Consider the following 576716-nt stretch of genomic DNA (forward strand, 5'->3'; position numbering starts at 1 on the left):
ATCATCACGGGATGTAGAAAAACATCTCTGTTCATGCACCTTCTCCCTCTCCTTCCTCACCAACTTCAGTATCTCTGCCCTGGTATTGCTCTCCTCTGGTGATGTTCTCTTCTTCTGGTGGAGTTCCCTCTCTTCATGTGTTGCTTTCTCTCACCTACTCCTCTGCCCTGCTCTTAATCCCCTTCTTGAATATGTCAATCATAGAGGTGAATATCTTTTGTGTCCCTGATGGCCTGAAGCTGGGCCATGCATTTTGGAACAGGGAGAGCTGTTCAGAAGCTGTTCAGAAGCTACTGAAATGAGCCGCTCCTTGGAGACCCCTTCCTGCTACCAGAAATGGCACCGCATCAACACCAAGCACTCCACATACAAGGAATCTTAGGGGGAAGGAAGATGTAATTCAAGGAGATTAAAGATGCACATTTAAGTGATCTAAATATCTGTTCTCAGCATGTGCTGCAGATTCAAACATGGACATGAAGGTCAAATTAGTGAAGCATCAGGAGGAGTGGGTAATCTACACTGAAAATAGTGGCAACTTTCCTGTCTGCTGTGAGCCATTATATATCAGATTCCAGCTGGCTTCCAAGAAAACATCTAATCTGTGTAGGACCATCACAGAATCACCATAGTTAGAAAAGACCTCTAAGATCATTTTGTCTAACCATCAGCATCTCCCCCTGAATAAAATACATGTATCAGTGCCATGGTTTAACACTGGACCAGTAATTAAACTGAATGACAGATGCTTTCTATTAATCCCGCTCCCTGATAAAGGAAGCAGAGAGAAAAAGAGAGAGAAACTTATGGGTTGGAAACTAAACTACACAGCTTTAATGAATCAGTAATGATAAAAATTGATACCATGTTCCTCCCCCCCACCCCCAATAACTCTCACGTCACCACCGAGGCTGCAGGGCAGCCCTGGGAAAGTCCAGGTTGGACTCCTGGGGTCAGCAGCAGTCAGGAGCTGGAGGCAGGAACACACGGACACAGGCTGGTATGAATCAGGACCACAGGCAGACAAAGAGATGGAATCCTCCCAGGATGCTGATGCAAACAGGGACAGGGGAGGAAGGGAAAGAAGGAAGCAGTTTGACCCCTCAAATTTATACTGAGTATGAAATGTGTGGGACGGAATATTCTGTTTGGTCAATTTTGGTCATTTTTCTTGTCCGCTCCTCCCTAAAGCAGGGCTGCAGGTGTGACCTCTTTACCCCTTTTCTCTTTGCAGAGCTCAAGATCTTCCTCAGAACTGAGCAGTGTCCTTGGTTCTGCACACCAGTCTCCAGCCATAACTATAAACATCAAACATTATCAGTCTTAGAAGCAGACACTGACTGAGAAACTTGCTGTTAATTTCAGCAAGTACAGCTACTTACAAGAGACTTAGCTGAAAGCAAAATTACTAGACAGAAAATTAACTTTATCCTGGCCCAAATCAGGACAATCAGTATGTGTATCACCCATTCGATCATGTCCCTCAGTGCCTCATCTACAAGGTTTTTAAACACCTCCAGGGATGGTGACTCCAGTATCTCCCTGAGAAGCTCATTCCAATGCCTAACTACTCTCTCAGTAAAGAATTTCTTCCTCAGAAGAAGTCAGATCTAGTCTAAACTTCCCCCGATGCAACTTCAGGCCATGTCCTCTAGTTCTACCATTAATTACATGTGAGAAGAGGCCAGCACCCACCTCCCTTCAGGTAGTTGTAGAGAGTAAATAAGTTTCCTCTCAGCCTCCTCTTCTCCAAACTAAACATTCCCAATTCCAACATACCTAAAGAGCAAAAAGGCAGTATCACAGCAGAACAAGTAAGCATGGAGTTACCAAAACTCACAACACTAAACAGCAGTAATGGTGCATCCAAATCTTCTTCAAAGAGCAAGAGGATAATTCTGCACAGGCCACAAGTGAACAGCCTTCTATAACAAAAAATTTGATAAATGTTCAAGGGTGTTCTGGTTTCGGCCAGGAGAAAAGACTTCACCTGTTTTGCAGGTGAACCATTTCTCACTTGGTTGGATCTCTCTCCGATGCTGGAATGATGGGGCTGCTACCATAACATAAACTCAGAGAGAAGCCAGGCAGCTGGGATCCCTGGCCAAAGATACAGGCATTGATTGGGCATTTGGGGAAAAGGCTAGAACCACCAGCCTATGGAAACAACTCTTGTCAGCTGTAAGGGAGAGATATCCCTATAAAGAGGAAATAGACTGCCCACAGGTCAAAGCACCCACACTTGAAAAAGCTATCGGGTATCTGGAAGAATTGGCTGTACAAGATGTGATCTATACTGATGATAACATTGGAGATCCTTACCACATGCCATGCCCTAAGCCTATGAGGCAAAGGTTTGTGCATGCTGAACCACCTCCTTTTAACCATACACATTCTGTAATGTTAAGGGTTCCTGGAGAATGGGAAGGAATTGTGGGTGATGTGATTAAAACAGCACAAGAATATTAAGATGCTGTCATGGTTCCTGGTCAGGACTGGGACTCAGCTGTAAAGGAAACAGCTGAGAAACTGCATTCACTCTTTTTTCTGAAATAGGAGGAGGAGGCCACATTGCAGGCATTAACAGGAAATGCCCTCCTATGAGACTGAATCAAGAGAAACAGAACTTCATAAGAGGAATCCTATAGACATTCCTGAGTGAGTGTGGAGAGGACATGAAAAACTGGGATCAGAAACCTCCTGCTGTCCTAAAGGCACGAGTATGTAAGTTGCTGAGTAAGGCAAATGCAAAAGGAGGTCCTTCTAAAAAGAAGGCTGCTCAAGTCTCCTGTATGGAGTTACTCAATCTAAATATGCTGGTGACTTAAGATCCCTGTACATCAGGTGTGAGTAATAGGGATGCAAACCCCAATAATGTATATACTGACAGTGCTGTCTGTGCTCAAGCTTAGAGGTGTCCTGCCTCCAGCCAGGTGGAGGAGAGGGACAGCTAAATTTATTGGACTGTGTGGATTCGATGTCCTGGCACGTTAGAGCTACAAAAGTATAAAGCCTTGGTGGACACTGGTGCACAGTGCACCCTGATGCCTTCGAATCAGAAAGGGATAGAAATCGTCCTTATTTCTGGAGTGATGGGGGGATCTAAAGAACTGAGTATTGTGAAGACTGGTGTGAACCTCACTGGAATAAAGTGACATAAACACCCTATAGTGACTGGTCCAGATGCTCCGTGCATCCTTGGCGCAGACCACCTCAAGGGAGGTGACTTCAAGGACCCAAGGTGGTCCTTTGGTATCACAGCTGCAAAGACTGAGAATACAGAATGGTTGCATACTTTGCTTGGCCTTTCAGAGAAATCCTCTGTAGTGGGTTTGATGAAAACTAAAAACAAGCAGGTGCCAGTTGCTACTTCAATAGTGCATCGATGAAAATATCAGACCAACAGAGATGCTGTAATCCCCATTCACAAGCTGATCCAACAACCAGAGAGCCAAGGAGTGATCAGCAGGACTCACTCACCCTTCAGTAGTCCTATATGGCCACTGCCAAAGCCTAATGGAAAGTGGAGGCTGACAGTGGACTATCGTGCCCTGCATGATAAGTGGCTAGCAGCACTAAGTGCTGCTGTGCCAGACATGCCAGAACTTCAGTGTGAGCTGGAGTCGAAGGCTGCCAGGTGGTATGCTACTATTGACATTGCTAGTGCATTTTTTGCTATTCCTATAACACCAGAATGCAGACTACAGTTTGCTTTCACCAGATGTCCAGTACACTTGGAATCGACTGCCCCAGGGGTGGAAATACAGCCCTACCATCTGCCATGGACTGATCCACAATACCCTGGCAAAGGGTGGAGCTCCAGAACATCTACAGTACCTTGACGACAAAGGGATAATTATCCAAAGGAAACATGGATGAGTAAATAATGAAAATGCAGGTTGCTAGTTTACTTACATGTTCTTAACTTTTATTTTCCATATGGAAATTTGAATTAGATAATGGAGATATGAGAGAGAATAATATAAGAATTTAAGAAAGCACCTGTCTAATTAGAATATCTGCAAACTGAATATAAAGTTTTCTGCTAAGCTAGTTTAATTACAAGTATTTTACTTCCCAAATATTCTGAGAAATAAGCTCACTGGCACGTTTAAAGAAAAAGCAATGATTGTGGAATGTGTCACAGGAGAAGAACCGTAAGACACAAATGCTGTCTTATGAGGAAATCTCATCTGATGTTGAAGAGACATTTGATTTTTGTATCTTTGGAAAACTCAGCAACACTGTTCTCATTCTGAAAGGGATGAAGGACTTGCCAGAGTACTGTATTGCGCTGCAGAGACCACTTGATGGTGGTGTTGTGCTGTGCCCTTGGAAGTGCAATCCCGGAGAAGCTGCACCAGCTTTCATCCTCTGCAGCCAGGATGAACAGCGGGAATGTGACAAGCCAGAGGACTTTTCAGCTCCTGGCTAGCGCTGCCCACTAATCTACTGACCGACCCACATGCTACCCAATGTTCCAAGACTCCCTTATAATAAGAAATAATTCAGGCTCAGTTTGAAGTCATTTAAACAAGCACGTACCTATTTCTTCCAATTTTCCAAAGAAATGAATTTTCAGACTCCCTACCAAACAGTTCAAGCTAAAAAGCAGCTATGGGGTCATCCTATTACTGATCTCTTTTCATATTTCCAAAGATTAATGGTCTTCTTCCCGTAGTCTAATTTCTCTCCTCTTCTGGTTGATACTTACTTAAGTCATGGACAGATTGCAACTGGGATGAGGAGATCAACCTGGCAAAAGAATTGCAGTCGTAGCACTAATGCCCAAGTGGAATAAATAAACCAAGTCTAAACATGTAACTAAGGTGTCTAAGGTAATGTGACTTAGCTCGTTTAAAATGATCTTGGCTGCTTCCCCTTTACACTGGGACAAGGACATTTCCCTCAGCCAGTTGTGCCCCCTGTGACAAAATCACCTCTGTTTCTCACAGTGGGTAGATAGCCATAATGCAGGTGGGGATGTTTCTAGGTGGCCCTGGACATCACATCAACCTGTGCATAGACTTTTGAGAATGGGAGATGTTATTCATGCAATCCCAGGTAGTTGGACATGGCTTCAAATTAAGGCAATTGTCTGGCACCACGGTGTTTCAGGTATCACAGTGCATGGGTTGCTGGTGCTCAAAAATACACAGTTCCTGTGAGCTGCAGGTATTGTAAAATCTCACTGGAAATTGCTTAATCTCTGTGTTTATGGTGTTAGCTGACAAGATCCATCACCTTTCTAAGTCACCACCACTCTCCCATATTTTTGACACTGGGTGATGAAAAAGGTGAGGAAAGATTTAAAGTAGAGTACACGGGTAACCTAGCAGCCAGCTCTGGTGCTTGGGATGATGTCTATTAGACATTTTCATGTTGTAAACCCATGCACATGCACAAAGTACAACACAGGTGTCTGCATGTTTATGGATCCTTGTCTTTTACATACACTCATACACTTACAACAAAATGACTCACACAAAGTATGCTTCTTGGCACTTTGATGGGAAGAAGAATGAATTACAAGGTAACTGATAAATCTGATGTTTATGACTTAAGAGCCTTTTACCTTTCATATCTGAACTGGCTTCTATATTGATTTGTACCAGTCGTATTGGCCAATATTAGATGAGGAAGCTGACATCACATGAAGCTCCATATTTTGAAAATATTCTAATGTCCCAACATAAAACAGTTTTTTCCATATTAATTAGTAAATTAATACTGTCAGTGAAAAATATGTAGGTGTTCAGATTTTCCTTTAGCAACTTTTCAAGTCACCATTACTATGTTTACTATGTAAATATCTAACAGAAAAAAGGTCACTGAATTACTTCACCAATTGCCCAGTTGCCAGCATGTTCCCACTATCCAGAGCTGGAGACCTGAGCAGGTCTATCCTCTTCTATATATAACATGTAATTGATAATTAAGCCTAAAGTAAGGTTGCCAGACTACAACTTAATCCATATAAAATTATGGATAATGTGAGACTGTGATAAGACAGTGAAAAAATATGGAAAGAATTTTTATGTTAATATGTGATTGCAAGAGATTATTATGGTTCACAGCTGGTAGTCTTGTTGGATGCTTGGCCATTGTTAGATGGCCTTATGGCAAAAGTTCATCTGAAGGCCCCTTTCTAACTTAATTCTAACTTTCGGAATAAATTTTCTTCCATAACATGTTGTAATTAAAGTAAACATATGAAATACTGTAGGATGTTTGGTTAGAAACTAATTGTGATGTACTAAGTTGGATCCTTTATTTGAGGAAGCCTTTAAGTTGCCTTAGGGATTTTCCCATACCAAAAGCTGAAGTTGTAAGGTAGAGCTAGCACTGGATTTGTTTGCAGGTCAGACTTCTAACCTCTTTCTGCCCCAGCCAAGCACAGAGTTTATACGCCCCATCGGTTTTAATCTGCAATTCCTACAGTTTGTGGTGTGTATACAACAGTGTGTTGTATAGTAGGTCTGTATGGTAAAACACAACTCTTGTGAATGGTATCATTTAGACTTTCAATCTTAAACTACAGCCAGTTAAATTTTCACACATTGTCAAAAGAAGCCACCACAATAGAAATAAATTCACAACAGCAACAACCTGTATAGCTGCCAGGGGCCTTGCTGCTGTAAGCACAAATAAACATCCATGGTAGATCCTTTAATTTACTGGACTCCAATACCTAATTTCTAACAGTGGCCATTAGGAGATATTTCAAGGCATTAAGAAGCCCTTAGCCTGTGTGAATTACTGTGGAGGAAGAAAGTAAAACTTCCATCTCAAATTCTTTTAGATACTTTGCCTCAGAGAATGCTTTATTGTCAGCAAGGCAGCCAGGGAACCATACAATCAGACTGAAAACCACAGAACAACCAGGGTAGGCAGAAAGAGAACACACCCTTTCTAACCCTGCTTCCCCTTTCTTTTATAATCTACCCCCAAACTGGGAGGACACACCAGCTGGAGACTATTAAGCCTCTACAAACTGAATGCTGTTGCCCACTATGTTGCCCAAAGAGGAAGTTTCTTTAATTTTAAGGCTTGTTTTTTGTTTGTTGGTTTTTTTGGTTTGCTGTTTTTTTAAAAATGCTGATCTTTTTCAGCTTTTCTGTTATCTGATTTTGATAAAAATTATTTTTTAGTCTAAAGCTAATGATGAGCTAATGCTCATTTCCTCTTATGTTCTTTCTTTTGTTTCTTTTTTCTTTTTTCTGCTTTCTTTTGTTTCTAGTTCACACCACTAAACTTTTTTTCAGGCTTGACCTGTTCCCACCTGACCTCCTTTCTACCTTCCTTTCAAACCTCATCCTTACCACGGCTCTGGAATGAAGACAGAAAAAAAGTGATTAATAAAGAAACACAGATCAGTTACAGAAGAGCCAAGTTCTATAGCTGCTTGTGAGGAAAAGGAGTATGTGTTCTACAAAGATTTATATATGTACAGAAATACCTGCAACATCAACCACATCAGTGATTTTGCCAATTACTGGGAAAAAAACTAAACTAAGGATCAGTTTTTCTTGAATTTACCATAGTTATGTATAGAATCTTTACTTATTATATAATTCAAAGTAAGGAGTTTGGATTTAAACAAACAAAAACACCCTGAAAAGAATATAAAGCATTCTCAATTTATTGGCATAGTTTCTATTTTTTATCTTGCCATATTACTAAATGTAAGAAGGTAAGTACAGAGGCAGGAGTGCATCTATCCTTATGCTATCAAGTTTAGCTCCATTGCTATAAAACAGACTGAAATTCTTCTTATGAAAATAAACTTATAAACGTATGAATATTATCTATCATCTACAATAAATGTAGTTTATCATAATAATCAAGACTTCAAGACTAAGTACTAAGTAAAAATTTCTTTCATGTTTTTTATTTTTTCCCTGCCACTGGTTCAGCCTCTACCTAGAGCCCTCAGTGAATTTCTCCAGTTCTCCTTTGCTTTCTGCTATATTGGATTTTTCTCCCTTGCCCTCATCTCAGGCTGCAAAGCAGTCTCAGAAAAATGGGATGTTTAGCCCCAGGTTAGAGCTCCTGTCTTCAAAAACAGAAATGTCCACAAATTACACTGCTAGGAAACTGAAGCCATTATCAGCATTGCAATTTCCCATCCCTTGATGTGTGCCTGAGGGGCTGTGGTGTTTTCCCCAGCCACTGCTCTGAGATTGCCCTTGAGGGGCACCTACCTGGGTAGGGAGGAGCATGTAAGACATTTACTTTTCATCTGACTTTGCTTATGCATTTAAATTTGGCCAAGAAATAGCTATTTACATTACCTGCAATGTTTTACTGATTAAATAAAGACACTTTAGATGTGCTGGCAGCCTTGGAGAGCTAATCAGCCAAATGATGTCGTGACAGGCTTGCAGCCATTTCTTCAATCTGCAGTTGGCTGCCTGCTTTTGGGTAGTGGGCTCCTTAGCAGCATCAGTGGCAGTTTCCCCACTCGCCAGTCTCACCTAACTTTTAACCTGCCTTGTAGCAACCATCCCTTGGTTTCCTCCCATCTCTCACATGGTCCACCTGGGGTGCCCACTGCTCCTTACAGCTCCTTACAGCTCCTTACAGCTCCTTACAGCCCCTGTGCTGTGGGCTATGCAGAGTGAAGCAGAGTCCCCACAAGATGGCTGCCTCCCTGAGTTGAAGCCACGTTCCCCACCAAGGCGGCCGTCACTTTATGCTGCAGTGCCTCCCTCCACCTGCCTCACTGTACCACACTGCAGCCTTGTCTGGTGTCATGGCTTCACTCCCCCAGCTAAACACCCGGCTTTGTTCATGGCAGTCTCTTGGCCAGAGCAAGAAAGAGGCACAGAGAAGACAGTGCAAACTTCCTTGGATTTCAGCTTCCCCTGGAGGAAGAGGGAGACGGCTGCCATTTTGTGAAGTAGCCCATGCGTGGTGGAGGCGTTTCAGCCGGGTGAGAAATGTAACCACGTTGTGAGACCTCACCACCCCCCGTGGTGGCATCAGCTTCTTTGAGAATCTTCTGTGAGGGGCAATTGTTGTTGCCCCATAAATGCTTTGCCAGTTGGTTTAAAGAGAGCTAGACAGCAATCATGGGAAGACAAGTCTTCCTTCCTTGTTCTTTATTAAGAACACTCACAGCAACTTTACTTTTGTTACAATCCATCGGTTTATTGTAATGTACCTGGGGTGAGACAATGCTTTAAATCAGCCTGAAAAATCCAAGTTTATGTAACTGTATCTTATGTGAATACAGGTAAGTATGTAAGTAACGCATCTGTAACCCAGTTGCAAAAGGGTTCATTTGTCTCTGAGTACCTGCCCTGTGAGGGCCAGGGCTGCAATTTTTTTTTCTACGTTTGCAACAGCTGTGTATCTTTCCCCACATTACCCTGGCTTATAGCAAGTGGTACTAAATATACATGAACAAGAGACCCAGTGCAGACACCCTATACCTTCTGAGTATGTCCATGATCTGTGCCTGTGCAGATGGACTCAGCACCAGGAACACAGACTCTGACTGGACTGTCTCATTGGTAACTCATGTGTAGGGAAGGAATCCTGCATCCATGTCCCAACAGATGTGGATGAGATTTCTATACACTGTAGGGAGACTCAGTGGGCTCTCCAGATTTTCGGGCTAGGCAAAACCAGTTCCTACCTAGTGTTTTAGACTATTTTTGCTGTTATATATGTGTGCATATATATTTCATCCTGCTTGAACAAATGGCTTCCTCTGTGAGGCTTCTGTAGGCTGGAGATTTACTGGTGATAGAGATCTGGAAACCAAAACACTATTTGTTAGGTTGTTGCTAGCTGGGAGCAGGAGAAGTATGGGGAAGTTATTTATTTATTTTATTGTGGGAGCACAAATAATTTTAACACACATCAGAGACTTCCACAGTCCTAGATAAAGACTGGGGAAAAAAATAATAAAATACAAGAGTGTGGGTTATAATGGCTCTGTCTGACAATGCTTAGTCACGTATGCCTGAGCATATGCTTTCTCGGGTTTATTGAGCCCCATGAAGTACTATTACTACAGCTGTCTGAAACTGTTTCACCTGTGCCCATCAACAAAGTGAGATGGAAGCTGGCCTGTCCTGTGGTCCTCTTTTGCCTTTTATTGGTAGCATTCTGCAATTCACAAGAGCTTCCTGTGTAAGAAATTATATAACAAAAGACATTCCAGGAATACCTGGATGTTTGACCTCTTTTCAATTTTCCAGTGGTGCTGGCTGCAGTACAGCAAATAAGGCACTAAACCTAGGGAAAAACTAACAGGTTTCTACTGTCTTAGTTGCTGCAAGTATCTGATTGTGGAGTTAGCTTGTGCTGCCCCACAGAAGCCTCTGGAAACACAAAGCAGGTGGCTGGCCAAAGGAAGCCTCAAATAATATCTTTGTAAATTGTTCTAAAGCAGTAGAAATATGGAGTTAGTACAAAGTAGTAAACATTCTGAAGTTAATATCAAAGCTTGAATTTTATCAATTGTCCAATGTTAAGAATTCCTGAAATTGTTATATATAAAGTTCAAAGAATAGGTCATCAAAATTAAAAGTAATGAATACTTTCACTGAATTCTCTCATCTTCATAAATCATAAATAGATAAAATAGCCCCAATTTGTAATATCAGCTACAAAAAGTCAAAACAAAAAAGAGGAACACAAAAGGAACACAAGGTATGTTGTATTTTTAAACACTTCCTTTTTTTTTTTTTTAAGTCAGCAGGAAGGACATACAAACTTTTCCCAAGTCTTGTAAAATGGAAAGGTAGAAATGAGGTAAGTGCTCATTTAACAGCCTTGTGCTGTTATTGCCCCAGACTGGGGGACCAAAAGAATTGCTTTCATGTGACCAGAGTGGTGGCAAATCTCCCTTGGTTTGCATTCCTAGGAACAGAGAGGAATATTTCTGAAGACAGATTACATAAATTCTCTTAGAGGCCTAGTTCAGTACCAGTTCTGGAAATTACCAAATACTGTTGTTTCCACGAGTGATGTTAAAGGGGAAAGTGTGTATCTTTGTCTGAGGAAAACCTCTCGGCTACTTTTCCATCCATATAAAATTGGGGCTACTTTAAATTTTTGGATTGACTTACATTACCCTGGGCAAGAGCCAGCTTTTGGATGCATGCACAAGTGCCTAAAGTCAGATACTCTGTGGGCACTTTGCAAATGTGCTGTCTTCTTTTGCCCAGAGGCATCAAAAGCCATCTCAATTTTAGTAGAGAAGCGTGGAGTCAGAGAATAAGGCTATAACTTGGCATACACTTACGGTAAGTTTCCAGAAGGAAACTACTGAAAGAAACTAGTTTACAGCTCCAGATTTTAGCCCCACAATTCTCAGCAATTATAGGTGTTTAAGTACTTGAAACTTTTAAGTGATCAGTATTGCAAAGGAAGTACAATTATCCCATCTGAGGGACCAAGGCAGAAAGACAAAAACTGATTTTGTTAATACTACCTGTGAAGTGAGAACTGTTTAGAAATTAGCCACTAGACCACTGCTCCTCCCCATGCTGGGCTGTCTGTACTATCAGGCTATGGATTTTGTGCAAATCTGCTTTCAAAATTGCCATCTTCTTCATAGATGGATTAAGTAAGGTATTGGGGTGGAAAAGAATAGGATCAGGATAAGCAAAAAACAATCCTTTCCTCCACTCTGTAATAATGCAAACGTGCAACTGTAATCTCTCATTTTAGCTCTGCTGTATCTCCTCATATTCCTTTTCCTACTCAACTAGTGCAGTGATTTTCCCATTCTGATACATCACTGTCCATTCTCTACTCATCCTCCTTTTCCTTATCAATTCACTTTGTATATTTCAGGATATATTTTCAGCCATTCCCTATATGGGGTCTTCCAGCTCCCAGGTTGGCTGAACACATGATTTGTCTCAGGCCATTTTAAAACAGCAGTTGTCTTCTTTGGATATTCCTTTCCACAACTCTGAGTCAGAAGTATCTCTCTGAAATGTCTTTTGTAGTATAAAAAATATACAAATAGCAAAATCAAAATGAAAATGGAAAGGGAAAAGTGAATGTTCAGTGATAAAAATGTTATGCTGGTTTGTGAGATTACCAATGATTACTGATTTCATACATATCAAAACACTTCTTTGTGAAATTGAAAGACACTGCCAACCCTTATTTTTCTGCAAGAGCATTGTCTGACAAAAGCCTTCCTATGGCTTAATTTCTGATTGTTAATACTGAAGGAAACCTATATAAGAGTATTGCAAATCTACAATAGGAACACAGTCAAAGAAAGCAGTGTAATTGGCCATTTCACAGACATGGGGATTTCACTGATGACAGACTTAGGAAGAGCCAGTCTAAGGAAATAAAACACTTAGAAACCTTGAAATCTAATGTTCTCGCACCTAAAACAGCAAATAAAAGGAAAAAGAAACAAACCAAAAAACATCCCTAGCACAGATTATCAAACCTCTCAAGACTGGACTGAATTTAATGTTCTGAAGGCTTTGAATCCTGGAAAAGTATGAAACAACAGTGTAAACACAATTGTCTAAACTTGTTTTCCTGTATGCCAGTTTAATGCCACTGATTTTGACACAGTTATCCTATATATGCACTTATGTAAGGTTAGTACATGGCCTATCACCTTTTAGCCTACATTTATCTTGAGAATATTCAATATTACAAAAACTCCCTGGAAAAAGCCACTATTTTTTTAAAGTTCTTTTTCTCTCTTCTTCAGTATTCTGTTGCCCAAACTAAAAAGTTCAGTGATTTAGGCTGGCAAGAACCAATTAGAAGTGCCTGTATCCTAGATGTATGATAGAGGATTACACAGAAGCTTGAAACTTTGGACATCAGTAAAGTGTTGGTTAGCTTCAACTTGGTTTGCCCCCGTGCAATAGAAATAGTTTCAATGTACAGGAAAAATGCATCTCTTTAGGAGATCCAGCAGTTTGCTAGAAAAGGCTACCCAAAACTGGATTTCAGCATAGCTACACTGAATGAGTATACAATGTGAGGTTTTTAGAGATTGTCCAAGGTAATGATCTCTACAGGTGGTCTGAAGTCTCCTCTCTTCCTGGAATACTATGGAAGCAGCAGACTTGTCTTACTGACTGCCCACTGAAGCCACCTCTGCCTCCTTGGTCTATCCCAGAGAGTTGCCTTTCTGCTGTGGAGAAATGGCTCTGTGCAATAAAGCTGGAGAAAGTTCCTGGGGTCACAGCAGTACCTGGGCTTCCCACTTCTCACTGTCCTTCCATCCACAGGCAAATCTGTGTAGTGAGCCATGGCAGAGAAGGGCAAAGAGTACAGGCACGTGGGCAGTATTGCTTTAGGGAAACAACAGTGGGCTGGATGGAAACATCAGCTGGGGTTTAACTGAAACTTGTTAGCTGAATGTCACTAGCTTTATGAAGCATAGGAGTTAGTTAATGAGAGAATGCATACATTGTTTTATTTTTCATTTTTAGAAATAGGGTAGAGGACAGTGCTAGTGTTATTGTCTTCTTTTTTATTAAATAGTTTAATAGGATGCCGAATCTAAGACATTAATGTCAACTCTATATATGAATTTTAGGTTCTTGAATCTTCTTCTTTTTGAAAAGATCTGAGCATGTTTTTAAAAAAATAATCTTAGTTATATATCCAAAATAGCAGGATACTGAAGTAAAATAGATTGGATGGGACAAATAGGAAAATGATAACTATCCTTTGGATTAAACGTATTCCACCCCAAATGCAGTAATGCATTGTCTGGGGACAGAGCATGAATCCATAATTCACTGATGAAACTGATTCTCAAAAGGCTCAACAAACATGTGTTTTGTATTACATGTTCTTTGGAGACAGTGTGCTGTTTGACAGATTAGTATTTTGGATACTAGATTACAAAGTGGTATTTTTTTTAGTTTTTTCCTTCTCTATCTTAATTACTATTAAGTGCAATTCAGCCTTCACCAGAGGCTCACAGTGCTGCCTGTAAAATAATCCATGCTGCAATTTGCCTTCGCCTGGGGATGATGATGTAGGTTCAAATCCCCTTGCCATCCATTCAGACTGCTCTAAGAATTGATTGAATGATTTAATAGGGGAGCAGGGCAGAAGCACTACCTCAACTGGCTGTACTTTTTGCAGACTGCAATCTGATACGTGTAGCTAGAGAATGCCTGTTTGGCCAGACTTCACTGAAAAATGGCAGGGATCCTGGGCTTATGGATCCTGTGGGATTCACCCCGTTATTGGCTTCCATGTTATGACCTGAATCTGGAAATGCTTACAAGCTTATGTGACTTTTCTGTTGGGAATTATCTGTAAGTGGTTAGCCATTTCCAGGATCAGGCAAAATATACTGAGCTAGAGTCTGAACAACTTTAAGTTTAAATTAGGTCTTTTTACAAATTGTTGGGCATCTGAAAGTTTCTTTGGATCTAGTCATGAACACCTGATTCCACAAGCCTTTCTGCTACCTAAGTGTGTTTTGCTGGGATTTAAGATGTTTACAGGATTGAGGCTTCATTCCATAAAGTATTACATTTTGATATTTTTGTATGAGCTGAAGCTACTTTTATTACTGAAACTATTATAATAGTGTATAAATTCATATGCTGTATGGTAAAGAGATGTTTGGGACAAATATTGATTGAAGTTACATTTTTGGGACAAAGCAGGTTATTTGAAGCACTTTTTTACTCTATGCAAAGACCTGAGGACTTTGTTATGACTAACAAGTTCTGGAATTTGTTTCCATTGAAATGTGGACCAACATATAAATGTTTAAATCCAACAGATTTTTAAAAGCTCAAACTGTTTCTTTACTTTCATATGTACTCTTCCACAATGTGACTGCATGTTTTTTTTATAAAATGTGCACCCTTGAAATACATAACTAACTTTTTATCAACTTTTATAGTTCCCAAGATTACAAAAAAAGAATAAATGGTTTTCATTATTGCCACAAGGAAAACAATGTTTGTATGCCAGTGCATTAATAGTTTTTACAAATATACATTTGTTACATAGATTTTCAAGGCATTTTTTGACTGTGGGAGCTAATCTGTCTCCATAGAACACTTTCTTGCTACACAAAATTTACACCATTAATTACTAACACCACACAAACACTCCATCAAGTACAAGAGGTAAATAAACAAATACAATTGCTAGATTAAAGTGATACTGTCCAAAAATCTAAACCCCGTTGGAAATGGCTAACAAAAACATTCATCCAGTTTCAACCTACAGCAAATGACTTTAGGATTAGTTGCAGCTGCTCAGCTTTTCAGTGTCACTCTTGGCCTGATGTGTCCTTTAAGAGGCAATGGCATATATTGCTGCACATGTTCAATTGCTCTACCTTTGTGCTGCAGTTCTTCACTCTGTAAAATGTTCTTCCCAGCACACAAAAGCAGCTGCTGAAGAAACTGCTTCAGACTAAGAGTGACAGAACTGATGGCAGCACCACCAAGCAAACTCCAGTGGAGACTGAGAGAAGGAGACGGAAGGAGCTTCTGTGAGAAACAAACATATCAACATTATTGCCTGTCATCATAATCCCAGGTGAGACTGAAAAGCCACTAAAGACTTTTGGGCTGTAGATCTATGGACCTGTGTTATGCTTTGCTTGGAAGGGCTCAGGTTAGATTATTAGAATATTTTGCAGAAATTACACCAGCAGATGTTTCTTTTTCTTTTGCCTCACGAGTAGTGATTTATTTTTGCAATAGCAACAGAATAATTCAGTGCAAAATTATCTGCAACTTTTTGAAGTTCCATTGCTCATTGTAGAGTTAAAGAATTAAAAATTCCAACACATATAGATTTCAGGAGTGCTTATAGCTGACTAAGTTATCCTTGTAGTACATCAGTGCCTCCTGAAAGTAGTGGCAAAAAGCCAAACAGGCAAAAAGCTGATGCTTGCAACTCAATTTACAGACTTATATTTAAATATATTTTATTTTAATAATTTGTAGAGAGAAATTTACTCTGGAAGAACCCCAAAAGATTCATGTGAAATATGCACAGTAATTTCTACCAGTGCTCACACTTTATTTCAAGCAGGGTTTTTTTGCATTGCTCTAGCCATGCAGCAATCTGTAAAGGGAACCTACTCTGATACAGTTTGAAAAGTGCATTTTGTACTTGGCTCTCCCTTTGATCGAATTAATCTGGGCTTTTTTGTAGTCCTAAATGAGGCCTATGGGCTGACAATGTAGCTGTTTAAAGGGGATTTTAGAGGATAATAGCCAATGCAAATAGTGCCATGAGAATGGCAACTTGCTTTTGCACTTTCAATCACATAATAACAGCAAAGAAAGCTTTTAAAATGAATTGAAATTTTGTGGCATGCCATCTGGGATTATTTGGGGAAACAGTTCTGAATGCTATGGCTGTGTAAAAGAATGGTACTATGGGGCACTCTTAAGCTGACATGTTTCAGATGGCACCCTTATGCTAACTGCTGCAAAGTTGGCTAGCATTTTTTTTATTATTTTCTTTCTCCTGGATTATCTGCAAAAAATTCTCTTTGCTGGTATTTGGGCCTGAAAAACTTTTCTATTGTTAAAGAATTCAATTCAAGCCCCTTGCAGCTGCTGATCCCTTTATTGTTCTCAACGTTATGTATACGCGTCTCAGATGAATGTAGCCAAGCCTTTTAGTGCCTTAATAGGTGTCTGTATAAAGGTCATTTATTCTGCAGTACTTGTTTTAACAAAAGTTTATACACAAACAACAACTACAGCTAAAACATTCACATTAATCAATGCTCCTCACAGTGTAAAATGCAGAGAGAAAAAGCCTAACTTGAGAAAGTATGTCCAAACATGAGAACTCCTCTGTCTTTAACTGTGAAGCAACACATATTTTAGACTCCATCCTCAAAAGCTTAATGAAAAATCATTTCAAATGTGCTCTGAGCAAAGGCTGATGATTTCAGACTTTTCAGGAGAAGCATGGTTTTGATAAGGTCACTGAGAGGTTTAATACACAGGAATCAGTGATAATATGGAAAAAATCTGAGTTCCCCTTTCCACTTAATTTTGGAACTGAGCTTTAGGCTACCTAGCACCTTGACATTTCAGTTGATATAGCTGCCTTCTTTTCTTTTGCCTTTCCTTTTGTCTTAGCTCCAACTGGCTGCCCTTATAAATACTCCTTGAGGAATAAGAGTGCATGTCAGATATCTTAAATGAGAAGAACTAAGTACGTTTCTCTGGCAATCAAGAGTTTTCTTTTTATAGAAATATTAAAATACCATCTGTAAGCTCTAGGAATGTGGGTCATGTCCACCCACATGAGAGTTTAAATTCAAGGTTATGACAGATGTTGGGTGTTGAATTAAAAATTTGGCTCCAAGTCTGTAAAGCCAACTTGTTTCTGTTCACTTCCCTGGAGTTAGTTCTGCTGACACACATGTAATGAGATCAGATTCTGACTATCTAAGTACTCAGTTGAGCTCAGCAGAATATATAAATCCATCAGTGATATGAGGGATGAGGCTTGTCAGGAAAATAATGTGAAAGCTACAGTGGGGACACACAAGGAGCAGGGCTGAAGAAGCCCAAGTACTTAATCTCTGAGAGAAGAAAATGTAGAGCAAACTGTGCTTCCTTGTTTGCTACTTGTTTTGGGTTTTTTTTTTAATCATTCTTGAGAATAATCGATTGTGCTCTTGTCTCTAAATGCTTTGTGATTTTTAAATATAGAACAATGAAGCTATTACTGCTGCTGCTAGAGGCATTACCATACAACACTCCACCAGCCTGTGTCAAGCTGTATACATGGATCACAACTGCTCTGTACAAAAAGCCTGAAAAACTATTGTTATGGCAGAGGTCTGAGAAAAAGTGATGTGTATTCCACGGCGTTGATCCTTTGATCAACAGCTGTGGGCTCAACAGCCAGATAGATGAGGACATTGTTCTGTCAAGAACTGCAGTGAAAATACCCTCCCTCTCTCTAGTTTCAGATCCTTAGCTGGCACAGCTCAGCTGCTGTAAAATGCTACCTGTGAGACAGAGGCAGGCTGCCTCATGCAGGAACTCGCTTCTTCTGCAGCCATATGCAAATAGGTGGAAAGTGCAGCATTTGGAAAGTTGATGCACTAGATGCCTCGCAGCTGATGCTGTTTATCTCATGGGCAGCCACACAATGCTCTAGCTATAGCTTCCAGGTGGTCTTCAAAACTAGCCACATGTGTAATGTATTGCAATAATCCAATTTGGCAACAGCATAGATGCAGCAGGTCCTCATCCAAACGAAATTACTGCAATTTTGCCAGAGAAGGTGCCAGTGCACTTGACTGGTGAGACAACTTGTCAAAATGCTAAACCAGAAAACTGAAATCCTTTAATGATTTGGCAGGTAAATCCCATTGCTATAAATATTCTAAATATTTAATATCACCAATATAGTGATTCTGTGGGTGGGATACAGAGTAGCTATGCTGTGGCACTGCAAGAATAGCAGGAGGGGATGAGGAATGACATGAACAGCGGTGCAGGGAAAAGGTTTCCTCCTGGTAAATGTATCCTTACTCAGAATAATAAAACTTAAGGGAGTGATAAAAAGGACTGTAACAGAACATGGTGTCAGTCACAAGGACAGGTTTACTTTATGGGAGACAGAATTTCTCAGCTTTTGCTGAGCTCATTCCACTTTGAAAGGTGTGATCCAGTATGATCCAGTAGGCAGTGTCCATTACAGAAGGGAGATAACACTAACTAGCTGCTTGGTAGTGTTTTGCTGCACTGAAAAGCTGTGGCTTCTGGCCAGCATACCTGCTGCTGCATGCAGGAATTCAGGAAAAACACCACTTGGCACCAGCTTCTTGAAAACTTTCTGGACAAGGCTGTTTTGCTCAGAAGAGGAGTTATGGCAATGGTTTCTAAAGGAAAAGGGCTGTTACAGCAGTTTGTGCCATGTCACTTGACTTTGATCTGTTCCAAACTATGCATACAGATACAGAAACTCAAAGCAAAGGACAAACTTCTCAAGATGTAAATAAGACATGAGGTTATGGAGTATTTAGGATGTTCCACAAAGAATTTATGTACTGCTCTTCCTTAAATTAGGGTGTATTTAGTTTAAAACTAGTAGAGTTTTTTTAACATCATCAGTGCATGTCATACCAAGTGAAAGACATTTACAGAGGAAAAGAAACATGCACCAGCAAAAAGCACCAGTCCTCCCTCCATCCAGCATTCTGGCTGCAGTGCAGCAAGATAGGGGTGAGGGCAACTGCTGCTGTGTCACAGAAGCTGCTGCAATTTCTTCTGCCAGCATAAGACCAGTAGCTACGTCAGAAAACAAATGTATTCACCCTTTTACCTTCAAATTGCAAACCTGATCTCATAAATCCCAGAGTAACACTTTTCAATGTGTTTTTTCCTGCTTTTTCTTTAAATCCAATGCCTCACTTTCTACAATATCCATGGTGCAAAGTCTGTGCAAAGTAGGTGCTTGCATCAAATCAATTTTTAATTCTGTGTGCTGAAGCAGAATGCAGCTGTTACCTCCAAGCATTACCTACACTACTTCAACTTGCTTCATTAATGAAGGGTCTTTCTAGCAATGGCAACAAAACAGTATTGAAATGTAATATTATATTGCGACATAATGATTCTGACTTAAAGGCTGGAATGATCACTAGCGAAAAAGACTGACATGGGTTGTGAAGAAGACTGGTCACCTGATGAAAAATTTAAAACAAGTAAGGTTGACAACACCACCAAACACTCAACAACACAAATTTCCTGATTGATGGCAGGCAGCTTTTTAATTTGCTGGAGGAGTTTTTAAAAGAAAGTTATATTCTTGTGTATCAGCTCACCCAATACTATTAAACTTTGAGAACAGTGTATTCTTCCTGATGCAGCAAAGCTATTAATTATAATATTTAAAAATAACAATACCCAGAATATATATGTAATTACTTTGTCACTCATAAGTGAATTATTTCAGTTCAGCATGAACTATGCATTTTCTCCTTGATACAGTACTTGTATAATTCCTTTATTAAAAAAACCAAAACCAACCCCAAACACAAACCCCCACAACAGTAAAATGTAGTAAAAATTGTTATGCAAAAGACTAACATTGATTTCTTCGTAGCATGTTGGAGGGGGCTGGTATGCTGTGCAGGAACTGCAGAAGTGTTAGGATTTTCACTGGTCTAATCTCCAGATTCCCTGATTAGATTTGTAGACAAATTGTGATTGTAGGTGTTTCACAAATGTAGTAATACCTGGTCCCTGCACTGATGAGCATGACAATCTGCTAACATTGTCAGGTTATTTGAGGGTGTTGTCTCAGGAAACTGTCAGCAGATACTCTTCATGGGAGATGTTAAAAGTTGGGTGTTGTTTTTTTTCTCTTTCCCCAGTTTCATTGAAAATCTCTATTCTGCTGTGAATAAAAGGGATATAGGAATGCATCCTTAGGCAGAGGTATCTAAGACAGACTCTTGTAGTGAAATGAGGCAACCAGGTGCCACTAATTATCAGGTAGTGGGCATGAGCTTGTGTTAAGCCCACCTGTGCCTGATTAGGGCGGGCCCCCACTGCACATGAGCAGGATTAGGGGGCCAATAAAAGGTGAGCTTCCAAACACACGCTCTGCCTATTCCTGAGCAAGCTGGGAGAGAGGTTAGCTGATCCTGGAGCAGTAGTACCGAGCCAGGCTAGTCAACCCTGAGGGCAATAGGCTCAGAGTACTATTTGTGAGCTTCTGCTGGAACACCTGCTTGTACCTCAGAGCATGGTGCCCTAAGAGAGGTTTGTCTTTTGCAACAGACTCTAACTACGATCTCTGCATGGGGTTGCCACAGGCCAATCTGGAGAGAGTGTAGGCTGCTGTTAACCTTTTGTTGGTTTGTGTCAGAAAACAAGTCAATCTCTCAAAAGAGGCAAATTTGCAACAAATTCAGTGAGACTGTTCCTGGTTCCTGCCTTAGCCTCTTATTGGTGCAAGAGCTATATGCAGTCCCAGGAAACTATTCTCTAATTATAGATGTTGAAGCTGTTGCAAAGGGCCCTACACTCACATGAGGGTAGGTAGGATCTCAGGGTAAACAGAGATGGGAGGGTCTGGCTTTGTAGCACCATGAGATCTTTGGGGAGCAAAGTGCTCTCTTGGAAACTACTCTGTCATGTCATTGCTGCCCTTGTAGGAGATCTGGAGGGCATGACAGGGTGTACAGTCCTCTTTACCTCCTGACATTTTATCCTGTACTTTTTCATAATGTGACACAGCTAAAACCTAGTACATGCAGGTTGGGTTTTTTTGGGGTTTTTTTGGTTTGTTTTTTTTTTTTTTTTTTTTGTGTTTTTTTTTTTTTTTTGTGGGGTTTTTGTTGTTTTGTTGTTGGGTTTTTTTTTTACAGAGCAAGGTGAAAGTAACAGGTTTAAAGTTACTGACTCCTGTGCTTAGGAAAGCCACATTCCCTTGTGGCTCAGACCACACTGGGTCCATATTAATTGTAATATACTTACTGTATAGAAAGTAAGTATAAAAGTGGTTACATAATTTATCTTCCACTATTCTAACAAAGCTCAGTATTTTCATTGTCTGGTATCATTCACAGACACAGAACTGTGAAACAGGCTGAACCACAACAAAGAAAATATTATTTGAAGTCTTGATTACCTTTTGTTTGAGTGACTCCATTTTGCACTTTGTGTCTCAGACACAGATGTCTGGTGCAGGCAGTTTTCCCTGTGTGAATCATTACATAGGTGGGCTGAATACCCCCTTAGGATTATCTATCAGGCTGATAATATATCTGAACACAATCCAGTTTGACTCATCATGGTTAGCCAGTCTAAATTGCTTTCTGCAGACTCAAGTCCCTAGGCTGATCCTGTCCCTTGTTTCCTTTCCTGTAAATGCTGCCATCACCACGGTGCATAAAGCACACCTAAGTGTTAGTGGTGTTGAGGAGACAGGGAAATGTCCTTTGGTCAAGAGACCATTCCTCTGAGGAAAGGAGGGAAACAGGTTTCAGGGAGGGTATTGGAGTCCATACATACTAGGAACTGGGAACTGGAGGGCTTTCTGAACTCTCATTTACCTTGGAAGAGGAATTGGTTTTTAATGTGCTGAAGATTGAACTAATTCTTGAACTGTTGAAAAGGAGGCTACCAATCACCAGACGAGTGAAGAAAAGACTTCTGTGACCTTGTATGACTACAGGATTTGCTGCCAGTTCAATTTAGAGTTCAATTTGTTGCTGATGTTGCTCCTTTTCATAGACGGTGGAGTCATGCAGTAGAAAACACAGGGCACATATTGAAACATAGCTTCTTAGGTCAGCAGAGTTTAGATGACTGTTACTAATGTAACACTTTGCTTTGCTAAATACACTGTGGACAGGGTCATGAGAGTTGGCTTAGTCATTACATTGACATGAACTTGGAAAACCTCAGTATCTTTGTTCTACAGGGTAATTATAGCAGCTGATTGTAGTAGTAGGTCTTTATTTTCTGTGAGGACTGTCAGTAGGGGAGTAGAGGGGCTTATTGTTATGGTAAAAAGCAAGCAGATCCAGTTGCCTCTTTGTTTTTCTGCAGAGCTTACCCCCTCATGTAGCAGTTCCTCAAAAAAAATTAAATAAATAAATAAAAAAAAGCTCGAGTGGAAGCACAGACCACTGACACAACAGGAGGAATGCTGCAGTGCAGCTTCACTGTTTTATTGCTCTGCTCAAACTCATCTCACTTTTTCGGAGGAAAGGAGCAATGAAAAAGATGTTACATTTCTAGTTTGTTCTTAAGCAGCTTTCATTTAAGTTGCTGTTACCCTGAAGACTGGTACCTAATTTCCAAGTTCCATGTTACACTCAACACAACCTCTGTGGAAAAACTTCCATGACTAAATTATGGCTTGTCTTCCAGTGCCTTGTATGCTGTACTACTTACTATGGTTTATGTGTGGATCTCAGAAACAGTAAAACATTACCTAGAGATAAAGTACACTCTGGTGCCTATTGATTTGTTCAAAGTGGTGTCAGTGGTGTCATATGGATCTCAGCAAATCTTCACTTCCAGAGAGACTGTGGATCAAGTCTTCAGGTTTTTGTCTTTCATTTGGTTCTTCTTATCTAGGTGATCTATTTGTAGAGATTGGGGTGTAGTTATTCTAGCTGAGCTCTTGGCTCTTTTGGAAGTGTAGAACTGTAGAAATGCCATCATACTTTGGCAGACGTGTTCCCCACAGGTGTCAGTGTGGTAGTGTATTTCTATTCTGTGCTCAGGTTCTGCTCCTGTTCTGCTTTGCTAGACAGCTTTGCTTCAGATGAGTAACACAGCACATACAGAGTTGAACACATCAATTTAACACCTCCTGTCCTGAAAAACTGCCACAGAGGTGCATTTTTTCCATGGTAAATAAGGCTATTAGGAGAATATTTTATTTCATTGAATGGCCAGGTCCAAAGGGTTGTTGTGAATGGAGTTAAATCCAGCTGGTGGCAAGTTGCAAATGGTGTTCCTCAGGGCTCGGAGCTGGGGATGCTACTGCCTAATATCTTTATTGATGGTTTGGATAAGGGGATAGAGTGCACCCTCAGTAAGTTTGCAAATGACACTAAACTGGATGGAAGTGTTGATTTGCCTGAGAGAAGGGAGGTCTCTCTCTGCAGAGAGACCCAGACAGGCTTGATCAATGAGCCAAGGCCAATAGTTTCAATAAGACCAAATATCAGGTCCTACACTTTGGTCACAACCCCTGCAGCACTATGGGCTTGGGGAGGAGTGGCTGCAGAGCTGCCCAGCAGAGAGGGATGTGGGGGTGCTGATTGACAGCTGGCTGAACATGAGCCAACAGTGTGCCCAGGTTGCCAGAAGACAAATGGTATCCTGGCCTGTATCAGGAACGTTGTTACTAGCAGGTCCAGGGAAGTGATCTGAAATATTGAAGCATTTCATTGTCATTTTGAAAAACATGCTTAAAACAACACAATGCAAAGCAGAAAAGATACCTTATTTCCCTTCAGAAGTGGATCACCACACAGCAAGATGTCAGTCATCTACTTAAAATTGTCTGCTTTAGTAAAACTGCTGCACCTGGGAACTAAATAATGACTACTGCATGTTGATTACTCACTGCAATGTACTGACTTGATGCTGTATAGGATGGTTAAGAAGTAAAAAACACCCCATCCTTAAAGGTAGCAAAATATGTAAATGCACTGCATAGTGCTCATTGCATTGACACCTTGAAAGGGAGAGGAAAACAGACTGTTACATGTACATGTAAAGTAAATCAAATATTCTCTGAATCAGTGCCTCAGAACATTGTGAAAAAGCTAAACTTGTCAACAGAAGTTAATAGGAAGGGATTTTTATTGCACTGCTTAGTGTAGATGTTTGCGAAATATGGGAAATAAGCAGATTTATATTGATGATGATGGTGATGCAGTGCATATTTACATTGTGTGCCTTAAAGAAACAATGCAACAGAAGTTAACTCATCAGAGCATATCACCTCATTGTTTCTAAAATTAGCAAGAAGTTAGTCATGTTAATGTTGCCTCTGTGACACACTTGTAAGTGTCTCACTGAATATATACCCTATCAGCTAGTGCTGTATTACATTGCTGACAGAAATAAACTCGGAGATGAGCTGAAGCCCAGTATAAGAGTTACTGTGGCTTAGGTGAAAATCATAAAGCTCATGTGGTGGGTTGACCCTGGCCAGCAATGTGGAACCTATCACTGCTTGCTCACTACCCTCTTCCTTGTATGGGGAGAAAACAAAGTGAAAAGACTCATGGACTGAGATGAAGACAGTTTGAAAGGTGAAGCAAAAGCTGCACATGGAAGGAAAGCAAAATAAAACACTTAACTACTTTAACTTCCTGGAAGGCAGAGCTTCAGCACATATAACAGATAGTTAGGAAGATAAATGACATAAACACAAACATTCCCCCATTCTTCTCCTTTCCTTGAGCTTTTATTGCTGAGCACAGTGGCATATGGTATGGAACATCCCTTTGACCAATTCAGGTCAGCTGTCCTGGCTTTGTCCCCTCGGTTTCTTGCCTGCCTGTACCCTACTCACTGTGCAAGCACTGCTCAGCCACAGGCAAAGCCGTGGTGTGTTACCAGCCCTGGTTTAGTCACAGATCCAAAATGCAATGCAGCACCATACAGGCTGCTCTAAAGACAGACAACTCAATCTGAGCCAGCCCTAACACAGTTTATGATGACAAAAGGTGTAGGGCGTGAAGGATTCATTAGAAATTTACCTCCTCATACCCCCACCCCCTTGCCCTTTCTGTCTATTGCTTAAAAAATAGTGCTCCTAATAAGTGAAGGTATGGTCCTCATCAATATATGTCACCCTTCTCTAGCAGAAAATGAGTGAAAGTTGTATAGTGGTTTGTTGTGGCAAGACATCCTATCTGCAGTGATCTGAATCCTTTCTGCAGTGTCATATGTCACATCTCTTGTGCAGAAGAATGGTAATTCCATAGGACATGCTGAAGTAAATTGAGTAGAATTGCAGCTTTAATAAAAAAGGTAACAGTACTTGCAATGTTTCACGCTTTTATCTGATGTATGAAAGAAAATCAAATGCCATATGTAAGCTTAGACTTACTCATGTCAGCAGAAGTTACATATATAAAACTGAAATGCTCATCAAAAGAAAAATGCACTGAAGTTTCTTCATTATATTAGTATAAAAATGATTGGCATAGTATAAATGATGTTTAGTATTAATATAAAAGAAGAGAAAGCATAAATTTATGATTTAACAGTATGTTTTATGTTTATTTTAGGGTTCCATGTACTATATAAATACTTGAACAGTCTATAGGAAATTATGTACTACATGTCTGTAGTGTCATAGCTGAGTGTAAATACAGAGAATTTTGGTATCATGAGCTTTTTATATTGAACTAAGTTTTAGATCCCTTTGCTGGGAAATGAAATATGATATTATTATCAGTGTAAGGTGAGGGACTGAATTTCCCTTCTTAGGCCTGTCTGTCCCACACAGAGCTGCCATAGTAGCACAATACTCACCATGACCTTGCCAAGTTTCTGGAGTTATCACTGGGTCTTTCAGGTTAACATCCCCCTAAGGCTTTAGAATGCATCCTCCAAATGGAAATGTAACTTCAGTTTGGTTTAGCCTGGTTTTCAAAGCAAATCAGACATATGCACATGCCTGCCTACCAGTACCCTGCAAATAATGTTGACAATTCACCAATTTTAGTTACAGCTGACAAGAGTGTAAGGGTCTCTGCAGTAATGAAGTTTCCATTTGGCATTGAAAAAGCAGTTTGCAGTTCCCTGCTTTGCTTGGCCTGTTAGCTCTTCAGTCAGTGCTGATATGGAAATTCATCCTTATGATCAACATATTAATAGTTTGGAGCCATTGGAAGTGGGTGAATTCTTCCTGCCCAGACAGCAGAAGACATTGGTGTTAGGTTGGGCTTCCTGTCAAACAGGAGAGGGAAAGAGAAGAGCTTCTGACATTGCACTGGAAGTGATATTGCAAAGAATATAGAGACTAAAGATTTGGGTCTGTTACTGCAGAATGGCAAAAGCCTGCTGAAGATGTCTACAGGAAATCATGGTTCATTAGTTTTGTTTATTCTTTCTGTCCTTCCATACCTGAACAGCCCTAATCTCTTCATTCTGCCTTACCACTCTCTTCTGCTGGGGTCTGGGGCCTTCAGATTGTGCACTTAAGAAATAATCCTTTGAAGACTTGTAAACCCTTTGACATTGTTCAGGATTTGAAGCATTTCTGAAACAAGATGGCATCTGCTTTTGTCCTGCTTTTATATTCCCTTCATTTTCACCATAATTTGCAAAGTGCATGAAAGACAGAGTACCTTTATTCCTCAAAATAGGGGAAACTTATAGATTTTTTTTCCTTAATAGATAAAGCAGGGCAAGTATTTTCTAATAAAGAGGAAAGAGAAATGTAATGTTATTTTCCCTTCAGTATCATTCAAATATATTTTGCTTGTATTTTAAATAAACAAGAATCACTAATTATTCTAGCAAGTTTTTTTTTCTTTTTATTGCTTACCCAAACATGTCAATGCAATATGAGAAATTTAGTTTACTATGTGTCATAGGTTTTATCTGTTTAATTTTTTTTAGTCATATGCCTCTTAGGTTCCTTTGTATACAACTTAATTATTTCAACTGTTTTTACTCAATTAGTGCAAATTTGTTTGCTTTTTTCCTAATTCAAGATGGAATTAAAACATTAAGTTGTACAAATGAGAAAGCTAGGGAAAGTTACCCAGTAAGCCAAAACAAAACGTTAACAAAACATTTAAAAATAATGAATATCTGCTGTAGAGAATTTTATGGAGTACAATTCCTATCTTGAGAGAAATTAAATATTTTGCTGTATTCTTGGACATGTCTATTTACACTAACTAGTGGAAATGTACTGCAACACATTTTTAATTGACAAAGTAATGAAAGTTTCTGCTTTGGGGTCCTCTTATTCTCCAGTTTTCTTATAATAATATTAAAAAGGAAAAAGCTTCACAAGAACTTTTTGTAAAAGCTCCAGGAGTTTTTAATTTACCTTGATGACACTTTAAATTATCTAAAAAAGATTGAATGAAATACTAAATATCAAGTATTTGTAATATTACTTCATACCAGGACTGTAAGATACCAGTCTGTAAAATGTACAGGGGAAAAATGTATGATTGAAGACTTTCTAGGTGAGGTCATAGAAATTCTATAGGTGAATGCTGGACAGTGTTCCCTCAGCCTCTTCCTAAAATTCTCCACCACTGAAGTAAAAAGGAAGATGCATCAGAAGTGCAGCCACATATTTGCAATTTAGGAGAAGCAGTGCTTTGGGAATGGAAATATAGTGTTCCATTCAAGATGTGGTGGCTGGGCCTTGGTTGTAAGAGGCTGGTTTTTTATCAGCAGAAATTCCTCTGAAATGAGGTAGAAAAGGGAAAAGAAACAGAACAGCTGGTCCAGATTGCTATTTTGTCACCATGTGACCAAGATACTGGATGAACCACTCTTTGGAGATTTGCTCCTATTTGTTCCAAATGATATATTTTCTCACCTTGAAAATGCTTGAAGCTCATATAACTGAGGGATGTCTGGTTTATTTTTGCATGGGCTGTTCCATTTCCTTTTGTATGTTTAACATAGAACACAGGATTAAATGATTTATATATATAGTATGTATTAATAATAAAGGAAACTACATGACATGGGTTTTTGTAGGCCATAAAGTAATCTACATGAAAGTTATGAAAGCCATAGTGTTGCCACAAAAAACTTACTTTGATCCATTGTATGGGTACCTGCTACATGAAATCAGGTAAGTTGTGTTAAAAAAAAAAACAAACCAAAACAAAAAACAACCCCCTGCCAGAAAAGAACAAACTAAAACAAAAAAAACCCTGTAGTCTGATGTGAACTAGCAGTTGGACATCTGCAGAAAGTGACCACTGACAGACAGCTGGGAGACAGCTTGCCATAGTCTGTGTCTCCTCCATAGCAGGGAGACATCCCTGCCTTGCATGAAGTTTTTTGGTAAAGAGCTGACCCTCTGAAATTCACATTCTAGAAAACATTTTCCTTACTTTCTCAGATTAGTGATTCAATAAGATGATTAAAATTAATGAGAAGATACAAGGTTTTTCTTCTTCTCAAAAAAGGCAAATTGCTGACTGATGGTCTCTTGTCTGTTGTAAAGTTGATTCCCAGCCCCCAACTTTGGCTGGATTTCATATCTGTAGTTGAGTCTGTGAGATGCTGCTTCTTAAAGCAGAGATCATCTTGCTCCCAATGACCCTCATCTGTGTAAAGCAGTGTCTTCTGAAGCCAGAATTTTCTGGAAACTGGTACCCAGGAGCTTTGGGTTCCCATAGATACCTCCCTCAAGGTGGTACCCCCCTTAGGTTCTCTGTATTTGGCATCAGTGGTGATCAGCCTTTGGGATCAGTGCAATACATTGCTGACTCCTGTCTGCCACATCCATGTGCTGATCTTGAATCTTATCAGCAGTCTGTTAATCTGGGCTAATTTGACTTTTTTTTTTTTTTTTTTTTTTTTAAATTATGCTACCGTAGAAAGACTATAATTGTATACTTTACCAGGTAAAAATTAAAAGAATCATCAAGGTGAGAAAGACAGAGCAAGAAAATATGAACTAGCTATGGAGGAATACAGAGGAGAAGAAAGAAATTAACCTAAATGCTATGAGCAAGCTTTTTAAATTTTTCAGGATAACAGCTTAAGTAACCCAGAGTCATTGCTAGTAAGGGCCAGAAAGAAGCTGCGTCAGGTTTAGCTCACATAAACCATAGATCAGCTGAAGAGTCTACCTCACTCTGAGCCACAAAGCCTCCAGCAACAGCATGGACTTTTTCCTGCTCTTGTCTGCCACCTTTGAATCTGAATGTTATTAATGATGAGGCAGCCAAAACAGGCAGGGTCAGTATTCCAGAGGCAATGCTGCACATGGAACTCAAAGCAAGCAGAGCCTACCTACTAATGAAGAGAATGCAAAGGGCCATAGGATGTGGGCTATACAAAAAAAAGTGATGTGAAACATGAAGTTTATGCATTAGGAAATGAAATTTGTTCTGAACAGTCTGTAATAAGAATTGTACTTGCAGGAGTACAAGTGGTGAAGGTCATGCAATGCAAGAAATCACTATTCACTCTCCACTAAGTTACTCCTCTTCATAATTCACTGGCCACGAGCTCTTAGTATATTACAGAGGCAAGTAAAATGGTATATTTAAGCTTAAATGACTTTACTCAGTCACCTGAATAGGTCTTAGAAAACTTTCCATCAGGTAAGATATATTTTAAAAATAATTTTCTTGCTGAAAGAAAGTAATAGCAATACTGGTTTTTAAACCTATTTATAATTGAGATGGGTTCTCTCCTACGTTTCTTGGTTAACAAAATATTCTTGACAAGCCTTTTCATCTGACTGTTTTTAGACTGTAAAGTCCTTCATAAGTGGTACAGTAACTTTTTTTCATGGTTACAGATTGTAATAACAAGCTGGATACTGTGGTCTATTAATGTCAATAATCTGAAGAAACATGTTTTGAAGCAGAGCTGCTAATTTAAAATGCGTAACATACAAAATAAATTTACCAGAGTACTAGGAAAAGTTCTTACCTTACAAAGAAATAAAAGAAATTATTTTCTAAAATAATCAGTTTTTCAACAGGAAGAAAGAAACCAGAAAAGATGCAAGCAATAAGAATTTGCCAGTTGAAAAGTGCTAAACCTTGCCAGGATGTCATCACAGCTTTTCTTGAGGCTTGGATTTCTTTTCCTGATGGAACTGAGAGCTGGAATTCTCCCTTTAATTTTGTTGGGATGTATGTTAGTTTAAAGAACAGAGTCTGAAGGAAAATCAATCTTGGGTAAGGAAAAAAAAAAAAAAGACAAAGAGGAAAGGAATAAAGCATCCCCCATTAACACTGGAGACTGGATGAGAAAGAGCCATAAATGCCAGCAAGAGAAATTTGGATTTAAGACTGATGAATTTTTTTTTTTTTAGCAGCCAAAATGCATAAACCTTAGAAAGTTTGCCAAAGGCAGTTATGGTATTAGGGATTTTTAAGTATGGCTTAGATGAGAAGATTAAAGAAGACAGAGAATATTTTAAAGAAGAGGCTAAACAACTGTGAGGAATTATTTGGATACAGTTAATTCTGCTGAAAGCACTAGATTGGTTAAATTGACTCTTTGAATGTCAAATTATTCAGTGAAAACACTCCCACACAGATCCCTTCTGTCTATTGCTGTATTACTCCAGTATAAGAGTTCTTGAGAGACTGCTTCTCAGTTTAGGGCTGGCCCTGGAAATCCCTTTATCCCTAACTGGAAAGCAAAATATGGACATTTTTGCACAATGTCTTTAACATGCTAGATATAAGCAATTTGTAATCCAGAATATGAAGCACTCCAAAGGTCTCCACCAGAGTTAAAAAGAAATACGTTTTATTTATAATGTGTTATTTCTTTGACTCTGTGAATGTTTTGTAGCAAAGAAAATGGTCTCTGGCACCCATCTGTAAGTCTGCACGAGTAACATACACAAGTTTGGTTTTCTCAGAAATTAATTCAACCATAACAGAAATTTTCAGCATCATAATTTTACTTCACATTTGTTGCTATTGTTTTTAGAGAAATTAATGTGAGATCTCCGGGGCTGTTAATTTGAAAGGTTTTTTCCTGAGCTTTTGTGTACTGAAGGTGAGGAATGCTAAATTCAGTGAGATAAAACTCCTAGCCTAGTCCCTCTGAGGATGTTGTTTGAGTAAGAGAAGATAAAATTTACAGCAGTTTGAACATTCATTGACTTAAGTGACTTCTTCTCCAGTCTTGGGTTTGCTATTTGTGTATTTATTCTTCCTGGGCAGGTGGTGTAAGTGTGTGGAGCAGCAGAGATTATACCACAGTTTTGTTAACATTGTTTTTCTTTTTTTCGTTTGATGTTGCCTACTGTTTCACTTACTAAGACTCTTGCCACTGGTGCATTATTTGGTTGAAAACCATTTCCAGAAATTTTCTGAAAAATAATACAGCAGTGAGCTAGAATCTACATTTTGTGTACTTTTTATCCTTGGTCTCCTTGGAGAGTCTGACTGTTCATTCCTTAATTTTACATTACCTCACAGATATGGGATTTTTCCTTTTCCTATTGAAAATAATACTAGGTCTGGTTCCTTTCATGGGCTTCATTTACATTTCTGATTTGGTTTGTTGCAGACCTAAGATATGATTCACATCAAGGAGGAAGGGTCTGCACATTTTAACTTCAAATATTAAACTTTGAAAATAATTTGACCTTAAGAAATACATATTTCTCTGCTTTCAAAAATTTTCCAAATTATCCATTCTAACCATAAGGCACACTATGTAGTCTTAAAGAAATTGGCACCTGACAACTTCAAAAATTGTGTAGGAGGGAAAAACTATGTAATTTTAATTGTCAAAGCACTGCATTTGATTGCTTTGGGGTTTAACTGTGTCTACAGCATGCAGACAGAGAATACAGAAAAAATAAATCCTAGCTCAGATATTTTCAAATTATTTTTATGCTTTGTTTTACTTAAAATTTAGCATTTGATCTTGGCAAGTATCTCATTTAATGCATAAATATGTGTTGAACCTAAAAAGTGAATATAAGAGAAGTTTGTGTTGATGTTGCTTTGGTATGTTTATCTGCAGTATTCTGTGAAGGCAGGAAAGCTCAGAAAAATTGTTAGATTTCAAATACAGAATGTTGAAAAATATTTGATCAACATATGGTTTGAAATTTTACATAAATTTTCACACCATATTCTGGATTCTAAGAACAATACTAATACTGGCAGGAGTCAGATCCAATAATTCATGACCCACATAGGCTATGAAATGTAACTGAAACTTTACAGATTGCAGATGTTGGTGTGAACTGCTTGCTTGTGAACAATCTTCAGAACAAAACTTGTTCATGTAATTAATTATCCACTGGGTGACTCTGAATAACAAATATAATTGAGCAAACTGTAAGCTACTCTTCAGCAACTCTTGAGCAGAAAGTTGCTTGCTCTGTCCAATTATTCACAGTGTACTTGTTCAGCTGTAGCAGCAATGATATCTGCAGAGTTTCCCTCAGGCAAGTTATATCACTACCGATATGATGGCCTGTTAAGTTTGTTCATGTAAAACTGCTAAGATATCCTACTACCTGCAGAATGTTGAAACAAATGCTGAGGGTGGGGGTGTCATGACTGTGAAGGTGAGCTGCAGACATGTCTGCAGTGTTCATTGCTGCACAGCTTTTTATGTCCATGAACACGAAGGAAGCTTTGGGCTCTGTGAGAGGTTGCAAGATTTACAAAGATTACAAAGGTTCTTCTCCTTGCAATGTTTCCTTTAAAGGAAAAACAACAACAAAAAGGTAAATGTCAGTCTTTAAGACCCTCAGGCCTAGATGTCCTACACAGCACACTCATGTCACCCATTTGTAGGATGCTTCATCTCAGGGTTCCTGACTGTTGTTCCAGGCCTGCTACAGGAACAGATCTGCTAACACTCCAGATGGCCGAGGCTGGTGTAGGCCCTATCAACTTTCTTCTGGTTTCCGTCAGAAATGTACTGTGCACTTTCATATTTCACTCTAATGGTTTTAATTCTGGTTAATAAATGCTTAGATGATATAATAATATAATTTTCTTATAATTTCAAGATAACATGCATCAACTTGTTTTTGCATTATTTTCCTTTGTTATCTTGTCTGGCATCCTGGTATTTCTGTCTTTCATTGTTTCATTCCTTTTAATTCTTTAATTGCTTTCATCTTGTCAGTATTTTAATATAAAGTTGTATTCCCCTGAGAAGAAAAGGAAGCCACTCACGCTGGCAGCAGAAAAGATTGCTAATTCTCAAAACTGTAAGTCTTGAATGTAACACATTGTGTGGGTGTCAGTGGAAGCTGTGGAGTGGCCTCTGTGAGGAGAGGCAAGGGCTGCTCTGGGCTGGACACAGCTGATTCCACCTGGTTCCTGCCAGCTCCAACCCACCCACTGCAGGGCATGGCTGAGCCCCTTGGCCAAGAAGACAGCACCTTTGGAGTGGGGTATTTAAGGAAGGGAAAAACCTTGCATGGCATTGAGGAGTGAAGAAAAATGTGAAACAGCCTTATGACAGCTGGGTGAGAGGAGGAGGTCCTCCAGGTACAGACTCCTCTACAGCCTGTGGAGAACCACAGTGAAAGAGGTGGAAATTTCCTGAAGGATGCGACCTGTGGCAAACTCACACTGGAGCTGTTATTCCTGAAGGACTGCAGCCCCTGGGAAGGATCCATGCTGGACCAGCAGAAAAGTGTGAAGAGGAAGAGCAGCAGAGAGGAGGTGTCATGTCCTGACCTTAACCCACCATTCCCCATCTTGAAGGCTGGGGTGGGTGGAATAGTTGGTAATGAAGGACTTGGGCCTGGGAAAAGGGGTTGTGTGGTGGGAAAGTGTTGTTTTAATTTGTCTTTGTTTCTCACAATTCCAACTATTTTAACTGGCAATAAACTAAATTAATTTTCCTCAAGATGTGTGGTAATTCATAAGCAATGTTCCTCTTCTTTCTTGACCCAGGAGCCTTTTTTTCCCACCTCATTTTCTCTCTTATCCTGGTGAGGAGGAGAAGTGTGAGTGTGCCTGAGTGGGTGTTTGGCAGCTAGCAAAAGACAGCTCACCACACACCTAACCTCATAAAGTCAAAAGTGCTTTTAATTAATAGCCATTATTCTTGAAGTAATACTGAAAGCAAATCTAGAGTGGTTTGGATGGATCTTCCATATTTCCCAGCAGGTGGATACTTTCCATCATATTCTCCTTTTCCAGTTATAAGACTCCTTCAAGTTTATATTTCTACTTATGCAAGAGGTGGAAGAAAATCTGAGATACGATTACTGTGCGAATTCCTCCTCACTTGGTCCTGTCATGTGACATGTTGAAAACTTGCCTTCAAAGTAAAAAATACATGGTAAACAAGGAAATGATTTTCCACTATAAAATCTATCGGATCTTGCTTCATTTGATGTTACAATATGGGTTTTGGTGTTTTCCACTGCCAAGAAAATTTCCCTGTTGAAAAACCCCATATGTTGTCTACGAAAGAAAGAACTGTGAAGAAAGATTTATTTCCTGGTGCACAGAAGAAAATAGGAACAAGAACCAGATCCTTAGCCCTGAATACGGAGTCTAGGCTATTTTAAGAACAGCTGCTGTAGGGCTGATTTATGAGGTAGGTGGTCTGCTTTTTAATCTGTATGAAAAATTTTTAAAAAATTATTTTTAATTCTTAATTTCTGTTTCTCTTTTTAGATATTTTTATAATAAAGAAGGAAGGAATGAGAAAGCAAGGAGATGCAAAACTGCTCTATGAAGGACACATTTGGAAAGGGAGGAAAAGAAGTCTGGAGTCTTTTAGAGATATTAACATAGATAAGATGAATATGTTCTTACATAGCAATTTTGTATGGAATATGCCATCTTAGTAACAATCAGATATTCTCTTTATGTAATGAAAAACTTAATGAACTGGCTGACGTCACCTCTCTGAAACATCATGGGGTTGGAATTGGATGATCTTTAAGGTTTCCCCCAACTCTCTGTGGTAACGGACTTTTAAAAGAAAAATTAAGCAATAGGGCTACCATAGTTAGAAAAAGATAACTTTGTACAGTCCTCTGAAAGACTGACTTTAACAACAGTTTTATAGACCTATTATTCCAATGGTATAAACAGTATAATTTCAGGTAAAAATAATGAAAGTATGAGACTTAACATTTTTATTTGAGCCGCATTGTACTTTTGGATATGGGAACTTTCATTTAAAAAAAAAATAAATCCCGCCTGCCTAACTTCTTTATTGTCTTGCCAAGGCTATTTTATTAATTCTAATAAAATTTTATTATAATTAAAAATCATGTTGGATTCTCAGTGTGGTTTATTAATTAAAGAGCTGGAGGATATTCGACAAAAGACTTGCTTAATAAAAGGCCTAATTACATCCAGAAATATAGACTTTACTATATATTGTATTGTCTGGTAGTATGCTGAGGCAAAGCTTACTGCCTGAAATGTGAAGTATAACTGAATCTTTCCCTCTGGATTTTGAAAAATGCTAAGGTTTGATAAAAAAATTACCAGTTGACATGGTAGAATATGGGGTCTAAATTAAAATGCAAAAAATGTATTCTGCTTTTTCACTCAGCCTTCCAGCTCCTTGCTCCTCACTTTGTTCATATTAAACTGAATGCATTTATAACTTCAGGAAGAATTCTGACCTCTGGTGAACTGCTGTGAACACTTCATCCCACTGAAGCTCATGAAACTGGCCAAAGTTGCCCACATGGAGTACCTAGCCCTTAGTTCGTAACTTTCCAAGCCAAACTATTTACTAATGTACTAATTAGTGGTTTTAAATTTTCATAAACAGTAAACCCAATGAATATTACTAAAATAAAATAAATACTGCTCTTTGGAAGAGAGCATATTCTAAAAACCACACATTTTTATTGAATAAAGTTGTATTGAAAATGCTGTTCTTGAAGAATTTGGGGAATCATCAAGGACCTTCCTTCCACCCCACTTTTCTGGGACTGGATAGTAATACAGAATCTCTGGGCACTCAGGTTTGGGAAAGAGGTTGGATGCTTGAGAGGGAGCTGAGTATCACAATTCCTAGATTTGTAATGCTTAGCAGTGGCAGTAAGGTAAAAGGCTGATAGCTTGTGTCAAACAACCAAGTGATGTCGTGGCTATAACTTTTTTGGTGTTGTATAAATAACCAGGAAGATGGGATAGTGCTCACTGCTGGATATACTACAGATGTTGTCTGTGCATGTCTCTGAAAAAGAGCCATAATGAATACAGATGCTCATTGCCATTTAATAGTCCCTGTTGTTTCCTATTGGCCCCTTTTTCTGTTTTAATTTAGGAATTCATCATACAGCCCCATGTTGCTAAAGCCTTCTGGATACAGAACATCTTCAGTGGCTTCAGTTACAGATGTGCTCTCTAAAGCTATCAGCTCCTTCTGTGTTTTTTAAAAAAGATGTTCCATAATGCAAGAGCAAATGGAACTTAATGCTGGGAATGTCTCATGCTTCAAACAAATTAGAGGTATTTATCTTCATACTCAGAATAGGGGATAGCAATTTGGATAGTGTGTGGGATTAATTTCTGCAATTCTATTGCAGTAGTGGCTTTGAAAAGGATGTTGACATTTTTGAGATAAAAATCCAAGACAGGGAGACCTAAGGCTTTATGAAACCTTTTACCTGGATGTTGATCAGGAGCCATCCTGGAGTAGGAACCCAACTGTGAAATCTATCTTGTCTGCAATTCACCATGTAATAAAACTCCTTTAAGAGCTTCATGTTTTACAGATATACAGCAGAAATCAGCAAATGGTCTTGAAAGAACTGAGTGTGACTCACAAAAATACATGATGATTTTATACATATGGCTGGCTCAAATTCAGCTGGGGAGCTAAATATGAGAAATAAACATCAGCTATGCCAGGATTCAGCAGAAGAGCACATGGCATAATTTTAAAGAACCTGAAGAGACTTATAATATCATCCATCTTTCAAAATACCATTCTTCCACTTGAGTAGAAGAAAAGAATAGAGCTTTATAATATTTATGTTAATTTTTTTTCTGATCTTAAAAATTAGAAAGGAGCATCTATACGGGATAGAACTGAGTCGTGAGGTGCTAGTAACTTGCAAGACTATATTGTTAAGGATAGCCCTTTTGGAGTTTTCACAGGTAAAACCAGCAAAGTAAAATGGCTTTTCAGTAAAAGAGTATTAGGAAAAGACTTTCAAGAATAAAATCTAAAACATGCTAAAGGCATTTTCCTACATGACAGTAGTAGCCATGACTACATCAAGACCTGTTTCTAGGCGATGCCAGATGTAAGATTTTATGCCCCATAAATTTGAAATGATGCTTAACTTCATGGTCCTGATTCATGGACTCCAGCAGAAAGTGTCCTTTTGGCTTCCACCACAGAATGACTGTAACTCCTGTAGCAGATATGCACAAAAATCTGGCCAGCTGGCCTGGAGTCATGTTGTGTCTGGTATTGTCTGTGCCCTGCACATTGCACATTGTAGTAGGGGAAAAGAGGCTGCTGTTTGTGGGCAGAAACAGTCAGTGGATTGTCTTGAACTCCAGGCCCTTCTCTGCAGAATGGAAAACATTTTTGATTCTCATTACATTCAGGAAGCACTGAGGGAACTGGCACTTCATGGGGTGGACTACAACTAATTGGGGGAGACGTTTTAATAGAATAAGTAATAAACCAGAAGTTAACATGTAATCATATTACAAGAGAACATACAGAACACTTCTCAGGCACCTCCCAGGACTCACCTTGCCTCTTTCTGCTGGTCTCAAGTGTTTTCTGGATTCAAGGTTCTCTTTTCTATTGAAGTGCCAAGCTGCAGCCTTCCGGATCCATCCCCACACTCCCTTGTAGTTCAGTTCTTCCCCTGTACAGATCGGGCTAGAAGAGATGTCTGGTAATGTCCCTACTCAGACCCAGCAAATGCCAGGGTCTAAGTAAATCCCTCAAACTGTGGTTAAGTATTAATGGATGAGGTTGTAAGGAAAGAGAACTTTTATTACAGCAGTTGATAAAGCTGGAAAACCCAGATGAACTTTCATATGTTTAAAATTCTTCTTTAGATATCAAATACAAGCAAGTTGGAAATATGCAGACACTTTTTCAAAACAGAAGAAAGATATTACTTCTCCCTATGCTTAAGTTTCAGGATGTCACAATTACTACTTTTTATTCTTGCTGCTTCTTCTTACTGTTGTGATGTGTTTCACATCTGAAATAGTCCTAACATAACCATTTGTGACCTAGACTCAATTTTGAGAGACTATGTAGGATTCAAACATCATATACATGTTGTGCTAATTCTTTGTATGAGGTAAATTTAATCAGGCATGAACTATGTTTGTTTCAAAAAACCTCAAGAGACTCTAAAACCAACCACAGAGGGGCAGCAGATATTTACACTCAAATGATATGATGCTTCTGTGCTTTCCTCACCATTTCTGTTCTCTGTTTAATGAAAAAAAAAAAAAGTCCAGAAAATTGACAAGATGGGCTTTTCTCACTTCATTCATTAAAATGTCATTAAAAATGCTGTGTAAAAATGCATTCTTACAGGCAAAAACCTTTATCTTTTTTGTTTTATTAGTATTTTTTAAAGCCATCTTTTTCAAGGAGATCTGGTGCCCAGTATTGTAGTATAGGCCTATTTTATTACCCCTATAGCTTTTGATTTTTGGAGATAATCTTAAAAAAAACCACACCAAAATTTGCTCACCTTCACTGGCAGAGAAATTGTTGGCTTTTGTTGTTTCTGCACTAAAGGTATCAAATAAAAGCTCTGAAAAATCCTAGAACAAGTAATTTCCTGTACAGCAGATACTTTTTACTACAGATAAGAAGTAAAGATTGAATGTCAGTTCCAGTATAAGCTTTCTACAATGTAAAAGGAACAAAAAAATTACATTTGCAAACATCTTTGCCTATTTATTTATTTTCAGGACGGAAACTTGAAGATATTTTGGTAAGTATCTTGCATGTGGGTGAACTTAAAATTCATTTTTTATTATGTGTGCTCTGTCATTTACACTGTGAATTCTTTGTCGTACTGTAGAAACTATTGCTTGCAATAGTGGGTAAGCATATAAGAGGTGATTATATAATTTCAGAGAATTGTTTCCATTTAAAAACTATCTTACGTAGACTTGCATGTATAAGCATCACTGGTTTAACTTGAGTAGGATTTTATAAGAGGCTTGAAGTAATGTAAAAGCTTATGTATCTTTTCCTGAAGCAGGCCTACTTAAAATAGCTGATTTGCAGCATTTCATTTTCTGTATGTGATTTATGGTGATGTTTGTGTTGCAGTTACAGACCTCTAAATAAAGGCATCCTGGATGTTTACTCTTTCATTTTCAGCAATTTATTTTTTTCAGTGTGTGACTATATAAGCTGAAAATTCTAATGTTTGTTCAGTCAGATGTGAACATTTCTCCAAAGTTAAAAGGAAAACCATTCAGTTCATTTTTAAGGATCTGAATATTATGAGAAGCCTGTGGTTTTCATATTCTCAGAAAATCGCTTAGTTGTTATTTCTTCCTGGATAACTCAGAAATCTGTTGAATGTAATACTTCAAACTTGGGATGAACAAAATTACTAAGTTGAAATATGATGTTTACGAAATTTAAATTGAAATGGAAAAAAGCTCCATGGATACAAGCTCTGCATATAACACAGTCCAAATACACAGCGTGGAGTTTTCTACTCGTATCTTCAAGTTTTGATTCTGCAGGTGCTGGTATCCACATATCAATGCAAGACAGAGTCATAACTGTGCACAGAGGCAAATAATTAGCTTGGTATTGTGCCTGAGCAGCTGTCTAATAAAGTTCATGCAGGAGGCAGTGCTCTGCTCTTAGCTACATTACAAAAATAGAATTATGCCACAGGTGTTTCCCAAGTCCAGTGTTTTGAACTGTTCCTGTCTATGTGGAATCCATGTGGACTTTGTTCAAGCCAGAAGAAAAATACCATGTTATTCCTTTTTAAGAAGGAATTTCACCCTGTTTCACCCAGAGTATGCTAACAAAAATGCTGCTAAAAGAAAGCAAAGATTTGTTTTCCAGTGTAGAAGTGTTGAAATTACAACTCTCCTCTTTCCCCTCTATTTTTTTATGACTTTCAAAAATCATGTAACTCTCTAAATGGGATATTGCACCATAAATGAAAAATCAAATGATACATTTCCTATGACTTCCACTAAAGAAATTCAATCCACCAAAGTGCTTTAGATGTCTTTTATGCACCAACAGTCAGAATAACTAGAACCAGAAGTGAAATTTGCAGTGATAGAACAAAAGTGGTTAAAAAGGCTCTCCCAGGCCTAGGAAGTGTTTTGGTAAGAACAAGAGCACTCTTTCCACAGATGCACAGTGGTCATGAGTAGGGCACATGAGTGAGTTCACTGGTTTGAGGGTCTTTGCTGAACTGGTAGTGGTAGCTAGCAGTTATTACCACTTAGAAATGGTAAAAACTGTGCTGTTTAGCCATATCTTTTCAATTAATATATAAATGTTGCTTATCAAATGGCTTGGATGAGCGGATTTTATTCTAGCTCAAACATTTGCTGTTAATTATTTCATGGTTATGAAATGCAAGTTCCTTTGTTACTGTGCATGTGCCACAAGATAATTGTAAACTGCCTGCTTTTACACTACAGCATCAATTTCTGAACAAAGCTGTTTGCATGTAACAACATCTTACAAAGAACAGCAATTTCTCAAACACTGCAATGAGCACAACTCCCTTTCCATAAATGCTGAGAAATAGTTAATAACAAGAAGCACAAAAAGAATCACAAAATCCAAACGTTTGGAATTCAGATGAAGGTTTATGAATACTGCCTCACTAAATGCCATGCCATATTTATGACTTCAGGGCAAAATATATGAACACCAGACAATGTGAACATATTAATTAATGCTAATTACATCTCTGTAATACAGATGGGCTCTATTCTCTCGACACAAGTACGTAATATATTTGGCATAAATGTCAGTTTATGTATTCATGCAGAAAAACCCCTGTAGTTTATAAATACACAAACCGCTTTTTACAGCTGCCTTTTATTTGTGAAGGTGTTAAGTGCTACAGGCAATGCACACTGACCTAAGTTGTGAATGGTGCAGATTCACCATATTTACTCTGTTTACTCTGTTTTCCCAGGAGTACTTAAACATTTTGATGTTCTTGCAGTGTGAATACTGGCAGGGAATGTATTGACTCATGTCACATGCCTGAGGGTGGAGAAGAAGAAAGATATTCCCCTTCAAAATCCACCTTCTGAAAACCAACCCTGGTATAGGTACTAAACCTAACTCAGATAGGTCTGCACTACTTCTAGTGTTTCCAGTACTATTCCTATACTATACACATATTTCTTTGTGCCAGCTGGCATGGACAGGAGGTAGAATTCCTGTCTTCCTGCATTGCCACCCCTTTGGAGTTCTGAGCATCACCATTACTGATCTCCAACAGGTATTCTTTTCATACAATGATAGAATGAATCATAGAATGTCCTGGGTTGGAAGGGACCTTTAAAAGTCTTCTAGTCCAATGACTCCTGTGTGAGCAGGGACATCTTCAAGTAGATCGGTTTGCTCAGAGCCCCATCAAACCTGACCTTGAGTGTTTCCAGGAATAGGGCTTCTACCACCTCTCTGGGCAACTTGTTCCGGTGTTTCACCATCCTTGATTGTAAAAAAATTTCTTCCTTATATCCAGTTTGAATCTACCACCTTTTACTTTAAAGCCACTACCTCTTGTCCTATAGCAATGGGCCCTATGAAAAGGCCTATCCCCATCTTTCTTATAAGCCCTCTCTAAGTACTGGAAGATTGTGATAAGGTCCCCCAGAGACTTCTTTCCTCCAGCATGAACAACCCCAATTGTCTGAGCCCCTCCCCATAGGAGAGGTGTTCCATCCCTCTGAGGATTTTTATGACCCTCCTCTGGACTTTCTCCATGTCTGGACAGGTCCACGTCTTTCCTGTGCTGAGGACTCCAGAGCTGGATGCAGTACTCGAGGTGGGGCCTCATTAGAATGGAGTAGAGGGACAGAATCACCTTCCCTGACCTGCTGGCTGGGTGGCTTTCAGGGCTGCAAGTGCTTATTGCTGACTCATATCCAGTTTTTCATCTGCCAGTACCCCCATGGCCTTCTCAACAAGGCTGCTCTTGATCCCTTCATTCCCCCACCATGTTTTGATACTGAGGGTTACAAGAGATATGAGGGAGCTTGTCCAGGTGCCTTCACATCCTTCAGGTGTACTAAGCACAGCACTAAGATTGATATCATCTGTTCAGTGTATCAGGGAAGCATAAGACAGCCTGCAGTTGTGTTTAGTCTTTGCATGGAGTCACAGAGTAGTAAAAAGCTATCCAACCATGACATTTTTACTGTTCATTGTTATATTTTCCAGGGATTAGGATTGGCTGGCTATTTGTCTTTGCTCTGTAATGTCCTTTAGAATCTCTCCAGAGTGTTTCAGCAATGCCATAACTGAGAAAAAGAGATGCCCCTTGGATGAATGTTTTCTGTATTCAAGAGCTACTACATATGATTTAGGGATGGAACCAACAAGCTTCTAGTGGGCTCTTTGCCTTAGTATGTTGGTAAAATACAATATCCCAATACACACAGTGATGTACAATTCCATCTCAGAAAATGCTGTTATTTGTAGCCTAGGTTCTGTCTTTTTCTTCCTGTGCAATTTATTTTGCTTTTTCTGTCTTTGTCTTTTATCAACATAAATTACCTTTCCCTTTGGAGTAGGCATAGGTGGCAAACATTAGATTTCATATGTTCTAGAAATACACTACATTAATTGTGAACCTGACATTCACTAACTGTCTGGCAAGCTGTTACTATCTACTTCTAAAAAGTTTTCCAACTACCATGAGTTGAAGAGTTACAAAAGCATTCCTATGAGCAGTACTTCTCTCTTCTGTGATGGTTAAAATCACAAAAGCAGAATATTCAGGAGGTGCTGTCATTTAGTCTTTGACAAAGGTGGTCTCTAATATGTACTAGGTGTAAGTCCTGATGCAGACATAAGTTAATTAATGCAGGCTTCCATCTCTATGCATAACACTTCCAGCACCAGGCCCATTCCAAGTAATTAATTCCATTTCCATTCTGGTACTGGTCTGAATTACAGCACTGAGACTAAACACATACTCCCAACTCCTCTTCCAGCACAACCATAACTCAAAGATGCTGATAATTTAGCTTAATATAACATTATGCATCACATTAATTTCAAGCAAAGCATCTTATTAAAAGATTATTAAAACAGGTGATTAGAAATACCCATTTTGGCTTTTTATAACAAGAGTTATTATACTAAAATGTTATTGGGCACTTTTCCACTGACTTAATCAACCTGATGTCTGTGAGCTTGGCTTGAAACAGACATGTAAAATTAGGCCTTCAGCATTTGTTTCATGACTAGCAATTATTTTTAATACTTAGAGGAGATATTCCAGAGCTCTTAGCAGATGACAGTTTGCCAGTAATAGTTCTTCGCAATATCTTAGGTGTTTTGGAAATGCCTCTTTTTAATTGGTTTTAAATAATTCTTTGCAGCATAGGAAACTTCAGTATGGAAAAACATTTATTATTATTCCAGTGTTCTACAGTTAAAGGCATACTGGATATGTTCCCAGTATTTTTTGGGCCATTAGTTCAAGTAGAACAAGATTCTTAGTCTTCCCCTTAGAGTCTTTCTCTTTTATTGTCTGTAGTACTGTAATCTGCACCACCTTGTTATCTCACATAATACAACCTGATATCAGATGTCTTTCTCTTTACACAACTGTTATGTATAAAGTTGTAATATTTTTTCTTTAAGACTCTTTTGTGTATCTTCTTATAGTGAGCATTACAGCTAAACCCGTAGTGAGATAACAGCATACATTTTTCTCTGATAATGAATTTTCTTTTCCTAAACTTTCTCCTGCCTTTTTTTGATCACACTCCTCCAAAAGAACATTTTTGTGACACTGACTATGTGACCATTCTCCTCCATCAGAACCTACTAATTGCTGCTAATGTTATTTTCCAGCCGTCTTTCTCATATTCCCTACAAAAATGTGGATGCCTACGTCTGCTTGTGAGTGATGGCAGCCTACAGTACCTGACTTGTTATTCTCCAGCTTCCCTGCATGCTGGGGAAGAAATCTTTGAGCATACCTGGAATGACAAGCCCCTTCTCAAAGTTCTTTTGCACAATATTTCTAAAAGTCCTGGATGTTGTCAGGTTACTGTTCTATGACCACTGCCTTTTTCCCTTCTCTCTGTCAGCAACCATTTCTTTTGTGGTTCTGTTGTCTTTCATCTCTTTTTAGGAAGGGACTGATTTTTTTTAGGCTGATACAAGTTAGAATCTCCTGCTATCAAAATCTGAATAAATAACAATAGTACACAATTATATAAAATATTTGAACAGTTCTATTTATCTTTGATCCATGTAGATTAAACTTCTGGTGCTGCTTTTTTAAAATCACAGGATAATTGTTCTGGTTCTACAATGAAGGCTAAAGAGCTAGACTGTGAAGAGTACAACAAAGAACTGAAAAACATTCACCATCTGTCATTTGAAACACTTCCAAAAAGTATAGCAGTGGAATTAAAAAAAAAGATAAAACAGTAAAACCAGTAAATAGTGATCACTTATCGATTCCATTGCTAAATACAATGCAAACAAATTACTTTAAATTGAAATCTTTGATTTACAAATACACTACAAAAATGAGGTACTATACTGCATATACATTTTACCATCTGATATGACAACTGTGACATGACACTGGATATAGCAGCCACTGGTTCTACTATGCCTGCTGTTGCAGTAGAACCCTATCATGCACATCCATGCATTATTTACCACTATCTAGTGGATATTAACAACAAAATCTTGTGCCTCAGGACTTCAAAGCATTTTATAAACATCAGCTAATCAAGCATGCACAAGTGTTTTATTGTCTCTGATCAATTTAATTCAACAGATAGACCATGAACAAAATCTACCACGCAGTACTTTTCCATATGTCTGCCCTTCTTTCTCAGAGGGGATGCGAAAGTCTGGCTGAGCAGCAAACACTTTCCAAACTTTCCTTCCTTCATTTGCAGCCAGAAGCAGACCTGGCATCTTCTGCCCCTTTTCCCCTTACCTTAGTGACAGCAGCAACCTTTGTGGTGCCCATCTCCCACCCCCCACAGGAACATTCAGTCTGTGAAAGCAGTGGAGGTTGCATTCATTGACCTAATACTGGAAGGAAAAAAAGCAATTATTTTGTATGAGATGGAAAGAGGATGTCCTTGAACAGATTTGTCAGGCTATAGCTTCCTGAAGAATGAAGGCTGAGTGTACAGATTTGCCTTAAAGATAGAGGAGGAGTCTTCATCAGAGCTAACACCAGAACTCAGATCCAGAAGACAAACTGCTTCTGAGAAGGAAAATTCATTTCTAAGTGAACTTAAAAAAAATCCTAACATGCTAGCAAGAGCAGAGAAAGCATAGAAAGAACAACCTTTTTCTGATGGAATGCATGTGAAAGGATGTTTAAGTAAGGAAAGTTCTTGCACTCAGTTGTTTAGATACACAAATTAGGGTGTGAAGTCACACAAATTTCTATGAATTTACTGAAATCAAAATGTAATTCAGAATAAGACCTGAGGAAACACATCTTAATTTTCAGAAATGTTGCAACAAAACTACATCTATTATATTGCCTGGGACTTCCTGAGACCTTGGTAATTTTGAAAAGATTTTCAAGATTACTTATATGATAGATGCACTTAAATTAAATTGTGAGCAATTTGTGCTTCTGTGCAATTTTGTGAATCTGTTCCACAGAAATATTGTTTACAGCCAACCTTGGTATGGCTAACTTCTACAAACCTTTCTTTCCTCCAAAATTTATACATTGTGTGCTTAACAGTGCAATGGAGCCTGAGCACCTCAGACTGAACTGCAGAACATTCATCACACTGCACTGGATTGCTGAGCAAAAGAGATAAACTGAAGGTTCCTGAGATCCTTGCCACACCAGAAAGTATAAAGTTAAATCCAGGGTTGCACAAAAGTATTGCCTGGCCATTTCTGCAGTGGGATATCTAAGTTGGTCATTAAAAAAAAAACAAAATAAATGTCAGGAGTTAGAGATTTTTTATTATTTTTAAGGAAAGGTAAAAGATACTATGCTTGTGTTCTTTTTTACAGTGTTTACTAGCCTAATGTTTATCACCTCTGCAAAGAGCATGGGGATCTAAAGTCAACTCTTGCTCCTTCCTTTAGGAATTTTTTAGCATAGAATAAAAAATAATGGCAAGTCCTTGGCATTGTGAGTAAGCACAGATAGTTTAATGCAAAGAAATATGGGAGGGTAAGGAATTTATTCTCTCATGATTTTATGTCTCTTAAGCAGTTAAAAAAGGTTTGTATTACAACTTTGTGTTTCTTATGCTGATCACAGAAAGGGTGATAATTGGAAGGGACTGCCCAGGGAAGTGGTGAGGTCACTGTCCCTGAAGGTGTTAAAGAAGAGACTGGATGTGGCATTTAGTGCAAAGGTATAGCTTATGTGGTGGTGTTAGGTCACAGAGGTCCTTTCCAGCCTCAATGGTTCTGTGAATCTGTGGCCCTGAATTCAAGGAGTTGCCTTTGCTTACGTAAGATAGGTGAAGTCCTGTGGAACTGCCAAGGAATGGGATCCTTGAGCTTAGTTGTTCTCTAGTTCAGAATACAGTTTGAAAGAGCTCATCCACGTTCCTACATTTCCTCTCCTCTCCAGCTTATTGGCTCTGTCTCTAGTCAGGGAGCCTAGAATCTTGGAAAGCAATCTTAGCTCTCTGACTGGAGACAGAAGTAATTGCAAGAGAGAAAAGAAATAAGACATAGCTGTCATTTGGGAGAGTTCCCATGTGACTGAGGGAACTGAACATCTTTCTTTGAGGTCCTGCCACAAGGGCATGTTCTACTTGATCATGCTGGTTACTACCAAAAGGAAACCCCTTGATTATGAGAGAGTGTGATGTGGCAGAGCAACAAAGAGTCCTTACCTCTCACACACTTCCTTCCTCCTCTGTTTCTCATTTAGGTCACTTCATAGTTCTTGCATGGTCTTGTGGCTTGGATGGGGCACCACGCTGGGAAAACACAACTTTCCAGTTCAGTGGAAGCAGAAATGAACTTGAAGCTGCTTGCCCTCTTCTCTCAAGTAAATAATGACAGGACCTGAGGAAACGGACTGAAGTTGCACCAGGGGACGTTTAGACCAGATCTGAGGAAGAATTTCTTTACTGAGAGAGTAGAAAGGCACTGTAACAGACTGCCCAGGGAGGTGGTGGAATCACCATCCCTGGAAATATTTAAAAACCATGTAGATGATGTACTTCAGGATATGTTCTAGTGGGCATGGTTATACAGATAAATATATTTTATTTATTTTAATGGGGGAAGATGTTGACATTTGGAGGTGGTGATCTTAGAGATCTTTTCCAACCATGGTAATTCCATGATTCTGTGATTCTGATTAGGGAGGCTCCTGGCTCTGTAATGATGTGGTAAAGTCAGTGCTTTCCACTGCTACAATATTGTTGTCAGACAATCCTATTTATAACATCCAGCTTTTATTTTTCTACCTGGTTGTAAATATTAACTGCTTGGGCTCAGATATAGCTGTCTAAGACGGTCTAATAAAAATCTTCATTCCAGTAACAAGGCTATTGATTTTTGTCTTTTTTGTTTGTTTGTTTCAGAAGTCTGACAATGATTTGAGGGAGCACTGTCCCAATGCTTTAGTGCAGGGGTTTTGAAATTTGCTGTGCTGTTGATCTTAATGTCTGCTCAGAGCTGGGCAACTTATAGACTTTTGAAACACTGCCAATCTGCCAATATCATGAGACATGTGGCTACAGGATTTCCCAGAGAATCTGTATTGGATATCTGAGGCCCAAGCTGCAAAGAACTTTTCTGAAGTGGGGTGAACGGGTTTCTAGCAAGTGCCCTCACTTAAACTCTCAGAATTTATTCTTGAACCGCATGAAAGAGAACACTGAATGAAGTGCTGCTAGATCAATAGAAATCAGAAAGTGGTGTAAGAAGAGAACAGACTGAAACAAGTGGTGTGCAGGGGAACAACAAGCCAAACTGAGCTTATGGAGCAAAAGAAGAGGGGAAACTGAGACTGTTCTGAGTAACACAGGTTGATCCTGAGAAGTCTGGACTGGTTCTCTAGGCAGTCCAGAACTAGATGATTAAAAGAAAAGGCAAGAGAAGGGCCTAGATCTAAGGGGTACAAGTTGGACAAACAATAATTATGTGATTTACAGGTTTTCAATCATTCAAAGGTATCTTCTATGCTATGGGCTATGTAGCTCTTACATTATCAGGAGTAGGAATGCTTTGTTACTGCAGGTGTTTATTTTGTTATTTCCTTGGTGTGGTGAAAAATAAACCCAGTATAATAATTGATGTAACCTAATTCAGACTAATTTTGCAAGGACGGATAGGATCCCTAGGAAATCATGATCATCTCTTGCTTGTCAGTCATCCTAGAGTTCTCCAAGAGTTGTTACTGAGTGACTATTGGCATAAAGTTGATAGGATCCAGAAGGCTGGCTATTCTTGCTGTAAATGGTAGAGAGTAAGCAATCAGATGTGGAAGGCAGTGTTATAAAGGAAAGAGAAAGAGGGTAAAATTGGACTAGTCTGATGGGGCAACCTCAGAAAATTACTTTTCCTTCTGATTGTAACATAATTAACTACTGTGCAAGCACCTTAAACTAGGCTTCTCATCTTACATCATCATCAGTTTTCTGGATACTGGACTTGAAATACTGCAGTTTTATTTGAGAGAGTTTTCATAGCAACCTCTGAAGTAAAAAATGCACTTTGAATTTAATGAAGTCAGTATTATGCTGCTTACACTAAAAAAATTACATCATAAGAGTCTCAAACTAAACACTCAGAATTAGAAAATACTTTTTGACCTTAGTGTCTCTGTGTGTTTTATAGTCAGTAAAAGAAAGAGAGTAATATCTCTAATCTCTTTTGTGAAAGTAAATGTTTGGGAAATACTCAGTTTCTGTACTGATGCATATTATAAGAAAATTAATAATTCAGAGCAGGAGATGAATTGTGTACAATAAAGAGGTCATGGGCTACACTGCACAGTGAGGAGAAAGAAGTTTATTGGAGAATAGGTCATTAAATGAGCTCGGTGCATTGCAGGCACTGGGTGAATACTAGCTTTACAATTTCAGTGTTTTTTAAAAGTAGTTTTAATGTTTAATATCTACAGCAGTAGTCTATACTAGTTCTAGCTGAATTAAAGTCAAGGCTTTAGATAATATTTAGCATCTCATTTTAAAACTGTAAAAGAATTTTAGATTATAGAAATTATGGGACATAATTTCAAAACCTGTTTTACTGTCTTGACAATGCTGGTTTATACTGTAAAAGAAGCTACTGAAATTGCTCTTATCTCTATATGTATTTTATAACTTTGTGAGCTGTGCAGAAAACCCAAAGTATTTATTTCTTTTAAAACTAAGTTTCTGACTGCCTTCTTCCTTTTAACTACAGAGACTACTAAGTGCTATTATTACAAGTAAGTGAGAAAAAGTTAAGTGGCTGCATAAGAGCATTTTTGTTTCTCTTTGTTTCTCTTATTCTTTTACTTGTTACTTACTAATTCTTTTTTACATATCTCTGATAATGAACAGACACTTTAGGGGAAAGGCTCAGTGCATGTTTACATTTCTGTAAATATTTGTCAGCAGAATGAGGCAACACCAGGACTGACATATTATTAGTAGTAGTCTCTTAAAATAATGTAAAAACAATAGCAAATGAAGGTAAAAACCTTTCAAGAATAACAGGAAAAAACCCAATAAAAATATTTATCACCTTTGAGATTTAACATAGGGCATTAATTTGGGGTAGGTGTGCAGTTTTCCTGGACATATGTGAAAGGCATCCTATAGCTGTTTCGGTCAGCTCTTTAAGAATACTGTATTTCACTGATCATCAGGGTTGGCTAGTGCAGCCAGACAGAAGGGCTGCCATAAAACCATATGAGACATCTACATGAAATCTAAGTGAAAATCATTTAAAAAAAAAAAAAAAAAAAAAAAAAAAGGTGAAAAAAAACAGGGTTGAAAAAACTAAACTTCCGAGAATCAAAGACAAAGACCTTGATCTTAGCTGGCTGCAACAAGAGAGTAAATGCCAAAAACTTTAAATCTCTTCTGGCACAACAATATCACTGTCAATCAATAAATGGGAGAAACAACACTCGTAATCAAGGAACAGTAAGCATGTGAAAGGATTACACACATTGAGAGGGATGACTACAAAAGGAGTCCTTTGGACTCTCAAGTAAATTTCTAGGTAGAATGATGAGAAGTTTCAAACTTTGAAGTCTCATGATACTGATGCTGTAAGCCTGGGCCACTCCATCAGGCATGCATAATCTCCCTTACTCCCTTGTTCTGCTGTCATTTGTTACATCTTGGTTTACTCTATAGGGAAGGGTGAAATGGCACATTTCTCTGTTTAATCCCATTTTAATTCAAAGATCTTCCAGATTATCTATCTCCCTGTCTTTGCTTCTATAAGATGAATTTGTGCCAAACCACCTGAAGGCTTTGCCCCATCAAGAAAGAAATTTGGTGTGGCTTTAGAAATACTCACTTTGGAATATAATAGGTACAGAACTGTTACCCACCATGTAGTTCTGAAAAAAATCCTGACCTTCCTGGTTGAAACTGCTGTTTGTAAAAATGACATTTCTTACTCAGATTTTGATTCTGTACATAGCTTTGAGTGAATGGATACTTGTTTCTTTGAATAATAATCAAGATTGTCATAGATAGGGACGATTTTGGATGTCTCTTCCTAATTATTTTTTTAATGGGCTAGTTTTTCAGGAAGGAGGGAAAAATACCTTTGAAAAACCTTTAGGGCCCTTGCACACAAAATTAGTGGGAAAGGGAAAGGGGAAGGGGAAGGGGAAGGGGAAGGGGAAGGGAAAGGGAAGGGAAGGGAAAGGGAAAGGGAAAGGGAAGAGGAAGGGAAAGGGAAGGGGAAAGGGAAAGGGAAAGGGAAAGGGAAAGGGGAAGGGAAAGGGGAAGGGGAAGGGGAAGGGGAAGGGGAAGGGGAAGGGAAGAGGGCAGGGGAAGGGGAAGGGAAAGGTAAAGGGAAAGGGAAAGGTAAAGGGAAAGGGGAAGGGAAAGGGAAAGGGAAAGGGAAAGGGAAAGGGAAAGGGAAAGGGAAAGGGAAAGGGAAAGGGAAAGGGAAAGGGAAAGGGAAAGGGAAAGGGAAAGGGAAAGGGGAAGGGAAAGGGGAAGGGAAAGGGAAAGGGAAAGGGAAAGGGAAAGGGAAAGGGAAAGGGAAAGGGGAAGGGAAAGGGGAAGGGAAAGGGGAAGGGGAAAGGGAAGGGAAAGGGGAAGGGGAAGGGGAGGAGGAAGAGAAAGGGAAAGGGAAAGGGAAAGTGAAAGGGAAAAAAAAGGGAAGAGGAAGGGAAAGGGAAGAGGGGAGGGAAAGGGGAGGAGAAAGGGGAAGGGCAAGGAGAAGGAGAAGGGTGAAGGAAAAAGGCAAGGCAAGGCAAGGAAAAGAAAATAGTTAAAAGAAATTTGAAACTGTCATAAGAATAAGAATAAATCACCACTGGCTGTTTGAAAAATGAGCTAGGGGAATGTTACAAAATACAGGTAATAAAATTAAGCAGTGAGTGGCAAGCCAATTGAGAGGAATTTGACTGTGAGGAACAATTTGCTGAAAGTGTAAATAAAATTACAGCTGATTAGAGATGGAGTGAGAAAGAAAATAAACATACACAGAGACAGCATGAATAGCTTCCAGCATTCAATCAAAATAGCATGAATTTATCATACACATTTCAGACAACCTATTCCTCAAATGTCAGAGAAAAATAAGGCTCTAACATGTATTTAATATGTTGAACACGTATCAAGCCCAGTATAAGCCCTCTGTAAGTCAGGATGATCTGCACTTAAACTGTGAAGATATAGGTCTAATAGATGTCTTAAAACCCTAGGATGAGAGATTCTACACTCCCCTAGGCAATCTACACCAACACTTGGGATCTTGCTGTTAAAGAAATCCTCACTGAGGTCTAACCTAAATATTCTTCGAAACTGTTTTGTTTTTTACATTTTATCCTTTATTCTTACAACCTAGTGAACATTTTTTCTTCCTTTTTTGATGGTACATTTTACATACTGGGACTTTTCAGTCTATATTAAAGAGCTGTAATGATTTTCATGTTTCTTATAGGTCATATTCTTTGGACATTTTTCAGTCTTACAGACTTCTGGATTTTTTTTTCTTGAAATGAAATGCCAAAACACACACAGTTTTCCTGCTAATGATTTACTAGAGTTGAACAGAACAGAAACACTCCTTCAGATTCATGTTTGTACGTAACACTTGATGCTTTTCATTTCGTGGAGCAGTACGACATTCCTGACTCTTGCTTTTCTTGTCAAGCAATCCCCAAGCAATCATTCTGCAGAATTCTGTCTAGAAAATCATTAGCATTTCTTAAGAATCTATGGCCTTTCCTGCTTGACTGAAAGGTAGTGCATCTCAGAACCATATTCAAAACAAGATACTATGTGAAAATTCCAAGAAAATTGTAACAGGGATCCTATGTCTGCTTTATCTTCTTATCCCAAGAGCTTCCTGGACTGAAGGCCATCATGTTTTATATAGATATATATAAAATTTGTATAGCTATAAATTGACTTTTCTTTATCTGTTTATCCATCATTTTTGGAACTCATTTGTACTTCTGGTTCTGTAGGAATTAGGTTCACTATTTTATTCACAGAATTCACAGAATTACTTTGGTTGGAAAAGACCTTCAAGTCCTAAAAGACCTGAAAAGTCCTAAACTAAACCATATCACTAAGTACTATGTCTAAACAATTCTTAAATACCTCCAGGGATGGTAACTTCACCACTGCCCTGGGCAGCCTGTTCCAATGCCTGATAACCCTTTTGGTGAAGAAATTCTTCCTAACACAAATCTAAACCTCTCCTGGCACAACTTGAGGCCATTACCTCTTGTCAGAAATGTTATATATGTTTATATATGTTTTATCTTAGATTTATTAATGTTTAACTGGCTGCCTGATAATTCATTGAGGGTCTGATAGTTTTTGTGAGGTTAGAAATAAATAACAAGCATGTCATGTTATTAAAACCATTTACAATTTTATGGACCTATATCATATCCCTCTCTAACATCCCTTCCCCAAACATGGAAAGTCTTGGTCCTTTTTCTCTTCCCTCACACAGAAGCTGGTTTTCATCTCAGTGACTGGCTCCCCTTTTGTAGTATTTTCAAAAATTCTATAACATGTCTTTTGAAAACTTATAATTAGAACTGTACCAGGTGTTTAAAAGAAGGATTGAGATGAGCTGACATAGTGACATAATGGAATTTTCTGTTTTGTTCTCCCTATTTGTAGTATTTTTAAACACTCTTTTTATTGTGGTTTTTTTTTTCTGCCTCCAGTGATTCCAGGCCTCTTTCTGAAAGACAATAGATAATTGTAGTTTGAGACATCTGTTAGGCATTTATAATTAGGGTATTTTTACCTCATGAACATGGTATTACACTTGTCATGATTTAATTTGGTTGTTTTTACTGAAAAGTCCTTCAGTATTTTGAGATACCTGTGGTTGCTTTTCTGTCAGTTTTATGCCTGTCTAGCATGCATGATACTTCATTGCCTTAAAATTCTGTCCTTTCACAATTCACTCCTTTTCCAAATGGACAAGACTGCTTTACACACCAAAGATTTTCCTCAGACTCTTAAGGGTCTCCACTGGTAGTTTATTTTCATTGTAAAAACTGATAATTTAACCTTCTTTATATATCTGATGTATTTCAGTGTAGCTTATTTAAGTGCCTTTGATATGAGAATGTATGAAAAACATGACAATCAGATGACTTTTATCTTCTTATTTCCTTCAGCGATCTCTATTAGATTTGTAGGGCATGACCTCCCAATAGAAGTTCTTATGACCCTTTGTCAGTACACTGTATTTATCCATGTATCCACTGTATGTATCCATGTATCTGCTAGTATAATATTTAATTATGTAGAAAGAAAACTTATTGAAAATATAAATCAAATTTATGGGCTAGCAGTACCCAGAATTTCTCTTGGAGACTGTTTTAAACTTATTGCCAAAGTTTTCCAGACCTCTTGCCCTAAGAAGTTGATTTAAACCATAGGTTATATTCAGCAGTACCACTGCTCAGTAATTTTGTATTTTAACTTCTGTACAACTACAGAATAAGTAGCAACTTGTTCTTGTAATTTAATATGGTTAATTTTATTGGTTTGTTCTAAGCCATCTTATTAAGAGTGAACTGAGACAGTTCCTCAGGCTCATAACTTGTGAAGAATGGCATTAAGAACAGTTCTGACCTTCTCTCTGCAGTGAAAACTGAAGCAAAGAATTCACTGAGCTTTCTCTGACAAAGAGCTTCTCTTTCTTAAGTGCTTCCTGGGATCACTGATCAGTTCCAGTGATGGCCTGGTAAGATGCTGCTTCTTGATGTGGTTACGATGGCTTTGAACACACTAAAATAGTGGGGTTTTTTGACTTCTCTGTGATTTTTACATTTAACTTCAGAGAGCTTACATAATTTATTTATTTATTTATTTATTTTTTCTCCTTTCTCCTCTCTTGGACATGACTACATTTTGGGAAGCTGTTTCTATATTTTAGTATTTTCTGTTGCAGTTTAATCACACTACTGTTGTTTTATTTTAAAGTTATGTTGTTATATTCCTAACTGAGTGTATTTTCTGACTCTTGGTCTTTAACATGATTTTTAAATAAAATATCCAATCCAATGCAAACTTTTTTTATCAGCTTCTTTCCAATGTTCCTTTTCTTCCCAAAATCTGAATGTTACTCATGAAGAAGTCTCATTTCATTTTGTTTATAACCTTTACCATGTCAAGATCATCTGTTCAAACTTATTTCTGATTGCTGGGGAATTATTAAGAGAATGAGACCAAATAATTGAATTCTCTCATTATTATAGTATTTTGTGATAGCTGTGACCATTATGGTCATCTGACAAACATTAGCTCTAATATTGTACTTCTTCTATCTAGGAATACATTTCACAGAGATTCATGTACACACACACTCTGGTAGCATCTTTGTCTTAGTCACCTGTAAGATACTTTACATTACTTAAATTATTTAAATTTTAAATTTTTAATTTCAGTCTCCTCTCTAAAGAGACCCAACTCCCTCAGCCTTTCCTCATAAGGGAGATGGAGAGATGTTCTACTCCCTTAATCATCTTGGTGGCTCTGTGCTGGACTCTTGCAAGTTTGCTAATGAAATCAGAATTTCTCAGACAAAATTTAAAAGTTTCCTCTTGCCTTTCCATTCATAATTTGACTTATAAACAGACACATACACAGGTATAAATAAGTTTATGCAAATAATTCCTTCCTTTTGAACAGAATTAATTTTACTTGTTTTGGATTTGCTGAGCACTGTTGCTCTGATTAGAGCCAGGGCCTGGATGCTTGTGTTTATACTTCCTGTTTGCTTTTCCTGCAAATGATAAGAAAATGGTGAGCAAACAAGATAATCTCACGACAAGTTATAAATCCACAGGAAACTTGACTTAATGAATTCTACTTCTAGCTTTTTCTGTCCTGACTTCCAGCTTTTTCCTCCCCTTTTCTTGTACACTTCCTGCCATCAGCCTTGTCTGCATAATTTTTAGGCAACTTATTGAAACTTTTACTGCAAATTATTACCTCATTACATTGTAATTTTCCCAATTCTTATTCCCGTCTTCTCATGAATCTCTCTCATTCTCCCTCTCCTCTGGGACTCCTCCCAGTCATTTCCCTCACTCTCCAAGTTCTCTGAACTACCCTTCCTACTCTACATCCATACAACTGAATTGTACATATACACACATACACATGCACAGAGAAATATATGCTCTTGTTCAGTTTTATCCAATACCTTCCCCTCAACAGCACATTTCAAGTTTAGGAGCATGCTCCTTTATCTTCTCTACTCACGTCTCTGTTCCTCCTCCTTTCTCTTCTCTTTGACAGTCTGCATCCTTTACTAACAACTACAGAAGAAAACCTCAGCTGGCTGTGCTTTTTACTAATTTTAAACTTCACTGAATTCAGAAATAGGAAAAGTTTTTATGTTCTGTTCCACCTCGTGGTAGAGAACATGATCACCATGTGAATCAGCATGCTAGACCACATCTCTATTCAGCCTCAAATTTCTTATCCAGATGCATACTCCATTTCCCCCATTTCCTAGTACATAATTATAATTAAATGCTAAAAATATATGTCTAAATGAAATGATTTCTAAAAGCATGCATCTCATTGTGTTGCATATTTGTTTGCATTTTGTATTAATCAGATTAATCAGGGATGAGAACATGAATTACCTTTAATGAATTAAATTAACTTTATGTTCATTCTACAGGAAGACTGTTCAGGGCAAAAATCACTGGACTGGATGAAAACTGACTGTGGTAAGAAGATGCAAATTAATTATATGATATTGTAAGCAACTCTTTAATTTTTCCAAATGTATTTGGTTAGTTTCATTATTTTACTAAATAAACTATCTGTACTGGGAGAAGCATACTTTTTTACCCAACTAATCAGGTAATGGTAAACTAAAAGAGAACAACAAGTAAGAAAGGGAGAATATTTATACAGAATAATACCTTTCTTAAAGAAATGCATGCAAGACAAAATGCAAATCATGCTGTGCTTGTTAGTGATCCATGAGGAGGAAACAAGAATATTGGAATTTCTTTGCTAGCTGAGGTTAAGTTCCCAGTGGCACAAGCCCCCAAGTCTCACTCAAAACTACCCAAGCTTCAGCACAGTCAGACTTTTTTTTCCTAATTCCTTGTAAAAGAGGAATTGTCTTCTTGGTGCATTGTCTTCTTGGTGCACCTTGTCTTCTTGGTGCATTACAAAGGCTGCTTCTTGTCACCTGCTGGTCACCAAAGCTTTTCTCCTCAGCTGTTTATAGGTGCACAGACCGTTTCTGAAAAAAACCTCCACCAAACCCAAACAATCCAATTTACTCTGTATGCTACATAACTTTTCTGCCAGAAACTGCTTTCCATAGGGCCTGCAGCACTGAAATGGGAAACTTGTATTTCAGTCCCTATGCAGCCTTGCTAGACCACCCGCTTGTGCTTTCCACAGAAGTCTTGTAATCACGAGCTAAATACTTCTAGGACAGAAAAATGTTCCTGCCTCCATGTGAAGCTGTGTCACTGTGCATCCAGGAATCAAAGCTGAAGGCTGTAAAGGGGAAAAAGTAGAATAGGTTGAATCTCTGCTCAAATGATGGCAAGGATCTCCTTGGGGAGAGATGCATTGCAAATTGTTTGCTTAGCTAAACTTTAGAGTAGTGCACCAGAAAGCACAGCAGGGAATTAGACCTCATGAGATGTTTAATTAATAATGTTTTACTAACTTTGTAAGTAAATGAATTATGGGTAAGATAATACACATAGCAGTTGATTTCTATCCCCAAGCGGTAATGAAGCTTTGTGTTAATTGGGGAACAGATCATGAAGATGCAGCTGGTTGTTAGACTGGAATACATATTGGTTAAGATTCAGAATTATTCTAGCCCAGGGATTTTCCATAAGATGCCATCAAGGCTAAGGTATAAGGGGAGTGTAAACATTGTAATTATGCAAATGTAAGTTTGATGCAAATATAACTTAATTTTATTTTAAGATTCAACCGAAACCATGAGGCATATAAATATACAGTTAAAAACTGTGAATATTGTAAGAAAGTTACATTGGGATATAAAACAGAATAAGGAGAACTTGTTCACATAATTTCATTTTTAGTGCATAGAACACTTCTAATGAAGTTTTTTGCAGTCACTGATCCAAGAACAGGAAACTCACAATTGTCTTAGTGATTCCAACTTTATCTGAAAGTCAGCATGTCTGTGATTTAAAGACTTGCTTGTTCATTTCCCATGTAATCATAGATTCATAGACTTTTCAGGGTTAGAAGGGACCTTTAAGATCATCTAGTTCCAACTCCCCTGCCATGGGCAGGGACACCTCCCACTAGATCAGGTTGCTCAGAACCCTGTCCAGCCTGGCCTTAAAAACTTCCAGGGATGGGGCTTCCACCACCTCTCTGGGCAACCAGTTCCAGTGTCTCACCACCCTCATGGTGAAGAACTTCTTCCAAACATCTAATCTAAAGCTACCCTCCTCCGGTTTGAATCCATTCCCCCATGTCGTATCACTACCTGGCATCCTAAAAAGTCCCTCACCAGCTTTCTTGTAGGCCCCTTTAGATACTGGAAAGCTACAATAAGGTCTCCTCAGGGCCTTCTCCTCTCCAGACTGAATAACCCCAACTCTCTCAGTCTGTCCTCATAGGAGAGGTGCTCCAGCCCTCTGATCATCCTTGCGACCCTTCTCTGGACACGCTCCCACACATCCATGTCCCTCCCATAAAAGGGGCTCCAGAACTGGACGCAGTACTCCAGGTGGAGTCTCAAGAGAGCAGAGAAGAGGGGGAGAATCACTTCCCTTGACCCTATCCCATTGGGTACACTTTGAGGTTCTTCAGATGGTCACAAACCTGATCTTCACTTACAGTGGGTATTTCTGCCTTCCGACCCTTGCCATTGTCTCTGGAGTGTGGCTGGAGCCCTTGACACTGAAGACTGAGGTAAAGAAGTCATTGAGAACCTCAGCCTTCTCCATATCACCTGTCACTAGTTCTCCTGTTTCCTTTCTGAGGGGGCCCATAGTCTAGTCTTCCTTTTTGCTGTTAATACACCTACAGAAATTTTTGCTATTCCCCTTGATCTCCCAGGCTGGATGTAACTCTAACTGAGCCTTAAGGTTTCTAACCACATGTCTTGCTGCTTGGACAGCTTTCCTGATCTGTCCCTCATTCTAGATGTCCTTTCTTCTATTCAAGGTGATCCTTGAATACTGACCAGCTGTCCTGGGCCCCCTTTCCCTCCAGGGCTTTGTCCCATGGTACTTTGGCCAGCAGACCCCTGAAGCGACCAAATTCTGCACACCTAAGGTCCAGTGTTGTACACTTGGAATACATCTCCCTAGATGCCCCGAGGATCTTAAATTCAAGCACTTTGTGATCAGTGCAGCCAAAGTTGTCCCTGAGTCTCACATTGGCCACCAGCCCTTTCCTGTTGGTGAGAACAAGGTGCAGCATAGCACCTTTTCTTGCTGGTTCCTCTACCATTTGGGGGAGGAAGTTACCATCTATGCACTCCATGAACATACCGGATTGCTGCTGCCTTGGCTGTGTTGTTTCTCCAGAAGATGTCAAGAGTGGTTGAAATCACCCACAAGGACCAGGGCCTATGATCATGAAGCCTCTTCTATCTGCCTATGGAGGGTCACATCTGCTTGGTTCTGCTGGTCAGATGTCCTGTAGCAGATCCCTACTGTAACATCACCTTCTCCCTTCTTCTTTTTAGTCTTAACCCATATGCATTCAATCAGTTTTTTGTCCTTCCCCTTCTGTGGATTTAAGCATCATTTGGATATAAATAAATATACACCACTGGGAACTGCAACCAGAACTCAGGACTGCTGTTTCCCCTCCCCAAGTTAATTGCATTCTCAATAGAATCAGCCTGTACTCTCTCGTAGTTTAGGACTTAGAAATCAAGGTCTTCTGCTTTCTTGGTGAGAGTTCTACCTCTGGCCGTCATGGACACAGGGATTCTATCAAAGGAATCTTAATGTGCTTGAAACAGTCTGAATTGCTCTCAGACTTCTATATCTAGAATTCATTTAATCTAGAGTTTCTGAATGTACAGTTCAACATGGGATGCTTTTCAGTGAGAACATTGATGAAGCCATATCAAATCAGAAACATAAAATAAGAGTGATGAATTAAGGTATGATGGAATATCTGCATTTGCAGTAAAACACCTTATGACTATTGTCTGTGACACTACTTGATTAGTAAATATACCCTTATTAGCAAATATATATTTATATTAATATATATATGAATATATATATTGTATATATAGTAAACATATATAATGTATTAATATATATATATTAGCAAATAGAGCGTTCAGAGTTTATGCAACCTTGTCTTTATCTCTGCAAAACTGAACTCTGCTCACTGCAGCATCACAACTTTAATTTACTCTAACTTAGAATTATTTTCTCCCAGGAAAAAATACTGTGAAGCCAGGTGCTTAATTCCAAATGCATCCCAAATACAGAAAAAATGTCAGTGGTCACAGTGTACAAGGAAAAGTTTTCCTAATCAAATCTTACAGCTCTTAGATGTATAAACAGATGGCAAGACATCTCAGCAGGTGTTACTACCAGTCCTTTGGCAGAATAAACCCTCTCAGTGGACCCTAACCTACTATCACAACTATCTGAGATAATGCTTTGATATCCTCTAGCAAAAAATACCTCCCTTGCTAGACTACTTCATTATACATTTGGAAGCACAATCCAGTAGCTAGGAGAAATTGTTCTGAATTTTCAATTTTTCAAAGCCATTAACCACAACAGAGAAACAATTTAAAAAGGATTTGATCATCAAGTTGTAACAGAAGTCTCAGTTCAAAACATCTCAGCAGTTCCATATAATCCAAAAGGCAATAAATAAATAAAGATGCTGTTTCAAAGTCTGCTGGTTAAGAACAGCAGCCAGAGATCAAAAGCTAAACTAAAAAAAAAATTCCCCTAAAATGTATTTTATGAGCATAATTCACATAAAAGGAATCAAAAGCCTTTCTATCTTTATCTTTGTTATATGGAAGAGGATCCTGCACTTCTTAGCACTATATTTGGTTTAGCTATGAATTTCCATGTTCTCTGGATATAAGGTAATTATGGATTATGTGAAGAATTACTTTTTATAAAAATCCCTGTCTTTTATTTTCATTGAATCTTTTTTCATCTATCTAAGATAAAGTTTATCCAGTTTTAGCCCTACCAGTTTTATTCAAGGAGTTTTATTGCAAGGCAAGGTATTTATAGATTCCAGTTATCGTTCATATTTAATGGAGAAATATTCCATTTTTCAAAGTTAGGCAATTGTGGTTTTAATTTACATAATGAAACTCAAATTGGATCTTAGTTCCAGTTTATCCTGTTGGATGAACAACTGCAGCAGTGTGTTGTGACTCAAGCTCCATGAGGAGCTTTGACACCTTGATCTGCAGTTGTCATATATAATGCCCAGACACTGGCTGAAAGGACTCCCCTCTGCAAGTGCCCTCCTGAAGGAATCTTCTGCTACATCAGGTGGAACTATCTGATGTCTGCTGTCACCTTTTATCAGCACCAAAGACACTTTGCATGTGGCTGACTATGTGACTGGTCAAAGTATGGATGCATTTGCTTGCCCATATCACTAATTGTTTACATTATAAACTGCACAGTGAGTTTAACACAACAATATACAGATGAGGGTCTTCCACCCATAAACCAGTTGCAAGGTCAGCCAAGTTAATGAGATGCATACATGCATACAACACTGCCCATTTTTTCTGGTCTTCCTTAAGAATGGAACTCAAAACCAATGAAAATGTATTTAAGATAGAGTAAGATTTCAGCTGCTATTTGGTAATTCTCCAAAAACAAGAAAATGCACTCCCCCCATTGCTGCAACAAACTAAATAACTGAGTACTTTAATTTAATGGACATTACTAACACTGGAGAAGGAGAAGGACATTATTTTTGTTTAATCAACTTCATTGTCTTTTATGATGAAATGAGTGGCTCCTCCAGATAAGAGAAAAGCAGAGGGTGCCATTTACCTTGATTTCAGCTGGGTTTCCACATGGGCTCTCATGGCAGCCCTCTAGCCAATTTCCAATGTAACTGGCTGGGAAGAAGAGAAGGTTAGGAGGTAGGTATGCATGGCATAGAGCTGGCTAGACTCTCAGGGTCAACAGTGTTGCAATTATGGGAGAGCCAATCATGGGAGGTGTCTGTCAAGGTGTAATACCCTCAAGGTTCATGCCATTTAACATGCACACTGATCTCTGTGATGAATTGGAATGCACTCTTGCCATGTGCACAATGTGAAGCTGGGGGAGCAGCAAATAAAACACCCCATGCAATAGTATAGGCTAGGGACTGGCTGATGAAATACCAACTCTGCAACCAAAAAGCTGAATGAGAGTCAGCACTGCACCCTTGAGGTAGTGAGGGTTAACCACACACCATGCTACATCAACAAGTGTACAGGCAGCACGTTAAGAGAAATAATTATGCACTTCTCCCTGTGATCTGTGAAGGATTCCATCACATCTGTGAGTATTCCATCACACCTGGAATACTGTGTCCAAGCTGGGCTCCCAAGTATGGAAGAGATACTCAGATGAAGAGTATCCACAAGAAGGTAACCAAGATGGTTCCAGGGGCCACAGCATATGACATGAGAGGCTGAAGAAGTTTAGTTTCTTTATCTTGAAGAAGGAAACACTGAGAGACAATATTGTCTCTATGCTTCACTGCATGGAGGGTTATTTAGAAGGTGGAACCAGACTTTTTTCAAAAGTGAACAGGAAAAGGACAAGAGGGTACGATCATAAGCTGCAAAATAGAAACTTTGGTTGAACAGAAGGAGAAAAAGGTCACAGTGAGAGTGGCTAAACACAGAAGAAGCCCAAAGGACTTACGGAATCTCCATTCTTTGAGATCTTGAAGATTTGATAGGGTAAAGATAAAAGCAACTTGATTTAACTTTGAAGATAGCCTTGCTCTGAGCAGGAGGCTGGGTGGGGTGATCTCCAACCTAAGTTGCTCTATAATTTTATATGGGGTTTGACCTATACCTAAAATTGTGCATTATATGTAAGAAAGCACGATTTTTCTGAAGCTGAAAAGAAATTAATATAGTTATAGAACTGACAGGAGTAGCAGTAATAAGTTTTGTTTTGTCCATTTCTTTGATCCTTGTACTTAGGAGATGACATTTATAAGCTGTTACTAAGGTAACTCAGTATCTGAGAGATGACTACTACAGTAAAGTATAGGATGTATACATCCTATATATAGGTGGACCTCAGCAAAGGCCTACAACATGCTAAAAAAATGTTTCACTGGGATGCTGAATTGCAGAACACCATTGCCACTGCCATCTGCACAGGCACTTTTGCTCCCCAGCACTTGAATCCATGAAATGATTCATCTCCACTACTTAAATCTCTAAGCACTGTCCCCATAAATGAGCTGGATCTTGAGAAGTTTCATTTGATCTTTTCAGTAAAGTTCAAGGAAAGGGTGGAGGGACGACTTAGCTCACCTTTGAAGACACCATGTTTTGCCAGGATTTTTCTGAGGCAGGAGCTGACATTTGGATGATCATTTTTGACAACATGGGAAACAGAGCTCCCTTTAGAGACTAAGATGAATGATGTTTTGGATGGGAAGAAAGCAATAGAATTTAACATTTGTTACTACAGTTCTTTCTGCTGGGAGTTTCCCCAGAAACGAAGAATGACTGTTTACTCTTTTTTCATGCTAGCTCTTAGCATTCAGACACTCACAAAGTTGTTACAACCTCTTCAGTCACTGGAAATACAACCAGAAGTTTCTGAATTCCCATTGCTGAGTTTATGATTTGCAGGTTGCAAATTCCTGGGAGGTGGGGAATACTAATTTTAGAAGTTTATTAGAGTTTACTACTTCTTGGGCAAGCACTACAGACAGTGGGCTATTGTGCAGAAGGAGAGTGAACAGCTATATTCCTGAAACTTCCCTTCCCATGAGCTTCACTTTTACCCATGTGCATTATACATGGGCTGAACACAGCTACATGACTGGGTGGAGTTTAAGCCTCTTCCTGTCTGTGTCTAAAACACAGCAAAGCTCAGGATGTAGCTAAGGTACTCAATGTGAGATCTTATCTGAACATATGCAGAGGTTTTGATTGACTTCTGCTTTAGTTCAGAATTAGATGCTACTGGTCACTGGGCTATTTGAAGTAGATACTCAAGATACCTCAAGTTCATTACTTGAAACCTGACTAGACCAGACTTGATGGAACTTAAATTTAGCCTCCTGTTGCTTTAGAAAATGAAGACTTAGTGGTGAACTAAGTGACTGTAGTTCTAAAGAAAACTATTGCTTAGAAGTTGATGGTTCACAGACAGCAAAACCTCAGTGGCTGGTCTGAGAAAAAGTGCTAGTAGGACATCTTATTCTAACATGGACAGTAGATTTGACCAAGTCTGAAACTGTTTATCCCACCTCCATCAAGAAGACATTCTACCACTTAGCTAAACACATCGTTTCCCTGTTTGTACAATCACTCGACACTTTTTCTGTAATGATGTGCTTATTCCATTTATTTTCTTACAAATGGTTTTCTTTAAATGCCAGCTTTTCCCGAAGTGGAAGACTACTGACTCACATCCTTTCCTGTGTCAAAAATCAATTACCTTTTCACCAACCCCATCTACTTAAAGAGAGGTGCACTGTAAGAGTGTAGGACAAAGCAGACACCTCCTGGAAAAGTATCAGTGTCACCAGCTGCCCGGCCATTCACTGCAGTATCCACTTGCCAGTATTTGGAACACGCATCACGCAATTCCCTCTCAGAAAGTAAGTGTTTCCTTCAGGTGTTTTCACATTCATCTATTCTTTATCATGGTGAATTTACAAGAACGATTGGTGATTAGTTTCTTGGGTTTTGGTTTGTTCTTTTCGAACTGTAATAAAACAGCCCAGACTCCCACGGGTGTCCGGGCACCGGTCCCGCACATCGCCGTCGTGGGCACAGATCAGCGGCGATCCTTTCATCCCGTAGGGAACAAGGAAGACGCCGGTTCCCGCCGCCCGCCCAGGCCTCTCCGCGGCAGTTTAACCCCCGCAGCGAGCCGGTCCGCCTCAGGCTGTCCCTGTGGCTCCCCTGGAGCAGGACGGCCCAACCGCGCCGTCCCGCCACAGTCCGCCACCACCTCCCGAGCCGACCTGGGATGGGCCAGGCCGGGCCGGGCCGGACCCGGCCGGACTGGGCTGGGCCCCCCAACGGCCACCGCGTGCCCCCGCCCGGCACCTGTGCTGCCCGGGCGGGAGGAGCGGCTGGAGAGGCGCCTGCGCAGTGCGGAGCCCCTCGCCGCCACGGCCGCAGTCACTTCCTGCCCCTGTGCCCATCCGGCTCCGGGGTCAGCGGCCGCCGCTGTGGCGGGACAGGGGAGAATAAAGTTTTATTCGGGGAGGGGGAAGTTGTCCGTCCACTCCCAGGTAGGGGCTCGCCGCGCCCTCCCGCCCGCCGCTCCCTCCTTCTCCCGACGGCGGCGTTCAGCGCCCGCTGTCACCTGCCGGACGCTCGCCCCTCCCTGCCCAGGCTCGCGCGTGGCGGGGCGGCGGGCGCGACCGTCTCTGGCGGCTGCTCCGGCAGCGCCGCGGGGGGCGGCCGGCCCGGAGGCGGGAGGGCTAAAGCCGCTGGCTCTTGGGGACGTAGCTTTTTCCCCCGGTCCCTTGGGAGCTGAGGGACGGCGTCCCGGCGGTGGGGCTGCGGGAGGAGGGGTTGGAGGGGCGGACGGAGCGCGGCGAGGGGCGGCGGGAGAGCGGGGTGGCGGTAGCCGCCCGCTGAGGGGGCGAGGGGCCAGGCGGCTGGGCTGGCTGGGCTGGTGGAGGCAGAGGCTTCTCCTCCTCCGGCCGAGGCGCAGGTGGCGGCCGGCCGGGCGCTGGTGGCCGAGGGGGACCGGGCCGGGCCGCGCTGGGTGGCGGGGCCCTGCGGGAGGGAGGCAGCGGAGCGGTGCGGGCGGGCCCGGCGCAGCGGCCGTTGCAGAGGGCGTTGTGAGACCTGCGGTAAACAATGGAAACTTTCTCCTGCGCGGAGGGTGCCGCTGACTCCCGGCCTGCCCTGGCGGGGCCCCTGGAGGAAGTGGGCGTGAGAGCTTCGCGCTGCTCTGAGCAGCCCGTTCCTCGGGGGTGACAGTTAAATTGCTTATTTCAGCAGAACCCAGCAGCTGGATGTAGAAGGAAAGTAAGTTGTGCACGCGGAAAATGCCTCTAAGGGACAAGTGTTGTCAGACTGACCACCATCACCATGGGTGCTGTGAGCAAGGTACAGTGGTGTGTGATGCTTTGGCTGTTTTACTTATTTCCTTCTTTAAAAGCTTGAGGAAACTGCTGTGATGTTGCAGATGTGCATCGTTAGTGACAGTTTTGGATAAATAAAGATCATTAATTTTATTTGGAAATGTTTGCTTTTTGGTTTGCTTCTTTTTTCATGAGCTGTCATTTTAGAATTATTTCCAGAATTTCTCAATTGTTGGAGAATGCCTAACCAAACACCAAACAGCAACTGTATGCAGTGAGCAGAGGAGGGCAAGAAGTTATGTAAAACCACTGGTCTTTTTGTTTCCAGAAAGCATAATACTTTCACTTTTTTTGCAAACATGTTTTTGGCAATCTCTTGTATTCTTGTATTCGCTATTTATGTTTTTCCTTTGCATTTCCTCTTGTGGGCTCTGATGAACTGAAAGGTCTTGTTTTCAGAGAAGGAAAAAACCCCGAAGTCCTAAAATACCCTAAAATGTTTATTTGCATTCCATGGAAGATGCCATCAGTGGAAAGTATAGTGCATACTTTGAAGGTTCAGCCAACTTTCAAGATTTTTTTGTAATTGTTCTGCAATTGTTATAATTGGTAGCCTAAAATGAAATATGGTTCCTTTCTTGTTGCCATATTGTAGTGTTTGTTATTTAGATACTTTTGCTTCTGTTTTGAAAAGAAAGGCATCAGCTTGGGGAATTAGCAGTTGAAAACATGAGCATGGCAACTTTGATAATGCTCCTTTAATTAAATGTAGTTTGGGAGTAGATAATGTTCAGCTAGTAGAACCATGCCTTTGTGTTTAAGATGAAGTGGATTTGAGTTGTTATAAAGCTTTAGAAAGGCTAAAATACTTTTCTTGTCTTCGAAATAACAGCGATGTGTTGTCTGCTTCGTGTATGTCACTCCTCTTGATGTCAGTGGGTGTTGCACATGCATATTAGAGGCAGTATGCAAACCAAAATATACTATTTTGAAGAATAGGGCATAGGCTAGTAGAATACAATATGTCATTGTGTTAGAGATCCCCAAACGATTAGCTGATTTGTAATGGTTGTTATGTGCTTGTATATATAATAGTATATTATGGGGCCAGCGTGGTTGGGTGGAGTGTTCCTTCTATCATTCTTTTCTTAGACTGGTTTTCTTTCTGATGTTCTTTTCAGCTTGAATTTATTTATAACCTTACGTCATTTAGAACAGCTGTCAAAAAGTGTTTGATCTGTTTGCATTTAATGTCTCTACATAGTTTACACTATAGCTCTACTGCTCTGTATTAAAAATAATTCCATTAATATGTTCAGTGCTTAGTTTAGAAATGCAAACCTTACAGTGGGGTTAAATGCCAAATCAAATGGATAAGGCAGGAAACAATTTATGTACTACAAAACTGGTTATTTTGTCAATGAGAAATCAACAAGAAGAACTAACTAATGATTTTGCTACTAAGTGCTCTTATTAATTTAAATTTGGTTTTGTCTCTGGACAAAGCTTTATTGCCTTATGCATGTACAGCAATAGAATGTTATTAATTTTCATATGCATAAATACGGCATATTTAACTGATAATCATTCTGATCAGTAAATGCTTAAATTTCAATAGATTTTGCAAAGTTTAATGTGGAATTAAACTTCAGAAATAAGGTGTTACTTCAGCAGTTTGCTTGACGCAGGAGCATTTCTTGAATGTGGTTCTACTGGTTACAAAAGACTATAGTGGCTAGTTTTGGTATATATAACTTGTGCTTTTTTTCCTGACCATTGGTACTTTATATTTGGATTCAGTGCTAAGGAGTGTATTCATTGTCAAAATAACATGGTAATCTGTGAAGTGCACTATTTGGTAATTTTTTTTGTCCATGTGTTTTGGTTTGAATGATGGGAGTCAAGTAGATAGTTCTGGAGAATTTATTTAATTGGTAGAATTTCTAATGAGTCAGTTTTCTTATGTATAGTTATATACATATATATATTTTTTTTTGTTTTGTGTTTGATACACATAGCTTTGAGTATTTTCTTTAAATAATCTGAATGACAGCAAACTCTTAGAGGTATTATGGCTGGAAAATCCATTATGGGCTGTTATGTAATCTGGTGTCAGTGAAAACTTCTGAGTAAGACAACTTTACTGTAGCCCTGGTCTTTATTTTTAACTAGTTTACTGCATGTGCACAAGTTTACTGCATAACTTAATAAGCATAATCTCAGTGTTCTCTGATAGGTTATTATCCTTTTTTGTATTTCAGTGCATCTGTTGGAACCTGGTGATCCTCCATTATTACAGCAGCCTCTGCAAACATCAAAATCTGGTATTCAGCAAATCATTGAGTGTTTTCGATCAGGTATGAAACTATGCCTGGCTCCTAAGAAGTTTATTGCCTTGTTATAAAAGTTACATGTATGCAGTATATTAAAAAAACCCCAGCACTTGGCTTTGACATATTTGTAGGTTTTTGGTATTAGGTGCTGGTTCTTTTAATAAGGGTTTTCCTGTGAAGTAAGGAAGATACAGCTCCTGCTGTATTGTCATCCTTCAAAAATATAAAAAATCAATTTGTTTTTCTGCTTTGTCACCTCCCACTGCTGCTGATAATGAGTTAATCTTACAACTCCTGAGATCATGAGAATTTAGTGTTTACTTTTAACTTTTAGTATTGCTTTATCATGTGACATTTGTTTCCTGATTAGTTTCTGGAGTTGCAATACATAGCAAAGAACCTAAGAGTAACAGAGCATTTGGGTAAGCATGCCAGGGATGACTGAAACCTTGAATATTTTTTAGTGTAGAGGTTTCTGTATTTCTTATATGGCAAACTAAATATTTTATTTTCACAACCCTTGGTGCAAGAACACAGCACTTACTACAAAAATTAAAGCAGTATACTTAATGCTACTACCTAGATGTTTCTAGATTTTTCCACAACTGTTTTATCCATGGAACATTTCACACATATATATATATATATACATATATATATATATAAGTGCTGCTCTCTAACCAGATACATGTCCAAGATGAATCTTGTAGAATGTAGAATATTAAGTTTATGTTCTTCTTGCATTCAAACAACTTGTAACAAGAAGGAAGACTTTTATAAACAGTTTGCTAGGATGAATTTGCCTTGGGTATGTGTGAAAAGTTTCCTCTGTTTGAAGCATATTAGTGGAATCTCTACAAGTAGTAGCACAAACTAGTTGCAAGTACTTTGTGTCTGGGCTGTTTAGAAGGGACCTTCAAAGCTCATTTAGTTCAACACCCCTGGCAATGAGCAGACATCATCGGGTTGCTCAGAGCCCCACCAAACTTGACCTTGAATAGGAATGGGGCTTCTGCCATCTCTCTGGGCAGCCTGTTCAGTGTTTCAATACTCATTATAAAAAATGTCTTCCTTAATATCTAATCTAAATCTACCCTCTTAGAGTTTACAACCATTACCCCTTGTCCTATCAATACAGGCCCTGTTTTCACTGACAGGTGTTAAATTGATAGCTTACAAATGGGGCAGAAGGCAGAAGGAATTGGACCAAAATTTTACTGGTTAGTTTTGAATAAGCAACATTTTGTTATGGGAAGAAACTATTTTTCTTGTAGTGAAAAATAGAGATTAAATCCAGAGTATTGTCCATGGTTATGTAAGTTTCTGCCATCCATAGTGTTAAGAATAACAGAAGAATTTGAATCTAGGTTTATTTTTTTTGTTTTTTCTTGCTAAAGGCTTAAATTTTGGTATTTCTGCCAGAGCACTATTTGTAATAACCAATGTTCTGTATGGATTCTGTGCCACAGATGTTATTCTAGCTTCATCATTTGCAAATATTAGCAGAATTTCACAAAGTATCACCTGCCTGATTAAATGTAACTATGAAGCTGAGAAGGCTTCAGTAAGCTGGAGGCAGCATATGCTGGCAGAAGGCTGTGTGCTGCCATAGTACACAGTTGGTGAGAGATGCAGATATGCATGTTCTTTTCTTTGCCTTCCATGTCCACAAACCAGTGCATGGTTTAAACTTATTTGCTGTTTCTAAAAGTTCACAAAGGTCTACAATTTAATTCAAAAGGACCAGTCAATTTTTTTATTCCCATCAATGAAAAGCTTTGTGGTTGTTTAAGGAAGGTGTAAAGCCAGGGTGACTACCATGTCATCCAGTCTGACCTTTCAGAATGTCATAAATCCTTCAGTCTCACACAGGAATTCTTAAGCCAAATAATTTAGATTAAACAAAACCATTTCAGTTCTGTATGGAGAAAGATGGAACTATCAGTATAACAGAGAGAGAATGGGGGACCTGTCTGTCTCTTGACTGTGAAATAGTGAATTAGATTATTTTTTTCCTGTTGTTTCAGAGGGGGGGTGTGTGGCTGGGATCATCAACAGCATGGCCACATTTTTATTTATTGTGTGCTGTCACTAAACTGAAGGCCTTTTGTCTGAGTTACAGTTTGATATCTTACCAGAATTTTATCTAAATGCAGCAGTTTGTTCAGCTGGGTTTTTGTCAGTGATCAGTGATTTCCTTTATATGCAGAAACTGAGGTATTGGTTAGTGAGATCTAAGTAGACAATTTGCTTTTGGGGGAACTGTGTACAATTATTAAAAATGGAGTTTTCCATGAATCTAAATGTTTGTCCAGTAGCCTGTTTGTAAAAATGGAGGTCAGATTAAGATGAAGTTAGTAACAATTGAGAAGAGAGTAGTGAGAGGAAAACACAGAAGGCTTGGGTTACAAATTGGGAAAGGCAGGAGGGAACAGAAACTGGATGGTAGCCTCAAGTAGTTAAGTTTGGGTCTCATTCATAAGCAGTGGCTGAAATGTGAGAAGACACTGTGCTTTCCTAAAACTCGGTTGTAAAAATTTTATAGTACTACTATTACACCAAGAAATAAAAAATTGCCTTGGTAGGGCCCATTTGTATTGAAGAACCAGTAGTTGTTACGAAATTACTAGGATTTGAAAGAATTTTATTTGGGAAACAGTTCTGCAGAGCGTCTCCAAGTTTGATTTTTAAAAGGGATTCTTAAGAGGAGTATTTGTGATGACAGAAAATTTGAACATCTATTTGAGCTCGAAGGATGTCTTGATGATGTTCCATAGTTGTCTGGTATTATTTCTTCTTAGTTCAGTTTCATTATATTTTTGCTTGTTTGTCTAATTTTGATTCATTTTGACTTATGCCATGGTAAGAATTAATCAGGATAGAAAAATTAGCTGAATTTGGTTAGCTAGTGGTTTTCTCCAACTTAGAGTGGGTAAGTATTAATCATTCAGTAATCTATTGCTAACTGTAGACATGACATTCGTAGTTTTCATGACATGAGGAGTGAAGGAGTGGGTCTGAAGTATAACTTAAACTCAGAATCCTTTAGATGTTTAAGCAAGACAGGGATTGGAATACATCAACAGTGCCAAAGCAAACTGTATTTTTGTGGGTTGTTGGTTTTGTGTGTGTGTTTTTTTTTTGTTTGTTGTTTTTTTTGTTTGTTTTTTTTTTTTTTGTTTTGGAATATACAATGTATAATAGTCTGGAAAACCTACACATTTTCTCATATTACCTTTGATTTAATAGAAAAATTTCTGACAAATTATATGTATTTGCCTTCCAGCATGTTGAAAATATGTTTACAGTTCTACTTTTTTTCCTAAGCATCTTGATCTTAGGTCAGATATCTAGATGTAGCAACATTTCTTGAACTGTTAGTTATTCTCTTTGTTTTATTATATGCTCTAATATTTTTGCCTTGCTGGGTGCTGTTTTTATGTGATATAGCTGTACATATCTTGCTTCCCTTGCACTTGTTGGATGAACTTAAAAAAAACAAAAAAAGCTCTAGGTGCTTATTCTTTCCTGTTGGCAATTGCATTGCATAACCATATAGTGTAATATGGGCTCCTGCCTAATGTTAGCCATTAGTCTTTACAATGAAATAGCATTAAAACCAGATAAAATGTGGTTTTAATGTTCATGTTTTAATGTGTTTCCACTATCATGGGATAATGTGAATTAAAAGATGAACAGAAAACCTTCCTTGAGTGTAATGTTTCTTTTATTGCAGGAACTAAACAACTTAAACATATCTTGTTAAAAGATGTGGACACCATTTTTGAGTGTAAATTATGCCGAAGTCTCTTCAGAGGATTACCAAATTTAATTACTCATAAAAAGTTCTATTGTCCTCCAAGTCTCCAGATGGATGATAGTAAGTCTTGCTAATTGAAATATTTAGTAAAGCTATCTTGAAGTTGAGAAACTATTTTTTTTATACCCTTTATACAAACCCACCAGAAACACAATGCTAAAAAAGAAGTGAAATTAAATTTCAGTAGTAACACGGGTAGATCACTTTTATGGTAGTAAAGCTACAGCAATGACTTAACATGCATTAATAGTTGAGACCCCTGCCAATGTCATTACTTGATAGCTAGTTTATATGTTCTGCCTTTGAATGAAGAGTGTCACTTTAATTTTTTTATTCCATTCTCCCCTTTTTCTTTCCCATCTTTCCCTCTTTACTGTGTAAGATACTGGAAAGGGTACAGAAGTACTAGGAAAGGAATCTCATAGAAAAGTGTGGATCTAACAAGGCTTTTCACTGTTAAATCAGTGTAACCCTGATAGACTTCAGCTGGGTCCCATAAAGTGACTTGGATCAGTATTCATAATCTTCCCCTATACTTGGTAATCAATTATCTCTTCACTATATCAACATGGGTGCAAAAAGGGTTTTTCTTTCTTGATTAATGCCATCCTGCCTCAATATTTCAAAAATTAGGAACCAGCAGATTTATGTAGACAATTCCTTTCCTACATTGTACCAGCTAGTGCTGTGGAGGAGGTGGTATAAAAACTAGTACTGATACCTTCCTTAAATGAATGTGGTTGGCTAGTTGCAGAGAGTTTTGGAGCTTCTTTGTGAAAAGGGGTGATTTGGAGTTCCAAGGAAAGGCTATAGGTGCATCTGACTTGGATGTAAAAGCTTCTGAGCAAAATAAGAATAACTTGAGTAAAGAATTCCTGTCCAGCTCCTGATGTTTAATTGGCTGGCTAGCTTCCCCCACTGTTCACTAGGATGGGTGCAAATGAAGAGAATACAACTACGTAGTCTGAATAAAAAAGTAAAAATTCTTAAGTTTTATATAAAATTGAATCTGATTACTGAATAAAGGGGTGTGGCTTTTTCAATAAATGCAATAAAAAATACTGAACAAGAGAAAGGAATGAAATTCAGCATCCTTACAGTGAAAAATTCCAAAACCTGTTCTCTCTTGACATTTTTAGATGTTAGTGTACTCATTAAATGGTCTGAAAAGGTGCTATAAAATAGGAAGGACTTTTTAGCCTTGATAAAAATTGTATAGGTAATCCCATTTGAAACTGACTGCAAAAGGTGTTAAAAATTCAGTGTTAAAAGATGGGGTACCAAGCAACAAAATGTCGTAGTTCTTGTGCTGACAATCTTTTCATATATTGCTGGTAGTGTGGAAGGAGCAGTGCTGACCAGGTGTGGGTTGCTCATTAACTGCTACCAGGAATCACATCTTCAAATCATTGTGGATAATTTTGAACTGTATCATCTCAGTTTCTCACTGCTTAATATTGTGGGAGCCAAGAATATAAATGCTAAAAAAACCATTTGAATAAACTTTTTGGAAATCAGGTGTATTAAAACAGTACCTTAAAGGTAAACTTCAGCTGGAGAAATTTAGCAGTAGACAAACACGGAAAATCCTTGTGTCCTTCTTGCTTGCTTTTTAAGTCTGCTTCAGCTCATTATCAGGAAGGAGCACAGGATGAACCTTTGGTGAACCTCAGTGAAGCTATTCTTTCTTGAAGTAATTTGGCTCAGGAGAAACGAGTACAATTTTTTTCCCCTAAATTTTTCCTGTCCTTAGCATTTACTATCGTACTGTGTCACTGAGCCTATTACTGCTTTGGCATTACTAAAAGCTTTCCCTACCCCAGAATTTAAGTTCTCTCTTAATCTACTTATACCTTTTATCAGTGCTCAGGTTACACAGATGTTTAATTCTTTCTTAAGGACAGTTCAGAATTCTCAGAGAAGAGCTTATTTCCAGAATTAGGCTTCTGTGATGAGAACATCTGTTTCCAACAGTATGAAAATCAGTTTCTAATGATACTTTGGGCTTAGTTTCTCACTTACAGGACAGCCTCCATTGTATGCCATTATTTTTGCAACTGATACAGATTTTAAGAACAGGTTAATTCCAGGCAAACTAATTTTCAGTTTAGATCACTTTCACATTAACACACTAGAAGGATGTACTTCCACCATTGGCCTTTAATAAAAAAGTCCCATGTACTCATGTAATAAAAATGATTACTCAATCTCTAAGTAAAATTGTCAGAAAAATAGTACAAATATGGGATTTGTTCAAATTTGAATAAATTGACAGAGTGATAAAAAATACTTTGGAATGTAAATAATTTGAAGTTATGAAATAATGAAAAAATACCTTCGCCTCTTTTCACAGATCTCCCGGATATACATGATAAACAGAGTCAAGCCATAAATGACCTCCTGGAAGCAATCTACCCAAGGGTAGATAAGCAAGAATATGTAATTAAATTGGAACCTATAGAGACTAATCAAAATGCTGTATTTCAATACGTATCAAGGACTGATAGCCCAGCTGAGAACCTAGAAAGCAGTAATAACCCTGATCAAGCCCCAGTACAGACACAGGAACCCAGCACTGAGCAAACCAAGACTGTTGCAGCTCCAGCCTTGGTCCTAGCTGGGGAGACTGTAGAATTGCCTCCTGCTGATCCTGTTATGAACAAGGTGATACCTACTCCTGAAGAACAGCCTCCAGCTGTAAATCCTGAGTTGGACACTCTGGATAATTCTGATTTTGGGCACCAGCTGATATGTTGCCTTTGTAGGAAAGAATTTCATTCCAGACGCAGTGTACGCCGGCACATTCGAAAAGTGCACAAAAAAAAGATGGAAGAGCTCAAGAAATACATAGAAACAAAAAAGAAACCAAACCAGTGCATTGCAAAAGGACGGAATAAGAATGTTCTTGTAACATTAGGTAGAAGTTGTCCTGTATGTTATAAATCATTTGCTACAAAAGCCAACGTAAGGAGGCATTTTGATGAAGTTCATAGAGGATTAAGAAGGGATTCCATTACTCCTGATATAGCTACAAAGCCTGGGCAACCTTTGTTCTTGGATACAGCTTCTGCTAAAAAATCTTTTAAGACCCGAAAACAAAAGTCGTCTTCAAAGGCTGAATACAATTTAACTGCATGCAAATGCCTTCTGTGTAAGAGAAAATATAGTTCACAAATAATGCTGAAAAGGCACATGCAAATTGTTCACAAGATAACTCTTTCTGGAAAGAACTCTAAAAGAGAGAAAGGACCCAATAATACTGCCAATGGCACTGAAATAAAAGTAAAAGTTGAACCAGCAGATTCTGTAGAACCTTCACCCCCTTCCATTGCCCTTTCTCCACAGAATGAATTAAAAGGAACAAATCATTCAAATGAGAAAAAAAGCACACCGTCAGCACAGAAAAATAAAGTTAAACAGGACCCTGAAAACCCTAAATCAACTTCTAAATCAACCGCTAAATCAACCTGTAAATCAACAGCTAAATCAACCTCTAAATCAACCAATGCATCTGCTGCAGGTGGCCAGCAAAAAACCAGGAAGCCAAAACTTTCAGCTGGCTTTGACTTCAAGCAGCTTTACTGTAAACTCTGTAAACGCCAATTTACTTCTAAACAGAACTTGACAAAACACATTGAGTTACACACAGATGGAAATAACATTTATGTTAAATACTACAGGTGTCCACTCTGCTCTTACGAAACACGCCGCAAGCGTGATGTGATAAGGCACATAACTGTAGTTCATAAAAAATCACCACGTTACCTTGGGAAAATAACTGCAAGTTTAGAAATCAGAGCAATAAAAAAGCCAATCGATCTTGTTCTAAACAAGGTGACAAAAAGAGGCCCTCAGAGGGATGAAACGAAACAGATTGCTTCAAAACAGGATGTCACCTCTAATTCTCCCAATAAAAAGTATGAAGGAGCTGATGTTGGCATTGAAGTAAAAGTAACAAAAAACTTCTCTCTGCACCGATGCAATAAATGTGGGAAAGCTTTTGCCAGAAAAGCTTTTCTGGAACATCATAAGAAAACCCACAAAGCAAATGTATCTCATTCACCTGAAGAAAATAAAACCAAAGGCAGAAGTACAAGATCTAAAGCTGTTGTCTGGTGAGGAAAAAGAAAAAGTGTTATGTTGTCTTTTTTTATTTTTTTTTTTTTAAGAAAACAAAACAAAACCATCACCTTTCATTTGCTGTTGTTGATTTATTGCCGAAAACATATTTTTCCATAGGTTCTGTGGTTTAGCAGCTTAAATACTAAGGTAGATGTCAAATTTGTTTATTAAACTTTGTTTTTAGTGTTTTGGAAAAGTTAATTTCCAAATTTGTCATTGTAGCAAGTTGGAATAGGATGCAGATTAAGCTGTACTGAGTCAACTCTTTAAACTTTTTAGGCATTTATTGTGATCAAACTAATATCCATACATTTCTAAAATAGTAATTTTTAAAAATTAACCATACTTTGATTTGAATAACATAACCTGTTAATTAACTTTTCTGTGACCCTGTTGAAGAAATACTAAAGGTGCTACAGTAAAAGCTGTTGACAGAAAAAATCTATGAACTCATTTGAATTATTGTGTGCATTTTTTTTCTTTTTTAAATGTTTATTGCCTATGCCCTGTCAATGAAAAGACATAAAACAGTTTTTTGGAATGTAATTTGATTTTAAAATCAGTATAAGTTAGGTGCCTACAAACACCTTTAAAATAATCAAATTTAGGATTTGCTTTTTAATGCTTATGGTAAGCATGGGTTTGGAGGCTTCTGCTAATTTATTTTTTCAAGTGTTTGAGTTTCTTCAGGAATTTTTGTTTTAAGCCTGTAAGGCCAAGAATTTTCTAAACTTCTGCTTATATGGTACTCTGGGAAATTTTTCACACTTGGAGTGGTTGTATTCCTAATTTCTCAGTTTTCTGTAGTCTTCATGTTAAGATGGTCTGTTTTTAAGGAACCTTTTAAAAAGGAAGTTATGTATGTGGTCAGTTTGCATTTCAGAATGACTGCCTGATGACTTGGGGGATTGTACAAAAAAATCTTAATAAAGAGAGACAGTAGTGATACCTAAGAGTTTTTAACAACCTTATTCATAATTACCTTTCTAGCATATTTGGTGAAAAGAAAACCTATTAATGTGCCTTGTTCTGTATTCCATCTCTAAAATGTTTTTCCCCAGGATGTAATTTGATTTGAGTTCAGCTTTCATAGTGAAGTGCCACCCAGCTATTTTATATTGTAATCTTATGCTTTCATGAATTCCTAAGAAATCTTGGCTGAGTGGGAGAGAACATAAAAAAAAGCTGAGCTGGACCCTAAGTTATGCTGAATCTAAGAGGAGAAGTGACTTCTGCATTTTGATCAAGAATTAAAAATTTATCCTTATAAACTATTTATGTTTTGTAATTTAAAACAGTTACATGGGTTAACTCAAAGTACTTATTCCCATTTCTCCTCCGATAGGTTCAAGTGATGTTCAGAAAGTCTGGAGTTTGTTTGAATGAAAAAGACTTCAGTTTGTTGTTAAAACCACTAATATCTTGGTAATGGTACTATAAGGAGGAAATATATTCATAAGCTGGATTTTTATCAAACAAATAACCATTCTGACTGCTTGTAGGATAGTGCCTCCTCCCAAAGTAATGAAGTAGCTGAAATGCACATGCGCTTCTAAATTAGCTGCTATCTCTATGCATTTGAGGTTTGACACAGTATAGAACAAACCTTCTGAAATGAAAAAAAAATAGAGAGGCAAGCTTATGAGCAGCAACTTTGGAAGATTTTTGTTCCTTGTTTAGGAAATCACTTTCAGAGAGCTCATCGTGCATGCTGGTCCTCCCAGTGGTAGTAACTGATGAACAGCTCTAACTTTTTTCTGATACCCTATTTTGGCAAATGTTATCGTACATACTGTTTAAAAATTTATTACAAGTGAATGTATAAGAGCAAAAAATGTAGTATATATTGGCTGAATTGTACTAATTTTTAGTATTTGCCATAACATCAGCTTGTTCGTATTGACTAATTTCCCAGTTCTGGGACATTCTGAATTTCACTGTGCTTAGGTTGCTTCAAAGATCTCTATCTTTATTCCATATGTGGTTCACAGGAAAACTTTGTAAACATGTTGGAAGTTTAAGAGAATGTCCACATTCCTCTATTCTTCCATTAGAAAAAATATATTCACAAGCACTTTAATGATAGTTGCAGGTGTTTTTGTTGTTGTTGTTGTTTTTGAAAGATCAACACACTAATGTTAATATGAAGGTAGTGAATATTTGCTGATGTATTATAGACAGACAATCTGCACAACCACTTATAATGTTAGCTTATTTCATTAAATATGAATTAAAAAGGGAGGATAGTATGGGAGAAACTAAAAATATTTTTTCTCTCAAGATCATGAATGACCACTCTAGGTAGCACTTGACTTTGTATAATTTGGAATATGTTTTAGATAATTTTTTTTTTAACCTTTGAATCAAGATTTTGGTAAAACAGTAGCATGCCTACCATTATGTAATTCTTGGCAGGTTTCATGCATCAGTGGTTTGGGGTTTTTGTTTTGGTTGTTTTGTTTTGTTTTTTTTTTTTGTTTAACTTTTTAGAAAATGTTTAGTGATTTGTGTCAAATTGCTACAATTGGAAAGGTATTGTACATCGGAAGAAATACCATGTTTTTATATATGTTCACTCCCTTACTTAGGGAGGTGCCTCGTGTTCATATATACTTTTTGTATAAAATATATCTAAAAATGTTGATCACAGGATCAGGAGTAAAGATACTTTTATGGATAGAGAAATATTTGGCCCTGTTAGTGCATTGCACTAAAAATACTGTGAATGGGAACTGGACTGCAGCTGTTGCTCAAAATGTTTGATATTGAATGTACATGCTTTTGTTTGGATATATGTACTGTATTTGATGGAAAATAAAGCAGACTGGAAATCACTTTTAAGTGTGCATAAACAGAAAGATGTTGTGTTTGTAAACCTTGAATATCTGTTGCTCCACATTCAGAAATGACAATATTTGCATTTTTGTAAAGTTTTACTCTTTGATTGCTGAAACTAGTTGTTTGTAATATTCTGTTGTAATAAATGTTTTGGGGTTTATGTTATTAAAAGTTTGGCACTTGTGGAGTGAAAATTTCTCCACACTGATGGCTGACCCTTGCTCTATTTTTAGAAAACAAGCTATACTGGCTTTGTGTTCCTTGTAAAGGTATTTCTTCCTTAACTGGGCAGGTTGTTTTTATGATCTTTTTAAAACAAAAGTGAATATTAATATTGCAGTAGATAGGCTATGATATTTTTTTAATAGGAAAATAGGGTTACTTAGTTTTGCATTGCAAATCATTTGGGTGGCCATCTCATGTTGTATCTTTTTATGATGTGAATATAAGAAAATAACTGCCATAACATCGTTTATTCTTTTGTAAAGGAAGACATCAAGCTATTTATGTTAAGTGCATTTTAACTAATGTTCCTGAATGCCTGTGGATTAAGATTAGGAAATTAAAATGCAGGCGTAGTGATTGATAAACTGTTTATTTCTAAGCTAATCTTTGTGGTTTCTGTTGTCTGTCCTGGGTAAGTTCAGTCTGCATTTGAAATATGGGAAGTTACTCCTATTTCAAAGTCACTCCTGTTTCAAAGTTTCCTCTAAATGATCTCCAGGTCTTCATCCATGTAAATAAATAGAGCTACAAAATTGTCTTGTTCTACTTGAAACTTTGGGTAGTGTATTTCTTTTTAAAGATTTGGCAGAATACTTCCCAATTACCACTTTTTTTTTTTTTTTAAGTATCTTCCCATGAGATTAAACCTGGGTAGCTCTTTTGAAGCACAAGTTTTATTTTCATTCTGACTTGTGGAATAGCTTTGTTTTCTCTTTTTCCAATAATGAAAATAAATGATTTGATTATGATGGACTTGTTCAATTCAGTGCTTGCTTTTTTTTTTTTTTTTTTTTTTTTTTTTTTAACTTTCCCGTGCAACCATTTTGAAATTTGAAGGAAGAAGGATTGCTAATTATTGCTTTTAATCCACAAAATATATATATATATATTTCATCAAACCCTGGAAATATAGTCTGTATCCATGTGGGCACATACCTGAAGGGCTACATGTTAATGTGTTTGGATACAAGTTTTTAATTAAGATACAGTGTTGCATAATTGATAAAGCAGGTTGTTTTGGCACATTTTGCTTCAACTACCCAAAGATAAATATAAATTCTGTAGTGGATCTTCTGAATTAAGGTTTACTCTTGTTAAAGAGCTTCTTACTAAGAATTAATATGAGAGAGCTTACAGAAAAGTTTGAGGATGATTAAGCATTCTGTAAGGAAACCCGTCTGATTTTTATTTAAAATGTGACTCATATCTTCCCATGCTAAGGCTTTGAGGGGCTACCTTAAATTGGTGTGAAATCTTGCATAAAAAACAAGTGAAACTCACTGAGGTTGGAGGCACCAGATGCTGAAATCTAACGAAGTGATGGCTTCTGTCTCAAAAACACCTTCAGTGAATCATCTCTCAGATAAAGGTGTCTGAACTCTGGTCTTCCTGGTTGTTGTTTTTTTTTTTGTGTTTAATTCTGGAGTGTTTTCTGGTTTTGTATTTTGTCTTTTCTGTCTGGAAAGATACATTACAGGGCTTGAAGTATTTGATCTCCTCAACTTCATAGGAGAGTTAAAGAAAACTTTAGCTTAGATGGTTGATAGCAGTTTATCACCATTTGTTTTTTTAATTGGCTGCTTCTGTGAAGCTACCGTGTGAAGGATTTGTGTGAGTGGTCAAGTGCTTGAAGTGCTTTGAAAATGAGATTGGTTTTGTGAAAGATCTGTGGGTAGGTATTTCACATCATGCCCTTTTGCTTAGTAGTGAAATACAACAATTGGTATCAGAAAGGCAGACCAGTATGTTGGCTGGGGAAGGAGGGGTAAAGAAGAACAGGCCCTCAATAATTACATTGATGGAGAACTACTAGTGTTTGTACTAATAAGGAGTCAAAATTTCATGGTGGGCCACTGGCTGGGTATGAAGGTTCTCTACCTGTCTTGAAAAGGGGAGGAGAAGGGAAGTGAATGATGTGCAGTCTACTTATTTCTCTTTTGTGGGGGGCTTGCTTCCCAGTATCTCTCAGTTTACAGTCTTAAAGTTAGTCATTTCATAGGCATAAAGTGGAATGTAATTTGAAAAATTAGGATTGTTTGGGTTCATTGATCCCTGTGGAGATTGGCAAGATAGTGGTGATCTTAATAGTAAGTGTTGTATACTTGAAACCACGTCTCAAGTGAGGAAACAGTATCATTGACTTGGGAGGGTATAGAGGGAATACCAGTTTCTTGCTTAAGAGTCTACTGGTGTTACTGCAGGCTCCCTCCCGTTCGTCCACCAGCCCAGAGGCATCCCAGTTATCCCTAGGGAAGGAGCAGGGGAAGTGTTCTCTTGCTTTTGCGTACTGAGGGCACCGGCAGCAATTGTCAAGTGTCTTTATATTTTTCTTTTTTTTTAATATAATTTTTTCAATTTCTATTAAATTACGTTACTGTTGTGCAGAACTATTTGGAGACTGATGGCAAAGGAGAAACCTGCTTGTGAAGGTATCTTGCAGAGGTACTGCTGGCTGTCTCCTCTTAGTGTCCAAAGCTAGAATTGCCTCTTGCAAACCTATCACTCCTGTAAAGGCCCTTCTGAGGGAATGGCCTCACTCCTTGCCATGTTTTTCTCTGAGACAAGACAGTGGACATATACTCTCTTTAGTCCTATCATTTGCATAAGAGTACTGCCAAGGTGGACTGTTCCTACTTGAGTCTTCAAGATTTTAACATACTCTTCCTGCAGTCCTGGATTGGGTGCATCTTGGGAACATTGTAAACATTTTGTGGGTTTTTGGTTGGTTTGTTGGTCTGTTGGGGTTTTTTTTTCTTGTTGTTTTTGTTTGGGGGTTGGTGGGGTGTGGGTTTTTTTTTGTTTGTTTGTTTTTTGTTTTTTGTTTTGGTGTGTTTTGGGTTTTTCTGAAAATATAGTAGTTTTTTCTTAATTAAAAGGTTGACTCCCTTTACCCTTGTCTAAGTATTTGTCTGGGTCCGGTTAAGGTGACTGATGCATTTAAAGTATATTGTAATGATTTTGGAACACTGAATGCCTGAGGTAGATGCACAAATATCTTTTAAAGATATTCCCATTCCTGGAAACTGAAGCTGACCATTTTGTATGGCAGATTGCTGTAAGTGAAAATGCTTGCAGCTGGTATAGAAAGTATGTTGGAAACATACTTGGAACTATTAAAAAATGAGGCATTTGAAAATGGTCTTCAATGCTTAAATTGATGGAACTGTTTTCTTAAATGTCAGTAATGTTCAGAAGCTCAGGCTGGCATCAGTTCCTGTTGTGCAAGCCATAGTTTTTTGCAGTGCAGCAGCATGCAAACATCTCAGTTGTACTTCATATGGCTGTTGCTATTCTGAGTTACAGTTCAAGTATCATTAGTTTATGATTCTAGCTTCAGAATTTGCTTTTCTGCTATTCAGTGTGATAGTGGAGGTGATCTAGTTTGAAGGGTTGTTTTCAGAATTTTTGTTTTGAGCTGTATTTTAGTTTATAGCCACCAGGATGCAATGATATTGGTTTTCCTTGTCTTATCTCTGCTAATTTTAAGGCAAGTAACTTGATTGCTGCAGTGTCAGGTACTCAGTTATGTTTTGAGTAAAACTTACCTTTCTGAAAGCAATTTTATCAAGGAAAAACATGTACTGGGAAGCATGGAGGATCCCTTTGGAACTCTTTGTGGATGTGTAGTCAGCCATGGATTAAACCACAGTGATAGGAAATGACAGGAAAAATAATAGAGTTCTTGGCTTCAAAACCAGACCTCCATATCTTGAAATACAGAACAATGTATTTTTGTATCTTGGAGATAAATTTTCTCATCTCAGTAGATTGGTTTCTAATGCCTACAACAGTGGTATGGAATAGTCTAATAGTCTAATCTAAAAGTAGTAGAATGGTTAAGGTAACTTTTGGTAAGATTTTGGGGGGTCAAGGCTTAATATGTGAGTAAGGATCACTCAAAGGATCATGTAGTTATGACAGCTACAGTAGAACAGGTACAAGACGATTCATTCTTTCAGAAAAACCCTGTGAAGGGTGCTTGCTGTCATTTTTGTTTCTGTCAGAAAGTGAGGTGGTCATCTCACCTGTGTAGTCCTCACTCCAATTTTTAACATTTTACTGTTTGGCTGTGGTTGAGTTATGATGACTTATTTATCTCCATGTTATTTTTATCTTCTGTAAACACTTAACTTGATTTCTTTGAAATAGATTTTTTTTTGTCTGCTTTGAAAGCTGTTTCAAAAAATCCCCTTGGTATTTGATAGTGTTGAGTCAGAGATTTCTTTTTTTAAATTTTTTTTTTTCTGGAGTCAGATCATACAAACACCAGTGATTTGGGTGTTTAAAATTGGTTATGGAGTCTCCTAGAAGGTAATTTTAAAAAAGACAGGTTAGAACAGAGAGAGATCCAGACAGGAACAATGTGGATCCTCTTGTATTTATGCCTTTAAAAATAGATTAGAGAAACAGTTGCCAGGAGTAATATTTTTCTCCCTGCACCAGGCATCTAGTAAATAACTTGAGATTTTCAGGCCCTGTGCAGCCTTATTTTTCTCTTTCTATGTGCCTGAATCAGAAGGGAAATGCTTATTTTTCACTCATTTATTTTGGGTGAGGTTTGGTGCCTTGAATTATTTTCTCCCAGATCATTAACCTGTTCTGAGTCAGTTAATGGCAGCACGGAACTTAAGTTCAAATCATTAAGAAATCCTGGTTACTCCTGCTCTGAATAGGCTTCCTGCCTCTGGACCTGCACCTTCTTTTTATCTTTGGAGAAAAAATAAATTAATAAATAAAATGCAGCAGAGTAACTAGGTAACTATGGTAAAATTCATGAAGGCACTTGAGGGTGATGTATTTGTTTGAACTGCTTTGTACTAAGTGCATGTGAGAGAAGAGGGATAATTCCTCCCCTGCAGCAATAACAAGCTTGAAAATTCTGTCTTCACTTTTCTTTGGTATATTGAGTGAAGGGCTTTGGGCATGTGGCTTGTGTGTGGACAGGAAAGAGCAGTAGGGCTGTGGTTATTATTAAGTTGTGTCTGTCTGTTGTCATTGCTGTGTCCTTTCCCCTGGACCAGGGAGACATGGGAAGAGGAGCGGGAAGACTGAGGCAAGAAAAAACCTGGCTTCTGCAGGAGTGGCTGCAAACAAGTCTTGGTGTGAGGGATGGGTATGAAGAAGACTGGCAGAGCTCAGAGATGATGAGGAAAAAGGCTTTTCATATCTGCAGTGACTATGGAGAAGAAAGCCTGATTTTGGTTGGGGAGATGGTACAGGGGAAAGCCTTGGAGCCTACTGGCACCTTTTACTCCTCTGCTAGTATGGAGACCAAAATGGTCAAGACTGTCAGACTGTGTTTGAGCTTCCTGGCCTGACTTCCAGAGGAGTGTGTGAAGCGAGTTATTTCAGGTTGAGTCATAACTGTTTTAAAGAAGGCATTTCTAATATTCCCTTTTTCTGTAAAGGTGTCACACGAGTGACCTGGTGTTGCAGGGCTCAATGGCAGAAATGATTTGCCGGGATGAGGCTTGATGAGAGAGCCACGAGATGGCAGCACACAGTTTGCTATTCTGAAAGAGAGCTCCACAAGGACTTCGGAGTTGGCAAACCCACAAGTACTTTTAGTGTAGCCAGTTTTTGTAAGCACATCCTTGGAAAAAGAGATGGATATTCTAAAAGTGAAGACAAATGACTGGAAAGATCAGCCTAACTCAATTTTGTGATTAATGTGATTCTGTCATTAATGTGGTTTCTGTAACCACTTCCTAGATTGTGGTGTTTGAAATTTTGGAATGACCTTTGTAGGGTTGAAGATGTCATTTGCATTCATTTTTGTCCCCAGGGCTGTGGGATAGCTGGGGACAATGCATTGTCACAATGTTGGGTGGCATCTGCTCAGACCCTTGGTCAAAATTAACTCATCAAGAACTTAACGCAAGCTCAACAGCATTTAAGCTTGGTGCTGCTATTTAATCCAAATATCAGCAGAGAAATTGTACTTTATGAATGTCTTACTTCCCCCAAGCTTCAGTTATCTTACCCCTACATTTAGAAAGCAAAATACTGACAGCAAAATTACCTCCACCTTTTGAAATACAGAAGCTTTATCATGGGGATGACGGGAGAGATACCATGAATAGAAATTTCTGCATTGTTGTGTTATGTAGCATTTGTAAATGTGCTGTTTTCAAACCTTGAATCCTGCTATATTCCCAGATATCATTTGGAAAGGAGAAACACAAGTCATACCTACAGATAGATATCATCTCCCTTTTTGGTAAAGATGACAAGTTAGCAGAGCTTCTGCCAAAGGAATAATAATAGGAGACTGCCTGGCTCACCAGGACTGGGATCATCTCAGCTCATCCTGCCCTGCAGAGCGGCCTCATCTGTGTGCTGCTCCTGGAATGTTCCTGCTGTTCCCCAGCCCTTCACTGCCCACAGCACCTCTGACTAATGCAAGACCTCTACCTTGGCACCACAGCCCTTCATGAGAGTGAGGGCAAGAGACATCATTTGTGACTCCCAAGAATGCCATTCCTCCTTTGGCCTCTGCTTATCTCTGCTTGCACCTGACCCTTTCAACTACCTCCCATCTCTGGTGCCTTCTAAGCTGGGGTATATGGAGGTACCTCAAGCATCAGGTCTGTAGAGTGAAGAGTGTGCTTCAGACTGAAGAGCTTCAGCTGCAGGATTCTTCATGCTTATATCTCTTCCATTTTGTGCCTATGTTGCAGTCACAGTATATATACCTCACAACCAGGTAATTTTAACAGACATCTGACAGCAGAGGAAGGTGTTTATGAGATGCATCAGTGCTAGAACAGATGATGATTATTTTCCTACTGCAGTCTGTGTGTTGCTTTAAGGTGAGTGATAATGCTACCAGTACCAGTATCAACTTTCAGTGCTTGCTGTTAACTTGGGATTTGCTGCTCTTTCTGTTCTAGCTGAAAACAGCAGTAGTTCAGTAGTTTCCTATAGATAAGTGGTGCCCTGCAATTTTTAACTAAGACGTTCTATTCCATTAAATTCTTTAATTTGGTCTCAAGAGAAAAGATAATTAAACCCTTCAAGGGAATAAGCTCTTCTTTTTAGGGCTATTGTTGCGTTTCTGATATTATCAGTGTTGGCCAGTTACAGTCATTAGGGACAAGCTGTTTGACAAACATACAGACTATTTTTATCTGCAGGGGAAATAAATTAACAGGATGCTCCACCTGCCAAATTCACTGTCACAGTTTCATTGCCAGCTGATCCACCAGCCTAGTAACTGTCCCTAAGGAAATACTCAGCTATGGATGAGCCCTGGGAGGCCCCATGGTGCCAGCTTCCCCTGCTCACTGGCAGCATCTGAGCCATGGTGCAGTGCATGGCAGTGCCCACTTTTGGAAGGGGTCTTGTGTGGAGCAACAGGCATCTCTCCATGGTGTTGTAGGAGCCATTTAAGATGCTCATCAGTGTGCTTCATGCCTTCATCTTTCCATCAAAAGGGACTTTTAGGTACCTCTAGTATCTTCTATAAAGTGAGTGCTCATGACGGGACCTGTGACTGCTGTGCTCCTTAGCAGTGGGTGTCAAAGGGCTCTGCAAACCCCTGTGACTTACTTACCTTCTCGTTGAGGTCATGCCTCTCTTTTTTCCCTCTTTCCAAGCCTTCAGTATCTACTGCAAGGGGTTACTTCAGATATTTGATAAGCTTTATGTTGACAGAAGGAAGCCTTTTTATCCCTATTAATATGTATTGCAATTTTCATGGGGCAAAAAGCCAGGTTCTGCATAGCAACTTCCACTTCCGTTGGGTTGTGCTGGAAAATGGCTACATTAGGTCCCTTTGGGTAGGATTGTGAAACTTTTATGGCTTTTAAACAATTTTGTTTAAACTCCTGAACAAAAGCTGTACAGGAGATTATTATGAACCCAGTAGTACCTTGTGATAGAAGGGTCAAAGAAGATAATTTTGGCAGACCAGTCCTGTACTCTTTCTTCAGAAAGGTGCCAAGCAGCTACTCCCTGTGAGACATATGATTTCTTGTGAAGCCTGAGAGAGAGGTATTCACTTCTCTCTTCATACAGGTGTAATTTAGATGGATGAGTCCAGAAAGGACCATTAGGATCAGGTAATCTGACCTGAATAGCAGAGGTCATAGACTTTTGCCTAAATCCACCTTTTGCCTACATTAGACCTGTTGCCTCTGGCTGGCTTCCAACAGGTCACTGAGAAAGCTCTCCAGTGGTGATTTTATTACTAACCTTCCGTTGCTCATTCTCTTTCTTCCCTTATCTCTTTTGTTATATCCTCTGTTACCTGTCTCCTGCTCCTTTTGGCAATTTCTATCATGCTTCATGCAGATGGAGCCCTTTTAATCTTTAGTTAATTACTTTCCTGTTCTTCTAATCAAGCCTGAAAAGTTCTTTTTCAGAAAGGAAAAAGGATTTAGTGTTAATTAGCCTCTGTGCATATGGTTAGAGAAAAAATATTCATGGTTTTGTGTAGTGGGACAGTGAGAGTCCTGAATCTAATCTGTGCTGTATGTCAAGGATTTATGAAGCTGTTACATACCATAATTATTTTCAACCTTTGTTTTCTATAACAACTGCTATGTTTTCATTATAACCTGAAAAATGAGAGTTGGTCTCATAATATAGTGACCCAGCTTTAGAAGAAGCTGGTTTTTGATTTCTGATCCAATTATCTGTTTCTCTGATACCTATTGTCCCGGCCTGCTGAAATAATATAAAGCTGAAATATTTTAAATTATACATACTAAGTGCATCCACATTTTGTTACATGATAGCTACATATGGAGTTTGCAATTCTGTCTCTAGAAAATATTTAAAGTTTACTGTGCAGTGCTGGTGGGGAAACATTTTGCCCACCCATCTGAAGCCCCCATTTTGTGTTTCAATGATGGGTACATAGACTATCAGGACTCCTAGTGCTGGTCCTAAATTCCCTATCCCCAAGGAAGAAGGTAGGTAGCTTTGATGGCCACTAGACAGAAATCATCTTTGCCCCAAGTCTGGGCATTTAAAACATCCAAAAAGTATGGTCAGGCACCTTTCCAGACAGACAACACAGCCGTATGCTGCTGGGAGATGATTTTACCAAGTACAAATAGACATTTCAGTTAATTGGAGAAGCACAAGAGTGGTGGTTAGATTTAATATTCTTTGTGTGATAGGCAAATAAGGGGTTTGTGTTTTCCTGTAAATAATTGTTCAGTGCTTTGAAAAAACATTTTTTTGTCTTCTTTTCCCATAACTGGAGGTTAGGAGGGATGGCACAGGCAAACTGGGTTTCTATAGTGTGCAAAAGTTCCTTGTAAATGCTAGATCCTTATTTTGTCATTTAATTTACATAACCACCATATGGCAATAGTCCATCTACCACATACTGGCTGTAACTAATTTTAACATTATTATTCATCTTTCTTCCAGTAACAGAAGGAAAGAACTTCTGCTATTTGAAATGGTATACATTACCCAACGTGTAGTAAACCAGTAAACCAGTATCCTTTAGATAAAAGTCTCATCACTGTAGAGCCCGAAATTGGAAAACACAATACATAGAACAGGAAAATGAGACCAATTCCTGAATTATTTGTCCTCTTCAGTGACATTTTGTTTTGATCAAGGTTTAAGGTTTCTCTGCTTATCTACTGTGAATGTGCTAGTGATGATCTGTTGAGCATAGTGGTGCAATTTGGGAATAGTCATCTGAATTGGTGGTTAATAGTGGAGGCAAATGATTGAAAGCATGAGAGCTGCTGAGATGAATATTCACTCTGTCTGTTGGAAAGAGCAGGAGAGGAGCTGGCCAAGATCTAGATTAGCTGACTGATCTGTAAGATGTTGTTTCTAAGCCAAATCATTAAGCCTTGAAAGCTAGCTATTAATCATCCATAAAGGCTTTTGTATCCTCCATAGAGCAATGCTTACAGAGAGCAGAAACAGCCCTGATCTACATGCAGGAAACTGGGGAGCAGTGGCAGCCACTCCAGACAAAGCAAAACCGATGTGCTGATGGGGGGGGGGGGGGGCTGAGAAATGAAAACACAGCAAGGCACAGAGGCTGGCAGGTACTGGTGAAGAGCTTGGTTTTTAATGGATTCAGATGGTTAACTTCTCCTCTCTTCCTCTCTTCCTCTCTTCCTCTCTTCCTCTCTTCCTCTCTTCCTCTCTTCTCTCTTCCTCTCTTCCTCTCTTCCTCTCTTCCTCTCTTCCTCTCTTCCTCTCTTCCTCTCTTCCTCTCTTCCTCTCTTCCTCTCCTCCTCTCCTCCTCTCCTCCTCTCCTCCTCTCCTCCTCTTCCTCTCCTCCCTCTCCTCCTCTCCTCCTCTCCTCCTCTCCTCCTCTCCTCCTCTCCTCCTCTCCTCCTCTCCTCCTCTCCTCCTCTCCTCCTCTCCTCCTCTCCTCTTCCCCTCTTCCCCCTCTTCGTCTCCCCCTCTTCGTCTCCCCCTCTTCCTCTCCCCCTCTTCCTCTCCCCCTCTTCGTCTCCCCCTCTTCGTCTCCCCCTCTTCGTCTCCCCCTCTTCGTCTCCCCCTCTTCGTCTCCCCCTCTTCCTCTCCCCCTCTTCCTCTCCCCCTCTTCCTCTCCCCCTCTTCCTCTCTCCCTCTTCCTCTCCCTCTCTCCCTCTTCCTCCTCCTCTCTCCCTCTTCCTCCTCTCTCTCTCTTCCCCTCCTCCTCTCTCTCTCTCTTCCTCTCTCTCTCTCTTCCTCTCTCTCTCTCTTCCTCTCTCTCTCTCTTCCTCTCTCTCTCTCTTTCCTCTCTCTCTCTCTCCTTCCTCTTCTCTCTCTCTCTCTTCCTCTCTCTCTCTCTCTTCCTCTCTCTCTCTCTCTTCCTCTCTCTCTCTCTCTCCTCTCTCTCTCTCTCTCTCTCTCTCTCTCTCTCTTCCTCTCTCTCTCTCTTCCTCTCTCTCTCTCTCTTCCTCTCTCTCTCTCTCTTCCTCTCTTCTCTCTCTCTCTTCCTCTCTCTCTCTCTCTCTCTCTCTCTTCCTCTCTCTCTCTCTTCCTCTCTCTCTCTCTTCCTCTCTCTCTCTTTCCTCTCTCTCTCTCTTCTTCTCTCTCTCTCTCTCTCTCTCTCTCTCTCTCTTCCTCTCTCTCTCTCTCTTCCTCTCTCTCTCTCTCTCTCTCTCTCTTCCTCTCTCTCTCTCTTCCTCTCTCTCTCTCTCTTCCTCTCTCTCTCTCTCTCTCTCCTCTCTCTCTCTTCCTCTTCCTCTCTCTCTCTCTCTTCCTCTCTCTCTCTCTCTTCCTCTCTCTCTCTCTCTCTCTCTCTCTCTCTTCCTCTCTCTCTCTCTCTTCCTCTCTCTCTCTCTTCCTCTCTCTCTCTCTTCCTCTCTCTCTCTCTTCCTCTCTCTCTCTCTTCCTCTCTCTCTCTCTCTTCCTCTCTCTCTCTCTCTTCCTCTCTCTCTCTCTTCCTCTCTCTCTCTCTCTTCCTCTCTCTCTCTCTCTTCCTCTCTCTCTCTCTCTTCCTCTCTCTCTCTCTCTTCCTCTCTCTCTCTCTTCCTCTCTCTCTCTCTCTTCCTCTCTCTCTCTCTTCCTCTCTCTCTCTCTCTTCCTCTTCTCTCTTCCTCTCTCTCTCTCTCTTCCTCTCTCTCTCTTCCTCTCTCTCTCTCTTCCTCTCTCTCTCTCTTCCTCTCTCTCTCTCTCTTCCTCTCTCTCTCTCTCTTCCTCTCTCTCTCTCTCTTCCTCTCTCTCTCTCTCTTCCTCTCTCTCTCTCTTCTCTCTCTCCTCTCTTTCTCTCCTCTCTCTCTCTCTCTCTCTTCCTCTCTCTCTCTCTTCCCCTCTCTCTCTCTCTTCCTCTCTCTCTCGTCCTCTCTTTTTTTTCTTGGTAATACATGGGCAAGCTGAGAATGATAGGGGCTGCAAGGGACATTTGGCATTGATCTTTACTCCAAGACAGGGTGATTGTCTTTCCTGAGGAAGGATTTTCTGAAGTCTTCTTCAGACAATCCATTCCTATGTTTCATTATGTTTGCAGACACAGAAAACTCCCTTGGCTTGAAGTGGAAACTTCAAATTTAAGCCTGTTACTCTTCTCCCCCTCCTGGTTGGGTATGGGGACCCAACTATTCAATCACTCCCTGCAGAAGCAGTTTTATGTGCTTGAGGGCTGTTAGTAACTGTCCTGTCTTAGTCTTATGTTTTTTGGACTAAAAAACTTACACTTTACTCAAGGGTTGTGTTTCCTAAGTCTGTTCTTACAGCTCTCCTCTGCATTCCTTCCAACTGTCTCACTTGAGCTTTTACTTATTTATTTTTGTGTTGTGAGAAGCTGTGCTTTGCAGTGCAGAGCACAAGGGTTTTCCCACATGTTATGCATGCTGTATTTCTACCCTCAGGTGTGTGCAGAATACAGTTGGGAAAAGTGAGGAAGAAACCTGCCATGGCTTGATATTGGCTTATGTTCACCTCCTGCTTGAGATAGTTCAAGGGCTGTTTTTATAGAACTGGTTTCTAATCAACTATTTCCTGCTCTGTATTTGTATAGTTCATTTGCTTTTATAATAGCTTTGAATTGTCCCTGTTGGGGTGCATTCTGGTTTTTTCCTCAGACCTTATTTCCATTTTTGTCAAGATTATTTTGTCCTTTGCAATACATTCATTTCCTTCAAGGTTCTTGCCATCTGCAGATTTAATATGCATCCTCTGAATCATGGAGTAAATACTGAAATGTATTGCAGCCAGGACAGACCCCAGGAGAACCCAATGTGACACATCCTTCTGTTCTGATGCTTACCTATACATGGCAATGCTCTGGGATAGATACAAACCTAAATTCCCAATTTGATAATTTTCTGGCCTCAGGATTATAATTTTTACTTTCTCTTGGCTTTATGTATCTGCATTAATTTTTTCTGCTTAATTTTGGGAAATATATATATATAATCATGACATCTAGAAGGATGCAGGGGTTGAAAAAGCATTAGTGACAGATAGAATCTCTGCTTTCAAACACAGACCTTTATTCCACCTGTTTGAGGAGAGGAGAACTTGTTATTGTATATTATTCAGGTCTGTTTGCAAGAATGATTTGGCTGATGCACTGGAAGAAAGGGAGAAAGCCCATGGTATTGTAGTCCTCCTTCCCAACTAAAATGTCACTCTTGAGATTTTTTTTCTCAGTTGGCAGCAGGTCCTGCAAACTTTAGCCACAAAGCTTGTCTTCGTTTAAGAAGAAGGCATTTTTGAGGGTTTTTTGTTTTGATTTGTTTAAACTGTCTTATTTTATGGGTGTTTTTAGTTAGAAAATGTGGCTGTATGAACAAAATCCATTATATAGTATTGCCATATTTGAACTTTGATTTTCATGGGGAGATCACAGGGCATTAGAAACTGCTTTCTAAAAAGCACATCTCATTTCCAGGTGCTCAGGATTAAGGAGTTGGGGGTTTATGCTATCTTCCTTTTTTTTTTTAAGATAAATTTTTTTCAAGGAGGTTTTTTGGTGTGTGTTGTGCATTTATTTCCACTTCCATTTGTTCTGGAACATTAGTCTCCAACCTTTATAACCTCTCTCAGGTGATCTCATGTAATCTTTTCAGAGCAATAGTTGTCTTCTCACCCTTGCACTCATTCTCACAAGTAGTTATTCAACTCATTTTAGGATAACTAAATTATTTGAATGGTGGGAAAGAAAGACTTTGTTTAGTTCTGTTGCTCTTTTTTTCTGCTTTTGCTGTAAGTGATGTCATGATTCCCAGCTTTCCTTTATCCTTCATTTCACTTTTCACTGTTCTCCTTGGATACTTTCCTTTGCTTTCTCTATTCATTCTCTTTTGTGTTCTCTTTTGTACCTGCCCCCCCTGCAAGAGAACATTTGGTGTGTGGGGAGGTGAGGAGGCCTGTTACCATTCAAAATATCTCCTATTTTTCCACTCCTTTCCTTGTTTCACACTTACTGCTCCACTTTTGCCAGCAGTGAAGCCTCTCAGTGACTCCATCCTTGCTCCCTTAGTGGGGACAGCAGTCAGGGCAGTCTTCTTTTTGTACTTCTAGTGTGTGGTGGGACCCTGCATCACACACAGTTTTTTGTTATATTCATACATTAAAGAGTATCTTCATGTTATGATCCTGTAGTAATGCTCTCAAATTACTAAAGGCAATTTGATGTATTTTTTTAGCCTCAAGGCAAAATTTCTTTGAATAAAAACTAGAAACTTACATTTTCAGATCTGAAGAGATTATCATAGAATGGCTTGGATTGGAAGGGACCTTAAAGATCACCTAGTTCATAACTCCCTTAGGGGACTCCTCCCAGTAGACTAGGTTGCTCAAAACCCCATCCAGTCTCTTCTTGAACACTTCCAGCAAGGGGGCAGCCACAACCCCTCTGTCAAACCTGTTCCAGTCTTGCCATCCTCATAGTGCAGAATTTCTTTCTAATATCTAACCTAGATCTACCCTCTTCCAGTTTAAATCCACTTTAGAGAACTTAAAACTCTTAAGTAAGACAAAAGAAATGAAAAAAGAACAACAAAACCAAAACCTAAAAAACCCACCTGCTCTTTCAGGTGAGTCCTTGCTTTACCCAGCTCAATGTCCTGTTGAGTTACAGTGAACTCTGTCCAGCCTCCTCTTTATGCAGCTTTTGTTCTCCCTGAGGGCTGGCTGACTCCTTGGTGCTCCTTGGAATCTTCTCTTTCTATGCAATGATTCCCTTGCCTCATCCACTGAGTTAAGCATTCCTCAGGTTGAATTAACAACCCTCTAAAGAAGGCCAAGTTTCTTTCCTCAAGTTGTGGCTGACACTATATTTTCAAAAGAAAATAACAAGAACTGAGAAGCAGTAAGAAGAACAGCATTTGAGAAAGAAGGATTGTCTTCAACATCAGTGGGTGCATGGGGAAGTAGTATATGAACAGGATATGTATGGTTACAGTTTTATGTTACTCCTAATGAAATAAGATAAATGAAAACCAGGACTCTGATCATCATTGCTCATCTGGGGTTTCGGAAGAGGAGAGTAATAATTAAAGCAGAATGTAATTTGACTTAAATGTCTCCAGAGACTATGGTATTATTATTTATTTATGTCAGTGCTCACAATTTACTGAACACTTCCCTAACATTGATGAAAAGACAGTCTCTGGTCTGAGATACTGCAGTCTAAGGACAGAGAGAGGTGAATGGATGCAGATTAACTGTATTTGTTGAATTCTTAATATATGAGGAAGATGATTGCATATCTCATACTAATGGAAACATCTGCTTATGATTGATCTTTTGTGTAAGAAGAGATAATTTTGCCTAAATTAAGAAAGAATTCTTATATTCTAATACAGCTTCACAATTTCATTTGTATTTACAAAAATTTCTGTATTAATAGGTCTGTTTTCCTGAAACATGAATTAAACATCAAACGAAGCCTGCTTTGACTTTTTTTTTCTTTTTAACACTTCTATAGAAAGATTGGGGAGATTTAAAGTGCTTTGCTCATAGCACTGCACCTGTAGACACATGGCTGCATTTTTTTCAGTTTCTCCTTCTGTGCAGCTTTTCTCTTGCCTTCAGGAAGCAATTCACTCTGCAGACCCTACCCCTTTCCACCCTTTCAGACCCTTTGGCAGGTACTGCTGGTTCTTGCAGATGTGTGTTGGTTATGGGAGGCAGCTGCCTGACCTGACCACTGCCTGATTGCTGCTTTGCTGCTTTGTTTCTTTCCTTATATTCATAAACTTAAACCCAGTCGCCTTCCAGTTCATTAATTCCAAGTCCCAGTTTTATAACTGAGCTATAAGCATGCCTTTTAGGGAACTGTGTCATCTTAAATGATTGATTTATGGTAATCCAAATTTAATTGTTCCATTGGGTACTAAAAATGTTCACTTAATTTTAACTGGAATTCCTTTGGCTGGTAGTTCTCGTGTTAGGTCTTGTTATGCTTCTGTTGGTCTGGTAATCTAAAGAAACATCCAGCCCCTGTTTTCAAACCAGATTTTCAAGAAGTCCTTCTTGCAGCTTATAACATTCCTTGGCTTCTTATATTCTATAAAATACTGACATTGTACTCAGGTTCCAATATTTGAATTCAATTCTCATCTGACAGAAAATCTGAGATTTCAGAATTTCCCTCTCCCAAGTCAGAACAAAAAGAGAAGACAGTAAAAATTCCTACAACTGTAGGCTCAAAAATAATCTTAAAGCAAATATGAAACATTTCATTACAGCTTGAGTTTTAAGATTTTTATTTTTAAAATATGATATAATGTCCCCTAAGATATAAGACATATTAATTTAAAATCAAAACAACGGATGTCATGAAAATCAAAACCTTTTCCCCACTTTCTTCTAAGGTGTTTTATTTAAATTCTACCTCCCTGTGAGCATGTTTATTTTTGATGAAAAATGTCTAAAAAAACCCAAATCCCAATTATCTCTTCTCAGTTGGAGAGTGTGCAATTGCCTGACTTCTGGCAGATTGATTCTTGTTTACACACCTGAATTTCATACTAGCCCTTGTAACCACATAGTCATATTATGAGCTTATTTTTTGTTATCTCCCTTAAACTAGAGTTCTTCTCTAAGTAATTGAATTATAGGATACAGGTTTCCATATCTGGATGTTTGACCTATACTTGTTTGACATATATTTGTTTGAATGAAAGTAACACTTCCAGCACCACAGTCTGTGTTGAGCTGACCTGTTGTTATAATTTAAAACTTTATCTGCAGTGATTATTTTGTATTTTGTTCAAAATGTATTTCATACTGTTGAGCCAAGAACAGAAACTCTGTGAAACACCATTTAAAATGCTGTTCAGAAATATATAAATAAGATTTCTGTTTGAAATCCACTATATATTCAAGCATCTCCAAATAGATGATGAACTAAATAATCTAACAAAGTTTTTAATCTTACTTTTCTTATAACTCCGTGGTTTGGTTTTTTTTGTACCAATCTTGTTTTTAAACAGAAAGTACTGCAGCATGATGTAAAATACCTTGTCAAAGCCTGTTATGTCAGTGTAATTACCTTTATCACCTAAACTTCTAATCTCATCCTGTAATGGTATTTGTGTGACAAAATCTGTTCTCCATAATTCTTATTGAATGGCATTAATTAGACTACCATACTCTTACTCATGGCAAATGACATCCCTATCAGCCTTCCATCATTTTGTGTGCAATCAATACAAGTCTATCCCTTTAGGTCATCATTTTTAACCTCCTTAATATCTAATTAGCTTCTTGCTGTTCTTTCCTCATTATACCAATATTTCTTAAAAGTCAATGTCAATCTTGTCCCATACTTTCTTGTTTCTTGAAGAAGCTCAAGGACAAAACTCTTCTAGCTCCTAGACAATGCTGATGCTTTATGAACCATCCATACAAGTCCCACCACCAGATGCTGAGAAGCCATTTGAAAAGCAGTGGTATTACACCTACTCGTAAATGGAGGGCAAATACATTCCAGATGAAACATTCCCAGGGAAGTGGAAACTTTATACTCAACTCACTAATTTGGAGAAAGGGATTAGACTGTAAACTCTGTAGCCTCCTAGAGTCATCTTGGCAAGACTTTACACTGTCTCTTCTCAAGCTGATGTCAGCAAACAAATGGCCAGAGGGAAAGGTTAAAGCAGCATGAGAAAGATTCTTAAGCCTGGCCCTCAGCTGGGAGACAGGGACTATCCTGTGTCCCAGCCCACACATGCCAAGCTCTTTCCATGGGACTTTAGATACCTTTCTTTGAAGTAAGAAACTTTCTGTTTCTGAAAGACAGAGAATAGCATCTATTATTGTCTGACAGATGTCAGACTCCTCAGCTGAAAATATTATTTAGTTATTGTACATCCACCTCTTCAGTCTGGTCAGGCATGTGAGCCACAGCCTGGGACTCCTGAATCTTCTCTAGTAGGAAAAGGAGGAAAAAATGCAGTTACAACTTGTGTGTGCCTGCTTGGAGAACCTGACCAAGGACTGTCCCTCATAATAAAGGAATGCTGGCAGTGGGGGACAGAAATTCACATTGGTTTTGATTGCAATAACTTTTTTTCATTCTTTGCAGCCCTGTGTTTGATTGGTTTGACCAATCAAACTTGACTTACTTGACTGTGGTAAGCTAAGTTATTGTCACTGTTACTTGCAATTTGAGATTGGTCATCAGCTTGTTGATGGTCATCTTGGACTTAGCTGAGTAGTATCAGAATGCACAGGTAAACACGTAAAAGCCAAACAACTACGATACCAGGTCAGTACATGGCAGAAATGCATGGTTTGCATTTAGCAAGTTTTCTTACTATATTTATGAACAATACAAATACTAGCTTCTTAATTTTCCTCTGGCCTGAAGAACTGGAACTCATCACTTGATAATTCTCAAAATAAGAAAGCTTGTTAACTGAAATGAATACATTTTCAGGCATAAATATCTGAATTGGATCATAGCATCCTTTGTTGCAGATGACAAAGGATATGGTTAACCAGATAAAGGCTGAATGCTATGCTATGAACTTTTGAATGTGAGTAAAAATTAGCTTTGAAATGCCCAGGATTTAAATGTTCAGGTCTACAAATGTCCAGTACTCCTGAAGGATATGGGACTGAATGATTATTTTAGTAAACCCATCCCCTTGGAGTCAGCAGAAAAAAAATCTTGGACTAGTTGACCAAGTTCCTGATTTAAAATTGGCATGTTGTTATTGTCTCATTCCTCCTGCTCACCTAACACATTTGCTAAAAAATAATGTCTTGCTCTCTGTGTTACAACTGAACTGACTTCTCTGTGAGTCTTGTCTAGCAAATGTATCAGATATCAACTTTTTGTGTGTTTAAAAAAAAAAAAAAGGAAGTGTCACATTTTCTGGTATACAATTGGATACAATTTACTCTTGGACTTCAGCATCACTGCTATTTATCTGTGAAAGAAATATGATATGGCACTGTTTTTTACTGGATGCCTTGAAGACGACAGTGTGCAAAGCTCTTGCTGTCACACAATGTTTAAACTAGTTGCATTATGCTCTAGTTCTCATCTGCCCATTTTGTATCATCTCTGGAACTGTCTGTCATCTGGTTTGGAAGCGTGTTCACTGTGATAATACATGCCGTGGGGTTTGCCAAGTTAAACAGAAGTTGGCAAAAGTCTTCTCCATCATGTGTCCAAAATAAGCAGTCTGCTGGGGTAATCACTCAGCCCTGATGTTGTGTAAATGCTTTTTTGCTTGCAAATCTCATTGGGTGGGCTTTCACTCTGTAACTGGTATTTTGCTCAGAAAGACCCATGGATAGATTTCTCTGCCATATAGCTGTGAACTACTCTATGGTCTGAATGACCTCAAAGAGTGGAAATTGGAGGCAGCCACATCTCACTGTCCTGCATTCTCACTTCCTACAGGCTTTACAGTGTGCAGCTGCAGAACTAGGTCTCTGTTTTGGCATGGACTGTTTTCCATCACCTATCATTAGGATAATAAAACACAGAGGACAAGTAATATTTTCAGCTGTTTTTCACCTCTGATTGGTTAGTAATTTACTGCTAATGGCCCTATCCTCTCTGTACCAAAAGCCAGAAGCAAGGTTTCATTCCTAATGTGGGAATCAGTCATTATATAGGCTTTTTTCTGTTGCTGAAACTTAGGCTTCTGTTCCTTTTCTGAGGCTATGGGGTATCTGCTGGCCCCCTGCTGCCACTCCAGAAAAGTGGAAGTCTGTTGTGTGGCCTGTGTGGTGTCTCCCAGCTGCACCTGCCCAGGATGTGACAAACATTACAAGACACCTGTTATGGTTAGACAACTGGGCTCAGCTCTCACTGCTTTTTATCCAAAGATCCCTGCTCAGTGGCTGCTTGAGCTTGAAGGTTTCTAGATGCCTTTGGGGAGCTCTTCTTCAGCTAACCCTGCAATGCTCTCTGCCTGCTTAAGCTCCAGTGAATCCCAAAACTAGGCAGAGAAGTATGAAAAATCCTTTGAAGTGAGCCTGCCTTGCACATTGCCAAAACTGTGGAGCCTCCCAAGTAGTAATTTCTAGTGGACCTCTCATTCAGAATATTTTGGCTGTAGCACTCATCCAGGAGGCAGAGATGTAGGTGGGATGCCCTTTTCAGTGAGAGGCACTTGAGGCTTATGTTCCCTCTCTTTCAGCACAGCACTATAGCCATGGGGCAATGTGAGGCTGCTGGTGAGACCCAGGAGGTGTTAAGACTCAGCAGATTCAGGAGGATTTAACTGTGGAGAGGCAGGAGACAGTGGAACAGAGAGACCACAGTTCTCACCACTGTCCAGGAGTCTTACTTCTTCCCTCTGAATGACCCATCTCAAGTTTTAGAATGAGTTCTGGATTTAATTCTGGAAGTCAACCTAAATGTTAGGGTGCTGCTGCCTTTAAATCCTTTACTGGACCTAGGCCAAAAGGAATAAGAAAAATACCTGAACAGTTCTTCTATAATTCTAGTAATCTCATAGGTATCTTTGAAATTGTTCACCATGAATGTTGATAGGTAAATGTCAGGGCTGACAGCCCTTGAGATTTTGGCCATAAGTCTTGTGAAATATGTGACCATTTGTAAAGACCTCGAAGGTGGGTAAGTACCAGGATGCACTAAGTTTCTGTTAAAAAAAAAATATCATTTTTTCTTTGTTTGTTATGAAAACCTCAAGAATTTGTCTTTAGTGGAAAGCTGAGGCCCAGAAGACAAATATGGCTCCAAGTATAACAAATGACCAACATCCCTAATTTCAGCTAATATAACTCTGAGCCCTGACATGACTTTTTGATTGAAGTGTAACTGCAGAACTGAACCTGGCTGAGTTATAGAAAAGTCTACTGAACACTGGGACTGGTAAATGAATGGTGTGGGTATCAGAAAGATCAGGCTGGAAAACAAGATCTCTCCGGTCATTGCAAATGGATCAATTTTTCATTTACCTGACATTACAGATCACTTAATCCTAGATAAACCACTGCATAGAAAACTTTATATGAAGGTTTCTTGCAAGCTTAACAGGAACATTAACCATTTCTACTCTGAGGAAATATTTTTTTTTTTTTTGCAGGGTGGTTTTGCAAAGAGTCAGAGTACCCAGACAAATTTCTTTTCCACACACTAATTCACATAATTTTAATTTCATGCTTCTTTCTGCTGAAGTAGTGCATTATATGGAGCAAATACAGGCACTGCGATACAGAATAAAATGCATCAGGTTGTAGTAGTGGTGTTAGTACCTAGTATATCATCAATAGGTGCTGAAGAGTGTGAAATTCTTAAATTTAAAAGCATTTGGTTAAACCCTTTAGTCTTTATGCAAGTAAGTAGTACCATCATATTAAAACATGCTCTCTTAGCAAAGCCACTTCTCAAAGCAATGGTGTTAATAGATGCAAATGTAATAACCTAGGGCTTATATTAAGTTTTTAGTTAGTCACATGTTCTTTAAATTCTCATTGAAGTCAGTGCAATTTTGAAGGGGTGGCTGTTAAGGAAAAATCCTTAAGCAAACATCAATGTATGAGGGGGAAAATATCTGAACGTCTCTATTAGATGTTCATTTAATCCTCAAATTAAAATTGACTCCACTGGGGAAAAGCTTTAAAAATTATCCAAATTAGCTCAATTAGCTTCTCTAGAGATTTTAAATTTAATTGTAAAAGTGTATTTTAACTACCAAACACTAGATTAAACTACTTTTTATTTTAGCAAATTTGGATGTGTTTAAATCTTAACTTCCTTTCATTCAATTAAACTCTTTCCATGGTTGAGGCAACAGCCTTCAATATTACAGCTCAGAAGCAGAAGGATTTCAGAATCCCAGCCAGGTGTGCTGGAGTCATACTGCTCTCTGCAAGGCTGCAGTTATGAGTGTGAAGTATTAAAATCTTGTTTATACGGTAGCTGATTCATGGGATCTATCAGTATTGCACTGAGAACCCTGGAAATCTCCTATGGAAATCTGCACATGCAGACAAAAAAATGGAAGATTTGTAGAAAACATGGAAGTGTTGAACACCAGTATCAGCTCACTTCAATTTCATGTTCCTCTCTGGAAGGTGTTGTACAAAACCAGAGATTTTTATGGTCCGTATAGGACTGTGGGAAGAAAAACTCCTGTGCTGATTCAGGGTTAAAATCTTGTTCCCAACCAAGTTGTGTGCTTGTTTTTCCTTTCTAGGAGTACCTAAGGCTGCAGAACTCCTCTCTGTAGCTGTGTGACTGCCACACACCTGTGCTGACATTGGTCTGGATTAGGCAGAGAGGCTGGATTTAGGTGGAAATGGTCAGGTAAGGTGCTTTTGCTGACACACTTCTGGCTGTGTAATCAGAGGAGAAACACAGCCCAATGGTGCAGAAGCATCCCTGGTGCCCACTGCTGACCCTCTTGTGGGATTGTGCTCCCTGGTCCAAGAGGAAGAAGATGTCCCATGCCTGGGCTTGATGGCTCTGAGAAGCTATGAGGCTGTCCTCCTCTCTCCCTCCCAAAGCCCCTGGGCTAGAGGGGTGGAGGAACCATGTCTCTGAGCAGGAGCATCTGAGCTTCACAGAGGCTGTGGAGGGGGACATTGCAGGCAGCTGGAGAAGGGCTAGCACCTCCAGACCCTTCCACCAGGAAATGTGTCTGAAACAGGAGGAAAGACCTTGGATTTCATTGTCCTTTTTTGTTAAGGATGACTTGGGCCCTTATGTCCAGGTAGTCATGGCTGTAGATATCTAAAGGCAGTGTCCCTGTTAGTCCCCTGAGACTGCCCCTGTGGTCAGTGGAGAGAGACTACCACATCTAGGAGTCAATTGGCTAAACCTTTTAAAGACACCTGTTTAAAGATGAAAAGATTTCCCTGGAGGACTATTTCTCTTCCTGGTCTATCCAAAAAGTTTAGCATTACTAAACTTTTCCCATATGCCTATGGGCAACATAGCATTCCTAAGCCAATGGGGCATGTGAATCTTGATCCCCAGGCTTCCTGGAGGACCACTGTCAGTCCTCAAAATTTGTCACACATCCCAATGCACTATGCGGCCTTCAGCTTAGTGCTAAATACATTTAGCATCCTCCTCACCTGAGACTGCAAACTGAGCCTGAAAACCACTGGTGTAACTAACTAACACATACTTGCTAGACCTTGTAAAACCAGTCCTATTGCATAATAGGAACAAACTCGTTCTGTGTGCTAAAACTACTGGCTTTTATTTTCAGTCATTGCTTCATGTGTTTGAAGTTGAAAAAAGTGTCTCTGTTCATGTTTAAAAACTGGCAAGTTATGATAACTTACACTTTTTAAATTGCATTGTGTTCTTTTTGCATTGTAAAATAAGTATGCAGAACAGGATATTGTAATGTTAACTTTGTAGAGGTGTAGCTTGCAGGCTTTTGTGAGTACAGTTTCCACTTATAGTACTATATAGTGCAACTGCAGGAAGGAAGGGTAATTTTAAGTCTTTGACTTGTAAATCCATTGATATGTCATTGAAATACTGTGATTAATAATGTTTCTCTCTGATCAACAAACCAGTGTTTTTATAAAGCAATATATGGTGTTTATATGATTTCTTTCCCTCTGTGATTAGGAAATAAAAGTGGCAGAAGGGAATGTGACTATTGACTTGCAGCCATGGCTGCCATGGGCTCTCATCCAACACTTAGCAATAGTGCTTATGTGGATCTATCTACACAAACTGTTTCCTGACAGAACTGGCAGGGACTTGATTTTTATTAAAATTGGTGGTTTTAAATTTGAAAGTTATTACAAGCTTTTATTTTTTTCTGTGAAAAAATTACCAAAAAATTACCAAAAGTAATGAAAAGAGATGTTTAGGACATCTTAATACATAGTAATTTTCAGATATTTTTTTTTTTCTTGGCCTGAAACTGATGAATTTTCTCAATCCTAACAGCATTTCAGCAGCTACCCTGCTGAATGGATACTATTCCAAGCATCAGGGAATTGGGGCAATTTTAGTGCAGCCTCCTGAGCTACTTGAGCAAAAGGCTGGGTATCCATCCAGTAAGCATCTCTCTGGGTTTGTTGGCCACACTTTCTGGCTCAATGGATAGTTTTTAATCAGAAGCAGAAGAAGGAGGGAGAGAAGAGATCTAGAGCAAGTCATTTAGCATAACAGGAGCAGATCCATGGGGTAGGCAGTAAAGCCCCCATTTTTACCACATCTTTGGTGCAACTGTGTCACCTGGGACTAAGACTACGAGTCCAGTTCTGAGGTCTGGGTGTCTGATGGAGCTGGAGCACAGCTTGTATTTTGCCTTGTCTGAGAGGGTAATCCCTTTGGTTTGATCCAAGACAGCTCTGCAGTACAACCCAAGTCATGTAAATAGGGATGAAAAAGAGGTTTGCCTCAAAATAGCTAAAAAACTACTAACCCAAGCCAAAATACCAATATATATATGTGTAGTGAAACTCATCCTGGAGTATGCTTCAAATTAGGGCAGCTGATGGAGTTCAGGGAGTGCTGGTTGCAGTGGGTCAGAAAGAGGATGTCTGCATGTGTTTCTTTCATGGCAAATGGATAGCACAGGGATATACAGGAGGAGAGACTGATAGGAGCAGATCTCTTCCTCCAGTGTTGTACCTATCTCTTCATTTTCAATTTACCTTGGTTTTCTAAAAGCATTGAAGAAAAACTAAAAAAAAAACCAACAAAACTAGCAACAAAAAACCATAATAGTATTTAGCGAGTAAAACAAATTTAAAAAGATGAGGGAGAAATATTTTTGTCTGATCCTAAATGTTTTCTTTTATTTTTATTTCATTCAGACTCAATATTTATTTTAACACCCTATCTTTCTGTTCATGTATTTGTCAGTTAATCTGCCAAGTAAGTTCTAGCCTATGGACTTTTTCAACTAAATCATTCTCAGTGGTGGAAATGTAAAGATACTATGTTCCTGAAGAAATATTATATTTCTTGAAAGCTCTTGACTGGATACTTGAATTAATTCTTCTACTGAGGAAAAGGGCTTCATTTTGAGTTCAAAGGCATTTTGCTCTATTTTACCTGGTACCAGCAGGTACACTTTTTTTTATTATTAGCACCATTGTGGTCATTGAGAGGTAACACTTAAGACAAACAGAAGTCAGTCTCGGAGAAGCAACGAGAGACTAAAGAATACACAATTTTTATGTCAAGTTCTACAACATGATATGATTTCTATAAATCCATGGCAACATGAATATTATTATTTCAGTGCATTTAAATTATCCATCAAAACGCCAAAACTCTTCTTGAACTTGTTTAGACAATGAAATGTTTAAGACAGAAACAGATTGCTGAGTTTTCCCCCACTTCATTTTGTGCATCTGAGCATATGTTCTCCTTCAAATCCTTTTGTGACCATGATACTGAAAATCCAACCTCTGTCTCTTTGTCTCCTTGCTGAATGCAAGCTGAAGAGTGAATATATAGCAATAAATATTTTATCATCTCACAGAATGCTATAGTTCTTACATTCACATCAAAACATCTCTATGCCTATTTTCAGCCCCAAAGTTGCCCATTAAGACTGATGAGATGATGTTTAAGAACTGGAAATGTTTCGGCTGCAGGCGTGTCTTTACTCAGTAAGTGTCTGGTACAAAACTCATATCATATTAGTGATTGCCAGTCTGCAGGTTAGAGTTGAGCAATGAAGAACAAGAAGGTGAGAATCATTAACCTTAGAACCAATGATATGACAAAGTTGAATGTAAATATCCTAGGTTATTTCTTTTTTAAGACAAGAGAATACCACAATTGTAAGGGTATATTGCAATTAGTGTTTCTTGATTAAATTAATGTCACTGATTGTTTTGTACTTTGAGCAGAGTTTAAATAATAGAGGTTTATTGAGATGACCTTATATTTGATAAATTAAAGTAATTCCCAAGCTGGAGATGCAGAACAAAACACTGGATGAATGCTGGGTTATTGTACACTTAATCTTCCTCCAAACAACACTGATAGGGAGTTCTGTGTTGTTTCAGTTATACACAACCTACAGCAAATATGGTTGCACATACATTTTGTGATCCTCCACTCCATCAAAAAAGCTCACACCTTTACACAGGTAAGATAGAATCATGTACATTATTTACAGCTAGTAACCATTAAATAAAGTGTGGAAGATGCTGTGCATAATGCTAGCCCTTAACTAGCTATTAAATCTATGTATCTATCTTTGAACTTCAGTCAGTTTTCAAGACCATAACCTCAATCTGATGTAGCCCATGTTTGTATTAAGAAGTTGCTCAGGTCTATGGAGCAAACTATTTGGTGCTGATAAGTTGATGTCATGTGGACAGGTGGATTGCCTCAGTCTAGCTTTAGTTTGGTCTGTTAGTGTTTGTAATACTTTAGGTGCCCTCCTTGAGTGCAACCTTCAACTTCTAGTGTCCCCTGAGAAGAATCCAGTCCATGACCCCAAGACTGCTCTGTTACTGTAACCAAAGCACATAGTAAGTGGGGACAGCTAGGAGGTTTACTTCAAAAGTGTGCTTATGATCCAAGCTGAAATGTTAATGTGAACTCCCCCACAAAGTACCATATGGATGTAAAAAGTCATCATATGTGAATTTTGAGCAGCAGCTCAGTTATGTCGTGTTCATGTAAAAAAGTCAAGTAGGAAAAAAAGCCCAACAATGACCATTCCTTTTTTCACAGTTAATTAAAATGATTGCTTAATTTTGTATCAATTTTTTTTAAGTTACAGAATTATATTCTTCTTAGTATATAACTTCTTGATAGGTACAAAATATTGATTTTTTTTTTTCTACAGCTTTTCAATTTTGTATACTTGGCACACAGCCAATCTACTTCTTAGGACCATTTGGAATATTTGTCAGCAACTTACTATGAGGAGGGAAAGAGGAGAGGAAGTAATTAGTAGTGCTGGATTATTATCTACCACCAGAAGAGACATAATGAGCAGTAAAACTGGTCCCAAACTTGTGATGTGTGCCCTCAGAACCCAAGCTTGACCTGTCGTCTTTACTGTCTGCATCTCCTGATGCTCCAGTGGTGGATATACCTCACCTCACTTCTGTCATCTGTAATGCAGACATTTACATCTGAGCCAGTTGTCTAGACTCTTTTTATAGTCTGTGGAGAGAAAAAGACACTTCTCAGGCATGATTTACATGTTCTATTTAGACATCTATGGTAATATCAGATGACTCACTGCCTGGAAAGGAGCTATTTTTTTCCATTTTCAGACTTTGCATTTACAGAGGGAGCCTAGAGGAACATTTTGAAGTTGGGAGTTTACATTTTAAATGTTTGAGAATCTGTCCTGAAGATGTGTATTTTGCACACAAAAACTAACCTCTGTTTTTAATGGCTTCCAAGAACCTAACAATATATTTATATCATTCTTAAAGAATAGTTTCAGAAGCAATATCTAATAGGGAATGTTCACATCCTTGCTCTGAGGTTATGGGTCTAGGCACATGAAGTGACACCATAATCTACTTAACATCATCCTTCTGAATTGACATATCCACTCAGAGGATAACCTCAGGTCAAATGTGGTACTGGACATGTATCTTCTGCCTATATGGACACTGAATGGATGTCATGGTTTTAGGGAAATTCCCAAAGCCTTTTCAAAATGCTTTCCCTGCTCAATGCTGCTTGAGGGTGGGTCTTGCAATATATAATTTTACAATTGCATTTAAGCAAATAATTTTATTACTTCAAGTCAGTCTTCATTCCTGATTTTGATGATCCTTAAAGCTGCAGTTCTATTGCTTCTGCAACAAGTCATGAAAAGAAATGTTTGTCTTTGCAGTGCAATGCCTTGAACCCTTGACAATGGATTAATGGTTTGTTTTCTGGCCATCTAATAGGCTGTATTCAAGTAGAATAGAGTTTGCCTTATATCAAACCTTGAGTACATTTTTTATCTAGGGAGTATGCAGGTCGTTTTGTGCACTTAGTTTAGAAAACAGTCTTTTGACGAATTCTGCTGTCCACAAAAATGATGGAAACACCAGACTTGAAGATTAGCTATTTCCACGCACTGCTAACCTCAGAGGATTTTGCCAACAGCCTACAAAGTGGCTGGAACAAGGCAGAGCATGACCAGCTCCACTTGTCATTTGGCAAATGACATTGTATGCAAATAACTTCTTTGGAAGGGTAAATAAATGCAAAGATTTTTTTTCATGTAAAATAGCTGTGTCCACCTGCTGTCGTTTAAAAAGAAAGGTTATGACTCATGTGTTGAAAAGGTAATGTGGTTTTACTTCCTGATTTATAAACTTTTTTGTACCTCACCTCAAAGATGTCAGCATTTCAAAGGCTGGTGAAGTAATCACTATATATAGATTTTAATCAGTTTTTGTAAAGTGGCTTAGAATGAAAGGCACTCTTAAAACATGGTTTAATTTTTTCTTTAGTGAAGGACAAACTGAAAGACTAAGGTTTTAGAAGCTGCAGAACACAGTACCTATATAGATACTGTATTAAATATATATACACAGCCATTGTATTAGAGGACATGCTAGTGGAGACTGTCCCTATTATAAAGGTATAATAATGCATAATTCCCTCTGTGGGTGTTGTAATTTTTAGTTAATTAGGCTTCAGTCCCTGTCCTCTTTAGCAAATATTATGTTGCTTCACAACTGTCTCTGCTGACTTCAAAGTTCTCACTTGTGTGGGAGAGGATTTTGCAGGCTCATCATCCACTTGTATTTTGGTAACAGTGTTTGATTCACAAATATACTATATCCTTCACCTAAATTTAGCACGAGTCCATCTCTATTTCCTGCTCCAACTAGTAAATGAGCCCACCAGGGACGGAGCCCCACTTGACCTTCTTTTCACAAACAGAGAGGGGCTGGTGGGAGATGTGGTGGTTGATGGACGACTGGGACTTAGTGACCATGAAATAATAGAGTTTTCAATACTCAGGGATACAAGGAGGGTTGTCAGTAAAACCTCTGTGTTGGACTTCCGGAGAGCAGATTTTGGACTATTCAAAAGACTAGTTCAGAGTATACCCTGGGAAACAGCCCTTGAAAACAGAGGGGTCCAGGAGGGATGGACATACTTCAAAGAGCATATTCTGATAGCACAGGAACAGGCTGTCCCAGAGTCCCGGAAGGCGAGCCGGCGGGGAAGGCAACCAGTCTGGCTGAACTGGGAGACTCTGAAAGAAATTAGGATTAAGAAGAGGGCCTATCAATTATGGAAAAAAGGGCTAACTTCTCAAGAGGAATTTAGGAATATAGTCAGATCATGTAGAAAGAAAATCAGAGAGACAAAAGCACAACATGAACTGAATCTTGCTACTTCTGTGAAGGACAATAAGAAATGCTTCTACAGATATATCAATAGCAAAAGAAGAGGCAAGGAAAACATTCATTCTGTACTGGACATGGGTGGGAATATAGTTATCAAAGATGAGGAAAAGGCTGAGGTATTTAACACCTTCTTTACCTCAGTTTTCAACAGAAAGACAGGTTATCCTGTTGACAGCAGGCTTCTGGAGCCTATAGAAGGTGATAAAAATCTAAACAGCCCCCCTGTAATATTGAAGGACACAGTCAGTGACCTCTTGAGCTGCTTGGACCCCCACAAGTCTATGGGACCGGATGGGATCCACCCAAGAGTGATGAGGGAGCTGGCAGAAGAGCTCGCCAAGCCTCTCTCTATCATCTACCAACAGTCCTGGCTCACGGGGGACATCCCAGACGATTGGAAGTTGGCGAATGTCACGCCAATCCACAAAAAGGGCCAGAAGGAGGACCCGGGAAACTACAGGCCCGTCAGCCTGACCTCAGTGCCTGGCAGGGTTATGGAGCAGATCATCCTCAGTGCAATCACACAGCACCTGCAGGATGGGCAAGGGATCAGACCCAGCCAGCACAGGTTTAGGAAGGGCAGGTCCTGCCTGACCAACCTGATCTCCTTTTATGATCAGGTGACCCGTTTGGTGGATGAGGGGAAGGCGGTGGATGTGGTCTACCTGGATTTCAGCAAAGCCTTTGACACCGTCCCCCATAGCATTCTCCTGAAGAAGCTGTCAGCCCACAGCTTGGACAGGAGCACCCTGTGCTGGTTTAGAAACTGGCTGGAGGGCTGGGCCCAGAGAGTGGTGCTGAACGGGGCTGCATCCAGTTGGCGGCCGGTCACTAGTGGTGTCCCCCAGGGATCAGTATTGGGCCCAGTTCTGTTCAATATCTTTATCGACAACCTAGATGAAGGGATTGAGTCCATCATCAGCAAATTCGCAGATGACACCAAGCTGGGAGGAAGTGTGGACCAACTCGAAGGCAGGAGGGCTCTGCAGAGGGACCTGGACAGACTAGAGAGCTGGGCCGATTCCAACGGGATGAGGTTCAACAAGGCCAAGTGCCGGGTCCTGCACTTTGGCCACAACAACCCCATGCAGCGCTACAGGCTGGGCACAGAGTGGCTGGAGAGCAGCCAGGCAGAAAGGGACCTGGGAGTCTGCATCGACAAGAAACTGAACATGAGCCAGCAGTGTGCCCAGGTGGCCAAGAAGGCCAATGGCATCCTGGCCTGTATCAAAAACAGCGTCACCAGCAGGTCCAGGGAGGTGATTCTTCCCCTGTACTCAGCGCTGGTTAGGCCACACCTCGAGTACTGTGTCCAGTTCTGGGCCCCTCAGTTTAAGAAGGATGTAGAGGTCCTGGAACAGGTCCAAAGGAGGGCAACCAGGCTGGTGAAGGGACTCGAGCACAGGCCCTATGAGGAGAGGCTGAGAGAGCTGGGGCTGTTCAGCCTGAAGAAGAGGAGGCTCAGGGGAGACCTCATTGCTGTCTACAACTACCTGAAAGGAGGCTGTAGCGAGGTGGGAACTGGACTCTTTTCACAGACGACCTTCAACAAGACAAGAGGACACAGTCTTAAGTTGTGCCAGGGGAGGTTTAGGTTAGATATTAGAAAGAATTTCTTCACGGAGAGGGTGATTAGGCTATGGAATGGACTGCCCGGAGAGGTGGTAGATTCTCCGTCCCTGGAGACATTTAAAAAAAGACTGGATGTGGCACTCAGTGCCATGGTCTAGCAACTGCTCCGGTGGGTCAAGGGTTGGACTAGATGATCTCTGAGGTCCCTTCCAACCCGGCTAATTCTATGATTCTATGATTCTAACTTCCAGGTGGGTGTCCTTTAGATTTCAATCACATTGAGATGCATGTTCTTACAGTGTGCATTAAGAAAATTCATCAAATTTTATGACAGTGTTCAGAACAGATGTGTCACTGTCATCCTCCAACTCTGAAGAAAAAGATGTAAGAAAATATGGTGCAGACTTCGACGTGTGTGTATGTGAGGGCCAAGAGCCCTGCCCTGCTCCTGTGTGGTTGGCAGCCTGTACTCAGGGCCAGCTCTCACATGATGCAGTGGTGTGACCTTGGGTCAGGCCTCTGAGAAGACAGCTTCAGGAAAAACCTATAAGACATCTCATTTGGGCTCTCCAGCATCACTTGGGATCTATTTTAAGCTCTGACACTCTTCTTTCCTCTTTCCTAAGCTGTTTCAGCCATACCTGTGCCTCACCATGCCTCTGGTGAAGATCTTGATTCTCCAGCTTGATTTCCAGGAGTGACCTCAGACCTCACCATTGTGACTTACGTAGCAGTCACTGGGAGGTACTTAATTTCCTTGCTGCCACCAGATCTGCTCTGCTTCATTGTTTGGTCGCTGTGGGACTGTGCCTGTTTCACAGGACACTGCCCCTGCCTGCTGTGCAGACCCAGCTCCCCCTGCCCTGCATCACAGCAGCTCCTGCTGCACCCTGAAAGCAGGGATTCAACACTCATTTACTGAATGGTGGTGCTGAGCTGCTTCCTCTAGCAGAGGGATGGTTTCCAACTGCTAAAATCTAACAGTCTGGAGTTTGTTAGACACATTTGGAAATCAGATACTAAAAATATTCTGATTCTGAAAATATCTTCCCTGGAAACCATGCTACCTTTCCTACATGATGTCTCTCTTCCTTTTTATAGTTTAAGCTTTGATACCGCCTGTTCACTGCTGAAAAGTTTATTTGAAATAAGTCATAGCTGGGGCCTTCCAAAGGTATGTTCTATTTTACAGGTGGTTGCATACTTTCTTTTCATCATAGTTACTACTGTGAAATGCCTTTTCTCCTTTTATTATTTTCACCATGTGATAAATTTCATAAAGAAATATTTAGTCTTATAGAAATGCACACAAAACAACCGTATTCCAAAATATCTTATAACTCAGAACCCAGTTTCCACTGTCATTTTAGTGGGAATTACTGACTTCATGGCTCTGTATTCCTTGAAGGCTTTTAATCAGCTTGCCTTTGCCTAAAAGTGATGATTCAAGTAGCTTTATTGCCTCAATACATTTAATTCTCACATTCGAAAATCTGCAAAAGTTGAATTTCTGTCACTTAGAAGGCAATAAACAAACCCCACCTGCAATTCAGAGTGTCTTACTTCAGGACATTTCAAACTTACAAAAAATAGCCGCATTTGAATGTCATTAAAAACTGCACTGGTGAGTGTGGTCATGGAACAGTGCCACTGGAACATAAACTCTGCCAAAATCACTTCTCAGACACATACAAGTCCAGTGTCTCCTGGGTAGGAGAAATACAGGCACAGTGATAGACAGATGCATTTATTTTTGGCTTAGAGCAAGCATTTATTTTAGGCAGTAATTAAAACTGAAGCCTCTCAGACTATGCCTCTGTGATCCTGACATTTTAGTATGGCCTTTAGTCCATGCCAGTTTCCTAACATATAGGATGTTTCCTGTGAGAATCAGAACTTCTTACTTAAAAAAAGGTCATTTAAGAGCTCCTGTATGGTATCTTGGTCTCCAGAACTGGTGTTGCAGTTTAGGCCCAGCTGGTATCAACCAGGCCCCTGCTCCCCCGCCATGGGACAGGGAGGAGGAAACCCATCTAAAGGCTTGTTAATGGAGACATGGACAGGGAGGTTTTTCACTCCTCAATTATGGTAACAGGGAAACCAGACAGACTCAATTTGGGAAGAGAAAAAACCCCACTAATTTAATCTACCAGGAAAAAGAGAAAACATGACCAGATCTTATTACCTTCTCCCCACTCCTCCCTTCTTCCCCACCCAAATTGTTTCACTCCTGACTATCTGTCAGTGGCACAGGGGAATGAGGAGTGGGAGTTTAGGGTCAGTTCACCACACGTTGTTTCTGCCACGCTGTCCTCCTCAGGGAGAGGACTCCTCACAGCCTTCTCCCACTCCAGTGGGTGAAGCCCACGCCTTCACAGCCCCTCTGACATGACTCTCTCCCACCAGGTACAGTCCCTCAGGCACAGACTGCTCCAGCCTGGGCTGCCCACAGAGTCACAGATACTTTGGGAACAGTCACCAACCCTGACACAGTGTCCTCTGTGGCTGCAGATCCACATCTGCCCCTCTCTATCATCCTATACAGACTGCAGCTTCATAAATGCCAACCATAATCCCTCAGGGTTAACAAATCCACATCTGCCTCACTGTGGTCCTTCAGGGACTGCTGCACCATGCTTCTCCATAGGCTGCAGAGGGACAGCCTGACATCTCACCACAACCTGCAGGGAAATTTTTGCTTGAACACCTTCTCCCCCTCCTCCATTTCTCACCAATCTTGGTGTCTTTATGCTGTCATTGCTCTCACTTCCTCCTCACTGCTCTGCAGGTCTGTTTTTATTAGTTTATTTTTGCTGCTTTGTTTTCTCTCTCTTGACTACCTTAATTGTAGAGACACATCCAACTTCCCTTATCTGCTCAGCCTTGGCCAGAGGTGAGGCCAGAACTGGAAGTGGGGGAGCTTCCTGCAGCTTCTCACAGGAGCCATCCCTGTGGCCTCCCCTCTTCTACAACACTGTACTAACCCAAGACAACTGGATTTCTTCTCTCCTGAGCTAGTTGTGCAGGTAATAGTTGTCACCAGTCCTAATACTAGCCATCTCTACTAACTGGCATTAGCTGCTGTTGGACTTGAATCTGATCAAATTCTACTCAAAGAATGAGGCTTGTATTTTACCTATTTTTGATGACCTCTATCCTCACCAAATGACCATTTTAATGTAAAGCATCTCATTTTTGTTCTCCCTCTTCCTCCCCCCCCTGGTTATTTTCTTTGCTTGCATTTAGCCAAAATACAGCACACGTCTCTTTGGTTATGCATTTATTTATGACACTTCCACCTAAAAGTTGTGCTACCTGCTGTAAACATATGTAATAAGATATAGACCCAATGCCCCCCAGATTGTGCTCTAGAAAAGATGTGACTGGGAGAGATAGGGTAAGGCAACAAATTACATTCAAGTTGGTGGCCAGGCTGGAAGCACATAGGATGTTTCTTTCCTGATCTTTTGACCTCAGCCTGCAACTGCAAGATTTACACAGAATTTCAAGTATTAGCTCGGTCCTCAGAACATCACTTGGTTTTGCTTTGCTGAGCTTTCTCTTTAGCTGCTGGAGCTGCAGTGTAAATGAAGTTGGAAATTGATCTGACCAACACCACTGACAGCTCATCCATGGTTTATTTTCCTGGTTGGGGTTAAGAAGGATCTCTGCTTTAACATCAGGTTTTAACCTATGTGACCCTGATCCTGATTTCTATGATAAGATCACTGAAATCACAGTTAATCACAGTTCCTCAGCCATCTTTTATGGAAGGTTTTGAGGAAAAAAAAACCTGCTAACTTGAATTACTACATTCTAAGACCTGTCCAATTTCCCAGTGCCATTTTCCTGAAGTAAAAGATCATCTCGAAGCTTGGAGATGTTACAGGTTTGAAAGCCTCATCAAAGACTGTGAGAGTCCTGTGGCTTGCCTGCGGCAGACAAGGCAATATACAATAAAGCCAAGCAGTAACATATAACAAGCACGGAAGCAAAGGTTTGGTACACGAGAGCATGCTTGGAATTCTTCCTCCCTCCAGCAACCACGTTTGAAGTAAGCAAGACAACTCTGGGCAAAGCAAAGTACAAAAATAAAAATTGTTATTAAGGAACGCAGTTCACAGTAATCTGAAATGGAAGGAGGGAAAAGACCTGGTTAGTGTCAGGAGCCTGACGAACCGGCCGCCCTGCTCGGATAGCGGAGTTTGGAGCCTTCTCCTGCTACCGGCACCAGAAGCGGAGTGGAGCCGAGCCATGCACGGGCAGGCAGAACCCGGCGCGGCGGATGCACTTGCGAGCGGCGCCCTCGAGGTGGAACCTTCTCACCGAGGCTGCGGCGGCCGCTCCCGGGAGGGCGGGCGGGGGGCGGGGGTGCGTCCGTCGGCGTTGCGCTCCCGCGGGCCAACCAAAGGCGGCGTCCGCGGGGCCCCGCGGAGCAGGGAGCGGAGCGACTTGGAGCACTCCTGAGCAACTGGGAAATGGTCCTGGGGTGCGGAGAGCCTTTGAGGAGAGGAGCAAACACCCGACCTGTTCCAGCAAAGTAATCCCGAACCCTCGTCCCCAGGGGTGGCCCTGCCCCTGCGCTTACAGGAGCTCCCCGGTGCTTGGGGAAACACGAGAACTCCTCCACCCGGTATCTCAACTGAGAGTAGAAAGCGGGAATGGGACAAAATAAGTGGGGAAACCACCCCTTGTGTCATCGATCCGATGAGGGAGGACACTACTCCGCCGCCCGCGATAGGCGGGATGAGGATGACGCTCCCGCACCCCAGGGGAGGCCGCATTAAACAGCCCCGACTCTCTCCGGTGCCCTCCTCCTTTCTCTAGCTCCTCCACTGCGACCTCATCAGCCCTCAGGGGCTTCCTCTGCTCAGAAATCCCGTGGCATGCCCGGCACCACGCCCGGGCGGAGCGGGGGTGCCGGGGGAGGGCGGTGCCGGCCGCGGCCTGCCCCACCCGCGGGTCCCGTGCCCCGGCGAGGCGAGGCGGGTGGGGATGGGATTCACGCGGATCCGCGCCGCTCCGTGCCGTGACGGGGAGCGCAGCCGCCTTCAGCACCAAGAACAGCTACAAGTGAGGTGCCCGCCTCGCCGTGCCCTGCCAGGCCCTGTCCGCCCCGCCCGCCCCGCCGGAGCCGCGGTAAGAGCAGAGAGCACCGCCGGAGCCCCGAGGCACGAAGCCGCAGGAATCCTGTCGGGGACCGCTTCGCCGGGGAAGGGGCCGGGTCAGGGGGCGGGGGCTGGGAGGGCGTTTTCTTACTGGGCTGTGAACGGCGCGGTCGGGCCGGTGCGTGGGTCCGGCTCTGCAATTGAGCGGTGAGGCGGCAGAGGGTGGATATCGTCATGAGGGCTGAGCCACTAGTCCCAAAAAGTTGGGTGTGTTTTTTTGGGTGGTGTTTTGGTGGGGTTTTTTTTTTTTTTTTTTTTTTTTTTTTTTTTTTTTTGGCGAGAGGAGGAGGAATAAGGAAGGAGACAGTGGAGCAGGTTCGGCTTGGCTGATCTCAAGTGTTATGCAGCACTACTGAAATCGCTCTCCTGGATACCTGTCCCAGGCTGAGCTCCCGCATATTAAGCTGACGTTACCGGGGAAAGCTATTTGAGACGAGGGTTGTACAGAAATTACCTCATGCTATTCCCGATCGTCGCCGAGTATTAATTCCAGTGACCTCTACAGTAATATGGATATGCAACTCTTTTCGATCAAGGTATTTGCAATGTGTGTGTGTGTGTCTCCTTTAGTTCTAATTTTACGAGGAGAGGAGTGCACAAATAATGCAAGTTTTGCCTCGGTTAACATTTTTGGGCTGGGCAATCCTCTCCGCCTGCTTCGTGGCGCCTGGGGCTTTTTTTGGTTTTTTTGTTGTTTTTTTTTCTTCTTTAATTATTTATCATTTCTATTGTCGATATCCTCCCCCAATCAGCTGTAACGAAAGAAATCCTGGGCACGGTGCCGTCACAGCAGCGAGCAAATAGGGAGGATATCGGTGCTGCTGAAGAGTGAGATCTCCCTATTGCCTCCTTAACTGCGTCCTCTCACACCGCTCCGAGGAGGGGGGGGGGGCACAGGGCTTCCCCCGCGCTCACCGCCGTCCCGTTCACGTTTCGCTGTCCGGGAGGGGAGGAGGGGGCTCCCGGTGCCCTCGGGGACGGGGCCAGCCCTTCCCGACGCCGTCGATTTCCCGCTCAGCTCCGGGGCCGGGTGGGGCAAGCTGCAGCCTGCCCGTACAGCACCGCTTGCTGGGTGGGCTCCGCTCCCACCGCTCGGCAAGGGGATACCCCGTGTCCCCATAGTGGGAAGGGGGATCCCCGCCAGCTCTGGGACTTCCTTCCTAGAAATAGGGCAAGAGACTGTGCCGGTCCGCGACGAGGGGTTCGCTGTCCCCGGCGCGGAGCAGCATTCCTCAGGGCTGGCATGTGTTGCGGGAATCCGAAGTGTTGGCAGGTGAATGTGTAACACGGTCAAGAAACCCCCAAACCAACGCAACTCAAGTCATAAAAATCGATCAGTGACCCAAAGTGCATGCAAATCCGACGTTGGCATTTTGGAGTTTGCAAGCTTCTGACCTCTGGGACCGGGGATTCATTAAAAGAGACTTAGGTTTTCATTGAGGGGGAAGAGAAACGCATTAAAGCTGACCAGTTGAAGCAAGGGGAGGAAGGGATCACCGGCGGCTGTAAATAGAAAGCGACGCTTGTTTTTGAACCTCCGCTGGCAGGAGGTGCGGTGCTCCCGGCCGGGGATCAGGGCTCGGAGGGGACTTGGCCGGAGCTTCGGCTCCAGGCGGGAGACACGCATGTCCCCTCCGCCCACCGCGCGGGGACCGCCCGGGCTGCAGGGCGGCGGGGGAAGGAGTTTAAACCCGTCCTACGGCCACGGGCTGGAAGGAGCGAGGCCCCGGGGAGAGCCGCGCCGAGCTGCGCCGGAATCCCTCACCGGCAGCCGACAGCTGAGGTACGGATCAGCCTGGGAAGAGATTTAAAAAAAAAAATAAAAAATTAATAACTCGGTTAAGTGACGTGGAGAACAACAGGGGGCTCCCTTCAAGGGAGAAACGCCGCGGTGATGGGCGATGGTCGCGGAGTTGAGCGGGGACAGGCGGCTCGCCCAGCCCCGGCGGCGCTTCCCGGGCCCCTCCGCCGGGCGGGGCCGGCCGCGACTGGCCCAGGTGCTTTGTCCCTTCCTCTGGCCGAGAAAGGTGCCGGGATATATTAGGAGGCGAAAGGCAGTCGGGAAAACACGGAGGAGCCGCGTGGAGACCCGGTGCGTGGCCAGGTGTTTGCTCCTGGTGGTGCGCGCTGGAGCCGGGTGGGCAGGGAGGAGGCAGAAAGCGGGGTGCGGAGTGCTGGGTGGGATGCACGGGGTGCGGTGCGGTGTGGCGAGCTGTGCGAGATGCGCGGGGTGCGGTGCGAAGTCTGGGTCGGAAGCGCGGGGTGCGGTGAGGCGCGGCGGTCTGTGCAGGATGCGCGGCGTGCGGTGCGGAGCGCTGGGCGGGGTGCGCGGGGTGAGATTGGAGGGATGCGCAGGTGCGGTGAGCGGGATGCAGTTCGCAGGATACAGTACAAAGTGTGTGGGATGCTCCGGCTTGTGATGCGCGGGCTCGCCTTGACCTGGGCGCTCGGGGACAGCGGCCGCTGGCCGGGGCCTGTCCCGGACACAGGGGACTTGGGGCGGGCGTCTGGGTCTCTCGGGGCAGATCATTGGGCTACGCTACCAGCGCCTGCTCTGAACTCAGCGGTGCCGGATGGGGAGCGGGGATTATGGTGTGAAGAGGGTAAAATGAAAACAAAACCAACAGAGAAAGCTCTTCTAGGAGTCCTGGGAAAAATCTTCTTGATAATCAGTTGCCGGAGCAGAGGTGAAGCCAACTCCAGAGGTCTTAATATTGATGAGGTTTATTCAGCTGGGATACCAGGCAAGGGCAGAGAAAATATTTGATGCCGTTTCTTTTTAAAAATTGGAGGCTCCTATTCTCACTGTGGCAGAAGGACCTGTGCTGGTTTTTAGCGGGGTAGCTTGTTTGGAAAATGGGTGTTTGCTGGGTAGAGAATGAAGGCGAGTGCTCTGGGGTATTCGAGAAGAGGGCGCTGAGACTGCGTGGGGACATTTCCCTCATGGTGCACGAGGAGGAGATCGTTCCTGAAAAGGAGGTGCTGAGAGCAACTCGCCCGGAGTCCTGATTATTGTGTAAATGTTACCTCTGTAGCAGGGTTACAGCAAATGATTACAGAAGAGCTGGGGTAGATTAGACTCCTTACAACAGTAAAGATTTCTCCTGTAAGTTAGGAGTTGTGATGTCAAGGCTAAGGTTTTCCAAATTCCCTTCTGTTATCAGCAAACCCCATTAATCTTCTATATATGTCAGATTACTGTATGTAGGTGGCAACATTTTACCTGCTTTGTGTGGAAATTCAGCTATTTGTTCATCGCTGAATGCTGTGCAGGGAAAAGAAACAACTTCTATGAACACTGAAAGAACATTAGCAAGATAATTCTTGTTTGATATTTCAGAAGTAGCCTATCAATAGCAGAAAGTCAAAATAAGCACAGTTTTACAAACTGTATTTTCTCCCCTGGCCTTCATAATGGAAGAGGCTGTTATTTTGTTTTCATTCAGTAAAACCAGATCAGTTTTGAACTTTGACAGTCTGACATTTTGTGAGAGTAGAAATGGGTTTTCACCCTAAAATTTCTCCTGTTCTGATTTACTTTCATTTTAGTGAAATTCAAATGTGCTTCAGCTGCAGTGAAAAAATAATTTTTTGCCCTCAAATAAAATTTTAAGTACCTTTTCTCAGATATTTTTTCCCCACTAAGTTTGTTTTTTTTTTTTTTTTTTTTTTTTTTTTTTTTTTTTTTTTTTTTTTTTTTTTTTTTGTCCCTTGGAAAAGGGTTCATTTAATTGGCTGGCAATGTAATTTAAAAAAATGTTCCATGAAGTTCAGTAACCACATTTTTCTGCTCATGCTGTGGAGAGTCTTTGTGTCTGTGACCATCTGTAATTGCAAGACTTTTTAAAAACAGTATTTCCAGGTGAAGATATCAAATCTTTCTATATGATTTCAGTCATGACTTCAGTGTCAGCTGAAGATGTCTCTTTTTTTCTTACCAAAATGGAAATGCTGTCTATATTTATTAAAGTATTTATCCATCACTCTCAGTTCATTATTTAGACATGTTCATTAACATAAAGAACTGTAAGGAGTCAATCTCTGACTGCAATGAGTCTGTGTCTGGAACAGTGAGTGGTGAAGGTACATGCTGATGCACTGACACTGGTGGCATGGTACCAAAGTACCCATCCTTGAACACCCCATATCTCGTACAGCTGAATGGTTGCATGAAGGAAGTAATTTCAGAACCAGACCCTACATGCAGATGTTTCCATGTACCGTCTTGCAGCACCCCACCTCCTTACATTTAAAAATGAATATGTATTGTAGCAGAAAAGGTGGGGGTTTGTTCTGAAATACTGACATTAAAAATAGCAATGTGTTCTGATAATGCCAGATGTGTTTAATGAATTGAACCCAAGAGAAGCATTTACTCCATGGTGAGTGGAAGAGAGGTTTTGTGGTGCGCTTGCTCTTGGACTGTTGGGGAAATGTGTGAATTTCTTCTCCAAATTCATGTTTCTGGTGAACAACTACTAACAGTGGGTAATCTGGCAAATTAAGAATATATTTGCATTAATTCCAGCTTCTATGGTCAATTGTAAAAGGACAGCATTTTGCTTCAAATGAGATCTCTGCACACTAGGACAGTTCATTCAGGCTTTACAGCCCAGAGGCCCATGCTTTTTCACTAAAATTCATTGATAAAAATGGATTTCATTTAGAACAGATGCTTTCTGCTTAGCTGCACAGGCTTACAACATTCTGTAAAAGTTAACATTAATCAATATATGAAAAGCAGTGTGGCATGAATAAATTAAGCAGGGTAATAGAAGCTTTTATTTCGTAGGTATCATAAAAAAAGACTAAAGGGTCTTAAATTTTTAAAAAGTACATTAAAAAAAATTATTTCTGTTTTATAGACAAGCTTTGGATACTTACAGGAAAGAAACATACTTTTTCAGGAAAACATGCAACCTGAGGCTGAGCAATTAATGCTTATGTGTACTATTATGTTGAAAAATGCTTATCAGATAATTTGATTTTCAGTCAGTTCCAGATGAGGTATTGGACTGAGAATATTTGGCTCACTATAGCTTTTCCATTGTAATTGAAATTTAGTTGCAATAGTTGAATTCATCACTATTTTTTTGGGCTAAGACTGACAGTTGTTTTAATTTCTGGGCATTCTTTGGCTGTAAGGACTTGACCTGAGGCTGAACAAGAGAAAAAGCAGCCTTTTTTTCTTTCATGAATATTTTCACTTTTTCAGTGAAAATTTTTCAGGTGATTTCCTGTTCTATGTAGAGTGTTAAATGAGAGCAGTCTTATCTTTCACTGCCTCAGAGACTTGCTGCCCACATGGGTTGTACTCAAATGCACAGGCTGAGGAGTTGGTTGTACATTGTGGAACCAGAAAGGAAATTGCCTGTGTGTCTATTTTAGGTGTAGCTACAACTTTTCCTTTTTACTATTTTAGACCCGTAACTGTATTTTTTTTAGGCAATCAAGACAGCAGACAGTTGTGACTAGTTAATAGTGAATATAAGCTTTTCTTTATAGTGTGGGCCATATAAGAAACAACCCATGGGGCTGGATGTACTCAGGCAGTGACATTACTCAAGTTCCTTCACTTGTGACTGAATCTGAGTTTGATTCATTAGGCTAAAACCTGGTCAGACTTATAAACAAGGTGTCCAAAAGGAGCCAAAGGAGAACAAGTAAATTATCACATAAAAAAGCACAGACTTTGCTTCATTTGGATTTAACCCTGAGACAAATCCAAGCAAAACTGCATGTTGAGGCACTGAAAGTCTTCTGTGCTCCTGTTCCAAATTGCAGTGATTTTATTCACACCCATTAACCATGTTTGATTTTCAAGTTCTTACTCTGTTACTAAATCACTGAGAGATACCTTTGCATTTAATAAAACACTTTCCATTGTGAATCTTTTTCTCAGACCTTCAAATAACCGCTATTTAAAAATTCTCCTTCAATTTTTGTGAGCTTAGTATTATCATTTGGGGGAAAAACATTACAAAATAAAAGTAAGAAAAGTTTGGTCAATTCATAGCATTATCAAACCCCATTTTCAGTTTTGTTATCACATAATATGTAAAAATACTGCACAAAATAATTAACACCATCTTTGAAAAACAATATAGTTGTCTATAATTGTCTTCTAATTTTTTGTATTTTGCTAGGAACTAGCCAAGTCACTAGAGACAAAATACCTATCTACAGATTTCCTGGATTTTCTGTTTAGACAATGAGGTAGACATTTTTCAGTGTGATTGGTTTCATAAGAAATACAACTTTTTTAAAAAGAAAAAGATAAGCTTAATTGCTACCTAGGATGCTCGCTGTAACAGGTGCCATGAGAGACTGGCTCAGATGCAGTTGCCCACAGTGTGCCTATCTAGCACTAGGTAAAACTAATTCTCTCTCTCTTGTCCTCAGAGGGCTAAAATCTTACTCATGTGTATCTTTCTTAAATATTAAAATAAATAAATAAGTAAATAAATACCACTCACTTGGGAATTAAAGAGGGGGCAATTTGGAGATAATTTATGTGTTTGTCAGGTGTTTTGATATGTAGGCTGAAATCCTGATCTTGCTAAAATCAGTGGGACTTCTTCAGATGTCAGTGGGGGCACAACATTGTTCGTATTTAATTTGGTCCAAATGCAAGCAGAGAATAGAGGCCTTGTTAATTTTTGGATTTCAGCTCAAGTAAAATGTGGTAAAGGAAATACTGAATGTTCAGCTCGTTACCTAACAGAATACATTGTGCTCTTTTTGTTAAAGAAATCAGCTACTTTTTCATAAATGTAATGTCTTGTGAGAAGTGATCTGGAAAGTGTTTTGGATATATAGTAAGTCCAGAAAAAAACGAAATCCACTGCAGAAATACTCAGTTTAATATCCAAATTAACTGAATGATCTTGTACTGCAGCAGCTGCACAGCACACTTCAATTCAGGAGCCCTGATTACTCCATTGTCACAAATGGAACCTCTCTGGGAGTGAGAGTGTAAGTAGTTATTGCACTTCTGTAGGCTGAACAGAATGATACAGCAAAACAGAAAATACAGTGTGTTACGGATCAAATCAGTTTCTGGATGTCAAGTAATGTGAAGGGAAATATGAATTATGTTGGAATCTGAACACCAAGCTAAGTTCAGTTCTACTGATCTGTCTTTTGCACTGCTGGTATCATCAGTTTGCCAGCTTGTAGTACGGTGCAGCCAGGTGTTCAAGTTCACAGAAGGCAAATAATTACTCCCTTACAGAATATCAAAACCAAAACCTAGGCAATGTATCTCGTATTCAAAAGTAAATACACTGTGTGACAAGTATAAAACTGCTGAACTAAATGGTAGTTCTTACTGGTGTTTGTTTTTTTTTTTCTTCAGAAGTACCTTGGCTTCAGGGCAAAATTCAAGGACATAAGCTACTGACCTGCTCCTAGCATCAGGACCAGACATACTACCCTACACTTTGTCATCAATTAAGAGCAATTGAAAACGAGCTCTTGGAAAAGCTGATCAGCATGTGACACCAGTGGACATCCTTTGTAAAACACATTTTATGGACTTCTGCTGAGATCCTTTTTCTTCCCACCGCATGGTTCTATATTACTTACTGGGCACTGATGGTAGCCTCCAGAAACTGCAGCTTCAAATGGTCAACCTCATCCTTTAGCAAGAAGAAAATCTGGATACTGGATAGCAACAAAGTCTTCAGAGAAAATGGTACACGAAAGAAAGCAATTAGTTTCCTGCCACTGTTTCTTCCTGTTAACAGCCAAATTGTACTGGATACTCACCCTGATGCAAAAAACTCATGGCCAGGAATATGCCCATTCCATCCGACTGGATGGGGACATCATCTTGGGAGGACTGTTCCCCGTCCACGCAAAAGGGGAGAGAGGGGTGCCTTGTGGGGAGCTCAAGAAGGAGAAAGGAATCCACAGACTAGAGGCAATGCTGTATGCAATTGATCAGATTAATAAAGATCCTGATCTTCTTGCCAACATCACCTTAGGTGTCCGGATCCTTGATACGTGTTCCAGGGACACTTATGCGTTGGAGCAATCCTTAACATTTGTCCAGGCATTGATAGAGAAAGACGGTTCAGATGTGAAGTGTGCTAATGGTGACCCACCTATTTTTGCTAAGCCAGACAAAATATCAGGTGTGATAGGTGCTGCAGCAAGTTCTGTGTCCATTATGGTTGCAAATATTTTAAGACTTTTTAAGGTAAGGAACATTTTCTATCTTTCTTTTAAATTGTAAGCACAATGACATAAACGACATGTCTGTGTCGTGTTATCTTCAAAACAGAAAAGACTTCTTTAGATTCAGAGACCTGAAAGGACAAATTTGCCCTTTCAAAATAAAGAAAAAAATAATAAAAATAGGAACAATGGTTGCACACCTGAATTCTAGATTTCAAACACCTCTTTTGAAGTACTGAGGAACTAGAGCACATTTTAATTCTTTAGGGATTTGTATCCTTATTTTTTTAATTTGCTCAGTATTGAGCATTGATGCTCATCAAGACTAGGTTGAGGCTGATTTCCCATATTTCCAGGAGAATGAAATACAAGGCTTACACACAAATCCATTTGTAGGAGGACCAGATAATTTTCCTAAATAGGAAGATATGCCAGTAATAACCCAGTGTTCATGTCTAGCTAAATGAAGTGTATTGAAGTATCTTTGATTTCCTTGAAATCTTAACTCCTCCATATTTTTCACAAGGTAATATTTTCTTCCAGGCTTTGTTATCACTTTGTGAGAGATTACTTTTGGACAACAGCTATACTGGCATTTTCTTCCATGTGCTTCATTAAGCTCTGATGTTATAAATAATGGTAAAGTAAACCTGTCTGCCACTTTTAAACTTGATACCTTAGATATGAAGATGAACACACTCTAATCAATCAACTTAGCTGGAACAGAACAGGCAGCAGACATTTAATTTTTAATCCTGTGCAATGGCAAAAAGATGATGGTAAGTTTAGCACTTTTTTTCATGGAATGACTGTAAGTTCTGTCTGAATATATTACTGTCCTACCGCCTGTTGTTATTGAGACTCATTCCTTCCATTCAGAAATCTTGCCTTTTGTCCTACAACTTCACAACCACTGAAGACCACTGAAAGGCCATTTGTTTGACTTTGGTGAAGATCCTGGTAATGTTAAGTACTGCTGTTACATGTTCTGGAAAGTGTTGATCTTTTTTGTAGTTGTAACTGAGAGAATGATTAGAAGTAAGGAAAGAATGGCGCTTTTTAAATTTTTTATTTATTTATTTATTTATTTATTTTTTTAAAAGATTTCTCAAATTGGCAAAGAGGGAGATTTTTGACCTTCCCTGTGGTTCTCCCATGAAGGGCAAAATGATGGATTTACAGTTCAGTGAAGGAGTGAAGTGTTTGCTTTGTTCTGGTCAGGAGTTCATTTCAATCTCAAAACTCATCCTTAGCTGCATTTACTGCACAGGTTTGAGAGTAGTGTACTTGTTCCAGCCTTATGTTTTCTGGGTGAAAATCAAGTACAAAAAACTGAGCTAAGACTTAAAAATGTTTTATATGGAGAGCACCTCTGGAGCCATGCCTGGTGGAGGGGGCAGGTCTTTCCTGAGGACAATCATGCATTCTGTGTGAGGCATCTATTTTTAATTTCACATCAAGTTGTGCTACCTTATTAAAGAATGCATAGTTCTGAAGTAATGATAGATGGAATGGTCACTTTAATACCCATCATGATGCAGGGCCACACAGACAATTGCTTATGCCCAGTTTGGAGTAAACGCAGTGCCGTAGATTGATTTAAGAAACTGAGCATTGTAAGACATGCATTAACTGTGAATTAAGAGCAGCAAGAAGGAAAGAGGCCTATGAATTTTCTAAGATAGTGGCAATTTGTCTTCTGAAACCATGACAGCTACCTCCTGATTTCCATTATGCAATAAGATTGCAAATAACATTCTACTGCAGTCTTAATCAATAGAGGGTCATGTGATATCCACTCTGGGGAAAGATCTTATTTACCCATTTAATTGATGTAACACAGCTGCTGGCAAAAGGAGGAGACATCTCTTTTAGTTTTAATTATATATCCTGCATAAATATTCTTAATAATGTAAAAAATGACAAATTATACCCTTTAATGTCTGGTGTTGGACCTGCATCTGAAGTCTATTTTTACACCTTCCTCTAAGAAGTATATCTGTTATCTCTGCATGAGTAAAAGCTTCTGGATAAGGTCCTCATTTAGCATTGCTATAGAAACCATTCACAACAGTTATAGTCAAGAGGATTAGGAAATTAAGGGTCATTTGCCAGAAATATAGACGTATAATCCAGTTTGGGTTGTACTCAGACCGAAGATATGGACTGAGATTCTCAGCTGATGCATCCCCAGAGCTCTGCATCTGAGTACCAGGACCTTGCTTTATGCTCACAAGGTCTCCTGGAATTAAATTGGGCTTATTGTATCTTGGCATATGTCAAGGCTGGGCACTCAGCTGGTGTAAGAGTCTGTACTTCCACTGAAGTCAGTGATCACCAGCATGCAAATGCCTGGTTCTGTTGTATCCAGGATGAGTGTGATTCATCCATATTTCTGTCTAGCAGTTTTATTCAGTAAGTAGAACCTGTAATTTGAAGTTCAGTATTGCTTGAAAATCTACTCTGAAGTTCCTAAATGTCAGGGCTACATATTTTGAGAACATAGTCATCCAGTGAAATTTTAATCTGTAGAGAAATTGTGAGAAGTATGTTACATCACACAATGTAAATACACAAAATAGCCTGAGAAAGTAGATAACTCAGCAGCTGGTATTTTCATGCTGCTATTTTTCTTTTTCTTGCTACTTTTTTTTTTTTCCCCTCCTTGATTTTACAATGTAAGACATACAGGCCAATAGTCCTATCTGATGGTTTGGTGGATAACATGAACTGATTGATACTCATGAATTACTTTTATCTAAGTGTTTTCATGAGATGGGGGAGGGAGGACACCTCAGAAAATGAGCTTGATCCATATCTGCCTTTTTCTTGGTCAAATGGCTCACCTTGAATTCTTCTCTGCTCTTTCTCCTTTTACGAATTTCCAGGCACATCACTGCTTAGCAGGTGTTTTTCTGCCCTTAGTAGGTCTTCAGCATTATGGTTCAAATTTGGACAGAATAAACTACACCTGTTGATGGTTTGAGACCTTTCAGATGTGCTTACAAACAGGAAACACTTGTTCAATGAATTGTTTGAAAGTAGACCTGTTATTCCTTCATTACCATAAGGAGACAGATTTTTGCCTTGTGTTACTCTGATGTGTTATGGAAAAATATTGTGTGAAGCAGTTGAGTGTTAATCAATCAGAACTTGGAGGTGGTCTTGCTGCAAACAGAGTGAAAGAAGGAGAGGACCTTCAGAGGCGACCACAGAAGGACCGTGCTGGGTAACACAGTAACCCACTCAAACAGTTCTCCATGGATCTCAGGGCACGTTGTCCCCAGTTGAAGCTGTTGGCTTATCATTTTATTGTTGTTTTTGCCAGAGACCATCAGGGACGCGTCATGATGGGAAATTGAGACAGGAGGCAAGGGGACAGTAAGGCAAGAAGGGCAGTGGTCTCACAAATGGGGACAGAACCTCACCTCACTGAATAGAACAAAACAGGTCTGCCCATGTAACCAGGTTCAGCTAAGAGCCCAGACAAGTCCATAGTAATGAAGCAGGTTGATGGTCCACAAGGAAGTCAGGTCAGCAAGACAAGGTTTTGGTCAGCAAGGTGCATGGCCAGCAGCATAGCTTAAGCAGGAGCCCAGGGCAAGGGCCAGAACTGACATTCAGCTGCTGAGCAAAGAAGATGGACAGAGGCCCTGGTGAGGCTTGTCATGGCTCTTCTACACAACTTAGCTTTTTCCTGGGCAGAGTCAAGGTCATATATCTGCACCATATTAGAGGTGACTTAGAACAAATGGAGCCAAATCCAGTGCTGGAAAATGGATGGTGTTGCAGATCCTGTTGGTGTAAGGGTCCTGACAGTTTGTTAGCATTTTCCATGACAGCAACTATAAAAGTTTTCTTTCTTCCAGCACTGGGAGCTGGAATTCACATTGTTGTTTTTATCTGGAAATCCTGAGTCTTGCAATTTGGTTTCTGTTTGGCTAGTAGGATCTGGCTGCAATAACTCAAAATACTACTCTTTAGCTTTGTCTCACTGAAGTTTTGGCTTCCTGTAGGGTGTTTAGGGAAAGCAGCTGGTATCTGCTAGCTTCTTTGTGTGATACTCACAAGCATTTTATCTGGTTTTCGTCCCCCAAAAATTGGCCTGAAGGGAGCTAAAGGCTGTACTCAAGCTCACTTAATGTATTATGTACCCTGTATTTAAAGTTTCTTCTTGTTTAGTGCCTGAATAACTCATGTCAGTGGTTAAAATATGCTGGGAAAAATAGGGAGGTATTTGTTTATGCTAGTGTCCTCCCATCTAAAAACCTCATGCTATTTCTGAACTCCTTGGTACACTCCATCTGTCACCTTCAAAATCTTCTAGCCAATGTCACACTGGGAGCAGCCTAGGGATGATGGTTTGCATGTGAATTGAGATGGGTGGGCAGTATGCTTGGTGAATTGTGTTCTTGAGATATTAGGTAGATATCTATGTACACATGTATAAAGCCAAAATATTGTTTGACAGGTTTATTCCTTTTCCTTGCCTTGCCTTTTGCCTTGCCTTTATTTATGTTTTCTCCTCTCTTCTCAAGGCTAAATGATTTCTTTCCTCTTGCTGGTCAAATTCCCTTCTTGCTTCATCACTGTAATCCACTTTAATAGCTGCTGTCTGGAGGGACTAACGTTCACTTCATGTACATTTGCTTTATATATTTCATACACATTTACCCCTTCAAAAGTACAAGTACAAATGACATTATGGAGTTACTCTTTCAGCTTTATGTGCAGCCATCCAAAGTGCAAGAGGCAGTTTCTTTCAGTACATCTAGAAGTGAACGTGTTGGTTCTCTGAGCATTTAGTTTATTTGCTTTGGTTGTTTCCTTGACACATTTTAGGTTTTAACATTTAACTTTGTCTGGCAGCCTTGCACAGATAGCAGAGCTGTACTTGAATGATGCTTTTTTAGGTTCAGTTTCAGGTCTTTTTATGTCTGACTGCCATTTGATGCTTTTGTTGCCTCGTGTTCCAGACCTGCACAAAACTGCAGTCAGGCCTCCCAGAAATGAGGGCATTGACATTGCACAGGGCTGAACCTCACTGATCTTTTTAAATACAGGGCTATGTATTTAATTGCCACTATTAATGGAGTGCATCTTGTGATTGATGGGAATATGATGGAAATGAAATTTTGTAACATTTTACCACATAATTTCGGAGAGCCCATGCATGTTTTTGTGAGGCAACCTGAACTATACACAAGGATCCCGACCCTATATCTATGGACTTTTTGTACCTCGTGAGCTTTACTGACTTCAGAGACTTTAGAGAGATGTAGGAGTCAGTCTACATCTGTCTGCAGGGCCTTTCCATAATGGAAGAACTTTACCATGTACTTTATAAGAAGTAAAGAACAGGCTCAAGAATTTTATCCAACATACTAGCATTCATTAAGAAAAAAATCAACAGTATAAAAATTTCTGTTCACTGTGTCATGCTACATTTGTCAAAAACATTTTCTGCTATATTTCTGCTGCATTCTGTAGCTATAACATTTGAAATTTGAAAGAAGATGGGGTTTTTTTGTTGGTTAAAACATATGTGGAGAATCTTGTGTGAAGTGTGAAGAAAAAATGTTAGTAGGGAGAAGATGGCTGAAACATTTTGAAATCAGCTCATAAGATGAACAGATTTGTTTTACTTTTGTTCTAGATAATATTTTCACTTTCTGAATAATTTTTAATTATGAGGAACCCACTGCCAGTACATCTCATTTAATTTTACAGTGTGGGGATTTTTTTTGGCTTATTACAAGCATAGAACTGTTTAGTAACTGAGCATATTGTCTTACTGCTGGCTGGAAAATACCATTTTAATAATTCGATTTTTCTGTTGTTGTTATTGTTCATTTTTTTTTGTGTGTTTTGTTTTGTTTTGTTTTGTTTTCCTGGCTTCTTTTACATAGAAACATCATTCATATCTCTTTATATTTGCATGGTAGTAGATACTTTATCCTGCATACAATCCTTTAAATTCAACCGTGATTCTTCTGTCAGTGCTAGGTTAAATGTGTTATGGTCAAGAGAGGCAAAGAGCAGGTCAACACCAAGATAAAATTATCTGTCTGAAAAGACACTTTGCAAGTATCAATAATGAAACAGCTGGAAAATTTTGTAGTTGCAGCCAGAGGAAATAATAGGTTTTCAGATTCTGCGAGAACTGCTAGGACTGATTAGCATCAAATTTTATTTGTGCTAAGCTGCTTGAGGCAAGGGAGTACAAAAGGAACTTGATGCATTCATTTAGGATTTTACAGTATATTAGTTCCTTAAATATTCCTCTAAAGATTTGACATTTTTAGTCTTCTCCCATTCCTGGATGGAGCAATAACTGGTGGTTAGAGCAAAGGGCAGTATGGTTTTCTGTATTATTTTCCACATTTGTCATTGGTTTGCTACATGGCTTGAAAAACATCACTTGACCTTTGTGTGCTTCTCTTTTGTCATTTTGATTTGCTTGTATTTAACCACTTCACAGGAAAAAGCAGAAGCTTGATTAATGTTGGTTAAATGGTTTGAGATGTCTCCTGTTTTTGTAAGGAAACTGAAGCTCTCTAAAATGTTGAGGTTTTAATGCTATTCCATAACTACAATATATGAGCACCTTAAAAAGAGAGTGTAGCCATTGAAGACCAATGGTCTGATTTTCTTTCTAATTCCTCAAGGGCATCTGGGAATATATATATATACATACATACACATTTTTCCCTCACATGAAGGAAAATGCTTTAGCACCCTTTCATTGCTGAAGTTTTGCAGAGTTCCTACCACTGGATTAGGATTGTTTGTATGCGCCAGAGACCCCTGAGTTAATTGTTAAATAGTACCTACAGTAATACAGGTATCAGTCTTAATTTCAGAGCTGTGGAGACCAAAAGGCTGAGGAAGCATGGAAGTTCAGCAAGGGTTCACTCACACACTGAACCATGAACTTGCAGTGGGAATTTTTTTTAAGGTCTTGTGTTAATGGGAGGCACTTTTTACATCTCTGATAAGTAAACAAAGTGTAGCATAGTTCTCTGCCACCAAGGCCCCCTGACACAGACCGTCCACATTCAGATCATAAACTCCTCTGTTCCCTCAAATCATGGGGCTGGATGAGGACTATGAGGAGGGAAGGATTCCTAACCCATGCTGACTTTTGAAGCCTATCTGGAAATTAGGAGGCTGCTGGCTGGGACAAGTTGTGGCTGAGCTTTGGAGCATCCCGGCAGTGCAGCAGTGAAATGATGTGATTTACCAGCACAGATATTGCTGCAGGTTTCTCAGGACAGGACTTCTCTTCTCTGCTCCTATGCCATATTGAAGGGAAGCCAAAGCACTGCAAGAATCATTGATGCTGTTTCAGTGTTTTAGTGTAGCAATGTTAATTTTATTAGCCATGATGAGAACCAAATTAAGACTTTTTTTTTTCTTCCCTGGTGGATGATTGTTTCAGTACAGTGACAGCTGTGCAATGAATAGTCCTGCATTTTGACTGTCATCAGAAACTATTGTGTGTTACAGCCAACTGGTAGATTTTTGTGGGTTTGTGTATTTTCATCCTCATTATTTTCCCTAAAGCATATTGTGCTTTTAGGATTAAACTGCTTTAGAGTGCTTAAATGTATATCCTTATGTTTGCTAGCATTTATCAGAGAAAATAGTCATCCAAACAAAAGTCTTATTGAAGGACACTAATTCCACATGAATGAATTAAATAGCCAAGAGCAAAATGCTCCTCTGGGCTGGGATCTACATATGCTCCCAGATTAGAACATCAAGATATTATGTCCCCTGTCCTTCTGACAGGACAATTAAGCATTTAAGTGAGGCCTTAAATTAGGATGCTGTTTGCCCTTGGTTGCCTGTGTCCTAAATGGAGATAATAAAATTCTTTCAGAGGGGGACTGGATCAGATCAATGAGTGTGGATGTGTCTTTCACATTTACAAAAATAGGATGGGTTGATCTTACACTGTCACCAGACAGAATCTCTTCTCATTGAAAGGCTTTGGAAGCCTTGCATTGAAGTCATAGGTGGTTCTGTACACACTGATGAGACAATTTTAGACACCTGCAAGGGTGGTTCTTGTTTCTAAATTCATTCCTCACTTTCTTGTGGGAAGAATTCTATTAATCTCCTTTTCTCTATCATTTCCCCTCTGTTCTATTTCTCTCTGCTTGTCTTAATAAAAGCTACTTTCTGACCACCGTTCCTGTTACTTTTCAAGTGAGTATTTCATTCTGTAATCTCCAAACATTCTTTTTGCTTTTCAGACATGGTGAACAAGCAAGGCCCTAAGTCAATTTAGTTTCTATGGGTCATGAGGATAAGAGTGTGATCTGGAGGAAGAGCTGGAGTTTGGGCAGCTTATAAGTGGGATATCTGTGGGGATAACAGGAAATAAGGGAAATACTTTTTGTGACATTGAGCTATAAAAGGGCAAGGGTGTCTCCTTTTTACCTCATTGTAGGATTTCTTATCTGGCACTTCAGATAGATACCTGGCTCTAACTCTTCTCTGAAATAAATTATTTTTGATAGCAATGCTGAGATCTGCCATGGTGTTGAAAGAGCTCTCTTACAATTGCATTTCTTTTATAGCTTGAGAGTGTGCAACAGGAGGAAAAATGATTTCTCTGAGTTGGAATAATTCATATTTCAAGTTTTGGGTTATGTTCTTTCATAGAAGGTGCCTCCAGCATTTAGTTGCGTAGCAGCAGTACTTGTAGAGGTAGAATCAGGATCTTTATTCCTTCTTCACTGGTACATTTATGCATATGGCTTTTCTATAAACTTAAAAGTAGCAAAAGGATGGTAGCCCATTTTGGGTATCATTCTGGAAAAAGAACAACTTCCATTAGCTTTATACGTTGCTACTGGCTCTGTCACATTTAAAATACTATTAAAATCTTTCCCCAGGCTGGGCAAAATTTTGTCAAGCTACTCCATTGCACTACAGTAGCACTGATTCCCCATGGTAATTGTTACTCTAATTCAGATAAATTTTATTTAGTTTTGGTTTGTAAAGTCCTTTGAGTTGTTAAGGTCTTGGCAAAAAGTTATCACCACAGTTATACTATGGCTATTTATTAGAGAAACATTTCAGAGAGGCTATGGATCCTGCAATAGTTCTCCAGGCCTGAGATTTCCAAAACAAAGCCCAAGAAAAGAGCTGGCTTTCTTGCCATTCTCATTTATTTTGGTGCCACGAGTATGCTCTGGTTTTATCAATAGTGCTGTATTTCCGAAAGTCCCCATCGAGAAGAGGTGACTTCCTCGGGGGCTGTCACCTAGACAAGGACTCATCAGTCTGGAAGGTGGGATGTGTGAATGTGGTAAAGTCACAGGAGGTCTCAAGACCTATTTGGACTATATGTAAAAGAATTATTAAGTGAAGTGGAGCATGGGCTAAATTATTGAAATGCACTACTATAGAAGACAATGCATACTGGCTAATAATAGAAGAGAATCTATAATAGCTGTATATGTGTATTTGCTATGTTACTATATTTCTATAAATTCACTGGCTGTGGACTACAATCCAAACAATCTTTCAAGAGAGTGCTGTGAGAGAAAGGAATTTCTCTTGGTAATCTGAGACAAGGAACTCAATTCTGATTAGGTGCAGCTCAAAAAATCTTGGGGATTCACACTATGCTCATTGCTGTGGTGTTTGGGACCAAACAGAACCTTATCCTTCAGAAAGAGACAAGGGTGGCATCACTAACTGAATGGAAAATGCCAAGACCTGGGAATCTCAAGACTGCAAAAGGCTTGCTGGGGAGCAAGTCTTGTTTTCTGATTCAGGTATCCCTCTTCTGCCAAGTTTAGGAGCACAGATAAGTAACAAATTATTGCATTCTTCTGGATGGGACCTGCTTGTTAAATTATGTGAACTTGAAAGGGATATGGAGCCTGATATTTCTGTCATTTTTAGTCTTTTATAAGTTTGGAAGAACCTCTGGGAGATCACTATATTCCAGGGATGCCAGTGAATTTTTCTACTGTAGACATGGATTTCTGCAAAGGTCAATAATGTCCTGTGTCCATGCAACATTGTATTATGTTGGTATTACTGTCAGTGGTTTTTCTTTTCCAGTTTGGGAGTACAACATGTATTTAGCAAAAGCTGATGTGGGTCCTCGATTATTGCTTCATGATGCTTTTGGATATGATCATGGTGATGCTTTTTTTGGACTCAGTCTTCAAAGAGATATGGTTTGTTCCTGTGAGACAGCACTGATCTTGAGGGAGCTGGCCATTTGATCTCCATGGGCATGTTTTTACAGAGTGGCTTTTATTTTATGGAATAACTACAAACAACACCCCAAATTTTATTGATAAATAGGATTCAATAGAGCACAGACATGTATACCTATGATACTGTTCCAAGAGGCAAATTATAGGTTGACTATTAGAAAGAAATACTGCTGAGAAGTAACCTGTTGTACATTGCCTAGAGGTTAATCCAATTGTGTGGGATAGGAGATATGCCAAATTTCTTACTTCCTAGCTTTCTGAAAACTAGGGTGGATAGGAGTATGAAAATATACATTTTTATAGCAATGGTAAAATAATCTAGGTAAAATAGCCATGTCTTTCCACTCCTAACTTTGATGGTTCTGTTTGTGATCTTTTGCATAACAAAGCACAGGACTTAGAAGTTACCAGCTGGTATATTTACTTTCCAAAGTCTGAAGAAAATATGTATTGTCTTGAGGATTAAAGGGCTGGTTCTCTTTGTGCTCAGTTCAGGCAGAACTGAAGTGTTTGTAATGAAAGTAAAAACTATTAGAAAGCATAAAACATATGGGGAAAAAAAAAGCTTATGTCTTCTTTGTTAGACAGGATTTAATGGTGTCCTTTGAAAGTTTCAAGTGTAAACATTTATCTTATTAACCAGCATTTCTTTTTTTGTGTGTGTGCATGTTACAAACAGTTCCACTTGCAAAACCTAAATGCAGTCAGAGCTCTTGTTTCATCCCCACTGGGAAATGTTTTGCCAAGTATCTTCTGAACAGCAAAGCCTCATAATCAGTGAGCTGGTTCACATCTTCAGTACCAACTGAACAGTATTTTGGAAAACAGGATATGTAAGGTGTTTGAGACAAGAGGTACTGCAGAGAAAGAATAATATCTGTAGGGCTAGACTTGGGGACTGGAATGTAAAGGGAGGGTGTCTGTGCCCTGTATGGGAGCGTGAAAAGCTTGCAGTTGGAACAGATGCTGAGAGCACCCTGTGACTCAAGGTATGATTTCCTGCTGTTCCTGCCAAGTTTCAAAGCTTGTGTTTTTCTTTGTTTCTCTCCTTATTTCTATTTTTAGACTGAATAGCAAAGGACTCGTGCTTCAGGAATGAAGACTCACCGAGTTAAACTTACTTTATTGCAGCTTTGCATACCCATCAAATAATTTTGATTCTGATGTGGGAGAAAATGAGAGTAAAGATGTAAAAAACTGATAAGAGCCCAGGGTTTTTGGGGTGGGTCACATAATCACTCAGCTCAATGGCAAGCTACAAACCTTTTTCTGAGTGTGACAGACTGCCCTCACTGTGTGGTACTGCCCACTGAAGCCTGACATCCATGCTTGTTGTGCTTTGCCACAGATTTTCTCAGTGACCTTGGGCAGGTCCTGCAGAAGTGAATCCTCAGCCTGATGGTTGATGCCCGAGGCACTGCGTGCCCAAGTGGCTCTGGAGGACTGATGCCCCTGATGCCCAGGGTCCCCTGCCCCTCTTCCCTGCCTAAAGCACTTCTGTGCCCACAGGGATTTGTGAATATAAAGGTTCCTTGATAATCAGATGTAAGAGTGAAGGGTGTTGGCATATAAGTACTTCATCTAGCTAGTCCATAACGTTGTAGGGGCTCCTTGTATTTTCTTACATAGTTCCCTCCCATGGGTTTTGCTATGAAAGGGGGTTATTGAACTCTCTGTATGATCCTAATATGCAAGTCATCAGTCTCTGGAGCAAGTGGTGAAACCTGCCTGACTTGCAATCTGTGCATCCCCCTCAGGAAACCATGACAGTCAAAGAAAAAGATCCCCAGAGTCAAGGAAAAATATTTGGATTATTGCCCAGTAAAGTTAAAATTATTAAAACTCATATTTGCAATCTATATTAGAGTAATTGGGAAAAATAAAGTCTGCAATTATTATGACAAAGCATGAAATCAAGTAGTGTAGAATAAAAGACAAGACAGTTGTGTGCAAATGTAGATTTTACTTAGCTGAGTGGACTTGAGAAGAGTGACAGTCACATCAATTTTGTAAAAGGCCTGCTAGCTGAAAAATTCCAGATTATTCTGGATGTCTCAGGAACCTTTTTTTGTTGTTGCTGTTTCACTTCTCATGCTGATTTCATGAAAAATTGTTTGCTTATCCACAGCTTGAGTAAAAATCCCTATGAATAGTGCAGCTTCTGGCACTGAGTGGCAAATAACTGCCTCATCTATTTACCAAAGTGGATCTGCAGCTAAGAGAGTCTTCCATACCTGTAGAAAAGGTGGTTCCTATTTTTAAACTTTCTCTTTTTGCATTCTTTTAAATATACTTAAAGCATGAATGCAATATTGTGAGCAAGGCTGTACAAATAATTATTCAGTTTGACAGCTGAACTGGAAGTAAATGCTCATTTTAATCTGAACCAAAATGACTGTGTTGGACTGGGATTTAGGGACGTTTTTGCTTCATTTTGTTGAGGAAAGCTCTCCAAAATGTTTTGTTTTGTGTTAAATTCTAAATTAAATTACATGTGAAATGTTTTTTTTTTTTTTAAACCTTTGTAATTTCCAAAAAAATGGTTATAGGTTTGAAATGCCACTCTTGGGTACTATTCATTAAATGGTGGTGCCACTGAATGTATTTACTCAAGATTTACACAAGGCTCTTGGGCAAATTCTTCCTTTTGGAGTCAGAGCAGGTAATCAAATAGAGTTTAGGATATGGGATAGCTCTACTCCAGTCCCCATAACAACAGACAAAACTGCTTTATAATAAAATTAAGTTTGGTCACAGAAAGTGAGAGCCCCACAAAGCAATGCTGCTTCACTGGGGCTCTGGGGCACGCTGTGCAGTTTAGCTTCCCTGAACTTCCATCCCATACCTTTTCTTTTTGCCAGAACTGGTTTTATCTCTCCAGTCTCCTGCATGCAGGGCTTTCCCTGGAGAACTCTAATCTGAGAACCCTGTCAAAACTGGCCAGTATCTGAGCATCTACTTTTTTGAAAACTCCTTCCCACAGTTCTCCCTCCGAATACTGTAGGCAAGTTCATGCTGCTGTAGCCAGATGCCGTCTATACACTGCTGATAAGCTTTCACAATGGGAACATTTTATTTCATTTATGCCAGAATTCATTAAATATACATTAGAGCAATGATTGGAACTTACCTCTCCCTGTTCCTTGCTGACTACTGGACTACACAGTGAATTACTCTCAGGTAGGTCCAATAGAAGCTTAATTGTTTATGAAAACATGAACGGACTCAGCAGGAGAGACTTTCATGGTGAGAAACCCTATAACTCAATGGTTAGTTGTTCCCAGCTGAGTATTCTAGCCACCAGGCTATTAAGTATAATTCAGGCAGCTCCTACAGCCTCATTTTTCCTTTTGTAACACAGTTGTGCATTGAGAGGATAAATTACAAAAAAAAAGATACATAGTGAAAGTGATCAGAACTGATGGAAAACTGTTAAAGAAGTCCTACTGAATGCCCCGGGGAGACTTAACAGTAAACCACATTTGAATATTCAAGCATTCATTTAGATGCTTTAGGTGTGGATTTCCAAGCTTTTATCCTTAAGATGAATATTCAAAGTCTTGGCCAGAGTGGTAACACAAGATTCCTCTTCCTCCCGTCTTCAGCTTTTAACATAGGCCTCAAGGACACAGTCATATTCATATGAATGGCTGAAGCATCCCCTGTGAGCCTGAAGTGCAAGTGTACTTCTGGAAGTGCCTATGGATGTTCATAAATCACAGATAAAGATGCAGTGACTTCCAAAGACTCAGAATTTCTAACCACCTGCTGCTATACAGGACTGATCATCTGATCACTTCCCAAGTGTTTAAATGCCAAGCAGGTCCTTCAGTGTCTAGGGCTGATGCCTCTGCAGTGCAAAACCCTTGCCATGAACTGTCTTATTTACATACTCATAAAATATGGATGGTTTCTGTCCTGGACATACAGACTTGTAATTACTTTTGATTTGTTTTACACACAGGGCTCTGCAGAAGGACTGTAGAGATTTTAGATTTGAATACAGAAAATTGGAGGACACTCCTGCAGCAGCTATTGGCAGTGGTATTATTCATTCTTTCTTCAGGCTACTGTGAAAATTGTGGATAGTATAGTTATTTAAGCAAGCTGATTTCATCATAATAAATAATGTTGTATTTTACTTTATGGCTCCTATTTATCAGTTCTCCAGAAGCCTCCTTAAAACCTAAACAGATTATGAACCATACAAATAACATCAAATGGACAAAAAAAATATATATAAATAATTGGAATATGTACAAGGCTTTTTACTTTTTTTTTCTGATTTAACATACAAGTCTCTCTAAACATTTAAGTCCATGGCATTTCTGAACAGAAGGCTCAGGGTGTGGGAGGGCTGGAGGAGGCAAGGGCAGCATTAAACTAACATTTTCTGCAAGTCATATTGAAAGAATACAGTAGTTATGACTTTAATTGGGATACTTTTCAAATCCACTGACTGAAAGAAATTGAGTTACAGAGTTAGAAGTCAATATATATGAATCTCACTGATCTGACTAAAAGCTTCTGTTGAAAAGATTAAGGAAAAGAAGTCATTAAGAAACATATGTCATGGACATATTTATTCTCACTCAATTCTGCTCTCCCTGCACTGAACCACGTGACAAGGAGACCAGAAAATGATGTCAGGAGCTTGAAACCTGTGAGCAGGCAGCGATCTGCAGTCCCAGCCTCCACCCCCAGGCAGCATCCCAGGGCACCTGGGGACATGAGGAATGCAATGCCACTGGGTCAAAGTGGTTCTCCTTTTGGAGAGATGAAGTTGCCCTATGCCTCGAACCAGCTCGTGCATATGCTACTGTTTAAATAAAATTTCCTCTGGCAATATATCAAATAGGAACTTTGCTCTGGTTTATAAAAACACAGCCGTGTGTGTTCTTTGATATGCTGGAGCAGCCTGCCCTAAGCAAACAAGTTAAAACCCTCCAGAGGCAGGTTGTCCTTTGTGCCAGGGAAGCCTGCGGCAGCTTTGCAGGAGGGAGGTCTCAGTACCCTGGGCCAAGTGTTCTCTCGTGGGCAGAGGCTCAATTTCCATCTGTAGCAATGAGAATGTCTGAAGCTGGTTTAAGGGCATTAAGTGACTCATGGAAATTTAGTGCCAAACGGTATGTGGAAGGCTCCTTTTTCTTTGGCTACTGCTGGAAAACATTCCAGAATGGTGTAAATTAAGAAACATTATTGCTGTCTTAGAAAAAAGTGAAAGAAATGCTTTGGGCTTTTCATCACACAGGCAGTGTAGTGTTTTAACATGGCTGATGATCATATGAGTGACATGAAAAGTCTCTCTAATAAGCAAGTAAACAAACCTTGATAGAAATACTGCAAATTGCAAAATGCAGCCATAGACTTGCCCTAGAAAATCTTAACAGCATTTAATGTATTTTAAGCAAAGGATTCTCAAGCAGGCACTGGTAGCAAGGCAAAGTTTGTAAAATTCTGCTGCTGGTATGAACTTGTAAAACCAAAAGCAACGTTATTTCTGTAAATCTTTGAAAATTTTACAGTGACACGTGAGTTTTTTTTGAAAATGATTTAACTTGTTGTAAATGAAGTCTGAACTGGCCATCTATCACTGCACAGTTTGTCTGCAGTACTTACCAATCTAACACCCAGAATGACAAGTGTAATTACATGCTTCAGAAACATATGCCGTAATTTATGGATATTAAGCAAGTATAAACAAGAGATCAAATCCTAGTGTAAGCAGTCATCCAAGAAATCATCTTGACATTTATTTCATTAAAACCTTTCTTTTGGTAAGACAGTCAGAACATACCTGAGTAGCACCATCAGCACATCTGCAGATCCTTGCCAATTATTGCATATTTGCAAAGCAAAGGATCAGATACAGGCATACAATTAACACTTAATTTTCAGTTACATTTTCCACATGTAGTTACATAGGTGTTTACCGTGCTCCCTGACTAGATTATTAGGATTTAAATAGCAACAGCCCTTTTCACCTGCTTATACTGTGTATTAATATTCAGTGCAATCTGAATTACAAAACTGAGGAAAAAAGGCTCAAGCTCTAGAGAGCTGGCAGTTTGCTGGCTTGAAATACTGCTAGGAAGAGGAGCAGAAAGAGAGAAGGGAGGTTGGGTGTGCTGGGTGTGGTATCCCCAGACCAGCAGATGGATGCTGTACTTGCTAAGCAAAGCTGCAGCTGTGAGCAGAGGCTGAGCATTCAGACTCCCAGATGGGACTTTCTGCACCTTGTGTCCTACTACAGTACTGAGAAGGCAGTGGCATAATGATGTGTTATTTGTAAATGATGTGTAAATTGTAAAATAGATTTTTATTTCCTGGTTTCAGTATTACCTCTGAGACCTGTGTCTGTCTTATGCCTCCTGCTAAGTAGTTCTTTACTCCATGAACACTGCCAGGGAAATCTAAGAACAAAAATAAACCACCGTTTTTGAAAAGGGGAAAAAAGAAACAAACAACAAACTGATTTTGGTAACTAGTCCTTGCCAGGGGCAAAATAATGTAACAGCTGAAATAAAATGGTATTAATGTAGGATGAAAGTATCAGGAATGCTAGCCCACATGCAGGGGTGGAAAATGGATCTTGACAAATAAACCTGATTATCTTTTTTAGCAAAATTTTGAGTTGTAAAGCTAATGGCATTGACTTTTAGAAACATCAGTGCTACAAGTCATTCTATGAGGTACTCAGCTGGCTTCAACTTTACCTTATTTAATAAAACAATCAAATATTTATATATGTATTTTAATTCAGTTCTTCATATTAGCACCAGTGGTAGCTTGGGTTTTGTCTGGATAAGCTTTTACTTGGGGAAGGAAAGTTCATGGGGAAAATCCCTCTGCTGAACTACTCCTGATGTTGCTCTTATGCCAGTGCCTGAGTCGATGAAGGAAATATTTCCTCCCCCAAAAGATAATGCTCCTTTGCTGTCCCTTTAGACACTCTTTTCCCACTTATGAGCCAGAATGTAGGGAGTTGTTGCAGTCAATTTTACTTAAACCTTTTAAACTATTCAGCTTGCTTGTAAGGTTTCCTTGGAATATCTGTGAGATATGAAGAGTATGCTGGTGGGAACTGAAATCTCTGTATTTGCCCGGAGGTCTCCGATGGCCTTCAAGAGAGGTGAGCAATGTGAAGGGAGAACAAGAGAACTGCCTGTGAAAAATGAGGAAATGAGGACTGTGTTTGGGGGGCAAAGCTACAGAAAAATTGGCACGATCACTTTAGCAAAGCAACTGGGAGAGTGGGGTTGGTGAGTTCAGCAGACAAGTGCTTCACTTCTGTTCAATACTGCAGCAAACAGACAGACTCTGAAAATCATTAGAAACAGTCTGAAACATAGCAGCTTTCTTGCAGGGACAATGAGGAAGGATATGCTTTTTTGTGTCTTTTTTGGCATATTTCTGGTTGTATAATTTGTCAATTGTATCAGTAAAGTAGAGAAGTTCCAAGCTCAAACATTTCTTTTTGGGATGATAACAACCATTGAAAATGCTCTCTGTTTTATCATCTGTGTAACTTACTCTTCCCCATGTGCAGTGGTTTGCAGCCTCATTTATCAATGTCTCTCTCACCTCTCAAGCCGTAGTGAAGAAATCAGACACCAAAAGTTCATTTTTAAAAAAATGTCATTAAAAACAAAGCAAAACAAAAAAACCTTTGACCACAGCATTTTATAACAGGCTGACTAACAATTTTTTTCATTCCCTAACAGCAAGATAATGAAATTTGGGTGGTTTTCCACATGCTGCACTGTATTTTTTCCTCTTATTTCTTTCATTTTTTTGGTCATAAGTCCAAGGATCAGCACAGTCCTGCATCAGGCACAGTTGCCTCATTGGCAGGCTCCTCAGGCCCCTGTGCTGGCATTTTGCAGTTGCCTGTGGTTAAGCTACAGATGTACTGTCTGAGCCTTGTCCTCCATTGAACATGCTGTTCATGCAAAGGTGCTCTTTACTCTGCAATATGCATTCAGTTGTGCTATCTTACAGTTTTTGCTATCAGCTTAGCAAGCTGATACCAGTTATATCATTTGACTTTATTGTTTTCTGTTACCTAAGGCACCCACACACTCTGAGCTGAAAGAAATGGAATTCGTGGGTTAAAGTTATTCATGTTCTGTATGGTGCGATGCAAAATCCATGCTTTATAATTTAAAAAAAACCACCAAAAAACAAAAGGCAAATATTTACTTTATCCAGAGCTTGTTGCTAAAGTTGTCCTGTTGGGAACCTGATCAAAACCCTGACTGCTTATTGTGAGTTTAGGAGAACAGGTACTGCTTATTATTGTCCTAATGATCAGCTCCAAATACAAGGTTGGTAAAGAATACTCAAAAAGAATACTTGAAAATTAGTCCTGTGTCATAGAATATATTCTTGAAAGGTGAATGGATAGAAGGCAAAATTGTCAGGGCATGGTAATGTTGGTACCATAGCAGGAAGCTGAGGACAGAAGTCTCTTTCAGTCTGGAACTACCATGTGAGTACTAACTTACTACTGCAGTATTGTTGCCTGCAGGGTCCTGAGCCAGAGGACTGTTTAAAAGATTAATTGGCTGGAAAGAATTTGTTACCTGGAATCTATCTATTCTGCTTGACTTTATCTCAAAGTCTCAGCTTCTTTGTACTTAAAATGCCTTTTCAGGCTGGAAACACTCCATTTTCCCAAGTACACAGAAAGTGCACTTGTTTATAACCAAACATAATATTATAAAGGATGGCACAGAATAACAAGATACAAACTTCATGTGTAATGTTCTCTTCATCTCATTATCTCCACTGTCTTGAGCAAATGTGCTAGTTTTCAGAAAGTTAGTTGCCCTGAAATTTCCTGCATTTATTGGATAAATTCAATAGTAGCATAGGTACTGTTTTAGAAAAAGATATCAAGATCATCTTTGATTATTATTCATCTGACCTGGAAGGTTTCTGGTGTGTCCAGGGCCATGGAAAGATAAGATTGTTTGCAAAATTCATGGTTTCTCCACAACTTCTTTTTACAAGGGAAGGAATATTATTAATATTGCTGCCTTAGTCCATTCCCTGTAAGATAATAATATCAGACCTTTCCTAGTACCACGGATTTTATTGGTAAAAAAAAAATTTGCTTTGGGAATGCCTGACTTTAACAGAGCCTATTCATTATTCTTTAGTTATTCTCCTAACAGCTGTTGGGCTTTAAAATATTTCGCACCATTCTGGAACTGGTTGCAGAGCAATCAAGCATGAAATAATTTGCCATCATAGTCATTACTTTTTCAGCTCTTTGAGATCTTTTGCAGCTGTAGGTGCACTATGCCTCAATATTACTTTTAAAACGTATATGATGCAAGTCCTGGGTTCAAATATCTGGGCTGGCATTCGGGCTTCACTGTAACGGAGAGCGCGGCACTGATCTGATCCTTTTCAGCCATCACCTTGTGTGGCAGAAAACTCAGAGGCACTGTTGTATGCTAGGCTTTTAAATGTTCAGTTACAACAAAGTTTACACTTTGTGGTGAGATTTGATGGAGTCATAAAGACCTCTGATAAACAGTGAGCCTGGTGGGTAAGGAGGAGATGGGTCACAGATAAGCCATTCATATAAACTATTGCATTATTTCCTGAGAACTGAAAAAAAAACCCCTAACAACCAAACCTTCTGCTTCATCCTTCTTGGTATTCCTCTTTAACATTTTATTTGTAGGCATGAAACAGGAAAACACACCTCTCTTTTCCCACACAGCAACATTTCCTGTATGACTTTCAATTTTTGCTTGCTTTGTGTGTCTCAATTCCATAGCATGAGTAGCAGGAATTCACATGTGATTTATTTTCCCAAATTCTACAAATAAGCCAAACAAAATACTATCTGCTCAGTTAGCTTGTGGAAATTTATACATGAATGGAAAAAAGGGAAATTTCAGTATACGTGACTAATAAATTAGCAGCCTGTGCTCCAGAGAGAAATGGAAAATTGCAGCATTAAATCAATTTTGTGTGGTAACACACCAAAACAACAGATTGTTTGGAGTACTCAAGGTAACCACCTTTCCATGGTAATAGATGATTTCCAGTAACACTTAGCAACACATTCTTCATCAAATTTATAGTGAAAATTTCTGACAGTGGCAGGTGAGGAATTAGTTTTAAGGATGATGTCCTTCTGGTGGCTCATGCTGAGAATGATCTTATTTATATTAACTGGCAAAATAGCCTGGCAGCACACAGGCAATTACCCCAATTTTATGTCTAGTGCTCTCCTCATAAATCTGTGTAATGATGGCATCTCTTTTATGAGCTTACATTAACTTACTGGTTACAGTAATTGTATTGAAACAAGTAAATGTCCACTTTGTGAGGAAGGTAGTACAGTTATGGTATTCCAAATAAATAATTGCTTGAGATATATATATATATATGCACAGATCAGGGCTTTATTAAAAGAAACTTTTATTGTTTGGTAGAGAAAGCCTAGGTAGTGATCTTTCCTGTGTATGTGTTAATTTGTTGTCCAAAAGGATTTGGACTCAAATTGGAAATTATTAGTTTCTTTTTGGCAAGGTCCTGTCCTCAAAACTGGTGTTTAAAGTCATTAGTGGAGTTGAAGAAAACTTGGCATATGTTCCCTTGGTCTTGCAAAAAAACCCCTTTGTTCCTCATAGTAGCTGTAGTCTGAGACCAACTCTTAAATTGGAAAGGCAGAAGATTTGCTGTTTATCTTGTCTTTTCTTTCTTGAGGCTTTTGTTACTGGCCACTGGCAAAGACAGACCATTGGTTTGACCTGATGTGGTTGTTTTCTCATGTGGTACTGTAAGAGGCACTAAAGAGGTTTCTGTGGGTAATTTTTGTTTCATATGAGGTTGGAACTTACAAGACTGCATATCCAAAGCGTCAGGCCAAGTGATCATTACAATCACACTTAATTGCAAAAAAGCTTTGTGCTCTGTCAGCTAATACCTGTGTTATTTTCTCGTAACTTATGACATTTTTCTTTGAGCTTCCTGGTCAGATGGGGAACAGGTATCCTATCTTTTAAAATATTCTTGAATTAGTTAATAAAGATGAATTGTATATTCTGTTGTCATAGGGGAAAAATTAAGTTCCAAAAATATTGTCTCCTTCCATGAACATTAGAAATTCATCTTAATGTGCTGACCTTCTCTGTGCACATTTAAAGCAGATCCATTAAGGTAAAAATAGCTTTTCAATTGCCCAGTTTGATAGACTACCTGACCTGCTAAGTACCTGTAAAAAACTAATTCAGGTAGTCTCTGTCCAGACTGCTTTATTATCTGATGGCATTTTTGGGTTGAGCTGTCAACAGACTTTAGAAGAAAACTAGAAAAAATCAGAAAACATCAGTTTTAGGGAATTTGGCCTACAATTAATGTGTGCCAAAAGCACTGCAGAATGAAGCAATGAAATCAGATTTGGCACAGGCAGGGAATGAGACAGACCAATTGAAAACCCTCTATATTGACTTAAAAATAATACTACTTGCTTGCTTACTTGTGAGTTGTTCTGAACAGGTAGCTTCTCTGGGCTTGAGACAAATTTGTGTGCATGCCACAAGGAATCCTGCAGATCATGGGTACTACCACTGGCAAATATTTCAAGTTCCACACTTTTATTATGCAGACACATTGGCAGCCAGGAAATAACTACTCCTTTCTAATATCCTCAAGCACTTCTAACATCTCTTATGATCTCAATGCTCTTTAATGTCCCTAGAAAGCTGCACTACAGATTGATTCAACAAGGTCATGGAAATGCTCTGTCATTGCCAAGGGTTAGACTATGAGGGGCTGGCAGCTCTGGAAATAATGTGGGAACCTCAGGTATTTAGAACATGGGAAGGGAGTTCGAAAGTACTTGCTTTTACATCATCTAGGCCTTACTGTTTATATGATGGCTTAGATAAGGGCACAAGCCAAAAACGTTGCCTCTCTAACAGAGAAATGGGAATTCATAGTGATTTCAGCTCTCAGATGAATTCAGTGCTGGAATTCTACCACTCAATTGCTGAGGGGCAGCTGGCAGGAAAAGGACCCTGGAACAGAGCCCTGCTGAAGGATTTGGTCTGTATTTTCTGGGCAAGGTAGATTCAGATAAGCAGATGAGAGAGAAGATGGAAATGGTGACATAGATGTAGCAGTGAAGAGAGAGAGATCAAATTAAAATCCACATATCTTAGAAACCAGAGGGGTTTTTTTTGTTTACTTTTGTCTCATAGTATAAGTAAAAAAGATAATATTGTGGTACAAACTTCAATGGGAGGAATGTCACTGTGATCCTTCAGCTAGTCAAATGGCATAGCTTAGAAATTAAAGTTACTGGCTGCTTTGACATGAGTAAAATTTTTTTTTTAAAGAGTACCTTTGTGAAAATAGATTTATCTCTTCTAAGCAGAGAAGCAGAGTCAATATCTCACAGCGTTCAGAGATACTGCGAGGTTATTACTGCAACATGTTTATCATTTCATCAAGAAATGTTATTCACTGAACTGTCTGTGCCTCCTCTTGTCAAAAGAATTTATTTATGAACTATCAGCATGGCAGGACTCCACAAGCTCTACTTTATACAATGAGTGGTCCTCCTCTCAGTTTGTCCAAGCCTTAGATAAACCAGTTATGCATCTCTTCCTAATTAAATGAAAAAGAACTTCCTCCCCTAGGAGATTCTTTCCAACAAGAGATCACTTAGTTGCCTTAAACATTCCATATTACTCAGAAGTCTGGTTTACACCTGTATTACTGTGTCTGATTTGAAAAACTGCTGCATTTTCTGCTGTTGATATGCGTTGAGTCTGCCAGTCTCACAAATGAAGTTTTCATAAAGCTTTTTTGTTATTTTTTTTAAGTTACATGTTTGTTATCAGACACCAACCCAAAGTCAAAGTTATTGGGAGGGTACAGTGAAGGCAAACATTCTTTGGCCTGTGTCAAGGTATTGTACAAAAAGGATAGGGAATAATAGCATGTGGTACTTAAATCCTTGTAAATCCCTCACATCCATTTTGAAGCTACATCAAATAGCAATAGCATCATTACACTACCTTTACCCTTGCAAAGATGTCTGTGATGGCAGTAGCCCAAAAGCCGAGACTAGAGACAAAGAGTACTGAGAAACGTTAAGTAAAAGGTGAAATAAAAAGTGTGTTTTGGCTGGAGCAGTGGTTATTGAGGTGGAGAAGTGAAAGCCTCTGAGCTGGAGATGGCATTGAAAGATAAGCAGGTGGACCTGCACAGATAAAAAGCAGAGCAAGGAATGTTTTCCTTCCAAATGGCATCATTGCTTGCAGTTTTAAAATTGATAAGTTTAAAAAAAAATAAAATTAAAGGGGCAAAAAGTAAAGGACTGGAAGGGGCAGCTTTGCAGTTTGCCTCTCAGGAATGATTCGTAGTCATAAAAGGCTTTCCAGAAAAAATTATTGGTAATTAGATTAGAGACAAAGGGAGCTAAAAAAAAATAATAACAAGCAGATAAAATTAAATGCAACTTTAAAATAGCCAAGGGACTGAAGTATTTTTTTGGTATTGCCTTTAAGGAGAAATAGAATGAAAAGGAAAGCTAGACAATTAGAAGACAATTGAGATCCTACAACAACAGCTAGTGATAGAATACAGATTTGGGAATATTTGGAAATATTAAACAGAGGCAAGTCAATCATTCCAGATTATTCTTAATCACTGAAGCTCTCTGAGCATCTGATCACTTATAAAGTCACTACTAGCAACTGGGATGGCCCTAGAGACTTGAGAAAAGACATTACCTACCTCCAGGAAGCAAAAAAGTGATATCAGCAGCTACTATCCAGTAAGAACAGGAAATTAGGAATAAGCATGCTATGTGATAAAGGTATAGAAAAGGACAGTGTCATTTCAGTGTGCGTTCTTGAAAGGATCACAACAAGAGGAAAGTGATTGCAGAGAAAAGTTTATGTCAAACTTCCGTATTATTTTTTTTTCTCTTATGATATTGAGAAATTAGAGCAACATTTCAAAGGTGAACAACAGGAATGATTGTGCTCTGGAAAAATCACTGTTCAAGAGCTAAATATATATAAAGCAAATAAACAATGATTTAGAGAGGAAAATATGTCAAAGAAATGACTACTTGGAAGATTTGGACACTGAGGTGAGATGTGTCTCCTTATATGACTATACTTGATCACAGAAGATATATGCACACTTCTGTGAGTCTTTATCCTCGCAGAGCTAAAGGTAAGGAAATTCCATAAATCTTGTCCATCCTTGCCTTCAGTAGGTCAGATCTGTCAACTTTTTGTTCAGTTCAACCAACTAAAATGTCAGAGACCTCTGGAGATCAGGTATTAAGCAGAAATCCTAATGGTAAATGATCTTGTACCTTGTAAAATGTAGACAAAATGAGTTTGGATTGTTTTGTCTCTGTTTTAAAGCCTTTAAATTTTTACTTTGTGTGAGGAGCTCACACCTGTGTAGCAGATATATCCTGCTCAGAGTAGCCAGTCCTTGGCCCAGTTTACTTCCTAAGTTAAGTCTGAAGATATTCTGGGATATTCTGTTGATTGAAGCCAACACTGTGCCATGGGACTTGCTGACATTTCTACCATTCAGATGAGTGTGTGCCAGCATGAGTCTGTCCCTAGCCCTTTCATGTTCGTTCCAATAGCTGAAAAAAAGACTCCTAAGAAAGAGGAACAGCCAAAATATCAATACAGGCTTCAAGCAATGTGTGAGTACCCCTTGTGTCACATCAGTGCCTGGCTCATGGTAAGCAAAAAGAAGGACACTGTTTGTGTCTCTGAATGAAAGAAAAGAATTTATGTGTACAGCTAGGTCAGACAGATCCACATAGCTTTCATGTTCCCAGCCTTCAGGAAGCTGCTGAGAAATCCAGAGGCACCCCCAGTAGAAGAACCTTTCTGTCTCATCCCTGTTGAGTCTCCCAGTGAGCAGATCTGAAATTTCCACCTTAAACCTTAGGAACTATTTAATGGCCTGTGGAGTTTAAGCAATCTTGTAATGACAGCTTTACAAAGGCAATTGTTGATCTTGGCACAACTACAGCCTAAGACAATGAAGCTAGGTATTAGTAAGGCTTTTTTTTTTACAATGTTTCATGAAATCCTAATTTTTATGCTAATTCAGGTAGTCTTTTGACATGAGAATTTAGTTAGTGGACCACAAGTGGAAAGGTAATAGAAATGTCTAGGTAATAAATTAGGGGGAGTTATCTGGCAGGATGCCAGAGAGATTATTATTAAACACCTGCCTATAAAAAAAGATCTGGGAGAGAGGATTGACAGCAATTGATGACATTAACAGATGCTAGTAAGGAAGAGGAGAAGAGGAAATGAAGGATGCATCTAAATGCTAAATGACAATAAAAGAAAAATTAAGTGATAGAGGGAGATTTCAAGGATGGACTTGAAAGTCAAAAATAGAACAAAGGAACAAGGAAGAGAAGCAAACTACTTTCCCAGATTTTCTCAGAAAATTAGGAAAATCAGGTTTCACCCTCTAGTTTTTAAAATGCAATAAATCATATTTCAGGTGCATGTACCTGAAATGTACATTCTTTGTGATGCAGAAAGCTTTCAGTATTTAATATCTTGGAAGACACAAGGATGAAGCAGAAAACAAATCTGAGGAGTGATTGTGGTGTAGGAAAGGAGGAAAATCAGAGTGTGCAACATCAAATAACCATGTGAAATACAATGGCTCCTTTTCTGGTCCTGTTTCAGCAGTAAGGCTGCCTGCCCTTCCAGGCACATTGTCCACATGAAAGACTTGCATGTAGAAAAGCTCCAGTCAGAAAACAGGAGAAATCACAGAAAAAGAAGGGTGATCACTTTAAAGTGCAATTTCACAAGAGTTAATAGGCCTGAATCTAGGGTTTTGAGAAAGTCTGTCATCTCAGGCTACGTTTAACTTGGCTGGATGCAGCAGTGGTTCCAAGAATGCCCGTTACAGAATCCACGGGCTGGGGTGAGGTTTTTGGCCCCTTTGAGTTATCAGCAAGGAAGGTAAGATTTCATGCACTGTATATTTGCAAATAAATAATTCTGAATGGTTTAGGGTGGTCTTAGAGTTTATAAAAAATAGCTAAATGAAGTAAATAATAACTGACCTTTATCTTTTTTTTATTTTTATGGCTGCAATATTTTCAGAGACAAACTGGCCTCCTGAGGAAGGAATATATCATATCTCATGCGACTTCTAAACCTGGACAGCACAAAGTGCCAGAAAATGCCCTTTTAAAAGATAATCTTTTCCTGACAGATGGATGGAGTGGATAGTAATAATAGTAATAATACTTTTTATTGATATATGATCTGCTTATAACAGATAATAGCTCTTTTTGTTTTTAATTTATCCAAGACCTACAATTCAATATAATACATCTATTGAAGTCACAGAGGATTGCACAGGCAATCCTGAGGACAGAATTAGGCCCCATTATTCTCTTCTACTTCTCTTGTTCAGTTTGGGAGCCCCTCTTGGTGCTTTGAGTGTTTAAATTCAATTATACTCAGACATGTCCTACTCATCTTGGACATAAAGATTTCAAGTCTGAAAGCATTAGCTCCAAAAGCAAAAGTTTTATGAATCAGTTTTCAGTAATGATAATGGATTCAAATGGATATGACAATAAGCCAAAATATCAGAGTTTCAGTAAAAACAAAAGTTCTTTAATTTTTTTTTCAGTGTATCCCAAACTAGCATGACATGGGCTAATTTATTTGTCATTTGAAAGCCTTTAAATCTATGCTGGGCTTTTTGCTCATTGTCTGTCTCCCAGGAAATCCAGGTCCATTTCTTGCAGAGAGGATACACATGTCAATAGTAGAACAGAGAAACCAACTGTGAGTCATGAAAGGGGAAAGGGACTGTTGACTTTGCACTTCTGTTGATTTAATGATCCAGACAACAGAGATGTGGATGAAACAGGAAGTCTGGAAGACTCTTAGAGTTGATCAGCTTTTCTGAGATTGTTCACCTTGCTTGTGTGTTTGTTGGAAATAAATGCTTAAGATTAAAGAAAGAAACTGGAAAGTAAAGTTCTCTTTGGCAGATGAGTAATTACACTACGAATTGCATTAATTTCCTCTTTGTTATTATTAATTAATTAATTTATTTTTTTAAATCAGAGCATGAGTTTTCTGGAATTGTTGGCCTAATGTCACAGAAGAGAGGATCTAAATTTATATGATCTTAAGAAGTTAAATCTTAAGACGTTAATTCTTAAGCAGCTGATGTCTAAGCTTTTTAAGTTTCCTAATCAGAGTGGCTGTAGACTCTCCATATAATGAAAAAAGGCTAAAGGAAAAGGAGGGGTGTGAATAGAAACCTTTCTATTGATCACAACAAGTTCCAGGAAAAGAAGGAAAAAATCCTAAATCTCAATTATTGGAGGAATTGTACCCAGTTATTTTCATGGCTTTTGGCTTGTAAGCAGTTCTTTTTAAAGAGAATTCTTGAGATTATATTCAAGCCTAAAACTCACTGTATCATTCCCTCAAATTGTGCTCTTTTAAAATTTAAAGACCTGAATATAGTGTTTCATTTTTTCATAGTCTTGGTATCATAGGCAAACCATGCACAAGCAGCTGGATAGTTTTGGCTATAAGGTGGCTCATTTTGAGGTGCCTGGCAGTGAAAATGGTATTTAGAGAGAGGAGGTGCCATCCACAGGAAGAAAACCAAAGCCAGGAACCTCAACTGACCTCTTCTATGCTAAATAACCTAGCAGTCATCTGTGAGAGTGCACAGGGATGTGATGTAGCAAGGCCATCTGCACACACCCTTGTGAAATGGACTTCAAACCTCCTCCCTCCTGTTGCAGTAGCATTTACAGGTAAAACATACCAGATCTCTCTGAAAATTTGCTCATCGTTTGACGTTCAAAAACGATTTAATGAGAACTCCTCAGGAGTCCTTCTGAGTTGTAGTGAAGATGAAGTGTCTTTGGGTCTAACAGCATCTGCTTGTGGTGTGCAGTTTAAGAAAATCCATTTAAACCAAGGGTAAACCGCCTGGCCTTATGAACCTGCTAAACCCTGCCTGTGTTGTCATCTGCTCAGCAAGAGCCTTACCTGGGATAAACTCAGCCATCCAGCACTGCTGCAGCTGCAAGGGTTTTGGCTGTGCCATCCCCAGACCCTCCATCCCTGGCCTGTCTCAGCCAATGTCCCCTTATCAGAGCCCCATCCTGCCTTTGCTGCTCCAGGTGAAATTCTTTTTTCCCTGAAAGGTTTTCCTGATGAAATGCTCCAGGTCATGCTGATGCATGCAGTTTTTTTCTGCTGAGTCTTCCCTCAAACAATTTGAAAGAAGAATGCACTACTTTTTAACATAAAGCAAAGATTTAATATTAGTTTCCAAAGAAATTCTGAGAGCAAAACTTTCATAAGGCAGATGGGATGGAAATTATAATTTTCTGGGCATCTTAAACCATGCTAATCTTACTGTAAGAAGCATGCTCAGGCAGGATCAGATCACAAAGGAAAGATTTTTACAAATGCTTATAAGCATATGGAAAATATTTAAAAATTAACTGTATTTGTATTAAAAAGATAATTGTATTTGGATAAGAAGAGGAAAGATGGATTTTCCAAAAAATATTTCTGGTAAAATACCTTGGTAAAAATGGTGGTGATTTCACAACCAGTCCATAACATCTACTCCAATGTCAATATTCCAGCAAGCCCAGATATTGGATCAGATCCTGAAGTGCTTGATTACTATTTTTGTGCACTGTAATCAATAAGAATGTAGCTTTTACTTAGTACTTTGTTGGCATAGCTACAATAAGACATATTCAATTTCTGAGAAAGATACAAGAAAACAATCTAAGTTTTGCACTTGTAAGATTAAAACCTGCTTTTCAAAGGAAATAAGCTTATCCTGCTCTAATGAAATGAGAAGACAATTGTCATATTTCAGCCAGTATTCAGAATAAAAGATTATTAGTTTTTTATAGCCTTCAAAAATTTATCCAAATCTTTCATTGTGTTCCTAATGTTATCCTTTGTCATTCTTCTCTAGGAAGGTAATAACATTCAGAGAAATGAAGATCAAATCAAAGCATTTTAAAAAAAATACCTGAACAAAACCAAAGCACAGCCCAGTTCTTCACATCATTAATTGATGAAATATATGGAGGTTAATGCTGAGCTTTGGTAAAATGGCCAAATTTTGGTGAAGAGTATTTTAGTTAAAGAGCAGCTATATTTAAACAGGTAGTAAAACCAGTTTAAGCTTACAGTTGGTGTGAACACCAGAGTTGGTTGTACAACCCAAAAAGTGTATTCTGACATAAACCAGTGACAGCTTATGTGAATGAGCATTAAGCCTGGAGAATAAATATCTTTCTTCTGTTCAGGAAGAAATTCTCCATCCTGTTTCTATTTTCCTAAGCCACCTGATAGACTGGAAAAAACTATAACCTTAATGCTGTATTGCTTAACTTCATTCCTTTCTAACACAGGCATCTTCCTACATGACCCGTTTTCTGTTTTTGCTGTCTAGGTTTGAATTCTTTATTCTTTTCTTTTTTCCCCCCCTTTTTACTTGCAAAGTGGTTTTGCTCAGCTGTCATTTCTATTCTTTGCCTAAAAGAGTGCTAAGAATCTGTAATTACAGTGATGGAATAAAGTTAAGAGAAAAAGTAATGAAACGACGGTATTAATTCCCAGGAAAATTATGGGGCTAAACCAGCTTCTGAGCAGGAGTCCTTTAAATTCCCTATGGATAAAATAAATGTACGTTTCTGTGAATAAACTAGCTGTTGGATACAGATTCCCTGGGAGTTTTCTAGATCCAGAAGCATTGGCACACAGCCTGGAGCACTTAGGAACATCAGAGCCTGCACTTTCTGCAGTGACCTCCAAAGGTGCACCTGGCTGCAGTGGGACCTGTTCAGATGGGGAGAATTGTGAGAGGTTGTGTGTTCTGTGGGAGAATTGTGAGAGGTTCAGCTCATTCCCTCTCCTGCACTGTATTTTCAGCACAGCCTACAGAAGACCTGTGACTTTTAGGCAAGGAGCTGACCAAAGAGTCTGTCCAGCTAAGGAGTCCATAAAATGCTGAGCAATCAGGACATAACAGATGTTTGGTGAAGATCATGGAGCTCTATTAGCAGTTGTTCAAACCTTCTGGTATGTAAGTCTGTGGTCAGTAGTGGGCAGTGGCAAACTCTTTGCATTGCTCTTTGCTAGGGCAAAGGCAGAGCATCCATACTGGCACAGTGTGTGTGTCAGAAGGCAGTGGCCTTTCTGACTTTGTCCAGAGGGTACATGTAAAGTGTGTGTATACATCCTCAGCTGAGTGCTGTGGCTGTATTTCCCTCTCTTCCCATAGCACAACAAAGTCCCTTTGTCTCCCTGAAATTCCAGTTACCAGTAGTCTAAGTGGCCCTTGCTTGTGGATGGGCTGAGGGAAAGCTCTGCCTGGATATTCCCCATACAGGAGCTGTTGCTAGACTGGCTGCATTGCTGGATTTCAGACTTCAAATCCATCTGTAGGTGGCTGGAAAAACCCCCAGCATTCTCAGAGACATATAATTATGCCTTACTGCCTTTAAATGCAAACTATTGGCAGAGATGATTAAGTGCTGAAAACATGCTTTGCTTCTGATATTGAATAAAGACAGGGAGTACATGCCTACATTTCTGGGGTGTGTGTTCACATAAATCAAACTGAATTTGAACTGGAGAAAACTCTTGTAGGGGGAGAAAGGAGCATCTAGATAAAGGATTTAATTAGATGCTATCTCTTAAAACTGTGCAAGACAGAACTGTATTTTTTTCCCATTTACATCATCATCAGTAAAAAGTAGTGCCCTTTAAGATTTCGTTCTGTGTATGTGACAGTGGATTATTGTCCTTATATACTCTGCTTGTGGTCTGAATACACAATATGCAAAAATTGCCATTGCGGCCACCAGAGGGCAATGATTTCTTCTGTTCCTCAAAAATGGAAGTAATTTATTTTGATTGAGAGTCTGATGTTAATATAACCCCTTGACATTTTTGAGCTTTGTAGTATGAGTACTTTCACCTCTAAGTTCAAAACTGGCTGCTGTTTATAGTGACTCAAAATTCTTCACTTTTGATAGTTAATTGGTGGATATGAGGCAACTTTGGTCTTTCCAGTTCATTTTTTTTTAGGTACTGATGTCCACAGCACAGAATTGATAGTTGTCCTCTATCTGGCAGGTCAATTAAGTTAAAATGAAAAAATGTATGGGAAAAGTAGACAAAATACAACATGAAAAAATAGACCCTCAACAGTTACAAATGATTACAAATCATTTTTGATTACAAATGATTACAAATGTGAATAGCTTGGGTTTCCTTTATCACTGGGATTGATGCTTATCTGTAACTCAATCTACACACAAACATCTAAGCTCTCTACGTTTAGACAGAATAGATTTAATTTTTAATGAAGAGCATATTAAAATGATTTTCATACATGGTATCTGAATGTGAATTGATTTCAGCAGATTTATTTCTATTACATGCTGCCCACTGAGTTATTTTTTCTAACTGGATTTTTAGTCATTATCATAGCTTTCAATTAAAATTTCAGTAGGAAGAGTTAGGAGCTATTCTGGGAAAAACTATTGAAAGATATTATCTCTGTCTTGTAAACAAATTTCATGCCAACACGAAGATTTAGCAGATAAGCTGCCAGAAAGCTGCTGGCTTTCTTGCCACAAAGCTCCTAGAGCTATCACTGAACAACTGTGGTCAGCAGATTTGCAGCCTTTTCATATTTTTAAAGAATTTTGGGTGAAGGCACTCTTAGAGCATGCATGACTAATGGATTCATTCTGAACAATGTTTATTCATCTTGGCCTTTTTTTGCAATTTCTGAGTGGTCAGCTGTCCCATTGTGGTGACAAGGCTCCCAAAAATCAGGTCACTTGTCTCAAGTGGAGCACACATATGGATGTCCTTTGAGAGACATTCTTAGCATTTTGGTGGAATTATGAACTTGAGCTATGTGGAATAGCTATAAATAAGACTATCAAGGTTTCTCCAGTATGCCCCTGCTGATTTTATTTGCACCATCTCCTAGAACCTCTACAGACGGGCAGGAGGAGTGTGTCTGCAAGTGAAAGAATCTTTAGCATCTGCCTTGGAGCAGATGCTCAGCATCATGTGCTACCCAAATTAGCTGGCCAACAGCCTCAACCTTGCTGGAGTCAGCTCCTGTCCTAATATTTGAAAGAGCAAGCCTTTGCAATAGGAACTCTAGCTGAGTGACCTGTGGATTTATTAATTACAAATCAAGCTGAGCTGTCACATGAGCCTTCTGTTCCTATGCTCAGAGCCATGAAAGTTTTCACTTAGGAAGTACTGATTGCAACTAAACATACTTTGTAAGATTCTTTATATATATTATTCCTAAAGCACAACAGTAATACTGAGGGAAGTTTGGAGTATTATTTGTTGTAGAGAGCTTAAAAGATTGTTTAGAAACCCAAGAAGAAAGTAAGCATGTAAATGGCGAGTGAATTTTCGACATACCAGGTTTGAAATCTTTAGCCCTCTTTGTTACTTGAGACACAAGCCTGTATAAGACTGTTTGGGTCATTCCTGGCCAGGCTGTGTGCACAGCCTTGTTGCCCATAGTTTTAATTCTAGGTAATGAGATTAATAAATTGTCCATACTAGGACAGGCTTTACTCCTACAACAGAAAGCTAATGAAGGAAGCATGAACACAGTTTGCAAGTATTCTGAAAGGGAGTTCCCAGATGCTGGAAATCTTTGCCAGGGATGTAGCTGTTTTTCTGCTTTCGTGTTCATCCCATAGTGCAGTGAGCCAGGAAAGGCAGAAATGCTGAATGCTGGTGCCCTAGTTAGAGCCTCCTGGAAAGGAGGCAGATGGAGAACAAGAGAGGACTCTAAGTGGCTGCTTGATTGAATTCCCCACGTATCCTGCAGAGGTTACAACAAATCAATTTGTGAAATATCCCAGTTCGTTTCACTCCACTGAAAAACCAGGCAAGCCTAGATGAATCAGCTTAGTTGTTTTTAGATTATGAGTATTTGGCAATGTAGAATGAGAAGATTGGAAAGGTCAATTGATCTATCACTCAATCAGTATTGATTCTTGTTCCCTCCACCACAAAGAACCAAGTAACAAGATTTCTAGTTTAAGTGGGCCCACAAATTGCTTCACAGACTAAGGCCATTGTAACACTCCATTATGAATTCTCCTTCATTGAGAATGACCTAAAACTACAGAAAACATCAGTGAGTGAGCAGGAAATCTCAGCCTCTGAGACCATCACACAATAGGAGATAATTTAAAAGTGTGGTACTCTGAATTTTTTCTTTATTTTATGAAATGTTTGCCTTCAGACAAAAAAACTTAATCAACTGCCTTAAAATCTGTCCTACTTTGCAGTCTGTGTGGCAATGTAAAGATCAATATTTTATTAAAAAAAAATAAATCTAAGCCAGGCTTTGTAGGCAGTGGAATAATGTTTTTTGAAATTCTAATTACTAACCCCTGTTGGAGGGGTTAGGATTAATTTATTCACATTAGTTTTGGGTGAAGCATACCTGTGATCAGTCTGTTGTTAGTTGCTGAGAAGCAAGGATGTTCATACATCTAGTTTTCTGCATGTAAGTTTGAAAATGTTGATACAGGCTGACAGCCTGGAACATGTGGTCACATCACAGTTTAGTTCTCCTAAGTCTTGTCTGAGCCAGAATGCAAGCATATGAATTCCTATTGCATCTCCAACAACAATACAATCCTCAGACTCACATCCATAATCCTTTAAACACATCCCTGCTAGTCTAAATGTTGCTGAGGCATCTGATATATGTCATGGAATCACAGAATCATTGAGGTTTGAAAAGACCCTTATGATCTTCAAGTCCAACCATTAACGTAACACTACTGAATCCAGTGCTAAAACATGTCCCCTAAGCACCACGTCTGCTCTTCTGAGTTCTTATGTCACCCATAAGCACTCAGAAACCTTTCCTAGGGAAACAGGCTTCTCAGCTTCATGGCTGTGCATGTTTAAGCTGCTTTCTGACTCAGAAAAGATATAAAAAATCAGTAAATGGTGAAGCTAAAACTAAATCTGTGGTGTCACTACCTAAATAACAGAAAAGTGAAAAAACCCTTAATTTCTGGGAATGAGACCTTTGGGATTCCAAGAAGGAGAAAAGCTACACCATGAGCCTTCCTTATCCTGGTCAGGACCTGTCCACTCATTTTTTTCTCCTTCAGGGGTCACCAAACCCCTGGCATAGGCAAAGCAGTCACAACACATCATGCTGTCATCCTTTGCTTGACAGGGACTGCCAAGTTCATGAGGTAAAAGGAACCATGGCAAAGGCAATTGGATGGTATTTAAGATATCTTAGGTGGCTATGCCCTTTTAAAATGTAGTTTTTCTCCAACTGTAATGTTGTACAAAATGAGTATCTGTTTCTAGGAGTAAGGGCTCCTTTCCTGGGTTGCACCCAGCTAGAAAGACAGGGAACCTGATAATACCTCTCCCCTCTGCCTGTGCCCTGTGGCTGAGTGGTGATGGAACCTGCCTTCCTGATGGGATGTGTTTAAACCCAGTCACACTGATTACACTAAAGTTCAGCAGGCACCAGAAAGACATACATACCAGTGCCTAAATTAGTCATTCTGGGGGTGGGCTCACATTCTGTAACAAAAAAAAAAAAAAAAAAAAAAAAGCAGACTAAAATAAAGCAGTGTAAAGAAGTAGAATCGTAACATTAACTATGCGTTAACATCCTGAATACTTAATTTAAATAGCTTAAAGCTTTTCTCTAAAAAGTAAAACAACACAGAAACCCTCAGACATTCCTGACGCTTTTTAATGATAGGAAAAACAAATTAAAATCTATTTGTAGTACCTAATGGTGTCAAGCAACCAATGCATGTTGATGCCATCCCCGGTGTTTTTTTTTGGCACATAGGCACATTGACTGCAACTTTTTTTGCCATGCCTTGTGAGTAGCTTTGCTGTGTCTGCAAGTCAGCCTTAGTCATGGCTACAACTACAGTTTTTTATTTCTTTCACATGTAAGAAATGGATGAAAGAGCAATTCAGTAAGTGATTTTTGGAATGTTATTCCAGTATTAGATAAGAATGCACAACTTCCTAATGGGAAATTATGCAGTAATTTATACAATACATATGGAATATGCTCTAAATAGATTGCTTTTGATCTTGTGATTACCATGGTCTAATGTTCAAAGGGGAAAAATGGTTTCCCGAGCAAGTTAATCCTTATTCTTTTTTGAAAGAATTAAAAGGGGAGATCTCATTAGTTCGTGAGTCATAACGTTGGCTGTGCCTAATTAGATAGCTGGATTGAGTGAGCACCATAGACTGAAATCAACGGTAATTTTATTTTGATTGACAAATGATTCACTTGCTTCAGAATAATAATAAAAAAACCCCATAAAAATAAAAGGAGTACTATATCAACATTGGGATGCCAGCAACTACTGCTTGTCTAGAATTTTGTGAACACTGTTTTTTTTTTGTTTGAAAATGATGACTTAGTGAGTCAAATTTTTTAATGGCAGTGTATAGGTTTACTGAAACTCTGGTAATGGGAAGTTTTCCAGATCCATTAAAGAGGTTCTGTGCTCGTAAACACATATAACTTCCAGGTAGCCCTTAATCCCATCTGAAATATTAGTGTACCACTTTTTCATTTCTAGTTAGACATTTAAACTTTGGCTTTCCACATATGATAAAGCATTGATTCACTTTTTTTATTTTCAGTGGAAAAGTTGGGCAGGTCTTTTTTCAACCCTCATGCTGAAGAGAAAATATTTGAAATCTTGAAATTATTGTTGGGATGAAGAAGCCTTTTTCCACCCAGCTCTGACAGCACCTAGTTGTAAACTATCTGAATAAGCACGTGTATGAAAATGTACATGTTGTGTTAGTGTTGGAAAGAGCTTTCCTTAGGCCATTTGTAATCATCGTCATCAATGATATTTCTATCTGCTAAGGTTTCTGTACATATTATTTCTTCCTTCCATCCATGCACTGACAACCAAAAAGAACAGCACAATATATACAGAAAATCAAATAAGAAATGAAAATTGGTCCTCTAATCTAAATGACCCATGCAAGAGCAATATACTTTGTAGTTATACTAGGAAATGTGACTGTGGTAAGTTCTGATGATGCAAGTCCAAGTCCCTTCACCATAAGAATAAATGCAGTTTTCCCAAACAAAGTCTTTAGAAATACTAACAGTATGTTTCATCATAGATTTTTTTTTTCCAGGAGACATACTTTAAACACCACAGAAACTTTTAGGCTAAGCAGAAATGCATTTAGATGATGATGCACGTGGGTTGGGAGGCTGGATTGTTGCTGGAGGTGTAAGCTTACAGCTTGCATGCTGGCTCAGGGAGGCTTTAGGAGAGCAAGATCTGGCCTGCAGTCTAGACTGCGATCTGACCAGATATTCTATCATATATATCAGCCTGTATGAACATTTTCAGATTTAAGTGCAGAAAACTAGGTGTATCAAGTATATTAAAATTTAGCAGTAAACAAATAGAATTTCTTTAGGCTGAAAAGTCTTGCAACTGCTTAGTCTTTTGTAAATTTTTACTCCTTCCCTCATCTTTCCTTTTCCAGCAGTGTTGAAAAACTAGTGTTTACTGTGTTGTAATGCTCTTTACACCATGGTGACATGAAGAGGTAAGCAATCCAAAATAGGGGGAATTGATACTATAGCTTAAAAATTGCTGCTTGTTTTCTAGCCCAGGAGGGTTTTATGCAAAAGTATGGTTTCAACAATATGCCTGCAACAAAACTGTGATGTTTTCTGGATATCCATATAACACATTTATCTGTGGGCTCTGAACTCCTTCCTTTATTTCGTAGCAAGCATGGTGACCTCCTGATTTTGTTTTTTTCACTCTTACATAGAGGGAAGCTTAAGAAAGCTTAAGGGATTTAGTAATAGCAAGAGGACAGTAAGAAAACAAATAATTAGTGAGGAAGAGAGAATGTACAGTAATCTTGTTTGTTGTCAGTTTGTAATTTAAGATTTATTTGATACGAGAGTATCTAAGCAGATACAACAGTACCACATAATGCAAGTAATGTAAAAAATAAGACAAAATTACAGTACCAGTGTAATTCCAGGTGACTCCACTGGAGAAGTGGTATCTCAGGCAGGCAGAGACCAGAGTTATGTATGTATTACTGCATATTTGTCATCACATATGCAAATCCTTGCAGTCAGATTGGTTGTTGAGGACTGATTTGCATTACTGCAGTATGATTATTTATCAGTAACTCTATCACACATAAATCCTTTACTTCTGACAGTTATTTGACACTATCACCTAATCAAAGCCCTAATATTTGTAATAATGGTGATAATGGAAATCTCTGGCTTAATTGTTGGGATACAGACAGAAATGTGTTCCAGTTTTTATATTTCTGGTTAGAGACAGTGAGGAGCAGGGCTTAGCCCACCTCTGGGTTATTCCTTGCAGTGATGAAAGTCTGGCTTTGGGCACTTTCAGAGAGAGAGAGCACAGGTTTTGTCAAGAGAGTCATCACCTTTCAGAAGCATTTTACCGAAAGCATTTTGCCAGAGGCATTCTGCTTAGCAGGAGATTTGTCTACGGAGGCATTCCCTGGAAGCTTTTTTCTTGAAGGGGCTTGTGTGTAGAACTGTTCCCCTGAGGCTTTTCCCCAAACACGGGGACTTATTTGTGTAATAATTCTACGGTTTTAAAAACATATTTTGGTATTATTTTTTTGATATATATATATATTCATATATGTGTCTATTTACAAAATGGACTAAAGTCTTAAACTGACTGACATAATGTACATGACAAATAGGTTTCTCCAACTATTGTGTTAAGATTTCAAACAATGTGCTAGTGACAAAAATGGCCACTTCATCTTCCCATTTCTTTAATTTAGAGCGAATCTGCTGCTAACTTCTTACACTCCAGATTGTAGATAGACACACAGAACTCTTCTACCCTCAATGTACAGAGAACTAATTTCATGCATCCAATCCAAGCAGGAAGTTACCATTCTACATTTAGTTCACTCAAGTGGCAGAACAAGAATTAAATTCATGTTCTCCTTTTGGGCTTTCTATTTTTCTTGAAAATCTCTGGGGTGAAATGTTCTACCATATTTTGCAGTCTCTAAGAACTTGTCTGTCACCTTTTAGTGAATATGGAACATCTTTGCTTTGTCTTTAGCATTTGAAGCTTCGCAGAAAATGTGTATGTATTTGATAACAATTACTTAGTAGAGCTTGCAAGTGAAATGTGCACCTGCTAGATTTCTGGCTGGATTTACAATGCCTTACTCTACGCATTTCAAAAGACTCTTTGCTGACACCACTACATAAGTAGAGCTGAAGCAAAGCTTTCAGAGGAGGAAATAGAGTATCTCCTTTGTGGCATCTGGATCACCTGAAATATCTCACAAGGACAAAGCTTTGCAGTTTTTAAATACATGAAGTTAGGGAGACGGCTCATGCTCATAATTGGGTGCCTCTTAAAGGTACCTACTTTTTGCTGGACTGGACTCCTAAGTTTTTTTCCTCCAGTCCCTAAAGCAGTTAGCTGCAGACAATATATTAATTTGGAAGAAAAGTGCAGTCAGAAGTAAGGTAATTCTCTTTTCAATGTGCTGTACAGGAGTTGTGTTTCAGACAGCTGCATCTTTTCAGTGCTGCGCAGTATTTACCATCATCTTTCCCAAGATGCTCTTGCCCTATTTTCAGAAGTTTGCCTTGAAGTGCAACTGATTTTCTTTGGCCTTGAATATTATGCATTATAAATATGATTTGCTTAGAAGTTTGTAATGCCTTTTTATCAGTGGTTGGTATGACTGTGCAGCTGTTCAGCCATTACATACTATGGAGTTGAGGAGAAACTTTAAGACATGAAGCATTTCTAGGGAAGTTTGGTAATTGAAAAAAAACTGGCTTAAAAGCGAAACCTCAAATACTGAAAAATGGAAATAGATTTGTCTAAAAATGTCATGATGGTTTTGAATGTCACTGCATTTGAAGGAATATCCACAAGGAGAGTGCTGGGCTTAGTACCGATTTAAAGCATGCTCCCTTCAGTTGAGAAAATAATTTTTAAATGTCATGTATTTAATTGTTTGTTGTGCCTAAGTAAAATTGGTAATTTATTTATTTGTAGCATACTGAATATGTTGCTTTACTAAAGAAATTAAAAATATTTGATGTCCTAATTACAAAGACTGAGAATTTCTTAAAGCACTTATTTCCAAGTGTATTTTACCTTGGACAAAATTAAGACCATTTTGGTAGTGTGAAATTCTGTCATTCTTGAAAGATGGATAATAGGCAAAAGGAGCATTGTATTTTATAGACAAATTATTCTTGCTTTGTAGATAGTAATTATAACAATTAAAGTTCTTTCTTACCTTCAAAAGATTTAGCAACAAGTCCTCCTATTTTCACAATAAATCAGCCACAAAGCTTTTATTGTGGTCTAGAACTCTCAACACAAGCAAAGCCTCATTGTGCTGGGGAGGCTATAACTGAAGTGGCACTTATGCTGGAATAGTAACTATAAAGCAAAATAAATCTGAAATGATGTGGGAAGAGGTAAATGCTCATAAAAGTTAATAAAATGTTCCAAGAGCTGCTTAATGTAGCACTGTTTAACAAAAAGAAATTGATTAGAACAGATGGGCACTTTTTACAAAAAACATCTTCAAAATTATGTGGAAAGGGCAGAAATATAGATAAGGTCTTTTATCTATTTGCTGATGTGAAATTGACCTTTTTAGCTGGTTGGTGGAACTGATGTGTGCTTCAAATTTTTTTCTCTCTTTCTTTTCTTTTCTCTCTTTTTTTTTTTTTTTTTTTTTTCCCTCTTCCCTACAATTACATAAACAAGATGTTCCTTAAATATCTTGAGTTTTCTAGATAGTGAAGGCTGTCATTCTCAGTAAGATACCTTTTCTTTATATGAAGAAGAGAAGGAAGCCTTGGAAGACATCCTTCACTTGTGGTCTTTAGTGCCAGTGGTACCCCTTATGTGAGAACACCTCAGGAAAACTGGGCCTTAGCAGAGAGAGGTGTACATATGCCTTACCTTATCCCACATTATGGGATCAAAATCAGGATGTATGAGGTGCCAAAAGATTTCTTGGGTATTTTGCTAGTGAGGGAACACCACTGGGGTTGCTGCGGAGCAGAGTAGATTCCCTTACTGAGAGGAACTGAACCCCAGTTCTTGCTGTGGTCTATTATACTCTGTGCATGTTGTATTTGTATATCTTAAGAAATTATGGAAGTTTATCTTTTGGTTCAATGGAAATCCTCCTTTTTGTGCTGTCACAGCACCATCTCAGCATCTTCTCACAGAGCAAGAACTTCCATTCCCAACCATTATGGTGCCCCTTTGCTGAACTTGGTCTGGTTTATCCATATTTGTCTTGTATCATGGGGACCAAAACTTTGCACAGTGTTCCAAATGTGGTCTAACAAGCTAAGTGTGGAGAGTGAAAATCCATTCCCTGGATGTACTGCTCCTGGTTCCTGCAGTCCCAGATGCTGCTGAACCTCTTTGCTGGCAGGGTTCTGATAGCTCATGATGCTGTCTTCCAGAGCCCCAGGGCCTTTTCTTCTCAGCTGCTCCCCATTCATCAGTCCTCATCCTCTATAACTGCAAGGGGTTCCTCCTTGCTAGGTACAGGGATTTATGTTTGTGTTTGTTGAATTTCACAAGGATCTTGCTGACCTGTTCCTCAGGTGTGTCAGTGTCCCTTTACATGACAGCCCTGCCCTGCAGCATATCCACTGTTTCCCCAGTTTGGTGTAATCTACAAAGTTGATGAGAGTGGACTCCATCATCTCAATGACCTGCAGGTGACTGGTAAAAATATTCAATGGGGTGAGTCCTAGAACAGACCCTTGTGTGGGAGTCAGCTCATTACTAATCTCCATCTGGGGTATGGCTCCTGAATTACTGCTATCTCCTGATCATCCAACTGGATTTTTACTGGTTCTGTCTTTCATCACCAGACTGTGAAGTTGTGACACAGATGCAAGAATAATGGGAGAGACAGTGCCAACAGCTAAAGTTAAGGTAAATGGTATCCACTGCTCTCTCCTTGACCACAGGGGCAGTCACTGTACTGTAGAGAGCAATCAGAGTGCTCAGGTATAATTTGCCCTCATTAGGGTGCCACAGTTGCATTCCTCCTGTCATGGGGCATCTGTCCCATTCTCTGTGACCTTTTGAAGGTGATAGGGAGTGATCTTGCAAGGATATTGGCCAGTTCACTCAGAACCTTTGGCTGCAGCCCAACAAGGTAAATGGGAATGCACAGGATGATTTATCTTAATGAATCCCTGACTTGATTCTTATCCACTGCAAGTTGTTTTCCTCTGTGAATCCTTTCAATAAGCAGAGATGCCCAAGCAACCTTATTGAGTCCCTTCTACTCTAGGCAAACTTTGGATTTTCTGACACTGTCCCTGCCTGCCCAAGCAATGTTTTTTAATTCCTGTACCTGATCCCTTGGATCCTCCTCCTTTACATAGCCTTTAATGTCTTGACATTGTAAGTTCCCTGCTCAGCCATGTAGATTTTCTAGTAAGTTTGCTGGTCTTCCTGAATACTGGGAGGGACTGCTCTTGCACTTGTAAGATGCTGTCTGAATGACCTACTGGCTTCCCTCAACTCCTTGAATTTTCAGAGCTGCCACAGGATCACAACCAACAAATTGAAGTCTGCTGATCTGAGTCCTGGGCTCTGTACTCTGCTACCTTATGCTCAGCGTCAGAGGTAGAGTCTAGCACAGTTTTCCAGTTATTCCTTACTTTCAGCATTAAATTTGATATATCTTTCTGAAATTTCTAGTCCTACTTTTTTACTTTCCTCATTTGAGCTACAGGATCAGGTAATGATTTTATTTATATAAGGAGATAGTTTTTCTTTCAGAGGAAGAAACTCATACATTAGACTATCAAACCACCCCTTGATCTTTTGTTGTTGAATTCACTCTTATCTCAGCTGCAAGGCTCTACCATTAAGAAGCAGCTGTACTAACAGGTGACTCATACAATCAGGTGGAAATAATCTGAGATATAGAAACCTTTCCCTCAAGCAGATATAATCAAGTATTAGAGGAGAGCTTTTAGAGAGCTGTGGCTGACATAGTCAGTGGGGAGAAAAAAGTGTAAGTTGCTATTGTATTATTGTGTGAGCTAACATTAAAAGTCAAAACTCAGGGATTAAGCCAGTTTTGACTCTGCAGAGCATCTGTTGAGTAATCAAAGCAGGTATTTCAGACTCTGTCTTCCACCTGTTGTTTAGATTGAATGTTTACAGTCAATAAAAGGGATAATATATTTTTTACATTCTGAAACAGAGTTCAGTATTTAACTTGCTGTTTTTTGCATTCCAAACAGTTAAAACAAATGAACTCCTTATGACTAAATGTAAGAAATTTTTTATTAACTGGTAAGCTTCAGCATGTTAATTTTTTTCCTTAGATTTCATTTCTGCAGCAGGTATGAGTTGAAGTGAGATAAGATGTGGAAATTGATGCAGTGTGAGAAGAATCTCAAGTACTCCTTATTTCTTGAGAATGTGTAGGCGTGTATATAGAAGCTTTTAAAAAAAGATGTGTGTGAAAAGATCACATTTCTGATCATCTGTTTGATTTTAATTTTTCAACTGCTGCTTACAGGTAAAATTTCAGGCTTGTGAAGAGCTTTTCTGACCTCTTTAAGCATGTGGGTAGTGAACTTACAGTGTTTGTGACTTGAGCCTCACATTTTCTTAGTAGTCAGTTTAGGGAACAAAGGAGCTACGCATTAATTTTGTTTTATAGCTTCAAGAATTATGGTAAGGAGAGGCTGATGCACATCACATGACAGCCTGTTGCTTAATTATCTTTCTGGAAGTTTCCTCTGTAAACCTGAGATATTTAATGTCTGTGCTAAAATGGTAGCATGGAGACAACTTGATAATTTCCATGGAGAAAGACTTCTTGGTAGTGCTTTCTGTATTGTGTGAAACATACACATGAAAACTGTGAAACAGAGATCTCAAGAGGGTTTTTTTCTATTATTTTCTTTTAGGAAAAGTTGAGAAAATACCACCAATAATATCGGTAGTTCATGGTTTGAAGTGAGCAGTCCTGGTGTGAGAGGGGGAAAATAAAAATTGCTCTGAGAAAAAAGTAATCAAATAATGTGGCTGGTTTAGCTCTTGTGCAAAGTGATCTACCTAACCAGTTACCAGTGATTGCTGAGCCTTTTAGTGCCCTATGACTTAATCTACAGTCCTTAATGTGCCAGGACTACCTGTGCACATGGTGTCTTGTTCTCAGTGACACATCCCTGACTGGAAGGAAACTAAATGAAGTGTCCCATAAACGCTGTCTTCCTTTTTTTGATGCAGCCATGAGATACTCCCTGTGTTGTGACACAGCTCAGTGCCTTGCTCTCTTCATGTGCTGTTGTCTCCCAGGAACAAACAGAGGGGCAGCAGCACTAGCACCTCACCTGAGATATAAAAGCTCAGAGAGGGGCTTTCATTCTCTGGGTACTAAGAAAAATGCAAGGCCTTTGCCTCTACTGTAGTGGAGTGAGGTGTTCTCCTCCTGCCCCCTATGGCACTACAGCAGTGCTCTGCCTCCTGGGAGGCTGCGCTGAGATGAGGAACCTTGCTCTGATCTCTCCTGGCTAGCAAGGCAAAGAACCTGGTGGGAGGGCCTGGGTTTCTGCAGCCAACTGCCTGTCTGAAAAACAGGTTTTGCTCTGCAGTCGATTGCAGGACAGAGCAGGCTCTGGAGACTCCAGCCCTGAGGCTTGTGTCCATCAGGCAGTGCAAAGAATGAACTGGCCTCTGAAGGTGTCCTTCGCTTTGACGTGCTAGGAGACAGAGGGACTCCGGGGCTATTGGCCACCAGAAAAAGGACTGACAGCAGCTCTGTTTTTATTCTTGCATATTCTGTACAAATTTCTCCTCTGTACATGGAGAAGTATATTTGAAACCATTCACTCTTTTTTTGTTAGTCTGACTGTTGTGACTGTGTATAAATTTGAAATTTTTCTCTCTCGAGCAAGATATTGTTAATTACTGTCTTCAACCAAATCAAGTGAGGGGAAAGGATATATATTATAAAGTGTGCAGGGAAAAATGCTTAGAAATAATACATTACTCTCTGGTTGATTTATGAATGTACAGAAAATAACTTCATTCAATTGTATGGGGAATTCTGTCAGGCAGAAATTTGGCTCATCCTACTAGGGAGTGAAATTGCAGTTCTTAAAAAATCTGACATGGAAGATTTGTAGATTTGTTTGGAACTGCATAATTTAACTGAGCCCCTTAATTTTTTTTTCATAAATCTGGAGTTGCATTTGGACTGCCTGAGCCAGATAAAATAAGTAAGACCTTGCACCAACCCTCTTATGTACCTAAAGTGGCACTCAGACATCTCAGTCTGTGATCTGTAAAGGTGTCCTTGGATCTGTGAAACTTCTGGTGTCTAAAGTTCTCTTAGCATTTACAGTTCTGTGACTGCATCTTCCCACAAGGGCTGCCACCTTGGCAGTTGGCTTATTGCCTACATGTCTGGGAAATAATATTTTATTCAGTGTTAAATGTACCTCAAGAAGTGAAGAGCAGACCCTTGGACCTGCCCCAGCTTGGGTATGATGCAGAGCTTACACCTTTCTGTATTGGTTTCTAGAGGAAAGGGACTTGAGAGGGGTCATCAGCCCTACACAAAAGAAGGTCTCCCAACTATAACTGAAGATAGAAGTGGATGAATGTGGGGTCTGTGGTAATTAGCTTTTCTTGTAAAATTAAGTAGAGGTGGCACCACTGTCCTCTTCCCCAAGCTCATTTTTAGAAGAGAAGTGTGAACCAGTCTTGTCTGTGGAAGATGACTTTGGCTATTAACTGCAGGCTTGGTTCCACCTACACACACACACACACAAAAAAAATCTTGAACACATTTCTTGCTTGGTATTTCCTACTGGCTAGCTGAGGAAGTGTCATGTGAATCCCATTCCAAGGTGCTTAACTTCACCATATGTTGCAGAGGCAGCCCGTGTGCCAGACAGAGCCCACAAATTCTGTTCCAATAAACCTCAGTGCTTTGTTTTTATGATTAAAAAGTAAGATCTACAAGCTGTGAAAGAGAAGACAGAGTAAAGACATCAAATAGAAATGCTTTAAAGTTGTGTGGGTTGTTTTTGTTTTGGTAGATGACATTGAAATGCAGATGACATTGAAATTCCATGGAAAAATATGTTACTTTCTTTCAGTTGGCAATTTTAATCTAACTCTTCCAGTGCCTGGAAGTGGATAGGTGACACTGATATGCAGAAATATATTTGTGAAGCAATTTCAGTAAGCAGATAGAAATGAAATCGTATCAAGCTTAGAACAGGCTGGCATTCCCACACCACTTGTCATCAGGAGCATCCACTCAGGCTTTTGATTTCTCCAATGTTTATTCAATGCACTTGACACTTTTAAATCCAGTTTAGTGTAATTTTGCCTTTGATGGGGTCTTTTAACATATGCAGCAACAGACTGAGGGAGGACAATTTCAAAATAAAAGATGTTCACTCATCAAAAGCTGCTATAGTATTCAGAAGTGGTACAGTGGTACTCAAGTTCCTAATACAAGTAATTTGTGCACAGTATACAAAGGGAGATTTCTAAAGACTACTGATCAGTGCACCAGTGCACTGCACACAGGAACAGTAGACTGAAACGCTGGCTGGTAATCGTGGGGTTCTCTTAGAAAGATCTCTATTCAACCTGAAAAACAGGTGTTTTACATCACTCAAAGGAAGCATTATGAGCACTCTAAGCATATGAAGGTTCCCAATATCTGGTCAGTACAGGACCAACTGTTTTTTTGTTCTACCCAAATAAAGATGCTAAATTCTGTGAAATATATCATGGGCTGACATGAGCTTTTTCACCTTCTTTTTGGTGAAAGCAAAGGTATATATAGAGCCCTGGGGCCAAGTTTTCCTTGGTTGCCTGCTGAAGAAGTGCATGGCTGAGCTGTGTGGCAAAGGTGTGCTGGTAGCTGTAGGCATGAAAGCAGCAGGGGAGCAGCTTCCCAGGGCAGTGGAAAGTGATCATCAGCGAGCTCTGCCTCTGTCTTGACACAATGTCAGAAATATAGATGTTTGCTGGGATTGCTGAAATGGGAAAACATGAGTGATGGAGCTTTTCAAGCTTACTGAAAGCTCCTCCCAAGCTCTTCTTTCAGAATCCTGCTGAGCTGCAGAAGTAGGGTGTTCATGGTGTGGCCAGACTTACAGGATCAAGCTAACTGCAGAGGACTTTTAAGAACCTCAAAAAAACTTATGTATCATCTGTATTTGGACTTAGAGATACTGGAAAGTCACAGCTAGGAAGGAAATCTCCATCACACTAGCTAGGAAGGCTAATGCTAGCACTCAAACAAGGCTGTATGGCGGTGATAACAGTAAACTGATTTATACTTAAATTGCAATGAATAAGAATATGGAAAAGGAGAATATGCAGAAATGATGTGAAATTCTCATCCAATATAGGCTTCTTTCCTAAATCAAATATTGCTTTTGCTGACTTCGTGGATGTGTTCCCAATGCAGTTAGAAAAAAATGCCTGTGTGGGGGAAGGAAACCTTACTAAGTAGACAAGAGTGAGCAGTGACCCTGTCCAGCCCTATTTCACAGGAGTTCCCCTTTGCTCTTTCTGGTTGACCAAGTGGAAACTGAATGGCTCTGAACCACAGGCTGCCAAATGGAAGATGATCTGGAACTGAGAATCCTAAATCAGAAATCCTACCAGTTCAGAAACTGGTAACTGTCCACTCTTCCTTCTCACTTCAGTCAAGTTGCGGTTGAGGAGAGAATGGGGGTGAGAAGAGGCAGGGAAACCATGTGTGAAGGAAAAGTGATATTTGGGAAGAAGGAGATATTCACATGCAGAAAAGAAAGACAACATCAAGAAGGTAGGAGGCAGGAACTACAGGTTGTTGGAATGTCCGAGTAAAGAAAGTAAGCATGAGTTATAGGAAGCAAGGGGAAAAATATCAGGGACACATACTTATCTGTATATATATGTAGGAAATACAGAACAGTCCAATAAAAATAGTATTAAACTATATTTAGAAAGCTCTCCACAGTATCCTAATATTGTCCCTTAAATGGAGAATCCAGAAATATACTCCTGTACAGGTAGGAAGCATCGCAAGCTCTCTCTTCTTCAAGTGTTCTTATTCCCTTCTAGCTGTGCTTTTCTTAAAGATCATATTTTTTAATTTAAGTCAGTAGCAGTATTGGCCAAGAAACAAAATTTGGTTAGCCACCCCAGTGGGGAGATATGAAGCATCAACTTTGTCAGAAAGGAAAGGAAAAGACATGGTATATTTGTGTGTATATATGTGTATTTATAAATACATACAGATTTTTTTATATAGAAATATCATTATTTCTTTTGACATTCCTGTCTTTCAGGGTGGTTTTATTCTTTTTTGGAAACTTTACTCATGACTGCTGGCAGAGTGAAAACAAGTGATGGATGAGTTTAGACTCATTAGTTTAATACAACCACTGGTACAAATTCCTTGAATTGTCTGTCTATGTATTCATTGTGGTTTGTAATGCTGCGCCTATCCTATCTGAGTGAGAAAATTTATGAAATAAGGGCATTTCTGAAAGCTGATTGTTTTGCTTCATTTGGTAACATTTATTATTATGGGTATTTCAAGGAATCTATTTACAGTGTTACTTCTCCTCACTCCTTAAGCTCAGCTTTTCAGTGTTCTTTGGTCTTACTACCAGTTAGACTGAGAAGTGTTTGTGCTGTTCTGGCTTTTTGGCTGTGGAACAGTCTCCAAAGAACCATGTACTTCATGAAGGTCCCAAAGATTGTCTGAAAAAGTTCTTGGTGGAAATGGTGGGTACTAAATTTTGCATGTACTTGGACATGAAGGGACAGGGTGTTCTTTTATACTTTGTACAATGTACTCTTGAGCCTATATTATGAGGCATCTTTTTTTGTAGGCTGAGATTGTGATAGTTATTCTTGTGAACAATCCCCAAATGATAGATAATGCACTTACATCTGCTTTCATATGTTGCAAGGCTGGGATCTTCAAAAGTACCAAGTAAGATCAGCCCATTGGCAGCCAGATTGTACTACTTTGGATTCCAGACTCTGATGCTGTTAGCCACAGAAAAACAAAATGCTAGGTTATTCCTTTTAATTTAAATAATTTTGATCACAGATTAATTTATGTTATCAGTATTTTATTTTTTTTATAAAATCATAGAATCACAGAATGTCTAATGTTTGAAAGGACCTTAAAGATCACCTAGTTGCAACCCCTTGCATGGGCAGGAACTCCTCCCACTAGACCAGCTTGCTCAAAGTCCCATCCAACCTGGCCTTGAACACTTCCAGAGAGGGGGCAGCCAAAACTTTCTTGTGCAACCTGTTCCAGTGTCTCACCTCCCTCACAGAAAGGAATTTCTTCCTAATGTCTAACCTAAATCTCCCCTCTTCAAGTTATAAGCCATATCCCCTTGTCCTCTCACTACACACCCATGTAAAAAACCCTACCCCAGCTTTCTTGTAGGCCCCTTTCAGATATTGGAATGTTGCTATAAGGTCACCTCAAAGCCTCCCCTTCTCCAGGCTGAACAAGCCCATCTTCTTTAGCCTGGCTTCATAGGGGAGGTTTTGCTTTGTTGTTAATTTTTTCCCCTTTTCACTTGCTTGCCCTGTTCTCTCCTCCCCCCACCTTCCTCAGTGAACTCTTAATTTCCAGTGCACCTGCTTACTTCATTGATTTTAAATATTTTTCACAGCTTTCCAAAATTCTGTAGGACCTGTTACAGAGAGTCTTCAGGCAAGTGGCAATGTAGGCCTGCTTTGTACATACACCATTGTTCTCTCACTTGGGTTGCCTGGATTTTCATCACTCTGATTGTCTTAATGCTTTTGATGAGATAATCCACAGATGGATGTAGTGATAAACCATTGTGCTTAAATCAGAAATCAGAGTGGAAATCTGGTAATGATGGAAAAGAAGAGACAATGCCATATGGTGTTCAGGAACCATGCAGAGGATGCCGTCCTTTGTCATCAACCCTACTATTTTTAAAGTAAAGCACATATTGAATAGAACGGAAGGCTTAGATATCACTCCCGTGGGCCTCAGAACTTAAGCCATAGATAACTTCAAAACTTTTTATTGCAAATGTTTTGTATTTTTCTTCAACTTTTCTAGCAGTAGCAACCACACTTAGCATCTCACTGTGGTAATCAGGAAACATTTAAAGTTTTGAAAATGGCTTGACTGGCTAATATTTTCTTCTTGTAGATTTTAAGGTTAAAATCTCAAGCTAAAATTGTTTAAATGCCAAGATTTAAAAAAATAAATATTTTAATAAAAGAAGAAATATAATCTGAGCAGACAAAAAAGTGACACCTTTCATTTCTCCAAAGTATGTCACATATGTATTTAAAATGCTGCTTTATAATCCAATATGAACTGGCTATGCTGCAGAATGAATCCCTAGCTATGGTGAATCGTAGGGATTCCTTTAATGTACTCTGATATGAAGTATCCAAGTCATTAGTTAGGGTAGAAGGATTACAGGAAAGCTGGGCTTTCTGGGGCCATAGCTGAAGCACATGCAGCATAGCCCAGAACATGTGAAAGTACCCACCTAAGTACTGGGCATGTGTGTCTGGCCAACTGAGCTCTGTTTACAGATCTTCAAATTGCCAGTGACTGTGGAGGGAGCTGTGAAAAATACAAAATTTTCTTTCCCTCCATGTGATATGTTTCAGTTGCTTGTATCTCATGACGTTAAGCTGGCAGCATGGGTAGCAAGAGCACAGTGCTAGTGCTCAGCCAGTGCTGTATTCTGAACTTGTAGCATTAAACAGTGATTGCAAAGACCAGAATTGTCCAAAAAGCAGAGCACACAACTTGCATTCTGCTGAGAACATCCTTTTATGCCATAGTAATGGTTTCTGTAATCAGAAAAATTCCTATGGAAAAGCTGCGTGCCCCACAGGGTAGTCTCTGAAGTTGCCTGCTGTGCTTTCGATGATACTAATTAATTAATGAGTGTAAAAGAAAGATGATTTGGACTGAGGAATACTTTATGAGCTGCCAGGTAAATTTATTACCACAGAATAATAGTAAAAATTTGGCTTTATTAATTCAGAGCAAAAGTAATGCACATCTTTGTATATTTTTCTCGAACTCATCAAAAGAGATTACAGTTCCAGACACTGACATGACAAGCTCTAATGAGGAAAGTAGCGCTAGAAAAGCTTTGAAATATCAGAGTTCACACTGAGCTCAGCAGAGATTGGCACCAGACTAACATATTGATACACATAATTAAGTGTGGGTTTCACCAATGAGCTGAAAAGGAATTTGAAAAGTTTAAGGTGTCCCTGAAGCTGTCTGACCATCCTTGGCTTCCTGTTTGATCTGATGATTGGAGAACATAAGAAACTGTGAAGGAAGAGCTAGAAGCCATTCCCAAGATCAAGATGCCTCTCTGCCCCCCTTGTGATTTGAACTATGAATATTACTCATTTGATCTGCTGCTTCTGCAGTTTATCATTCAGTGCCTGGACCTCAGCTGGGTTTAAAATATTTAGAAAGAGGCTGCCTACGAATGGTGGATAATTTAATGTGCAACTGCTTAATGAAGCTGGTTTACAGAGAGGCAAAATGATATGGAAATACCAGAACAGAGTTCCCTTACTGAGAAAATGGCATTGTTAAACATTTATCAATAAACTCCCTTGCACAGAACATTGATGACAGTTCAAGCTGTCCTTAGATGGATTTGCATCCTCCTGGAGTTACACAGCAATGCACAGTGTGACAAGATGTATTTCAGCCGTAAAAATGTTCATAATGCATAAATATCCTTTTAATGTTCTTGCCCTGAAGTGCATCACATAGCACAGAGACCCATACTTTCCAGGCTGCTGAATTTGTTTTGTAGAAGCTACATCTATTATGGGATTTGAGATTGTGATGATGATAATAATCATCATCATCTTACATATTATCCCTTGTGTCTAATTAAAAGTAATGTATTCTAATGAGTCCCTGACCTAGTTCGACCCACTGATAGGAAAGTACTTTTCAGTACTGAACACTTTCTATTATACATATATATACATTTTATATATATATAGTATGTATATATATGTTCCTCCTTTGTTGCATTCTGTTCTACCAGGGCAGCACAGGAGGCGACAAACTGAAATGCAGTTACTGTAGCTCATCTGGTTAGACTTTACCAAAGATGTTTCCAGGCTGGTCAGGATAGACTATAATGCAATGAAGCTCTAATATTTTTCATCCGATAATCTGATACAAATCAACCTGCATTAACTATAGGAAATTACTTTCTCTAAAGTAATTCAGTTTTGTCAGAGTCCTGTATTTGACCATTTGACCTCCAGAGGTAACCTCAGAAATAAGTGTGACAGATAATGACTGAATTTGTAGCTGAGGAATAAAAGAAAAAATCAGTAATGGAAGAGGATTTGCATGTTTGATTTTATCCTTATATTGCCACCGGCCTAGTGATTACAGCTGCCTCTGTAAATTTTCACATGCCAGACCAACCTGTGATGGCTGCAGAAATAATTTTGTTGGCAACAAACCATGCTGCATTGATTCTCGGCTCTGTCATTTTCTCATGAAATGATCAGTGCAGCTCATTGGAGGTATATTCTGCTCAGTAATATGCCTTCATAAGGTAACTGATGGCAACAGAAGTAAAGTAAATCCAGAGAAAGTATAATAGGAAGTGAAAATAAAGAGTAATGCAATTTACGTATACTAGCTCAGAAACACATTAGCTGTGACAGATCACTTCTGTCCCTGTGTTTGGGGGAAAACCAGCAACAATTATGTTGCATTTTATCACAAAGACCGTAGCTTTGCACAAAACCTATACAAACACATAGGGAACGTTCAAAAGACTTAAAACTACCTTATCATTAGTGCCTCATCATTAGTTGTATAAATTGCAACCATCCTTGACAGGAACTGCTATGATATTTAATACAAATAGAATGAACTGGAATAAGTCAAAGAGATTTAAAAAATTTCCTGCCTTCCAAGTGAAAACAGTTATTGGCAGCTTTCAGATTATACTGTCATTCTTTCCTTTTCCAAAGCTTTTAAATTCTACTAAGCTTTTTTGAACTAAATTAATTTTAAATTGCATTCATTTAGGTAAAAAGCATACCTGCTTTTTCTTGCTTTTGCTCTAGCTGATATGAAATTTTTTTTCGGGGGTAGTGGAAATCTGTAATAACTCCTGAACCAGATGTGTTGCTGAACACAATAAATACTGTGGTTGAGTGTCCATAACATACAGAGAGCATGAAGTGCATATGTCTAAATATAAATATTGTTCAGTATTACTTGTGTTTATAAATATATGCAAATATATACATATATACATCTACTGGGAAAACATATTGTCACAGATTGTTCATCTGCACAGTAAAATCCATGGAAAGGGGCTGAAGCAGAGAACTTCATATCCTGAAATTTTCCCACAGCATTAGCTCAAGTAGAGGTGATTTGTATTGGGTGGAGTTGGCAAGGTGTCACCTGCTTTAGCTCCTCTGAGCATTGGATAGGGCATCTCACACCTCCAATGGTGTTACTGAGTCTTAATGTGCTATATCTTACCAGGATGATGTATATAATGTGGGTTTACTCTGCAAGTAAATGAGACAAGATTCCTAATAATGGCATGGGTGACCTATTCATTTTTTTGTCATAGGTGGAAAGATGACATTGCAGAAGGAAGTTGATTGTTAGTTGTGCACAGATGTCACAGTTATGAGTAGCCAAAATGAGTGGGATTGTGAGATCCAGTGGAAAGCATGTAACTGTTTACAGTATTCTACATATTGTGTGTAACAGCTGAATTAATCTCCCAGGTTGCTTTTATAGTTAGTGAAAGAAGTGGGCAGTGTCAGTGTGCATTTCATCTCCTTCCTCAGTTAGTAACAAAAAAGAAGATTTTATATCTTGTTTGGTATAGTGTAAGATGTTATTAAGCCTCATCAACTCTTTTCAATCTTGAAAAGTCTACCCTGAATGACTTTAGCATTACTGTGCTGCCTGCTGACATGTTTTTCAGAAGTGAAAGCAGGCTAACATGGTGCTATGGCTGACAGCAATTTGCAAATGCAACTAATAGATAAAAGTGACCTCAGCTCTCTTTCAGCAACATTCAGTGTGTAGGCCCTGAGGATGCATTTCACTGCTGTGAGTTTTTTGTACTCACAAAAAGCTCTTTCTAGCTGTACAGGAGAGGGAATAAAAATCTTGAAAAGACACTGCTGTTAATGATTAATGATAGACATTTGAAATTCAAAAAACTCATCAAGTTGAAAAAGTGTTTCCCCAGCCAAATTTGATTTCAAGCACTTTTACTCTTTTGCAGCCTTTATTGGTTGGTAGTAAAATGCCAATTGGTATAGATTAATCAGTAACCTGCAGTTTATTGACTTCAATTTGTTAGCTACAATTATTACTATTTTTAATGTGCTATTGCTAGTACTTGTAAAAACAAAAATAAAAAAAAGAAAAAAGAAAAAAAGGACTGCTCAATGATGAAAGAATGGATAAAGGAAGTAAAATGCTGGCTGAATGCAGCTAGTAGTGATAAGCCTGAGTGGTTAGTGAGACTGAAGACGTGAGTGATTTAAGTCTATTATGCTTAGTGACTGCACAGCAAGGTCACTGCTGTAACTCATGATCACTAATGTTCAAAATTACTGGTGATTCCTTTCTCAAATCTTTTTCTTATCAGCTTAGCTCATTTCACTGTCTGCTCTCAAATCATGCTTTCAGCTGAATGGCTGCATAAGGGAACATGGCATTTGAAATGTCTAGCTGATACTTTACACTGGCAAATGCAGCATGCAAATGGATTTGAAAGCTCAATAGAAAAGATTCCAATGAACTTCTGTCTAAAACTTGGGTAGTATGACATTGAAGGGGATGCATACTTAGAGCTGCCTGATATCTGGAAGATGCTTCACTGGAAGAAGAAACCTAGGTTGTGTAGTTTCCTCTACCATCCGCAGTGCAGCACCTCTGTGTTTTTGAGTTTGGGTCCCAGTACTGAACCCACCAAACAGATCCAGTGTACTCCTTCCCTATGAGGAGCACTGGCTTTGGAAGTGATGGGTGGCCTTTATTTTTAGTGTAAAGGAGACTGACAGTGGTTTGCCACTTAGCTGAAATAAATGAAAAGTCACATTGGCTGTCTTTGGCACTTGTGAATTTGTCCACACCCTCTCCATCAGGGAGTAAGAGTCTGTTTTATAATAATGCTTGGTGGTTATCTTGTATGGATGTTGTTCCCCCTTTTTGAGTGCTGCCACATTCACACTTTGTGGACACTGAGTTGTGAAAATAAGAGCTCCATCTCCTATAATCCTCTGGGAGGGTGAGATCTTTAGTGCCAGATGTTAAATCAGCTTGGAGATTCATACAAAAAGATCCAGAAAAAACAGAGATATTCTTGACTTCTGATTTTAACTTGAATATATCTTGAAGTGTTAGCCTGTCTCTGTAGGTTTTTTTTGGCTTTGAGGTTGGGTTTTGTTTTTGTTTTTAATTTTTTTTGTTTGGTTTTTTTGGTGTTTTTTGTTTTGCTCCCAAATTTTTGTTTGTTTTTAATTTTTTAAGCATGCATAAAAATTTTATTCCGGTGATTGGATGGTAGAATGAGGTAAAGTCACTAATGACTTGGATTAAAAGACAGAAAGATCACTGGTATTTTCAGCAGCAGTTCAGTCTGCATCAGAATTAAGATTAATACCTAACTAAAACTGGATACTGTTTCAAAGCACCCCACTATAAATGTTTGTTTTCAAAATCTTGATAGATACTTCAAGCTTAAAAAAAAATATTTAAAATAAGGCTTTTAAAAATTCCTCTGTGAGGTAATTTCAGAGAGTTTAAGTCTGTCAGCCACTATAAATTACTAGCAGATTATAGGCTAATGGGAGGTAGCAGCCAAACCATAGTTTAGGAAAGAACAGAAAAATTATATCAATGAACTTTTGAACACAAATGCTTTTAGCCACTGACAGTGAATGTGACAGCTGTGGTGTGACAGCAGATTCAAATGGAATAATATAATACATTGTGATTTTTTCTTTTCCTTTTTTTTCCCCCAAAAGAAAAGGAAGTATGTAATGAACTGTGCTATATAGATAGCTCTTAAATACAATGCAAAAGCTAATTATATTGTATTTAATTTTCAAAATCTAGATTGAAATATCTAGAATGAGAAAAATAAAACCCTTTTCCAGGTCTCTTTCAAAATGCAAAGTTATGTTCCAAGAGGCCAGTGGAAAATAAAGTATAAATACAGTCTGTATTTAGGGTGGTTTAAAACTACATATTACTGAATTGATAGAGCATAACTGTTCCCTTGCTTAGCCAGCATTATGCTCTATCTTGTAAAATGTACTTGGAGACATGTAAAATGGCTTATTAAACCTATAGTCCATAACTAGAGTTGTTACATTTTAATGTATATATTTTTCATTCATGGATTATTGAAACACTAAATCCTAACTATTTGTCCTCATGCCAAACAATTTCTTGTATGCCAGACAATTTCTTGTGAGTGTTGCTCCAAGTCTTTTCAGTAACTGTGTAACTATTGGAACATACCCCAAATCCTCAAATTTTAAAGCTATTTTACAGTGCCTTCTGTATACAAACATACATTTAAAAGCAGGCAGCAAAGGAAGTTTCTGTTTCCTTTTTTATAAAATGCTTTCACAGAAAGAAATTCATGACATATTTCTGGGTGGGAGATCTGCAGATCTAGGGAGAAAATTTTTGAATGTTAAGTGTTGTCTGTAACCATGAGGGCTGCATACAAAAAGAAATAAGAAAAATAGCAACATATTCATCTGCATGAACCATTTTCCTCAAAAGATAGGGATGGCTTTCCATTTAGAGAGTGTCTTTCTCCCTACTTTTACATAGCATATTGTTCTTTCACACTAGTGAAAAGTTGGCAGCAGTTAAAAATCAGTGGTGATTTAAGTCTCTTTAGAATGCCAAATGACTTCTGGGTATTTGGTTTGGACTGCATAACCTACTGTTTTCTTCTGCTGTTACTAGAAATAACTCTGGGAAAGAAGCTGAGCTACAAAGACCTAAAAATTAGGAAAGTAGCATCTCTTCTCTGCATTTCCCTAGGCCCCAAATAAGTGATATTCAACGTACTTAGAAAATTGCTATTGATCTGAAACATCTGATTGCTGTGTTGTATCAGCAGCTCTCCTACAGACACATATCTAGGATTTGTTATTCATCTCATGCCTGAAGAGAAACAGGAACTGAGAAAGTTAATGGTTATAACTCTGTGGTCTAGACTTCAAGATTTTCAGTGGCAAAGTGTCTGAAAGATCTCTTACTGGTGTTGATTTTATGGATGTTATTGTTGAAATAACTTCCAGCAAAGCAACAGTGCCACAGTGTTTGTGAAATGGCACACCAAGGAGTAAAATGAGTTAAATCACAGAGGTTTTCTTTATTTTTTCCCATCGGGAAAAAGATGTCTGCTTTAGAGAGTAATAGAGCAAATTTAGAAAGGGAATGATATGTGCTCTAAATGCACATAATGTTGTTATTACAGGCCAAAATATCTTGTCCGTAAAGAGATAAAGATGTTTCAAATGCTTTCTGAAAGAAAAGGAATTTATATAAGGCAAGCTTTGTAGGGACAACTTATCTTTTATTTATACTTGGTGGAGCTTTGCTGTGTTAGGAATACTGATTTCCATGAGATACAGCCTTTAACTTACTTTTTCTATGATCCTCCCTTTCCTTTTTCTTTTTGTTCTTTCTACTTGTTATTATTATGACATTTCATATTATTTATTCTGAGGTGTTTCCATTAGAAGAAAATTTCTTAAAGAAGGCTATAGCCAAGATACATAAGAGTTTATTTGGTTTCCTTCTGACTCAGAAATTAATTTGTCATTCCTTAGGCTATAAACGTTTTTTTTCAGGCTTTAAGTCTACAGTGTCTTTGCATGTCTTTTGACTAATGACCAGACTCCTTGAATTCCTTATATTTTCCTCAAATCCCCTTTTTAGGAACCTTGTACTATAGCATCTAGTGCAACAGTGAGCACCGTTACCAGATCACCTGTTATCTATCTGCTAAATTTGGTTCTCAGCAGAATCAGCTTAGGAACTGTGTTCAGATCCGTTTTTGAAACTCTTCTGTTTTTAAGATGTGAATTAAGCACCTGTTATTAATATAGGTTACAAATGCAATGCAGTATTTGGAGTATTGTTCATTTTGAGCTAGTGACTACATAATCAGCTTTACCATCTTAAATAAGAAAATAATTTGCCTTTTATGTTATCTTAAATGTTAATTAAAATTTTATTCATCAAAATACTCTTTGGAATAATTGAATATTGCTTACAGACAGATTTTTCTGGATATTGAAAGACTTATTTTTCTTAGATAAGAATTAATATAAAAACAAACCAAGGTTTTTTTGGTATGAAAATAGTTAATTAAACTGAGAGTTAATACCTTTTTAAAAAGCTATTGCAGTTATTTAGTGTGTTTTTGGTTTTTTTCCTCTAAAAGGGATTTTCTTGTGTTTTATATGAAGATTACTATCTTTTTACCTCTTTTCCTTATCTGTATTTATATTGTATACATTGTATTGAGAATATACAATATATTGTATTGACTACATAGACTCCATATTCGTAATTCATGGACAGCACTGAATTAAAACAGGACACTGAAAAAATTTTGACAGAGAAAGCTTGGAAAAAAATAGGAATAAAACAGGAAAGCACACTTTCGTGTTCACAAATAAAAAAAATAAAGATATTGAAATATTCTACATTTTACTCATCAAATTTAAGTCTAGTATTTTTAAAAATCACAGTCATAAAAAATTACTTTTTCATTTTCTGCAGTAATAGTTACAATTCCTCTTTCCCCCCCCCCCCCCCACCTGTTCCCATCAAAGCCAGGATCAAAAAAGTTGTTACACTTATAAACCCAGAATCACAACACCTGGAGAAAAGCAGAATGCTGAGAGTGCTATGCAATGAGACTTAACCAACATTTTATAAAATCTGAGGTGCTTTCTGATGAGCTGATTTGACTACACCAAGATATTCAGTTCTGAGCAATGCTTGTGCATAATCTGTTTTAGGCCTTTAAAACACACAAGTGTAAAGTGTAAACTGGTCTGAGTTTGGTTTGACCAGCTTGTCATTCTGTTTGCAGATACCTCAAATCAGCTATGCATCTACAGCTCCAGAACTGAGCGATAACACCAGGTATGACTTCTTCTCTCGAGTGGTCCCACCTGACTCCTACCAAGCACAGGCCATGGTTGACATTGTGACAGCTCTTGGGTGGAACTATGTGTCAACACTGGCTTCTGAAGGCAACTATGGAGAGAGTGGTGTGGAGGCCTTCACTCAGATCTCCAGAGAAATTGGTGAGTGTTTATCAGGTTTTCCATTTATAGATGCTGGATTACAGCACATCGCTGAGCTCTGCCTAGGTGTACACAGTGTGATCATAGAACCTGCAGGTGTGTTACCTGGAATCAGGTGGAGGGGTATACGGGTGATTTTGCTGCTCATACATCTGCAAGGTGATGGTTCTGGCAGGAATTTAAAAAGAGGTCCTGGGAGAGGTAAAAAATGTATCTCTTGCCCCTTTTGGAAAGGGGGTCTCCGTGATGAGCTAGTAGCAAAAAGCAAACGCCAACTGAATTACACCCAGATTTGAGGAAATGTGGTTGATTTAGTTTAGGAAAATCATAATCCAGTGAGATCTATGTCATTTTCATATTCCAGCACTGTGAAATCTAGGTTTTTAATTTTGATGAATTTAACAAACAACAAAAAAAGATCTGTGAAGTACAAAGACATGCTGGTGTTGCTTTTTCATCAAGGTGAAATGTGCTATATAAATGCAGTCATTATTACAGGAATTATGTTTAAGTCCCTCTGATCTTTTTTGTTTTCACACATCCATAGTTATTTCTGGCCTTAAAAAATGGCTGTTTATCAGGGGCAGTAAGTTTTGGACACCAAGGAATAAGACAATGAGTAGCAGGTGACTTGAAAGAGGGCAGATTTGGTTGCCCACTAAGTACAGTGTTAAAAAATGTCCTTTAAAAAAATTTAAAATTGTACTGTTACCTCAATTGTCTCATCCAGAGTTCTCCTGAGAAAATCTGGGAATTGTGATGTAGGTGAAAATATAGATGCAATCCTATTTAGAGAACTTTGCTCAGTGTAATTCGCAATGCTTTCTGTTTAAAAGGTAGAATGTGTTGTGTGGTATTTGGCAGGTGTTCGTGCAGGCTCAGGTAGTAGCTAGTGTTTTCATATTTAGTCCAGATGGACACAGAATGAAGGATATGCTTGTAAAATCTGGAAGCAACTTCAAGCTGCGAAGGACTAGGAATGTATTGGAAGAGACTCTTAGAGTCCAAATTGAAGATATTTTCTGAAAAAATAGCATGCAGTTTAAGAGGCTAATGCAAGGCACTGTGCTTCAGCAGGAAGGATCTTTGCAATGAGGAGTACAGAAAGACTGGTCAGAAAATTGTAGCTCAAAAAATAATCTGAGCATGATAGTGAATTATAACCTGTCTGTATTCCTTGTGTTTTACTGGAACAGGCAGATGGGCATTCCATCTGTAAAATAATCTGAGTAATCCACCAATTTGTCTGACAGTTGTGAAACCCCATTTTGACTCAGTACAGGTTTTGACCCCCACTTCACAAAAGGTGAGAGACTGTGCAAGAGAGAACAATCACAAAGCTTGAAAAGGTGGTCTGTGAGGAGTGACTGAGCAAGGTGGCTCATTAGCCTGGAGAAAAGTTGACTAAGAAGGGAAGGTGATGGTGGTAATAGTGATTTCCAACAGACAAATAACTTTTACAGGAAGGTAGAGGGCGACTTGTTTGTCCAAATACAGTGTATGTGAACAGAAGTAATGGAATTAATCTCTAGCATGATTCCGTTTAGATTTGGAGAAAGCCCCTCTTAAAGGTTAAGGCATAAAAGCATTAAACCAGCTTGCCTGGGGACATTTTGGAGCCTTCATTGCTGAATCTGGGAGAATGCATCAGACAAACACCTGCCCAGGGTTTATATAAGTGTACTTAGTTCTTCCTTGGGGCTGGGAGGTGGATCAGATGATTTTTTAATGTTCCTTCCAGCCTGATTCTATTATCCACTGTCCTCAGACTTTTCACCTGAACCACAGGGCTGGAAACATTCTTAAAATGTAATAGCATCTAACTATGAGGTCTGATACTATAGAGTCTAGGTAGGTTTATAAAAGTCATCACAGACTGCAAACAAAACATTAAAACTGAGCAGAACCATGCTACTAAACACAGTATGCAAGTGCATAGGACAGCTCATGTTTAGATAAGTACCCAACAACTGGAAGCAAAATGAATGTGAAGATACACATAATAGAGAGCAGTACAGTTGAGGAAAGAATGTGAAAGAAATCAATATATTAATATCTGAAACATCTTCAGTGCCTGTGAGAATATGCAAGATAGAAGTTTCAAAAATATAAACAGGAAACTTTTTTTTTGTTTTCTCCAGTCAGCTAAGAATTAAGAATGGGTAGGGTTTTGAATATTTTTAAAATAGAGATTAACTTAATGTACTTACAGTTTCATGTACTTTTTTTCATGTGAGCTTGACTCTGCCTCAGCTTTCCAGTTTGATTTGCCCTCTGTTCCAACTCTCTTTCTTCATCAGTAACAGAAGCAGAAAGGAATAAACAAGCTTCCAAATGAAATGTGGAATACTGAAAAGGTCAAAGTGGTGCCACCCTGACATGTCACAGAATATATCAGAATCTGCTTGCATTTTAATGACAAAGATCCCAACTGGGACAAACCATAGCTGAAAATGAGATATTTCACATGAGAATAGCGAGTAGTACTTATTCCAATGCATTCTTCCATGCATTAGTGTTAGAAGAAATTGATTAAATATATATAATTTTCTACTTCCATTATGACATTAAGCAATGAAATCACTATAATATTTTTTTTTATCTTCATAATATCATTTTGGTACTTTAACCGAAGGAATGAAGTCATCTGAAATGAAAATGCTAAAGAGTTTAAGCATTAAGCTAAGAGAAACTTTGCTCACCAAAAGAGACTAAAAAGGGGAAAAGAAGGCAGCACATTTTACCAAGTCCTCATTAAACTGTCATGCTGAAGAGTGCTCTTCTATTTACTTTGCTGTTAATGATGTTTGACAAAATAAATGTTGGAAAGTCTCTAATCAGACTTCTTTAATGGTTCAGTCCCCCTGCTATTAGATACCAAATGAATTTACCATCAGAGAGAAACTAATGAGATCCTTTGCACTTTTTTACAGAACACATAAACATTTGGTTTAGAAAAATCTCTTTGGGGTCAGCATACTTGCTTAAGAAGGGCAATGTTTGTACTGAAAAACAACAGATCCACAAATAGTCTATGAAATGCCATGTGGCAGATTTTATGTCTACAAGTGATCAATGAAAATTTGACATGAGCACTGATGGTTACTGGCAGTGAAACACTTAGGAAATCATCAGAAGAGGAGTTAAAGATTGTAATGGCAGGGAGCTGTAGCCAATCATTACAAACAGATGAGGAGCTTCAGTATTTCTTGACGTTTTTTTCCTTGTAAGCTTTTTTTCCATGGCTTGACAGAGGTGTGAAGAAGAGTGCATAGCTGATTTAGGGCTAGATTTTTGACTGGCCCTAAATGACATAACTTTGGGGCAGCTTTACCCCAGAAAAGAATGGTGGGCTTTTTATTAGTGTGTACCCTTCCATGCTTGCTTTTAGGGACAGGGTTTGTAGATTTCACTACTCCATTTAACATAGGATAGGGCAGTTTCTAGTGTTTTTCTGAGAAGGGACCTCAGATACTTTATTTTCCTTCAGAGAATTTTACCTTTACAGTCTCACTGACTACTATATAACTAATTGTAATGAATGCATATACTGAAAGAATACTACAGCAGCTTAATTTAAATTGTTTCAGGCTTCAACATAGCAAGCTCTATTTTGTTTACATAGAAAAGGTTGTGATATTTCTTTGACATAGTTCTTATGCCATCTTGTCTCTTGTCAGATTTTTTGTGTGTCTACTGTATCTCTGCACATTGTATCTCTGCTTTTCTCTAAATTGGAATACTTCCTACCTTTAGCTAAAGGTTTCCATAGATCAAGAGAAAGTTTAGTGGGAAGAGGGGAGGGAGGATTGAGCAGGAAAATAAAACTTAAGGGCATGTAGCCTTTCCATTCACCCCTTGGATTATTCATTGATAAATTATAAATGAATAAAATGGGTTGCTGTTAAGATTAATTCACATTTCCTGCAGTATGCTTTGATATAAAGCTATAGCTTTTTATATCTTGTTCAGATGATGGATAGACTTTCTCTGTGTGTGTCCCCAAGATGTTACTTAAGAGAAGATTAAAAAAATCTTGCAACATGAAAACTGAAGATATACAATGTATGAAATGTAACCTTATTCCCAGAGATATTTCAGCTTTAGAGATTGTTTTAAAGCTCAGAAAATTAAGTAATAATGTTCTAACATATCATCACAAAGGGAAAACCATTTAAATCAATTTTAAGTTTCATTTTTATATTTACGCAGCTGAACTCTATTGATAATGATGTATTTCAAGCTACAAACTATAATTAATAGTAACACTATAATTGGCTACAGTAGCTTCAAAGTGATGCTTCAAAAATTACAAAATCAGATAGCAAGTGTATTATTATTGCAAAAGCTTGAAAATTATTCCTGCAGTTTTTAATATTCGTACAAATTAGTACCTGATAAAGAACAGTGTAATTTTTAGGGACTTATAATGAAAGACCATTTTAACATCTCCCAGTGGTGCTAATCAATATGATATTCTTCAGCTTTAATTACATGTGGTTTTCTTGATAGTTTTTAGGAGGTATCTTGGAGAAGTAAGCATACAGTGGTACTTTCCTGTTGTGCTCTCTGACACTTCAGTATTATTGGAATCACAGAATCACAGAATCCTAGGGGTTGGAAGGGACCTCGAAAGATCATCTAGTCCAACCCCCCCTGCAAGAGGAATTTCTTTATCTGCAATAGCTCTTGAGCACTTTCTTCAGTCATTTAGTTGAGAAACTTTTTATACCTCCTGCAGAAAGCTTCACTAGCTACAGTGAAGGAGGAAATGAAAAATAGCAGAAAGTTTTTATAGGATTTGTACCTGCTCCAAAGAGTATGTACCATAGAGTGGACTGTAGTGACAAAAGTTACAGAGCCAGCCTTGCTTCTGTAACCAGCATGACACACATATACTTGTACTGGATTCTGTTCAGATTTCTTGTTCTTCTGTCCAGTTCGAGGAACAATAGCTCTCATGGGGGTGCTTTTAAGGTATTATGACAAAAAATGCCAGAAACTATTACAAAGAAGCCTAAGTAATTTACAGACAGTATAATTTTTTCATGGATTGTCTAAGTGATGTTGTCACATATTTGAAACTACCATTATACTGTAATACTTCTGGAGTGAACTCAGTAGTTACGAGAGTTGGCAAAGGAAGCTTTGGGCTGGAGCTTAGGATAGATACAGTCCCTCTGCTACAAGAGATGTGCTTGTATGCTAAACACTTCCTCTTGTTCCCCTACTTGCACAAATTCAAATTATTTTTATTCCACGGGAGACAGTTTAAAATCTGATCCTGGACAGAAGTCTTGAGCAAGAAGTAGGGAATTCTGCATGTGCTTGAAGCTGGAAGAAGTCAGTGGGTACCCTCCTGAACATCAGGGAGTTTAGCAAAGGATTAAATGCACAGGAAGGTTGGGTTGGCCCTGAGGCTGCCAAAAAGGCTCGGAGTGAGAAGACCTCACACTTCCTGGCTTGGCCGCTGATGCTTATTGTCTCATGCCAGCTGGGGTATGAACTGTGCTCAAAAATGAGTTCATTTGCTATTTTTGTGTGGTACAGTTACCAAGTAGCTGTGATATGGAATCTCTTCTCAGTCTGAAGCTGATTTCATTTTGCTTATAGCAGCCAGCTCTTGGAGAGCTGAGACATATGAACTCCTCAGAGCAAGGACCAGTGTGTTTCCACAGAGATGCATTCTGTGGTGAATTTTGAACATTTAGAAAACTCTTAAAAATAATATTGAGCTCTCATCATAATACAGAGGATCTGTTCACCTTTATGTGCATATTTACATATTTAACTTTCTCCTATAAGAACTATAGAGGTCATTGGACTATATGACTTTTTTTTTTCTTTTCTTCTTTTTTTGTTTTTTTCTTTTCATGTGAACACTAGGTATTTGCATTGGTTAGGAGTACAAATTCATAGAATGCTAAAATTGTCCAGTAAAGAAAGTTTATTTCAGCTTTTAATGCAGTAGCTTGTTAGTAGAACTTTTCCACTTAGTCTTGATACCTAGTTCAGGATTTTTAAATGTAAAAATGCAAACAAAATTATCAATGTGTTGATATTTCAAGAAAGCAATTGTATTAGATTAAAAGCATACTTATGGTGAAATATAGTGTGGTGTTCATAATGAATATAATTTATCATTAAGTGTTTTTTCAAACGCAGTGCTCTTTGAAGTAGTGGCTGGGATTTTGTAGTTTCAGTGTCTTTAAAGTGAAGACTGTAGTTTAAGAAAAACAGTTTCAAATAAGATATAAGGTGCACTTTTTAATACTAAATGTAAATAAGCATTTAAAATTAGGAATGGGTACTAGCATATTTATTTGGTGTTTAAATCAATAAAATAAATATTTCTAAAATGAAGTCACTAAAAAATACTGTGCCAAAGTTAGAAATCATTGCTTAAATTACATTCTGTACTATGCTTAAGATCTCTATGATTGTGAGGGTTCTTTCTGACATGTAAACTGTTATCAACATTTCTGAAATAAAAAGTAGGATAAATATATGGCTATTAATATACTGTCAGATGATTTCAACAGCAAAAAATGAAATTTCTCAAGCCCTGCTGTTGTGTGTATTAGTGTGTATTACTGCAGAACCTGTAGCTCCTCTTAGATTCTTTGACTCTCTTTTGCTAGGAAGGAGGCCTAAAGCAAAGAATTTACACATAATCAAAACACTCCTGTAAAGCAATCTTTGGAAATGTCTGAGTCACAGCATTGTCATTCTGGTTGTTTATGACCCAATTTCACACAAACCTTTTAACAGGAAATGGTTCTTAACAGAGTTAATCCCAGTGGATATTCTTGTAAGTGAAAGTATTTGTAAAGGGGATACTAGAAGAGACTCAGTGTGATTTGCAGTCTAAATAAAGCTGCCCATGTTTGTGGTTTGCATTATGATTTTACAGTGGTGCAAGGCAGAGGAGAACTATGGGAAATACTTTGACATTTTCCATGGTAGATGTGCTTGACGTGCTTAAAAATATATATATAAATCTGTCAATAATAAGTCCCAGAAGCTTTACAGATTCCACAGCGAGTGAGGGTTTTTTATCCTTTACCATGAACTGACTAAGACTCCCTTTTTCCTTTTTTTTTCTAGTTGAATATGCAGAACATGGCATATCCTTGATCAGTCTGTGTGAGTGAGCTTTGCCAACATGACATCTAAGGGTTTTGATTTCCCAGAGTGAACAGATTTTTGAAAGGAAAGCTTGCACATAAGGGCACCATCCCAACAAAGGTGACAGGAAGGAAGGAAGCATGGTGACATAAGCTTGGGCTGTATTTACAGGTTCTTTTTTTTTAACGTGTAAAAGGATTCACAGTATTTGAACTGTAATCTTGTTTGAGCTTCACTGTTCTAAAGTCTGTTGTCTCTTTCACATTGAAAAGTTACAGAGAAATTCCTAGCTCTTGTGTTTGCTGAGAAAATTGCATTTTTCTGTTTGTATGTCTTTCCATCTTCAAAGAGATTCCAATATTTTAAATTTTATTATTTAAAATACACTATTTTTACATTTTTGCTTTCTATCTGTAGACCTGTATCTCTTAAAAATCATGTGTGAGATATGCCTCATGGCTGAATATTAGCAATATCCTCAAAGTATCAGTTCTTTTATGATCTGTGGCTGCAGTTTAAACAATGAAGCACTGGATCTGTGAGACAGACACTGCTGGTCAGTATCTTGTCTCCAGTGGTGTTCTCAATTAAATAAAAGAGAACAACTCCAAAATCTTACTTAACATTTACTAGCAAAATTATGTATCCTAGAAATATTCTCAGATATTTACTGTTGATTAAATACTCAGGTATTTAATGTTGATGCTTATTTTTCCTGAAGCATGAAAATTTACATCCATTATACTTTCTTCTTGCTATCATTTTAACTTCACCCTTTGAATGCTCTGTTGTTTTGAACCTACAAATGTTATGCAGGAGAATCCAGTTAACCTCCTTCATAGCATGCCTTCTTGCTTATCTTAACTCTGGGTTAGAAGATACAAAGAATTGCTGTTTAATAGCTTTTGTTGTAAGTTTCTGGATCCCTTATTTCATCTACATCTCAATTAAATTGTGTAGCCATGACTGAACACTCCAGGTAAAGCCTTGCTATTGATTTATGTAGTGTCATTGTAATCTCATTTTTATTCTCAGTACCATTTTTTATACATCCTGACAAACTGGAAGGTTTTTCTGTTGGCTGCTGGGTATCAAGCATATTATTTCCAAAATCTTTCTGTTCTGACACTCAAGGTTTATTAACAAATGGCTACAGCTGATTTAGAACTCAGTGGTGTGTATGAACAGTCCCAAGTATCCCTGCCAGTGTGCACTCCCTTGTGTTGTCAATAGTCAATATTTTTCTATGATATACTTGTTTATCTAGTTTTGTGAATACTTTATATGCTCTCTCTATTCTTGTTTATACCAAGTAATTTTATACCATCTTCAAATTTTCCAATCTTTCTGCTCAATACTCTCCCACTCCATTTTTTGCAAGGCTTTGTTAGTTGCTACTCTTGCTTTCTATGTAAGTGCTGATAATAACAGAATGCAGGGAGATTTGAGCTCACCTTATAAATGTATCTTCTCTAACTATATGGCCATCCTGAATGCATTTATTCTTCAGGCAGGGTTAAACTCATCCATTTCCCTGTTGTGTAGGATCATGCTATCTGTTACTGAGCCAATAGTGCTGATAGTCTGAGGGTGAAGGTGAGTGACTTTCAACATGTGCTAAGCTCATTTCTTGTTATCATTCAACTCTATGTGAAGCCACTGCCTCAGTTGTACAGTGAGCCCATGTATCGGGGAAATAAAGTCTTCTAAAGATTAGATTAGCCCTCAGTGATAGTTTGGAATTTCTATTTCTTTGGAACTGATAATTTCCTAATGAAGAGAGACACAAGAAAATTGCATTACATTTTTCATACAAACTTCTGAATTATAGTGCAGCTGAAGCATGCTTTGTTACAATTGCACTGAAATTTTATTTTTAAAATGCTGTAAAATGAAACAGAATATGTGTTTCATCCGATGTCTTTGCAATTATGTCTTCTGATATTTAAAATAAACAAAAAAACCCACCCTAAAACAACTGAAACCTGTTTTTCAATATTTTTTTTCAATTTTGGCTAAATGGTCGTATCTATTCAAAGAAAGTAATTGTAAAGGTTAATGCTACCAAAGAATCATCTTTTATTTTTTATTCAGCCAAATTCTGTTTTGAGCATAATTAATAAATAGTGTATGTACATGCTATATAGTCTACTTTCCTGGGCAGTTTTACTGAGATATAAGAAGCTCTTAAAGCAGAGAGTGTGGGGGTATTTTTTTGTTTCTGTTGGGTTTTTGTTAGGTTGGTTGTTTTGTTTTTTTCTTCTCTGGAGAAAAAGCAAACCAAGAAAATAACAATTTGTCATTCTGTATGTTTACATAACATTTTGTGAGACTTTATGAGCATTAGGTTGTATACTGTGCTGTGACATATAACCTTCAGTAGTAGGATATATGATAGTCAAGTCTCCTCTGTTTGTTATAGCTTCATGGCAAATGTTTTAAGACTGAAAAAACTTATTAGGACCTACCAAATTCAGCATTAGGATTAGTTTTATGGGATTTGTTTTGAGGGGGCCTAAGAGATAAGAAAAGGATAATATAAATTAAAAAAAAAAAAAATCAAACTGAACCATGGCTTACCAAAGAGATGCCCAGGATCATTCTTCCTTTGCATTATGGCAAAGGCCAATGTGTTCTGAGCCTTATCAGTAGGATCTTCACTTCTTGTTTTCTTTCTTTATCACTTACCCTACTTTTTCTAATCTTTCCTTACCCCTGACCCCCAGTACAGAAGTATTCATGGCCTGAATAAGGAACAGCATTTTGCAGCTGTCACTGGCTGCTGTTTTAATACTCTTTGCTAATACAAGACACTTGAGCTTTGCTCACCTGCATAATATACAAGAGTTGAATGTGACAATGCTGACAATAGTCTTGCAAGATTGCAAGCTAAGAATGTATGATTTGAAATGTCAAAGCAACGTTGTCATCTTCATTCTATTTATTTTCTTGTGTTGAAGGGCAGGGAGCCATATTGTGTACTGAGTCACAGTAAGCACATGTTTGTATGGGACTTGCAGTGGGGTAGCTTAGCAGTAACAGCTCTCTCTTGAATACCTGCATGAGTCTGCATAGATTCAGACCAGGGTAAGCCTCAACTACTTCATTCCTTCAGTTCTGATACCTAATGAACTGCCCACAGAGCTCCAAAGAATTATTTTTTTTTGCAGTAAACTATTACAAAGAATTACTATTACTCATTCTAGAAAAAAACCCCAGGCATATGTATATGCCTGGTTATTGTTGGAAATAGTTGGAAACACACCTACATTGAGGTTTTTTTTTCTATCTTAAAAAAGCATGACTTTTATGCAAATTACAAGCTGTGATACCATGACTATAAATTGGGATGGCAGAAATACGCATATTGTGAAATCTGACAAGTTATAAGAAAGATATTTTTTTCTCTTAATGGAAAATAAGCTACTTCTTAGGTCAAAATTCTTCCTGCTCCAGGACTTTCTAGGACGGAAATTGTTTCTTGCTTTTGTACTTCCTAGCATTTCTTCAATATAGCATAATTATTGGCTTTTCATCACTTAGACAAAACCAAATTGTTTTAATTGCTGAAATTGTAACAAAAATGCCAGTCTCCTTCTTTAACATTGTTAATTAAAGTGGGATGTTTTGACTAGACACTTAATCAGGAGAATGAATTACAAAACAATACCCTAGAGTAGCAGGGGTGTTGAGCAGATAAATCCCTCTGTGTGGCTGTGGCTCTAATGTCCAGGCAGTTTTCTGATATGTACATACTAAGCATACTCTTCAGAAATACAGTATGCCCTTCAGAGGTATTTACAAGACAGCTTCTCCTTGGATTTCTTGCCAATATGCTGTGATTGGTCATAGAAGGAGAAACAAAATTTTAACATCCTTTTTAAAAAAAAAAAAAGGGATAGGGCAGTCCTAGATTCCCAAACTGAGAACTGAGTCCATTGAAGTGCCATGCATCTATGGAATTTGCAAATATTTTGAGGGGGGATGGGGTAAGAAAAGCAAAACTATCCCACCACCTCTGTCATTCCTGCAAATGTTTATGTTGATAATGCTTAATTGTCCTTAAGTGATCAGTGACATTTTTAGGATGTCCTTAATCCTACATATGTAAATGCTGTCTAAATTAAGAACAATCACACTTTATTTTCAGGAGTATCTGGGCAAGATCTGCTTTCTTTCAAATATGTGAACAAAAAGTATGAATGAAATTTGTGATGAAGTTGTTAATTTTTGTAGGGATTCCTATTTTCCTCTTTACTTTTTTTCCTTTATTTTGATGGGGGGTGTGTTTGTATTTCTCTTCTGCATGGCCTACCCCCTTTAAAACACCATGCACAGCCCAGAACATCTAGGAGAGGCTTTAATCTTTGAGAGAATGACATCTTGTTGAACTTCACCAATGCTACCTGGGATGCAGAGAAACCCATAGCAGCAGCTTTCCTAGAAAGTCCACATACAGAAAGAAGAGAGAGAGTGGTATCATACAGTCCCAGGAAATAACCAGCTTCCATTTTATTAAAGTTTAGGCTGAAGTATTGCATGAGTTCACAAACTTTCATGTTATAATGAGGGGCTGCATAAATCAACAGAGCCTGCCCAGCTCTTTGGTGCTGTCCCTGTTGCATAGGACAACTTCTTACAATTTCCAATGGATGATGGGAATAAAGCAAAAATCCATTCACTACGGTGTTCCAATAGCAGCCAGGAGAGGGCAGTAATTTTATGTACGCTTTAGCAGGTGCATTATCATATATTTTGCTAGCATATTGGATTTGCTGTGAGATGCATTACAACATTTGCTAAGGCCAGTAAATTGAGTGATATGATTATAAGTATTTTACCCAATATGTTAATGCACTTAATGAAGTGCGGATAATCGCATTGCTCAATTTATAAGAATTGTCAAACCTTGTAATTACTTCCATTATATTGTAGTATTTTATGGATTAAATCCTTTCAGAGCTTATTCAGGAGGTAGAAATATTATTTAATTTAAGTTAAATTATTTTAATTGGTTAATTTTTTCATTTTTTTCCAGAATAATTTGTTTTCCAAAGTATAATGTCCCTTTCATTAAAATGAGATGTTGAAGCCATCCTGCAGATATTCTTATTATTGTTAAAACATATCAAAATGATATGCTTTTTTTTTTTTTTTTTTCATTTCCTTCTGTTAGGTGTGAAGAATTTGGATTAAAAATAAACTAACCTACAGAATGGTACTGGTGGCACAATTTTTTACAGACTTAGTTATGGACCTCTTATCAAAGTTAATGGACATTTCATCATTAAATCCCTTCATTGTTTTGATATTTTAGTTAATCAGATGTACATGAGTTAACAATGATGTCTGAAACAGGCTGTTAAGTTCATGGGACCCTGAAGATGATTTTCTTCCCATGTGGATCTTGGTATCATCTGAGTGCATAGGGGAGCAGAGGGGAGGGAGGATTTCAAGTAATGGTATGTGTTCATTTCAGATGTAGAATAACTTCTCTATTAGGCTGTAATGATAATGAACAGTTTTCCACAGTAATGCCCATGAAATTATGTGGTTCATTAAATAAGGACAGTTTAACTGGAGTTGTCTTAACTTTCTTTGTCTTTCTGTGGTAAGCACTTACAAAGGAGACAGTTTTCTGAAAAGAAAAAGGACACTTGGATGTGTTCAAAAAGTGTGTTAGTGATAGAAGATCATCAGTTCCCATATGTGCACTTCCACAGGCATCACAAGCTTGTGACAATCCCCTCTGGGCTACCTACACCTCAGGTGCCTCTCAGGAGGAGTGATTGAAAGGCATTCAAGGACTTATGTGGTGGGTACAGAGCTGCCTTCTGTTTCCTTCTAAATAACTCTTTTTGCTGATTTTTTTTTTAATTTCAGCTGTTATACAGGCACAGGAAAAATTAGTCCAAGAGAGAGATTATGTTCAAGCCAAAAAGGTAAAATACCTCATGTTCAAATTTTTTTTCCCAGTCCAGAGTCTATATAGAAGAAAAAAGGGAAAATTAGAAATTAAAAAAAAAGGGGGGGAAAGAACATAAAGAGGAAAAATGATAAGTGAATTTCTTCTGCTATTATCAGCCTGGAGTTTCCATTATGCTTAGCTTAATAAAGTACTTAGCAAAATATAGTTATGTTTTCTCAGACAGTGATACTAGAGACTGCCTAATGTTTTGTTGAACAGGGAACTAAGCCCCTGAACTAAGCCCCTGGTCAGTTTATGAAAGGGACTCTTCAATGCATTTGCTTGAGGCATTGTGGGATCTGACTCAGAAACCCAGATGATCTCTTCACATGCCATGGTTTTGCCCAGGCTCTGGGGACATACTGGTTGTGCAGGCTCCAAGCTTGAGAGTTGAGCTTGGCTTCCATATGCCCCATCAAGTCACCTTTTTTTGCTCAAGCTATGAATTTCCCACTAATTCTGGTTGGTATTCTAATTGATGCCTCTGTAATCTTCTTTCATCTTAGATGGATTGGTTCAGATGAAGTCTCAGACCTTTAGTAAAGGTTCCTTTTGGTGATGCACAAAATTTTTATGCTCTAGTTTACTCTGGCTTAACTAACAGAAATTAAATACATTCACAAATATTGTTTCTTCACTAAAGTTTTATGAGTCATGATTCTCAAATACAACTAAGAGTGCAGATCTAGCTCCATGTTTTCTGTAATAAGTAACTTTTTTCAATTAGAAAAGTTTCCTTCCAAAACAGTTGCAGTTTTCTGGACTACAGGGCAGATCAGATTTCATCTTGGTGACTGCTTTTGTGGACTTTTGGTTAATAAGATAAAAAAAAGTCAGAACTTAGTTAATAAATAGGCTTTTGTGACATTCACCTGTGCAACTGAGATAAAATCCCAGTTATTTATGCAAAAGAGCCTTCGTTGTCTCCAAACATCCTACCAGGAGATACTCTAGTATTATGAGATATTCACAATTCACCGTTTTAGCAATCTGTGCTGTGTGCAGTTGAGAGTTTACAAAGCACTGTTGCTCTTGCTTACCCAACATTATTAATTTCCCACTTCTACAAGCTCTGAATTTCCTTCTGTTCTAATTCATTCCTTTCCGTGCATGTGAATAAATAGATTTTAGACGATGAGGGAATACAAATAAGACTGGTGCCACTAGAACCCAGCACAATGAGATACCAAGATTAGCCTCAGCCTTTCCCTGATTAATTTGCTCAAATAACTTTTTATTCTTACTGAAATTATTGTTCACTCCTGACCAAATGCAAAAGAAAACAATCATTTAATCACAGAAGCTGTGTTAAAGGGATGGAAGGCAAAAACTTATGACTTGTGTATTAAAGTAACCCTAACACCACTGGATCTCTCTGAAGTAGGACTAAGATAATAAATTTAACATAAATATTAAAATGGCCTATGTTCAGCAATGTTTTGCACCTAATGTAAGTTCAGTTTAAAAATGAGTATCAGGTTTAACTACTTGATTTTTGATTGGTGGCTTTTAATGAGCGGAACACAATTACCAAAGTGAAATGACTTTTAGAAGGCAGAAACAAAGCTGGTATTTATCCATCCACAATAGACTTATTGAAAGAAAGCAACTAAAGGTGTCTTGTGGACTTGCACTAGAATCGTAGAAATCATAGAATCATAGAAAGTTAGGGGTTGGAAGGGACCTGGAAAGATATCTAGTCCAACTCCCTCCTGACAATGTAGGTCACCTGTAGCAGGTCACACAGGAACTCATCCAGATGGGCTTTGAATGTCTCTTTCTTGCCTTTCTTGAAGACTGGAGTGACATTTGCTTTCCTCCAGTCCTCAAGCACCTCTCCTGTTCCCAAGAACTTACCAAAGATGATGGAGAGTAGCCTAGCAATGACATCCACCAGTTCCCTCAGCACCTGTGGGTGCCTCCTCTCAGGACCCATGGGTTTATGGATGTCCAGCCTCATTAACCCAGGCTCATCAACCAAGGAAAACTTTATTCTTTCTCAGTAGCCTTAGGGGCCTGGGTCTCCTGAGGATCCTCCAGCTGTATACACAGAGGTAAAGAAGGTGTTTAGCAATTCCACCTTCTTTGTATCCTCTGTCACCAGGACACCCACCTCATTCAGCAGTGCCTAAATTGCCCTTAGTGTTAGTTTTGTCTGCTATGTATTTGAAGAAGCCCTTCCTGTTGTCCTTAACCTCTCTTGCAGGCTTTATTAAATTTATCCTCCTTTAATTCCAAGGAGGCTTTAGCTTTCCTAGTTGCCTCTCTGCATTCCCAGAAAACAGTCTTATATTCCTCCCAAGTGGCCAGCCCTTCCTTCCACAATCTATAGATTCCCTTCTTCAATTTGAGTTTACCTAGCCGTTCCCTCTTCAACCATACTGATCTCCTACTTACCTTTCTTAATTTTCTTCCCATTGGGATTCATTGGTCCTGAGCTCTGAAGAAGTGGTCTTTGAATACTAACCAGCCATCCTGGGCCCCCTACCCACCAGTACCCTGTCCCGTAGGATTTCCCCCCACAAGTGTTTAAAGAGTGCAAAGTTGGCCTTTCTGAAGTTCAAGGTTCTGATTCTACTTGGAATCCTGTTCCTACCACCTAAGATCATGAACTCCACCATCTCATGGTCACTGCACCCACGGCTTCACCTGCACACCTGCTTCAACCAGATCCTCCTTGTTCGTTAGGACAAGATCCAGCAATGCTCCACTCCTAGTTGGTTCCTCTGCCAATTGCATCAAGAAGTTATAATCAACACACTGGAGGAACCTTCTGAACTGTGAATGGCTTCTGAGGAGGCCTTCCAGCAAACATCTGGGTAATTAAAACCTCCCATGAGAACCAGTGCCTTTAATTGTAAGTCTGCTACCAGCTGCCTGTAGAAGTTCTCATCAATTCCTCATTCTGATCAGGTGGTCTGTAAGAGACATCTACCCACCAACCAACCACGTACCCACCCACCCACCACAGTATCCCCCACATTGGCCTGCCCCTTAATTCTAACCCACAAACTCTCAACTTACTCCTCGTCTACCCTTGGACAGAACTCAATACATTCAAGTTGCTCTCTTATGTAAAGGGCAACCCCCCCACCTTGCCTTGCTACCTTGTCTTTCCTAAAAAGGACAGAACCATCCATGACCACGTTCCAGTCCTGTGAGCTGTCCCACCATGTCTCAGAAATTGCCACTAGATCATAGCCCCTTGACCTCACACAGAACTCTAACTCCTCCTGTTTGCTCCCCATGCTGTGTGCATTTCTGTCCAGGCATTTCAGGTGGGGGGCTGAGCCTGGTGACCCCACCCTAGGGGAAAGGGATTCCTTCTGGTCTATATTCAGACTGGTACATTGCAACAAACTTACCTATTTTCTTACTGTGTTCCTTAAAAATAGTTGCTGTTAAAACAGGACTTGTACTATGAACAAAGAATCATATCAGCCATTCTTTGGTTAATTTAGCAGCTCTTAGCTTAATCAAAAAGAGGTTATATTCCCAGATATTCTTGTGACAAAAGAGTCTTCCAGAATTGGGAAGATCATCCAATTACATTTAAATAAACTTATTACAAAGACAACTACCTGAGACAGAAGTCTTGAAAGCATTAGGAAAGGAGAAAGAAAGACTGTGAGGGGCTGTGTGGGTGAGGGTCATCTCTTTGCTTTCTTGTACGAGAAAATTAAGGAGTACGGGGTAAATAATTACACTTGACAATTTTTGCCATGAATGAAGCCAAGGTCCCTAGTATTGGGTTTGGATCTCATTTTTTTCCTTCATTCCTTCTTTTATGCTTTTCTTCTATCTTTCATTATGAACAGACCCCATCTTAATATGAAAAACTGACTTTGATGCTAGCAAGTTGTTTAGATTTACATATGTTAACAAAAAGGGTCACAGTGCTCTGCTGCAGAAAGAGGAGTGTGTAATAAAAGAATGAGAGCTTTCTCTGCCTTTTCCTGTTGACTGCCTAGACTCTCTAGAGAGTCAATTTAAGTGGACTGAGAAGTCCCAGTTTGGGCCCAAACATTTAACATTTCGGTCAAGCTTAATCATCTCATTAGCAGGATTGCATTTCATCCCATGTGCATTCTCTGCCAACAGAAGAACTTTTGTAGAAAAGAAATCAGGGAGTTCTGATCAATCCATTATTTAATATCATAAAGTGCAGACAACATTTCATTTAAAGGAAGGGGTAGTAAATGTCTGATTTTTTTTCTTGGGAGAGAGATCTGTCAAATTTATTTATGATTAAAGAAATTATCTAGAATTTGCAAAACATAAAAGCCTTAATGCAGCTGAATGGGGTCTAATCAAAGGTTCAGATAGGTCAGGTTTTTGTTTCTGACGAAGATGCTTGACAAAAATAGAAGCTAAGGAACAGTCAGTAGGTGCAAAGTAATTGCCCAGGTTTTTCCAGACCATGGAGTGTGTGGTTGGATCATCTTATTTAATAGTCATTTGATCAATCGGTGCTCCGTGAATTCATTCAATTTTCATAGGAGCCTGAGAGCAGATAAAAAACCTTGGGAGTTTCTAAACTGAAACAAGAACTTCTGTGACCAGGGGCATAATGTAGTCTCATTAACTGTGGCTTGGTATTTCATGGTTGAATTGGTGAAGAACTCTGATTAAAGTTCTTATCTGTTGCTGGGGTGTTTGAAATTACTCTGTCTTGTATGTATTCTATGGTATTTAGCAAAAGTTGAGATTAGTCCTTTCCTCAGTAAGACCACTAACTGGATCTCTGGTCTCTAATCAGCTTTGTGCTTTCACAAAAGATAAATGTACTTAATAAGCTTATGGACCTCTATCTCTGTCAAATTTGGCAAAACTGCAAAAAGCTGATAGACCTCATGCAGTATGCCCATAAAAGGGTGCATGCATCCATGCAGAATAGGATAGTATGATTGCATAAGCTTAGTTTCTTTAGGAAACAAAAAATAAAAATCCCTGGAATGTGGAAGGTATACCAATAATGTGGTCAAAACTTAGTTTGGAGTGTTAACCAAATTGCCTCTTACTCACTCCCTGAAATGAGAAGCTTTTGTAATAAAAAAGTCTTGGGGAAAAAAATTCTCTCTCCAAAATTACCTCCCCCCAAAAGAGAATATAAAGGAATCTAAAGGATTTTATTTATGGAGAATTTATACATTGCTAAGAAGACACTGAAATCTCTCAGTGCCTACATCTTTCATACCTGGAAATATTTACCTTCCCTGTAGTATTTGTGGCATTCAGAACTGAGTGCGTTGCAAACTGTAAATATTGCAGTAACTGTAAGTACAGTGTGTGGTAAATGTCAAAATTTTAATTGCACCTACTAAGCCATAGGCTTCTTATTGCTACTTGGGAAGAAGCATATAATGAGCATCTCCCCTGGAAGCTATGTGATGAAGAGATTCGTCAACATATTTTACCTGATGCTGCTCTATGGGTGAAGTTGTTAATATGTAGTTTTAGGATGTAAAAAAACAGAACCTGAGAAGAGTAAAAAGGATAAATGTGTTTCTGTGATAGTATGTCACCCACATACACAGCAATTTAATATCATCACAGTTAAACAAATGGTCAGTGCTATAATGTGCTTTTTGCCTAGATACTGCCTAACCTTTGTGGGATATAAAGAGGCCATTGTCCAAGACTGCAGAGGGAAAAAAAAAAGTAATAAAGAATTTAACTTCCTGCACTATTCACAGCTGGTTTAAGAGTGTTTGGGTTTTTTTTTTTCCCAGCTCTGAACAGAATTTAGTTCTTACTATGTAGGTCTGACTCAGTCTCTCACTGTTCTGACTTTGGTGGGCATTTTTCACAAAGCCCTGATAACCCAAGGTCTGTCTGAGGATGAGGCCAGTTTATACCAGGACAGATAAAGGGCTCAGCCATGCACTAAGCAGGAACTCCCATGTCAGTTCTACTGCTGTGGCACTGGCCAAGGTGCATCCATTGTGGAGGTGTGCTTGAAGCGGAGTTGCAGCAGGTTCAGTATTAACTCCTTTCTCTGGCACCACAGATTAGAAGAAAAAATACTTTTTTACCTGAGTCCTTTGTACAGCACTCATTTCTGAACCTTCCTTTTCCAGTACCAGGGAGCATAATGGTTTTCCTCTGGACTCAGCTTGTCTTACCTGAACATTTACTGAGAGGTTAACCCTGTATGCCCTCACAAGAGCCTGAGATTTACTGCTCTGTGTTCCTGCATCAGGGATTCACACATGTGTGCCCTTCACCTAAACTCCACCAAATCAAGATAGAAACAGAAGTAGTGAGGTGTGGCCCTTAAGTGGTTTTTATGTTGTGTTTGTCCCTTGCTGTGCCATAATACAGGTAGGAAGACCTGGGCCTTCTCCCTCAAGAATGTTTCTTTGCCTGCCTAGGCCTTCCAAGTCTGTGATGAGAATGCCGCAAGACAGCTCTGGCTGTAAAAAAAACCAGACCTGAACCTTAACACAAAAATGCCTTAGAAAGCAAAATTGCAACTTACAGGGAAATTTTTTCAGCAGCTAAGATCTCAACCCCTGTCAGTGGCTTTTATATGTTCATCCCAGGGGCAAGATTGTGCTGCAGGCATTTTATGTTCTTCTGTTGCATTATGTGACTTGCAGTTATGCTTTGCTGTTATTTCTTCAGCTTGCTGGTATTTGGGAAATGTTTGTTGATAGACCTTAAACTTTTGGTTGTTATTAAAAGGGGAATTAATTGCTATGAAGTTCAGTGAATCTATTTCCAGATTGTTTGCCATCGCTGAGGGTGGACTCGAGGACCAATCTGGTGCCATCTAATCCTATTGCTCCTATGCAGATGACTGAATGACAGAGATAGAAAAAGCTGTTCTTTTCTAGACATGTTCTAGCTGTGTTAGGATTTCTCAGGGGAATTAAGTTTGTTACAGGTAACTAGAGAAATATTTATTATGTTGGTTGTATTCTTAAGTTAGGATTTCAAGAGATTTTTCAAAACATTTAAATAATATTATTACTTCTTTTCCTAGAACATCTGATTGCACTGCATGGAAAAACTATGCTGAAGTCTGGAAATGGATGAAAAGAAATGCTTGGGCTGATCCCATAATATAATAGTTTGTTCTGGAAAGGAAAGAATATTTTTAATTCTTTATGCTACAGAAGGAGTGGAAAAGCTGGATTCTGTTTATTTCCATTGTAATTCTGCCCCAGTGACTTTCAACACATTGCTTTGTTGTGTTAGGTGCTCATGTTCAGTTATGGAAATGATGCTTTAGGAAGTAGCTCTTTTTAATAAAATGCATAGAAGGTATGGGGAAAACGAGCTGATGATCACTGTAAGGTGACAGATGGAGGAAGAATAAACAATTCAGAAGTAATATAAGGTATTCTGTGGATTAAAATTGGATGCTGGGTCATAGACAGGCTCACAGTTGTACATACGTGAATCAACATTACAAGCACTTCTTGCTGTTGTCTGCATCAGGATCCTAGGGCCTGACAGCACTGAACAAATTAACTTGATAGCATAGATATGTCTGTGTCAACTCTGTTCACAGACCACCAAGACCTCCCAATTTTCAGAATTTAGTAGAAACCAGATCTGCAGTATAAATGCAGGTACTGTGCTTTATAGTTTAATTAAGAATAGTTTTTGGTGCTTAGTTGTGTCTGAGTGATTTCTTCAGACTGATTGTTTTTTTGTGTGTGTAAAGAACAAGAGACATGATGTACACTTTATGTTGCTCCAAACACAGGCATCTCTGGTTTATAGAAAAGCAACGTGAGGAAAAGGGCCTTCTGAGCCTTATTGAAATGAAAGGAGAAAATAGATATTTAAAAAGACCTTCTTAGCTTGTCATCATGGTTTCCAAGCATGGCATTGAGGTAAAAGGCACATCTTGTAACTGCCTCTCAGAAGCAATGTGGCAAATGTTAATAATGACATCTCCAAATGTGATAACTGCAGAAGAGTAGGTGTATGACGTTCATTTTCCTTCCTGCTGGAGAAGGAGATGATGATATGATATATGAAAATATGATATAATGTGCAGAGTCTCCTCTTGCTTTCTTGGGTAATGTGACCTCTTGATGACAGCAAGAATGACCTAACTCAACATAAGAGTTTAGGATATATGACATAATGAAATGGGCCATACTGGACATGTTTTCCCTCAAAGCTTGTTGAATATAATCTGTTCCATCTTCCTGTTGCAGCCCCTGGTATTTTCAGTAAGAACAGCTCATGTTCAAGCTGCCTATCAAGAAATATTCATGGAAATAATTAGATACACCATTTTGAAACATGAGTCTTAGAACTGCAGACTAATTGTCTCAATATTGAAGCATAAAAGGAGAAAAAAATCAATGAATAAATGATTCATCATTAATTACTGCCTTTTCATGGGCACTCAGAGTATGATAGGCACGTGCAAACCTTGCCCAAAGATCATCTAATAAAAAAAGGATGTATTCCTGATGATTGCATGAATATCACGTGCAGTCATCAGCAGCGACATAATAGAAATGTCTTTTTTGTGAGACATTTATGAGACTGTTTTTCAAATAAAATGTACCCACCTGCTCTTCCAACCTACATCTTGAGACATTTCTGCAATTCTAGGAGAAGTTCATGCCTTCAGAAACAATGCAATGAAGCTAAATTCATGTGCTAATTTTTTGTGGATGTGACAAAATGGATCATGCCGAATTATGGGGTAGTAGGGTTGTGAATCCAACATTACAAAACATTCGTAGAATAATTATTAAGATAAAATCATCATGACATTATTTTTAACTTTGTCGGGATTAATTTATTAATTGAGGTGATTCCATTTGTGTCAAGTGTGTTCAAGGCCCTTTTGTGATAGGGATGCAAGGTTTCAGAACTAAAGCATGGCAAATTCCAATATTTCAATAGCTTTAACTGACCCTGACATTTGAACAAAATTAGATCTATGTGCATTACAACTTTGTACCACTCTCTAGCATTTAATTTTGTTGGTGGTGATTACATCAGTCAGTGAATGCACTGATGTCATTTGTAGCAGCTGTCACACAGTATCATTGGGAACAAATTTTCATTTGACTGTAAAACATGAACTGCAGCTAAAGAGAATGTGGAGCTGAAAATCTGGGAAAATACAAATTGTGATGAATTTGGGCCCTTCCTGGCAGCCAAGGGAATAATGCACCTGTTGGTGTCTGGCAATTGAAATGCACAAATTTTAATTCAAACTGAAATTGCATCCTGGATGTACAATATACAGATGATTTACAGCTTTATAATCTATTATGGAAGTTCCTAGAAAATTTCAGTAAAGAAGTAGAACTGGTTGTGTTATCCACTATGTTGAAAATAGTTGTTGTTTTCTACATTTCAAGTCCTAATCTTTGAGTTCAATTATGCAACTCAGAGATAAAGAAAGAATGGAAGCTCTGTATAAAATCTTTGTTGAGATAGCAAAAATGAACTGTAAAAGCCCCTATTATTAACCTGTTTGAAGATATTTTCCAAAACAAATTTCTTGAAGATGCAGACTGAAATGTCCTGAGAATTAAAGAGGTGAAGCATGCACTGAAGATTTCACTAAATACATTGTCTTCATACAGCTGCCTTTTTGAAAGCCTAAACTTTTTGTTGTTAAATTCAATAGTCTTTTTTTTTTTTTTGTCTTGCTTTCTTAAAATATATTTGAGAATACAAACCCCACAATTTTCATGGCATATTTTCATGATATATTTTTATTTCTTTTTATTTCCATCAAGACTATTTTAAGCAAGAGCAGACAGCTGGACAACGAATAAAAGCTACAAAGATTGGATCTGACAGACAAAATATAACCCTAAACCTAAGGGCTTTTCTTATTTGAGTTTTTAATATTTGTAGCTTGTTAAAAGATGCTGCAAAGATGTGGATTGCTGAAGAACATGAAAAATTAATCATAAGTGTTTCAACATGTGACAAACTTGAGGCACTCTAAGGTTACTGCTCTAGTTCAAGTGGATATTTAGCCATTCAGGGTGCCCTTGGTTACATCTTGCTGTATATCCTAAAATAATTAAATGACACAAGGAAATTTAACGCAAATGGTGGCTTTATATTCCCTGAAGCAGGAATAAGTGGTAAGAAGGATAAGGTATGATTATACTCTAAGGGATTTTTAAATATTTATTTTTATTAAATATTTTCTGAAGCAGTGCAGGTTATTATCTGTGTCATGAACATATGTAAGAGTGCTTCCCTTCCCAAAGTTTTAAAACTCTTTTTAAGTAGCAGAAATTTGCCTGTGAGAGAACTAATTTCTACATTGCTAAAATGCATACACTTAAAGAGTGGAACCTGACATGTTTTTATAATTCACAACACCTAAAGCAAGGACTTAGGAAAAAAAGATAACATGGTCATTTGGGATGGAAAAGAAAATTCCTGAAGCAATGGGAGAGGAGCTGCAGCAAGATTTGGCTAGATAACTTGTTAAATAGAGCACCTAATAGCATAACTTTACAGAATATATCAGAAGTTGTGTAAAATAAGTTACCTATTGAAATATGACATGCAGTGATATTTCTGAGGTTTAGGATGATTTTTTAATATAAAACAAAAGCATAAGATGAAACTTGGGTTGCTAAAGTCTAAGGAAACTGAGCATCCTGACCTTTTAGATACATGACTTCTGCAATTAATACAATTTTCACATCAGTTTGCAGAGTTACAGACCTATCAAAACCTGGAAAAGGAAAGAAAGACAAAATTTTTTGTTTTCTTTAATATTTGGGTGTTTTGTTCACAGCACAGATTTTGTTTTGGTTTCATTGTGTTGGTAATATTAAAAAGCTTTTTTGTTGCCAGAAAAAGGAAAAGAAACTGCAGCAGTGAAATGCAATATGTGTTGCTGTGGGTATTGGGAATGTTTGTGTCAGTTAAAGGCATTTTTTCCATCATGGTATCAGGAAAACATGCCTTAGGTAACAGGCATAGTCCACAGGTCTGTTTCCCAAGGGACTTATTTTGTCACTAGATGCTTGATTTGTTACAATGACAAACCATGATTGTAACATTGACAAATGCCCATGGTCATCCTGACGTTTTGATAGTACTTGGGAGTAGCAAGGACAGTCGTCTGAGACCTGTCTGTGTTCATATCCCTTTCCTGTATCCTCAGGGAGTATAAAAGGAAAGGTCTGCTGAATATATTCCTGAATACTCTCTTGGAAGTGCCATAACTTTTCTTGCTCATAGCTAAAAATGCTTGTTGTGTAGTAGAGAGAAACTCACTGTCTCAGTCCACCGAGTTCTCAGTTCAGTGCTGGTAGGAGGCTGCTCCGGGTGTGCTGAACAGTGAAAACTTGCCATTTCCAGCTGGCTGTCTGGGTATTTATTCCCCTGGGCTGTTTCATCCTCTTATTCTCACTGCCTGTCCCTTCCTTCCTTCTGCTCTTTCCCTTTCCTTGTTGTTCTCTTTCCCCCCTCCTTAACTTTCTCCTAGCTTTTCTCATTCCTCCTGACCAGCATACCAAAAGCTGTTGTTATGCCAGTAGGAATTTTATATGCTGTGTACATTGCCTGCAGTTTTTGGTTTGATCTTTTTTTGAATCAGAGGTTGACAGGGCAAAGACTATGTCCAAAGTATATGATAAAATGGTACACTCTGGAGACATTACCAAAATGTAAATAATCACATGAATAATTATTACTCTATTTCTTGTCTAAAGGTCAGAAAGCTGTTATTCATTTTGAATGCACAAGACATCTCTCTAGATACTGATACTGTTCATGTACAAGGTATTCTAAATGCCACATCCACAAATTAAATAAGAACTATAATAGGAAACCATATGAAAACAGGGTGACAGTAACACAGTTATTGTGCAAGTCTTTTTTTGTCTTGTTGGTGTGCATATCAGAAGAATGTAGGGTGAGAAATGAGTCTGGTTATACATACTGAGGGAAGTTTTATCTCAAACATTTCTAAGGATAAGTTCATATCTGTGGTACATGCAGTGTAACCGATAGGCCTACAGAGTGGTATTCACCTGCCTTAAAGATAAAAATAGTATATATTTGTGAAGGTGTTAGTTATCATAAACTGTCTCATAGACAACATGGAAATAAGGCAGCTTCAGAGGCAAATTTATTTGACTTATCTTAAATATAAGTGGGATGAGATAAGAAATGTTCTGGTAGGACTGTTTTCTCCTCAGTGATGATAAGCACAGGCTAAATGGCTACCTGTGTTCCATTATCTAACTTCTAGACACTGAAAATCAGGTGATACTGCTGTCACGTGTGATTACCTGATTTCTATGCACTTTTTGGAGAACAGACAAAATATTCAGGCCTAGGGCTAGTGGAACATTTTGACAGCTTGTTTTTGCTCCCTGTATGGGCTAGTTCCACACCAACTGCTCACAGCACAATGAAAATAAGGGCAAGGAGGTCTACATGGAACAATCAGCTGAGTGCCTGTCGGTGCTAGCAGATGTTCACTACTGCCTCTGATTTTTTATTTGCTTAGGATGCACTCCCTGCTTCCTACTGATGTCTGCCCAGCCCCACTGCTATATAACAGAGTGCTTACCATAAGGCTAGCAGAAAGGATTGTGTTCTGCATCTTAGTCTCCTCTAGGTCTTAATCATGTGATATCAATAAATTTCTGAGAAATATGCATTGAACTTATGTTTTATTTCTGCATTGGTGTAACCATAGCACAAGCAGATGTTATCAGGTAGAGAAGCACAGTAGTCTGGTGCTGTGGTCTCCAAAGTGGGAATCTCCCAGTGGGTGTACAAGACAATCCATTGGGGTGCAAGAAATATTTTTTGTAGTATTGATAAAATAAAATAAAAAAAAATTAACAGTAGTGTTTATTTCATCTTTATCTTACCCTTTAAATGTTTGATCTGAGTATGTTTCTATATAATATTATCATTAATCACAGATTCACAGAATGTTAGGGGTTGGAAGAAACCACAAATATTGAGTGCCAAAGCAGGATAACCTAGTAAAGGTCACACAGGATAGAGTATGATGCTGTTTTAATAATACTAATTAAAGCAACAACAGCAACCAAGAACAACAGTATTAATACAGTATTATTAATAACAACAATAGTATCTTATTTTTCATAATTCAGCACTATATGTATATAGCTTATAAATAAAAATATATTGGCATGAATACCTGCAAATTTTTATTGCTAGGGAAGTATTGCTCAAAAGACATTGGAGATCAGTGGTCTAGTGGATATGACAGTATTAAACTTTTACAGAAAGATTTGCTAAAGGATGTCTGCAAGAGCCTTGCATTGTATTTTTGATGATGTCTTGGAACTGAAGGCTTTTTCTCTGTTGATCCCATCTGATGCAAAAATGGCTCCTGCTTTTTCAAGGTAAAATCTACCTCAAACAATGTATTCCCAAGGCAGTAGACCTGACACCATTTAGTGGAAAACACAGTATGACCTTTAGTGAAGTCTAGAGAGGGCAGACAGTAGGAATGTTAAAGCAGAAGTTTTAAAATATATTTGGAAAGCATGAATCTTGAAGAAACATTCTTGCTAAGGAGCCCCATTTACAGTTTCAAAGGTAACAGGTTTGGCAGGGTGCCTGTGGGACAGGCAAAATAACTGGGAGGCTACCTGGGACAGGCAGTCAGGCTTTGTCATGATTTAATGCTGGGCTAGCAATTAACTGAATGAGAGATGCTCTCTCTTAATCCCCCTCCCCTCCCTGATAAAGAAAGGGGAGAGAATAAATGAGAGAGACTTATGGGTTGGAAAACTACACAGATTTAGTTAAACAGTAATGATGAAAAGGACAAAAATTATTAAGTGTATAAAAATATACAGAAAAACAATACCACGTCCCTCCCCCATTTTCCTCAATAACCCTCACATCACCACCCAGGCTGCAGGACAGCCCTGGGAAAGTCCAGGCTGGACTCCTGGGGTCAGCAGCAGTCGGGAGCTGGAGGCAGGAACACACAGATTCAGAATGGCACAGATCAGGACCACAGGCAGATGAATGGACCACAGATGGAATCCTCCTAGGATGCTGAAGCAAACAGGGACAGGTGAAGAAAGGTGAAGAGAAAGGCTGAAGGAAGGGAAAGAAGAGGTTTGACCCTGTGACCCCTCAAATTTATACCAAGTATGATTGTATGGTATGGAATACTGCTTGGTCAATTTTGGTCATTTATCTTGTCTTCTCCTCCCTGAAGGAGGGTTGCATGTGTGACCCTTTTACTCCTTTTCTCTTTCCAGAACATTAGATGTTCCTCAGAACTGATCAGTGTCCTTGGCTCTGCACACCAGTCTCTAGCTGTAACTATAAACATCAAGTGTTACAGTCCTAGAAGCAGACACTGACTGAGAAACTTGCTGTTAATTTCAGCAAGTACAGCTACTCACAAGAGACTTAGCTGAAAACAAAATTACAAGACAGAAAATTAGCTTTATCCTGGCCCAAACCAGGACAGGCATGGATCCAAACATGTGTTTTGCCAGTGGAATTTATCCTCTTCTTAACAAAACAAAACCAAACCACATACTTATAATGCTTTGTTGATTTCAGCTTATAAAACCTGATATGTCACATTATTTTATCAGATCATGAGCTGCTATAGCTTATTATTCTTTAGTTTCAAATTTCGGGACTAGATCTTGTCATGATGGAATCAAAAAGTCTTGTAAAGGCCCACAGGAAGCCTTGTGTGTAGTTTTGATCAAGTTTGAGAAGATCTCAACAGAGATCGATGAAGAATCTTGGAAAAGAATAAAAAGCAGTACAGTGGTAGTGTGAAGTGTGGTAAGATGACGTTGAACTGTGAGTGTGCCTGTGTAGGAGGAGTTGTCCTGTTTAGCTCATAGCAGAGCCCATCAGCCCCAGTTTCCTACTCGAATGATTATCAAGATCATGTTACACAAATTTCTTCTCTTCTAGTGTAGGAAGAGGCCGTTCAGTAAAAAGGGGGATTGTTCAATTTTCCTAGTCTAGTCAGAACTAGAGAGTTTTAGAATCTTTGAATGTGGTTTGCAGGACTGATTTTCAGTTCTGAGTACATGAATTTTCAAATTCTATCTATGGGAGTGGTAGAATTAAGCATGACTGAAAATCAGTCAGAGGTCCTTTACATGCCAGTCATTAATACTTTTTCTTTGGAGTTTCTATTTTGAGAACTAGTTATAACAAGACTGCTATTCTGACACAGAGCAATGACTCCATTTCATCAATAATCAACTATTTAAAGCTGCAAGATGTTTATGTGACCCAGTAGCCATTTACCCAGAATGGTGGACGTTACTCTTGGGTTGTACTTGGAAACAGAAAACATCTGCTAACATTTCCTAAGGTTACTGCTGAAAATCTCCCAGCTCTGTCTTCAGATCTGTCCAAGCTTCTTAATCAGGCTTTTCAGGACTTGAATGATGATATTCCTCTGGGAGAGCTGCAAGCTCTCCAGCAACTATCTCCATTCTCATAATTTCATCATTTAGAAGATGTCACTTTAGGTAAAGGCACATGAAGAAATTATGAGGGAACATAAATTTAGCACATAATTTATAATAGTACTGTAACATACCAGACACTTGCTGCTGCCCTAAATGTGACGTTACTTGTCTCTGGAGCAATATGTGAGGATCTGTTGCAAAGCAGTAGCAAAAATCCTTTATGTTAGTGTACCACTGTATCTGATTGTAATTTGTCTGTGTCCCAATTTTATAGATAATTAATTAATGTGTTCCAGTCTGAACGCTTACTATGAGACTTTGTTCACTGCTCTAACTCCTTTGGTTTTAGTTCATGGAGGTTTGGTTAGCATTGTACTGTTTGCCTGGTGCAGCTGGGGCATCCTGAAGCAAGAAACAGTCATGGTCCTTCTGCTTCTGATAGCACAGATATGAGAATATGTAGCATAGATAACAGCAACAAAATAGAGAATCTCAAGCTGTGAGGTAGAAAGAATCTTAAAATGTTTGAAATAAACATTAAAACAAGGAGCAATAATGCTATTTGTGCTTTTTGGAGTTATGGTGGAGATCTTGCATTTCATGTTGACAAAGCAAATCCAGGTATGAAGTATATCCTTAGAAGGAGAAGATAGGATTAATGACATCGGGGAAGAGTAGTGTATCCTAACTTGCCAGTTTTCTACCAAGAAAGATCTTTGTGCTTATCTTCTTAGCACCCTCATGAGTCAAACTGTTTGGCTTTTTTTTTTGGTTGCTTCATGAGACTTCATCATTTCTTTCTGTATCTTAATTCCATGGGAGACATTTAGTTTTCTTTTGTTCTTAATAATGCCCAAATGTTTCAATCAAATTTGGATCCTCACATATTACTTGCTGTGTTGATAAAGAGAGATTGTCCCTGCCTCAAGAATTTGTGGTAGATGGAAACAGGATGTGAGTTAGTATAAATGATGATGGGACTGGAGCAAAGTAAATTATGATAATAAATGTAGAGGAATATAAATCACTGTGCACTTCAGTTACTTCATTTTCGTTATTACATAGCTAGATTACACTTTCTACTGAAGAGACTGGCATTGATAACATTATTTCAGAAGGCTCGTAAGAAAAATGTATATTGAGAGGTGCTCTTATGAAGAAGGAAAAATTACAATAAAAATTTGACTGGTACTTTTCTTTGCAGAGGGGGGTTTTCAAAATGAAAATCAGAGTTCTCTCTGGAGTTGAGACACTGTTTAAAAAAAAAATAAAATTAATGCCTTTTTTTCAGAAGATGGAGGCTTTCATGGTCTTATTTTGACAAGAACCTGACTGGTGAAATTGGTGGCATTTTCTACACTTACTATTGAAGTCTCAGGATGACCTGAATCCTGAGCTTTGCAGTGGAAATCTGTGGAGAAACTCCAGTTCAGATAACTTTTATTCTGTATTATAAGACCAAGTGTGACATATTACACGTGGTTTTCTGTGGAAAATTTTAAAACTTATTATGAAAAAATAACTTTGTGTCATCAGGATCAGTGAAGATATTGCAGGTAAATAAACCAGAATTATTCTGTTTGCTCAAGTTGCATTAGCAAAGAAGTTACAGAACAAAGATTTGAAATAGAACATTTTTATACCATAGAGCTTTCTCAAGGTAATATATTGGTCAATAGCAATGGCTCCAAAAAAAAAAAAAAAAAAAAAAAAAAAAAAAAAAAAATCACTGGGAAATCTGTTTCTTAGACTATATTGTGTAGGGTTTTTTTCTTATTTTATAATAAGGCATACCTCCAAAATGTGAAGTTTTCATAGCTAAAAAAATAAATGAACGCTCCAAGCCTGTTTTGCAACAATAAAAATGTGACTCTGATAATACATGGCAATTACATTTACTCTTCATGTAAATGAGCATGCAAAGGCTAAGATGTTCTGTATTTACTGATGTTAAATAGGATTCTGTATAACTTATGAATTTCTAAGTAGGAGAATGTTAGAGATGAAGGGACCATTAGTCCTTAGCAGCTGGTCTTCTAATTCTCTGTGGTTACTTCAGAAATCTGGGGTCTCTGGTATGGCTTTCTTCTTGCTAACTTGGTGCTCTGGCTGACATGCCCAGGGGAGAAGGACACTGATATATTTCTTGCTCAGTGTGGGATGAACTCTGCATTTACACTGAGTCTGAGCTCATATTGGTGGGTAAATTACTGGTTTTGTTGAAATTTAGAAATGTGTAATTGTCTGGAATTGGCTTTGTAATCCTGCCCCACCTCTTTGAACAATGATCTTCTGTTCCTTACTAGAGCAAATCATCTTTATTTTTCCAGGAAAGAGTGAAAATTCTAGTAATTATGCATTTATAATATTGTCTTTTTCATGTATAACCTCTGAGATAGTGTTTCACAGAACAGTACTAGTATGTATCTAGAGAAGATTTAAAGAATGGGCAGAAAAGGAGATAGATTCTATCTGGGGAAAAATAATCCCAAACACCTTCAACAGAAAGAAGATTGATGGAAATCAATAATGTTGAAAAACAGACCTATGGGCAATAATAGACAATTAAGTACAAGTTTGTTGTGAAATATGGCAGTGAAAAGTGAAAGCAGTTTAGAACTGCAGCATATTTAGAGGCATCACAGATAGAACAGAAGGTGATAATGCTCCTTTTTGAAAGCTGCTAACACTGCAAGTAGAACAAAATGCTACAGTGCTGGGCACTTCAGAACTAGAAAGATAGTAAAAAAAAAAAACACAGGAGAAAGGGTAATGGATATCAACTTCTGGGGTGATGAACCTAAAGCTATTACCTTGGGAGGGAGAAGACTGAAAATTATTTTGGATTAATGTAACCAGAAAAAAGGGGATTTGCTTTATTTGAGAGGGTAGAGGTTGTTGTTTCCTCCCCCTTCAGGAAAATATAACTGAAAAAATTGTTAATATAGCAAAATTTTTGTTTTCATTATAAGATGCATATGGTATCATTACCTTGACAGAAATTATGCTGATACCTGGTATTCTTATGTGTTTTGTTACCATTTTATATTTTGTACAACAGTTTTTAAATTTTTATTAGCAGAAAAAGGGCACAATTCAGTGTCTGAAGGAAAGTCATTTAGTAATGTGAAGGTATTTTTGGGGTGGTCACTTTACCTCCAGATACAGCTCCCCAAAGGCATGAGTCTGCTGTTGCTGGACTGGGTATATAAATTCAGGAGAGGTGTTTTTCTTGGTTGTTCTTGAGGCTATTAGGTGCCTAAAATCTACATTTCAATCTAAGATCATGTAAGGTAGTCTGGATCTTGCTCTAAGTGACAGAAATCTGTGATGAATCTGGTATATTGATCACTGATTCTTAAACAAGCATTTCAGGATGTCTGGACATGGTGGTATTAATATTTCTGCAATAGTCTAATGTGGTAGAGGTGAGAAGATTGTGACAGTGCTACCAGGACATTAGTGGTAAGCACAGGAACCTGGGAAGGATCCTGTGTGCACAGAGACCAGCTGATGTGCTTGTTTGAGGCAGCCATTTGGAATTACTGTTATACACCATAACTGAAGATCAGTTTTATGGAAGAGACTGCAAAGTAGCTGCATAGAATTAACGGGGAAAAAAGTATTCTGAGAAAGGAATGAATCACTGAGAAACAAGTTATTCTTTCTCTGTGTATATGCATCTTATGTACACTTGCATTCTCCCTGTGAGTATACCCTAGAATGCTTGGTCCTCTTTTTGTTAGAAGAAAATCAGATTGATATTGATTTTTTTTTTTTTTTTTAATGACAGAAGTAAGATAGTAAATTAACATTTGCAGCATATACCTTTGTTTTCTTTGAAGTCTCAAGGCAAAAATGTTTGTAATAGAAATTATTTGGACTAAATAACAATCAGAACTTTGCATTTCAGACAAAAGGAGTGATAGCTGTTATATATCTTTAATAGAAAAATGTTGCTCCAGCCCAGCAAGTCCATGGATGAGGACTGGGGAAGAGGGGTAAAAGATGATGAAATTCAAAACGTCTTTATGGATTTTGCTACATGAAATACTATTGATGCAAGGAAGAAATATTTAAATTTATTTAGCAACCAACAAAACCCATTATGATGTATGATGAATTGTGACAAGGTGCACAGCTGAAATGTAAAAATGCAGTGGGTATTGTACCAAAATGCCATGTTACTCTGTTATAAAGTTTTCATGCCCATGCCAGCAAGTGGAAAAGGACACGTTTTGTTACATTTTTATGTTTTGGAATGTGCACCATGAGCTTTTTATATAATCATTATGCTGTACAATATAAAAGTTTCCATATTATTTAGGATGCTGTTTTTTTAACTTTCATGCACAGTATTTTCATATTGCCTTGTGTAACTACACCAGAATTTACAGATCTGAGATGCAGCATACGATTACTTAAGGTGCTGGTAGATTACTCAGCATCAATTCCCATTGATGTCTTCTCAGCTTCAAGAAGCTACTCAGCTTCAAGAAATGTAAAGTGCTATATGTCCCCAGTAAGAATCACTGTTAAGAGCAATATTAGGAAGCTGTTGATTTGAAGCAGGTGTTTTGGGGAGTTTCAAGCCCTTTTTCCATCCACTTTCAAACAAACAAGGAAAAATTTATTTGTTTAATAAAATCTCAATTTTGATGTCTTTTGTACTTTCTGTGGTTGAACAAATACTCTTGTGTGACAGCCATGCTAGTAGGGGCTATAGAAATACAGTTGCCTCCTGCATGTGTACACTTGTGGCTCTTGAACAGCACTGAAGAAACACTTGTGGTACTGTGAGTAGGTTGGCTAAAGATACCATTTTATATTCCATTCCTCAGTAAGCTGTGAAGGACTGTGAGGTTGCCCCTCAGCCTACTTTTCTCCAAACTCTCAGACAAACCCAAAGTCCTTAACCACTCCTCACAGGACATTCCCTCCAGCCCTTCCACCAGCTTTGTTGTCCTCCTCTGAATGCATTCAAGGACCTGAACATCCTTCTGAAATTGTGGACTGCACACAGTATTCAAGGTGAGGCCACACCAGTGCTGAATACAACAGGACAATCATGTCTTTTGCTGGCTGGTGGTACTGGCTTTGATGCACTCCAGAACACATTTTGCCCTCTTGGCTGCCAGGGAGCACTCCTGACTTGTACTGAGCCTGGTGTTCACCCCCACATCCCTTTCTGCAGGGCTGCTCTCCCATTTTGTATTTGTGTTCAGCATTACCCTGTCCTAGATGCAGAATCTGGCATTTTGACTTGTTAAATTTAATGGAATTAATCAGCTCAATGCTTCAGTCTATCTGTATCCCTCTGCAAAGCATCTTGCAGGACAAGGGTCAACAGCACCCCCGGTATTACCTATGTATTAGTAACAGTACTGTTGAAACAGTGTATTAAATTTTTAGTCTTTCAGTCCCAACAAATTATTCAGAAAAAGAAAAAGTTTAAGAGCTAGAAAGTTTATGTTGCAATAGGAGACAGAAGGTGATCACTGAAGAGAAAGTCAAGATGTGATTTGAACAAGTCTGTGCATCCCTTCTCAGGAAGAGAAGATATCTTTTGTAGAACAAAAGATATTACAATATCCAATAGCTAAAACTGGTGCTGAACAAAATCAGGGAGGAAAATTTTTTACCTGCAGCATTACCTAAGGTAAAAAAAATTTATCAAATGATGTAAGATAGTTCTTCTGCTGAATACTGTCAGCCAAGTCTGGAGAGTTTTCTAGCTGAATGCTTTATTTAGAACAGTAGCAATATCATAGCTGTTGGACAAAAAGATCTTTGCACTTGGGAATTCAGAAATAAGCAGAAAGCAAAATAAAATTGAATTCATCAGTTCAACCTAAAGTGGTTTGACTGGTGTAAGGTACACTGTGTAGGAGATAATACCAAGTTTTAGTAGTAACTTCTAGATTTTCTTTCAAATCAATGAATTACAGCTTGGAAAAGGAACTGAATGAGAAAAGTAATACAAACATTTTTGTTTCAGAAAACCTATTAACAGTGTCTGCTGAAAGACTAGAGTGACCAGACACAAAAGAAAAACTTTCTGACTGTTTAGGTTCTCCTGCCACACACTGTTAGGGCTCCTTTACTGAATCCTCATTCACCCAATACAGAGTTCTGTTGTAACAAGTGGATCATCAATTCCAGAGCTCTTCTATACTCTCTTAAACTGGGGTCATTATCTACATAGCAAAAGAAAGGTGTGTTTGGCTTCTTTCTGCAGCTTTCAAAAAAATTTTAAGCGTCCTTCACTACTGAGGTTTTTTTGGTTTTTCTTGAAAAATGGTGGGGCTAAATTTTTTGACAAATTCTGTTGTGACTCATTTCTTTCTTTTTCTCATAATAGAATCTTTTAGTCTTTTCAGCAAGAGCAGAGTAGAATTGTTGCTCTTAAAATGGTATCAGGAGTGGCCACTCTCCACAAGCTGGTGGTTGGAATGCTGTCTTTTGTCTGCCTAAGGGAGAAGATGGTTGAAGTAGGCATAGAATATCAGTGTCTCACTTGTTGCCTGTTTTACAGATAAAGTGGTAGGCTATTCACTGAACCATGTCGCCTTTGAAAGTGGCAGCTGTAACAGTATTTTTAGAAAGCTCTTTTCTGTTAGACTGGAAATGCTCTTAGGGTTCAAACCCCTTGAAGGAATTTAATGGGAACCAGAACTGAAGTTCGATTTTAATAAGGTTTTCATTGGATATAGATACTTAGCTTTTTAAGCCTGCTGAGGATGAGACAGACCTAAGCATGAGGAGAAGTGGGGCTGTAGGCAGTGGGGAACTATAATAGCACTAACAATGGCATTTGTAGGGTTGAAGTGCATGCAAGGGTAAGAAGAAAGTAAACGTTTTCTCCCTGCTTCTAGGCTTAGATTTAGAAATAAATCTCACTTAAGACATCAAAATGGAGGTTAGATACTACTGTTATGGTTAGAGCAGGTAAAAAACCAGGAGGTATGCCACATAGAACACAGTTTGAACAAGATGCAAGTGATCAAATACATGGGGTTTTTTTCTGTCTCTGCATATATAACTTTTAATAGGAATCAAGAAATCCATGGAAGAGTCCTGGGAAGAGACATATTTTAACAGATACGTAGCACAGCTAAGGGTAAGGAGAGTGTATTTCACTTTTAATTGTGATGAAATTAAATATGCTCAGTCTTAAGCACTTAAGTGCTTAAGTCATATGGAAAACATCACAGTGATCACAGCGATGAACATACTACGATTTTAAAACTTCACTGCTTCTCCCAGCTAGACACTGGATACTGTCAAAAGCATCTTATTTATTCTTATTTATTCTTATTTATTCTTATTTATTCTTATTTATTCTGTTACTTGTGTGGGCTTTATTGATCAAATGTCTATGGAAGCAACACAGTCATTTGGAGAAGACAATGGATAAGTTATTTGATTTCCCAGATGTTGATTTCCTCCTGGAACATCCTGATTAACTGTGACCCACTCCCCACTTACCAGCAAGAGCTCAGAATACCGTTTTCATCTAGAAACCCATCGGTACCTTCTGAGTAGGGACTCAACATGGGGAACCTCTGCACAAAATACCAGTATGTGTTGACAAGAAATTAATAACACAATTTCTTTCTATTAAGAAAAATTCGAACCTTGGGGTGCTGCTTTAATATGCTGTCAGGTATTAACTGTCCAGGCATGAAAATGCAGCATTTGGCCACATATTGTGTCATCAGAACCCATCCTGCACATACAAAAATGCAAGGAAAAATAAACCAGAAGCTGTAAAAGGAAACAACTGAACGCTAGGACAGTTGGAACAATGAATATACTTTGAGGATACTGCTAAGCCAGGTTCTCATTGCAGTTAATATCTGTACTGAAGGGAGAATAAGATTAATTGTGTATGTCCTGTGGAGTTTTGTCCTAGCCCCTCATACAGAGCTCTGCAGTGACACACAGGCCATGTTTTCATGTACAGGTTTGGACAGTTGTGCTCCTGTTCCATCTGTGCTCTCAGCTGGATGCAAGCCAGCAGCACGTGTTATCATAGTGCTAATCCTCCTAAAGTAATAAGCCAGGTAACATGATTTTGTAGTTTTTGGACTGGAGCTGGCTTATATCCAGCCAGCTCAAGCCTCAAGTGAACAAGGAGCGGCATCTGCTTATGCAGATATGCTTGTACAATCAGACAGGATTTTGTGCAGCTCTGCATTCCCAGGATGTGCATATTTGATTCTACCTTTGCTCTTTCCATCTGTTGTACAGTTCAGGGGTCAAAGATAGGGCTTAAAAAAAAAAAAAAAAACAACTTGCTGATATTGCTGACAGTAACTCAGCTAATCTTAAACTTTTTATTTTTATGCATTGTACTTGATATTGAGTATGGTGAATTTTATTTCAACTGCAGCTCTTTTTTTCTCTTAGTGAGAAAGGGGAGAGACCAATAAGCCCTCATTTATCTTTGATTGTCAATGTGCAACACATTTTTAGCCCAGAATATTTCAATAGATGTTCTTCTTGGAGATGGCACTTGAATATGAATACATAAAGACTGCAGATTTTTTTTCTTTTTAAAAAGTTGCCTGTTGGTAACATTTCTTCAACTGAGGCTGATAGAATTGGTGATGAATAAAGAGGCAGTTTAATGAAGGCACATAACACAGCTGCTTGTCTTCTTTTCTGGTTGATTCATACAGAGCATCCTCAACCAGTTCTAAACTCTGATCTCCTGTGAGAAACTGTGGCTCTCAGCTTTGGGTCTCTTTTGATCAAGAGGATCTGTCATGATGGCCCTGTTGATGACTTTAAAGTGGTTCTCAGCATGGAAAGAGAGGATTTTTAAAAGGAGCAGAAGAGCAAAAATAAGCAGGCAATAACAGTACATTATGTGATTTAGGTCACAATCTACAAATCATGAAGGTAAACAAAGTCATCCCAGGACTATCAGGGTAGAAGAAAACCTCTTGGGTGTTTATTACTTGACCTCCTGTCCCAAACAGGAGGAAGGAATTTGGAAGAGAAGTGAGAGGATGCAGTTCTGTGTTTCAAGGGGTACTGACACTCAGGGCGTGAACCAGTGTTGAGAAGGCAGCAAGTAGCACCCGGTGTTGTGCTTGTGCAGGTTCCCCAGTGTCACCTCAAGGACCCAGTGGCACTGGGGCTCAATACCTGAGCTGCAGCCTGATACCTAGGACTGGGACAGAGTTATCCCTCTAAGCCTTGTAGCAGGATGGAGATCAAGTGCAGTGGGACCAGTATGGAATATCAGGGTTTACTTTGGTCTTGACAAGGAAAGAATCTCCAACACAGTAAGTAGCTTATTGAGTTTAATCCAGAGTTAATTAAAGGCTATTGGCTTGATTGTATAGTGACCAGGAAAGAGCTTTTGCTAAGCTAGGTATTTATGGCTTGGTGAATATCACATTTTACAAGTAAATCATTTGACACCTACTTTTCTCAAGACTTGTTTTCAGTGCAGTGTTTGTGCCAAGTATGTTGTATATTTGACTGATGCAGCCTACATTGGTCAATACCAACCAGTGCCTGATATACAGCAAAGCCTGCTGCCTCCTCACAGTGAGGGTTTCTTGTAGAACTTACACATTTTAACAATACAAAGCTCACAGGTAGCAAGGCAAGGAGAAAATGAGGCTATTGGTTGGCTGAACAGATAATTCTTGAGCGGCTGGCAGAAAAGAAATGAGTATTCTCCTCCCTAAGCTGAATAAAGATTTCTCTTGTGGCTCACAGTAAGCAAGAGTTAAGGAGGATGATTTCAAAATAGATGGTAATGAACTTGAGATGACCAAAGAAGGCTGAATTGGACAGTGAAATATTAGGACAGGCTTTTAAATTTAGATAATTTAATTTTGAGAGAACAGTAAAGAGAGTGGGATCATAGAAATTGTTAAAAACCATGATGGGTTCAGCTGAGACTGGAAAATTCTTCTCCTTAGGTTTAAGCTTATAATAAAAGAGCCAGTGGACATTCAGTGAAATTGTTTTGTAGTAAATTTAGCATCAGTAGTTTTGAAAGAGTTGTGTCTTTGAGTGAAATAACCAAAAGCAGAATTAATTTCAGTGAGAAAATTTAATCAAACAATTTTAATAGGATTTCAGTGGAAAGGGAAGGGATCTGTGAAGAACTCCAGGAAAGGCAGTTAAACCGAGATTAGTTCTAGAGTAGTTAAGCAAAACTGAGTATCAGGGCAAAGCCTTCTGAATAATGATGATTGTGTATGAGTAAAAAATATTTCTAATAAAATCAGATGATTTGTCATGCTTCATATTTTCCTTTGTTCAGGAACGGAATACATATTACCAACTGTTGGCAGAATATTTCGTGAGACAATGATTCTTTTCTTTCCCTGTAGTTAAAGGAAAATACTAACAATTATGGTCTCATAATTTCATAATTTTCCAGTGTGAACTAGAGTGACAGTTTCATTCCAGAGGCAAGAAGGGTCAATACAGCTACAGAGGGACTCAGAAGCTCCCCCAGTATGATCATGATCAGTGCAAGTGCCTGATAGTCAGAGACCCGCTTCATGGGGTTGCCAACATTAATTTTTTTTTTTTTTTTGTGAAATATGCACACTGCAAAACATAGGTTGGTTTTGTGCAGAGTTTAAACTGACAAAAATGGTTCCAAGGAAGTGAATAAACCAAATACCACAAGAACTGGGATCCTTCTAGAAATCCACAGAGTTAATTTCCCAGTGTTGAAAGGTTTTGATTAATGACAGAGCTATGAGCAGCAGAGGCAAAACTTGAAAGAAAGGTCACTACTAATTTCAAATTAGTATTTCAAACTCCACAAGAAAATTGTCTAGGAGCAAGGAAAGTAAAAGTGCTCTGAGCTAATATTTTCTGGTTTGAATTATGCTGTGTTTGAGATAGAGCTAATAAATTGCCAAATGACTGTCTTTTAACCTCATCTTTGCACTAGTGACCAACTAACTCTGATGTTATAAAATTTGTAAATAATATATAAGAAATAATTAATCTAATCAAAATCAAAGATGTGAAAAACTGTAGCAAACATTTATGGGTAATAAAGGAATTCTATTCAAATTATCCTATTATTTTACAATATTTGTCCCTAAGCTGCAAATCCTTAAGAAATACAAATGAAAGGATATCATGAACATTTATGATACATGAAGTAGCCTTTTTCAAAGATAGGCTGTATTACTAGGGTGTTTAGCAATTTGTTGGTCCCTGTTATTTGGTAGGTGAGAATGTTCAATTAACATGTGAGATAGGGCCTCTGTGACTGGAGTTGTAATTCTAATATCAGCTTTTACCATGGAGCCCCAGTTAGCCCAGGTTTCAGATGCAGAAACTCAAGGAGCAGAACTCTTGTTTACATTGGTATTTTTGTAACAATTATACATTGATATTACTGGACAAGAAGTTAAGCCAGGCACAAGCAGTTTATTGAAGTGTTAGGCTCAATGTGGCTATTAAAGTTTAGTTTGTATGCAGACATGGACTGTGTCAATACTGGGACTTAAATATGGTGTTGAAGCAGGGAGTTATTTTTTCCCTTTCAGAAGTTGAATTTTGGAATTTACATGGAAACTTTTCCATTAAATTGAGTTACTAATTTGAAATGTGATCTTCCCCTGATGTTCTTTGGGACATTACTGAAAATTATTTTTAACTTGGCTTAAAGTGGGTTCTAAAACCACATTCCTTATCCTATTGTTTCTAATAATATTACACAGTTGGAGCTAGGAGGAGGCAGTAGATACATATTTCATGTGTTTTCTGTCATAGCTTGAGAAAATCTGAAAGCTGTTGTCAGAGAAGACAGAAGTACTACAATACTCAAGTTAGCACACTAACTTACCCTAAGGCATCCCAATTAAGGAAAGTTACTGTCCCCATTATGAAAGTCATTGGCAATGCATGTTGCTGGACTTAAATGTGTTCACTGGGAGACATCCTGATTAAGCAGATCTCCTGAGTGTGCATCCTAATTAAATAGTGCATCTAATAATAGATGTTGCAACAGGTCACTGGCTGGCTGACAGGGTATTCCTGCTGAGCAGGAATCTTGCAGTTTGTTTTTTTCATTTATTATGAACCACTAAGAATGGGAGAAGAAAAAAAATCACCTTATATAACGAATTTCTGAATTCTAAATGTTCCAATCACTTCATTTGATTTAATGCATTCACAGAACTTTATAAAAAATCAGAAAGAAACTTCCAAATTTCTTATTAATTATGCCATAGATTAGAAACAGCAATTTTAGATGAACAAATTGACACAAATCAATGAATTGATAATAACAGACAGAGTTGCTGATAGGTAGGTAGAAAGAATTGCTTTCACTGATACTATATGTTAAGAAATGATGAATAGGTGATCCATCTGGTAGTAAAATCTTACCTTCATATATTTATAGAATCGAAAAGTAAAATTTCATGAAAGAGAAAGCATTGGAGATTAGCAGCAAGATGTAAGGAAATGTCTTTCACTGGGTATCACATCTGTCTGTCACTGCCTGCTCCTGAGCAGTGAGGGAGAGGATGACCCAGATGGTACCAGGAGGTTGAGAACAGCCAGAAGCAACACTAGCCCTGGTGGGTGGGGACAGGTTTCTGAGGGGCTTGATGGGGGTTGTGCAGTTCCCTACCCCTTTCTACTGCTGAGTAGGCTGACATCAAGACCTGTTTGCCAGGGAGATTGTTTAAAAACTTTCTTTCTTTCTGTACCTCTTTACCCAATTGCTTTGAATTTTCTTTCTATAAAAAATTATCATATCTTAAGTTCCACTGATCATGACTTTTTGAGTCTGAGAGACTATGGTCTTTTTTTTGTAACCCTGTTACATGAAGAACTTCTTTATAGATCCATCCAAGGCTCTGACTCATGAGGTAGGAATGGGGAGTGTCTCTTCATGTTCCCAGAGATCACACTGAGAATAGTTATCTGAAAACAAGCAAGTGGACACAGAAGGAAAGAGGGAAGACAATTTGTAAATGCATTTCAGAGTGCTAGTGGGGAAAAAAAAAAAAGGAAATGTGAATGTGTTTTCAAAAGACCCCGAAGGGCAACCAAAGGGAATGATAAGCAGTAGATGAAAAAAAAAACCAAACCACACTTCCCAACATTAACCATGTATCTTATGAAGATTAGAAATTACGGAAAATTAAAGACCTCTAACTGTAAAGTGCATGCTTGCAGATGAAACCACTTACTTTCTGCTAAGGCTGCTTGCTGTTTTTCACAGAATTTGGAGAAAGAGCAGATTCGTCACTCTGCCTGGCTACCATTTTCTTTTATGATTTCACAGGTCTCTATTCTTCTTCATGCTACTTTTGCTTCTGATATCTTCTGTGTGTTCAGAAAACTATGGAATTATTCTATTTTGAGGGTTTTTTTCCCCCTCAGTACTATTTTTCATGCTTAAGGGTACCTGTTCTATATTGTAGTAAAACTCCATTTTTTAATGCATTCAGAAACAAATTTGCAGTGTTATTTAGAATGTATATTAAAAAGGAAGTTTTAGAAACCATAACATATTTAATAGCCAGTTGGGAAAGGACAACTGAAATATAGCTCTCAAGAGGGAAGAACGTTCCATGCATTGCATGCAATGCCAACAGCTGGGTAGTAACACTTCTAGTTTTTACCATTTTGTCATCCTGCATGTGCTTTCCTTCTCAAGATCACACTTAACCTCTTTTATGTGGATTTATGGGTCTTCTTCAAGAATTGTCTCTTGCAATATTGATATGAAATCTTATGGCCCTTGAGAATTCAAGTGGTATCCTTTCAGGAACTGAATACTACTAAATTTTAGAATTCTTGTAATACTCATCAGAAAAAAAGCTTCAGAAATCAAGTATTTAAAATAATCTGTGTTATCAGGCATTGTGTATCAACATTTCTCCTCTCTCTATATTCAGGTGGTAAGGAAAATTAAGGAAAAGAAATACTGTAAGCATGTGAATTATAAAATTTGACTCTCATACCTGCATGTACAGCTTGAAATATAAACATGTTGCATTTTTTGTCATGTCATAATTACATAGAACAAATAATTCTATGTACATAAGTGGGGGTAAAGAAAAACTGGTCTAATAGGAGTCTTATGTATTTTAGTATACCATACAAGGTAACTTTGTGTGTCTAACAGTAAGCTGTACTTTTGTGTGCAACTGTGATTATTCTTCTGAAACTATTTCACCCTTTGTGAAACTCTTTTCATGCAGTTTTCCTGATACTCAGTTTACTCTGTCATGGCTAGAATTATGTGTTGAGCCATTCTACATAGTGCCTCCAGTTCCTCCCTCTGGAATTCTGCTGAAATAACCACACCTGTTGCCATCATCAGTAGGGTCATGTCCTGGTTTGGACCAGGATAAAGGTGATTTTCTGTCTTGTACTTTTGCTTTTAGCTAAGTTTCTCAGATAGTGTGTGCTTCTAGGATTGATAACACTTGATGTTTATAGTTACTTCTAGAGACTGGTATGCAGAGCCAAGGACACTGCTCAGCTCTGAGGAAAACATTTTACCGTCCAGAAGGAGTAAAGAGGTCCCACCTGAGCCCTCCTTTGGGGAGGAACAGACAAGATAGATGCCAGAATTGACCAAACAGAGTATTCCATCCCATATACGTCACACTCAGTATAAATTTGAGGCATCACGAGGGCCGAGCCAGATCTTTTCCTGCTTTCCTGCTCCCCTTCCTTCTCGGCATCCTGGAAGGATCCCATCCGTTCGTTTGCCTGTGGTCCTGATCCGTGCCAGCCCATATCTGTGTGTTCCTGCCTCCGGTTCCCGACTGCTGCCGACTCCAGGAGTCCAGCCTGGACTTTCCCAGGGCTGCCCTGCAGCCTCGGTGGTGACGTGAGAGTTATTGGGGGAAAGGGGGAGGAATGTGGTTTCCATTTTCCTGTATATTTGTATATATTTAGTAATTTTTCCTATTTATCATTACTGTTTCATTAAAGTTGTGTAGTTTAGTTTCCAGCCCATAAGTCTCTCTCCCTTATTCTCTCTCCTTTCTCTATCAAGGAGAGAGAGATTAATAGAGAGCATCTGTTATTCGGTTTAATTGCCGGGCCAGTGTTAAACCGTGACAGGTCACTGGAGAGATTATAGTAATTTACCTTAACATTACCTTACTTATTTGGAAAATACATTTTTTTCCCTTATTTTTTTCTTAAAGAAAATCACTCAGAATCTAATTAGAAAATCCAGAGTCAAATAAGGATTAGGTATGGTGTTTCTGTATGATTGGTGGTGACTGCTTCAGATGCAGAATCTAGTTTTGGTTTTAGTTAGGGAAAAGGTTCTGATATCTTCCAGTACTCAGATTCAGTGTCAGGTAGCTGGTAAGTAGAAACATATAATCTGTATTGATTACAGTTACAGCTAAGGCATAGATTCCTCCCACCTCATTTTGGATGTTCTTCTCTGTCTGCATCTGAGAAAGAGAGACAAAAAGATGTTGAGATTTTGGGTGGGCTGAGATGCCTGTGGACAAAGTCATTTGTATAGAGAAAATATATACATATGCAGAAATATATATACATATGTATATATATGTATAGTACATATACAGAAACATATGAGCATTTAGTCTACAATATTTAAAAGAAGTAAAAGAGAAGTGAAGAAATCAAGACCAAAGTACAGGGTTATCTGACAGGCAGATTTTTATATTTTGTTGACTTCAGAACATGAGCAAACAAATTGTCCAGCATTTGGTAAAACATGCCATAGGTGTAATAATTTTTCAGAGTTATATTGGTTATACAGTAGAGCTAAGAATGTCTGTGTGGTATTTCAAATGCTGGTGGAGAGGCTAATTGCTCATTCTGTTCACTTACTGTCAAGTTTTATTCCTATCAATTAGTTGAGCTATATACATTTAGCTCTTTTATGAACTGAAATTTTCATGCTTTTATCTTTCTTCTTTTGTAGGTGTCTTGAATGTGGCCTATTATATTGTTGTTTTACTAAAACTAGGCAGGAAAGCTATTTAATTTTAGTTATTTCTTTTAGTTTATTCTTTCATGGGGTGAGATAAAGAAAGTTGAATACAATGGGCAAGGAGTTGCCTTTATAGCAGAAATAAAAAGGGTATTTCCTCATTGTCCTAATAGACCTATCCATCACGTACCACATGTGGTAGGTAACAGGGTGAAGCATTGTTGATATAATTTTGATCCTCTGCTGAGAACTGCATTCTACATGAAAACAAATTTAAAAGAAGTTGGAAATATATGGGTTAAAGCCTATTAAAGCATTATTTTCTAGAAATATGAGTCTGTGGGTGTAGTGAGGAATTAGGCTGAGAAAATTCAAAGAATAGGGTACAGTATAAATTTTATTATTCTTTTAGCCTGCAGAGATCAGCAGAAAATCTGAAAGGACAGAATTTTGTGCTTAGTGCAGTAGAACACTGTGGTTCACAATGTGATGAGGCACGCACTGAAACACTCTTAATTTAAGTGTTGCATGTTTGAGAATCAACAGAGCATCTTTATTAGAGTATCTAAAGTAGCCAAATTAAATTTTAATCTTTGATCGACCCATCTTTAATCTGATTAAAGGAAATCTAACATTTAATTATAAAGGCTTACATTAAGGTACTGAATATCAGAGCATTCTACTGATCTTTTCTGTGTGTCTTCAAAGAATGGAAACCTTGCTTCTTTTGTAAGTGTCACCAGAGAACTTTTGTTAGCTTCCTTGTCTCTATAGAGCAGCCAATTTGTCCATGAATCTTCTTTATGCATAAAAATTAGCTGCCTTTTCTTAACTTTTTAATCTTATGGACTGCTTAGTAGCCTGAAAATAGAGCTAGAATTCAATAATGACAAATTTTCAAATGACAGAGGTGTGACTAGAACAAAATCATTCTTTACCAAAGAATTATCAGAAAAGTATCCTAAAGTAATGAAAAAACAAAGGAAAAGGGGTGTGGAATAGTATTACAGTTTCTTTGTGGGTGGACATTTATTTTCATTTGCACAGGGAAAAATGTAGGACAGGAGTGTTAAGCCCAGAAGTGTCTCAAGTTGCATTTCACAAGTGGAAAAAAGAGCACAATCACTTTTCACTACTCCTGGATGGTCTGAATACAAATCTCCTTCCAGGAGTTACAGGAGGGCTATAAGCCCAGCTACCTGCATCCCTCTTCCCCTTCATCCTCATGGGATCCCCCTCACTCCCTCATCAACTTAGCTTCTCATGGCATTGTATCCTGACCACAGTGAAATCAGACTTATCTAGGATAGTGCAAATAATGTAAATAATAGTTTACTAGTAGCTGGCTTACTACAACTACATTTGTAGCTTGGATTAGGCATTTGAACTGAGTTATTATTATTGTGCCACTGCAAACCGGCTGCACTGGCATGACTGAAGGGATGACTGCAGGTGGTGATCCCTCTGCTGTAGCACAGCAGGCTCTGTGGTTGCTGCCATGGTGCTGTGGTGCTTCTGCCTTCCTGTAATGTTATCCAGATTTCTCTGGGTTTCTTGTCTCCTCCTGGATAGGTGTATGCTTTCAAGGTTCTTCTTTTTCCTACGACATTTCAAATGTTTCTGACATGAAAATGTGTAGCTAATGATAGGCAAGTAATCACTAGAGAAACTGAAGCTGTGAGGAGAAGAGATATGTTCAAGTCCCTTTGGTGAAAGTCAGTGTCTTTTTTGTTAATATTTTAATGAGACCTTGCTATCATGACTGATAAAAATATTAAGGAGTGCTGTGTTATGTAGCATTTCTGGTGGGACTTCCTTTACCCTTCTTTTCACCTAAGACATGTCACTTTTATCAGTATCTAAATCCCAACTGGGAAAGAAAAGTAGAAGATGAATTTCTTTTAAGTTGTAGTATTGGTTGTTTCTAATGGTTTCTCTTCTCTCTTTCCTTCTCCCACACTCTGGTTTAGAAGCATCATTTCTCTGGGGGTATTCTTTTAATAGGTGTTGAAAGAATGAAGTAGGCTCTGTTGATGGGCTAAGATACCAATTTAGAGGGTAGCATGAACTTTTTTTAGTGCAGTTTTTGAACTTAATATTTTCCATGTCTCCTGTACATTCTAGAATGATTGAGATAGAAAGAACTACAAGAGGTTATTTAGTCCTTCTCACCCACAGCAAGACTGACAAGACCTGTAACACTCCAAGGTAGATTTTATTTACACTCTTAGATACCTCCAGTGACAGGCGTGACACAGCACCCCCGAGCACTCTGCTTGAGTGTTTTTAGCTGCTCTGGTTCTGTGGATGCTTTTTCTATTTCTAGCCTGAATCTTTCTTTCTTGCTGAAATTTAATCTCATTACTTTGTGTGTTTTATACCATGGGTGCAGAGAACATATCCATGTCTTTTGTGTAAGATGCTTCATGTAGCATTGCATTTATTCTGTAACTTGTTTTTGTGAATTAGTAGATAGGTGTAAGCTTTTAAAGTATGACTAATTTGACAGGAGGATTATATGTGAGAAGAAAAGAACAGTAGGCAAGATATCTGCTAAAACCAGGAGTCTTACATGGCCATTTAATGATAAAAAATGCCCGTGGAAACCTAAGATAGAATCATAGAATCATAGAATTGGCTGAGTTGGAAGGGACCTCAGAGATCATCGAGTCCAACCCTTGAACCACCGTTGCGGTTGCTAGACTATGGCACTGAGTGCCACATCCAGTCTCTTTTTAAGTATCTCCAGGGACAGAGAGTCCACTACTTCCCTGGGCAGCCCATTCCAATGCCTGATCACCCTCTCCGTAAAGAAATTCTTTCTAATATCTAACCTAAACGTCCCCTGGCACAACTTAAGGCCATGCCCTCTTGTCTTGTTGAAAGTCGTCTGGCAAAAGAGACCAACATCCACCTGGCTACAACCTCCTTTCAGGTAGTTGTAGAGAGCAATGAGGTCTCCCCTGAGCTGCCTCTTCTTTAGGCTGAACAGCCCCAGCTCCCTCAGCCTCTCCTCATATAAGATAATTCTGTTTGCTGGCAGTTTGTATGATAATAAATTCTATTAATAGAATCTTACAGTTGACTCAAGTAATTTGCTGTGAACATGGAAAAATCAGTTAAACTATGTCATCATCAAGGGACAGACAAGTTTGATGTTAATTATTTATTTATTTTGGTGGTTATTAAAACACCTAAATATGTGGATCCAATAAGTAGCTGATATTAAGAAAACAAAACAGTTATGATCTCCATATTTGCTAATAAATGAATATACCTGCACTTGATTATTGCTGAAATGCTGCTTAAAAGATAAACTGTCTACTACCATTCCCATTGAGCTCTCTTTCATTATATATTCCCAATGGCAAAAGTATTTTTTGCCCAAATCAACATGAAAAATTTCTAATTTCTGAAGTGGGCTTGGTTGACATTTTTGGCACTGGTGATGTACAAACTACTTTGTAGTGATTGGAAAGTACCAGTAGCAGGATTTCCCTGCACTGCTACAGCCTGTTCATAGCCTGTAGAACACATTGGAGGAAGACATTTAACCCTTCCAGTGCCTGGAACAGGCTTTAAAGAAACACCAATTGGTAGCAAATTAAATGTGGTTTCCAAGAGTGGCCTTCAGCTCGCAGTCATGATATTAAAACATTCTTGGTAACACTTCTCATCACAGCTTGGAGTGCACAGTAGAGCTTCTGGTACCTGTGAGGAATAAAAGTAACTAGTTTATTTTAAAACCTGGAGAAAGTAAGTTTTCTGCAACTTTTGCTTTAGGTGTGAGATTTTCAGGTAGCACCATAAATCTCGTAGATGTATTTGAAGCAAGAAAATAAATGATAGAGTCATATTATTAGCAAAACTTTTTTTTTTCTTTTTTTTTTTTTTTTCTTTTTTCTTTTTTTCTTTTTTTCTTTAAGGACCATTGGTCCATTTCTCTATCATGGATTAGTAAGACTGCAAACTGCTGTAATTTTTTAGCTCTGTGATGCAGCTTCACAGTAGTTTTCCTGGGAAAGGCTGAAAATAGTTTATATAAATATTTCTTGTGCTATTTTTGGACTTTCTGCTGATGTGACATACTGCTTTGATGTTCCTTGCTATATAACAACATAATGTCATCTGCAATGACTTCACAGTGCAGTGAAAATATGGAACTTTACAATTGTTTACCTGCTGTGCATATTTGATGGGAAGTTTCCACTGGGGTAGCTCATTCTGTTTGTCATGGCTCCCATTAATCTGAGATGCACTCTGCATCTGTTCTGGCAACACTTCAAATGAGAGCCTCAGACCTCTGTATTTTCAAATGAAATAATGAAATTCTGCTAATAATATAATAATAAAAAGTTGTGTAATGTTCATTAGCACATTTTCAGCACACATTTTATAGAGGAAAAAATTAATAAACTATCCCAGACCAATTTGCAAAAATGTCACTGGCTGTAATAGCTGTGTGGGTGCTCTCACCTTGGGAAAGGTGATAAAGCCAGTATCTATTAGCAGTGTGGAAATCTTTCTGCTGTGCAAGTCTCTTTTAATACAGTACTGACAAATGCATTCAACATATTTTCATGCTGTCCTATATTTAGTGATTCTCTGTAGTATTTGGAGCCAGTAGCTTTGTGCCTTTAGATATGCTATGCAGAAAGGAAAGGAAAATATGAAAGCAGGGAAAAAAACATTCTTTTAAAATAGAATTTGTTAGTGGAACTGAAACAGTCCTGTGCTAGTAAGTGGAGCAAATTAAAGTGATGTGATACAGAAAGATTGTTTTCTTCTCTCTTGTGCATTTGCCTTTTTAATTAAAATAAGTTAACAACTAAGTACTATTTAAAGCTTTTCTTCATATGCCACAGGGCTTCAGTGTCCTGTCATGATGAATCACCATGTATTGAAACATCGCTATGTCTGGCAGGCTTTGCTGCTTTGTGATAGTGTTGACTCAGCAGATAGGAGATAAGAAGCCAAGAAGTAGGGTATCATTAAAATATAAACCTATTAATTTCAGAGGAACATTGTTACCTTAATGACATAAGTAGCTGATGGAATTGTTTTGCATTCTAAGTATATGTAACTGGTCAATTGGTTTCTCCCATCAGTTTATCTTGTACCTTCCCAGACCTTATGGCATTCTGCTGTTGTGAAGAGTGTGCCCTCAAAATAAGAACTCTTGAAATAATCAAAGAATCAGTACGTTTTGTTAGTGGGTTAGGACTAAAAATGTGATAACTCTCAAGGAATGAAAAAACATGCTGTTGCCATTGCCCACATATTTTTTTAATGTACAAATCACTGGTGTTGAAGGAACAAATGAGTGAAAACTTGCTAAGCATAAACACTTTTCTAACAGTCTTAATTAACATTATCCTACAGCGGAGAATCTGCTTCTAGATCAGTACATAAACTGTGTCCTTATGATTCAGAAATGTAATACATGTGGTTGTGTTAAAATAGCTTTCAATATTGGGCATTTTGATTGATATCCCCCTTGCATGACACATGTACAGCAGGACCTAGGTTTATCTGTCTTTGGCAGCATAGATGATAGAATGATTTAGTTCCCATAGAATGATTTAGTTTAATTACCATCATCTGTGTAATCAGTAGGAGCTTTATGTAAATAAAAGACTGAGATGAACATGTAACAGAGTGAGGAAAAAAAAGTCATTTTTAAATGAATGACAGGATTAAGCTTGAATTGCTGTTTGCACTCCTTTTGCATTCGCTACATTGGATGAGTATCCATATGGGGACTTTAAAGGCAATCAACAAAACTAATATTGTGATAAAAGTAAATGTGTGTGTTGGGTACATTAGTCTATAATGTGGCCAATAACTTATGTGACAGAATACCCTGAAAACAAAACCAGATATTACTTTATGTCTTCCTTGCATTAATGGTGTCATGGCCTCCTATTTTGACTGATTTTAAGGAATACAGAAACTTTACTGTTTTCCATTAAACAACACAGATGTTTGAAGGGTCACATGATCTATTAAAAATCACATATGCTTCCAGAACTCTTAAAGATAAACTGATAAATAAACATAGTGACTCCCAGTCACCTATTTGCAGATCAGACATGCAGAGAAAGAAGCAGATGCATGCAGCTGCTGTATTTACCAAGTCTGATTAAAACTGCAGCAAGAGGCAGTCCTTCCTGGAAATTTTCAGTAATGGTTTCATCCAAAAATGCCTATTTATTTAGGTTAAATCTCTTACTCAGGGCAATGTGGCCTTAAAAACTTTTTAGTGAATTTTATGGATTTGTTTCTAGCCTCTTGTTGGACTGTACCACTGCAAGCTTTTGGGCGTTATGATCTGTGATTTTGGGTAGGATTCAGTAACTGGAGTACCTCTCCATGAGGAATGACTGCTTCCTGAAAAATCTGGCCTCATAAAAATGTTATTTCACCACTGCTATTAGCAGTAAGATTATGGGAACATAAGTTTCACTGAGCAGATGCAGTATCTGCTCACAGTAGGCAAATATAATCTTCAACCCCAAATTTAGACAAGAAATCTAAATTTCTTGATAACCAGACGTATTGTGTTTATCTGTCTAGTCCCAGCTCCTGTTATTACTTTAAGTATTTTGTATAAAAAGAAGCATGTGCTTGCCATGTAAATAAGAGATTAATGGCAGGTTTTCAGTACTGAAGATGTTCTTCTGTTTGCAATAGCAGTCAAAGGGCTCCCGCAATTCAACTTAATATAGCTTTTCCTCTCCCTCTTGTTCTTCCATTTCCTTCCCTTTCAAACTGAGTACAAGTGTCTATGACTTGTACCCAGCTAAGTGCTCTTCTCCAGATACACTTGTATTGAATGCAGTGTTTCTAGAAAAGATGAATCTCAACATATGGTTAGAATGTAAGAATTTCTTTCCATCACATTTAGCAATCTTGGTTTTTTTGCCATTAAATCCAAGTGTTGTTTTCTTATAAGGAAGGTTTTCTTTCCTTCCTGTCCCCATCAAAAAAACCTTTTATGCTCCCATGCATTTTACTTTATTCTTGAGTTACAAGGTAACATGGATATTGCAGAGGACAGAAACTAATTATAAAGATTTTCCATTCATAAATGCTCAGTATTAAGGAAGTTCAGATGAATGACCAAATCCTAATATTCAAGAACTATTTCATTGTTAAGACTTAGTGTCCTGTTAGTGATGATTTTTGCATTTGGAGTAACAGTCAGTAGATTGATTCTCAAATTAAAGCATTGTGGCAGATATGCTTGGTTGCAGTTTTGCTGAATCGCTCGTGATACTTTGAATCATTCTTTTGCATGAGGTCTGGTCTGCAAAATAATATGTTCTCTGAGAGAGAGAGATAGATTAAAACCTTTCGTCTTCTTGCAAACCAGGAAGGTATGGAAGAGCGTGTGCTGTACTGCCAGTTCACATGGCAACAAGTTAAAGCAAAAAAATAATCCCAAACTCGGTATAAACTGAAGGAAAGAAAAAGCAAGGACTTCTCTGTCCCTCTTTCAGGGTACTTCATTCTCTGCCACTTTTTCTTTGCTGCTGTGTGGTAAATCAGAGGGCATGTAAATATTTCTGAATGTGAAAATATTTTTTTAAATTAACAAGAGCAGTGATAAATAGAACTTATCCTTGTAGCAACTAGGAAAATACTCAGTTCGGGGAAATTAGGAATAAATAAATAAATAATAAAGCTTAAACTAATCTTGGCAGGCTGCTTCATATTTCTCAATGGGATTATTAATAGTGAGCAGAAATAGTCTATACTGCAGTCACAGTAGAGAGATGTCTCATCATTTAAAGGGCAGAGGCAGAACAATCAGAAGAAATACAGATAATTAGCTAAGCTGTAATTGAACATATCTGACATTCTAAATATATGTTGAACAAATTAACAGGAAAATCCTTTGGGTTTTTTTTTTTATGTGTGAGTATGGTTGATGGTACAGTAAGTATGAGTACATTCTTTAGAAAAATTTCAAACTTTATATTATAGCTGCAAACATTTTCCCCTGCTGGCAGGAGCTAAAATTAGAGTAGATACTTTATATTGTTATATAAATGCACATTTCTCAGCAACTGCAGATGCTGCCTGTCCTCGCAGCAGCTCAGAGACATCAGTAGTTAATGTGTGATGATTTGGAGAACTTGCATATGATACATGGATTCCAATCAATATTACAGAATTATTATGTAGTTACGAAAATTGCTATGTTGTGAAAACTTCTTGGTGAATTTTTATCTTCATTTACTGACAAGGCTTGCAACACACACCCTTCAGTGCTGAGACAATACTTAAAATTTAATGACTATGGTTTGACCAAGAATCAATGTCTTTTGTTAATCTGCAGGAAGAGGTTAGAAAATTACTAATGCCAGCATAAAAAAGTCAATTTTTTGATATCTAGAAAGACTCCCAGCATCACAAGAGAAGTCTGGCATAGCCACAACAGGTAAAAAGAGAGGATCTCCTGATGTGCAAAACTTTTCCACTAAACAATGTGTGTATGTGTTTTAGCTCTTGGTCTTGCTAGGGTGGTCTGGGCTGAAGAGACTTCTGGGTTCAGAAATAACTCTCAAGATGCCCAGAAACATCATGAAGACATGTAACAGCTTAAAAGGGTGTTAAACTGCATGTTTGCATGCACGCCTATAACTAAAACTGTCTAGAAATTTCATGCTTTAGTAGTTAACAATTTTGCTTTAATCTCTAGGTACTGAATATGTGGCATGGCTGGGTTGAGGAAATTTCTCTCCTGCCTCTTTGGCATGCAGGATGGAGAGAGGACTGGCTGGTGGAACTGGGGGACAATTAAGGTTAGCACAGGGACACAAGCAGTGAGATTGCAGGATCTAATTCTCAGGCAAATGCTGCTTAGGGTGGGCCCTAGAAATACTCCAGGAGGGAGCAGTCTGGTGAAAGTTCTATGAGGCAGAGCTCAGTCAGGCCTGTGATGGAGCTGCTCAGTGGAAATACAGTCACTGAGCGTGACTGGAATGCAGTCCTTGAGTGGCTCTGGAAAGCAGAGCTTTATGGGCTTCTCATGAATTTTGCCCTCATATGTAAGAATGAGGAAGAGACACTCAAAATTATGCCACACCAAGGGATCTTGTGAAAAAACAGGTGGCATCCATTGATTTTACGATTCATTGGACAGCTGTAAAGAATTCTATTGCTAAATCAATCTCTCATTTGATTGCAGCAATATGACAACATTTTGCAACTGCAAATTCTGCTGCAGTAGACAGCCATATTTTTGATGACTACTTTTAGTGTTTTAGTTTATAGATACACTAGCAGCCAAGTGGGTCAGAAAGAGTCAGTAATTTCTATTTCTCTGTGAACATTTACATGACCTTCACACCTCAACACCCTGTTTATCTACAGTTGGACTTTTACATTAGTTTTCAGAGGCATTTTCCAAAGTATTCACTGATAGCTTTATGCTTCTTGAGTAGTGTTTTGAGATAAGCTGAGTATCCTGGTCCTCCTCATGAATAACTAAGCTCACTGGGGTGGGAGCGCGCCTCTCTAGCTCTGCGATTCACCTGGAAGAGAGAAGGCTTTGATCTCTGCTCATTTCTATGTATTCCTCAATACACAGGAACATACATGCACCTGGGCAAAACTTCATAAGCATTGTTTGAATGAGCACTGAGGATTACAGGACCTAAAGCAGGCTGATGTTATTATAATATATTGTTATGGTGTTTGCACACAAGAACTTGCCAAAAAAATGCATAGTGAGAACAGCAAGTACGGCCTCTGTAAACATCAGCTGGCTTTGCTAACCGCAGAGATGGGGAATGTCAAATTGCTCCATTCTGCTTTGAGTTCAACTCATGTCTAAAACAATGAATTCTCAGCTGAATTACCTTGATCTAGATGTGAGAGAGACTGATGCCTTGAGTCTCACAGTCTCACTGGATTCTCCTTCTCCATGTTTGGAATCCCATCAGTCTTCTTCTCCGAGACTTGCAGCTCACTTATTTCAAGTACAGAAAAACATGTTCTGAACAAAAAGTGGTTGGAGTTTCTTGTTTTTAGTTTTGGTTAATTTATTTTTGGCTTGGCTTTAGCTTTTACCATTTTTGCTTTGGACTTTATAGGAGAAATACCCTAAGCCTTAATGTTGAGTTTCAAAATTGGCTTTGATAGCACTTTTAGAATCGATATATTATCAGTAGATGAAGGTTTGGTCTTTTATTTTGTCATATTTCCTGGCCAGAAGTCAAACACTATTCACTTAGAGCTGACAGACTTGAGAGTGATTAGCACACAATCCCAACACCCTTAAGGATGATCTGTGCTTGCTGGCTGCTTTGTTTAACAGGAAAGTGCGGCCTTTTCCAAGGTCACAAACGTTTTTTCACCTTTCTTATGTAAACTTTAATATGCAGAGAAGGTCATTCTTCTCAGTACTATCCTAATTCAATAGAACTAAGTCTTAAGTGAACACTTACCTAGCCTAATACCTGAAGCTACTGCATGAAACACCCCCCATGATTACTATTTGTGACGTTTAAGAAAATTGACCTCAAAGCATTTCTTTAAAAGTTATACTGCATAGATACTTGGATTTAGAGGGTTTGCTTGGAGTTCTGTGCTATATAACAAAGGCTATTTATTTGAATAACTGAGTTAATCTCTGCACAATATCTGGAAGTGCTTACAGAAATTAGTTATTCCTGTTCTCTATGCATTTATTTCACAGATGTATGGGATCATTTTTCTAAAATAGTTGAGCATTATATCCTACTATTTTTTGACATGCTAAGGAAGCTCTGGACCTTTCAGTGCACTTGATTGCTTGTTGTTTTACGCATTGTAATCTTTAGATAATGCTGTGTTTGTGTGACTGACTGTACTTTAGGTTGCTTAATAGTGACTAAAATTGCATTTACTCAAATGTGTTTTAATTACAATTCCCTATAGGCCAAACTACAGTATCAAAGTATAGAAGTCTTTTATGTTTTTAAGTATAATGATCCAAGGCAAAGTCTTTAGCACGAATGGATTACAATTCCCAATACTAGATGAGAATGCTTTAGAACAGCATGCTTTTCTTTTGTTTGACATCTCCTTGTCCTCAATGTTTTTCTAATCCTATTATTTCCTTTCTTCAGAAGTACACAGTACAGTAGCTGCATTCCTGAGAGGAAAGGACAAACTGACAAGATCACTTGCTGCATTATGCTGTGTTGATAGATTGTTTAAATCCTGCGTTTGTAATGCAGATGGAAATAAGCATTTTCTGAGCAAAAGCTGATTAAAGAATTTAGTTGGAATTCCGTATCACAAAGCAATTGCTTACTCAAGCAAGATGAAAATATCGATGGGTCCCAAGTGATTAAGCATCCCCTCAAAAACCCAAAGCAAAACAATAAAAAAATCACAAAGGCCTCACCAGATAAAAGCCCCCACAATGGCCAGTTGTGCATCATGATGAAGTCATTCAACTTTATTTAACATGAGGGTAAAGGATTCTGAAATGCTCATGCCATGGGATCACATAGCATTTAACAGCCTTGAACTTCAGTTCTATAAAGACAAGGAGGCCCTATGGTGAGAATTACTTTAACAAGCTCTAAAGCAGGATATGTTTCAAGCAAAACAATCCAGTGAGGCAGTGTACAAAAATTTTGCCTCCTTCATTTTCTGTTGTTATGCACATGCAGAAGCTGTGGATGTAAATGAGATATTCAGCTCCTAATTAGAGCTGAGCCTTTCAATTCGGTTGACCTTTTGGCAGGTTTGGGCTTAGAGTCCAAATTCTATCGATTTTTATTTATTATTTGAGTTAGCCTTGGCTTCCACATGGGGATATTAGAATTTCACCTAGATATGGGTGTGAACTGCTATGAGGCAAGATAGTGATCTTTCTTCTAAGCTGCTGTTTCTGCGGTGTTGTCTACTCTCCAGTAACCCATCAATAAAGCATATTTATTGAATTTATTATATTTTCTTAGATTTTCTGTGGCCTTAATTTCTTACCAGTTACCGTGAATTTATAAGATTTCATAATAATGACCTGGTCTTTTATATAGTGCCTTTGGCTTATTCAGAGTCAGCCTCTGAAATGCCCCACAGGGAGCTATATTTTTGCTTCAGTTTCTGTAAACAGAAATCTGAGTGTACTGTTAAAAGGGGAAGCTTAACGCTGGAGGCAGACTGTGAATTTTAGTCTAACAATCTGGATGTAGAAGTTCAACTACAAAATACATATAAAAAAATCCTAATTGAATAAGGCACTATGAAATCACTGCTCATATGACAAATACAGAGGGCTGTAGACTCCTTTAGGTAACAAAGGAGATTTGTATACACAGCTTTTTGAAATTTTGACTGACTGTTAAATACAGATGAACTACATATTAATCCCAGTGCTTTCCTCTGGGGCTGCAGTCATCACAAAGCAACGCCAGGCAGTACCAAAGCAGCAGATATGCAGAAAACTGTGAGTGCCAGGACCTGAACTAAAAAGCAGCTGCAGCAGTGACAGCAGCAGAGTCATCGTTTGATGTAGCAGCCGGCACCAGCTTGATGCCTCCCAGCAGAGCAGGTGAAACTGAATTTTATTCCATCAGAAATGACAGAAGGGTCCTGGCCATAGCCCTGCTGCTCCTGGAACGGGAAGGTGTGTGGAAGAGGATGGAGGTGAGCCAGGGAGCTGAGGGGAAAGACCCAGAGAGGCAGCCGTGTTTCTCCTGCTGATGTCTGTGGGAGGCAGAGGACAGCAGTCCCCCATACTCAGAGTGGTCCAAAGCTGCCCCATAGCCTGACCGCTGCCTACAGACAGACAGACAGACGGACAGACACAAACACACACACACACAGACACACTCTTCCCTTCGGTGGAGCAGCCTGGCTCAGGGCTCCAGCTTGGTCTCAGTGGGCAGCAGGACCATGGGCACTACGTCATCCCTGGCTGCTTGCTGCTCTCTCTGAGCTGCATCCTCTGCTGGTCTGTGCCCTCTTAGCAGTACTTCTGTCACCTGACCTGATATCCAAATGCCAGCTACGTGATCTAACAGGGCTGAGGAATCTATGCCCATAAACGTTGAGATTTTTGGATTAAAAGCATCATGTAAAGGTATTAATGTGATCTTTGTTACTTGGTATCTAAGATTCATATGATACTGATCCTTGTACCTACCTCTCATTGTGTTTCCCTCTGCCAAAGATGAAAAATGTCTGGGATGTTGATGTGCCTGAGGAAACAACAGGGACAATATCAGAGCATCAGACTGGATCCAGGTCACAGCACAGCCTCCCAGCCATGAGCATGGCCTTTGTTTACTTGCAGTATCACACTCCTCGGTCTTCAATAAAGTACTGTGGCTCTCTGTTAGTGCTTATAATTTTGACTTGAGCTCTGCCAGTGTCTCTCAACACCATAAGTGTATATGATCAAAAAAGTACTGGACACTGGTTTGGGGATCAGGATCTATGATATCATTGACAGGCTGACTGAGCTCTTTCTTAAAATCTCTGGGCTTTACTGCTCTCTCTACTTATATTTAAATAATATTCTTTATTTCACAGCTAGTAAGAAGCTCCTAATTTCCAGCCTAAACATGTCCATAGTTTGTCTCCATCCATTTCCTCTTTTGTTAACATTGTCATTTATGTAAGTAGCCCCTTTTGTTCTAGTGTTTGCTTTGAGAACCAGATGACCATAGTAGGACTGAATTTGGGGGGTTTAATTCAGTGTAGAATTTTATCCTGAGTTTTTTTAATGGAACTGTTGTGCAGAATTTAAGTGAGCATAGGTATCTGAGATACTTCAAAACCATTACTTTAGAGATGCCCTCAAATTGATGCATCCCACTCTTGAGAGGCTTTTCTTTTTTTAATTTAATGTGTTGGCTTTTTAAAAAAAGTATGTAACCTAAAAGCATAACAGAGTAAAAATTCAAGTATAGCTTAGTACCCGATTTTATGTTTATTGCTTCTGTGGTCATGAGTATTTGAAAAACAAACTTATCAACTCACTAATTGAGAATCTGAGTAATTGTTTTTATCTGCCTACACTTTCAGCATTCAGGAAGATATCTTAAAATAAGAAGAATCTGAGATCATTGAACACTTAAAAAGCTTGCTCTGTACAAGCCATTGCATGGCTACAGCACAGTTCCATAGATAGTGGAACTTAAGATTATTTTTCCTGTGAATTTGCATCTTTATATTAATTGACTTTGCCAATGAAGGAACAAGATCTCATCAAAGCTTTTCTGGTATATATTTTATAAGGATTTTTGTTTCTGTTTATCACCACATTTCAATTGCCTGTTTTTTTTTTTTTTACAGGTGAGCTGCAGGTCTGTCTTTTCATCCCATCTCCTAATTTAAAAGCACCTTGATAAATTATTATTATTATTGCATCCTGTTCAGACTGTTAGCCAGTTCTGAGAGGGCATACAATAAGATTGCATTATGCTTAAGTTCATCAGAAGCTAGGCTGAAAATTTTAGACTTACATTATCAAACATAGCTGTATCAACAATCAAGGAACTCTGCTGGTTGACAGGGTCCAAAGTGTTTTCCAATTCTAAGTAATACCAGTGCAAAACTTAGTCTGACATTTAAATTAGCTCTTCCCTGCCTTTGAGTGTGCTTGGTGCTACAGTCCCCAGTTTGGGCAGCCAATGTGCAGTAGTTGCTGCCTTTGAAGAGTTGGGAGGGCATTGAGACCATCTCAGACCTTTGTCATTTGGCTTTTAGTACAATAACAGAACATTAGATTTTTTAGACTTCTTTTTAATGACTAGGATAACTATAAACTATGAATAACTATACTCCATGCCTATATAGTTAATCAGCATAATGTGCAACTGGGATTGTACTGTAATACACTGAACACACGTCTCCAATCTACTTTTGGGTATTGTTGGTGTTGAAGTCTTACACCTTTCACCTTATGATACCAGCAAAGCTAATTTTGAATTTAAGCAGTATTTCTGGGGAAAAACTGATAAAACAATCCTTATGGCAGCAGAGGTAGTATTTTTGTAGTGAGTATTTTTGATATGAATTATATATATGCAATACAAAACTGTAAAGTCAGTGTAATTTGTAAGGAATTTGGAAGAATAATGTTTGCTTGATTCTGAATTATTAGTTTAACCCTCCGGATGTTGGTATTAAAACACCTTATTCAAGAAATAATAATATAATGTAAGCACTCTCAGATCCTGGTTTGGATTCTGCATATGCCTTCAGGTGCAGAAGAATTTCAAACAATTGAAATGAAGAGACACTGTAATGAGAAAGCTCTCTTAAATTATGCAGTGCTAGTATTCATGTTCCCAAGTTTTTGTCTGTGTTGCAAGAAGCTTGCAAACTTTGCTAAAGCAAAATGGGATGATTGAGGAAGATGTGGGTGGGTGTAAAACTTTCCCAGAAGAAATCCAGAAAAAGGGAGGAGTGGACACTGGAGGGGAAAGAATATAAAATGAAACTTCAAAGTTCTAGTTGTACAGATTAAACTGTCCCAGGGACTTTTTTTCATGGTTTGGAATGATCACTTGTCTAAATCCTGATGCAAACTCATCTGAAATGTGAGTGAGTTTTGCATGCGTAAGAGAGTGAGGATTTTGCCCCATGTGGCTTACCACTTTGATCTTCAAAGGTCAATTTTGTATCGCTGAGCCAGTTCTAAATAAGTCCCAAATTAATTAGGAAGATAAAACACTTCTGTTCAGAAAAAAGGTGCATCTGATCAGTGTTACTTTTTTTGAAACACAGAAATTAATGACTGCAAACAAAATATTTCCCGTTACATTCCCTCTGCTCTTACAGGACAGCAATAATGCAGAATGTGCCCTCAGTAGCTGTTCTGACTTTTTCACCAGCTAGTCCCCTTGAATGTCTACAATAATGTATATACTCTTGCCAGTAGAGAACTATTTTTTTTCTTTGGTAGAAAGAAATTAGATTATCCTTAGCTTTTTGTTTGGCATCTTTCATGTAAACTACATTCCAAAACACATTGTAGAGAAAGAGCAGCCACGACAAAGAAAGTAGGAAGCAAAACAGAGACTATTAGCTATAGACAAGAGAGAAAATGAAATCTGAAAAGAAATAGTATCTTAATGAGGTAGCGTATCAATTTCACATGACAGAAAAGGCATTCACACCTGGAAATAATAAAACAGAGTGAAAAAGCAAAAAGGCCCATGTTAGATGAACTGAGGAACAAGAGGACTAATAATATCTTTAGCTGAATTTGCTGTATGAATTTAAATCTGGAGGCACAACTCACAGTTGTCTTCCATGTAGTTAGCAATGCTTGAGGTTGTTCCTGTAGAGGGATAAAATGATCCTATAATCTTGGATAAAAGTTGGTTCTTTTGTTTGTTGGTTTGATTGTTTGGTGGTTTTTTTGGTGGTCTTTACTGTTATGGGTTTTTGTCTATTTGTTTGCTTATGGTTTTTTTTAATTAAGGAAGCTATTTTTCATTGTGAATATTCTTTTTTTTCCTTTTTTTTTTTTTTTTTTTTTTTTTGTTTAATTTCACTCCTATACCATCAGAAATCCTTAGCCTGCTTTGTGCACATGTGAAACAGCAAATATAATTTTACAGAGGGAAGGAGACGAGCTTATGATTCTTCAGAGGTGCTTATGGCTCAGCTAGAAGCATCCTCAATCTTTGAATTGGAATGAGACCACAAAATCTTTTCTTTCTGCACAGATCACTCTCCCACATTGCTTTGCATGTCAAGTGAATGTAACAGAGTGTTGTTAGCAGACATATTTTGCTTGTAACAAGCTGAAAAGTTGCATTTTGTTTATGTCAGACTGCAAAATCTGGACCTTAATAAAGTCTCTGCAGGAATTCTCTTGCACTGCAAGTCAGCTTAAAGCAGTGGCCTGAACAATAAATGCTGCAGATTTAAGACCCATTCAGCAGGGCTCTACTGTGCACAGTACTTTGGATGTGTTCACAATGCAACAGATGTTTTCAAACCCTGTTCACGTGCTGGGAAAAGATCAAATAAGGAAGTCAGTTTGAAATTCATGATGAAATGACTACTGTAGACTTCTGAAGGAAGGATGCAATGTAGCTCTGATTTTATGCTTGACTGCTATAGAAGAAAATACTGTAGGGCCTTCTATGTAATCAAGACCTTTGGTTTTCCTCGGCCACAAAATGTGTAAGGAGGACCAGATGAGATCCATATGGATTAAAAAAGAACATTCACAGTTGAACTGAACTCAGATGATTACTGTGTAACATGTGATTTACTCTAACAATAGGTATTTCAGTGAAAGGGTTTCTAACTGCTTTGAGCAGCCTTTTACCAAAAATATTTGGTTGCACTAGGAATTTGTGACATGTTATTATCTAAATTATTGTTAAAATATTAATTTAAAAATGTAACACAAATGCAAAGGTAAATTGGATCCCAAGTCAGCAGATTCTTTGTTTTTTGATTTTTTTTTTTTTTTTTTTTTTTTTGTCTTTTGTATACTGTATACTCCCCAGCAATTCAGGGCTTAAAATGAGTTCTGGAATGCAAATAGTCTGTATGGTGTGAATATTACAATGATGAATCAAAGTTCTTTGTATGGCGTTTTTCCACACACCTACTCATCCTGAAGAAGAAACTTATCTGCCTTTCCACCTACATAACAACACAAGGTGCCTGCTCTTAGACAAAATAAGCTCCTAGTGTTGATATAGTTGCTTGAGTAGATATATTTATCATGCCCTAGGCAATGTGAAGAAACACTGAAGAAAATGTGTGCGGTCCCAAGGATGAGTTCAGAAATACAAAATGTCTGAACTTGTCCTTATACTTACCTTTCACCTAGTATTACTAGGCCAATACTGGGGGCTTTTTTTTTTTTTGCAAAAAAAGTAACCAAATAACTTCTGTTTTATTTGTCATCATGTTTTATATGTCATCATAAGGGAACTCCTTTTTTGTATTATCATTAGTTGTTATAAACCACAGTGAACCTAAGAAGGGCCTTACTTAAGGTAAAAAGAGGATCTTCCTTTCAAGCTTGTTTCTTTAACACATCGCTCTGTGACAAATGTTTTCTGTTATTATTTAACAGACTTTTTGCCTCAAGTCCAGATGGTAGAATTTGGCCCTAGCTTCAGATAGCTACAGTTGCACATTGTATACCATAAGGTTGTGAGTAGCTGCCTTTAAATAGGTGGGTATCTCAAACACAAGAATATTTCAGAAAACAAATCATGTTGCTTCATTCTGAAAGCACAGTCCTCTTAAATGCCAGGCAAGAATCACAATTGATTAAATATACTTTTCTGTGTCTGTGCAGCATTTATTTAATTATTTTCTCTTAGCAGTCAAGCAAAGCTTAGCAAACTGCCAGGGAAGATCTTTCTGGTGTAAGTTATGGAGCAGTTAATGCTGTAGAACTTGTTAAAGCAAGCTTTTTTTACCCTTTCTCTCAGAGGAACATCAGCTTTGGGGAAAGGGGCAGCAGAGGCAAACAGAAAGCTGCACAGTCTGTGACCTTCACCCACCAAGACGAGGTGGATTCTCTGATTCTGGGTGGATTTGGGATGTTTACAAGGCAGGTCCCTGGCTGCTCTGGCATGTGTCTCCTACCTCACTGGAGGCAGGGAGGAGGAGGAGGCTGGTCTGTGGCTGTCACTCCTGAAGCCTCTGGCTTCCCCTGTGCTGGATCTTGCTGGGAGTCATGTTTGTGTCTGTCTCTTTGGGAGGAGCTGACACCAGTTCCTCTTGGTTCAGGTACAGTGTGCAGTGGTACTTGCCAAAGCCAACTTCATTGGTCTTTGAGTGATTACTGGATGAAAAGGAACAATGAGAACAAATACTCTGCCTAATTTTTACATTGACAATTGGACAAAATTACTCATTTTATCATCCTTGTCTAAGAAATTAAGAGAAACAACAGGAAGTGATATTTCTACTTCTGATGTCTAAATCTCCACAGTTCACTGTGCTGCACTCCAGGTCTGGATTGCTGTTTTGCTTGGTATTGAGTGAAAGACCCTTACTTTACTCTATATGGTCACTTTGGATCCTTCATGGAGACTTCAAAGCACGTCCTGCTGTCCTTTATTTTACTTCCTTTCCTATGATGATTTATCTAAGAACTTGTTTGAGGTTGAGCTTAACCGAAAGGGAGTCACAACCCAAAGAGGAAAGAAGTGGTAGACAAGGAATTTTGTGAGATACTTTCCCTGATAAATTGGTTCAAAGATGTAATTATATTAAATGATAAGGTATGTGTACGGTAACTGGTGCTGGAGCAAATGAGAAGCACCTTTTAACTAAAAGGACAATCAGAGTAATAATTGTTTTTGAAATAATTAATCCTGCTGCTTTGTAGAGATCCTTTGATCAGTAGCTGATGAAACATTTCTCTTCTTCCGATATTTTTCTGGCATGTATTAAGAACAAGGCAGATGATTGTATGTAGTTTATATCTTTAACACTTCTTCATTCAAAGAGTATTTTTGTTATCTTCATTTATTATAAGCCTTGGATAAATTTGATCAATACAGTTTTAGATATCGCACAGACCTGTGCTTTGGATACAGTTTTACAACTGAAAAGGCCCATGTGCAAATGAGGGAAAAAGATAATTTATGCTTTCAGATTTAGGTGTGCTTTAGGGTGTGTGTATGTATGCATGCAAAGTGTGCAAGGAATATACAGGGAATTTGCTTTGCTTGAAAAAACAGTCATTTCATATCTTAGAGAATTAAAGGTGTGGGAAATAGAATAAAATAAAACAAAGAAGTAAATTGCTAGAAAATGCTTTTTAAGAATATAATTAGCTGATCCAGCTGATGTCTTATTATGTTAACAATGCTGAGAGCAGTTTGGATTTGGAAAGAGAGGTCTATGAAGAACAGAGGAGTTGGCTTCACAAAGGTCCAGACAGATAAACTATACCATATTTCTTCCACTTTGCAGATGAAGGGATGCTTTGAAGAAAGGTACTTCCATTTAATTGTGTTCTCTTAATAACTTATCCATGAGCAAACCTTCTGTTTAACCCTATAAATTACTGGTTGGGTTATGCCCTTGAGTATGACAGCTTACTGCCCTATAAAATGGTTTCTTCTGTCTACTGTAAGAAACTAATTTTTCATACATACTCATTTTTGACATACCTATCTAATGAACTTTCCAAACCATGAAAAATTAAACATTTTCAGAAGCTTCACTGGAAGCTCTGAAGTATGAGGACTTCTAGAAGAAAACCTAGTAAATTTGGTAAATTCAAATCACTAAAAAATTTTGTTTAATTTATGTTTATAAATACAATTTTTTTAGAAGAATGGAAATATTTTTCTTTATCATCTCTTAGAAGAACTCTATATTAAAGCAACCAGTTACTGGATACTTACAAACAGAAAAAGATGTAGGAAATCATGACATTGGAATACATAATAAAAAGTGGTTCAATATGCAAGGATAACATCAGTTATCAGTCCCTTCAAAAGAAAAGATATCTGAGATCATTCTGTAGTTAGTATTTTGGATAATTCATAACAACATACATTTCTCTTGATTCCAGAACACCAAATTGCTTGTCAAATATATCTGAACCCAGATTTAAGTTCTAGAAACTGAAGAACCTGTTACTTCTGAAAGACTTCGATGCAGCCTTTCGGGATGTACATATATACCTTTAAAATTCACATTCTTGTTACTTTTCTTGGCCAGTTTTCCGGGGTCCATGAAAAAACTGTAGATGCACAATATGGGGATATACAAACATGCCTCCAATTTTAGAGAAAATTGGGTATTCTGGAAAGCTCCATAGAAATGCATCTAAATATACTTTGCTGATCTTTTTATAAATGAAGGTGGGAAAAGTGATGTGCATATATGACACATGGAACCACCAGCTTAACTAAAAGATTAAGCTGAAAAATACATGCACATTAAAACACTTTGTCATGGCACATTTGGATCAAACTATGATTTTTGGAGCTTAAGACTGTAATCATTGAGGAAAAGAGAAAGGAAAATTGATCTTTAGGTACTGTGAAGTTTAGACTTGATGTTGAGGGAACCCCTAGAACATCTCACCTAGCTTTTGCCTGTGTTCAAGTGAACTAGATGTATTAGTAGAGAAAAATCTATCTAGAGCTTTTAATGAGTATAAAGACACCTTCTCCCAAAAAAGCTCTTTAGCTGGCTGTTATTAAAGGCTGGGCCAACCTGTCACCACATATGTTTGCTCTGTTCTTCTGCTCTTCCATTGAGTCATAGCCAGAAAGGGACTCTCAGGCTGGAGGAAGCTCTAGTCAGCCCTGTAACGGCTGTTCTTCTGTAGAGTTCTCTTTCAGCTGGAAATCCAATGGGGTCTGTTTGCAAGATTTAATTAAAATGACAGCTGGCAGAGAGGTTTCAGCCACAAAAATGAAAAAAAAAAAGAAAAGGAAAATATTATTCCAAATAAAAATATGGAATGAAGTCCTTTCGAGGAGATGCAAAAAGGATCCTTTCCTCATACATAAAATTTTATTAGAAGGGAAACGTTTTGTCCATTAATCAAAATAATAATATTCCTTTTTTTCTAGTCATTGACAAACAAAATGCAACAAATAAGTTACTATTTAAACTTATTTTCAAGTTATTTTAAACTTATCTTTAAACTTATTTTTCTTCATTACTTATCAACAAATAGCCATTTGCTCCTCCCACTTGATCTGAGAAGTGCTGGTGAGTTTTCATCTCTCTGTGAAGTTACTGTGAAATAAACCAGGGGGTGTCTTATGTTTAAACTCCACTGTAACTGCCAGATACACCTTGTTTTCCTGTAATGAACAGGTTTCCTTTCTGATAGAGTTATCTGTCTCTTACAGAGAGAGAAATATGCGTATCCAGTCTTACATTAGAATGCCCTTTTTTCAGTCAGTCATTTGGGTCTCATTGTACTGGTTCATTCATGGAAATATGGTCCAGGCTTTGAACAGAAGTACTGGAAGAGACTTGGAGAGAGGTTTTAACAGACATTCTGAAAATAGTGAGAGTGTGCTCCATGGGAAATTGGGGGCACTTATGGCATAAGTAAAATATTTTCATATCTTCTCCCCCACTAGTCACTAGATTTAGCACTTCAGAAAAGTTCAACTTCTTTCTGGTTAGCTGTCAGAATGAAATCTTAAGTTATCTGTTAAGATATTATCTTGATTGTTTCTCAGGATTTACAATCCTGACAGGTAACTTTATGTACATGCCCTTGTGCTGTGCTTGTTTTTGATAGCTTCTTGCCAGTTTCATTTTGCTGCCTCATTTGAGGGATCTAGGATACTCTGCAGCACCATGAGCATCATTTCACCTTGCCTTGTCAAAAAATGGACAGAATCTGTTTGCTTTGATTTTAAATCATGCACTCACTGTGCTCAGGTCAAGCTTGGCTTTCAATGCTGATCTGGGACACGTAGCTTGGAGGAAAACATAGTAGCACTGTGAGAGCAGGAATTCAATTTGGGAAGTTCCATGTGGGATTGCCTCTGGACTTTTATCATTGGCAGCATTTCCTTTCAGCTTTTAAAGGACTGATTTGAATCTAGCAACCACACAGATGGTTAAAGGTGATTTCTAGGACATTAGTATATAATTCTGCAATAAATAATCAGGCAATGCCAGAGAAGATCATCCATGGCTAGTTCTATTGCACATAGTTTTGCTCTCTGAAGGTCTTTTTTTCCATCTAGGATTTTACTCTGAGTACCTCTGTAGCCCTTCAGTTGCTGCGGTCTCTTTAAGTTCACAGCAGATGAGTTTTCTTCATGAAATACTTTTAGGTTTGACTACATCTGGGATGATGAAGTGATAAAGCATTCCCATTTTATGTCACATAAGAGTGTAAGACAGTGTCCTTCTCATGGGAAATGGAGGGAGGTATTCGGTGAGACAAATACATAGGCTCTGTGCAGCACTATAGTTTTTTGTGGAATTTCCCATCTGGAAGGGGTTTCCAGGGAATAATGCCATACTGGGAATGTATATATTTGAGTGGTGATTGCAGGTGAACAGAGAGGCTGAAGACCCTTACTGCCCTTTTCTGCTTCTTTGCTCCTTACCAACTGGGATCTCCTACTTCATGCCTTTTTTCCATGCAAGAGATCAATCATAAAGCAAGTGAGCAGAAGTTTCACAATGAAGGAAAAGATTAGGAAAATATGAATGGAAAATGGCTTTGGTCACTAAGCTGTCTATGCACACACTTTACTTCATGTGGAAAAGCTTCCAATATTTAGTGTTTTTATTTATCCAGAGGTAAAGTTGACTTTGGGAACAGGGCTAGAATAAAGTAGAATAAACAGTAGATTAAAGAAGAGATTCAGCTCTGTGCCAAGGATGGAACTGTGGTCCCTACACCTTCCCAGTGTTTGATCCGTTTACTGTGTCCTTTGTTGACCTAAAGACAAAGCTTTCATCCTTTTGATAGCTACATTAGTAAAAGTATCCAGATTTCCCTCTTTACTGTAGTATAATGTTGGCATATTTCATTCTGAACAGTTACATTTATTTGTTTGATGTTACTAAGAAGCTTGGTTGAGGTTGACCAAGATGTGTATATTCTGGCTGAGCCTTTCAGATTTTGGCTTAGGAAAGCAAGAGAAATTCCTCTGAGTAGCTGCCTTTCTTTGCAAGGAATTTTCTATTAGCTGTACACTTCGATGGAAATCACAGACTCTCCTGTTTCTTTCTGCATGGATTATAGCTTTCTCCCTGTGTTTTTCCTTCTTGGACATTAAGTAGAGCCTTTGTGCCTTTCAGAATGTTAGTGAGAGTGAAGCCATGTTTCTATGATGTGAAAAACAGATAGGCAGGGTTACCTGCTGTCCTAGTACAGGTATTGCCAGACTGCATAAAAGCAGATTTTGATCCTATGTGCTGCTCGTTTCCCAGCAAAGTAGGGAGGTGTGTTTCCACCATTATAGAAAGTGTGGGAATAGGCCAGAATCAGATCACTGACTGGACCTCCTGTCCAGAATCCTTAATCTGAATCTAAGCATTTTTTAGGGATTCCACTTAGAGTTGCTACATGTTTTCTTACTAAGGACTTTATTCTTCCTGAATAAGGACTGAGGATACCTAGCAGACATATATACCTGCTGAATCATTTACAAAATTGGATGAATCCTAAAAGTAAACCTGATGTGTCCTGAAAGTAAGGACAGATGTGACTAATTAGGCCATTAGTAAAAGTAAACATTGCTGTATTTCTGCATTATTTTTTTATATAGATATATATGGTACCTTCCAAACAAAAGTAGGAAAAGTGCCCTTTCAGGATTTATTGTACTCCAAAATTAAGAACATTCCCATGTTTTCAGTTTTGTTGCACCATTTCTACATTGATGTTCTGTGTCTTAAAACAGACTAAAGTGTTCAGATTGCAAGCTCTTTTCTGTTGCATTCATGGTTCTTCTGAATGTCTTCCTGCTTCTACCTCCTGCTCTAAGTTCTCAGGCCCATTGCAGGTCTCTAAGTTTATCTCCTGGTTAGTAATTTTTGAACTGATGCATTTTATTTTCTAGGACTCTATGAACTAAGCTAATCCTTCATCCAAATATGCTTTATGAAAAGGTTACTTAGTACATCTACTCACTCTTAAATGCCTTCTCAAGGCAGATTTTACTCCTTGGCATTAAATGCATAGAGACATCAGGCTCCTCTCTTTGAATTTGTTCTCTGATCCAAATCTCACAACACAATGCCCCAGACTTTGTTAAAGATACAGAGGACATATAACCAACTTTCAGTTACATTTTTAAAATTAAGGTAAGCTTCCAAAGATTTTATGTGGAAGGCTACTGACTGACTCTTCTGTTCACTCATCTGCTCATAGTTTTATTTCACTGCTGTGCCATAATGGAAGTATTACAGATTCTTAATATCACTATATATTCAACTAATGTAAAGAAAAGTAAAATCCTGAAACAATACACACGAATTAGCTTTTTTTTTTTTCCATATTTTATAGATGTCAATGGTAAGAAGTCAGCAGAAAAATTCGTTAGTATTTTTAGGTCATGGTGATGCTTTTACCCAGGTGTCCACCTCTGTAAGTACTTTAAAGCAAGATAAATGCAGCTGGGTACTAATATCAAAATCTGTATGTGAATTTTGCAAATAAAACTCGCAGGCTAGACACCTAATTAAACAAACTCAGTCCTCCTAGCATGTATGAGAGAAGGTTACTTAGCTTCCAACTTAATTGCACGACTTTATAATATACAAGTTGTGTTTGGAAAAATGAGGGAGTTGGTTCTCTGTTTTTGATGAAAAAGTTGTAACCAGGTCCTGTTGCTGTATACTGAAGTTAGGAAAAAAAATTATGAAAAGGGACTTATTGTCTTTTTCAGTACTGAAGAACTTCTACAATGGTAAAAATCTGATAAAAATCAGATTAATTCTGAGATTATAGGATAATAGACTTTGACTACACATGGAAGCAGTCAGAAATTATATTTCCATTTCATTCACTGATCAATGTTGAGTGAAGAGGCTGAGGTAGATGAGGAAAATTGTATCTTTGAGCCTGAAATTATTTTCCTATTTAGTGAAAACAATGAACAGAGCTCTGCATGTATGATGTAATCTCTGTAAAATATCCAGGCCTTGGAAGAGAACTTCAACTTGTGCCTGCAGGGCTGAAGTCAGTGTGGTTTCTGATGACAATATCCATGAAAACAGATGAGACCCTTCAGGCACAAGGCTGTGAGTGAGCAATCTAGCAGCATTAGCATGGGCTTAAGTTTAGTTTAGGCTTGCTATATAGAGAATTTATGTAGTAAACTCTGTTAATGTGCAAGATTCTCTTATAGGGCACTGCAACTGTTTTATATTCCTTTTTGGCGACTAGATTTACCTATAAGTTTCCCTGCCAGAAGTGATCTTTCTTTGTTTTTCATTGCAAGTTTGTGTTTATAGTTTCATATAGAGAAGACCACAGAATTATCCCTTCTTAGTTTCAGAAAAAATCTGAATCTTTTTTTTCAGTTCAGATTTGGGTCTAGTGTTTTGAACCTCACACTCAAGTTTAAACATAAGTAATTAAATCCAGACTCATCTTAATCAAATGTGAGTAGATCATATGTAAATGATTTTGATTTTTGATAGTTCAAATACTTAGAAAATAAATATTTTACACCTGGATGTAACCTAAACTAAATAACATGCCTAATTTTAAGTATAATTCCCTGATACTAGGCTGTTTGGTAAGGGAAATACATAAAGAAAGATGCAAAATATTGCTTTTGCCACCAGCATTCTGGAAGACAGCAAAAAGAAGGGATTCTGATAAATATAAGAAATCTGTAGCTATTTTATGACCACAAAGAAGAAGATCTTCACTTATACAAGCAAACAAAACCTTTTGGAATGAAAACATTAATCACTGCTGCTATTTTTCTTAGAAGGCATGATTAAAAGTCAGGTTCTGCTGCCTGTGTACAGTGTATAAGTGCAAAAGTGGTGACTGAAGGAAACCTCAGAACACTGTGATAGCAGTAGGAAGCATGCCAGGGAAAAATAGGACACCAGCCTACCACTAACATAAGGTGATCCAGGACAACTTAACTGAAAAGAGTGTTTTATATTACTGATAAAATATTTAAAATAAACAGGGCAGGGAGTGGAATGAAAAAATGCTAGACCAAAGTTCCCTTAGGGACCAAATTATCCTACAAGAAGAAAGGTTATATTTATTTTGAAATAAATATTTTTACAAAATCCATTCCTTCTTATGGCAGGGTTTCTTTTGCTTTCTAAACATCATTACAAGGCATGCCAGAAGCTCCTGTGTTAGATTCATGGTGCTGAATAAATCCACCTAGGACTGTGAATTCAGCCGACAACTTGCAGGGTTTCTCCAGCTGTGTGGCAGGAGGATGCTACACCTGGAAAACAGCATCCCGTGTCTAGTGGTGACAACCAGGAGACAGAAAGACAGAAAGTGGTATGTTAGACTGGGCTGTTGGTACTGCATCTTTTAGCATAGCATTAGATGTTAACCAGTACCTCTGGAGGATTCAGCAGTTGGGACAGGTTTTTTTTGGACTGTGCTTAGAAGTCAGCTGGCATTTTTTATGCCTGACCCACCTCTATAAATTTTTGAAGCAGCCATTTCCATCTAAACTCCCTAAAACTCCCGACCCAAATCTTTACTGCAACACGGGCTCATTAGTACTGAGAATTTCAGAAAAATGGAGGTAAGAATAAAGGTCATAACCAGGAAAATTTTATTTTCAGAGAAAGACATCAGTTAGATAACCACAGGGCAGAGTTTGAGTTCCCAATATTACTTTGTTGTAAGTCAGGACCAGTGTTACCTTAAAAAATAATCTGAAACACTTGTAGAATTTAGGCATTTATGACATTTCTTTCATGAAGTATGTTTTCCTGATCTTAGAGAACAAACAAAAAAAAATAGGTTGTCCCTTCCTCAGTATGGATGTATGTATCAAGTAGCCAGAAAACAGTAAAAAGCTATAGGTTTCTTTTTTCATGTTATGCCTTTGCAAATTCTAAATCTGAAAATAGGAAGAACCACATTTCCACAGAGGAAGATATTCATACCCATGCAGTAATAATAATTAAAAAGAGACATAGCTGTGAAAGCATTGCAACAGCTGACCAGTAAATGTGAGCAGAGCCCAATTTCAGTGACATTCTTCTGACCACAGATAGTTTTCAAGTTTGAATAGGCATTCTGTATCCTTTATGAACTAGTTATACTAAATATTCTCTGCAGAGGGGAAAATTCTTTTCTCATAATTTATTCTTTCTGGCTTTTGTTTTTTTTCATACTGTATGGGTATGTGATTTCTACCTATTCATAAAAATCTCTACTACAGATGAATTTTTTTTCTAGCCTCTCACTTTCAAGGTTTTCCTTTACACAGATAGCACTGAAAACTCACAAGATAAAAAATGTGTTGCTTGTGAGGGATTGTTTTCTTCAAACCTGAAAAAAAAAAAAAAAAAATCCGTAGTTTGGTGATGGCAAGAATATTCCTTGAAGTTATTTTCTGTCAGATCCTGGTCTTAATGGGAGCTGTAGTGGAACATTTGTAACAGTTTCTTAAAAAAAAAAACAAAACAAAAAAACCCCAAAAATATTTTTTTATTGTTCAAAATGGAAGTATAAAATAAGAGATCTTTCTTGCTTCATGTCACCTTAGAGATAGACTCAGATGACTGAAACCAATAGCCAGTGGTCTCATATGGATCCATAATTTGTTTTTTTTCATTCCTTTCTTTCCTATATTAAAAGTAACATCTGCTTTGCTAAGGAAGTAAGTATATGTGTGAGTGCATGTGTTTGTGAAATATGAATGGCTGTATGCTTGTCAATACATATAGGAATGTAAAAAAAAATTATAAAAAGAATGGGTGAATTATATTTATCAGAATGTTTTGTGTTCTTTGATGCTTTCACTGAATGTCTTTTAATTTAATTTTTTAGATTATTTTTCAAAAGAATGAGTGAAAGAAGGCTGACAAAAAGCATTGCTGAATGGACTTTTCTAGAACACTAAATGAGTGAGACTTTGAGCATGTAAAGGATGATAGTTCTGAGTAGAAAAGCTCATACTTGCAGCTTACATGGTTGTGAAAATGCATCATTGACCTGTTGGTGCATTAAAAACACCTTTGTCATAAATATTAGGGGCTTTTGATAAAACACATTTTTACTTGAAGGAAACAAAAAATCACTGTATGGACTCAAAAAGCAGACTTTTTTTCTGTTAAAAGACTATAAAGAATTGCTCATCCTTCCTTGTGTTTTAGTGTTTTGGATACTAGGTGACACTTTTATCCTTCAGAATGAAGTATTATTTAAATTATTTAGTTGCTTAAACAATTTTCTTTCCATTACTGCACATCAAAAAGCATTGTCACTGTTGGCTGAAGAATTATCTGTCTTTGCAAGAGTAACTGCATTGTTTGCTGAGGAATTTGGTTAGCTTCTGAGGAAATAAAAAGCCACAAGAATTTAGAATATTTCCATACTACAGGTACTTGGTGACTGCAACAAAAGAGGAGTACTGGAATGAGATTTTATTTAACTGGATTTGGGTATGAATAACAGTGGAGATGCCATGGCATGGACTCCAGTGGGAGCATGGAGATCTGCAAAGCTAAGATACACTGCAGTCCATAGAGCCACAGTAGTGATCATATGGTTTCTTGGGGCAGTTATGTACAGGTAGCTCTGGCAGCAACGCATGGCTGCATTCAGACCTCCCAGGCATGATTCTTTGGCACTAAGAAGACATATGTATTGTGAAGAATTATTGCTTGTGAAATCTGATTTTCAACTTGTAATGATATCTTCCTAGGTGTTACTCCCTGTGGATTCATACTCTAGAATTGTTGTTAAGGGCATCTAGGGATATACAAGGGGATGGCAGCAAGTTGGTTGTGGTTTAAATAAAAATTCCAGCCCAAGCATTTTGTGATTCCTAAAAATTACTGCTTATCAACATCAATGAAAATCCCAGGCAGAAAATTTATCTTACTTTTTTTTAACGTTTTTCTTATCACTTATTCTTTACCATTCAGATTTCTTAGCATTCACATTTATCAAGGAATTAACTGTCTGCTTAAAAAGAAGATTTTTATGGGTTAACAAGGTCACAAGGCTATACTGATTTTTGTCAACAGAACTTAAGTGTGGAGCATCTTGTTGTTTCTAATATCTCTGAAAATCTTCATGTGGAATCAGGTTCCTGGCAATTGAAGCAGACTTCTAATATAAGCAGGTCTAGATTTGCTAGGCTCTCAGTATAACTATAGAAACTATAGAGAGAATAAGAAAAGGGGGAGGAATGTAATTGTCTGTTTTTCCTCACATTCTCTTGCATCATATGACTCTGTCAGACTTGTGCTATCTCCTGTCAGACCAAGGCTGTGTCTGCCTGAGACAGCTCCCTCTGTGCTTCAAGGAAAACTTCTTACTGAGCCTTCTTTTGACTCTCTGACATCTTTCACCCTGCTTGGAACAAGAACTTCTCTGCCTTCACATATTTCTCTAATGTCTTTTGGAAAGCCTCCACAGGCCTGCATTAAAATTTTCTTTGTGTAGTGACCAGTCACATGTAATTAATCTTAAAAAAAGAAAGTGTGTACTTGAAGGGAGCTGAGAAAGTCCTGCCAGGTAGGACTGGATCTCAGATGTTCTCTGACTGTTCGTCTTCAGCTTTTTTTGGGAACCACATTATCTACAATGAAGCTGTCATGAAATAATTGACTTGCAATAATGTATGCTGAGTGAGGTGAGGTCTGTCTCCTTATTCTGAGAAACAGATAACTTGTTAAAGCACACACATAGCTTGGTCCTTTCCCATCTTACAATGATAGGGTTAGGTATGTAAGTGGGGAGATAAAAATATTTAGAGAGTAAACTAGTTCTGAGTAGGATGGTTGTGGTCCCAGTACTGAACATGCTTGAATGGAGAACTGTGTCTTCAGCTTTTCTGATAAAAAAAAGACCCTTTCCTGTTTATCTCACTAGCTGGCCCATAATATAGTGCTGAATCCTAGCCAGGGTGGGAGACAGCATGGCCCTTGTATTTAGCTTGATCTTTCAGTCTTTGCTTTAGGGAATTAATTTGTTAGTGCTGGTTTTCTATCAAGTCTGCTCACTATTTTCCAAATACATATTCAGCATCACTTCTGGCACCCACCTCCACAAGCTTGAGTATTTAATGGTTTATAATTAGTGTGCAGTTTTGTGACTTCAGAACCCATGAGACTGAATATTTATTACGATAAAATCACCCTAAGTTTAACCACCAAAGTAATGCAGGTATTATGTTTCCTTTTCGTTTTAATTTTTCAGTGGTAAAATCACTGTTGTAAGAGCACAAAAAGAAAGGAAAAAGCTTATTGACCCAGTTTACTGACAATATCTTCAAAATTTATTATTTTTTGTTTGTCATAACCTACTTCCCATAAGCTGTGTTATGTAGAGCACCTGTAAGCAAGCCAAGCCCAGCATGGAGCAGTTTGGTTTAGATGTAATTTTTATCACAATGGAGAAAACAACTCAAAAACATACTAATGTAGATCAGGTCTGGTTATGTGCCTGTTTTAAAAGCACAAGAGGTACCAGCTGCTCACCACAGTGCAGAGTACCTGGACTCAGCCCCTGATCACAAGTAGGGCAGCTCCTGTAGTGGCCCTGATTTACAGCTCCTACCTCTCCTGTCCTTCTCTGCCTCATCCCCTGGCTCCAGGTGCTGGATATCACACTTAATAGCTGTTAGAAGACAAATTATACTCACTGGCAGTGTTCTTTATATTAATTGTTTTATTACTCAAATATCCAGAGAAGAGCAATGAAGCTGGTGAAGGGTCTGGAGCACAAGTATGAGGAGTGGCTGAGGGAACTGCAGTTGTTTAGTCTGAAGAAGCAGGGGCTGAGGTAGATTGGGAAAAAATTTCTTTAGTGAAAGAGTGGTCAGGCAATGGAACAGGCTGCCCAGGGCAGTTGTGGAGTCACCATCCCTGGAGGTGTTTGAAAAACATCTGGACATGGCACTTCTGGATGTAATTTAGTGGTTATGGTGGTTTTGAGTTGATGGTTGGGCTTGATCTTACAGGTCTTCTCCAACCTCAAGATTTTACGACTCTGTAAAGCTCTCAAAGGACTGATATAACCTTAGCTTTACAGATCTGAGAACAAGCAAAATAGACTTAGCACAGTTTGGTGCTGAGACCTTTTGTTTTCTACCTGGGGTATTTGAAGAAGTACTTTCCATCAGTGCTATCTTCATATCTTTAACACATGTGATAGATACAAACCCTAAATTTAGCTTCTGTGTCATATATAAATTAGGGAATGGGTGCATTAGGAGTATGGTGCTGTTACAGGTATCTGTTCCTGGACTGGCTGACTGAAATGAGTCTCTGTCTGACTCACTTCAGGGTGTCAATAAAAGCTTTTAGTGTAGTCCTTTCTAAAGCCTGTTCTTAGGTCCTTCTAATTGACTGCGTATGAACATGGCATTTCCTTTTGCTAAGGAGGCAGTTCTCATTTCCTCATACAAATGTTAGATTAATCATAATTTTGGCCAAGGGAAATGTAGACCAATGTGTTTTTTTAAGTGCATCACTAGACAACGAAGGATAACAAATATATTGGAAACCAGAAACAGGGACAAGCAGTTTTGCCAAATCAGTCAGAAATGCTGACAGAGCAAAATGTGTAGACACTGTTTGTTCTTATGATCACAGCCATAAATCCTCCAGGGGCATCAGGTGCCTGAACCATCTGCCCTTTGTCACCCCTGCAGCAAATGGTAAATCCGTCAGTATCACGTACAGTACATCTGTTCTCAAACCCTAAATCTCCTTGATTTGGGTAAATCTCTCTTTTTTTTTCATGCTTCATAAGATTATCTTAACTACTGGCCTCAAAACCTATCCCTTTAGTTCCTCTGCTAGCTATTTTGGAATAAGTATTCCTTATTCAGATTGCTGGCTCCTGTAAATCCCTTTCTTATACATTCATCTCTTTTTGTGTCTGGGCATTTAGCCCAGACTGTAGATTTCAAAGGTGATAGGGTGCTGAGAGGTTGGACATCATAGTGTTTAAGTGTGTTTGTGGCTCTAGCATTTCATCATTAGCTGAAAATTGATACTCTGTTACTTGTTTGAGCAATAGCTCTAAATGCAATATATAAATAAGTGTGTACACAAACTGTTTTGTGTGCTGGAGGCAGTTTACACAATTCATTATAAATGTAGAAACAAGGATGAAGTGTGTTTTATTTTATTCCTATTAGTATTTAACACATTAATCAGTGTATAGATGTTAAGATTCACAGTACATTCATGACTGAACTTGCTGCTGCAATGATGGAGTGGTGTTTCTTCTACATCATTTTGACTGAAAATAGGCTCTTTAGCTACAGCAGCTTTTCACTGCTTGATATCCATTCCACACAGATCATAGATGGTTGTGTATAGTGCATTATACATATGTGCTTTTTAGTATTTGCATATTAGTTCTATGTGGAAAGGTTTTTAGTGGTGTTTTGTTTTTTTTTTTTTTTTGTTTTGTTTGTTTTTTTTTCTTAAGGGCTGTTGCATGAATAGAAATGGTTGGAAAAGGCACTCAAAATTTATGAGGTCATAAATTATTCCTTTAAGTAATTTTTTAGGATCTGTTTTGCTTTTCATACCTGAATGTCGTTGGGGACAGTTGAAAGCTTGGCATCATTTTTCAGCTTTTCTTTTGTTACAGTGAACTTCTGATTGTTAAATTTACAGGATGTTTGCTAAATATTTCAGCCCTGTTACATGAGAAAGAGGCTGTAGTTAATAGCTGTTTGAGTTCCTATCTCAATAGCTTCATATCATTTTAGAAAACTGGCTACAGCTTTTCATAATCCAGTGTCCATCTTTTCATTACTGGGTTGTCAAAGGTACCTGGTGAATGTGAGGGTCACCTGCTACATGGGCTCAGCTGTTATTACTGGCAAATTAGCTCTTCATGATGGGGAGCCAGGCTGTTCTGAAAAACATGGAGAAATGCCTTGCCAGAAAAAGACATTATATTCCATTTTAAAGTAAATAAAAGTAAATTATTTATATTGTATCTTTATACTATTTATAAATACTAAAGACATTTGTACAAATATTTTTTGTTAGAAATGGCTGATGTTCTGATTTGCAAATATTTCCTTCATGTGAAGAAGAGAAGAATTCAGGTTAAATCTACACTGTAGTATGCAACTCTCAGTCTAATAAAATAATAATGCAACCTCCAATACATTGATGCGTAACTGAAGAAGGTGATATATTTTCCTGTGACTAAAACTGGCTGATTTCACTTGAAAGTTATTTTTATACTGGCAGTTGATAATTCCATGCTTCATTTATGCCATGTCTAAACTTGATACAAATTTATGATCTGCCTGTGCAGAGAACTATTGAGGTTGATGAGATTCTGCAAAGCCAAAACAAAAACTGATAATGAATCCCCAGTACTTTTAAAGTATTAGAATAGAATAGAATAGAACAGAACAGTTCCATTTGTAAGGGACCTGCAATGTTCATGTAATCCAACTGTCTGACCAGTTCAGGGCTAGCAAAAAGTTAAAGCATATTGTTAAAATCATTGTCTAAATGCTTCATAAACACTGGTGAGCATAGGACAGCTTTGAACTTTTCCCACTAATTCTTTGAAGAAAAGAAACAAAAAAAGTTTCATAAATAAATTCCTTTGATTTGTTGGTTTGTTTTGCTTAAAGATTAACTACATTCAGCTTAAGAAAGCTAATGTGAGACCTCTGTAACTGTCATATAGCTCCACATCCCAAGCTGAATCTGCCTGGATCCTTGTTTTTGTTCAAATCACATCACTGACAGTGTGTATCAAACTAATTTGTGAAGTACTTTGAGAGGAAAAAAAAAAAAAAAAAAAAGAAAGACCTTGTGATAGGAAGAAACCACTGACAAAATTGGAAAGCCTCCCCATATACAGCATAGCCATCTAACTGTAACTTTAGTTGTGTAATTACCTTTAAAAACATAGATGTTTATATGACCCACATATTCTTATATCAAAAAAAGAAATAGTATCATGCATGAAAAATAGAACAACTCTTCTATAAAATTCTTATTCTTACACTGAAGTTATTTTTCAATGTAGAAGTATCTATATACAGAGTTGTAAAAAAATATTATTTGCTTTGCCTCTGTCTAGTAACATGTCACTATTTTTTTCAGAAATAAACATTTGCTCATTTTCTTAATTTCTGGGTTTAATAATAATTAGATTTCCCATAAGAGGATCTTTTTTGGGGGAATGAGAACAGTCAAGAGCAAATATCTGTGGGAGTTAGATGTACTGATGGACCAATTTATCAAATGTACAAATGTCCTAAATCAGGAAACAGTTCTTAAAGAGAAAAGAATTAAAATAAATTAATGAGCAAGCAGAGAAAGGTTGGCTATGGTATAGAAAATGTGTGCCAATATGGACTCAGTGCTTCATGAAAGAACCTCCAGGAATTTCTCTGCTAGTGTGCAGAGAAAATAGGTAAGAGTGTCATGACAGGGAAGTGGAGATTCCCCTGCACAAGTATGTGAAAGTCATTAGAAATCACTAAGTTTCTGTAGAAATTGGTCCCTCTTTGCCAGGCAGGTACATTGTGAAGATTTCTATTAGCACTTTCCCTCTGTCAGGAGGAAATATAAATACCATCTCTGAGTTTGTGTTCATTTGCTGATTGGTAATTTAGAATATTCAATGACAGCCGAAAACATCTTGAATAATTTAGACAACTTAATTAAGTATGTCATAATAACAATTAGAAGTGATCTGTATGTATTCATTTGTAAGAGAACATTACAAGTTTGCTACTTGATTCTGTAACCTCAGCATTTATTTTTAACCTTATATTCTCTGTAGAGAAAATAGAGGTGTGTGATAGTACCTGATATCACACCATGAACATAAGATAACTCAGATTGTGGCTCCATGGCTAAATGAAATCTTGTGGTATGTCTGGGTTGTCAGCTACCATAATTTGGGGTAGGTCTCTGGAACTCGGGCCAGCAGAGCTGTAGTGTGGTGCTTGGTTATCTGGATGTTGTTTAACATTTTATATAAAAATATAAAGTAAAAGGTAAGTGAGTTGTACTCTTTAATGCAACATTAAGTCAGCATGTTTGTACATTGCATATTTCAAAATATATAGATAAGGTAACTTTTGGCTGCACTGCAGTATCTCTAAATTAGCACCTTTAGATTAGTTTTCTTTGCCTGCCTCGTTAACTGCAGATTATCTAAAGTGTTTATAAACAATGTGCTATAATTATTGTTTTCTCTTTTTAATTTTTCACAGGAGGTGTTTGCATTGCCCAGTCACTCAAAATCCCTCGGGAACCAAGACCAGGAGAATTTGAAAAGATCATCAAGCGCTTGCTGGAAACTCCAAATGCTCGAGCAGTGATCATGTTTGCAAATGAAGATGATATTAGGTGCCCGTTTCCTGATTTTGTGTGTTGAAAGTGCTTCTCTTCACAGAGATGCTCCATTGGTTGGTGCAGAATTGAGTAATGAAGGGGGTTTCAGCTCCAATGGCATGAAGATGTTGACTTGCATTTATACAGTGTGCTAGTCCATTGTTCTGTGGAGATCTAACTTGTTCCTGGTTCCTAAGAGTTCAGCTCCAATAGATCATTATTTGATGACTGAAAATGAAGAAACCAGTAAGAATGCTAGAAAAATATGGATAAATTAACTTGTACAGTACTGTCTTTTGAGTTCACTACAGCTGTTGTTGAGTATGCTTTAGACTGTGAAAACTATTGACTAATTGGTCAGTGTGAGCTTACTTATGCATACCTAGAACTAATTCTGGGGATTCTCAAATATTTAGTAAATGGAGTTTGTTTAATCAGTTATTTGTGTGTTTGCAGGCGAATCCTGGAAGCTGCAAAAAAAGCAAATCAGTCTGGACATTTCCTCTGGATTGGCTCAGATAGCTGGGGATCAAAAATTTCACCTGTTCAGCAGCAGGAGGAGATTGCAGAAGGAGCAGTTACAATTCTGCCCAAAAGGACATCGATAGATGGTAGGAATGCAAATAGCACAAAATTTGCATTTTCTGACAATGTTCAAGCACTATAGGGTTTTTTTTTTGTTTTGGATTGTTTTTTGGTTTTTTTTTTTTTCCAATTAAAAAATCCCCAGCATTTAGTCCATGATTACAAGGAAATCAGGGAAAGCTTAGGCAGATAAATAACTTGAGCTGGCTTTATCTAATATACATTTAATATCTCTGCTGAGATGAGAAGATGCTGAATTTGCAAATAGAGAATCTTATAATTGTGTAATAACTAAAGCATGTGTAATGGATAGTTTCTCATCCACAGCCTGGTGGTTCTTTGGGACAAAAAAGAGAGTATTGGATGATAATTTGTTAGTTCATTCTTCTGGGAGGAAATGAATCTAGGCTCTACTTTGCAATCCTAAACTTAAAGAAGCCACTATATTAATGAAATTTCTGACTTAAAAGTTGTTTGAACCACCTTAGTGCTGGAAGGGTATTGGGTGTATTGGCATCTCTCACTATCTGGGTAAGTTCTCTAAACTGGTTCATGATTACAAAACTGAGCACTGTCGATACTCAGAGGATTTAACCTCACAGAAGCATTTGTAAAAGGCCTAATCCAGATGGTATGGGCTGGTCATTATTTCATTATGAATGCAGTGCTGTAGAGGTGAGACTGGTGTAGAATCTGATCAGGTTTAACAAGGATTCTTTAGTTTCTTGACTGGGGTCATTAAGCATAAGTAGTAGAATCTTAGGTATCCTGGAAGCCCTGTGGTTCAATAGAAAATCGCCTAAGGTACTTGGTAATTTCATGTGGTCTTGAAATTCAATTTCTTTGAATCACAGTCTTTAAGTAAGTAGTGATTTTAATTTGTGTAATTTCTTGTAGGTATGCAATTCTTTATTTGTGTCATCTCTATATTAAAAATTAAGATGTTTCCCTAACCGTCTGCAATGCATTTTTTTTAATTATAGAATTCTGTGGGAGCTTTAACTCTGTGGAGACTTTAACTGCTGTAGGTGTTTAAAAACATCTTGTTGTAGAGAAAAGATAGAGTAATCATAAATATATTATTGCTTAATGTTTAAATACCACTCTTTTCATAGAATATCTTATTGCAGTAGTTTCTACCAAAGACTTTTTCTTGTTCTGACAGTTATATGAAATCTGCTAATGTCTTTAAATTATCTGTCTCTATACTGTGCTGTATTTTAATGGGGTTTTCTATTCTCCTAAATGTAGGATTTGATAGATATTTTCGGAGCCGAACTCTTGCCAACAATAGAAGAAATGTGTGGTTTGCAGAATTTTGGGAAGAGAACTTTGGATGCAAGTTAGGATCACATGGAAAAAGAAACAGCAATATCAAGAAATGCACAGGTAACTGTGAAAGTAAAATATTATCTGTAAGTTATTTATTAGATTGTAGGAAGAACTCCTATCTGGTGATCTCTCTTCTGGCTCACTTCAGCTCTCCAATACAAATTATTGCCTTGTAAGAAAAGTGTGACTTTTTTCTCAAAGCTGAAGAAAAAAATCATGGGCAATATTTTGGAAAGTCAGTTGTTAATTTGCACAACCCAGTGGTGGTACAGATTTTCTTAAATACCTATGACATCAATTCTATTCATGTCTTCACTGAGAGGCTGCCTTTCTCACCCCATCTATAGTTGTCCATATGATTTTTTGGCACATCACAATAATTGTCATATTGTTATCTCTGATGCATACATAGAGAAAATTAAATTTCTTTTAAAACTGTTGAGGTTTTGATGATGGGTCAAGTCATGAACCCCTCACTTAGTTTACAAACTGTGTTTAAAAATGGAGTAAAAATCAAATCAGTATGTCTTTATTATTTGTCCTCGTTTGAAAAGAACAGTATTTTTTACCATATCCTAAATCTATTCTCTTGCAATTTGAGCAAAATCTCTATGTAACTGGCACTGATGTTCTCAAACCTGCTTACTCAGGCATCCAACCCATGCACAATTGCCACGACAGCTAGTATAGCAGCTGCAGTGGTAGCTCCGAGTTTCATCTCACCTGCAAGATGTTGGCTTTTGGCTGTTCTATGCAGGCTTTGCTTCAAGATTGTTACCTTTATTCTTCTGTGACTACAGCTGGTTGTTTATGTTACTTTTTGTATATATAGTTTTTTGCCTAAGGTCCAGGGTCCCAGTGCAATTTCCTTATACCCACCACCCCACCCCAGAGTACTGCCAGTGACCACCATCTCTGTGGCTACTGGCTGCAGCACTACCCAATTTTCTACTAGGCATATGTAAATATGACACTATTGATGTTGACACAACTCTGTTTTCCCATCAGTGCCTCTCACCAAATAATATCATCCATATGGATGGTGAACAATTTTGTTTGCTTGACTTTCCAGGATTTCTGGCTGCCTGGTGATGCTGTCACACAGCCCTTGACATTGGGGGTGTGCTTCCAAACATTCTGCAAACAACGGCTGCACATCAGCACCCTTCTTCGGGGTTTGTCAGACAGACATACTGTGCAGTCTCCAGGCACATGCACTGTTAGTGCAGCACTTGACAGATTTGTTGTATGTGTCCTGTGCCATCAATTTAAAGACCTACTTCACTGTGCTTCACAACACACAGATAGATTTCACATAGAAATATAAGAACCATGCAAGCATTCTCTTGTTTCAATGATGATGATTTGTCTTCTATATTTTGCCACACAATCCACAAAAAAAGCTAAATGATAGCTCATTACACTAATCCTTTACTCCTTGATCTTGATTCACACAGTAGTAAGACCTAGCTGGGTAGCTAACCATGCTAGGAAAAGATTGGGAAAGGATTATTTTGTTTTTACTGCTATAAGTGGAAAATAGATGAGTTTTTTAATGCTCTTCAGGTGAAATGAGTGCTGTATGTGCTGTAGTTTGGTAAGGTCTAAATGTTGCCTCAGACGTTGCATGACTTGTCTCAGACTCATCACATCTGTCAAATCAAATTACCAAGTGAAAAGTATAAAATGGCTAGGTCATATCTTGATAGATTCAAAGTAATTTGACATTTCAAACAGAAATCAATGTATTTCATGAAGCATGGTATGCTCTCTGTGCCTGAGAACAGAAAGAAAACATATCTTCTGACTCAGAAAGTAAACATAGTATCAAGAGATGGGATTAAAAGTGGTCAGTCTCATGCTTATTTAACTCATAAATCAAGGACTGGGTAAAAATAAGAATGAAAATGTGTTCATTTTTAGTCAACTGAATCAGGAGATCAGAGTGGAAATTCAGAATAAACTTCCTGTGATTTAAGGAGAAATGATAGGTGGAGACTGGGGAATGACCCTGAGTCTAGACCTACAGAATCACAAATGGCATCTTGAACCTTCCCCGTTCATTGCCCCAAGCTGCTGTGCACAAAAGAGAGGCAGCAATCCTGGCTGGTTCTTCATACCACTGCCTTCACCCAGACAAGTCAGTCTACTGTGGTCTTCTATGTCTTCTAAAAAGGAAAGGGGAGAATGTTCCACCCATGAATCTATCTTTCCCTTGAAAGTCCAAATATTTTACTTCATCTCAAAGTCTCCTCTAAGATAATGGTGGTAAATGGAAGAAATGAATGAACCCCAACACTTCAGTAAGGTTATAGGAGCTGTTGCATTTAGTTGTTTAGAGCTTAATACTGAAGACTTCGATCCTTGCCCTATCCTGTTTGCCTTTTGTCCTTCCAGTGAATTTTCTGTGAAACTTCATGGAATTTCTAAGGTGTAGATTTCAGCTCATTTCTTAAAAGGAATGTATTTCTAGCTCCTGCAGCTCTTCTAGACTTGAAGACTGAACTTAAAAACAATGTTTATTTTAATTTCACCATTTGTTATCTGGGCACTGATAATAATAATATCTTCTTTGTCTTTTGCCCACCGGCCTAATGTTTTTATCATGGTAATAACCAGTGATAAACTGAAAGAAATCAAAAAGCTTGAGATACAGCCATAATCTGAAAATTTTCCTCTCCAAAGATATTAAAAGGCAAGTTGATAGGTATAAAGTTTTCTCAGGCTTGAGATGTGTTTTGTTAGGCATTCCTGTTTAGCTTAGCTAGGAAATAGTTGAATCTTCTTCTCATATGACATTTGTAATTTCCAGCAATAACAAAACTGATAGCCCTGTTGCTTATTTAGTCAAGTTATCTGTTCATGGCTTTAAATTTTTAGTACCTGTAGTAAGAATGTGTTACCAATGTAATCCAATTTCAAGCATTTTTTTTCCTATGCAGAGACTAGAAAATACTTTGCAGAAAAATATATTTTTTTTTCCATATAAAATCAACAGTCCTTTTAGCACTGAAAGTTCTAAAAGATCTTTCCTTGTTTGAGGCTAAGAATTACAAAAGGGCATATGACTTCTTATTTCCTTCTGTTCTTATACATTACTGATTACTATTGTCTAGTGATATAAGGGCTTAAATAGCTTGTTTCAAGACAACTGCTGTTTAAAAACTGTTTAAAAATCTGTTTATTTGTAGTTTCTGTTACTTCTTATTCCTAAAAGTATTTGTGCTTTGGAGATAGCATAAACTAATAAGTTACTAAGTCTGATAGTTTGCTTTCTGATTTTTGCCAGTTTACAGAAAGCAATGATCAGTGCAAACCTAAAAAAAAATAATTGCTTTGCCACTATGGGGCTAGCTTTATGTGTTTCTGAATGTCTGTGTACACTGATCAAATAATCAAGATTAGACTGGTTCATTGAAAAATATTAGAGATTTTTCTTTGTTTGTTTCTTTAATTCCTTTCTGGAACTGAAAAAAAAATTAAAAATCTAATTGGGCAATCAAATTATTAAACATGAAATGGTAATTCAATGACTGCCCAATTTTTTTAATTGGGGAGAGGGGAAAGAATTCACAGAGAAAACTAGCTTGTCTTACAGCAACAAAATGGAAAAGAATGAAGCACTACAAGGATCAAACTGTTTTCAGAAGATACAAGAAGCCTCAGTCTTCAAATTTATTCAACATTCAGGCTTACTATATTTGATAAAAAGATTTTTATTGAACCTGTGATTCTTTCAGGGATCTTCAACAGCATTTCCTTAGCACTGCAATCTGTGGGAATGAGGAGAATGAGGAGAATGAGGAGATGAGAAGCTTTTCACTCATCCCCATTCCTCAGCAGAAAACTAGACATTGGCAGTATTCATCCTTCGATCACCTACATGATTCAAGAGGAAGGGCTTGGACCATGGTTGCAGGAGATGGCAGAGACAGTGTGGTTCTTGCTCTACTTGAAACTTAACATACAGACCCTCAGCTTCCCAGCTGAGTCAATTGGTGTGCCTGGATTTTGGTAGCTAAAGATTTTGCATTACCTAGAAATACTGTAAACTAATCAGATTTATTCCTAGTGTTTTGTTATTTACTCCAGCTCTTGTTGAGCTCTTAATTATCAGTCCTTCCTTAAGGTAGGTTTCTAGACCTTGTGTTTCTTAAGAAATGCATATAAGTACTAATACAAAGGTTTGAAAATGAAGCAAAGATATCCCAAAGTACTCTTTGCATTGAATTGTGAGGCTGACTATATGAAGCATTGCTCTTTCAGCATAGAAAAACAGAGTGCCAGAAAAAGAAAGCAACATTAATAATGAGGAGGTAAGGGAGAAAGGCAAGAATTAAATTAATTGTACTCAGATTTGTTTCCATTAGTCTCACAGAATATTAATATTTTATTACATTCTAATAAAAAATATCTAAATGAGCTCTCTTTACGCATATATGTGTGTGTATACATAGATTTTTGTTTGTGTTTGAATGCATAAGCATAAGTAGAAACCTGCATAAGCAGGTAGAAATCTAACATGAAGTTGCTTACTCTTTTACGTGCAATGGTAACCCCAAATTTAAATCTGACATAAGAAGATATAGTCCCACTGGGATTTGTTCTGGATTTTCCCCACAGCATACCTTTAAGGCATGCATTTATCACAATATTTACTGTCTTTGAATGGCAAAAATATGGTCTTTTAATAAAACCTCAGCAAAAAAAATAATTAAAAAAGCTCCTTCTTGCACATCCTTGCAGAAGTAGTCTCTCCCCCTGTTTTGCATGGTTAGCATTCTAAGTACTCTGCAAACCTAATCAGCCTTTAACTGCCTATAATGACTGACTGCACTGCTAAAAATAAAGATGGAAGAGTTTCCTAAAGCACATAGAGACCTGTGTAAATTAAGCTAATTTCAATTTGCTCTATCAAACCTATTTGTTTCACTGAAAAAAATCTCAACGCAGTGTAATAGACATCATGCATACCTAGGAGATATGCAGATACATAATTTAATCGTTTTCTATTGATTAAGTGCTTTGAAAATACAATTGTACCTAAAAATTTTGATAGAAAGAAGCTTTACTCATATAAGTATGCCATCATAGCCTGAAAAAATGTATAACTGAAAATTTCAGTGTCAGAATGTGAATCTTGCAGAGGTGCAGTGCACTGCTATTTAGTTTGACTAATGGTTCCATTACCATAAAATCACTCCTAAAGTAGTTTTTTTCCTTGATGAGACCTACACAAAGTTTAAAAAAATCAGCACAGATGTAGTTGAAGCATCTGATGAGTTGTACCACAATTCCCAAAAGCCAGTAAGGCTCAAGAGGAACTTTCAATATTTTTGAGAACATAGAAAGAGTTGCATGCTCTTTGTGTTCCTTGTGTGTTGTGACCAGTATGCTTAGGCATAAGAGGTAGAAAAAGCAATTCTTTCTGTTCTCTTGTGGTTTTTCACCATTTTCTTGAATCGTATTTGAAAAGCACCTTCTAACACACTGTGGAAAGTTTTTTTAGTTTTTATTTATATTTATAAAATGTCTATTACTCCTTTCTGTATGTACAGTAATTCTATGTAAAAATCACAGTAGTCAGATTTGCAGCATGATAAGAAAGAACCAAGTTGACCCTAGAATCTCTGCTACCCATCGCTTCAATTGGACACAAAATACTTTGAGGAACATTTGCCATAGTCTGAGTTCTTTCTTCCTTTGCTTTGGACATTATCTCAGAACTATGAAAATTGTGTGTTACAGCTAGCTGCACTGCAGTGGTCTCATGCTGCCGCTAATGTAGCATTAAATCAAACTGCATCATGTGTCATTAAATAATATATGGACCCAGAGAGCACTTACTTTTGATTTTAAGACAATAGATCATGTCCCAGATGGCACTGAGACCTCTTTCAATAACCTAAATGCAGTTTGATCTCTTTATGTGGGTATACCGTAGGCCATAAATTCACCCCTTTTGCAGATTTTGCCTGTTTGACAATTTCAGAAGCCTGGGTAGTCAATTCCAAAGAAAAAGTTGATGTCTGAGAATGGTGAGTGACATTCTGACTAAATTAGCAAAACTGAAATATGGAATTTCTTGTGCTACACATCAGGTAAGAATGATTAGACCAAATTCTCTCCTGATGGTGAAGAACGGGCAGGCACGAACCTTGTTATCTCTCTGGTGTCAGTGTATGACAGACTGATAAGCAATAGAAAGGAAGCTTTTTACATAGCTTAAGGTATATTTGATTAAAATATACACCTTTGCTTGTCTTAAAAAGGGCCAGTTCTGTCTCTTGTTCAAGAAACTACAGAATTTCATTCCATACTGTTTAATCCCAGCAACTGCTGATGTGCATAGGTATTACTCAGAATGTCTCAGAGCTGTCAGACTGGAGGGGCTAACGTACACTACACATTCACCAATTTAATTTCTTCATTTCCCCTACTGTCATCTTTTTTGTTATTACACCAGTTGTTAGTATTTTAAAATCTCTTTATAATATATCCGGTGGAATATCACTTCTCAGTCCTGTTATCAAAGCTTAGATTTACCTACAACCTGTGTAATTTAAAAGAGATTCTTATTTCAAAATGAAGAAGAAATTGCTGATACGCTTCATAGATATCTTTGTTTCTCTATACTTTTATTCATAAACAGGAATTGAAGTCTTGTATTCTGTCAGGAAATGTCAATTTTAGATTTATTGTTTTACAAATTATGAGTCATATTCCACTGCACATTCATTTGAAGAGAGTATCTTGTCATTTTAGATTTGAGATGTTTGCTACCAAGTTGGGATACTTTTAACACGCTTATGTAGGTGCACAAGTGTGGATGTGTTTGCTAGCAACTTGTGAGACCAGAAATTCATATTCTAGCTCAGAGCCTCTGCAAGAATGCCATATCCTAGCAAATGAAATGTTTTTTTAAGTACAATTTTGTGTGAGCCCCGAAACTGCTCCTTCTCAAATGTAGCCTCATAAAATTTGTAATCAACATTTTTATGACGTAACTCAGATGTCACAAAATAAATGTCCTCTGTGCACTATCCTTGTTCCTTGGAGACAACAGAAAGCTACTCTGTTATATTCAGAACAAGCCCAGCCACTTTGGAAAATGCTGGTAGAATGGGAAATCTGACAGTTGAAGCGTTGCACACCATTCTTCATCAGTTTGCTCTCCCCTCCTGCCACAAACAGGCACTTGCTGTCATTGCAAAGACAGGTTCTGTATAAGCCTGAATCCTAAATAATCCTTCTTAGGGCAGGAAAAACACTTGCTGTTTTCTGTCCTGGTCAAGTTCTTGTAGTCTTGCCTTGTGTGAGGACTGGAAGAAGTTTTAATTTTGTATATACATCATGTGTGCCATTGTTCAATCACTTCAGGTTATGGTGCTTAAGCATTTTTATAAGTATGCACATTTGGTGTGCATACTTGTTACTTGACTAGATGCTTCATCAGAATACAAGTAGTGAAATAAAAAATAATTTAAGTCTTTAAAAAGAACCTTTAGCTACACAGTTTTCAATGTCCTCTGACATGGCCAGGAATGCCAACCTGCTCATTGTCATCTCATGGGAGGTTACTCATCCTTCAGACCCACTCAGTGCTGCCCAGCCACTCCACCACTGTTCTCTGAACTAATGCCCATGTTGTCAAACAGTGCACCTTTGCAGACTAATGAGTATCTGAAGTCCTCATTGTACATTCAAGAGATTTTGGTTTATGTGGTCCTTTGAGGTGGACAGCTGTAGGTGTATTCCTGGCACCCATCCTACTATTTGATTTTTTCTGAAAGGTGTGTGAAAGTGGGGGCAGTCAGGAAATTTGTTTCAAGAACAAATTATAACTTATGCAAATAAAATAATGAGTGTCACTGCACTCAAGGGATTGAATAGGTAGAGTTGAAGAAAGGTGGACCTTCCCCCACCAGTGTTTTCAGAGTTTGTATGGTGAGAGAAATCAAGTGCTCATGTCACTGATCCCTTTGAGCAGGTCAGAAGGATATAGAGCCCTCACTGGGCTCAGTTCCTGCAAAAAAGCAGGATTTACTGATCTTGGCCCTTACTTGCAGAAGACCACCAGTTACAGTTTAATATTGCATTACTCTATTGATTAGCTGCCCTGAGAGGGAAAATGTCTATTTCATGCATAGCTCAATATTTATAAGCCATATTTAATAATCTTGGAGTCTGGAATAATTGAAGATAGATATTTAAGTTTACCAGTACCCAGTTTTTCAGAAGGTAAAAACACCCAGAAAATGTAGCTTGTTTGTCCTGATTTGTAACGGCAGAAAAATGTCATCTCACATATATACTAGGTGAATATAATAGGACAGAGCCATGAATTGCTGATGCAGAAGTTCCCATACAACATCCTTTTGTCTACTAGTTTATACTTAATTTACAGGTTATTAACAAGTTAAAGCAAATATGAGCATAAGGGAAAATAAAATGATAAACCAAAGGAAATTATTCAGTCTTTCTGTTGTGATTTTTCTACTGATTAATGTGTTTGATATTAACAAAGTTTCATCTTATTCTGATGTTAGATACTGCAATACCCCAAGTAATTCTATCTTTTCAATAATTATGTTAATTTTATCATTTAATAAGTATAGGTAAACCAAGTAGTTTCATAACTTCATGGAGTTGCAATAAAAATACTTACTGTGGACTGCTTTTAGATCATTAACATTTTCAATACATTGAATAATTATTCACCTGTGAAATGCCCCTGATTTATAAGTAATTGCACACTGTTTGTGTGAGGGAGTTCAGATTGGTCATCTGTAAACAGATGTGGATGCTTTTTAATCTACCAAGAATTTTATCAGACAAACAGATCCAGCAAACTCAATGGACCATACTTAATGGGCTGTAGTATAAATCAGTGTAGAAAAGGGGGTCAGAATTTGGCTTTTAATGGATAATTGTATCCATTAGAAATAACAATTATAGTTTAATGTCTCCAGAATGTTATTTCTATTCAGTATTTGAGAGAGGTTTTTTTGTATGGAGTGTTCTTATGAAAGGTCAGGTAGAAGCACAAGTGTCCCCATTCTGTGTTAAAGTCAGTGTGTGGGGGAGGAGAGGTGTTCTTATTACACTGAACTTACATGAGTTTAATTGCATGGCTGGGTATAATGATTCTGACCCAAATTCTAGCTCTGGGCTAGTGCATGTTCAGGGTTTGCAGGACTGCCCTTTGGTGGAGCTCATGAGACAGGATTTACTTAATTCTTTAACTTCTGGCAGGTCACCTCCACATGTCTTAGTAAGCTGCTTAGGCTGGTATGACTTACCTTGTGAGGAGGATGCTCATCTCTCCTTATGGGCTGCATATAGACCTATATGACTAATTTGGATGAGTTGCCCCAGTTTGAGATTGCTCAAGTCAGGTGAAACGGATTCAATTCCACTGGTACATGGAGGAGCACCTTTTTAATAAAGTAATCTGCCCTCTGAGGTCATCTGAAATCCTCATGATAGCTCTAATATTTTCTTTATTTAATTTTGTCTATTTTATTATTATTATTACTTAAAATTTTAGAGGTATTTTAGTATCCTTACAGGTATTTTCAGGGATAGAAACTAAAGAGGAGGTAATATATAGCAGGTATCTCTATAAAGCTTTCTTACTCATCAGTAAATATTCCTGGTATCTGAATATGAGACTGTTTGTCTATGATAAAATCATAGAATTTCAGGATTTTTTTGGTTGAATTACACAAAATATTTTAGAGGGACTCATTGAAAAAGTTTATAATCCAAATTTATATTTAGAATTTGCTTAAAAATGAAATGTTTAATTATTCTGTCCAAGATCCTTTTATTCTTTGATGAGATAGTCCCAGGAGACTGTCTAATTAAGGCTTTAAAATCTTTGATGAATCTACGTGATATAAATGATCTGTCACTTAGACAAAAGCAGCTGGTATTGTGGTCTCACGTGCTATGTAGTCTGTGGAAAATAAGTTCTTTTCAATTTATTAAAGTGATCATGTGGGCTTGGGTGTGCTTCCATTAGAGGTATCTTCAGCTGCATCAGTAAACAATGGGTGATTAATGCTGTGGAATTTTCCACTGTGTCTTCAGCATTTACTGATGTTTTGGCAATAAAGGCTGGTCTTATTTGTTACTGTTTTGGTTAAAATTCAAGACAGTGAAAGAGAAGGTCTGTGCACTACACTGCAACCCACAAAATAATAAGACCCAAAGGCCTTCAAAACCTCTGTAATCATAGGGCAGGTGATGTGCTGAGGCCATGGCCTACCGTGCTGTACAGGCTTCCTTTGTTTCCCATCTGATCTCTACTTTTTCATGTGCTCAAGTATAACATTTTGTGGTCCAGGGATTGTATTTTTCAGCTTTTCTTTTTTAACAGTGTTTTCCTGTTCTAGTCTTTCAAGCAGAGAAGAAGAAAAATGAATTGTAATTTTCACGTGTCATAAACCTGTTCAGAGGAGTCCAGTGGAATTTAAGTGCACATGAGAATTGTTTGGCCTAGAAAATAAGGGTGCTTTTTCACTCTTAGTTCTGACTATTGGTAGACTTTTCTCTGAGCCATACCCTTGAAAGAGCAGTTCTTCAGAGGCTCAGATACATCAACAGTCATTCTCTCATCTTGAAATGAAAAAATCATTTCCAGTATCCGAAACACTTCAAGGTAAAATTTTAAATTGTCTCTTCCTGTGACTTTTGAAACTACAGCAAAAAAGAAACAAATTCATTTTATTCCATTTGAATTTTGAAAAAGAGCCCAAGACTCAAAAAGTGGCAATTTTAGTTCTTACATTGTAAGAACTGGCTCAGAGGGTGACAGATTAAGCTCTGCAGTTCACTGAACTTTCTTGCAAGATTACATTACATATAATATCTGACTACATATAAACAGTCCATTTGTATGGATTACTGGAATAATGGATTTTTCTTGTTAACTTTTTTGTAAAGAAGTATTAGCATCAGTAGACAAAAGCAATTTGCAAAATTGAATGTACAACTATGAGACAAAAAGGCTGTTGTGTTCTGCATCCTACTTAATAGTATGTAACATGCCTCAAATTCTAGATAAAACTATTCAGAGAGAGCAGAGTATAGTACATGCTATAGTGTAGCTTCTGCACTTCAGCAGAATTATGTATTTGCTGGGTATCAGCCTTAAAGAGAAAACTTTCCTGAGCATTCTCTGTTAAACACTGCTCCTTTACTCAGGCTCTGATTGGCCTCTACCTTTGCAAGCTGCAGTATGAAACTTTAAGGTCTGAATATGACTTGGTTTGAATTTTGGGTGAATGTTAATATCCCTCCCATTTTCTCTGAACTATTTTCACTAATTCCTCTCTGAAACTTGTTTTTGCATGATGTTTATGATGATGGGAAAGGAAACAAGGGTTGGGAGAAGAGACCAAAGATTTTGCAACATAGTTGCACAGAGATAAAACACAAAGGATGCATAATGGCCGAATCTTTGATGCTGTACCTGGCTGTTGCTTTACTGACATGAAGAGGTATGAGATTTGAGAGGATATGGCTCCCCAAATGAGAGTAATAACTTGGTTTTTTGTGTGGAGATCACAGAGAGGTCAACAGTCAAACGCTGAGTAGGATAAGAAAAACTTAAAAAGAATAATCAGAAGGGAAGCTAAATTGCTTTTCACTTCAGAAGACAAGAGTTTTAGATCTTAAAAATGGGGTGAAAATAAGAGGAGCCTTGTAGAGGCTATAGAATTGCACAGAACCATGAGATAGAGACAAAAAGTTAGAATAACTTATGAAAAGGGTAACAAACCAAGAATACTACATTTTAATTTCTCTAGTATTAATGAAGGGAAAATTGTATGTGGGAGGGAACTCCAGTACGTATTATTCCTTGAAATCTCTGTTATGTGGTTTCTCCATATGTGGTATTTTCCACAGTTTTCCTGTTTTGTTTTCCTCATTTTAGCATGAATCAGTCTTCTGAAAAAAAGAAGTAAAATTTCTTGCCGCCTCCTTCACTGCAACACTGTATCGTGTTGGCTTTGGCTTTTAAAGCATTCAAGATCAAGGCTATATGTTTACTGTCAGTTTTATAGAGGACAATAAAAAAAATTAAAGTGTGCTTTTAGGATTTGGATGGTGCTTTTACCACCTTCTTTGTCTTTTTATAGTGCTCCTTTAAACAAACAAAAAAACCCATTCCTATCTAAATTTTTTATTGGTTTATTTTATTTATTTCTATTCTTTTTTTAATAAAGGCTCATCTGATCATATTTTGCTCATGATTATGAATGTGTTAATTTACCGTCCCATCTGGAACTGGGAATTTTACTCTTTCAGATAAAACCTAATATCCCTTCTTATCTTGAAGTTCTCTGCTTGTAGTTCATGTTGATCATTTACAGTACCTCTGGCTGATGCTGTCTGATAACATCTGATGATGTTATTATATTTACCTGCCTGAAATGTGGATATCTGAAATCTCAAATTATCATGATTTCAGCTTCTTCAGTCTCTATAACTTTCTTGAGCATTTAATTTCCCCTGTTGAGTGTCCAGATCCAAAATCTTCTCTTTCTGATCACTGAAGTAGCTCAATTCTGTGACATGTGTTGATAACATCAAGTTTTATCTTGTTGTTTCATCTGTACTTTAATATATACTGTTAATTCTACACCTGGTCTGCTGTCATTTGTCATACCTAGAGCTCTGTTTGATGCTGTTGAAATCTTTAGTAAGTCTTTTATAAGACTTTTTGCTGAAGACATTTTGCTGAAGTTCAGTACATGAATTCCTTTAACAAAATGTTTTTACTAGTTTTTTGTATTCCAAATTCCTCTTTTTTTTTAAATGGAATTTTGTGTGCTAGTTTAAATTAGTTGTCATTTGATGGTGATGAACTTAATTATATTATGATCAAACATTTCAGGTGTGATATGCTTTTAAAAAATGTGCTGTATAATATTTAGAAATGTAGTTCCAATCCTTCAAAGTAGGCTGCACGGGGCCCACTTATGCATCTGTGGAGGACTGCACTAAACTTACTAACATTTCATAGTTGAAATGAATTAAGAATGATTATAGTGACATGCAGCATGCCTTAAATATATTTTCTACCCATAAAAAATGTTCCATTGTCAGTTCCATAAAGCAATAGTAATTTTAAGTGCCTGTACTTTGCCTTCTTATGATATCTCTCTAGAGATATCAGATGGTTATTTGAAAAACTGCATTATTGATACTTTTCACTGGTCCCATTTTCTATTCTTCAACTTTCATGTGATTAATTTTCTGATAAAAGGATGATGATATAATCCTATTCCTTCCTTTTGACATCCATTCAGATATGTTCTCTGGGGTGTTCCATTTTTAAAAATTACTACAGCACTCAGCACGCATGTGCATATATGCCTTGGTATCCATTTAGTCTTCTTGGTAGAATCTCCTTTGCCTCTACCTTCTTCGATTGCCATCCCTATTTGTGGGCAAATTCACAGAAGATGCTTTTGGGGTAAAATATTTTGCCTTTCCCATCCTCCTATCTTCCTACACTTGTGTTACTAATCTTCAGTTCAGCATAGAAACTCTAAGTGAGAAGTGGAGAAGGGAGGAGGGGGTCAGAGCAGGCTGCCTGGAAAAAGGGGAGCCAAAGCTGTAGGAGCTGTGCCTCGGGGTGGGAACTCTTGGTGTTGACACGAATTGGCAGGCCACAGGGGAGCTGTTCCCATTCCCCTCTCCTTGCTTCTCATCTCAGATAATATATTAAAAATGTTCAAGAAAGCAGAGCATTTCCAGTGACTGCTGTTATACATTCGGGACCTATTTTGGAAAGTGGGAAAAATTACAATAAGGGTCAAAACCTTTACTCTTAATTTATTATTCAGGAAATCCTCTTGAGAAGTGGAACTGCAAAGAAGCTAAATCTTCTGTTTCAGAAAGGATTTTGACATTAGAAATTGAAATTAAACCAGACCATTTTAAAATTCAAAGCAAAGGAGAATTAAACCTTATTTTTCTTCAATGTAAACACTATGATGTGTTACCTAAAAAAAAATCAAGTGTGTGTAACCAAAACTTTCAACCTGATTCATTTCTGAAATGCAAAAATTGCTAACACAATCTTTAACACAGAGGCAATTTTCTGTGCTGTTTTCCCTGGAAACCAAAATCTTGGCAAGTTTTTTAAAAAATATTTTTATTGTGTTGGAAATAGGTTCTCTAGTGAAATTTAGCTCTCTAACAAAGCTTCCTCATAAGTCTGTAGGCTAGGATGAGAACAAATGTGTGCTTTGGGATCCAGAAAATAAATGTCTTACCAGAGAAGTGCATAATAATTTATTGTGCACAGTATGTATGTGAACAGCTATCTGTGCAACTAGCACATAGCTGATGGAGACAGTAGTGGCAGTGTGTATAAATGACATCCTGATTATGATGAATCACACAGATTAAAATGTTGACATTCGTGTGCAGTAGTTTTCCATGTCTCTGGACAATGGATTTATCTTTTTGTGGAGCTGTTTTTTAGAAGAGAAAGTCTAAGTTATGAATTTAATTTCCTCGTTGAAATCAAAGATATGATTCTAGAATGCCAGGTGAGAGCTGGATATACTCACCACTTAAAATGTATGTGTTTCCTGAAACCCAGCTATGTCAATACCTACAAGAGATTGAAGATCTCTGGAGAATGCAAACCCAAAGCTCTTGGATTTATTTTAAGAATTTCTTTAAATCTTGTTTTATGTTAATTATTTCAAAAAATTTCTACATTCATGTCTCTTTTCTTATCCTGGCCTATGACCCCCTTAAAAGATTAAGATGAAAAATTTAAGAAGTTACAGCACCTCTATCACAGGGACATATTACTCAGCAGTTTTGAAAGACTATATTTTGGGGGTATCATGACTTTAGACATGAAGTAAATCTAGTTCACAAAAAGTTGTTGTTCAAGAAAGATGTGGTTTTCTCTGTTTTTTAATGCAAAGTACATTGATAATCACAGAAATCTTATTTTTAACATGAGCTTTTCTTATTCAGAAGATTCCTTACTGTTATTCCTTATTTATGGACACAGTTTTATTATTCTGCCATTGAGAAAAACCAGACCCCTCTTACTGATGGATAAATTTGGATTGGCCAGGTGTTAGAGCAGTTCTCTCTTTTCTCTTCATGCTGTACTGCAGACAAAATTCTTGGCTATTCATGAAGCACCCAAAGTAAGAATGTACTCAAATACATGGACACTGACTTCAACCCTGCTGTGAAATTCTATCAGGCTGTGGGAGAGGAGAAGCAGCCAGCAGCTCTGAAGGCTGAGCAGTCTTCGTGGCTCCAAGCAAAGCAGCCTCCAGTCAGACCAGTGAATTTTTTACTTTTAGTCAGACCATGTAAAAACTTTGAGATTTTTCTATTTCAAAAGTGTGTGTTGAATTCATACACCAAGGTTTCACTATTCCTTCAGATATGGATAACTTAGATACAGAGATTTCCCTGTGATTTGCAATAGTTCGGTAATTCAAATATAAATAAATTCATAATATCTTAGGGTGTGATTTTGATTCTTAAAATGACAGCTTGTGAACAGAACTACGCTATACCTAGGTCCATTGACCATGCATACCTGCCAAAAAAGAGAGGAAAAAAAAAAAGAGCAGAAATGTTACTTCTTTCCTGCCCAAATCATGTACTGCTTACCTGCCTTGTTATTATTTGTTGACTGTAGTGGTATATTAATTATAACTTCCTGGTCAGTAGATCTGTGCTGCCCCATGAAAAGCTTTTACACCTGTAGAAGCTGCCTGGCCTTTGTCCACTTCCCTTGGGCTATGTCACTTACATAAACTGAACTTAATGAGGTGATTTTCAAATGAATTTAATACCTAGAGTATTGACATGGAAATAGGAGCCTGAGCCTGGTGAGGTTGTGTGTCATGTATCCCATGCTTCCTACCATCATGCTGTGATGCTTTCAGCTTTAGGGAGTGGATCTCTCCCTGATTTTCCCTTGATTGCAATGTGTTGCTCCATGCTACAGCAAATCATTCTAATTGCAAGGGGAAGGCAGTAAAGTTTCAAACTTTCCTTCAGTAGTGTGTTAAAAATGCCCGTTCAAAGAACACAGATGTGCCATTTATGATTCAGGTGCTGATCTTTTCCTTTCTGAGATGTGAGAGGTTGGGTACAACTCTGAAACAATCTTAAAGCTCATAGAAGCCTGACTCTGTGGCATTCAAAGAGGATAAAATGCAGATAATTTTTACAACAAAGGAGAATCCCCAAACAATGTCTGAGGCTGATGCCTGAAGCAGAAATTGCTAATTTATTTCAACTGTAACATATGGAATGGTTGGACCCTAGAACAGATGGAAAGAATTATAGCGTTGTATGCATTTCACTGCAAGGAAGGAAGAAAGCAAAGATTTTTATTTTCATATTTCCTTCTTATTTAATGGTTTTATTTTTCTGCTGTTAGCTTCTTTTCATCACTGTCTGCTCTCACCATAATCCATTCCTCCTCCTTCTCATTTAATTTGGTCTGTAAAGTGTTTGTTAGGTTTCATAATGAAAACATAATAATTAGGTATATTTGGATAGGCTTCAAAAGGAAAAATATGTGTGAGTTTTCACAGCAACTATTCACTATGACAGTCCTACAAGTACGAATAGTTTTGACTGTCCTCCCTTACAGATGCCAGTAGGGTTTTTTTGTGGCAACTGATCCCCAGTTGAGACTCATTCTCCTTTATAGCATGAATGCATGACTTGTTTCCAGTAGCACTGTCAGAGTGTTTAAAATCAATCTGCAATTTTGTTTCACCTGCATGGTGACATGGTGGCAAAATGCATTAATAAAAGCTTAGAAATAATAATGGTATTTACCCTTGGATTTAGCAGACTTTGTGGATGTACCTTAGTGGTGTCACAGAACTGGTGCAAGTTCACACAGGAATAGATTTATTTCTTATGCTCTGCTAAATTTCCTGTGGAATGCTGAGTGCATTAGGATCCATGGTAACCGTGCCTGCTGCAGCACTGTATTACTTTGCTGTTGATAATGCAAGTCCATCTAATTAGCACCAAATGTCAGGGTACCAAGAGGAGCAGGTGGCACCATTTGTATCTGAAGTAAATAGAAACACAGTATTTATGTGCAAAACCAGGCAAAATAAAGCCTTTTGTAAAGTCTGTTATAGCTGGTTTGTCTAATGAATAAGAGCTGAAAGAGAAAAGATAATTATGAATGGTGACCCATGAACTGAACTGATAATTTCAACTCCAGGTTGAACCAAATTATAATGAGAGGAAATATTTGGGTTTGAGACTTAAAGAAATAAGATGTGTTACCTCTGGAATAAAAACTGTAATGTTTGGTATTTGGAAAGTCCACAGTTCATTCCAGGTTCATGTTCTATTTTAAAGGTTTTAGTAATAATGGCAATTGTGAATATCAAAAAAGTGGACAATTCTAATAACCTCAATTTTCAAGAAATATTAGGGACTGCGAGCAAGATGAGTTACTCAAAATGTTCATAATGATGGTGTGAATGGATATGAAGTGAAAGGAAAGTGCTAGCAATCTGCCCAGCGTGGGCAGAATCACTGTCTAGATGTCATTATGTTTTCTGAAGAAAGACAAATACCTCTAGAAACTTAACAAAAAGTCTGGAGATGCTTTACACAGCTGTTAAAGGAATACATGACAGATACAACTTGTGGGTTCTAGTAAAAACTTAAGTGTAATCTTACTATTTTTCCATGAAGACAGCATATGCATTTCTATCTCAAAAATACTGTTTCTCACTTGCCAGTTGTCAGTTTGTGTCAGGAACAAATTAGGCCAGGATGCTGCATCTTCTTGTGTCTCACACCTGCTCCTGTCATAGACATCTGAGTGTCCAGGGTGGGACCCCCTTTCTGGTGCCACCAGAATGCCAGGCTGCAGCAGGGAGCTGGTGGTTGGATGCCACCTTTGTAGCTCATGGAAATTTAGGAGGTAAATAGCCAAAAGGTGTGGATGCCTTCATGTGGGACATCTGCACTTGTGCAAATTTCACCTATGACTACATTGAATATTTTGGACTGTGAACACAAAGCCTCATATTCATGCTGTATCAGTCTATTTAATCTTCTCCTAGGCAAATAAAGAAGAAATATACCATATATTAATATATTCACTAAAAAAAAATATACCATCTATATTAAAGTTTTAAGCTTCTCCTGAGGTTGCTCAGTTAATCTGGCAACCAATAAATAAATGACTTGCAAGTCCATCTATAATATAAAAATACTCTGTTTTTTTTCCTGCTATTAGATATTAATTAAAAATATGTTCTGTGTATTATCACAGTATTAAAGGTATTCCTCTCCACAAATAAAAAATAATTAATAAGTATTAATATATTTTTTCTTTTTTTAAGGGTAATATGATTGTGAGAGAGAAAGACAGACTATGATCAATTTTTAAAATGCATTTAGTAAAAAGTCCAGAGTCTGCAACAGTAATAGCAAGCTTTAAGGGGGGAGAACATTATGAGAGTGAACTTTTAAGGAGATTAATTAAGTAAACTAGTATCTAGCAGGTCTGAAAGTACAGAACATACTGTTCAGGAAAAAAAAAAATAAACTTCCAGATGAAAAGAACACCCAAACATATCCAAAAAAGATTAAGGGACTCTAGTATGTAATAAAGAAAGAATATAAAAAGCAACCTTTCCAAAAATAATAATGTACGCCACTGTACAGCAATAAAGGAGTACAAAAAAGCCAATCGGCTTAAGGAGAAAAAAATGTAATAGGATTTAAAAAAGCAAGTAAAGCTGTTTTTCTTTTTTTTAATGATAAAGGTTCTCATCATAAGACAAGAATTCAAAACAATTGTAAAAACCCATTGGCTCCTTAAACTAATAGCCAGCAAATTAACCTTCACCACAAAAAAATTAATTGGTTCAAGAGGAAAAAGAATACAGCTTATTTACTTGCATCAGCCTAATACATTCCAGTAATGTTAATGTCTTCCTCATCTCCTTTACAGTGTAGCCAGTAGTAGCAAATGATCCTTCTTGGACTTCTCCAGAGCAGTTAGGGCAAGAGAGGTGGTGTAAGGTCATGGTCTTTGTTGCTCTCTTCTTTCATAAATTGCATCTGGTTTAATTTTCTCATGACATGTCCTGTGTGTTGATGAAAGCAATGATTCAAGTGGCAGGCCACATCTCCACCAGTACCTTCATATGTTTCTTCTGAGTCAAGAGAAACCTTGCCTCTGAGAGAGGAGATATCAATGACTGATGGTACCTTGTCTCCTCTCGAGGGAGCCTTTCCTGGTGCTTGCAAAACAAAGCACTTCTGTTTGTACAAGGTGATGGGATTTTTCTGTCCTTTCAAAGAGAAGCTTCTGTTCCTACTGGAGTCTAACTCTCAGGCTGTCTGAAGGAACTCCCTTGCAATTGAAAAATCAATTCAATGTTGATCAAATAGTCTGAAAAATGGTGTCCTCCTTGCCTCATAGTGTCTTGGTTTGAGAGGACCTTGGGCAGAGGCAGGGCAGGGATTGGAACCAGTGAAGCTTCCAACATCTTCTCACAAGAGCCACACCTGTGGACCCCCCATTGCTAAAACACCACTGCACTAACCCAAGAATCAGAGAAACAGGGGTTTCCAGCCTGTTTTGCCCTGCAGTGACCTTGGGATCTTAAAAAGAATAGCTGATTATGCTCTGGACAAGACTGCTGCTGTGGCTGCCTTCTTGTAGTTGATCTTAATGTGGCTGTCCCCTCCCTCCACCCCTGAAGAAATCAATGACATGTTGATTTTCAAAATAATAAGTATGAGAGCTTGTCATGCAATTGTGTACTAATTGGACACAGGCCAGGCCAGTCACTGGAAATAAATGTGATAAGTGGCACTTGTGCCATTTATCACTCACTTTATTCTATGCTTACGTGCGCTGATTGTTGGAATAAAAGATCCAGCAGGCAGGAAGGCTGCCTTTGGGTAATGCTCAGGCTGCTAGAGAGCTGGGACTGTGGTAGCAGCAAAAAAGGGAAGAAATTGCTTTTATCCTGGGGCCTACTGAGCATTGTTTTTGTGGAGAGGAATCTTGTGTTACACAGGACAGATAGAGAGTGATAAGTGCTCTTAGAGAGAGAGAGACAGAAGGCTGGGAAACTTCTGAGGGGAGCATGGAGCTGGTAGAAATTATGGAGGGGGCTTGCAGGAGGAGGCAGAAGCCTCCTTGCAGGGAGGACCTTGCTGGTGATCCTGAGCATTCCATAGTGAATTTTTTGGAGTGCAGGGAGCTGCTAAAAATTGCTGACCTAGAAAACAAGAATGGAAAGACCTAGTCTGTGAGATACTGTGAATAAGGGGAAGATTTGTTTGCAAACCCTTATATTTTACTGTCTCACCATTTTACACTTAACTGGACATGTAAAAGTCACTTGTTTTAGTGTGTGTTTTAATAAATCATTGATACTGCAAGGCATTTTAATGTCCTTAGTCTGGTCACTCTTAAGGGAAGAGTACAGTGGTTCTAACTTCAGAGTTATAACCAGCTGAGAGCCTGTCACAATAATTTTTTCAGTCACTCTATCCTGTCCTGCTCACTTGCACAAGGGCAAAAAGCAATGGCTTTGCAGAACATAGCAGCCTTTTCTGCAAATCTTTAGTGCATTGCCTAAAGAAACAAAGAAACTCTTTAGGACTCTCAGTATTTATATGGGTTTTACTGTGCAAAAATATAACCATTAAGCTTTTATATGGATAGTATAAACTTAGCTGTATGCAAAGTCACATCAAGAGATCTTAGCAGGAATGCAGAAATGTTCAGAGCTTCTCATTGATCTGCTTCTGTTCTTTGCATTTGATTGAATTGCAGACTCTGAATCTTGAAAACAACTGAACAGTAAAAGATAATGGCCACCTTTTGGTACCAGAGGAAATCACTGACCTGTCATCCTTGTGAAGAACCTGCAAAAGTGTTTTAGGTCACAGATTTATCAACGATGATAATACTCAAAAGTAAATTACTTTATAATATGAAAAAACCATAATCTTATCACCTTACCAAGACCTGAAATGTTCACAAAATATGAGGAATAAAAGAATATGTTGGGTCCCAAATCTGTCATTTGTGCTTCTAACATTTCATGTGCAGGCTCTTTGAAGATTTCTCTGTGAATTTAAATGTCTGAATCTAATAACAGACATGTCACTTGGTCCCACTATACTGAAAATGATCCATCTTGCTGAGAAGTCTGAAACAGGCAGTACGTCCAAACTTATGTAGTAGATAGATAAATTCAAAGTTCTTTACAAAAAGGAAACAAAAACCTCATACACAGTGTGAGAGAAATTTCACGAATTACAAATCAGCATTTTTGTCATCTGTATCCAAAGGGAAGGAGAAAAATTGAGATTGGAACTATCTCTATTAAATATATTCAGTTAATTGTACTGAAATATTCAGTGCCTACCAAATTATTTTTAAAAGGAATTCAGATTTCTTTGTTCTTTTAATGACAAGGGTATTTGCATTTGAAACTCCTGTGGATGTAACTTAGATACCTAAGCTTAACAAGTGGTTCTTACACTTGAGGAGGCCTACAAACCCTAAGAGGGATGAAAGACAAAGAAAGGAAAGTATCTCTGACTAAAGATGGTTTGCTTGCAGAAGGGTCTGTTCTCAGCAGACCTGGGCTGAAGGCAGCAGGTTGAGTTTCCTCAGGTAGATGAGTGGTCAAGGAAGGCGATTGCTAAAGGGAGCAGAATTTCAGGAGTAAATTACCTGTAGCCAGATACAGAAATTATCTTTAACACTGAGCACATTCCTGCTCAAAGGACAGCACAACTTTCAGCATAAAGTAGCACTCAGCCTTGCTCTAGACATGGTTTCTGAGGATTCTCAGGAGCTGTGTATTATTTTCTCTCAAAACCATTAGAGTCAGTTTGAAATCTAACAATACCAATGGACAGGGATTGCCCTGGATGGGAATGTATCAGTATACACAGCACACAAAAGAATACCATTTCTGATCTAGGAAGTAAATCACAAACATATGTTTCTTTCAGTAAATTGATACCTGTGCCACCCCTGTCATGTCATGTATAGATGGTGATTGGACTTCAAAAGAAAGAAGGCAGAGAGGGTGACTGGGAGCAATAGTTGGATTTAACACTTAAGTGGGTACTGACAAAAACCATGTACTTGTCTTCTGGAAGAAAAATAGAAAGATTTTAAAGAATGTGTAGATTTTAGGTCATTTTAGAGGAAGTTTTGTATTTTCTAAATGGGCCAAGAAAATATTAATTTAAAAAACTGTGAATAAAAAGTGGGCATTCAGAGGTTAGAGAAATCTTGAGAGAAGCAAATAATAACAGAAAATTTAAAACCTGAAAAATTCTTTATATTTAGCTTGTTCAACTGGAAGGACATGAGAAAAAGAGAAAGCTGTCTTCAGTTTTTAGAGAGTACCTACGTTAGGAAACCAGTTGATAAGGCTATGCAGAATGTGATTCAAATATCAGATGTCTGAAAGAATAAAGTAGGTAATTAAAGCATACTTGTAATACAACCTGGAGAGTGTATTATGGAATAGTGATTATTTCCTTTCCACATGTATTGGCAAGTGAATTTTACCATGAAGTTGTTTAGTTATTAAGCACTCTTTCACTTTCACCTGTTTTCTATATATTGTAGCTACCTTTCACATGGATATAGAGTACCATATTTACATGGGTAACTTAATTAAGTACCATAGCATAATGCCAGTCACTTCTGCCAAGATTTTTTCTTACTCTTTCTTCAGAATGTTCTTATTCTATTTTTAAGTTCTGTTATTACGTTCTCATTCTATTTGATTAATGTAACTTCCTTGTCCAAAGGGCAGGTTAACTAATAATTTTCCATCTCTTTTTATCTGCTTAGAGGTGACTGTAATCTTCCACATTCCATTAGTGATAGCCTTCATTGTTCCTCTTCTTGAAGATAGGATGACTACCTCTACAGCTTTGGAAGTGCAGCCCTGTGTATCTTTGATTTTCTGCAATACTGCCTGAAAGATGGAAATGTCAAGCTGGATGACAGCTAATGAACAGAGTGTTCAATAGTTCATCACCTTGCTTTTGCCAGAAATCATTTAGCAAAAAAATTGAAATAATTGTCTTTGGTAGAGTGAGATCTCTTGCCTTTTCTGTTAGAAGACACAAGTCAGAATGGCAACTCATACTGGAAGGGGCAAATCTAACAGTGTCACAAAGGGATCTGTGAAAAAAAAAAAAATAGACCTATTGTGGGCAAATTTGTGAGGAATGCTGCTGACCTCTCCAGCACTGGTTCCATTGAACAGTCAGAGCTCTGTTCTTCAGCTGTTGTGAGTTACTAATGATTACTTAATTTGTTGCTTGGTGAGGATTTAAACCTGTGCCTGTCAGGGTAAGGTCAACAATACTTAGGATATCCTAGACGATCCTGCTTCGGCAGGGTGGTTGCATTGGTCTAGAGGTTCCTGCAGTCCCTATGATTCTACATCTGAAGGAGTAAATGCAACAGTGTGAGTTCTGTTACTTGTTAGATTCTCCTTGTGACTTTAATTTTTCTGGATAAGAGGTTTCCTAAGCCATAATGTGCATTTTTCCTGGACCATGTGAGTAATTTATAGGAGCATAGTCCTGACTGCAGACCCTGGCAGGAGTCCTCTGCCAGCTCTTAACTCTGCTTGCAAGCAGGATCTCAGCTCTTGCTAGTGCCTGCCTATAAAGAGAGGGAGAGGGGATGAAGCGGTGAATGGAAACTGCAGATTATTTTTCCAGTCACCAAGATATCCCGAGTGATTTCAGAGAGGAGTGTGTGAGAAAAGGATGATACTGCTTTAAAATCCCAAAATATTTTGCTTTCAAGTTGCTATCACACGTCTCCAAGGGAATGCATTTCTAGTTCCCTGTTGTTCCCATTCTTTCTACAAACAGAACAGTGTATCTTACTCAATACAGAGACTGATAAGGTACCTAATGGAACAATATTATAATCTTGTTAACTTAATAAGGAGAGTCTGCATATCAGTTTTATTGCCACAGCACATCATGAGAGAGAGATATAAACTGTAGAATTCAGCTCCTACATGATTACAAGAAAATGAGTTAATTGAATTGAAATTCTTTTGAGGTGCCTTAAAAAAATGCAAAAAATATGATTGTCTTATTACTTTTGCTTGACACTGTTCACAATTTTCTTTGGAAAGCAGGCACTGATTTCACACAGTGAATAAATTATGGAAAAATATTTTTATTGGAAAGGCTTGGCAAGCCTAGCTAAACCAAAATAATTTGAAAAGTACATTGATAGAAAATTACACTTTAAAATAGGCTGTTCCATGCACTTGCTTGTGTACTGGGGCCTGATGTTGAGCTTCATCTGGTTTTATAAGTTGGAATCTATGAATAATTATAACAAGGGTACCTTTTATCACAGCTTCTTTCTTCAAAAAAACCATGAGGTTTTTACAGAGTAGAAATATAAAAATATATGTCAAAGACAACGACATTTGAATTTGGTAGTTCCTGTTCTGTGGTGTAGCAATAATCCTCAGATCACTTTTAACAACCATAAAAATATATATATATGTATAGAAAAGGTCTCATGGGTCACTTATTTAAGCTCCCTGTAAAAGTAGGCTCTTAGACCACAGAATGTAACTTAAAAAATGGATTGTTTGTTTTCAACTATAAAGTTGCATCCATCACTTCGTTATGTCTGATGTGGAGGAAGGGAATGTTGGAATGCTCCAGACCTAGCTGCCCTTGACAAAGAAAGGTTACTTCTCCTTTGCACTTTTCCCATAGTGGTATCATTTTTCTTGTTTAGTCCTGTGTAATATGGTTTCATTCATTAGTTTGAATTGCCTGAGGAATGCTTGGCAGAGGCACCAGTCTGATAGATTAAAGTATGTTTTCTCCAAAAGACAGCTCTGCAAAGAAACAAAACAGCTTCAAAACTGCATTTTTTGTTTCTTTCTCTGACATGTGAAAATAGAAATTAGCATAAATGTCATCCAAAATAAGTTAATTTTTCTTATTTGTTTCAGAATTCACTATTCTTCTCTTTTTGCAAACAAACTTCTGAAAGGTTTTTTCATTTTCAAGTTCTACTTTTTGTATTGTGACCTAGGAGACAGAAAAAAGAAAAGTACAAACCTTTGAGCATGAAGTTAAATAAAATTTCTAATAATTATCTTAAGAATAATAAGCTCAAAGACAAATATTGTCATATTTTAGCTTTTAAGATTTGATTTGATTCTGGTTGAACAAGAAAAAAGGTATCACGCACACTGTGAAATGTTTGTCAGTATGTTATAGACTATTTTAAGATGTTTTAACATGTTAAACATTAAATTCTTTAGCCAGACTTCTACAGTCTAGGTGAACACCCAAAAGGAAGAGAACAGAGAATAAAACCAGTGTTCACAGAAGCAAATGAAGTGAGCAGTGAACACTTAAATTATGTCATTGACTGTCTCTTGCTTAGACTACATTATGTTTAATTTTTTAATTTGTTAATGATGGAAGTCCTTTAACAAGATGATCAAAACTTTCAACAGGTGCTGTCATTGTCATGATGAGAGGTATTTGCCATGACTCCTTCCTTCTCCCTGCCTAGCACAGTATTTCCCAAAGGAAAAAATCAGAGTCCCCATTCACACATCTAAATATTCTGAGAGAAATGACTAAGTGCTTTACATGATCAGATGCTGGATTAAGAGGAGTGTCACCATATTCCTGCTGAGGTGATGTAGCTTAGGTATTAAGCTTGGTGATGAATTTTGACTGTGTTTCCGATACTGGGTTTTGATTGTGAGACAACTGGAAAAGCCCTTGTGTATTGTGTGGGGCTTGGGTGATAGGCATGACCACTGTCAGAAGATGCTTCAGAATATTATACTTGAATATAGCCTGAAGTTGTCTGGGATTCAGCTAGACTACAGGTAAATTGAAGATCTGGGGGAAGGTATATTTTCATATTAGTATTTGTTTCATTTGTTTCATTCTAAACATCTGAAAACTAAATTATGATTTAGTGCTTTTGGGTTGGGAATTTTTTTGCTTTTTTATTCTTTTTTTTCTTAATTAATCAAGAAAATGTAAATGATCTCATCTCTGTGGTTATCAGTTCAGGTTTTCACACAATGCTATGGGAGAAATAATGAATTTGAAATGGAGAATGCTGGTATAAGTAAGAACAATAAAAACTGTAACTGCTACTATAGAATAAGACAAATATATTTGGCTAATGGGGGGGAAGGCATTGTTGTATTCAAAGAAAACTGTAGGTAGATTCCTAACAGAGTTTCTCAAACAGATTGCCCTGGGACCCATAGTATTTTATCAGTGGCCAGGGCACAGAAATGAAGACTTTGTTCAGGGAGGTCATGAAACAAACCTGTGCAAATCTGTAGGAAGACTAGCACCAGTGCTAAAAAAAAAAAAAATGTTCCTGAGGAATGGAGAACTAGAACTGGAATGAGAATTAATAGTGGCTGTTAATAAAAAGCTAACAAGAATATATACAGTAGAGTGCAAAATTATTGTATGGAGGAAATGGAGACTGAGGGCTCGATTTACTATTCCATTACAGACTGGTTGTTATTGATGTGATGGGATTTGAATAAGGCAAATTCAATCCCAGAAAAGTTTCAGCTAAAGTATTTCTGATAGAAAGTTGAATAATCCCCACAATTCACAACTCTCCAGACACAAAAATGTGTTCAGGAAGACTGTGAGAAACACATTCACAAAGCAGTGTCTTTGCATCCCATATATATAGCAGAGAGGGTTTCTCTGACAACCCTGTGTAACATTTCAAGTCATATCAGGATGAGATCAATGAGATCAAGATTTATATTTATACAACAACCTGAATAAAACCCAGGTTGTATGGTTAAGTTTGAAATCTCTAAACAAACTCAGGTAGCCAAATCCACATGCTTTATAAATCCTTGCAAATACAGATAGAACAAGCATCTGGTTTGGGCACTTTGAGTAAATTGATTCAGTTATTCACACATAGGTCATCTGAGATGCTCACTATCCAGCATCCAAGTCTATATGTGGCTGGCTGGCATGACATGAGCCCTTCTGGAGTGGCAGCTGGAGACACTGTTCCTATGTAGAACTGAGCTGCAGAAGTGGAATTCAGTTCTAGATTAAGATAGAAACCTGAATTTAAAAGTCTTTCATAATTAACAGAGCTAATAAAAAGTCTGGAGGTCTGTGCAGCTCACTGAGTCCACATATTTTTGTTAGGGTGATCTAGAAAGTTTATTAGACTCTATTGACCTGATTGACTGCCTCTCCCCTGGCCTCAAGGGGAGTAAGAAATCTCATGCATATTACATCTACATTCAAGACATTTAGCTATCTGCATCTAGAGGTGAACCTTACTGTAGCAATCACATTCAAATTAGTGAAATTAAAAGAACCACAAACTTTAGGAATGGACAGCACTAGTTTCTTTTTCCATTTGTCTGAACTTCAGAAGCAGATTGCCTGTGAGGGTTTTGGTGTTATAGATGCGAGGTTTATTTTGGTGATGAATGAAAAAGTGCTTGAAAAAAGGCATAAATTACTAAAATTTCTATTTATATTTTCTTATTCTTTTTTAGGCAATTGATTTAGGTGAAAAAAAATATCCTGAAATGGTAGTTTAAGTTGTGAAATTGCAGTAGCAGAGAAGAAATGGTTTTCTCCACTTCAGTTTAGGAAAGAATTGTCCTGACATAGACATAATTGCTGGGATGTTGGAGGAAACGTTTTTCCATGCTTGTTGTTCAGAACAAGAAAGGATGTCACTGCACAAGTATGGATTTATAAGTGTGACTAACACAGAGGGATACAATTCCTTTCTTTAACACTGCCTCATCCAAAGCTTAAAGTCATGCACAGGTGATACAGATATATCTGTGCATGTACAAACCCATTGCATTCCCATCACCACTGTGTCTGTTGTTTCTCATGATGATACTCTCACATTTCCTGAGTGCACTTTTCTCTCAACAATTTTTTAACCTCTGATAATTACAATTTTTGTCTTCTATTTCCTTTAACTATACGGGGATTCCTTTTCTCTCCTCATCCCTATTTTTTTCTTTTTCCCTCACGCTGCCTGACCTTTTTTCCTGGTTTTATTAAATCTTAAGAACTGTCTAGGCTGTGAAGACAGTAAATGTGCACCAGCAAAAAAAAAAAAAAGAGCAGGGAAGGGAGAAAAATATGCTTCAAGAGCAAGATCTTTCATCATTATAGCATTTGTAAGTGCATTTGTTATACACAAACAGAAAGGCAGGAGATGTGATGTGCTGTATGGTGTCCATAATCCAGAACTATCTATCCACAATCACAGAACTGGGTTATGGTTGGGCTGGAAAGGACCTTGAAGTTCCTTGAAGATCACCTCCCACGAGGTCAGGTTTCTCAAAATCCTGCACAATCAAATATCAGAATCCAGGGTGTTATCTTAGGACAACACCAAAACTCATCTTCACCTATGCTACCTTCCCTTGTCCTGACTGTGATTCTGCTCTTTCTGTAATGACTATTTCCACTGCTACAATTTAAATCTATCGGATTTATCTTCAGACATGGACGCTAATTACCCCCCATTTCTGTTTTTAATCTCTCCCCTTTCTCTGTGCCTTTCTCCAGCCCACTGCAGGGAAGAGAAACATGCTTCTCAAATAAAACTTGGGATTCTGATATCATTAATTTGTTCCAAAAACTAGTGGCCTGATCCCAGACCTGTAGTACATAAATGTTAATCTGGTCCTGCTTGATTTAGTCATGGTTTTTTTTTGGTTTTTTTTTTTTCTTCTTCAATGGGATAGCTCTCTTTTGACATTCAGATGATTTGAAAACCATGCAAAAGCCCTCATTAGTCCTTAATTAATTTTTGTTCATACATTTTAATTATCTACTCTTCTGCTCATAAACATGAGAACTTTTGAATGAGGGTCTTCTTACCAGCAATTTGTTTTGGTTTTGTTTTGTCTCATTTTGTAAATAAGATTAAATAATTAGCAGGATTCTGACAAATTTACATAACTCTGCTATTTCTTAATTTTAAATTCTCTTGTTGCTATGGCTTGATACATTTCAGCCTACACCATTTATTTTTACATTTGAATCAAGCTTTTCATCTACTGTGGTGTGTACCTGATAGCAATAATAATAAACAACAAATCAAAGGAATAGATTTCTTCCTTTAGAATTTGATTATCTTCTACAATTCTGGAGAATCTGATCAGTAAAATTCTGCAGGATCTATGCTGTGCTTGTCACTGGCAAAAGTCTTTGAGATTTAGTTACCTTTAGTCTTCCTAATGATAATTTCTGTTTATAAACACATGCACAGTCAGTTGGGGGATATTTCCAGGTATCATTTTAATGATTTCTGTAGTCACCTAAATAAGCATGTTTAGACCTCTGAAAAAACAGGACTGGTTATATGAGTAAAATTCCTCTTCCTGGAAAACCTCTTGAACAAGTAGATATGACACTGCCCCAAATCCAGGTTTGCCTTCTTTTTCCAACTCAAACAATTTTTGATCATTCACTGTTTTTCTGCTCTCCTCCTGCCATCCTACTGGGTTTTTGTTTGTTTGTTTGTTTGTTTTGTTTGATTGTTTTGGTTTGCGTTGGGGTTTTTGGAGGGGGCTTTTTTTTTGGTCTTGTTTTATTGTATTTTTTGTTGTTGCTGTTTGGTTGGTTTTTGCTGGGGCTTTTGGGTTTTTTGGTCTTGTTTTTCTGTTTTAAGCTCTATTTTTTTATAAAACAGTGGATTTTTTCAGTGTTCACCACATAGCTATGAGGTGCAGGGATGCCTGAGCTAACGACCCGCGGAGAAGTTGGGAGAGAGCATGGCAAGATTCCTCTAGGGCTGTGTGCTGGATAATAAACTCGGGGCTGTTCACATCCCAGGTAAAACCTGGAGAGATTAAGCTTCTGTATAGAAAGGAGCAACAGCACCACCACCAGGTATTGAAAGAATAGAACAGTTTCAGAAGATTCAACCTCGAGGGTGAAGATGAACCAAGATGGAATAAGATGTCAGTGGGCAGGTCTGGCTCATTCCTGCACTCAGCCTTTCTTGGCTGCTCTGGTGTCAACAAAGTCAGCAAAGAGTTGTTTATAGCTACTGTGGATTTGCAAATGATTTGGTTTTAAAGGCTTGAGATCACAGGGGTTCCTTTTTTCCTTTTCCTGGGCATGAACGTGGGGTTATGAGGCAGGCTCAGTGTTCTGCTGATCATTTAAGGTTTTGAAAAAGGAGATTTCATTTTCTGAGACACCTAAATCTTTTTAAATTTTTTTTTCCTTTCCTTTTTCCTTTTTCTTTTTGTTAGTGACTTTATGTATTCTGGGGTGGTTTTAAGTTCTGATGTCGTATGGAAATTCAAAGCAATATTGTAATCTGAAAGGTAACAAATTACCAGCAGAAATAAGGTTTTGAGATGTGACAAGTCACTTTTAATAGGGGATATATTTTTTTCTTCAATTCTAATTAGGCTTATGAGTCAAAATGACAACATTTATATAATTTGACCTGTGATGCAGATTTATAACCAGTAATTTCAAATGTTAAGTGGCACAAAAATTCAAAAAAACATCTCTAGCCTTAGTACACAAGAGATTCTCCCACCATCAGCTCACCCTTGCTGCTATTACTCTATTTGGTTTTCAGCCTTGCAGTACAGTTCCATTTCTTCTTCCTTCTCCCACTAGTGCTGCAGTCTGTGTCAGCCCACTCTCTTTTTTTGTTTTCTCTTCCCCTTTTCAGCATCCTTCTAATGCCTCTCTTCATTCCCTCAGTCTTTTTACTGATGAACTGAATGACAGATTTTTTCCCTGAATGCTCCAGACTGATCTATTCCACACAGCCAGCCATCATCAGCATGTTCTCAACTGCATGCTGGGTGCCAATGTATAAACTGTGTAAAAAAAAATACTATTTGGGTTTATGTTTTACATAGACTTAGGAGTGGAAAAGACAAAGGATTGTCAGGGGACTGCCAGTTTTACTGAGGCAGTCTTAAATATAAGCAGGATACCTTCTGTACTTGATTTGATGACAGAACCTTTTTTCTTGCAGAAGTTTTTGCAACTGTCACAGTTTCTCAGGTATAAAGGTTTGCATTACAAAGGAAGTTGCAGCACATTCAATGATGCAGAAAGTGCCCACTGTTTTTTTGGTTTTTTTTTTTGAGTCCTCTTATACTTTTTTAAATATAAAGTACTTTGGTTTCAGTTCAGGATACCCAGCAGTATCTGTGACCACACTATTAGTTCAACCTTCAGATACTTCAACTTACTTTACTTAACCAAAGTCATCTTTTTCTTTAGTTTTTTTTCATACAAACTGCCATAATTTCCTGGATTTTGGATTATTTTCATTTTTATCCTTGTTCCTTTTTACTTTGATGGTTGAACTGATCTTACATGCTAATATAAAAGTGACAGAGTGAATTGCTTACCGTGCCTCTATCATTGAAGTGACAGACTGATGCTTAGAGGAGCAGGTTATATTAGTAATGTAAGTTATCAAGATTCCTTTACTTTTGTCATATTTATAAAAAAAATATGCCCACTGATTGTTATGACTCAGTCTTTTCAACATTTGTTTCCATCCATTGTCGTAGAACCTACAATTTCCATCCTTCATGAAGGCAGAACAGACACGTTTAAAATCTTACTTGATAGCTCTATAGTTGATGGCTGAAATTTTTGGAGCTGTTTTTTGAAATCCAAATATCCAGTTCCAAAAAGAATAAGGTATTGTGAAGCTTCTGTAAAACTACCTGTAGTTTTACAGATACCAGTCTCTGTAAGTGAGAAAATCCAGCTATTATCTGAAGTTTCAGAGCAGGCTAATGGTTCTTCAACAGAAAGACAACACTATGGGGTTGATTTCACATTTTTTCTTTGATCCCTTGCTTTGGAAGGTTTAATGAGGTGATTGATAGAGAAGGACTGTGTGTCATGTTGGTTTCTGAGGTATTGACCTTCTATGTTTGCTTTCTCTGATAAAAAAAGCCCTAGAGAACTGGGTTTGCTAACATGAGCCTGTTTCCAATGTGCCTACAATTACACTCATGTGTTGCCAAATTATTTTTTTCTTATACTGCGTTTTTCACCCAAAATGACTTCAGCCTTTGAATCAGCCCAGGGCTATGTTACAGCATTGTACCACAACAATAGTAATAATAAAATTGAAACTAAATCCTCCCTTATGGAGAGGCAGTCACTTAAAAATCCAGTCTTGCATTAAATCAAGAAAAGATAAATAGTAGATGTGCAATGAGCCTCCCTTTCAGATCCTAGTGTCAGGTGCAGTCTTGATTTGTCAGAGATGTGAACAAGCTGACTGGTCAGGTCTTTTTTGATTCAAATGGTGTGGTACCCAAACTCCATACAGGCTCTCCAAATCATGCATTATGCTGAAGAGCATTTAGAAATAAAGATCTTGATATCCAGACCATCCAGGTCCATACAGAACTTGAATAAATAAGTAATTGATGGTTATCAATGCCATTTGGTAGAAATAGGGTCCCCTAAGAACTACCTAGAGTGAGTCAGGACAAGAGCTGCTACAATATATTTGCAATTTGTTCGTCAAAGACAGAATGTAGGTGAAAAAATCACTTTTGCTTAGTATTTTACTAAAGATGTAGAGTAAAAAATAACATTATTTTGTGTTGAAAAGTACTAATTCTAGAGCTTCTCTACAGCCTCCCCCTGTGAATAGTGTGAGGCTGACACATTTGGTGCCAATTTGTCTAATCTTTGTAATTCCTCTACTATTAGCTCTCCTACACACTCTTCAGAGGTGGTTCCAGCATCATCACAATTTTCACTTGCCACAGTTAAGATAATGTGTATCCTTCTCCCATCATCATAGAAAAATGAGAAATTCTTTTGGGAAGAGTAATAAACAATAGTAGTCAGTATGTTCAATATAGTTAATAGCTTAGTTAATTGTTTTGATTAGCTCTGGGTCTTTGCATTGGAAGGGAATATTATCTCTGCATAGCACTTCATTTAACTTTGACACCATAATCACGTCTCAGTGTTCAATGTAATTTAGTTAAGTGTGGCTGAGGTTCTTTCTTCCTCTATCAAAGCTAAATAGATGGCACTAGAGATTTTTGCAAGAAGTTTTGTCTGCCTCAGGCTCCATCACTGCTCTGTGACAGATAGAGTAGACATAAATTCAGCTCAGTGGGGCTGCTTATGGGCTTATACTGCAGAATTCTTAGGATGCTGTTGTGCTAACAATGCTTTAATTGGCAGGAACACTTGAGGACAAGGAAGTGTAACCAGGTTACTCCTGATTTTCTGAGTACCAAAACTTTGGAAAGAAAACAGCAACTTCTTAATTGCATCAGACCAGTGCTTCTGGAAGACCAGGACAGCTGTAGAGGTTAATGAGAGCATCTCAGCTACCAAGAATCTGAACCTTCTTTTTTTTAATTACCTTTGTTCTGTCATAGTTTGTGTCAGCCTACATAGGCTATGCAGGATGGGAATATGATATAGGGAGGAAAAGAATGAAAAATTCAGCACTTCTGTGCACTAAAAACTCTGCATTTAGCACTCACTCTGTTTGTGTCTCTTACGACTACATTGACTTGTACAGGTTTGGAGTCTTTACCTGGAATTCTGTAGTAAAAAGTCAAGTTAGTGAGACTTTCCTTCTACTAAAACTCTGTGTTCCTCTGGGAGAATTCCAGGGGAAACAAGATTAAAATTTATGTATATAAATGCATATATATATTTATTACAGGCTTCAGATACCACAGCTGAATTAATCAAGACCACTGAATCTGAAAGAAATCTGTTCCTGAGGGAGGGAAGGAGGACACTTTGAGGCTATGTTAGATACCATGGAGAGTTTATGTTGACTGCTGCAACCAAAATTCAGAATACTTTTCCTTGTCTTCACTTCACTGCTTTTTTCATATTACCTGTAATTTACCCAAATCTATGGAGGTAATGAAATAGGGGGAGTATGATTACTTTCCTTAAGTATCTTCTCTTGACTTGTGAACTTCAGATTAATCAAAACCAATAATAAGTGCAATAACCATATGAGTAAAGATGGCTGAATTTAGAGTATTCACAGTTGAATAAAAGCCTCTGTATGTCCCCTTCCCTGACTGGATAGAGTAGATACCGTTTTGGCTCACTCAGGTCTCATAAAACCAAATGCTGGTTTGTTTATGTTGTTACTTTGATTCGCTATCAATACAGAGACCTCTCTACTGCTGTGTATGGTTTATTTTTTTGTTTCAGTTTTTATCTTTTAATTGCAAATACTTTCATTTCCTTGTATCCATCACAATCTCTCAAATATGTGGTACATTAAAAAAAGGTAAATCAAGCTAACATTGTGTTATAAAGGAGAAAGAGCTACGAATCTTTGTTTTTGGCAGTCATATTTCCCAGTTCTCAAGCAAAAGTGAAGCATAGCATGCTTCACATGACACTTCATCATTAAATAAAGAATTTCTAATAAAAATAATTAAGCAATAGTTGCCCTTTCTGTGTCACTTCCATATGGCCCATTAATTCTGGCAAGTCTGTATAAGAGTCACTATTATCAACTTCAAAAAGATAATCAAGCATTAATCCTACATCAGTATCTCATTATTTTTAAACTCAACTTATTTTATGACCAGTAGGTTGACTTACAGTATCTAGTAGGATGTTTCTTGGGTTTTAATGAGTGAAAAAATTTACTTTAGAACTCAGTGAAAGATGACAGAATTCTTCCAATGTATTTTAATAATGATACTCTTAGCACTTAATAATTAGAAAGCTCTCTAAGAGAAACAATCACATTTTTTGTATCTTTTTCTTTTTGAGCCTGAGGAATAATTTTCTGCCAAAATATCATCAAAAGATTTGTAGGAAGTAAAGATGAATAATTTCTGCAATAATTCAATAACATCTGGACTACCTTTGTTCAAATAGTTTATTGACAAGAAGGCATGGAAATGGCTGAGCTTTATGTTTATTTTACTGAAGCTGTTAGATGAGAAGTGTGTCATACAAAGGATAGCTAGAGTACAACTAGGAAATCAACTAAACTCTGGAATTCTAGTATTGGTGTAGTCATACGTCTGAAATGGTACCTCTCATAATGGGCAGACTTGAGGTGAAACCTTATCTGCTCAGTTTCTGAACAAGAATCACAAAACTAACTTTTATTTCTATGTCACCTGTAGATGAGAATCTTTTTTTTTTTTCAGGAAACTTCTAGGGGCTTATCTGGGATCAATTGCTGGGGAAGAACAGGCGCAGCCCTGAATGCTTCAGTTGTCCTTCAGACCCCTGCCAGGAGACTTTTGAAAACATTCAGTTATCAGTTAAAAAAATTGAGATGTTTGATGTTTTAATTTTTTTTTTTTTTCTTTTTTTAATAGAATGGCAGGTTGGGAGGAACCTCAAGGATCAAGGTTGGACCTCTGATCCCCAATCCTTCTAATATCATTGTTTTTATGAGATGTCTCTCTCAGAACCAGGCTTAAAACTTTTCAAAGTGGAGGAATCCACCACTTTACATTAAATCCATCTCCGGCTTTGAAGCTCTAGTTTCAAAGTTCTATAGTTTCCAGCTATAAAAATACCGATTTTTGTAAACTTTATCAACTCAGACATTTTATGTATCTATGTACTGTAAGGGCAGTTGAGTATATTTATTCAGATTAAATTAATGTATTATCAAAGTATTAATGTATTATCAAAGTATTAATGTAATGGAGCTAAATAAGATAAAGTGAACTCTGTTTTACCTGCTAAACCTTTTAATTCTGTCTAAGACTAAAAGAACATAATTGAATTGGTCTCGTCCTAAAAGCACCATTAAGTTGGATGCTAAGAGTTCTGATGTGTCTTTGTAAAAGTAAGAGGAACCTCACCTAAAGCAAAAAGATGAATAACTTGGGAAGTAAATAATTTATTAGAATGCTCCTTATAAGCTGACAATTCTATTGCACACAACGATTACCTGAAGCAAATATTTAGCATGTAGTATTATGTGTATCTTCAGTGTTTCTGTGGGATTTCCAACTCTGTTACCTAAATCATTACAGAGCACCAATACTAGCTTATCTGTGATCCTGATGGAGTTTATTTTAAGTCACTGTAAACATCATGCAGTACTTTGATTTGTTTGAGACTTGCATAGTTTGATTTTCACAAGTTCTTCCTAGTAAAGACTATTTTGTTTGCTCATTCCAAAACCAGGCTACTTTGGCACAAAAATTTCAGCTGGCCTTACAGGATTATTTGGCCTTATGTAGCTATTCATAACCAGGTATTTCATTGAGTAACTTGAAAAATCTTAAATTTTATTGCAAGGTTATGGTAGTTTTATTGTATTTCCCTGAAACCGTATGACACATTTCTGCTATGAGATCTCTAAAATTTGCAAAGGCATCTTTTTTAGGGCAAAATGTAAGTCACTGTCTAAATCTTTTCATAGTTTGTCTCTTTCTTCCTTTGAGTCTTAAGGTCAACTATCTAAAAAAAATTTTCTGTGACAGGTTGACAAGGATGATGGCTTCTTATGAAGGACAGTGTTCTGTAGACTTTATTGTGATCTAAAAGCCATATGATGGCTCATATGCTTATCAGCTGTCAATGAGTTTAGATTAGATATGAGTCTTATGAGTCAATGAGTCTTAGATTTAAAAAAAGGTGAGGAATCTGAAATGAAGCTGGATGTAAGCTTTCTCTGTCCTGCTTAGAAAAGATACTAATTTTATAATAGTAATAAATTATATCTGTCTTGCAAAATTAAAATTTAATTAACTAGATTGTTACCATGACTGAATTAACAAGAATCTTATCAGCAAATATCTAGTAAAAGGCAAAACCAAGCAGTTCTTCAGAGTTGAAAGAATAAAGCAAGATATGACATTTCCAGGGAAGCTACATGGCAACACTTCCAAACAGTTAAATGAATTAATATTTCTTTCAATAGTGCAGTGTTTACACGAAGAACAAAAATGTAAGTATGTTGAATGCATTTCCATTGTCCAAAATCAGTGAAAAGTAAAAGTTTAATGAAAACATTTAGTCAGAGCTGAGAAATTCTATATTTAGTTTTAAACCTTTGTATGGTGCTTATAATATTCTGCTAAATATTTACTGCATTTGCATTGGATATAGCTTGGTGAATCATTAGGGTACAAGAATGATAGATACATAGAGGATTGCAAGGAAATTGTAAATATGGGTAACTTACAGAGGATGAAGATTCACCACAATAATACATACAAGTGTATTTATATATCAAAGGAACCTTTATGGTATTTATGGCATTGGCAAACAAAAAGATGTTGTTGGACAGTTCTAGCCCTTGTCATTAAAATAGATATTTTGGATATACTTTTAGAGTAGATATGATTAAATATTTAGTGAAAAAAAATCTTGTTATCTGATAGTGTTTCAGTCTCATCAGGGCAAACAGTTGATCTGTTTCACTTAGTTTTTCTCTGTTCAGAATGTGTTCCATCACTTCATTCAAGTGTTTGTATGCTTAAACTTACCCTGTCCCTAAGAGGGAAATTAATCTTCCAGGCAATAAGGAGTGACCTGAGTAACCCTGAAGAGCAGGGAACTTGACACTAACCAGTTGAGACTGGTGGTAATCTTATGCTGTGCAGAAGGTCTAAGAGAACAGTCTGCAAGGTTAATGTGTTAGTATTTCAAGACAGTGTCCTAAGGAAAAAAAAGTAGATAATCAACTCACCCAGAGCCACGGGCTATTTTCTGCTTCTGCTGCCATTGTGATGATAGAGATAGACCCAACAGATATTCTCTTTTAGGAGTCTGGGCTCTGATGAATTATAAGAGCTCAAATCAAAACAATGCTTTGCCTGTGAACCTAATGCAGTTAAACAGCAGCAGAGCAAGGAGATGTTCTGAAACTCTTCCCTGTCAAAGCGTTTCTGCCTCCTGGTAAGCAGTAACTGTTTAATGTGCTGCTTCCTCAGCATCAGTGGCACAATACACATCAAATGTACAATGTATATTATTATTAATGCTATTAATGATATCCATGGTTGCTTTTGATATTGTGGTTTTACACAGGGATGGATCTGTTGTTTTAAGTTGGAACAAAATTTTACATGAAAGGTTAAGCTTTTTAAAGAAAGACTACAGCTTATCTTTAAGAGTCTAGAACAAAGAGAAATAAAATATTAATATGCTTTGGTTCTATTAGTAGGGACAATAGAATTAAAAAAAGGAGTGGCTTCAGCTGACAAATGGGTGAAATCACGTGCCCTTACAGTAAATGTCATTTCCTTTCTTTTCAGCTTTTGCTGACAGTGTTAAGAGCAAGCCTAATGTTTCAGAACTCTATAAGTTTTCTGACATTCTTTTTTCTGTGGTAAAAGTAACCTATCCTGGGGCAGCAAAAATTAATTTTTGTCTACACTGTGAGAGCATTTTGGCTTCTCTTGTCTAAGCTGACTGAAATGAGGTTTTCACACCAGCATGTCACAGGTCCTAGCACAGCTATTTCAAGATTTTTCTTCAGGTGTAGGAAGCATTCAGTCATGGCTCTCTGGTCTCCTAGGCTGCAGTGATTAACTGCAACCCATTTCTTCAGTACACTGCCAGACCTGTTTAATCATTTTGTAATGGTAATTACATAGTTTATGGTACAGCCTGATGTTCACATGCATTTTCCATGTCATTCTAGCAGACATGAATTTAGAGTAAAAACTGGCCCTTCCTTTCTGATGGTTTTTATCATGGCTCTCTTCAGAACTAGCTATACTTTAATTTCTTGTGAGCAGATAGCATCAAGTATTATTATCAAGAATTATTTCCAGAAAGCTCTAGGACAAGTAATGTAAAAAAATACAGGTCACATTTTGCCATTACTCCTTAGTGAAAGCTGCTTCATTGATTTGTGAGAGTTTTATTATGGCATAATCCATGTTATAAAATTATTCCCACCAAAAAATACATAGTTAAAAGTATTGATGACAGAGACTGAAGCTTTAATGATGTGTTTATCCCTCTGAGGAAAGAAAAAGAGAAAAAAGCCTGCAAAATAATCCAGCATATGTGATTCACTCAGTGTGTGTATATACATCACATACATTTAATTTTCATCTTTTGAGAAAGAATCGGTCTAATATTTATTTGCATCTTTGCATTTCTAAGAATTTTTTACAATGATGGAAGCCTGTAATAAAGTAAACTGCATTGTGCTTAACCAGTCGTCAAAATAACCAGTTTTAATACTCTTCATGTAGCATGCATTTTGTTTGCTTTTCTTTTACATTGACTGATGATGGAAACTAATAAGGGATGAATTAAAAAAAAAAAAAAAGAAAAAAAAAAGTCTATTCTCCTAAAGAAGTAAATAATCTTTCAGGTATCACCCTTTTCCACAACTGCTACCAGTCAAATCTTCCACTGATCAGTGTGGAATGGCATAATTTGGATTTTGCTACATTTTCACTTGTCTTTTTTCTTTGGTGTCCTAACCAAATAATATATGTAAGGAGAAAACGTAATTCTAAAAATGTTCTTTTAATCTGAGGGACCTGTTGATAAAGTTCCTGTCCCTCTTCGTTTGACAAGGCTTTCTTGAAATCAAGCCATTAAGAAGCTGAAATCCTAACAAAAGATAACTGGTTACCTTTTTCACATTAAAAAAAATGTATTTTTATTATTTGCTTATGTGAAAAAATCTTTATTTTTGGTTTGCCATTGCATTATTTCTCATGCACACAACATAATCACATTGTTCTCATGCCTTGCCTTATTGAAAATAAATAAATAAATTGTATTTGTCTTTCTCCATGGTCCTTCTTTAAGTAAATTGGCTTCTCCAGAGCATTACCACCACCTCTGGGTGGTGTACTGATGAAGAGAACCACAGCCCAAAACATACAGGTTTCCAATTGTCTATAAAGGCAATGAAGATAAAATGCCTGAAGAGACCACAAATTTACAATGCAGAACAAGGTGCTGGTTTCTAGCTGTTTCTTCATGAGGTGCCTTGTTTGTGGGGTCATAATTAAACTCTGATTACAGTTATAAAAAAAGTCTTGGTTATTCTCCACCCTGAGTAGTAATTATTTATCACTGTGTTTCACTCTTATCCTATTACTTTTGCTCTTTCTGAACGGTATCAGATCTATTTTAGGTTGCTAGTTCCTAGTTCCATTTTCCTGTATATGTTGGGATATGCTGTTTGGGGGATTTGATCTCAAGGCCATTTTTGCTTATTTTTTCTGAAGAAGCCCATCTCCCTCAGCCTTTTGTCACAGGGAATGTGCTCCAGCCCCCTGCACATCTTGGTGGTTCTGCTGGACTTGCTGCATTTTGTTGATATAATTCCTACCTAGAAGGATTCAAAACATTTTTACACATCTGAGGTACTGGTGAAATGCTTAAATGATTTTGAGGCTTTTCTCATTGGTCTGTATGCTTAAGGTTATAGAACAAGGTATAAGGATAAGGAGAAATGAAAGAGCCTTGGCAAAATGAGATCAACTGCACTTGATAAATTGGAACATGAACTGCACAAGATTGTGGCATTCTGCTGGCATTTGTTTTCTTCAAAAGTGCATCTGTAATTGTAAAAGGTGTAAGAAAGTAGATGGGAACATTTCAATTTTGTTCATGATCAAGTGAAAAATTACTTTTGACCAGCCTTAAGTTACTCTAATGGGCTTATGACAGTATAGTGGTTGTCACAGGTTGTCTTTTCTTTCAAAGGAAGAATCAGAATACCTAAATAGTAATTTTTCATGTGATTTCAGAGTGCATGAAAACAACCAAAGCTGCTCACTTTCTCAGTGTTACAGTGGTATGTATGAGCTACTAAAGATTTGCATTTTTTGGGTGCACATTTGCAGTAGAAAGCACTGATGATAATAAAACTTCAGGCTCATAATACTGTTTTAAGATGGTACAGCAAATTGCAAGTCTGAAGCCTCACTGTGCTCATAAGAATTCATGCTGGGGGCTTTGCTGAATGTAAAATATGACAGAGTGTCTCCTATCAGGAGAAACCTGTGCTTTAGCAGTACTTTACATATTTATTCTGATATTATTACTAGTTTACTAGCACCTAAAGGAAACATTTGATTCCTGAGAAAGTGCTTAATCACCAAGACTTTTAAGGAGACGAGTATCAGATATCGTGCTAAACTCAATGTAAATTTGGTGTACACAGGTGTATTTTTTTGATTCATTCCCTGTGAAGAGCTATGCTTGCTTGTACTGAGAATTTTAGATGGCCCTTGGCAGAGGGGAAGGGCCTTCGAATCCTCAAAGTGGCTTTTTTTAGATATGTGAAATAACAGATCTTCAAATACTGTGGTAAGGTTTTGAGAGTTAAAGGTGTTTATTCAGTTAAGGATGTTTTTGACTACTTTTTAATATTAGATGCCTCAATTCTACTGTGGGGACCTTTATAGTTTTCTGAGTGTTGTTTGCTTCTTAGTCACAAGCATCTTGTTCTGCACTCTCTAATTTAGTATATCTCATTTAAGAGAATTCTTAAATTTGTTACAAAAGCTCTGACAACGTATCTTTCACCCTCACCTCCAAAACAGCATCTCCAGACAAATTTATTTCTCCTTTCTTCCCACTCTCTGCCCCTATTCATGCAGAGGGAACAAGTAGAGCAAACCAATTCTCTGTACCTGAAAGGGACAGCATGTCAATGAGGGAACTTTTCTTCAGGACTGCAATTGTCACCATTTTACCCCAGTGAGTACAACATATAAGAGTGCTGCCAATCGGGCAAGTGCAGCAAACTTGTTAAAGGAGCAAACCACCCTAATGCTCCTAATTTAACAATGAATCCAATCAGTTCTAATTAGCCAGAGCTAGCTGTCTTCTTGGTTGTAGGAAGAATAGCTTTTGTGGGTGAACTGTCTTCCTGGTTTAGATTGAGATCCCCTTCCAGAATCCAATCGTTTATGACATATTCATGGCATCATTAGCTAGCTGCTTAGTTCTAATTTAGGGCGCTCTTATTTTTATTCGATTCTGAAGAAACATCTTTAAATAGAATAGTGAGGAAATTACAGATGTTCACCTGTTGGAAATCTTGTGTTTCAGCTGTTGTCTGCACAGCTTGTAGAACAAAGTGATATATCACCAGCTCTAGAAAATCACATAGGTTGACTTTGACAGTAATACATGATAAAATTGCAATCCAGAGCAATTCAAAGCTCTTAAACATGTTTTCCTTTCTAACCATAAAAAATTGCCTTCTGTCTTATAGAAAATTGAAAAAATGAAGCAAAAAAAGGATTCAATGTTCTATGACACTGTAACATTTTTTCCTGCTGGTTACAGTAAGTGAAATCAGCTATTTCTTTTCTTCACCATGCCCTACTTCTTGCAGTGTGATGGGATCATTAAAATGGGACACAGCAGGGAGAAGCAGTAGATAAGGCAAATGGAAAAGTTAATGCAAAATTTTCTTCAGCTTTTAATATTGTACAAAAAGTTGCTGTTGGGTCTTTTATATGATTAAAGTGGTAGTTGTCCCTTTGCCATGAAAAGCATTCTTTTTTTGCCTTCCTTTTTGGTTCCAGTTGAAAAAGTTGTCCCACTATTTCTTCCTGAAAACCCCACTCTGTTTCCACATATGAACTCTGTAATAAGTACGTCTGTCTTGTCTGGGTCTAAAACTTTCTTCTTAGAAGTTTAATATTGTGACTAAAGACCCAGTTGTAAATAATAGTGAAAACTCTTTTTGCCTGCAAGAAATTTGGGGTAGGGCTTTTTTGCACAGGTCTGTAGTGAGAGGACAAGGACAGGGGGAAATGGTTTAAAGCTTGAAGAGGGAAGATTTGGGTTAGACATTAGGAAGAAATTAAGTTTTGTAAAGGTGATGAGACACTGGAACAGGTTGCCCAAGGCTGCCCTTGCCCTGGAAGTGTTCAGGGCCAGGTTGGATGGGGCCCTGACCAACCTGGTTTAGTGGGAGGTTTCCCTGCCTGTACAGGGGGATTGGAACGAGATGATCTTTAAAGTCCCTTCCAATCCTAGCCATTCTATTTTGATTATTTATTACATTTATTTTAATTTTACATTTGTTTTCATTGAATTTCCTTTAAAATCTTTCTGCATATATGTTTCCTTAGGAGTGACATACAGCCTTCTGAATTAATCCAAATGTGACATATATTCTCATAGCTACAGTCAGTCCTTGTAACTTTCTTTTTTTGTAAGAAAACGTAACAACTGAAGTAAGAACTCTATCCCCATAGCAGCTGACTAAATAACAGCTAAAATAGTATGTGAGATACTATTTTATACGAGCAAGGCTGAGGACTGCAAGGTTGTCACACAGACCTGCAACAAAATGTGATTTAAAAGCACAGATAATGACAGAGTAAGCAAAGGAAAGTAATACAGGTCACTGAAGATGAGCAGGAGGGATGAGATGAGTAGGCTGGTGGCTGAGGGAATCTTGGGTCTTGGATAAAAGGGAGCAATACCTGCAAATGAGTAGAGTACCAGGGGACAGAGAAGCTAAAAGGTAAAGCAGAAAACATTCTCTAGTGGAAATGCTGGACATCACAGTGATTTTATTCAAGGCTTGACAGAAAGGATATTTTGTGCATTTAATTCAAGTGAGCAAATTTAAATTCAAGGTTAGTAAAAGACTATGTAGTCTGAGCTAGTCAGACAATAAAGTCAGTTCAGAATGACACTTAACCCATTTTCTTAAATTATTATTTTCGGAAAGGGTAAGTGAAGCTCCTTGGAGACAAAATCAGTAATTTAAATCTTTAGTCCACAAATAAACTTATACCAAATAGTAGCCACAAATAATTAAGAAAATGAAGTGCTTGCATATCTTTATGTGCATTTATACTTCCAACAAATGCTTCCTAATTGCAGGAAAGGTTGTTTTTAAGCAGGATCTCATCAAGTTTGTAACTAAATATAATACTAAGGACAAAGGTCCCTAGAGTTTCTGGTCTGAAGCTTAAACATAAAAGCTCTCATGGTCAATAAGAAGAGAAAAGGATTTTTATACGTGCAGTTGCTAAGAGTTGAAGGTCCTCTGAGATTAAATTCTAACAGACAATGAATTAAGTCAGGTTCTTGTACTGAATCTTTAGTCTTGGTCATAGCCATTGCTGTAGACTTTGTAGTTATACACTGAAGTCTGCACTAGAAATGCTTGCAGCCTGTGAGGTTTTAGAGTGATATCAATTCTTTCCACCTATATGCCTGGACTAGTACACTAACAATTTCTTCCCAGAGTTAGAAATTTCCCATGGACAATCTGTGTTAGAAAATGTAGATTCTTTCTAAACACTTACTTCAAGATCTGAAAAGATGCCCATTTAATTTATTTATTTATTTATTAAATGTGAGAAATTCAGCAAAATATTTGATTGTGCCTTAATGCTAACACTCACCTGTATGCTGGTACTATTCTGAGAGAGAGAGAAACATGGAATTTCTCCAAATTTTATGGGTTCTTCTCATGTATAGCTAAAGGAGTGCGCTAGGTTACAGGGGCACAGGACTGAATTGCTCAGTGTTTCTTCAGATCCCAGGTAGGAAATGTCCTGGTTAAACCGTGACAGGAAATGAACAGGGTACACAGCTGTGACAATTTTTATGGACATTCTAGAAGCTGAAGTAGGATGCCTACTGGCAAATATTTCCACAATATTGCATTCTTTTATCTGCTAATATTAATGCAATGATTTATATTTATGGGTACATACATCCAAGGTAGCGTCAAAAGGTTGACCTAACTTTGAGCATTAAAGTTGAATCAACGTTTAAAATGTCTTTGATCAATTAATCCTTAGATCTTTGTGTCAGCAAACTGAGTTTGCTCCTTTATCCTCATGCTATTTCATTCAGAAGGCTCAAATACAAATTTTTACATGCTTTAATTATGACAAACACACTTCTTTTTAAAACATAATTAAAACTTTTTTTTTTTCCCTGTACGGTTTTGATTTGTTAAAAAATCAATGAAATAACATTCATCACTCATAGATCAGACTGACAACTTTTGAGGTTGACATTCCCTATTTTTGTAGAATTTAGGGAATAGCAACTAGTGGTAAAACTCATGGTTTTACTTTTGAAACTGAATTTTGTTCTTAATATATAATGGTATATGTAAAATAACACCCTAACTCTGACAAATATATAAATTAAACCTCTGCACTGGATTTTTATTTTTATAAGAAAAGCAGAGCAGATATAATTAGAAGGTTTAAAAAGTGCAATACCATAGTAATATAGAATCAAATCATCTGCATTAGTTTAATACATACTAGAACAAGAAATGTAGAGGAATGAAAGAGATAGGGGATCAATAACACCTCTAAATTATAAATGGTACAAAACTGGCAGAAGTTTAAGACTCAAGCAAAACTGAGATGTGAATCTCTGGCTTCAATGTCTTTTCTAAAACACAGAAAAACAAGGAGGTATGGGAGCGATATTTAAAAGGTTATGTAAATGTGTAGGAAATTTTGCAAAAAAGTATGGAATTAATGACAAAAAAAGTTATTTTGCTTTGCAAAATTTGCATGGAGTTTGCTCTCTGGCATAAAAGCTGGAGAATGTCTTACAGAACCTGTTGTGATGTCTGATTTAATCTGTGGATCCTTGGTTAGTTATGCAGCAGTCTCTGACACTTTTATTTAAATTTGTACAGTTTCTTCCTTTTTTATGCAGCTATTTCTGGAGTATGTGCTCCCAGGTTGGTCAGACCTCCTGTAGCTAGAAAACGAACCAGTGTAGGTGAACAGATCTGTGCCAGAACACCATTTTTGAAGCAAGAATCTTCTGTAAGTTTCATTGTTAGTGCTCTGCCTGTAGTTTCAAAGCTGCAGTCTTGATGATAATAAGGACATGTAACTTTTAAAAATGTTATATCCATGTTCAAGTTTTGTCCACATTAAATAATGTATCCCTACAAGGACAATTCTGTTGATACTGACTAAGGACATGCCTGAAAGGAGTATTACTTAGCCCACTATATTTTTGACCCCCCTTTTCTTTTAAATGTATGGTGTGGTTCTCAGTGTGGTTGGCAGAAACTATATCCAAAGGCATCTCCTTGTTATCTGAATACAGTCATTACTGTTCAGCCTAAAATGTACATCCCAGCAAATCTGGGTTCAGGTAGATGGTGATTTGTGCAATACAGCTGCTCTTAGACATGGGAGACTCAGGTTTTAATGTTTAAGTGTTCTGAATGCCTGTGCTCTTAAACACCTTACACCATTTCAAGGAGTTATATTTAACCAATGGGAATGATTAACTAGAAAAAACTTTTCTCTCTGATAACCACACTGTAACTGTTGTTCAGGACTCTTCAAGCACAGAAATCAGGAAAAAAGAATCTTGTATTAGCAATGCAAATCCAGTTTGTTTTTCTCAGACAAAACACTCTAGTAAATGTCACACATAGTAGTAGGAACAAAAATACCAATATGAATAAAATAATGTTTTAATTCCCCTTTGATGTATATCATTGTGTATTTTTTAGAAGTGTTTTGCTAAAACAAATTTCTGATTTACCGTGAAGGTCAGGAAAAATGTTATGGGATTTCCAGTGAAAAAAGTTTGTGGACAGGGATAGAATTTTTGAGGTACTTCATTTAAAGAACCAGGCAAACAAAAAAGCTAGGTCCTTATTCATGGTGAAGTTAAAATTACTGAAACATATTAACGTATGTGAAACGTTCTTTTTGCTATTTGCTGTTTAAAAAGTGTTTTAAAAAGGTAAGGTTTCAGACCAGCTCTCAGTAGGACGTATTTTTAAAGCTCCACATTATTCTAGGGATAGAAAAACTATTTCTTTCTCAGATTAATTGGTCTTGATTCATAACCCCAGAAAAATTACATGAAGTGCCAGTTCATTAAACCACAAAACCACATCCGTCCATTGTTGCAGAAGAGTAGGCAGTCAAACTACTTCATTTCACTATCGTTGCTTCTATGTTCTAATTTTTCTTTTTGGAATGCCTGAGAAAATTGATATAAACCTTAGCTTCCTCTCTGAATTGCTTCCTAAACTGACACTGTACCATTACAAAGGAACCCTGGGTTTTTTGTGCTCTCTGCAAACTCATGCACAAAACAAGCATCACAAGTTACCATGCAGCTATTAGAAAACTCAACTCCCCCACCATAAAGGTATCTCATCCCCTTAAGCCTGACTACCAGAAGATGATGATCTCTACTGAATTATTTGTTCAGCAACAGAAAACTACAATGGGTGAGGAAAACAGCTGAATAATTGGGAAGAATTCAATGGGCGCAACATCCGCCCCTGCTGCTTCCTGCTGAGACTGCTGAAATGGCTTACAGTGACAGATGCCAGCTTGCTGAGGAAAAAACTTGCTGCAAAGACAGGAAGTTATAACCAGTTCTGACAAACAGAGGACTACGATGTCTGAGCTGAAGAATAGTGGGAGACTGCTTCGAAATTAATCTGACTCTGACTGGCATGAACAGAAAGGCTGATCTCAACATCATAATATTTACAATAGAATCATAGAATCATTTGATTTCTTTTGCTTCCAAGTGCAGCTTAAGTAAAACCATTTTGTGTACCAAGTAGTGGGGATAAATCATTTAGCAGAGAGTGAAAAATATGAATTATAACTGTGAACTGAAAAATGTTACCAGATATATAAGATCTGGACTAGTCAAAACAGAAGTTTTGAAAAAAACCCCAAGAGTTATGCAGATGCACCATCTTTAAGTAATTATGCACAAGCATATATAACAAAGACAAATAAAGGGAAGTAAATAGAATAAAAATTGTTAATGAATGACTCCTTTGCCTGTTATGATTTTCACAATAACTTTTATTGTTATTTTTCTCCCCTTCTCCGCATTACTTGTATTTCCCCAGGAAGATTTTTTTCTTATTTAGAGCACAATCCATAAAAGAGCTAACATGTGAGAATGGTCAGAGAGACAGAGTGAATGAAAATGTGGAAATGAGGGAGGAACGTAAGTTCTTAGATAGTGTTCTTTCCTTGCCACTGACAAAACCATGGTTAGGACATGCCTGGCCTTCCTGCAATAGGAATTCTGTGGAGTAGGAACTGCTAAGCCAGCTGTTCACAGCTGGTGTTCTCCAGCTAAAGGACAGGATATGCAAGCCTTTGGTGTTTGATTTTTTTTTCCTGATAAATACTCATCATCATCATGGCTTGGCTTTACAAACAAAGATTTAAGAAAGGCTCTCCCCATGCTTGCTGCCAGCGTGCTGATGGCTGATAAGGCCAATGTGGGACAGGCAGTGAGACTGCAAAAGGCCCAGCAGAAAGTCTCCTGTGAGGGGACAGCCAAGGCACGGTTCTTTCTACTCTTTGCTGTCTTTTCTCCTTCTGATTCTACCTGTGTTCTCAAAGGAGGCAGCAGCTTTATGGATGGTGTCTCCATGTGTCCCAATTGGAGGCCACAGTGGAGAACTGATGGCAGTCAGTATGGCCACAGCTGAGGGATTGTGTCAGGGAGTCCTTGTGGCTCCTCTTTGGGGCTCAGGACAGGAACGTTGTCATGTAGTCAATCCAGTGGATGTTTAGGATTGTACTGAAGCAGCACTGATGGAAGCATTCAAGGAGTCGCAGGTGGTACCGATTTTGAGTTACCAACCTTACCAGTAAGATACATAAATCAAACAGTAGCTAACATAGAAATAATTAGCTTAAAATGCTATAAATGGAAATCTATAGTCAGTAGTTGAGTTTTTAAATAAGACATAGAGTATTAATCGATTTCTAGATGTATCAATAGTTACACAGGAAAATAACTATTATATTAATATTTATAGGTTAGTGAAAGAAGAGATGCAACCCTACCAGACAACGATTAAAAAGTAATTTCCATTTTAGCTAAGTGAAAGACTATGACACATTGCAAAAACTAAAAATGAAAGTCCTTCACATCATCTTTTGCTCTTCAAGTAGCATAAAGTAAGATGTTAAATATGGGATGGGTGCTTGAGGATAAAGAAATACTCATGAGAGATAACACAGGATGTACTTTTACATAAATTCTTTCAATAATGCTAAATGGAAACAAAATTTAGTGAGAAAGCAGAAATGGGATTTCTCAGAAATGTTAGGTGAACCAGCAATTTCCAGAAACAAAGCAGTTAAATAAGTAAATATGGTAAGTCACAAAGCAGGTTATCTATTTGTTGTCTTATTTAGAATTTTTTTTATATTCTTAAGAGAACTTTCACTAGGAAGTCGGAAGTTTTACTGTTGCTATGAACATATACATGCACAGGGTTACTTCTATGTGTGCTTTAGATCATCATTAACAATAGTTATACTTCTTATCTTTCCCTCTCATCAGTAAGTTCCACCATCCTAAGCAGAATGCACAATTTTACCTTCATCACAAGAACTACAGGAACAAAGAGAGAAAGGTTTATAAGGAATGGAGGCAATACCTCCAGCCACAGTCCAGCTTGTCACTTTTGCTCAGGAAGTGCAAGAATAGCTCTAGAACTCTTTCAAGTACATGAGCTCTTAGAGAATCATTCCTGTGGTCACTCTAGGTTTTCCAAAAGAGATCTCAAATGGGAGGAGCCGGGAACAGCCGACATTTTCATGGACAATGTAACACCTCTCCTAGTTCTTCTCCAGCTTAAGATGATAACGTTATTACACATATTTATGTATTTTCACCACTGGTAGGGCAAACACATTGTGTTGAAATTCCCCACAAGCTTTCCCTTCTCAGCAGCTGCATTGGAAGACCTGGTGTAAATCACTAGGCTTGTTTCCTTGGGCTTCCTTCCGAGATCAGAATAGGGAGGGATGCTTTGAGCCCAGTTCTTGACACACTATTCCACCATGGTTATATCAAGTGCCCAGGTTCAAGAGTTGGGACCATCTTATTTTTTTCATAAAGACACAGCCCAAGAAATTTTTGACACTATTGGATGAGAAATTGAAATGATTATTAAGAAAGCATTAAAATATTTCTAATATAGTATACAAATTGTTATATTTTTTCAAGTCAGCAGTGTGTGTAGAAACATGTTTTCCAGAGTTCAGAGTCAAGCTACAAATTAAACTGTTATTAGTTGATATATGAATCTGAAAAAAAAAATCATAATAAGGTCTTCCAAATATGTAATATTATCTTTAGTAGCTGACCACACTTATGGTTTGGACAATATGAAGAATTTTACTGCTATACATTAAAATTCATTTAGGGTAATGTAATGTAATTTAAGTTGATGACTTTTTGTCATCTTTATAAATTATTTAAATAGCTTTTAGAGAGTACTGGCAAGACAAAATGCGAAGAAACCTTGATAAGAAAGAAAGAACACAATCAAATTTACTGTGGTTTTTTTTAGTTATGCAAAAAACAGAAACTCTTCTTGTATGTTGCCTTCTGGGTTTGACAGGTTTAAAACTGATAATTCTGTGGTTATTCATCACCCTTTTGTATGTAAAGAAGTACATACAGTCTTAATAATTTATTTTTTTTCTCTGTAACTTATATGATAAAGTAGTTTATGATCGCATAAAAGTAAAATGTTATGTTGTAGGAGAAATTAATGCAAATCCTGTGTTTGTTTAAGCTGCCGTATAAGATAGGGGTGTAATGCTGATACTGTTTTCCTTTTAGAAGTCTTTTCCCTTTAGTACAACATACTTATATAAGCTTTTGCAATTAGTAGTGTTTTATGGCTTAGTATTTATTATAGAAAATTGTTCCTTTCTGTCCTTCACCAGCACCCCTCTCTTCCACGTGCACATTCATCCATCTGATGAGCATTTGGCTCAACCATTAAAACATATATGTCCTTCCAACTCATCCTGTCCTGATCATCCTGTTGAGAGGATGAGGAAGCTTTTGGGAGCACGTACAGGTTATTGACTACTGCAGGAGTTCTGTAAGCTTCTTGTCCAGCAGTCCTTAACAAGGCAGGATAAATTAAGACAGGGATACTGAGCTCTACTCATCACTGTTAGCAGCTAGTCCTCAGGTGAAGTAAGTTAATAAAGTTGCACTATAATTTAGATGCATCTCTTCCATCCTTCATACCATCTTTTATGTCTCAAAATGCATTGCAACTCTGTGTAATTTTTAGCATGTGCAATGAAATGTCTTCCTGGTTTGTCTGTTTGTATTAGAGTCACACTCTTTACTATTTGCTAATCATTAGATGGCATGTCTTGAAAATTGTCTTTGAAGTTACTTTTAACAAATTACAAAAACAAGCTATATAATTTTTTTCCCAAATGGTTAGTATCTTTTCAACAGGTAGTGAGTTTTTTTTTAATTAATCCCTGTGGAGATATCAAAGTCCATCATAATTTTTCTATTGCTCACAGTGTCCAGGGATGCTTAAAGCACAAAACACTACTGATTGTCAGATTACAATTTTGTTCATATTTTATCATTGTAATGTGAGACAATGGCACTGAACTGCAGTGGTCAAACAGAAGAAGGTGTTCTGAGTATATTCCCTGGATTTTTAATTTAATTTTATTTTTTCATGTGACACAGCCTTGCATCCTTTGTCTAGCGAAAAATCTTGCGTATAGTGTATTGTCAGGATTAATAGTGCATTTTAAAAAAGTAGGATACAATAAAATTGATATCTTGAACTGACAAAAGCCTGTGTAGGCATCTTGTATTCATTGAGTCAATGGGAACTTGACCTCAGATTTTGTTAGGGCAGGTTTCATGTCAAGATCTGCAGAGCCTTCTTTCCCCTTGCAAATGAAGATCCTGAGCCTTTGGAATCAGCAGCTGAATTCCTATATGGGATTGCATGTTGGTTGCAGACTTAAAATAGTATTTTTCTGAATTTTATTTCCTAATTTTCCCACTTAGTAACGTAACCTATGCATGAAAAATATTCTTTGGATTTGGACCTAGATAACTAATATGGGCTGTTCCCACAGAATCAAAATTCTGTTATGTATTGATTTACTTGCTATTCCCTCTGAAGGAGAAATGTCCCTGTAGGAAACAGCAGACAGCACACGTTTCTCAGTATAAAGCATAATTCACTAGAAAATAAAGGAAAAATGTCTTAGAATAAGCACTTTTCAATATGGAGACAGATGGCCACATCACTTGGCATGCATTCAGCTTTTTTCCCTGACATGTTTAAATAATATTTATCAAACAATAGACAAGGATAAAAATCAAGGTAGCCTTAAATTTATCTAGAACAGAATGACAGGCTGCTGTAGAAGTGTCCTATAAATAACAATAAACAGCTGTTAAACAGAAGCCAATGAGGTGGAAAGAGAGTTTTTCTACTGGATTGTAGAAAAAAAAATATATATATTTCTTGTAATGAAATGTTCCGTCCTCTTTTCCAGCCTAGAACTCAACATGCTGTTTATATACCTGTCAGAGTGTATGACAATTAGAGGCAAAACCAGATGGCTGTATTTTTTCTTGTCTTCTTTCTTTAGGTAATGGATAGATGAGTCCTAATTTTACCTATCAATCTGACTGTAATTTTTAATGTTCTATTGTGAATTTTTGCACACAGATACTCAGGCACGTGTACACACACAGAAATAGAAATAAACTGGCTCTTTCTCTCTCTTTCTTAGGCTTAGAAAGAATTGCAAGAGATTCAGCCTATGAGCAAGAAGGAAAAGTTCAGTTTGTAATTGATGCAGTATATTCCATGGCCTATGCACTGCACAACATGCATAAAGATCTCTGTCCTGGATATATTGGTCTATGTCCAAGGATGAGCACAATAGATGGTAAAGAACTACTTAGCTACATCCGAGCAGTGAACTTTAATGGTAAGTTACATGTACTCTTTTTTCTCCTCCCCTTTTTCTTCTTGAAGTATTTCAGAAGTGACAAGAAGTGTTTTCTTTTTTCTATAGGATGTTTTAAGGCACAGTGGAAAACAGGATTAGAAGCAGTTCTCATATAATCGGAACTGTGGGGTTTTCCACCTGCTTTGAAACCCCAAGTGTATTTTTCATCTTAACATTAAGCTGCTCCCAAAAGAAGCAGATGTTAAAAAAAAGAACCTGTCGATCAAAATATTCCAGTAAAAAGCTACCATTATAGAAACAAGTTGAGGAGTTGTGCAGTCCTATTGACAGATGAAATTCCTTTGGCAGATATTGCTTATGTGTTTCCAAGAGAATTAATTGAAAAAATAATCTTTTGAAAATTGCCTTCTTCTGAAATTGCTGTTAACAATTTTCTTACAAAAGTGAACAGTGAGGCGTTTGCATTCAATTTGCATATTTAAATCTCAATTAAAACACTCACTAGCAGTTCCAGTTTCTATTCCATGTCATTGTTTTTGATTCTGATTTAGTGAGCTTTAACCCAACTACTATATATTTTTAAACACTGCATAATATTCTGTGCAGCTGGGATCTGCCTGCTGGGAAAATGTAGTTACAAAAGCTTATGCTGTTAACAGTAGCAGCCAATAAAGAACAGGATTAATTTATGAATGCAGAATTGAAAAGGGTAGAACATACTTAATGGTGAAATTAAGTTGCTGAAAACTGGCATTATTTCATTAAGGACAAAATTAATGTAGACTATAATTACCATTATTTAGAAAGAAATGTAACCATGTCCTTTGCTGTGTTTTGCTTGGTGTTTTCCCCTGTTTGGTGGTAATTCACATACTTGTCATGCCTTCTAACTCTGCAGAGAGATTCACTGTCTATCAGAATTTATTCCAATGACCTCAGCTTCCAGCCTTTTTGAAAAAAAGCACAAGGTCATTTTGAATTTAGCTTCTGAATTGAAGCTCTTTTTGCTTTATGTAATACACCACACCATTAGGTTGATATGCATGTTGGCTGTAGATCATAGTTTTCTTCCCATTCTAAAACTTTAGTCTTCCTATGCAATTTTCATGAAAAGGGAATCCCTTTCTCCAGGAATATAAAGACAGAATGAGTTCAAATGATTCTTTAGATTTTAAAGAAAACCTGGAGCAAGGCTTGTCATGGGCAAATGGGAAATGTTATGGTGACAAAGGTAGGCAGCATATTGTAAGGTTTGCAGCAATAATTTTGACCTTTCAAGTAGATATTCCTCTGGGTCTCTGTTGTTAAAGCACAAAGAAAGTGATCTGTTTTCATTTGGTGAGCACAAAAGTTTGGCATAAAAGGATAACCTGCACATTTTATATGAAACCTTTCTCTCCCTAGATTGTTGTATTTCATCAATACCTGTCATGATTTCTCTTGCTGACTCTAAGTATTGCAACAAGGGGAGATGAAAGAGTGGTATAAAGCATTCTGGACACTAATGAAAAAGTATCTGTTTTTGAACTAGCAATTTACTGAAAGAGAGGGAAAAAAAAATAATCTCACATTTCTTTGAGGTTAAGTTTCTGTCCCATGAGATACATTAAGTGTTCCCTGCACCAGGCTAGTCCACACTCTGTCCTGGGAAGCATAAGCAGAGAATGATCTTTAACTCTTTGACTTTTTCTTTTAATACAAAATTCCTGTTCCTCAGGGAGGCACTGCTGCTGTGTCTGACTTGGTTTACAGAGGTGAATGTTTACCTAGATTGCTAGACCTCCTATGCTGGGAGCTGACAGAAGTGCTATGTGTTGATTTTGACTTGCATCCTTGGTTCAGTTGTGAATAATGTAATGCATTAAAAGTGAATTGATAGACAAAAGGGAAGCCCTGGCTTTCACAGCCATTCAGGGCTAGACTTTTTTATCCTAATATCCCAGGATAGCAGCAATGTTGTAGCTGGCAGGGATCTCTGCAGATGTCTTACTTCAACTCCCTGCTCAGATCAGGATCAGCCAAATCAGGTAACTTAGGACCAGGTCCAGATTTTAAACACATACAAGGGTAGAAAATCCTTGTAACTGTAAATTCTCTCTGAGCATTCAGTTCCAATATACTCACAGTAAAGAAGTTCTCTCTTATGTTTAAACAATTTTTCCTGTGTTTTAGAATTAAGCCTCTGCTCTTCAAGAAGTTAAAAATTTCTAATATTGAGAAGTAACTGGAATTTTTGAGGGTGGCTTTTTTTCTCCAAAATCACTTCCCCCAGATGATTCTACCCTTATGCATATTAAACCAGTTCTTCACATCTCCTAGTTCAGTATATCCTACTTACCAAGGTAGTAATGAGGAGGTGCAAATCCAGTTAATCTGCTGCCATGTTCAACTTAGTGGGTTTCAGACACAAAGTGTGAGCTATTTTATGAAGGGCACCTGTCTGCCTTATGGGGGGTGTTTGCAAAGGGAAGAAAACATACATATTTCTGTTTATTGAAGCCACTGTTTTGCTTTTAATCACAAGCAGTCACTTTGAAATGTATTTGGTTTTGTTTACTCTTTATTCTATTTAGAAATTATGAATTTTATTTTTTTTTTTACACTGAAGGATTCCTTTGTCGAATATTTTATGACACCTTCATGTCTGAAGGGTGATCGTAACTACCAGAGCAGGGTACTGATGTAATTGATATGACATTTGTTTCTGCTTTGATATTCTGCCAGTTGTATGCTGAATGCAGAAAATCTCACTCTTTAGCACGATTTTGAAGGGGACAGAATGCCTTTATTTGTAGTATGAATAAAGAAATTAATTTTTATATGAGATCTGAGTTACTGACAAGTGTAGTCTCCAGTTTTACTATTGCCTGTAGTTTTCTAGGATGGCTAGAAAAGCATGGTATCTAAAACCAACTGCTTTTCACCTATAATAGGCAGCTTAATGTTTAATTTAATTTCACAGAAAAAGAACATGTAACTAACATGTAACTGGTGCAACCTATTTCTATAAACTGAAAAGGTTTTTAACAACAGGAAAATATAAAGCCAGTGTGCTGAGATGTTTTGTTCCCTGTGTTCTTGGTGGTCACTGTTAGTAGACCTTGACAAGCCCTTTCTGGCTATTTGATCAAAGAATACTTAGAACATTCAGCAGTCTCATGATGCTACTTTTTTTCCTTTTTTTTTTTTTTTTTTTCCTCCAGGCATAAAGTAAATGTTGTCACTTTGTAGTATTCTTATTTTAATAAAGGTGCCGCATCTGAAAGATTTTCCTTATCAGTTTTTGTATCCCAAAAAAATTAGATATTTATATGAACTGGTATTTAATATTTCAAGTTATGTAAGATGAATAGTTTTTCTATTAATTTGGTTTATAAATGGCTATAAAGACGATATGCACAATAATGTAATTGTGGTATGATTCAATGCATTCTCCTATCACATTTCTCTCGTGTTCTCAGTTTATTTAACTTCATAAACACTACCACCCTGTAGCTTAATACTACAGGGTAACTGTCTTTACCCTGGCATGTGCTGAGTGCTTTAGGAGAAGTTTCCTACTGAATTCAACATTGAGTAATAAAACCAGGATTTGATCCTGCATTTACTGTGGATGAAGGTGTCTCTTGTTCTTGTTTAGTTTGGTTTTAAGGAAAATATTTATCTTTGTACTTCCTTCCAGACAAAGCAAAAACAAAAGGATGACAGCATGGATAGAATGCTATTTCTTGAGTGGGAGTAAAAAATAAATTAGCAAGACTGATCAATACTTCCCTCCACTGATGTCCTAGTACAAAAGTGAAGATCAAAATTCACAGTTAAATTCCAGAGCTAAAGATCATTACTCATGTTGTGCTTAAAGCATTTGACATAGAAGCCAGCTCATGCTTTCTGTATATATAGATTTATAGATAGTATAGGGTAGCTGGTTTTGTTTGCTAGTTTGGTTTGGGTTTTTTGCCTACCTTTCATCATATGTATGTATACATTAAGACACTGTAGTAGATCCAGGGATAAATGTCTAGGAAAAAAATCACACTAACACAATATATAGATATTATAAGTCTTTCACTTAATCTTAAGGGCAGAATTTGACCTATACACTCACACACATAATTTATTTGTGCTGGTGGCCAACTTATCCTGTGGGTGAACAGGAATCATTGCTACTTTGAAATCTTCTCAGGTGAGAAGTGAAAGGTGAGAAGGGAGTAGAGAACAGGTAGGAGCACTGACTTCCCTCTGCCATGAAGCCTTAGATACATGTTGTCTGCTTCTGCAGGAGGTCCCTGCAACATCAGTTCTCCCTCCTGGTGAGGACTCAGGAAATAAATTCTGTATCTGACTGTGTAACCTTCACTCTGGTCTTCTCTGAGACAAAGTAAAGCAGCTCTGTTTCTTGGATTTTGTGACAAATCTACAATAACACTGGGAACATTGTGGAGTCTTCATCCTTGGAGACCTTCAAAACCTGGCTGGATATGGTCACTCTGTTGTAGCTGAGCCTGCTCTAAGCAGAGGGTTTGGACAAGGTGATCTTTCCCACCTCAGCCATTCATTGATTCTATAGCCCTAGCTGGACTTGAAAGATAGAAAAGTATACCCCTTGCCCTTTCTTTACCAATATTAAATTAACTTTTACTCTATTCTTATAGAACTAATTTCATAGTCCAAGTGGATGTGTAAGCTTTGCTGTTATTTGATTTTTAGATATGTGAATTAAATGTCTGAGAAAATATTAATGTTGGCTACACACAAAGTGAGACACACGCAACCAGCAGCAGCCCTATTTAAAAAGCAAACATGCAAAATCACACCTTGAAAGGGCAGAATGATACCAGAGAATGAGACCATGAGAACAGAAGTTAGCAAGCAAACTCAATAATATATAAACTAAAAATTAGTGATCACTACATCGTATATTTTTTTCTGAGAAAGCAGTATCTATAGGGCACAATTATATATAAAAAAAAAAGAACGGGGCTTTCTCATGGAAAATTTTGAGCCCTTCAGAGAGTCATTATTGTGGAATCATCCATTTATAAAATTCATCTCCTGCTATCTTTTAAAGTTTCTACAATGTTAATCTTTGCAAAACTCTCCTGATTTAAAATTCAGCTCAGACTGTTTTAAATGTTTTCTTGAAGAAACTTGACACCTCTCTGTTCTTTCACTGAGTACAAAATTTGCATTCTCAAATTATTTATCATTAAAACAGAAGTTTGAAAATGCCTCCTTTTGAGGCTGATACGTTTTGACATTTTTTAAGGCATTAAGCACAATAGAACTAAATGTCCCACCTAAAGTGTACTGGAACTATGCTTCTCACTCAGATTTTTAAGAATCCAACCCTCAAGTCTACAACTACCAATAGAGAAAAAACCCACAACATTTTGAAACAGTTGAAGTTGGGCACATCTGGGAGAAGGAATATCCCTCTACTGTAGATGAAGGGCAGGTTCAAGACCATCTAAAGGACCTGAAGAAGTCCATGGAACCTGATGGGATTCACCCACAGCTCCTGAAAGATCTGTTGGCTGATACAAAGCTCATCATATTTGAAAAGTCACAACAGTCTGGTGAAGTACCTGATGTCTGGAAAAGCAGAAATATCACCCCCTAGCCCCCATTTTCAAAAATGGACAAAAGAAGACCCAGGGACCCATAGGCCAGTCAGTCTCACCTGTGTGCCTGGCAAGATTATGGAGCAGATCCTCCTGAAGGCTTTGCTAAGGCACATGGATGTAACAAAGGGGTGATTGGTCACAACCAACATGGCTTCACTAAGTGCAAGTCCTGCCTGCCTAATTTGGTGGCCTTTTACAATGGGGTCACAGCCTTGGTGGACAAAGGCAGAGCAGCAGACATCATCTACCTGGACCTGTGAAAAACATTCACTACTGTCCCTCACAGCATTCTGGTCTCTCAACTGGAACAATACAGATTTGATGGATGGAACACTCACTGGATAAGAAACTGCCTGGATGGTCACACTCTTGAAAAAAGAGTTGTGATGAATGGCTCAGTGTCCAAATGGAGATGTGTGACAAGTGGTGCTCCTCAAGGGTCAGTACTCAGGCCAGTGCTGTCAGTGCCATGGTCTAGCAACCGCAACGGTGGTTCAAGGGTTGGACTCGATGATCTCTGAGGTCCCTTCCAACCCAGCCAATTCTATGATTCTATGATTCTAATGTCTTTGTTGGTGACATGGACAGTGGAATCAAACGCACCCTCAGCGAGTTTGCTGACACTAAACTGTGTGGTGAAATCACCATGCTGGATGGAAGTTATGCCATCCAGTGGCACCTTGACAGGCTCAGGAAGTGGGCTTGTGCAAGCTGCATAAAATTCAACAACTCCAAGTGCAAGGATCTGCACCTGGGTTGAGGCAATCTCACGCATGAATACAGGTTGGAAGGAGAAAGGATTGAGGGCAGCCCTGAGGAGGACGACTTAGGGGTGATGGTGGACCAGAAGCATAATATGTGCTGTCAGTGGTCTTTTGCAGCCCAGAAAACCGACCATGTCCTGCGATACAGCAAAAAAAACTATAGCCAGCCAGTCAAGGGAGCTAATTCTCTATTCTCCCCCCCTACTCTGCTCTTGTGAGACTCTACCTGGAGTACTGTGTCCAGTTCTGGAGGCCGTAGCATAAGACAGACAGAGAGCTCCTTGAACGTGTCCAGAGGAGAGCCACAAAAAAAAAAAAGTGCTGGAGCACTTCCCCTCTGAAGATAGACTGAGGAGGTTGGGGTTGTTCCACCTGGAGGAAGCTCTGAGGTGACCTTATAGTGGTTTTCCAATGCCTGAGGAGGACTTAAAAGAAATCTGGGCTAGGATTTTTGCAGATGTGTGTGGTGAGAGGCCGAGGCAATGATTTAAAACTTGAAGCGGGGACATTTAGATTGCATGTTAGGAGGAAATTCTGTACTATGAGAGTGGTGAGACCCTGGAACAGGTTGTCCAAGGAAGTTGTGGATACCCCCTCTCTGGAAGTGTTCAAGGCCAAGTTGGATGTGGCCTTGAGCAACCTGATCTAGTGGTAGGTGTCCCTGACCATAGCAAGGGGGTTGAAGCTAGATGATCTTTAAGGTCCCTTCCAACCCTAGCCATGCTATGATTCTATGATTTTTGAACTTATGAGTTCTTACTGCCAGTTCATAATTTAGAGGGTGGTACTTCAGAAACATTTAGCATCATACAATACCACTGGTACCATATTCTGGTAGAAAGTGCAATGGGAGATAATAGCAGATGAGTAGATCAGATAGGGACAAACAAGATTAACAGTGAGTTACGAAGGGCTGAACTCTGCTGGGCTTGATAGGATTAATTGTGGTAGCAACCCTAGCTTCACTAATCTGAACTCTGTTGTAGAAATAGTGATACTTCTGTCAACCTTCAGAAGTGGGAGTGGAAGGGAGAATGTCTGCTGCAGTTCTAGTAAGATCTGTAATGTTCGGTCATAAGTTAATAACAGGATATAATGCCGTGTAATTTAAAAAAAAATCTTTGTGTACAGTGCAATATTTGAAAACATCACTAAAGCTTAAACTAGAATGGACTTGAACTCATAAAATCCCAGAATTCAAAATAGTTAATTCTTTTCATGTACTTTTGTCATGGTTTCAGAGGTGTCTAATTTGACTAATTTAGCACTGAGGCTATGGCAGATCATGTGTAATAAATAGTCTAGTTTCTCATACCTTTATGTTGAATTAAGAAAGGAGTTGTTACGTCTGTTAATTTGTTACTGTGGACAAGAAGGGGATGATTTAATATAAATTATGCTTTGGCATGCTAATTATTTTAGTGGAGTTAATCCAGGTGGCTGTTCAAGAAACTAAAATTGCAAGGGGTCTGAATCACTTTAATGGGTTTAAGTAATGTATGGCTGTAATATCAACATACCCAGCAGGCAAAGCTTGGAGCTGCTGTGGTTCTTAGGTACCTCACAAATCCATGTGATTAAAATCAGAGTTTATGAAAATGCTGAGTGTGAAATTATAAGATAGAACCTAAAAGCAAGTGCAATTTATAGATGTACTCTTTCTTAAGATCTTGTACAGATCTTAAGTATTGATTAATTTGTATGCTCCACATACAAAATTCATGATGTAGAATGTGGCTGATATCAATTCTTTCTTTTGAGGAGGAAGTTCATGATAATTAATATGTAGAGGAAGGTGATAAAGGATTTATCCTCATTACCCATTAAAATTGATTTGCATCTCCTGATAAGTGAAGAAATTCAGATATATGAGCTTACAGTTTTCTAGTACAATCAAGTTAAAAACTCAACCAATAGTGAGGGGCAGCACAAGCAACCCTTGCCATTCCTGGTGAAAGGGTACCTGAGTGCAAAGAAACTGGATCCATAATGCATGTAATGCATCACAGCTGTAGGTCTGAGGTATTAAGACATTCAGGTATTCCTATTACCTTTATTAACAGGAAGAAGGCATGCCACATATTTTGAGGAGTATACTTGAGCAAGCTTTCGAACTAAAATGTTTAAATTTAAAATCCACTCTTAAATCTATCAAATCAAGCAAGAATATTTGTAAAAGTTACTAATTTTTCAATGTGTCAATTTATCACCTGTTCTATAAGACAGCAGTTCTGTAAGCAAGCAGGACAGTCATAAGCAGAAATGGATTTCTCTTTATTTCTCCTGTAACAGAGTAATATGAGCCTTCTTCATTTTCCTACATTAAAATGAAATAGACACATTAGACACAATATCAGGGGAAATGAAGTAACAAAAATTTATTAACGGTACTTGGTGGTATTAATAAGCTGCATTTATAGGAGTTCATTTATGTAAAAAGGGATCAGACTGGTAATGGCTGACAAGTGACAAACTCAAAAATCAGAGCAGTTCTTCAGGGAGGTCATTGTCAGTCAAATTATCTTGAAAAAATCTACATTGTCATAAGAGAAGGATAAAAACCATTTCTCTATGTTAAAGTAAATGATAGTGAAATCAAGTAAACAGAATTGTAGGACAGGAAATAAAGTGAAGAGGGAATAAATTTATAATTAACAGACATTGGCAATATCTTCAGACATCACTATTTCGTTATTCTACTCTAGGGAAATGTATTCAGCAGTAATCAGACAAGTTTAGATCTATAGTCAAAGAAGTTCTGGATTCAAGAGCAAGTTACACATGTTAAGATCTTTTTACCAGATGTGATCTTAAGCAAAAGCAGGGAGAATCCAAGGAAACTAAACCAGATATTCAAAAGGAAAGTGAAGGGATTCAGTTTGTCCCTCTTAGGCAAATAGGTTTCCCTCAGATTCAGTAGCTGGTGAAGACTGCAGTTAAGTGTCTAGTTGTCCATAAAACTGACAGGAAAAGTTGATGCCTCTAAAGGCTATCAGAGAGACTGGGCCTGTCCATTAGCATTTAGGTACCATAGCAACTCATTTTTTTCTGTTTTTTTCTGGAAACAACTCTGATTCAGAGAAAAATTTTTAAAGGCTGGTTAAACATTTCTAACAGTATGAAGTATTAAATATGTGAAAGATAGTTTATCTTAGAAGCTTCTCTAATTTACTCCAGCAGAGGAAACATTTGCTGTTATTACTGAGGACTAAGGTATCCAATAATTTTGTCCACACAGCGGGTTATATTTTATGCTGAACAGATTTGACCCGAAACTTATCTCCCCATAGTCTTAGCAAAATCTCTCCATTGTAAGCCTGAAATAAAATGGATTTAATGCACAAATTCCTAGGTATGTTATTTCAAAAAGAAAGACTTTCTAACATTGCTTTCTCTCTAATCAAAATTGAACATTTGAAAATTAAAGATAAAATAATTTACAGTAAAGATTTTATCTGCAATTAGGTGGATTCTGTGCCCAGCACACTTTCAGAGAGATGGTTCATTAGGAAAGCTTCCATATTAACAGTTTTCAATTTGTGTCAATAGCTTTAGTGTAATAACTTTTATAATTACATTAGCATTTAATTAAAAATTTTTTGGAATGTAGGGAATACAGAATACTCTATTATTAGTTACATTTAGAAGCCAAAACTCTTTTAGGCTCAGTTACAGGAACCTGCACAGCCAGTTGGTTTTGAAAATGGTGCTTCTATCTATTACTGCAGCTCTATTAACAGTCTGATTTTTAAACACTATTTTTTGATAATAAGCACTTTTATTACTCTCCAGTAAGAAAACAAATCAAATAAAAATGAATCAACTTTGGTTAGAGAAAGAAACCATCAAAATATTATCATAGTTTTACTATAAAAGAGAAAAATAAAGCAAAACCAGTATTTTCATATAATAATGGTGGTTGATTATTCTATCGATCACTTTTATTTTCTCTCCATGAGCAATGGAAAGTTATACGTTATGGCATCATGAAATTAACATCGTCTGAGTTTCTTATAACATCTTTGTAATGTATGAAATATGGCTTGATTAGGTAGTACTCTGATTAAAAGAATTTTCAGAGAAATAGCAGTGACTACTTAAGTTCATTCTTATAAAAGCTCAGAATTTCGCAGTTTTTCAAGCAATATTTTTGCTTTGTCTCTGTTCCTATTTACATTTGTAATTCTAGGTTTTATGCTAGCTACATATTTTTGGTAACTTTTTTCCACGTTTTAAATTAAAACAAATAAAGATTGAGTTGCTAGAGATATTTGTAATTGGAATTCACACATATAATGAGCAATGAAGGAGTAGAATCTCTGATCTATTCAAGTGTTACATTAATGAAGGAAAAAATCTTCTTAAAAGATAATTGCAACAAATTTTTCACCTTTAATATGTGTTCTTGGCCTTAAAGTACTGTAAGATGCAAATATCACAGATAGAAATTAATACTGGTTGTTACTGTCCAGATGTTTCCAGTGTCTGGAAGCTTTAAAAACCTTGAACCAACTTGAATGGTCTGAGATTATGAATCCTTAACTTTGTAAAATAAGTTCACCTTTTTTATTTAACATTCTAAAATGGAACAATGTCATTAATTTCGCTGAAACATTTCTTGAAAAGTAAGTAATCAGTGTCACAAATTCATTATTTACTTAAAATGTGATGTATATCAAGACTTGGTTTATAAAATTCCAACTGTACTACACTTAATAGAAAATGTACTGCTCTTTTTAATGAGTCTGGAATACACATGTTCATCAACCAGACTGGAAATCAACAGTAAAAAAAATAGCCTAATAGTTTCAAACGATTGATAAAAAAAGTAAGTTAAAACAAAATGCAGATCAGTTGGCAAGCAAGCAGATAGAAAAAGCATTTGCAATTACAGTTACTTATTTTTATTAAGAGTATCATCTATTCACTCAGGTGTGGCTTCAAGTTTAGGTGTTGTGCTTGCTTTATACTGAAAGACTGTTCCTAAGAGCTTGGGAAGCATTGTAGTAACATAGCAGTTACCTGACCTGTCTGGGGAATTCAGAACATCCTGAGTTTACAGACGTGCTCTCTGTCACCTATGTTTATCTCCAGGAGCAGAACAACAGCACAGTAAGAGACAGTCCTTGACATTCAATAAATGAATATTCCCCTGGGAGCTGTATGTTTTTCAGTGGGAAGGTGAGGGAGCTTGTGTTTGCTTGTGGCAAGCAAAGGTAGCACTTAGTACACACAGAGGAAAGGAAGCAGCTATCTATTACCCATGCACTGGATCTTGCTGCCTTCTCAGCATTACTTTCAAGGATTGCAATACATAAACTCATCAAACCCTTTAAAATAACAGGATGACAGAAGACTCATTTTGCTCACTCTGAGCTCTAACTGCATCAACATTTGATTTTATTGTTTATCCCTGCAGCCACTCTAGAACTACCCTGTTTTTTCCTCCAATATAGCTTGATCCTCAGTTGAGAGATGACAATGTACTGGCACTGTTCCCATGGCACACAGTCACATTTTAAAATATATCCCTATGTAGCTTTAAGTCACAACTCATAATATGGTCAGTTATGGTAGCGGTGTTCCACTTTTTAGAGTTAATTATTATGTCTTTTAAAGGACAGTGAACATTATATATAATACCTCAAGTCATCATCTTTGTGCAGCATATGCAGGTACAAGGCAATCTCTTCAGCATCCTCCAGAATGTGCAGCCTTGAAAGGCTGATTTAGTGCAGATGCTGCCGTGGTTCTTCCAGGTCCCTACCCAGAGATGTGGAGAGAAAGCCTCAGGATTTAAGAGTCCACTGCTTATCATGCTGGAGAAAAACAACTGAAATTGCCAGGGAAATACCCTTATATTGACAGATAGCCACCATGGGAAGGTTTCTGCTAAGCCAGCTGGTGTTTAAAGGCTCCAGCTCTTGATAGTTACAAATTGTTGTATTGATCCGCCCTTATGCACGGTCTAACTTCAGCTCAAACACTGATAATTTTTTCTGTTTTGCACTTTCACTCTTTCTACTGGCAAGGGACATTGTTTGTACACAAAGTACTCAGGCAGGATTTCTTGCTTACCTGAGCATAAAATGCACATGGTTTTGTTCTTCTTCTAGTAAGTGAGTTGTCTTGAGTCTTGTGTGGTGAATCAGAAAATTCTGAAGAGTGTGTAAAATAAAACACAATGTTCAAACAGGTGTTCACAAGCCTAAAAAAATTGTTAATTTTTAGTTCCAGCTATGGCTGAATGTTGAGGTTGTTCCTTATTTCAACTGACTTATCCTATACCTAATTAGACTTTTTGAAGATTTCTCATGTTTCTGTGTTGTTTTTCTGACATTTTGGTCACCCTGGGTTACAGCATTACTAACACAAAAAAATGCCTATAGAAGTTACTTTATATTTTTGTTTGCTTGTTTCTTTCCTGATAAAATGCTTTACCTTTTCAAGGCATTATTAGACAATAGTAGATAGAATTATAGATATTTTTTAGCAAGTGAGTTTCCCAAGTCCAGTCAGGAGTGCTGGGACTGTGTTGAAGGGTCCAAGTAAATATATATGTCTTGTGCCAGCTCCCCCTAGCAGACACACCCAATAGTAGTATGCACCTACAATCTGTGTTGTTATTTAGGGATTTAAGTTCTTAGTACTTCTATCAATTTAGACAACAAAAGTGAAGGCATATGTGTGAATGTGTGTTAACTACACACCATTTGAAGGAATTATAGCATGGAACATAGCAGACAGAACTGGCTGTTCTGTCAGTCCTCCAAATTTTTGGAATGCAGAAATGAACCATTCTCTTTAAATAAAGACCGAACCTGTGTTTGGAGGTGATTTAAGCTAATTTCTTTTGGTTAGAATAGCAGGAACTTGCCCCTCCTATGGAGATAAGAGGTGGTATCTGTTGAAAAGGACTAAGGTGAAGAGGGAGAAAGAAAGAAGGTAGAAAATGCCATCTGCAAAACTCACCTTTTGAGTCCTCTGATACAAAGATTTGTGTGTGTTCTATATTCATGTATAATCACATTAAAAATTTCCTACAAAGATAATCTGATAATAGATATTGACTATGCTGTCAAACAGTGACTTGAGAAGTACAGACTATTTTTGCCATGTATGGAGGAGAGGTGGCAATTTGCTTTTACAGAAGTGGTCAACTAATTCCTGTAAATAGACATTGTATGAGCTCCATGGCCAGGGTGTACTCCAGTGTGTATTGGCTCGTGTGAATAGATGTCTATGCATCTAAGAGGTTATTGTGCACTCCTAACAAAGTCTATCAAAGCCAGCTTTTCAGCATCAAACACTTAAAAGTGTTTTCTTCGCGAATAACTTTTTTTTAGTAGTTCACGGAATAGTATAATGTATTCTAAATCTGAATTCACTAAATGCTATAAAAGACTGACAAAGCAAAAAAACCCAAAAAACCCAAAAAACCCAAAAAACCCAAAAAACCCAAAAACCAACGACAAACCAATGGCTGTGTTCTTACACTGGATTGAAATACTACTACAGGGCATAAATGGCCCTTAGAGAGAATTGTGTATTTCCTGTTTATCTTGTGACACCTGAAAAAAACAATAACAACAAAACAAACATACTTTGACTGAAAGATTTTTTTTAAAGTTATTTTATTTTGGTATGAATTAAACTGAAATTAATTTTATGAGGAAACAGAATCTTTTCAGGCCCTACAGCTGTACTGGTGAGTGATGTTCTTATCAATTCAATCACTAAAGAAAGATGCCAGTTATTTGACACTCCTGACAAGGATGATTATTTCATTGAGTAATTGCAAGAAACAATTGTGATTGCTCTGGTCCTTGACTGAAAATCTCTGGGAAATTGATCCCAGGAATAGAGTCTGTTACTTTTCAAAATTGCTAACTTTCAGGGCAAGCCAGTCTAAAATTTGGGCATGTGGTGCCCATGTAGTGATGAGTCAGCAGATCTGTGAGCTGCCTCCCTCAGCAGCCAGGATCCCTGTGAGTTTGTAGCTACATTTCTCTTGAATTCTATCTAGAGTGCACAGGTGAGATCAGAGGTAGACAAAATAGGGGATTGCCTCTCCTTGAATCTGAGCTGCAAGGGGTGTACAAAACCAGATGTCTGCCTCACTGCTGGAACTAAGGAACTTCTGAAAATGAGAACATAAATGCTGATCCTTCCAAAAGTTATAGGAGCAAATCAGTGACATAGATTCATAGATGACTAAATTCAACTCAGGTTTTGGTCATCAAAAGAGGCAGTTGAAATATTGTCCTTCTATCAGACCTATAAAAAGGTCTTCCTGTTTTCCTATGGGTGATTTTCAGATTGTGAAGTCCTTGGACTCTGTGATAGCACAGACGCTGTCAATATAGATGTAGCATGGTTAAATGGGAGGTGGTCAAGAAAGGGTATAATTCTCATGGATTTCAGTGTCTTCAGAGATATCAAACCTCTACTGAGATTCATATGTGAAAAATTAATATAGCTATATTGTTACAAACTTTCAATTGTTTTTTATTGTTACAAATTGTCACTTTTATTTTCTTGATTTGTTTTGTGTATCTCTTACTCCTAATGTGTTATGAAGATGACTATTAATATTCTTAGGGGTTTTTTTCTTGCTACTGCTACAATTGCTTTTTGTCCTCTCTGAGAAGTCCCTCTGCCAGAATCAATAAGATCCAGATCAATGGAAGAATATTTCTGAAAATGCAAATCTTTCATCTTCGTGGTCCTGATGATGCTGATGATTTCTAATGGAGTATTTAACAGGAATGAGCACAGGCCTTGATATGACTTGCCAGATAGATATGTAACAAGAGGGGTCCTGAGTAGAGAAATGTAGAAGGATAATGAAACCTGACAATAATAGAAAACTGGAAAAAGCACTGATGTTGAGAACAAATGAATATGACTCTCATAGAACAGGGTCACAAGCTGGTGCCCGAACCATATGATTTGTTGCCAGGAAATGGAGAGTAATAAGGTTAGGCACAGAAAAACAGAAGGGCTTATAACTTCAGCAGATTGACATGCTACAAATACTGAATTGTAGATAGAGACAAGGGCTATTTATAAAGATATTGCCTTTTTTATTTTCTTTATTCTTTTTTTCTTTTTCCCCACAAGAAATGACAGAAAACAATACAGACACATGATGACGTAGGTCATAAAAGGTGAAGTTTTTCCTAGCTTTGTAAAAGACAGTGGAAAAAAAATATCATGATCTACCAGGTTCACCTAATTTCCTGAGTGTCATGCTACTAAAAAAAGTGGAAGAGAGAACAAATGTAAAAATGGAATAATAAAGGGACACAGCGATTATAGCCATTTATAAAGCAAACCAGTATAGGAATGGAATTAAATTTATTTCACATTAGATATGTACATTGCAGATGTATATACATGAGCCAGTTGATTACACTGCTTTTACAGGGAATAGAAAGTCACTTAGTGGGGCATGGTTCACCTCATAATTTACTTGTCTAAAATAAGCCAGATGAGTTGTGCTGCAGAGGTGCCTCCACTGACAGCGGAGCAAATCTATGAACTTACATCAACTTTCGATGTCTAGCTGCAGATATTCAAAGACAGGTGAGATTGTTCTTTAACTACTCTGGTTTTGGGGAAAAAATGAGCTTGGGTAGGAAAGCTAGGAATAGAGTGATGAGTTATTAATGTAAATCACCTGGAAGTTGTCTACCAAGTGAAAAAAGAAATGTTAGAAGCTCGGTACAAAAGCCATATCATAACACTATTTTGTAGAGAGATTTAAATCTAATTACCAGTAACAATAACCATGAATTATTTAATCATAAAATTAGAGATTTATTCTGTGCCTGCTTTAAAGGTAGCGTGAAGAATAAGACGAAGTAATCCATATGGAGTTCTCCCTCATATACACAGAAATTGTATAGACTAATTAATATGGATTCAAATGTTGAAAATTCCTTACAGGCAAAACTATTAACATTGAAGAAGATAGTTAAAATACATTTTGTTGAACAAGATTTTCAACCCTACTAATATGAGAACACTTTTAAAACTGAAAATAATCCCCAGGTTTCAAAGCTGGCAATGGAAAAAGAAGAAGGGAAGAAATACTATATAAGGAAGAAGCTCAGGTAAAATAAAAATAAAATTGGTAACAAAGAGCCTACTGAAACCACTAGGAAAAACAGTAGATAGAAACATGTAAATACAGAATATAACATATTGCATGGCTGTACAACAGTTAGACAAGTAATTCTAATAGTAAGGGACAGGGGCTGACAAGGCTGGGGAACTGAACATAAAATAAAAAAAAGAATGTGCGTGGGAGAAAGCAGCAGTACTTACAAGATTATTTATTATTTGGAACTGTAGCAAACTGGAGAGGTAGCCTAGGAAAAAAGAATTAGATTTTGTAGAAGAGTATTCTATTTAATTCTGGAGACTATGGGGAGCCCAGTGACATAGTGCTATTTTTCAGTTATCATTTATCAACATTCTGCTTGGAAGGGGTGGAATTTTGAAAGTTGTCGCTATAGAAATGAGATGAGGAGAGGAGTTATATAATGCATTGCCTAGCAGCGTCCACCCAATCTCTCATTATGATATCTGCCCATCCAGTGAAGAGCAACCAAGCATTTCCAAGAAGGAATGCAGCGCATTCTACAAAATATATGTAAATTCATTTGAAAAGGAAATGAAAATGAAAATATAGACAGAGAGCTGGAAGCTAGATTTAAAAGAGATTAATTTGAAAGTTTAATAACAGGTTGTCTTTCATGACTTCATGTAATGGCCTATTTAGGGATCTGAGAAGATCTATGTCAAATCCTCACAAGATATAATGCTCGGAAATTATAATAAGGAAGGTCTACAAAATCAGATGGGGAAAAAGTTTGGATAATATAGACAATCCCTGTGTAATTATAATAGAGATCATTATGAAATCAAAAATAATTTTAAAACATTATGAAGGCAGATAATCGATCATTAATGAGCATGAAGAAAGGCAATGAAGAGGAAAGACTCTGGTGTAAGATTTATTTGAACTGTTACAAACCTTCTCTTCTCTGGTATCTGGAAACCCATGCACTCTTTACTCTTAGCAGAGTTCCTGTTATTAGCCTGTGAATGCACAAGAGTATATTTACCATCCGATTTTTTACTGCCTTGGTCCCTGAAATTACACAGATTCTGCCATCTCATATTTGATCTCATTCCATAATGATGATGCGTTCCATCCTCATATTAATAATACATTTCGTTAGCACATTCCCTGCCCCCAAGAGAATTTTTTTGCCCTTTGGGAGTATGAAATGCTTAATTTTTTCAAAATAGACTGTGAAGAACTTCACAGGGAACCCACTAATACCCAGATACTTCCAGAGGAACCCATTTGATCTCATTGTTCTGTTCCTTATCCACTTTATAGTCCAGTTTCTGATCCACATCTTCTCAGTCTTAATAAGTCATCTCCCATGGAATAAAATTCTGAAATCCAGGGAGATTATATGTCATGTTTTCCTTGCAGAGTAAATAACTTATATGTCAAAGGCATACACCAGGATCATTGGTATGATCCTGATCTCAAAATTTTATGTAGCTTCTGTTCTCATTAGCATTTTTGTCCTCATCATCTACAGAACCGTCTATATCTGTGGAATAACTATTGATCATGAAAATGCTGCATTACTAACTATATTAATAAAGTATAAAAAGAGGAATTAAGAACCTGTTTGAAGAAATAAGATATTTACTTGTGGGTAAATAATTCTGGCAGACACAAGCTTTTGTGTGTCCAGAGTTGCCCCTTGAGAATATTATGGAACTATTTTGGGAATCAGGTCAAACAATAGACTGGGAAACCTGACCTCTGTGGATTTGATTTTTTATGTTAGAGGCCAGTAGGCAGTAAATAAGGTTTTCTAAAGCACTAATTTCAGAGCTGAATCTGTCTATTGGCAAGCTGGATTTAACTAGTGTTATCTGGAGAAATGTTAATTAATTTCAGATTAACACAAGTGCTAAACCTAATGCCATAATTAAGAAAGGCCTGCCAATCACTGCCTCTTTACCACTGGCACAATTTATTCTGTAGTTTTCTGTTGCAGCATTATCATCTTTTGAGTACTGCAATGAATTTCTAAATGGATCCTAAAAGAGCAGTTCACAGGAATGAGAAAAACAAATGTAACAGATGAGTTTTACAGCCTGTTCCATAGTGTATATCCTAAGGCTACATCATTATGTGTGACATTTTCTACACTGACCTGTCCACTGTCATTCCTGGAAGCAGGTCTTCTAAATTATAGTACATCCCCCCCCCCAAATGTTTATTTTAAACTAAAATTATTTCTATTAATTTCTTGAAATATTCAGGGCATTATTAAGAATTATCTATAATTGACAAGATCTGTGGACTTGCAATAACAGTTTCTACTCTCCCCATGTGATGTAAGTTTTTTCCATCATTTCACTGGTTCTGTTGCATAAGTTGCATTATATGGGTTTTTTTCTGTTGCCTCAACTGAAATAGCAAACATTTTAAACTTCATTTGGCTTTGGTAATAGCTACATTTCACATGCTTTAAAATTTAGAAGAAAATTATCTCATTTTTTAATTATAATCGAGGGGTAAATTTAACAGATGAAATTATTTTTTTCTATTTACATGTCAGCTACTTAGTTTATTATTCAATCTTAGTTACTTCTAAAGAGAAAGCCCTATACCTTTCAAAACCAGAATAAGCATAGCAATCGTACTTATCATGAGTGCCTCGACCATAAGTGTGTTTTCTTCAATGTCTGAGCCTTTGTTATCTCCTCCAACACAAAACTATTGAGGGCTGAGCTCCTGAAACCTTTCAGCTAGGCTGATGACAATTGATAGTGTGGGTGTTTCATGGGTCATCTTTCTTTCTCATTCAGGATTGTGTAGTCTGCACTTGTCTGCACACAGATGAGGCCTGTGTAGCACTATGATACCGCTTTGCATTTAAAGATGAGACATGAGGTTGATTTTTCAGATATTCCTCATTTGGTATTTAACAGTGGGAAATGAGGCAGCAAAAATGGCTCTCTGTGGGTGTTTTACACCTGTCTTGGCTTGGTGCTGTAGCCAAATGGCTGCAAATATTAATGTCATTTATCATTAGCAACTTTCTGAAAGTCTGGGATCACTAGACCTCAAAACCAGAATTACTGCTCACAAAATCACAGAATGGTTGAAGATGGCTCTCTGGAGATGTCTAGTCCAACCCCTCTGCTCTGAGTAGACTGAAATACAGCAGGAGGCTGGTCAGGCCTGCATCCGGTTGAATGGTGACTATCTCCAGTGATGGAGACTCTAAAGCTTCTCACTGTAACCTATTCCAGTATTTGGCAGCTTGCACACTGAAAAAGTTTTCTTCTTAAGCAGAATTTTCCAGGGGTTTGGTATGTGCCTTTTGCCCCTTGTCCTGTTACTGTACATGACTGAAAACAGTCTGGCTCCATCTTCTTGCACTTTGTTTATATGCTTTGATAAGATACTCTTCCCTCACCTTCCCTTCTTCAAGGTGAAAAGTTCAAGCTCTCTCAATTTCTATTTATATAAGAGATGCTTCAAGCTCTTAATCAGTGCTCACTTGTTAAACTCACCCCAGTATGTCCATGTCTGTCTTATACTGGGGAACCAGAACTGGACACAGCACTCCAGCTCTGGTCTTACCAGTGCTCAGGAGAGGGGAAGGATCAACCCCCAAACCTCCTGCTCAGACTCAGCACTTCCTCTGCTGCCAGCACTGACTGCTTTCTGTACTTGCTGACTGGAGAAAGTGTTCTTCTCCTGCCATTGTATTCAAGTCCCAGGATTCAACACCCTGGGAGTCTCTATTTCTGAGCACAATAAGCACAGACTCTTCCTGCCACCCCTTCAGCACAGCTTCTCTTGGTGATGTCAGTGCTCCCCAGCACACACCTTCTGCAGGCAGGGAGTCCATCCTACCCTAGCCCCTGCCTCACTAAGAGGCCTGCAGAGGTTCATCCTCCATTGGGAACTTGGTCTGACCCTCTGACATCCTGAATAGCTGCTCAGGTGTGTTCTGGGGATGCACTGTAGCACACCTCTGCCACCACTGCTGTGCACATGAACACTGCCCCAACAGCACAGTTTCTAGGCAGCCTTTGGGCTCCTCTGGGACCTAGACTCTGGGCTGGTCCTTACATGCATCTCCCAGCACCTGCTGAGTGGGTGGGTGAGTCTTCCTGCTCAGTCAGCTTGAAGCTCAAAGCACCCTTTGATCAGGAACAGCTTCCCCAGAGGCTGCTGGAAGTCAGAACCCTCCACAGCTGCCCTTGCCCGGCACTCTGCTATGGCTCCAGGTGTTCCCCAGGGCCCTTGGACATCTCAGAAGGGGTTCAGAGAAGATCCACAATAAGAGCTCAAAAAACCCCACAACTGAGCAAGCTGCTATGTATGTCTCTGTTAGCTCTGTTCTGCCTTGACATTCCTGTTCCCCTGGCTTTCCTTTACTCCAAGAATAAATAAAAGGAAAAAAATTTACATTCTTCTTTGTATCTGGCTTAAGGTTCTTCTGTAATGCTGTAATATTACATTTTTGCATGCATATGAAGCAAGCCTGGTAATTATTACCTACAAAATAAGCAAGATATCATTAAATGGACCCTTATTTACATGGAACCAAAACACTTGATTCTTCTTCATGATCAGTAGTGCCTTTATTGTCAAAGTCTTGTTCTAAAGGAGCAATCAGATAAATATTTATATTTTTGCATATGATTTGTTCCTGATGAAATGCTGAGACACGGTAATGTCAGTATATGGTATTATTTTTGTGCAGTCCTATAGTGTCACAATGTTATCATGGTAACTTATTTCCCCTGGTAAATCTTGTAGTGGCCTTGGAGAAAAATGAATTTCAGGTTCTTCTTATGGAATATCAAATAATATTAAGTCAGATTTACAAATCAAGGTTGTAACTTTTCATTTAGGCAAGCACTTCAGATTCTCCTTAAAGCATAAAATTTCATTTCAGAATAAAGACAACTATTGACTTGCTGAGCATAGCAAAACTGTTTGTGTGAAGTTATGCATGTGCCTAACTACCTTGCTAGAGGTCACCTTAATGGAATAGTAAGTAGCACTCAGATGGCAGAAATGTAAAAAAGATGCATTTCAAGCATAATAATAACTTCTCTTGCAAGCAAATGTAAACAATTTCGACAATATGAGAAGTTTCCGCAAAGTAATTAACTGAATATCTTTCAGGAATGTTTAAATAACAAAAGTTGTGTGAATAAACAACAGAGATGAGATAGTAGTGCTAAAGATCATAGCATCTTTCAATTTCAGTTGAAACACTCATAATATTTCCTTCAGGAGGATGTTATCTGCTCCATATTTACAACTAAAGGACTTACACAGAATTAAAGATATGTCACTTTATTAACTTGCCTGAAGAAAAGTGGCTCTGAAATGGAAGGTGCTCATCACTCAACAGAACTGTACTGATTTGCTCTTGAAGGACAATGGGGTTTCTGTAGTCAGAAGCATCAAAAGAATGGAACATGAGTAGAGACACAGTGAAAGAAGTGAAGAAATAACACCAGCTGTAAATAACTATTTCTACACTGAGCAGCCCACCTTACAGCTCCTTTTCTGTTGCAAATCCAGCTTTAACAGTGCAGAGAAGATGGGATAGTTTCAGTTCTTGAATATTCTTGTCAGTCACCCTTATCTGCAAGCCTGAGGGATTAATTTCTGAAAGAGAAGACATAGACTCTGTTGTTCAAAGGGAGAACATCAAACTGATATCTGCTCCATGACGCTCAATATTGACTGAGGTTAAATGAAGGCTTAATAACAATGATAATAAAGAAGACACTTAACACCCATTTAAGAAAGATGAGAAAAATAAACAACCAACAGACATTATTTCATTAGAAATTCCTGCTTATATCAGAAGTACTCTTTTTTAGCTCAAGTTCTAAAGCAAAACTAGATCATTACTTGTGTGGACTTACGGATTTCCATGGGGCTCATCTCAGACATAGAGGTGTTGAGATAGCAGAGTGGTTCTGACTGAAATCTTATTCAGAATCATTTTAAAACTTGTCAGTTAGGTTTCTGCCTGTTGTGATGTGAAAAGTGGAACATTTCTGTTTCCATTCTAAATGCATAATACTGTGAGTGTCCAATTATTTAAAATGAAAAAAAAAGGATTTGGTTGGTTTTTTTGGTTTTAGCTGCTTTTTTGGTTGGGTGGTTTAAAGTTTTGGGGTTTTAATACAGTTAGCATTACAGGGCATTTAACTGCAATGTGTGAATGTAAGTCTAAGGAAAAATGACATTTCAAAGTTTTATTATTTAGTAAAAATCTGTTACAATGTGTGTTAGGCTGACATTGTTACTCCTCATATTTATATTTAAAAATAAAATTCAGGCACATAATTCAGACACTCATTTAATGATTGTCATAATTTCAGACACTGGGTAAATGCTCTGTTCAAGTTTCACCAAAAGTGAAGCATAGATGGTAGTTTTACAGATAGTTTGTAAAAGTCTATTACTAGATATTGTACACTGTGACCTATTCCATAAGCTTCTTCTGGTTTTCTAGTGACAGATAATTAGTAGTCAGTGTTGAATCATAAAAACAATATAAAATAAATTTGGAAGTTATTTTGAAGAGTTACTGGTTGTATCTTGCTGCCAAAACCAGGATTAACTGTAGTGTTGTCACTGCTGACAGAGTCTGCTAGAGAAATTTCACAGCCCTTGCAGGCAATCCATTGCTTCACTGCCTTCTGCTGGAATTTTGGTTCTTTTTTTGCTTAGGTTTAACTTAACTTCATTATTGCAAGTTAAAGTTGTTATTCCATATCTTGGAATAATTATCTTGAATTTTCAGTTTATTTGAAGCTTACATACACAATGGGTGAGAATAAGAGCTTTTTGTTTTCCTATTATTCCAACATATTTTTCATTTTTAATATTATCATATTGGCTCTCAATCTCTTCTTTTCTGGACTAAACAGACATAGCTCCTTTAATCACTTATTTAGGTTTTGTTTTCTTGATCTTTTCCCTAAAGCTTCAGTCGCTGTTCCATATCCTTTCGGAACTGCATTTTTCAAAACTCTATATCATACTCTAGCCAAGGCCTTGCTAGTGTTAAATGGGATGGAAGACTGTTTTGAAATTATCTTTCTATACATCTCAAAATGACATTTTTCCATATACTATTGTCATGCTCAGCTTGTGACAGAGCCAGTGGTGCTAATAGAATAATTAGCATAGAGTAATAGAATATTATTGCTCTCTACCAGTTATTTTCATTCTGCAATGATGTTAATTTTTCTGCTATGAAATGCATACATTGCATATATTTGTACAGTTTTTTTTTTTACATTTCTTCAATTTGTTGAGATTAGTAAACTCTTAATAACTGCACCTGATAGGAATTCCATCCAGGCAGTGTTTCCCTAGTTTGCTCCTTAAAATGGCATGTGAGAGCATCAGAAGTCTTTCTAAAGTTAAACAAACAAAAAGATTATTTTGACATGACAGTGATGAATCCCCTGTCACTGTTACTCAGCTTCATATCTTTCTTATCTTGTAAATGCTCAGACAGTGTTTGATTATATGTTCTACCACTTTTTGGGAACTCAAATTGAGCTAATAGGCTTTGAATTTTGTGGATTTTCCCTCTTTCTCTTATTTTAAAACAAGAATTGCATTTATCTACTTAATTTTTATCTTCCCACAGACTGTGTGGAGAATATTGTTTCTTGGTAAGAACAAGCACCAATTATTAGAAATTGTTAAGATCATTAAAATCTGTGAGAACAGGCATTGCTTAAAATACATTGTGTGGTAAAACACCATTTTGATCTGTATTTCTCTAAATTTTAGCTTTCAGATATGTGGGATAGTCTTTGAAATATGAACTAACACATTATTTTGTATAGCACATTGCTATATATGATAAATTATCTGGAAAATCTGAGAATTATTTTAGAACAATGCACAATTTAAAACAATTAAAAATTATGAAAGGTACAGTAAAAGGGTTAAAACAGGAGTGTCCAAAACTGGCAATATTTAGAGTGACATTTAAGGTGTGATTTTTAAAATGGCAGAAACATTTGTCCTTATAAAACTGACATCAAATTGCTTTTAGTGACCAACAGCTAAAAAAGGTTCTGCGAGGAAAACTTTTCTGAGTCCCTTCCAGAAAAGTTTGGTGCTTATTTGCTTTTCAGCTTGCCAGAGTGTTAATAGTTAGAGGTGGAAAAAGGATTATCCAGAACAATCACAGGCCCAGTAGTGACCAGCCAGTCCCTATGAATTCTTATTTTTTTAAAACATCTAAAGAAAAACTATTTCTTAATAAAATGGAGAATTTTATGGAGGAAGTGCTCTCTAGATTTTGATAATCTTAAGAGAGCAAAATGAAAATACTGAATGTATTAATCAATAATTAAAACAGAAAAAAAGGCAAGGTTGATAACAGTGATTCCAAATGTACAATGAATTACCAAATGGGTGAAATGATTGATATCTGGGCTGTCTTACTGCACCTCTACAATGCCATCTCTACCCAGATAACTTTAAAAAACATGTTCAGTACAGTCTTTCAATTGCAAGTTATTAGAAATAAAAAATGGAATTTCAACCACCATTTTCTCCCCTTGCTGTGGGCTGTAGCTCCTTTTCAACTGTGATGCTGAATGATATTTTGAGATAAATTTCTTAGACTAACTGACAATATGAATACATTCCATTAAAATTGGTCTAGTTTACAAAAACAAAGCAACACCCAAACCCCTACATAATTAACATCTATTTATTCTAAATTTAATTTTATTCTAAATTTCCTTGTGGATTGCTTTTCACTATTTTAAATTCCATGTTCATAATTTCTCATACTTTTTGTGTTTCTTGTGATTGGAAAAGAGAAAATAAAAAGGAGAAAATAATAATAAAAAAGAGTTATATTCACTGCTATAATCAGTTGGTGAGATTAAAATCACTAAAACCAATGCCATTGTCAGTACCACCTTACATCAAATATTTAGAACTTTTCCGTTATGACAATATTGCATAAGACCAAACTAAGCGTGAATGGGCATGTGTGAGAAAGAGGGGTGGGGAGGGCCAGAGGAGAAAGGAAGTGACATTAATCCATCATTTTAACAAAATTCATTATAACTGAAGAGAAATAAATAATTCTGTTCATGGCAGCTTTTCTATCTATCCAGTTTGCATTTAACTAGTATTTCTTGTAAGTGTATAACATCTGAGTTTTTGGAGAGCTGGCAGTGTGAATTATCATGTCTGAGTTCTTTATGAAACCATCCAAGTGAAGTGATTGCTAAGCTGTCACCCTGATATTATTGATGCACTAGCAACTACAAGTCAGGACTGTTGCAATATGCAATAGATTGTCTTTAAATACTCTGTATTTCTCTATCTCATTTTCATGCTGACAATTTTCTTAAAAAGTTATAAACCATCTAGCTCTGCAAAGGAAGGATTAAAAAGAAAACAAAAGGAAATGAGTCCCGCTTTAATTGCAAGGCTGAAAATTACTTCAGGTAGTTTTTGGAGCAGCAAATTATTCTTCGGTGGATGTTTTAAGAGTTTGCTTGTGTATTTTCAGACTTTGGTAGAACTCATTAAAGTAAGCTAACATTGGATTTCTGTAACAGATACTTTAGAACAGGTATGCTTTTACTGTTGTGTTGCTATTGCCATTAATAATTTGCTTAACTGCCTTTTTATGTTGTTCATTTTCACAGGATTTACTGCATTTGTACTTCTAACATTGCTAGTTTGCTGAAAATATACATAGATAAAGATTTTACGGCTTGTGTCTCAAGCAATATTTTTAATACAAGTGTTTGCGTGAACCTTTAGTCATTACCAAACTCACAGATGTCAGAGGTAGGCTTTCTGGATTACTACATGTCTTGCAATAATAAAACCCAATTCTTTGCTACTAATGGTTTAATTTTTATTTTATTCCTTTTTACATGCCATATATAAAATTGATCTGAAAAAAACCATGTTTTAGAGGGATTAGGAACACATGGTCAGTATGTATGCCAGGGCTTAATCTCCCTAAACGTTTAAAGAATAGCCATAAAAACCAAATCCACTTCCTTCACTTCCAGCTAGAGCTAACAGATAAACAAGAGTGAATACATCCATACTTTCAAGAGGAGGAATAACCCTCTTTTTCCAATAACAAATGGCTTTGCATACTAATATGAAGATTCTTTCCAGCCTGCTGCAGGTGAGGAGGGATTAGCATCAATATGTATTTGAGCAGTGCTGAGTCTCTAGCACAGCTGGTTCATAACCCTGGTGCAGCCACGCTCAGGCTCACACTTGCCAGCCATGGACTGCAGCTTTTTTTCCTACCTAAATCATACTAAATGGCAGGTTTTTAAAATACAAACATAGAAAAAGAGGACTGCCAAAACTGAGTCAGCATCAGACCTATTTTTAAAAGACAATTTCAGTCTATTCACACTGATACGTCTTGTTCTTTCATTACTATGAAAGCTACTTCTCAATAAATTTTGTGTTTTATCTTATGCTTCTTCACCAAAACAGTATTCTCTCTTGCTTCTTGCTTTTAGGTTAGTCAAAAAAAGCTTGTCCTTTAGAGGGTTTAAGTGCTATCTTATTCAGATGCAACATTTGAGAGTAAAAAAAAATAACGCATAAACTTTACTACACTAGTTATGCAGCACATAAATAGGGATGTATTGATACCGCAACATCTCTTCTTTAGCTCCTGGATAGTGTTTTAGTAGAAGAATAAGCATCCTAAAAACCTCCAGTCCATGCTGGCTTTACTATTATCTAGAGAATAATGCGATGTTCTGGATTACAGAAACCAAAGCTGTTAGGGTATTAAGCTATCGTTGTGGCTTACAATTGTAGAAATAACTTATTAATTAGATGTGACTGGTTCAATACCAAGTCTCAAATAGACATGAATAAAAACCCTAGGGCTTCTGTTTTAGAACAAGGTTTTTCTTCCCTTTACAAGACTTTTTAGTTTTTAGGGATGCAACAGTAGGCCTTGACTGCACTTATTGTGAAAATATGTGCTCCATGTCCCCAGGATGTTTTGGACAGTCACAGTTCCAAAAGAGAATATGTAGGGGAGACTGAGAGAACATTGATTAAGCCCTTTTAAATGTCAAAATGTTAATTTTGTGAACCTTGCTGATGTGCAGCTGTTTTGACCAGATAATCATCATCAAACCTTCATGTGAACACTTCCCATAGTGTTGAGATACATAAAATAAGAGTAAGGTGTGGGATGGGAAAAAACTCCATGATGAATTAATAAACAGCAACTGTTAGACTGGAATGTATGAGACCCTGGTTTAGGGAAAGGACTTGAAGGATGTATTGTGATCCCCTAAAATTTGGGTTGTCTATCTTGATTTCTCTAAAAAAATCTATAATTCCTTAAAATTGTTTCGTTTTTTGTGACTGATATAATGCTAGAATCTAAAATGCTTTCATACCATTTCTTTAATTTTCATCAGGCCTACTGTCAGAGTTTGTTAATCCTCAATTCTATAGTAAAGACTATGCTTAGGTAAGTGCACCATTAGAACAAAATATTTGATTGAAGGATATACTTTGTAGCAACAACCTTTTTTATTCCCCCAAATACTGTGGCACAGCATTAATGATCCATTGGAAGACCCAGGAGGATTTTGAATGTGCTCATGGTTACACTGGTGTGGTAAAACTTCCCCCCAAACTCCCCACCCACTCTAAATGAGTAAATGGAGAATGCAGTTCCCCATCTGGGTTTTACAGACAATCAGGTTCTAAGGAAATATTCATTACTAAAGGTGTGGTACACTTAATTGTGTTTGGGGAATAAAACCAATAAAGTAATTCTTCTTCATTATGTACAAATTTTGAAGGAAAGCACAAAATATATTTTGTGATGGGGAGATGAGATCAACTTCATGCAAAGCCCGTGGTACAGTTTTCTGGCCTGCTGTATGAATAAATACATAAATACCATCACTGTCTTTTGTCCAGAAATTCAATATAATGGGAAATGTCACAAATAATGGTGGGGCGGGGGGAGTGAATTATTTTGCTTTTGCTCAGAAAGTGTCTTCACTGTTTTTGTATGAGGTATGTGGATTGCCCAAGCACACTATTAACATTTTAATGTTTCTATGTAACTGATGTTATGTTCTCATAAGTCAGTACTTCTCATAACATATTTATAATTTTTCTGTTTCCTCTTTAGACATTTAGACCCTAATTCTCATGTGAGTGAGTGAATTTGAACACTATTTGCACAATAAAAATGTAATTTGTGCAACGCTGTTAATACTTAGAAGCAAAAATTTGCTTTTCAGAGGGCAGCTGACAGTAATTTCCTAAGTTCTTTCATATGCTGTGTGATCTTTTGGGCTTGGTTTTCATGGGCTCTCTCTTCACTTTATTCTTTGAAACATCCTATTTTCATTTAGAAATGCATATCTGGTTTTTTTGCACTTGCAGAATTCACATTTGAGAATTGACATGTGTTGCTCAGAGAGAATGACACACACTCAAGTTTGAAGGTGTTAGTAAATACTTTATGTTTGCATTTGACACATACCATAAGACCTGTCTTCTTAAACTTGTTTTTTGAGTAACCTTTGTCTTTAGAGACATTTAGCAACAGATGAGTGACTGCATTTCCGAAGTGGGAAATTAAGAGATTTTCCCAGAATCTCACCATAATCATCATGGATTATGAGGATTAGCATTAGCATTAGTAGGGAAGATATTAAATTTTAATTATTCTTTTAACTGTTTCCAAACTGAATATGTACATTTCACCCAAATTTTGCCCTGGGGTTGAAAAATGTGAAACTGGCCTGATCTTTATCACATGAGTCTAAACTTAAATTGATAATATTCAAGTCAGGAGTGGGATCTAGATCTTCAAAATGCCATATATAGTACATCTGACCATTTGTCTTCAAGAGACATGAAAATAATTGCATTTGTTTTAACTGATTTTATTCTCCTTTTTTGTTTGAGGAAGCCCTTGGGCAGAAATTGTGTGTTGTCAAGGCACAGAGATAATTAATCTCATTAATTCACCACACAGAAAGTAAAAGCCCAGTGTCACAAGGAGGAAAAAAGTTGTCACTAGAGTAATTACTAAGTATTTTAAAAATCAAACTGAAAGCTGTAATAGCCACTGATTGCATAGTTATCATAAGTAATGAAGAAATGGATATTATGATAAACTGATAAACTGATGTTAAGGATGTCAGTGATGATAATTTTGTGAATGATTCCCCATCTGGGACTGAGGTTCAAATTCTTCAAATTAGAAATCTCTGAAGAAAATCAGCCTCTGCACACTTTAATTTTTCTCAGGCATGAGACTGTCTTTTAATTCAGCAGCTGCTTGTTGAACAGTTACATCCACTTTTTACTAACATGTTGGTACGATAGTATGTTAGAAGAACGTCTTGGTTGGTGGCTTAATGAGGTCATTCTTGCCCAGAGCAGAGGTGTGAAATAGCTTCTGCTGCTGATGACTCTGTCAGTGGGCTTTGTGTAAACTGAGGAAGAGATGAAAATGTGTGGAGACTTGTTTCTGAGCTGACACCATCATAAAATAAAATAGTTATTAAAATCAGTATGGTTATACCAACATATTGTCAATGCTGTTGATTGTTACAGAATTGTAAGGTCTGACCTTGTCCTTTTTCTGCCTCTGATTTCAGTGAGAATGCCTTCACAGACCTAATTTACTGGTTTTCTGCCTGATCTGTTTACATACTGTTTATGTGGTTACATTTTATTAAGGACTGCCAAGGTCTCCAATATGCACACTTCTATAGAGAAAGGTGTTATGATAATTCATTTACTTTCCTTTCTGTGAGGTGTTAGCAAGTCACCAAAGAAGTGGATCAATATTTTTTTCATAGTAATGGGCATCTTGGATAGAGAAATGTATGAATTGTCATGCAATCACTGTCAATTGACAGTGGTCTCTGATATGCAAATTAGTAACACTTTTGTTAGACACATTTTTTTACTCACATGATAACCATGTTGGTGAACTGAGATGATATTTTGGACAGCAGCTCATAGAATTTATAGTGGTTTAAATTCTGGAAGTTTTTTGGAAAAAATAATTCCCATGTGATTTGTTTCTTTCACTGCTTTGTAGACTTGGTGATGTCATGGAAAATGACTTATGAACCATACTTATTACTTTTGAAATTGTGACTCCTTCCCTGAAAATATGATTTTTCATATACCTTTCTGGGCATCATAGAGAGTTTCAAACTATGCCAATGAAAGGACAGAATCCTCTTATTTCAGTTCCTTTGTTTCCTCCTGACTCCTGTTTTCTGAAAGCTTCTTTCCTGCCTGAATAATAACTTAAATTACAATAAAATCAGAATCAAGACTTGTAGTTATGTTTTCTTCCTGTCTTCCAAGATCACAATGGCTGCAGTTGTTTTTATTTCCCACTTACAAATTATGTGAATTTCAGCCCACTCTGCTTTTCTAAATCCTGCAAAGAAGAAATATTGGGAAATTTTAAAGCATGTAAGGTTAATAGAGACAGTATTTACACTGGTAAATATAATAGTTTATGCATTTTGCTTTGTCTCATTCATCCACTGCAATCCAAGTCAGCATCGAATACAGAGGACTGAAATTTTGAGCGTTATGAAACCAAATCCATATGTGGATAGTATATATATGCAGTGGTTATTTGCTCACATGTTCTAAATGTAAAATAAAATTGAAACTCTAAACTTCTGGTTAAAGTCTATGGTACTTTGAATGACTTTTTTCTTTATCATGTTTGAATAATGATGTTAGAAAACAGCGAGTCAAATCTTCAAGAGGTTTTTAGTCTATTCTTCTACTACTGGGTAGGGAAGATAAGTTTACAATTCTGTTGGTTCCACAACCTTTCCCAAGCACTTAATATTTTAATTAACCAATGTCACAACAGGTTTATAAACCATCCATCTCTTTTCTCTCAGCCTACTTTGGCAATGTATAACTAGTAGATGAACTAGTAGGTGAAACCCAAATATTATTCTGGCCAGAATTAAGTCATGGGGTTTTTTTACAAACATATTTAAGTTACTTCTCCTGAAAACTGTATCAATATTCTATTATTGAATTTTTAACCCTTTGGCCTCATTTACATGCCCTTGTGGTTTTAATGTCATTTGAACATTAAAACTTTATCACTACCAGAAGCATTTTAGAAGCCTGTTTAAGACAGTCTAGAAAATTTGGTTTTGCATCAAAAATTTTGCTTGAAATGGAATTAGTTTTCTATTACCTTAAGATGAGAAACATTGAGAGATGTTTAAAAATAAAAGTACTAATCAGAATGAGGAAAAAGGGAAGACAAGTTTAAGGAAGAATCAAGATCTGACAAGTGAAATAAATTTTTGACTTAACTTTAGGAGGTCTATTCTTCATATATAACTCAGTGCAACATGTAATTAGAATGCAGTGAGATATTTATTTTAGACACAAATTTAACTGTTACAGGTATCTCTAGTTAAGTGAGGTCAGAAGGTAAAACTGCAGCATTCCTCCTTTGTAGGATTCAGGTTACACTTCGGACTAACAATTCAATTGGCACTTTTAAGTATAGATCTGAAAACAATTCTGTTATCTGGATCTAGCATTACTGATTTAAACAAGTACATATTAAAAAAAAAAAAAAAAAAAAAAAAAGACAGGAGGAAAAGGATCAAAAGAAGTAAATACCTCTTATGATAGATTGAAGAGGTACCAAAACCCCAGCTTAATGCCTCACTGGCTTCCTTCTGGGAAGCTCATGTCAAAACTAATGGAATTCCATTAGAGATTGCTGTGCTGATGCTCTTGGTCTCTGCCCTGCTTTAGCCAGGGTCCTCACATACATTTAGAGAATTGGATGAATCAGAAAAGCAGTGAGAAAATCCTCCCGGAAAACAGAGGGAGGAATAGGTGATAGTTCTGTTGACATTTTTTTATTGCTTGCTTAAACACTCAGATTTATTATAGAATTAAATTTGCTACCTGATCTGTTTAAGAAATATGGATTTTAATGTTATGCTTGGTTTTTAGAGGTATGCTAAATGATTGGTATAAAATACATGTTCACCTAGGATGCTCTAATGATTTAAGACCTAATTATGTAGTTATACTCCCACAATCAGAGTTCAATAAAGTGATCAGTTTCATAGTCCCTTTTTATAAAGACGACTTGCAATGTGGAAAAATCTCATAAAACTCTTTGACAATCATATTTTCCAGATGAATCAATGTCATCAGTGCTTGCCTGGTATATTTCTTAGAGCAGTTAATGGAGCACATGTGACTTGTGCTTAGCCTATGTTTCAGACTGATTTTTTTGTGTTTGGACACACCCACTCACCATAATTTATAAACATGTATATTTGTAATAATTTATTATACTCATTCAAGAAGAAAGAATTATATGATAGCTTATCATAGTAATAGTTTATATGATAGTTTATGATAGTTTTAGCATAGTTATATAGTTAATATGATAGTTTTATAATGATAGGTAATGATCATGATCATTAATGATTGGTAATGATCATGATGCCTATTATATGATATTTTACCAGTTTGTGATTTCACAGCTTAGCAAATAATTTTCCTTCATTTCTTCCACAGGTAAGGAATCCGAATCCCATTAGCTAGCCTCCAAACTCTAACCTTTAGATTATTTTGTAAAATTTGGATTTTTTTTTAGAATATTACCCAGATCTTTTTTATTAAACAAACAACAAGGAAAGGTATCCTGGCAGTCTGTTGACTGAGGCTGGGGCAGTTATTTGCTGTTAAAATAGATAAGAAAACATGTACCCCTGAAATACTGTGAGCTTTCTTAAAAGCAGCCTGGGAACTAACTTGTGCTTGCATCCTGAAGGAATTAGGGTACTGTGCCTTCTTAAGAAGTTATTACCAATGTTTATGTTCTTGTCTTCTCAGGGAAGACATTTTCAGTCCATCTGGAGAAAGCAGATAAAGTGAGACCAATTAGAGCACTACCCCAGTCCTGACTTTAATCTTTAGCAGGTCTGACTTTTATATTTATTCTTGCTTTTTATCCAGGAAAGCTGTAATTCTTAAAACAGTAAGGAACATGATAGGAACAAAAAGAATGAAGTGCAATATGGCATTTTAATTATTGATGGAATAAACCAGAACTTGCATATGTATATAATCTCAAAGTGAAACCTGATTTTATACATGGGTGTTGAAAAATCAGCCTGTGACTGTCCATCCAGTTGGATGAAAAAAACCTTGGAAAGCTGACTGAAGGAGCTGCTGTTGGATGTAGCTTCACTTGCAATTATATTGGCAGTAAGAACTTGCTGGCTATTTGCTGGCTGCATTGCCTAGATAATAAATTACCTATACAAAATGAAATAACATAAGGAAGTCTGGACATGCAGCTGTACATTAGTTTGAATAGCCTGTCCCTTTTCCTTTTAACATCTGCAACTTTTGTATGTATACACTGAAGAATGCAGCACCAAGTGATTTTAGTTACTGTTAGATTTGTCATCAAGAAATTTTGCCTTTTAATAAAAATGTATGTTCTTGGGCCCAAAACATCCCTTCTTACCTTGAAAAATAGGCTTGGTTTTCAAAAGCAAAGTAAATATCTGGAACAAATCCACTCGACTGAAAAGCCATGACATTGGGATTTACCATTGATGATTACCAAGACTTGAATTTTTAATTTTGTTATAGCTACCACTACAGATGATGAATAATAAGATCAGTAATTTAAGAAGATCAGTACATTTGTTCAATTCAAAATACACTCTCAAAATTAAATCCTCTAAATAGAAATTAGAAGATATAATAATTCACTTGAATCTTATCTTCCTCAATGGAAGATCTTTTTTTTCCATCTGAGGAAAAGAAAATTAATTAGAGTAATTCAAATTGTTTTTTTATTTAAAAAATATATTATGATTATTTTTTATCATTTTCTGTTACTTTCATTTTGTCTAGAGAAAAATAGCTAAGATGTAGGTCTAAAGAGCAATTATTTTACTTTTCATTGAATACCCTAAGCATTTAAGGTGTCAGTTTTGCTCCATGACACACTTCAACTGTGCAAAATCAGGCATTTAGTTTAATTTAGATTCTTAGACTCCTTCAACAGTTTATCAAAAATCTAAGAATCTTCAGAGGAGTGATTCATCCACTTGTATTAATAACCAGCTTTAGAGTAAGATGAGTCACAGTCTCTCTCTCTCTGCTTATTATATAATAATTTAAAATAACTGACTAAAGTGTGATGAATCCTACCCATGCTAACTGGGTCCATGCTCTCTTAACTAATTCAGCTCATACCATACAATTAAAAATGCCTCTTATGGAACCCAACAGGCCCATACGTGAGTCAGGTTTCTTCAAAGTGGTCATTCCTTTCTAATCTAGGCTGTAATGTATGTGACCTGTTTAATCAATGATCATTAACAACTGGTCCTGTTTGCTTTTCTGGACAACTTTCAAATGAATCAGCAGATTGTATTTTATGTTTCCTGCTACTTCAATTTTCTTTCAATTTAAAATTCTTCACTGACTTTAATTAAATTTGCCCTAGGCTTGGAAACCTACAAAACTTTTTAATGAGCTGACTTCTGAACTTGTCATGATGTACTAATAGCCTAATAATATGAGTATATGGTACAGTATATTTAATGATCTAAAATGTGTCTTGGTATGATACAGACATTATACTGATTGTGAAGAAAGAAAATGTTTTATTATGTTGATGTTTCCCTATTGCAAGTACAGATAAGGCATGTAAAGCTATGTTAGTTTATATTTCACAGGAAAATCTAAAAATGAGGTCAAATCTAATCATGCATGAGGGAATTTCTGATTATGCTCCAACAGAATAAGAAGTATCAAAGGAGTCACTTTGGGCATTATCTATGTATTCTCTCTTTGAGTTCTTGCTTGTGTATTATGCATCAGGGGAACCGTTACACTACATCTTGATATTGTTAATAGTTCTTCTCAAGCAAGCAAACTAATGACTCTGTCAACACTTATGCAGTATGTTTTTTCTACCTCTTTTGGTATAAAAAGCCCCAATTTTCTCACTTTACCGGACCTCAATTAATTAGTAATTTTACTTAACTGCTAATATTGCTTAAGGATGAATTGTCTTTTGCAGGCTTAAGAATAAATTCAACAAGAAAATGCAAGTTATCTTAAATCCATGGATGTTTTAGTCTGTAAACTGCTATTCTTGACCATACATAATTTTTTTTTTTTTTTTTTAAAGTCATTCACTTAATGGACATTGATTTATGTCTTAATGAGTGGGAACTTAGAAAATAATTTAGGACTCAGGGTAGGTAATGAGCTTTTTGTAAGGAAGAAAAAAGGATTTTCAGTGTCTAAATAGAAGAATGAAAAGTGTAATTAAAATTACTGTCTTTGGCATTCGTGGTATTACCACTGGAAGTCATTATTTCTGGTGTTCATTGTTTAGAAAGGGTTCTTGCATATCACACAGAGATTAAAAAAATGTGTTACAAGATTTTAGCGAACATTTTTTTTACACTAAGAAACTCAAGAATCTTTATCTAGTGAAAGTTTACAAGGTCTATTGAATTCTTTCTTGTCTTATTAAGGAATATAGTCCGATAGATGAGAATTTAAATTTGGTTTAATTTTGCAAGTATGGGATGGTTTGAAAGCTAAAGCTAGACAAACAGAAACTAGAAATACTGTAATATTTTTAGAGTGTTAGGTTGTTTACATATCACTAACAGTAAGAAAGTACATATCTTGGGAAGCAATCAGATTGAAGCTGAAAATGTGATCTACTGCAGGGAATCATGGAGTGATTTGAGATTTAAGGGACCTTTAAAGGTCATTCAGTTCAAACCCCTTCTGCCATGGACAAGAACACCCTCACTCTGGTGGCTCAGAGTTTCATCCAACCAGAACTCGAACATTTCCAGAGCTGGGGAATCTAGGAAACCAGTTCAAGCCTCTCTCAACCCTCATTTTAAAACATTTCTTCCGTACATCCATTCTAAATCTACCCTTTTCCAGTTTAAAGCCATTGCCCCTTGTCCTGTCACTATAAACTTTGGTTTTGAAAGTATAAGCAAGTCTTTGAAAGTATAAGAAAGTCTTTCTCTGTCTTTCTTATAAGTCACCTTTATGTCCTGAAAGGCAGTAATCAGCTCTCTCCGGAGTCTTCTCTAAGCTGAACAACCCAAACTTTCTCAGCCTTTCCTCAAAGGAGAGGTGTACCATCCCTCTGTTAATTTTTGTGTCCCTCCTCTAGATCCACTTTAACGGGTCCATGCCTCTCTTGTCCTAGGACCACAGATTTGGGTCCCCAGGTGGGGCCTGATGAGAGTAACATAGAGGTGGAGAATCACCTCCCTTGACCTGCTATCCATGCTTCCCTTGAATACACTCTCAAAAGAGTGTATCCTGCAGCCCAGGATATGGTTGGTTTTCTGGGCTTCACACACATGTTACTTATCCAGTTTTTAATGAACCAGTATGCCCATATCATTCCATAGAGGTCTGTTCGAAAGCCATTAATCCCCCAGTCTGTATTGTTATTGGGGATTTCCATGACCCAGGTCTAAAACCTTGCAGTAGGCCTTTATGAGATTCACCTATGTCCTCTCCTCAAATCCATCAAGGATGAAAAAACAGAGCAAGAAAAGGGAACATCTTTACAGTTAAGGAAATGAGGAGAGGAGCTGATCTTCAGGAGACTTTAGCAGAATTTGCAGGAAAATAGTAGATAAGACACCTGGAGGCAGGATGGGTGGACTGTAAAGGACTTGCCTGCTCAGTGGGAGAGAAGGTGCATCTTCCTCTGCTTGCTTGGACTAGGCTGGGAGAACTGGTACATTTCTCCACAACTTGAATTCCTTAATGAAAATCAAAATTCTACCTAAAAGACATGCTCCAATCCATAATTGTAGCTTTGATGCAGGATTCACGTGATCAAATATTCTGGTACTTATCTGGCAGAACATCCCTTCTTACTTCTTTTGGTACTTGGTATTCCCAGGGCTACTTCTCAAATATCTTCAATTCTTGCACTAAGTTAATATTCTGAGTCGATGTTTATAGCACTTACTGAGTTCTACGTTATGCATTTCTTTAGGAATTTTTGTTTCACATGCTTCCAGAATGTTCCCTAGTGGCTTATAGTTTCAAGGGACATGCTGCTCTAGTGGGAGGCAATAACATCTTAAATCAGTAGGATTTCACAGCTTATGCTTTCAGACAACATTTTTTTAGCAGGAAAACTCTAGATAAAAAGAATGGAGTGCATTCTATGACATTACATCTCAAGACTGATGGAGCATTTAAAATAGATACATCTCAGCTAGGAAAATATGCTTTCATTGTAATGAATTGAAAGTGATTTAATTTAACTAGATTAACTCAATTATGAGCAGATTAAGAAAGGCTTTGCCATCCATTTTCTCATTTTCTTTCATCAGCAGTTGACACAAGTCCACAGGAAGTTGGCTGTCTATAAGATAAATGCATTGCCTTTTTTCTCATTTGTTTTTCAGTTCCACTTGTGGTGGATTTTGTTTGTTTGTTTGTTAGTTTTTTAAAGGAAAATAAAGCAAATAAATGTTTGAGCTACTACTTAGTGAAGCAAAAATGTGAGCTCAATGGACTGCATTCCTGCTTCTTGCCTTGGAGCAACAGAAATTGTGACTTAAGGTATGATTGAAATAAGTTAAGCAAACCCAATGCCTCCTTTCAGTGGGTTTACATTTTGTGACCTAAGTACTTTCTGGAAATGATACTTCAGAAATATTCATCTTGAGATGATAGGTATAATTCCTTCATGTTACTGTTTTTTGTGGCATTGGTTCTGTAACTGGAGCATGGCCAGAGGGATGACAGAAATGTTGGAAGTGGGTGATGACCTGACTTCCTTGGGTAGAAATTTAGGTATGTTAAAAACTTAACAGTCTTCATGATAAAAACTGTGGGCCTTTTGTTTTAATACAATACATAAATGAAAATACCTCCCCATGATATGGGTCAGATGTACATGTTCAGCAAGAATAAAGGGAAGTTTATATTACTGTCTCTTCTGCTACTTTCTTTCTGCCTGATTTGTAGGTATTTTCTGGGGAAAAAATTTTTTCAGTGATATTTTAAAGCAACAGCTTTTACTTTAAATGTGTTTTTCTTTTGAAATTATAATATTTACCATATAAACAGGAAAAAAAAGTAGACATAAGCATAAGAAAAAGAAAATGCAAGCAAAGAATCTTACTGGGGAACTTACTGGACAAATGCTTGAAATTAATTTAGTAAATAAAACTTTTGTATGTTAGTGATTTCTCACATTAGTTTGTGAGTTTTACGTTGCATTATGTCCACAAGAGTCTCGTACAGGAGCTTGCATTTTGTTCTAAATGTAAAATTTCTTTATGGCCAAGATGGCTGACTGTCACTAAAATGTAGTCATGATAAATAGAAAGAAAATTAGTTTGCTTTGACTTCAAGATTATTAAAAGTCTTTTAGGTTAATAAAATCATTCATATGATGAATACTCATTTTTGATAAAGATGAGAAATTCAGTGAAAATTATCCAGATTTGGTTATTATATTAAAAATATACTGAGTTTTAGGATTTATAAAGAAAAACAAAATCATGACACTTTTCATTCTGAACTGTCCAGTAATGAGCAAGAGTCCATCATGAACTGCTGCATCTTCATCTGTTTAGTATGATGGAGATTTGTATTAATACAGTAGATAAAATTTAAAGAGTTTTAGCTAATCTTAATTACAAAAGAAAGTTTGAAAAAACTTCTCTTAATTTTACATTATAAATAACTTAGTACTTAAAATTCCATGTTAAAAATTATAACTTCTGCCTGCATATTTTTATTTATTTTATATAGTGATGAAACAGCCACTTTCATGTTTCTGGAAGGAAAAATATGAATTGAAATAACATGCCATTAATTGACTGCACTGAAATAAGAATTTTGATGCTATAGAAGTGTAAAGATTCAGATGTCAGGCTAAAATTTAAGATGAGAGAGAAAATAAAAAAAAAGAAAGACTTTATAAGACTACCCAAATAATATTCTGTTCAATATTCTTTACTGCAGCCTTCTTTTCTCCCTTCTTTCTTAAAGGCTTTTGACTTTAGCCCCATGATTTTTTATTTACAATGTAAATACTTGTACAGAAGGTATAAAGGATGCAAAAAGATGTTAGATCACTTGGTCCTCTTCTGTGCAACTTTCCATGTAAGTCTTGAGATAATTGGTTTGTGTGGGACAAAAGTCAATACAAATCCAAGAATATTACAAAAAATGCTGAGATGTCCAGTATAATTTGAAGTATTTGTTTTTTAAACCTTTTTTTGGCAGGAATAAACATTATCCTACACGCTGAGTGAAATTTTCTACCTTTCTGCTTGTCCTTCTTTTTAGAGTTGCTTCAAATTATATACTACGATAGACACTGTTTATTAACTTGTTATTATAATAAGTATCTTTTCATTTGCCTGCCCCTGAGACCATGCAAAAAATTCTCACCAAAAATCATGGCTTTCATTTTTAAATTGCAGTCATTTGACTGTTTCTAAAGAAAAAAATACCGGTAAAAAGAGGAATTTTTTTTTTTTCACTTAGACAACCTTTGTCTGATGATAGGTATCATATGGACTGCCAGATGCCAAAATCTTCTGTATATGTTGTATTGTAGTAAATGTTTTTGTAGTTTGTCTAGTCCTTATGTGATTGTATTCGATACATTCATGCCAGCTGTGTTCTAAAGCAATCTTTTATCTGTCAAAATCTGTGCAGATCAATGAACAGCAATGTTAATCAGCACAGTGTTGACTTTACATAAGCCTTAGTCATTTCCATGTGTATCTCTGTACAGATTCACTTTCCATTTCTATGCTTTGAAACTGAAATGCACCCTCATCTCAGTATAAAGCCGTCTTTAAAGCTCCAGGCAAGTGTGTTTGTTCTTCCACCAGCTATTGACCTTACAAGAAAAAATCATTATCTTATTTGGTAAGCCCTGAAAAGCAGAGTCTAAGGAGTGTCAGCATGGGCCTTACTACATCCACAAATAAAGGCCACGAAATGTTTTTTGTTTGGTTGTTTACATAACCAAAAGACTGGCTTTGTGCCACTGTGCATACAGAATCCCATTGCAAAGAGGGAATATGCTTTAAATTTACCAACATTTATAAGCTAGGGTTTATTTGATTGGCCTTTGTGTGAGTGCTGTTCACAGATTTTATGTCCCTATTTTTACCACTTAATATAAAGTATGCTGACATTAAAAGAGACTATCAGAGATTATTTTTGTTTGGTTTTATTTGAAAAATTGTGTCTGAAATTGATGAATATATATTATATTTGTGCATTTTGTTGTCTCTTTGTTACCTGCATTTGAGGCTTCACTGCATACAAACAAGATACTTAAATACCAGACACTGGGCCTTTGAAAACCAGATACTTGATTTATCAATTAAGAATAAATTAATGAATAAATTATTTTTGTAAGATGAAATAGGATTTGTTTTGGCCACTAGACAAGATATATATAAGGAGAGAAAAATTGTTTAATTTCTTTTCAGTTCTTTGAGAAATATGGTGCAAACTTATTAATATGAAGTGTGTTAATGTAATAACTCATAACAAGCAGATTAAATGGTTCAATAATATATTCCTTTGAGGCACTTAGAAGGCCAGATAAATGGAGTTACATGCCTTTTAAACACCAAAGGTGTATACCAATGTTCTGATAAGATTTCCCACAGTGCCTAATGGTGCTAAAATTGGTATTAAGTAGCAGAACATCCAGGTACTGTGGGCAGGCAGTTCAAGAAAGGTTCTTCCAAAGGTTCTTCTGCTTCCACAAGGTAAACTTAACCTTTGACAATGTTGTTTTGTCTAGAAATCTACTGAGTATGTGAACACCTAGTTTGTTTGCTTGTTTTCAGCACTTCTACTATATTGTGAGCAGAGTCTTACAATGAAATCTTTTGCTGTGGTAAGGTGGAAGAGATAGTACTGGGGGTTTTATTGTTGCTGGATATTTTGTTGTTGCTGTTTGTTGTTGGTGGTGAATTTTTTGTTTGTTTGTTTTTAATGCAGTGCATCCAGCCATAACTCAACTTGATTTTTATGTATTTAAATGTATAGAGTTCTATGCCAATTGATGTTGTCTCAACATAACACTTCTTCATTTTTAGGCATGAGGATTCTTTTAGATTTTCACTGGAAAAAAAACCCAAACAAACATTTTTATTGAAAGATTTTTGGTTGATAGCACTCATAATACATTTTTTTGTTTAACTCTTTTTAAGTTCTGGCATGAAGAATCATATCTTAGACATTTCGTTATTTTTAAAAATATTTGGTACAGGGTTGTGTTTTTTAATATAATAAATACTAGAAAGATGAACTTATCAATATTATACCCTAAATTCAAATCTGGTTACATTATTTACATAACGCCATGAGTCTTAGAAAGCTTTATGGTTAATATACGTTGCTAAGTATTATTTTCCCACCATGATATTAAGCAGTTATGAAGAAAAGCATTGCTAGTTATCAGTGAGATATTTGACCTAGAAGAAACTATGAATACTTGGAGGATTATTTAGAAAACCAGATTGTGATTAATTATATAGAACTTGAAGTCTAATGTCTGCAACATATTGCAGGTGAGATGTATTGCTGCAGGTAGTAAAGACTGTGTTTTAATATATTGTCATGCATCCCTGATTAGATTTATGTGGTTGCATTATGAAATTGTTATTATAGACTTAGATGGACAATCTGATGTTCTTTTGATGCTGTTGTGAATCAGTATCCTGCTTTTCTAAATGTTGTTCATTTCTTCAAATTCTCAGTCTTGGAATGGATTGTGTACATGAGGATTTTAGCTCCTATGCATAGTTTGAGTAAATTAGAATCTTCTTTTATAGAGCTTATTGTAGCTGTAGGGACCATGTGTAAAAAAGCTCTGATGCATTTAGAATATGTTGGATTATCTCTCTAAATAAAATCTTCCCAACAGCCTGAAAAACATAAGTGCATTTTTGCAAAACACAAGAAAGAGTGATTTTGGGTTTGTTTTAATAGTTATGCTTTAATAGTTTAACATCCTGACACAAGGTGTAAATATGATATTGTAAATAAACTGTTTTCTGGTTAGAGATTCTAACCAGATTCTCTTCTAAGAGTAATCTCTTCTAAGAGGTTACTAAGAGATTACATAATAATACAGAACACTGTTATGAGGTGTTTCCAATCCGATCAGCCAGTCAAGAACTGGTCAAAACTGGTTTACTAGATATTTTTCTTCTTTACCAAAGAGAGTAATCTCTTCTAAGAGATAACTACCATCACTTTGCTCAATGTAATACTATTGGTCATTCATTAAAATGAGTCCATCAGAGCATCAGCTGTGGAAATAGTTTAGGTGCGTGAATTTCAGAATATTTCTCAAGAAACAACTCATTATTTTTCATTACTGCCTGTATTTCTAACTGTATTTATTCAAGAGCTGTTTATGAAGCTGAACTCTGCCCTATGATGTGCTTGCATACTTCTGATAGAGCGTCATCCTAAACTAAAATTCAGTGAGAAATTTAAGTAGAGCATAAAAAGAATTCATTGATTTGAACAGGGGCTTATGATCTTAAGATAAGAAATATCACAGTGAGAAAGAATGAAAAAAAAAGCAACAGAGGCAAAATATGAAATTTTTGACAGATATGAGGGACAGTCTTGCATAATCATCAGGCAAGACCACTCCTGCTGAACCTTGGCTTGTGACTGCCTCTACTCAGTGTAAGAAGAGAGGTGAAAATTCTCATTCTGGCACCTGTACACCTGGGGAATTCACACTGATTACAGGAAAACCTGTAAACCCCACAGAGCTGCATGTAGTGCTTTGAGACATCAAAGTGCAGGTGAAAATGCACCACAAGTTTTAGAATTTTTTTAACACAAACTGGCAGGTAGTTGGATAGTAATGTCTGTGGTATTTTAAAGTAAAGGAGAATTAAGACTAGGTTAAGACTAAGGTTAATTTTTTTGGCATGCACAAAATACCTTCCCCTAATGGCAACAGGTACCAGTTTTTGTTGACTTACTGGAGTGACTATGATCAAAGCCAAAGGTCTCGCTTGAATGACTAAAACTGCGTTTGAGCTGTGTGGTAAGAATTTGACAGAGCTGGCAGGGGCCAGGAAATTTTTGTAGGCGCAGGGTCAGTCATGATAATGACACTGTGGGAGTGACAGTGTTGAGAAGAAGACAAACACAGAATAAGCCATGAGAAAGGAAGCAAACAGCCTTTTCTGTTCTGCTCTGCACACTACCAGCTGAACTTCAAAGCAGGACAGTGTGCAGCTGTGACCAACTAAGTAATATTTTACTTGAAAAGTTTAATCTTTTCTAGGGCTACATATATAGGTTGCAACTGTAAGTATCTTTAACATTTAAGTGAAAAGGCAGTCATGAACAATTAGCAAGGGGTCATGTGCTGCTCTGCTGAGGTTAATTACTGTGCTGAACAGGCCTATCAGTACGGCCTGAAAGAAGCCTTGTGTAGACATCTTTTCAAAGGTATCCTTTTTAGGAGTCAAATATGCCTTCATTTCCCACCTAGGTTCAAGCACTTGATTTGAGAAATTGGGGAGATAGTGAAGACACTGAGGTTTTTTGGGGAAAGAAATAATTATGTATCATCTATATCTATATTTATCTATAATATCTACATCTATACCTGTATCTATATCTATCTATATCTATATATCTATCTATATCTATCTATAGATATATCATCTATCTATCTATATATATATATATATCGTCTATATCTATATCTACACACACATTTTTATTTCACTTGGCTTCTTTTCTAATGCCTGTTCTTTAATGAGATGGGTTTTGAGAGTGTATTTTCAGCCAGAGATGTAAGAGGAGAAAAGAAGTCAGCATCTTTTACAATAATACAGAGCATTATTATGAGGTGTTTCCAATCCGATCAACCAGTCAAGAACCGGTCAAAACTGTTTTACTAGATATTTTTCTTCTTTACCAAAAACAAGTATCAGCAAAGTATTTTTGAAGACTGATTTTTTTCTAAATACTGAGAGACAAGTAATGAGTTATACAGTCTTAGTGGACCAGATGATACCCAGTATACGGTGAAGGTCCTGGCTTGCACTCTCAGGTTTCATGAGGTGCAGAGGGGAGTTGTGTAGGTGGTTGATGAAGAAAGGAAAGAGCAAATAGACAGTAGGGATGTGTCACAGGCTGTGAAATGAAAAAGAAGTGAAAAGGGAATGTTAAAGCTCACTATGACTGCTTCAAGAACCAAAACTATGCCAGTGGTGCAACACAGAGCTTGCTGAACCTGACCCAGCATGGTACTACAAAGCTGTGCTGGCTGGCGATGTTGTGCTGCTGAGGTACAATGAATCTATGTGGGTGTGCTGGATTCTCTGAAGTAGTTCAGAGGATACCTTCCTGCAGTCTTTCCTCCCTAGATATGGTGGGAGAAACAGCTGTAAATAAGACCAAAAATTTCTTTAGGTTCTAGAAACTGCAAAAAGGCTAGATGTACTTCAACAAAACAGGATTTTATGTGAATTACTTCATTTAATTTACTGAATTGGAACTACATGCCTCATCTAAACAAAATAACCCTTAGAAGGGTTTTGAAAGGGCTCCAGATAACTGCAGAGGTAATATTAGTTTAAGAATCTGAAAAAGCTATGTAATGTTTTCCTGAATGAGAAATGACCCTTTTGTTTCTCTTATTTTATTGAGGTTTTGTTGGCTGATAAATCCATTCTGATATGGGGATAGAAAGCAGCAATATTTGAGTGGGGTGTACTGATGGAGATTTTACTATAAGAGAAAGCAGCTGAAATCTAACAGGCTGTGGTAAAAGCTCAGTATTCTTTCTCTGCAGTAGGATGGCCCCTTCAGGCATTTTTTGTAACTCTGGGAGTTTCTTCAAGATCATCCTCTAGAATCTCATCCTTGTAGGGAGTGGGGAGAGAATTAGTCTTTAATCATCTTTTTGTGAAATCCATCAATGTAATTAAGAGCCTTAAATATTGATCATGTGTAATGTTAGCTGAAGTTTACCCAATGGGACCAACGAATACTAAATCTTAATCTCTTTGGGTTTAACACTACCTACAGATACATGGATGCAATTGTGAATGAAGCTTGTGCAAGTTTTGATGATTAGCACAGGCTGTGTCCCAGTGCACAATTGTCTAATTATTTGTTTATGTGTTCTTTGAAATTCTTCATGGTAGCAGTTAAATCTTCATATTTCATCACTGAAAACATTAGATTTACTGAGGTATAAAATAGCAAACTTAGGCATAATGATAAAACAAATACCCTTTGTGCTAAACAGATAATCAGGACAGTGTCATTGCTGTGGTTGAGCATCAGTTGAGAGAAAAATATCTGGTTTTGTTGCATTTTGGTTTAAGTCTTTATCTGACTCTCACTGAAAAATGATGAACTAAAAAGAATTATTTTAGAAAATTTAAGTAAAACACATTTATAAAGTCTCTCTTGTATTTGTAATTTTTAGGAACTTTTATCTTTTTTCCACAATACAAAGCTAATTTAAGTATCTAGTCAGAGTTTATGTCTTCCTTATGATACTGAAGGAAGAAGTCAGCATTGTTTGATAAGCATTTCCTTTAGTCATATTCAGTTATGTAGGTAAGATAATGCCAAAATTTGAAAGATATCTAATGTTAGCATTCATTATAACAGTTGCTATAGCTAAGTATTCCAATATCTTAAGCTCAGATGTCTTGAGTCAAGCTCTGAAATAAGCCTTCAAATTCTGAGATTAAAAATACTCCTGGAGCAATTTTTTTGCACCATCTGTTTTTTGAATAACATTTTGGCTGCATACGAAAGCATTTCTCTGTGGCCCCAAGGATTCAGAACATTTTAACGAAGGCTAAAAAGATTCTCCTACATTTTCAAGAACCTAGTATCTGGGATCAAAAAAGAAGGCTTGTAAGATTAACCATAAAGTTTCAGTAATACTAAAAAAGTGAGCGGTGAGTATTTTTACTTGTAATTTTTGGAATATGAATTTCTCAGAGCAGTAGACAGGATTGAGATGTACAGTCTCAAGCTTTACTGCCCTAGCAATGTGGCCTGTGTTATTCACTAACATTAATACAGAACTGTACCTGTAAAATGTGTTAATGAAGTGCACTCATCATCAGTCTCCTTGAATGGAGACATTAGCCATTCAGAGAATATATTATCCCTCTCATACAGATTTGTTATGCTGCTAAAAACAATTGTGTTCATTTGTCTTCAACAAAAGTAAATTACTTCTCTGGATATCAACAGCTTCTAAAGTGCTCCATGTAAGCAGGTGAATAATCTTTTAAGCGTCAGTGGAAAGAAAAAAAACATTATACTCTTTCACAACAACCACAAAGGTATAAAATCAGTTTAGATGTTGCTATGTGTGTTTCTGAAAAGTTGTTACAGAAGGATTCCATAGATTGACCAGCTGAAAGGTGATTATGATCTCTAAAGTAGGAGAGATGGGAATTCATGAAAATGGAGAGCATGGGGAGGAGAAAAATGGGAAGCATGGGAGTGAGTGTATAGGTTATAGGTGTATTGAATGGCCTCACGTCCAAATTTAAGACAGTTCTTCAGCAAGGCTGTGACCCATAAGCTGCTCGTAAAGCACTGTAAATTAAAATTATTTCTGAAATGTTTTATAGCTATAGCATTAATATTGTTTTATGTCAGTGGAGACTAAATGCTCTACAATTACTTGAAATAACCATGGCAACAGAATAAATTTTCAATGGGCACCAGTTACACATTAATGGTTGCTGTAATTATATAAAGAAACAAGATAATAAAACCCCAGAAATAATTTGTTATCCTTTGACTTCAATGCATTAATTATTGGCATGCAGAGCTGGAGGACTTAGCAATTTCAGGAATTCTTTCCTTTCAGCAGCACATCAGACTTCTCAGTAACTGCTCTGTAGTCTGCCCCCTCTTTTCAGCACAAGGTAATACTTTAGCAAAGAACATAGTATTTGTTGTGAATTGTATTAGAAGGTTTTGCATTCTACAAACATGAAACAATAAGACATGACAAGGTCATGAGGCTGAAATAACATTACCTCAGATACTTTATCACAGAATCACAGAATTGCAGAATCAGCCAGGTTGGAAAGGACCTCTGAGATCATCAAATTCAACCCTTAAACCACTACCACTGTGGTTACCAGACCATGGCCCTGAGTGCCACTTTAGAAAATCTAAAGCTGTGATTCAGACAGGGAAATCTCTGCTTGATGCCTCTCCAAAATTTTTTTGATAATTGAAGTGTGAGCCAAAGCTTTCTCTGTGTATATACGTGCATGGTTATTTGGTTTTCAGTGTAGACTGTACAAAAGAAATCTAAATGAGTTATGGATATTTACAGTTATTCATTGGAGATGTGTCCTCTCTAAACATCAGAGTTTAACCTCCTTTTGAAATATTGGAAAGAAGGCCTTTTGTGATACCTGTCAATTGATACGAAGCAGTATCAGGAAATTCCCTGTTAGGCTTTTAACTTGCTTAATTATTTTAATTATCACATAGCTGATTGCACTCAGGAAACAATGGGGAAATAGCTGAATGTCAAATAGGATCTTATTCAGCAAAATTAACTAGCCTCAGGGGTGACTGATAGTACATTGGTCATATTAAGCTTCATGTGAAGGAAAATGTTAAGTGGAATTGGGTTAAGCAGTGAAGAAAGTGGCATTTATATTTCAGGTGTTTGTTAATTAAATGTTAATGACTGATTTCTGTGTCATAATGACAATCTGAATGGGACAGAGTTAAGAACACAGATGTGTCTTGTTTGAAAATTCTTAAATTATCTGTGTGCTTTCTGAATACTAACACAGTTCCTGGCTTTTGGCTGTGTGTTTGTAAGTTAGGTTTTGGTTTTGTGTTTGTAAGTTGGGCTTTGGTTTTGTGGTTTGTTTTTTTTTTTTTTTTTGTAAATCAACTACACTTTTTGTAAGCTTTAGATGGGAAACTGTTTAGTTCCTTCATTTTCTTTGTAATCCATTATTCTAATTGTAATTATGTCACAATGTTTGTTTTATGGAAAAAGTATGAAGGCTCAGACATGAAATACCACAATAATTATGTGTCAGTAGAGTTGGGGTAATCACATGAGAACAGCAGCCATGGTCTAGGTTACCTAAGAGAGTGACTATTACCCTCACCCTCTGATTCCAAATGTTCTGTGTAAAAACATCATGATGAAAAGAAGCTGATTACAGAAGCTTCAAGCTGCCAAAGCACAGTAACCAGCTGCAGGACAGATAACCTTAACCTAACCAGTAACCTTAATGCAGAGGAACTCCATATAAAGCCCGACTTTACTGAACTGAGACCTCATCAAGTGAAGGCTTCAAGAGAAGGACCTGGAGACAGAGCAGTGGAATCACAAATGGAAGCTCTGCTGGAACTGAGAAGAAGTCCCTGGACTGAGGGCAATGGCTATATGCAGGACCATTTGTCCCCTTTCCCATTTTGATGCTGTTTTAACAATTACTCGAAGACACTAATTACCTCTGCTCACCAGGATGCTGCCTTGCTCCCCTGTCCATCAGCCTTGGGAATCTATCAGTATGGAAGAGCTGCTTAGGAAGCTGAACAAACTCCCAAAACTCCCATTCAGCAGCAGGAAGTATAGATGGTTCTTCAGATACTCCTTTTTTCTGCAGACAGTTCTTGCAATTTAACTAGATCCTGAAGATCGCAGTCTCTGTGTTGATCCCTGGGGTAACATGTGGCTCTCTTTGATCTGCTCCCTTATATGAGCTTTACCTTGATTTGGGCTTCATCTCAGCTCCAGATCTTTCTCTCACATGGTTCACTACCAGAGGTAGTGCTCCAGAGAGGAAAGGGAAGAAGCCTTTCTCTCTGAGACTGCACAGACACTTGTGAGTAACTAATACTCACCAAAGTTGTTTCTTTATCTAAACCACTTTATATTAGTGTCTTTTGACTTCTGAAGTCCACAGAGGTTTGTATGCATCTGCTTGGCATTTTTTCATCTTGGCCTGAAGTAAGCACTTAGAGTCTGAAGAGGGAGAGCTGTAACTCATCTCTGCCTTCTCATATTCAGTGTGTGCAAGCTGATGAGAAATGTCTGGTATCATCTTAAAGGCTCTTGGTCACTTGTCAGCCTGACAGGCTCTAACCTGAAAAGTTTTAGACTTCCAAAAGTGAGATACAGCATAGAAACCCCTCTGCAAAGTATTCATTTTAATAGAACGGAGTAGAAGTCCTTGTTCCAGAGGAAGTGAGCTAAGTACCAAAGCAGAAAAGGAGGAGCCTTAGAAAACCAGAACTTCAGAGAAAAAATTTCCCAGAACTTTTTGAAAGATTAAAATAATAGAGACTACAAAAAAAAAAAAAATCACACTTTATATTTGTATCTGCTGTAATAGGACTAGCAGTGTGGCTTGATGTAGTAACATTAATCCAGGAAGGGAAGAGGATTTTTCTTCTGTAGTACACAATTTCCTAGGTAGGACCTATCTACACAGGACCTGATGAACACAGTAGGTGACCCTAGTGGAAGTACTGTGTATTCAGTGCCAATTCAAGTAGTGCTGAGCTAAGTGCATCTCTATAACTACTAAAACAAACAAACAAAAAAGGAGAAAAATAAAGGGAAGGGGGAGGATGAAGCATCACGTCACCCTTCTCAGGTAATGACACAAAGCTGGGAAAATGGAAAAAGCAGAATAAGGAGCATCCTCAGTATCTCATAAAGAATTGGAGACTGGCTACTGCTAAGGAAAAAATATAGAGAGGGTGCACACAAGCTCTTTGTGAGATGCAGTTCTCACTTCTTGGTGTGTCCTTTGCAATACACCTGCAGCTTCCTGAAAGCATTTTTTGCCTGTAAAATCATGAGAATGGAAATAAATTTCAGAAGACCTTTTTAAATTGGGCATCTATTGTATGGTTGTGCTGCTGGCAACTGCAGGTGACTGATTCTGTAGAGAAATGCATGTCTTCTTGAGCTGTGTTAGTTTTGGCAATACTGAAACAAACGACTTGTAGTTATATCTGTGGTAAAGATTCCTCACACTTTCACTCCTACTTACTTCCTGGCATCTGTGTAAGCTTCCCTGTATTTTTTTTTTTTTTTTCCCTGTGGAAAATCCTAACCATGAACTCTTCTCAGAAGGTTTACAAGAAATGTGCTTGCTATTACTGATGCTGTAGAACACATTTAAAATATGAACATATACTTGATAGCATTAAAATAGACCTTTCTCACCCAAGAACATTTAGTGCTATACAGTCTATAATGTGTAAACAAAACTTTATTTACACACTTGTATAGTTGTTACCCCAAAATCTAACCACCCTCTTATAACCTTTTCCTCCAGTACAAGCTGTTAGCACTTACTAGATGTCATACCACCTTTCTACAACTTTAACATGTCTCTAGGGTGATAGTTATCTTGGACTTGAATTTTATGTCATGTGTTGATATATAAGGGATTTAGCTATGTGTCACTGTTGCATACAATATCCATTCCCAGAGCCTGTTGGCTTTTTTGACTTACTGGGTTCTTCAGCTGCAGAACTGAACCAATCTTTTCTGGCACACTATGTACGCTGTAGATTTTATGATGCAGTCTATGTCTGTGAAATCTTTGAGTACAGAATATAAACAGGCTGGAGTCTTTCAAGTATGCTGTCAGCACTGAGCTTTTTGGCTACATACTGGCATTGGCAAACTTTTTCTCTCACTATTTGCCTCCTGTCTCGGTCCCCAAACCTCCCTTCCTAACTACTCTGATGTCTTTGTGTGAACAGAGCTGCCCCTTTTCCAGAGGTGAAAGGAACAAAGCTAAAGTGCCAGGGAAGGTACAGAGGGTCTCATTTCCCTACCCTAACCATTTTCCTACCCTAACAGAACCTCTTTGTTCACACTCCTTTCCTTGGACTGACAGATGTTTTTGCCAATGCCACAGTGCTAATGCCTGCCTTGCTTTAACATTTAGCTGTGAAGAAGCTCATCAGCATCCCCTACCCTTCCAATTAGCCCTGGAGGAGGGAAAGCATTGCCCTACCTCTGGGAGAAGTGGTGAAGATAGAGGCATAGCATCACTGTGCAGAGAAGAAAGGGAAATATGAAGCAGACTCCACAAAACTATGTCACTGTAGCATGACTGTTGTCTTGAAATCTTAATTCTTCATATGGCAAACTATGAATTCTAATCTATGATGCTGTTCTATTATAGATATATTTATAGTCTGTTAGTAGACTCAGGATGCTATAACAGGAGGGGCTAGAATTGTGTCTTTTTGTATTCTAGAGCAAGTATTATTTTCTAGAGTAAATGAACAAAAACTTCCCCAGTGAAGAATATTGGCTGAGAGTGGCTGATAGCAGATGCTTGGGGAGAGAATGTAGAGAACAAAGAAAATGAAGAATTTTTCTCCTGTGTGTTCTTCTTGGAATTAGTAGCTGAAGGACAGCATGAACCAGAGTTGCAACTACATCACTGCTTTTAATAACCACCATTAGACATGCTCATGAATGATGGGGCAAATTGCTTTTTAATATACTTATACAGCTGGCTGCAAGAGCTCAGACTCATGTTTAAATTACCTTCATTCTAGGGTAGGTTTATGAGACACTGTGTCTCTGTGCTTGCTGTGGCAAGAAGCTCTAATGCATTCTGAAAGAAAAAGGTACTACTTGCTATTTGTTATTTTAAATACCATGTGTTCATGATACCCATCCTGACTGATGTTCTCATGCAGGGGTAGAATGAGTTGTTCCTTTCACAGAAGTTCACATTTCTAATAATTTGGTGTGCTGGGGACTGAGATGTCAAAGACATGATATCTGCCTCTGCAGAATCACAACTAAAGCTCCTGTCTATCACAGAATTATTGAGACTGGAAAAGACCTCAGTGATCATCAAGTCCAGCCTATGACCTAGCACTAATACACTGGCTAGACCAGGGCACTAAGTGCCACATCCAGGCTTTCCTTAAACACCTCCATGGATGGTGACTCCACCACTTCCCTGGGCAGTCCATTCCAGTGCCTGATCACCCTCTCTGTGAGGAAGTGCTTTCTGATATCCAACCTAAACCTCCTCTGGTGCAGCTTCAAGCCATGCCCTCTTGTCCTGTCACCAATTGCCTGGGAGAAGAGCCTGACCATCACTGACTACAGCCTCCCTTCAGATAGTTGTAGAGAGCGATAATGTTCCTCCTGAGTCTTCTCTTCCCCAGGCTAAACAAGCCCAACTTCCTCAGCCTTTCCTTATAAGACTTTCCCGCTAGTCCCTTCAGCAGCCTCATTGCTCCCCTCTGGACCCACTCCAGCACCTCAATGTCCATTGTGAACTGAGGGGCCCAGAACTGGACACAGTACTCAAAGTGAGGCCTCACCAGTGATGAGTACAAAGGGAGAATTACATCCCTAGTCCTTCTGGCCACACTGTTCCTGATACAAGCCAGTATGCCATTGGCCTTCTGGGACACCTGGCACACTGCTGGCTCATGTTGACCCAGTTGTCAGCCAGTACTCCCAGGTCCTTCTCATCTGGGCTGCTCTCCAGTCACTCCTCCCCCAGTCTGTGTTATCAGCTTCAATAATACCAAGTTGTAGTACCTGACCTGGAATTGATTTATACAAGTTTATTTTAATACCAAAGTATTTACTTCCTCTATGACCCTTGTAGTGGATACTACTCTTATTTATATCGTATATGTCCTAAATCTCTATGTAATTAATTTTCTATGCCACTCTCAGTTTCTCTTTGGTTCTATTTTGTGCATTTATACATGAGCAGCCAGAATCTGCTGTGTTAAGTAAGATATATTATCTAAACTTAGGCATTGGATGCAATTTCAGATGCCCCAAGGTATCCATCTGGCCTCCAGCTGCTGCCTCGGAAAGGCACAGGCTCTCTGTCATATGCATATTTGGTATTTCTGTGTGGACCCCTCCAGAATCTGAGGATATTTAAAACCTCAGTAACCTCTTGTGTTCACAGCAGCTGGAGACACTCTTGTTTTATTGTCCCAGTCTTGAATTTATACATTCAGGGTAAGCATAAAGCAAAATCTTTTCAGGTTTTGAGTAGGTGTAAGGCAATCATCATTTTTTTAGTAACCACACTGCTCATTGTTTGAAAATATCTACTGAAAAGAGATTGAGCAGATAATGCCTTCATTTATCACAAACCTTACATAGGTTGGTAACCCAACATACAGTATGAGTTTTCCTCCTTTATCTGCCAACCTAACATTTGCAAATTGATTTTGTTATTTCTGATTATTTTTTATAATTCTCTGGCATTTTTTCCAAGTATTAAATGTTTTAACAGCTTGTATTTTTTTCTTTCTGTTCATTCCATTTCAACCTTATATTTCATTTGTCTTTTTGAAATATTTATCAGTGATTAATTTCTTGATTATTTTACAGATGCATTCTTCTTTGGGAACTCTCAGTACTGAGAGTTCAAATGATTACTCTCCCTATTCCTACCTTTCTGAGAACAATTTAATTTATTTACAACTATGTAGTGGGTTTAGTTTTTTGTTTTGTGTTGTTTTAACAGCTAATTAAAATGAAATGCTAATTAAAATAAAATCTGAATGCCTTACTAGCACTTGAGACTAATTGTATAAATTAATTAAATAAGGGTTGATCCAATAAAACTGAGAAACATTCCAGTAAATCCAAATTCTAACAGATGGTGCATTCTGAAGCTTTTATAAACAACAGTTAACTGTATTATAATGTACAATAAAATGCTCAACTTCAATTTACCTAAACATACCATTGAATCCATGATGACTATTTTAGGGTTCATAACAGGTAAAGCAGCCTATGTGAAACACCTCAAAAGATAAAGACTTAGCATAAATAATTTTTATTTCAGTTTGAAAAAATGAAATTATCTAAAGCCACTGAATTCTGTTAAAATACCAGATTTGTATCTGGTATCAAGCTTTGTAATGGAATCAGCTTCACTGGAGTTGGAATTTTCTGAAAATGAAAGTTGTGAGACTTACCAGTACAGCCACTTTTCTATATTTTTCTCAAGGCACTGAAGAAGTGCCTTGTAATAAGTACATTTTTATTAAAGGTTTTCCTATAAGAAAAAATTTAAGGTTGATTATTTAACAAGTTCTTGTATTTTAATAAATCTTCAAAGGGCCACTGCTATTTTTATTTTAGGATCCATTCAAGACTAATAATTTTAATTTGCAATCCCAAACACGAGTACAGAATGAGAGGAGGTTATATTGAAAACAGTTCTGAGTGGAAGGACATGAGGATGTTGGTTGATGGGAAGCTCAATATAAGCAAACAATGTGTGCTTGCAGCCCAGAAAACCAACTATATCCTGGGCTTCATGAAAAGAACCATGGCCTGAACCCCAGAACCATGGTTCAGGGGGTGACTCTTCCCCTCTACTCTGCTCTCATGAGAGCTGTAGAACTGTATCCAGTTCTGAAGCCCCCGCCATAAGAAGGACACAGAGCTCTTGGAGCAAGTCCATAAAGATGATCAGAGGGCTGGAACCCCTCTGCAATGAAGAAAAACTGACAAAGTTTGGGTTGTTAAGCCTGGAGAAGAGGAGGCTTGTGGGACATCTTGTATAGGCCTTCCAGTAGCTGAGGGAGAGTACAGGAAAGCTGGGGAGCAACTTTTTACAAGGCAATGTACTAATCGAATTAGGGATAATGGTTTCAAACAAAAAGAAGGTAGGTTTAGGTTAGATATTAGGAGAAAGTTCTTTACTGTGAGTGTGGTGATATGCTGGAAATGGTTGCACAGGGAGGCTGTGGAGGCACCATCCCTGGAAGTGTTCACAGCCAGGTTCAATGGAACTTGAAACAGCCTGGTCTAGTGGGAGGTGTCCCCATGGCATGGGGAGTGGAACTAGGTGATCTTTAAGGTCCCTTTCAACCCAAACCATTCTATGATTCTGTGATTCTATGATATGTGTAAACTTGTGGTTATCCAGTTATTCCACTTCTTTTCTGCTACCTGAGATGTAAAGAGAACAATTTCACTGGAAGACATCTGGGCAAGTACTTTGTAACCCCAAAGGGAACTAAAATGGCAGCTAACATTAGGATTTGTGATGTTTTAGATTCATGTCAAATGTAACTTGATAAAGTAGGCACATACAAGATAAAGTAGATCCTGAGCAGCATCTTAATAATATCAAGTTACAGGTTTAAGGATTTCTACAGATAAATGTGAATTTTCAAGTTGAGTGCACAAAGGCCCTGTCGTAAACCAGTTGTTTACCAGAGTCCTATTTGACATCAGTGCAAGGTATTAAAAATTCAAAAGGATCCATTACATCCTTGACACTGAATTAAAAAGTTCATGCATTTTACTTTTTTTTCCTTCTCCAATAACATTTCTGACTAGTTTAACCTGCATTTTGAAAGGCTCATAAACAGCTGAGGTCACAGACATGTTACTTCAGTAGTTAAGCTAATGTGCTAGTTTAACACCCGGAGCCATTTAATGCTGCTGACTGTAAAGTGAGGGAGGGAGTATTTCTTTCAGTACCAGATTATTACTTTATATCTACAATCTACACATTTACAATAAGTAAATGTGCCCTTAGGCTTAATAAATGTAATTTACTCTTTTATGCCATGGATAAAGATTGTCTTCAGCTAAATATTAACAAAACTATCCTGCAAAGCATCCTTCTATAGGATTTATAAAAGATTATCTATTTACTTTGCTTTTGGAGTAATTCTGAAGCAGGATCTATTTATCAGCCGTTCAGTGTTTCAAAAATCTAAGGGATTTTGTACATAGTACAACAAAACTTCAAAGCTTTTAGGTGATCCCATCATAGTTACAGGACATATGGCTGTTAAAAGCATGTCCAGTGGTAGACAATTACTTATGCTTATGACTTGAAAACTTCAGGACATCAGTTCAGGTGGACAATACAGTATTTCTCTGTGTTTTTTGAACCACATTATTGGACTTAGCCACATCTCTGCTGTCAGGACACCTTAATCACTTTGTGCTGTGATGTCTTAAGAGTAGACAAATAGATGGAGCTCTGTCTCCACATGTTTTCCACATGTATATCATCCCTTTTGTCCCTTTTGATTAAGTAGGTCCTTAAAAAAGAAACAATCACTTTCACCTTATGCTAACCATGAGAATAAACTTTACAGGCTGAGGAAAATAAATGAGCTGCATGTTCCCCTTTTGTTTTACATTTTAACTGCATGGTAGAGTGCTTCCAAAACAAGTTCATAAACCTTTTTGAGCAATGATTCATTATGAAATCTGAAAGTTTCCCTCCACTTATCAGTCTACATTTATACTTAAAAAAAAAAAAAAAAAAAAAATATATATATATAAAAAAAATAAAAAAAAATATTCTGGAATTGCTCAGCAAAGAGACGCTTCAGAAACAAATCTCAAAAAAAAGTTAGTAACAACGTTTATGTATAAAAAAAAATGAAGATGAGGAAGAGTTACACATGATTTTTTGGTATTTAGATAAGCTTATTAATATATTCTTGGAATTCTATCACATACTTCTGTTTTAGGCACCCAGAATACTAAAAAATTTAGCTAAGATGATGACAGACTGAATACCAATTTTTGAGGCTTAAAATTATGTATGGCAGCATAACCACACAGAGGACAAAATGTGAGAAAGGATTATGAAAATAGTAAAAAAAAAAAATTAAAATATGGGCTGCTTTGTATTCACTGAGATGGTCTACACTACCATTTATTCTAATCCAAACTAACATTTTCCCATGATGGTGACCAGTAAATGTGGTCCCTGGGTGAGGCTATATATGTTCATTATTTCAAACAACTATCCTATCCAAGAACTATTTTGTGTGGTTTCCCCAAATTTTTTTATTGAGACTGCAATGTATATTACCTGGACTTAGGTCAGTGCTATTTTCTATATTACTTTCTCTCACAATGTGTTGTATTTAGATTTAGCAGCCAGTCCTCAAGGGCAATTAAGTGGAGCAATTAAACACTAAATGTCTTAAACTAGTACTTTTATACAATTCTCTGTAATGGTAATGGTACAGGGTAAGCATAAGTGGCAATACTGTGCCAGATACCAAGAGTGCTCAGTCCTGTTTATCTGTTTGTGTACCACTGAATGGCATTTGTTACAGTGCTATATTCCTGATCTAGATGTGCCTCCATGTATGTTATTAGATATGGTCACCTACAACATTCCTATACATGGTTTAATTTTCAGATCTGTATAAAGTGTTAATCAGTTTGTCCACAGAAATATTCACGTTATTTGATGGTCTATCCAAGATTTTCTGAGAAAATCTTTTCATTTTATGGACCATCCATTCCCAGATGAACTGCTCTTCTGGATCATCTGTCAGGATATGTATTTCTTCAGATGAGATTAAAATTCTGTTAAGAACATTAATTAACCTAACACTAATTGGTGATTGGTTTGTATCCTTGAGGCCTCTAGTTTCCTCCTGTCCTTATACTAACAAGGCTTCTGCTACCATCTTACATTCATAATTTTTTTGAACTCGGCTAAAATCCTCAGTTTTTCGTCAAATGCCTCTAAGCTTTGTTTTCCTGGTTATGTGGCTAATGGCTTATTAGCACAATCCAGCCATTCATACCTCCTTGTTTGAAGTACACAGAATGTTTTAGTCCACGAAGAAGCAATGAGCCTAAAGACATATATAAATTGTAAGATAAATTGTCTGATACTTCTTGTTCACAGTATCTACTACTTATGGCAGTGTTGCTAGTACATTACCAAATTTACTTTGCAGCAGGTACTGTGACTGTTATTGTATTTTCTAAAAATCCTTTATTGAAGAGAGAGGTCCTATGTTCTTCCCAGTCTTCTGTGGCTAATTCTAGGTTTTAACAAGCTTAAATTTATTCACTTGAGGGAGGTTGTTTAACTCCTGCTATAGAGGACATCTCCTGCTTTCTGGCGAAAGATCTTGTTGGACTCATTCAGAGTGGCACCTGAATTCAGCAGGATGCTGCATCCCTGTCTACTGAGGTGCACAGCATGAGATGCTGTTACACTCTAGCACTGTATCAAAGATGATTCTGGCCTATCCTATAGCCTGTCTCTGTACTTGGTATTTCTGAAACCAACAATAGATTATAAAATTACACTCTTATTGCTGAGCGTGTCTGCAGTTCCCATTGGTTATAAGGGATAAAGAGGGTGTTTTGTATATGTTGCTAAAATATGTCTGTTCTTTTCACAAGCTCTGCAAATACCGCTGAGTGGAAAGATTAATTCCATCACTACTTGACAGTAATAATTTGAAGGTTAACTCCATACCAAAACCAAAAACAGTTGAGTGTGTTTACTGGGTGGAAGAGATTTATTGGATCAACCTGCTATTTGAGCAGTGAAGAATAATTACTCAAAAGACTGCAGATGGGCATTTTTTTTTCCCCTTCATTCTCTAAAAAGGAACTGGGACTAAAGCACAAAGAGCTTTAATGTTTACGCTTTTATGTTTAGAGCCTTGTTCTGTCATGGAGTCCTAAGCCATTACCACACATAATTTTTTGGTACTCCTCATCCATGGTCGTTCACATCTAACTTTTGCAGCCAGAGTTTTCCTGGCAAAACTGTGAAATAGGCAGAGTACAAGAGTCACTTGTCACTCTCAAAGCACCATTTTTATGACTAGATTTCAGTTTTTTACGAAAGCTTGTGTACAACTCAATAGAACAAAATACTTTATGGGAGACAGACAGACATACAAGAAAAAGTATTGATGCTGAAATTTTCAGATATGTAGATTGCTATCCTCACTTCCACTGGCTACCTTCTGCTTGATATGTATTTCAAGCTCTTTTTGGCATTCTGGAGAAGTCACAGTATACATAGTGCCTCTAGGCCCTACATTAGCAACTCTATGCTGTAGAAATTTAATATGTACTGGATATTTTTTTCTTGGTTGTTTATATGGAGAAATGTGAAAACACTGAGGAGTGGGTTTTGTGGTGGTTTGGTGGGTTTTTTGTTTGTTTGTTTGCTTTTATTTTTGTGTTGTGTTTTTTTTTTCCCAGTACAGACAGAGTTCATTCTCTAGTCATTGAAATATAATTTTAACAAAGTTAAGTTTGTCTTCAGTAAACCTCAATTATAAATAAAATTCACCTATACATATGAATTTGAGAGATAGGTGAAAATTGGATTCTTTGTGTAATTTTTGAAAAGTCTTGGTAGGAGTGCAGATCCTTGATGTCACCTTGAGAGAATTCATCAAAATGTGTTCTGATTTGACTGGCCTGGCTGCCAGGGTAGATGTGCAATTTTCAATCTTTGAACATTTTGTTGATCGAAGTAGGAGCAGTGTCGATTTATAACTTTTGACAGCTTCAGCAATGGCCCTTTCTGTCAGGCAGTGTCATGTATAGAGGAGAGAGCAACAAGTACAGCTGCTGTCCTTAATTTATTTTGATAAAACATTGGTCATTTTAACTGCAACTAGATTTAGACATTTGCAAGGTCTTTTATGAGTGTTGACTCCAAAGTTCATTATACTAATATTATTTTCATACTGAACAGGGAGATTCTTCATGAAGGTCATTAAAAGTTTGCTAATTTTGCCTACTGCACTGTAGTAGTAGTGAATCCTATAGTGAAAATGTGCCCTTTTGCACATCAAAAAGAGTTTCTCCACTTCTGTTTTCTCACCAAATTTTGTAATGTGCTGCAACCAAACAAAAAGATTTCAAAATATTATTTTTAATTTTTTTTTAAAAAAATCATAGATAGAGTAGGTTTTTTATAAGTATAATAACACACATCTTGTTTTTCTAAGGTTTTTGGATTTATTGCCATATCAGTCTTGCATTACAAAGAACTTGCTTAATCCCAACAATTAGTGGTTTTTTCCTCCAAAATCGATTTTCTGACAACTGACTTCAGGAGTATTTTTCCTAATTGCTTTTTAATTTTTTTTCAGGGAGTGCTGGAACACCTGTTGTCTTCAATGAAAATGGAGATGCTCCTGGACGCTATGATATTTTCCAGTATCAAATAACCAATAAGAGTACAGAATACAAAGTAATTGGTCAGTGGACTAACCAACTTCATCTCAATGTAAGTGCTAGTTATGCTCCATTATGAGAGAGAATTGTAGAATTAAAGAGAATATTGGAGAATATTTTTTGAATATTACATTATTTCAAAGCACTTAAAAAAATGTTGATTTATTCTCAGTTGGCTGAAGTCTGTCGTTTTCTTCTTCAGAAAACAGTGAAAGACAGCACAAGAGCCTGAACCAAAAATTTTATACTTTAAAGTAGGTTGAGTTGTGTATTTAACCACTCCTTTAAATGTTATTGTAGAATAATTGTATATCTGGTATTCCTCAGAGTGATTATGAAGCTAGGCAGGGAAATAGTAAGTCATCCTTCAAAAGAATGTACCAGACAAAATGATGGATACATATATATTGCCCAAGTATTTCAAATAATATAAGGGGCTGGAAATTTATTTAGTAAAAGAGAAGTTTGGACTCAGGAGAAGTTAGACTTAGTTGAAACACTGGAATGACAAACTATTGCAATAAAAGTATTTCTTTAGTGCAAAGGGGAAATTGGAATTTTTTCTTCATAGTTAACTAGGATAAGTATAGTCCCTTGTTACTTAATAGAAGAATAAACAAAAGACAGCAATTTATCCATCCTCAGGGGTTGTTCCTAATTGCTGCCTTAATATACTCTGCAAGTTTTATGGTAGTTAAACCCCACCTGTGAATGGAATCATATTTATTTTGGAAATCATCATGTTAATAAGATTCTGAGAATATATAATATGCAATATTTGTTTGACAGCTAAACATCAAGTCACAGCAGTAACTTGAGAAGTTGTTGTGTCCAAGGCATTTATTTCTGTCAAAAGGTGGCTCCATGCAAGGAGAGTTATAGTCAGGAGAAAATCAAAATGAAGTTAATGGATTTCCTTGTTAACTGTGTAATATTAACAGGGTTTGCTTGAGGTATGTTAGCTATTTGGGTACTGCTGCAAAGGTGAAACATCAAGTGTTTGGCTAAGGGCTAAGGAGAAAGGCAACTGCCTGAATTCAGTGACTTTAATCAAACCTCAAAAACAGATTTCAAAAATCTTTGGTTTTCTATGTGAGAGGTTCCCAAAGAAGAGTAATGAAGACAGTGTAGTAAATATTTACAAATGATTCTCCTGGTGAGACTACTTTGCAATAATTATCTGTGTGCTACCTACAGAAAAGCATATTATAGCTACTCATTTTCAGCCACAGCTGTTAAACCACTTTACCATATCTGCCATTTGATATCTATAACTATTTGGCAAGGGCAAATTTATTTTTATTTAATTCTTCTGCTGAAATAGAAAAAACTCTGCCATCAGAAGCTGTGTAGCAGATTTTGTTGCAGTTTTATCTCCCTCCACTGATCTGCTATCTGTCTGTTGAAAGGCATGAAAGGAAAAAAAAGTGGCTAAACAAGTTAAAAGACTGATACTAAAAATAGTTTCTGAAAAATACTGGTGTTAGATCCTTATCATAACTATTATGGCATACATTCCAGGTCTTCATGATTGCTACATTTTTCTGAAAAGTCAGTGTTTATTAAGTGAGCTGAAAAACCAAAATACACATTTTGCACAAATGTCAGTATTAAAATAGCCTAGTACTAGCTAAAAGCTACCTTAGTATTTGCTTCAATTTTAATTCCATTTCAATCTGCCTTTTTCTATCCCCCACTAGACTGCTAAATTTTTTACTAAGTCTGTAGCTCTTCAGTCCCATTATTTCTGCCTGATGCATGGGTACTCCAGGGATTTCTCTGAAATCTGATTCAATTGGCTGCTACTCAGACTACTGAAACCACACCATGCCAACCACATTGGCCACAAAGCTAACAGGAAAGGGTTTATCTAAGGACACCCCTTGTTAATTCTCATGAAGAACAGGATGGATGGGTTAGGATGTTCTTTGCCTCTCTTTTTTTGTCTCCTTTTTCACCTCACATGCTAGATACAAATGGTTATCCAAACTTGCAGGTGCCCTTTGGCTAGCATGTGGAATTGTGGAGGTGCAAACAGGATGGCACACTGCTTCACAGAGGGTATTTCTTCTCCCAGCCCTTCTCCACTCTCATCCCACCACCCCACTCTCTGCTTCACACCCCCTGTGCACACAAACCAGGGTGTTACTGGGCCCACAGGGCTCAGACGCCCTTGTGTGGTGCAACTGGCTTGATGACTGGGCTTTATTTCTTAAGGTCTGTCAGGGCTTGAGATGCTGCATGCTGGTCTCCATTGGTGTCTTCAGGTGGTAACACTGAAGAAGGACCTTATAATAGAGGGGGTACAATTTGTTTCCATCTGTTTCTATATTCACTAAACTTACCACATGGTAGTTATGCCACATGATGATCTCTTGTGGCAAAGCTGTTGCCTCCTCTCACTAGACAAAATGTACTAACACCAAGTAATCTTTATGAATGATTGTCAATACTGAAATCATCACAGTGCAAATTAGGTAGTGCCTTTCATTGCCAGTGAATCAGAGGGAATACCGTAGATGTTGTCATTGATTTTTGTGAAAACTTATATATTTATTGAAGGCAAAGCAGCACGAAGATAGCAGAACATTTTTCACCCTGCTGTTCTATAAAGGAGATGCTTTTAAAATATAGCACTTTTTCCACTGTATCCTTCTTTCTCCTGCAGTTCTCATTTAATGAAGACACATTCAACTGTGATTTTTAATTGATCTCTGTCAGCTAGGTATCCTTTATAGGTACTTCTGCTCCAGTTTTTAGAGAGATTTCTTCCTCAAATTGTGTGGTAACATGTAGCTGTGATGTGTTTATGCTTGTGTTTGTCTATACAGCTGGTATTGTGCTTCAGAGAATTTACAGCTTTTAATCATATATTTATTTTCTGTTACAGAAAAATAAAGTATGAAAGTATCAGGTTTTTAGTACACCTCGACTTTTGAAAAAATTAACATAACTAAGATTAGAACATGTCTGAATAACTGAAATAGGTTTTCTTTTTTTCTCCCCCATTTGTGTGTGTGTGTGTTTTCTTTAGCATTCTCTTTGATACTTACTTTGTTGGGTTTTATCTGCATGGCTGCAGGTCTCTGTCATGTGGGCAATGGCTCCTCACCTGGTGGCCAGCCCTGGTCCTGTCTCTGACCTCAGCTGTCAGGATTCAGGATTCCTCTGCTGATGTCTCTCTGGTTACTCCAAATTTTCATTGACTCCAGAGGTTCCTTGTGGTCAAGCTTCATCCTTGTTCCTAGTGCAGTACTGGCTTTCCCTTAGGCACAAGAACCCTTCTGGCAGAGATGCTGGTTTCTCCCTGTAGTCCTCAGTAACATTAATGCTCTCCCTCAGGCAGACTGACCTTTCAGATTTCCTCTGAAGCAACTGTAGCTTCCAGATATAGAAACTTCTTGATTACTGATGAGTATGACTCGGGCAATTCTTACAAAACAAACACATGTATCACAGTGCTGAGAGATACAGTATAGAAGTTTGTTTAAAAAGAATAATCATCTTATAGGACTGAATTTTTGTGTGATTCTTGAGTTTGAATAAGGTATCTCAATTTGTGACAGATGCAAGGAAGCTCTGAAAACAGATATTTAGAAATATCAAACTATAATCTCAAAGAACCTGTTAGTTTTCTATATAATTATCACTGTACATGTTTCTGACAATGTAAATTTATCCCCCTTTTAAAGTTCTTCTACTCTCTAAGGCTGCATGACTTTAAAAGACCTTAATGTACTGAAAATGAACAGATCCTAAAAATTCGTAGTGTCACTTCAAAGGAAAAAAAATTGCCTTAGAAGTTCTGATCACCGACTACATGTTAATTTTCAGGGTTTTCCGTTGTTTGCTTTCCTAATTTTCTTGCCTTTATCAATAGAAGAATATAACTTACTTTTCAGGAAAATAGTAGTTAAATAGTTAAAATAGTTACATAGTCAAAATCCTGTAATCCAAAAATATATTTTGGCTTTCATAATAAATAAAGATCCAGGAAAAGGTAGCTGTTTCTGCACAAGTTATGTATTATTCATATTTCAATAGTATTTTGCATACCAGGTCACATGTAAAAGTTCCCTCCCTACAAATGTGTGGGTTTAGCAAATTTGAGCACTCAACCATGTAATCTCAGTAGAAGGAAAGTTGTTAAAAACAAACTTGCTGTTCCTGGCACTTATGATTTGAGATCAGCTTCCTTTTATGATTAATAATGAATTCCCTCTGAGAAACTGTGTTCTGGATTGCACATGTTGTAATAAGGGCTAGATTGAGATGTAGACTGTTGGCTTTTGTCAGTAGCAGTAAATGGAAGTAGTACAAGTCCTAAAGTTTTAATAACAAGTTTTCCAGTTTCCTTTCCTTAGAAACCTGTTCAGTTTCTTCTGGTTCATATCTGAAAGATTTTTTTTCCCTCTTAAAAAATGTTCTATATTGCAACCAAATACCAGTTGGAGAAAGAAAAGTTGAAAAGTTTAAAAATTTTAAAATCTAACATTTTTATTTCAAATAGAAATACTTTAAAAATACACTTTAAAGCATTAACAGATTTCATTTCAAGATTAGACATTGGTTTGGTCTACCAAAATCTGTGGTTAAAGATCCTCAACTCAAAAATCAACTTTCAAGTTGGCAAATTTGATTGATGGGACTTCAGGCAGACACAATTTCTGGTGCTTTCAGGAGGAGATATTTAGCTCATGAGGTTAAAAAGCTTGAGTAGATTTCCATTAATGTAATATTATTCTTTAAAAAAACCCAAAGTATATCAAACCACTTCTCTTAGTTATAGTAGGTTGCATAAGCTTTCATTTTTATGGACTGTATACAGCAAGGATATAAATGACTAATTTTTTTTCTGTAATGGTCTCGATTTATTACTAAGAAAACCATAAATTAAAATTGCACTGATGTGAGCAACTATCAGAGAGACATCAATAATCATCAACAGCCTTAAGCAGTGTTTGGTGAACTAGTGAAAACTGGGAACCCCACATCAACAATGACCTTCCCTTCAGTAAGCCATATCACAAAAATATTTGAATTAGTGTTTGATTTATTTTCTTGGACTCTTGTAAATTATACATCTGTACCTAAAAGAAACTTTCAACACTGTCATTAGTCAATTACAATTCCTTTTGGAAGTAACAGATACCAAATGTGTCTGTGTCCTTTCTTGTGATATGATGAAAGAAAATCAAAAAGATTTTGATGTTTTCTCTAACTATAACAAGTAAGTTTCAAGTTTGTAGGTCACTATATTTCATTAAAGAAGCCAGCGAGTCTCTTCTTTCCTGTGCTGTTATATAATTGATGGATGTTTTCAAACTGCTGACCTAAGCCCTGCATTTAACAAAAGAAAACACTACAGTGGAATACACAACAGCAGCACTTCACACTGTATATGATTATATCTATAAACAAAGTATGACAACATACTGCCTGCAGGGTGTTCTTATGCTCATACGTAAAAAGGAAGTAAGTTCAAACTTAACTCCATCCATGTTACCTGCCTGAAAATTGTTGATGCTGGATTAAAACCTCAAGAAAAAATGGTTTAGGCTCTTCTACTCTCCTCAAAATTAAACTATTACCTTCCTTTATTCTGCACAGGGCTGAAAATAGAAAGAGACTATAATGTTTTTAGAAGACTAGTTCTTACAGAGCTAGTTCTGATTTTAGCATTGGTCAGTAAATACAACTCAGGATTTATTCTTCTTTACTGTCAGACTCTTAGGTCAGTGTGTAGTCACTAAGGACCAAGCCTAGATGAAGAGATAAGTCCCCTGTAAACTGCAGTGGAAGAAAATTGTGGACAAGAGAACAAAATATATGAAATGTGGAATGAAATTGGGATTTTGTAATTTTGAAATATTACAGATTAAGTTATTCATTTAGAATGTACTTTGAAACGAAGGAGAAAATAAGATGAATACAGACGTTGAAAAATAATTAAATGATTTGGGGATATGCCTGTAGTAGAGCAGATGCTATTTCAGAAAGGGCTGAAAATTAAAACACAACTTGGATTCAAGATCCAATGACATTAGAAGTACCCAAGAAAAGTGATCACTTGTCACTGTTGTGAGACCCCACCCAGAGTATTCTGCCCATCTCTGGAGCCTCCAACCCAGGAAGGACAAAGCTCTTGGAGTAAGTCCAGAGGCCACGAAGATGATCAGAGGACAGAGAGTAGAATTTCCTCTATGAAGACAGGCTGAGAGAGTTGGGGTTGGAGCCTGGAGAAGGCTCCAGGGAGACATTATAATTGTCTTCCAGCACCTGGAGGGGACCTGGGAGAAAGCTGGGCAGGGACTTTTTATAAGGGCATGCAATGATAGGACAAAAGGGGTAATGATTTTAAGATTGAAGAGGGTAGATTTAGGTTAGACATTAGGAAGAAATTGTTTAGTGTGAGGGTGATGAGATTCTGGAACAGGTTTCCTAGGAAGACTGTGGATGCCTTATCCCTGGAATTGTTCGAGTGCAATTTGTATGGAGCTTTGAGCAACCTGGTCTAGTGGGAGATGTCCCTGCCCATGTCATGGGGGTTGGAACTAGATGAACTTTGAGGTCCCTTACAACCCAAACCATTCTATGATTCCTTCTGAAGCTTTTAACTTTGCTGGTCTTAGTAGGGTTTTTTGTTTGGGTTTTTTGTTTTTTTTTCAATGAAGCAGACATATTGATTGATTCTCTAGAGAAAAAAATGAAAATGGTAAAAATAGACCTGCTCAGAAAATATCCTGAACTTGGATGACCATTTTTGCTTCATTAGAATGTTACACATTGCCAATGAAACAGATTGTTCTTGAAAATTAGGATGAATAGGGATTTTTTTCCCACCCTGTCAGAGTGAGCAAAAGCCAGGCTTTTTAAATGAGACATAGGGTTCCAGTTGCACACTTGGCTGTGAATTTGTCACAGGATTCTTGAGTGCATGTAGATATTTTATACTTATATATGATCATCCTTTGTAAGAAGTGCTGTGATTAGAATGATCTTTAAATAGCCATAGCTGACAGGGCTGTGAATTTTTTTTCAAAAAACATTAAGGAGGCCTTGCCATGTATGACAAATATAATAAATCAATTGTGTTTTAAAATATTATTTTCTTTTTCACAAGAAAAAGAAGTGTGCAGTTATGGAATGATAAAAACCCAGGAGCTATTATATATAGTTCTGGAGAGTTCTGCATTCATATGTGGGACTTCAGAGCAGGGTTAGCTGCTCCCCTGATACCAGCTAATGTTGTGACCTTTAGTATAGACAAACAGCTGCTGGGTTTAAGAGGTGTTTTGGATTATTCATGGCTGGCAGCAAGTCTGCAGTGAATTGCTTTGTGAGGTACCAGTGTGAAACATGGAATGTCAACATTTCCTCCCAAGTCTCTTCCATCATTCTTCTCTCTCCCACAGAAATTTATATGTGTTTTGTAATTTGAAGACTGAGCTGCCCTTTAAACCTTGAAGAAAAATAATAATGCTTAGAAACAAAAATGGGAAATGAAATTAATTATTGTTTATTTGTACCACATAACAGAAGTCTACTACTAAGTTAGAAATCATTAAATGGAAAGGAAGAGACATTCAGTGGTTATGATATGGTGAAAGAGAATAACCAGCAGTTAGCAGAACATTAGTAAATGATTAATTTTTTCTGTTCGCTTTGCTGTAATTCATCTTAATCTTCATTTCTTTAAGGTAGTCATGTACTATTTATCCAGAAGTTTTCATCCTAATAAATCCCCAAAAACTTAAAAGAGAGGGGTAAATTATTTTCCACATTTCTAAAATGGTATCACTGGTTTTAGTGGTGATATTATGATCATAATTCTTCTTAAGGAAGGGAATGAAGAATCCATAGCTAATCCCATTGTAACATCACTTTGCAGTACACGGATATGAAGTTGAGTGGGACAATAGGATGCACCAGGAAAGACTCAATCATACATGGAGGATTGGAGTAATGTAGCTCCAATAACTTCCAGTAGCTCCATTAACAGAAACAAAACTTCCTTTTTTGAAAGCATAAGCATAGAGCTAAGCAATGGCTTTGGAATTGTTAACTGAGATTGGCATTGCCAGAGGACATTCTAGCAAGGATCTCCTAGACTTGTGATCTAATCCATCTGTTCTCTTCTCCAGTGCTGACCTCATCAGCAGAACTGTGACTTCACTTGGAAAAGCAGAATAGCTGGAGAGAGACCAGCAGCAAGCAGTGATGATGATCAGCCACCTAAAAGTATGCCTGTAGGGAAAGGTTGAGCAAATAGGATTGTTTTGTATGGAGAAGACTGAACTAAGGGGAATTATGTTAATCTCTTTCAATAAAGAAATAATTATTCATGAAAAAAACAAACTGTCAGGGTTAATTTGGCTGTTAGAAGAAGTAGTGGATTTGAACTGCAGTAAGATACATATAATGTAGACATGCTGGAAGATTTTAATGGTGAAGATAATTCAGCACTGGGCTGCCTTTCTTGGGAGGCTGAGAACCTCCAGTGCTATGGCTGGTTGGAGTAGGTGAGCTGTACAGACTGATTTTGCATAGCTGACTCGGAGGCTGGGCTAGAGGAACATCCCTGAGATCTCTTTGAGTTATCATTTCTTAATTTTTCAGGCTTTTTTTAGTATTTGTTTTTGTTAAATTTTCTAGTGATTCCCTGAATCAGGTCAATTTCCTGAATGCCTTGAGCAAATGCTGGGAGGGATACAACCAACTGGATTCCTACACTCTAAGTTTCCTGAGTCAATGCAAGACTGTGTATGTCTTCAGCAAGAGTTCTAGAAGACTGCCATAACAGGTGCATTAATATATGAACTTGATTACTTAGGATCTTCCTTTGCTTCAGGTTTTGCATCATATTAGCAGGCAAGGACAGGTTTCCTGTGAATCCTTGGAGAGCTTTCCACTCATGTATAGGATGGTAGATTTAACTTTTTTTACATGAGAGCACTTGATACTTCCCAAACTGATGCATACTCCTTTATGTCTATGTGGAAAACAGTTTAGTATTGTGACAGTGGTGAAGTCTTTTACTTAGGCCTTCTTTCCCTACCATGTTTCAAAGAAGCATTTTCCCTGTAACCAAAAGCAACACAGCAGCTCCAGTCATAGAAGTACTTAAAATGCATCATTAATTAACCAAGGAGTAGGAAAAGGATGATCATCAACATTTCTTATTTATTCTTATGAATATTAAAAAAAAAAAAGTTCAGTTGTTCTGTTAAACTGCAAAAAGTAGTCTAAGGGATTTAGTTATAATGAATTTTTTTGAAATTTTTTGAAATATGGAAATTTTTATCCTTATCTGGCCTAGTTAGGATCTTAAAATTTTGCTTCTGCTTAAAACATCAGTACCTGAAATCTGCCCTAGCACTATAGAAGACAGCTAAAGGGATTCTGGGACAGCTAAAGGGATTCATAAAGCTAGCATCTTCTATACTTATTATTCCAAGCATGAAAATTTGACAGCCTCTGAATATTTTGTCTTCAATTTTTAAACCACCCTTATCACTCTGAGGTGTTTTGTAAATACCCAACTTTACTCCTCATTGCTAAAATTTAAACCTGTTACTTCTTATTTTATTCAGTATACACTGAGCACTTCCTCATCCTTTTCATGTATTCAAAGACTGTTGTTTTACTCTCTAGGCTGTGTTATTTCTTCAGGCTATACAGCCTGAATGGATTCAATTTAGTCACAGAGATCATGTTTTCTAGACACCCTTCTGATCTTTTCCAATTTCCTCTGGACTCCTTATTTGATCCTCCTTCAAAATGAAACACAAGGATCCAGCTTTCACAAAGTGCTCTGGATAAAGTCCAACTAGTGCAGAGTACAGGAGAAACATCACTCAGTGTATTCACAAGCGCAGAGTAGACAGGAAAGACTTTTCATCTGTCCTATCTATCTCAGGATAGCTCTTGCACCTTTTGCAACAGTTTAACATTGGTTCAACATATTATCATCCATTAGAGTTCTGCAACTGGTCTCTTTCTGTCCCTTCTGATCCATAATGTGTTAGCTGTTAGTTGTCCGCAGCAGACTTCTCTGCAGTGCCATTTGAAATGTGTCCTGACCTTCAGCATAGCTTCAACCTTTTCTAGTGCTATTGATGAAATTTGATCACCATATACTCCCTTTTATCATCCAAACTGCATTCAGTGGTTATTACAAATATTGAATAATGGCAGACTACGAATAGACTTTCCAGGCTCCACCCTTTACCATCCTTTCCATTCTGACAGTGAATCAATGACAAATTTTATCTTCCTACAGCTTTCTGATATAATTTGCACCTAGCCCTTAGGGGCCAGATCTGTTTCAATAGGTTGCTTATGACTGAGAGTGTAATTTGAGACAGTGTCAAAAATCTTTCTAATGCTAAGATAAATGACACCTCTCTGCTTGCCTCTCATCCACAATGCCTGTTACCCTCTCACTGAAGGAAATGTGACAGCTCATTCTTGACAGATCCCTTTTGGCTGTTATTTGTCTTGTTTGTTTGTTTTCTCTGTGTTTCTGAAATGTGTTTGTTTCTTTCAGGATTTTTCTGGTAATTCAAGTTAAACTGAATGATTGATAATTCCCTGGCTGCTTCTTTCCCCTCTTTTTCTGAGCATAAGCTCTAGGTTTCCTATTTTGCAAGCTCTCCATACTTTGCCATGAAGTCTCAAGAGCTTTCTATCTCCTCAGTCAATTCTTTAAGTATTAAAGGAATGTCTCAATATGTTCAATCCATTCAAAATCCTGTCTTCCTGACGTACTGTCATTTTGAATGTGTTAATCTTTCTTTCCTTAGTAACAAGGATTTTTTTCCCCCTTTTTCTGACTGAATGTGTTGTGTTGTATGTTCTCTAGCTTAAACTTCTTCCACATTCTTGTTTTGTCACACCCAGATCATTAAGTCTCTCCACAGAATTTTCAATTGCATTATTGACTCTTGATTCTAAGCAGCAGCATCGACTTGGCAGAGAGACCTCTTCTCCTTCTGCTGAAAAACCTCGGTACAAACCAGTCTGTTTTCTCCCAGTTCTGAATTAGTTCAGACTTTCAGATTTCTTATATGTGATTTTGTTGCCTCTCTGGAGCTGTGTTTAAAGGGTCAGTGTGATTTTCTTCTGGTTTTATCGTGCTGAAAATTAAAATTCAAAATTAATATGGTGGAAAAAATCTGCCTGGTCTCTGAGAGAAGAAGGCAAAGAAGGTATGAACTATTCTAGTGGAAAACCACCTTAAAGTAATGTTGAAACATACATCTCATTGTTTAGTATTTTACTGAGCTTCAGGGTAGAAGGTTCTACACAAATTAACAGCTTTTTTCCTAAAAATTGATTGGACAAATATGTCAGGAACCGCTTGGGTATAGCACCTTTTTTCTTGTGACAGGGAAATAAACTTGAGCCTTGTGTTTCAACTGAGATTTTCCATTCCTTGATCACAGTCAAATAAGGTACAGGGTAGCTGAGGAGGGAGAGGGCAACTGCTTGAAATGGCAAGTGCTTCACTTTACTGAAACATAGCTTAGAAACTGAGAAAGACAGGATCAAAGGATATTCCAGCTCTGATTTCCATTATTACTTTAGAGGACACCCGTGAAGTTACTGTCTTTGTGCTTTCTGTCTTGCTGCCACTTATGCTTAGTTGGAAAAATCACAAAATAGATGCAGAATTGCCTGCTCTCTTCTTTAAATTCCCTTATTAAAAATAATTTTACTAAAATTTCCTCAAAAAAGCATCTGTTTGGAGGTGCTTTATGGCTGCTGTCATGCTGATCAGTGTTGTCTTACTTGTGTGTTTGCTTTTCTGTATACTGATGAAATTCTACACTCCTTTATTCTATGGTTGGACTGAACTTTAGGACTGAGACAATCATTTTTTCTTGCATAAAAAATGCAGGTTTAGTGCAATTGAGGTTTTTGTCTGTGAGCAGTGTGGGAATAAAAAGAATATATTATTTGTGGCATGATTTTGTGGAAAGATTGTGCAGGCTAGAATTTAGAAGCATTAGTTCTTCAGTTTCTTATGCACAACATCTTTTGCACTGAGCAAAAAAATAGTAAATAGACTAAGCCATTCAAAAATAACAAAGCAACATTGTAATTTAAGCAAATATTTTTTTTTTCATTATGAACTGAGGCTTTTTATGATTAGTTGATTTCTACTTTTAAAACAATGAAATATTAAAGATAACAAAATCACCTCCTTAAATAATATTAAATGTGTATAGGTCATGCCCTTGTTAGCATAACTCTACTACAAAGTTACTGGACTGATCGAAACCTAAGGCCGAGCCCAGTACATTTTTTTTTTTTTTACAGGACAACCTGACAGTGTTGAGAGACAGCAGCTTTTTTTTTGATAAAGAAACTCGCCTTTAAACTAGTACAGTGATTAAAACCATCAATGGCAGCTTTTTTCTATTAAACAATGTATTTTATCAAATGAATTAGTCTTAAAATTAAAGAAAAAATCCACATAAATTTTTCAAAAGTCAAATAGCAGCTGTGCTTAGTCCCTTGTGTTCCTTCTGTTGACTCTAAGCTGTGGAGTGGGAGAGAACCTGAGCACCATTCGTACTCATTGGCATTTGTGGCAGATTTGTTGGGCATTTGTGGCAGATTGGAGGGAAATATAGTAGCCATGGGGGACTAGACTTGGGACAGGCCATTGCCAGCTTTAACTTATATAACTTTGAATATAAGCAACAGTTTTGGAAGTGAGCATTTTTTATATAGTTATTAAAAGCTTCATTAAGAAACACAGCTAGTGTACTAAGTGAGTGATGGTATGGACCTTGCTCAGAACTCAGATTTCCCAGGCACAAGGAAAGTTACATAAAAAAAATCTTTGTGGGAAGGAGGTTCCTTTTCTTTTCTCAGAATGCTACCGTTTTGGAAGTGTTCTAGTATGCTTGTAGGCTATTTCTGCATGTTCATCTGCAGGAAGAAGAAAGTACTTTAAAGCCTTAGGGTTCAAATGGCCTTAGTACTAGAGTTGGTCAAAATTGCTTGACACAAAATGGTGATGATGGAACATCATTTTCTTAAATTAAAAAAATTTAAATCTAGCAAACACTTTTATTTTTTTGGGAGGGAGTAAGGTTAGTTTGTTTGTTGGTTGCTTTGGTTTTTGTTAGTTTTGAGTGTTTGTTTTGTTTTTTCAAGCTTTTTTGAATGTGCTTATTATAAGCAAAGTTATGTCACATTCTGGTTTTGGTAGCATCTAATGACTGCAGTCCTTGTGTATACATCACAAATTATAGTTATATATATTTAGATATACGTATATATAAATGCCCATTAAAATCTCTCCCAAGTGCATGTCAGCTATACATAAGGACAGAGAGGATCTATAGGTAAACATATGTGATAGTCTGTGTGAAAATGGTCTGCATTAAGGATAACTTTGGAAATCTGTTTTGCAGTCTGATCTATTAATAGTCATTTCATGTTTTCAAAATACAGACAATAGATCATCCAAAGCACTTCCAAAAAATCTGAATTTCACTGATGTAATCCTGAATAACTTATTTCACTGCCATATTTGTTTAGGTTTTTTGTTTTGTTTTGTTTTGTTTTGTTTGAATTTTGGGTTCTCATTTGTAAATAGAAACTATCTCCAGGAACAGATGCTTCCAAATTAATTATGATTCATTCTTCCAAGAGAAAAAACCACACTTGGTCATATTCTGTAAAATTCCATCTGATTGTTACACAGTGCAGTAGCAGTAGCTGTTTACTTGATGACCTGCTAATCACTGCTGGTCTACTCCCCAAGGCACCTGAGAATCAAATCCTTTTTTCCAGGTATTCCATGCATGTTAATAAGTTTATTGTTTGGCAAATGTAAGAAGAGAATATCTTGCAGCTCCTTTCTTTGTGCAAATCGTCTATTAGGGTCAGCACTTCTGTATTCCATTTGGTACCAACCAAACCACAGGTAAAGAAAAGTAAAAGTGAGGAAAAAACCAAAAAAAAAAAAAAAAAAAAAAAAAAAAAACAACCAAACAAACAAAAAAACCCCAACCGATCTCACACCATCGGTTGATAATATAATAGAATAATATTATAATAATAGAATCTTAAGACTTCAGTTTAAAGTCTGCATAGCACTATAACTAGACACTCTCTCTAGTTTATGATACCATGGTATGATGATTCTCTGTTTAAGATTTCTACAGTTCTGCAAGTCTATATAAGTACTTGGAAATCTTAACCAGTGACATAACCAGTGAGGCTGGTTCCTCTGGGGTAAAATTACTGGCTCAGCACACTAAGCAACATCCTTCCATTGATAAAGTAAAGCTAGTATTTAATCTTTTTTGTCTGTGAGCTTAAGAAAATTTACATGTGTTTTGGCCGTTCTGTTCGTATGTATCGCCTCAGAGTATCCTTTTAATTATTTTGCCCTAGCTGAGAATGGCTTGTAAATATGAACAGAACATAAAAAATACATTCTCTTAGCTTTAGTAAGTCCATAGACTGGTAATATTGTAGTTCTGGGAAACTGAAGAAGACAAGAAAGCTTCTGACACACTGAGGTAGCACAGAATTGTTATAATGTTTCTGCATTAAGTTTTTTATTGCTTGCTGTAAAAAGCAAAACTTGCTTTAATATTGCATTCTAAAATATAAGTACTATCTGGGAAAAAAACCTTCTGGACCTGAGTTACGGAGATTAGTTATATCCCTATTTAAAACTCTTGCCTACATTTCAGACTTACTTATATGCCTTCACTGCTCCTGTCTGCATGACAGCATTCCTCCAATTGTGAACCTGTGATTCAAGCAGGTTAAATAATTTTCCCAAGGTCACTGAGAAAGTCAGACAGTATCAGAGCTTTATAGGCTGACTCTAAGTGTAGAGATGAAAGCTTTTAAAGTATCCTGTATCTCTGTTTTCAAGTCATAGAAGTATCACCTTCCTTCCTGTAGACCAGAACCTTTATATCTTCCATGTATGTAAATAATTATACATACATGGATGCATGTAGGTATTCAAATTTAAATTACAGTAAATTTGACTGTCTCTGGTTTTCCTTTAGGGAAGCTGTGAGATAGAGATGGTAAGTGGTAAGTGGAGGGTTTAGGAAGAACCTTTAAGCAGGTATATTCACAGGTAGGAAAAATCAACTTCTATGTGGATGATAACAACAACCAGTGCTTCTGTTCCGAAAAAAAAAAAAGAGTAATTTCATTTGTAGTATTTAAGACTGACCCTGTAATAGCCATTGCTTCTCATCAAGCTTCTCAGACTGCTCTTTAAACTGATACTCAACTGCATTAATTTTTAATTAAGATTTCTTAAAACCAAATAAATGATATCATGTTCTTTGCAAACCTCTAGGAATATTTATGCATGGAATTCCAGAAAACTAGTTCTCAGTTGTTAGGAAAATATCTGTCTGGAGTGAGAGAGGTAAATAATTTACAATAATTATGCCAAATATTATATTATGGCAAATATTAGTCTTCCATTGGCATTCTGGATTCATTCTAATTTTTGGTCTGATTTTTTTTATTTTTTCATTTAAAACTATATTTTCTTGTCCATGACATATTTCCCTTCTGCACATGCTTCTTAAATATTTAGAGGTTTGATCTGTGAGCATATGCAGCTTTTCTTTAGAGGGATAAAATCTGTCAGACAGACAGAATGCAATGATCATTGCATTTAGGGTTATAATGAATTAACTTCAGTAGAACCAGTTTCAGTTCAGTTTTGAGTTTGGATGTTTCAGATGGTTTGATTGGACAAGGCACATTAGAGACTTGATCTTTTGCTGTGAGAACAGATGCATTAGATAATTAAAAAAGCTAAATATTAGACTAAATTGCTGTAATTCATTCACTTACAATGCTCTTCTGGTGAACCTTTTTGTCAGGAGAGAAATGCTCCCAGAAACTTGAGACAAAAGAAGGATAACTCCTAGTGACAGCTGGAGTTAGTATTTTAGTTATTTTTCATTTCTATAATGAAGAATTTGAATACCTATTAGAAGCCATGTGAAGACATGTATGGGGCTACTAATGCCTCTGAATCTCTTGGCTGACTACAAAATAAGATGTTTTCCTGCTCCCAAAACTCTGGTAGAAGGCACTACTTGCATTCCTCTTTCCAGATCTTGTATACTTCCATTCATTAGAGCCATATCCTTAAATACAGCTTTTCCGTTATTTTAATTAAATATATAGCTCTGAGATAAGATTTAAAAAATAAAGATTCCCATGAGGGACAATATAATATAATCAGAAACATTACAATTTTAGCTAACAATATTTGAACTGCCTAGGTGCCCTTATATTGTCACTGGTTGCTGAATTATGTAAGTGATTAATTTTTTCATGATCATTAAGAATGGAAAACAGAATGGTTTTGTATACATAAATGGTTCAGAAATGATGTGTGACCTATTAACAGCATTTTTGATCAGTCTCCTCCAGTTGCTGAGGGCATTGCTGAATGAATGAATTGCTTGATTATTGGAAGAAAGGTGCCAGGAATGGGAGCCTGCTATTTGTACTGTGTCATGTAAAACTCATCTTGTTGTAGCTCAGTTCTCACATCATTAATTTTTAGCTTTATTATTAGATATTAAGGGAAACTGTATTTGTAATGTTCATGAAGGATAGAGGTGTTTACTTGCTTTTGATATGAAATGCCATTTTGCCTGTATTTTAATGGTTTAGTGAGCTGTGAATCTTAGCACTGCAAATTAAAGCTTATTGCAGCTCCATCATACAGTTACATCATATAGAGATGATTTTTATGTCTATTTAAATAGCAATGAAGCTATTATCTTTTTGTATCATGATGCATTTCATAGAAAATGAGTACATGTCTTGCGGACATGCTGTCATACTCCTGATATTTTCACTCTAGTAAGTATTGGAATAGTAGAAAATGGAACCTCATCCTGCTGGAATATGAGGTCCTACATAATAGCACATCAGTCCATCAGACACTTTTCAAAATCAGAGAAGCTGCTAAAATAAATGTAATTATAATGTTTAAACTGTTATTACTAATAGCTTCAGAGCTAGGCTATTCCAGTCCATCTGACCTAGATGATGAATTCAGATAGACTTTACAATGAAATTGCCTTGTCATGTATCATACGGTAGAGAACAGCAGCTAGAAGATGTCACATGAAAATGAAGGTAACAAAATAAGTCTTCTAGAAACTAAACTTACCTAAGGTTACTTAATAGTATGAGGGTTATTCAGCTTTAGCAGGGTCTGAGCAGTATAAAGAATACTGCAACATGTGCTTAGTAAGGGGTGAAGAGCTACAGAACTTTCTAATTCTTTTTCTGTGTTAACCCCCCCCCCTATTCTATGTTTGTCTTACTTTGGCCTCTAAAGGTCAGTTTCTATCCCCCATGAGAATTTTGTCTAAAAATGTGTGCCTGAAGTTAAACTCCCCTAGTTTTGTAACATTTGAACTTCTAGATCATTTTGGGGCAGCTTTTCCAAAGTATTTAGATTTTGATGGAAGCAGAGTGGGACTTTTAGAAGCACTTAAAACAGATAAAGCACTTAGCTCTCATTTAAATTAATTAGCTGGACTGAACAAGTTCCCTTTGGCACTTTTGAAGGTTCCACTGCTAAGTGCTTATGTCTACATACAAAAAAAAATAAAATAAAATAAAATAAAAAAAAAAAATTAAAAAATTCAATAGAATCTGAGCATCCAGCAGTTCCCTTTAAGGTTTATGAATATTTCAAATTTTCAGCAGTTTTGCAAAATATATGATGTCCCTGGCTCTACGTTCCCAAATGATTCTCCTTCACGATCTTGTTTCTTAATTTTTTATTATCAATTATTGTCTAAAGTTAATCTCAGAGAAGAGGTGGGATCAATAGTAATATAATCTATAGATAGAAAAAAAATTATGAGTGAATCTTCTGCATGGATTTGAGACTTAGGTCCTTTGATATATACATTCAGTGGCTGAAAAACTTATAGGCCTTTAAGACTGTTGTAATTAGTAATTTTATTACATTCATATTGTGCAAAAATTAATAGCTAAAAAAATATATTTCCAGGCAATGAGTGCTGCAGGTTATGGATAGCTGTGGATGAAGCAGATGATGAGAAGTAACATGGCTTTTCAGTCTTTAATTGGTGTATATACAAAATCACTTAGGATACCTTTTGGCCTGTAATAAAAGTAAGCAGTGCTCACTCTGAGATACAATTACTCCTGCCTTTTACACTGCCTCTATTAAAATAGTGGTTATAATAGCAGTCCAAGGGTGTGCATATTTTAGCTTTTTTTGTCAATCAAAAATCTACATTTGAAATTGATATGCTCATTATTCCCACTTCACACACTTGTACATTGTGGAGTGTGTTTCAGGTTATGTGAGCTGGGTTGCTTTTGGTTGAAATAAAACCAACAGATGCTTTCCAGAAAGACATCTAATCTTTAATCATTACTGGGTGTTCAGACCACTGAACTACATCAAAAGTGATTCAGTGTAACTTTCCTTCCCAGAATCTAATTTCAAATCCTGATCAATGTAAACATCAGACCTTCAGAGCCAACACCTTTGCTCCACAGATTGGCTCTTACTCTGCCATGTTGCTCATTGATGTAGCTATAAACTGAGTTGTCAGGACAGTTGTGTTCTTGGGAGAATCCCATCTTTGCACCCACTTCCAGATTTAAAATTCTACCATGCCAGAGTCTCAGATCTTCAAAAGTCCTAAAGCTGACCTCTCATTTCAAACACTGGCCAGTGTTTCTTGTGAATGTTATCTTCTCTTTCTTGATAGACAGAAAAAGAAATAAAAAGAACCATGAGTAAAACTATGTGGTTTTACTTACATTTACTTACATTACTTACTTACTATGTGGTTACTTACATTTTTTTTAACAATTTTTTAAAAAATGTAAGTCAAGCTAAATGTGGCAGTAGGATTTGCTTAAAAAAATCCAGCAAACAAGATAGACTATAAGACATAACTTGTATACTTTGTAAAATTCAAATGCACCAGCTATCAGCTCTTCATTCTGGCTACTCTCTGCACTAATTTAGAATTTTTTATTCTTTAAAAGTCCATTCTTGTTGGAGTTATTCCATCGCTAATAGCACTTGTATTCATAATTAATAAAAAAAGGCTGGAGTTTGTTTAGCCTGTGAGTTTTCCAATTTTCATAACCCTTTATTGCCGTGCTGGAAATTATATTTTGTGTGGTTTATATTTCATGCATACTGGAATGAAAAACATAATATAAATCTTTAACAGTGACCTTCAGAAATAGGAATTTATTATCTGTTTTACTTCTGGGAAGTGTAACCTGAGGCAGTCTAATTTATTGCAAGCCAGGAAGAGTTCTTAAGCATGTTTTTAGTCAATTAAAGCACTGTCAAGACAACAGTTTGTGAAATCCCAAGTAACTGTACAATAAAAATATTTTTTTTATATTTTTCCTGTTGTTAAGGTAGAAACTCTGAAAGACACAAAGGAATTATGTGTACCTATCTAAACTGTGGATTCACAGTACAGTAAATGTGGCTTTAGGATGCTGAATGCCAGATAAGAAACACTGTAGCCTCATGGTATTAAATGATGATCTGGTATAAACCCACTTTGCTAGTTCAAATGTGTTAAAAAAAAATTGGACACCTAAGCTTTATCCTGGCAGGCTTTCTGCCAGATTAGATATTGCCTGTTCATGCCACTAATAGTTTATGCTGGATCAGGTGCTGTGTACTCTCCTGGTGATTCTCTATTGTGTCCTATAATCTGGCGAATATGCAGCATTGTTCTTTTCTGAGTCATCCCAAATTTATCTACAGATCTGGATTAATGGCCATGGCCTCCTGTTGCCCCCATTATCATAGTATCTCTCTAAATCACTAGCTTTGATGTATTTATTATCTTAACAACACTGTGAAGGACAATATGTCTTTGCTATCACACTGACACATCATAACATATTTTCTCTCTTGTCTAGTACATGAAACAGAAGGGGCTACACAGGCTGTGAGAATGTCATTGATTAAAACCAGGAGATTGTTAACAGAGGTGAATGTTTTCTAAGAGTGTCAAGTACTCTTCTAGGGCTTTGTCAAAGCTGTTTCATGCAACTGGATTACTCTTGTTCTTTCTAGGAAGCTAATTACTTAAATGATTTCCTTTTTTTCCTTCACCATTTCAATTTCTTGATCTACAATCTAGTTAATTTCCGTAGGTTCAAATTTCAGGACAAATACAAACCCCACTGAAGTTCTTGACTGACTCTGGGGATTCACAAAACTTGTATGAGCAAGTTTCTTATCTCCTCATTACCACGTGCTCCCTCGTTGGCCCCTTTGAGTGGCAAACAACAGCAAAGTCCCACACTGTGCAGGAGAGTGAACAGAGGAGACAAAGAGTGTGGATGCTTGTTCCTGCTTTATTCACCCAGCATGGTGCTGTAGCCAGTGTCCTCTTGTAGGAAGCCATGTTAACAGTGTGATTTCTCTCAAATCTATTGAAAAATTACTGAGAAAATAAAATTTTAAAGCCCAAATTATCCTTCTTGGTAAGCTGCCCTCATTCTGTCCTCCTCTAGAAGGAAATGAAAACATTCCCTATGTGTGAATTCCCTATGTGTTTCACTTATGAATAAAGCCTCCAAATTACACAAAAGTGGTAAGCACTTATTAGACAGGAACAAAGCATGTCCTTTGTTCTTGAGTGCGTAAGAAGGCAATAAAGGTGGAGCGTGGGAGCAACACAGAGAGATTCTGGTACCTATAGGTCACTCTTTGCTCCAGTGATGACTCTGGTTCACTCAATGTGTCCTCTTGCAGAACACAGTTTTACTGAAGTTGGACTGAGGAGATCTGGGACCAAAATGAGTGATAATTTTAAGAAGGAGGTGTCTTATATGCATTAATTTCCTAATCAGATTTTACTGGGGAGGGGGAATCATACTGGAGGAATAGCCATGAAAAATGCATTTTGTTATTGCATTGCTGTGGAGGTTTTCAAGAACAAGACGCTATTGTATACATCTGTTCTGTACTTCAAAAAGATCCTTGGACTTTTCAAAGGAATAGGACTAAAGTAGCATGCATGACATCTTTTTCCATTAATATTCAGAAAGCATTATATAGTATTTTTTATCTTCTAAAAATGTAATCAGAACAGTCTCGTGCATTCCAAGACATAGAAAGTGGAAAAGTATAAAACATTCCCATTTATGGAAGAGGTACCATCATAGATGTTTTTTCTGATACTTCTTGTTCTGTCACAGCTGATGTGAGGAGATTTTAATATGTTCACTTACTGTATCAGAAACTTACATGAAATTCATAGAACTGTATTTTTTAATTAAATGTTTGAGGACAAGTGGTATTTATATTTGCATGTATTAAGTTTTAAAGCACTGTGTACAGGGTTTTTTGCTTTTAAACAAGCCTGGAGTCAATAAATATCTTTACAGATGTCAATTTGATCAGTAATAAAAACGTAAATAGAAACTAATGACACTCATCAAGCCTGTGGCATGAATGATTTATTGGACACAATAATTTAACACTTTCATAAAGTCAATACAAGGGAAAAAAACAGGTTTCTTATTATGGTAAACTATATTTGTACTGTCAGCACGCAGTGATTTATGACGAGCCTGTGGCCAGGATTAGGATATTCTAAATGGGGGAAAATAAAAGGCTCATTAATTTTTTATACCCACAGGTAGAAGATATGCAGTGGGCTAATAGACAACGCACTCATCCAGCATCTGTCTGCAGCCTGCCCTGTAAAGCTGGGGAAAGAAAGAAAACTGTGAAGGGGGTGCCCTGCTGCTGGCACTGCGAACGCTGTGAGGGCTACAATTACCAGGTGGATGAATTCAACTGTGAGCTGTGCCCCATTAATAAGAGACCAAATGCCAACCGTACGGATTGCCAGCTTATCCCTATAATCAAACTGGAGTGGCATTCTCCTTGGGCCATTGTTCCTGTCTTCATAGCTATTCTCGGTATAATTGCCACCACCTTTGTGATTGTGACATTTGTCCGGTACAATGACACACCCATCGTCAGGGCCTCTGGACGGGAGCTCAGTTACGTGCTCTTGACTGGGATTTTTCTCTGTTACTCCATTACTTTTTTAATGATTGCGACTCCTGACACAGTGGTCTGCTCATTTCGAAGGATCTTTTTAGGACTTGGCATGTGTTTCAGCTATGCCGCCTTGCTAACCAAAACAAACCGGATTCACAGAATATTTGAGCAAGGTAAAAAATCTGTCACAGCTCCCAGATTTATTAGTCCAGCTTCCCAGCTGGTGATCACTTTCAGCCTCATATCCATGCAGCTTATTGGAGTCTTCATCTGGTTCGCTATTGATCCACCACATACCATCGTGGACTATGGAGAGCAGAGGACACTGGAACCAGAAAATGCCAGGGGAGTTCTCAAATGTGACATTTCTGATCTTTCGCTCATTTGTTCCCTGGGATACAGTATTCTCTTGATGGTCACATGCACTGTTTATGCTATAAAAACAAGAGGGGTTCCAGAGACCTTCAACGAAGCAAAACCCATTGGATTTACCATGTACACAACCTGCATAATCTGGTTAGCTTTTATTCCAATCTTTTTTGGTACAGCCCAATCAGCAGAGAAGGTAAGTGGTGATAAGTTTACAAATCAAATGCTATTCTCATTTTATTTTCATCCCTCAATACTTGTAATATTAGAATATCTTCACTCTTACAAACAAGTAATTCTACATGCTAATTGGAAACAAACTCTCAGAATTCACAGGTAATAGAACAAATCATCCAAAAGGTAGGTTTACTATATTTTAACACAGGAAACAACGTGTTTGTGGTTTGGCTGGCACAATAATGTTGACATTTTCTCAATATGTCTTTAAATGACTGTTTCTTCCAATGTTTATTATTACCCTTCTGTGATGCTCTAGCTGGTTACATGAAGGGCTATAAATCTTTGTTATCATCCACAGATCTGATAAAAATGGTTGCATTTCAAAAGTCTAAGAAGATCAGCTTACATTTGTCAAAAATAATGAAGAAGAATGTCTGCACAGGATGAAAAGAATTACTTTTTTATCTACTTGACACATTGCTTTAAAAAAGGAAAGAAAGAAAAATAAAAGAACAGGAGGAATGAATGGAGTGTATGTGAAATAATATAAAGTGTAATTCACTAATTAATATCTCAGAACAAAAAGAAAATATTTTCCTGTTATTTTGTTGAGAAATTAAATCACCACGGATCTTTTCTATATGTCAGACATATAACTGGCTTCTCAATTCTAATGGGAAGGCAGAGGTAAATGTCAATTGTGTGAGTTTTTATCCAGCTGATAGTGGCAAAAATGGCATGTTAGTCAGGAAAGAGCAATAATACCAGCATCAATCTTCAAAACTGCAAATCTGCAAGATCTGGAAAATTTAAAAAATAAGAAATTATCGTCACTAGTCTCTTACAGAAACTCTCTTCCCATCCCTGGGGGTGTTAAAAAAATGGATAGATGTGGTTCGGGAGGTGATTTAGTGGTTAAGGTGATGCAGAGCTCATGGCTGGACTTGATAATCTTTAAGATCCTTTCCAACCTTATTTATTCTACTGAAAAGCAATATTTACTTTTTTGAAATGTTGACAGCAATAAAATTTAATATAATACTCATTACACACCAGGCATGCTTCTAAACATTAGTAGAGCTTACAACAGGAGCAAAAGTCATTGTTCATATTTGAAAAAGAAGTCATATTTACTTATTTAACTATTCCATGCAGACAAAATAAGTAGAAAGTGTATTGAGAAGTTTTTATTTTTATTTCCCTGTCAAAATATTTCAGCTGATTAACAAAAAAATATGACTATTAGTGCTCAAACAGGTGTCTAGATCCAAAAGTCATAGATCATAATGAAAAGGGTAACTTGATTCCTTGGGATTGATTCCTCAAAATTTAAATTTGCTAAGAGATTCTAGATAAAAACAAGAGGAATATAGACTAGTACAGTTGGCTCAAGTCCATAAATTGAGTGTTGGTGTCCACCAAACTTCAAATGTCTGTGATTAAGGCCATGTAAATAAGCAGAAGTACATTTCTGCAGACAGAATTTTGCTCGTATCTTCTTGCTGCGAAACACGGGATTGGAAATCCATCTCCTGCCACTGTGTGTATGAGGAGCTTTGGGTCTCTAGCTGGTTAATACAGCTGACTTAAATGCCTGAATTTACATGATGTGACACATCCATAAGAGAAAGCATGGTAAAAGTTAAGGTAACTTGACAAGACTCAGTGGGAATATGTTGATTTATAGTTTTGACATTTGTGACATTTTTAACAGCCCTTTACACCAGATGCTGTTTCAACTCATATATTTTATCTCAGTTTATGTAAAATTTTTAAGCTAATATAAAATTGAGACAGCCACTATAGAATATTCAAGAAATTAAAAATAATGGGCATCTATGACCAATTAACAAAAGGTTAAACTTCCAATCCAAAATAACCTTGCATAACACAAACTCGGTGGCTTTTATGGAACTCCGTGTTTGTACTAAATCTCAAGCAGCAGAGTAGCCCCCTGTGCTAATAAACACACCATTTTTTAGATAGCAGTTTCTACAGATGTTTTGCAGAGAACAATAAGAACATTGATTTTAAGTCCTCTGTGATTTTTTTTGGTCCAATTCATGGCTTTGTCTGTTCTTGATCAAGCCTCTTTTACCAGTTGCTGCTTTACAAAAGGAGTCTACTACAAATAATTAAATTATTCCAATGCATCATTGAACTGAATGAAAAATGTGACCTTGAGACATTAATAACAGTTTTCCAACAGCTGCGTAAATGTCAGTGAGGTGCTTTGGAGGGAAAGTAGTGAAAATCTGTGAGAAAGCATCCTGTGAATATAGCCTTCATCTATGTCATACACATGTACACAGCAAAACACTGGAAGTACTGGGATAACCTGGAATCGAGATGTCTAAAATGTCATGACGATTGGAATGCCACAGAAAAAAGAGAGTGAAATTAGTTTAGAGACTAAAACAGATGTTTGACAAACTTCTGGGTGAAATTAAATTACAAGAGCAGACTGCACATAAACCAGCTGAGGATAGATAGGTGTCTAAAGTATTCTTTTGACAAAGTGAACTCATTTAATTTTTCCCTTTTACTGGTTTTGACAGATGGATGAATCATTTTCATTCACCAATAATAAAGACATCATTTATTATATTAACCAGATGAATACTTGTTTCCCGTATTATGAAGGAATGGAGGTTTTAGTTTCTGTTTAGGAAAGGGCGCCATAGAAAACACTGAACAATTTCTTCCATTTCCTCACATTGGAAAATGTTTCAAGGTGTAATCTAACAAGGCAGATAGATTTTAATATATTACCCAGTAATTCTGACAAATTTGGTCTCTCTTTTCATAACTGCATTAAAGGCAAAACAAGTTATTAATTATGGTAGAAATCTTCCCATATATGATTGTCCTTATGATCTTAGTATTCCAGCTATTTTCATTGTGATTTTCCTGATCATGTGGATCTTATGCATATATCCAGCTGTTAATAACAATGAAAGAAGCTAAGAAATATTTTTAAGACTATCTCAATATTCATTTGACTTATAAGCTTCTGTTGTAGTTCTCAAGAGGAAGCTACTAAGTTCTCAGGAGGAGGGAGACATAGTTCCATCAGTCCAATAAGATATGTTCCTTCGTTTGAAATAAAAAAGCAAAACCAAAAACAAAATTAAAAACTACCACTGCCAATTCAGGTAGACACCCTTTATTTTCCCCATACTTCTACAAAATTTAGACAAATAATCTTTTTCTTGCTTATGTTATCAATTCTTGACTAAATGTGTTCCTCTGACTACAAGAAAAGAAAGCATTTTAATGATGCCTCACACTCTGTAAGTGAAGCAGATGAAACTGAGCCTTTTCTCCACCTCAAAACACTCTTTTCTAATTCTTATCATATTCAGTTTTAGCCCTGCAGGTAGTCTATGCAGTACACATCACGGGAAAAGGTAAAGAAATACAACTTATCATGGTATTGTTTCTTCGATCTTATGAATAAAATTTGGCTTGCTTAAACCAGAATCTTTAGTGCCAACACTGTGTGTAGTAGAAGGATTAACCTGAGGGATATTTGGAACCATTTCTAATTTTCATTATTATGGAATCCAACGTTAGAAGTGCTGCAATGATACTTTCCACAGATTGTTCAAAACTCATTTTCTGCTCTCTTGCTGATTTTTTTCCAAATCTTTAGAATATGGAAAGACCTTCAGAATTAGGAAAAAAAAATAAATCTATCAGTAATTTAATTTCTGCATGCTTTGGAACACTGAAAATTAAATAAAATTAATAAGACTGTCTCATTTCATGGTTTTTCTAAATGTGAACATTTCATGAAATAAATTATTTCTAAATTTGATAATTTCCAAGGATTTGTGATCTAATCCTCAGCAGAAATTAGGAATTTATTGTTCTGCTGTAGAAGCAGAGTGGGCAAAAAATATGAATGAGACTATAACTGAGCCATATTTTATTGCTCTTCTGTTTTGCCCTTTGTGAGAGAAGTATCTAGCTCTTTGCTTATCCCTGAGACTACATTTTTCCCTCCAGATAGTGCAATTATTCAGAGCACTGCAGATCATGGACATGGATGGGTCACTCATCAGCTGAACAAATATAACCAATGGTAGCAGCAAATTTTTTCTTCCCTCCACAGTCTTCCAGGAGCTCGTGAAAGAGGACAGAGAAGTGGTGATATTTCTCTGGTGTGGCTGAGTAAATTACTGCTTAAAAGGTACTTCTAATGAGAAATCAGTTGAATAGAGTGATTCCCTTTTCTTTTAAAAATTACTTTGTAGGAATGCATTACAGATTTTTCTTGGGGAAAGCTGTCTTGTTCCCACTAGAATCACAAGCAAAAATTATGGAGAAAGATTATTAGCTAATAACAGAGAAAAATTATGGACTGGGTCATTTAAAATATTATGGGCATTTAGAAAGCTTTTTTTTTTTTTTTTTCCAGTTTAAAATGAATTTTGGAAAAGGAGGAGTTTTGAAACAGGATGATTTCACAACTTTTAAACTGCTCTTACTTTCTTAAAGGGGACAAAGTCTGAACTGCTAATGGTAATGCTAGACTTGCATTTAAAGAAACATTTATAAAAACATTTCTGACCCCTTTTAGGACAAGTACTGATTTTCTAAGAAATTAGCTATACTAGGGGGTAATTATCCAAACTGCATTAGACTAAGAAATCAGAACGAATTACTGTAATCAGCTCAGTTAATCTGTGCAAAAAGTTATCTTGAGCTCTCATTTTTATTATTTAGGATCATAGCATTCTTTGTCAGATAGTCATCTGCTCCCTTGTATATCTGCTTTGCTCTAGAAGTAAATTATTAGATGAAAAAGAGGCAAAGCTCTCAAGATCTTCCAACTTGGTTTGAGGTGGTATGCATCAGCACAGGTTTGCTTAAGACAAAGAAGTCCCTCCACTTCTGCTGGCCTTAAATATGTAGGTGTGACCTGCCTGCTTAAAGTGCACAAAATCTAGGAGTAAGATTTCTTTCAGATTGTGCTACCCCCTCAATAAAACCTTGTGGGGTGGCTGAATGCAGCTACTTTTTAAAATTCTAGCCCATGTTTAGAATTTTCATTATTCGGCATAATGTGTACCCAAGAGGTCTTCCTGTTGAATGATGGTCTTTGTACAAAGCTAATGCATATGTCATTTTAAAGATTTGACTTTGTTGTTTTAAGATATAGTTATCATCTTTAAGGTTTTATTTTATTTCTCTGTTTACTTTAGTATTCATTAGGCCACTGTATTTTAAAGTATATTCACTGCACACTGATTTTAATTAAAAGGTTATTAGGCGGTGTCAAGAGAGAAAATACCAGCTTCTCTTAGAAAGAAGGGGATTATTTAATAAAATATAAAACCATTATTTTCAGTTCAGTGAGGCATTCGTGTGCATTTAAAGGTTGTATAACCTGTTCTTTTCTGCATGGTTGCATATCTGTTCCAGTAAGAGCATTGAGCTGGCATACCTAGTTGTGTACACTGAAGAGATATGCACCTGTCACATAAAGGAAAACACCAGCGTTTTGCATATCACACATATTTGCTTCTGGCCCCATGATGAACGATTGCATTTTTCACAAAGACAGGAAGGAGCTGTCAGAAAAATCAAATTCTCTGATCTGGTTCCTACCCCATCCTGGGGTATCTGAGAGAGTGGGTAACAGGTATACAAAGAAGGTTTGCTTGACAGAGAATTTTGAAGACTGCTTTTTGTCTACTTTCTGGCTTCTGTGATAAGCACTTAATTCTGACTGAGAAGTAGCAACAGTTTTGTGATGCACAAATAGCTAAGTAACTCCATCATCTTCACCTAATTTAGAAAAGAATAAACAGTAATAATAGAGGAAAGTTTTCAAAAGATCACAAGAGTCCTGCAGATATAATCTGGAAAATAATGTATGCCTTATCTACTGTGGTTCAAGAAATCAGATTCATCTGCTAAAAATATTGGTCTTTGGTCTCTGACTTGTTCATTGCCAAAAATCAGGTTGTCTTCAGCAAGGGCAGTTAAAGACAAATCCTTCCAGTTGTGCTGAATGATCCTTGCACTGTAAGAAAGGGATCATTCTTCTATATTAAGATGCTGTAAACTGTTAGGGTTGCAATTCATCTGTTAGTGTAACTGTGAGATGGGATCCTCTAGGTCATTCTTATGCACAGGACAACATCCAAGTCGTTGGTGGTTTTGCATAAAAAGAAAAAGCAGATAATGTATCTTACAGCTCAATCATGTTTTCAGCTGCTTCATGCCCTGATGGTCTAACACTGACAACTGGTGCTCAGCCACATTAGGTCTGAGGAGGTCCACAGACAGGTGTAACAGGTCATTAAAATCAAGCATATTCTTTCAGCAAATAGCAAACTTCTCTGCAACAAGAATAGTTTGAGGATTCAAATGATAAACAAATGTTTCATCACGAGACCTTATAAACGACTGGATTCAGACAAATTCAGGTCCTACATCTTTTGTATTAAATACAGTTCATTATTCTCTATTCAAAATGAAAGGATATGTGACAGTTTTTGGACTCAGATGCCTAATAAAAAGATCATCCTCACAGACGTTTATGTGGCTACACGCTCATTTCAGAGTGAAAACTGGCTTCAGGTGGAGACTGAGGCAGGTTGATGACCTGCTGCTGGATCTTCCAGTGAGCAGATCCAGTGCTTCCCTGTGGCCTGACAGGACCCCGTTCCTTTCAGCTACTGTTTCAAAACAATAAAGTGACATACACTTTATGAAGTCTTAGGTTCCTAGGCCATTGGAAGGGCTGGTTTAAGTTGGATTAAGCAAAAATACTGATATCACAAACTGTATAGAAAATGCCATTTAACGAAATTATCATTTACTGAATCATGGAATTAAATATATTTGTAAATATAGAAGAAAAGGGATTTTTTTGTTGTTTGTTGATTGGTTGTTGGTCTTTTTTTCTTTCAGTTAATGATATGTTAAATACACATACTGGGAAAAATATATCTATGTGTAAGAGAAAGTTAATTGCAGCTGTCTTTTACGCTTTTACTCTTGTTAAGCAAAATAGGAAATCTTTAAATAGAACATTGTCTAGAAATTGCATTGGAACTCTTTCTGGGATGGTCACATGAGACATCTTTTACTTTCTAGCTCTTACCAGGTTGGAAGCAGTACAAAAATAGCCTTTGTTGTGGCTTTAACAGTGCATTTACCTTACTGAAAACGCACGTATGACAGAGAAAAAAAATTTTAAATCTTGTACCTTATCTTTGAGTATATACTTATAATCTTTCTTACCTCCTACAACAATAATTCCAGTTTTTCCTAAGTATTATAACATCACTGAGACTTTGATTTTACAAATATGATAAAATGCTCTGGCTTGGTAAATTGCCATTTGTAGGCTGAGCATCAGTAATAAGGAATGTACAAACCCATCACCACATCTGGAACTTGAATGAGGATCAGCACCTAATCAAAGCCACAGTACCTTATATTTTCTTTTGGCTAATATAATTTTCAAGGGCAATTATTGTGACTCAACTGAAGTGTTAGTTAATCAAAGCCCAATATGTTGATGTGTTCTTCAGCCCCTTGTGACCACTCTGTTTTTTAAGAATTGTCATGGTTTTTGTAACTTAAAATATGCCAATGAGTAGATCCTGAACATAAATTTAATTATATATAAGACCACTAAAATTTGAAACACATTTGATTAAGACAATGAAAGTCTAAAATTTCTCGTAAGGGGAAATGAATGTTAAATTCATATCTTGTAAAGATGGAAATACTAGGAACTAGAAAATGATGGAAGTCTGATTTCACACAAACTAGTGAGGCTTATGCTTACTCTTAAAAAGGCAAACTAAATCTGTTATGGGAATATTTAATTAGATATTTAACACTGAAAATGCATGCGTGTGTACACAAATATTTACTTTTTACATAACTGTAAGCCCTTCGTTGCATTAATCCAGAATAAATAGTTTATAGGCCCACCAAAACTGACCATGTCAATAGCTACATAGCTACACAGACCACTTTCTACTAAACAGACTTTAATTGGTATATGCATCTATTGTTTTGAACTCTGTTTCTTTCAGTTTACATTGAAGCTTTTTAAAAAGGGATAAAATGACAGGAGAGAGATCCATATGAGCTAAGCCAAGAGGGTCAGTATTTAACAGTAACAGAAAGTTATCCTTGTTTTCTATTAATCCAGATAAAAATGGATTAATTATGAAATATCCTCTTTAGACTTGAATTTTCAATGTGTACATGCAGTTTGAACTTTTCTCTTCCTGAAACAGTACTTTACAGAGTTGAGAATTATTTCATTATCAGTTTACCAGAAACATGACCTCAGTAGAATGGTCAAATAACTGTTTTCATGGGGATTATCAGAATCGTGTTTACTTGATATTTTGGAATGTACAGATGGGATTAAAGTGGTTCTCAGGCTCACTGAAAGAACTCATAACACAGCACCCACATAAATCTCTGTTTTTTAGATAAAACCTCCTCCTGTCTTCCACAGTACAATAAGAATATCGGAACAACAAAGAGAAGAAAGGCACAAGACTTGATTGCCGATTTTTTTTTTTTTTTAACTCCACTGAACTCAGGTAGAATAGCAGCAGGTATTCACAAGTGTTGTGAATGCCATTCAAACAGATACTACACAACATTTACCAATTACAAAACAGCAAGGTCAGGATGTGGGAAGCTACCTAAAAGACAGTGTTCAATAGCAAATGTAGGAAAAGATTTTTAGCTCTGCAGCTGAGGAACTCATGGCATTTTGTAAATGTCTTTTCTAGTAAGCTAGCACTTGTAATTGAGTGAGGTATAGCAGAAGAGCTCACAGCAGGCTAAACATCTATCTCCTAATCTAGTCATCAAAAAGACACAAGCAAACCAATGTGGCACGGTACAGAAATTGGTCCCAAAGCCCAAAATTGCTTTTCAAACAGTCTCTGGAAGAGAATTGTTCACACCATATGGTTTCCTTAAGAGCTGATCTACTGAAACGATGCTTTAGAAGGAACAGTCCTACACATACAATGCAATTTTAGTACAGTCTGAAGCAGCCTCTTTCAGAACACATCACCTTCTATCCCTTTGAGCCATCACACTGCATAAAAATTTATTGACCTACTAAGATCACACATCTCTATCAAGGCTCCCAGATTACTAAGTTGGAAATTTCTCTGCTGTTCCCTCTGCACTATTTGACTTGCCAATGAAGCTTCTAATTTCTTTGTTTCCAGACACCACCAAAGCCATAACCTTTGTTCTCATCAACCATCAATTTTTTGCTACTGTTTATATCCTGCTCTCTTGTTTTTCTGTTTTCTTACTTTGTAATTTGTTCAAGACAGAATGGTCATTCTAGCCAAGGCCACTTTTCTTCCATGATATCAAAAATCCAAGTTCTTTTCATTGTAACTTAGTACATAGGCCCTGCACTTATCCATGTGTCTCTTCCTCTTCTTCCTCACTGAGATTGGTTATTGGCCTTTTGTTATTGGTGTTACTTTCGTTCTTAAATTTAGCAAAATTTTGTTCTGACTTCTGTGTAAAAAATGCTTTCTTTCTTTCTTCCCATCTCACTATATCCAGCATTCTCAAATCTGTCCAGCTTTTGGTTCCTTCGTGTAGTGCTCCATTTCTGAAAGATTCACGTATAGTCACAATACAGTTCAAGTGAGTGAGATTTTTTGCCAGTGATGTCAAGAAACCTTTGATGTCGCTGCCTCAATTGCTGATAACTCTTCCTTTAATCCTTCCCCAGTACACATATCAATTCTCCAACCTGCTAGAAGCTTGTGTATCTGTCTTAAACAAGAATGTAACTGGGGAATTTGATACTCTATTTTTCACTGTTTATCTAAGACTTGTATATGACTTGGCTTTATCTTGAACTGGCTATCCTATAACTTTGTGTAGTTTTAATAAATAGCCCTATGTGTGTTTGAATTCTCCTGTACACCTGGAGAATATTAAAAAAACAGGCAGGTCTAGTTTTCTAAACATCTAAAACAGGAAAAATTCCAAATCCCTTATGTCCTTAAACTGTCATACATTGCTTTCCTGCCACAGCAGAATTTTGTAAGCATGGAGGCACAGATGTAGGAAAGAGGAATATGTGGTGTTCTTCCACCCTGTGCTGCAGGGATGTAAGGAGCAGATCTCATTGACTCTTTATTTTGTCAGCCTTTCCCTTTGCACCCATGTAGCTCTGAATGGTATTTCAACAAGTTCTGTGCTAGGCTGTGAGCTAGCAGGAAGCACTGTCAGCTGGCACTGCCCCAGCTGCACTTGCTTTGAGGAGGTGGTTCAGAGCCTCAACCAGGTGTTTTAGTACCCCAGCCAGTGTTTTAGCATTTGACAGTGTTTTCTCTCAAGGTCACCAGTGAAATGCAAAATAGCAGTTGGACAGGTCTCTTCTGTATGTGGTTTCTGACCCCACCCATTGGAAAAAGTTCTTTGTCTTTCAAAACACTGACAGTAAGCTGCAGATCTAGTTTGGATAGATTTTATTTTGAATTGCACCAAAGAGGTTTTTAAGTGCTGTTGGTTCCATGTACAGGATGTATTAGTGTCTTGTACAACACTGTTTGACTACAAGCCTAAGTAATAATTTCTGTCCCCTACACATGACTGAAATAAAAGCTTTTGTAAAATTTTGCTAGACTTTTTATCTACAGAATGTGAAGGATTAATCCTGAATTTAACTGTGTCATCCAGATACTAACACAAGCTCTCTGTGCCTCTTTGCCCATGGATGAACACACACATTCCTTTTATCTTCCTGTTAAAGAAGTTTTACACACACATTGACAAAAAGACTAGACCCCTATGGATGCAAAATGAAACTATGGGCACCTCTCCAAAACATGTAATGCCTCAGAGTCTGTGACAAGGTCTATTTTTACTGCTGTTAGCACTTTCATGCTGTTTAAAATGACAGAGCATAAGCAAGTAACTTAGATCTAATCTGTCAGGTTAGCCAGCAGTGATGTGTTGCAGAGCACCAGTGTGCTTATTTTCTCTGTGACTTATTTTTAATTTTATCCTAGCTTTTCAACTCTGGCAAATAATACTTTGTTCCTCTTACAAAGCCAGCCACTTGGGTAAAGGATAATTCTCAGAAGCCTCACACTCTACACACTCTATGCCTTATTGACTGCTTGTTGAACTTTTTCAATGTGTTAAGTATTCATTTCTTTGTCTCTTTTTTTTTCTCTCTAATTTTTTTTTAATTTCCATAACCAAGGAAATGGTTATTTCCATTAGTCTTATTTTGAAGAATCACATGAAGAATCACCTCTTTCTTTAGAAGTTTAAATGTACATATTTTCTTATTCAGATGATGACTTGCTCTGTTTTTTCACTTAAACAAGTCACCTCTTGTTGCATTCTATTAAAAATCTACTTGTCTGCACTTTCAGAGGTCATGTCTGCTTATTTCAGGTGAATAAGCAGCTGTCTACTAGGGGATGTAGGTATTTCACAGATGGAAACCGAATGAGTCTTGTTTTAATAAACACTATTAAGGTGCTGGTTTTGTTTAGGGACCAGTTCTGGAAAAGACGCTGGAGAGAAGCTTAAGGAAAGGAATTGGTGATTTAGAAAGTCTAGAAGTCTGATGGAGTTACAAGTCCTGCCAGCATGGGCTTCTCTCTCCATGAATCCACAGGTCCTGTCAGGACCTGCTTCAGCACAGGCTTCCCACAGGGTCACAGCCTCCTTTGGAACGGCCTCATCATGGTCCTTTCCAGGGACTGCAGGGAAATCTCATCCTAGAACACCTCTTTCCTTCTTCCATAATTTTGGTATCAGCAAAGCTGCTTTCTCTCATACTTTCTCTCTCTTTCCTGGCTGCTCTTCTGCAGATGTTTTGTTTTGTTTTCTTTTTCTCTTAACAATGTCACCCTAGAGGCATTACTACTAAGACTTGGCCAGCAGCAAGTCCATCTTGAAGCCAGTTGGCATTGAATCTATCTGATGTGGAGGAAGCTTCTGGCAGCTTCTCAAAGAAGCCACCTTGGTAACCTTCCTCCCTACTAAAACCTTGCCATGCAAACCCACTGCAACCACAATAGCAGCTGGATCCATACAACAGGACACTTAAAAACTGGTCTCTTCTGGGTCCCATGGACCTGAAACATAGGTTTTGATTGGTTTTGTTTGTTTTGTTTTTTTCCATTCAAAATGACTGAAATAATTTGAGGTCATAAAGCATATGAGATAACTTTTTGTAACAGAAATCTCACTCTGTTACATAGGTCCTTTACCATGAAAGCATGTAGAATTTGTGAATTCATTTCCTTCCTGGATAGTAAGAGTATAAAAAGGAGAGCAGGGTATTTTTTGAAGCTTTGTCCATACTGCCTTTGGTAATTATCATAGGTTTTAGCTCTGCACTACTTCTGTGCCTTGCCTCTAAGAGTGATGCTCTGCAAAGGAGCTAATTGTTCCAAAGAACCTTCTGCAAGAGACAGATTAGGGAGAGAAAGCTGGAGTCCTAGTTTCAGAGAATCTTTAATTGTTCATTCATATAGAAAACTTTCATTTGAAGATATAGCAAAATATAGTTCCAGGATGCTCAGTAGCTAGGTTATAAAGCTATTGTTCTGGAATATACGAGCCAAATTCCCTCCATTCTCAAGAAAAGTAAAACAACAATATTTATGAGGTAAAAGTATGCCCCCATCTGTTCTGTCTCTGACAGCTCTATTTGGTTCAACTTACTTTCGTTTCCATAGCCAGAAAAAAGTAATATATGATTCAGTGATAGATAAAATACTCATTAATAAAAATTTATGTACATTATGGACTTTTTTTTCTGTGAGGAAAACCAAATAAATGCATTTAGTTCCATTCGAGCCAATTTTAGCTGATGGTTTATTTACCACACCAGAAGGAAAAAAAACATTGCTGATTTAGCTTCACTGTCTTATCCCATTCATTCATGGCACTGCTAGGCACAATATTCTCCACCAGCCTTAAGTGAAGCACAGCCTTTGACTGCAGTCACTGGTGAATGGAAATAGATGACTAACACAATACAAATGCACAGTTACTGTCCAAGGAGGCAAAGGCTATCTCAGGATATCTCCACTGAAATTATTGGTATCCTTGAATCTCTTAGTGACATTAAAATATATGACAATAGTCTTTTTTTAGTGGTGATTCTGTGCAAAATGCAATGCAGTCCTCCTAAAACATACTGTCAACCAAGACAGATTCTCTTTGGCCCACAACTCTGCCTGAAGGTTTAAAGTGGTTATATGCCTACATTCCCAAACAGTTCAATAAGCATCATGATTAAAAGTCCAGGTGTCCCTGAATATAAAAATACAGAGTAGCTCCTCACCTACAGTGAACTTCAAAGATTTTTAGCCAGGATAGGAATTTTGTCTAGCCAAGGGATGGGTATTTTTGATTTATAATATACATAGCACCAGAAAACTGAGAAAAGAGAGACTAAACTCTGAGTGCCAATACACATCACCATGGATTTTTATACAGCCACAGAAGTATGAAGGTCAGATTCAAAACAACGAATAATTTTGCAGATACACAGATGGGCCTGCACTGAGATCTGTGAGAGCCTAAGAATCTGACAATATTCAAAAGGAATTAGGTGATAAGGATAGCAATAGCATATGGTAGCATTTGCCAAGGCTTGAAACAATTTTGTCAGGGGATAAATTAGAGTTAAGGGTTTAATTCAGTCCCTAATGATTAATTATCAGGAACTTTATGAGACTACTTTTTTTTTTGCCTAGCTCTGTTTTTTATTGTCCCCTATCTTTGGCCACACTTTAAGACAGGATATTTGACCCCATTGTGGTATACTCTAATCTGGTAACTTCTATAAACACATAAACTATAAATGTATTAAATACTTAGTAAAAAAGTATTTTTCAGTCTATATTACATATTTCTTTAAATAAAATAGCTATTTGCAGTAGAAATCTGTAAAACTGTGTAGGGGTCTTTTTGGTTTCTTTGGGTTTGGGTTTTTTGTTTGCTTTTTTTTGTCACAGCTTTTAGGTTTTTTGGAGAACTTTCTGTGATCCTGGGAAACTTTCATGATGTTCAGGCCTTTAAATTTTTTTTCTCATCTGTTTTTTCCATCTCCCCTTTATATGGGAGAGCTGGTCAGTCATTCTATACAAAAAATAAGTAAAACCAAAAAACTCCCCCCATCTTTAGGTAGCTGTGGTTATGAAAAAGAATGACATTAATTTAAAATCATGTCTTCATTTCTCCATATCTCCATCCTGCAGAGTTTGAAATTTGTTTTCTATGAGGCTAAGAAAATGGGCATCTGTAAACCTGCTGTGACTTCCTACTTGTGTAGGAACAGTACACTTTTTTAAGAGTAGACACCAAATGCTTGTGTCACTCAATTATTTGTGATTACTCTGATATGCTTTCATCTGATAATGCAAAACACAACGTTTAATACCTTTCAAATATATAATGTATGACTTTTCATCCTAGTGGAAGCTTTTAGGTTTTACGCAGTTGGTGAATTTTCCTAATTTGACATAATTGTTGTGGCAGCAAGAGTTTAAAAAGTACCTCTTCTATTAGAGGAAGCTCCTAATCTAGAGGGGGCCTGTTCTGATGGGGAAGCATTGTGTGGCTTGTGGACACACTGTTTAATTACTGCTCTGGAAGTCAAATGAGGACAGGTAGCCTCCCTCACTTGGCATTTTTTCTGTACATGTCTACCTTTCAAGGTCTGATTGCATCCTGACACTTCATCTGGGTGGCCTGAGTGCTCAGCACATGGAGAATCTGTAGTCACCCCACACATATAACATGTCATATGCATCAATGCCTAATCAAATGGGATGATGTTTTATAGTAACTAGAGCTTAGTTTGTAGTGTAATTTATAAGCACTTCAGTGGAGCAGGAACAGATTGCATTGCCATGTTGACCTATTGATTAAAAGTCTCTGCAGATACATGTTTTACACATTTAACTGGTTGTATTTCAGGCCATGGGAGTCCTCTCATGACTGTAGCACTTTTAAATTGACTTTTTAGAACGTTTCTACAACTGATGAGCCCTTTAAAAATAATTTTAAAATGTATAATTACTATAACAAAACCATATTTCAGTACATTCCAACAAAAAAAAAGGTAAATATGATTAAAAAAATCTGCTGGATGATTGTATGGGTATTAGTAAGGATGTGGTGGATAGAGCTCGATGAATAAAGCAATGCAAGATGTTAGTGAACTTAATGTAATGGAGCTGCACAATTCTGTTTCCTTATGGCAGTATTTTTTCTCCAGAAAGATAAGGTGAGATTTATTTGACATTATGCAGACGAGTAATATAGATGAACCTAGTCACCCTAGGCTCCTAGTCAGTGTGCCGAGTCTCAAACTCATGGTTTTTCTACAAAATCCATTTCAAATAATAATAGAAAAGTTAACGTCCACCTGTCAATGGCTGATTTATAATCTTATTATTGCAAGCACAGTGTTTATCAAATGTGGTGTCTCTGGACATGTATAGAAGCTTTCAAATATAAAAATTAATGTATCCATACCACAGAATCTAGGCTTTTGTATGTGCTAAAATAGCACAGTATTAATGAACAGTACTTACTTAGGAATTTTAGGTAAGATAGGCTAGATATTAGGAAAAGGCTTTTCACCGAGAGGGTGGATGAGCAGAGGAACAGGCTCCCCAGGGAAGTGGTCACAGCACCAAGCCTGCTTGAGTTCAAGAATTATTTGGATGACAGTGTCAGACACGTGGTGTGATCCTGGGGGTGCCCTACACAGGAACAGGAGTTGGACTTGATGATCCTGATGGGTCCCGTCCAACTCAGCAGATTCTATGATTTTTTTAAAATAATAAAATAAATGGAATCCTTAGACTCATAGCACTTCAGTGGTCTGAAAGGAACATTTAAGCAAGCAAATGCTCTCTTGTACAATATTTTCATTATGTCTCGTAATTTTACTGAATGTTTTTTAGTTAAAAATTTTCGGGTTTTGTTAACCATTAGTATCAGCTCTGTAGCTTTTACTTTTGATTGAGAACATTACTGTGGCTGATGAATTCTGTCTCAGAGGAAATGGAATGTAATTGCATTGCAGAATTAAAGAGTATTTATTTTTTTTTCCTCTTTTTGGTTATCAGAAGACTCATGATTCAATATGACTTCCAGCAGACATGATAATGGCTTTACATGTCTCTGATATTCTGTATTACTTTGCTATGATAAGATAAGTTTTTGGTAGTTTATCCCACACACAATTTCAGTCAATCATATTTTCACACATATAATCTGTCATTCCAAAATCCTGTTCTTATTAGTAGATCCTTTAACAACCCATAGCTTCTTATAGTCTGAAGCTGTGAATTATCTTTGACTGTTTAGTATTGACAAGAAAGGAAATGAAAAATATATGAAAATGGTGGAAGAACTGTGGTGGCAGAAATGTAAGTTTTGGGAGAATACTAGTAGAATACTTTCCTGGCAGAGTGTGTGTGTGAAGGTGAATTCCTGGTTTCATTACCTATGCATAGAGAAAAGCCTGGGTGCTGCAGAGTCACAGAGTTATAAGACTGAAAACTGAGCTACTTTTCAGCCTCCATTTTCTGCTTTGGCAGAAAACCCTCACATGTTGATATTCATAGGAAAAAACTTCAAATGACTTGAGAAAGTTTTCTCTGAGTCAAAAGGAGACAGTCGATGTAGCAGAGTAATTATTTTGGGGGTAAGGGTGAGGGTGGGTAGGCATTGTTTGCGTGGTCAGTTATGAAGTATTAACAGCCTAAAACATAAACCCAATAATATAATGGGTACATTCCTTTATTCTGTACATGACAAAATACTTCTGTTTCTTTTTGATGGGCCTGTTTATAAGTGATGAAGATCATCTGATATGATATAAATTAGAGTCTTAAATTTTGGAAGAATGCTTTAAATCTACTATGTAGATACAAAAGGTCTGAATTAATGCTGCCAGTAGCTCAGGAACAAAGACTTGTCTGAGTATTTGATTACTATATAAATTGCATCAATAAAATATTAAAGTAAGGTCAATTCATCCACTTGTAATCTACAATATGCTTTTTAAGAATGGAGTGATACACAGATGTATTAGCATAGAAATACTTATGGACAGCATTTTAAATTATGGCTTCCTTTAGACCTCCTCTGTTCTAGGAAGCTCTCAGTTTACACACTCATTAAAATAGTATTAAGGAGTATAATTCTTTGCTTACAATTGCAGAGGTAAGCTTTATGGGCTTCAATATCTTCTAATGGTGCAGTTTGGTGTTGCTTGGGTCAGAATACAAGGGCAAAATGCATCACGCTGTCTGACCAGCAGTCTGATAGTTTTTCCAGAAAGAAGTGTATTTAAATTCCATTGGTTGAGTTGTATTAACTTCACAACTGGTGCCCAAACTACAGGGTTTTCGTCATCTCATCCCTTCTGGTGTTCTTGAAGGAAAGAAGAATGATCATGACTTCACCTGTGCTTAACTGGAAGCTGGCCATCATGCACCTTAGTGAAAACAATGTAGACATGAACATCCAGCATTTAAGGAAACAACTTCAAATACTGCATCTGAAATACTAATCCTTGAGGGGAAGTCATATGTTGGCAAGTAAGACTTGAACATGATCATTTATCATTTTAAAAAATGTCCTTCAGGGCTATATTGTTCATGTGTTGAAAACATTCACAGAGAGAATGCTTGTTTAAAAATCATATAATTGGCTGACATATTTTGCATAAAGTAATTCTCATGAGGAGACCTGAATCACTCAAACAGAATGGTCTATCACTGTTTGGGTCCCTGCAATGGCATTTTTAACTGGTGTGGGTGACATTCCTGGAAATGTCTATTTGTTGTTTTTGTTTTTTACCAAATCCGTAGACTTTTCCTATTGTTATATGATAATCAAAGCATCCCCTAACTATCTTTAACTATTTACAAACAGCTGCCTTGCATTGTCCTTTCTGCTTCTATTGGAACAACCTGCAAATTGTGCTTATCTATTGCCCTATGGCAACAGGACCTGCTAGGAAAATCTCCCGTGTTGTCCAAAATCTGTGCCAAAAGAACAACAGTAACAATTAGCCAAATGAATAGTTATTCATTCAGTCACTTTGCCTCCATTGAGTCTATAGTCTCAGATTAGTCCATTGTTTTATCAGCGTTGAGAACAGCAGGGATGATTTTGGACTACCCTGGGAACCGATGCCTAAGTATGATGCATGTGCACAACCCTGCTTACCGAGCTACATTGTGATTATATGTAAAGTACTAACCTGAATTTCACCTCCAGAGAGCAATTTTAACTTGAATTCCATAGGTCTTGCCACACATACTCAATTTTTTCTAACTTTTTGGGCTCTCTGTGAAATGCATGTGAATAAGTCACTGAAAGCACAAATGGAGCAAAGCGCTGCAGCTGACGCTTACATAACGTGTGCTGGGTTGAAAATCCGCAAATTCATTTTCCAGCCCTGCTGGGCCAAGATGAAGCAGCACATATGGTGAGGAAAGCCACTTGCTGTTGGGAGACCTCTGCATTCCCTCTGCACAGGGAGAAACAATCCTTCACTCTTCTGCTAATCTGGCACAAATCAAATGCAAGAGACAGAGCGTGAATGTGGATAAGCGAGAAGATGTTATTTCCTGTCTCATGTGGCTAAACATCTCTTGTTAAGAGTCAGTCTTAGGGCTGAGTAAACAGTGAAATAATATATTTATGATTCTTTTTATATGATTTGACTTGTGATTCAGTGAGCGCTTCTCACATTTCTTTTACATCTATGAAAACTATAGATTGGACTGGAGCATATACACAGAGAATAAATGGGCCTTCAAACCCTCTTTGGCATATGCAGTTTTGTGAAGATTTTTCATTGAAGTGTAGGAATATGGCTAAGAAAAGGTGATTACTACAAAATACCTATGTTTGCATTTGTCAAGCAACATAACACCAAATGAGTGAAAAAAAGGGTCATGTATGTATGAGCAACAGAATTATTTGTGAAGAGAAAGATTGAATACTAACTCTTTCCTCAACAGTATGGTAAAAGAGAGTACCATTTGGGGTAAATTCCCCATGGGAACTTTTTATAGACCTTAGACATGCTTCGAACATATCCAAGGAGTGAAAGCCAGGGTCTGGGAGCCATCAGGATGAGCAGCAGTGGTAAAGCATGGTCAAGAATGATGGCTGAAATAGCCACTAATTGACAAGAAAATGGCAAGAGAAAAGGTTGGCAAAATTTGTTAAACACTGTATCCAATTTAGATTTCACACTCCCTTTTTCCTTTGGAAGAGAGGAACACAGTTAATACAAACTCTAGAGTAGTTTGGCCAACAGTTGTGAAGTTAATACAAGTCAACCAATGGAATTTAAATACACTCCCTTCTGGAAGCCAAAATAAACCTCATGCAAAAAGTAAAAAATATTGTTAGGAAGATGGGAGAGAGAAGCTGTGGGGAAAGACAAGAAGTTATTTTTAATGTCCTAAATGTTTCTATACCTACTGTCTCCTATTACACCCTTAGTTCTGAAGTACTTCACTTGAATCATCTCAGGGTGTTAAGGATTCTTTCATTTAATGCTTCTGTTGGAAAAATTAAGGTTATGCAATCAGGGAAGTCGGTGAAGGTAGGGTACTATGTCAGTGATGTAGGAGATCTGTCAGGTAATAAAAATCTAAAAATGCTTTCAGAGATAAAGGCAAGAGAGGTTACAAGTAAGGGAAACACAAGGAAATGAAGTGATCCTGGCTACAGGTTTATTCTATAAGGCTCACCAGGAAGAGTTGTTTGGGAAGCTTTTGGCTATTGGAGGATTTATATACTTGCTAAATAACAAGATTTGCTTTTTCATATTGGTTTTATCATATGCTGTATATTATTTTGCCTCTTGGTGAAGCTCAATAGATGGAACATGATGGGTTTATTCACTATGCTACACCAATAATATATTTCTGATAGAGTTGTTGTGGGTCATCTATTACTTCCATCTAAATTATTTCCTCATAGTATTATAACCTGTCACAAATACAATTTACACAAACCACTTCTGCATAAAAACAATGGTATGCTAAATTTGACTGGACTGTTCCTACCGTAGGCCAGATTATTTATGCAGTTATAAAGCTAAATAATGAATAAAATAACTATATTCATTTTATTGCACCTTGTTTATTCTTGGTTTGTTCTTCGTGTTGATTTGCAAAGCATGAAAAAAATATCCCCTTGCTTTCAGAAAATGAATACTGTAGATGTCTGTAATTCAGGCCAGATTTACTAACAAGTCATTCAACAACAGCAACGACAATATTATTTCTTCAGGCTTATAGGAATCATAGGAAGAAATGCAGTTAAATCTGTCAGATTAAGTTAGGGATTTGTGAGGTTCTACTGGACAGAAAAATGTATGGGCAGTTTATGAAGTTGTATATTAGAAGTATTTAAAATTTACTTATGACCGGCTCTGGTCATCTTAACTCCATCCCAATTTAACAGAAAAAAAAAAATTTTTTTTAGATAAAAGAATGGTTTGGCATCCAGTGTCAGCCAGCTTTTAAGTAGAAGTGCAGGTCATACAAGAACAGCTAGAAAAGAGAGGAAGAAGCTGTTATGTGAACTACATCTCATAAGATGTTATAACCTCTCCACTGCAGAATAAATCTGTGAATACTCTCACAAAGAAAAAATGTCAGATAGAAACTGCTGCTTCTTGGACTCTCTGGTCATACATATAGAAGAAAGTTTTCTGAAGATCTGTTTCTTTCTAACCAAATCAAACAGTAATCTATGGTCTTCAAGGGTACCTTTTAAATCTTGGGGTGCATTTTAGCAAATTAAGCACTTTATAGATGGAAGTCATTGTCATCTGCTTTTGTGGTCACTAATAGTAACCTTATTAAGTGATGTCTGCAAATTCTTGACGACAAACCTAGGTGAGTGGAAACTCAAAAAAAAACCAACTCAATCCACACTCACATACTGAAGCTGACTAACACAGTTATGCTGGCAAAGCCCCACCATGTCTATGCCAGTAGAGGAAAGCTAATGTTAGTTTTGCATCTGTCATTCAGTAAGGTGATGTAACTGTGCTGGCAGGAGAGCATCTCTTCTTGGCATCCATCAAGAGCCTTTGACAGAACAGCCCCAGCAGATTGGCCAGTGCAGAGGCCTTTTAGTTCAGACAAGCATTACATTTAGCAGTAGAAAACTGGGTTATCTGGCAAGATAGAGCATTTAATTTGGAAAAGTCCAAGAAAGCAGTTAAGGGAACCAAAAAAGTTGGCTCTTTTGTTTGGCCACCATTTTGCAAGCTGCAGGCAGTATTCCAGTGAAAGGGAAGCAAATAGATCATCTCATTAGTTTAAAAGAACAAGGAGTGTCGGTCCCTTTATTTAGATATATTAGAATCATAACTAACAAATCTAGTGATGATTCTTAATTTTTTTTTATCAGCAGGAAAACAGTATTTTGTAACTAGTAATTGTGTGCTCATGTTTCTTTTGGCATGCAACTGTTCTCTGCCATTTTATTATACTATAACAGATATTAATTACAGCTTTAAAGTAGAAATTTAAAGTGTATTTGTTTATTTATTTATTTATTTTTAAGAAGGAAACTACCTTTCAATTCTTTCACTTAATTGAGTTAGTTTTCCTCCAGAGTTACAATGTCCTATTTAATAATTACAGCAGATGTGCAGCAGCAATCTGAATATACGGCAGTGTAAACCAGAGGGATTTTCTGTTTAAAACATTGGCAACATCTTAAAAATATACAATCTGTTGAATTCTGGATTGGCTTTGAGTACTGGAAACATTACTGAAGGAAAAGCTTATCTTATATTAATAATTAACATTTATAAAATGCCCTGATGAGTAGAACATCTTAATTTTGATAAAGTACTCAAGTAAAAGATACCATAATATAGACAGAATATAAATTGAGATGTCCTGAATCTCTATACTGTAGCCAGGTTTTGCCATATTTTATCATTTCACTTTACATACTAATATGTTATTGCTCTCATTATTATTTGGGTTATATAAATTTCCAGAATGTACAAAATGGAGCACATTAAAGCTAATTAAGGCAAATTAAAATATGATCCTGCCTCAATCCTCTATATTTATTTCAAGAAGACAGAACAGGGAAAGTCAAGATGCCAAGAGTGTACCACAGAGACAAAGAAAGAAAAAAGCCCTATTAATTCAGTAACCATTCTCAATTTTTAGTACAGATAGTTCAGCAACTGTTCTTAACTATTACCACTACTATATAGGGCTTCTGGTATAACATCTAATTATCACTACTACTATTATGTGGCTTGTGGTGAAAGCTTTTCTTCTCCCATTTTCCTGTAAATACTCAATTGCTAGCACTCAATTTTAGGAACAACTAAAAGCTGAAAAACATTTAGACAGATATATATGCAGGCAGGTCCATCTCACTTTGGTCCCTGGGAAATTTATGGACAAAGTCCTCTTGGAACACATTTATGGTCACACAAAAGGGAAGCAGCTTACTGGGAACAGTCAATGTGCCTGATCAATCTGATTGTCTTCTGTGATGGGACATCTGGGTTTATGGATGAGGAGAGAGCACACATTATCATTTACTTTGATTTTAGCAAGGCTTTTGGCATTGTGTCCCACAATATTTTGGTAGCCATGGTAGGATGTCACAGTTGAGTGTGTGTACAACCAAATAGGTAAGGGTAAGCTGGGACTCAGTGGGTCACCTATAGGTAATAGGTCACAGATATAGGTAATCCTCCAGGATTACTCTTCCTGGAGGCCAGTAACAAGGAGCCTGTGCTGTTTAACAACTTTACCAATGACCAATAAGGAGCAATGACATGCAATCTCACACAGTTTGTTGACGGTCCCAAAGTGAGGTTTAATAGTTGGTATGATGAAAGAAAGAGCTGTCACTGAGAGGCACCTAGACAGAATGGAGAAATGGACCAATGGGAACCTCATGAGGACAAATGCAGAGTTTAACACCTAAAAAGGTAGAGCTTTTGCAATAGGTACAGGCTGTAAATTGGCTGGCTGTGGAACAGCTCTGTGCAAAAATGTCCAGAGGCCTTACAGATAGCAAACTGAGCATGAGCTACCAGGTTGCAAAGCAGCCTGTATTCTGTATTAACAGAAGCAGATGGATTGAGGGAAGGAATTATTCTTTTCTACCTAGCTCTTATAAAGCCACATCTGAAATACTGGCCTCCCAGTTCAAGACGCAAATCAATAAACTGGGGAGCAAGTTCAGCACAAGTCTGCTATTGAGGTAATTCAATGGGAGAAATGAAGATACATGTGTCCTGACATGCCCTTTTCTCCTTTGTAAATCTTCACCCAGACAAGGTGGAATAATGGTATTCAGCAAATCTGTTCTCTAGGAAGTATATAGGGAATCCATAACAGCCATGCTTATTGAAACCAGATAAGCTTTTGAATAGACTAAAAGAGGTGGTAGTTCTTCCTTTTCTCTTCTGAATTGGTGGACTCAAGCCAAGTGAGACAGATGATGGGTGTACAGACAATGATGGAAGATATGAGATTTTGCATATAAACTTTAATCTGAGCTTGGAGAAAGACTGCTGAAGTGAAGCTCAGAGTATGCAAAGCCATTTAATGAGAAAAAAATTAAAACATCATAGCCAGCAAAAATGAACCTGCCTAGGTTCATACAGAGGTCACATGCCATCACAGAGGGACATAGAATGTCCCAAAGCAAAGTTCTGCTTGCTAAATTGCTTGTCCTTTCATGGTTCTGTTGAATCTGTGTCTTCTGCTACTTGACATATTTTTGACATTACTTATGTAAAATTAGATAACAATGGCTGTGGAACAGGGAGAGTTGCTCTGTGTTCTGTGTTTGTGCACTTCCTTATATAGATGGTGTGAATATAGTCAATAAATCCTTTGTTTTGTCACTGTTCATATTAGACTTTTGCCTAAATTGATATTTTTCACTGTGCATCAGATTCCTTTGTCTGTGGCTTGTGGATCACCAGCATTTCAACCCCAGTTTGGGCTATACTTTCACATGAAAAATAATAGGGAAAATACCTGTTAGAAAGTCCTCTGTATTCCTACTGCCTCCAGCAGTTCATAAGCTAATTTTCTTAAGGTGTTTCTTCTCCCCTGGTTTCTTCTCTGTCCTTAAACATTTCCAGATTGCCTCCACCCCTGCAAATCCCTATCCACAGCTTCTGTTTTGGCTAGTCTAGATTATGATTTTTGTCTTACATTATGAAGCAGTATAGGCTCTTTCATAAGGATTATTTGAAAAGAGTTATTTTGAAAAATGCTATTTTGAAAGTCCTTTTGGAGCAGACTTTGAAAGGGCTGAGGGCCAGATGTGTCACAGACCTCACCATGTATAACATACAACATAACCTCTGCACTGCAGCTAGGAACCTGGCACCTCGTTCAAAAATCCAGTTCAGATTAGTGGAGATTTCATCCTGCTCCAGAGCTAGGTATAGAATTCACAATAGCCTTCTACAATGAGTGAAATCTGTCAGAGAAACTTTAATGGAGCAGTGTCACAATGGATTATAGAATAAAAAAAATCAGTCTGACACCAAGAAAAGTAAAGACTCAAGTGAAACCTTTAGAGATTACTAGCAACTAGTAACAGGGAGGAAAGACTTTGGACATAATTATGGACATAATTTTGACTTTAATTTTGACCACTTATACAGTTTAATTTTTTTTTTTTTTTTTTTTTTTTTAAAGACCAGAGAGGAAATAAATGTAAAAATATTTCTATTAGTTTATACATTTTGGTCAGTTCACCACTTGGAGCAGGTCAGTGAATTCCTTAGAGTCAAGGAATCAACCACCAGTGGATTTGTCTTGCTGTCATTAAATGTATTCTGACATAAGGAGTGTACTCAACAAGCATTTCTAGATAAGGCTGGTACTTGTATACAGCCACTATAAGATTTCTGTTCACAAACTGCAATGAAAATGAGTGCTAAGGGCTGAAGGGACTTGTTTGATTGTTTGTTTTTCTTTTTGTCATTCCATTTTAGCTGCTTCCTTGCTCATTACATTGTTCCCATTAGCATAATGTATTGGTTATGTTTGCACAGCTTTTCCTGCCAAAGGCTGCCCTGCAGTTGTACAGCCATTGGGGTACCCAGCTGTTACTTATTTAAGTCTCCATCATTTTGTATGGCAGAGTAATGTAATTATGCCCTGTTTGAAAATGCTAAGTAAAATTATCTTCTGAACAAGTGTACTTAACTTAATATCTGTCTCTATCAGGTACTTAAACTCTGACATTTAAGCCATGTGCCCTAAATGAATAAACAAACACATTTTAAAGCTAAACCTAGTAGCAAGTTAATTATTACAGAGTTAGAGGTTGTTTTTTTGAATTCTGAGGGCACAGTTATCTCTTTAGCTCAGGTATTATGCATATTTAATAGTCTTAAGAAGACAAACATTAAATTACAGTTAATAGCATAATAAACCAGCAATTAGGCTTAATATTTTTCTATTTTTTTTTTTTTTTTTTTAGTATAGGAAATAGATCTTCAGTAAGTATTGGTAATTTTGAAAAGGTGGGATTGTATTACTCTATAAATTTAAAATCTGGACAAGAAAAAAGATTGCCTGCTGAACATCAATGTATTCCCATTGTAATGGGAATGATCTCTCTGTATTAGAGCAAACCATTTAGTTTTCATTTTAAACTTGGAGCATAAATTAAGTTCAAGCCATACTTTTTCTTTTTCCTGGTAACTTCCTTACTTGTTATTTATACAGAAATTTTCTTTCTTTTATTTTTTCATCTCTAGACAATAATGCATATGAAAGTGACAATTTTGGGATTGCTAAGTGGCTCCTCAAATTTTAAGTGTTCCAGAATGTCAGCTTCCATGTTTTGCAATGGATTATAATGGAAAATGTGCCAGTCTACATTAATTTATTTTGAATAGCTTTCCACCTGCCACATTGCTGAGTTGATTTAGCCTTAGAGAAATACAAACTACATTAAAAGCAGATTCCTGAATAATGACTTAATAATAAATATTTTAATAAAATATTTTTAATAAAAATTTATAGAAAAGTGAAAAAAAAAAATTGTTCTCTAAGATGAGCTGTATCTTATCTAGCTGAATTGATCTAAGAGGAATCAGAATGCATTTGACCAAAATGAGTTTTAATTTTCTAATTATTTGAAAGGACCATGAAATTGATTGTGGACTGGACCACATCTCTGGTAGAAAATCTCTGAAAATCTTGTAATTAATGTTTTTTACTAAATAAAATTGGAAATATGGTTGAAATGCACCATTGTATGGAGTGCCCAGCTGTGGCTCAATAAATTTTTTTTTTTGTTACTAGGAAAGACCAACAGGCATTGTATTAGCCTATAGTCTATATAGCACTAATACTCTGGGCTTTTGATATATTGGCTTGTATCCTGAGCTTTTGTTAGTCACGATAACCATTGTCCCTCAGTCTGAACATTACTAGTCAGTAGTACTGTTTCAGCTCAGCTAAATGAATACTGTGCATGATAAAGATCTAGCAATCTTGTGAAGCCACTCAGTAACAAAGTAATTGGAACTTAATTTCAATTAATAAGTAGTTAATGGGTGGAGATAGACATTGGATGGAAAATAATTTCTGAAAAGAGCAACTAATCACAGTGTTAGAAAATGTGTATAAGTAGCCTGAGCTGGATGCAAGAAAAAGGAGGAGGAACATTGGCCATCAACATTGTTCACCTTCTCCTGATGAAGGACTTGGGATTCTGAGAGTTGAACATAACCTCCCCTATCCTCTGTTCTTCTTGTCGAGGGCTGAATCTCTTTTTAGGAACCAGAGGAGCATGGACATGGTATATACCACTGCAGAAAAGGGACTACTACTCAGAAGTTCATGTATAAGAGATTCACATACATTATTAATGAGATTTTCCCACAATAATTAATTCCTTTGAATAATAAAAGCAAGTACCATTGTAACTGTTTTAATAATATTTCCTATAGATTAATTCAGCTGTTAAAATTTTAATTAAACTAAGAATAAATTCTTTGCTTGGCGTTTTGCTCAATATACCATAAAATCCTACTCCTACATTATGTTGGAATTTCAATTAATGTATAAATAAGAACTACTTTCTCTATGCCAGTAGAAATTACAACTAGTATTAATGTCTACCATGTTGAGAAATTTCTATGCTGTTACCATTCATAGAATCATAGAATGGTTTGGGTTAGAAGGGACCTTTAAAAGTCATATAGGACAACAATGCCTCAGTGCACCAGGACATCTTCAAAATTCAACTTGATCTTGAACATTTCCAGGGAGGTGATATCCACAACTACCTTGGGCAACCTGTTCCAATGTTCAACCACATTCATCGTAAAAAATGTCTTCCTTATATCCAATCTTCTACACTCTTGCAGTTTAAAATTATTGTCCCATGTTCTGTCACTACAGACCTTGTTAAAAAGTCTCTTTCTGTCTGTCTTAAAGGTCCCCTTATACATTGAAAGGCTGCAATAAAATATCGCTGGAGCCTTCTCTTCTCCAGGCTGAACAACCTCAACTCTTTCACCCTTTCCTCATAGAAGAGGTGTTCCAGCCTGCTGAGCCTTTTTTTGGCCCTTCTCTGTTCACACTCTAACAGGTCCATGAGACTCCAGGTAGAGTCTCATGAGAGTGTAGAGGAGGAGGATGATCACCTTCCTCTCTCTGCTGGTCATGCCTCTTTTGATGCAGCTCAGGATACACAAGTGCACATTGCTGGCTCATTTCCAAGTTTTGATCCACTGGTATCTTCAAGACCTTCTCTGAAGAGCTGCTGTTGATAAGCTCATCACCTGGTCTGTATGGATTTCTCCTGTGTTAACCTCTTAGGTTTTATCTGAAAAAGCAAGTATACGGTGCCAAGAGTATTCATCAGCCATGAACCCAGTTGTGAAAATCTCGATACATTTATAATAAAATCTCTTAATCTCTTAGTGAGAAGTATGAATATATCAACATTACATAGTGGGAATCATCCCAAACTGTGGTTAGACTCCTGGGAACTTTTGGGGAGAGTATGAATTGGCCTAGACCCAGTCCCACTCCCACAGAGAATAGTCTTTAACAGTTTAATGGCACAGGCAGTAAAGTCCTAGTGCCCAAGTCTATACCACAGCATTGTTTTTTTGTCTGCTTTAGAGATAGAATGATAGTCTTAGGTTTATGTTAGATCCTAAAGATGAACTATTCCTCTTTGCACTTGATACATTACAGTGTAACCCTAGTATCTTCTCTGTGTGTCAAAGGAGTTGTGTTTTATTAAGAAATGAGACGAAGAAATACACAGAGTTGGACAAAAGCAATTGTTCCCAAATGACAGGACAGATTAGCAAAACATGGGGCAGTGAATATTTTCAAATTCCCATTATCTGAGTCTCAGAGATTGTCTTTGGGATACAGCTCTCCTACTCTAGCCCAGTGGTAAAATCTGATATTGAGAAGCCACTTGAAAATGTTTGGATGAACTAAGGTTAGTTTTAGGAAAGTAGTGAAAAAACACTATCGAGGAAGAACTATGCAATGCAAACTTTGCAATATGCAGTTGTGGAACATACAATCTCTAACAAACAGTTGAAAACTCTGAGTTTTCTTTATCTAATTACCATAAAATAATTACAATGTTACATAAAAAAACCCCAACCCACAAAAAACCTAGTAAAGCTATTCCTTTATTTTCATAAGATAATTTCTAGGTAGAAAGGGAAAACTTATAAATATTGCAGTAAAGGTCAAAATTAGACTTAGGTGGAAAATCTGAACAAGGAAATAGTTGCCATAATTCAGTTTTTGAAAGTGAAAATACGTGTTCTACCTAGGCTACAAGCTTTTATAGCTCGTCTCACATCCAAGCTTTAATGGAGGTTCACTCTTTGTAAAGCTGGCACACATTTAATTTGAAATCACTTATTAAATCTTTCCTTTCTCTTAAAGTTTCTGAAAGCATCTGAAACATATAGATAAAAATAAAGAGGATTTATTTTCTCAGTTTTCTCTGCACTGTACATAATTACAGTGTAGGTTTACTGCTTGAGATAATAACCTAATGAATGCTGTACTTTCATGTGTGTGAAAAGGCTTTGACTTTTCTCTCAAAGCCTCATTTTCATTGGTAGTTTGGTAAGGAATGTTTTTAAAAGGTTTTAGAAAAATATATATATATGTGGAGTAGCTTCCCACTTTTTTTCAGTGAACAATTGTTCAAAAAAGACTCATTCCATGAAGTTTTTCTTGTGTCTTGCAAATAATTCTGTTTTATGAGTAAAACAATGACTGACTTGAACCTGCAATGTTTTTCTTCATGAAAAGATGAATTTTCTTCCCACAGGTCCAGATAAAAAAAGCATGTTGTTCACTGAAAGCAATAAAAATCTGTAGGTGTAAGCTTATGGGGATAGAGGTTCTGCTGAGAGGCACAAATCCTTTTGTTAGTTACTGGCACCTTGCCAGCATTGTTACCTCCCTGTTTATTCTCTTCTGGTTTCAAATACATTTGCCTGCAGCCAGCCTTTTCCATGTTGATTTTTGGTGTGGAATCCATTGTGTGGCATTTATTTCTTGCTTGTGAACACAGCTGTGGAACATAAGTATTGTCATCCAGTCAACCCTTTAGCAAGTAGCTACACATGCAAAAGCACTTGTAACATTATGGCATGTGTATGACTTTAAAAGAAGAAAGACCCTGTATTTCTAAGCCCTCTGAATTCTACAAAGATGGGAGAATGGATATGAACACTTTCAGTGTTTTGCTGAGACTAAAATACTCATGCTTTCTCCACCATAAATGGAGAAGGACTATTTTGCAGTCTTTCCTAGACTCTGGGATACATGTGGACAGGTAGCATGCATCTTTATTTTGTGATGTATCATTTATCTTCTGGCTATAAATGATTTGGTAAAGGCTTCAAACAGCTGGGAGTGAAGGTAGGAATGGCAGGATAGAATGTGAAATAAAAACTCTCGTGGCATATGAAGCTTGCTGCAGTTCTGGCATTAAAAAATGAAACTGGATGAAGGAGTTGAGAAGATTCAGAGAAGAGGCATAAAGTATTTGGTAATGAGAATAAGGGAAAAATTAAATCATAATTCACTCCTTTTCTGTGTTACTGGCAGTGTGGGACACATTTGAGAGTATCTATCTGGGTATATCTGTTTCAGTAGGATGGTTCAGACTCCAGAGTTTGATACTAAAGCTGTTTCCTCAGCTCCCAGACTAAGACACGTCTGAAGGGCAAATTGTACAGAATTGTCTAATAAAGGGTATTAGATGAGCTGTGTCTTTTTAAACTTCCACTTCTCTTTGGCATGTAAGTAGTTGAGCTGGAGCCACACTAGGCAGATGGATAGCTTGAGCTATACCTTCTCTTTGTGGTTTACTACTTCTTTAACTGCTGGAGTTAGTTATCTTCTGTGTTACAACTACTAGCAGTTAGAAAACTTGCACCTAAATGGAAAACTTAGATTAAATTCACTCAAGAAAACACAATAGCCATATCTCCCACTTACCCCATATCTCCCACCTACCCCAAATATACTATTGAAATCACATTAGTTCACATCTATGTGAACTATTAAAACTGAGTAGAAAATAAAAATAAGTGCCACGAGAAAATCAGCAATTCTGGAGAGAGTCTGGTTATATATAATCTTGTGTGTGAAAATAGAGGATCACTCAAACCAAAGAAGCGATCTGTACCAAAGTTGGAATATTAATATTGGTTTTTTTCCTCTAATGAAAGCCTGATGTCAAACACAGGGCATGCTATGTGCATGACTTTGCTTCTGCTAGCACCGAACTGATGGGACACTCCTGGAGACGTGGGGGATATTCCAATTCTAAATGGTGAAGTCTAGCTGAGAGGCATTCAGCTGCATATAGTGGGATAGTTTGGTGCATGGACCTGCTTTGATGCATAGAAATTTTTCAGGTTACTCAAGAGCCAACTCAGTTTCACATACTTCAAAACTGAAGAAGCTGTCAGAGTATGTGTTTTTCTAAAATACTCTTTCTCAATGCCCCTGTATTTCTTATGTCACATTTGAAGCTTTAGAAAGAAGGAGATATGTAGTCCTATAATCAATGGTAGAAGATAGAATATCCCTAAATACCCACACATCCATTATCTGCTTTAGCTGCTTAGGCGGTCAGAGGTATTGCAAAGCCTGCAGGATCCTTCTGATGTGGAAAGGCTCCACATGATTTGTGAGGCAGACAGAGCATGTATGTAACTAGGGGTCTAGATAATTTGCATGAGACACAGTCTGTTGTGAGGGATCTTTAGTTGAGTGTGGAGGTGGAAAACAGTACAAAACAATTCCTGTATTAGTTCAGGTGTAGGGCTGGGGTGGGGGTTAGGGACAGGAAGATTACTTAGGCATCAAGTTCTCCCACAGTATAATTTTTTTTCTTGTGCTCTCCTTATTTTAGTTTTCTGTCTTGTATCTTCTGACTGTCAAGAACAAGGAGAATAGATATAGAAATCTTTGTTACACCTGTGAAAGGCTTTATTGGACAAAAAGTTTATAGTTCAGAAGGGTAGCATGAGGAGTGCTGAAATTCATTTCTGTGTAACCATGAATTGCTGTGAGAAAGGGAACTTTATTCTCCTGTAATTCAGATTGAGGTACCACTGTGAAACACATGAAAAATTATTCAGACCTCATATCTTATTAAACTGAACAATTTCTGTTGCTCCTAGATTTTTAGAGCGGTTGATTCTGTAAAATTTACAAGTAGTTTTATTCACAGAATAATAAAATTACCCAAAATGCACAACCAGGAGATATCACTATCTTCTCTGGGATAAAACAAGATAAGAGTCATGTAAAAGTCAAACCAATTGTGTGCCATTCTGTTTGCTAGACTTGTGCTTCATCAGCCTTCAAGAAGGGTCATTTCAAATGTCGGAAGAATTTGATGCAGGGACTGTTCTTGTCCTGTAGACAGACTCTTGAACTGCAAATTACCATTTAAAAAGAATAGAGCCTGTTGCCCTAGAGCAACGGGTGATGGTTTTAAAGTAAAAGAGGTTAGATCAAAACTAGATATAAGGAAGAGATTTATTTGCAATTGCAGTTCGTGGCACATTGGAACAGATTCTCCAAAGAGGTGGTAGCAGCCCCCTCCCTGAAAACTTTCAGGTTCATGTTAGACAAGGCTTAGAGCAAACTGATGAACTCCGTGTTTACTAGAGGGCAGTTAGACTAGGTGACCTGTAAAGATTCCTTCCAATCCAGACTATTCTATGGTTCCATGGTTCTAATTGAACAAGGAATCAGACCCAGACTGTCATTTACGAGTATAGGTCTCCCGCTGAGTATGCAATTGCATTAGCATATGGAGTAAGACTGATGTGGACACGACATGCAAGGTGTGCAAGTAAGTATTTTTTCTAGTCTTCATCTTAACATCTACTAAGTTTCTTGAAGCCTTTCTCTCTCATTAGCTTCACTAAAGAGTGAGTAGTAAGGGTGATCTATGCAAAACAGGATCCCTGGGGCTGCAGGTCTCTCAAGGCTATATTCACTATTAGAAAACTGTTTTGTTAGAACATTCTCTACTCACTCTTGGTTTAATGTTTCAGTAACTACAGTGTCTGGTTTGCAAACAGAGCAATCATTAGAAATAAAACCCACTGCATACGAACTGTAATCTTCTACGTGAAACCGTGATTTGGAAATTTTAACATAGGCTGTTGTTCTGATAATTTCAATTGAATCCACAGAAAATACATTAGATGTAATGACATAGCTCATGCAAGATGCCTGTACTAAGTGCATTGAATTCTATGGGCTTTTATTATCTCAGTCAATGCATGATCAGATTTACAGTTTATTCACCTCTGATCTTACTTGAATATATAACTTCAGGCAGACATTGTTTCTCTTCAGTATCTTGTCATTGCAGAACTTCTTATCACAAAATAGGTCATTGGCATCTAACATAATACACTTATTTTTTACCAAAATTATATGAATTTATTTATTTTGCCCTATAACATTCAGGGGTTCTTTGTCCTTCCTTGTCTAATTCTTATACTGAACCATGAGAGAAAGATGAGCCTTACAGTTTGTGTACTTGATAAAGACTTTAAAAATATATTTCAGTGTCAGACATTATTACAGATTCCACAGGTGATCCACTTAACTACCATGACTTGGAATTTAAAAAATGGGGAGGCTTGAAAAAGACATTTTTTTGCGTTTATTGAAATTTTCATATGCAATAGCTTGTTAATGGTATACTTGCACTGATTTCAGTTTTTCAAATCCCATTAGGACATATATTAATCTTTAGGAACCAAAATACTACCTTTGTACACCACTTTATGCAATGCTTAACCCGAAAAACCACTGCTGAACCAGTTTAATTGCAGATCTGCCAGTATGGTTCAGAGAGAAATGGATGCGTCTTTGTTGCTTTTTTTATGTGGATGTGCATCCTGCACAAAGGGCCTCCCACACATGTCTGGAAAGGACTGCTTATTACTGTGACTATGTACATTTTTCAATAGAAGTGTTCATGCTCTGCTTTCAAGCACACCACTGTCATTTTGGAAACTGAAAGAAATTTAATTATTTCACTGGTGTATTTACAATAATTGCATATTGTGTATATTTCATGCTGTATTACCTTGACATACTATTGAAACAAAAGTATTGCTTTTATAATATTCCTGAGCCCATTAGAAAATTTTGATTGTCTTTTCAGTCTAATGCTATCCTTGAAAGCAGGTTCAGCTTCCTACAAATTTTGAAGCATTATCAGTCTTTTTTTAAGGAGTAGTTTGAGCTATCCCTCATTTTCTGGTAATATTTTACATTTCTCTATACAGTTATACAGATATTTTGCAAGGTGGTTCAGAGTGAGAGTACATCCAAAATACATTTGTCATGTTTTCACCTAACATTGCTTTAAGTGAGAGTACAGTTTATTTGGGATCTCTAAGGAGAAACCATCTAATGGAAAAAAATTGTAAGTTGAAAGACATTAAAAAATATTCAGCCTTAATACTGACTGCACACCAGTTTATCATAGCTTCCCTTTTCTGCCAAGGGCCAAGTTAACCAAGGGCACTTAATAAGAACAGATAATTTTAAGCTGACATTGCAGACAGACTTTCTACCATATCTCCAGGTTAATGTGATACTATTGGCCAGTGCTTAAAATCATGTCTGACAGCCATGTCAGTGAATGCTCCACCAAGGCAATGAACAGTTTTTACTTTGGTATTTTTTTCAGTATAACGACATGATTAATGAGAGATTTTCTGCTTAGTTTAGGAAACCACACAGAACTGTAAAATAAAATCGTCTCAAAAATGTCTTAGAACATGTAATTTCCTAAGAAAAAATAAATGTTGAGTAGAACTACAATTAGTATTTATAATATGCTATCTGAATATTTTTCAAAATAGAAACTTGTCTCTGTTTTTCTCATGGAATAATCACTTTAATTTTTTTATGGTATTATGGAAGACTTGAGTTGGTTTATTTTTGTAGGTGATAACAAACAATAGACAGACTCACTCAGAAATGTCAGATTATTTCTTCATATATATCTATGGGGAACTAGGGTTCTTCTGAGGACCTGAGGATCTGATTTCATGGTTCCCTGATTTTTTTATTTATTAGTTAGGACTGTGAAATATTAATGTGTTTATTGTGTGTCAGCAAAGCATTGTGACTAGACTTCAACAGTAAGGTGCAACTGTTAAAAACAAATAAACAAAAAAGCCAACAAACTGAAGAATATCCAAGCTTCACTATAGAGAAACTAAATTTTTTTTTTTCCAGGATTTAAGTTCAGATAGTATCTCAAAGATCTCATTAGATTGCATTGTGTGCTGCTGGTTGAAGTAAGCTGCACATGCTTCTGAAAAACCACGTGGAATATTGTTGTAGATACTTTTGTGTACTGAAGAAGGTGATACAAGGCTAACCCTATTGCCTCTTTTCTTGTCATGCACAGACATATTTGCTTATTCTCTGAAAATGTGTTTGCTTCAGCATCTTGGTTACTTTTATGATAATGAAGCTTAATAAATATATTTCTACCACCTAGTCTCAAGATTAAAAAAACATAAAACAGACATACATGACTATAATCAAGGTCAGCCAAAGTCAGGGGTAGTTTTGATGTATGTACAAAAAGGGAAGAGTGTTATTGATTCCATTTCCATGTACTATTTTTAAGTTAATAGTTTATTTTCTTATATGAAATCAATATAACAATGATTTATATGTTATTATTTCTTTCCTTCCCCAGATGTACATCCAGACAACAACACTTACTGTCTCCATGAGTTTAAGTGCTTCTGTGTCTCTGGGCATGCTCTATATGCCCAAGGTTTATATTATCATTTTTCATCCAGAGCAGAATGTTCAAAAACGGAAGAGGAGCTTCAAGGCTGTGGTGACAGCTGCCACAATGCAAAGCAAACTGACCCAAAAAGGAAATGACAGACCAAATGGAGAAGTCAAAACTGAACTATGTGAAAGTCTTGAAACCAACAGTAAGTCACCTGTAGACTTTCCCATGGTCAAGAGTGTCAGCACTTCCTAGATGTACGTTCAGAAGAATTAATTTGAATTCACTTTCTTTTAATAATGAACTTAATTTTTTTTTGTTGCTCGTTCTGCATGAATTCAGAGATATGTCAGAATTCATATACTGCTGAATTCAGGAATGGTTAGAGTTGTTTCACAGAAACAAAAAGCACAAGCAAATTGTGGAAAGCCATATAATTTTATAATAAACTGTTTTAGTCAGTGATAATTTGATGTGTTCTGCATTGCTATGCCAGTCATGGTATGTCCTGACAGATCATGAGATGTATCCATGGCCATCATTTTATATTCAAATCATGAAGGCTGTTTTTAAAAAAATAGAATTAAAACAGTTAATATTGTCTATATTTCGCAATTAGATATGAAAGTTAAAATAATACTTTCCACCTTGATTTAATATTTGTTGACTTGTTCATTTATCACAGCTTATGAATACTAATGCTTGCCAAAGTAACATTTTCCATCCAGGTTTTTGTTCTCCTCTTGGTAAAAAATCATGGTAATTCATATCCAGCTTAATCATCACAAGTTCTGATAGGTCATGGGTTAGTAATGGAGAGTTCTTTCCCATGACAGAAAAGTTCTTGATTCCTGTTACATCTCTAAACTGCTGTGGTGTAGGAAATAACAGAGGTTATAACTTCCATTCTACCACACAACATAGAATCTAATAATTACCATTATCATTGTCACTGTAATCACCATCAAATATGAGTAGAGCCAGTAACTTTACCCCCAGAAAGTGAGTAGTGGGGAATCAGTTTCTATTGAAGAGTTAGGGGGCACATGCTGTGGACATGGACAACAGCTGTTAAAGTTAAAGATGATTTTTTTTCAGTCATTGTACTGCAAATTAGGTTTGTTTGGGTTTGGTTTTTTTTTAATATTAATACTTTTGAATTATGTTGACAGGATATAAAATAGTACTGTTTTGCCTGAGCACATTCAGGCAAGTCAGTACCAAGTTTGCATGAAAACATTGTACTTATTTCAGAAAAATGCAAACCCCCACTACTTCAAAAAGAGTTTGCTAGATTGAAGGCTAAATAGTGCATAAGTTTACCACACTATGGTTGCTGATGCACAAGCATACTGAGTACAAACCAAATCACTTGAAAAACTCCTGATGCTTCAAAATGTGTAGATCTGCCAGGCAGAGCATTGGGTTTATACAGCTTCAAATTATGACACATACCAAGAGACAAAAGGAGAAAGGCAATGAAATTCCTTGTGGATAAAATAATAGTATGGAAATATGAAGAACTTGGTATTTTCTCAAATCTCGAGAAGCCACCAAAATAAAATTCAGAAGGGAATAAGAACCAAATTATGGTGTGTTTTCAAAACTGCAGACTTCTGAGGAAAGGTGAAAGGAGCTATTCCACAGCAGGGTGAGAGACTGTTAATAGGCAAGTGTTGGGTATCTGATGTTTATCTACTATCCCTAATTAAGAAATTCTGTTCCTTAAACTATGATTATGCATAATTCATGGAAACAGCTGCTACTGGAAGCAAGTTAACTTCTCCAGTAGTGTGATATATTCAAGGTAATTCTTAGTTGCTGTGCTCTAAACATGATTTTAACAATACCACATGTATATAATTCTGAGCTCACTAGGAGTATATCCTGACTAGGCTTTGATCCAGGCATCATAATGCTTCAGACAAAAGTTCAGAGTCAGGTCACTTGCCCTCCAGAGAGCTTTCTCTCTATATGGAGTTGTGCTTTTGGCCTCAGGTTGGGCTTTGCTCTTCTGCAAAATTTTTCTGTACCACTTGGATTTGATCAGATTTCCTCTTTTCTGCTAGAATAGTTACTCTTGAAACTTTTGGAGTTTCCTGCAAATTATCAGTGTACAATTCCACAATAGTCCTTTTCACTAGGTCAACAGTAACATCTTCCCAACACTGCAAAATTTCAGTTTGCATTGACTCCATGTGAGGTAGACCTTTCTTTGCAGTGATAATATCTGAAAACTACTGCAAAAAATCAGGCTATTCCTAGTATACCAGAAGTGGATAATAAATGTTTCCCATCATTTCCCAAGCACAAATACTGGTAGTGAGAACAAAGCCTATAAGTAGGAAAGGAATGGGAATTGGAATGGGCTGCCCCAGGAAGTAGTGGATTCTCCATCTCTGGAGATATTTAAAAAGAGACTGGATGTGGCACTCAGTGCCATGGTCTGGTAACCTCAGCAGTAGTGGATCAAGGGTTGGACTTGATCTCTGAGGTCCCTTCCAACCCATCCAATTCTATGATTCTATGATGCTATGAATAAGACAGTCAGGTAATTTATTTTACTTCCAGTCCACAGACACGTATGCTCTGTCAGGTTCATTCTGTTCCATGCAACAGACTTCTGTCTCCTGTGTGAATAGAGTCATTGTTTTCTTTTTGTGGAAATACATTGATATTCAGTGGAAAACAAGTAGTATCTGGGAAACAGGATGAAAAAAAAATCCAGATGCAATTAGAGAAAGCATAAGAATGATAATTACTTTAAATGCATATAGGTCAGATTCGAATAATAATTTTTATTTGTTTGAGGCCCTATTCTATTTTCTTTTCTTCTCTCATTCCAACAGGAATGTAGTAACTGGAGCTAGAAAAGAGTGCTTATTTCCAGAAATATTTTGAGCCAAGTCTGTTGCTTTTTCTGGCCATCTATGCTTGCCAAATGTCCTTCATGTTATTACTATGAAATACGAACAGTCTTAAACAGCAGGGCACTAGCTGCTGAAGCTTTCTAGATATCTAAACAGAAACTGTAGGCTTATAAGAGTGAACTATAAAGGCACTAGCACTATTTATTTAGTAAAAGAACCCAACAGTTTTGGAGATAAGATTAGACTTAATAGATTTTGAGCTACTATCAACAGCAACTTCCTATGCTATCATTTTTTAAAGTAACGACACTTAGAACTCAATAGGATAAGTCTTTGTTTCTTGGTAAATCCTAGATTAATTCTGTTAAAACTATTTAAGTCAGATATACACAGAAAATGCAGGAAATTACCAAGTTACTCTACATCACCTGAGGTGCAGTAACTATTTTTTTTCTGTATTTTGAGTTGCTTGCAAATGGCCTGACATAATTCAGTTTACTGAGTTGTGTTTAATCCATTTATGTGACATTGCTGTGGGCTAGGAATGTACACATGAAAAGTTATCATAGAATTCAGCTGATACAGGGTAATGTCGTAAGCGAGCTTAACCTGATCACATATTTGAGCCTTCTTTCAGGGCAAAGGAAAAAAATTAACTCTACTCCATTTTGTCCTTCTGTTGCCAGTGTGCAGAGTTTGCAGATGTGCTTTTATTTGTTAATTCTTAGTTGGGAAAAAAAAATCCTTTCATGCTCTAAGGAACTTGGTGCCATTTCAGGAGTCCTGAATTATTTTCAGAAAGAACTTAACAGGCCAAAGGAAAAATAGAAGCATCTCAGAAATCCAGCTGTGGGAGCTTGGGAGAGTTCAGACGGGAGCAGTACATCCCATCTGAAAGATCTGAAAGATGTAAATAAGGCTATATTTGCTTCAACTGTCCTAATACATGCAAATAAAGCTATTTCATGTTAGTGTTGGAATACTGTGACTGATTATATGAAAGACTTGCTTAGTATGCCAAATCAGTGCTTTCATGACTTAGCTCTCTCTTTACTGGAGCTACCTGTACAAGTAGAAATAAGAAATATTAAGTTTTCCATCTCTCTTTAGGTGATTCATTCTTATGTGTATACATTTTTAGGGAACAAAAATTGTAGTGAACTGTGTATTATAATGGTCTGGTTCTGTTGTGTCTTACAAAATGGCAACTGCAGTACTAGAATCATTAGTCAGAACTCCTCCCCCACCCCAAAAAAGCCAAAAAATAAATAAAAAAACAAAACACAAAGAAAATGCAAGCAGGAAACTTACTTATTTCCTTTATCACCTAGTGATTTGAAGCAATTTCAATGACCTTTGACTTAATTTAATCTTTGATGCAAGGGAGGAACTGTCATTTCTTGGTTTCTGTATTATGTTCTCCCCAAATCTTTGGAAGGAAGGAAGGTATGGGAATGGCATTAAGATCTTTGGATCTACAAAAAAAAAATCTACATCTTTTTTGTCATCACATTATTTTTATCCTGTCAACTTCAGTCTTCAGTATCAAAAGCAGAACGTGTCTATAGCAGATGGAATAAAAAACATATTAGGGAAGAAAAATTCCTCTTTATGCACTGTGACATAGACCTTATTATAGAGACAAACAAGTCAGTCCATAAACAGTCTAATTTGCCCTGAACCCAACTGGTTTAAATTTAAGAAGCTGCCTGTGGGACCTAGTGTTACCACTTCCCTATTTTCAGCACATTAAAACAACATTGGAGACTTGGGCCCTATTTTTTCAGCAAAGGGATAAAATATAAGGGCTAGAAGGTAACACAAATTTCCATGTAAGACTCACAGTTTTTCTTTTTTTTTTTTTTGCTTTTCTGTCTGAAGGCTCTCCAGAGAAAATGTGCTAAATGCACTAGCTACTAAATTTTGGTAACTTGGAGAGATTTTTCCCATTTTAGGTTTTGCTTTCAAGGAGCATAAGCATCCTTCTAGATGGAGTACCCACCACTAGCTGCAAAGTTGTCTTCAACCCATAGAAGAGAGAAAAATCCAAGCTCTAAATTTGAAAAAATCCAACATCTATACAGAAATCAGCTAAAATCATAGTATGCTGTAATTCTATTAGGGGTATGCTAAAACCACTCATCATTCACTGTTCCTCTCCCTTGACCTCTTCTTGACCCCAAGCCATAAAACCAAATGTTATCATAAAGAGCACAGAACTTGAGATTCACCTTACTCGCTGCTTACATTCATGCTTAAACTTTCTTAATTTTTTCCATCAACATTGGCCTTGTTATTTGGAAATATACTTTGACACTGTGTTCAAGTGCTAAATATATTTTTTTCTCCTCTCTTGATTCTAAAAAACCTGAACTTTATTGCTGTTTTTGTTGGTTTTATTTGTTATTTTGTTTTGTTGATTGTTTTTGTGTTTTTTTTTTTTTATATTTTATTTACAGCCTCCTCTACCAAGACAACTTATGTCAGTTACAGCAATCAGACAAACTGAGCAGGGATGATATTCACTGGAAGACCTGCAGGATGTGATCTTGCAATCAAAGACTTTACCACCACCAGAATTCAGTCTTGGAAACATCAGTAGACTACATTCAAATCAATAGTCAGTCTTCTAGAGGACATGGATTAAACAAGAGGCAAAAGTCTAAAAGAGACAGGGGAAGGAAAATTCCAATTTTAAAACATAGAGTGTGTCAAGCTTCTGAACTGTTAACTCACAAAAGGAAGTAAATCACAAGAGGAAAACAAATGTTAGCTTGTGAAAAAAAAAAATGCTGTTGAAATAAATCATGTCTGATGTCATATTTGTAAGTACTTTTTTGTGACTGTGACAATTTCCTTTCCTGTCCTACATTGTTCAACTCGTAAAAGAAGATGAGTTTGTTTCTTGTGATGGCTGACTGAATTAATTCCTGGGTTATGCTAAAATAAATGCAATGGTCAACGCATGCTAATTTTTATACAAAGTAATTTATTTCTAATAATAAAGGAATGTTTTGCAAATGTTGAGACTTGTTTTGTTGCAGTTTTAAGGAAAGAATTCCTTACACTGTTGTCTATTGTTTGTTTAGAATGTGCCGTAAAGGTGGGTGTACAAATAAAATAATAATCCTGGCATCAGAAGAATGCAGTGTAAACTCTAAGCATATGTGTGTGTGTGTGTGTGTGCATGTGTGCGTGTGTGTAAGTGCATGCCTGCATGCATGTGTGTGTGCATACTCTGCAGTGTGTGAATATATTTGTTTAAAGCTTTGTGACTCTATTTTCTAATGGAAGGATTTTTTCCCCCCTTCTCACCCTCAAAGTAAGTGCATTTTCTATGTTTGTAAAGTGAAGGAGTCCTGATGGTAATTATTTTGTATGATTGTAATATATTTTTGAACCTCCACTAATAATTTTGTTCCTTTTCATTTCTGGAACTTACAGTTTGTAAGACTTTATGACAGCTAGACTGGATTAAGCTGAAAGTCTATTCAGCCTAGTATCCTGTCTTTGACAGGGGAATGTAGCAGATGCTTATCTCAATAAAGGTGACTTTGAAATAACAGAAGAGAAATCAATGGAGAATTTGGAAAGCAGTAACCTAGTGGATATTTGTGCTATTGCCTTATTAAAACTTAAAAATCAAAGAAGTAGATGTCCTACAACCTTCACATTTCCCAACTCCCATGTCAAATGATTGTGTGCTAAAAATGATTATTCAAAGAGAAAGAGAAACTCATCTAGATATCTATCATGTTAACAAAACCCTCCAAAGAAGTTATAAAAAAAAAACAAAACAAAAAAAAAACAAAAAAAAAACCTTTCTGCTTTGTTAATAAATCTATGATGTTCTATAAGACTTTTTCATTCCATACACTATTTATCGTTCTTCAAATCAATGGGTCTTCAGAATCAGTTTGTTATTAAATTATATTTCTCCTGAATTAGCCTGGATGGCTCCTTGTCCTTTTTTCTTTAAAGGAGCTGTATTTTTATAGCTTATTTTAAAGAAGCTGTGATGGGTCCCTAAATTACATGCATGAAAGTAAAAGTGTCTGCAACTACTCTCTTTCTTTTGCAATATTAACATTTAAACTCCAGCACAGTCAACAAACTGCATGGCAGTGAATTTCCATTTTCAAAATATTTGACAAAAAAAAAAAAAATTCACAGGATTTAAATGCCTGAATTATTAGCCAATGATTGCTTTGGTGTAATGTGGTATTGTGTGTTTGGTATGTATGATATATTGTGTGAAAAATCCTTTTTTGACTTCTCTACAAGCACATTAATCCCAGATCTTTAAAATAATATATAACTAGTTTTAAACATACGACTAATACAGATAATGCAATGAGAGCTGCAAAAAATTTAATAAAAGCATTTTTAGTTTGGCTTTGTTAGGTAATATCTCATCAAATCAAAGGGTGGTTTTGTGAAAAATAATTAATCATATCAGTGTTTTAACAAGACAGATTTCCATGTCTAAGTGGGATTTCCAAGGAGAGAAAGAGAATGTCTTTTGTCTGAAACCAAATGTTTTTGCAAATTTTCTCTTCAAGAAACCTTTAAAAAATTTGGTTTTCCATCCACAATAAACATATTTCCAATATTTGATTTCTAATATCAGTACATAATAACATAAGTGTAACAATATGCATTTAAAAAGAAATAGGAAGTAGAAATTTTCCTTTAAATACAGTTCATATACACTAAAACAGATTTTATATGTACATAAATATTAGTACCTGGTATATTAGCATCTTCTAGTTCCATAATGGTCCAAAGAAAATGTTATTCTTAACAGATTTACTGAGACATATATATACTTTTTTTGGTTAACACTTGGGTTCTTTGCATTTCTTTGTCTTTCTATCTGAAACATGGAATATATTAAGCCTGTGAGTCTCACTGGTATTAGTATAACTCATCAGATAAATGAGCACACGTGTGAATTTTGGAATGAACTGGACATAGTCAAAATGGAACAGCACTAGTGTGCAGGTGTCATTTATACAGGGCTGTTGTGTGCAGTTTATGCATTGCCATAAACTAGTGCACATCTGTCTCCTGGAACTGTGATCAAAAGCATGTTCATCTCTTGTATCCCTCTATAAATATGGAAGAACTATGTATTCTATTTCTGAATGAAATATCAACTTTTTTCTCTTCAGCTTAAGATACTTTTTCCTGTTCAGACAATGGCAGTTCCAAAGACTTTTTTTCTGGCAGCCTGATTTGTGAGTTCCACTGCCAAGAGTGTCTTCAGGTGGCTTTAAGTTCCATTTGTGCAATAGATTATGCATTAGCTTTACAATCCTAACTTCTGTGTCAGGTGATGTAAATTTTGTGAACTCACCTGAGCCCTACTTGGAGAATTATTGATTAAGAGACTGCAGGCTCTAACCAAGCCTCTAACCAAGACTGATATATCTTTTTGAGCATCATCATTGAACACAAACAGCTCAGATAAAGCACTTAAATGTTTTCCAATGATTGGTTCTAATTAGACTGAGTGGTCATTTTTTCATATTACTGAAGCTTTCTTTGTTTAGCTATTATAACTAAAAAAAAACCCAACAAATAATTAAAGAAAAAACACAAGAATTTTACAATTGTATAATACAGTTGAATGAAGAATTGCTGTACTTTTGCAACATGATTATAAAAAAAAATGGATGGACTTTTTCTTCCATTGCTCTTTACTTTTAATATTACAAAGTCCATTTTAATGAGAAGACTGGGGGAGTTCAGTCAGCAATAGGACAAACCCTCGCAGAGTCTATTATTGTTGTACATTTGAATACTCATGAAGTCACTGCTTTTGTCTTCTCTCTCTCTGTAATATCCATCAATTAATCTTTCCATACAGAAATCTTACTGCATATTTTTTTTAAGTTTGGTTTAGTTTCCTCTGTTTCTACACTGTTCTCTTCTTTATCTTATAGTATTTACATTCATGAAGCTGAAGCTAAACTATTATCAACATTTCTACTATCAGTGATATTATCTAACACACACAAAGATTCTGCAAGCTGCAACTTGGCATACTGTGTCTTAGTGTATATACAAAAGAACGTAAATAGAAAAATAGAGTTGTTTGGGTAAATTGAAATGAAAAGTTACAAACAAAATTAAAATTCTGAAGCAGATGTAATCAGGTAGTGATAAAAATTTAAAAATTGGGATTTGGTCAAAGATCATAATACAGTATATTCCAGTGATGCACAATCCCCTATGGAAAAAAAAAAAAAAGGAGGAGAAAATATAGGAAAGCATAATACAAGAATATAAATGTTCGATGTCTACTTTCATATAAATTTTCACTCTCTTCCCTTCAAAACATATTTTGAGGGCCTATGGCCCTAATGTAAAAACATTCAAGTTAATGAAGGTCTTTAACATATTTGAGATCAGGCGTCAGATGACTTATGAAATTAAACCATAGCTTTTTTTAACCATTAGCTTTGAATATATGGTTGTCAGTGAAAGCTACTTTACTTATGTATTATTTTAAAACTGTATTTTAAATGATAATTATAACCTTAAAATGCTTTATGCATACAAGCTATTCTGGTGTATGAATCACTCACATGTTTATAAAAATCCTGTGAAAATAAGGTTTTTTAAATTAAATGATATGTGACTGCTAAGGTAGATCTTCTTTTAGCCTGATTTTGACTCACAGGGCACTCTTAAATCACCTAACCTTCACTTTTGTCTGAAAGTGTGCAGTAACTGGAGCTGCAGGGGAACATTTTAACCCGACTTAAAAAAAATTATTGTTGAGGGGTTAAAAGAGCCAAATAGTGAAATTGGTAGAGGAACCCTCTTTAGATCTGATTGAAGTTAAAAATCTCATTATCTAAAAGGTTCTAGATCTCAGAGCTTTCTATTTGTAAACAAGGAATGTGTAAAGGTCTGTAATTAACCTGCAAAATTTCATTGCCTATCTTCACAAATGTGAGAAGTTCATACTAGAAAAAACAAACAGCCTAAAGAGCAAAGGCAGTGTCAGTGTCTGTAGTTTGCAGAAAGGTGACTGGGTAAGTGTCATTCTCCCTCAGTAGTGAAACTGTCCCAGTATATAAAACTAGTACATACTTGTTTTAGTATACATTGGCAGATTTACTCTCTCCTATTAACCATTCACGTCCACAGATATACCCAAAGAGTTATACTGTATGCTAAAGGTTTTATCCAAAGCCAAGTGACCTTCACAGAAGTCTTTCAAGAGAGTCAAAATCAGCCAGAGGGACTGGATGATTTTATTTATTTCTAGTCCAGATTGTAACCTGAAACCTTCCAATGAATTTGTAAATCATACAGACCACACACAATGTAAAAATACATTTCAATTTCATCTTTATCTAGGAGAAAATGCTATTGTTATTAATGATGTCCCAGTAGCAGGACTAAAAGCTGTGTGCTAAAACACAGTGACAGTAATGAATATATTGTCTGTATTCACTGTCACAGAACCACAGAATATTAGGGGCTGGAAGGAGCCTCGAAAGACCAAGTCCAACCTCCACGTCAGAGCAGGGTCACCTAAAGTAGGTCACACAGGAACATGTCCAGATAGGTTTTGAATGTCTCCGAAGAAGGAGACTCCACAAGATCCTTGGGCACCCTGTTCCAGTGAAAAAGCCTCACAGTAAAAAAGTTTTCACCCTCACAGTGAAAAAGCTTTTTCTTATATTTATGCAGAATTTCATGTGGCCCAGCTTGCACCTATTACCCCTTGTCCTACCATTGTACACACAGAAGAGCCTGGCTCCATCCTCCTGTTACTCATCAACATTAATGAGTCACCCTTCATTCTTCACATCTCCAAGCTGAAGAGACCCAGCTACCTCAGCCTTTCTTGATAAGGGAAATGTTTCACTCCCTTATTCATCTTTGTGGCTATGCATGTCAGTAATACAGTGTCTGAAAATGTGATAGTCTGAGTTTTGTAAAAAAGGGGTTGCCTCAATTATTTTCAGTCCACTCAGCTTCCACAGTATTTCAGTAGCTGAGCTATTGAAGCTTAATAACTAAACTTTTGTGTAGGCATGGTAACACTTTTTTTCATCTAAAATTGTAAAAAATATTTATAGCACAAATTGAGTTCTGATCATGGGGAAACAGACTACTGGTTTAAGTTTGCTATTGCTGATGACTTATGTGTGAGTATGTTGAAGCAACTTCACCAGGACACAAAACTTTGTTTCACTGAGGTCAGGAACAAGTCCTTAATGTTGTTTTGTAACTGCAGGATAGATACAATGAGATCTGAATGGCTCTATGTATCAGGTCAATGATCTGGAAATTAAATGGAATTTATAGACAATAACTTAACTGTTCTATAGAAGGAGAAATGGGCCACTTTGTCAAAAATCCCCTTTTCAAGGAATGTGGAAATAGCAATTTCCAGGGCAGTGTTTTTAACTTATAGTACTAGCTTCTTCCAATGAACAGATAATTTTTATTACTGACCAAGAGACATGAAAGAAAGTATTCTTTATAGATTCAGTTCGTAAATGTATTATATTTGAATACAACGTCCTCATTTTTGTCTCTTCTGAAAGAATGTGAAAGCAGAAGACATAGCATGATAGATGGATAAAGAGAAAACGCCTCTCTTGTGGCATTCTTTTGTAATGTTTTAGTTTGATAATGCACATGAATGATCCAGCATATTTCACCATCACATCAGGCATTAAATAAAATGATAGCTTATCACTATGCTTTCAAATAGCTTATGTGCCATCTGGTATAATTAAGAAAGTGCATATGGATCTACATATTCTGGTTAAAGTTTAAAGAGCAAATTTCAGTGACAGGTGGGGTAGGCATTGCTTTTCCCAGTTTCAGTGGTATCTAATCTAATGACAGCTTTAGCACTTGCCCTGCAATTGTTTTCATCCAGAAAACACCATTTCGTATTTTACATTCAAGTTTCATTTGCTGTGGATGATTGCCTCCTGCAATCTAATTGTGAAATCTTCTTTTTCTTTGCAAGAAACTTTTTTTCTGACTTTCTTCTGAAATTTCAGTAGCTAATAGAATGAAGTATATGTATCACCAATCATTGTTTTTCCCAGAAAAGTAAATGAGATAAATATAATACAGCAAATACTAGAAGAAATAGATCTTAGCTATAGAGTGCATTCTATACTTCTGAATATATTTCACTTGTGTTGTCTCCTTTTAGTTTCTCATCTTCCTACCAATATAATAACAAGAATGTAAAATATATTTGGTGGAGATAATCTGTTGCATCTGTGTGATGAAAAAAAGTTGCCTGGTGTGAAAGACATATTCAGCTGGAAGATTTTTGATTATGATAACTTAAAGAAAATCGGAAATCTTAATAATTATTCTATTAACATTAATTTCTGTCAGGAAATGAACTACAAATTAAAGTTGTATTAAAATTGTTTTAGTAATAGTCTTTTGAAGATTTTCAACGTTTGTCTGTAAAAGGTCACTCTAGAATCCTTTGTACATTTCGTGAATGTTGATAACTCTGTAAATTCTCCCATCACATTGAAACACTAATCTAGTGGAGAGCAGTAGTTTTTCTTGTTTGGCATTATAGTTTGACAGCATGTGGTTACCTCCCAGGAACTTGCTATTCTGAATGGAAAAGCAGCAGGAAGAGAAGAGAACAGCGGTGTCCCCCAGAGCTAAAGCAATGTTAGAAATGCAGTAAGATGTACAATATCCTGCATGGCAAACAAAGTTTTTGTTTGTATTACACAAATGAATTGTCTTTTAGTAGAAGTGGAGCAATATGACGTTCAGAGGAGTATGGACAAGGAAGAATAAAAAAAAATCTAACACAAAAGAGCTGTGTTAGAATGACAGTACCTGAAATGCTACTAAAACCAGAAGAAAATGTTGGAAAGTTCCATGGCCAAAGAACCTTTTCAGTTCCAAAGAGGCCATGCTGACTTCTGTCAATGTCACCATCCCTAGGGTGTCATGATCTTACACATTCCATGGAACTTGAGTGAACGAACTTGACAAAATAACCAATGGGAACCACCAGGGTTAAAGCTGGATGAGGTAGCAAATAGGATCATAGACTTAGTTTTCTTTGAAATACAAGAAGATATGAAGGTGTCCAAGGGATACAGACAACTTCTTCAAAGATTTGAAAATACAAGTATTTTAACTTTTTATTCACAAGGTGTGGGCCAAGATCAAAGTTTACAATATATCCTTTAATGTGGCACCTGTGTTTCAGAAAATTAATTTGTTCATTCTCTTTTATCAATGACTATCTCTGTGCTTGGATTACAGAAAATCTCTGGAGCTTTCCTGGCAATTCAGATCCCATTTTCTAACTGAAAATCAGTTTAAAAATAAAAGAAAAGTTCCTAGCTAAAGTGAAATATTCTCACTTAAATTTCTTATTTTTTAAGACATGCTATGTTTAAGAAAATCAACTCTAAACTTACAGGTCACACGTATATTAAATGTATTTGGCTTGGTATGCCTAATACCTTTAATTACTCTCTGGCAGAAGGTGTTGGGTTTTTTTTTTCTCTATAGATCAAACGTAGAACAAATATACACCTAGAAGTGCACATAGTGGCCAATATAGGAATTACAGAGTGTCTTGTTCCAAGTTGACATCTAAAACCTCCATCACTTCATCCTTATCCCAAAAGAAGCAAAAGGTAAATGGAACTGTCACTATCAGTTCATGCAAATGTACCTTGGAGATTCTGCGAAGAAGTGATGAAGTTTAGTATTGTTCTGCAAAAATGTTCTGCAAGAGGGAAGTAATTAAAATTCCAGTATGTGGTATTAATTCCAAAACCTTAGTGCTTCCAGTTTACCTGATACAGCATATACTTAATTTACAGGGAGTTAGTCTGCTTCCTAAGTTAGCTGCAGTGTCTTTACTGTCTTTGTGATCATTGGCTGTCAATATTAAATGAGTATGACCTTCCAGAAAATAAATTATTTTTATTTCTTTTACATATTTTCAGTTTCCTAGTCTTGCTAGAGTATTGATGAGCTTTGCAATAGATATATTTTGATTTATGACTGATGACTATCTTCACTACAGCTTCTGGTGGTTCTTCTGTATTCTCGTTAGAGTTTTTTACCCAATACTGGCTTTGGTCACATGGAAAGAAGCATGTTATGCAGTAAATCTGTGGCAACAAGTCAAATATGAGGAATAACAGAGTGAAAAGTGCTTAAAGCAGGTAATAAACAAAACAACAAAAAAAAGCACCCCCCCAAAAAAACCCCAAACCGAAACAAAACCCAAATCCCAAACCAAACAAAAACTCAAACAAATTTCTACAAAAAACAATCAAAGAAAAAAACCCACAAAACCACAAACCAAAAATACAGGAAAAAAGAAAACCAGAAGATGTTCCTGGTTAGGAAGATGGCTGCTTGCTTTCTTCTGAGCAACTGAATAATCATACCTGAAGACAGCTTGCACAGGCTGCTGCTGTAATTCTGCCTCTGTGTCTTACTATTTTCTTAGAAAATCTCAGCAACTTGGTTAGCTTTTAGATGCTACCCATATTATTTTTACTTTTTATTATATTTTTATATAATTTTAATGAAATTTCAAAATGATAAAGTAAGATAATCTGAACAGATGTAAATGAATGTTGGAGATGCATATGATATATTGAATTGCCAAAATTTTGGAGATTTGCCTGTTCAAAGAATAAGATATTTTCATAGGAGATAAACCTAACTATACTCTACCTATCTACTTCTTTACATTTCTCATATATTGCAAACTGTATGAGTAAATATTGTTATTTTCCTGCTGTGCTTGACTCAAATGTGCAGTTCATACTGTGTGCATAATTCAGAGAGCATACAGAGTTGTAAATATAACTCTATATACACATTCTGCCCCAGCTCCCCATAGTTTTTTATCTCAAGTGATAGACATTTCTAGAAACAACATGCTTTTTATTTTTTCATATCTATAGTTCATACATTTATCTGGAAATGCAGAACAAGTTGCAATCATTTTGATATACAGAGGTTATCATTTCTTGTAAGGGGTTTCATCTGTTCCCACGGTTTCCAGTGTGACACTGAACAAGGAATGACAGAAAGATTAGTTTTATATGAATTTCAGGGTACTATTCACTGAACGACAGCTATAAAGTGCACAATTTGCAAGATAAAATAACAAAAATTAGATTATTTCAAATGCCACAGTTATAGTACTTTATAAATTATTGCCTAAGGCGTTGAAAGTTTAGGACAGATGCCTTGAAAGTGTGTTCCAGAGATAGTTTCAAATGATGATGTTTCAAAACCTATTTCTTTACTTAAGAAAAATGAACTGTTACTCCAAGAAACAGACCACAAATAAAACCAGAAAAGAGAAACAACAACACTGCAACAAAAACATAAATATTGTAGGTAAAAAAAGAGAACTATTTGTTTTCTCAGAAAGTCAAACTAATTCAGTGTATTTTATAGTTATGTATATTACTTTTCCAAGAAAATAGAAAGGAGACAGTACAGGTAATATGCTTGCAAAAAAAAAAACCAAAAAAAAAACCAAAAAAAAACCCCCACCACAGTACGTTTTCTGGTTGTTCTATACACATGCTTCAAGTCCCTAGCATTGCACTAGGACTTCCTCTATTTCTTTTTTTATCTTGGAAGAAACATGTTCATGATCCCCCTGTAACAGGTCTCCTAAAAACACATAGAATTGTAGAATCTTTTTGGGGTGAAAGGGAAATTAAAGATCATCTATTTTCAACCCTCGTGCATGAGCAGAGACACCTTCCACTAGACCATGTTGCCCAATACCCCATCCAATTTTTCTTTCAAGAACAAAGGGGATCCATTGTTCACATACAAAATGCTTTTTTTTTTTTTCCTTTAATGATCCCTATGTGTCTATTTAAGGAAATTAGTACTGTCCCAGGCAGATAGATGCACATTTTCCACCACTGTATCTTTCTGTGTTCCTCTTAGAGCCAAGGCACCCATGAGCTTATGACCTACATTTGATGAGGTTGGTTTTTTTTGGTTTTGTTTTTGTTTGTTTTTTTTTTTTTTTTTGTGGTAGGGAAGCATCACTAAAACTACTAGTGCTGCAGTTACAAGATCATGGCACTGAGTGCCACATCCAGTCTCTTTTTAAATATCTCCAGGGACGGAGAATCCACTACTTCCTAGGGCAACCCATTCCAATGTCTGATCACCTTCTCTGTAAAGAAATTCTTTATAATGTCCAATCTAAACCTCCCCTGGCACAACTTGAGACCATCCCTCTTGTCTTGCTGAGAGTTGCCTGGGAAAAGAGACCAACCCCCACCTGGCTACACCCTCCTTTCAGGGAGTTGTAGAGAGTGATGAGGTCTCCCCTGAGCCTCCTCTTCTACAGGCTGAACACCCCCAGCTCCCTCAGCCTGTCCTCATAGGATCTGTGCTCGAGTCCTTTCACCAACCCAGTTGCCCTCCTTTGGACCTGCTCCAGCACCTCAATCTCCTTCCTAAACTGAGGGGCCCAGAACTGGACACAGTACTCGAGGTGTGGCCTCACCAGCGCTGAGTACAGGGGCAGAATCACTTCCTTGGGCCTGCTGGCCACACTGTTCCTGATCCAGGCCAGGACGCCATTGGCCTTCTTGGCCACCTGGGCACACTGCTGGCTCATGTTCAGCTTCCTATGGATGGATGTTCCTTATGAATGAGTTTCCTTCATCTATGAAGTCAGGAATCAAAACAAGGCCTTTTCAAGAGAACAGAAAGGTAATGTCAGTTTTCCTGCCTAGTACAGTGGGACTGAGCTGCCAGGGCCAAAGGCTTGGTGTGCTAATGATGCAAATGAGACTCACCACTCTCTGTTGTGGGGAAGCAATAGCTCATCTGGAAAACATCTGTATAATGTGGGACTTGCAAGACATCCTGATGAAGGTGTTACTGTTTATCCCATAAGGTAACAGCAACAGGAAGATAGTGTGTTCTATTTCTTTCAGTTAGATTGTGAAATTTCCAAAAGTTAAAGCACCTCCAGATGAATGTAGGGGTTTATGAAGTTAATTTTACAATAAATGAATTCATGGCTGTTTGCAGATGCTGAACTGAGGAGGTTGGTAATTGGTCATTTTCAAGGATCCAAGAGGTCTTCAATCACATCTGTTTTCCATTGAAAGCTGAATTTGATACCAATTGGATACATAATAAACAGTCAGCATTATAAATTTTATATTGCTTTTTTAGGTAAACTGAGCCAACTTGTCAGAAAGACAGAAAGAAAAAAAAAAAAAGAGGTTGACTTATATGCCAGATATCCCTGTTTTCTATTCAGATATAAAATGCAATTGCAACAAGGTGCTGACAGGTAAAGAGAGTATTCAGCCAATCAGATCTTTGCTGAGCAGTTTAGCAAGTCCACCAAGGAACTACTCCTTCACCAAAAAAAGTGGAAAGTCTCTTGTACTATGATAAACCAAGTTATTCAACATTCTGTTAAAAAAAAATAAACTCTCCTACAAAGAGTTACTGGTTATTGGTATTTTGTACATGACAATTTCCACAATCCAGTTAAAATGTGCTGAATCTGATGAATAATCATAATAAAATAACCCAGATTTTCTTACTGTAGTTGTAGGCCTTATTTACAAACTTTAACTTTTGACAGCTGGTGGGAGTACTGGTTGACACTAAGAGAAGCCCAAGACATGAACAGAAGAGGATCTGTATGATGAAGACAAACTTCAGGCAGATACCTCTTTTTATGAAAGGATCAAGTTAAATCAGCATGTGTACATGAGCCCTCAGAGTCATACAACAAAAAATGAGTTTATAAATATCAGAACTGATGCTTGCTTTCTATATGGTAATCCTTACCAGCACTTCAAAATGTTTGATTATGGCAACAAGTCCCATCTGCATGCTCAGAAGCTGGCCACAGAACATAAATTCATATGCTCTGTTATACAAAATAGTCTATGAGGAGAGATTTAAGAGGTGCTTCAAAGGTAGCACACACTGATAATCCATTTAAATACAATGTGATTTATCTTTTTGACCAAGTTGTTCATGGGTGGAATACTGTAGTGGGATGATATATTATAATTACTACTTCTTTAGAATTTGCAAGCTGTGTAAGAACATTAATTTGTATTTCATCAGCAGTATCTGAAGAAAGTAGTTGAGTTCACAGATACAGTGTATCTAGAGGTGTACAACTGGTGAGCCATCCTTTTTGAGAATGATCTGGGATTTTACTTGCTTTTGGAAACTTTCTTCTGTTCTCCAGACTGTCGGTTAAAACTGTAGCCTGCAATTGAGACATACTCAGTTTTGAAAGCTCCATGTGTGTGCAATTTATGGGAAACAGAGAAGAAGCGTTTGGCATACATCTTCTCCATTCTGTGACAGTGCTATCCACTTGCCTGTGATCAGAAATGATGAGAGAACCCAGGACTAAAGAATTTCTTAAATGAAATACCTTACTGTCGGTCTAGAGCTAAAAAGAATTTTCTTTGTCTGAAAACACTTGAAATGTGCTGACTGGAAGTCCCAAATGGAATGAAAAACTAAAGCTGTCAAAAGCTGCCATAGGAGAGTTGATATTCCCTCACACACCACATATGCAAAAATATTTGTTGGTGCCTTGTATGGTACTAAATATCTGGTACTAAATATCTTTCTGTGTGTGGTTTGTCCTTAATCTCTCCTAGACAGGATCAGCAGATTATTTGAACAACTAGAATGGTAAGTCTTACAACCTGGTAATTTTCTTACAGAAATTTGTAGGTGAAATTGTAGGAGTTATTCGGCTATCAGGCTTCCAGTATTAGTTAATAGCTTGTCAATACTGATGAGTAAACTCTGAGTAGCTACACTGTTTCGTGTTATAGGTAAAATGAGCTTGATTCTGTTTCTTCCTCTCACAGAACACTTTTGCATTAGCAGCATCTCTGTGGATGGTCACCTCAGGGGCATATCTGTTTACTATGAAATCTTCATCATTTCCTACTGATTAGACAGCAAACAAGATACTTGTGTTAGGAGTTTTTTTAACTAGAAACAAAGCATTAAATTTTAAGTTAGAAACAGTGGACACGAGGTATGTGGAATGCTTCCCTCTGAATAGAAGAAGTATTTCTGTTTGGAGCAGCATTACACTAAATACACAGCTATTCTTAATGACACTTTAACCATCATGACCAAAAAGAAGCTACAGTGGCATTTCCAGGATGTTAACATTTCCCTTTTATTTCATTAGCAGAATTCAGTAAAATTAAATTGTGGGTTTATTTACTCTTATTTAGTGTATACTGAACAGTTTTTGGGTTGACAGACTGTTTGGCAAGTTTTTGTCCTTTGCTTAATAACTTTCTCTCAATAAATCTACATGATAGGATTCTCTGCTATTGTGCTATAGGTTCTGTCTTCTTTAAACTTTCAATATGAAAGTAGTACTGCCATATTTAGTGTTAGAAGTACAAAGCAATCTGAATAAACTGAATTAAAAGTAAAAGAGATGAAAATGTCCTAAGTTAAATGCATAATGAACACATTAAAGAAAAATAGAGGGAAGAAATACAATAGTAGATATTCAACAAACAGTAAAAAGGAAATACTGATGGATGATTTTTGCCTTACATATGCAATATCTAAAAATTGATACAATATATTTAAAAATTGATGCACAACTTTAAAATAGAGAACTTAAAGATGATACATCTCAAAAAAAGTATAATTCTTTTATTATTATTTTTATTCATTATTATTTTACAAAAGGCAGTATTACAGTATTAAGGTGAATAGCTAATCAGCTTAGGGACCTAAACTTTGTATGTTTTTAATTGACCTTGTTATAGTTGCCTGTGCTCTGGTGATGTAAAACAGTATCTTTAACTATAGTATGCATCTCAGATCTCTAGGTTTTCTCAATAAATTCAAATTCTAATAGATATAAAGCTTAGAGAATAGAAGGATTTTCAGACTAGAGGGACTTATTTCTCATTCAGAGCTTCAGTACCCCCTGGAAATCATCTAGTGTAATTGTTTTTTTAATGGCTTCAGTGATTTTGCTTTAATGATTATGCCCATGAGGCAGCTCCAGACACTTCCATTTTTTTTCCCATGAAAAAGTTCTTCCTGGCATCTGTTTGGAGTTGTCTTTTGTTAGTTTTATGTTATTTCTAAGATGTAAAAAAATAAAAACTTTTGATTCGATGTATACGTCAGTTATGTGTATATGTGGCTCACTGTCATACCTAAAGCTGATGAGCAGATGCCCAGAGTTTAGTGTAGAAGGCATAGCAGCATTATTTACTGATTCCTGTAAATATCTGTCTGTATACAATATGTAGCTAACGAAAATGGTTGTTTGTAGTTTATTGAGAAGCCTTCAACGGAAAGGAATGGATATTCCACAATGGAATACATTTATCATTTAAGAACCAAGAACTAGATTATCCTCACCGTGAAGTTAATCCAAGGTTCTCTGTGAGATATCCCTGAGCTTTCAGAGCTAAGGGCATCCAGTTCTCACTGAAATGTCCAGGAGGTTACAAAATTTAATAGGAAGTGCCTAATCTCCAGATCACTAAATGATCACTGTCTGAAAAACAAAGCTGGCTGTTACAATAGCTTGCCTGTCACATCCAGGTGCTGAGCTGACATTTTCTGAGGAACTGGGAAATGAGAAGGGAATAAATAGTTGAGAACTCTGAAGGGGGTTATGACTCGGGCACAGTACCTTCTACTCGAGCACTGCCACAGAGCTACTGCTATTCTGAGGTAAATGCACAAAGCAATTTAGGTGCTGCAGTGTTGCACTCAAATGATCAGACTGAAAATCAAAATCCACTAAAAACCAGTTCAAACCAGACTATTAGTTGCTTTTGAACAGCCCTGAACTGGTGTGAAACCCTTCATTGAACTCAAAGTGAATGAAACCAGTATTTTTTCTTCAGAATTATAATTCAGCTAAAAGCATGATGATTCCAAGCTTAAATGTTTTCAGATGCTTTCTCTGTGTATACGCATATGTATTTCTGCGCACAGAAGGATTCACAGCACCTTGAAGGTGAATCTCATTCCATTTCCCACTTGACCTTCATCCCTCATTCTCTGCTTCACAGCCCTGTCCCCAGCCTCAGCTGAGAACTGCAGTTTCTCCCCAGTTCATCAGTCTTGAATAATAGATACAAGTGGAGAGTTGGAGGGAAATGGGCTGGACCAAATGGTGCCCACTGTCTTCACTGAAGCTGAAATCTCTCATTTGCTCTATTGTAGAACTACTTGCAGTTTTAATTGTAGGAGTTTCTGGTTGAACTCATTTGAGGGAGTTTAAAGTTAATGAATCAAGTAATGAGCCATTGATTACCTGAAATGAAAACAAATGGTAACAAGTTCAGGTACATGTGAATCTGTAGAAGAACTGAATTCAAAAACAATCTCAGGTTTATCTCTTCGTCTGCACTGCTGCATTATGTAATGCACATTCCTAGGACTACAAACAGAGGTTTTCAAAAGCTGTCCTGGATACACACAGTCCTGAGCTATCAAGGGTAGATCATAAATCCTATTCTACCTTGGGACTTAATCACTTGGGTTTTTTGGGTTTATTTGTTATTATTATTATATTATTTAATAGAAAACAAGGATAGCAGGTGTGATAACTGTTTACCATGTGTCAAAAGATCTGGCATGTGAAAACCAAATATTCTAAATAGATCAATCTTGTTGATATAAAGTTTGACACTTCTTGAAAGATCTTCTCTGAAATGTCTTCAAGACTGCATTTTATGCAACTTCTGAATGCTTTTTAAACTAATGATCAAACATTTATTTGTTCTTTAAACAGAAGTGGCTGCATGTAGTGACACCTAGACTTGCCATATCATAACAGGAGATAGATTGGGTGTAAGGAAACAGTGGGCAGAGTGGGAAAATGGAGAAGCATTAACACATTATATGAGTAGTACCATTGACACTATTGAATGGAGTGGCTGGAGAAGTTATTGTACATTGTTTATATGTTTCAAGTTATATAACTTGTAACTACCTTTTTATGAAAGAAGTTTCCAGAAAAAAAAAAAAGCACAACAAAAGCCAACCAAACAAAAGAACACAGGATATTTACTTTTTTAGAGGGATTGAAATGCTGAAAATGGAGAGAGCATATTCTAGAATTAGCTAAGTAGAAATTTAGAGGACCCATGTTTGAATGTAGCAAAGGTCTTTTGTGGATATAAATCCAAACACATTTTAGTTAGACAAGCTTCTGTTCTGTGAAGTAACTGCAGCTGCATAGCAAACTTGTCATTTAGGAACAGAAAGCATATAAAGATTGTGGAAGAAATCTCTGTTTTAATCCAGTGAATTACCCACCTTCTCAAAAAGAAATTTTCTTAAATTCAATTCTAGCTAAAATGTTGATTAAAAAATCTGCCTCAATGTTTCTTTAACAATAAAAAAGTCAAACCTCATATAAAAAAATAATTATAACAGAACCACAAACTTATTAGCAATAAGTACTTAAAGAGATCTGCTGCTAAATATTTTCTTAAAAGTTTTAAGATATATTTATCTTCAGTTATGTGAAAATAGATAGTAAAATGGAATATTCTATTTATTTTCCTGCATTATATAACCATCTTCTCTGAATAGTCTCTCAGATCTGTGTAACTACATTTCCCAAGTGGGCACAAAGTTGAGCATGAGGCAGCAATGTGCCCTTGCTAGTAATAAAACAAACTATGAAATTTTCTTAGACAAAGTATTTCCAGCAGATGGAAGGAGGTGATTCTTTCCCTATATTCAGCACTGGTGAGGCTCCACCTGGAGCACTGTGTCTGCTTCTGGGCTCCCCAGTACAAGAAGCCATAGATGGACAAGAGACCATGCAAATAAGGGCTGCTACAGTGATCACAGATTGGAGCATTTCTTACACAAATAAAGGCTGAGAGAGATGGGACTGTTGAGTCTGGAGAAGAAAGGGCTCAGGAAGGATCTCGTCAAATACATAAATATTTGAAGGAAGGATGCAAAGAAGATGGAACCAGTTTCTTTTCAGTTGTGCCTAGTGACAGGATAATGTTCCATCTGACTGTGAGGGTGACCAAATACTCCACTAGTTGAGACTGTGGAGCTTCTCTCTTTAAACATACTCAACAGTAATCTGGACATGGCTATGGGCAAATGGCCAGCAGTGGTCCTGCTTGAGCAGAGGAGTGAGCCAGATGGTCTCTTATGTCCAACCTTCCAACCTCAACCTTTCTGTGATTCTGTGAAATGTCATCCATAAATTTTGTACACAACTTTTTGCACACAAAACCAACCATTTGAAATCATAACAACCATTTGAAATCCAAACAACCAAATACATAGACATCAACTTGGAAAAATTAATGTAGTTTTGTATGTACAAATTCAAAAGATTTATTCTTGGAAAGAGGATACTGTAAAGATCCTTAAAGTTTAGAAAATGCATTTTGAAATCTTAACAAGTTTTCTGTGAAAGCCTCGTTTTTCCTTTTATTAGTATAAACAGGAATACAGACATCTGGCAGCTTACGTCTGGCCTAAATCCCTGGACTTCACAACAGTTCATTCTTATATCAGTATTTTACAAGAGAATGTTATGATGAAAGCAAAATATGGGTATGAAGGTGAATTTTATTTAAAAGATATGTATGAAAGAAAATCCTGATTTATTCATTGCTATTACTTGCAGAGTTTGATGATCAAAAATGATCTAATTTCTAGTCACTGAAAACCAGTACAAAACAGACTCCAAAAAAATCCCAAAAAACCTCAAAAAACATATCAAAAATATTTCAGGGTGTGATTAGACATAGAATCATAAGAATAAATAAACCTAACATCAGTAATGGGTAGACTTACAAAGATTTAGGCCAAAAACTTGGATTGTGACAACCCTTGAGTCTTTGGGAATTAAGAAACAACTTATTACCCAGAGAAAATTCCTTTGATTCTTCTTCACACGACAATTATATCTATTTATCTATCTTTTTTAATCTAGCCTAAGCAACTCCAAAATGTTCAGAAACCTTGAAAGATCACCATATGAATGTCTTTCACATATAGAAGAAAAGCTATTAAGAATGAAATCTGGTAATTGGCTGATAGTGAATAAGAGTGATAAAGGGACTGGATAAGCACTTTGGGGAAAAAAAAAAAATAGTAGTTTCAACTAGTAAAATCTCTAGAGATAATTTTAAGACAGCAAGTTGTTCCATTGAAGTTTTTAGGAGGTGCACACTTACCTGAATGCTTGTACATTTTAATAGGTCACAAAAGAATTTGTTAGCTTATGCAATTGAGATGTCCACAGTGCCAAAGGGAAGCACATCACACTGGTTGGATCTTGGAGATAACACAGAGGTTAGAATACTACCATGGGTCTTTAAAGACTTATATTAACTTCTTTGCTTTATTGAAGTTGCCTTCAGTTTTAAAGGCCTAGAAATCCATGTGGAAATCTGTGCTGGAATTTGTTACCTTAGAATGGAGATAGCAATATTTTCTTATTCTATATGGATGTAATCAAAGTAAACATATAAAGGTTGTATGACATTCTAATATTATGGCAAGCGAGGCCATATAAATACACTTCTGGATAGTTGAGGAAAGTGTCCTAAAAGAGACTGCAGCATTATTTCCCTGTTGGGTACAATAGCTGAAGTCATAAGCTTCCCCAGACAGAAGCAAATTGTGTTGTGTTTTCCAGTAATATAGAAGGTGTGCAGGAGTACTCAAACTATGTGCAAAAGCTGAGCTTGATTGAAATAAAATTATTTTTACAGATTCTTTATTATCTTGGTTGAATTGATAATACTTTATCTTTCTTCTGATGCATCAATCTCTCTTCTTCCTCTTTTGGGAAGGTACGTTTCTGTGGTTGTTTTTTGTGATAGGAAATAGCTCTGCTTCCTTTAACAGCTTTTTAACATGTGTTGTATGCATCTTTAAGAAGAAGATGTTGTCTGTACATGCAATTTTGAAGCTAAGAAAAATAACCAGAACTAATTGCCTTCCTAGCTGGCATAATACATACAGATACATTCGCACATTTTAATATCACAAACCTCTTGCATTCAAGAATATTAACAACAACAGAAATTTAAATGAGAAATAAAAATAATAAGTGTTTTGTCCAGTTTAAAATACCTACTCTAAAATCTTTAGTGAAACACTAAATGAACCAGCATTTTTCCTAGACTTCTGAACTATTGAGTTGTTATAATTCTTGCTTGCTCAGTGTTCTGTGGTATGTCACCTTCTAATTATTCAGCTCGTAATACAGTTCTTATTCTGGCAGATGAGCTGAACATCTGGGAATATAAGAGATTTCTTTTTCTTGTAAACTTAACTAGGTGTCAGTGAGAGCATACTGATACTAAAAGGGTACAGGGGATAATTTATGCAGAGAAACCACTAGAAAAAAAAAATGCATGTAGAATCCTATTCCATCGGCAGGACAACACATAATCTTGATGGTGATCAAGCTAGGAAATGGAGATATAAATAAAATGGAGATAGAAAAGACAAACTGTAATTTGCAATGGGCTGTATTCATGAAACTGTGTAAGCATTGACCACCCAAGCAGTGAAATAGTAACAGGAGCCACAGTATGCTCAATTAGAAACCAACCAGAGAGAATAAGTCTCAAATTCACAAGAGGATTGCATGTGGTTGTACCTAAGCTTTTGCCTTTTGACCCTGCAGAAGAATTCACATATCTAAATCTGTTCTGCACAGATTTCCCATGGACAGAACTGTGATGGTTTCTCTGAATGGGCTCTGTAAAAGCCAGAGTCCTGTGGGGGAACATGACTAAATCATCTAGTAGGAAATGCAGAAGACTAAAAGCTCCCCAGAATCCTTATCATGGAACCTTGCAGCTGCTGGGATTTTGCAGATCTGGGCTCTCTCCAAGGACAGATGCTCTTTCCCTAGGAATCCAATGTACAGAAAACCATGTAACACTAATCTTTCTGTGATACTTGAGAGGAAGATGCCAGCACTGAGGAGCATGATCAAGCTCTGAAACAGATTAGCTTTGAATAAAATACCAGTAAGTTTTTTGTATTTCAGAAAGGGAGATGAGTATATTTTTGGGTCTCTTCATGAGTGTGAGGGAGGAGGCCTTGGCGTATTTACATTAAACATCTATAGGATAAAGTGCATTAGCAGCTCTTGGTCTATGCAGACTCATTCCACCTTTATACTGATGTCAAGGGGTCAGATTTTGGTTGTACAAGACCCCCTCTCAATATGGTCCAGTTGCATAACCTTGTCTCAGTCTTCTGAGGAAACAGTTCAGCTGTGAGAACTATCTGTGAGAATATCAACATAGTAAAATGAAAGTGCAAACAGGCAGGATTTTTAACAGAAGTATTAGAAGCTCAAGAATAAAAGAGAAAAATGTTAATATGAAAAAAAATAATCTTAAAGGAAAAAAAGTGGGAGATCACAAATCATCAATAAAAGTGGCCAGGCCACTCCAAAGAACATCAGAGCCAATGTTTTCCACCTAAGTAGCATCTACCTGGCCAGGCAGAAGTCATGACCTGACTTTTGGGAATGGCTAGCATGTTTATGCCTAACCCAGCAGTTAATCCTAGATATCCATTCTGTGCAATAATTGTTTTATACTAAGTTGTGTATCCTACTTGCACAATTTATTTGACTAATGTAATTGTTATCTGAACAAAGTGCACACAGAAGGATTACACAACTTCTGATTCCAAAAATATGCCCTTTCCTTCTCATTCTTTACAAGTAACCTATCTTAAATATTTTTTGCTAAGTAGAACTTGCATGTTAAAAAAAAAATAATAGGATTTTGGTTTTTGTCATTGGGATACTTTCATTAGAAGACATAGGCTTTGACCTAAGCTGCTTTAAAACTGTGCAGAAAAGAATGAAAAATTCATCCTTTTTCTGTCCTTTTAAATACAGAAGTAGCTATGACAGCAACTCACTCCAGTGAGTGGGAAGCAGCAGAAGCGAATATCAAAATCCAGTCACTCCATCCTGATTTCTGAAGACTAAAGTCTGATTGTGATATTTATAAAAGAAACTGAAGGACATTTTCAAATAACACAAACACTTTCTGTTTTCTCTGATACCTGTAAATGGCAAAGCTAACCTATTTTTCTGAGAAAATGTCAAATCCATGAGCAGAATTGTGATTCATATTGAATGTACTTCATACAGAGTGAAACAGAAAATTAATAGTTATGCAAAGAGATTTCCAAAACACTAAATTTTTGGAGCAGTAATGAATGAAGACAGGAATGAAAGTTGGAGGATAACAATGTCACCATATCTGTTCAATTTATCAATCAATAAAAATAAATCCAATAAATGAAACTTTTCATGTATGGAAACTCAGACATGCAGCTTCCTCAATCCTTTTCCCTGCTAGGGACGAGAGAAGTTGTGGGGGAAAAAAGCATAATTGCAAACAGAGTTTACTTCCATATACCAGATTCAGCAGTAATCTGATGTTGACATCAGTTCCTCTCTTTCTATGTGATAGGATGATTTTGAACTTTGCAAGAGCAATCTGAAGTTATTGAGTTGGGTGGAAAATATGAAGGGAAAATAAAATATGGATTCTAGGTGTGATAGATTAGATCCACATAGAAATCATCAATAAGAAAATATACTGAATGGAAAATATTACTGGTACAATAGATAATATTGAGGCCAGAAACCTGAACTAAAACAGAGAAATATTTTCTAGTCTTATGAACAGTAAAGAAATAAATATGGTTTATCAGTATGAACAGCAGAACTGGGATGTTGTTATTTTTGTGTTATACAATGAAACAAGATGGCTGGTCAGCCTAACAGGAAGAATTTTTGTGATTAAAATTAAGTGACATAACAGAAACATAAGTCTGAATGTTACAGAGGATATGTGTCATCAACAGGACAAATGGCTGATTGAGTTCTATTGTCAGCATAATTCTTTGTTATATTGTTAGATTCACAGATTATGTATCAAGAAAGGGTCATGTTGTGTGACCTTCTGTAAAGGAAAGAACTTTCTGAAATTAATTCCTGTTTGAACTAGAAAGTGTTCTGTGGAAAAATGAAGTAAAATCTTGTCTCAGTTTAAAAGCCTATGTGATGATAAATCAACCACTCTTCCCAATAATATGTTCTAAAGGTTAATATCTTCAATATTAAAAAATTGTGGGGTTTTTTTTCCTCACCTGAAAAAATCTATATTCTATTTTCTGCTTAGACATGCTGGCACACTGACATCTCTGGTCTCCTTGTAACTATGCACAGACTTTAATGAGGTTGCCGTTTGACCTCCTTGTTAAGATAAAGAGGCAAAGTTTCTGGAGTCTTTCACAATGTGACATTTTAGTTAATCTTTTAAGTATTTCTGCAACTCTGCCACACTCAGAGTAGCATCATCTTTCTTGAATGAAGGCATCAGATACAGATAGAAACTGTGGAGGTCATTGGCTCAGTGACAAATGTAGAGACTAAACTGACATTGCTAAAGATGTGCTGCCTGGGAGTGATTCCAGGCCTCTGAGCCAAGAGCTGCAGAAGCTCCTGGGCCCATACTGATGATGAACCCTTCTGCATGGACTGCTGTTACACTGCCTTGTGTTTGACAAAATTATCTTCTGGATTTCCTGTGATATACCCTTGGCCCCAGGATAAAGCTGAAGTGGTTGAAAATGAGGATTGTTTTGTATTCTTCGGAAATAATACTCTTGTAGCATAATGTGAAGAATCTGTTTTGCACGTATAACATCACATTAAGTATCTGTTTTCCTTTCCATGAAGAAAAATGGACCCTGAACAATCAGGGTAGACCTTATAGGCTGAAGTAGGGTGAAGGAAACAAAATTTTCGGCAGTTTCATTCTTTTTCTTAATCAGAATAGTCCCTGGATCAAAGTAGTCTGAGGTTTACATCTAGATTTTATCCAGGATCAATGAATTGGTTTACTTCAAAAAAGAGTGCAGGAATGAACTGAACTGCATACAGAGTGGATCAGGGAATCACCCTAAAGAATTGAGTTCTTAAAGTGGAAACATGTATGTCCAGGCTCCTAAAATCTATGTCAGTTTCTTGTGCATTCAAGAACTGTTTTAACCTACCTGCCTAGAGAGAAGCTCCACTGGAGGCTTAAAAGATCTACTGCTTCCCAAATTAGCATCTCTCCTACTGCCAGTATACCCTAGAGAGAAGAGTCTACAGTCTTGTGCTGGGAAAACTCTTGTTCCCTGTAAAATCCTATAGCTATTTGTCTAATGGAAAAATTTGCCTAGAACATTTTCCAGCTGTTGTTAATTAGATGGGTCCACAATAGTGACTTCATTTGTTTTAAAGTATGCCAAAGGAAAAGACCAGCTGTCTTATGCTTTTGCTTTGTTTTTCCTAATAACGAGCACAAATGTTATTTCTGAGCTACAAACTATCTACCTAGTTCAGATTTCAAATTCTGAAACTTTCCTATTCGAAGATAGTAAAACAGAGTTAAGTTCTTGAATCATTTATATTTTAGGAATGTATAGTAACAATTATTTAGCATTTATTGCAAGAAGTCCAGATGTATTTGATTGTCATGCAGCAAAACATTTTCAGCCTTCTAAGAAGTTCAGCAATGTTATTTGGTCTTGGTAAGTAACCAGGTACACAATGTTAGAAAAGTTTATCAAACCAAATAGTAAGGCTTAGATATTATAAATGGTGTTATGTTTAGTACAAACTGTCCTCTGAATAGAGATTTTTTTCAGAGGAAACTTGAAAGTTTTAGCAAATCCAAGAGACAATGTAGGTATCTGATCCTTGAAGCAGAATACACATCTCTGCATTATATACTTAAAGTTCCTGTCTGTTGTATGATGCTCCTGGAGTCTGTGCCAAAGGTAATTTTTGTTAATCTGATCAACAAAATTCAAGGCAGGAGAACCTCTGGAATTTCCTGAAATATAATTACACCTTAAGTATCCCCAAAACTACATCTTATTTGATTATAGCGAATATTTCATACCTAGAATCCACACTTCAAGCCCGCTCCTAGAATTTGAGATGGGACAGCCTCATCTAACTTCAGATACCAACTATGCAAGTGCCTACCTCTGAGCTAGTCATACTGGGTTCCTTTTATTAGTCAATGGAGATAAACAGGACTTTGGATCTTATCCTATGACAGGAGATATCTCAAAAAGGTAAGATGAGAGGCATTTATTTGTCTCCTTTGACTATGAAGGAATCTACAGGATTAGCTGTGTGCGCGCAAACACGTTCACACTGTCATGCAAGTCCCAACCTGAGGGTAGGTCTGTTCTTTAAAGAAGTGAGATAAGTTCATGATTTGATTTCAAACCAAAGAAGAGAAACTGTGCTGCTCTCCCCTCTTCACCCACAGGTTGTATTTATATGGTCATATAAAATATAATTTAGCTAGTGTTTCATGATTTGCAGGGGGAATGTTTAGAAGGCAGCCTTCTGGATGAACTCTTAAGAGTGTGCTCACAGTGACTAAAGAAGTGCTTCATCATGAGTTATTTAACACCTGCTTCCACAGCTCTTGACAGGTCACCATATCACATATTTCTAAATTCATTACATCAATAACTCATTGTAAGGTAAGAGCAATACTATGCAAAATATTTTAATGTTTTATTTCCCACATGCTCACACCTCTCTATATCCAGTTTCTTCATAGGTGGTCTTAGAAAACTGTTTAGAGGTAAGCTATTTTGCAGTTTGTGAGCTAAAGCCAGGTGGTGGAGAATCATACTTGTTATAATGACTTTTCTGAAAACTGTTTTGGGTGATGGGGAACAGAAGCATCTTCTCTTTGCAAGAACATTGATCTCTCTAGTTTGTTTGTACGTGTTTGTAAAGGGCAAGTTCACTGTTACCTCAAGGCTGTTTTTAACACACACACACACCCCACCTTTGACTTTCTGCTCTATTTGAAATCTATTCATTTCACTATTAAGAAAGACAATGTGACTGACACAGCCTGATGTGACACTTCACAGGGCAACTCATTGCTCAGGAAATACAAAATGACAAGAGCTCTGTCACTTTGGTGAAAGAATATGCTCTCTGGAGGGGAAATGAAAAACTTAGAACAGCATGCCCTGCTATCATGTCCCCTATTACCCTATAATGATAAGTACAGAAAACAAACACAGAAAATTATGTTCTTGTTTACTAGTTTTAAGGCAGTAAAATACTCTAGCCACTTTAGGATTAATGTGTAAGGGAGTTCCACTCAACTTAGGTGACAATAGATGAAGTATATTTCAAGGATGCCGTTACACAGTTCTACTAGAGATTGATCAGAAAGTTGCCTTTCCTTCAGCTTCACAGAAGACAAAAATAATTACCTGATGAATCTTCTACATGATCACCTCAGAAGAGAACCATTAAGAGTAGGTCTTGTCTCCCCAGCAAAAACATAAATGTCACCAGCCTGTCCCTACTATAGCTGCAGGAGTTTACATTGCCAGAAAGCCAGTAACTGTGCATGCCAAAGAAAATAAGATCATTATTTTGTGCATATGAAATTAAATTATCTGCTGCTCGACTGATTGCCCTCCAGGAAAAGTTTTTTTTTTCCCCTTCTGAAGGAGCTTTTGTGCATTTCATCACCTGTTAAACAATCTAAGTATATGTCTGAGGTTTTGTTCTAGTGTTAGACCCATTACAGATGTCTTTTGCTACTGTTTTAAACCTGATATTCATCACTTTAGTATGACTAATTTTGCTCACTGAAATATCTGGGCTCTCAATTTGAAGCTGCATTATCATCATTATCAGCAAATTTAATTTGTTTCCTGTAGTGCTGCTCTATAGGTCATTTCTTATTTGAGGACAACACAAGCCCTGTTACACCCACAAATTACCATTAAACAAAGTTAGACACTACTTCCATTTTTCACCCTCTTCATGTTTTCTGTCTTGTACCTTCAAGCTTTCTTCCATCTGGGATCTCTCTGTGCCTTGCAGCAGATGAAATATGGGACTCTGATACTGTTATCTTTTCAGAAAATGATGCGTCATAGGAATTTACCTATTGGAGAAGTAAAATATTTCATATTATAGAATAATAACAGGTGATAAAAGGCAGAAATATATTTTGGTGTGATCAGTTTAGTGGGTTGCCTACTCTCATTAGTAATCGCCTATTGTGATCTAATGGGGTTTTATTTGAATCAAGGCTTGAAAAATAAATGTTTTAAAGTACTTTTCCTCTATCACACTCAGTTGTCCATATTTTTTTAGCATTTGATTTAAATATTTCAATGATATTTTCATGGCTTGTTTATTTGTCTAGAAATTGCTGCTATTTCAGAGCATTACCTGCCTAATCTTCAACTCTTCAATGAAAACATATCAAAAGGCAGTTCCTATGATCGTTCAGTAAGAATGGGATCTATACATCCAATTTACTTATTCTTGTTTTTATCTTCTTGCACTGCTTATGCCTCACACATTATGTCATTTGATGTCATTTAATAAAGTTCTCTCCCTTACCTAGAATTACTGTTTAAATAAGTGTTACGTAAAAAATGTATTCCTATACATGAGGGTCACTTGGAATTTCATAATGCATTATTATCTAGAAAAGGTACTTTGTTGTTAATTTAATGCTTGGAGGGGCTGATTAGGGGCTGATTAAGAGCCTTACAGTAGAAAACTACAGATATTATAACCAAACTTTCCACCTGGACTCACCAGTAAAAAGATATAAGATCATACCACAAAAGGATCTGTGTCTTTCTCTGCGTTATCTACCTGCTAAAACACATCTCCCCCCCTAAAAACATCTATTCCTTAATTCTTTTTTTTATTCTTCAGCAGAAAAAACCCCTCAGAGTTCCTTGCTAAGACTATTTCTACAACAGGTCTTGAGACAAATCTATTACTCACCATGTATTGGCAGAGTGAGGTCTTCCCTGCAATATACCTAGCTTAGAAATTTACCGAGTCATACATAGGTCTCTCGAATAAATGTCATTGTTTCAATTTAAAGACTGTCCAAAACTCTGTTATCTACCAAAAGCTCTTTTTAACATCCTTGTTTTATGTCCAGTTTTCCTTGCTTTTACTCTCATTACTGCTCTGTCTGGTGTTCCCTGCACACAATTTTCACCTTACTGGGTAAATCCATTTACTTGGAAGTCTTTCCATCCTGCCAGAGGTCCCTAAGGGTTAATCGATATAAATATGCATTCATGCTTCCTGTTGCCTGACTACATACTTCTTTTAATAGGATGCACAAAATGCCACATTATCCATCCTATAAATGAGTCCAGAGTGGTGTACAAGGCATTTGCATTCAGGCCACCTCTTCATACATCCTTGGCTGATCTCTGCTCTCTGAGCCCAGCCAACTCCAGGCACTCACTGTTCCAGCACAGTGCTGTGGGGCTGAAAGAAGTGTGCACCATCACCCTCTTAATGGGGTAGGTAACTACACAATGATTCATGTCTCTTTCAGGCAAACCAGGGAGCTGTTTAGACCTATCTAGATGGAAGAAACTTGCACAGGATTGTGATCTAAACAGCCACCTCCTCTGATTCAGCAGTTTAGCTCAGACTCACTGCACCTAAGTCACTATGCTAAATCATTTCTTGGGATAAGCACAGCTCTTAGTGAATGAAAATGGTGGGGTATCTGCACTGTTAGTACATGCAGTATTCAAACTGTTAGTGCATACTCAGTTTTTCAAGTGTTTTAAATACAAAGCAATAAGTTAATACCAAGAGGGAGCAAGTCTGTTCCACTTGTTGAAATGAGGATATTGAAGCTTCAGAGCCCAGGGGCAGAGAAGGCAGGAGGAACCTACTCTTGGCAAGTTGACAAGGATGCCACTGCTGTTGAAATGTGATCAGTTCTAAGCTATACAATGCTGCACACTTCACACTCAAACTCCATACGCCAGGTGAACTATATTAACAGTGGGAAAGAGATTTCAAAAAGCGAACTAAAAATTCTATAATTGCTTTCCCCAAAAATGTTTCTGAGAATATGATCTGTATGTCTGTGGGAGCTATCTGTGCAGTGCAATTTTCATGCTTATTAAAGGGAAATTAGCAAACATATTCATCTGAGAGAGCAAGTATGTTCTTCATTGTCTACCAATGTTCTTGCTACAATAGCATAAATAATGTTGTCTGTAATTTTTTTACTGTTTTATATACCACACTGAAACTGATTTTTAAGAGGATTTCAGTTTTTTACCATCTATAGTTTTGCAAGATTTCTGTGGTAAATTAGTCCTTAAACCAACATATAATACAGCTGAATCTGGTCATTAACTCTACAAAAATACAAACAACAAGATGGTAGGAAATCTCATAAATCTTATGCTGACATACTTTGCACCATGAAGGTAAGCTTGCTGTTGTACATTTTCTCATTGTATCAGTTAATCTCAACCTATGCCAAAAAATCATGCTGGCAAAAATTTTCTATCCTGAAATCCATCATAATCAAACAGTAAGGAGAGACAGCTGGGCCACTGCTTGATGTACAAAAGCTGGAAGACCCTCCAGAAATCTCCCTCCTCTTGATCAGCACAGGGGTGCTCATCCATCAAAGCAGCCAGATGAGGTAAGGGGTGTTGCCTGCTCACCAGTCAGTTCTTACAGACTCCCAGTATCAGCAAAACTTCTCTGCCTTTCCTTAGCTCTTTAATGTATGGAGCAAATAGGACAACAGACTATGCTATCAGTCACTTACTGTGTGACTGATAAGTGACTGTGTGACATAGCAGTAGCCACAGGACATGTTTAATTAACTCCACATCTGCCCAGGTGAACTTAAAAATAGGCATGATCGGATCTTACAGACTGTCATATTGGAATCCAGTTCTTTTGGAATTCTCTGTTGTTCACATGTCAGAATTGTCTTTTCTGTTTTCATCTCTACTCCCAGACTGCCACCAGTCACTAAAGGTGCCATGCAAAATGAATTGTTCCATCATTCAGAGGCTTTATCATGCCTGCCTGGGACAGCCAATATTAAATCCATTTTGTCCTACTTTCAGCCTTCCCATCCCTCCTGTGTAGTTTACGCTATTGCTTGGATTAAAGGAAACAAAATCTTTTTTTACAAGGCTAGTTATTCTTTCCTCTATGTCTGTCTGCCCTGTGGCCTGGTTGTTTCACATCCTACAACACAGTTTGAATAATAATATTTCCCACTAATTAGGTAACATACAGCAACTTGTGATGTGCTACAAAACCTCTTTGGGAATAATTTTCCACAAGCAGAACTTCAGGAAAATTGATAAGCAACATGATGATGATCTGAGCAGAAGTTAATGTGTATAGGGGAACCTTTAATGTTTGCATAATCATTATCTTATAGAAAATGTTCATCAGGAATGGCCAGTAGGACCTATAAACATCCTTTGAACTCATAGTCAGTACCATGTTAGGCAAATACACCTAACTCCTTCTTCCTTTTCCTTGCTGGTGAGGAAATTGAAAATGCTAATTGAATATCCTGTTTTACTGCAGAGGGTTGTAATAACCAAGATATCACATGAAATGAAGAATGCAGACAGATAACAACAGACTTTTTTTCTGCAAGTGGGAATTATGTGCCCTGAGGTGGATAATAGAGTTGCTATCATTACCTGTTTGTTCTCTGAAGTATCTCCGGAACCACCATAGCTAAAGTAAACTGGAATTTAATAAGTGAGTTTAAAGATTAGGAAAAGTGGAGTTTCTTCAACTAGATTGGTGCATATCAATCTTGGACTTTGCTTGATTTTAAAACACTTAGCTGTAAACTTCTTGGTAGATATCAATCTGTTTACTGGGCAGGAGAACAGGAAGGATTGGGCAGGGATTATGGATTGGCTGATCAAGTAAACTGATCTTGTGGTGTGAAGTTCTAGCTCATGGGTGCTGCTGGAAGTCAGGAGATCTCATTTTACTTCAGAGTATAGGTGGCTAGTGTGGCCTTGAGGCACATAACTTTTAGATTTTCGGTTGTTAGTGGTTCTGACCTTGAGAGTACAACAATTTCTAATTCTAGCTGATTCTTTTTCAGGTACCCTTGTCCTTTTTTGTATGGTACAAATTGCTTTGATATGAGTCAATACATGGAAATGTGTTACACAGTTATGATCAGGGTCTCAATTTTCATTAATACACATAAAATAATAAAAATACTGCCCCTTATTAATTTTACCTGTAATTATATCTTAACTAATTGTTTTATCAAAGATAACCCAATCATTTTCTTTATATACTTCCTAAAGAATTTTTTGAAATGTATGTACTTTAGGAGAAGGATGAATAATTCTCAGCTTCTTACACTTCTTTATTGTTGAATGTTTTACCCATTTCATAAGACACAAAATTGTTTGCAGCACGAAGGATTTGTTCTCAGGAGATTCAGAACACAATAGATCCCATAGTTCTTAAATTTTTTCCTAGTTCACATTTTGAAGAATATTGTTAATGATATTTTTAATGTGAAAATTAATAGTTTCTAAACAAGCACTAAAGTTGTTAAAAACTACAATTAAACAATAAATAGAAAAGGATGTGCAGATTCAATTTTGAAGTTTCATCATAGTAATTGATTAACAATTAATTGTAATTACACATACATTTTATTTTTCAGGTATATTTTTTCCCATTGAATTGGGCATTAGGGTGGCATATAAAAGTTTGCAGTTTAGAGGAACTTTTTCTTGTTTTAAATTTTGATGAAAAAGGACTTTTTACCCTGGAAATAAGATGTATCAGAATTCACAAGAGAGAGTTAAAAAAGAAGTATTTTTTGTCTCTGACCTCAATTTTTGCATAAGAAAAATTGCTTGCAAGTTTTTCTTTGCACTTTTCTTTTGAGCCTTTGTTAGAGGAAGTAGGCTATCCAGTCAGCTAGCAACATGATTTCTTCTGAGCTATATCTGGGAATTACAGTGATGGTGCTGATCACTGAGTGACCAGATGTCCCGGACCAGGGCAAGAATGGGATAGAGGAATAAACTGAAAGGTCCACACCCAAGGGCTGTCCTCTTCCCTTTTTGTTAGCATCAAAGACATTCTCATGTTTTTTAAAAGAAAAAAAGGAAGTTCTGAAAAGCTAGAGAAGTTATGGCAGACAACTATTTGTGAAACTGGAGTTGTCTTAATGGCACAAAGGAGCTAAATATTGTTTCCCCCTCTTTACTTTTCTTCAGCTTAACTACTTTTGCCTGGAATTCAGTGAGCTTGTATCTGCTGCACTGCTAACTGTGGAGCCAAAATTCCTTCAACTGTGAAATATCAAAGGATGAGAATTTGGAGGACTTCATTAAACCATCTCCAAGTTTATCATCTGCTCTACAGCTTTGTGAAGCAGTTTAGATTCTTTGACAGTTTGACCTTTCTGTTTAAATGGGTTGCCTTGCCACTGAGATGGTCTTCTGGGGCTTTTGAAGCCAGAGATATTCTGTGCTTAGTGAGAGACTTTAAGTTGAAACTTCCATTTGTACTAATTCCGATTAATATTAGCTGTCATTCATCTCTTGCACTTATCCTTGCTGTCTGGGCCTGCTGATTACTTTCTTGATTTTTTAATGCATTTCTTGCTCAGATAATTTGCAAAAGAAAAATCAGGATCAGGCATGAAAAAGTTCAATGCCTTTATTTAGTGTCTTCTTTTTCCAATTATCTGAGAATCACCAGCCAAGATGTGAATACCCTCCGTACATTACCAAGAGCTCTCAGTTATACCTCCAGTATCTTTTCAAATTTCAGAATAAGATTTAAGAATCAGTATGCCATTTTCTGGTGGTGCCTTTGCATATTTATATCTGATTTCTGAGATATAAGAATATATAATTTTAAAGTTTTTTTTAAGGGTCCATCTAATATTACATATACAGAGCTGAGCGGTAGGGAATATATAGATAGAAAGATAGAGAGAGAGAGAGAGAGAGAGAGGTTAGTTGGTTCCTTTTTTAAAGTTGTCAGATACCTGTGTCCTATGCTGCATTTTTAGAACAAGTAACTTCACCAGGAAATGCAAGGAAGAAAAAGAGTAAAAATGCTTTCAAAATAAGCAGTGCAGAGTACAGCATGTAGCAAACAAGAGCAACAGTAATGAATTAATTAAAATGTGGGCCACGTCATTCTTAACTACATCAGTTGTCAGAAATAGCAAGGAGTCCAATCACATTTAGAAATAATTAATGGGAATACTGTAGTAAATTAGCATAATAAATAACATTATAATTACAGGAATGATACATACAATTACTAAGAAACCATCATCATTAGCAAGAGAGTTTTTGTTACAGCGTTTGTGTTTACATAATTTGCAGTTGTGCTACTCACTGAAAGTTATCCCAAGATAAATGGCTGCTAGTCAGCATTAGAAAATAGCAAATCAGTATTTTTGGGATACTTTGTAACCCCAGTGGACTTGAATGTTCTCTTTTAATTTAGTAAATCGCTAGTTCACCCCCAAGCCCCCCATCAAACACTGAGTTTTTGTTGTCCTAAAGCTGATTGGATTGATGCTTCTCACTCAGTAGTTTAGAAGTCAGATCACTAGATCAGTTTAGAATAAAGAAGGGTTAAATTTTCAATTAGTTTTTGATCTTACCGTACTCACGTCATCCAAATGCATCTCACCATCTCTTGCTCTTCTACTTCCATTGAGAAGTTAGATAAGTGGCTTTGGTCATCTTCAATGAACTTATGAGTGCATTGCTTTCCTACTTAATCTAAATAGCATGAATGAGTGAATATTGTGACTCAGTTCTTCATTTTTTTCATTCTAATCTCCAGGTTAGTTTAATGTTCCATATGAGACAATTCAGACATACCTAAGTTTGAAATTTTTTAAAAATGAAGAAATGTGTGGCTTTTCATCTGAAGTGAAGAATCTAAGTTGAAATTTGTTCTTTCCCTAATGCTCATGAGGGAGAGGAATCTATCTTTTCTGACATTCTCTACATTCTAGTAAACTGAATGGAGTATTGTGAGACATAATACCCATAATGGTCTCCTTTTAGAGTTTTGCTAGTCTATGGGAAATAGTTAAATAGTCATTCTGATTTCTTCAGAAAGATGTGTCCTTGTATGTATTACTATATTGCATATATTGTATATATGCCATTTATATATATATTGCTATATTACTTATTTTCCAACACTCAACAATATATAATTTATTTACATAGGGGAAAAACAAGCATTACAAAAAAATTCTAACTACATTATAGTACATTGTTAACTTATATTCTTTCAATTTTCAATCCGTTCTCTGGTTACGTTGCAATTGCTGTGCTTTCAAGACACTATAAAAAAGCATAATGGAATACAGTAAAGGCAAATACAGGTTCAGTTGCAGCTGTTTTACTTCTATTGGTAATGGGTTCTGCAGATGTATAAGAGTCTGCACCTAAAGCTGTAGAAGCAAGATTAGCTTTTCAGTTCATTCTGCATTTTATTTTTTAATTAAAATTATGTCCCAATTTTCCATTCCCTTGTATTGAAAGAGTTTGTATTAAGAAGAAATAAAAGTTAATTCCACAAAAACACAGCAGGGTTCTGTGTATTCTATGTATAACTCAGTATCCCTGTGGTCACCTCCAAATTTTTCACACAGGACAAACCATACAAAACTTAAAATAAGATAAACATTGACAAAGAGTGCAAAGTGGGTACTGAGGAATTGAAAATGAGCCTTCTCACTTTGAGAGGAACTCTAAATATACTTTTAATGATATTCATGGATAATATAATGTTGGTATTCCTCAGTAATTAAATCACATACCAAAAGTCACCATGATCTACTGTATTGCTTTGCCCACAATTGGAAATTCCCAAAAGATTTCTACTGTTATAGTAATAGTCTCATATTCTTACATAGTTGAAAACACATATTGTAGGGTCTATTGAATTTGTGCAACTCCCAATACCTGATTTAGTGAAGTAAAACAACCACCCAGTCTCCCTGTAGTGGGAGTAAAAACACTCCTTCACAAAGCGCTTCAGAGAACTTCAGTTAGGATTCTCTGAACCACACTCTGAAGGCACCTACCCCAATCTTCTGCTGATAAAAGCAGCCTCCTGAGATTGTCTAAGCAACTGTATAATTTTGATGGACAAAGCTGAATGGTGTCCATGTTTATCCCCATTTCAACACCCAGCGTGGGCACACTGGCTCTGAATGCAACGAATCTTAAGTAACCCTTTTTTAAAAGCCTTGAGTTCTGGCTTTTCCCTTGTTTTCCACTTCTTTTCCCTCACAGTTTGTTAGAGGTGTAGAATAAAATTTTAAAATTCATTTACGTACCTAAAACGGCAAAAAGGTATCTAATGATGCTTTCAAAATTGCTTAACTGCAGTTGGAATCAGCTACAAAATAGTTCTTCAGAGGAATTGGAGAAGTGAAAATGAGTGAAAATCAGAGAACTTTTGGAAACCTTGTATCATCCATCCTCTCTTTAGGTACCTAAATACCTCTACAAGTCCATGCTAGAGACCTCTGCAAGGATTCTTCTTCTGTCTGACTTATTAATACTTTCCACAGGTTTAGTAAAAAAATAAATCCAGAAGTGTGTAAACTCCCTGAGATAATTTTTAAGTTCAGAGATGTGTTTTCTGTGATTGCTGTAGCAGCATGGTGTGCTTCATTATATTTTTGAGCAGCAGGATTAGAGAAAGACAAAAAAGAGGTCATCACAAGGCACCAAGGAGGGTTATTTTCTCCTCAGCATGATAATGTAGTAGAGCAGTGATCTACTTGATAACTTAGAAGCAGATCAAAAGCACACTGAAACTAAATGTTAAACTGGACCTTATGTTTTCACTTTTTCAGGATTTTATCCTGTATTTCTCATTAGAATAAAGACCACTCTGGTTCTTTTTTTCAAACCAAATCAATACAATACATCACATATCTTTTCATATAATGGTTAGGGTTGGAAAGGAATGTAAAGATCATGCAGTTCCATACCTCCCCCTAGATCAGGTTGCTCAAAACCCCATACAACCTTGCCTTGAACATTTCCAGGGAGCTGAAATCCACAGCTTCCTTGGGCAACCTCTTCCAGTGTTTCACCTCCCTCACAGAAAATAATTTCTTCCTCATGTCAAATTTAAATCCACCCTCTTTCAGCTTCAGTGTCCCCCTTGTCCTAACACTACGTGCACATGTAAAAAGTCCCTCTCCAGGTATCCTGTAGGCCCCCTTCATGCAGTCAAATCCTTCATTTGGTATTGCTGCTTGTTTTTTCTATGATAAAGAACTCCACGGGGGATCACCCCTGGTTATGCAGGGATGTCATCATGACCAATGTGATAAATTATAAACTGCTTGGCAACAGAAAAGCAATTTTACAACAAAGCCTACCAGTTCTGCTGGTTTCAAATCATAGCTAGTTAGACTTGACTCTGGAGTAATAGGAAAGTCCACAACAATCTTTATGAAGAGGAGTTTTTTCTGTATCTGTAAATAACTTGAGAACTGTGTCTTTTGTAAACTTAGGGCACTTCACCCACTCACCCTTCTTTGTTTCTGACATTGCTAATCCTGTTGCTGGAGCTATGTGGCATTTATTCAATTAGCTTTGCAAAGCATAATCTATCATCTGTTCTGTGAAGAACAGCCTTGAGAGCTTGGACGGAGTTTCTGCCTAGGAAAATTAATTACCTCCTAGATATGAATTGTCTTTCCTAGGAGAATTAATCCTCTTGTTTTCTTGCAAAACTTCTCACTGTTGCTGATTTCTGCTTGAAAGTATTACTGATAGGCCAGTTTATTTTATTTCTGTTGCTAAAGGAAGGGTGATTTTTGCATGCTCTGCTAGGATGAGCATCTTCTGGTGTGTGTCACTAGTCCACAAATGAAATTAAAGTTTTAAAAACGACTGAATCACAGTAGTTGTAAAAGAAAACTACTGACTTCTGTAGTTCCCTGTGTATAATTTTATCCTGTGATTAACTTTCTAAGGTTTGAGAGACAATATCAGCAGAGACAGAAGAGTTTCTGAAATAGCAAGAATATACTCAAGGCAAGAATATATTGGATTTATTTTGTCCAAGTCCAATTTAAAACAGATTGCTGCTATGTAGAAATATTAGAAGGTAGAAGAGAAGGATCAGATTTTAGAAGGATTGGTTTAAAAGGGTAATTTAAAAGTAGTAATGAATAGTTTGACTTTCATTGAATCAAAAGCAATGCTTATGCTGCTACTTAGTGCTGGCTGTTCACACTCTCAATCCATCTCTGTGAAACCTCACAGGTGTCTTCTGTATTATGTTGAATATAGGAGTGGGAGATTAATATTCTTTACATTTACCCTGTAGCTCCAAACCCTGTCTGAAGAGGCTGGGAATGGATCAAAAGTCTATGTGTCTTGAACTCAGAAGAATATCCAGCAGCTCAGGACAGTCTGAGGAGCTAATACTAACTATAAATACTAACTAAAAGGACTAGATCCCAGGGGAAGCGATGCAGATAAAAAGGATCACCTACCAGCTCCAGAAGCAGCAAAATGTTTTTTTCCCCTAAGAATTAATTTTAAAAATGGGGAAAAAGAAAGAACCAATGATTAAATTAATACAGCTAGAGTTACTAAAAGAAAAAAAAAACATTCATAGATTATTTTATGGCTGGAATTCAAAGGCACAGATGAATTTGGAATTCCCAGTAAGTCCCTGTCCAGTAGTTGCTGGAGATACTACCAGAACAAGAAAAAAGGCTTCAGGGGGTGACATCATTGTTTTCTGTAAACTGCTCAGACAAAGCCCAGAGAAACCAACTGCTAGGAGAATTACTCCAAAAGACTTATGTTGTTCATGTTATCTTAGAAGTCTTTAAAGTCTCAGATTAACAGGGCAGAAAAAGCGTGTTTCTTTTTTCAGGGTGGACTAGTGAATGTGTGTCCTTTGCTAACTGTGAGACTAAAGGAGATGCAATGACTCCTAGAGGTCCTCTACTTATTGTTCAGCATCTAGTTCTATACAACTAATATTGCTTGTGGAAAATACATGAGGTAAATTTTGTTCCTGTGGCTGAGTTCTATTTTCAACTAACATCACTCTGAGTTTTGGAGTTTTCTTATTCTCTTTTCTCTCTGAGGTTATGACTCGTTTTATAGCTAGTTATCTACTCAACTCTTCCCTGCAATTACTTTAGTATGAAAACCCCCATATTTTCTTTTTCGTTTTTTCTTTTTTTTCTCAATTCTACATTTTGAGCTATGCAGAAGTACTCAGTTGATTCTTAAAAATAATTCCAATAGAATTACTATTGGAATATAGTAATATTCCAATATAATATAATATAATTTCACAATATAATTCCAATAGAAAACCAAGAGGTTTTTACTGTGTCTGACATACAAAGCTTTTACTCAGGGTGGAAAACAATTATCCACAATAGTTTCTCATTAAAGGCAGTCTATTCTGCTAGTACTATTAAAAAATTTGCAAGTGAAATTCATTGCATTCCTCTGTTTCTCCTGAGCTCAAGCCAACCTGAAATTGTTTGCATTTGGCACAGGTTTGCAGATTTCTGTAGGCCTGTACTATGACAATTGCATTAAGCCCTCTTCCAGTAAATAATTTGGAGGAAATAGACAAGGGTGGGGGCAAAGATAAAAAATAATAACAAGAGAGAGGGAAAAAGTGAGATTAATGCAAGTCTCAGAATTTCTGCATGAGGTAAGTGGAAATGTCTGTTCTAACATCATTACTTCAACAAAAGCTAGTGTGGAAATATTTTCTTTGTAGTGGCTATTTTGGTAGATTTTCAGCGAACATTATTCTTAAGAGTGAGAGAACACTCAGTGGCATTTTAGGAGCTTTGGACCTTTTCTCAATTTGACCATAGTGAGGAGACTAAGTACAGCAGATACAGGCAGTTGGAATCCAAAGTGTACTGGCAGGACGGGCTCAGCAGTTACAGATGTAATAGTTCTGCTGTATCTGCTTAGTCCAATAATAAGATCAAGCATATGTGGCACAGAAATACAGCAAAAGAGACACTAAAATGGTTCATGATATAGAATTAAAAAGTCCAAAAAAGCTTTAAAAGATTACTATTCCAATGAATAATTCCACTGATTAATCTTGAATTCTCCTCTACAGTTATAAAATGAACCAGTGCTTTCTTTCTTAAAATTACATTCTTTTCATGACTGCATTCAGCTTAAGCCCATTCCATATGCCTGGTAATAAACCAAAGAGGATTGTAAATTTATGTCTCAGAGTGCATGTGCTCTGCTTGTTTGTATAAAAAGTTAATACATTCTTTCTTAAATAAAAATAGAAGCAGAGGTTACAGAAAGCACAAGTAATTCTTACGAGTGGGGAACAGAACATAGTTCATCCTCTTATGGGTTAAATGCTTTTATCACTGGGTCAGAGAATCGATTGTCCTTTTGCTTGTTCTTTCTTCCTCTGCTTCCAGTTAATCCTCTAATATTCCAAGCAAAGATGAACTGCTTTATCTCTTTTAAAAAATATAATATATCCTAATGGTTTCAGTCTGACCTTAGTGAGTCAAAGATGTGAATTTAATTCCTGTTAGAATCAGAAAGGATTTGGGCACAGGTACAGCACTGCCAGTCTAAATCTCAGAACTTCTGAACTGTTGGCTAAAATCATTTGACCTTGACTTGAAAGAAACACTTGACCTCTGCTTTTGTTTTAAAGGGCTTGGGCTGCATCCTTCATAGGAGTCCTAAATCCTATATGTTGAGCAAAGAGTAGCGACCCCTTAGAGCTCAGAGATGCCTTCAAAGGGGCAGGATTTGTTCTCTTCAGCCATGAAGGCTACTTTGCAACTCCTTTGTGGGACCTCAGCTTCTCCTTTTAAATTGATGCAACAGGATCTTTTAGAATTCTGATCACCCAGCAAAGTAAATGGTGAGGATAAGGCATTCAGCTGCTGGGAGAGTGAGTGAAGTCTCCAATTCTTCATCCATTGGAAGACAAAGTAGAATCATGCTTGCAGAAAGACTGTCAGGCTTCAGCTGGACCATGATGGTAGAAGGCATTCCCATGCATCTTTGGCATTCCCAACATCTTTGCTCACCATGTTGACCTTGTTGTATCTTCTTTCTGAAACACCTGATTCTTCCCTTGCATTGCATGTAGCTCAGAGGTATGGATTTTTCTTCCCTAAGCCTCATGTTCTTTCTAAATGTATATTTAAGTTTTCTTAAAAAACTAAGGGACTTAGGTTTTTAAATGCAACTAAAACCTGATCATCATTTGTGCAGCAGTGCAGTACCCATGTTGCATTGTGCAAAGCTGCAATGAATGCCTTTGAAGAGCAAGTATCAGTGAAAGTTCTGTGGTAGAAAGTACAAAAAAAAAAAGATGGCAAATCTTCATGTTTCTTGAGTCTTATGTTAACTGTTACATATTCTACTGTTATGATTGATCAACGAATTTTTACTGGCACTTTCTAATTCTGTGTTTTTATATGCTAGCTAGTAATCTAAATCTCTAGGGAAGTGGAAAAAAACCCTTCATTTCTTCGTTTTACCCATATTCCTTATAAAATTCAGATGAGCCTTTTTTTGTTTAATACAAGTAAAGAACAGTCTGTTCCTAAATCTCTTTATTCATGCCATGTGTCTTCAACCATTTTTAAATCAGTGAAAGCCTTGAATATGGAAAGTCTACTGAATTTTAAAATGTTAAATCAGTGCTGTTTCCATATTGGTCTTGCCTAAAACATTTACAGTAGCATGTTATTTTCTCTGCCAGAAATCAAATGTATTCCATATAGTATAATGAAGGATTAACGTGTGTTTATTTCAAACTAAAAAGGAAATATTCTGTTTGACACTTTGAAATATTATTTTGTATGTGTGAACCAGCAGAATATACTATGGATAAACACAACACTATCTTTGCCAGAAGATAATCATAAGCTTTGAAATAGCACAGCAATAACTCTTCCCAGAATGCTGTGATTAGAGACCTCCTAAGTACTCATGGAAAAGAAAAAAGGGATTACAGTTTAGAGGAGAAATAATAATAGGTTCAATCTAGTATTACTGAAAAGAAATAACCTTTTTATTCCTTGAAATATATTTTAAATATTATGCGTCAATGTTTCTTCAGCTATACTACAGCAAATACTGCTATTGCAGTTATTTAAAAATCTGCCTTGGTAAGAAACAAATTATTGTCTTTGTTTAAGAATTGTGGAGGGAGAAATACATCCAAACTATGGTTTAAAGCTACAGTCCCACAAGCACACTTAATGTAGCAGATCATCAATATATGTGCGATGAAAAGTTTCCATGTCTTATCATGACTGTATGGACCAGGAATTAGACAAACTTCTCTTATTTCTGTCCTTTCCTTCTTTTAAATGAAATAAGATCTTGGAAATAATAATTCTGAATGTATGGGAAGGGCATGGAGACATTACAGGGCAGCTGTCTAAATTTCATGTCTCCTGAAATTTGTATCAGCTTTTTTCCCCTTGTAGATTTTGTATTGAGTTTTAGGGGGTAAATTTTGATGGAAGGCAGAAAAATAACTGGTTTTGAAATAGTTATACCATTGACGCAAAAAAGGAGAGTGGCATAGATACATAATGATTAATTTGTGGACACTACACAGATTAGTAGTTACAAAAAAACTACACAAAAATATAGATTTGTAATAATAAATTCTAAAGTCCTGCCTACACTATATACATTTTGTGTAACTACTAAGGATGCCATAACAGGTACAATATTCACTTAAATATCTTTATACTGGAAAATGCAGTAATCTTTGTTTTAAGCAGTCCAAATTGCATGTGAATACGCAAGTTTTGTTAAAAGGTTTCTTATGAAAAACTACTTTTGCATTATCAAAGCTTTTCATGCTTTGAATTTGGTCTATCATAAATCAAATTCTGAAAATAGATAAACACTGAATGCATGATATATATTAAACTACTGACTATTCAGAAACATCTTATTGCTTTAATAGATTTAAAAATCAGTCCATCCTGTATTCATAAGAAAAAGGTACTATCATACTCTGCAGGTGGGCTGCTGTGAGAGTCTGATCTCACTGACTTGAAATTGTCTCAAAAGAACAATTTTGGCTAGGGTGGAGAACCTGGCCTGTCCAGAGCTGAGCAGGGGACGACACCCAGAAAGAGGTAAGAACTAACAGCTGGGGGGAGACTACTCCCCTTTCCTGAGGGCCAGCCTGCAATGCCGAGGTGTCCCTCCAGGCACCATTACCCTGGCCAGGGTGGAGGAAGCCACCTTGCTTGTACTGGTGCTGATGTACCTGCGTAAGGGGGCTGGGACAGAGCAGGGAGGGGTACCTGGAAAGAGATAAGACCTGTGTGCTGAAAGCACGCCCTCCCTCCAGGTGAGTCTGTTTCCAATGGCTCTGATGCTATGAACCTGGCCTGGCCAAAGCAGAAAAGGGGTGACACCTGGAAGGAGATAAGAACTGATGAGTGAGTGGGGGACTGCACCCTTCTGCAGAAGCCCCCCTCCAGGCAGCCTGTCTGCAATGGCTCTGATGCTAATGACCCTGGCTTCTGTGGCAGCTGACTGACAGCTGTCCCTTTGGAACAAAAGGAACTCAGGGGTATATATGGCTGTCCATGCTGTGTTTTTTTTCTCGTCTCTTGACCCACCGACATCTCGCATTGAACTCAGTCCTGTATCAGCGCCATCTTGAAGAAACTTGCTGGACAGCTGGACCCCTGGTAGTGACTCTCTCTCCCTCTTTACCTCTCATTCTTTCTTCCTACTTTTTTACCCTTTTTTTTCCACTTTTCTCTCCCTCTCTTATATCTTCTTTTCATCTGTCCATCTTTTGCCTGGCTCTATGGTTTTGCTTGTGTCAACTGTCAAAATCTGCTTGTATCCGACCCTTCTATGGTGGGACTTTGCTTTGTGGATCCAAAACAAAAATAAATTTTAATGTTACCTCGGACTGTAACAACTACAACACATAAAGCTAATTTTTTTTTTTTATAACTCAAACTATAAATAAAAAGCTAATGGATATCGATGTATATCATTGTACTTCAAGCATAACCTTGGGCAACCATGCAGAAATTCTGGAATAATCCTCACATGAGTCTGTGGACTGTGAGAGCATCTGTTTCATTAATACTTTCTGATCAAGTAATTATTTCAAAGGGGATAGTAAGCAAAAGGGAAAGTTATAAAGAATATTTACAGATACACAAACTTGATACACACTAATGGAGATCTTGACAAAGATCTGAGAAGTGAAACTTCTCAGCCACGAACTGATGGGGCATCATCTTGGAGAGGGCCAGCTTGGATTTTATAAATGATAAGAACCTGGGCTTTATAACTATTAAGAAGGCAGAAATAAAATAAAAGTGATGATTTTGGATATTTGAGGTGAACCAGAGGGATAGGCAAACCCTTACTAAGGAATGTTTAGGGGTCAGGAACTGGTGAGGAACAACAGAGAGAACACAAAATGAGTGTGGAGTGTGTATGGGTCAAGTGTGAGAGTTCATCTGTGTGCTGGAGACCATCAAGCTGGCCCAGACAGCAAGAGGGAGAACAGTGAGGCCTGGGATGTGCCTGGGATGTGGGCAGGGGTGGTGATCAGATAGAAGATGCTGATGCTTGAGGGATCTAAAAATGTCTGTATGTGAATCCAGGGAGAAGAGGTATTTGTGGGAACTTCAGGTTTAATTGGATGAAGAAGAAACAGAACTTGTCTTTCTACGGTTTATGTGTTACAGCAGCTCTGGTAACTGCTGTACACCCATTATATGTGGGAGTTGTTAAATGCCACCAGTGTCCTGGCTGTGGCAGTTATGTAGACAGCTGTATCAATGTTCTCTGTGTGTCTCTGTGTGTGTGTGTGCAGGATCAACACTCAGCCTTTCTGCTGGTTGAACTTGTAAACAGGGGAGCTACCACTGTGCCCACTATCCTGGGGTGGATACCCTTGGGCCTTGGTGGACTCTAAGTGGGGCAGCTGGCCAGAAGGAACTTATAGCATCCCTTAAGAGTTTCACGTCCACAGAAAAGCAGATGATCTGTTAATATGTGTAACAACCACTTCCTGATCAAAGCACCTCCTCTGCCAACTTTTCAAGAGACTCCACTTTCATGAAGAGCAGAAGCTGAGCCCACAGCTACACTCACAAAAGCATTCACTAGACAAGTTATTGCTATAGGCTCATGATATATGGATTATTCCAGCATTGAAGGTGTTCAGAAAATACTTTATGATACAAATCAATATCCAGGAATGTTTATGTGTCCATCTGCCTAGACTGACATCAAAGTGAAGGTATTGTTTTGTGCCTTGTTGTGTACTTGTGAATCTGAAACTTAAGTAAGTAGTGTTACTAAATATATTACAAAATGAAATAATTACATTTGCTTTCTTTGTCATTAGGAAATTATATGAGGCTGACACTTGAAAATAGATAAAAGTCAATTTCTTAAAGGCAGAGGCATAGGCCGGCCAAGTTGGAGTAATTTGTATGTAAAGTATAGAAGTTGTTCTTTTAGTGTATATAATAAGGGGACAAGGCTGGGTGGAAAAACTAAAACCACTGAATAGGGAGTACTTTATTCTTTAATTTTAAAAATAAATGTACATAGACAGTATTAATAGATATGTTCAATCTCATGACACAAAACACATTACTAAAGCTTCCTTTATGAAAAACAAAAAAGCTTGGCTACTTGAAGCATTTTCTTAAATTGGTTGAATATAATAGTAGAAATTTGATTAAGTGAAGAAGTATGCCAGTTTATCGGTCCCCGGTCTACTGCATCAAGATCAATAAAAAAGTACTAATATGCCAATAAACCATTTAAACAGTCAGAGAGCAGGGTTTTTAAGTATCTTGAGCCAAGAAATATGAGATTCAAGCTGTCATAGAAGTAAGAGTGCAGATTGCATTTGAGATATTAAAAGAATAGCTCTCTGTATTATGACACCCAGTTGTTAACTTTATTAAAATGCTAACAATAGCCTGCAGTTACTACACAATACAATCTAATGATAGATTTCTTTTGTGTATGGAATCAGAATACTGATAAACTTTTAAAATGTGTTTGTATGAAACTGGCTGGTTGTTATTGTTTTCTGGAAAAGGCAACATGTGTGCAAAATATTGTAAATATTATACTTAATGGAAGGAATACTACACCTCAGAATTAAAGCATGGCATTATAGATTTTCTCTGCACATCATTTAAATAAAAGAGTTGGTTTGGGCAAAATCTGGCACATATTCCTAAAAATTAAAATACATGAAAGTTCAGATCTATAAAGAAGAAATACCATAAACAGTTTTAATACTCTTTGTAGGTGGGTATTCCTACAGTAAACTACCTAAATAATGTTATGCATTTATATAGTTCATTGCAGTGACACCTGTAGTGAGCTGCAATATTTAAAACTATTTAAGCATGCATTGCATCTGTAACTGTGCATCAGAAAATAAAAAGAATGAAACACAGAACACCATTTCCAGTGAGAAACTAGATACTTGTAATACAATAAACGTATATTTCTAGATTTTGATATCACTGGGTTTTTGAGGGTTTTTCACCGTTTATGAGATCTGTTTTCTCCAAGTAATTACCATTTCAGTAAGTACCTCCAAATGCTGAGTCTTCACTTAATTTATCCATGCTGTAATGAACATGCTTGGTGTGAACTTGATTGTATTTTCAGGCTGCTTCATAGTGTTATTCAAAATAACACTTGCTGTGTCATAGATCTCTCTGATACAGGTGAAAAAGGAGAAAAGAAAAACCTTGGATACAACAAATCAATAAAAGATCTGCAGCGGGGTGACTCACTAGGGTCAAGCTCAGAAAAAAAAAGTTTTATTGGAGGAATTCATGCTTCTAATCACTTGGTGACACTTTTACTTTTTTTTAAGCTGTCTCTTTGTCTGAGGTACAGCTTGAGCATTTACACTTGTCACGGCATGGTTGATTTTTTCTGACAATTAGAACAGTATATACGAATTAGAAAAGTTCACTGTACCACAAAGTCACTTGTGAGACATTAATAGCTCTTTGCCATTTGATGATCATTCTAAAGAAAAAAAAACAAACAGCAAAAAACCCTAAACCAGGAGAAAACTACAAGAAATTCCTCATAAAAAATAATAAAAAAACAAAAGGAAAAAACCCCATCCAAAAATAACCAACCCAAAAACCAAAAACAAAGGCAAAAATTCCTGTTTATTCTGATTTGTGACAAGTAGTATGCTTCTATTCCAAATTGTTCAAAGCAGAATTGCTTTTCATCCGTTTCAGTCTAAACTAAACTAAGAGTAGAGTTATGGTTTTAGGAATGATTTTAGTGACTCTCCTTTGGACACATTCTAGGAGACATTCTATGTCCTTCTTATGTCGGGGACTCCAGAACTGGACACAGTACTCCAGGTGGGGTCTCACAAAAACAGAATAGAGGGGGAGAATCATCTTCCTCGACCAGGTGTCTAGTCTACTTTTTGTGCAAGCCAGGACCCTATTGGTTTTCTGAGCTGCAAGTGAACATCGATGGCTCATGTTGGGCTTCTGGTCCATCACCACATCCAAGTCCTTCTCCTCAGGGCTGTCCACAATCCTTTCTCCTCCCAGTCTGTATTCAGGCATGGGATTGCCTCTACCCAGGTGCAGAACCTTGCGCTTGGCCTTGTTGAACTTCATGCAGTTTGCCCAAATCTACTTCTCAAGCCTGTCAAGGTCCCTCTGGATGTCATCCCTTCCCTCTAGGGCATTGACTTCACCACACAGTTCGGTGTCATCAGCAAAGTTGCTGAGGGTCCATTCAATTCCACTGCTCATGTCACCAACAAAGACATTAAACAGCACTGGTCTGAGTACAAACCCTTGGGGAACACCACTCGTCACACATCTCCATCTGGACTGATCACAACTCTTTGCGTGCAACCATCCAGCCAGCTTCTTATCCAGCAAGTGGTTCATCCACTGAATCTGTATTGTTGCAGCTGAGGGATCAGAATGTCGTGTGGGACAATGTTGAATCCTTTGCACAGGTCCAGGCAGATGATGTCTGTAAATTTTTATTAAGGTCTGTTCCATGAAGACTTTTGTTAAGTTGTTGAGTATAACTAGCAAGAGTAAAGAGCAAGGCATCTTTAAAGGCTGAATAATAGAACCTGAATCCTTTTCTAGTGGTATCAACCCCATCCTGTACAGTACTTCATGAGTCTAATGTAGGTTATCTAGGTATCAAAATTTATTTTGGACAAAGGACTATGGAACTCAAATAGGACAGCTCTATTAGATGAGTATTCTATAACGTATGTTAGTACAGATCTTTTAAATATCACAAATAATGATCACTGAGGAGAAAACTAGATTTTTCAAAATTTAACCACTGAAAATAAGCCTGTATCTATATGTAAAAATCATCAATATTACATAAAAATAACTTGAATAAGGTATGCAGACAGCTTGATCTGATGGTTAAATTATTTTATCTATTTATTTATTTGTATCAGCTCAGTCAATGAGTTTTATATTTCATAGCATAGTTAATTCCTTCAGGCATCTTTCAAGAATATTTGAGTATCATTTTCTCTTAGCCTTTAACATGTTTTATGTCATATATTACATATGATGAATCCCTCTTCTTTTTATTTATTGTTTGAAACTAATGTTTTTTAATGTATTGAATTTATTCTCAAAAACTAGGACTATTCTCTAAACTGTATGGAATACTAAAAAAAAGACATGGTAAGTATGAAAACCATTTTGATTTCTGATACTAAGAGCAGCAAATAAATATAAAAAAAGAAATGTGGACAATATATTACACATGCTTAGTTTTATTACAAAAAAGAACATCAGATATTCTGATTCAGATTGGTTTTATAATTGCACAATATCATTGTTTAACATATTACACAGTAATATTGTTTAATATTTTCCACTACCAAAGCATTAACATTATTTTGATATATCTGGAAATGATTTTTTTTTTTTTACTTTTTCTTTTATGTCTCTAAATAAACAGGTGTAAATTCTTCTTTGTTTGTGACTCAAACATTTAAAACATACTTTAAAACATTTTGGAAAGAAGTGGGATTCATGTAGACATCTTCAGACCTTGGTTCATTAGTAGAGGGAACTGAGCAGTAGCGGTAACTCTGGAATTTTTCTGCTGTCTCCCTCCAGTTGAAGGTGAATATATCCATTAATAGAATTAAAATTTGGAGTCTAGACTTGAGATGCTAAAGAGCATTTAGATAGTGAATGATAAACCCAAGGGTCTCAGCTTTTAGCAGCTATGACTTAATTTGGTTTTGTAGTAAGAATTTAAAAAAGAATTAAAAAAGAAAAAATTTCTCTTATTACTATAACAGTCAGATTCAGATTTGACTGACAATTAATGAAATAATGCATTTGTTACTTGTTCTTCATTTAACTTATTATGTTGTTCAAATAAGGTTAGTATATCTGTGTGCATTAAGGTACATAGGTCAGAGCAAATGATTAAATATATAGTACACTGCTCTCTGCAGAGCATGTTTATTCTTCTGTTAACAAATCAGCCTGTGTGCTTTGCTTTCCTTCCATGTTCCAGATTGTAAACTTAACTAAATGTGACTTATGCAAAGCTCTATAATACAGATGTAAAACTTGTTAGAAATTAAGGTTATTATCCACAATAGCAATGTTATCTTACTGTATCATCACAAAGAATAAATGAAGAATAGATACAGAAGTCTTTTGCATGTCAAATAATGCATATGAATTTGGCTACCTAATGGTGATTAGATATAGACAGACAATGAATCCATATTTTCTAATTCAAATTGTCTCTCAAGCTCATGGAGATGCATAGCATAATTAATAAATAGTAAGCATTAAAATGATTAATTCTGTTTACCTACACAATTTGGAAAATCAGATTTAGAGCCAAAATTCCTGATGCATTTTCAAATGGTCTAATGAGAAGATCAAATCTGTCACATTATCATCCCAACCCTGGTCTTTGAGCAGTGAAAAGTAGCCTATGGTGTCCCATAGTGTTGCACTTAATTCTAGACCTGTCTGTATGGCTGCTGTCCACTTTCTGCATGAAAAAATATAATAGTGGGAAACAGATAACTAGTGGCAGAGTCAAATCTTTTGTGTATTTCAAGAATAGAGAATAAACCTCAGCAACAGATCTTTAACAAGGACTAATGCATTCATGGAAGCCTGAATGAAAACACATAAATGCTTTAAGACTTGTGATAGTAAAGAAGCACATCAATTGGTGAGAAAGACTTAAAGGGGGGAAGGTTAAAAATAGTTTTTATTATTCAAATACAAATGCTTTTGCTATGCTATAGAGCTCAGCCCTGTTTATATGACAAGCTGTTGTCATTCATTTTTCAAGTGACCAAAATCAGTTTCTGACATGAAGAAGGATTCTTCAGAGCTACTTCAAAGCAGCTATGTGTAACTTGCAAAGAAATTCTGGTGTTTATTTATAGCTAACAGCTCTTCTAGTCCTAGAATAAAAAAATATTCTGAATCCCATTTAAAACCTAGAAACTTCACACTGTTCTATGAAGCTGTTAGCTCTAATTGCTAGCTGTTTTGTCAAAAATAATCACCTTAATTTTATTTTAAATACAATATGGTACATTCAAAACATGTAATTTTAATGTCATTAGACTGAAAAGCAGAAGTGATTACAGAATTTATGAGACCTTTTCTGCTTTCCTTACTGAGCCAAAATTTTCTCCGATTTTCAACAATGGAAAGAAAAGAAAATGTTTTTGGGCTAAGCAGTAATGGGTTATACAGTCTGACATAGTAGGACAAGTACATACCTGTATTCCACCAGACACAGAGGAACTAATATGCAGTTATTTCTGGAGCAATGAGGAACCCTTTTGCAAATAGTATTTCTGTCATGGCAGTGATGAACAGAGATCTTTTGTTCTGCATCTTTCCTTCTTTGGTGTTCCCACGTATATATTATTCCAGTTTGTATACCAGTCCCAGTTTAAATATCCATTATTATTCCTATAAGGACATAAAGCAATTAAAAAAAAAGGAGAAAAAAAAAAAAAGAAAAAAAAAGAAATTTTTTTTGGAAGAGCTTTAGAGTTAATTAAAAAAAATTCCCTATTGGCTCTTCCAGATAATGTTATTAATCTTTTCATGCATACTGAATTTCATGCAAATAGTTTCATACAGGTAGAGATACTGGTGAAAACCAATCCAAATGTTCTCCAAAGAGGAATTTCCCAGTACCTTAATTAAGCATGTTTTCCTAAGTGAATCAAATGCTCTTAATGCATCTAAAATTTTTTGCTTCAGGAACATTTAACTAAAATCTATATTTAAGCAAAAAATCATCAAAGAGAAGTGGAAAGGACAGGAAGTGGTTTTGTGGTAGTTTATTTACCATAGATAGCACTTCAGGACCCATCAGCGTAGGTATGTGTATGAGTTTCTGTAGGACTTGCTATTTTTCATGGGCACCTGCACTGATGAGGGGAGCTGCAACAGGGTTCTACTGTGTTGGGTGCAGAACCCAGGACAGTCTCTGCTACTGTTTGTACTAGGAAAAACAGAGTTAGAGGTGTATCATGTGTAATTTTTCCAAAATAATTGCTGAAATCAAAGCTATATTATCCATTGCCATTGTTTACTTAGAAATGGAGACAATCTAACACCAACATCAAGGTGCAAATTTCTGTATTTATATAAAAATGCTAAACCTACTGACCTAACAAATGAAGTTACCAGTATACATCTTTCTAAGCAGGCAAGACAGATATAGCACCTGTGGCTTCAGTAGGTCCAAGAAAAATGTAGTGTCAAACTTCATTGTATGTAACATGTACATTTTGAAAATAGGTAACACTAGCCAAGGAAAGTGTGAAGAGCTCAGTTTCATAATACACAGGTATACACCAAACCTTAAAGTAAGACACATGCAAGCTGCAGGTGCAATAAAAAAATAACAGCAAGAATGAAAAGACATTTATTGCAATAATTTTTTACTACTTGATAATTGTGAGAACTTCAGGTTTCTCATTTCAAATCAGAAAATGCAAGCAAGACACGTGATTGTTCCCAGTAAGGTTTCAAAGGAGTCTTTGGCACGAGTCCTGTGGAAGCTCCATAAGATATCCTGCTACATGAACAACATATCTGAAAGGGTATTTTTATTTCCCCCTATACTGAGGAACTGATAGATCTTTACTAATATCTAGAAACTGGAATAGAGAAATTTTATTTGTCCTGTCATAAAAAACAGTTCAGTATAGTTGTTGGTTTTTTTAATTAGCAATTTAGTCTCTTAAGTAACCCAGTTTTTGGATGCTTAGTCTCATATGGAAACATGAGTGTCATAAAATGCTTTGTGTCATAAGTTCTCCATCACTCGTTTAACCTGTCTCATAAACTATGGAATCAAAACAGTTTTAGGCCTAGACATATAAAGTTTAGTTGGAAAAATAGTTTTTAATACTCTGTATCAATTAATGAACTACATTTCACAATTTTATTCACAGTGGTTGGAAGGAGAAATAGCTAAAATATAGATATTACAACAGATGGAACACAGGGAATGAATGAATTACCTTTATGCCAGTAATTAATGATTTGTTATAGAAGATAAAATAAGTAACTGACACATTAATAGCATTACAGATGAGATCAAAAGTGATAATATTCTAACACTTAAATTTAAGATATTGATCCTAGTTGAGGTTTGAAGAGACAAAGCATTCCTGCACTTTGATGAGAAAAAAGTTACACACCTGGTAAAAGATGGTTCCACTCTTTCAAGGAGCTTCTAAGTTCAAAAGAGGAACACCAGGGGAACCAAGAATCTATTATGGAATACAAGGAGGAATAAATGAAAGAATAAAATTATTTTGTCTGCGCCACTTTAGCCAATAGGAAGATAATCTGAAAACCCAGCAGGAAGATCTAAATTATTTTCAGATGGAAAATAAAATCTAAAATGAAAAGAAAAAGAAACTAGGAATATCTAGATGTATACAAAACATAAAACAAATATCCTTGACAATAATGTGTATTTGTTTATAAAATCTTTCTTTTTCTATAGCTGCATTGAAGAAGACATATCATTCTTTTTTCCTATTTGTAAGATATTTTGACTATAATAAAATTTACTTTGTGTGATGAAATTCCCTGTTACACAGGCAGCATTTTTAGGCTTTATAATTGTACAACCTATGGAATGAATTTCCCTCCAAACCTCTTACAGGAGATGTACCTGAAGACTGTGGAACATACTCAGTAGTCCCTAAGTTTTTTCAGTGAGTAATAGGGCTTATTCTCCTGCTTCAGTGATACAAATGTAGAATTTATCTTAAAGGAGTTATGAAACAGTTCCAAAGTTTCCTCTTTGCATGATTTTGCAAGACTGAAATTTTAAAATGCAATTCACAAACATGTACTCAGGTTCGAACAGTACACTATGATAACCCCATTTTGTATAAAAACAATTATATGAACTAAGCTTCAATATAGAACAAGATCTGATTATTTTAACTCATGAATTGTGTTAGCTAATGAAATATCTAACAACATATTACAGGTCTAATATCTCATCACTAGGGTTAATTGAATCCAAAGACTTTTTGTAAAGTCAGAAGTCAAGTGTTTGCATTGTGGCAAAACTAATAACACTTCACCTTCATTATACTGGAGTGGCCTTAGGAGATAAGTCTTTAGAATGCTTTTTTAACTAGGTGTTGTTATAATAAGGATAATTACCAGGAGAATTAAATCTAATGGAAGCTAGTTATAGAGCCATCAAAGAATCACAGAATCTAACTAAAAAGTTAGGGGTTGGAAGGGACCTTGAGAGATCAAGTTCAACCCCCCCTGCCAAAGCAGGGTCACCTTTAGCAGGTCACACAGGAATGTGTCGAGGTGGGCTTTGAATATCTCCAAGGAAGGAGATTCCACAACCTCCTGGGCAGCCTGCTCCAACACTCTGTCACATTCACAGTGAAAAAATTCTTCCTAATATTTATGCAGAACCGCCTATGCTCCAGTTTATAACCATTTCCCCTTGTCCTCTTGTTAGTCACCTCTAAGAAAAGCTTGGCTCCTTTCTCCTGGCACTTGTCCCTGACATATTTATAAATGTTGATGAGGTCACCCCCCATTCTCCTCTTCTGCAAGCTGAAGAGACCCAGCTCCCTCAGCCTTTCTTCATAAGGGAGGTGTTCCACTCCCTTAATCCCTTCTTACAATCCAGCCAATTCTATGATTCTATGATTCTATGATCATCTCGGTTGCTCTACATTGGACTCTCTCCAGCAGTTCCCTCTCCTTCTTAAACTGAGGGACCCAATATTGGACACAATATTCCAGATGTGGCCTCACCAGGGTAGAGTAGAGGGGGAGGAAAACCTGTTTTGACCTACCAGACACCCCCCTTCTAATGCACCCCAGCATGTCATTGACCTTGGCCACAAAGGCACATTGTTGGCTCATGGTTATCCTTCCATCCACCAGCAGCCCCCTTCCCCTGTGTTATTCTCCAGAAGCTCAGTTCCCAACCTATACTGGTACCTGGGGTTGTTCTTTCCCAGATGTAAGACTCTGCCCTTGCCCTTGTTGTAACACATTGAATTTCTCCCTGCCCAACTCTCCAGTCTGCCTCGGTCCCTCTGAATGGCAGCACAGCCTTCTGGGGTGTCAGACACTCCCCCCAGCTTTGTGTCATCACCAAACTTGCTGATAGTACACTCTATTCCCTCATCCAGGTCATCAATAAATATATTGAATAGTACTGGTCCTAGTACTGACCCTCGAGGGACTCCACTAGAAACAGACTTCCAAATAGACTCTATCCCATTGACTACAACTCTCTGGCTTCTATCCTTCATCCAACTCCTAGTCTATTTAACTATATGATTTTCCAGGCCACATATACAGAACATATAACAATTTCTGGAATACATAATAAAATAGTATAGTGTAGTATAGTGTGTATAGTGTATATATGTATAGTTTATAGTTTATATGTATAATTATTTATAGAGTAGGAGGAGTTTTAAACATGTGCTTTTTTTTTCCTTTGGCTGTCCTAAAAAAAAAGGTAAAAGTAACTATTAAAGAATTATACATTGGCATTCTAAAAGGTCCATTTATTCCTTTTAGTTTTCTGTTTCTGTCGAAAATACAAACAATTAATTTCTGGATCTTTTAAAATTTTGATAGTTCTATACACTGGTAATATATTCTATGTGAAGGATACTGTATTGTATACATATTCTATATTTTACATGTGTTCTATACACAAGTTTAACATCTGGCAAACACTTTCATAGCTCACAGGCTCTGCATACTCATAATGGAAATAGGTAGGTACATAAATATTTCTAAATTTTTTCTTCATTGATGTTTGTAATTTGCCAAGCTGCAGGAATTTATTGTTAATAATTAATCTTCTTTATGTTACCTAACTGCTAAGTGATTATTATGTTATTAAAGTTACCCAGCTATCAAAAGTGCAGTAGCAGGGAAATAAGTACTGGCATGGCAAATGTACAAGTCATTTATACCAGCAATAATTGCACTCTTGCATGTGCCCTATCTTTGCTATTTCTTTATAGCCAGACTTCATTTAGAAATTGTAAAGAATTATTCAGGCATTCTCATTTTTTTTCGCCTTAATGATCAGAGTAGACCCACACAGCAGACTCATTACAGTAGATTTAATCAATGGATATTCCTTGTCTTAGTATTACACTATGGCTACCAGCATTCCCTCTCTGAAAATTTTTTGTGGGATAAGGAGTGTACAAATTCAAAGACAAAAAACTTTTTCTGCTTTCTATTCTTGTACACAAATACCTCTTCTATTCTGTCTTACCTGGGTCTTTTTTTACCTATTCTCCTCAAAACCATAGCTTCTGTACTTCTTGTTCTTCGCATTTAAGCCTAGTTTCTGCTGCAATCTTGCCAAATAAAAAGACTAACTAACCAAGTTTTGGATCACTTTTCCAGCTATGAGCATGAGAAATAAAATCTGTACACATAATGATTGCCTGGCTCAATGCTGTTACAATTGGCAACAGAATCCTTGGTCCTATTGCAGTACAAACAATAGTTTAAAAATGGGAATAATGCTATTAAATTTTGAAGGAGTGTAAATAGCAAAATTCTTATATGAATAACGGGATGATATAGACTAGAATTTGTTTCATAATATCTGGTTTTTTTTGGGTTTTTTTTTTTTTCCATTTAATTTCTTTTATGATTCTCAAGTGCAGTGGCAAATCCCCATCTGGTCACATTTAAAACCAAGTCCTGTTTGAAAGAGTAAAATATTAGGTCCTATGAATACATAGATAAGTGACAGAGAAACACAGACCCTACTGCTGCCCTTCATCACTGTTGCTAGTTGTTGCTGGATAGGTAAATGTGGGGAGAACAGTGGCTATTATATATCTTCAGTAAGGGTTTTAGCACTGTCTCCCATAAATTCCTGGAAGAGAAGGTAACAAAATAGGGGCTGGATGGGTGGACACAGAAGTGAACTGAAAAGCACCTGAACATTCAGGCTCAGAAGGTGATGATCAGTGGCACAAAATGTAGTTGGAGACCAGTAACCAGTATTATGAAAATACCCAGTACAGGAGACGTGTGAAGCTACTGAAGAGAGTCCAGCAAAGGGTCACAAAGATAAATAAGGGACTGGAGCACCTCAGATGAGGAAAGATGAGAGAGGTGGAACTGTTCAGTCTAGAGAAAAAAAAGTCTCAAAGGGTTTTCTTATCAACACATGTAAATACTAATAGGGAAGGTGCAAAGAGAGAGCTTCTCTCTTTTCACTGGTGTCCAGTGACAGAAGAGTCCCAATCTGATGGACAGAAACACTCAAAGGATTCCTTCCTCTTAGCTTTCTACATCAAAATAGCAATGCTGAGCACATTTTCCTAGTAGAAACACACATGCACATGTTCACTCACAAAGAATTATTTCGATGCCCAGAAATTAATTTTCTTCTGTGCAGAAGTTTCATATGTTCTGCTCAATTAATGTAACCTCCAGCCACATCTGGTTGTTTGCTTGCATCTGTAATACTCAGCATGTTGCTCTGTACTAACTTGGCACAGTGTACACTGCAGTTTTGAAGGGTGGTGCAGGATTCTAAGGAATTTATATTGGCACTTGGTACTCTGATGTTATATAATCACTCCTGGAGATGGAAGGATGCACTTTCAGCAGTTTCTGATACCTTTCTGGTCATTTGTCCTTATCCTGCTACCTTCTTTAGAACATGAATCTGTATTTTCTCTGACTGAAAAGATGCCCAACTAAGATGCTACAGTACCTAAAGAGGACATATCAGGTCGACAGAGAAAAACGGATTTTCTTCCTCATCTTCTGAGGCTCTCCTACAGCCAAAAAAAAAAAACCAATAAAGACTACTGACTTTCTAAAGCTGCTTCACAGATTGCAGCAAGCCTTCTGTGCCTATTGCATTGCTTATATTTTCAGCAAAATTTATTACTTCAATCTGGCAAGGTCAGGGATGTTCAGCTTTCTTCGAGTGCACAGCCTTTAACTTTTTTAACTAAAAGATCTTTGAATTTTATTGGAGTTAAAGTATACACAGACTTTAACTAGGACCCTTCTGAGCAGAGACCAGAGCATGTATTTTGTTGTTCAGAACTCCCTTCACACCAAAGTGAAGACAGTTATAAAAATCTGGGGTTCTTATGGTGCAGATATCCATGATATGAAGTATTCTGGATTGCATTTTTCCAGTTAGAAGCTGTTGTTTGTCTACCTCTACTTTTTGTATCCTGGCAGAGGTTTTAAACATTCCTTTCATTAATTTTGACTGTGACACATGTTCCCAAATTGTGCTGTCTTGAATGAGCAGAAGAGGAGCTAACTGCACCCAAGGGTGTACATAAGACGGACACTCACTTCTGTTCTTGTCTGATCCAATAGGTTTCAATTAACCAAACTTTTACTCTAAAGTCCTAAGGTATCTGCCCACAATGCACTTGGTACCTCATGTCTGCTAAAACTGTTTTTTTACTCTCTTTAACCACTCAAACATTTTTGGTGTTGTTTTTATTATTAATTAGACAACCAACAGTGATTTCTTAAATCTTTTATTAAACTTATTTTATTTCAGCCAATGAAGCACAACTCTCCTTTTATTCAATCAGCTGTTTTTAATTGATCTAACCAGATGCAAGTTCCTAGTCAGCTAATTTCTTCAATTAATGAAGCCAGCTGTCTCACAGTCATGTTATTGATCATTTTCAGACTTAAGCATCTGTTTTTGCTGGCATTTTAATGGTCATTTCCAATTACCTCAGATATCATTACACAAAATCATGACAATGTCTTTGTATTAATTTCAGTAATTTGAGGCATTTTCACTTCTCATATCATTCCAACACTCCAATCTGTTCTTCGTTAAAAAGAATTAACCTTCTGTAGCTGGGGAATGTAAAGTATTGCTTCTCGTTTCTTACATATTTGATTTATTATTTTTCAGAACACATGAAATGGCATAATAACTGAAAAACCCTTTGCTTTGTAGGGAGCTATTGTATTTCTATATTAAACCAATGCTTAACTCATTTTTCCTTCCAGCCAGCTATGGTTTTTACTTATTAAACCCTGAATTTTTTCAGAATGAACATTGTCCTGGTAATACACTTGAAAAACAACAAGTATTATTTTATTGATACTAAGGTTCAAACTAATCTTAAGGAATAATTATATTTTACTTACTGGAACACCCCTGAATTTAGGAGATAAGAACACAGATGCCATCTGCTCATGAAGCTCAATTATTCTGATCACTGGACCACAAAAGAATATAGAAAAACTAAGTTTATATTTAATATCTTTTGAAGACCAAGACTATCTTACTGCTCTTTTATACAAATAATGAAGAAAAATAAAAATACAGAAGGCACTGCAGGAGTAGGCAAAATTATTATAAATATTCAACCTCACCTACAAAGTCAAAAGCATAAAAGAGAGGAATGGATTGCTGAATGAATATGGTATCTTTCATAGAATTGTTTTTCAGGACAGTGATATTAACAACATTGTGGTCCAGTATTTTGCTCTCTTGAATGTGCATTAGCATTATTTATTAGAATAATGTAAAAGTAAAATCTTCTCTCAGCAGTTACTTCCATACTGCAAGTAAAGATTAAACTAAGACTCCATGTGTTACTTACTTTCACATATCACTTTAATTACCTGAGTAATTGTTGTAAACTGCATGGGAGTCCAAAGGCACTAGATTGAAACATTCACTAATTACCATCCAAATCAGAAACTGAAAGGAGTGTCCCACAGACTGATTATAGCATTGTATAACCTTATTCAACGGGATACACATCATCCAAAATTCCAAACCAGATCACCAGATTCGTTTCATCTGGTAGTCAAATCTATAATCATCTGGCCTCATACTATCCAAATCTTTCAAAGTACAGAGGATATAATGGAACTCCCCCTCCCACACAAAAAAACCCCAACAAAACAAACAAGCAAAAAAACCCCAGACCAAATTATATTCTCACTAAGAAATTTGTAATGAAGAAAAATCTTTGCTGCCTTTGTTGTAATGATACTAGTTGTAGAATTGTTGTAATGCTACTAGTTGTAGAAGACTTGCTCTGCAAATTGTCTTATTTCTGTCGATGAAATGCAGCAGACAACTCCCAGAATAAAAAAATAAAATATGTATTTTCTTCTTTAAAAAAGAACAAAATGCTCTATGTAATAGCTACTGACTAGTGCTGCAGACAGTGTGTGCGCTGTGGATTAGCAATACATTTTTTCATCCTATTTAATCTTCTGTTCTCTAGGGATAATCCAACTAGGTGCTGAGTACCCCTTGGCATGTGCTGAGTGCTTCAACCATTAGCACAGTACGGATGGATCCTTTCTACTGCTGTGCTTTGCAGATTTGAGCCTTAGTGCCTGCAGACATCCCAAGGCACATAAATGACATTGTACCCTTCATTATAGCCTTTAAAGAGTCACTCACAGATATTGCCCTCCTGTGAGACGTTAGAATGACCAATGAACTCACAATTTTGGGAACAAAATATAAACACACTTTGCCATAAACCCCCCAAATACGCATTCACTAAGCATTCTTTCTCCTGTAATGTGTCCTGGTTCGGGCCAGGATAAAGCTAATTTTCTGTGTAGTAATTTTGCTTCCAGCTAAGTCTCATGTAAGTAGCTGGACTTTCTGAAATTAACAGCAAGTTTCTCAGTCAGTGTCTGCTCCTAGGAATGATAACGCTTGATGTTTATTGCTATGGCTGGAGACTGGTGTGCAGAACCAAGGCCACTGCTCACTTCTGAGGAGCATCTTGTGCTCCAGAAAGAGAAAAGGAGTAAAGAGGCTACATGTGCAACCCTCCTTTAGGGAAGAGCAGACAAGATAAACGACCAAAATTTACCAAACAGAGTATTCCATCCCATATGCATCATTCCTGGTATAAATTTGAAGGATCACAAGAATCATACCCCTTTCCCTTCATTTGGCCTTCCTCTTCACCCTTCGTTTTCACCCTCTTTGCCTGTCCCTGTCCCTGTTTGCTTTGGCATCCTGAGAGGATTCCATCCATTCATCTGCCTGTGGTCCTGATCTGTGCCAGCCTAGATCTGTGTGTTCCTGCCTCCAGCTCCTGACTGCTGCTGACTCCAGGAGTCCAGCCTGGACTTCCCAAGGGCTGCCCTGCAGTCTCGGTGGTGATGTGAGCATTACTGGGGAAAAGAGGGGAGGAATGTGGTATTGTTCTTCTGTATGCTTGTATATATTTAATATTTTTTTTTTAATTACTGTTTTATTAAAGCTGTGTAGCATCTGTCATTTGGTTAATTGCTGGTCCAGCATTAAACCATGATATAATAAAAGGGAAAAGAGAAAAGGGAAAATACTAATGGTGCTTAGTTTTCAAAATTTCAGTTTTCCCTTCTTCCATCTTCTTTTTTTTGGCTTCCAGTTTTCATGTATTCAAATATAATTTTTTATAATGAAATCATTTGTCAGAAAACGTGTGTATAGAAGAAATTGTAAACTTCAGATAAATCCTTTTATTTAATCACTGTTGTGAATGTCTAATGCTGAACTTTTAATAAGTGGTCGACTGCTATGTGACATCCTTTAGGTATAAGCTAATACTATACTTCCTGTTTCATAGTTGCAGTTAACCTTACTGAAGACCTGTTAATGATTAATTCTCTGTAACAGTGCTTATTAAAGATAACAGGCATGATGCTAAGGACCAAATGTCAGCAGCATGTGGCCTGCAGCCTTACAGTTCATAAGGTAACATATCATTGAAATAAAGATGGAGATTAAACCAGAGACTGATTTTATGAATTGATTACTAAGAATTATTGAATTCAGTTATTCTTAAAGGAAATATGTGGTAACCCAAATAGTACTGAATATTTATACATTACATTTCACAGATATGTTCAACAACAGGAACAGACACCTGGATATTTTTCTAGGTAAGAGTGCTGAGCAGTGCTGCACAGTGTTGCTAATTAAAACACGTAGCTAATTCTGTTTGACACCTTAGCTTCTTCATTGTGTTCTTCAATGAATCCAAATGCCTACTGAAGTAAAAGACATTTCTCTTACAGATTCCTGGTGTATACAGTTCACTTGTGTTGACTGATGTGATTTTCTTACTGTTTCAGTCACTTGTCTGACAAGGCTGTCAGCATTGCCTTGGGTAAAAAGCTCTTCAGTGTCTGGTGGTATATAATGGCAAACACAACATTAGATAACAAACTTGTTTAAAACCTTGTGGTTAACCTTTCCTGTTAAAAATGATAGTGTAAATCCTCTATGGCTACAGGAACTGCACAGCTTTTGCTGACACTGAAACATACCATGGTTATTGCTGAAGGCATCTGACCTAGCAGAGTTATGTAGGAAATAACAAAACAACTAGGATCAAAAATTAAAAACAAAAAAGTTTTACATTTTTTTAATGATGGATGTTATATTAAAAATGGTCTTAGCAGCCTGTCAAAGTTTACCCTCTTTCCTTTTATTTCTTCTTGCAACAGTTTCAGTTTTGTCAAATATAAATAATTCCATAGCTCACTGTTTGAAAATTCTTTGTATTGCATTTATTAAAATAAACAGAAAACTAACAACACATGCAAAATTTGTCCCCAGCTCAAAAACAAGGAAAAAATCAAAACACTGATAATCTTTTGAATAAAGTGGCCTCATCACCGTTTACGAGGATTTTTTTGTATTAGTTACTTGTGCTTGATTTTTCTGAGCTCTAACAAAAGAGCAATAGTTTCCAAGATTAAAAGTAAAACCCACTGTATTTTCCTTTCACAGAAATAATTTATAATTTTAGAAGAAAAGACTAAAAAATGTAAAAGTGATTAAAAGCTGACTAATAACTGCCATATGGCCCAAAATGAATTGTGCACAAAATTTAATGACACAAACTTACAGAAATTCAAATATTAATTTGTATTTTTTAATTCATTCTTTTATGTCATTTGTAAACTTCTTTGTGTTTCCTTTCACAGAGTTTCTAGTGATTTATTGTGCTGCAAAATATTCACAGACTGAACTTAAAACAGTTGCTGTTGTTGTTGGAAACTAAATTTTGGCCATCAAAGTAGAAAATCTGTGCAGTAGAATAATTTGTATGCTATATAAGCATGGAAAAAGGAACAAGGTATGTTGTTTATGAACTGTAATGACACTATATAAAAGTGACGCTCATTATTGCACAAAAGAAAAAAATGTTAAGGAAGAACAGAGCCAAGTCAAATAATTTATCTTGATTTCAGAGACTTTTCATAGATGGAGATGACATTCATACATTTTTAAATAATTAATCAAATTCACAGAATCATCAAGTGTTAGTGGTTGGAAGGGACCTCTAGACATCATCCAGATCAAGCCCCCTGTCAAAGATAACCTCAAACTTTAGAATCATAGAATCATAGAATCATAGAATTGGCTGGGTTGGAAGGGACCTCAGAGATCATCGAGTCCAACCCTTGAACCACTGTTGCGGTTGCTAGACTATGGCACTGAGTGCCACATCCAGTCTCTTTTTAAATATCTCCAGGGACGGAGAATCCACTACTTCCCTGGGCAGCCCATTCCAATGCCGGATCACTCTCTCCGTAAAGAAATTCTTTCTAATATCTAACCTAAACTTCCCCTGGCACAACTTAAGTCCATGCCCTCTTGTCTTGTTGAAAGTCGTTTGGCAAAAGAGCCCAACCCCCACCTGGCTACACCCTCCTTTCAGGTAGCTGTAGAGAGCAATGAGGTCTCCCCTGAGCCGCCTCTTCTTTAGGCTGAACAACCCCAGCTCTCTCAGCCTCTCCTCATAAACCTAGAGCAGGCTACACAGGAACATATCCAGGAGGACTTTGAAAGAATCCAGAGAAGCAGAGCCCACAACATCTCGGTGCAGTCTGTTCCTGTGCTCCATCACCCTCATAGTAAAGAAATTTCTCCTCATTCTGAGGTAGAACTTCCTATGCTCTAGTTTAAACCTATAAGTCCTTGTCTTATTATTGGGCACTACTGATAAGGGATTGGCCTCATCCTCTTGACACCCACCCCTCAGGTATTTATAGACATTAATAAGATCCCCTCTCAGCCTTTGCTCGAGGTTAAACAGCCCCAGTTCTCTCAGTCTTTATCCATAGGAGAGATGTTCAAGTCCCTTAATCATCATTGTAGCTCTCCGTTGGACTCCTTGCAGTAGATCCCTGTCTCTCTTGAAAAGGGGATCCCAAAACTGGATATGTTATTCTAGGTGTGGTCTCACTGGAGCAGAGTAGGTCTATAAAACTGCCTTTCATTTGGGAAAAAAAAAAAAAAAAAAATAAAATTGTAATAATCAGCTATTCATGGTTTGGGATGTTATTCAGAATATTCACCCAAAAGAACTTGAAAGCTCTTCACACTAAGACAGGTAGAGTTTCTTATACCCATAGAACAAAATCCTTTTTACAAGCTTCTGAGCTTTCATTCCTTTTCTTTCTTCCTTTTCTTATTCTAACATTATTGTAACATTTCTTTCAGAAGCTGATAAATCATGTTGTCCTAGAAAACCTTTTATTGGTCTTTGTACCTCATGTATTGTCTGTCTGAAAGCAGCATAAGCACATTTATCCAGTCTTGTCACAGAACTTGTACAAACACAGCAAGATGGTCTCTTTTTTCATTTTTTTTTTTTTTCATTTTGGAAAAAAAGACACACATGGAAGTTGGTATTAAAACAGGGTTGTAAGACTTCCAAATCTGTTTCTGTTTACCTTGATTTTTGATAACTTTTGCCCATTGTTAAGATGACAGACAGTTATGGAAGAGTTTTCAGAATATTTTCAAGAAAACAAGTAAGGTTTAAGAGTACTTATTCTTTCAATCAGAAAAAATACTCAAATAAATTAATTTTTTAAAATTTAATTTTAATTAAAATTAATATTTTGCTGGATTTTCCAACGGGAAGTGTGTTAGTGGAAAAATGTATAGAGCAGTTATTCGCCTAAGTGTCTCAGTTATTCATATCACAGAATAATCAATTTCGTGTTGCCTTACACTTTGAATTTCTATTATGGAAACTACTATTAAATATGTTATTTTTCTGAGGCATGAGTTATGAGGCATTTTTGTGAATTCTAAGAAACAAACTTCCCTCCATTTTTGTCTTTTCAAAGTTTTATAATCGGGCAAACTTATCTAAGTTATCTTTATCTGTAGATTCTGATGGGCATGGAATCCCTTTTTTTCCCCCAGTTTTGAACACTATTGAATAACTCTTTTAAGTGTTATAGGATCTAGTAATGATCTGCTTCTAATTTCTGGCATTATATGTATTGAAGACTGGAATTTTGGTTTTTTAACTTTTTAGTGACTGGATGAGGCTTCGTTACATACCTCTAAGTAAAGAATAAAAAAACTCATATTTTTCTATTTTAACTGCTTTGCTTATTTTATATTCAGGATATCTCTTTAAGCTAATCGACCCACCTACAGAGTTAATTGAGGGAGACTGTCATTCTAAGATGCGAGTTGATTTTTAATAGTAATTAAAAAACTCATTTTGGAGTTTACAGATGTCTTAATTGGAAAATACATGTGCTGTGAAAGAAGTGGAATCCCTTATGAAACTACATTTGAAAATGTTGAAAGTTCAGTGGATTAGAGGTGTCATTTACAAGATCCATTTCGAAGACCTGCATTTGATGTTTGTTTTGTTTGTCGGACTAGGAGGAGATGGAAGATTTTCATTCACTAAACAAAAAGTTTTGTTGGTGGCTTTGGAAAAGAGTTCAGCCCCTTATTCTGTTCCAGAAGAATAGAAATTATCTCAGGAAACTTAATGTTTTCATAAGGCAAGAAAATAGGGTTTTCCAGTGGTTATGCACAGATGCAAAAGGAGTTTCCAGAGAAAAATCAATGTCTAGGTTTACCTGCCTCTTTAAATTAAAACAAACAAGCAAAACTTCAAAGAACAATTTATAGGCCAGGTTTAGGTAACAATTTCAGGAACAAACCTGAAAAAAGTAATGTACAGTGAGACCAGACAAGTAAGCTTATATATATGATGGTTAACTTCTAAAGATATATGTTCCTTTGGAAGAAAAGAACATTTATTTGGTTTCTTTAGATAGGCTTCTTAAAACTGGCGAACAAATAAAACATTATTAAAGCTCTAATAAATATCTTAAGCTTAAAAATGTAAAGTTAACACGTGTTTTGGTTTGGTTTGGTTTGGTTTGGTTTTTGGTTGGTTGGTTGGTTTTTTAATGGATTTGCATTATATATTGATGGTTTCCCCTATTTCCTCTATAATTCTATTTAGTTACCCTGGGCAACTTCAACATATTTGTGCCTCTGTTTCTCACAAATGAAATGGGGACCGATGTGTTTCTTTTAAATGCTGTGGAATAGGCTTGTACTCCATCAGTTGTATGCATGAATCACAACCTATCGTGCAGGACAATTGCAAATTTGCAAACTGCAAAATTTGACAATTTGCAAATTGCAAAAAGCAATTGTGGAAGAATAAGGATATTTGAATCCAAGAAAGTAACTTGTGTGCCACTTCTTAACCACAGACATCTTTTTTCAATGTGTTGCTCAAAGGTCAGTATTTTTTCATCTTTTGCCATTGCAGCCTTCTCCTATATTTTGCCAGTAATGCAGCAGCTGCTCCACTTTTGATTTGAAATTAGGCAATGAAAAAAGGAAAGTATTAGAAGTAAACTAAAGTATGTTTTAACTTTATTTCTCTCTCCTTTTTCTATTGAAACAAAAAGTGCAGAAAGATAATTAGCTTTGCATTCTCCATAGTTTGTTTTTTGTTGGTTTTTTTTTTTCAAATTGTCTAAAATAGACCAGTTATTTATTATAACAAATGGTATCATAAACTGTGTACTCACACACATATACATACACAAAGAGGTAGAAATAGGGCTTAATGTACGTGCAGCTATGACTCTGTTCCTGCAACAATGGATTATGTGCTAAATCAGGGATGTCAATGAGGGCTACGTGTAGCTCTTGATGCTCCACAAAATGGTAACTTCTCTAGGGCTTCTTCAAACATGGAGGAAACCCATGTTTGAAGAGGAAACCCCAGTTTCCCATGCTAGGGAAACCACTAGATTAATGTGGGAATATACAGATTCCAATTTTTACACCAGAAAACTAGAGTTATGCATCATTTAGATGTAATAGGCAAGGTCAGGTAATCTGTTAAATACATGCTAACACATGGAAATTGAAGAGATCACATAATTTTTATCTAAACCCAAAGTTTTCAGAAGGAGATTTATCGCTCAGCTTTCCCACACTAATCTTGGAGAGTCTCTAACTTCAATATTATAAATATAGAGTCTACTTTGCTCATTTATTTTATTTTTTATTATTATTTTCATGAATGTTACATTGCTTTCTGCACAGAAATATGTTTTCATTAAATGAGATGGATGGCAGCCCTCTCTTCTCTAGTAAATAATCTGGTGCTTTGGCCCTTTCTTAGAAAGCAAGGTTGTTCATGCAAACTTCCATTACTGAAAAATGCCTATACCATCAATCAGCTGTAGGAAAAGGGTACTTTCTCTTTCTCTCCCCCACAGCAACTTGTGCAGAGGAGACTTGTGCAGCCCTGAGTCAATCTTGTTATTGACAATCAGGATAACTGTGAGTGGAGAATAAAGGTAATATACAGTATGAAATGTAATACATTGATAATTATTTTTGTTATATTCAAAACTACTATTGAGCCCATTACACTGGAAAGCATGTGAGATCTTTATATATATATATTTATTCAGTAAACAGCTGAAAGCAAGCAATAAGCAATTTACTTTTCATTATTAATTCTTTTTACTTTTCTTAAGGTCATCTTGGATGGGCCTTTCAGCAACCTGGTCTTGTGGAAAGTGTTCCTACCCATGCAGGGAAGTTGAAACTAGATGACATTTAAAGTCTTCTTCCAACGAAGACCATTCTATGATTCTATGAGAACAGCACTTCCAAATGATAGCAAGAACTGCTTCAGAGCATAGCCACTGAAAAAATCTAAATTTTGTTTGAAATAGAGACCATTCTGCAGTGGACTAAAATTAAATGATAGAATGGTTCTAAGCACAGGAACTTTGCATTTTTGTTTGAAGCAATATGTCCTGCATAGCTTGGCTGGAAAGCAATCACTCTGTAGATTAATGTTATGGTAAAAAAAAACAAAAAAAAAAGCAAACAACAAAAAAAAGATCAAAGATCTACATAGTGATTGCTTGCCAGAATCTGACTAGTTTTAAGTTCTGCCAATGAAGACAGAGAAACTGAATGCACTAAATCTTCATTTGCTCTGGAATTCTCAACTCTTGGAAAATTCCAGAGGCTTTTTTTCCTACATCAAATAATAGAAAAATTAATTTTTCTTGAAAGAAATTGTTTCTGAAAGTACCGTTGTGATTCTGTAATACCACCAAAATTTTTCATACAGCTCCTACAGCAGTGAGGAGCTTTGCTTTCTTGCTGTCCCTTTCTACTTACTTGTCCTTGCCATATTGGTGGTTTGAAGTAGACATATAATGCAAGATCTAAAACTGGTAGATGGGATACCTCTATATTTTGTGACAACTCAAGATCAGTATTCCTGCATAGCATGGCTGACCACTTGCACTTTGCTAGGGTCCAGGCTGTTCATGTTTTGCTCACAGCACATGAGTTTGCAAAATAATCACAGCTTATGTACATATGCAATACACAGCTGTTTCTGGCAGAGTAGAAATGTGTCCTCATTCCTGTCTGGTGCAAAAAACCCAAACATACTAAATACTAATGTCCATGTAAATACAATAGAGTGGAAAGCAACAATATTCTAATTTTGGCAGTTAATATAGGAATAATTTTGTACTAAGAGAAAACATTTTAAAAGAGTGACTATATCTTTCTCTCTCATTAAAATTGGTTTCTAATATTTTCTTTTCTGGATCTAATTAAAGTAATATCCTGCCTTATGCATACGTATATGAAATCTGAGAATGCTAATGTACTATATAGAAGAAAAAGATAAATAAGGGAAGAAAGGTTAGTTTTCAGTTAATTAGAAACCCTGTTGTGGAAAATCAATTTTAACTAGACGAAAGCACAGAAAGGAAAAATCTTTGTCAGAGCCTATTGCCTAAAGAAACTATGTCTAACACATTAGCAATTGAAAATACAGAATTGTATAAGTCAACCAATAAAGTCATATGAAACTTAGTAGAAACCAATGTTTTTCTGTAGAGCTTTAAAAGTCACAGTCAATTTTCACTATGTAATAAACTCTTAGTGATGATCAGATTACCACATCACAATAATCAATATGTGTCTTTGGTATATAAAGGGTAAGGAAGTGGAAAGCAGCTCTTTAATCAATTTTATTCCACAATAAACATTTGGTTGTGCAATTCCCACACAAGGAATATGGCCTGTTTTGAGATTAGCGACTCCTCTATGGTGTCCTTCCCTTCTATCTTCTGATACAAAAGGAAGAAAATAGTAATTGTTTGAGAGGGCCTTATGGAGGTTGAAAGTTTCTCTGTAGAGGTACTCAGCTGACAGGCATTAGTGGCAAAAGACCAATTCATTTTACTAATTCAGTTACTTAATCCTTAAAGTTTGATCTAAAGGTAAATACTTTTGACGTTTTGTTTTAGTTTTTAAAGTCAGACCATGTTATGCTGCCATTCAGGCTGGATGTCATAAAGCTATATCCTAAAGATAAGCAGAAGATAGCTGGATGTAGGAATTTCTGGGTCAGTTTTTATTACCTTTAAACTGTGTGTCGGAATAAAGCTACAAGACAGCTTCATCACTCAGGAAAAGTGCAAACTATTTGAAGTAGTTTTTACAAAATAAAGTTTTTACCCTACAATCTTTTGTTGGATTTCTTAATACATTCTAGTATATCATCATCAAGAAAAACCTGGAACTACCTTTCAGGAATAAAATAAAAAAAATCTATTTTCATTCTGTTGCCTTTAGCAGACTATTGCTTGCAGTATTTATGGTATTATCTTTTTCAAATAAGGCCAGTCAAAGTTGTTTAACTCTTTACCATTTAAAAAAAATATATATTCATCATCCATTACCAAACATAAGTAATGCAAATCATACTAACACTAACATACTAACACATAACACTAATACTTGAGGTATAAATCTTGAACAAAATCACATCCTTGGCAACTGCATGTGAATGATCAGGATATATATTTTAGAGTACAAGAAGGAAGCAACCTGTGTATTGAAAGGTCAGCAGTTGTAAGCATTAACATAAAATGTTAAGCTACATGTAAATTAACTCCTGATTCATCCAAAGTGAATTTAATATCAAGACAGAACAATTACTAAAGATTTACACAGGTCTTTGTCTATGGCCTAAAATACTGCAGACATTTCAGATACTCCCTGTAATAGGAAGAGAAGAGTCACTGGAAATAGCTTTATTCACATATTTTTAGCCATTGAACTGTTGGGTCAGCTCTTCATCTAGCCTCCTTCCACAGCACATAGAGTAACACCTATAGAGGATGATTTATACTGCCCTAAAATACATATCTTTTTAAGGATGAATGTTCTTCTTGAGATAGCTACTTGAGGGACCACAGAACAATTTAAATTTCAACACTAGGCATAAAAAATGCCTAACTGTAGTAGCAGAAGCTAGGTGAGATGAATCATACATCAACCCAGAGTGGCCATTTTTCCAAAAATTTTTAATAGTGACTCTGAACAAGATTTCATAACATCCAAAAATAATACATTTCCAGTATGTCAAAAATAGTTCTGTTTGTAATTTCAGATTTCCACTGGGAATAGAGGTGTATTCATCTGTATTTCAGCAGGATTATTTTGTGCTGGTTATTATGTTTTCCTTAGCAAAGAGATAAAGGACACATCGAATTCATTTTTGAGTTGTGAGTCCTTTGTGAACAAGACCTTAAAGGTTTTTAAAGAAAAATGTGAAATTAATCCATGTTTTGGACCTAGTCTTCACCTAGTGTAAATCACCAAGATAAAGGGAAATGTGTCCCTCTATCAGATCTTTAGATCTGGATCATAAATATTAAGCAGTGTCATTTTCCTGTCAGTACAATAATGATTACATTTTAATTAATTAAAAGAAGACACTTTCTTTCTCCAATAATATTAATTTACAATTCACATTTATTCCTTAGGTATATTTGAGGAAATAGGTGAAATACCTCTGATAAAGTTTATGTCTTAATTTGTGTGAATATCTACTATAATTTTAAATCAGAAAAAAACCCTGTGAGTAAGAGCACAACAGTAATTCTATACAGTGGGTTAGATGGCACATTATAAAACTGTGTGATTTCACTGTTTGCCTGATCTTTGGTAACCATAAAATAATAGACCAAGGAAAAACAAAATTGCAGCTAATTCTTCAGATCTTGGCACCCAGTGTAACAGAACAAAATGAAATAAGACTATAAGCTCAGTATAAAAGAAAAGAAAACACACATTACATTCATTAGTTTGGGGAATAAAAATGGTCACATGAAACATGAAGCATTAAAACCAAATGGATTTTAGCTTTAATGACTGCCACTGACGGGAATTTTACCTTAAAGTAGTTACACTTTTAGCACATTAACTGTAGGTAATCACAGCTTACTTCTAAATGATTTACCTCTTTAAATAATTCACTGTAATCATAAAATCATGGAATTTTGGGAGTGTTAAGGGACTATAAAGATCATCTAGTTCCAACCCCCTGCATGGGCAGGGACACTTCCCACTAGGCTAGGTTTCTCAAAGCCCCAAACAATCCGGCCTAGAATACATCCAGAGAGGGGGCATCCACAACCCCTCGGGGCAACCTGCTCCTGTGTCTCATCACTCTCACAGCAAAGAATATCTTTCTAATGTCTTACATAAATCTACCCTATCACTACACACCCTTGTATAAATAGGGCCCCATCGGTTACTGGATGGCTGCTGTAAGTTCTCCTCAGAGCCCTCTCTTCTCCAGGCAAAACCCCACAAATTTCTTAGCCTGTCTTCACAAGAGAGGTGCTCCAGCCCTCTGGTCACCTTTATGGCCCTCCTCTGGACTTTCTCATGGTTTCTAGAGCTTTAGAACTTGATACAGTGCCATTTGAATTCTCAAAGAGAGGAGTAGAGGGAGAGAATCACCTTGACCTGCTAGCCACACACTTTTGATGCAGCCCAGGATATAGTTTGCTTTCTGGGCTGCAAAAACACATTGATGGCTCATGTTGAGCTTCTCATCTACCATCATCCCCAAGTCCTATCCCTCACAGCTGTTTTTAATCCATTCTCAGCCCAACCTGTATTTCTGATTGTTACAATTATAATAATAACAAATTTTGGTAAGATAAAAAAGCTTTACAATTTAAATTAATAAAAATAAAATAGATAAAAAGAATTTTTTTCTAAAATTTTAATTAATTTTTTAATGTGATAAAAAAAAAGAGAGTAGAATATTCTAGAAAAGGAGTCAATGTTATGTGCAGAGCAAGTTTAAAAAAGGTATCATATTTTCTCTTTACTTATAGTGTCAACATTGGAACTTATTATTTACTGCAAGATAGGCAGCCAAATGGAGATAAACAATCCTGCTTCATGTTTTAACCTTAGTATGGTCAGTCTTCTGGTATCAGTTCTTTCTCCTCTTTTTTCATGCATTTTTATTAACTACTGGTCAATTGGTATTGGTTTGCTTTTTTCTGGATAGTGTTTCTTATTGCAAGTTTTCTGTTTCCTGATGTAAATGTAAATATACAAATACCTAAAATGATTCTACATCTTTGATACTGCATCAAAGAACTTAAAAATCTATATAGAAGGAATCACCAAACAACTTTATCCACCTAAGCCCTCAATGATCAATCTGATCTCATTCTGTAGGCTCCTTCTGTAGTCACTGCAGAGCAAGGCAGCTTTAAAAAGTAATTTATATCCTAATTTAGATGTCTGAAGTAGATGGGATGAGTTGGTCTCTTTGTCTTCACTGATTCTAAAGGGAGGTTTAAGTTGGCATCTTATAGTGCATATATTCAGTAAAATGCTATGTGATATATATTCTAGTTTTCACATTGCTGTTAGACATTGGTTTACTAGTCTGTATCTTAGCCACCTGCAAGGTGAATGCAATTTGCAAAGCTCTCTCAGGTACATGGAAAAAGAGTTCTAGGATATCTTACTGGGTGAATTCTGCTAGTCTTATCCACTAGTCATTATACTAGTTATATTCCTGAAGTGTTAACATTGTTATTGCTAGTTCACTGCTCAGGGGAGATATGAAAATTGGAATCTGCTTTTAAACAATTTTGTTTTCACTGTGGAGTTTCAGATACAGCTGCTAGAAATTAATAAAATAACTATGCAAAATTTTTTCTTTGTATTTTTTATTACTTACATTAAAAATAATAGCGATAATTTAGAATAATAGTTTGTAACATGACTTTTTTTCCCTCTATCAGTAATATAAAATGCAATCCAATATCTTCTCTATCAAATTTCAGTCATTTTCTCAAACTTCTAGTGTTTAAAGTTCCTTTTTTCCTGTTTTTCTCTGAGCACTAATTGTGTAGTTTCATTCAGATAATCAGAGAAACTTACAGGCCTTATGTGTGTCTACGTAACATAGGTCACCAAGCAGAATTAATATAGTTACAAATTACATTCTCACCTGACTTACTGACTCATGCATACAATGAATTTGACACTTGAAAATCTAATATTCTCTAGAGAAAGGAACATATTTCCCCTTGGTCAGAAAGTTTTCTTCTTAGTTCTTTTTCCAATGTTTAATAAAGTCACTGGCGTTTTTATTTACCTTACATACTAATGAATATTCGTAGGAACTGTATAAATAAATCTACTTTATGAAAACTAAATAATAAGGATTGAATGGCCCATGAGATGACAGAAAAAGCATAGTTTTTTATCATTTATTTCTATTTTTATAAACTCTTCAAAATAATTTAATTATTAAACATTTCCATGCAATTACACAGAGAATAGATTTAAGGATAATATTCTTTCTAGGGACAGTTGGAACTAGTCTCTACTGCTACTCATCTTGCAGTAGCCTTATTCCTTGTGACAGATATATACAAGAAATTTATATTCAAATGAGTATTTTTTTCTCCCAATAATACAAATTAAATCAGTGCTAGTGTTGAGTTTTAACATGTTTAAACTTTAGGCACAATGCAATATACTACAGCCCTGGGTCCCAGATCTGAAGACCAGACCTTTTATGCAGAGTATAAAGAATTGAGTGCCTACAAGTAAAATTTGCAAAAGCTAAGAGCTACAAACTATCCAAGAAAAAAAAATGCCAGTGGAAACACTCTGAGATAGCTATTGAGAACTGAGAGATTATATTCTCTCAATAAAGAATTCTCTTGGGAATATAAATATCCTCTTCCAAGTCAGCTCCTCAAAAATCCTCTGTTCCACAAAACATGAAGATAGAATTTGACCTTACTCTCCTCAATAGTCCAGAGGTCAAAACACTTGTCCAGGAGAGAAGAATCTGTGTTCAAACACTTGTGCTTTCTTATTTGGGGTTCTGATGTGATCAGAAAGTGGAAATTGGGTCTGTTTTTGTTGCAATTAAGTGTCCTAATCATTAAAATGCTCAATAGTCTGGTATTAGTTTGTCTTGAAGCAATTTTACTGTGTATAAATTATTAAATATTCATAGACATAGGTACTGAAAGAGGTCTTTCAGCATCCCACGGGAGGACCCTAATCGTCAAGCTATTGCATATCCTAGTGTGAACTCCTCTCAGTGTACAATTGAAGCTAGTTCTCTTTGTATAAATAATTAAACTGAATTTTGGAACAGAAACTTCTAACCTACCTTTTCCATACCCCAGAAGAGAACACCAGCAAACAAACTGTACAATCAGGTTAGCAGTTTCTCCTTCTCTCTCATTGCCATTGAATGTTCAATTATTTAATAGGAAGTGAAACAGTCTTAGCTGGAACAATAACTTATCATGCTAAAACAGTCAATTGTCTAAATGTAAAGATATTACTTGGGATCTTTACCTATTTAAATTCAGTTGTCTTTATATATTGGACAAAATGGGAATTTCATGATCCTAGTCAAAGCTATTTCAAACAAATGACAGTTTCCACTGAAATCAAATCTCATACAGCTCAGGATAGAGCAGGTGGGAGAAGATAAATCAATAGAAAAGACCTGGAACTCTTCCATACAAATGTGTAAATCCATAGTGATTCTGAAACTGAGGAATACCAGTTTCAGATGCAGTGGGACCAAAAAGCAAATTTAAGTAACAGGAAGACAAGAAAATACAGAGACAAATTGATTTAAACACACTGGTTTTAAGACCAGGAGTTTTATGCAACACCTCTGAACACATGCATTGAATGTATACTTCAATAATCTCATATTCTTCATTCATTTATGTTTATTAATTTTAGATGAGCATGTTTGCCTCTTGGTAAGAATGCCTAAAATACAAAAAACCACCATATTTGTACAGTAAAAGTTATAAATTCTGTACATGTAATCAGATGAAAAATGAAGAACATTAATAAGCTTGAGTACACAGAAGGAATTTTTCGAGACTATAGTTTTAAACAATTGAGACTGATATGTAATTTTTCCAAAGAAGCCTAAGTGGCTGGAAACTTTTGCAGCTCTATGTATAAAAATTATGTGTAATTTTCTCAAGAGCAAAAGCTTACCATGCCACTGATTGTGACATCTTAAGTACAATGGATCAGATTTTGTATACTTGTAAAAATAGAAACCTTCAGCAATTCAAAACTCAAACACAAGTTTGGAAATTATTGAATTACTACAACTTAGAATAATACAAAAATAAATTAATAATAATTATATGGGTAAACTGCAGATAGTGTTTCTTGGTTTATTGCATACTACAAGAATAAATAAAGAATAAATAAATACACTCCAAAAGAGACATGATATCTATCTCCAATAATAAAAATACCAGTACCAAAGATCTGGTATGTTATTGCTTGTGTGGTATCAGTTCTGGACACATATTAAAACTAAATTATATTTCTTCCTAACAAGATACCTTGTTCTGTGAAAAAAAAGTGCTCAAACTGACCCAACAAAAACAAAATTTAAAACTAAAAATAGCAGCTCTTGGTTTATTCAGTGCATTGGGTTTGCATGGCAAAGTTTTGGTCTCAGGAGAACTACAAGAATGTATTCTGCAAGAAGCTGGTAGAGACTTCTCCTATGTCTGACAGAACTAATGCCAGCCAGCTCTAAGACTGACTCACCACTCACCAAGGCTGAGCCTATCAACAATGGTGGTAACACCTCTGTGATAACATCTTTAATAAGGGGAACAACAAAAAGTCCTTCACAACACCAGATGGAGGAAAGGAATGAGGAGAAACAGCTCTGCAGACACCCAGGGCAGTGGTAAAGGAGAGGTGCTCCAAATGCTGCTGTAAAGATTCCCCTGCAGCCTGTGGTGAGGCTGGCTGTGCCCCTCCAGTTCATGCAGGTTTCCAAGAGAGCAGATACCTACCTGAAGCCCATGAAGGACTCCCCAGCATAGCAGGTGGATGCCCAAAAGACCCTGTGCAGAGCCTGTGATGGAGCAGGTTCCCAGCAGAACCCAAGAGAGAGGTTAAGCCAGAGAATGGGAGTGGGTTATTATTTCTCATTACCTAACTTTGTTTACATTGGCAATAGTAAATTTGCCTAAGTGAAGTCTGTTTTGTCCATTACAGCAATTGCTGAGTGATCTCTCCATGCTTGCAATGAGCTTTTTTTGTTATTATTATTTTCTACTTCACTGACAAGCAGAGGGGGAAGAGTGATAGAGCATCTTGCTGAGCAGTTGTTTCCAGCCAACATCAACCCAATATATCCAACAAGAGCCAAGTACATATGGTCAGGGGCACAACAGGATCCTATAAAGAAATCACATGCCTTTCCACATTTTAATATTTTGTTTTAACTGGAATTTTGAAAGACACAAACCCAAAGCTCCAAGGTCTATAGCTCTTTAGAGGAAATCCAATTTTTTACTGGTTTCATCTGTAGAAAACATCAGTTGATGATAATATTGAGATATAATTTTTTTAGCTCTTCTTTTTGCAATTTTAGGCTTTAATGACTCATATGACCTATCAAAACAGATTTTGGAAAATGTTAACTGTCCAACTGCAACAACATCAAATGCATAACCTATGTTGCCTTGCGACTCTGAAGTCTGTACCACTATTGCAGTAACCAGAGAGCATGTGTTTTCCAATAACCTGCAAAGGAAACAGACTGATATAAAAGAAGCATACTGCTCTTTTACTTAAAGAACCTGTACTTCAGCCTGTCTGCCTTTCTTTCTGACCTCACACAATCAGACCTACTGAATTTAGTGAATAATATGCCACTATTAAATTTCTGAGTCTACAGTGCTATGCTTTAATACTTCCAGAAGTTTGAACTGTGTGACTTCATCAGAGTATATTTGTAGCTGGATGATGCAGTTCTCAGTTCCCATTACAGAGAACACAGTAATTGCATTTATTAATTTACAGCAAGGGTTGCATAACCTAAAACTAAATGAATAGTTGGGTGAAAAGTTTCTTCTAGTATCTTGCAGATACTGAGTGCTCAGTAAATCATTGCAGTAAAATATTACAGTACTGTAGCTATTTCTTTAACGAAGGGTGATTGTGTCATTCAACTTATATTTCTATCAGAACACCTATGGTTATGAGAAAAGTATGACTTCATTTTCAGAATGTAATGGGATTACATATTCAAGTATGTAGTATAGGTACTCTTAGCCAGTGTGAAGTCAGATCTAAATGATGCCAAATACTGAAGAGCCTTTCTTAATACCGTATTAATATATTTTAGTCCTTTTCATTTACCACACCTAAAAGTGACTTGGAAAAAATTCAGTGTAAATTGCTTTTAAAATATATTTCAAGGTGAATCTGAAAGATGGCTGCAACATAGATGGAGTCATTAGCACAGTATTAGGGGGCTCACTGATGCTTTCAAATACTGAAGCCAGCCAAGAGTAAATGAAATACATAGGGAAAGATGTCAGCACAGACCTGTGCAGAACTGGAAAGAGTCTTCTGACCTATATCTAAAAATCTTACTTTGGATGTTGACTACTATTTTAGCCTAGTAGTCTTCCCATTGGGTTCAATAAGAACTGGGGTAAAATAACTGGAAAAATGCCATGAAGAACAGATGTTCTTCAGCTCTCAAGATATTTCATGCAGAGGTACCTCTGGGAGTCTCTGAAAAACTTCAGCCATAAAAAAAAAAAAAAAAAAAATTAGAAAGAAAACAAAATGCAGACATTTTCTGTCTCTTCTAATTTGCTTATTCTGTTTATGGGTTGTTTTTTTCGTCTTAATGAGTATGTTTCTTTTTCAGCTGTTTGAGATTATAGTGCTTTGTTGCTTTCCTGAATATTTCCTCATTTTTATTTTGAGACTGGGAAGAATGTGTGTGTCTTTCTCAGTTAACTGGTAATACAAGCTGTAACATAAATTTCTTACCAGGGTGTTATACAATGAAAACACTGCATTTATCTTTGAAGATCCAAACTGAAGCCTTTGAAAGTAGGTAGACTACAAAGAGTACTGGAATTGCATTTTGCTCTCTAGATTAAATCTATACACATGCTGATATTTGCACACTATACTCTGTAAGCTTAAAACCTTTAGAGATCCAGGGATCAGCAGTTGCCAGAATAAAGCTTTCCATCTGTGTTTGGCAAGGCATTTGGGTAATTTTTGGATATGGACATTGCCCTAGGTTATCCATGCTTGTCATACCTGATGTCTACAGTGCAGTGATGTCCTCTGCAAGCACATCACACTGTACATCTTCAAAATACAAAAAAAACCCAAAACCATAAATGCTGTCTACATAAGTGACATTTCTTGCTGAGAGCAGACTATGGCTGATCTGTCCTGGCTTCCTGTCAAATTTTGGGGAAGTGATATGACTTCAAAATTTATAAATATTTGGAGGTCTTGTCTACAGATATGATTGATTATTTCCTAGTCTGCTGCTGTAACTGCTGCCATATTTCAAGGAATTTAGGCTAGGATTTCTGTGTTTTGAATAGAATACAACAGCAACTGGGCACATACTATCAGGCAATTGAGTGCACAAGAAATCACAGTGCCCTCCTATTAAGACACAGACATGGATATCATGTCATCTAGCTTCAGACACATTATCTGTTCAAAGTGTGTTTTATTTATAATCAGTGGCAAAAATCCTGACAAGATTATTGTCATCAGTAAATATATCACAGGAATAAACAATTCATGTCCCTGTGTGGCAATTCAAGAAATCCTTTGAGGCAGGAGCTACATCGTATAGCAAGTGGTCCATGGACTGGTGAGCAACTTTAGTCTCTCTCTGTGGGAGGGAATTCACTTCAACATTATCTGCAGAAATTTAAAAAGAACTGGGACATATTGCCAAGTCCCAGAGCCAGAATGTCATAGAATCATAGAATCTGCCAAGCTAGAAGGTACCATCAGGATCATAAAGTCTAACTCTTGTCCCAGTGTAGGGCAACCTCAGATTCACACCATGTGTCTGAGAGTATAATCCATTTGCTTCTTTAACTCAATCAAGATGACCACTTCCTTGGGGAGCCTGTTCCACTGCTCAACTTCCCTCTGGGTGAAAAACCTTTCTCTAATATCTAACCTAGACCTCCCCTGATTCAGCTTCCTACCATTTCCCCAAGTTCTGTCTTCAATAACAGGATTCCTGTGCCCATAGGAGGTGATGTTTAAAGAGTTACCAGCACTCATGAACCCTAGAACCTGCAAAAAATATTTTCCCAGGGTACTTGACTCAGAAGCTTCCTCAGCAGCCTGAATTCTACTGTCCTCATGTCCAGTGCTGAGATTTTGCTGGCAGTTTTCCTCTTGTTAACAGAAATTTTGAACTCAGTTGCTTTGTGGACGCTGTGGCCAGGATGACCTCTGATCTCCACTTCACTCACAAGATCCTTTCTGTTGACAAGTAGCAGATCAAGGAGGGCATTCTTCAAAGTTGGATCCCTTATTCTTCCATAAAGCTGCCAACAAGGTGGCTTAGAAATCTTCTGTCCCTGGTTGTGCTTGCTGTATGTTGTTCCCAGTTATTTCTGGAAGGTTGAAGTCCCCCATAATGACAAGGGCAGGTGACTTAGAAGCGTCCCACTGTTTCTCAAAGAACAGGTCATCAGCATCCTCATCCTGGTCATAAGGTCTATAGTATATTCCCACAATGACATCTGCAATATTTGTTTGTCCCTTGGTTTTTACCCAGAGACTCTCAACTGTGCCATTGCCAACTGTGAACGTAGGGTCCAGCCCTTCCATTACATACAAAGCTGCTGCACTACCTCTTCTGCCCTGTCTATCTCTCCTGAAGAGTCAGTACCCATCCAACAGGGTTCTCCAACCATAGGACTCATCACCAGGTTTAACTTATGCCAACAATGACAAATCTCTGGGACTGAGCCAGAGCTTCAAGCTCCTCTTGTTTACTCCTCATGCTACTTGCATTAGTGTAGAAACACTTCATAAATACTTCATATGTATGGACTAGTCCCAGATCCTTCCCACTCCTTGAATTTTGGGAGATAATGTGCGTATCTTGTGGGCCAGGAATACAGCTTGTATGGTCAGGAAGTCTGATAACCTTGCATACTAAAAGATATCTTTCCTTTTGTTACTGTCACAAGTGCTTTTTCCTTATCACATGATAAATATAGGAGCAGAGAGGTTTCCAACATTTCAATTCTGTTAACCAGTATATTACTCTTTAGGTAAATATTTTGATGATCTCACAGTCTCTTTGTGATCTCTTGCCTGCTTCTCATAGAATCACAGAATGGTTTGGGCTGGAAGGGACCTTGAAAGATCATCTTGTCCAAGCCCCCAACATTTTTTACTAGATTATGTTTCTCAAAGCCTTTTCCAATTTAAGGTTGAATACTTCCTGTAATGGGACAGCCACAACTTCTCTGGACAATCTATTCCAGTGTCACCACCTTCATCACAAAAAAAGTCTTCCATATATCCAATCTCTTTCAGTTTAAAACTGCTGCCTCTTGTCCTGTCACTATTGGGCAGGATACAAAAGACTCTTCATCTTTCTTGTAATTCCCCTTTATATACTGAAATGATACAATAAGGTCTCCCCACAGTCTCCTCCAGGCTGAACAGCTCCAACTCTCTCAACTTTTATTCAAAGGAGAGATGTTCTAGAACTCTAATCATTCTCATGTCCCTCCTCTGGACCTGATCCAGCAATTCCATGTTTTTTTTTTGAAGTAGGAACCACAGATCTGGGTACAGTACTCCAGGTGGGTTCTCACCAGAGCAGTCTGGAAGGAGAGAAGAGGAGAGCAGAGGACAATTAAGGTCCTGTTGTCTGACTACATAGGCTATTATATGGAGGTGCAGTATTTCTTTTCCCCATCTACTAACATCTCAGCTTATTGTGGCTTGTAAGTGCTACTGAAAAATAAGTAAATAACAACCAAGTTATTAACATTTTTATACTTTGCTCAAGATCTTTCACTGACCCTTCTAGTGACACATGCATAAACATAGCTTTAAGCTGTTGTGCTACTTCAAGAAATTAGTGATCCCATTAACATAATCACTGCAGCCACATTTCTTGGCAACAGCTGTGCCATCACAGTCTCTTAAGTTACATAGATTGTAACAGTAATAACAGATAAGTGCTGACAAAGAGAAAAGGCTACTTACAGAGAAAATGAACCTCTGAGGGTTCCCTGGGCAGCAGGGAAGTTTGGCATCTTTCCTCAGGGCTGGTGTGACCCCAGCCTTTTTCCATAGCCAGCCCCACAGTTATGGTGTCCTGAGCAGCAGCACAGGTTGGGGTAGGCTGGTTGGGAAACAGATGGATTTGAAAAGGATCTAAGTGTGCTGATGAACATAAGGCAGTGGAGCCTTGGCAACAAAAGTGTCCAGCAGCTCCTGAGGTGGAGAAAGTCATCAAATTAAGGAAATTAAAGAATTTTGTCCTGCTTTACTGGTAATCTGTTGTGGGGATTTTTTGTTGTAGTTTTTTGTGGTTTGTTTGTTTGTTGTTTTTTGGTTTGGTTTGTTTTTTTCCTGTTTTTTTTTTAATTTTTTTCTTTTTGTCTGAAGAAGGAAAAAAAAAACCTTAGGGGGAGAATAAATAGCAACCCTCTCTACCTACAAAGCAGGTACCCAAAGAAATCAATCCAGGTTTTCTAACAAGGTAGCATTTGAAAGAATGAGAGACTATGGCCATAAATTGAAACAGAAAAGATTCCAAATGCCTAGCTGGGGAAAAAAAACAAACTATCAGAATGATTAAACATTTGCATAGGTTGCCCAGAGAAGGCAACTTCTTTGAGTATTTCAATGCTCTACTTAAAAAGCCCTAAATTTCTTGTCTGAATTTAGCGTTGACTCTATTTTGAGCAGGAGGGTGGACTCAGTGACTTTCCAAGGTCCCTTCCAGTGTGAATTATTCAGTAATTCTAAGTTTTTATGGCTGTTCAATAAGGCAAATTTGACTCAATAGCATGAAATGTCAGGTAGCACTAGCACTATGAATGATTATCCAAATACAAGCTGAAGGAAATCAATGGAGGTTGTATGTGTATATCTTCAGAAATAGCTGAGCCTAATAAAGCAACATTTATCAATAAGCTTCAGGCAACATGGCATTTTTTTAATATAAATGTTTTATCTATTCTGTCACCTTTGCCTGAGATGTTTCAGTTCAACTAGAATCGAGAATTTTATTTTAATTTCCTCTTCTCACAGATATTATATATGACTTCCTGCAAGTTCAAAATTGTTTCTCGTGGTCTGTTAAGATGTAAGGTGACTCATTCTTGACACTGTGAAAACTAAATTAAATTTATGCTGTCAGTAATCTTTGAAGTGTCAGTTTTACTAATACCTCCATATATTTGCAGAATACTTTTTTTGATTAATTTTTGAATCCTGAGTAAGCCTTTATTGATGCCAAATGCTATTGTGATTTCATATCTATCTATAGTCTTATAATATTAAGGTAAATACCTAGCATATGTGCGTTGCAAGACTGAAAATCATCCTTTTTTTTCCTTTATGGACTATATAAAGCAGGGTGAAGCACACAAATATGTAAAGGGCTGACCTGGTATCTAGACACAACATCTGAGCCCATGGTCCCATCTGAACCAGAAGACAAATCAACATTGCTTGAAGTTCTTTCACTCAGGTTCATTGAGCCACATTACCTCCTTTTAACTCTCTGACTTCACCAGGACTCTCTGACCTTCCTGGACAACCTCAGGACCTGATTCATCACTTGCTATGTTTGGATCTGTTGATGGACACTTACCAGCTATGTCCAGACCCCATGGGTCTGTGTTCCCAAGTGAAACCATGGCCTGAGCTAAGGTTGCCCATATGATCCTTTTTTCTTGCTGGCCCTTTTTTCTCCCCATGAACTAAAAAAGTGCATGAGGTAAGTTCTCAAAAGTTAGCACAGTGCAGCTGATTCACAGCTAAAGAAACAAAACATTTCCGATATCACAGAGTTACCTTCTAAAAAATGTCTGAATTGTTTGAGACACAGGTTTCTCTTGAACTTCATCCATGAGATTGTCCAGTCAGTTTCTGAACCCATGTCATCTTTTTGTGCCTACAAAGTCTTGTCACAATGAATTCCAGAGTTGAAGAATTTTCACCTTTTGTTTTCAACCCGTCACTGGAAAACATGGTTTTGATTCCTGCTTACTGTATGAGAAAGAGAAAATAATTTATTTCTCTTCACCTTCTCTGACCAACGCAGACTTTGAAATCTTTCTTTTGTGACAAACAACAAGGCCAAAGAATCAGTCTGTAACTTCTATTTGCATGGAACTTGATCTATAGCTGTAGTCATAACAGCTCCTCCTAGTTACAGCCCTCCACACTAACAACTTTCTAATAATATTCTTTACTTTCAGAAATTAGCTGTCAAAACAGACCAAATATTTAATCTGTGATTAATTTATGTACTGACATAATGATGTTTCAAATTTTGCTCTCTGTCTTATTGTAATAACTTTGCAGTATTTGCAGGGGATTTTTTTCTTTGTTTTCCCTTATTGAATATTGAACAGACTTCAAAGGATTATTACAATTTTCTTCTTTTTTCCCCTTTCTTTCCTTAAGGAGGCAATAACTTATTCAGTACTATTTTCTCTTACTCTTTGGTTTTTAAAGAAATTTATTGATGTTGAATGCTATCAGCTATTTTATTAGTGGTAATTATCAGGACACCTTTCTACAGCTCCTCATGACAATCAAAAAACTTCATAAACTCATTATTTAGCTCCATTTTCCAGTCCTTTTATAAGTTTTGTAAATAAATATCACATTCTGTTTTAAGCAGTGTTTCTTGAACCAGGTGAAATATGAAGCTAATGATTTCGCTTGAGCCTAATAGTTATGGGTGAAGAAAATTAAAAAATAAGGACTGGTATGAAGTTAAACTGGGAAAAAATGCACAAACATTCATGATGAACGTGTACCCCATTTAAGAATTTTCACATTGTTGTTTGGTTTTTTTTTCAAAGTAAATGAGATATGAAAGCATGTAAATTTAAGGAAATGTATAGAGAGATTAACTGTCATTTGCAAATGCATGAAGATAATCTTGTAATGACAGAAGGAAGTTGAGATCGTATTAGTGTGTACTTGTTAGGGGTAAAATTAGCTTCATCATGGAACAGTTTGTGTATTTTGATAGTTTATAAACTGTAACTTCCTTGAAGTGCCTCTTTCTAGTCATTTTTGTTATCTTCCTGTAGAATACTTTTTCTTGGGTTCATAAAAGAAACTAGTAGATAACCTCATATTTCTTACCTTTTTACCTTTGTAAAAACATGTTTTTAAAACCTATTTAACAAGAATAATAACTTAAATTTCATCCTGAAATCAAATAACATCCATCCAAATAACATACATAACACTTTAAAAATTAAGAGTTATGTAATTTCTTTTTAAAGGCATTATATAATGTAATATTGATGCATCATCAGGGTACCCATGCTTCTTTGCAGTATGCAGCTTCTAGTGTAATCCACAGTAGGCATGAGGACTGAGCATAGTTTTTTATATTTTTTAGGCTAGCTTAAGAAGAGAACTCACTGCTCTGAAAGCCTATTTCTCCTAAAATATCTGTCATTATCCATTCCACCATTACTGGCTTCTCTGCCATCAACCTGAATTCCTGTCCATCTAGGTAGTTACCTGCTCTAATAGCTGGTAGCTCACTGTGATATCATGGTTTTTCCTGAGTCACTGCATGGAAAGCACTTTGGAGGCAAGGACTGTTAATACTGATATCTGTTCTGCATTTACCTTTTCTCTGTCATGAACATTTCAGATGAAGCCTAAAGAACTTTGAGTTTGCTTTGAGTTTGTTCACTATTTGTATCTTGCTAATTTTCACTTCTTTCCCACTCTGTCTCATTTTATAATTTCCTGTTTCCATACGTTTTCTCAGCAATGGAATAATTCCTCTGAAGTGCTGACTTCCTAGATCCATTTAGCTGCTAATGTATAAACACGGACAAGTATTTTAATTTATCTTTTCACATGATAAGTAAGAAAGAAAATCTTTGGGTTTTAGTGTGGGATTTTTGTTGGTTTGTTTAGGGTTTTTTTTCCAAATAGATAATGCCAAGCCACTCTAAAAGACATGACATAACAATCTGAATAGTTTTATTACTTCCTTTAAACTGATTTGTATCTTTGTCTACTGGTAGCCTTTGCTGTTAGCATCAGCCCTTATTCTCAGGAGATATCCAGAGGGCACCCTTTGGATTTTCAAGTTTCAGGATGATGGAAATCTATTTTCAGCTTCCAAAGACAGAACTCTTTGTGCAAAAGCTCTTGTAACTCCTTTAATGAGAGATGTCAAAATGAAAGGATATATGTGGTGCTCATTTCTGATAAAGGTTTGACATCTCTGACACAGAAGTTTTAAAACATCTTTAGAAAGCAGACAGAAAAAACCTGTTAAGCCAAAGGCAGCACATCATGGGCCAACTAAAAATAAGCTAGAAAAAGAAACCTAAGTTTCTTTGTACAGAAAAACTAAAACTTGGAGTCCACTTTTGTGGACTTTGACCAGATCCATAGCCATGAGAAAATCAGTGAAAAGTTTTTTTGATATAACTGTAAAAGCTGAATTAAAAACAGATTTCTTAAAACCTACAAGCTCAGTAGTCCATGAATATGGAACATTATTGCAATATGTAATTCAATAATGCTCCATGTATGTACACTCACTATTCATATGTATTGATTTAATAGTAGATAAACTATTTTCAGGCTCTGTTATCTGTGTACAGTTTGCAAATTGTACAAGTGTGACCATGTGTTATTGATTGATTTTTGTCATATTGTTTCTGCTTTACTAGAGGTTAAAAGAACATTTTCAAACAACATGTTTTACAGGATAAACAAAATAGGAAAATGATTCACCCTGACATATAGCTGAAAATGTTCTCATTATTGGTTTGGGTTTTGGTTTTTTTTTACCACCATTTAAAACATTCAGTAGCAATGGAATTAATCCCTTTAATAACAACAAATAAAATCTGATTCATTCCCAGGTATTCAGTTAAATTCCTAATTTAATATTTGTGTTGTTCATTCTTTTCAAACTCTCTTTTTGTTCATGCTATGTACAACTTCCAATGAACTTCAGTAAATAAGACTTCAAGGCAGATTTCATAAACACAGACACGTCATCTATTAGATTCTGCTCAAAACATATTATTTACTGACTTTGTCCTTTAGAAAGCAAAGTAATTTGTTTCGCCAAAGTTGAGTACCTACATAAAGCTGGTTAATGTCTGATTAAAAAATGGGGAGGAAGGATAAATGCCTCCACTTTTTAACTTAGGAATTTTTAGTGGTAGAATTTTCAATTATTTATTTTGGTAGAAACATTATTTTATCTTTTTTGTAAAATGAAGTTTATTTTAAGGGAGATTACCAATAACATCAAGACCTTTTTAATTTCCAAACAGTTCCAATCAAGCACCAAAGAAATTATAACAAAATACAGATTGCTGTAAGAACAGTCATCCATGAAAATTGTCTATGATTTATCCCTATATAAGCAATATATTTTTGATCTGTCATCTTTTTCAAAACAGAAATCATTGAAGACAAATGTCCATATTTTCTGTTTGGGCCTTGGTCTCTTGTATTACATTTCCTACTCAGTCAATGTGCCTTTCATGTTTCTTTCACATAAGTCTCTCAAGTGCACAGCAAATGTTGATATTATAACATCCATGTTATACAGTAAGTAAATAATAGCTCATTTCTGTGGTTCCCAGCAACTACTTGAAGAGCAAAACTATGGAGGAAAATGTACTTAATTAACCTGCATATTCCAAAAAATGAAAATATATGAAATACACAAGAAAATTAGAGCAACTTAATGGAATAAATATTATCCTTTATAATCAAAAGTTGAAAATGCAAGTGATCTCTAAAAAATAATTTTGTGCCAGAACTCCTGGAGATAGTGCAGGGAAGCTAAATAATAGTTCTTTGATGGCACCAAGGGGAACTTCAAGTCTTGATTGCCAGGCTCACTTTTCTGTGTTTAGGTCCATATGTCATTGCTGATATTCAACATGAGCTCTATGAATTTAACCATTCAACCAATTCATCTCCATCTGATGAATGGACATGCACAAAAGCTCTCTATTTTTTTGGTGTTGATTCATCTGTGAAAGCTCACACAGCATCTCCATATCACTTTATTTCCCATCAGCAGTTTTGCCATGTTTTTTCATGATCTTAGGTGAACTGTGATTCACAAATGTCAATATTTCTTTTTCTTCTTTTTCAATTTAACACTCTATTACTTGCACCATTGAAAAGCATGTCCATGGCACAGATTGCTCAGGCAGAGCAGTGTACTGCTCTACGTGTATTCTGGCAAATACAGACCATGAGTTTTACCTATTTTCAGAAGACATAAGTAATGCAAAACAAATTACAGTACACTGGACTCAGTTAAATAAATTTTCCTTCCTGAAAATCAAGGTTCATGAGTATATAATAGCAGAAGAATTGTGTTGCAGTTATTTGCTTGTGAAAATACTTTAAACTGAAACTTCTATTGAATAAATAATGAGACTTTTTATTCCATAAAATAAAGATATTTGCTTGGCTAGAGTTTAAAAGCAGAATTTATACAGTAATTATTGCATTATGTGTCTTCAGATGTTGGTAACAAAATTTTATTTGTTCCAATTGGAAACTGAAGGCACAGTTTATGGTTATATATTCAAATGAGCAATGAAATTTCATGTGAATAAACAGAATCTGTGAGTCTAAATAACTACATCCTGTACAATAAGCAGGACAAATTTAAACTTCAAAGAGTAACTGCAGTGCAGTAACATTGTATCTTAAACTGAACTTTTAGACATAATGAAATCACTTAAAATAAACAATGACACAAAAATTAAAAAAAAAAAAATGCAAACTTGTACTCTTCATGTAGAATAGGAAAAAAACAATTTGTGCCACTAGCTTTGTGAATGTCTTGATTTTCTTTTTGTGCTACTGCTACCTAGGAGCTGGTTAACACAGCCAATAATTTTTGTACCATAGAACTTTTTCCTGCAAATTAAGCATAATCATCTAACTCGTGGGTGATCTAAAACTGTATTTGACATGTCTGTTGATGATGAAACAAATATATCACAGCATCAATGACTATTTACAACAGGATCCAATTAACTCACTGAGAACATTCCAAGACACCTTAAATAACATACCATCATACATCATAATATATCTTCATCATCATTAAAACAGATCATCTTGTTCCAATCCCCTTGCTTGTGCAAGGACACCTCCCACTAGACCAAGTTGTTCAAAGCCTCATCCAACCTGGCCTTGCATATTTCCAGGAAGGGGATATCCACAGACTTCCCTGGGCAACCTGTTCCAGTGTCTCCCCACCCTCAAATTAAAGAATTTCTTCATAATGTCTAACCTAAATCTATCCTCTTTCAGTTTAAAGCCATTAACCCCTCACTCTATCCCTACATGCCAGTGTAAAAAGTGTCTTCTCAGCTTTTATATTTTAATAATCCAATAATTTAATTTAATAATATAATATAAACTAAAAGTTCAAATTTCTATCTTGAAATTAAGGAAATTCAGTAAAAGCAGAGTTATAAAACCAGTTATTTGAGCTTTTATGCATATATAATTAATTTTTAATGATTTTGTATATATTTTGTTGTCTACATTCAGTGATAGCTATGTAATTAATAAGGATTTTTCTCCAAGTGTGCAATGAGGATATGACCCGTTTGATTAAGTAAGCTTCTTATTACCTAAAAAAAACAGCCTAAGGAATGGTAATTGTTTTCATGCTAACATTGACCAGTTCTGAGAATGTAAGCTGTAGTGTAATATCAAAACAATCATTACTAAAATATGATTTATGTACAAAGAGAGAATTGCAGGCTAAAAAGAATAAATCTCATTCTTATTCTTGCCTGTTATGACTGTTCCTAACTACTTTTGTCTGAAGATTGAAGGTCTTGAGTTAATACCTGTTGGAGTCACCAGGGAGATGCAAAGCAAATCCAGCCTTAAATGCATACCTCATTTTTTAGACCTTGGGGATGTTTTGTGGTTCTGTTTTTTTTCCTATAAAGAAAAAAAAAGGAATTTTTGCACTGTAAAAAGAGCAGACACAATTGTAAGCCGTTTGTTGAGGGAACTAACTGGATTGCTTCTTAATTTTCCTCTTAGGTGCAGAGACAGGAAGAAAGTAGCAGTGTGAAATATTGACAGAAGAGGAATATTCTGTTACTGTTTTTTTTCTCCAGGACAGAACTCAGGGGAGATGATAAAAAAGATTTTCTGTGCTTCCCTTACACTGCTGTAGGGAAACTGACTGCACATCACAAACATTGTCTTGTGCTTCCTAGGTGCATGGGCATTTTCTATAAATCAATATATTCATACTAGGAGACTTAAAGAATTTCCTGAGTAAAGTAAACATAATAAGACATTGGGTAATAATTCTTAGTGCTACAACTGTTAGCAAAATTGACCTGACCAGTCAGATAACTTTGATGCATGATAAAGCAGTGTTTTAAAGTGAAAAGATGCAAAAAAGAAGGCTGTTGTGGGAATGCTCAGGTAAACATTCTTGACTTTTAGGACAGAAATGTGAGTGTGTTAGGAAGAGCACACTCAGAACTGTCTGAAAACACTCTTACCTCAAATTGCTCATGCTACAGAGGAAGGTGATTGTGAACTGGATTAAACATTAAAAAGCAATTTCAAGGACACTTCTTAAACAGATAATTCAGCTTGAAAATTGACATAAAAGAAGTATACATATTTTAAATGGAGGAGAGACACTGTGAGGGAAAGAGGGTGGTGATGTGGGTAGCTGCATGACAACATCATGACTTTGCACAGGCTGGGTGATGCAGAGACTGTGATGCAAATTGACTTTTCATTATAGGGGCATAATCCAGTGTTCTGGTGATGATACTCTACAAAATGAAGGACTAGCTCTCAGCTAAGGTGGTAGCTTCTAGACAGGCTATCAGGATAAAAGCTAGTTGTCTGTCTGCAAGTACTGTGCACAAATAAGTGCCCTTAATATCCTCTCACTGCCACTAATTAAGCTAACATCCTATGATTCTACAGTTATCCAGTAAACAGTCTAATTTTTTTTCTACCTTATCATTACGGAGGTTTTTTTTATCCTGACAAAGAGAAAAATACCAATTACACAACATGACTGGCTTAGCAAATGACAACTGTAAGAAATTAGACTTTGCTTTTTAGAAATGTATAATTAGGATTTGGAAAAACATCAACTGAATCATAAATTTTTCAGTTCAGTTTGCCATCAGGAACATATCCTTGTTACTCAGCATCTTTATTCTGGTTGGATACGATCCATTTGGTAATGTAAAGAGGTGCTAGGCACTACTAGAAAACAAATTTCCAAGGAAAGTGAGAATGAAGAGTGCAGAAGAATAGTGAAGGGACAAAGAAGTGTTGTGAGCTGTGACTTGTTTTTATTTCCCTTTCTTTGGTAATCCATAAGAAAATAAAGAAATATCTTGTGATGAACTCTTTTGCTTCCTGTGAAGGGAAATATTTTGTTGAAAAAATGTTGTCACTCCAACCTTTGCTGACTTGCTTGGTTTTTTCCTCTTGAGAAGTTGACAGTTCAACACTTTCCATTTATGCAGTCTACTCTTTCTTCCACAAACTAAAAATTATTTCTCAAATTTATTGTTATTCTAATACAAACAGGACTTAAGGCATAAAAAGCAAAGTAAGGAACCTTCAACTGGTTTCATGTAAATTCAGAAGAAGAAACCTGATTATAAGCAATGCTTCTAGTACTCAAATTTCCAGTGATTAACAGTATATTTCAGGCTTGTTTTGTGTATAACCCATAACTGGAGTCAGTAAAGTGAAGAAGAAAGATGTAGTACACAGATAGCTTTGTAGAAAAATTCTCCAAATTAAAATTATAGTATAGTATATAGTTATAACTACGTTAATGAAAGCAAGGTCTACTGAGGAAAAAATTCCTTAGTTTTCCCAAAAGAAAGTGTTCGTGTTAAAAAATTATTGGTAATAATAGCATTCAGGTACTTCTGTGATACATACCCTGTCATATGGCTGTTGGTTCACAGTTTAGAAAGATGAACATTACCTGATCAGAATTAATTATTTAGGAACATTTCTGTTGAAGCAGAAGTTAACAATGAATTGTTCCCTTATTTTCTACAGGAAATAGAACACTCACGCTCCTCACTATGTAGCAGAACAATTTTTCTCAATCTTTTTTATAAAATTGGCCTAAAGCATCTAGTGGATTAAACAAAATAGAACAGAAAGAAGAGCAGAGTTGTAAGAACACTGGCTGGTTTATTAAAATACTCTGAAATATTTAAAAAAATCATAATTACAGAAATGATGGTGTCAGTTTTGTGCTGGAGGTTCACTTTATAAATAAGTTGTTAGTGTTTGATACATGGACAGCACATCACTTTTGTCATTGTAAAATGAGAGCAATTTTTTTTTTAACCAAGCATTCAGTAACAGGTTTGTTCAAACGGGCCTGTGGCAATCTCAGTTTCTCTGCCTTTAATGGAACACGGAAAATAGCGGCACTGCTAAGAACAGCCTATAGATAATTTTTTTCTATGGCATATTATGCAGAATAATGTGAAATGAAACATCATCAAAGCATGAAAACTGACACTTAAAGTAGGACTGTAGAAACTTTAGAAAGTGCTGCAAAAAATTCATATTTACACCAGGTCTAAATAATAGCACTCAGTGCTGCAGTTGATTCTGATATATTGAAAAATTAAACTATGACTTGATTTTTGGAACTGTCCAAGTGATTTTGGCAGAGAGTCCTGCATTTAGTATTATAACTTTCAGTTACTATTGTTTGAACTGTCTCTTGTTTGTTTTCAGTTGTTTAGTGAATAAAATAATCACAAAGCAGTACTTGCAAAATCCATTATTTAATCAGAGGAACATCATTCTATTAGCAACACTACATGATGACATTAGTTGATTGTTACCTGTAAGCAGCACCTATTCCCACGTGCTTTTCCTACTGTACTTCTAAAATATACCCAAAATTATTTCCAAATTCCAAGTTCATAAATTAATTTTAAAAGCAGAATCTTAGAACAAAGTGACTGACGTCTACAAAAATGAATCTTAACAAGATCCTCACTCTGAGGTTTTGGTATTGCTTTTTGTTATAATTTTCTGTAAGCTGCATCATGTGTGTTATGCTAAGTAGTGAGAATGTCTAATGTGCCTGCACTTTTAAGAATACAAGGGTCTAGACAGATATCAAAAATGAAATATAGAAAATGTTGCACATTTTTATTTGGTTTGTATTATCTCCAAATTATTATGTACATTGTGATGAACAGGGAAGAACAAAGGACAGAACAAACGGCAAGATAATCAGTAAGGTTTAGTGCTTTTTATATATAAATTTTAAAAACACGAGTGAAAGCATCATGACTTTTCCATGGATATGTGAAGGCAGGTGGTTTAACATTCAAATTCAAGAAAATGGATGAATCTGTTAACTGCTTATAAAATATAGTCCCTCAAGCTAGACCAACAAACAATTTTGTTTTGTGAATTATTTCAATACTTAGGCAACTTCTTTTGTTAGAAATTCCCAAAGAGACTCAGTCAGGTTAAGGTGCTCTGGAGTTTTCAAGATCCTGTGAGCTCAGAAAACTGCCTGTCCATCAACATTTGAATTAATTAATAAGTGAACCAAGGAAATATTTCACTGGTATTCTTTCAAAGAGCTCTAGGCCCACGTTGATTTTGACTGCAGAAACATGATTAATTTTCACCCTTGTGAAATTCCTTTGGTATCCAGGATTCATCAGGCAGAAATGTGTCAGTGGGCTGATTTTTTTTGCTTGATTGTTCCTTAAACTATAATAATCCACTCCGTACACATTAGTTTATCTATTCTCATCCAAAGACAGAAAAGTTTGATTCACTACGAGTAATTTAATTCTGGACTGAAAGTTAAGCTTGTTCTTTGTGAATCTGTGAGTTTGGAGATTTACAGAAATTAATTATAGTAATCAAGGTTGGAAGCTTAGAAACAACCTTCTTATTTTTATCTCTTTTGTTAAAACCTGTTGGCCCTGTCACTGCACAGCACTTGAATATCTTTTTTCCATTTAAGGAAATTAGAATAATTAAGTCTGAACTTAAAATCAAGTGAATGCTTATATTTTACTGAGTGGGATGATTATACACTGCCTGCAGATATGTAAAATAACACAGGATGATTGCTATGGACTGGGTAGATGTATCCAGTAGTAGTATCCAGTACATTCCCCTAAGAGACCATATTTCCAAACTGAATTTAGCCAATGAAAATTTGCTTAATTATTGAGGAAATACACTGCAAGACTGATGTGGAATCAATTTTGATAGAGCATATGTTCTGTTTGGCTGATTGAACATTGTAAAAGAATAATTTTCAGATAAAATATATGATACTTCTATTATCACATGCAGATTTCCTAGACAAATTCCTGTCTTATAGGAGGGTATCTTTCTTTTAAAAATGGGATGATCTCTCTTTAATATTTGTTCTGGTATGGGCTGGGATAGACTTAATTTTCTTCATAGCAGTTAGTAGGGGGCTATGTTTTAAATTTGTGCTGAAAAAATGTTGTGCTGAAAATAGGAAATAATACAAATGTAACTGATGTCCATTGTAATTCCTATAATGGACTTAAATTTGTCTTATCCTCAATGAAGAGTATAAGATATTTCGGGACATTAAAAAAAAGAACCCACAATTCACAGCTACCTTTTGTAGTGTATAGTTTGACTGTCATGAAATTTGGAAACCCTTTGTTATCACAAACTGGCACCATAAAATTGCATTTTTCAGCCTTGTTGTTGGTGTTTAATACTGGTATTATATGTAAATAAATTAGTATGCACATAAAGAAAATATTTTGCTAACGTTTTGGTAGCCTTAATCACTTGATAGATTAATAATACAGTTGCTATGGGAAATTTAGAACAGTGGAAGATAAAGTACTAGTTCAATCTGAAAATACTTGCTGTAAAATTTAAATGCAAATATTGTTAAGACACATCATAATTTTTGAAGAACATCTGTTAATGGCCAGAGCATTGCTCAGGTTCTTTCAGGCTTTGTAAAAATTTTGTGTTACTTCAACACTCCAAATTAATTCTTTCATTATTTTACTCTCTGCATGAAATAGATCTGGATAATAAAACCACAGAAATAGAAATTGAGGCTGAAATAAACTTTTTGAGAGTTTCTACTCCCTCCTCCTTTGCAAAGGTTGGGTCAGCTACGTCTGTATCAGTTCTGAACATAAAGTTTTACAGCTTCCTCTATAGAACTGGAACTGAGGGAGCTGCCACAGCCAACAAGGAGCTGTAGTACTTCATAGTCCTCATGATTACACACTCTAACATAGACTTTCCTTTACATTATTTAAACTCACTTGTCTGATCTGCAGTGGGGTATAAGAAGGCAATAAACTCTTTAAAAGCTGTGTTTTACATATATGAACACTGCTATTGTCTTGTTCTCTCCTTAGTCTATACACCCTAAAACCTTCCTTTTGATGTCAGATTTTCCAGACCTTCGAAAAGCCTCTTGCTTTCCTTGGGACTTTCTTTAACTGAATCCCTCCTTTTAACTTACATTACCCTAGATAAGAGTTTATTAGCTGAACGTAGTAAATTCACTGGTTTGTACTCAACATTTCTGTTTCTAGACCCATGGATGGTGTTTGCTGACTGTTGCTGTAACCTATTACTTTAGAGACTTCTGTTCTCTGAATACAGACAGCTGACTTGAACTATCCAGTCTTGAATGGCTACTGTCAATGGTTTTAATAATCACAAGAGGAAATATGTTCAGATTTGGATTTCCATTTTGCTTACAACAAAATTCTTAGTTGAAACGTACATGCACAACAGCGTTAACTTGTTTGCAAACAATTCATTAGAGAATATTAAACTTTCTTTAGACTTTAAAAGAAATAAATCTATTTAGATCACATATTTTAACCAGACAGAATTTTCCTTTAATTTCAAAGGATATACACAATTTAGCAAGTAAATGTAATGCCACACAAGAGACAAATTATATCAATTTCTGTGGAACATTATTGCTTTTTTCATAATGTGTCTTTTCAAAGTTGTACTTCTGAAAAAAAAAGAAATTTTATTTCATGTTTTGTGAAAGTTTTACTTTTTTGAGCAGTGGGTATATTTGCTGAAATCTCTCATGTTATCTAGTATTAATTTTGGGTGCTTTAATCTCACTTAGAAATAATCCTCTTCTGTGCTAACCACCACTTCAGAATTAAACCTCCAAAGATTGAATATCATCGTTTGAATGTGTTCCCTTTATTAATGGTATAAAAGACATATTGTAATGAAGAAACATTATCTTCATAAGACAGAAATGTACTTAAAGGAATTGAAACATTGTTTATTGTAATAAATAGCTAAAACTGAAAGAAAGAAAAGAAGGTCCTAGAGACAGACAGTATATTATTCTTCTCTTCATAATGTGCAAAAAGTTAATTTTTTGATACTTAAGTTCAAAGTGGTGGACAACAACTTGCAGGAACCATTTTTTTACCAAGGTCCCAGAGCTCATTAAAATCAAATAGCTGCTATTATGTAAAAGAAGAAAACTTTTACTATTTACACTCAAGGGATGACTCAGCTGCCTCTCCATGCATGTTACGGTCCAGAGTAACATTAAATGATTTTTTGTTTTGTTTTGTTTTGATGTGCATGAACAAAGTTCAGCCATCAAGGATTGGGTGCAAGCATAAACTTCTATTTGACAATTGGCACAAGCAATATGATAGAACCCTTGAAAGTATGGGGGATATGGTGCCAGGCAAAAGAAGGAGAGAGAAAAAAGGAGAACATACAAGAAAAGAGAGAGAGAGAAATGGGAGAGAAAAGAGTAATGAGAGAGAGAGAGAGAGAGAGAGAGAGAAATGGCAGAGAAAAGAGTAAGAAGGTGGAAAAGAGTGAGAGAGAGAGAGTCAGAGTCACCACCAGGGGTCCAGCTGTTCGATGAGTTTTCTTCAAGGTGATGTTCTGATCCTGGGTGAGCCCAATGCAAGATGGTGGTGGGTCAGGAGCATGACACAGGGCCACAGCATGGACAACCCTAAGTTCCTTCGTTCCAAAGGGGAACTGTCAGTCAGCTGACACAAAGCCAGGTTCATTAGCATCAGCACAGTCAAGGTGTTTTCCCCACCCTGGTCAGGGCTATGGCCTGGAGGGGGCTTCCATTTGACTTGTGACAGCCTTCAATGCCAGCAAGCAGTTCTTATCTTCACTTACTCCTCAATTTGCTCAGGTTCATTATCATAAGTGCAATGAGACTGTCTGCCCCCCACACTAGCCAGGGATATCGTGCCTGGGGGGGACTTCTGTCCTACTGGTCCTAGCATGGAAGGCTGTGTAGTTTCCACTCATCCATCAGTTCTTTTCTCTTTCCTGGCGTCACCCTCTGCTCTGTCCAGGCCAGGTACAGTAGCATAAGTACCCTCCACCCTAGACAGAGTTATTCACTTTATAATTGTCTTTTGAGGCAAATTCCAATCAGTGAGATCAGCAGACTCTCACAACACCATATTAATTTTTTTTTCAGTTTTCATTTACATACTAACAGATTCATATTTAGAAAAGCCCAGTATACATCTCTTTTTTTTTTTTTTTTTTTTCAGCTAATTCACATGAACAGGGAAAGTGGCCCCTAGTAGCTATTTTTATGCCTGATGATAAAAGGGTTGTCACAATAAAAATTTTTTGGAACAGTGAAAGAGCACTGTGCAGAAGAGGTGGTAGCCAGCTCCTGTGAGATTGCAGCTGATTCCCACCTGACTAATTGAAATTCCTCTGCAATTCTGGCTACTTTTAGAGACTACTGTGGAGGTGACCACCCTCTGCTGTCATCAGTCTAACAAATACTGTGGCCGTCAGCCCTAATACAAGTGAAAGAAGTTCTCCTAAGACACATCCCAAGAGTCCTGGGAGGGCTCAGCACACTGGAGTTGCAGCGGGTAAGTCTCAGCCTTGGTGGGTGGCCCTGGCTGCCTGCCTGGCTGCCTGCCCCGAGACACAGGAGTTCACTGTCTTCTTGTGCAGACTTCACCTTAGCTGGAAGTAGTTTATCTAGAGATAAAATCTAGAGATCCAGCATAAATACAACTCTATATTATATAAGGTGCAAATGAAACATAGGAGTGTTTTACATAAATATATTCTAAATTTTTATTTATATATGTCATGCAAGTTAGCAAGGATTTTGAAAATTAATCAGCAGCACCAGAGTCCAAGAACTGGTCTTTTGTTTGTTTTGATTTTGTTCCTTTCCTTTTTTAATGAATACATACCCTCACTTGTTGAGTTATAAAAAAAAGACGTTTTTTTCTTGTTTATACTATGTTCACTTCAACATATTAACTGAACAATTAGCTAGTATTTATCTGAGCACTTTCCAGGCATTAACTCTTCATCTTGCTCAGAGGAAGTAGGCAAGATTTCCTTTTTTCAAATCCGAGATCAAGGATATTCTTGGAAATAGCATTCCATTGAATCACCAGTATTTCATAGAAATCGCTACTGAAATTTTTGCTTTGTGAAAATTACATTTGAATTTTAAGCATCTATAAAGAAAATATATTGACAGTGATATTAGGCATTTGGGATTACAAATCTGCAATTTCAGATAGTGTTAATAAAAACTACATACCTGGGTATTTTAGTGCAAAATCTACAAGTGTCATTCAAAATATCAGTACTTAGAGTTTTAGTATTAATTTTTTTTTTTTTTTTTTAAATATTTCTTGGAACTAGCAGTAGTATTGAATAAATTAATGGGAAAGTAAAGATAACAGAAGTGGGACTTATACAACTCAATATCACTAAATAAGCTAGAACAGACATCTGAAATTCAGTCTCCAGGAGATCAAATTCAACACTTTCCTTTGCCAGAAAGAGGAATATAGAAGCTCTGTCTTTCATGGGAATGCTCTAACAACCTGGTTTGGGGCCAAAGAAAACACACACACACACACAAAATACATCACTTTAGCAAACTCATCTAAGGATTCATATGATCACAGAGAAGAAACAGGCGAAGAATTATTTTCTATGATCATGCTTAGGACTTTTTTTTAGAAATTATGGAATCTTTATTCTCATCCTACAAATAGGGATTGATATGTTCTTTATGAAATAGCCACTGGACATAGGTACATGTATTAGAAATTGTGACAGATCTCAGGTCTTCACTTTCAGCAATAAATAAAGCCTAGAAATTTTCTTCCTGTCTCTACTGTCGCTCTCACTTTGCATATATTTTTCAGATAATTTTAATTTTTTTCAAGACATTAACTTAATCTGCTCTTAAGGAGTTCCAGTGACAGAAGCTATAGCTTTGCCAAGGTAATCTGTTTAATGGTAGCCACCCTTACTATTGGCAAGACTTCATCAGTCTTGCTTCATTTTAAGCTGTTTCTTGTTACCCATCTGCCATGAGAGACTATTCTCTTATTCGTTTAAAGTCTTTTATATTCTTGAAGACTGAGCATCTTCAGGAGTGGAAGTCTGTTTCCTTTACATGTGGAATGTAAACCCTTTATTTTCTTTCTCTGTCTCTGTCTTTTTTTTTTTTTTTCTTCAGGATGGATTCCTGTTTATATCCTTCTCTGTGATTCTTAGCTTATTTCTCAACAGCATGTTACTGTTGACTCATGACCTAAATTATTTTCTGAAGAACTGCTTCCAAGCCAGTTATTTTGTACACTGTATTTATACAGTCAACACTTCCTGAGGACATCTGTGAGCTGTGAACCCTGCTCTATGGACCACCTGCCAATAAATTATGTGTTGTAATGCTCAGAATACTAATGCCAAAGTCCTTTTCAGAGCCCTTAATGGGCTCTAGCACTTTTTTTAAACCTTGGTTTATCAACATTGTATTGAATTTAGGCACAATATCATTCTGGATATTATATTTTAGTCTTTGATTTAAAAAACTACATGAAAATGAGAAAAAGTGAGGTGAATATCTGTCCTGGCAATTTCTAGCAAGTCCAGAAAATTAGTCATGTTTCAAGTTTTTACTTTTCCAGTAGCCCATGTTTGATTCTGCAGCAAAATCAGGTGATTTCACTAGTACATATGGAGAAGACCAACGCATCACCATCTTCCAGTACCCAGTAGGTGCTCAGTCAATGGCTAAATAGTTCCAGAACATGAAATAAAGTGTGATTTTGTCAACTCCTAATTTTTGCCAGTTTACCCTGAGATAATTTGAGTTCTCTAATGGAGTAAAGAGTAGTCCAGGATTTGGGATGGGGTATCTCCTCAGTCAGTATATGTATATGTGGTGAAACAAGAAAGCATTTCCTTGCTTTTGATCACAAACTAAAAACCGGATCATTATTATGTCCTGTCTACACAATAGTACCCAAATATTATTCAGGGGAAAATCATGAACACAAAGAGGCTCATGGGAACTTCAGTGTGTTCTAAATGGTGTGCTGCTCTACTCACCTTCTTAAGCAGACAATTCAATCTTTCATTTCTATCATCGTTTCAACATGTGCAACAAATCAGATCCTTCAACACTCTTCTACTGACTCAGGAAACCATAATGCTTTCCCTCTTCGTGTTTTCATTTGCTCAGCTCTCAGGTTTATGCCCAGAATTACTTACAGCAAAATTGACAGAACAACAGGTAGTGATGGAATACAAGACTGACAAACTGGCAAAAGAAAATCATAATTACAATTTTATACACACATACAAATAATATCTATATATCTATCTATCTATTTACCTATTTATCTATATACCTATCTACCAACATAGATACAATATAGACTGTAACTGGGTGCCCAAAGTGTGTGAGCATAAGATAATGACAGTAGCTCTGAGAGTACAGGCACAGATAATACTAGGGGTCAGAAATCAGAAACCGTCAATCACTAATCACTAAAGAAATACAACCTTGAAAGCTGAATAGATCTGGTTTATGGTTTAAAAAAAAAGAACAAAAACCAGACACTCAGCATATATAAATCATCCCACATATGCTGTCAAAACAAAGGTAATAACAAGTAAGTTAAATGATGGTCACAATCTCTAAAAGCAGAGGGAAGCATGAAAAAACAAAGAGAAGAAGGTCTCTAGTTTTGTCCCTGATTTAAGGGTGCCATGTTGGACCAATGTCACTACTTATCTGCAGCAATTATTCTCTTCCCTTTAGCTGATAAAGAACATTGTTTTTTTTTATTTGCAGCCACATTTTTTCCCTACAGTAGTTATATTTACAGTAGTTACATTTAGTTTACATATACAATATGCTTCAACAATCTTTTACAATACAACCAGGTGAAGCAAAAAAGTTTTTTAAATTTATGTGCTTTCTGCTCCAGTTTTGCCACCTGACAGAGTGATTCATGTCATAAGACAGAAGCAGAATAGATTTGGGTGCTGTCCTACAGATAGATAGATAGATCAATAGATAGGTAGATAGACAGGTTGATATTCTATATTTTTTTATTTACTGAAATGGAATCTTGCTCTCAACAACTAATGAAAGGATTTTAATTGTTTTAATAGAGCTAGATGTTTTTTAAGGGCTACAGACAATAAGAGAAAATATAAAACTCAGATATTGTAAAGACATAATCAACGTATATCAATAAAAATTATTATAAATATTACTTATGCAATATTAATAAACTCAGTACACGTCTTCTTTTATGGTTATAAAATAACAATTTGTTGGAAAATACAAATCACTAGCACAATGAAAATTCCTGATACTAAAGCCAATTTCAAGAATTAATACCTTTCTAGGAACAAGAAATTTCTTTTGCTGCAAGGATATTAATTTGATATATATCATTATCATGTCCAGAAAATTCAATAGAAAATGATAATAAAGTCTGAAACGTGAAACCACTAACTTGATGGAACACAGTCTGCATGAAATTCAGCTCTTGCTGCTTATGAAATACTTGTAAAAGTTTTTGCTGCTGTAAAGTACATTCATGTATGCTTTCAGTGAGAAATGTAGCATTTAATACTTCCCTCTACTGCCTTCCCAGAAACACACTGCAACAGAATCTTAGAATCTTGAAAAAGACCCTTGGGATCATCAAGTCTGTTATCCTAACACTACCACATCCATGACTAAACCATGTCATAAATACATAAGAAAATATTTTGATAAATTTGGCATCCTTATGTTTGTAAGATGAGAAGGTGCTATTTGATAATGGCACAGAATTATTTCACATAAGCAAACATACTTCTATCATAAAAAATCTACATACAGGCATACGCATACAGACTTTAATGCTTCTGTAAAATAATGGGCATGTGCAAAATACTCCTTTCTTTTCTATAATACTGCATTTCTTAGAAAGTCACCAAATAGGTAGAAAATGCTAGTACCTCATACTAGGAATGAGCATACAGTCTTGTAAGGGAATAAAATATAAGTAAAAGTAAAACGTTACCAAAATGCATTTCATCATATTGCAGAAGACAGCAAGAAGCAAGGATGTTAAGGTTCCAAGTAACAGAGTAATCTTAGTTACTAGAAGGAACATTTTTACTGTAGGATGGAAAAGACACTGATACCGGAGCAGGTATTCTACTATTCGCTGGGCATCATCCATGAAGCAGCAGAAAAAACTTATTTGTTCATACACAAATTATGAGAGAGAGAAATCTTGTCTACAAGAAACTGGTAACAGGCTATTGGTTTTTGTTCTGCAAAGCATCACAAATGAAGTCACTAAACTGTGAACTGATCCTGACTGAGATGGAGAGTAAGTAGAACCTACACTTCAGTAAACGGGTAATCTAAGGTTTTTTAACTCCTCCTTTTCATTTGATTCATTGAGAGAATTTGAACTGCAGCAAACACATCCTGAGTGATACCAGTGTTTCTGAAGAACTTGATAATCTCAACACGCAAACTACTTCAAAGGTTATTTTGGCTGCAAAAACTACTTTGGCTGTCAAATTAGCTTTCAAGCTCCAGCTTAAGTAGGAGGTGATTTTCTCAGCTGAGGGATCTTGCTCATTAGAAATACACAGCTTCCATCCCAAAAGTGCTGTCTGGACTTCAGGCTGTAAGGTGTGGCTACTTCCAGCAGAGACAATCGTGTTAGTTTTCGGGGGGTTCATGTAAGCAAATGCCTAGATGAGAGCTACTGAAACATTATCATTTACTTGGCATGTTTTTATTTTTGTAATGTTATTTATAAAAATTGAAGTTCAGATTTATTCAAGGCTTTGGCAGAGCTTGGTTAGCAGGAGAAGTGTGTATGATTCCATAATATGATCAGTGAAAAATATGCTATGTCAGTCTGAGGATCCTGAGTTGTTTTCTATTCAGAGAAACACACCTCACTCTTTAGCAAGAGCTAAACTAAACCTGATAAAACCCCTGGAGTACTAATTGTTTTGCAAACCAAATATTGTACTATTTGAGCCTGTCTATTTTGATGTTTGACTGACACTTTGAGAAAGAAAAGCTCTGCAGTATCCCTATATTACACAATCTTCATTTAAACATGCCTTGACTTTAGCATCATATTAATGATGAGAGACATGCAAACTTAATGGAGGGCACTTCTAGTTACCTCATTAAACTCTCACAATAAAATAAAATTGAATAGAATTTGAGTATTGATTGGAAATAATATTACAAAACAACAGAGACATTTTGGGCTGAAGCAGCTGCACACTTAAGTGCAATAAAATAATAGTACTAAGAAGGGAGATTGCTATCCTCTAAATTTGTATATTTTACTAAAATGAAATCCAAATCTCTATGACTGATGAACAGATCTTCATTGGTTAAATGGAGCTAGAACCCCCCCAAGCAATTAGAACTTCAGTTTCCTAAAGCTCTTGTTAAAGATACTGTAAAACCTAGGGTCACACATGATGGCTCTTACTAATTTCTGTATGGGTGAGAAATTAATCCAATAGAATCTATAAAACAAATGCAGTTCAAGTGAGCCAGAATCAGGGTTTATGAACAGGAGACATTTCCTGTGTGAGAAAAGCTCATCTAATGAGTATGCTCTTCTAAACTGGCTACAAGCTACCCATAAGTTTATGGTGCAATAGGGTTCAATCTACTGTTAGCCCATTCCCAGTCTCACCCTATAGAATTTCTTCATAAGCAGGTTATAACTGTAGCTGTTTCTATAATAATGTCAAAAAAACCCAGGGTGAAATTTAGTCTTGCATTTGCAGCTATATTAGCTAAAAAATTCCTCACTCTGTCAGAAGAGAAATTCTTTGCACATGACACCCAAAGGCAGATAAAGCTTAACAGTGTCTGTAAGCAACTACCAACTACATGACTGAAAGAAGCTAAAACTGCATGTGCTGCACTGACTGACTCCAAGATTTTCCTGCTTCCCTGCTAGAATCTGTCCAGCTTTAAAGTTATTTAGTACTGTTTCTATTTTTCCTTATATCACAGCTGTAGGTGTAGAAATTCAAAGATGACAATTTTTTTTTCTTCTCACATTTTCCATCTTGCTTCCATTTATCTCTATGAAGGTACCTTATTCAATCTAATTTTGCTGCCATATTCTTTTGCTTTTGAATCAATGTTTTATTTTTCCCTCCAAGATGATAAATTTTGTCAACCACACTTGTCCTTGTGAAATAACTTGTTCCATTTCATTCCTGCCTGTTTCCTCAGCTTTTTCTGTCCCATCTTGCTTACTTTACACCTATTTTTCTTCAGTATTTTTGTTTTCTTCTACATTGTTCAGCAGCATGATACCCTTGATTAATTAGTGTTAATGGTACACTGTTTTCATTCACTATTACTCTCCCATGAGGCACAAGCTATATAGAGATAGCATTATATCATCTGATTTCTTTCTGGTTCTTGTATCATCACATGGAATAGATGTTCCTAAGATCTCTGTCCAGGTGTTAATCATAGTTTGAAGATTTCCTCTGCTTAGGAAGAAATTCTGCCAGTTTTTCATGAGATGAAATGTATTTTGGCTGAGTTCCGTAAGGACCTAGTTCTGTCAGAAACTTGCTTGTTTTCAGATGATAAATTCCCATTGATTCTAGAGGGACTTGAGATCAGAGTCCTTGATGCTAACATATTCATCTTTCTGTGTAGTGCCAGCAGTTCTTACTCACACCACAAAGTTTCAAAGCAGTCACCCAATGAGCTATAAATCATCTAGTTAGATCACACAAAGAATAAGAAAATGCATTGTACATCAACAGGGGTACTGTGAGTACAATAGATGACAACATTAAAGTTTAAAGATAATCAATCTGTGGTACTACAATACTGGCAAGATCAAAACCTACTCATTCTAATCAGGTTTCTTCACTGTAAATTCCTGATTTACATAGACCTGATTGCCTATGGGTATGTGAATACAGTGGAGAGCATAATGCCACACTCTAAAGAGTCAGTGTAATGGGATTTCCTTAATTAATTTTGCCCTATAAAATCTATCAACAAAGTCATGCCTCAGAAGATTTCAGCTGATTTGTTTTCTTGAGGTTGAATAAGTTCCATTCCTTCAGCCTTTCCTTCCATGTCATGAGACTTCACTTATCTTGATGGTCTTCCACTGGATTTGTTCCAACCTGCCAATTACTTTCTTGTATGGGAGAGGTCAAAATCAGACAAAATACTCCAGATGTTACCTCATAAGTGTTGAACAGATGGTGAGGCTCACCTCCATGGATCTTGCTGAGAAAGCTTGGATGCTGTTAACCTTTGCTATGAGGGTTCAACTCATTCTGTTTGTTGTCTATCAGTTCCTTTTGGCCATCACTGCTCTCTGTTCATTTGGTGTCCTCTCTGTACTGTTCATGTGCTTATCCCATCCCAGATACAAGACTTTACACTTGCCTCTGTTGATCTTCACAAGTTTTCTGTTAACCCATTTCTCCATCCTGGTAAAGCCATTCTGAACCTACAGCATCCAGTCAGGTTTGCAATCTCAATGGCAGTACACTCCACTCCATCACTCAAGTCATTATTGACATTACACAGGATAAAACATAGCAAAGAGTGGTTTGTAATAAACAACATAGATAAACTCATACAAAAAAAAATATGAAAAACATTGTCATTTAGCCGATAAATTCATTTTACTCATGTGAGAATTCCAATGTTACTGATATATACCAGACCAAGGTGGCAAGCCCAGATAACTGAAACCTTATAATCCATTTGCATGACTAGCAAACAGATGAAGAAAAAAGGAAATAAGAGAAAGGCTTCAACAAGAACCAACAGTTTCTTTGCGTAGTAAATAATTCTCAAGCAGTTTTGGTCTTCATTTGTCAAGTTTTTTCTACTGAAAAATTTTTACAGTGTTCAATCAGTAACATTCTGATGTGACCTTAAAGATCAGTTAATGTTATTACTGTGAAATGGCTGCTTTAGTTTAGATTAATTTTTTGTGCTAGGCCTTAAAAAAGTATCAAAATTTCAGAGACAAAGACTGAAAAAGTTCCAGGTGACTTTTAGCCTTACACATATGACAAGTGAAATACTGACTGCTGTTTAGACTGTGTCATCATAAATCATCTTAATCTCCTTATATCATCTTCCAGAGAACATCTTACTGAGGAGAGGAAATATTTTTGTGACAGGTAATCAACTAGTGTTTTTATCCAGTCCCCTCAAGATTTTGTCTGCCTTCTTTCTAGCTGGTTGTGTATGAAGCTCTGAAAGACATAAAAATTCCAGCCACCATTGAAATCCACGTTTTCTGTCTGTACAAAGGCATTTACTTCTATCTAATTAAAACAAGGAATTGTTGGGTTTTTTTGTGAACCAATTGCTTAGTACAAAACAAGGCATGAAAGACTGTCCTAGCACAATTCAAGACATAATCCTACTGATAGCAAATTTGCATTTTTATATATCTCAGTTAAATGAAGTACATAAGAAAAATAATGAAAAATTAAAATATAATATCTCTTCCTTCTGCATCATTTTCTTGCTAATAGGCAGATCCTCTGACCAGGAACTGTAGTTAGAGATTCAGAAGATTACTGAGTACTTCCAGTGCTTACTGTGTTTATACATATAAGTACGAGAGAGAGCGAAGAAAAGATACATAAAGTAAAAAGAAGTATTATTTTTTTGATTTAGGTAAGTTTGACCTAAATCAGACTATTTTGTTGCATGCACATAATCCCAAATACATAGTTTAAGAAAATATCCCCAGTTCAGCAAAGGAACAAAAATGACTGAAGTGTGTTTTCTAAATCCTTGTGTTCTAAGAGATCTAATTCATTTCACTAGTCTTCTATAAATTGTGCTTCTTGGAGAACTAGAATTCCCAAATGTAGTGTAGCTGACTTAACAACAAGAAGGTATGCATAGAATAGCAAAAATCATGTCATACAGCTCTGCCTGTGCTATGGGAATTACAACCAATGTAGAGAGTTCTTTTGAACTATGTCTGACTTCCCTGAAGTCTGTTATTTTTCTATAGATAAACTGCAATTGCAACTTTTATTTTTTCCCTTTAAGGATGCCAATAAAACTTGAGTTTAAAATTTTTTTCCTTAGAAATTTTTTTCTCTAAGGAAATCCATTATTAAAATTACTGAACTAGAATTTTAAGAATGCAAAGAATAATCATGATTTTAGCTTTTACACTGTGAGAAACATCCAGAAAGTGATGATGCAGCCCCTGAGATTACTGAAGTTCTGGTCCTAAATATAAAAACAAATACCACTATCCATATCCTCTATATCTTAATACCAAGACCTACAGACGGATACTTTTACATGGAAAATTCAAAAAGACTGGAGATAATAAAGAAAATAAATACAAAAATCCATGCAACATATAATGGTTCATTTTGTGTAACAATAAATCACTTTTTTGACTGCTCTTCAGGTGCTTCTGTCCAAGTAAAAGTAACTTCCTTCACTTCCTCTAAAAATCTTCACAGGATTTTAAATACCTGTGTAGCGGGAGGAGCCATTCTTGCTCCTGAAGCTCGACGAGCTGCTGGTCTCTTCCAGGACTCCAGCCACCACACAGCGCTTCCAGGGTAGAAGTGTAGTGGGAAGAGCCTTTCTTGCTCCAGAGGCTCAACGAGCTGCTGGCCTCTCCATGCCTCACACCAGAGTGAGCTGAGGTGCCTTCTGTGGGTGTGTGTCCCACCTTTATTGGCCCCCTGGTCTTGCTCATGCCCAATAGGGGCCTGTCCTAAGAAGGCACAGGTGGACTCACACCCACTCTTTGGCAACTCAAGGCACCTGGTTGACAATGTTTCTCTACATACCTGCTTGCAATGTATCACTGGCTTTTTCTTAGTATTGTGATCTGCTTTTGTGGCTCAGCTGGTGTGTCACTGAGTAACTCAGACTTCAAGTAAACTAAAAGAAACTGAGAACTTATAAAAAAACCAAATAGATAGATAAACAGATAGATAAAAATGAAACAACAAACCCCCAAACCAAAACCAAACTGGAGACCCCAAGAGGACTTCTTTACTGTAAATACATATAACCTTTAAGTTTCATATTTACTTATCTCAGCTTTTTAATAAAGAATAGCTCAAATTTATATGTTAGAAGTAATTATACCATCTATTACTTTAAAATGATTAGCTCTTGTCCTATCACAACAGGCCCCAAACAAAGGTTTGTACCCATCTTTTTTATAAGCCTTCTTTAAATAGTGAAAGGCTGCAATGAAGTCTTCCTGAAGCTCTCTCTTCTCCAGACTGAACCACCACAGCTCTCAGCCTGTCTTCACATGAGGTGTGATGCAGGCCTCTGATCACTGGACAACATCAGTGCCCAGCTTAATTTAACTGGTAAATGAGGTTAGAGTCAGGTCTTTAGTTGAAGTCCAGATTAGATTCAGTGTATCATACCATTCTTAGGCAAGTACTTATCTATCTATTTTTAGTGATTAAGGAAGTTTTACTCTCAAATATAGGATAAAATTATTTCTATATTCTTCAAGTGAAAAGGGCTGCTGAAGTCCTCAAAATAGGCTTTAAAAATTATTGTGTTCGCTTACTCTTAGTTCTGTGTTGTGGTAAGCATCAGAGTACCGAAGTTCTGCAGTGTCTTTCAAAGTACTGTGTCCTCAAAATCAAGGAACAGTTTGGTTTCTGTTTTCTTCCATTTTCTTTCTGAGCTTCCTATATAACAATTTAGCCTAGCAGACTCTGCTACATGAGAAAAACAGGTGACAGGGGAACGCATCACATTCAATGTCCTTGGGCATATTTTGTTGACTTTAAGTAGTATCTAGCACTTCGTGACAGAAAATCATTTGTATTTCAGAACTTTTAACAGCTGAAATAAGACGATAGGTAGTTCTATGCTAGTTCACTAAATACAGAGTTAGAAACATTTAAAAATATGTCCTTCAGCAAAGTCTTGCCTGTGTCATTCAATAAGCTGAAAAGCCTTGCAGAATTACAGTTAATAGTAAAATATAAATTCTTTATTTGTGATATCAAAAAAGTCCTACACTACCTCTCCTTCTCCCTCTGAACTATAGAGTATCCTGCTAGCTAGGACTGTTCACATTTCATGGTCTGAGGAAACAACTACAGGAGTTCACCACAGCATATTGCTCTGAAGCTAACCACAATTTAGTCAGTACTCACCTTACATTAATTATGTATATATATATATATATATATATATATTGGGTTATAGGGTAAAAGAAAAATGGATTTTTCAATAATTTTTTCTTTTCAGCACAGTTCTTACAGTGTGAGATATTTTATCTGATCAAAGGTGAGAAGGATAGCCTATGTGATGTATGAGGTATACTCATGCTTTACTTATGCTGGTAAAAATGCTTTACTTATGATGGTACTACTACTATTGCACATTTTTCAGCCATTATAGAAATATTTTTTTCTCCTTATGTTGTCAGCCTTCAAATACTGACCTTATCTAACCTAAATTTAGAAGATGTCTAAATCCAAGAGAATATCTTCTGGTGCCCTTTAAAGTCACCAGAGAGAACAGGCTCTTTTAAGATGTGACTCATCTGATAGATGAGGGCATTCAGATGGCATTATGTTAATTTCATCATAAAGTGTCTTACTTTTTCCATTAACTATAAAGGAAGTTGAGATGACTAGTTCAGACACAGTAGCCCATATTTTAGACTCTGCATTTGGTCAGATTAATCCTACTCAAAATGTCTCTTTTCCATCTATGGGATGAGTCACCAAAAGACACTACTGGAAAAGGGCAAAAAGGATGTTTGCTGAGAATGGAGCTCATGGCACCTACCTGGCATTCTCTGACTGCTGATGGAAACTGTTTAAAAAGTGAATGCAGCTTTAGGGTGTCTCTCCTATCATCAACCAAGACATCTGCAAATATTAACATGACCAGATTTTAGTGCTCTGAATCCTCACAGCCATAAAAAGTTAAATCTTTGTCCTTTCTGACCAATCAGCATTGACAACCCAATCAGGTTGTGTTGAGTTCTCAACGTGCTTTTGCTAGATAACCCTTATCTCATCTGTAGATTAGACAATGTGATGGCATGAATGGAAAATCAAGTAACAATCAAAAGTCATTAAATCTGTAAGGTAACCTCTCAAAAGAAATGTTAAGATATATTTGTTTGAAAACAATCAATACAATTTGAGAAAAATAGGAGAAACTTAATGATAATAAAATGAACAGTGAATTAAGGAGTACTTTCTGATCCGCAGAATATCTTTAAAATAAAGTTTTCCAGACATTTAAGCATTTAAATTAGGTATTCTTATTGAAGTGAAGCTCTTAACTTTACATTCATTATGTTATTGCTGCATAATCCTAAACACAAAATATATGATAATTTATTTTTTTTAATATGGATGGTTTAATTGATGTGGGAATAGACTGGAAAAAAATACATGTAAGATCATCTAATATATTATCAAAATTTCTTCAGGGTCAAAGTAAATCAACATTGTAAAATGCCAAAACTTTCATAACTATATCAATAAACCAAGAAGAGATATTGGGTAGGAATATGTGACCACTGGATAGCTGTTTCAGAAGTTAGTTTTCAGTGGAAGTATAATTGCTCTGGCTATACATAATCCACTGCAGTGTAAAGTAAAATGGATAAAACATATATTATATTGACTGCAAAATAAATGTCTTTCTGTTTTTAAATATAAAGAATGAGTGCATATTCTGTTATTTTTGATGGAAATAATAGAGGTGGGGAGAAAAAAAGGGCTCTGTGGAAGCCAGGTGTAAAACAGGTTGATTTTTGATGTTTTTATATTGTCAGATTATTTTCAATATGTCAGAAATTATAAAAAAGCAATGCTACAATGAAGTCACGCCTTCTGTTAAGAGCAGAAAACAGGGAAGCATTTAGCCTACTGTGCATTAAATACAATAAAAGTTTATCTCAGTAGACAGGAGAATTTCTTCATACAGAGTATATCATGACCTTTCCTGTATTTTGAGCCTTTTATGAAATAATCTTTGCACAGTTACGGTGGTGGAACACTTCAGCCTTGGCACATGAGACTCAGTCTCTCACTTGTAAATACATTTGGACATAAAAGATATGAGTCATTTTCTCCTTCAAATAATGAACTGCTTCTTTGAAAGCAAGAAAAAGTGTTGAATGACAAATGCAGAAAATTCCAGCATGTTCTTATCTCTCCAACAATTTGAACTTGTTACTTTCTTCCAATATCTACCTGGAAAAAATATCAGAAAAAGAGGTCCATGTTGAGGTGTCCTTATGATGGCATCACAATGACTGCTTAAGTATTTCATGTTTGCTTTCACAGTGGACACTGTATGGAGAAATTAACTAGTGTCAGGATGATTTTGTTGTGAATAGATCAAGGATGAAATCCCACATTCTAGGTATTATCTATCCATTACTTCTAGATAAACATAACAGTATATATATATTTTCGGTGATGTATCATACCTCTTATATGCTTGCATTTTTCTACAGAGAATATTATAATTCCAAACAACATTACAAAATAATTTTTTTTCACTTCTAATTGTTCTTCTTTCTCAACACAGATGATAATGCATATGTAATACACGATAAACATATATATGTATATGGGTGTATGTATATATGTATCTAAAGAAACTGCTTCTTGCTTAAATGTAGGGATATGCTCAAAAAAATGAGTATTTCTTAATTTCATGTGTTTTAAACACAGATACGGGCTTGATTTTACTGATTTAGACCACCTCTGGCATAAAGTGAAAACCTAAATCTGTCCAGTAGTCCTACTTCCTCCTTCCCTAATTTCAGCACTTTTTATAATTTGATGTAATCCACTTTACACTGTTCATGTGGATGACAGTCTAGGAGAAATAAAGAAACTAAGAAAAAAGAACTACGTTGTGGTATATATTCTGAACACCTACACTTTCAACCTTTTGAATTCAATATTGTCAGTAATGGAATGAAGAAGACTTTGGTTACTGCAGGGTTTGTTTCTACATACACAGGTTCTGTGCGGATCCTCAAAAAGCTACTATAGCTTTTTCTGTCTTAGAATGTTGCCTGTGGGTATAAGTGCATCTCTTCTCAATATGCAGTTGTCAGCTCTCACAAAACTTGCTAGAATCTAGGTGGGTTTTTTGGGGTTTTTTGTTTTTTTGTTTTTGTTTTTTTGTGACTTCTAATCCTTTGATGAAATTTTTTTTCAATGAAAGAGTATACCAGTGTGTTGTACTACTATACAATATTGTATTTACCGAGAGCCTGAGGGAGGATAGACAGAAATCCACCTCCAAAACTGAGAAAAATACTGTAATTGCTGATGTTCTAAGAGCACCGCTACTTTTCCTAATTGTCTGGTGTGCAGATAGCATAAATGAAAGCTGCATTTAGAAATCTCATCTCTATAAATCTCAGAGAATTTTCAGTTGCCATTAAAATTTCTTAAACAGCAAAGATACACATAGAATCTCTTCTTTTCTAAAAGCCTTTGACAAAAACATTTTATAGGTCCTTTATAATAAGTCTAATTTTATTACTAGATGACTCTTTACCAAAGCTCCAAATATAGACATTCACATGGCTGAAGGCCTTGTGATCTCTGCCTACTTGACTTGTTCATCTTAAGATAATTTTCTTACAGTCTTGCAATTAATTTTGATTTTATTTAATACACAGTACTGAAGTTTGAAATTTGTAAGCAGACTTCTTCAGAAAACCATTGAAAGCTGGAATCTCCAGAGGTATGACCTAGATGTAGGTGATAACATATGGTAAAATGGGATGAATTACTAAATCTGTGCCTATTGAAGTTGAAAAAACAAGCACTGTCTATCTGTACCTCCCTTTCACTTCCAAAATAACCATGAAGGAGACTGGGGAATATTCAAACCACAAACGAGACATTGTATAACCATCTTCCACCTGGATCCCTAACACTGGGGACTTTCTTGAGTCAGGAGGCAGCAGAGTCCCATAAGATTAATACAGCATGCAGCAGTCGCCAGATTTTTGCTGCTGTAGAGCTGTTCAACATCCTATCACCAGAATAAGCTGAATTCATTTAATTATTGAGCTAAGGCCCTGTGTAAATGTATGTACACTTTATCTAAAGTAATTTCTTCTGGTAGTCTAAAAGCTGCACAATACACGTTCAGTAACATATAGTCCAGTTTCTACTAAAGTATCCTGGCCTCCTTAGTTTTCAGGTATATATCTCAGTTAGGGAAATTCTGTGCAGCAGGTGAATATCAAACGTCTGTAGAATTTTAATTTTTAGAAACTCTTACAGAAGTTTATAATACACTTGGCTGAGCAGTAAAAATGGACAGGGGGGGAAAAAAAAGGGAGGAACAAAATCCTGAAGAGAAGATGACATTGTTAAAATATCAGCTATAAGTTGAGTAGCATTTCACAAGAATGATTTTTAGGACAGATGTTTTCCAGTATTTTTACCTAAAACACAAAGGATAGGGTTTGGCTCAGGGAATTTCTGATGAAAGAAAGGTAAGTGTTGGTAAGTGTTGTCCATAAGAAAAGAATTAATATACACAGGAAGAACTAAGTATTGTGGTATATATAGGAAGAAATAGCTATTGTGGTGCTGGGAATTTTAAGATGTTATGCAATTGATAAACATACAGGATCATATGCTTCATGTCTAATAAGATAAACTTCCGTGACATCAGTCTAGGACCTTATCTACACTCACAAAAAAAACAAAACAAAAAAAAAAGGACTTTGATCTGTTCATTGATTACAGAATAATTTTCAGCTTTTAAGTTGATGTAGCTGTGAAAAAGACAAATTAAATTTTAGTACAGAAGAACAGAGATTTCCAGCAGAGGCTGGAAGAAATTGATCTCACTGTACAATTTAAGCCAGGTTAGTCTTCTTGCAGAATGAGTATGTCTTTGGATATTCATACTCATGAAAAAAAGAATGGATCAAACAGACAAAGGCTGAGGATGCTCAGAGAATGAAGCAGATAGTGTTTAACAGGAGACTACAGAATGTGACTTGAAATCCAGCTAAGGAAGACTAAGAGATTATTTGATTGCTGTCTGCTGTGATCAAAGAAGTATTTTTAGGCATAAGTGTAGCTAATGGTAAAAAACTAAATGTAGTGGCTAAAAAAACCCTGCCATCTACTGCAGATTATGCAAGGATGAGAAATGCTAGTGTGTACCTTGATTGATTAATGGAAAGAAACCAAAGCCCTGTAATTCAGCTGCTCTTAACTGGCTGTTGTGGTTTAATCCTGGCCACTCACAACAAACAAAGGCCACTCATTCCCTCTCTCCCCTCATGGGATGGCAAGAAGGAAATCCTCATAAAACCTTGTGGTTCAAGACAAGGACTATGAGGTTTTCATGAGCCAGTTGCAGTTACAGGAAAACCAGGCATTTTTGGGGGGAGAAAAAGACAACTAAATTTATCATTAAGCAAACTAAAACAGGGCAAAGAGAAAACAAACCAGAGCTTAAATGCTTTTTCCCCACCCTTCACTTCTTTCTGAAACCAAATTACTTTGTTTTTTATATTTCTATCTCAATCCCCTCTATAGGCACAGGGAGCAGGGCTCACTGTATGGATGTCACAGGTTGTTTTCTGCCACTCCTTCCTCCACAGGAAGAAGGATTCCTCATAGTCTTCCCTTTCTCCAAAGTTAGATCCTTCCCACAGGAGAAAGTTCTTCATGAACCTCTCCAATGTCTGTCCCTCCCACAAGTCACAGTTCCCCAGGAGCAAACTGCCACAGCGTGGGCATCCCACAGAGCCATGGACTACTTTGGGAATGGCCTTCTCCAGAGATGCAGGTCCACAACTTCTACTCTGCAAGTTCTCTCATGCCAGTTCCCACACTTTCACCATAATCTGAATCTAAACAGAGCTTTTTATGTTTGGCTGGAGCTTTTCATGTAGTGGGCAGGAGGAGTCATAAAACACTCACTGAATTCTTTTCATGAGGAGGCCTTGAGGAATTCCCCATGGTAAGGGACAGACCTTTAAAAATATTTTGTCCTGGCTCTCCTTTCTGTTTGTTTTGTAACAAAGAGAATAAGAGCAGTTACTCTTACCTCAGTACTGAATATAGTATTGCCACATAGGGATGAAAACTGAAAATTAAGAGTTGTGAGCATTCTGTGACACTACTGATAGATCTAAAAAGATATACCTGTCAACATGCATGAAATATATCAGTTGTTCTTTAAAGGCAAAGGCACCACACGTAAATTAAAAAAACAGCAGGCAGGCCTACCTACTCCTACAGTAATTTTTGAACTACTAATGAAGCAAAAGAAGTTCTGTTCCTATGTTTTGGTTTGGCTTACATTCAGATATGGTGAAATATCATACCATTATGTGTCCTAAATCCTACATATGTCTCACATGTGCCTGAAGCATGACACCTGAATTTACGGACAAATTTGTTGTAAGTCTATTTCATTACTTCAGAGTGCTTCAAAGAAAACAATATCTGTGTATAACAGATAAGAAATGGGTCTCAGTATGGCTGGAATCACCTGAGAATAAATGAGAGAAAGAAAACACTGGAAAAATTTCAGTGATGGCTCTTTAATTCCAGAAAATAACACAGAATGATATCAGTCTGCTACCAGGTTACAAAGCAGTTAATTCCTATTTTATACAGCTTGGTTCTGTGAAGCTGACCCTAACAGAAGGAACACACTGAACACAGAGGAGATACAAAACTATCTTGTGCTATGCTTGATTTTCCCAGGCTAGAATATAAGGACAATCCTTCCCAAAGGAGCCTTTATAAGGCTGGGAAGTTAGGTTCCATCTTTTCAGAGGCAAAATCTGTTTAGGAGGCTACCGTCCCTCACTTATTATAGCACAGCAAGTCATAGGATTTTACTTTAAGGTGAACAAATAAGAAAATCTGTGGAAAGGATTCAAATTTTGTTTACTGATCCAGTTTATAACCATAAAAAGAGTTAAATTGCTACAGATGAGGGAGTTTATGTTGTGTCATGTGGGACAGAAACACAAAGGCTGATGTGTTAATAGAGAGAGACAGTCCATAATACTGTTCCCCATAGTGGATGGTATCTGCATGATTTTTTTATTCACATTCTACTCCTGTCTCTACTGTGGATACTTCATGTTCTTCTAAATATAAATGGCTTTCTTAGTTGTACCAAAGGTCATCAAAAAAGTCTCTGAAGTCTCTACAAAGACTCACAGAATCATCTGGGTTGGAAAGGGTCTCTGAGATCACAGAGTGCCACATCCAGTCTCTCTTTAAAAACCTCCAGGGACGGAGAATCCACCACCTCCCTGGGCAGCCCATTCCAATGTCTGATCACCCTCGCTGTAGAGAATTTTTTCCTAATATCTAACCTAAACCTCCCCTGACAGAGCTTAAGTTCATGCCCTCTTGTCTTACTGGTAGCTACCTGGGAGAAGAGACCAACCCCTACCTGGCTCCAGCCTCCTTCAGAGTTGTAGAGAGTGATGAGGTCTCCCCTGAACCTCCTCTTCTCCAGGCTGAACACCCCCAGCTCCCTCAGCCCTTCCTCACAGGACTTGTGCTCGAGTCCCTTCACAGCCTCCTTGCTCTTCTCTGGACCCGCTTCCAGCACCTCAATCTCCTTCCTGAACACCACTGTCTCTGACACGATGACCTGTAACAGTGAAGTCCTGAAATGGACAATAAGTCCTTCTCCACTGGAATAAATATTTTCAGTTCAATTAATGGACAGCAAGGAATGGGACATAAAGCAGCAATGAAAACAAAATAGAAGACCCCCAAAAAGAGAAGGGAACAGAGAGATCATCCTCAGTTTTCATAGAAATAAAGATGTTTTCCCTAGAGACCCAGAAGAGTCTGCATGTTCTTTGATGAAATCCATGAAGATACTAAAAAATAATGAGGAGAGAACACCACCTTAGGGAAGGACTTGCACAACAAAGACACATGGAAAGGTGAAAAGTTTGATTTTTCATCCTTTTATTCTAATAATCTGGAAGGGATGAATCTTCTTCATTAAAAGAATTACTTGCTTCAATTTTGCTTTAATAACAGCCAACATTAGAATCTCAAAACTCTTTTTATATTCCAAGATACTCTTTACAAAGCAACAATATAGTCAGTACTGTTGATCATTGCAGCACTCAGGAAAACAGATCATGAATCTCTGGAGAAAATAGCTACGATGCTGAAAATCTGCAGAGCGTGAGCCATAGGACTCCTCTGTAATATGAAGCATTGATAACAATAGCACAGAGTAAAAGCAACAGAAATATATAAGGAAGAAAAGATAGAAAAAAGGGAGTAGAAATTAAAAGAAAATCAAAGACCGAAGTATAGATCGGTCAGGTGCCTGTCATGGAGAGGATGCCCAAAGGCATGGAAAGCCTTTTCACACCATCAGTAACAGAGAAGAGTTACTGATTCTTTTTGACATTTGTTCAATAGAGAATGTACATTTTTACACCAGTCTTGCTGAGTTAGTGAATTTACACTTAAGGGTAAACCTCAGTTTTAGCGGAAAATTCCTGGCATTAGTCACAAAGGTTTCTCTACATTTGATGCCTCTAGGAGGTCAGATGCATATTGTTGCCTTTCAAATTAATAAAAGCAGCCTACATTTGCTCTCTAAATTTCCAGAAACTTGAACATTTACATACATACAACATTTTTTTCTTCCTTGCAAAGGCTTCATTTAGCCTGAAAAAAAGAAAAAAAAAAAAAAAAAAAAAAAAAAAAAAAAAAAAAAGAGAGAAAAAGAAAAAAGGAAATGTTTAAGTTTCTTCACCTCAGCTGGGGCAATCTCTGATATCAATATAGGCTGGGGGATGAAGAGATTGAGAGCAGCTCTGTGAAAACGGATTTGAGATGAAAAGTTGCCAGGACTTGGCAATGTGCACTCCCATTTCAGAAAGCCAAGCATATTTCAGGCTGTATCAAAAGAACCATGGCCAGAAGGTCAAGAGAGGTGATTCTCCTCCTCTACTCTGCTCTGGCAAGACCCGACCAGAGTACTGCATCCAGCTCTGGAACCCACGACACAAAAGACATGGACTTGTTAAAGTGTGTCCAGACAAGGGCCACAGAAATGATCAGAAGTCCTTTCCTGTTAAGACAGGATGAGAGAGTTGGAGTTTTTCAGCCTGGAGAAGAGGCGGCTTCAGGGAGTCTTTGTGTCCTTTCAATACTTAAAGTGGGCTTATTAGTATGATGGGAACAAACTCTTTAGCAGGGTTTGTCATGATAGGACAAGAAGTAATGGCTTTAAACACATAGACAGTAGATCTAGACTAGATATTAAGGAGAAAATTTTTACAATGAGGTTGGTGCAACACTGAACAAGTTGCCCAGAGAGGTGGTGGAAGCTCCGTCATTGGAAACATTTGAGCTCTCCTGACGAGGTCACAACTTGATAATTGTTCACACCTACTATACTCTTTATTCTCATTTACCCACTACAATTTTACCTGGCCTTGTAAAAAATTCTGTGGGTAACACAAACAGGGTGAACTGAAAGGAAGGAAATAACACTGCTGTGAAAATGCTTGTATTGACATAACCAGTCACAGAATCACAGAGTTGACTTGTTAGATCACTAAGTCCATCCATCCACAGTGCAGTTCATGGATGTGTACAGGATGGATGCTTTGACAGGCCTTTCTGGTTAAGGTTCATAGCCATCCTTTGCCTCAAGTACAACTGAACCTTGTATTCATATGTTTAGAGTTTTCAATTGTTTATTTTCTAGAAAAAAAAAAAAAAGTAAATTTTACAGCCAACCTAATTTCCCACTAGGAAGTCTAAAAAGCTAAAGCTAATATTACAGATAGATAGAGGGATGAGAAAGCTATATTTTGTTCATGGATAAAGCAAATAAAATAACAGGTTGAGGTAAAGGGTAATTTTAAAAATTATTATTATTATATTGGCTTTTTTACTTCCTTGTCTCCTCCTTGGTCTAAAATTTCACATTTGTTTTCAGTGCTTTCTGTTTTTCTCTTCCACCATCAATTTTTCTCCCCTGTTTTCTGCTCTTGTTTCTTCCTCTTTCAATCAGACTTAGAAAATTTACAAAAATCTTTTAAGACCGAAGTTCAGGATAGTTTGAAGTCAGAAATAACTAATTACTGATTTGTTTATGTTTTCTGCTGTGTTTATGATTAGTTGTTTAAAATTAACCATGTGGGGTTTTTTTCCAACATCACAACTTGATAAAAGAAAATATTCTATAATCACATTTCTCACCGTGAAAGATTGATAATTAAAAAATCTCAAATTTTATTTGATACCCTGCTTGTAAATAGCATGAACAGATTACATATTTTTATCTATTACTCTGTCTTTATTGGAAGAAAAGGAATACTAATTGTTACACTGCAAGTATTAACAAAATCTAAAAACTCTAAAACTCTAAACTCTAAAAATCTCTAAAATTCAATAGAGTAAGAAAAGAATTGAGAAAAATATAAAGAAATCCACTTGATAACTAAAGATATTTTTTTTAAATAACTCTTGAGTTGCAGATTTTCTTCCCTGTTGATTTAAAAATTTACTGATAAGAGATAGGAAGGACCTTTCCTCTAAGTAAGGATTGAGTTCCTTGAATTTTTCTTGACAGTAGAAAAAAGCAAAGCCAACAGAAAACCCTGTGTTCTTCTTTGGTCCTTTTGCTCTTTTCTTTTTTTTTTTCCTTTGTTTTTTTCTTTTCTTTTCTTTTCTTTTCTTTTCTTTTCTTTTCTTTTCTTTTCTTTTCTTTTCTTTTCTTTTCTTTTCTTTTCTTTTCTTTTCTTTTCTTTTCTTTTCTTTTCTTTTCTTTTCTTTTCTTTTCTTTTCTTTTCTTTTCCTCCATTTTGATTCTTATTGCAGGAGACACAAGAAACTAACATTCTGGTAGTCATATATCAAACTGAGGCCTCCTTATATGCCAGATATTTGCACAGTGTTCAAGATCTTTTCATTGTTAAATCCAAAGTGTTACATTCTCAGGGAAGGATCCTTTAAACCATGAAAGAAAGGTCTAAATGCTTGGAATAACTCTGCTAATTGACTGCCCACTTGAAATGAGTAACCTATACCAGGAGGAAAGTAAATGTGATCCATAGCCACTACTGAGAAACCAAACCAAACCAAAACCAAACCATCAGAGCAAAACATAACTTTTAGTTCAGTTTAAGCTTTTAAAAACATGTAAATATATAGTGATTTTTAGCAATGAGGAAGATTGGCACAGTCTTTCTGTTCTTAAAAAAATGATGGCATTCCTGGTGCAAATACACTCTCACTGTTATAATACAAATGAATCTGTTCCTTGACTGGTATCTTTTTCCAGAGCAATATCATAATCTCTGTTGTCTGACACACGATAATAACACTCTCAAATAAATCAATCAGTTTGTTAATACAGAATGTAATGACCAGAAAATAGGGATGATTTGACTTACAAATTCCTAGATATAGGTTACAAAGACAAATCACTGTGAATTAATTGAAACAATTTTGAAAGACGAGATGCTATCACATGAAACTTGTAGGAATTAAAAAAAAATCTGTCTCAGACATTGATATCTCATTAAACTTTCACTGAAATGCATCTTTACCACTTTACTATAACTCTTCCAGTGTTATTGGTTGAAAAAACATAGATGGGCCATCTGATGTAATTCAGTATAACTGCAGAGTACAAATAAAATTTTCTAACCTAAGATTTATCGCAAATGAAAGCATAATGAAACTCAAATTAGACCAAGTGGTAGAATTTAAGCTTAACCAAAACAAACCTCTAACCCAAATAAAACCCCAAATAAACAAACCTCTACAAAAATAATAATTTCTGGGGGCAAGGGGGGGAGGGAAGTACAGTGAGAGAGGGCATGAAAAAAACAAAAAAACATTCAAGAATATGTAAAAAAAGAGACAAATATAAAGTTCTATCTCGCTTTGATTTCAGTCCCTTTGAAATTCCCAGATAATAAATGAAAAATAAACAGTCCTTTTAAAACCCAAAGTATCCAGCAATTGCTAGTACATTCAGGTAACATTTCTGTGAAAGATAACCCTGAGAAATGCAGAACCTCTCCTGAAGTATCCCCATTATGTTATCTGTTTTCATCATAAAGATATAAAATATTTCTTTTAAATAATGTTAACAGAGATCAGAGCAGAGGTCAGGTATTAAAACCCCAAAATATCTCAATGCCATTGTGTTGAAAATGTAAATAACACAAAGTGATTTATCATATTGTCTCGTATCATAGGTTGTTCTCTTTTTATAAAGAAAGAATTACTAAGTTTAGGGAAGACAAACATGAAATTTCTTTTATCGAATAAGTTATCCTAATAATATGAAAACAATAAATAAATTAAAACAATATTTTGCTAAAAAGTAATTTCTGTGCGGTTGGTCCTTCAAGTTATGGAACAATTTGATCAAATAAAAAAATATAGCTTATAAAAGAAAAATTACATATTAAAGTGTTTCAGCTTTCCTTTTTCATTATCAGATGTATCTGCAGAAACATCAACATTTTAATGATGTAGTCATTAGCTGAATTACTTCTTACTTATTCCATTACTATCATGCCATTCTAAAACAATGTTGAGAACAAATATCTGAAAAATAAATGCTCAAACAAGTGACTGTATTCTTCATGTCAGAAGTTCAGCTGAGCAACCTGACAAATAAAAAATGTTAAAAAGAAGCCAGGCAAATAAGAGTTCATTTGTCATGCATGAAAGTATATTTCAATTAGTTTAGTACAGAGTTTTGTTTGCCAGTTGTATAAAACTATATGTGTTCTCCTAGAACATTTGATTTCCTCATGAAGTGCCTGAACTCCCAAATGGTAGGCTTCAGAATCGGAGTGCTTTGGAAATTGTCAGATGAGGCAGAGGCTACAAACGGACTAAAACCAAAGTATTTGCAGAAGACAGTTCAATTTTTACAAAGTTATGACAGAGAGGAGGGAGGGAGGTTTCCAGTTGTCATCTGCAATGCTGGCTTCCCCACCTGCCTTTTATGAAGGCTGTAATAAAGACTTCCAGGCTCCCAACTCTTCAGTGGTTCACTTGTTGAGGGGCTGTGTCCTGGCTTCCAGGTTGCTATGTTTAGCCAAGGATTAAAGTCTTTGGCTTGTTTCTAGCTTAACTGGTGGAAAGTTGAGAAGCCTCCCAAACATGAATTTCCATATCCAAGTGCTCAGTTGCTTAGCAGACTAAGCTTTCATAGACTATGATCTCGGTCTATCTTTCCTGGGATAGACTCAGATACTTTATAATATTGAAGTCATATTTTCTTCCTATTTTATTTGGGGAGCCATACCAAAAACATTGCCTCTGCTGGAATCTTACAACTTTTTCTGTTCTGTCAAGGATTAAAGGAAAATTAGTCCTCCCCAGGTGCTAGACTTTGTCTTTTTTCAGTTTCATGTGCTTCTCATCATTCCATTTCTCGAGCCTTCTGAGATCTCTTCAGAAGACAGCACAACCCTCTGGTATATCAGCCACTCCTTCCAGGACTGTATAATCAGCAAACTAGCTGAATGTTCACTGTGAATCATTTTCTGAATCATTAACAAAGATGTCAAAGAGATCTGAACCCCTGGTGTACACCACTAGTTGCTGGTCTCCAGCCTGGCTTATTGCCAATAATCACCATCCATTCCCACACATTCTGACAGTTTTATATCCACCTCACTGCCCATTTATCCAGTCCCTATTTCATCATCTTCTCTATGAGGGTCTTATGGGAGATGCCTTGAAGAACTTTCTGGGGAATCACTTTTGACAGTTCAGAGCACTACTTCATTCTGGAGAGATGCTGGGGTCATTTATTTGCCACCAATCTAAGTAAAATTTTCTTACAACTGTGCCTTTATTAGTAATGTCTTGGTGAATGTGCTAGACATCACAGAACATCAAAGGCTTAAAACTGCTTGTTGTCATAGATATTGAATTCAGTACAAGTATTCCCACAAATACCTCTCCTGATATTTTCCATTATCTGAATAATTTTGTTACAAGTCTTAATGACTTTCAAATATCAAAATTGTATTTAAGGTTTTAAAAAAAAAAACATTTTCTCTAATAAATCGCATATTCTCGTTCTGTAAATTGATTTTGCAGTACTAATATTTTTTTTTATGGAAAAAGAAAATGGAAAAAAAGAGGAAAAACTGAATTTATGTTTAGCATTTTCATTATAATCTTCACTTTTTTAAAGCTTAATTTACTACCCACATTTTTTGGTGTCTTCAGAGGAGTATAAATTATGTGGCAATGACACAAAAACTTTTTCACATCAAATTTTTTCAAGACTATTTTCAATTAAAGAACCCACACTCTGTGAAAGCTACATCTGTGTGGTTAAGTGAAAATAATTTGTGCCTCAAAGCTATACAAAGGAAGAAGAAAAGCCTCTGATCATTTCCAAATTCAATCACTGAATGAAGTCAAAGGGAAAGAACAGGCCTGTTTTCTCAGGTTATGAATGCATACAGATTTTTCTTCTTGTACCTCATTCTACCATGTTATTGTCTAATTTTTCAAACAGTACTTCCAATCTTCTCTCATTCTGTTCTTCAGCATTCTGTGTTCTACTTTTTGAAACATCTTTATCAGGATCTTCTAATAGTTGTCTCAGTTTGATGTTTTTAGTCACCTTTAGAACATGATCTCAAATTAGCAGTTCCAATGCAATCTCAAATGCACCTAACAAATTATTATATTGAGCTTGTTTCTTTGTTTGCATGATTTTTTTTCTTAATAGTTTCTTCTGAGTTTTGAGTGTATTATGGTTTGAAGTTTCACGAATGCCTTGTACTTCGGTTAACAGTTTTAATTCTATTACCTTAAGCATACCTTATTCCTCTGAAAAAGCTATAATAAAATGCAAGCAGAGTGACAATAAAACTAATATTCTTACTGTCTGTTGCTGATCTTTCATTGTAGTAGCACCATTTACAAAACAGTGAGGCAGACCTCTGGCTTGGGTCACTTCTAGTACCTCTTGCCTTCCCTGAGAATAAGACCAATACTGAAATCTTCACAGCTTGTGTTCTCATTCAATTTTCTCCACTTCTTTATCTTTTTCCAACTCTCACTTCATCAGTAAGATGTCATTAAAGAGAATGCTTTGATCTGGTTAATCTTTTTCAGTGAAGCAAGGTGTTAACTAATGCATAACTGAGAAGGAGGACTTTGAGGGAGATGTATCTCTGGCTTTCTACTCTGTCAAGCTCTTAAAACCAAGTGATCCTTAAAACTGATATTTGCTTGAACCAGAACATTAGTGAATCTTAAGTAGCCAGTTCCCTTTAGCTATTTGGAATTGTTAATATTGCAGATTTTAAAAACTTACCATATTATCTGACAATTTAAGTCAGATAACTGACTGAACCAAGGTGCTAGTCTTGTATTGTCTTTTGTTACTTTGTTGAGCAATTTAGCCTGCAACAGAAAGAACAAAATACCTGAACTTTTATATTTTCCTTTGAAATTTACTGAGTTCTTTCACTCCCATTCCACTCTAAATGTTTCTGCAAAAAAGGAAAAAAGGACACAGTGCTCTTTCATTTCTACTCTAGGTATGATGACAGGGGGACTGCAGTCTCAAAAATGTTGCAAACAAAGAAAGAAGAACACTGGAGAAAGGAAAGGATTTTGAAGACAAAATTAGAAGGAACCTAAAATTCATTTCACATGGTCTTATGTCAACTTCTCTGCACCAGAAAGCAGAACAGCCACAGCTTACTTGAAAGGAGAAGAAGGCTTAGCTAAGCAGTGGGGAAAAAGTCAGCTCAGAGGATGCACTTGCTCACTCTCACATATGGGAAATCTCCAACTACCTTCAGTTATCAGCAACCAAAAAAAAAAGTTTTCAAGAGACTAACACTAATCTATGATTACAACCTTCCTGGGTAAAGAGAGCAAGTTGTTACACAAGGAACAACTTCTGCTATAGTAATTAGGCCATGGAAAATTTTCAACATCCGTTGTCTTTCTGTTCCCATATATCAAAAATACTTCTTTAGTACACATGATTATATTACTGCTCTGTGCATTTTCTTGCTTTTCAGCTGAAGTCTTTGTTGAATCAAAAGCTAGATTTCTGCTAAAAAAATTCTCTCTTCATGATTATGTAGTTAAACATCTTGACAAGAGCATCAAGTCTTTTCAGAACACCTTAATATTACTCTCTTTTCTTAGTAAGAAAAGATTTAATAGAAAGAAAACATTGTAAGTATGATTTGGAACACAATGAATCAGATTTAAATTAAAAAATCTTAGAAGAAAATTTATTAGCATTCTTTCCTGCACTGATTATTCAAAATAGAACACAAACAACATTTAAAATTAGCTCTTGTAGCATATTCTAACTTTTTCTCTACTGTCTTTTCAGACATGGTTTCTGAGTCTTCTTAATCTGGCTAAAACATGAAAAATTTATCCCCTGGATTACTGGGTAAAGGAAGGGAAGTAGGAAGAGGCAGAAGATTCCTTGCTTTAACTGTGAGCTTCTGAGTCTGCTCAAATCCAAAAGAGAACATAGCAGAGACAGAAAAGTGGATGAGTATCCATTGCCAGGGTGCCATTGAATATCCACTAACAGGGTGTGCAGAGGTGTAGTTAGAAAAGAAAAAGCTAAACTTGAATTGAAATTTGGCAGAGATACCAAAAATTACAAGAAAGGTTTTTTCAGGTACTTGAGCAACAAGCAGAAACAAAAGAAAAAATTGGACCACTCTTACACAGGAGAGGTGAATTAGTTACTAGCAATGCTGGAAAGACAGAGGGTCTCAACACTTTCTTGACCTCTGTCTTTATCAGCATTGTTAGGCCCCAGGTAATGGGAAGAAGAATCCAGGTTCATGCAAACACAAACCCAACATCAGTGAAAGAAAAGATGGTATGTGAACTAATATGTAGGTTGGGCAGAGGTTACTTTGAGTGGATTTGGGGATATTGGTTGATGAGAAGCTCCTTATGAGTTGGCAGTGATATTTGCAGCCCAGAAAGCCAGCTTGATCCTGGGATGCATCAAAAGAAGCCTGGCCATCAGGTCAAAGAAGGTGATTCTCAATTTCTACTTTCTCTTATGAGGACCCACCTGAAGTAGTGTCCAGTTATGGAGCCCCAAACACAGGCAGGATATGGAGCTGTCGGAGCAAGTCTAGAGGGCCACAGAGATGATCAGGGGTCTGGAGCACCTCTCCTGTGAGGACAGGCTGAGAAAGTTGGAGTTGTTAAGCCCAGGAGGCCTTACAGCAGCTTTCCAGTAACTGAAAGGGGCTTAAAAGAAAGCTGAGGAGGGAAGTTCTACAAGGACACATAGACAAGGGCTTTAAACTGGAAGAAGGTGGATTTAGATTAGGCATAAGGAAGAAATTTTTCAGAGTGAGGGCAGTGAGACACTAGAACAGGTTGCCCAGGGAAGTTGTGGCTGCCCCCTCCATAAAAGTGTCCAGGGCCAGATGGATGTGGCTTTGAGTAACCTGGTCGAGTAAGAGGTTTCCCTGCCCATGTAAGGGTGCTGGAACTATACGGTCTTCAAGAGCTCTTCCAACCCAATCCATCCTATGATTTTCTGATTCTATTACAGGTGCTTGATCCATAAAACTCAATGGTCCCTGGCAATATCTACATGTGTGTTAAGAGAGATAGACAATGTTTTGAGGCCACTCTCTACAATCTTTGATAAGTCATGAAGATCAGGGCACATCCTATATGACTGGAAGAAAGCTAATGTCACCTTCATGTACAAAAAGGACTTAAAGAAGGATCCAGAAAATTATAGTACTATTTTAGTCCCTGGGAAGTTATGGAACAAATCTTTCCAAGGGTTATCACAAGTCAAATCAAGCACATGATGAAAAATTCTTCACGGATTCACCAAGAGCTAATTGTGTTTGACAAAAATGATCACTTTCTATGAAAAAGTAATCTGCTCAGTTTATGTGAGGTCAGCAGTAGACATTGTCTATCTTGATTTCTCCAAGGCTTCCAGTAGTTTCACACATCCTCCTCCTAGAAAAACTGATGCTTTATGGTCTAGACAAGTGGTCTGTGTGATAGGTGGGGAGCTGGCTGGCAGGCTGCACCCAGAGAGTGGTGGTAAATAGTTCCTTTTCAAACTGGAGTACTGTCATAATTGGGGTCCCTGAGGGATCAAGTGCTGTTTAATATCTTCAGAAATTATCTGGATGATGGGATCAAGTGGACCTCCATGAGGCTTGATAATGATACCTGAGTGAAGAAGTGGACATTTTGGAAGGGAGAGCCACCCTTCAGGAAGATCTTGGTTGGCAAGAAGAGTGGGCTATTAAGAAGTTTATGAAATTCAGCAAAGACAAGTGTAAGGTCTTGTACTTGGGGGAACAATCCAGGAGTGCAGCATATGCTGGGATCTACCCAGCTATGGATTAGTTCTGTGGAATGAACCTGGGTGGAACCTAGTGGATAACAAGCTCAATGTAAGTGAACAGAGTGCTGCTGCAGCAAAGAAAGCCAACAAGATGATGGGTTGCATCAACAAGGTCATCACCAGCAGACATAAAAAAGTCATTTTCCCTTTTAGACCTTCTCAGGCCACATTTAGAATACTGTTTTCAGTTTTGGTCCCCACTATGAAAAAAAGGAACGGACTGTCTGGAAAAGAGGGTCCAGAGAAGACCCACAAAGATGATCGAAGGACAGATAAACCTGCCATATGAAGAAAGGCAGAAAGAAATTGATTTGTTCTTATGACGATTATAATTCTTATCAAGATATATGACTCTTATCACTATGTTTCAGAATTTAAAGGGTAGATGGAGTCACATGGAAAAGATGAGGGGTAATGGGTACAAGTTACTCCTGAAGTGATTACCATTGAATGCAAGAGAAAAATTTTTCACAATAACAATCAGCCATTGGAATAATCCCCCTAGGAAAGTGGTGAATTCCCCAACACTGAACACTTTTTAAGATTCACTTGGGCAGTTTGCTGGGTCTAAATCATGATTTTGCTGAGAAAGGTTGGACCAGATGATCCCTTAAGGTCTCTTCCAATCTAGTATTTCATGATTGTTTGGTGATTAAAATTTCTGTATTGCAATATATTTGCCAGTTTTGTATAAGTAATTTGGATACTGCATGGCACCTCACACAGCACCAGATGATGACATTTAGACATCTGGACTTACCTTAAGGGGCATAATCAGTTGCAAGAGAACTAATGCATTGGAGTGTCCATCTGTAGATGTCTGTATGTGATAGATTATAGCTAGTGGAGGCCAAGTCAATACATTCCACAGAGTCTGCAATATTATTGGATTAGTCCAGTATGGAAAAATACAACTTGATTCAATTGTTCATGCAGCACTGTTTAATATACTTTGAGTTGGCTTGGGGTATTTCTCTGCCACACATATACCATTCCAGAAGGTAAACAGTTTCCCACTGCAGATATCTTGGATATACTAGGGTGCCTCAGACGTTGTTGGAGTCTTATATTTTAGCAAACTAAGACACCATTGACTAATTTATTCTCTTTCCACTAACTGTAATAGAAGCTCAGATACCTAACTCATGCAAAGATTTTTACTTGAAGATAACTAAAAGCAGACCTTAATGTAAAATATAACCAAACTTGTGGTTATACAAGGCATACAGAAGTATGTTTTCTCATCACTATCTTATTTAAGTGGTGTACAATACAGAGATAATTATGCTTTTCTCTATTGCATTAAATTATATTTAAAATAGTCAATAATTCATAAATCTCCTGCTTCACAAAATTTATCAGAAGAAAAGATGTTATACATATGCAATTAAGGTTTTGTCTTTTGAAAAGCTTTTGATCACTGCATATTATGTTTTATGTTTGATTGAAATTATGAATTTAAATCTAGTCAGCATTTTTCTTGCAGAAGGGTTTTAACTATGCAGTTTCTAGTTACTCATTGAACAGAAAGCAAATCATGAAAAGAAAACATCACTCCAATGAAACGATGCAATTTACACCAATGGGGTAATTTTCACTTTCTGTCAATTGCATTTAAAACCCATTAAAAATTACATTAAAGACGGTCAAATATTTTAAAAAGTCAAACATTTTAAACTCATATTAAGTGGAAATTTGTCAATAATATGGCATCCACAAAAATATAGGAAACAAAATTGAAAAAAAAATAATAGATTATAATAACAAGGTAACTTAGCTCCATTTAGATCACTTTTGTCTAACAGGTTTACTTAGGAAGGTACTTCAACATGTCTTCCTTAAGCTAGACACATGATAAAATACAGTGATTAACCCCAGCCTTCTTCACTTGAAAAGGAAAAATTGTTGGCTTGAAAATATTTTTTGTTACTACGGTCTTCATTCTTCAGGGTAATAAAATCAGGAAAATGTTGGGCAAAGTTGATTGGGTGAGTGGGTAGACTTCTCAACACTATGGCACCACTGCATTGCAAAAATCCCCTGTATATGGGGGGATAATTAAACACTAAAGGTTGTTTAATAAAGCTATATCTGAAAGTTGTTCTTTGTAATGGAGCTTTGTATAGCATGCTCAATATGACAGGTTTTGACAGGTTTCTTGTTCAGATAGGACTTGAAATCAGTCACAGAGATAATAATCTTGATTATAGCAATCACTGTTCATTTAACCTTTGGTATCATAACAACAGATTTGGTTTTTTCTGCACTTGTCTACTGGATTATATGGCTGGATATCATGGATATGACATATTATGTCAGCCAGAATCAATCTGCCTACTTTTACTCAAAGAGAAGTTTTTTTTAGAAAGTGATTCTTGATTCTTCAGATCAATCATCCATTATTCTGTTTCACAGCTAGTGGCTAGAGTACAGATATTACCAAAATGTAGATGAGCTTGTATGGTAAAAACAGAAATCCCAAAGGGAAAGTAGAATGATAAAATTCTAAAGTCCCCCTTAGATGGATAAAGAGGAGAGCCAGAAGTCTCAGAACAGCTTTTTTAACACCACATGGGTTATATACAAGCCATATAACAGGAAAAATTGCATTGCTTTTCTGGACCCCTTTGCCTACTTGACATTTTATGTTATAATTTATTTTAGAATGAGAGTCAAAATCCAAAACTTTCTACTGCACTTAAGGGAGTTAGTGTAACCCATATGCAATCAGAAAGGAGTGAGTGTTTTCTTTATTAAACAGAAAGAAGAGCTTTTAAATGTAGCTGAGTGTTTGCTTTGGAAATGGGAATTTCTTCCTCTTGCTTTTTTGTTTGTTTTTTTGTTTGGGTTTTTTTTGTTTGGTTTGGGTTTTTTTTTTTTTTTTTTTTTTTTGTGTTGCAGGGAATGTCCACAGTAGTTTTGCACCTAATATTATAAGATTGTCTAAAAATGTCATGATGAAGTAAAGCTATTATATATTCTGGCCCATTTGGAAAAAAAAAAAAAACCTAACTACTATTGATGTACGCATTACACATCTGAAATTTTACAGCAAGAGTTACAAGCAAGTATTCACAGACCTGTATTTCAAGCTGTCTGCTGAGAGAAACAATTTTTTCCTTCCAGAAAAACTCAGTGACACACTGTCCATGAAGGGTGCTGAATAAGAATGTTTGGATAGGAAAATTTTCCATATGAGACTCTTATGTCGATTACTCTTTATAGACATCACAGCCAAGGTGACTTTTTCTTACAGAGAGAAGAGTTAGAACCTAGAAGTCATTGTTAGTAAGTTAAAAGGCTGCTGAGAGGTATTGCAGGGCTGCACAATATTCAATTTATGTGAATAAGATCATGAAATATAGTAAAATCAAGAAAAAAGGCTGTGTTTGTGCTGGAATTTCACAGACCAGTTCTTTTTTTCCTATGAAATTATTTTAAAAAGGTGGCATCAGCAGCAACCATTTATTTCTTAAAGAATACAATATCCAATTATGAATAAAGAAAAATGTGGTGTTCTTTAGGAACATTGCTGTCAGAGACACAGAGTATTTTCAGTTCTACAGGGAAAAAAAAAAAAAAGGTGCTTTATCACCTTTTTTTACTACCTCCATGTGGGTTTCCTGTGAGCTGCTGCTTCCCTTATTCTGTTATTGCAGAAATACTAAGCAAGCAAATAAGAAGTGACAGCAGGTCAGAGGAAGGACAGAGAAGAATGCAGGTGAGAGTTTCTGATCACTTTCTGCTTCTCAGCACATTTTTAAAAGAATGCAGAATTTAATCAGATTTACAGGCTCTTACTGGAGGTTCACTAGGCATTTTTAACACAGCAGGTTTTCTTCTGTTACCTTTAAAAATAATAATCCTTCGATATCTGCTTGTCTGTAAGGTTCAGAAATTTTTCATGGATTCACGGTTGGTGAACTGTATCTGTGGAATATTTGTCCCACTTACTATTTATATGTGTGATTGGTTCAGGAGAAAAATATGCAAATTTGAAGGCTGAAATCTTCTGAGCTCTGACTTTATAAATAATTAAATATATAAAATTACATTGATTTATAAATATACAGATAGTAAGTTATAAAGACATATAAAATTATAGAATTATGCATCAAAGAGGAGATATATCTACTTGACGTTAAACATCTGTAATATATACATCCAGAACATAAGTAATCAGAGAGGATGGGTTTTTTTTGAGAAAAAGAAAGCAATTTTAATGTAATTATTATTACATTGCCCCTATGTGGTAGATTCAGGATCCTCATAGCCCTCTTATTCCAGAAATATTTTCCTGTCCTTGTGATTAGAATTTTTTGGGCTAGCATGTGAAAAGATAAGTAGAGAGAGTAAAGTTCCCCCATCCTTATTCTATTTTGCACATTCATCAAACATAAATTTCCCAAATTTACCCTTAGCTATTGTTACAGCTCCCATGGGATACATCATTACGTTTCTCTTCTAAGCTAATACTGAATGTCCCATAAAACTCACTCTGAGTATGCAGGTGTCTGTCTATGTGCAAGGAGTGATTTTTCTTTGCAACAAAGCAGGTGGCTGCATCTTCAGAGACCAGAATATAAAACTCAGCAATCACAGTGTCACAGCTGAATTCATGTTGCTGACTCAACAGCTGGCATTACCCAGCAGTGAGTGCTGCAGGAGTTAAAATATAAATAGAGGAACAAATAATGGGGGATAGCAGAATAAAATACAAATTGAAGACTGTTGCATGAGAAGTGACTTCACAGGGGAAAAAATGGCTGCATGGTTTAAATCTGTAATAACTACAACAACAACACCTCTTGTATCATGCATTAGGGCTGAAATTTAAAGTATTGAAAGCTTGAAGATTCATATTTTTAAAGAGTCAACATATGTCCTTATATTATATCAAGGCTCACAAAAGTCAGTTTCAATGGAATGCTTCTAGAGTACTGGGACATGTATATTTCCCTGCCTCTAGTTCACAAATACCCAGTAAGACTTTATAAAGCCTTTTCTATTGTCTATGACCAGACAATGCCCAGGAAGCAAGGTCTCTGTAGTTCCCCTAATGCTTCTTGACACTCATAAAGTCATGAACAAAGAAAACCTGGTGAACAAAAACCACCTGTGATGAAAAAAAAAAAGTGAAAAAGGGGTTAAATTGAAGGAAAGAGATAAAAGAGATATACAACATGAAAGAATCTGACTCCTCCAGGAAGCTTGGAGTAAGAGGAAAGAAAGGAAGATAACAAAACCAGTGTCACACAGTCAGGGAGAACTACTGAGTAATCACAGCAGGGTGACTTGATATTGCTTTGCAATATTTTCACTGTGATGTTGCATCAATACAGGAGTACATTGGGTCATGTCAGGGTGACATGTTGTAATTATTTTCGTCTTCTCCAACTTCACTCATTGACTTCATCATCTCTTCAGCACTCTATTGTTGAATACCACTTAGGTATTCAAAGTCCTGAATGCCTCCTAATATGCTTTAAAATTTGGCAGTTCAGTTCCCTCAGTTATTTTATCAGATCACTCCTACAGAAATAGTGGAAGTCATATTATATAAATCCATGGACACATGCAAGAGCTGGTATGAACTGGCAGAGCAGGAAAAAGGTGTTTGAATTGAGGTTTGTTTTTTTTTTTTCTTTTCCAAAGGACACCTCTAGATTAATTAGATAAATTCATAAGGAAAAAAAATAAAAGAAATGTTGTTTTTAAAATAAATTGGTTGGTTAAGACAAGTCTTTGCTTATGCTTTTCCCCTCTTAGTGGAAGATAAAATGTAATGATTGTTGCCATAAAATGATCTAGATGATGCAAATTATATAAAAACCTAGATTTCTATTTTTTACTATAGCACTGTTCTCTACACTCAGATTTAGGATCCCGAAGCAAATATCCTGACTTTCCAAAATGCTAAGCAGTGAGTTTAAAGTAATTTTTTAAAGAAGCTACTGTTATGGACAACATGGCTCAGATAACTGATAAAAGTGATAATAGAAAGTAATAGTTAGGGAGGTTTATAAGAGATAGGTTTTTAGTTTTTTATTGTACTAGAAACATAGGTTCCTCTGCTGAGAAGACAATGACCACATGAACTGGAGAAAAAGTAGAGAAAAAGTGCAATCATCTAGTCAGGTAAAGTCAGGGTGTGTATATATATATAGATAGATAGATATAGATATAGATATACATATACAGGAGTAGAAACCACATCATGTGAATTGGATGATCTGTTATACTGCTCAAATACTTAATTTTGTGTATGGAATGAATAAAGAAGAGAGAAATTAAGATTCTGGGAAGCCATTCACTTCTGTTTTATCACAGAAAGTTTGCATCTACTTTATTTTGAAAACAATTAAATATGACAAATTATAATAACTACAATTTTCCCACAGAAAATCCTTAGCAGAAAAAACTACAATGCAAAATGAAAATGAAAAAAAATCCATCGGTTTTCCTTATCTTTCACTATATGTACCTAAATCCTTCTACTAGTAGGGAAAGGGTTTTACACATGTAATAAACTTCATGTGGTTGACCATTTTAATGTTCAAACATTATAATCTGTGGATGATTTTCTATTATGGTCTCCAATATTTCTGTAAATTATAGTGGAGATACATAACTGTAAAAGCAATGTTCTCTTCCATAGTAAATATCTCAGTGAAGCATTCCTCTTGCATGTACTACATTATTATTATTAGAATAGAAATAATAATAAGCAAATCCAGGCATGTAATCTGCCAAAGTTGGCTTTAAAAGTGTCTAAAACTGCCAAGTTATATTGAATCAACTAACTGGCTGTGGCTGGTTTGTTTGGGTTTTTTCGGCTTTATTGTCCACTTATTTTTTACTTATCTGAGAAATGGGATTTTGTGCTTTATATACCACAAACTGGGACAAATCATTATTAAATTTCCTTCACACTGATTCTGAATTCATTCTATTATGATAGCTGATAAAATGTGTAGTTTTTAAAATGATCTTTCACATTCTATGTTGCAATAATTATGACCTGTTTTGAGTGGTAATTAGTAAAGAATATTCTGAATGCAGAAAGAGAAAATCTGTACATTCCTTGTCAAGCCTCAATCACCTTCTGTCCAGAGCATATAGCTCCTGGGCACTGTTTTCTCTTTGTACTTTAAAACTTCAGGTTTTTCAAGAGTTAAAAAAAATAGTTAGACATAGTACCCATTGACATAATATATAAAAATTGCTTAAGGAATTCATGGACAGCCAGGCAACAGACATCATGAGGACAAGAGAAACTGAATATATTGAGTCATGCTACTGAATGGCTTGGTTTGTTGGGTTTAGCACCAATACAACACTTCAGGGACTTAAAAGAATTTTCAGTAATTGTTCTGTAAGCTTTGTCACCATTCAAGCTCCATGCATACCACATGTACCTAATTACATTTGTGTGAAGCTACTTCACTTCTGCTCCAAAAGCACACTCCAAGAGGCAGAAAGAATGTGCAAAGGACTTGTCATTTATTTTGGAAGACTCTCCAAGCTACAAACTTTGAAAGATGCAACCTAACTCACTTACTAGCAACCCCTCCTGTGCCTTTTTTTATGAAAGGAGAACATTCAAGGTAAAATTGTCCTTAATTGGGCTCTGATAATAACAAGGGCACAGTTAAGAATGAAAGACAATCATGAAAACTTTGCCACTGAGTATGAAATCTCCATTTACATTTTGATCATTCCACATTTTTCTAATTCCAGTGTAAAGCTTTACCATATAAAAATATTAGTACTTGATATTTACTCTTGCGGGGCACCTAGCTTCAGGGAAGACAGTGAAGAGCAAAATCTCAGGGGACTCTTTTGTTACAGGAAGTCTATTTGCACGATTCTTGCCTCAGTCCCATATAAATATGAATTAACAACATTTATAGAAATAGCTACATGGTAATGAGAAGTAAACCCCAGTAACAGAACAGTGAGGTGTCAGAGAGACACCTCAGCTTGATTTCTTTAGGAAATGAATCTTACTTACGTAACCTGGTGAACGTGCCAGGTGCTAGGTAACTGTGATGTCTGGTCCATGCCCTCTTAGCATTCTCTTGCCAATATTAGGGAGAGCTGTCCAGGTGCCTGAGCCAAAAGGTGAAATCAGATGCAAATATCAAATCTGTTGTTCTGTTACAAATGCCACTGATCTTGTGCAGGGGTAGCTCAACGGGAACACCCTACAATTTCAATTATATAATTTACTTTTTTGTCCTCCCAGGTTCACCCTGCTTACCACCCTCATTCCCTCTCAAATAATGACCAACCTCTATTCATCCTTTTTGCATTTCTCACAGTTTTGTTGACTTTATATTTTTATTTGCTATTTTTCATGTATTTGTCCATGTGAGCTTTATTCCAATTAAAACAAAGTGCTCAGATTTTCTGAATGGATCCAATGTCCTGTTCAAGTGCTGAATGTGCTTAGGACAAGAACTAATAAGAGCCTGGTCCTTAGACATCCCACTGGTATCTCTGCATACCAGTCAGGAGAGGCTTGAGAAAGATGTGACCATACAGATAGGCTGCCACTAGTCCTTTCTCTTGGTCTAAGCAAGGATAAATCTTAAGACTAATTCTGTTTATATAGTAAGTGGAACTTACCAGTTATGTATCACATAATCTGTAATATTTGTCAGTTCCCTGCACATTGTTTCTACTGCTCCTTCCTCCTCAAGGGGAGGATTCTTCACAGCCTTCTCCTTTACCAACACAGGGTCTGTCTCATAGGAGGAAATCCTTCATGAACGCCTATGACATGAGTCCCTCCCACTGGGTGCAGTCCCTCAGGCACAGACTGCTCCAGCCTGGGCTGCCCACAGAGTCAGGGTTTGCTTTGAGAACAGTCACCTCTTCTGACACAGGGTCCTCCACGGCTGCAGATCCACATCTTCCCCTCTCTCTCATCCTGCATAGGCTGCAGCTCCTCGTTTGCCCACCTGTGACATTTCAGGGGTTACAAATCCATGTCTGCCCCATGGTGCTCCTTCAGACTGCTTTACCATGCTCCTCCATGGGCTGCAAGGGGGCAGCTGCCATCTCACCATGGGCTGCAGGAAATATTTGCTTGACTACCTTCTCCCCCTCCTTCCTCACTGACCTTAGTGTCTTGGCTCTAGCATTGCTCTCACCTCCTGCTCTCCTCTGTTCTACAAGATGGTTTTTTTTTCACTTTTGCAGTTTGGTTTTGCCTTAGGCTGAGGCAGGGCCAGAATTGGAACTGCAGAAGTTTCCATCAGCTTCTTACAGGAGCTATCCCTATGCCGTCCCCTGCTTCCAAAACACAGCTGCATCAACCCAAGACAGCAATCATCACCCCACAATTGGAGCCCAACTGGCCCAGGTTAGCAGAAAATGAAGATCCAGCTTATCTGTAGGAGAGATTGCATTG

At 37.1% G+C, this 576716-nt stretch overlaps 2 protein-coding genes across 6 annotated transcripts; both read left to right on the plus strand.

Annotated features, from left to right (window-relative positions):
* Nucleotides 1-65292: 65292 nt before the first annotated feature.
* On the plus strand, nt 65293-79353 carry ZNF800 (zinc finger protein 800). 5 transcript variants are annotated; one of them, XM_030469052.1, is made up of 5 exons: nt 65293-65440; nt 66162-66269; nt 68506-68601; nt 72314-72457; nt 74751-79353. In XM_030469052.1, exons 2-5 carry the CDS (start codon nt 66209-66211, stop codon nt 76514-76516), a joined length of 2067 nt encoding a protein of 688 aa, XP_030324912.1. In that variant the 5' UTR covers nt 65293-65440; nt 66162-66208; the 3' UTR covers nt 76517-79353. The 5 variants fall into 5 exon arrangements, with proteins under 5 accessions (XP_030324912.1, XP_030324911.1, XP_030324915.1 ...); XM_030469051.1 differs by having other exon boundaries at nt 65311-65440; nt 66159-66269; XM_030469053.1 differs by lacking the exon at nt 65293-65440 and adding an exon at nt 65654-65705 and having other exon boundaries at nt 66159-66269.
* A 43834-nt stretch (nt 79354-123187) lies between these two features.
* Nucleotides 123188-442036, plus strand: GRM8 (glutamate metabotropic receptor 8). Its single transcript, XM_030449843.1, has 10 exons — nt 123188-123697; nt 182292-182508; nt 262801-262936; nt 263378-263532; nt 264758-264895; nt 317461-317661; nt 378195-378331; nt 399984-400919; nt 436247-436493; nt 441618-442036. The coding sequence occupies exons 1-10, from the start codon at nt 123188-123190 to the stop codon at nt 441665-441667; spliced, it is 2727 nt and encodes a 908-aa protein (XP_030305703.1). The 3' UTR covers nt 441668-442036.
* The last annotated feature ends 134680 nt before the right edge of the window (nt 442037-576716 follow it).

Source organism: Calypte anna, chromosome 1, assembly GCF_003957555.1.
Source record: "Calypte anna isolate BGI_N300 chromosome 1, bCalAnn1_v1.p, whole genome shotgun sequence".
Lineage (NCBI taxonomy): Eukaryota > Metazoa > Chordata > Aves > Apodiformes > Trochilidae > Calypte > Calypte anna.

What these genes read in the sequence shown, in the direction of transcription:
- ZNF800 (XM_030469052.1), top strand. Translation starts at nt 66,209, where the DNA reads ATGCCTCTAAGGGACAAGTGTTGTCAGACTGACCACCATCACCATGGG. An exon ending in CCATGGGTGCTGTGAGCAAG is followed by an intron (nt 66,270 to 68,505) that starts GTACAGTGGTGT and finishes TTTGTATTTCAG; the next exon opens with TGCATCTGTTGGAACCTGGT. An exon ending in AAGTCTCCAGATGGATGATA is followed by an intron (nt 72,458 to 74,750) that starts GTAAGTCTTGCT and finishes CTCTTTTCACAG; the next exon opens with ATCTCCCGGATATACATGAT.
- GRM8 (XM_030449843.1), top strand. Translation starts at nt 123,188, where the DNA reads ATGGTACACGAAAGAAAGCAATTAGTTTCCTGCCACTGTTTCTTCCTG. An exon ending in CAAAAGGACATCGATAGATG is followed by an intron (nt 263,533 to 264,757) that starts GTAGGAATGCAA and finishes TCCTAAATGTAG; the next exon opens with GATTTGATAGATATTTTCGG. An exon ending in CAGCCCAATCAGCAGAGAAG is followed by an intron (nt 400,920 to 436,246) that starts GTAAGTGGTGAT and finishes TTCCTTCCCCAG; the next exon opens with ATGTACATCCAGACAACAAC.